Source organism: Salminus brasiliensis, chromosome 8, assembly GCF_030463535.1.
Source record: "Salminus brasiliensis chromosome 8, fSalBra1.hap2, whole genome shotgun sequence".
NCBI lineage: Eukaryota > Metazoa > Chordata > Actinopteri > Characiformes > Bryconidae > Salminus > Salminus brasiliensis.
In genome coordinates, this window is record NC_132885.1 from 23,454,733 (window position 1) to 24,013,007 (window position 558,275).

At 39.7% G+C, this 558,275-nt stretch overlaps 7 protein-coding genes across 11 annotated transcripts; 2 read left to right on the forward strand and 5 right to left on the reverse strand.

The window, feature by feature from the left end:
* Window positions 1-874: 874 nt before the first annotated feature.
* mab21l3 (mab-21-like 3) lies at window positions 875-7,219 on the reverse strand. The gene is made up of 7 exons (XM_072686455.1): window positions 7,172-7,219; window positions 5,739-5,879; window positions 5,589-5,660; window positions 5,127-5,418; window positions 2,945-3,126; window positions 1,838-2,032; window positions 875-1,108 (listed from the first exon to the last, which is right to left on the reverse strand). Exons 1-7 carry the CDS (start codon window positions 7,217-7,219, stop codon window positions 875-877), a joined length of 1,164 nt encoding a protein of 387 aa, XP_072542556.1.
* A 2,332-nt stretch (window positions 7,220-9,551) lies between these two features.
* Window positions 9,552-12,562, forward strand: dnajc28 (DnaJ (Hsp40) homolog, subfamily C, member 28). The gene is made up of 2 exons (XM_072685188.1): window positions 9,552-9,635; window positions 10,998-12,562. Exon 2 carries the CDS (start codon window positions 11,021-11,023, stop codon window positions 12,149-12,151), a length of 1,131 nt encoding a protein of 376 aa, XP_072541289.1. The 5' UTR covers window positions 9,552-9,635; window positions 10,998-11,020; the 3' UTR covers window positions 12,152-12,562.
* Window positions 12,563-13,358: 796 nt separating this feature from the next.
* LOC140560679 (potassium voltage-gated channel subfamily E member 1-like) lies at window positions 13,359-14,397 on the reverse strand. Its single transcript, XM_072685190.1, has one exon. It carries the CDS (start codon window positions 14,395-14,397, stop codon window positions 13,999-14,001), a length of 399 nt encoding a protein of 132 aa, XP_072541291.1. The 3' UTR covers window positions 13,359-13,998.
* Window positions 14,398-16,215: 1,818 nt separating this feature from the next.
* Window positions 16,216-29,551, reverse strand: rcan1a (regulator of calcineurin 1a). Of its 2 annotated transcripts, none has more exons than XM_072686152.1 (4): window positions 29,157-29,551; window positions 19,333-19,506; window positions 19,043-19,202; window positions 16,216-17,540 (listed from the first exon to the last, which is right to left on the reverse strand). In XM_072686152.1, the coding sequence occupies exons 1-4, from the start codon at window positions 29,274-29,276 to the stop codon at window positions 17,365-17,367; spliced, it is 630 nt and encodes a 209-aa protein (XP_072542253.1). In that variant the 5' UTR covers window positions 29,277-29,551; the 3' UTR covers window positions 16,216-17,364. The 2 variants fall into 2 exon arrangements, with proteins under 2 accessions (XP_072542253.1, XP_072542254.1); XM_072686153.1 differs by lacking the exon at window positions 29,157-29,551 and adding an exon at window positions 21,425-21,966.
* Window positions 29,552-32,603: 3,052 nt separating this feature from the next.
* Window positions 32,604-41,235, reverse strand: sona (SON DNA and RNA binding protein a). Its single transcript, XM_072686154.1, has 8 exons — window positions 41,098-41,235; window positions 38,617-38,736; window positions 37,708-37,900; window positions 37,542-37,621; window positions 34,848-37,412; window positions 34,298-34,734; window positions 33,463-33,546; window positions 32,604-32,959 (listed from the first exon to the last, which is right to left on the reverse strand). The coding sequence occupies exons 2-8, from the start codon at window positions 38,642-38,644 to the stop codon at window positions 32,957-32,959; spliced, it is 3,390 nt and encodes a 1,129-aa protein (XP_072542255.1). The 5' UTR covers window positions 38,645-38,736; window positions 41,098-41,235; the 3' UTR covers window positions 32,604-32,956.
* Window positions 41,236-224,737: 183,502 nt separating this feature from the next.
* On the forward strand, window positions 224,738-474,051 carry ncam2 (neural cell adhesion molecule 2). 4 transcript variants are annotated; one of them, XM_072686155.1, is made up of 17 exons: window positions 224,739-225,253; window positions 389,595-389,669; window positions 399,664-399,870; window positions 405,706-405,849; window positions 406,803-406,937; window positions 415,789-415,906; window positions 419,435-419,595; window positions 423,185-423,330; window positions 429,988-430,138; window positions 432,813-433,000; window positions 433,185-433,281; window positions 438,611-438,784; window positions 440,209-440,328; window positions 441,527-441,648; window positions 450,158-450,332; window positions 466,029-466,236; window positions 470,438-474,051. In XM_072686155.1, the coding sequence occupies exons 1-17, from the start codon at window positions 225,202-225,204 to the stop codon at window positions 470,550-470,552; spliced, it is 2,388 nt and encodes a 795-aa protein (XP_072542256.1). In that variant the 5' UTR covers window positions 224,739-225,201; the 3' UTR covers window positions 470,553-474,051. The 4 variants fall into 4 exon arrangements, with proteins under 4 accessions (XP_072542258.1, XP_072542256.1, XP_072542257.1 ...); XM_072686156.1 differs by having other exon boundaries at window positions 466,032-466,236; XM_072686157.1 differs by lacking the exons at window positions 466,029-466,236; window positions 470,438-474,051 and adding an exon at window positions 454,396-455,127 and having other exon boundaries at window positions 224,738-225,253.
* Window positions 474,052-547,559: 73,508 nt separating this feature from the next.
* Window positions 547,560-552,898, reverse strand: LOC140560680 (uncharacterized). Its single transcript, XM_072685191.1, has 6 exons — window positions 552,769-552,898; window positions 551,692-551,732; window positions 550,290-550,619; window positions 549,882-549,908; window positions 549,174-549,301; window positions 547,560-548,532 (listed from the first exon to the last, which is right to left on the reverse strand). Exons 1-6 carry the CDS (start codon window positions 552,780-552,782, stop codon window positions 548,476-548,478), a joined length of 597 nt encoding a protein of 198 aa, XP_072541292.1. The 5' UTR covers window positions 552,783-552,898; the 3' UTR covers window positions 547,560-548,475.
* Window positions 552,899-558,275: the final 5,377 nt, after the last annotated feature.

Consider the following 558,275-nt stretch of genomic DNA (forward strand, 5'->3'; position numbering starts at 1 on the left):
CCCAGAGAGTGCAATGCTCACAATCAAACACATGATCTCCCGAAGACAAGGCCAGCACTTAGGCCATTGTGCCACAACAGATCGGTAGCACAGAATAGAAAATCCCAAAGAAAAAAAAAGAGCTCTGTTAGGTAGGTCAGTTCCATCTGACTGTTAAAGTAAGAATGACAACAACAAAACATACAGTCTCAAAATATGATTTGCTATTTAGGATCACTCTGATGATTTTTTGACATCAAGCGTTTCCTCTTTGCATACCGTCCATGAAAATCATCCATGATCTCTTTCTGATGGTAGGCGCTGTAGTTTGACTTCAGCTGTGGCAAGAGCTTCTTTACTTATTTTGTGGTCTGCTGTGGTCTGCTGTTGAACCGAATTTGCTAGGACAGCCTGACCTGACCTGGCCATGTTGGAAGTTGTTGCACAAATGATTTAGCAGACAGTGGAACAGCTGATTTGCCAGACAGTGGAACGCTGAAAGCCTCAGAGAGCCCTTTGGATCTCAGCATGGTAATAACAGGTTCCTCCAAAATCCTCTCTAATGATGTTTTAGTCATTTGCAGCTGATGTGGAGCCCCTGATTTTAATCTTAGGCATTTGAAGTAGTAATAAATGTGAGGGTGTCCTAACTTTTTCCCCACAGGAAAAGTTTATTTTTATGAATAACATTTTACAAATGTTTTTAAAGGCATTTCTTTAGTTGTATTGGAGTAGTTCTTTTACCTCCATCTTCAAATATTGAAGATCAAACGTCCATAAGTTTAAATATATTAAAAAGACAATGGTTCTAATGGTTCTAATCAACTTTTGCACACGACTGTATATTATCTCTCTTATTCAAATATAACGTTTTATTAAGTGTAATAATAAGCTCCTAAGGAATATAGGTGTGTGGGTGTTCCAGGAAGTCTGAGATCTTCTTGGCCATGTCGTCTAGCTCGTTAGTGTTGGTGTACTTCAGCAGGTTGTAAGCACGAACAAAGTAGTGCCTGAGGTAGCGCTGGGAAACACACTTATGCAGCTTCTGCACCAGACGCAGTACACACTCTCTCAGGTTGTGCCAGTCCCTGGAGCTGGGGTACTTCTCACACGTCCAGAACAGCAGCATCTAAAGCAGAGCCAGAAAAAAGACACAACCGGAGCAGTTGAATTTCCCTGGTATTTTTCCACCAAAACAGTATGCAGTGTACAGGTGTATATATACTGGAATATACTGGTGATATAAGGAAGGCTGATACACTACATGTCCAAATGTTTGTGGACACCCCTTCTAATGAATGCATTCAGCTACTTTAAGTTGCACCCATTGCTGACACAGTTGTGCAAATGCACACACACACACACACTGCTTGTACTGTCTAGTTCCTGTAGAGAAATGATGCTGACAGAATAGGATTCTCTGGAAAAACATGAATCTATTGGCACCATGTCTAATGCCAGGCATGGGCTAGAGGGGTATAAAGCCCACCAACATTGAGCAGTGGAGCAGTGGATCTGTGTTCTTTGGAATGATAGGGGTGCACCATCCAATACTTTTGGGATGAGTTGGGAAAGATATGGTGGTGGGGGGTGGTGATCTTCCATATACTGACCTCACTAATGCTCCCGTCTGATTTAACTGTTGCGGCTACATAAAAGCAGCCAATGCTCCATTTTCAAATCTGTATTTAAATAAAATGATCAGCATCCTAGAATCAGCATCGGCCAAAACAAAGTATTAATTATGCAGAAATTCTATTTTGGTGCTTCCCTACTGATTACGCTCTAGTACAGTTCAGCACTGCCACACAATTGTAAGGCACACCACACAGAGAGATGAGGCAGATGTGCCTGATACCTGTAAATGGTGGGCGGTGATGACAGGTTTGCTCCCTGGACACCATACATCCTCCTTCAGTTGACGGACCACCTTGTAACACTTCTTACGACAGCCGCCGTCCTCATCCATACTTCCCAGCAGCACCTGCTCTGCCCGTGAAAATGACAGCAGCCAGTGGTAACTGGACGTAGCCATGAGATTAAAACCAAAGGACTGTTAAAAACAAGGAAACAATGTGTTTAAGAGACATTCTCCTTCATTATTATACATTTCTTTTAAGCTTCCTAGTTTATTTCAGTTGTATTCAGGGAAAATGAACACTATTCTTCCTCCACCTTCCTGAGCTTAAAATGCCCTGCCCATGCCTTTGCCTAACGTTCTGTAAACACTAACCAGGCATAAAACACATTTGCACAATGGAAACATACTATTTATTTGATTTGTTTACAGGGAATAATAATAATAATAAAGTCCTAAAAAAAGTCCAGTAAAAAAGTTTGTGGACACACATAAGCCAAACGTAATGGATGAGCTTTTGGACCAACCATCTTTTGGGCAAAATGTTTGGAACCCCATCACCGCTGAGCTGCAATCACACTCACAGTTTCTGCAGGCACTGCACTCTCTAGTTTATTGAAAAAAAAGTCCTATTTGATATTGGGTACTAAGTCCATGACCCCATTCCTATGGTATTTGCCCATTTGATTTGAATGGAGGCCTATGTCTTTAAGCCTTGATCCAAGATATTTAAGCCTTGATACGAGTGCCATGTTGTAAAAAGCAAATAAACTGAATTAATTATTCAAAATAGACTAAATCACTGGTTGGCATTTTTTTTGGTGTCATCCAATGGTTGCTTTCCCTCTCTCTCGCCACTGAATGAGGAACAGCAAGCAAAAAATCTCATTTAATTGCATAATTCATCCATTCAAGTTTTAGGTACAGCGTGACATCACCTAGGAGGACACCATTACTGACTGTCCTAACAGTCATGCTTAACAGTGTGTGCTCTGGAGGGACCATGGGAACTTTAAAACTAGGACTGTGAACCACTGACCTAAGGCAAGGTAAGCAGAGGCTGATTTGTCTCTGGACTGGTAGCAGACCTCCACCTTACTTCCTAACCTTAACGCAGCGGGTGCGCTCAGCAGAAGGCCATCTCTGCAGCAGGTGTGGCCAACGGGCTTTTTTTGGCCAGCAGTTCATCAGCTCTACTGTGGGCACCAGCTCCACCTCAATCTGCACGTCCGACGTTTCCACAGCAACGCGTACCACCGAGCCCACCGACTCCAGAATGCTCACTTTTTCTATCACAGAGAGAGGACACAAACAACAGAGAGCCAGAGGCGCTGAGCTTGCCCCAGTAATGATCACTAGGGTTTAGTGTAATGTTATTGCATTGAATAAAAAGGTCATGGAGTATTTCAATGTATTGATGCTACATTTGTGTGACATACAAGTGAGCTTGAGTGTTTGCATGCATGTTTACCACCCCCTCCTACCCCCAACATACACACACACACACACACACACACACACACACACACACATATACATATATACTGTGCCTGGGGCTAGGATAGACAGATAGGCTAGTTCTGAAAGCACAGGCCTCAATGACCCACACTCTATAGGACTGTTGTGTTGTTCTGGATTTTCTGCCTGACTATTGGCACAAAGCCAAGCTGAACACTGTAATGTGAACTCCCTTGTCTTTGTAATTCAGTTATTTATATCATCCGAAGACACGTTGTCTCTTTTACCTGGGTGGCTGCACATTACTTATCCATGCTACAACAATATAGCTACTAGTGATGTATTTACTGTTACAGATGGATAACAGTTTGTCCTACGTTTGTCCAATAAAGCAATCAGAATTTTTTCTACTGGCTATAGTTTTTTTGATCTGGTTGTAATGGATTCTGTTGTAGTTAAACAGTAGTTAAACACCCAACTGCAGCAGAAAGGTAAGTCACTGTTGAAATTAGAGGACAGATTATTTTCTTCTGATGATGCTGTGAATCTGCAATCATTTAAAGGAGCAATATGTAGAATTTTTACTTTAAAATAACATCAAAATCATTGTGATGCTCCACTGATGTGTATTAATACAGTCTCCACTATTCTGGGCTCGGCATGCTGCTAACTGTACTGTGTAACTGTGCTAAAACGTTTGCGATAACTGTGTGACGCTGCAAAATCTGAGCCATATTCATCCAAATCCAGTGACATTACTCTACTGCATCAGTCAACATGTTCATTTCATTTTTAGTGAAGGTTCTGTATCTCTTAGCTAGTCCAGAAATGCATGTGAGCATGTCCTTCTTGATGGGTGGCTCAAAAAGTGAATTATACTTCCCAAATATAGTGGGAGCCCAGGAGCAAGAAATGGCAATTCTTAGATAATGCTGCTTTAAAATCAGTAGACAGCAAGTTATTGTAATTTTAGCATTTAAGTATTAAGTATTATTACTGAGTACATAAGTACAAAACCCTTAGTTTTTTCGAGCCTTGCTTTGACCACTGTAATTTACTCAGCAGACAAGTCACCAGGGGTGCTCAAAAGCTGGGGTGTCTGGGGGACCAAAGTGCTATATCTGTTAATACCAATACCAATTAACATAAAATAATTAATAATAATTTAAATATAAAAGGAATTCAATAAGTTATATAAAGTATAAGAACATATTAATTGGTTCTATTATTAGGTAAAAGAGTGATCTTAATAATTTCCCCAATTTCATCATTATTAATCTCACCTGTAAGACGGACACGCCCATAACACAATGTCATCATCACTGGGAGGATGAGGGCTAGCTATCACATGCCTCATTTGAGATATTTAAAGAGCCAGCATGCATTTTCAAACTGCTTAATACACTTGAAGAACAATGCTAATAGTAAATTAGGCTATAATGCATGTTATATATGGTTAACACTGTGCTGAGTGACAGAGGGCCTGCAGTGACTGAGGACTGAGGTGAAAGAGGGCCAACCTAAACACCTAGAGAGAGAAAAGTCACTTGTCACTTGAAATCCTGGCCTCATGTGCCTGTAGGTTAAGTTAAGCCAATTCATCTCTGGTCTACAGTCCATATTTTGGGCAGCCCTGGTCTGAACCATGCACTGCTAACTGACTGTCAGCTTTTCTTCATTCACTTTTTTGTAAAAACAAGTTCTTGTAAGTAACTCTTGTTTACCACATGTGTGTAGCCTTACACAAATTCCACAATATGAAAAATATTGAGCTTTTTGTGGCATGAATAAAACATTTTAATACAGAAGTAAAGAAAAGAAAGCATCTTACCTGCTAGTCTACAGGTCTTTATAGCGGCCTCTACCTGCTCCTTAAAGACACTGACCACTTTTGCGGGAACAATATCACCCTCCATGATCACACGGGAATCATGCCACTCCTGAGAGGGGTTGGCAAAGCTCTCCAGCTCCAGCCACTGGTGCAGCTTCTCTGGCTCTCGCACTGGGGAGAGAAGGCGTGACCCGCTCAGCGTGTAGTACCTCCACTGCCGTGCTTGCCTTTCTTTATAGCCCATCAGGCCACGCACAGGCACAGAAATCAGGAACAGGGTGGGACTCAACACCTGTGGGTACAGAAGAGCTGAGCTTGCCAGTAAATTAACTGCTGCAATCTTAAATCTGTAGTATTCATAATGAGTGATAGATATGTAGGTAGGCTGACAGTGTGGTAGACAGACAGATAGATAGACAGATAGATAGATAGATAGATAGATAGTCTTACATGATGTCTCACCTGAATAGCAGGATTTAACGTACACCTTCCCCGAAGCAAGGCAGCCCATTTTGATGCTAAAGCAGGCTGATCCTAGAGAGAGCAAAAAACAAGCTATAGTGTGTATATATATTAGAATTATTGAATGCATATACATGATTGATACGTTACCTTAAAACAGTCATTGTGGACTCCAGAGTTGGAAATGGACTGGAAGCGAGCATCCTTTAAGCTGACCTCAGCAGTCAAGTCTTTTATTATTTTCTGCACATCTTCTACTGATTTAGAGACCTGCCGGTGCCTGAGGTCCACCTGAGAGGAAAATGCATATATATAAAAATGAGCATAACCATGACATGTTTCATACATAGCTTTCTTGTTTTTATTTCACCTTAATACACTCGATACACAAATGACATCAGATATGATAAGACATGATCAAAATACTTCAAATCAGTGCACAGTCGTATACTGAGGCCTACAAACCCCTCTTCAAAATGAAGAGTTCATAAGGGAAAATAAGTTTCTCAATCCTGGACAGAAAATAAACTTAAATAGGGCTTTTCTCTGCACATTTCAGATCAAGATGAACTCATAAAGAGGGCCGGCTCTGTCCTGGGATGCTTCTTAGACCCAGTGCAGCGCGAGTGGGAGTTCTCCATGCTGGAGAATAGCTCCCACCTCATGCATGAGACTCTCGCAGCACTGGGCAGCTCCTTTAGCAACAGGCTGTTTCACCTCAAGTGTGTGAAAATAATACCCCCCCCCCCCCCCCCATGTGCAATTAAGGGTCAATTTGCAATTATCTGTAAATAATCTGTTAATAATATTGTTATTGCTTTTTTTTTTATTTCTATTATTTATATAGTGTATATATTGGTAATTTATCTACATTTTTGCATCTGAGTGTCTTGCTATCCCTAGCTGCTGTGACACTGAGAATTTCCCCACAGTGGCACAAATAAAGGATTATCTTATCTTATCTTATTTTATCTTATAATTTCTATGTATTTGCTGAAATTAACATATTGGCGGGAAAAAAAAAATTAATAAAAAAAATAATTTTGCCATTGTTTACATGCCACATGTGCAGAAGTACAGATAGTGTTCTCTATAAAATATTTGAAATTATTTTCATTATTAATTTGGATGCCCAAACTTTTGCATACAACTGTATTTGCCACAGTGAGACATAAAAGCAGAGTATCACATTACTTGAATTATAGGTGCCTCCTAGATGCTCATCTGACATTCAACTACCATTCAACTGAATGTTTATTAAATACAACCAAACTCCAACATGCATGGATATAAATGACTATCTATTGAATGACCCTGCATCTCACCCTTATCCTGGCCTTAACCTTTCCCTTGAATCAACCCTAAATCCTAACCTTAACCCTAACTTTAGGGTTAGAAGTAGGGTTACATTCAATTGAGAGTCATTTAAATTCAGCATGCATTTAAAAGACATTTGGATGTCTGGCAGCTACAAGGCATCTACACTGGACCATCCAAGTCAAGTGATACCAAAAGTAGAAATACAGGCCTGGTACATTGCTCAGTTCTATATATATATCGCCTAATGCAGAACCTCGGCATACCTGATTTTGTAAGTAATGGTCCAGGTCTTCCTCCGTGAAGCTGGTCATTTCACAGCCTTGTTATTTCCTGCCTTCTTCTCGGATGAGCCCTGTGTGTGAATCTGTGTGTTTGTGTCCTGATCCATGTAACATAGATGGAACTGGCGGAAAAGCACTTCAACAGATTGATCTCACTAGATTGATTTTTTTAGATGGTAAAATGCTCGCATGGTCCTCTGGGCAACCAGCTTCATCACTAGTTCCCTCACACATCCTGCATTGCCCTGGTCAGGACATCAAACACAGGCTTTCAAACACGTCTATTAGCACATAATTGGGATTTTAGGACAACATTTAGCTCACCATTTGTTGTTGAGGGTGAATACATGAAGTAGTTCAATTTTGCATCTGTTTTTTGAGGGAAATATCAGTAACAGATATTACTAGCCTATTCCTAAATATAGTGGAAGAGTGGAAGAGTTAGTAAGCTACATAATCTCTTTAGGACCCAGGGGAGCACAGATGTGGACGTGACCTGAATATGGCCAGACCTCTGACTGTACGGGACAGACCCTACTCCAGTTTTCTACTCACAAATGTTGTGTTGACATCAATCCAAGAGAAATTCCCCATTAACACACATTAGCCCTCCGCAGCTGGTAAGCTGGCTAATTGATGTCTGAAGTAACTTCAGAGAGCCTGTAATTAAACCATCTGGATGGCTATCATTACAGCCAAATGCCACTAAATTATAATGAATATCAGAATTCTGCTACTAAATATGAGTTCATTGCTGTATTATAACTCAGCTGTACAATCTGCAAATCTGCTCTGCCACCTCATGTTAGATGAACAGGCTAACGTTATAGCAGATACAAGCTTTGTGGCGTTTTTTTTTTTTTTTTTTAATGAGGCCCTGTCAGTAACGCACAATCTGCAGTTATTGTGTTGTTTATTGCACATTAGCCTCCACATTATACACAATAGACACTTTAACGATGCTTAGCACAGTTTAAGACCTATGTGTCAATGCTGGGGGGCTTTATACCCCTCTAGTCCACGCTAGGTGTCAATGGGTTCATGTTTTTCTGCTCCATAGAATCCTATTTTATTGGCAGTACTTGTCTACAGCGACTACACAAGCTGTGTGTGTGTGTGTGTGTGCATTTGCACATCTGTGTCAGTGGTAGGTGTAACTTGCATTCATTAGAAGTAGCTGAATGCATTCATTAGAAAGAGTGTCCACAAACATCATATAGACATATAGTGCAGTTTAACAGTTAGTTTCTGGGTGTTTGAGTGTATTGGAATTCAAGTTATTAAAAAGTCAAATAGTTAAATAAATAAAATGAAGGCATGTGAACTAATGTGTGTCTGGAGTTATTATGCTGTTTATTGCACATTAGCCTCCACATTATACACAGCAGACACTTTAACTGAAGTCAGAATGATTAGCACAGTTTAAGGCCTATATGTCAAACACAAGGCCCGAGGGCCACATCAGGCCCGTGGCACCATCCAACCCGACCTGTGAAATTATTTTGATATTGAATTAGTATTAATCCGTTTCACAATCCACTGCACAGCAATTCCTATTATGCACTGCAAAGTAATGACCCCCCTTCCTCCAACAACACAGCAAAGCGATGTAAGCATGGTACAGCAATGCAGGCTTAAATCACTGCCAGTTCAGTCATTTATTGATGAGGATGGAGCAGCTCAGTTTTGTGGGAGCATTTGTTTTCTGTGATGGAGATGAACACATCTTCTCACGGGACTCAGGTCTCACTGACAGATAACTTAATTCCATTCTGAGTGCCTCAGCATCTTAGAAGTTTATTTTTATTAGATGAAATAAATTTTATTAATAGAATTAATGAAAGAAGATGTCCAGTTCAAGCAAGTTGGTACATGGTCATTGTGGTTCTGTGTTAAATACATTTAAAAGACCTACCCCCTGAAAACTTTAAGTAGGTTTAACAGTTATCTGTGGCTAATGTAGCCTATTGATAAAAATACATATTTAATAATATAATACAATATAATAAAAATGTATCATTCATATTTTATTACAAAATAAAATATCCATGTAAATAGTTATACATTATATTTGAATTGTATTTAAAGTATTACAGTATTTTTTTAAGGTCTACTTTAAGTGCCTTAACGTTTTTTTGGTGGGTTTTTTTTTGTACTATGGCCCCCGGTTTTGTTGAGACTTTTTAATTTGGCCCTTTAAGTGGTTTAAGATTATCCTCTAAGAGTTATAAAACCCCTGGTTTGAGGGAACAACTGTATTCTGTATGATGTTTGGCGCCCTCTGGCGTTTAGGTAAGAGATTACAGTCTAAAAACTCAAAAACTACAAATCCCAGCATGCGTTTCACAACAACCCGCTCCAACAACAACAAACCGCAGTGTTTCCAGCTGAGGACGTTTAGATAAGCGCTGCTTTGCAAATGGATGCACTTTTAGTATGAGTGGAGGTATGTGGCCTACTCTTGTCCTTGTGTTTTAAAGCTCAGTATAGTGTTCAGGACTAACTGCACGCTCCTCGTGTTGTCTAAACAGGCAGTGTCAGCTAGATCACTAACACAGCTAGCGCTCTGTACTAGTTTGCTAACGTTACACCAGACTGACTCGTAAAAAGCTGCAGATCTCCCTGGACTGGTTGTTGCACTGGTAGCAATCAATGTAGCTATAGTCCAGCTACAGTAAGGGCAGCCAGATCTGGTAGCTAGTTCACTCCAGAATTAGGCCAGTGTTAGTGGAATCTGGGTCAGACAGAGCCAGTCCTGATAGGAGAGTGACAAGTTTGACTGTGTCTGATAATACAGCTACTGTCTGCCTGGCTGTGTTCACAACTCTGCTGTGCTGTAAATAAGCGCCCCTTTCTACATACTAATATATGCAAATGACCTCCTACTATTGCTACAATTCAGTGCCATTATATTTTCCAGGATTTAAGTCCTATGAGTTTATGTTTTAGTTAGAATTCATCCAATCAACTATCAAGCATCAATAAAGTCAATAAAACCACACTGGTGTTTAACTTAGTTTAACATACTCTGTGCTCAAACGTATTGGGACACCTGCCCATTCACTGTTTCTTCCTAAATCATGTGTATTAAACAAGAGTTTATCCTGCTGTGAGAGTTTGATTGCATTCAGCTTTAACAAGAGCATTAGTAAGGTCAGCATGTTGGATGACCCCCACCGCACCTTATCCCAAAAGTACTGGATGGAGCACCAGCCATCATTCCAGAGAACACAGCTCAATGCCTAGTCCACGCTAGGTGTTAGGCATGGTGCCAGTAGGTTCATGTTAATCTGCTCCATAGAGTCCTATTCTATTGGCAGTACATCTTAACAGCGACTAGACAAGCTGTGTGTGTATGTGTGTGTGTTTGAACATCTGTGTCAGCACACTTAAAGTAGCTGAATGCATTTGCTAGAAGGGGTGTCCACAAACATTTGGACATATAGTAGTAGTTTAACTGTTAGTATCTAGTTTATTGGACTTACATACTGCTATTTTATTATTAGCAAGTCTATTAAATAAAACAAATGAAGGCCTCCAAACTAACTAACTGGGCTGCTTGGATCCAATGGGAATCTCACCCACCTTATTATTAGCATATTTAATTTCCTTTAAATATTTAGAATGTGCTTTTAAAGAACCCCATAAATGTCATAGTGCAGGTAACAGTACGGTTGTGTATGCTGTTAAAAATAAATAATAGCTGATCTGGAACAGGGCCACTACTGGTTTTGTGAGTGCATGTTTATGTAGCTTACATTTTGCTAAAATGGTTAAATCTGTGTCCTGTTATTTCCTCTTTTTGAAGCATCTCTTTTGGAGTGAAGCACAATGAGCTGCTCTGTGTTGCTCCGACTGCACCCTGGGGACCTCCATAGAGTCCTGCTGCCTGGCTACAATGCTGCGACGCTACGCCTGCTCTGCTCTGCCTCCCGCCTCAGCCGCAGCCTGAGAGAGAGCTACCGCCTGCTGCAGTTGCCTGAGGAAGGAGACAGCAGCCCTGCCGAAGTTAGGGAGGCCTACATGCGCATGGCCAAGCTCTATCATCCAGACTCTGGAGCCCCAACAGCAGATGCTGCTTTGTTCTGCCACATAGAGGAAGCTTACCGGGCTGTGGTGACCCACCTGGCCCGGCGGCGGCCTACGTCACCATACGCTCAGACAGAAGAGGACGAAGAAGACAAGACTAAAGGTCAGGCTCCTCAGCACAGGCAGTACCTCAGCTTTGAAGGCGTGGGCTCTGGGACGCCCAGCCAGCGCGAGCGACAGTATCGGCAGTTCAGGATGGACAGAGCCACGGACCAGGTCTTGGAATATCGACGCAAACGCATGGAGCAAGCTGCAGCAGAAGAGGGCGCCATGGTGGTTAGGGACGCACGGATGCGCAGCAAGCAGATCAAGATCACGCAGGCTGTGGAGCGCCTGGTGGAGGACCTCATCCAGGAGTCTATGGCCCGTGGCGACTTCCGGAACCTGAGCGGTGCTGGAAAGCCACTCAGCAAGTTTGACCACAACCCCTACACTGACCCCATGACGCACAACCTTAACAGGATCCTCATTGACAACGGTTACCAGCCTGAATGGATAGTGGTCCAGAAGGAGATCAGGGAGAGCATTAAGAAGATGCGGGAGAGGCTGCAGGAGGCCCGGTCCAGACTTGGCAGCCCCATGAGGCACTCGGAACAGCTCCGGTGGAAGGAGCAGTGCGCTGATTTTGCAGACGACCTGAAGAAGCTCAATAAAAAAGTGGACACGTTCAACTTGATCGTGCCTCTAATGAGCTTGCAGATGGTTCACTTCAGCATGAGCAGGGAGGTGGACAAGGTGCTGAAAGCTGACCAGGAGTACAGAAAGGAGAAGGAGAAAGAGAGGAAGCGCGAGGAGGAGAGCGAGGAAGCAGATGCCTCCAGGCAGAACTCTAGGCAAGGACTCATCATGTGGATGCAGAGTCTACTCAAATGAAATTCTCTGGGTTTTATTACTGTAGTACAAAGTACTGTCTTGAACTATTGTCAAAAAAAGCACACAACTCACCTTTGATCATCCTTTGTCATTTATTATTAGCATTAATATGGTATACAGAGAATCAGGAAAGGTGGTAACATGAATATCAGCTCATAAATGTCACTGTTATGTAACACTACCATGTAAATAAAAGGGATGCTTATATATAATCAGTACAGAGACGAAAGAGCTCAGCCTGTTTGTCCCCATCTATAAGCAAAGACTAAAAGTATTAAAAATTTGTGTCAATCACAGCAATAATCTGTGATGATTAAAATTAATCACAAGTTAGAATGCTAGCTAGCATGCCCTTGAATTTTTGGGTGGGAAAACAAATGTGTGGTATGCCTAATAAACTGGCTACAGGTATCCGGCTTTTTATTTTCTAAAAATATGTCAGTGTATGTATGTTTTGAGAACTTAAACCTCGAACACGATAAGGCTCGGACACAGAAGCTTTAATAGAGAAAATGCTTCAACAACTTTTTACAAGATAAATGGCTGATCAGTCATTGGGCTGAATTAAGCTAAGAGCTAAGAGAGGAGCAGCTGTGTGTGCGTTTGTGTGAGAGGGAGAGATGAGGGAGGGGTAAGAGAATGAGAGCTATTAGTTATGAGATTTTATCCATATTTCATCATGCATAATGAGCTTAACAACTTGTTAAGATGATTAATTTGCATTAAAAAAGGTCAATGTATTAAAGTTTGCAGACTGACATGTTAACGCTGAAAGCGCTACTAGAAATACATTACTTTCAAATTCTAGAATGAAATACACTCAGTTTGGCTGAAAAACACTACAATGCAGTGTTCATAAACTGCATGTCGGCATGGTCATACAAAAACCTAGTCTCCAAAACTTTACAGGAGATGGGAAGCCTTAAGTTTCAATAAGATAAGATTTTTTATATTTTATTCTACATAATTTTAGAGCATTTCTGTTGGTCAATTCATCATGGAATCTGGACACAACATAAAAAACACAAATGGCAGCTTACTAAGGAGCCAAAATCTGCAAAAAATTTAGACCTTCAAAAGTATTTGGACATTTGTGCTATAGTTAAATATGTATTGTGTTCATAGGGTTGTGAAACAAATGGCCCAACCAAATTGCAATTTGGTTGCATTTTTTATTTATTACGATTTTTACGATTGTACCAATTGACCCACCCATTTGTAGCTCTCCCTAGCACTAGGAATGCTTCCAACATTAGAAAGGTAAGGACTTAATTTATGTCTCCTTCAATACATGCGAAATCAGCCATCGTCTCTTTCCAATTGTGCTCTCTCTGACTCCGGCCACTGATGGCAAAGCGGCATAGCTTGGGATTCAAACTCATGACCCCTAGGCCATAGTGATAGCACATTAGACCACTGAGCCTCTCGAAGACTAGATCATTATCGTTTAATAAAAATGTCTTTGCACACTTCATGGTCACACATCTATTAAGACACCATTGTAAGAAGAACAGCCCCGGATTACGACGTTACCACCTCTGTGCTTTATAGCATCCTTTGTAGCAAAACACAGTTTTTTTTAAAGTACTCTAAAAACTTTTCCAAATAAATGTTTCCCATTGGTATAAAGTGTCCATATATAGATACTTTTTGAGGCCACTGTATAACACTGTATATACTGTATACATAATTGTATATACTTTTTTTTTTCTTCTTTAGCATCTAAAACACCAACATATGCTATAATCTTGTTTATTTTGCTCTTGGCATCACCCTGAAAGCAAGTGTACCTAAGATTAGTAGTAAATGTGTGTGCACACAGTAATCATCGTCGGTTTTCTGGCCCCTCACCCGGGTAGGTGCTCCAATGCGGCTGGGTTTCCGATAACCACAGGTTCCTTCTTGGCATTTAGAGCCTGCCTTATGGCTGCAGAGGGAGGCGACAGCACACTGGCCCAGTCTCGGGCTATGTACTGGTGGTAAGGATCCTGTGAGTTCTCCAGCTTTTTAGAGCGAATGTAGCTGAACATGATGCCGAAGGTGAAGAAACTGAAGAACCCCACTATCAGAAGAATGTAGATCATTCCTTGGCTTTGGCCTTTGAGGTGCACTGCACTGAAGGGCGCAGGGGGCTGGTGGGCAGTAGTAAGGAGAGGATCTGGTGGTAAGCTCCAGGTTTGATTGAGGTAGTTCTGGAACCAGGAAAGCAGGTAGGACTGGACTTCTGTACTGTTCCGCACTAGCATAGTAGCCTGTGATAAAAAAATCAATATGGAAATGGTCAGTTTGTCCACATTGTCCACACAAACACATCGCTAGGCTTTGTATAATTACTTTTGTTCCCCTCTGGCATCAATGGCTCGTGGGGCACCACTGTTATGCTGTTGTCAGGCATTCAGTGTCCTAAGGTGCCTCTGAAACATCTTACAAAGTTAGCGGTTCCTGGGATGCTATCATTCTTCACCAGGTACCCTATTGGTATTCATGTTTGGGCATCAGTCAAATCAGGTCTTGAGGATCATTTGGGCACTCTGCTACAACTGACTGGTGTGCTCGCTTATTTATACATGCAGCAAAATCTGTCATGTGGCATTTGTGACGTCCCAGGCCAAGTTCGCTCCAAACCAGGGATGGTCCTAATATTCTGATATATTCTGACTGTGGCATCTAAGAAACTGCTAACTTTGTGGTTTATTCCAGATCTGCTGTAGTGAAGATGGACCAAGAATAGACTTCTCACACACTGAGTGCCTCCCAACAGCATACAAGTGAGGCCCCACAGGCCATCAATTCCAGAGGGGAATGACGACTGGTACAGAGCAATCAAGGCAAGGTAGGTGGTCATAATGTTGTGATATGACTCTAATATTAAAATAAAAACAAATCCAAACAGATCCAAGGGGATCCAAGAATTGTCCTTCAAAAGTCTTCTTGATTTTACTGTATTTGTGTTTACTGCTCCTGTTCTACTGTGATCTGAGGTTTTTACAAGCAAATTTTTATTGCTGAAATCAATGGTTTTAAATAACGCTTAAGTGCCTCTTACAGAAAACGCAAATGCAATGCAAAGGCAAATGTCCAATTTACTGCTGTACCTGTGCAGGTTAACAGTTAACACTCACAAATTTAAACAATACAAAAGAGAATATCTATTGGAAAGATGTGACTTACCTTGCGTTCCTCAGAGGGAAACTGAGTTTGTAGGAGATCTAGAGAGCAGATGTATGCCTCTTGTGGCTTATCTCAAAAAATGATAGAAACGGGGATGGTCTTCAAGATTATGGTTCCACCCATCCAGACTCTTTGACCCATGTATGTAAGTGATACACACACACACACACACACACACACACACACACACACACAGGGCATCAACACATTTAATGAGCCCTGAAAGAGTCAAGGTCATCTGTGTCCTTAGGGGACGAAACTGATCGGATCACTTCATAGCCTCCACATGACTGCATGAATGGTCAGACAGAGAGTCATAGCCCCCCCCCGCCAACTTCCGTGTCACAAAAGTCAAAGATGACTTTGTTGTGAGTTGTGGCCACACTGGAGCACTAGGAAAAGTCTTGTAAAGCTTCGTAACCTGCATGAGTCAGAACATGGCTCAAAACTTCTTAGATTCATGACACCAATTCTATAAACAAGTGTCCCAAAGATGTAAACATGACATCCAATCTTTAGAAATTCGTACAGGTGACTGAGGAGGATCAGACAGAGGAATGACTGTAGACACATCCCTCCCACCCCCTTTCTCCATGACCTTGCTGATGAATAGCTCAGCAGCAGACAGGGAACAATAGCAAGCATTGACAAAGGAATTGGTGCCGGCATGCAACGGCTTTTGAGGCTCACGGATTCTATTTCAAGCTTCACGCTTCACCTTGAAATGTCCTCCACATGCGTCATTACGGCCCAGCACAGAGCGCTGACTCATGCTTTGAAAACGCCGGAATCTATAGAAACTCTTCAACAGTATGTGAGCTCTGAATCACGATTCCCGCTATTTTGACAGCGTGTATCAAAAGGACAGAAGTAACTGAACAAGCGTCATCAGCTGTGTAAGTTCCTGTTTTATTATTTTGGTTGTGGCTGTTCATGTACAGGTTTTAATACATACATCCAAGCCATTAGCAAGTCAACAACATTGCTGAAACCAAGCAGGTTTTTTGTTTTTTGTACAAATTTGAGAGTGATCAGACAATTAAGACATTACAATGAGGTAACCGTACATGTACAAACGAACAACATGAAAAAAGGCATTGGACAGATACCACCGCGCTCACTTTTACCATGTAACAAATGTAACTTGTGCAAATCCTGGTAAAGAGCATAACAGTCCTCCCTCGTCGCCAAAGCCGATTACTTTACAGTGTTATGGTCCTGAATTAAATGAATGTAAATCGCTGAATACATTTTCAGACATGAGAAAGTCTGTACAAAATTACAATCAGGAGAACATTGGGCTGAGACGTCCAATAAAGGTTTTCTTTTTTTTTTTTTAACTGACTGACCAAAAATCCTTCCATAAGTAAACTAGATTTAACAAGGCATGGCGAACAATTAGTTTATTCCACAAACAGCATCATTTTTGAGAAGGTAAGATTACTAAAAGGGATCCGTCTATTCGGATCCTCAGTCACTTACTCAGATTAATAGTTTAGAAATGGAGCAATCTTTACAAACCAACATAAGAAAAACGTATTGCCCATAACCGCGACCTTTTCAAGCCCAAGATTAATGGATATTCCTACAAAGGCATAGGAATAATATTGCCTTCTACAATCAGCAGATGGAAACATTAAAAAGAACAACCATGTGTAAAAGAGAGCCTGCTGATCAAAGAAAAACGAGAAGAGAACATCATACAAATACGTCACGCCTTCTCACAGGGATACAGCATGCTTCCCCAGAAAAAGGAAATAAATAAACTCACAACTGGAGACTTTTGTACTCTGTAGCCATAGACACCAATGGAATTTGCATTCCTGAAAATCCCTTGACTTTTAAGTGTGGAGAAAAACGAATGCATGCAACGAACCCCCCACCCTTCCCCTGCAAGACAGTGGACATGTACAGTATTTCTTTCTCCACAGGACTGGGCTCGGACTCAAGGCCTCCTCTAAAGGGGCATGCCATGGCTGGCCGCCTATCGGCCCCTGAGATGGTAAAGCGAAGACAACGGCACAAGGAGGCGCTCCTCGGGCTCACTGTGTGATGGCCGGGATGTAATCGGGGCGCCGGGTCTGGACGATTTTGGGCCGGGGGCGTTTAAAGGCGTCCATGTCATCCTCGCCACCAGAGCTGTCCTGGTCGCTCTCGCACACGTGCACTACCACACTGGGAGTAGTGGGAGTTCCAGAGTGGAGCTCATACTTCTCACCTACAAGAGATTGAAATGGAAAAAAGAGAAATTCAGTCAAATATTAATATGATAATTCTATAAAAGGGGCCAAACTCCACCCTTATTTCTATTTCTTCAAATTAAACAGAGTTTGTTACTGTGCCTTTAGGACTGATTTACAAATAAGCTCTGTTTGGATGTAATGTACGTCACTCAAAAGGCAGACATGCCTTATAAGGTCAAACTGCGTGGGAGCTAAAGGTGTGAATCTTAAAAGGTGTGAGCTGAAGGGATGCATTTTTTTTTATTTTTTTAGCATTTTTAGAAAATGTCGATTTGATCATTGAAAAAAAAAGATTAAATTCAGCAGGTAAAGGATAAGTGACTGAGCTTTCCTTGATGGACAGATGCGGCTCATTTAGGGGGGAAAAAAACTTTTAAAAGGAGGCTCTCAAGAGAGGCTTTGGAGGCCAATTCCTTATTATGTTATAATGCAGTCATATTTCAGTTGATTTCTTTTAATTGTGGTTTCTGGTGTAAACATAAATGTCACCTTGCAAACCATTCCTGAGTTCATATTTGGCTTTCCAGCTCCATTAAACAAGACTTACAGAGCAATCTGAACTTTCTCAGGAAATGTAATATTGTCAATCTGGGGATTTTGAGACAATTTAGAAAGCAATAAAAGTCGATGAGAAGAATGGCCCCAGTTTTGCATTACAGTTGGAGAATTATAAAACTATTTCCATCTTCTTAGAATAATGATTTTATGGTATCACCTTCTTTGCTGCTCTGTGTCGAGGGGGAGGTTGAGGGAGTTGTTTGACTGGGGCGCTGTAGCAAGTTGAAGTTCAGTACACACAGTACGCTTTCCCCCTGAATAAAGAGCTACGTTTGGGTTCAGCACAGTGTCGTTTTCTGCGTTCTTCACAGTCATCTCTACAATGTCATGCTGTCAGAGCATGACATGACAGGCAGTAGAATGAAGCACTGTATTGCTATTGGATATTTTTGTAGCAAAAAAAAAAAAAAAAAAAGCTAACCTAACAACTTGACTACCAGCATTATATAATTACTATTAGCCAACTACTCTACAGAACATCCACATATGGTTTAAGTCCACTGGTTTATTATGTAAATTTAGGCTAAAGTAGATGTAGAGTAGTGTTTATGTTTGGCTGTGCCCTGGGCTCGCAAATCTCGGACTCTGTGCGTGCGCTTCATTCACACCCATGATTAGCTTGTGCACTCAGTTTCAGTATTACTATTTAAAACAAAGAAAATTAACTCCACTAATGTGCAAATATTATTCTCAACACACTACAACAACTTAAATCCTATCATCATAAAGACTGGTGATTAAGTGAAGCTTGTTTACACAGTGTTACCATATTACATACACATTATTATAAAAATATGGGCCAATACTTCACTGTAGCAAACTGATCTGCCCATGTTACTTTATGTGAAGTGCTTTGAGACGTAGCATCAAACTAAAGCATTTGATTTACAGCACAGGCTTTCGTGTATAAATCTGGCACCTGGACCAAGTCTTGCGATGGCACACAGGAGATCATAATTGATGACCGGTGTGGCATCCTGAGCCTGTTCCCAGCCGACAGGAGGGGAAGGCGGTGGAGAGAGGAGGAACTGCTTATCCGGTTTAGGAGGCTCCAGGCGTGGACTTCCTATGTGTACAGACTAAAGAAGAAGAAGAATGGAAAAATGAAGGAGGAGTGATTAAAGGAACTGGAAGATTTATTATTTCAGAAAGCCTCATCAGTTAATGAAATAATGAGCAGGAAAAACCCCCCAAAAAACAGCAACTTACCTGTGCAAAATAAAGACGCACTTCTCTGCCGTTGAAGTCACTCTTGTGGAGTTTTGCTCTTGCCTCTGCAGCAGCGAGAGCATTGCTGAAGTTGATTCGGACCCGCCTGAAGCTCTTGAAAAACTGGAAGGTAGCCTCAGGGTCAAAGGCACGAAACAGCTCCTCAAAACGAGCCTGAGGTGGAGAGGAAAAAAAAAACATGAATTCGTACAGCTGGTACAAAATATTGTTCTTGCTTTCAGCGGCTATGACAGATTGACATTGTATGAGTGTTTCTATATTAATCCCTAGTGACGCACAAAATGCTAATGCAATACAAGGCCTACAAATTACTGTGTCTAGGAGCGCTCCACAAGATATTGGTTGCCATGGTAACGAGAGAGAATCATTGCAGGGTGTGGGAACGCAGAAGGACGAGAGCAAGAGAGACACAACATGTCCTACTAGAAAACTGGATCAGGCTCCACAGGGGGAAAAAAACTGAACATTGGATGGATAGGAGCCCCCGTCCATTCACTGCTGAGTGTCTGTGTTCTAGCACTGTGTGTATGCAGTCATTTCATCAGAAAACTGCCTCTCCACATAAAGCAGATCTTTGACCCGATTCAATTTGTCATCATCTTTCTATCTCTCTGCATTGTATATACCCCCCCCCCCCCACTCATTTGCCCTTTATATTGTCAATATTTCAATAAACTATTTTTAGATTAACTTGCATTACAAATTTGGATTGTTGCCTTCATTTTTGCCTTCTCCTGAAAACCTGCTATTTTGGAGATATCCTCCCACAACCCCCAGCCTCCTTTTCCCCCTCAAAACATCTTCAGTTCTGTGTGGCATGGATTCCACGAGATGTTGGAAATATTCTTTCGTTGATGTTAATTGCAAAACTGTGATCATGATTGGTAAACTGTGATGGGGTTCATGAAGGGATGAACATGGTCAGGAACAACATAAAAATAGCCTGTGTATAGTCTTGGTATTAACATCCCAAAGTGTGCCAGGAAAACATTCCTCATACCATTACACCACCTCCACCAGCCGGGTGGAATGGAGCTGGGCCACATGAAGAAGGGACGAAGAGGACTGAGGGAGTGAGAGAGCTGGGCAACACTTACATTTACGGCATTTTATCCAGCATACGGCATCTTATCCAGTGCGACTTACGACATTATTTGTATTACAGAGATGGGACAACGTTGTGTTGAGTCTTGCCCAAGGACTCCTATTGGTGTAGAGCAGCAGTCCCACATGGCATTGGAGCCCATTGGAGAATTGGAGAATCTGTTGCACCACACCAACCACATCTGCATGAGTACGCACTGCACTGCTGCCACATGATTGGCTGATTAGATAACTGCATGAATGAGTAGGTGTACAGGCGTTCCTAATAAAGTGCTTGGTCAGTGTTGAGCCAAAATACAGCCAACAAGCTGGATCAATGGCTATGCCCTAAAGATTTTCCACAACTGGGGAGCTACGTTCTTGTTTAGTGTGGCCTACACTGTGGTTTCCTAAGGAATCATGTAATGACTGATAGAAAAAAGAGCTCAAATCAAATAAATCAATAAATAAATATATGACATTTATACACAAGCCCAGCAGATCAGGCCAGACATTCGGTAATATAATGGATGTCAAGGTATTGTGTGACAGTCTATCATTATCTTTAAGCTACATTAGCCCTGAAGCTCCAGTGCAGAACTGACGGATCAGTGACCACCTTGGACACTAAACGGGTCTTGGTTGGTAGACTATATTAATATTATTGATATTAAGAGGTTATACGATATATAACATTTGCTGTATATAAAGCTCCACATTCAGATTCTTTTAACTGAACTCGGACACTTTGGATCCACGTACTGTGCTCCCCACAACCCCATCATGAATAATTATAGGAATTAATGCACATCATGCGGTCCTAATGTCCTAATGTCAACCATCTGCCAATGCACGCCGTTCTGCAGCTGTCCTGAAACCGCAGCTCCACAGTCCTGCTCCACCGCCACCCTGTACCTGTACCTGCACACCTCCCCACACCTAAACCCTGCCGTCACATCCTCACATCCAAACAGAAACACCACCCTACCCTGGCCTCGGGTCTGTTGAACATATCCTGGTCCTCCAGCGAGGCGACGAGGCAAAAGCGGTTGCACTTCATGGTTTTCAAATGCATGCCGGATGCTCGCTGGATCCTCCGGAGGACCTGAGGCGTGAGTGACCGAAGAGGGCAGGAGGGGTGGAGGAGCGGGGTCCGTTTAGCCTTCCCCAGCGTGAGGCCACTAAAAATGGAGCGTGTGTCAGAAAAACTTCCCCTGTTGGGCACCTCCTGCTCTGTTTTTTTTTTTTTCCTCCTCTCTTCACGGCGCCTCTGTCAAAGTCAAGGCTGTGGTCGAGCAACGTTCAAGATACCGGAAACAGGTCACAGCCAAAACGACGAATGCGTCAAAAACAGCACGCGCCAAAAGTGCTAGTAGACACTTAATTATTATAGATAATAATTAAAATAATAGCAGTAATTAAAAAAAAAAAAACTCTGAATTATTTAAGCTTTGTGTGAAGGCTAATATCTGTGGAGAACCTTCTGGAAGGCGCTGCGCTGCTGCACCACAAGCCTGTCAGTGCAGACGAGCCTGCCCTCTGCGTTTTATACGTATGAGAGCCCTCCCCACCTCAGGCCCCGCCCACCCAGGAAGAAACTCAGGCTCCAAGCCCCGCCTTCCTCCACCGCTCTGCACCCAGTCTGCACCCTGTCTGTGCTGACTAATCTGTAATCAGCCCGAGAGCATGAGGCCTGGCTATGGAAAATATGTGCCATGGCCTTCCACAGAACTTTAAACCCAATTCTCCCAATCTCGGTGAAGGTCTCACACATTCCTACTGGACGTGCAAGGCTGGAAAACCATGATCTATCACACATGAAACTCTGCTCCTCTCGGTCCCACCCCAATGCTCCCAATGCTCCCCTCCCCTCTCCTCTGCCCTGCCACCCTTCATGTGGAGCTGGATGGAAAATCTAAATCAGCTGAGCTGTGCAAAGAGGCAGCTGTGTTATCAAGAGCTCCCTGCAGCATACTTTCCATGGGTGTTAATTCCCTTCATGTCTGTCCCTGTCTCTCTCTCTTACTCTCTTTTGCTCTATTCGCCAGCTACCCCCCCCTCTCTCCCTCAGACTGCAGAGCCGACGGATTCGTCCCTTTATTGCGGCGCAGCCATTCCATCATTTTAAGTGGCGTTCAGCTCAAAGACGTCAGACTTATTTTTACACTGCATGACGTCTTTCTCTCCGTGTCTGGCAGGTCCAAAAACACAACACAACTTTTCTTCTGTGCCCTGCTCCTCTCTCTCTCGTCGGTGATCCTTTACTATCAGGTTAACTGCCCGAAGCATTAGGTCATTCCCACTGAGATGACAGGCATTTCTAAATGCTCATTAGCCCATGATTCAGAGTAGAGATCATCTGCTGTGTGTGAGTGTGTGTGTGTGTTTGCTGAAGATAATCATTGTTCCAGCAAAGCCAGGCCACTCATGAGGCAGTGGAAAAGCAGAAAGGTGAAACCAAAATAAAACAAAAGGAAAGAATGCAGAACGGAAAATGCAGAGCTGAACCTCGTTGGGCGAAGCTGCAATAGTGCGGTGCAGGGTTGAGAAGCTTCTCGGACAGGTGCTGTTTTACATAAAACCACAGGCTCCCTGTTCGGCTCTGTTCATTGCTTTGCAGCAGATAATGGCACACTTCAACACACCACACCGACCAAAGTTGGTTCTGCATGCCACCAATACACTTATTCAGATAAACTACAGCACTCAGAGAGAGCAGAGGCTTATGACCTATAATCTGTAGTATGATTGATGATGGAAGATGGTAGAGGATAACTTTAAAAAAGAAATATTGTTGCCGTCTCAAAAAATCTGTCTCCTCCAGACACATCCAGACAGTGAAGTATCATAGCATCATTAAGCAGCAGAACTTCTCTCTGTAGCAAACAGTTCTCCTGAAATTGTATGGTAATGTAATGGTATTAATGTATTTTTCTTGTAATGTATGTATTTTTCTTAGGATAATTGAACGAGAGTTCAGTACATTGACAAACTCTGAAAATCAAACAGTGTTGTCTCTTCATTGAAAAAGAAAATCCTCCAATGGACTGCCACAGATGCTGCCACTATAATCCGAGGATGCCATCAGCAGCCGGAGTCAGAGACAGCACAGCTGGCCTTGCTCTCTCAGGGGTGGGCGGGCAAACAAACAAATGGGACTACTTTGAACAATTGACTACCATCCTGGAACAAGTACATCAGACAGGAAAGAACTGTTTGTTCAACTTAAAATCCTTAAAATACTTAATAGATGCTTTAATATATCTATAACAGCATCTATACATAGCTTGTCTAGCCCCTCTGGAGAAATACTGCCAATAGCATAGGACCCTCTAGAGCAGATAAACATGAACCTATTGGCACCATGCCTAATGCCAGGCATGGACAACAAGGGGTATAAAGCCCCCCAGCACTGAACTATGGAGCAATATAACAGTTCTCTGGTGATCATCCAAGAGTCTGACCTCACTATAGCTCATGCTGCAGAATGCAATCATATCCTCACAGCAATGCTACAAAACCTAGTTAAAAACCTTCCTTAGACAGCAGAGACAGTTACTTCAACAAAAACCCTTGATTTTGTGAGAAAGAAGGAATCTGGTAAGAGTCAGGAGTCCCAATACTTTTGTTCATATAGTGTGTATCAGTCTACCACGTTTTTTTTTTTTAATATCAAATAATTCTGAGGATACTTTTAAAAGTATTCTGCAGCCCAGGGCAGTACAAGTACAGGCATTAAAAGTATTTAAAAGCCTTTGCAGTAAAAACTGTTAATAAAACAAACAGGTCACATAAACTGAACTGAATATTTAGCTCAACTCCAAACTATGTGCCACTACAGGCAGCAATTATACATGCTGCAATCTTTAGTAGCAGTCTGCCCACCCTTATAAAGCAACCAGCGAGCACTAGCATAATTTAGTAAAAATGTTGTAATGGTCCCAAAACAGCATTCTGTGCTAAAATAGCATTATAACCTCTACAAATATGTTATATCTGTTGATATCTGTTGAAATAAACATTCACCAGTGGACAATAGTAACAATCCTACTTTAACCAAACAGCAGTTCGCCAATTTCCACACAGGTCTGTAATTTATCTACCTCTAGTTTCTGTTCCATTCTACAATTTACCAACATGTTTAAGAATCACGGAGAAATACGGCTGTTGATGAGCTCTACGGAAAAACACGACGCACGCCAGTTACAATAATTATAGTGCATGTTTGTGCAGAACGACGGGTTTAGGCATGACTTGCTCATTGTGTAAGTAGGCCAGCCCACATTAAGACCACCAGTCAGCAACTAAACCACAGATGGTGGCTTACAATAGGTCACTGCAGAACTGCTCAGCTCATACAGGAAAGTTGGCTCCATCACACTAAAATCAAGTTCCTCTATGAGTCATCGTCTTTAGTTTAAATGGCTCTCTCCGATCACATTCTCGCTGTCCCTGAATCATAAAATAGGTGACATTGTGCTTTCCATTTGTATATTCCAGACTTTCCATGAATGACAAGTGGAATCTTCCATCACAAGACTAGCAGCTGACCAAGTCCAGCAACAATATGGGGTGTTACACATTTCAAATATGAAAGTGGATCATGACGAATAGACTAATATTTAATATTTATTGCATTTATTCCATTAACCATGACATTTTACAATTACAGTCACTGTAAAAAACCCTTAATGTCTGATTAGGTGACCATTTGACGTGGTATAATCCAGGGTTTCTCAACCTTGGTCCGCATTTCAGTGCTTTTCCTGCTTTAACAACAACACTTTAACACAATAATCTGTTGTTAATCAGCTGATTAGTTGGATTAGGGTGTGTTGGGAGCCAAGAAAACACAATGTTTTCATAGATTTTAATTAATTTAATTAACATTAACAGTTTTAATTTTAATGCAATTTTAATTTAAATTTAGTAAGAGATCTCATAATCACATAAAACCGTATACTAAACTGTACTGGGCTTAATGCTGGGCAATATTATGATTTTATTTGATCATATTGTGATAAATGTTATTGTGATGACAAAGTTGTATATCGAGGATACTGTTAGTGCTTAATATACACTGATCAGCTGCCGGTTTCATTACAAACAGTGTAATTAGACTGGTTTGATTAGATGAAGAGCAGCAGATGTTAAATAAAAATCTCTGTATTCAGTACAGGAGAGTATCCGAACAGTAGTTTTTAAGGATCTGTCGCTACTGATGTTTTCAGTCTGTTATTACATGTATCCTCATAAATACATAAATATAGTGCGATATAGTATTTTTACCATATTGTCCATCCCTAACTTGCATAATTATGCTTATACTTTTCTGAGCATTTTTAAGGCTCGATCCAATAATTTCCATGTCAAGGAAGCTAAAAAGTGAAAAGGGAAAATGCATACACCTTCACAGTTCACAGAGCACAGTCCTTCTCTATTTTCACAGTAGAAAACACAATGGAAAACATTTGCCTGTTCCTCCATTCAGATGTAAATATCTCACTTTGTCAGTAGATGATTTTCCTGTTCCTCATAAACACAGTTTCCACCCAGCTAGACTTTCTGTCCCATTTGGAAAATGTACACACGACTGCTCCACCCGAATGTACCAGAGAAGGCTTGGTTATATTCAGGAGTGAGCTACATTCACCTTGTATTTGACTATTTCACAGGGCAAACATTCACCAATTGTTTTGTCATTCGGCTGCCTAAGTTCAACCATTACACAAAGGATTCGGTGAGCAAAACAATGACAGAAACTCTGCTGTCTGTGCGAGAACTGGGAAACCTCACAAAACAATACTTACTGACTGCAGTAATCTACACGCCCTTGTGCATAAAACTCTGTGGCAAGCCGTCTTTCTTGGCAGGTCAAAGAGAAAATTCCACCAGCGATACAAACTGTAACTCTGACTATTATAAATTACAAAGCCATTCTGTGGCTAGTCATACAGCCAGGACAACAGATCCTCAATGTCATTTTGACCGGTCATACAGAATGTTACCACTGATTTACCTGAAATCATACTCTCACCTATACATCCTTACTAGTAAAAACTCTACAATTATTAATACAATTAATAATCTACAATTATAAGTAGAAATTGTAATGGCAGATATCTACACAGACATTCGTAAAACATCCAAGTCCACAAAAATGAAAACTACCAAGACATCTCTACTAGTCGTAACCTGCATTACATGTGTAATTTCAGATTTCTAAAACAGCTTTAAATATCTAAATGACTATTAATAATAGTCTCATTCAAATGTTTAGTAGTCAGATTTATAGTGTAAATCCCACATTTCAATTTTTACTTTTAATACATATCTATAGATATCTTTAGTTGAATTATATATATATATATATATATATATATATATATATATATATATATATATATACATATATATATATAATTTCACTAAATGTAATTTAGTAAACAGAGAACTGCATGTAAATCAATAATCACATACGACTAGACAAAATTACATTAAGAAGGTCATCCTGACAAGACGACTAGGCAGATGGCCTTCATAGATCTGATATAATTACTAGTAGACATTTATTGTTGACATCTGAAACTAGAATTTCTACTAGGAATAACTGCAGTACAGATCCTGAATGCGTCTGAAAGATAAATTTGAGTTATGATTTAATATACATAAACATTTATTATTAAATGTACAAACTGGGAATGATATCACCTGGATTAGAAGAGAAATAGAACATTTATTTGTAGTTTGAGGTTAAAAGTGCAGTGTTGCCCAAAAGATTTAGCTCTTTTTAGGTACAACGAATGTCATGAATTATTGGTCTGAATTAAATCTTTTTGATTTGATTGTTTTGATTTTAGCTAATGATTATTTTTAGATTGCCAATATCTGTCAGTACCAATGAGCTCACCAACAATGTGCATCTTTAGTAAATTCGTACTCATAAGTAATCCATAAGAAAAGCCATATGGCTGTAATAAGCAGACATTAAGACACTTCGCAGCATTATGCAAGAATTGGTATTTCGGCTCCTGGGCTCCCTGTATAGTTGGGGTGTGTAATTCACTTTTACACCACTGCCATAAATACATATCGCGATATGAGCACCCCCTTGTGGACAGCTATAAATGTGCATTTATTGACAAATTCAGATATACAGAACCAACATCTGAGGTTTAGCATACCATGTGGACGGGTAACATCACAACATTTTACACAAAGGTGACTCAGGTTATACAGCGGTATACAGTTCTTGTGAGAGGTCTCGTGGAGCTCCACCAAAGTTATATTCCTGAGTGGCAGTGACAAAGACACTGTTCTCCCTCATACAAGTCAGTGCACCATCATGATTGTTGAGGTGTTATTTCAAGGTAAAAATTCTACACCATGTTTACATAAGTCATATTCCCTACAGTTTTTTGTATCTTGTATTTTATAATTGTGTGGGTTGTGTGTTCCACCCTCTCTTTATCCATTAAGAATTAATTATTGTGCTCTAATGCTCTGCCTGGTTTACACCAAACCGCTCTTACTGTGTCCAAATAACCTTGGATGCATTTGTCCAGAGCACATTACCTCAGACATCCAGGTCTTGGTCTAAGTGTTTTCTGGAAAAGTTAGTCTTGCTTTTGCTCAGTTTTTGACAGCAGGTTTCCTCCTCTTCTCCCGTTAAGAAAATACAATAAAACATGTGTGATCTCTTTCTGGTGGTAGATGCTGTACTTTGACTTCAGTTGTGACAGGAGCTACCAGTAGATCCTGTGATGACATTTTAGGATTGTCTTCTATACTCATTTTGCGGCCTGATGTTGGACTGAACTTCTTGGGCGGTCTGACCTGGCCATGCTGGCAGTGGTTGCACTTGTGAATTATTCTGCTGAGTGCTTTGAGATCTTTTTAAACCCCTTTCCAGACTCATCTGCAGCTACAAGCTTCCTTCCGAAGGCCTCAGAAAGCTCTTTGGATCTCAGCATGGTAATAACACTCACTTTACCAATCAAGATCAAACCAAACCAAATGGCTGAGGTTTAACTCAGACACGCTCCTCCAAAATCCCCTCTAATGATGTTCTGATCATAAGCAGCTGATGTCCTGCACCTGATTCGTATCTTAAGGCATTTGAAGTAGTAATAAATGTGGGGGTGTCCTACAATTTTCCTCACAGGAAAATACATTTTAAAAGATATTAGATTAGTTTTATTGGTTTAGTTTTAATACATCTATCTCCCAAAACTGAATAAAGATCAAATGTCCATGCGTTCAAATATTTAAAAAGGACTTTTATTTATTTTATTAATATTTAAAAAGGTTTCATGGGGTGCCAACTTTTTCACATGACTGTAGTTTCCAAATATGGGCAAAAACTAAAACAATGTGCAGGTATATTTCATTATTATTTTTAATTTTTATTTAATTTTTATTTTATTTTAGTATTATTATTATTTTTTTTTTGCTAAAATAAAATTTTATTTAATAGTACAAGGTCATATAAGGATCAGTATTTCCACACTGTGGGGTCGTTTGTTTATTAATTTTTATGAATATGACTACAGGTTAATAAAATGAGGGCAAACACAAGTAGCTAGTTTTCCTTCTCAATATGACTTGGGAAAAAATATAGGTGTATTTTAAACCATGTCGTGAGCTATTATTTTTTTTGTCTCAGTAAAGTTTAAACTTTCACTATGAAGTGTGCCAGGGTGCAGGACTGAGTTACTCACTCTCAGCAGCTCGTCTCTGAACACGTCCTCAGCTACTTTACACACGACCAAGGAGTCCGGCCGGTCAGTGAACTGAACTCCCACAGTGTCGCCTTCCTCGACAGCCTCTCCCCGCTGCATGGTGGAGATGTTGTAAGGGAATACTGCAAACCACGACGTGAAACTTAATGGTGGTGTGTGATCTAGCTGGACCCCAGCTGAATCCAGCCCAGCTCAGTCAGTGGGTAGCTAAGTTTCACCTCACATTTGTGGACACGCGGAAAACCAGCTACCGCCGCTCATAATAATCCAGCTGGATCTCTTTAATTAAAGACAGCTAGTTTCCAGATTATCCAAAAGCTGGAAAAGGTAGCTTCCCATAAAATAGCAGATCATAAATAACAGCTAATGTTAGCTGGATGTGTAAAAACAGCGACCCAGTGGAGGGCTCCAGTGTTACAGGAAGCAGCTTTTCAAAATTAAAGTCTCACAGGCGCGGCGTGGACGGAGGCGCAGCCTGCAGGCCTCGACACGAACACCTCAACAGAAGGTCTGCTGGATTCCCCTGATATGGTTGGAAAATATAGTGTTTAGTCTTTAAGAAACACAATTAATAATTTAGGCATTTTACCTGTTTTACCCTGGTAGAAAATGTGTTTAAATGTCATTTTAATTTCCACACCACATTAATTATATTAAAAAGATTTTTATTAGTACCAGTGTTTCATCCTGAATTGAATCCTTGATATATATATTTATTTTATTTTTATTTTTTATTACATTTTGACTTTTTCCATAAGTATATAGTGATAAAATCTATGCTTTGAAAAAACTATTTGCCTTAAAATTTTCTTCCCAGAAGCACAACTGCTCTACTGCAAGTCTGCTCCCTTCTACTATTCTTCTATCATAATATTGCTATTATTTCATTTTATGCAAATATTAACACAACAGAGCAGTTAAGAGTTAAGAGTACTATATTATAATCACTACTCTTACTATTAATAAAGCCCAAGTGTATTTCTGATACTGCATCATAAAGCATAAGTATGACTTCTGATCCCCAGTATTTTTACCATGACAGCCTCTGAAGTAAAGCATCCAGTGAGCGACAGGTCTTCAGACAAAAAAGCCCTGTTAATAACCAAAGCCAACAGAGAAAGGCCTGACTGGTTGGCGCTGACAGAAAAGCATCTTAGAACGTACATGCTGAACCTTGAGGCGGATTGGGCCACAGCAGCAGAAGACCACTTTGGTTTCTGCTTCTTCTGTCAGCCAAGAACAGAAAGCTGAGGCTACAGTGGGCACAGGCCTAGCCAAATCTGGAGAAACATAGCCTCAACTGATGAATCTCTTTTTTTGGACCAACAGCTTGAATCCATGGACCCACTCTGCCTTGTCTCAACAGTTCATTCAGGTGGTGGTAATAGTTGTAATAGTGTGGGGAAGGGTTTCTGGGCACAATTAGGGCCTGTTATTACTGGTCATTAATTGCTTGAATGTCACAGCCTACTGAAGTATTGCTGCTGTCCATGTCCATAATTTACACATATTCGAATGGCTACTTCCATCTGGTACAATGTCAATAAGCAAGTCGTCTTAAACTGGTTTCACGAACAGGACAAGCAATTCAGTGATCCAACAGGAGATCTTTGGGATGTGGTAGAACGGGAGATTCGCAGCATGAATGTGCTCCTGAAAAATGTGCAGGACGTATGTGATGTAGTCACATAGCCATAGTAAATATGCGGTTTTAAGTAAAACACTTAGAACTGTAGTCTTAATTTTAAGGGGGAAAAAAAACAAGCAAAAAAAAACAAAAAAAAACAAGACATGTGAAAGTGACAGTCGTTTATTTTTTATAATCAAGGTTGCATTATGTACAAAGCAAGCAACATTATCTTATGGTGGTGGAAAAATTGCAATGTTTAATCAAAATTGTGGATACTACACTTGGTTAGGAACATGGTACTTTGGGCCTATACAAAGGATACAAAAAGTACACTGCCTTGCATGTTTTCAATAGCACTCATTTAGACCAGTGTTCTAAATAACCACACACTTTTCACAGTTAAAGTGATGGATTTCCCATATTCCTATAGTAGTAAAGCCTAACAATGGAAATCAATTCAAAAATTAAAACATTTTTGGTCACAACTTTGGGTAGTCGGTGAATGACTTGTAGATAATTTCTCTTTTACTCGCTTTCTCAACCTTTGCATCCACATTTCCCTAACCAAAACCTTAAACCTCAGGTTTAAACGTCCTCTACAAATGCTGGCTCAAATCATACAGTGGTATTTATCACATATGATTTACTCAGTGTTTTTAATTAACAGACTTTTCATCCGCAGACCATCCAGAGAGTCTAGAGAAGTATAGCTTTAAACCAGTGAGGGGAGGGGGGAGTGCCGAAAGTGGCGAAGAGCACATTTTACCCAGTGTTTAAGGGCAATTACACTTTCATTGGCAGTGCTCATCTAGGGTTGACCGACAAGTGAAAAATAACACGTGAATGTGTGCATTAGTTCTGGGTGCATAACATCGGTCTACAAGACTGCAGTTTACTATGATAAATCTGAAGCTTGAGGAGACAGCATGTGCAATTTAAATGAACAGTTAAAAGTTTGCCTGAGGCCAATCTAAAAATGAAAATGCCTTACTTGTAGTGATCAGCCTTAAACCGACTGGACACAAGCATCTCTACACTCTAAACTATTGAAGCAGTACCAAAACAAAAAGAAGATAAACACGAAATGAGGAGAATTATCAAACAGTAAAGAAAATGGACACCTACGCTACACGTTGAACAGTATAGCGGAAAAGTACACGTGTCTCAACAAGAAACAGCTTTAGTTCTCAATACATATTATGCATTCTTATCTTTTAATCACCCTTCGCCTAGAATTCGATGTAAAATTCCACAGCTATTATAAACAAAGCACCCCAACACGAGCCTCTACTGGGCAAAAAGCAAATACAATTCTCAATCAAGTCAAATGACAGGATAAAACAGTACTGTACACCTCCTAAGCTGCTAAAACCAACAGTGTGTGCCCCTTTTGAATCCTCCGAGAGATCCATCAAATCAACACACGAAACAAGGAGTCCTCAATAGGTCTGACAAATGTAGGTCCACTCAAACTGATGGGTTTCTAACCAGGCTAATATACCTGTTAACCTCCAGCAGACATTAGCCAAAAAAAGCCATGTTTACAAGCCAGCTGTAGGTCAGATCACAAAACTGCACACTAAGGAAAATACTGTTCATTAAAATGTATAGCAGTCACATTTTCCTCAAATTTTAAATTCCTTAAAAAGGAAAAAGAAACCACACAAAAACATTAACAAAAAAAACTGTAATTGATCAATGAAATTTACATTTGAATGAGATGAGGTGTGTTGTTAACCAAGGGGTCCAATAGAACAGCTGGGGGGGAGAAAAAAAAAAAAAAAAAAAAAAAAAAAAAAAAAAAAAAAAAAAAAGCTGCTGCCTTCGTTAAATTTTTCAGGAGACACCACACTGAAAGTAAAGGAATACTTCACTTTGAATCTGACCAAGCAGTGTTTTTGCTTTACTGTATGAAGTAGGCCTCTTGATCCACCAAGTGATCCGGTCTAGTAGATCTATCCTGAGAGAACAAATCTTCTGCCTGCAGTGGTGTCATCAGCTGAGGAAAAAACATCAATATTGTAGAAATATCCACTGGAACCAGTCTAGCCTCTGGAAATTACTGACCATTATATGATCCAGTGGGGTCAACTTCTCATTCAATTGTTAACTGTGGACAGGAGTACAGTTAACGAAGCAGCATAGTTGGTTACTAAAAGAGAGAAAGAGAGGTTGTTTTAAAATGAAGTCACACATTTAAGACAAATTTTTTACACATTTTCCTTAAACTGTTTTAAGGAAAATGTGTAATGACCACCATGACCTCTCTGATCACTACAGTGATTTATCTAAAATATATTACAGTTGCTTTACAGTTAGCATACAAGTTAATAACATTTTTGCGAGTGCGGACCGCGCTAGCTGAGGCAAGAAGAGAGAACTCGAGAAATTTGGGCTGGAGTTCTGGGGGGGGCTTCAAGCGGATGGAATTCGAAGCCAGACCCCCCTTGCCAGGTAGAGGTTGAGTAAAATTGGATCAGGAGGAGCAAGGGTGGTGGTGGGATGCAAGTTTTCATCACAAGAAGGGAGAGGAGCAGTTTTATAGCACGTAGTAATAGAGGGGAGGAGTTTGGGCGTGGTCCTTCTCCCAAACCTTCAGTTATTACATAACTCCATTTTATGCTTTTGTTGTCATTACCAAGTAAGACTTCTTACCCGTTTTTCATCGTCTTCATCATCGGAAATGTGCGGCCTCGCAATGCTCATCTCCTCCTTACTTTCAGCAATCTGTTTACATTTCTAAAAACAAATGCACAACAGGAGTTGTGTTAATGCCCGATCTTGAACCACACAAATTCACCAAGATGTTCTGAGACACGATCGTTCATATCAACATCTTATGAACAAAACGTATCAGGACACTTTTATCGTTTGTTCCGAAAACAAGGGGATTCATATATTTATAAAATAAAAATAAACAAACAAATAAATAAAACAAAAACCTGCTTTGGTTGGAGTAACTGTTTCTACTGCCCAGGCAGTAGGCTTCCCCAACTTATCCCAAAAGTACTGGATGGAGCACCATCAATCATTCCAAAAAACACAGTTCCATTGCTCTACAGCTCAATGCTGGAATTAGGCATAGTGTTAGCAGGTTTATGTTTTTCTGCTTCAGAGCAAACTTTTTTAAAAAGCTTATTAGAAAAAAAGTGTGTCAAAGATTGACACTGTCAATTATTTGAAAATAAATAAATAAATAAATAAATAAATTGTAAGATTCACAACCTTGCCCCACGCCCCTTCATCGAGCAGCTATATGCTTAGCTTGGGCTGAGCTTAGCTGTTGCATTTTGTGCCACCAAGCTTTTACCCTTTCGAACCAGTAAAACCCAGTGTATTGAACGGAGTACACAAAAAGATACAGATAGCCAATCAGAACACTGACAAAATCTTAATTATTAATGCAGCCTTCAACTACAACAAATCGGACGTTCTCTACATCCTCTGCAACATCTGCAAAGGCCCAGTACAGCAGGTGAATTCTTCTTACCTCTGTTAACTCTTTGATACTGATGCTGTTAGCCTGCTGCGCCACTTTTCTCTTCACTTCTTCGATGTTGGCCAGATTAGGTGTGGGTGCCGGAGGTGGTTTGTTGGTAATTGTGGGCAGCGGAGGCATAGGGGGCATAGCTGCCAAGGCTCCCATATTAGACAGGGCTGCAGTCATAGTTGCTGCGGTCATGCTAGCCATAGCAGCATTCATAGGCATGTTTGGCATTGCAGGCATACCAGGTATGCCCATTGGCAGGTTAATGGGCAGATTGGGAACTGGCAGGGGCAGAGGCAAAGACAAAGGAGCTGGAGTAGGAGTTGGCAAAGGCAACTGGAGGATAGCTTTAGGCCTAAGGCTCTCTGGGATGGGCATCCCTGCTTTAGCGCACATTGCTGCAGCATTAGCCTTGGCAATCTCCAACAGTTGATCTTTGTCTGTGAAGAAGAAAGGTGAAAATATGCATGAAAATCAAGCTCTTATTGTTTCAGATTATAAGTGTATACACTTCCCCCTCATGAAAAAAAAGAAAGAAAAAAGGTTTCCTTACCTAGCTCAGTAAGGCGTGGTGGTGTCTTGCTGGAGCTGCGACGAGTTCTAGAAGTGGACCTTCTTTTACGGAGAATGAGAATGGGAGAATGGCTTGGCTCACGTTTCCAGCGATCTCGTCTGTCGAAAGAGCGGCCGCGAAACACAGGCCTTCTTCGCCGAGAGGCAGATCGAGATCTTCTGGATCGTGAATGACGGGCCCGTGACTTTGACCGAGATCGTGACCGTCTCTTTCTGGCGGGAGAACGGGATTTTGATCTCTTGCTTTTTTCAGGACTCTTGGATCTTTTTCTTCGAGCAGGAGAGCGCGATTTAGACCGCCTCTTTCGCACTGGGGATCTAGACTTAGATCGCTTCCTTTTGGGAGATTTAGACTTTGAGCGCTTGGTCTTTGTGCGAGATTTAGACCTTGATTTTCCCCTACGAGCGACCGATCTTGAGCGTGACCTCCTCCTTCGGACAGGTGATCTAGATTTTGATCTCTTTCTTTGGCTGTGTGAGGGAGATCTAGACTTTCGCTTCTTCACAGGAGATTTGGACCTTTCCCTACCACTAACAGATTTTGATTTGGACCGTGCCTTGTGGGTGGACGAAACAGACCTGGAACGCTTCCTACGGACAGGTGACTTGGACTTTCTGGTGGGTTTTGACCCTGATTCTTTTTTGGCTGGACTTGGTGATGGAGATCTAGAATTGTCAGACTGCTCATTATCATCCGAGACAGAACTTTCACGCTGAGGTATCGGTTCTGATGAAGAGGACCTTGATCTAGACTTATTTTGCCTCTCCATGCATTCCAAGGTGGTCTTGGACTCCTTCTTGGCGGTTTTATTCTGTTCTGATTGAGCAGAATCTTCGCTTGGTATTTTATGTGGAGATGTGCGTTCAGGAGACAGTGGCTTCCACCCTTTTGTGGTTGTTGTCTGGACGTCTCCAGAAACAGCTTTTTGTATTTTGGACTCTGATATTCCTTTATTATTATTACTACCATCAGAATCTTTATGGTGCTCCACTGAAGATTCTCTCTCTTCAGCAGGAGATTTAGACCTACTCTTAGCTGGGGACTGACTTCTATCTGAGGACAGTCTCTCTCTTGAATTGGATCGAGATCTAGAGGTGTCCCTCTGTGAAACTGATCTTGATCTTTTATTTTTAGTCTTCTTTGCTCCTTTTCTAAATCTAGGTGAGCTCGTCTTTGAATGACGGGAGACAGAACGGGATTTTGAGCGCTTACTGCGCTTAGGAGACCTTGACTCCGACTTTGTTCTACGTGGAGATTTTGACCTCCCCCGCCGAACAGCAGGGGACCTTGATTTAGAGAGCCTTGAGCGCAGCGGAGATGGAGATCTACTTCGCCGCCTTGGGGTTCTGGACCTTGATCTGTTTTTACGGATGGACCTTGAGCTAGACCGCTTATTTCTCCTTAAGCGAGATCTTGATCTCCTGAGAATCACAATGGACCTTGAACGGGTTCGCCTCGCTTTCCTGACTGACCTGGACCGAGATCTTCTTGTACGGGATACTGGTGTTCTTTTTCGAGAGCGTGACCGTGAGCGCCTGCCTCTCCGAACAGATCTGGAGCGTGATTTGGAGACACGGTTCTTTCGACGAGAAACTGATCTTTTTGACCTTGACCTCGACCGACGTGCCCTTACAACTGATCTAGACCTACTTCGCCGGGTGCGTCGACCTGCGGGGGACCTGGTCCTGGATCTTCTAGGTCTTGTACGGGATCTTGAGTCAGAGCGATGCTTTCTCTTTACAGAGTTGGACCTTGACTTGCGTCTTGCTCCCCTGACTGATCTTGATCGAGACCTTTTTGGTGATGGAGACCTTGAGCGTCTTTTCTGCATTCCACGCTTTTTTCTTGGGATAGAAACAGACCTCTCTCTGGACAGCGATTGTTCTTTTCGACGTGCTGATAAACCAGATGTTCGCTTTGGAGTTCTGGACCGACTGTGGCTCGATTTAGTCCCTTTATTCCGGGAAAGTGACCGAGACCTTGACCTGGAAAGTGACTTGTCTGCATCTCTCTTCCCTCTCTGATTGCCATTAGGTTCCTTCTGGCCTACTTGCTCCTTGTGCACATTCTCTTGTTTTGGAATTATATCGGGGAGTTCATGAGCTTTGCTAAAACTTCCATTTTTCTCAGCTTTTGTGTCCTTTTCACTGTATTTTTCTCTATTCGTAGCTTGAGCATGTGCATCCTCCAGAGACTCATCTTTTCTCCATGCAGGTTGCGCATGTTTCTCTTCACAATATTCAGCTTTGCTAGTCACGTCTCCCTTCATCTCATCTGGCTGCGATATTTTATCTTTATACCTGTCATTTGGGAGCTTCGCTGCACTCACAGGAGACTTTCTGCCCAAGCTAGGAGAGTCCGTTTGCAATGCTTGCGTCAGTTTTGATTCAGATTCTGACTCTGACCCTGACTCCGATGTACTGGCGGATTGCGAACGAGAAGGAGAGTTTTTCTCTTGCTTTTCTTCTTTTCGTTTCTTTTTCTTCTTCTTCTTCCCTGAATGGCGCTTCGTTTTCTTTACTTTGGCATCATCATCACCATGTTCTGTAAAAAAAAAAAGGAAAAAAAAAAAAAAAAAAAAAAAAAAAAAAAGAGAGCACCAAAATTAAAATTCTCAGGGATGTTTGATACTGATGTCCTAAACAAGACATAATGTACGTACAAACTCCATACCTGCAACAGAATTTCTCATGGACTCTTTATCCTCGTCATGGCCTCGACCTTCAATATTGGATGGGACTTCTTTTTTCACACTTAAACATAAAGACAAAACCTACTTTTAGAGCTTTTTCCCCCTACTGAAGGGTTAATTTGATATGCTTTCAGTTCAAATTCATACCTCAGTTTACTCTGAGAATCCCCATCTGACTCTGCTCCAGACTCAGAGCTGCTTTCCTTTTCACCCTTTCTCTTCTTGCGCTTCTTCTTACTTTTGTGTTTTTTGTGCTTCTTCGTTTTCTTTCGTGGTGTCTCACTACCATCCCTGATAGTAATTTCTTCACACAAAGCGGTTTCAGATGGATCGCTCCCTTCTGTGAAGGAAAACATTACAGTCCTTTGTAAAACTCACATTCATGACACAATCACTTTTTCCCCCCATTACAAGAAGACAACAGTTGTCTAGTCTAGTCACTGCAATTCAGCATAAATAATACATTTAAATAAATAACCCTTCTTAGACCAAACAGTGCTTTGTCTTGTCACTTAAGCCTGTCCTTCTCAAAGCAGGGTCCCTGACATCCCCCAACATAATGTTCATTATGAACCAGCTAAAATCAATTCTGCCTGCAATGCATTTTCAGATTAGCTGTGACTGAGGCTGTACTTGCCATAGATGAACTCTGTTCATATGTAGCCACTTGTTGCCCTATAGTTTCATTATTAATAATTTGGCAGGATACCGTTACTTCTAGGGTTTGAAATGCTACAAACATTTCCCCAATTTTCTATTTAATTTTCAAGTCCCTTTAAATTTCAACTATGCCATTAGTAGCTCAGATGAGCTACATATCACAGAAAAGCTTGTGCTCCCATCAAATAAACCCAGGAATATCTCAGTGTCTAATATTTGAACATTTCTTTTTGTAAAGAGGGAGAAATCTCTGATGATAAAGTTTGAGAACCTCTGCGATACTGTATAACACTCTCTGGTCTTGGGTTCTTGTAATCTAGACTACAGGCAAAATAATGATATTTTCCAGTTACAGCAGGTTTAGACATTTTTATATCTTTATACAATTGCACATACCAACATTGGTGTTTGTGGCACATTCCATATTTGTAGCTCCGCCTTCTTGACCCTGGAGGAAAGCAGGACCTTTTTTCAGTCTATGTGAAATGGGAGATGATGTGATCCTCACTGTTCACTCTGTATAGGGGGGAAGAGATATACAGTCATGACCATGAATAATAAAAACAAAACCAAACCGTTTCCAAATACATTTAAGTAATAACATCACCTATACCGTCTGATACACGCCTCTTGTAATGTTTTTCAAACTGCTGTCTGTAATTCTAGGCACTCCCCATCATCCGACAGAATGACTAACTAAAATTATTAGGGATGCACTGATTCAACTTATATAGTACCGATACTGAGTACAGATACCGACACAAACTCTGACTTCAATACTCGATAGATGGCTCTAAATCCTGATATTTATAGTGTTCCATTTTTTATAATTTGTGGGGGTTTTTTTTGTATCTGATCTCAAATAATATAATAAATTTGAAATAACAGCACTTCCTGGACATTTGAAAAGTTTCAGCGCTATGATAAAATGACAACTTTTAAACTCAACCTTTGGTTTCAGAACCAAAAAAAAAAAAAACATCACATGGAAACAAGAAGTGCTGTTACTGTAAAATTCTCGTTAAATGTCTGTTTAATAATAAATATTTATGACTAGCTTTTACTGATGGTTTGACGTTTGGTTTCATAAAGTACGCAAACAAAAAGGTCTTATGTAAAAATAATAAAATGTAGGGTATCAGTAAGCTTCATGGTATCGGTGCTCTCTGTATCGGTGCGAGTGCCAGAATTGCCGGCGATACCAATACTGTGCCAGTATCGGCGCAGATACCGATACGTAAAAAAATATGTATTTTTATTTTTACTGTTTTAAAAATAAACGTGTTCATAAGACTCAGTCATATGGTAAATTACTGTTTCCACCACATTTAACTTGCAACACCACACCAACACTGTTAGACTAAACTAATGTGAATTCTGTGTTTTCACCTAGGTAAACTTTGTCTACAGTAGTCAAGACATCACTTATTTTAAAAGTTATGATGTTATGATACAATTTAATGGTGTTTACACTATTTTCACTGTCCTGCAGCAGCTCCAACAGCACTACTCCTGCTCTGTAGTAATGAAACATGCAACGCTAGCTAGCATTAGGTAGCTATCTCAGTACTGGCGATACCTAGGAGCACCTTATAGGTGACATATGGTTCAATTTATCACGGCAACGAAACAAATGTCATATTTCCAGACCAACTTCGAGCAGAAAAACAATGAAATGGGGGCAGTAAACACTGCGGCCTCTCACAGATTGAGACTGCTGGGGATTCCGGAGACCAGACACAGCTAAAACAACTCCCGCCAAGACTCCGCGCACCTCACTGGGCGACACACTCTTGGTAAGAGAGATCGCTGGCTACTATTTTGGTTTTAGGTCCAAACACGAATGCGATCAACTACTACAACATCAACAAAAAAAAAAAGCCCAGAACCCGAACCCATGTCTCCAGCTGTAACACAGCTCGCTAACGCCGCTGGGGCTGGAGGGGGCTCTGCTCCACTGTGGACCCCCGGACGCTTCTAGAAGTAACGTGAACGCAGCTTAGCTTAGCTTAGCGAGCTACCGTCGAGCTAAGCTGCAGCCAGCGAGATTTCAACTGCCATAATAAAATCACAACAACTACAGCACTCACAGGCTTTAGCTAACTACCTCCTAACAAACACCACTGTGTACTTGACAAAGGACCCGCAGGGCCATGCTTTCACTGCAGGGCGCACAGTCGGTTAGCTAGCTAGCGCTAGCCTGGCTGCTCCACATTTAGCTATCTAGCTATTAGCCCTCAGCGAACTGAACAAGCGTGTGTGTGTAGAGGGAGAGAGAGAGAGAGAGAGAGAGAGAGAGAGAGAGAGAGAGAGAGAGAGAGGGAGGGAGGGGGGATAATGTAGCGAGCGAGCTAGCACTACCTGTTCATACGCCCAATAATTAACGTTACGTTGATCTATTTGGTGGTAATACTTTAGCTAGCTAGCTATAATATTCCGATGTCGACGACTAGCTACGTGACTCGAGTTAGCCAGTGTTTAACCAACACGACACGCATCGGCTTGGTAACCACCGTTAAACATAAACAGCAGGCCAGGCCCGCGACCACGTCCAGCTTAGGCTAGCTAATCAGAGCCCAACAAACGTGGGGGAGCCAACATCGCTTACACCGATTCTAGCTTTAACGCTACGTGCAATGATCGAAGCGTGTTTCCTGCAACGTGGACGCCATTAAACTGCAGATACATCCATACGGAACACGAACACACCACAGCTGATTTCTTTAGGACTAACAAAGGCGCCACCGGCCGCCCCGCTAACCGTGCAAGCTAGCTAGCTAGCGCCTTTAAGCCACTACCGTCGCGGAGTGTGTCTGTAACGAAGCCGTGAATATTACCGATGCCTCGGGGCTGCTGGAGTCCGTCGAGTGTACTGACCTCTATATCTGATGCCCGGAATGATCAGCTGTTATGAAACCGCGAAAAACTTGCTCGGTGATGGTCGCCATGACATTGTAGACCGAGCAAATCCTCCAGTATCCCAGAAGCACGAGGAGAGTCCGCAGTGCCAGAGCTGGACCCCCGCACTGATTCAAAGACCCGCACTGCCCCCTGCTGTAGCGCAGCGTACACTGACCCAGATCCTCAACGGCCCGAGCAGATCAGACCAGGGACTGCCCCTAAAACATCAAGCCAGAAAAGCAATATTTAGAGACATGATCCTTCCTTCGGTTTAATGGATCATTTTCTCAGTTCAATTTAATAAATAGTTCCCTCTATTTAATGTATCATTCCTTTAAATTCAATAAACAATTCCCCCAGTTTTCATGAATTTCATGAATCATTCCTTCAGGTTAATAAATCATTTCCTGAGTTTGATAATTTGTTACCTCAATTTAATAAATCGTTCCCTCATTTACTGTTACCTCAGTTTAATATATCATCATCATTTTAATACATCAATATCAAATTCAATAAACCATCTCCTCAATTTAATAAATTGTTTTCATCCATTTTATAATTCGTTCTTTCAGGTTCATAAATCATTCCTTGGGTTTAAGAATTTGTTACCTCAGTTTAATAAATAGTCTCCTCCACTTTATAAATCGTTCCCCTTTAATTTAATAAACTGTTCAACTGTTCTGAATAATATGTTTATATTATAATTAATATACATGTAATGCAATATGTAAAACCAGTGTGATGGCAGCTAGATGTACAACATTATTAAAATATATTAGTTTTGGGCACCTTAATAAGTATATGTAATTCAGTTTTACTAAAAATGATCTGTTTTATTTCTATTTCACGTTTATTGTAAACTTAATTGTGATAAAGTGGCAATCACATCTTTAAGCAGAAAACTCCTAAAAGTAGATAATTACATTATTTGATGTATATGTTGTTTAAAATGTGTAAAATACTGAAAACAACATCTATCTTTTACTGTAAAAATAAGAAAATAATGAACAGCATTAATATAAAATATTTTGAAGGAATGTTTGAATGGTGCTGTTTGGCATAATAAACGCCCCCAAACCTGCTGAGAATACTCTAAAATATAAAATATTTTAATAATAATGTGTCCAAACCTCTAACGGAGAGTGAATGAAGCGGGTAATATGTAAGCACTTTCACTGATGAGCAACAAAGCATTTTTGCTTACCAAAACAAAATCCTGAAGATCAGATGTTCTTTCCTTAACAACCAAATTACAACTGCTTAATGAATATGGCAGAGCTGGATATGAATAAGATATGGATTCTTAATGATGTGCTAAAAACACAAAACAGCACCCTAGACAATACATAACATGGTGAATGCAACCAAAAGGTAAAATAACAGCACAAAACTGCATAAACAAAGGGGTGTGTTAAATGCTATTGTGAGAAAAAGAATTTGACCAGTCAACTGACCGACGCTCTAATTCTCTATTATTTTTTAAGACCTTTAATTAATGTATTGCCATAATGTTATCAGTCATAACATTAAAACCACCCGCCTAATAGCCTAATATTGTAGGACATTTTGCTAGGCACTGGCCACTGCATCCCGGAAACACCCCAGAAGACATCCCGTTTTGGAGAGACTTTGACCCAGTCATTTAGTAGCACAGGTACTTGTGTACTGCCTTCAAAATATATAAATCAGTTATTCACTTCTTGTCACTGGTTGTAATGTTATGGCTGGTGTACACACACACACACACACACACATACACACACACATTCATTATCAAAGGGAATATATGCAGCTGAAACAGGTAGCCTAGTACATCCCAAGAATTTAATATAACATTATCGTCATTATGGCTTTTAAAAAAAAAAAAATTTGGGGAAGTAGGGTAGTGCACTATGGTGCAGCCTAAGCTTTTGGCATTTATTTTCCTAACATTACTTTTACTTTTATACTTGAAGTAGTTTTGAAACCAGTACTTTTACACTTTTACTTAAGTAAAAAGCTTAAGTTGAGACTTCAACTTCTATATGAGTCTTTTTTAAACCCTACTATCTACACTCCTACCTGTCTAATGAATGTGAGTACTTTTGACATCTTTGTCTGAGGGTATACGCTGCAATGTATATGGCAAAGGTTAAATCCAGCAGAGGGCAGTCTAAGATCAATGATGTGTGAGAAATCCAGAATTAGCAATGCTCCATTTACAGCAGCCATACGTCAGTCACAGGTCCAGAGAGGAAAAGAGAAGGATCTAAGCCTAAAAAAGCAGTAGAATAATGTTAATAAAAGCCTTCATCAGAAGAGTTTAATGAAGAGTTTATTAAACTGTGTTGTTTGACAGGCCGACATTTGGTAAGCTCTGTCTGTGTGAACACATGAACACTGTACAGCAACAGCAAGACACTGAAGATGAACAGTATATTACAGTTTTGAGTGAATATGCTTTTGTGTTAAATGACCACCATCAGAGCCAATTTTTTCTATAAGTGGTATAGGGAGACACTTAGGGGCCTTGAACCACTAGGGGGCTCCAAAAGTAGGCCAATATTAGATGGGACATTCTGCTAACTGGCACTAGAGAAAAGGTCCATCCACAGAATCAGTATATTATTAATTTGTATCGTTTTCCATAACGTTATATATTTATATACAATTTCTATAGTTATGTCTTTAATATATAATATTTAGATGTTTAAGCATCCATTTCCTCCTAAAAAGAACATCTCTTTTAACACCACAGCATCACTGCTGGACTGAGAACAGTCCACCAACCAGAAATATCCAGCCAACAGCTTCATGTGGGCAGTGCCTGTGACCACTGATGAAGAACAAGAGGACAACTAACACAACCTGTGCAGCAACAGATAAGCCTCTGTCTCTGACTTTACATCTACAAGGGGAACCAAATAGGTAGGAGTGTCTAATAGAGTGAACAGTGAATGGTCAGAGTGTTTAAAAACTCCAGCAGCACTGCTGTGTCTGATTCACTCATACCAGCACAACACACACTAACACACCATTACCACCTCAGTGTCACTGCAGCGCTCTCTGGCGGTCCTGTGGGGTCCTTACTATTGAAGAACAGGGTTAAAGGAGGATAACACAGTATGCAGAGAAACAGATGGACTACAGTCTGTAATTATAGAACTACAGAGTGCTCCTATACGGTAATGTTGGGCCCTTGAGTAAGGCCCTTTACCTTCTCTGCTCCCCGGGCGCTGGAGTTGGCTGCCCACCGCTCTGGGTGTGTGTGTACTCACTGCCCCTAGTTCACTAGTGTGTGTGTTTACTACCACAGACGGGTTAAATGTGGAGGACACATTTCGCTGTACAGTGTACACTGTACAGTGACAAATACGTGCACCAAAAAAAAAGGTAAGTGGTACACTGAGTGTAGAAATGAGGTGGTGGTGTTAATGAAGTGACTGGCCGAAGTATTGCTTGCTAAGTAATACTTCGTTTTCAGTATTGAATATTATATCATAGTACGGGTTACCCAGATAAATCACTCAGCTCATTTCTGGGCCAGGAGCTCTACTGCCCTGGAGAGTTCAGATCCAAAACAACAGGCTCTAATGTTCCAAGCTCTTAAAGGTCTTCACCACCTGGATCACATGTGCTAGATTAGATTTAGAGCTAAATTCTGCATGGTGGTAGGTCAGTGGGACCAGAACTGGAGACTCTTGACTTAGGGCATTAAAATATATTTAAAACCAGTTCTGACAGCCATTCTTAATAATCAATATATAAACAATATATCCACTGTTTTTTTTAATACAAAATCCACTACTTTTAAGCCTGCATGTCACAAAATCAGTTTTTCATTCAGGAGAAATCCTGCCCTCCTTTCACCATTTTAAGATAAGATAATCCTTTATTAGTCCCACAGTGGGGAAATTCTCAGGCATTGAGTGGTCCAAGTAACATAAATAAAGTCTCCATAGGGATCACAGTAGCCAGTTTTGTAGGAGTTGTCCCAAATAAAAGATGTTTCACATAGCTCTTCTAAATGGACATCAGAAAAAGACCAATCAAGATTCCCTAGATTCGGTAACACTTTATTTGTAGTGGTCTTTATTTGTAGTGGTCCTTTGTAGATTAATATACTCTTAACAGAGGATACGTAACAGCATATTAGTGAAGGAGCAGCAGTGAAGCACCTGAATACAGTAAGATAAATGTCTGAAGATGATCTACTGATACTGAACTGACATTAAATCAATGTACTGTTTATATGTTACATGAAGTAGACTTAATATATTACTCCCATTAAGCAAAACCTAACCCAGCCTTACCCTAATCCTAACCTTAACCTCAACCCAATACCAAATCCTGATCATCATCCTGGCCCTAATCCTAACCTTGACCTCAACCCAAGCCCAATCCTAACCCTTACACTGGCCCCTTAATCCCAGCCTAATCCAGTTACGATTCAGTTCCAGGCTGGGGTCAGCAGCAGATCTATGACAGCTGGTTGAGAATGTTGAGAAGGTCTGTATTAGACCTATTATATGATCAGTGAGTTCTCAGGTGAACATCTACACATCTGAACTTGCCAAATAAAGTGAAGAACAGTATTGAGTAGAGGTCTTCAGTAAAAGTCTCTACACTGAATAAAAAAATATGTAGGCAACCAGTAATATGAGTTCAGCCAGGCTGTTGTTACTTATTTAATATATTATTATGTGCAAGTATGAAACATAATGATGTTGCAGGGAAAACACAGTAAACTGTGCATAAGGACCTAATTAACTCATTAAAGTATTACATTTCCAATGGCTTCATCAATGCTGTTTGAACTACACACTGTGTCATTTCTTTTAGTAAGCTGTAAATCATGTTAGATAACATTGTATTTGGTACTGGCAGACTTTGAATAGACAGTGAGGAATCTCCCACTCTGAAGAGTTGAGATCCAACACACCTGGCTCTAATATTCAGATACCCATGAAAGTATTTATTGCCTGGACCAGGAGAGTCAGAATAGGATTAGAGCTGAACACTGCAGTGTGGCAGATCTCTAGGACCACTGTTGGGCTTTTGACAAGCACTGGCATAACCAACCATGTTTATCACTCGTTTTTAATGATCAAGAAGATAAGTACCATTTAGGAGCCTTTCTCAATGAATGAATTCGACCTAGTCACTTGTATCATTACAGCAGGGAATCTAAATTATTCATCAACCTCAAGATTCCTTCCAAATAAGGTTAGTCCTTGAAGGACTGAGACTGAACAACAGAACATCAGCTCTAAAAAATATTCAACCCTAAAACATGCAAGCCAAAGAGTTTTTTACTGTGGGGGGCATAAATAGCCATGATCCTTTCTCAATATAAAACATGCACTAATCACTAGATGCTCACATCAGTTAAAGCAAGGATATACAGTCAGGTCCATAAGTATTGGGACAGTGCCACAATGTTTGCCTCTGTACACCACCACAGTGCATTTCAAATGAAGCAGTGAAGTGATTTTATGCTTTAATCGTAAGAGGTTTACCACATTTACGAATTACAGACATTTTTACACATTCTCTTTATTTTCACTGGCTCAAAAGTAACTGGACAGTTGATTGGCAGTTTCAAGAGCAGGTATGTCCTGTTCCCTCATTATTTCATGACAAGGAAAAAACAGGTCTAAGGTTGACTAAATTTGCATTTGGTGGTCATTCATGGGAACTCTCTCTATACAGAACAAAGCGGTGTTGGTGGAAGTGAAGGAGGCCATCATTAGGCTGAAGAACAATTGTTGTGCTGCAAACAAACACTTTTTGTAGTTGTTAATTACTGTCTCTCAACGCTGTGGAGGAATTTTGCCCCACGCCTCCTTGCAGAACCGCTTCAGTTTAGTGACATTTGCAGGCCTTTGAGCATGAACTGCTGTGAACTATGAATTCTGCACTGGATCAGAGAATGTCAGGTCATCTGTCTGTGAGCTGAGGCCGTTCTGCAAGGGGGAGTGAGCCACAGTTCGTCCACAGCGCTGCGAGACAGTAATTAACAACTACAGAACGTGTTTGCTTGTTATTGTCGCTAAGAGGGTGTAACCAGCTATTGAAAGGAAGTGGGTAATTGTCTTTTTTTTATGCACAAGTAGGACAGGATCGTTTCTTTATAAATACATAAAATGGCGATTGCAACGAAGCTTTTTCTGTTCCCTCTTGGTCTCTTTTACACATGATTAGGTTTTGGTTTCAGATGTGATGTCACTTATAGGCTACATTCATACATTGCAGGTAAAACACAGACATGGTAACTGTTTAGCAGTATAAACGACAAAAATGACATTGTATCTGACATTGTCATTTCAGATTTGAGCCAATTTCATATGCGGTATTGAAATCCAATACATATCCGATACGGCAGTGCTACTCAGTCTGAACAGCCAGATCGGAATGCATACAAATTTTTCAGCATTTCAACTCAACATGCACTGAGGAGAAGGAGACATGTGTGACAGCAGTGACAGAGGTTTTCAGTGAAGGGATAGTGAGGTACCAGACCTCATAAATATTTGGGATAACGTATCTGTTCAAACTAAATTAGATGGTACACATATCACAAACCGGCCTGTGTTTGACGCCATTTCTAAATACTGAAGTTTAAAGAAACCAAAGACATGGCCGTGGCTGAACAATGCACTCATTTTACAAAGACCATTTTTCAGCCACTGGAACTGCTTGATAGTTTTTGTAATACTGGCAAACATGAACATGAAAGCATTGCAGTTTTTGCACATGCGTCCAGACGAATATCTGACATAGGTCACGTTAAAAAGATTGGACTTGGTGAGAAAATCAGATTCGGGCAACTGTGAATGTAGCCTTAGTGTTTGAAATGTGCACATATTTAGGAATTCAGTTGAGGCAAACATTCCTCCATGGCACTGTAGGAACACTCATTAGGTGACTCAGTGGTTTCCTCAAAGGTCTGCATAACAGAACTGATCTTGTTGAAGCGGATGCACAGAAGACACAGAAGTATACTGCTGAAAGTTTAAGGAGAGGGAAAAAGGGGATTGTATAACTTTTTTAATATTAGTCAAGCCTTTAAGGTTCATCAGAGGATATCATGCCCCGAGAAGAGCAAAAGTGACTGCAACTTCTGAACAAACTTAAATGGAAAGTAATTATGAACGGTCTAACAGAAACAATAGAGGAGTTTCTACAGGCTTGAGGAACATACTGGTACAATTAAGAGTGTGAAAAAAAGTGATTAAGAAGAGAAAAAAAGCTTATAGATAAAACAAATCTCCAAAGCATGCAAAGAGTATGTAAGAAAAAAAGCAAAAAGAGAAGAACAAATGTATGATTAGGAGCAAGAAACAGGAGTTTGAAGCAAAATAGAGTAGGTTGAGAAGTGACAGGTCCTGAAAAACCCCAGTAGAATCGTACTGCACCACAGGGTAGTTCAAGATAGCCTATGAATGTTGTAATATATGGAAATGCAGTAATAGATGAAGGGCTTTTGAAGTGTGGAAGATGTATTGAAGTAAGAACAGCTGAATAGTGACAAGATCCCCAACAACAGGAAAAAAAGAGACTCGCAGGCGTTAGGATGTACAAGCTGTAGCAGAACATTCAAATTTCGAAGAGTTCATTTAAGTGAGCAAAACAGATGAAGAAAGGGCAGACCTCTGGAATGGATTGAAGTCACACGCTACCAAGAAGACCTGTAAAATACTTAAAGGAAGACATACATTTTCAACAAGGATGTTTGAGGTAGCGTAGCTGCATATTCTACAACAGCGAGTACCAAAGTGCTGGACGTTAAACAGGAACACACTGTTTACTGCGGATTTCAGTGAAGCTTGCAATTGAGAACTCAGGAATCCCAGAGACTGGCCATACTTACAGAGACTTCAGTATGCAGTAAAAGAGAGAATGTGTGCCCAACATAAGAGGTACAGACTAGTCATAAACAAGCCTAATAAACATGTTTATACATGATATCTGATGTAACATACGTCATTCTACCAGCAAATTAACAAGCTTAGATTTGTCCAGGAAATCCTAGCCTACATTAATGCTAGCTTGAAGGAAATTGAGCATGCAAAGAGTCAAGGAAATCACTTCAGCAGGATCCATTATTGCGCTTGCTCAAGGGAAATTGCTCTTCTATTGAAAAATCTGATCCATGCTACCCTCTTCCCTTGTTCTGAAAGTGACCACTTATGTGCCGTAAGCCATGCAGGCTTCCAAGTCATGAAGGGAACTCGACCATGGCATGCTAAATTCTGTAATGCAACAGCACCTGCATTTTTCCAGTGCCTTTGGCTCCAAAAGAGTTGAAAGGCCGTGGCATAGCTTGATGGAGAGTGACTAGAATCTTCCTTTTGTCTTTCTAAACCAAATATAGTAATATCTGTAATATCTGTTTCAAATTCCACAAAAGCAATGACACAAAAAAAGCTAACCTTTAGTTTATTTACCCAAAAACTACAAAACTAACCTTTACTTCAGTTTGCCTTCCATTTCAAACACAAGTTTACATTTTAACCAGATTTCAATGGGGAATGACCATACCACATGGCTCCATGGCTGATTTACTCATTTTCACTTTAGTTGCCATATCTAATGAGAAACACATACATAGGCGGGCCAAAGAATAACCCCACCAGTTTGTACAGAAGTCCCTGTAGTTACTGAATAATACACCTTAGTCTGTAATAAGCCTTTTTTGTCAATTTGAGTTCACTTTTTTGTAAATTCTCAGTCAAGGTTTTATGAGGGAAACCCATAAAATCTCAAGGAAAGGCACCTTACCACTGATTAGACATTCCAGCACCAATGATGACAAAATCAAACCTTTCATTATTGTTTCCTGTATCTACTCCCCTTGAACAAAATGTATTTGGAACAAAACAAGCTTGAAGTTTTATAGATTTTTAAAATATTTATAAAGAAACCCATTGGGAACACAGTTAAATCTAAAGTGGAGCATTTAAAGTGACATTAGCCTCTAACAGTGCTATTCAAAGTAAGACTCAAACCAGCTGTGACGCATGGTGGTGGTAGTGTGATGGTTTGGGGATGCTGTGCTGCATTTGAACCTGGATACTATGCTACGATTAAAGGAACTATGGATTTTGCTCTGTATGAAAGAATTCTTCAGGGGAATTTCAGGTCATCTGTTTTGGGGACTTTCTGAGATATCTATGAATAAATCCATTGGGAACAGCCAGAGCAATATCTCAAGGCTGGACTAATTCATATGGCTTCAGACTAGGAGGTTCAACCTAATCCCTATTCTTTTTTCCAATATAACAAAATAGCTTTCTATATTATACTGATGTAAACATGTATAGACCTGTTACCAGTTTTGAAATTAACACATTTTTAAATGGCTTTTCTTTTTAAAAGGTCATTCTTTTAGGGAAAAATTAATAGAGATGGTAGAAAATACTCTTTTATGTATATATACTCTCAATTTCCAAGAAAGACAGAAGCTTATACTAAGGTTTAATTCTCTAACTCAAAACACACAATAAGATTCAATAAGACCACACTGAAAGAGGCCTACGTCCTTTCATGATTAGCCTGAATGATGATGGTGAAGGAATTCCGTCTTTGTTCTGGGAAGTTTTCTTATAATCAGCAGGACTATTTTTGTATTGGATAGGGAAATTGAGCAGGAAATGGATTGTATTGATATGCTGCACTCTGCTGTTCCACTTCATATGCTACTTTCAAATGGGTGATTTCAAAGTCTCCGCAAGATAGCAAGATGTTTGAGCAACCACCTTGAGTCATGCCCAGCTAAATGTGTGGTGAGATGGTATTCACAGAATATGGATCCTTATATTTAACAATTTTGTAGGTTTCACATACAGATTGTTTAACCATCCAACAGTCTAGGAAAGTGTTTGGTGGACATAAAAACAAGCCCACCTTTCTGCAAGCGTTTTGTTTTTGCATAGAAGTTCAAACCTCGCTATTTGTCATCTCCCACATTTAAAACAACTCTCTATTCATCATAGGTTCCACATTATCAGATAAGAGACACATAAATGTTTATGAAGAGTGGCAATGTGACAATGTGTTGACTTTTATGTGTGCCTCTTTGCTCTTGATTAGTCCCAATGGGAAAGCCATACCGTCTTGCAGAGAGGTGCGCATTTGCATTTCTTAGACTTCCCAGTACCCGAATGATGACAAATGATGATGACATACTTTTAATTACACTGACAACTGATTTAAGGTGCCATTTCCTATGAATTTTCTCTTTGAATAATGATTAAACAGCTTCTGTTGTCGCTTGCTTGATCAAATATTGAGCGTGGAGCAGCGCTACGGCAAGGCTGGGAGTGCATTTTATTTAAATGTATGAGAGATGCGGTTCTGTACTGTTTACCCCTGTGTTATTTTGTAATTTACTGCATCCGGAGTGTCCTGTATATTCCCCACAGGCTGCTCATGTCAGCTTGAAAATTGCTTTAGCTTCAGACGATCCACGTCCTTAGTGTAACACTAGCGCATCTTTGGGTACAAAACATGGATTGTGATTAACTGCAGCAGTTTGATGGACATTTAATCCAGACGGGTTCAGAGAGGGAGAGCTCCGCTTTATATTGAGTTACCCGCGTCCTCGGTGAGGAAGCTGCAATTAGGCTATGTAAAAAGAGAGAGGCAGTGTGGTCTTTGGCGGAAGGTCGAGGGGTTAACGGTGTATTATTACTAATCACTGCAATGGTGAGACCACTTCAGACAATCACAGCTGCAATTAAAAGTGACATCTCGGCTATTATATCATATTAAACGCCATTAGTCCCCGTCCTCATTTTAATGTGGTAGAGTTAATGTTACATATAGATTGACAGAGGTGTTGCGTTGCATCATTAACAGAAATAACCATGCCTTGGCCATGCTTGGCTTTCAGCTTGTTTTGCCATCCGCCTGGTCACTAGGGGAACAAGCTCTGATTGCCCTTCATCACACGATCACGCATTAATCACACGCTGGCCTCACTTCAGAGAAAAGAAAATGTTACAGTTTGACTCTCACTTTCACACAGTAAGCTCAATTTCACTCCACATCAGAATGCTTTTGAGTAGATTATGAATTTCATATTAAAAGATAACACAGGCAGCAGTGAGTGTCTCTGTACTCAAGGTTAATTTGCTCTGTATTGCCAAACTTCACTCGCCTCCAACATTTATCAAATGGAAGATTCAATGAAAAGGTCTCAAAGGCAAGCAACAAAACAAGGCTCAGCTCTGGCAAAAATGGCATAAAATGTGCACAGTAATCAGGAAATAGAGAAACACACTGAAATCACTCTCAAAATATGATTATATCACCCAGTGAATAAATAAGGAGTCTAATTCCATATGGAATACTTATTCAATACAGAAACTAAACTGCAGATAGTTTTAAATACATTCAAACTTTATACATTCATCATATGAGTCTGATTTTCTGGATGCTATTTGTGGTTCAGTAGATTTCAGAACAGGGAAAAGTTATAGTGTTATGTCAGTTGGGAAATGACTCACAGAGGAAAGTGAATATTGGTAAAGTGGGTCAAACAGAACAGTAAAATGGGACACTTAAGCTTGATCTTCCAGATTTTCATGCACATCTATGTTAATGATCACAAATCATTACTGGCTCCCTCCTTTAGTAGAAAAGCTTTAAACTGGTGGGGTTCTATCTTATGTGCCTTGTTATTTCAGTGAAATTTAATAACACTTATTTTGTTGTTTTCATGATTTATAACGTTAATTATGATCACACATCAATAGTAACTGATTTATTCCATGAAATAACTCATTTTTCCAACCTCCCAACATGTTTACACTATTAATGCAAAGAAAATTATATTTCTAATTGATTGTCTGGAATTGTCTGCTAGGTTAGGAACTTGACCACATGAAGAACAGAGGGCATTTTAGGGTGAAATTTACCACCCTGTCACATACCATCCTGTCTTTTTTGATTTTGAATATGGCTCCCATGTCTAAACAAAAGGATAATATTAACAAAGATTTTTATGTCTGAGGTGAGAAAATATGTTTTTTGGAAGGTGAACATATTACTCATTTTTTTTAAATTTTTTTTATAATGTGTTAAATTGAGAGTGAGCATATGCTTTTGCAGAGCCAGTCATCAAATCTTTTTGAACGACTGCTAATCCTGCATTACTGGACCGCTCAACATGCTCGGATAGAGTGAAGGCCATGTGAGGAAATACCAGCCACAGATGTCTGTGGCATCACTGCTGATCACACTTGCAATCTCCTGATGAAATGACCAATGCTTAGACAGTTGGAAGGTGTGCCACTTTAAATATCAGGCTAGTTATTTAAGCATTCTGTGACAGAGGTTTTTAGAAAAGTCATTTTTGCCTGTGTTTTGTGTATGTTGATTGACCTACAAACAGTGTCAAGGAGATTTTAGGCTTTTAAAAATGTATCTTTTTACATTACGTAAGATAGGGATCATAGTGACATGTAATCTTTCTGACAGTGTCCCACTTTAGCACCATACACCCTATGCTAACATGTATAAAGTAATCTGATAGCCGCCGACAGTTTGCTGTAATTCACCCAACACTTTTACATGCGCCTATGTAATCTGATAATGAGAGAAACCTCAGGCTTGCATCAGTCGATACTGTAAATAATCAGATTTCTTCCTAAATACATGGCATATGCACCTCTACACTGTCAAAGATCACAGGGAAGTGTTGTTACAGACATGTGTCAAATCTAATATAAACATATTGGACATATCCGACTTGAAACTTTTTGATTCTGATTAAACTGTGAACCACATCAGATATCATGTTATCCTACATACATGACCACTTGGATTCTCTGGTAACTGCTCGACTCAGATAATGATGTATTATTAGAGTACATGCACTCAATGGCTGTCCAGCGGTCACCTTACCAGATCTTGCAGAGATACCTCAGGCATTCTAACGAGATATTGATATATTCTGGACATCCAACTATGGTGTTCACTCATCAGCTGCATTGTGTGTCTCAGCCAGGCTCTTACTTTTCCATTTTGTTGTGGGGGTACACACTGTAATAAACATGTGCCCTTCACCGTTGCTGACATCATCCCCAGTGGCGAATGGGCCCCTGTTTATGACCTGTGTATAAAATGTCTCCATCCAGCCACCTCCATCCTGCTGCTATCGTGCAGGTCTACTCCATGTCCCCAGGTGACACTACAATTGTGTTACGGGTAAAGAGTGAGAGAGAGAGAAAGATGAGGGGTGTGTGTGTGGGGGGGGAGTGTTTCAGCCAGATGTTCTTTATATGGCCTGTAAAAAGGAATAACCTTTGAGTCACAGCACAGAGAGATGTGGGCATTGTTCAGATAATCATGGTGGACAGCCCATTGATGTGGATACTCATGTTCATTTGCTTCAAAGCTTGGAGGACACAGTGCAGGGTAACTCAACCTTCACTCCATCTCCAAGAAAAGGAATCAAGAACCCTTAATATAGTCCACCTGAAATGAATCATTATTCACAGCAATTCTTTTTTTGCTTGTGTGTTTTCCAGTTTAGTAGTTTGACATTTCTGGTGCAGCTAAATGTAATGTAAATGGGTCAATTATTTATTCATGAGGAGAAAATAGCAATGCTCTCACCTCTGACCCGTTGGGATTTGTGGAACATGAGGATCTGTTCTGGGCCCATGCAAGAGAGAATAATGAGCACTGATAACTAACTACACAACATGAGAAAATACTGTGGTCCAGTGTGAGAGCCTGCAGGCAAATTACATCAGCAACATAAAGGGCAATTCATTTTGCTTATCAGAGCAACTAAACATCAGCAGGGAATGTAAAGCAGAGATGTTCACAAGTCATAAAACACACGTCCAAGTCAAGTCTTGAGTCTTCACGCTAGAGTCCAAGTCAAGTCTCAGGCCAATATAACAGACACATATACAAGTGTATATGGTAATCGTAAATAGACAAAAGTACTGGAATGCAAAGAGTCTATCCTGCTTTTGTTGGAGTAACTATCTCTACTGTCCAGGCAAGGCTTTTTACTACATCCTTTTTACTACACTGCATCATCATTCCAGTGCAATGGGTTCAGCTTACAGTAACTGACTGCATCCATTAGAAGAAATGTCCACAAACATTTGGGCATAAAGTGTATTTTGAGCCAGGGTAAGCTTAGGGTAACGATCTGGAAAAGAATTGTATCATATATAGCTGGAGGGACGGCAAAGAGGCTAGCGGCTTAACTCACACCCATCCGAGTATGTTTTCAGAACCTTATAAAGCTTGATGTGGTCGATTCATTGTGTTCAGTCTTTCATTTGTTTCTCACACTCTTTGCACATTGCCACTCTTCTGTTATACCCACAATTTTAAACTCCCTGTAGCCAAAGGCTACTATATATGCTGCTCCAGCCAAAGCCATGCAACCCTGCTTTGCTTACACTTGACGCCGCTCATCGATATCCCACTCACACAAGGAGTGGAAAGGCGTGGAAAGGCGCTTATTGTTCACATTTTTTTTTTGATGAGTCCGAGTTGAGTAAAGAGTGCTTAGAGACGAGTTGCAAGTCAAGTCTTGAGCAACTTAAGTGCGAGTCTGACTCGAGATACTCACTCGAGTATCAGATGAGGATAATCTGTCTTACTGTTTTAGAGATGAGTATAAACATATACTCTGAAGATCCAAAACATTATGATCACTCAAAGATGAAGAGATTCTCATAGTCAATACGTTGGATTATGGAGAAACTGGCAGGCGTACAGATCTGAGTGACTTTGACAAGACCCGAAGATTGACAAGCCATGAAACGGCAACAGCATGTTTGCCCGTCCAGGCTCATCAATGCACAAGGGTAACGACGCCTATCCTGTGCGGTCCAAAATGACAGACACACACAGACACACACAGGTTTGTTGGAGGAATGTGAGCACAACACACAGTGCAACTCTACAGGCAGAGTGGTTTTATTAGGGGCAATCCAATACCCATAATCCAAACAACAGGCAGGGGTCAGAACACAGGCAGGCAACAACAACGCAGGCAAGAAATCCATTATCAAAAGTAAAAAGATGAACAAAGCTCAGCAACACAGAATCCAAATAAACAAAACATGGCTCAGAATTCAGTAGAACAACACAGAGACCTCACAAAGAGGACACAGAAACATAGGGGTATAGAGGACTATGCTAATGCGTCCTTGATAGGCTCCAGGTGTGTGTGAGTGGTGTTATTCAGATGAGCCTGGCATAAGAAGCATGGCAGCAAAATAGAAGCACATGGCCTAAGCTTGTGTGATATCATGCAGGTCCAGGAGGAGAGACTGTTTCAGCATCACACCCTGCTTCAGACTGGTCAGAGTGCCCATGCTAACCCCTGTCCACTGTTGGAAGCACCACTGGCCTATTTGGCTCATCTGTGTCTTTTTATGATTTGATTTCTTTTCTACTTTTTTCAAGTGACACTACATGCACTGCAGATCTATCCATATATTTCTGATGATGTTTAGGTTGGGTGGTTGTGAGGGCCATTGCAAAACCGTTAGCTTGCGCCTCTTGCTGTTCTCTTTTTATCTTCAGCTTTTAGACACTAAGGGGTGTTTGCTTTAGAAGTTCATTAGCATTTCATTAAATTATTCCCTCTAACAGTGAAATCTTCCCTCTGCCACTGGCTGCAACACAAGCCCAAAGCTTGATAGATCCACCCTGTGCCTAACAGTTGGGAGGTGTTCTTTTCTTGATATTCTGCATCCTTTTTTCTCCACATCTAGATTTGCTCACTGTGGCCAAACAGTTTTTTCCCAAAGTCCATCAGGCTTGATTCAATATTTATTTTCTTCCTGATGCGTTGTGTGGTGTGATGAGGACCTAGGGAAGGTTTTCTTCTGATGCTCTTCAATGAAGGTCATAATTGTGCAGGTGTTGCTACACTGTAGAACAATGCACCACAATCACTTCAGAGTCCAGGTTAATTCTCCCTGAAGGCTTTTTGCATTCAAACAGAGGTTTTGATAAGCTTGTCTTGCAATGCTATGAGCAGTTCTCTTGGAATGTATCCTTGACCTTAACCTCCACCATTCTCGTTTACTCTCATTTGTTAATTACATGAACTGAGGAAACCGCTACCTGATACCTGTTTGTTCTCTTGTATATAATATAGAGTATTTAAAAAGCTTTGAAATTGCATCACCTGGCCTTTCCTAACAATGACTTTGAACAAACCATGGCCAAGCAAATTAAGGCCTCAGACCTTTGTAAAAGCTATCTGAGAGCTCAAATGTCTTGGAGTGCCCACACTTTTCCATGGTGCTCCTTTTCACTCCTAAGTTGTACAAAAACCAAGATAATACACTAATTTTGCATCTTCTTTATCTTCTTTTAAAGCATCTTTAACTGGATGCCTTTTAAAGATCAGTTCATTGTTTGTTTAATTAACTCTTCACATTACCAGAACTGTTAACCAGGCGTGCCCAAATGTTAGCATGCCACTGTAAGAATAATTATTCTATCAAAAAAGAAATAACTTTCAATACTATTTATACAATGAAGAAAAAAACTTAAAATGTAACAACTTAAATTATTAAATTAGAAACTTACGTGTAGTAATTGAGTTAATTTAAGAACCAAAATTCTACTGTTTTCAAAATCAAATCAAATTAATGTATATTTAATAGTATACTATTAAACTAAAGGTACTAATAGTATAGTACTTTTTACAACTGTTGTTGTCACAAAGCAGCTTTATGCAATCAGTAATTAGTAAAAAAGACAGTAATTAGATAAATGCTTTGTGATTGGGTGGCCTTCTCTTTGTTCTAGTGTCAGTATTCGTTGATATTGCATGGCTTGATTTAGTGCATCTATGTGAGTGGCTAAGTAACTAGAAAATGATAGACAGAAATAATTAACCAACTAAGTAGAAGTAGTCCAAATACATTAGTCACTATTAAACACTACATCAACTTGAGCTTTGACTCTAACTGTGCAATCTGTGATATTTCTGTGAATGATATGCAGGATATTATATCAGTAGAAACATCAGCAGTGTAACTTTTCTTTTATGAAACTTTGTTGACGTTTGTTTAAGGCTTTGATGTGAGATTAAATCCGATTGAGTTTCTTTCATAAACGTGTTCTCAGCAATGTATCTGCAACGCCTCATACTTTTGATTTGATTTCCACCATTTCCAGCATTTTTTCCTTGGTGCTGTGCCTGGGGATGGCGGGTTCGTCCATCATGCTGTGAGCCACGGCAATAACCTGAACCACATCTGCTCTCAGCCACTGACCACCTGTCAATCAACCTGAAGCCTGAGGGATAGAAATTATCAAGAGCTGAATTGATCTTTGTCAGATCCTGATCAGGCTGTATTGATCTCTTTCAAGGGAGACAAAAGCAGAAGGAGGAATCAAGCAGTTTAAGAACCGGCGTGCCTTATACACCTCATTCCTTCAATCTGTCTCTTTCTTTCTTTTCCTCTGAGGGCTAAACAAAAGCTTTTTGCCGGTAAGTGAATTTATGAATGGAAATAACATACAGACCTGTTGTGTATCTTGTATTAAGATATGAACTTTAGTTGTTAATAAAGTCTAATCAAGCTCAAGAAAACAGCTATTGCTCCTTTTGCTCCTGTCCCTCATTTTATCCCCAACCTCCCTTCCTTTCTTCCTTCTCACTCTTTCTCTGATATGATTTTAATCCCCCACTGATTCTATCAGGCAGAATCAACTCATTTTATAAGAGCTTGATCCTCTCTGAACTCTATAAGAGCCCCACTGAGTCTGAGAGACTGGTGAAGCTTCAAACTCCATTAGATTATAGCAAAGCTGAAGGCTGCATTTATGGGATGCATCACATGTATTGTATCTATTTCTTGAAGCAAAATCAATACAGTAAATCTATTGCTTCACAACTCAGAGCTCTAGATATTCACCTTAGGTATATTCATCTCTCTGCAGATGAGTGACTAATACCTTGGGTCTGGCTTTTTGCTTTCAAATCTTCATTCTTAAGAGAAAAGGTTGTATTCATACCATAATTAAGAATCCTCAATCAGTCTTGACTTGGGTGTATTCTTGGAAAAACCTTTAATTGGTATAGAACATTTATATTATAGGAGGCTACACAAAAAGCTTTTTCACTTACATTTTTTTTTTCATTTACAAAAATGCCACTTCAAAGAAAGCTACATTGGACGATGCTTTTTGAGACCAAAGGTAGCTCTTTTAAGTATCACACCAAATAACCTTTTACAGCTTTTATATGTGTACCTTGAATGTTCTTGTATATCCTTTCAAATAGAGAGTAGTAGGCCTATAGTTTGAGATGTGATAGGACCTTTAATTGATGTTCATTTGACTTGTAAATAGTAGAAACGTTTTTGGTGCTATACAGAGTTGTCGTTATTTCACATAGAATAACATCCTTTACTAAAAACAGTTAAAGAACCCTATTTTTAAGTGGATGTATATAAACCCAATACAAACATGTAGTGAGACACTGATACAGCAAGTAATATACGTTTGCAGCTACTGATCATTCGTCATAATTAACATATTTAGTTGAAAATGATGTTTTAGGAGATGGAAGACAAATTTAGCCCCCATTAGCTAATGAGAGACTTTCAGTCTAATCGAATAAAGATTTAATGTAATAGATGGAGTGAGTCCCAGTCAGAAAAAAAAAAGACTAAAGAAGCCTCTAATAATAAATAATTAGCTTAACTTACAGTACAAAAGTGGCATGTTTGGCATACCACAGATAGCAAGCACAATGAGCTAATAACTCACTGTCATGCAAAGATGCAATATAAAGACTGTAGGGAATGAAAAGAAATGATCTCCTGTATGCATGAATCTCTGGTGTTTTGGAAAAGTTCAATAACATGGCAGATTAATTCATTTCCCCACATTGATTGGGTGTTATTCTGACGACACTTCCTTCTTCTCAGCCACGGCAGCTTATGTGATGTATTAGTAAAGCCAGTCATACAGTCAGTACTGTGCAAAGTCTTCATTCATCTCAGCATTGAGGGTGTTTTTACTTTGAAAAGCAGTGCATAACTTTACAATGAATAAAAATAAATCTAAAGACAGTAAAACTGATTTGTTCAGTTCACCTCATTTACTTTAATGAAGGATTGCCTAGACATTAAATAGTAGCTGTAAATACTCGCCTTCCTTGAGATAACACAGTGACACATATACAGTCAGGTCTATAAGTATTTGGACAGTGACACAGTTATTATAACATCTGATTCTGTAGACCACTTTCATGGATTTGAAATAATCAAGATGTGATTGAAATTAAGCTTCAGTGAATTTAAAAAAATACTGCATTAAATGTTACAGACATTTTTACATAGGCCCTTCAGTTTCACAGGTTCAAAAGTAATTGGACAATAGACTGATGTGATTTGTCTTGGTACAATGGATAACACCACAGACTGCCACTGAGCTAGTCTGGGAGACTGTGATTCAGTTCCTGGTCTAGGTGACTATGTTGCACTACACCAAAAAGAGTCATTGGGCAAGACTCCTAAAAATGAGCCCATCCTCTAAGTCACTAAATGCTGTAAATGTAGACTGAACAGTGTGGACTGTTTCGTGGCCAGTTCTCTCATTTCTTAATGACAAATCAAGGAGACAAAAGGCCTGGAGTTGATTCCAAGTATTGAATTTGCATTTGGTGGCTGTTCATGGAAACTCCTAATAAGCAGCCCAAAGAGGGGATGATGCAAGTGAAGGAGATCATCATTAGGCTCCAGATAGATTGCAAACAATCTAGTAACACTCAAGAACACAAAGGCCAGATTAGATTGCCTGAAACCATCTATGAAGTCTGCCCAGTTCTGCAACAAGATTCTTCGGACAGATAAGACCAAGATTAACTTGAGTATGAAGAAGGGTTTATGATCCGAAGCAATGTCACACCATCTGTCAAACATGGCAGAAGCACTGTTATGACATGGGTATGGGTCACTGGTGTTTATTGAGGATGTGACTGCTGATAAAAGTAGCAAAATGAATCCTGAAGTATATAGATCTACACTTTCTGCTACATTTAGTCGAATGCTTCGTAGCACATTTGGCTAATAGCCCAAAACATACTGCGCAAAGCAAAACGGAATGGATTATTTCTGAAATGGCAATGGAACAGTTACTTTTTTGTAGGTGTAGTAAGTATATAGTAAATATCATAGCATCTTCAACTTACTGCATTATATTTGCTGCGATGGCCACTATAGACTTATGTGACCTCCGTAGTGACTTTGCCCAAGGACATTTGTATTTCACTGGTTCCATCACCTGTCTCTCGCCTGGCTATGTCTTGCTCTCTGATCATCAGTCCCTGCAGCACAAGTCTGCTTCAAGTGACATCTCCTAACCAGGGGGCTGCCCCATCACATCATGCTCCAGCTCCCCATTACTGCTACACTGCCACACATCTTTTCCAATGTCAGCCCCCCGCCAGCCCCCAACCCCTCCACATACTGTCATATAAGAAAGCAAAAAATAACGCTTCCCGTAAAACTCATTGAATCGTCGAGGGTAACAATGGAAAAGGATGTTTTTTTGGCATCCCTTGTCCGAATAATGGAACTGCATCCATTAGACGACCCCCGTAGAGCTTCTACATGGTGCTCGGAAAGCTCGTGACCGGTCTTTTCCCCCCTCTCTCTCTCTGTCCATTGATCTCTCTCCACACTGGTCCCATGGGCAGCTTCGGCAACCTCTCAGATGTGGAGCGCTTGTTTCAGGGGTACACCGTGCACCTTGCTATGAGGCTTCTCAGTATACATCATTGGTCTGCTGGAAATCACACCATGGCTGAGAGCTGTGGGGAAAGCTAATGTGATCTGCCGGAGCTCTCCTTCTCTGTTCCCCGAACATATCTGTCCTTTTCCCTCTCGACCTCATTCCTCCTTGTCCTTTCTCTTTTTTGCCTTCAGCGCTCATGATCGCACAGGCTGCCTGCGAGAATTCTAACGATTTTGGTAATTTCGACAGCCCAGACGTCTGAAAGCCTTATTCAAACAGCACGGTGGAACATGCTCCCACAATTATAGTAAATACGCTGCTGGGACTCAGGACATGTTCCTAATGTCTCCTCATCCTTTTAAGCTACGTCTAGAGAGTGCCGTCTGCTTTTAGTATTCGCGAAGTATAAAATAAGCATGGTAATTAGTCAAAATAATGAGAGCAGACTCATCTTGACAAGCGTATGAATTATGCATCCCCTGGTTTGAGGAGCCTGGTGCCATGTATTTTAGCATTCAGGGATGGAGGGCTAAACAAACAAAAAGTCTTCGTAAATAATGAATAGTTTATGAGATCACCAGGAGGAACTGGTAAGCCAAGTGTTAGCCATCTATCCACGGCTTTAAGGCTCTTGCGCTGTTAAGTTGAGGTGTGTTAGGGGGTGACTGAACATCAGGCTGCAATCAATAGGCTTTCACTGTGATCCGCCAATAGACCACGTTCTCACAGTCGATCAGGGTGTGTTTCGCAGTGGTGTCAGGCGCTGCAGACCGAAGGGAACACATGCAACTAAAAATCAGGGAAACAATAGCTTCTGTTGGACTGTTTTTCCATCCGTTACCAAGTGATAGACCCTAATGGAGCGCTCATTGATACTACATCTTCATTTTATACTCTAAATATTTGATCCTCATTTTGCCTGAAATGCTAAACCAGATACAAATGTATTTCCTGGCTTTTACTCTTAAGCCTAAATGGATCTAAAACTGAAGGCCTAATTTGCAATATTTCTCATTGATTTCACATTGCACCAGCAGGATATTCTCTTTCTCTTGGAAGCCCTGCCCATGATATATCTAGAATAATGTAACCCACCTTCCCTGTTCTCCTTTCTTTATTCTTTTTTTTTTTTGCCCTTGTTCCCTTCATCTCCTCTGTCCCTTGTGCGATCATTGATATTCGGAGAAAAAGCCCCTTGAGAGAAGTATAAAATGTATTTTCTGTAATGCAATCTGGAATTATGGGGATACCATTTTCAATCTTATTTGTGCACAAACTAATAACATTGGCTCTAGCTGGAAACCAATCTCTTGCTTGCAAAGTGGAAAATACTGCCTTTGAGAGAATCCATCAGTGTGTACAAGTGATTGCATGTGTGTGTGAGTGTGTGAATGTGTGTGTGTGTGTAACATGCCGGTCCGTGTTGTGATAGAGCGGGGAGTATGGTAAATCCACTCTTTCTTCAGCCACAGCTCAGCGTTTCGGACTCGAGTAGCTCAGCTGCCTTCTCGGCATGGGGGATCATGGTGTGTATTTACGTGTGTAATGCTGTACAGCACAGTGTTGAGCTGTGGTAACCCATGCGGTGCTGTGAAACAATCTGCGGTGTTGCCCATCACAGGGCTGTTCAGTGTCTCTGATTTTGATTAATGATGACTAGCAGAGGTTAGAAAAGTGATTATACACCAGCTGCCGCTGTTTTTTCTGCTCTTCTCCAGCACTGCTCCTCAATGATCTGCCAAAACTATACTAAAACTTCAGCTCAGAGAGAGAGAGAGAGAGACACAGAGAGAGAGAGAGAGAGAGAGAGAGAGACAGTTTTTAGCTAAACTTCAAGATTAATCATCCTTTATACAAGCAGCCTACACACCTCTGCCACAAATGTAAGTGTAAAATTGAGTTTAGACCAAGTACCATTTGTTAACTTAGCTATTGGTGCACCGTAAACATATTCATAGCTTCATGGAAAATAATAATATTTTTTTGTAATTTTCTTAATTTTATTGTATACACAACCTTGTAAAATCATAGAAATTCTAAATTAATAATACCAACTGTATTTTGCCAATAATTTAATTATTAATTAATTTATTTATTTTAAATATTTTAATTTTAAAATACTATATTTTTGTGGAGTATAATTTTTTTAAATCAATGAATTGTAATTAAGCAAATAAATAAATAAAATGTATCTGTAATTAAACATGCAGATAATAAAAAAGGTTTACTTTCCATTTTCATTTTTTTCTTTCTGTAATTTTAGGGTACATTTTATTGTTTGTATATTAATGTGTACACTGTCAAATATCATAATTTTAATTCAAATGAAAATACAAAAATAAAGGGCAATGTTTATATGTGTGTTTATTATGAATTCTCAATTAATGTACGAATGTCTGTACATCACATCGTTTGGTGTTGTGAGATTTGAAATGAATCTTGAAACATTGAAACATTGGATATACACGTACTTAACGTAACTACGTGACAAAATATCTAAATGTGTGTAGAGTTATTTGTGGAGGGCTGGGCGGAGGGGCTAGTTGTTTATTTATATTTGCAGCAGATGGCAGGATATGAGCTGTGGGGGCATTATTTAATTTATTTAACCATTATGTTCAAGGGCTGTTTGTACAGATTCATCATTTGCATTTGAAGTGAATTGTCCCTGGTTAGACTGTGTCAGGCCTTGTGGTCTAAGCCCTTCTGCAAAGCCTCTGTTAGCCAGGCATTTAGCAGAAGCTCTTATCCAGAACGGCTTACAAAAGTGCTTCAAAATACCCTTAGCTAGTTTGTATCGGCTAGGATCCTAAAGATACCTCTAAGCTTAGATATGTACTAAATACGAAAGTCCATATGGAGACCACAATACTCGACATACTCTACACTTTGCCTAAATATTCTTGGAAGAGAAGGACTGCGCTTGAAGACAGCGAGCGACTCTGCTGTTTGGGCACCGAGGGGAAGTTTGTTCCACCACTTCAGAGCCAGGACAGAGGAAAGTCTGGATGCTTGTCTTCTGTAGATCTTAAAGGTTGGCGGGTCAGGCTGAACCGTACTTGTAGCTGGAATGGCTTTTGACCTTTGCCGTCAAGTAAGAAGAGGCTGGTCCATTCTTGGCTTTGTAGGCCAGCATCAGGGTTTAGAATCTGATGCTGGCAGCAACTACAGGAAGCCAGTGAAGAGAACAGAGCAGAGGAGTTACATGGTTGAACTTGGTTGCAGGGGCCTAATAGTGCGCAAAGGATGACCAGATATAAGGCAGTTGCAGTAATCAAGTCTTGAAATGGCTAGAGACCGAGCGAGCACCTGGGTGGCCTCTTTAGAAAGGAAAGGTCAAATTCTCTGAAATCTTCTGGATGAAGAGTTCTTGTCTGTCACTATCTGTCAGATAGTGGTCAAAATGATAACAAAAAGGAAAAGGATAGTGGATCACATTGCTATGGGAATTTAATAAGGTGATCAGTAGCACATTGTACTTAAAGCTATATAAAAAGAAAATCAGTGTTAGAATTTACCCAGCATTAGACTGTTCCCCCTCATAGCTCTCCCCCTAATGTTTTTCCGCTGAGTGACACTTCTGTATAATCAGAAGCACTACTTTGTAAAGCAGCCCAACGCGCAGCTACCTTGCCATTCACTTTGAACGTCTCTGAGGCTCAGATCCTCTGAAAAGGTATGAAGATAAAGAGAGAAGTGAAGTATTTGATTAAACAAGCGCAGTTGTTAATAAACTCATCAGCAGTGCTGCTTTTAGTGCAGCAGCATGACTAATGAACATCTCCATCAGTCTCTGTGCTCTCCCAAAAGTCCCTGTCAGCAGCAGCCTGGGCTTTAATGGGGTTTAATGGAGCTTTTCCATCCTCTGATGCTGTGGTCATTCTGTAGTGACAGGAAAGAGTGGTCAATTATGTTAGCACGTCTGGAAGCATCTTTCATGCTCCGACATGCTTTGGGTTCTTCGGTAAACTTTCCCCTCTAAGACGACGAGTTGGTTTATAAGATATTACCAGCCGCTCTGACAAAACATCAGTCGCATGCATCATTTCTTCTCTAATACCCGGTCAGGTGCCCTCTTGCCTTGTTACCAGTGAAAGTTCCATCAGGTAACAGTTACACCAGTCTCCTGAGATTAATTTTAGACCACGCTTTCACCAGCCAGGTGCTTCGTGTCCAAGCCGAACACAACACGGACACTCCCACATATCAGGAGGAGACGCGTAGGGTGCATAAGTCCAAATCTGTGAGTGACTGACCAGCAAAATAACCCACCTCCATCATACTTCTCAGTGGGGAACAGCAGGAGAAATGCTGAAATGTGAATGATTGGGCTAAAATGTACAGGATCTCAAGAGACCGGTGTAATCCATTCCTGATTGAACTGATGCTGTGAATAAAATGAGGTGGCCATAACCAAGTATTAATCCAAGGAGACTATTAAAAGAAAAGGTCCTAAAGTAATTCTGCAGCTTTTCAAAAGTCCACTTTTAGTTTGTATTCTGTGGTATTGATTTTAACGTCTGCGATTTCTCTGCAGGTTCTGGACATGATTCATTATCTTTCACTGTGCTGCTCTGAGGTAAATGTGTTTTGCTGTTGTCTAAAGCCTGACAGGTAATGCATTATTGTTAGGCCATTAAAACTGTACAGATTCAATTTCTCATCATACTTAATAGCAGCAACTCCCATCGTTGTTTTTCTCTGCACATCCACCTCTGGCCATTACTCCTCAAATCTACTACACATTGTATCAGAGAGAAAAAAAAATCAGTGAGTACAAGCATTAGCCCATGTTTATTCTGGTGAAAGGTAGTTAAACTGCTGCCACTCAGCCCTGACGAGCCTGATACCGCCTGATTTTGGCTGCCGCAGGCTGATGATGGAGGCGGTAGGGACTTTGCATCGAGAGGTGTTTGTGTATCAATACTGCTGACAAACCTCATTCTCATGCTAATGCACTGATCCATTTGGGCTCTTTAAAAGCACTTTGGATCACTCGCTGGATGAATGCATCCTGCACGTAAGTGAATGAGAAAATAAATAGCGAGAGTGCCACTTTTCCTATAGCTGTCATTCTGACCAAAAATAGAAAAGTAGTTGGGCTGCTTTCTCTACAGAAGCATTCATCCTCTGAAAAGAGTCGCTGGGAACTAGATCTAGTCGGGTGTGTTTTTTTGTCACTGGTTTACTCTGACAGCTGAAAAAACAGCGGATGCTTGCTACGACTTATCCTGTGATAGGGGCTTTGAAGTATTTTAAGAGGGTAGGCATTTCCAGGGCACGAAATGGGCTTCGAGACATGGGTGATGTCCAAAATGACGCCTTATTCACCATACAGGGTGCTATTTGGGAGCCAGCCATTCTTAAAGTGATTTGTAGTGGAGAGCATCCAATGAACTCTTATAATCCCACAGCGTAGACTTTACTCTTAGCATAGCATGTTCTATAGTAGAAAAGGTTTTATATATATTTATAGCAAAGATCAGTTTTTCATGTCCAGTCTTGGCGATCCCACTGCCCTCCATACACTCTTATAAATGCCTTTTAGAGCATTGAAGAACCCCCTTTATTCCCTTTAGGTTCTATAAAATAAGACATAAAGGGTCTTTAACAATAGAAAGGTTTTTCACACTCACTTATCTCTATTACAAACATGATTCTTTATGGAATTAAAGAGGCTCTTCTGTGGCATCATTCATTGAACCAGTTGAAGCACCTTTATTTTAAGAGTGTAGTTTTAACTATTCTCTGATCAATATCACCAGCTAATTACCAAGCTCTTGATTAAATGAGTTAGAAGTGTTGAGGGCACAGGAAATCTGAAACTGTGCAGGGCAGTGCGTCTCCATGATTGAGCCACTAGTATAGACAGTAGTGGAACTGTATTTTGAACATTTTTGTCAAAGGATTGTTTTATCATTTCTTTGGCTCTTGTCAAGGTTCCATGTTATACATTGGTCCGCAAAAACTTTCTATTACCCATCTATTACCACTGATATCTCATTTGATAAAAAAACATGTTTTTACAACGTTGTATACTATAAGCAGTTTCTGCATCAATATTTGTTAAAAGCTTGATTTGAATGTTTATTTTTTATTGAATTTTTTAAGACATAGGCAAGGCAAAAGCCTTGTTAGCAGCTTGCATTCTCCTACCCTGTTATTTCACAAGAAAAACAGAAAAGACCATCACATAGAAATTCAATCAAATAAGCTTCCAGACAAAAAATGTATTACCTTGTGTGTTTAAGGTGGTAGTACCTATAGGCTCCTGCAGATGGCGCAGCCCAAGGATGATCAGTCTATAAATACCCCTCTGGGCGAGATTCATAGATTGAAAAGAAGTGGCACAGTGCAGTGAATGTGTTGTTGAATGTGTGGAAAATGGGTCATAAAGCAGATGTTAATGATTGGCAATAAGAAGTGATTGCATTTGGGCGTGCCAAAGGCCATAGTGTGAAGGAAGTAGCTGAATTTGGTGGTTTATTGAAAGGGTATGGTCATACAGGTCTACACAGATTTGTGGCAAAAAGACAAAACTGATGGACAGATGGACAATGCTGGTGTGTAAATGAAAATCTTTACTTCTAGACAAGAATTGCTTCTAGAAGTCAAGCAGGTACTTCACCAACAATTTCTGAAAGGACACTCCACAGGGTACCGCATACCATGAACATATGGAGTAGAGTGAGAGCAGAGCATGGCAGAACCTTGCAGAATTGAATGTTCTTCATAAAACGTTTTCTTGAAGGTTCCTCAAAGCACCTTCAAAGGTGCAAACCTCAAAGGTTCCTCCGTGGTTTCAAATTGAAGACACTCTCACACCCTCCAAAAGTTCTTCAAGGATCTTATGCTTTTAATAGTGTAGCCTGCTGGTATGACCGTGCACTTAAATACAACTGCAAATCTCTGCTGTCCAATGAAAAACATGTATCTCCAGTTTTGTCAGGTTTACATTTTTTTCAACAGTTTGGATCCTGTAGATGCTCTGTACACTTTGTATTAATTCTGGATGAATAGACTTATAGAAATGCTCTGAATTACTTAGAAAAGTAATTATTTTATATTAACTTCCATTCAGAGTTAAGAAAATGTTTTTCTTAGGACAGTACCAAAATTCATCTACTTCCTTCACGCTATGGCCTTTGGTACGCCCAAATGCAATCGTTCTTTTTTTGCCAATCCTTAACATCTGCTTTGCTAAATCTATGTAAAGAAGAGGAAGCATGTGTGTGGGGATGTGTGTATGTATAGTCCCCCATCATCAGCTGAAATGCTTCACAGTGTTACTTTCAGATATTTAAACAGCATGTTCATATTAACATAAACAAACTGTGTGAAAAGTGTGAAAAATAAAAGTGAGGGTGATAGAGCTGTGAAAAAAGCTCCAAGGCAAAATGTCATTGGTATTAAGACATTTAAAATGTCATAAATTGGTCTCAACTTTAGATTTCCAAATAAGTAATGTTTGCAAGAATTGTGAGAGCTTTCTGCCTGTTACCATTCATATTACATCTGCCTTTACTAAAGACCTTCAAGGAGCCAAAGAAGGCGTTTGTTCAGTACTTTAACAAACATTGTTTCTTTGATGTATAAATAGTACATATGTGACTTGGGGTTGGGGTGAAAAATGTCCAGATACAGTTTTACAACCCTGTTATTTTGCCTTAGAATTGAAACACAATGTTTTTCCTTTTATGGTGGGCTTTTGGGAAAAAATAAGCAAGTTTATTGGCTAGTTATGCTACCACAACTCACTACATAGCATAGCCTAGCACTGTAACAAGATTTTTTAATTGGTAATTATTTCAGAGTTTTATTGGATAATGTTGCTGTCCTCTTGATGTCCTGCTCTTCTTCTTGCAGTGGAGCTCCCTCCGATCACCTCTTCCCTCTTCTCCGGTTTGATGTGGTGATTTTCTTTATAATGAATAGACAACAGTGCTCCAGGTTCAACATATGTTCCATTGAACTCTCTGTCTTCAAATATGCCAGGGTATACCGAGGTAAAAGCGAACTATTGACCTAATAGATGTCATTTAATTTGGATATAAAATTTTGATTAAAGATTTTGGGCTATATTCATAAAAACATCATATTCATATGTCATGGCTGTTCTAAGAGTGCCATGTTGGTCTTATTAGTCCTTGGTCTGCTCTTGACTCTGCTGCTCACAGCCTAATCATTGATCACCTAGAAAACATTGTAGGATTTAGTGGGACATAACTGGTTAAAACTCGTATATCTGCCTAAGGACCTTCAGACTTAATGTGGGTCATGTGCTTTTCATAACTTTCAGCAATGGAGTTCCTCAAGGTTCAATATTAGAGCTGTTTTCCTTATGTATGCTTTCACCAGGCAAGATCATTAGGAAATCTAACATCTTATTCATTGCTATGGTGATGATACCCAGCTTTGTCTCCCACTGAGGCCTATGGATCTGTGTTCACTAAAGCGTTTCAATGAGTGTCTAGAAGAAATAAAGCTCTGAATGTCAAATAACTTTCTTTAATTATTACGAGGTAATTCTCTTTGGTCTTTACTGACAAAGCCAAACTGACTTTGTTACAAAGTGTTCAAAGAAGAGGGATCATATCACCCTTCACTGGCCCAGAATCCAGTTGAGAATGCACTTCTCATTTATGCTTTTAAGCATCTAAATGTATATACACCCATGTTGGGATGTCAAAATCGACAAAAACTCAACAATGGGCCGAAAGTGAGTAATTTTCTATGTCACTGTGTTAGAAATCCGGCGTACAGGAGGCAGATTCAGTCAGGAGTCAGGAGACTGGATCTTTAGTGTTGTAGTTTATCACGTGCAGACAGAAAATCATACACACATGGGCACAAGACAGTCTAGTCTAGTCAGACCATGTCTAGTCCATTTCAGGCCAGTCTGACCCAGTCCAACCCAGGCTAGTCTGATCCAATCCAGTCTAATTGAATCCAGCCTGATCCAATCCAGTCTAAACAAATTCAGTCTGGTTTGGGATATTTCGTGAGGACCTTATATATATTGGGAACTGTGGGAGGGGAAAGGATGATGAAGAATAGGAATTTAAGAGGGGTATGTGGGGGATGAAGGTGAGGGTGAAGAAGGGGAGTTTAAGGAGGAGTAGGAATGGGATGAAGGTGTGGGGGGTTGATAGTCATCACACAACAAAGGGAGAAGATGTCAACTGTCTGCAAAGGTGGGTGACTATCGGCACTTTCCAGAGGGTTAATTGTATTGCCATATAGTTGGCAGTTGACATTTGCTAAGTTAAAACCATGTGAAAGTAATGTTAGAAAGGGGCACATTTTCTCTCAGCTGGTATGCTAAAATGTTAATCTGCTACAGTAGTCATATACTGGCACATATACCACAGTGCATTGTGGAACTGTATGAGTAAGAGGATGTGTATTTACTGATGCACTGGGAGCTATTTTTGCATAGAAACAGATCCGCTGTGTCAATGTCTCTTCAACTACATTTTCAATGATGGCATTTTATCTCTGGGTCCAGTGCTTGCGAGCTCAGGACAGTGGTCATTAAAAGAGAACTGATAAACTAGAAGACGTCCCGCTGTGTGTGTTGACAGATGTGCAGGTCTCAGTGCAATCTCATGATTGATAGCTGAGCTGAATACCAGGTGCCAGTCAAATGGCCACCGAGGTGTATGAGCTGGAGCACAAACAAGCCTCCAAATGGGGACACAGATTGGAGTAGCAGTGCAGCTCCAGCTGTGAGGGATTGTTTTGGGGGGTTGTTTTCGAAGCTGAAGTCATTAGTTGTTGGAGAGAGTGTACACTTGACTCACTCAGACGTGCAGCATATATCTCTGGAGAGCTGGGACCAGGTGACTTTTGGAAGAGGTCACCTTCACAGAGCAGGTATTGATCTACCTGTGTCCCTGTTTGCAGTGCCAAGGTGAGTCTGGGCCAAGGTCATTTTCCACTGGGACACATACAGTATAGATCTGCTGTAGTTTAATTGTGACCTAAAGAGATACTTAGAAATGCTTTTATCTTCAATACGAAATGAAAGGTGCAGGGGCTAGTTAGAGGCATATGTTTCAGGGAACGGATGTGTGGAGGGGTTACATCACTGTAAATAAGTATAACTTAGCAGTACAATCCCTCCCGTAATTTATTCTGGAAATTATGTGTTAATTAAATATTACAAAATATTAGCTTTACTGAAAAAAGGAAGAGAATCTCAGTGTTCTTTGACTTTCACTTTCAAGTTCTTTGACAAACATTATATTCATCTAAAGATCTGTAATGGGTGTGCATGTGTCACACAGCTGCAGGGACCTGGGAGTGTGGGTTTACTCTTCGTTCTGGTCTCTGTCTGTGAGGAGTTTGATGTGTCCACCCTGTGTCCTTGTGGGTTTTCTCCGGATTCCTCCAGAAAAAAAAAAACCCACATGAATGCTACAATGTCCCTAGATGTGTTTAAGTGAATAGGTATGTGTGGCACCCTTTGATGGATTGTCGCCTTGTCCAGGGATTATACCTACCTTGTACCCAATGACTCTGGGTTGGCCCCCAAAACCACCACAGCTCTGACCAAAAATAAACGGATACTGCGGTGGGTGGATGGCTGGATTGATGGAGCTGCAATGACTAATGGTAAGCCTTATTATGAGTTTAATGCAGATAATGAGATTTTACTGTGTAAAATATAGTGTCTACAATGCAAAGTGATTGGTGTGCTGCAGCTTTCACTACAAGAGGAATTGGTTCTGCAGCAAAGAGTACTCAGAGACTTTTGACTATTAGTGCATACATAGACAGTATATATCACTGTGGGGCAGGGACTGACATTAGTCAATGTTACATTAGCATTATCTGAGATTGCAGTAGCTAAACAGATGCTGTGTTGTTTGCTGTTCTCAGTTGTAGCGAACCAATACTTCTGGTAAACCAATATGCAGAGATTTCTGCATAGAGTTCCTATATAATAAAATTGGCCATAAGCTTATGGCTGAACCTGCTTTTACCACACTTGTTTTACCTCAGACATTTCTGCATGTTGCTTTACTCTTTTTGATTTAATGGTTTGAAATGGTGCTTTAAATGGTAAGGAAGATGATAAGACTAATATTTGCATTAACATGATTGTGTTTATCTGATGCTTACAGGTTGTGATGGCATCCTTCTTGAACTATAACAATATAGCAGATGAAATGTTTATGATCTGTATAAAAAGCTGTAAGCTTTAATGTTAAACTAGTTGCATCTGTATCATATACTCATGCGCCTTATTTTCAGACCAAGAATCATATAGAGATCTTTATTTTTATTCTATTCAGCCAATAGTACAGCTTTCATTTCATTTTGTTGTCTCTTGATGACGCATTCCTTTAAAATCTAAAAATACACCAAACTGAAAGTCATTTATGCCCATGACTGTCCTTTTTTTATACATAGTCACAGGAGAATGAAAAATGGTGGAAGAGATCCAGGATGACATGGGATCAGCCAGTCAGTGAAGCAACGAGGCCATGATTCATGATTACATTTAGAAGAATAGTCTCCAGGGAACGCCACAGAGAAGACATCTTAATATTCATAATTCTGTTAGAACCACGCAGATTGAATTTTTGAGGGCTTGTAGACACTAAAATTCATAAAAGCGATCGACAGATGGCACTGAAATCAAGCTGCTGCAGATGAAAACATAGATTGAGAAAAGCACAGGGCAAAAACAGATACATTTCAAGTAGAAAAGAAAAGTAATAATTACAGAGCTGTTGCCTGTGGGCCAAATCATAGCACATTTGATGAAACAGGGCCATTCTTGCGTTGTGAAATGAAAAAGTACAGAACATAAAATGTTAAACGTAACGCAGAGATGACCATTTTTATGCAGTACAACACTTGTTTCTGCTATTTTTTGTTTTTGTGATTAGTGTTAGTACTCTATGATGGAAAACAATCAGTGCCTATTAATCAATATTCTAAAGCACAGAATTGTGCTGAAAAATACCTATTTAAGGTTCATTCTCTGTACATGGTCACACACCCTCATCCCTGTACAGCACTGGAAGGCAAAGGAAGGAAATCACTCTTTATTTACAGTAAAAACAATGATCTATTTTACATATGTTAAATTGCTGAATGATCAGGAAAGTAAGAACAAGGAAGTAAAAATATCAAAATATCCTAAACGATCTGTAGAAACTTTTTAAGCACAGTGTCACAAACTGCAAAAAGATCTTTAAAACTGACCAAAGCACAAGAATATGGGCAAAGTTGATCATGCATGAGACCAGGGTGTTGTCTTTGACCAAGCAAAAATGGTTTCCAAACAGTACTTGAAGCTTTTACCTTACACAGAGATGAGAAAATCAAACTCTCACTTCAGATCTAAAAAATCTGTCCATGTCCAATGGAGCTCTTATTTAGAGACAAAACACAAACAAAAAAACAGCTGGTGTTCTTAGAAGTATGAAATGACCACCCTCAACAAGAGTCCAGACCTCAACATCACCATACTTGGATGATGAGAAGTAGAACATACTCCATAAGTAGTAGAAAACTCCTTACTAGTAGTAGAAAATACTCTTGGAGGTGTGAAAAATTCTCCTGGCAGATTTCTGCAAAAAACTAAAAACTATTGTCCTGAAAATAATGGGAGCTGTAAAGAATGGACACCCTAAATACTGAAACAACTGATATTACATTTAGTACGTTTCTGGGTTTCTATTTCCCTGAGGCTAAAATATGAGTAAGTTGTACTAAATGGGCTTTTCGACTGAAAATGAAATACACCAAGTAGTCTCTGACTGTTGTGTCTGTTGCATAATACTTTACATTATACAATTTATTCCCTTTTTTGTCCAGTTCAGTCTGGATGGCATTGAGTTGGTGGGGTCCACAGTTATTCTTCTGATGCCTCTGTCTGGGAACCCTTTCAAAAAGGCTTTGTTGTCTCCATTTGCAGAGACAGGAGCTGACTTATGTGCCTCAGAAATTGCCCTGATGCACATCCTTCCAGAGAAAGTCAGCGCATGAAATAACATCTCACTCAGAGTTACAGACTCAGCACAACATAAACTGTTGTTGTCAGAGAGAACCTCACTCAGTCTTGCTCTTCTCAAACACACCAAGGCATTTTTCAGATGACACATATGCTGCCAATGGTGGCTGACATAGTCATTTGGCCTTGTGGTCCTCCCTTTTTTTATCTTGCTCTCCCTCTCTCTCACAGTGCCCTATGCGGTCAATCAGGACTTTGTGGAGATTTAGGAAAGCTCTTGTTCTGTTCCAAAGATATATACAGCTCTGCATTTCTAAGGGAAAGTGGGGCTGGCAAAGCCAGGAGATGTTTGAGCCCACGCTTTCCTGCAGAATACTCCAATCACAGATTGCTAATGATGCATTGTCATAACTGTGCATTTACATAATCTCCTTCAAGGTGCAGCTATCGCATAGAGTTACTAGTACAGTGTATAACATCAGCCATGAATTTGCTGGAACACATTTCAGTAATAGGATGTCTACCTTGGAGAATAATCAAGGTGAGGTGGTGTTAGGTCAGTGCTTCAATCTAATGTGTGGTAATAAGCATAATTTGAGTTAATGAGGCACCAAACTCAGAATGCCTTGCTTCTAGCAGGAGACGCACATAAACATGTATTCAAGTAATTATGAATCCGAGTTTTATAACCCCCAATTATCCCGCTGATAGTGATAACAGATGATGCCTTACCACAATATGGGCTTAACAGTGTAGTTATACTGTATATGCACACTAAAGCAATATAGCTGCATGTTTGCATAATACATTCTGATGACCAGGGGGGTGGAGCTGCTGCTGTTGCAGTACCCATAACTACTAATTTACTTTCATTTCTACTCCCCATCGGGTACGGCTGCTTATGGGAAATGAGAAGAAATATTCAGCCGCAAAAGGGAAGAAACTGGGCAGGAGGGGCTGAGATACTGAGTTTTTTAATGATAATTTAGGTTGTTTTTCTCGGAATATAAAACTCTGGCATCTTACCTGTGCTCAGTTTCAAAGTGGATGCTTTTGAACCCTTGCTTGCAACAACGGTCACTACTGCAATTTAATCATTCATTTGTTCGTCTTCTTATCCACTTGTCCTAGTCAGGGTTGTGGTAGGTCCATAGCCTACCTAGTAACACTGAGTGCAAGACCTGAATGCACCCTGGATAGGGAGCCAGTTCATAGCATAGGAACACACATACACAAACATTCAAGCATGTTAGGGGCAATTTTATGGAGCCCACCCACTCCATTAAGACCTTCAATACCTTACCGAGGAAAAGAGTACATGTAAATTGATCACATTTTTCCTACTGATTCTGATATCTGAACTAAATACTAATGCAAGCTGGGTTTCTGAAAAACATTCTAGCACAGATTTGACTCTTGGTTTATTATTCAGTTATTAATCCTAATGGAGATTGTGAATCATTTGGCAACTGTGGAAAATAATTTGTCCTGATGTTAATTGTGACTGTAATGTAGGTATGTGAGTGAAGAGATAGGATCAAAGGGTTTAAAACAACATGATGTTGCAATTGTACCTTGAAATAACATTTTCAAAAGCTAGTTGATGGAAGACTGACTTGTTATGGGGAAATTGGTGTCTCTGTCCTTGTCACTCTGGGCCTGGAAGCTGAGTAATATTTTTATGTAAAATCTTAAGTTTACTCTATCAGCTGACATGGCTTTTACTTCAAATGCTGGTTCTGTATCTCTTAGCTTGTCAACAAAGGCATGTGAACAGTTGTCCATGAGTGGGAGCTCATATTATGATTTGTATTTACAACAGTGATGTAAAACTAAATTACAGTTGGCTCCCCAACTGTAGGGTGAGCCCACAGACAAAAATACATCACTTATACACATCACTTATACAGGGTTATACAGCTCTAAAAATCTTGAAAAAAATGATAAAACTATGTGACATCGCAAGCTACTGCAGAATGCACTATTATGATTAAGAAACAATAGAACTTGGATCCTACCAATATCCAATTCAGCATAACAGACAGGTGCATAACTAAAAATAGAATATGTTTCTAATTAATTTTGTCTATTGTTATGTATTTATTTTATAGACATCTATAGAAGCAAGCATTTTAAAAAATAGTTTTCGAATTTTTTCGAATTTTTCCATTTTTCCAATTTGGTACTGCAAGTTAACCCCACCCGTTCATAGCTTCCCCTATCACTAGCAATGCTCCTTACACTAGGAGAGTAAAAACTTAACAATAATGTATCTCCTCTGATACATTCGAAGCCAGCCACCGCCTCTTTTCATACAGCCGCAGATGTGCTCATAGGAAAGTGCAGTGTCCCCAGCTCTACCACACCAGCTAAAAAAATGCCTGTGCTGGCCAACATCACTTAAGAGTGATGTGAGAAGAGAGCACGGCCAATTGTGCTCTCTCAGATTGTTGATGGCAAAATGACATGACTTGACCTTGTGACCCCAGGGTCATAGTGGTAGCACTTTAGACTGCTAAGCCACTCAGAGCCAAAAGCAGGCTTTTAAGTGAGTTCATTTTTGTTATTTTTGGTTCATTTTCCTACATTGTGAAAATCTTTTTGAAAAGACGTCCCTGGTTCAACCTTAAAACACTGGAAAACGTCTTACCTTCATGCAGACAAACAATACTGGAAGTCATATTTATGGCACAAATTTTCCAGCTTATGAAATTCATCATGCAAACCTTGCCGCATGACTCGGAAAATGAAATTTAAACAGTGTCCCTCTCATTTTCTCTCAGTGCCTCCGATGTGCCTGGCTGCTAATTCAATTAAAGTGTGTTTAAGGTGAACTTGAGCATCTGTCAGTCCCACTTTGCTTAGAGTGAAGTGAGTATGCAAGTGCAATCTCTCTCTCTTTCTTTCTCTCTGCTGCTGCAACCCAAGAGAGAGAGAGAGAAAGAGAGAGAGAAAGACAGAGAGAGAGAGAGAGAGAGAGAGAGAGAGAGAGAGAGAGAGAGAGAAAGAGAGAGAGAAAGACACAGAGAGAGTGAGTGAAAGAGAGAGAGACAGAGAGAGAGTGTGTGTGCAGGCAAGAACACACATTCTTTTTGACTGCCAGCAAATTTGACTACAGCTTTCATCCTCAAGAGGGTTTGGTAGGCTGTATGCTGTACCTAACCCAGTATGTTGCCTCACATGTAATGTCTCTCCTGCTGTCATCTTCCTGCTGCACCGGCCTGTTCTCTGTCAGAAGCTGTTGAGACATTGTGATAATGTTGTAAGGTTACTGAAGTTAGACATGACATACGAGACAGCTGGACTGCACTTGTCCTTGTATATATATATATATATATATATATATATATATATATATATATATATATACCTATATAACCTATTCTCATTTCAGTCCATACTGGACATCCAGTTACTGGTAGTTATCATATGCTGTGTAATAAAAAATCAATATGGTTATTTATGGACACATACACAACAAATGTTGAATGATTTGTGCTTATTAATCAATAAAGTTAATACTGACATTTCATGATGGATCATTTTTACCTTTGGAGGACCTGGAATAACAAGTGTTTTGGGTGTTATAGAGTTAACCCCATAAATGGCTAATGGCCTGCCAGTGGGCCAAAAGTGTTATTGCATACTTCTTTTACCAAATAACAGGTCCACCAGATTCTACAGAAATCCCTTTTGGTATTAAATAATACACCTTAGAGCATAATATTCCTGACAGCTGATTAGCAGTTCTTGATAGTGTTGATGTGTCTTAACTAAGATTAGTCAGTCTGATCGCACAATAAAAAATGTCCACATAGGTTGTTTATTATCTTTTTTTGTAAAACATATCATTCATATGTTTAGACGAAATGTGAAAAATAAGATACAAAAAAAGAAAATTAAATGTAATTTGATTACCGTAATCTTCACACAAACCTAATCTTAACCTACAACTAAACCTAATCTTAACCTAACATTAAGATGCTCCTTCATTTACACCTTAACCCTACCCTAATATCCTTCAAGTGTGCATGTTTGGGAGAATTTAGCTCAATAGCGCTACCAGTGGACGGGTAACAATGTGACCAAGTAGGTCGTATTTTTGGGCTGGAATCATCAAACTATATGTGTGCTGAGCTGAGATCATTCATCATCAAAACGAAAATAGAGTATGAGAATATGGTAGTATGGTGATATGGTAATATGAATGAGAATTATCAGACTTATCAGTTCTTAATTTGAGTAGTTTAAATCTTTCAGCTGAGGATCTTGATGATTTTGCAATTATGGAAGATATAACACTTATACGAGAAAGAGTGAGCTTGTTATGTAATTTCAGGGACAAGTGGGCATCTGCTTGTTTCCACACAACAGAAGCTGATTCATCAACTCTGCTCAAATTTGTACCCATGTTCTTTGTAATTTCACGAAGATATGGGGTAGTTTGTACATTTTGGGCACTTAAATCTGCTCTAATCTCTATTCATCTTTGATAATGGCCAATATAATGGGTGATTATCCCCAGAGGTGGCAACTAATTAAATAGTTTGTTACTGTACTTAAGTATCCATACTTTACTTGATTATTGATATTGCTAACAACTGTTTGCAATCTGTACATTTTCAAAACAGGTTCATTCATTTAACTGTTTATAGAATCATGCAGTTTCTAATCATGCAATTGCGAGTATTGCTGTTAGTAAATCTGAATCTGTGAATCTGTGAGAGCTTGAGTTCATGTGAAACATAAACAGAGCTGACTCTTAGCTCTTAACTGATACAAAAAGTACTAAGGACTTACCATGCAAAGTATCCAAACTTTTCCTTTACTCCTTTTCCTTTTTGTTGTTATTCTGAAACTGTAACTTCATGCTTTTCAGAAATCCATTCACCTTTTACTTGCTTTCTTGTACCACATGTCTGTGTGGCTGACTCCAGCTTACACACCCCTCATCAGACGCTCCAGACCAGTTCAGAAGCAGGTGAAAACCTGGCCGGCAGGAGCCATCTCTGCCCTTCAGAACTGTTTTGAGTGCACTGCATGGGACATGTTCAGGGAGGCTGCAACTGAAGGCGACTCTGTTAACTTGGAGGAGTACACAGCATCAGTCACTGGCTACATCAGCAAGTGTATTGATGATGTCACTGTCTCCAAGACCATCACCACACGCCCAAACCAGAAGCCGTGGATGACTCCTGAGGTGCGTGCGCTACTGAGGACCCGCGACTCGGCCTTCAGAGTGGGTGACAAGGCGGCCCTAAGGAAAGCAAGAGCCAAATTGTCACGAGCCAGCCGAGGGGCAAAGCGCACACACGCCCAGAGAATCCACAGCCACTTCAAAGACACGGGTGACACGCGGCGCATGTGGCAGGGCATACAGGAAATCACAAACTATAGGACAATGCCACCGTCCTGTGACAGTGATGCCTTCCTCCCCGATGCCCTGAACGACTTTTATGCACGGTTTGAGGCACAGAACAACACGTTGGTGAGTAAGATCACACCCAAGCCAGACGAGCAGGTGTTGTGCCTGACTGCAGTGGATGTGAGGAAAACTCTGCGCAGAGTCAACCCACGGAAAGCTGCAGGTCCAGACAACATCCCTGGCAGAGTGCTCAGAGAGTGTGCAGACCAGTTGACAGATGTTCTCACGGACATCTTCAACGTCTCCCTGCGCAGCTCCACTGTCCCAACGTGCCTCAAGACCACCACCATCGTCCCCGCGCCGAAGAAGTCCACGGTGTCCTGCCTCAATGACTACCGTCCCGTAGCTCTCACGCCCATCATCATGAAGTGCTTCGAGAGGCTAGTCATGAGGAACATCAAGACCCAACTGCCCTCTTCATTGGACCTGCAATTTACATATCGTCCCAACCGCTCCACGGACGATGCCATCACCACCACCCTTCATCTCTCCCTTACCCACCTGGAGAAGAAGGACACCTACGTCAGAATGCTGTTCATAGACTTCAGTTCTGCATTCAACACCATCATCCCACAGAATCTCACCAGGAAGTTAAGCCTGCTGGGCCTCAACACCACCCTCTGCAACTGGATCCTGGACTTCCTGACAGGGAGGCCCCAGTTAGTCCGGTTCGGGGACAGCAGCTCCAGCACCATCACAATGAACACTGGGGCACCTCAGGGCAGTGTACTGAGTCCTCTGCTGTTCACCCTGCTGACTCATGACTGTGTTGCGAAACACAGTTCTAACAGCATCATAAAGTTCGCCGATGATACAACTGTGCTGGGTCTCATCAGCAAAGGCGACGAGTCAGCATACAGAGAGGAGGTGCAGCAGCTGACAGACTGGTGTACAGTCAACAACCTTCACTGGAATGTAGAGAAGACCAAGGAAATGGTTGTTGACTTCAGGAAAACAAGACAAGACCACTCTTCGCTCAACATCAACGGCTCCTCTGTGGAGATTGTTACGAGCACCAAGTTCCTTGGTGTCCACTTAGCGGAGAGCCTCACCTGGTCCCTGAACACCAGCTCTACAGCCAAGAAAGCCCAGCAGCGTCTCTACTTCCTGAGAAAGGCCCGTCTCCCTCCACCCATCCTCACCCTCTTCTATAGACGGACCATAGAGAGCATCCTAAGCAGCTGCATCACTGCCTGGTTTGGGACCTGCACAGCCTCTGACCGCAAGACCCTCCAACACATTGTGAGGACAGCTGAGAGGATCATCGGAGTCTCTCTCCCCTCCGTCATGGACATTTACACTGCCCGCTGCATCCGCAAGGCAACCAGCATTGTGGATGACTCCACCCACCCTTCACACAGACTGTTCTCCCTCCTGCCATCAGGAAGAAAGTACCGCAGCATCCGGTCCAACACGACCAGACTCTGCAATAGCTTCTTCCCCCAAGCCATCAGACTTCTCAACTCAACTCAACTTCTGAACTGATGTCTTTTCTGTTACATGCACTCTCTCTCTCTCTCTCTCTCTCTCTCTCTCTCCAACCATTTACCCCAGATAAAATGGGAAGCATTTTTTTGCACAAAGCATTTGCACTAATAACTTTACTACCTCACTGGACTCAATATTTATTATACACTGCATAATTTGCACACTACCGCCAATTATTTATTATTCTCTGTCTGTACTGTGTTGTGTTGTCTGTCCGCACTTGTTTGTGTTGCACTTGTGTTTTGTATGCACTGTCTGTGTTGCACCATGGTCCTGGAGGAACGTTGTATCGTTTCACTGTTTACTCTGTATGTAGTTGAAATGACAATAAAACCCACTTGACTTGACTTAGCAATTCACAGTAACAGAGGTTTAAAGCGGGGGGGGGGGAGTGGTGGTGAAGGGGTGCAGTTGAATTGCATTGTCAGAGATGTATGTATGAGTTTTCTCTGTTATATAATGGGCTGACAATGAGCTGATCCTAGATTAATAAGAGTTTCTAGTGGGGGGTTATCATTGACACCTTAATTTAGTCCAAGACTAGGCTAAATCCAATGTTCAGGAAACTGGCTATATTATTTTTTTTAAACTGCACTTCAACTTATTATCTGTTAATCACTGTCTTCCAAGAGGTGCTTTATAAACCGCCACCCGAAAAAAAAAATCTCCTGTTTTTCTTACTGCTATTGAGCTTTATAGTAGGCTAAACTCAAATGTCATTATAACATTCTTTTCATGTACTCCCAAGACAAGAACTTTGGAAGCCCACGCTATCGTTTGCCCAAAATGGCTAAATTGTCTTTGTAATGGTTCAGGAGGACCATTTTTAGATTCTTCTTAAACTCTCCCACTTACCATGCCAATCAAATGACTAGGGAAGCAAGGACCACAGCTGTAAACCTTAAATAACCAGCTTACATCATTTCCATTCACAGCTTCAATAGCTGCTGCCCATGCTCCCCTCAGTCATTCAGTTCCTAACTCATTCAGCATATCCTCAAATGATTTGGTGTCTCATTGTACATCTTAATGGGCTACCATTTCAGAGCACTCAGCAAATGTGCCAATCAACTGGCGGTTTCTTTCTTCCCCTCTAACAGCTCTTTCTCTCAACCACATCCAGCGCTGAGTGTGGAGGTGAGGAGATACACACCATTGTACAGGAGCACAATAACATATTATAACAAAATATATTTATATCTATATATCTGTGAATGCCTGAGATATCTGTTAGAGAAAACAGATTCTAATGTCTAAACTGTCCAAAAATAATGGGGTCTTTTTGGGGTGATGCTGAAAGGTCAGACCACACCGACCAAACATTCTGAGACAAACCGCAGCATTCTAACGTTGGCAGTTGTACTGAAAAATAACTGTCCATGGCACAGCAGTCAAACACCACCAAACAAAACAGCAGATATTCGTTATTAGATAAATGGAATGGGTGAAGATTTGTATGTTTTAAGCCCTATTCAGATGAGAATAATTTTACATGGGGTCCTGTGATAATTCTCTATTTCACAGGGGCTTCTCTGTGATTTTATTCCCATCCAGATTGACCATGTCTATGTTTTTCTTCGCTGTCCTCTGAGAAAATTACAAACTAAATTACCCATGGTTTTTCACTGAACTCAGCTATCGTCTGATAAGAATAGACCCGTCCGGATTCATATCTCTGTAATTTTCCATGCAGTCACCTCATTTTTGATCGCTGCTGCATGCTGCATATAGCTCCTTTAATGGATATTAAAACTTTCTGAACTGCTAAAGAAAAAACTGGAAAATGCAGACAAACTAGAGCAGCACCAACAGCTTTTTAAAAGGTTAGCCACACCTTATATAAGACGGCAAAAACACCAATAATAGGACTGCATCTCCCCAAGGGAGCATTTGTAGTAAGGTCTTTGGCAATGAGTAAGTTCTCTCCGTCCAAACGGATGCCATTATTAATGTCTTAGCATAACAACAACAACAAAAAAGCTAAACAGCGGAATTAGTGAGCTGTTCGCTGTGGTAGTGAGCTGTTCGCAGTGTGAGCTGAGTGGGTGTGCAGCTGTTTTAGAAAAGTCTGTTAGAAGTCATAGGCCAGAGCACACTGACCAGTCAAACGTGAACTAACCCAAACAGCTGTTGCACACCAGCCCAACATTTGTGTTTGTTCGTGTCCGTCTGGTCAGTGTGCTCTGGCCTATAGAGGAACCTTCTATTTTTTTGTAAATGAACCCTTCATCCATCCATCATTTTAACTGCTTCTTCCTGTTCAGAGTCGTGGTGGGTTCAGAGCCTATCCAGAATGATTGGATGCACAGCAGGAATACCCCCTGGACAGGGTTCGATTTCTCCTGTTCTACCATAGGATTTTTTATAGAACTTTTTTTTGGTAAATGAGATCTGTGGGAGTGAAGTTCTTTAAAGTGTAAAGAATTAGGGATCCTAATTGTTGTTCTTGGCTTACATTTATGGTTCTAAGGAAAAAACAGCTTTCATAATTAAAAATCAAACTATTTACATTCCCTAGAACACTAGTTCTTCTGTTCACCATCCTTCAGAGAGGCTAGTTTTTGAGCCCCTTTATCAATTCCATACCTTCCAAGTAGTTATGAACTCTTTCATAGGAAATACTGAATACTAAGAATTACAATAAATAATAAAAGTAAAAAAAACATGAGCATACAACTTAAACATACAATGATCTGATTTGCTATATTAGAGTGGCACTTTTACACAAAAGCATTTTAGGTATAATACCTTAAGCTGTTTCACAATATTTTCAAGAAGGAAATATTGTTGCTGCATAAGCTTTCTCTTCTTGGTAATCTTCACTAGAACACCTGGTGGGGGACTGGGTGGGGGTGGCGGTGGTGGTGGTGGTGGGGGCCAGGTACATTGCAAATGTTTGCCATTACAAAATGCCCCACTATATTTGCCCATGTTTTTTTCTGATGGCAACAATTGACAAGTCCACACCATTCTTCATCACAATGGTTGCAGATTTTGCTCCTTTTTTCCACGGGCGAACCGCCACGGGTCACTGAGGCTTAGTCTGGGCAAGAGAGAGATTCCTATTATCTGGTCGGCAGAGAGCACATCAACTCTAGAAAATCTGAATAGGCTCATCCAGACCTGCAATTCTGCCACTACAATAGAACACTCTTCCATTTTATTTTTGCTCATTCGAATCATTCAAACATGTTGGGAAAATGACAACGGTAGAAGACAGTCGGAGGCCAGGCTGCTGAAAATGGAACCATGCAAGAGTGGGGTGAAGAGGAAGTGAGGGGTAGGCTGGAAAAGAAGGGGTAAAGTAAGATAGAGAGAAAGAAAGAGCTAGGGAGGAAAGAGGTGAAAAAAAAGGGCGAGATTAGATATGCTGTTTAACTGCGCAGGAAAAGCTGTGCTCAGGCTTCATTATGCCATGAGCTGTAAATCCATTGAGGGAGTTAATTCAGTCTGAAGCACTGTATAAAAGCGTCGTTTACAACACGCGCTAACATCAGCTGCCATGGGCTGATGTAGCCCACGTGGTTTAGGCACTACATGTAGTGCTGCAGAAGAGTCGCTGACTGCCTGGCAAACACAGAGGACACAGAGGACGGGCCACATCTGGCAGTCACTGCTTTCAGTCTTCTTCAGGACAAAGGCAAAGTTACTTAAAAATGACATCTAAGATGTCGTCCGCGTGTTTATTTGTCCCGCTAAATGAAGTAGATGAGATTTTATTAGAATATTTCATACCTCACTGACTAGATGTTATTACCTGATTTCGGCTCAATATTGCCAAGTTTTGGGACAATGCTTTTATTGAAAGGAAAACAGCTGCACAGTAATAAATTACAATGGCTGGGTGGTTCTTGTCTACGATCAGGTAACACTTCGGTTCTCCCGCTTTTTTATGTTTACCTGTTCTGTGCTCAGGAAAATAGGTCAAAGACTTGTTGTTGGAAAATGTTCAAACTGTGCACACAACTCTGTTAGCATATCATAAACAACATACAGTGTTTATGTGCAATGTTGACACTTTCACTGCTTTTCATTATTTTCCTATCTGAAAACAGATAAACATTGGATCATTAATTGCATTCGTCACACAAAATGCATTGCTAATGTTTAACGAAAGGCGGGGTCAGCTTTAAATGGATCCAGGAACTCTGATGGGTAGTGGGTCAAAATTTTTCAGTCATTTTTCAGTGTTCTAGCGAGTACTACTCATTGATATGTGGTTGCTAATTAGCAGTTTTTATTTTTTATGTGTTTTCCATGATAATTCTGTCATCCTTTACTGTAAAAACAAAATTTTAACAAAAAAATATCTAAATTCTAATTCAGTGGAAAAACAATACATTTACAGATATTACCATCAAAGTTTCTGCAGAGAAACTTACTGATATTTCCTAAATTATTATAATTAAACAACACTAATGACAACACTAAAAGCTCTGCAGCGAACCACCATTATTTATTTTTTTACAATTAAGCACCTCCAGTAAAGTGATAGCTAATCAGTCAAACACTGACAGAGAGGCACACTCAGCAATACAGGCAACTTGCTCTTACAGCCTACAACACTGAGACCAGGCAGTCAATTATTACATTAAATATACAAGGACACCTAAGAGAATGTAGCCCCGGGGAAACGACAACACCGACAGTGAGTGGAAGACTTTGCTTTGTATGCAAATAGATGGTGTCGGATATGTTTGCTACAGAACTGTTAGTGATGTCACTTTTTTGAAGATGTTCAATTGGGAAAATCAGTAAAATCAAATTTTCGCTGCAAAAAATAAAATCTTTCCGCTGAATTCTGCCTTTAATTTTACGTTTTTTTCTTTAGCAGCCATTTGTTTTTTGTTTTACAGTGCACATAAATATAAAACTAATGAAATGTACCCTAAAATTACAAAAAATAAAGAAATAAATTTGTTAGTATGGACAATAAACATTTACATTATTATTATTATTATCTAATTTTACCTAAGTTTAAAAATTTGTTCTTATCACTTCTAATATCTTATCTATTATCTATGATACAGTGATTTAGGCTATCCAAATATCCAGCCTGTAGTACTGGAAGCATTTTCTCACATGCTTTTAGACTATTCAAATACTCTATGTCAAAAAGGGAGTTTGCCTTTTGCTTTGTCATGTTTAGTGTGGCATTCCAAGTAGATCAAACCAACATGATTTCATAAAAATCCTTTCATATAAGACAAAGTGTACCCCAAGGATTTTGCACATATTTTACGACTCACATTACAGCTCCCATCCACTGGTGGCGCTGTTTTGCTCAGTACACACAACCCATCTGCCATGTACTCAAACAGTGTCACTACAGCTTCATTCATGCTGCTTTGCTCAGTCATGGAGCTTCTAAAAAATAAGGATTAATGAACTGAAACAATCCACTACGGTTAAGCTAGGGGTTAGGTTAAGTTTTGAGGTAGGTTCAGTATAGGTCCAGGTGATAAAATTACAAGGGCTAGGGGAAGGGTTGGGTTAAGTTTAGGTTAGATTTAGGTAGGTTAATTTTAGGTTTAGGTTAGGTTTAGGTTTAGGTTAGGTGAAGGTGGATTTAGGCATAGGTTAAGTTAAGGTTTAGATAATAAAACTGGTCACTGGTTGCTTTGTAACATTTGTAGTTTGAATCTTTTGATTTCTGTGTGTCTAGGTTGTGTTGGTACTTCATGCATATGCACAAGGGACAATCTATATTAGTACAAATTGTACGAATTCTGAAATGGTCTTTTAATCGCATAGGTACAAATTCCTATTGAGACTAGGCTGCTCAAACTGGGCTACAGAGATCTGAGCTGTGTGCCGAAAAACAAAGTTTCAGCTCCTTATCAAGGGGGTAAAACTCTTCATGCGGCTTTTACATTTCCAAAGTGCCTTCACTTAGACTAGTAGTCATAATCTATGACTCCAAGGATATCTTCAGCACTTGAAGACATTTTGCCAATTGTTCGCATTTCTCAGTGCAAACAACAATGGCAATGATATGTAACCTATACTACTGTATATGATAATGCTGTATAAAACTGTGCAGATTTCTGGTTTGTCTTCTTAAAATATGGCTTATTGAAATGTTACTTATTTATTTGTATTTTAAAAGAAAAACAAGAGTATCCAAGAGTAATTAAAAGTAATCAGATTTGGTTGCTTATAAAATATTAATCTTTCAGATTACATTTTCATAAGGTAAGCAGTAATCTGCATCAGAACAGATTCTAAAACTAACTGCTCCTCAGGACACTAACAAGGATTAGCAAACACTAACATTTTAAGGTAAGCTCGTACATGCTCTAAAATCTGCCTGGTTTCTCCGCCACATAAGACACCATACAAATTTAACAGCCTCACAGCTCTCTCAATTATGTAGCAATTATGGTGATCAATTATTCAAATGCTTCAAGTTCAAGTGCTCATACTGAATGTGTTCACATTCATGATATTTTCAGCTTGTGGTATAACCCCGAAGCCTGAGAACTGTGCAGGGACAATGTGGAGACAACTCCAGAGAGACAGTCGAGTACAGGGTCACCTTGGCCGAGTTAACTTTTGAAACTTAGCTCAGCAATCGGTGCCCAGCATGATTATAACTGCACTGATAAGCTACTGAAGTTAGAAAGCCTTTCTCTGCTTTCAGATGTCGGGATGGAGCTCTTTTCCCTCTATAGCCAGCCCCTGCCTATTGTCCAGCCATTCCATTGCAGGAAATGAAACTAGAGAACCTTAAAAAGTCCATCAAATTCACTGCCTCAGTGGTTCAATCATAACATGTCCCTCACACTGTGCTTTCATCCCTCTCTTTTCAATGCTGAGTCAGTAGCAGGGGAAAATTGGATAAATCCATAATCGTCTTTGTGAGTTAGGAGCTTCTTCTCTTTAGCTGACTCGGAGCATGATCCGTTGCTTGGACAAGGGCAGAGAGCAGGATTATCAGGAGACTTTCATGCGGAGTGTGGTGGTCATCAGTGCAAGAGGTCAGGCCTGGGCGTGTCACAGGCTGCAACCATCGGCCTTATAATTTTTCAGTCGGGGTTGACTTACATCCTGTACTCAGACACATCCTAAAAAAAGCTCACCAACATTACCAGAGCTACACTACATCAAAAAACTAAATGACCCTCAATGAACTAAATGACTAAATTACTTTCTTAAAAAAAATTGGCAGAGCAGTAGAGATATAATAGTGCCAAAAGGTGACCCAAATAGTTCTTTGTGAGCTGCCATGGAAGAACCTCTTGTAAAAAGAGGCGGGCGAGGCACGTCTACTCATTTGGTTAGACATGCCTCCTTCTTGCAGACCGTGGCTCTGAGATTGCCAGTGAACTAATAATGCAGCCTAAATGCTTCAGTATTTAGCCCCTAAGCTGTAACAGTTTAGGTTTAACATAGAACTTCTACAATATATAAAGTTCTTTAATAGTTTAAGATGTTTGCCTAGTTCCAGAGATGCTTTTCTGCCATTATTTGAGTTCCTGTAGCCCTTCTGTCAGCTTGTACCAATCATTTTTGCAAACTGACTCTCGTTAGAATTGTTTTTTTCAAGTAAACTCTAGAGACCAGGTAATCAACAGTTATTGAAATACTCAAACCAGCCTGTCTGGAGCCAGCAGTCATGCCACAGTCAAAATCACTAATCACATTTCTTCTCCATTCCGATGGTTGATATGAACATTACCTGAAGCTACAGGACCATATATTCATGATTTTACGCACTGCACTGCTTCCACACAATTGGCTGATTAGATAATTGCATGAAAAGGTAGGTGTACAGGTGCTCCGAGAGTTTATAGGCATTTGAGAGAGGACTGCACAAAAGCTGGTGGGTCTCCCAGCAAGCAATCTTGCACTGGCCCCATAGGGATCCACTTAGGATCAACTCAGCCCTAACTAAGTGAGGTTTTGTGTGGAATTGGCCATGTCTACAGCTCAGTGGGCCACATTCCAGAATGCTGGTGTGGGCCCGACATGAGCTAGCCCACGCAGGGCCAGTGAGGATTTTGTGTGGGTTTGTCCAAGCCCACAATGCCTGCAGTCAGCCCACAGTGGGCCAGTGTGGGCATGTTTGCTGGGAGACTTGAAATGTGAAGAAATTGGGAAAGTTTAGGCAACTAGGAGGAGAAAGTTTAATGTGAAACTGTGTCAGACTCTTAAAACCCGCACATAAATTCAAAGCAGTATTTCAAAGACAAGGCGTCTGGTGAAAGAAACAAAATTTGTGGGCGACTTCGCTGTGGCAAAGTTCACCCCAGAGTTGGGGACTCGAGTCAGCAACTTGGACTTGTGTTGCGCTGGAGTGACATGTTGATTAACCCGTGACTTCAGAATTTCTTTATGAATATTGTGATTTTACGGTTTAATTGTCATAGCAAGCATAGTTTCTACAGATACAGCAAATACTATTTTTTGTTTCCTTTTTTTGTCGGCTCAGTCATCTTCTTCTGTGGTTGAATTATTTGCAATAAATACCAAGTACTTCACTGACATTCTGGCCCAACTCCATAATGTCAACATTACTGCAGAGTCACAGCAGCAATCTATATATAAACATGAATAATTATTGTAATGCTATTTGCACCATATTTCATAGAGTTCCAAATAATAGGCTTTTCATTACAGAAATACTTTCACTTTGAAGGACACAACAAAGCGCTACATGACTGAAGGCAAGACAACTTGAAATAGTTGGCTATCATGTGTTTTGGTTTGAAAGTATGTAGCTAGTTTTAGTTAGCTATCTAAGTAACTGATCACATTCAATACAAACTTACTAAATGCCTGCAGGTCAGGATGAAAGCAAATTCTCAAACTAATCTAAACTCTCATTCTAGAAACTTGATCCTCAATTCAAATTTGCTTCCCAAAAGCTTGACCTGCACTGACACCCAAAGACTCAGAATCACATTCCTTCATACCCAATTTAGACTCGCAGCACAAAGACTCAAGATCTCATCTCATGACCTCATCTCACACCCAGTGACTCCAGCCTTAGACTCGCATGCTAAGAAACTTGACACCCGATTCAGACTTGCTGCCCAAAGATTTAAGATTTGATTTGGACAAATATCCAGATACGTCATATATGATTTGATATGATGACCTGTACTTTCACTCAGAACTCGACTGGGACTCTAGAAACTTTCCTGATTCAGTTCCTGATTCAGAATCACAACTTGACTCAGACTTGCATCCCACAGACCTGATACCTGATTCAGACTTGCAGCCCAAAGACTCAAGACTTAACCTGGACTCTCAATTAGAGGCTCGACTTTGGCTTTTTTCTGGACCTAGGTCAACTTGCTCTGCGAGTTTGGTACAATTAGTCAGTCTGAAAGCTGTTTTCAAGTCCGGGAGTAGTCCAGAGCATCAATCTCTGGTCCTCCTGAAATTAGTGGTCTAGGGTCTGCTTCTAGTGAACTTTGCTGCAGTCTGGAAGCTATCTGCTCCCTGCAGCATGCATGGGATTGCATGATTGGGTCATTCTTTCATATGACAGCTTTGACTTATTGTCTACATGGCTAAAACCTTATTCTATGAGAACGGCTACTTGTTTGCGGGTATTCCTGCATGGTGGAATGCCATGACTCCAGAAAGCACTGTTCTTAACTGCAAAAATGTGCCCAGAAAAGTGACTTTCCAAATTGCGCAGAAGATCCGCAGTTCATATGGAATTTCTCATTGTGAAAGGAAACCAGTGATCATGAGTCACACCGCCAAGCAAATCCAGAATCGGTTCTGGGTGTAGACTTGTGTATTCGGGCCAAGTGTAAAAACGCCTTCAGACTCAATTCCAGAGACTCATTACCGTTTTCTCACAGCATGGGGAATTTAAAGTGGCAGTTTGTACAGCTACATTTCCCTGCAGTTTGAACATAGCCTTTAACAGTGCCTTTAAACCCAGCACTTTATGTATAGAGCAGTGTGTTGGCAGCCTGTTACACAGTTGAACGTTAGTAAAAATAAAATATGCATCGAGTGCATGTTGCAGCAACAATAAGGGACGTTTTATCCTGTCTTTTCATGGATGTTCATCTCGCCTTCTGTCTCGACACACACGTTAGTAGTATGGGACCCAGCAGTGCTGCTGGCCATATTCATAATATTGCCCTGCCTCTGAATTGCACAATATTACAATGCAAATATCCAGATCACATTAGCAGTCATGTGAAACACCATTTCCTACATGAATCCTCATTGTCTCATTTACATTTAAATGGTCCATATTACCCATTCTACCCCTTTTAATTCCACTCTCGGCGTCCGTTTCTTTCACTGTGTTCTTTAAAAGCTTTTTACATGACTATCTGACTTTCATGATAAGGTAATAATCCATGTCAGAAACAACATAGTCAATTTTCAGTGTAAATAACTAAGAGCTCATTAGAAATAAACTGATTACATGGTTTTATTAATGGCCTCTATGCTAATAAATTGAAATGCTGGGTTAGTGACTGTTGCACCAGAAATATAATGAAAATAATGAAAACCTAGAAACACTTTCGACTCTCAAGACTGTTCTAGTAAACAGAGACTGTTTTTTTTTGTGATTGCCACAGTTGTTTTAGACAGGCTAACACAGCTCACACAAACTTTTCCTTCTTTTAAAGTGATCTCTGGCCTCTCATCTTTCCCAGCATTTCAGTAAACATACAGTCATTTTGACTGATACTGAGGACATCTTAAGTGCACTCTGAGGAGTTCTTTATGTGAGCAGAAGCACACAGAGTGCTCTCATCGCAGTGATGGCTGCACTTCTGTCTCTCAGACAGGTAGAGGAAGCTGGAAGCTCAATTAAATCCTGCTCCACGGCTTTCAGCGCTCTAACTTTGCAGGAGTGTATCTGTGAACTGATGCAGTGGCGCCAAGGCTTCAACTCCCCAATTAATTACGGGATTTTCATGTAAAATGTGAAACGTGTTGGCTGATTCCATTAGTGTTTTCAGTCCTAGCCTATGAGTGTCAGCTCTCTGAATTATTCACGTGGCTTTGGCTATCTAGCGAGCTGCTTCTCAGCTCTTTTAAATCCACGGTGTCAGCTGGTATCCCTTGAGAGGAGAGTGAGTGGAGGATGCCTGCAGCCTGAAAGCGCTCCACCTGCAAAGGTTTGTCATAATATGCCGCAGCCGTTTGCATAGAAAGAGGCTTGGTTGAGCTTCTGATTGTACGCTGGGTCTACAATGCATGACCAATTAGCAAACACAATCCTGGGAGTTTTACAAACTTGTTTCCTCCGGATACAAAGTTTTAGGTACTCTCTTTCCACCTTTGCTTTCTCAATGTACCCAATATTCAGAGAGCAAAGATTTCAAAATCTTGGTGTCAAGAAGGGCTCCTTGGAGCAGTGTCACAGGTCAGTGGTTCTCAGTCCTGGTTGTAGAGTACCACTGCCCTGGATAGCTAGGTATTCTGTTCAAACATACTCAGTTCATACCTCAGAAATGCTAATTAACATTAGCTTAGTAGTAGTATTAGGTAATTAGTGAGGGTATGAAAGTGGTTCTCCAGTATAGTGTTACTCTAGGACCAGAATTAAAAAGAACCTTTGGTTCCCTTTGATTAAAAAAATGTAGTTAAAGAGATTTGTATATCACTTGGAGTGGTCCTTATTAATAAACTCCTAGCAGAGTATCAGTAACACATCAACAGCATATCAGGGCAGTAGCAGCAGTGACATATCTGAATACACTGAGGTAAATATCTGAAGATGATCTGTTGATGCTGCACTGACATTAAATAGATTTACTGTTGATATGTTACATGACTTAATCTGTTACTTTCTCTAACCCTAACCCAAAAACTAACCCTAAACCTGGCCCTAATTCTAACGCCAACCTAAAATCTAATCATAACCCTCATCTTAGCCTTAAATGTAACCCTACACTTAACCCAAAACCTAATCCCAACCCTTTATCCCGGCCCTAACCCAACCCTTAACCTCAACCCAAAATCTAATCCTAACCCTTACCCTGCCCCCTTAATTTCAAACTAATCCAGTTCATTCAGTTCAGTTAAATTTTATGTATATAACTTGTATTTACAACAAATTTTGTCACAAAGCAGCTTTACAGAGATTCGGGTCCGAGCAAACTAGTGGCAGCAGTGACAAGGAAAAACTTCCTCGGGTTAAGAGGAAAAAAACCTTGAGAGGAACCAAGACTCAAAAGGGGAACCCATCCTCCTCAGGTCGACGCTGGATAATAATAAAAATCAAAACAGGAATAAAGACAACAATAAAACAAAACAGAATTTAGAAAAAATGGTAAATGTGGCGTCGAGCCATACAAGATGACAAGATGAAAACATGAGTGAGATGATACCAGTGCATGCAAATAAAGTTAGGCTCCAGTTCCTGACTGGTGTCGGCAGCAGGTTTATAACAGCTGGTTGAGGATGTTGAGATGGTCTGTATTAGACCCATTAGATGATCAGTGATTTTTCAGATGAACATCTGCACATCTGAACTTGGACTCTCCAGATAAAGTAAATAACATCTGAATTCAGCAGATGTCTACTGAATGTTCAGATGTTCTGTGTCTATTTCATTTAAAGGATCACTCCAAATAATACAAAGTAAATAGGTTTGTCCTAGAACTGACGAGAACTATTCCAGGAACTCTCTTTTTTAAGGTTTAGACTCAAAACAATGAAACCTCATCTGATCACATCCATGTTTTTTAAGAAACACAACTGGGTCTGAGCAGCAGAAGCCGCAGTTTGAAGTCAGCAAACAGAATAAAGTGAAAGTTTGCAATTCTCATGATGGCCAGGCTATTACATAAGCACATGACAGGATGAGTGAGTCACCGTGGATATCGGTCTGGTTTTCAATACTGTTGTCTTCTAAAACTAAACAATTCCACTGAATCATCTTCCTGATTTGTTTATTTTAAAACCTGTATAACAAAGTAGAAGTTTTTGCATTGCATACCTCTATAGTTTATACTTACTCCAAGAGAGATTTGCAGTTCTCTCCTTTAGTTGAGATGAACAGAGGTGACCCCCCCCCCTCCTTTTTTTTAACCAAAGCTACTGTTAAAAAAGGTTTTTGACCTTTACAAATGTCAGTGCTACATGTAGTGCAATGGCCTGGGTGGAAGGCAAAGGGAAATAAGTACATGCTGGTATTGAATTGCCTGTGTGCTCCATTGAATTTACAACAGATTCAACCTCTTTAGGGGAACAAAAGCACATACTTGTACAAAAGGCGTCCCTGGCTCTCGAACACTATCTTTTAGCACCCATCACTCATTATCAGCTACTGCACCTGTGAAGATGACTAAAGCACCAATAAATAGAACAAAAGCAAACACTCATGTCCACCCATGCAAGCTAAACAAATACCTGGGACTTTCAGGCATGTTTGGTCTACTGGTCATTACAATAGCAAGCATCTTTCTGATGTGTTAGTTAGGCAATGGGCACATATTGTTGCTGTCATAGAAAAACCTTGTCTCTCCTTTTGTGTCGTTTTTGTTGTTCTTTACACTGTTTCAAAGTTTTATGATGAATAGCGCAATAGAAATGCTCTGATTTTTTACATTAACTTCCATTAAGAGCAGGGTTTTTCTTTGTCCTGTAAAGTTGCCTTTTTGCAGAAACAAGGTTGTTGCATGACAAAGTTGATATGTCAAAGTTTGATATGAACTTTTAGGAAACGTTCACAGTATCCATCAACTGTAACATTAAGACAACTGAAACAAACAAAGGCAGTGTAATACCAGAATTGGCAAAAGGAGATGTCTCTGTGAAATATAGAAAGATGGAACAGACGGAAATATAAAATAATACCTTGAGGGTAGATGGGAATGAACTGAAGGCAACATCTAACTTTGCAGCACAATAACAAATAACACCAAACTCCATGAGTGAAAAACACTAACACAATCTCTGGAAATAAAACCAATCTTTCATTTGAACAGGCATCATTACATGGGTGTATACTTGCAAGTGGAGATTTTACAACCCAAATCATATACAAGGGGTTGGAATAGCAGGCTCTTAAATCTGGATTATTTTGATATGAATTGCTTTAAAAACATTAAAGCAGTCTGACAGCAGATGATGCGGTGCCCTTTTCCACATTTCTAATTCATTATTTACCATAATTTTAACCATCGAGTCAGTTTTTGTGTAAGTTCTAGCTCTCTTCACCAGATTCTCCTAATGATACACTGAGTTGTGACCACTCTGTTAATCTTCCCAGGATTAATTAGCTTTGTGTGGCCTTTGCATTGCCAATAAACCACTGCTGTGGCACTTTTACATCTTAATGAGCTCCAAGAGCAGGAAGAGGCAGAGCGGCCGGACGTCTCCATATACCTTTTAGGGGATCTGGGAGGGAAAAGCGCATTAATGTTTCATAGTAGGAGCGCTTAACCTTACATTCATGCGGCCTCATCAAATAAGCGAGGACGGATTATCAGTGTTGTGTGAATAAATATAAAGAAGCAGAGAAGAAGGGCCTAAATTTAAAAATCAATGCTCTCGGGCTGGAATCCAAAATCGGTCTCCACCCTCTGCGCCAAACCGCACCACACTGAGATTATACCCCAGAGATGAGCAATAACACTCCATATGTGCTTTATAGAATTAGTCTCAAGGTCTGGCACATAGCATCAATGATGTATGAGGAGCTGGCATCCAGGGAGGTTTATTCTGTGGCTATGAAAGATTCATAAATGCCAAGAAATACACAATATGGACAGCAGCGAAAATCCACAAGCTATTTCAGGACAGCTTGAAAAATATGACAGGAGACAGACAAGAAGAAATGCTGTGTCAGTCAGTGAGAGAATGGCCATTTGAGCTGTCATCTAAGGAGCTAAAGAGCAGATCTTTGAGGGACCTTGGATCTCTGAAATCAGTGAAAGCAAAGGTAAGTATAATGAACAGTCTATAAAACACTATTCAGGACATTCCTTTGTAACTATTCTGCTAATCAAGCTTGTGAGCTTAGTTACATACCCCATAGTCACTTAGTCAAGCATGGTTATTTAATCAAACATCAGTTGCAATACCAAGTGGACATAACACCTATGGTAAGTGACAGAATTTGCTGAGATGATGCTTTATCATGATATTTTCTGGGACGTGACATAACACATTATGACATCTAACTTTGTAGTTGTGTGTGTGTGTTTGTGTGTTTTATTTATATCAGAGCGACAAATTGATGATGTAATTTGCCAGGTGAGGCTTCTTACAAAACAGAAACAAAGATGTGACCTTCTGAAGGATTCCTTTGGGATTTTGTGGTGATATCAAAATGAAAATCTACTCCATAGCTGTTCTCTAAAATGAGGCAGGTGTCTCCGTACAATTCCTTATGCCAATACTATGACACTGTAACAGAGATATGGAGTTATTTTTATTTGCTTTAGACTTTAAGATGCTTAATAACTCATGTACTCATAGTTTCAGAACATGAAATGATATGACGCTGTAATGCAAACAGTGTGCATATTTTGTATATATCTTTGGCCCTGAAATGAAGTCAGTTTTACTTTTCTGTTTATATGATTGTTATAAAAACGCCTATGACGATACTTTGTATATTCTTGGGGTGGCCAGGATATGGCAACCCTGGCGAGTGATGCTACTACCACCATTGAAATTGAGAGAATGCTACAAGATCTACTAAAACATCAGCTGTCAGCATGTAATTTCACCCCTAATGACACAAGCCAATGTTAACAGAAATCTGTATCACCTGACATGTTATGTCAACTCCACATTTATCCAAGTTGTAATAAAGGCTGCATCTGATGTTGTTTAGTTGTATAAATGGTGCCTTTACACGATTTGCTTCTGTAAGTGATGTTGTGGAAAAAAACACTTTTTGGTTCCATAAAGAACCATGTTTGTAAAAGAAATGAAAGCTCTAGTGAAAGTTCTACCAGGAGACTCTAATGCAGCGTCACCTTTCTTCAGCCAATCACCAACCTTCACCTATGTTAAAAGACCACTAATTATATGCTTTTTGCTGCTTTTAGAAGTGACATCACGTCTCTCCTGCCTTCCTCTCCCGATGTAGCAAGGCCTGGGCTGATATCGGGGCCAACGCCAAGACAGTCATCAGTTTTAGTTTGCTACCATTGCTCCCATCCCATTATTTGTCAAAATTTAATTTACAATTTACAGCTTCATGTCTCCTGAGTCTTCTGGTGGAAATCGTGAGTTTGAATTGTGAACTTTTTAAAGGTTTAAAGAGACTTCCCTTGATGTTTTACTGTTTTACAAACATGGTTCTTTATAGACCCAAAAATGGTTCATATAGGGCATCACTCAAAGAATCACTTGTAGCACCTTCATTTTTAATGGTGTAAATCACATGGTTTCAAGTGATTTAAAAAAGAAAATGTTCTTTCAGTAATCAAGAGATGTTCTTCAGCATTGCTCCAAATAACATTTTCAGCACCTTGATTTTTGAGAGTTAAATGGGTGCACAAACTCACTAGCTCTCGTTGGAAAACACAGTGACACACAGACAGCAAAGCTCCACAAACCTGTCAGCAGAAGCCCTCCTAACAGATACAAATATTCTCTAAAGGGACAACTTAAATGGAGCTCAATTTGCCAGGATCTTAGTGTGTGGGGCACAAACCTTAAAAGGAACTACAATAAAAAGCAAACATTTTAGATTCCCAAAGGCTACTCCAAATTGAAAGTGGTCCTTGTGGTGGCAAAATCTCTTAGAAAAAAGGTTTTGGTTCTAAGTGATAGGACAGATAATAATGTCAGAAGCTCTTCAATGCGTGGTAACATGCTGGAGCACAGTCACAAGTAAAGAAAAACCCATGGGAATAGTTTTACAAAAGCTAAAAAAAAAGCTTTTGGGTTTCATGTGAAGAGAATGATTTGCAAAGCAAGTTCTCTGCTTGGTCTGAGGGGATAGACCAAGCCTAAAGGTTTGACCGAACATTTCACTTCTCAAATTTAAATGGATGTTTTGTTTTTTTTCACAAGACTGACACAAACCTATATTTATCTGAGGAATATCTACTAGAAGAATATCAAGGCTTATCTACTCAGGTTTCACTTGCTCAATGGGTTAGAGCTCAGCAAAGGGGTTCACCGCCTCAGCACTTAGGACAAATAACCTTTCCAAGGGTTACAGCTGTCCTGATTGATTCCTTTTTATGTAGAGGGCTGGATGGGTTAGAGTGGGTCGACCTTTACGAGGGAACAGGGAGAGGACACAGCGAGACAGCTGTGCGCTGTTATCCCATCAGTATACACAGTGCAACCCTGTGCTGCTCCAGTACTTTTACAAATACATCAGCTGTTGTAATGACTAATTATGAGCTTCATTAATGAAATGCTGCATGCGTGAACATGTTTGCCTGATTGTGATCTTAACGACAGGCGGTGTCACTCAGATTAATGAGGTTGCCATATTTGCATATCACTACTCTGGTCTTGCTGGTGAGATCATGCAGATGTCATAATTGGGATGTTTCACATGCAGTAATGGGAACACTTAGAGGATCGGTGGGACAAGAGAGCCTGGAAAGAAGACCGGATAGAGACAGAGGGGGTAACACTTAGAATCTAAATACATTCAAGTAAAGATCAGTCTACACACAGATCCCAGCTCTTTCTCATTAAAATACAGTACTGGGGCTGCCACTTACAACTATTATCCTATCGATTAATCTAGTGATTATTTTGTTGATCAAACAGTTAATCTAAATTAACAATTTTACTCCCAAAAAAATAAATAGGAGCATTTAACTCAAACATGAACTTTAGCATAATAGTCAGCAGTGCAGTGGGGTATTTATTCCCTCTTCAAAGTGCATGTGACTCTATAGTTTTTATGCCATTCCCTTCACAAAATAATGGCCAAATAGAGTCGTTAGATATGGTTTATATCCCCCCACAAATGCACACACTGGCAACACCAGCCAGCCCTATGTATTTGACTGTGTAGGATCAATGGGCTCTGTATTTTCAATGATATGAAGAAAATAAAGTTTTGGGTGTCATCAAAAAATTTGGACTCACATAATTCTATGCTAATACCAAATGTGATCTCTGGAGAAAAGGGGATAATAAAGCCATTATCCAAAACAAAAGCAGGAAATAACCAAAGCAAACACTGGCACCAATGGAGAAAGCATGCAGACTAAACTAAACCAAAACAAGCAAGAGATACTATGGTATATACAAATGAGGAACACCTGAGAAGAGTTAAGAAAAGGGCAGGGCTACAATTGAGAACACCTGGGAGACAAATAACAAGGCAGGACAAAGACGGAGACTAGGGAGGAGGCAAGACACAGAGACATGTACAAATGTGCACCTGGCAGGGCAGAATGAAGACAGAGACCAGAAAGGTACACAAGGGTAAGATGAAGACACCTGTTATAGGGATCTCCTTGTAACTTCACCTTCACTCAGTTATCTATGCAATCCTAAAATTCCTTAACACTGGTTTGTTTCCTTTGTTCCTCATATGTACTGTGTGGGAAAGAAAATATTTCAGCTTTGTGTTTGAGTAACTGAAAAGAAACCTAACCTTATGCATTTGGGGTGTTTGTTGCCATTTTTTCCTCATTGTACTGTACTGTGTGGTCCAAAGTCTGGCATGAACCACACTAGTCATGACAGTAACAGTGAGTACATCTACAGCACCTGTTCAGTTGCTGATATGCAACAAATGCAGCCCATGCAGAGTCCATGTTCTATTACCAGCCATATAGCAGACTATTTATACTCCTAAACCATTTCTTCATTTCTCTTTATTTTTCTCTCCACCATATGCTGAGCTGCTGCTTGCTGTCTGCTCGCTGCTGATACAAGTCCATTCATGGTTGGGTGCTGATGCCTGTCTAGCTTCTGGATCAGCCTTGTCCCACTTGTCCCACATTTTGCTGCATTTCTCCTGTACATTTCCTTCCTTCCTTTTTGTTCTCTTTCCATCTCTTTCCTATGTATTGAGATGCTCTGTTCTGACTGTTCTGTCCCAGTACTGCCAGACCTGCCTCTCCACTACTCTGCTGTCCGCTGCAATGCTGTCCTGCTCTGGATCCTCACTGCATAGTTGTTCATATGACTGTATCTGCATGGACTTTCACATTTCACTGGAACTGGAAGTTAGCCAACTTGCCATTGAACTACCTTTAAATAACTAAAGTGTTGATGACAGGGCTGCCAACTCTTACTCATTAGCTGTGAGACTCACTCAGATAGGTCTAAGCACATGCTCTCACGTCACACTTGCCATTTCTTACGCATTTTAACCTCTATTCACTCTCCTCTAAATGACCTCCTGTTGATACTGAATACTGATGAAGTTCCCCACTATAGCTGCAATGGACTGAAGGAGAGCACTCCAACTAGCTTGTCAGTCAATGTCCCTCCATGTGTGAATTAGTACCCATAGGACTGATGCTGGTGCCCATACGAACAGTGAAGCAAAAAGGGACGTCTGTAAAGTGACAGATGATCGCCACACTGCATGAAGTGCATGTAATGCACACATCTGTGGTGTGTGTCAAAGTAGAGAAAACCGCTACACACAAGGTAGACGTTAATGACATAACAACACTGCACTGTACACCTGGATATGTTCACCTAACTTAATTTATTTAAGGAAATAATATTTTGTTAAGTTAAGCTTTGTTGAACAAATGAAAAAGTATAAGGTGAATGTTCCTAGGACACGAAACACTGCACCTTTAAACAACTCATATACAACATATAAAATAATAAAATAACTCAAAATAACTCAGTCTTAATACTATGAATCTCAATATTTTAATCATATGAATCTTTTGAATTAACTGGACCCAAAAATGCATAATCTTGTATTTTTTAAACATTTAAGTCATTCCTTTTATTCCTTAATTGACTATTATCAACCTGCCAAAAGACTCAGTTACTGGATGCACAATGGCCAACAAATAAACTTGATTATTAAGATCTGGAAAATGATCACAAACATAACTCTAAATAGTTTAGTTATAAATGATATATATTCATTTTATGCTAAAAACTTTTAATTACAGTGTATGTTTAAAGTGCTAAAGTAGCACGTATCTGTTTGACTATCTTTCTATTAGATGTTCCTTATCAAGTTTATAGTCTGTATTCTCTGTAACTGAACTAAAGTTTACTTATTAGAGTAAACTGACCGGGTCATCAGAGATAACAACAGATGATCAGTGATGAGGGCAGCCCCTCTTTGAAGGCCTAAATGATGTTATATTAAGTTTATATGTATGATATTTAATTATTTTTTAAAAATGATATAAGAAATAATAGTAATGTACTATATTTGCTTATTTATTTATAAGATAAAAATTCAGTGTCTATCTATACAGACGTGTATATCTGTATTCTTTAAACAGGTTTGTGTGTTGGCCTACAATGGACTGGTGCCCTTTCGATGGTGTATTCTTGCCTTTCGTCCAGTGGTTCTGGGTATGGTCCAGTACAACCCTGACCAACACAAGTGGATTAGATGACATGAATGAATGAAAAATTACAGGCATAAAGAAAAAATGTAAATTTTAAGTTGACTTTAAATGTAAAATTATGGAATGTTTATATATGACTGTATACATTATCTGTATTACTACATATTCTCCCCCTATCCCATGCAATGCTCCCAACACTGGGAGGGTGAAGACCGACACACACCTCCTTCAACACATGTGCAGTCAGACACTGCCTTTTTTTTTTAACTGCCCCAAATGCCACGTCACCAGGTGATCAACGTGCTTGGAGGAAAGCATCAGCCAGCAGACACTAGTGCTGGCCTGCACTGCCCTGGAGTGATGTTGGGAGAAAGTGGCATCTACCCACCCCGGGGAAAGCAAGGCCAATTGTGCTCTCTCCGGGCCCTGGCTACATATGGCTAGCAGACAGGATTTTGACAGTGCCTATTCCGCGTAACCACTCTTGACCACCTCTTTCTTGTGTGTTTTACCATTGACATGAAACACTTTAGCTATCATGGCTTTGTAGTAACTCTGCAGACACCCTACACATTTAAACTGCTATATAGAGGCTTTAGCTTCCCAGTGTTGTTTTCCGCCACATGTCAAGCTCCCATTCTGCTGTATTACTGTGGAACATAAAGTGAATGCTTCATCGACTACTGAGGCAATTTCCATGGTTAAGCCTATGGCAGTCATGTGTTAGGTCATGTATCCCTGAAAAAAAACATAGCAGTGAACACAGTGCCTTAGGCTACCCTTATGCAGCACAGTGCTTAGATCAGAGATGTGCATCTTCCATACCTGATCAGATTCTTCAGTTTAGACTGCTGTGTAGCCCAAATCATAAAGATTTGATCAGAGATGATTGATTGCTGTCTGGAAAGAAAAGAGTCTGGGCTTGTGAAACCTGTCTGGTGGAGTTTTTCCTCTGCCTTGTGTGTGACTCTGAGCTTTGAGACTGTCTGCTGCCCCCTCTCTCCTTGCTTCCTTACTCAGGGCATCTCTATAATTTATACACGAAGAGTCGGCCAGCGGACTCCGCTGCACTGGAATCACAGCATGCGTTAGTGCTAGCTAACAGGTGAATGAGAGCAACAAATAACAAACAGCCACAAATACCACCCTGCGGAGGGACAGAGACACAGAGAGACACTGAGAGCGAGAGAAAGAGATCCATTTAAGTCTACATCTGCTCACATATTAATAAGAGAAGAGCAGTATTAATAAATTATAAACACTTCGGCCCTGTAACAGGCGAGCTGACTTGTGTTCCCGCAGGTTACAGTTTATGTTTTAATATTGAATAAATGTCTGTATCAATATTGGATATGATATTCATCTATGCACCGCCTTACATGCTGAGTTAAGCGAATGGACGGCTCTTTCAACGGCCTAATGGGAATTTCCATCATCCATCCTGACTCTAACTTTTCCTCCTGCAGCTCTCAATGACCTTCACAACAGTCGCACAGTCATTAAGCAGAAATTAACAGCAGTGATTAACCTTTCGCAGTCTTTGAACACAGATGGAGTCTGTAGGGTATGTGTGCACGTTGCCTTCGTAAGGGCGTGTGTGTCTGCTTGTATGTGTGTTGAAGTGGTAGGAGTGAGGGTAAGGCACAAGTGATCCTAAAAAACTTATTCATACAACGGCCTGTGACAAATTTTGTAAAGAGGAGAAGGAGGGGTGCAGATCTGGGGCTTCTTTCTGCAGGCCTCAGAGTGGTCATACTGGTGTAGAAATGAAAATGGAAAATGATTTTTTTTAAAGAAAGAAAGTAAAAAAAAAAAAATAAAAAAAATATATATATATATATATATATATATATATATATATATTAAATACAAAAGTATATTTTAAAAAGCTCTGCTATCAGATGGAGAAAGATACTGCTGGCTCCCTGTGTGTGAAATGTTGTGACTGTATTGAGCTGCTAGTGAGCAATGAAAGCAATGAAAGCAGCTCTGCACGAAAACAGCTGTGCTAAGATAAAACTAACAGCACAACTGCAGCTTTCTTTCAACCCTTTTGAACACATTTAATCAAGCAAAGTTTACAAACATTTAGCGGTTTGAAATAAACCAATCAAACAAGGCCAATTTAAATAGACACACAACTAATAGAACAAGTACTTTCTCCACATTCAACACAAAATGCCACTTTTAGTGACTACTGCAGTTTCAGAAGTATTCAACCCCCTTATGACTAGTTTCCTTTATTACCTGCTGCAAACATGATGCACAGCAAGACACCAGCTTCTGGCAGAGTTCCTGAGGAATCCTAGCCAATTCTTTATGAGCAGTGGCCTTTAGTTCACTTATATTCTTGCGTTTGCGTGCTGCAACCACCTTATTCAATTCCCAATAAAGATTTTCTATGGGGTTCAAGTCAAATGACTGTGACGGTCACTCCAGAATCTTCTAGGATTTCTTTTGAAAACAAGCCTTAGTAGACTTTTAGATTTGCTTTGGATAAGTGTCCTATTGGAAGCTCCAATGATGTCCAAACTTTAGCTTCTTCACAGAGGGCTTGATGATTTCCTGATGCTTGATTGAATCCAATGAATGCTCATGACAAGTGGGTTAAGATTCCCCAGGAATACCACTGGCAGCTGGCAGCTTTCTGGCTATGTGTCATGGTTGCAGAAGGTCATAACAGTAAAAGGTTGCAGAAATGAGTACTAAAGATGCTTGTCATGAAGGGGATGAATAATTCTGAGACTACAGTCATCATTAAAAAAATGAGAGAAAACACTCTGTTAGTTGTTTTGAGCTATTGATTGTGTTGATTGGTTTGTGAAAGTTTGTACATTTTGCTAATGAACCAAATTTGCAATGAAGGGTAAATCATGTTGCGTGGGAGTGTAGTTGTTTATTGTTGACTTGCTGGCTTACCTACAAAGATAAAAATCTTCAAAATATATTTCATCAACTTTACACAAAGGTCAAAAATGTGTTGATCAACTGAACGACCTCAAAAAAGTGTGCCTACTGTGAAGGAGGTTAAGATCAGTGTCATGGCATGCATGTTTGACATCACATCACACTTCAAACCAAATAGCACTTTTTTGGTGAAAGATACTGATATCAGTGATAGCAGTGTAGAGAATGGTATGCATGTGAGTGTTGTAATATTTATGATCTACGTGGAATAGTTTTTTTTTTTTTTTTTTTTGGGGGGGGGGGACCTATTCAAACAAATCAAATAGCCAAGGGAGTTCAAGGGCACAATACCAGGAAGGCAGTGTGTTTTGTATATTTTGCACTTTACACTCAACAATAGTTATGTTGTTAATGCTGTATAGATTTATATATATATATATATATATATATATATATATATATATATATATATATTTTACTTCATATGACATATTTGCTTCTCTGTATATTTTATATATTCTATATTAATATCTTAATGTTTCATGTAAGAGGTTATTTCACTGGTAGTTGCACCATGTATGACCGTGTAAATATGTCTGTATGTGATAAAGGATCTTAGACCTTTTACCCACCCCCTTTTTAACTGTTTTTGGTGAAATGTAGCCCATTAGAAGTAAAATCTACCCACTTTAAACATGAATGGAAAAAATGCAAACTACAGAACAACTGGGGCTTGTAGAATGTCCTAGCATATTTGTCAAGTTTAATAAATATAGTGCTTTTTTACACTGAAAGTTGCTTTACAAAGCATCACTAAAAAGCATAAAAAGAGGACAAACAATATAAACTGAACTTAGGTTGAGGGGAGATAGATTTTAGCAATTGCCTACAGCAATAGGATGATGAAAGTATTGGCAATAGAGCTATATTTTAAGATCCCTTTTGAAGCAAGTATCAGTGAATGGCAGAAATGAAGAGATTGTGGTAATGTCTTCCATAGTTTTGTTCAATAGTTTGTGCTCAATCTTTGATCTTTGAGCTCTTGAATACAGGACAGTGGGGCAGGAAGTGGCAGGGTAGTGGTAGCTTTGGACAGTGAGGCAGTGTCATGGTTACCTGTGTCAAATGCAGCACTTGAGAGAGTATACTAAGGCCCCAAGAATCAGTAGAGAGGAGGAGATTATTGAGAACACATAGCTGTCTCAGTGCTGTGCATGGTACAGGAGCCAGACAGGAGAGGTCACATAAGGGTTGTGAGTAGTTAAGAAAGACTGCAATTGTGAGACAACAACATTATAAATAACCTGGCTAGGAATAAGATATTAGAGATGACTGATTTCAGGGATAGGTGCTAGAAGATTTTTTTTGGAATGGAAATTATGGCTGATGTTTTGAGAAACGTGAGAACAGATCCTGAAGCAAAGGACGCATTAGTGACAGATAAGGAACAGAGAGCTAAGGAACACTTCTTGAGAAGATGAGCGGGGGCAGGATCAAGCTGGAGGGTGGAGGAACTGGATTTAGCTAATACCTCAGAGATGAGAGAAAGTTCAGGAGGAAGGAAAACAGAAAACGATTCAACTACTAAATAAAGAGAGGTGTTCCTATGATCAGTTGGGTAGGCATAGGGGAAATGTTGCTATATTTTACTTAAAGAAATCTAAGAAAAAAAACGCACAGATGGAAGGGGCAGTAGAGAGGGGTTGAAGAAGTTTGTTGACGGCAGAGAAATGTATTTTGGGCTTATGTCCAGCACCATTACCATGATGGTGGCACCATTAGGGGTGCTCTATAACTAAGCATGTGATGTGAGTATAATACAGGTCCCAATGTCGACCGTTGTACTTTGTACATACAAACCGGATTCCAAAAAAAGTTGGGACACTAAACAAATTGTGAATAAAAACTGAATGCAATGATGTGGAGATGGCAAATGTAAATATTTTATTCGTAATAGAACATAGATGACAGATCAAAAGTTTAATCTGAGTAAATGTAACATTTTAAAGGAGAAATATGTTAATTCAAAATTTCATGGCGTCAACAAATCCCAAAAAAGTTGGGACAAGTAGCAATAAGTGGCTGGAAAAAGGAAATTGAGCATATAACGAACAGCTGGAAGACCAATTAACACTAATTAGGTCAATTGACAATATGATTGGGTATAAAAAGAGCTTCTCAGAGTGTCAGTGTCTCTCTGAAGCCAAGATGGTAAGAGGATCACCAATTCCACCATTGTTGTGCAGAAAGATAGTGCAGCAATACCAGAATGTTGTTACCCAGCGTAAAATAGCAAAGACTTTTAAGTTATCATCATCAACCGTGCATAACATCATCAAAAGATTCAGAGAATCTGGAACAATCGCTGTGCGTAAGGGTCAAGGCCGTAAAACTCTACTGGATGCTCGTGATCTCCGGGCTCTTAAACGTCACTGCACCTCAAACAGGAATGCCACTGTCAAGGAAATAACAGAATGGGCTCAGGAATACTTCCAGAAATCATTGTCAGTGAACACAATCCACTGTGCCATCCGCCGTTGCCAGCTGAAACTCTACAGTTATTCACAATTTGTTTAGTGTCCCAACTTTTTTGGAATCCGGTTTGTATGTTAAATAATTATATTTCTTATTTTTATATTATGCACTTTTCTTGAACTTTATTTAATGTTGGCCAAATATTGAATGACATGTATCTGAACATGCAGTATGAAACTAAACAAATCAGGAGCAATTTTTGAGAATTTATTTCCCCAGAGTAAAAACAATGTAGAGACTGGTGTGAATGCCAGAGTCAAATACCACAGCATTGCTAAACATAAATAAGTGTTGGTTTGAAATAACAAAAAATATGTTAAAAAAAATGAAATACTATATGAAACCTTGGCACAAAATCACACTTAGGTTGGCATGTGGCAAGTCATAGAAAAACATGCTTATTTTCCATTAACAAAAATGAATTCTTTCATACTATAAATATAAAAATACTAAAAATCTAAAGAAATATTGCAAATAGGCTAACACAAATAACACAGCATAGAAATGCATTTGTCACATTAAAGCACATGTTGCATTAGCCTTTAGTGACTCCTTCCATCTGGCTATGTATGGCAGAATGTAAACGATGAATGAATCAATGTTCAGTGTTCTACACCGTTCTACACTTAATTGCCCAGTGGTTTATCATTTGTATTAATGCCATTTTTGAGATGCAATGGCTAATACTTTCAATCATGTTACAGAGGTAGGCAAACGTGGCATTAAGAGCCTTGCACAAGATCTCTTACTGACATAATACACTGTTCATGGCTGACAGGGGAACTGAACTTCAGTGTGTAGTGTAGAAAACGATACATGAATTATTGAAGTATGCCATATTTAACAATACAGTACATTTCATGTCCCAGTCTGAAAACACTGCTTGAACAAAGTGGATCTTCTGGGCGGGAAATTGATTTGTCAAGAACTTCAAAGGGCAAAATATTTTATTTGTTACACAAACAATAATAAGCTGCTCCCCAATGTCTATTATTATGTCTATTAGCTTAGTACATCGAACTATTAAGATTAATCACAAGTCTAAAACATAGAAACAAACCCGTATGTGTGTGTGTGTTTGGTGTAGACATTATCCGGCTTCACAGTGACGTGTCAGCAGAAGGTTTATGGGGAAGTGGCAGCTCCTTGCTAAAGATACAGATTTAGCTTCCACTGTCATGGGGATCAGGCATTTGCTGAACTCTTTGTTTTCAGTGCACCCTGCCTGTCATCCAGCGGAACCCTTTCTGCTGCAGCTCACCTTCCTGCCTCCAGCCCCTTATCCACACCTAGGAGTGGGAGATTCAGGCCAATCTGGAGGCTTGAGCCTCACGCTGCCTTTGAAGTCAGCTGCAGCTGCAGAACTGGCTGGAGATCAGCTTATTTTGGGGAGAAAAAGATGCCTTTGAAAAAATCCACATGGAGAGCATGGCTCTCATTGACTCCAGCTTGCTGGTCCGAATCAAAATGGGAGTAGAGAAAATGGGCTGAGATGGAAGCATGAAAAGCGAGACTTTAATAATGTAGCTGCTTTAAATATAGATGTCATCAATTTATATTCAAGGGCAGTGGACCCTTTGGGAAGCTGGTGGAGTCTCGAGAGATCAAGCTACTGTAAGTGCAAGATGGGACAGGGCAGCGAGGTCACACTTAACACTTTAGACAGGAGCAGTGCGCCTCTTTTACCCTCTCAACATGGGTAGTTGTACACTGACATATTGAGAATGCTTGCTGCTTCCTGTAAAAGATAACAAGATATAAGAAGGATTTGTTTTTAGAAATTCACTCTTTAACTCTCTCATACTGGTAAAAACATAAAAACTGGACAACAATATTTTAATGTGTTTGTTCACTCGAGTCTAGCGGCATTTTCGCAAGTTAGCAAATTTGACGGCAGCTTCAAAGCCTGTAGAAGCTGGAAACGGTGAAAAAAACATTCATTCATTCACTCATTTTCTTTTTTGTTATCAAAAACAGAAGAAGGATTTTTTTGAGATCCATAAACTTACCAACATACCAAGATTATTTTCAAATTTTTTTACACAGGCTTCTTTCCATCATCTGAACAAACCGCATTCTGTGCTGACCGTAATTGTGCAATTTAATGCACCGCCAATGTTTCTTTTCATGTGCAGAATTCACAACAGTCTTCTTGGCTGCTTACAAGAGATAGAGAGAGATAGAGAGTGGGACAGAGAGAGAGAATGACAGAAAAATAGAGTGTGTTTACAGAAATTAATTACTGTTTACTGTTGTATCTTCTCATATCAATTTACAGTGATTTAATATATCATACACATAAAACAATATAATAAAACATTAATTGTCTTGTTATGACTGGTTAGGAAGATCAAGAACTGACTGCTCCTCTGAGGATCTGTAAATGAAGCTAATTGATGGCTACAAAGCAAGTGAAAGCTATAAAAAGATACCAGAGTGGTTCCAGCTGGCAATTTCCACCGTCTGAAATGTCACAAAGAAATTGCAGTTAAAGAACTGTTGAAGTCAAGGTAAGGAGTTAGAACTGCTCATATGCTGTCCAGAAAGGCAAAGCAAACCCTCCAAATTGAAACTGGAAAAATTGCTAGCAAAAAAAGGCCTAGCCAACCTTTAAGCATGGGAGTGGATCTATTATGCATTTGAGGTTGTGTGGCAGCCAGTGGCACAGAAATGGATTTTATTAAATAACAGCACAAATTTGACACAGTCAGTCAAGAAACTGAAGCTGAAAATGTCTGGACACATTTTCAAACATACTTCAAAATCCACCCTGAAGTACTTTTTAAAACACAAGCAGAAGCTTCTGGAGTGGTCCTCATAGCCCCCTGAACATCACTAAAACATGCTGTGAAAGATGGGTGGAAGAATGGGTAAAACATCCTAGAACAAGAATAGTAAGACTCCTTTTTGGCTAATTAAAATGTTTGATAGCTATTTGCCAAATGGGGTGTTACCAGTTAGTAGTGGGTCTACAGTTTTGCCAGTGTCGGAATTAAACATTTTTTTTTTCAAGTTTATCAAGTGTAAAGTAATTCTGTGTTAACACTAGCAGACAAATATGTAATAGTGTGCTGCACATGCTGTTTATTTCTTTATCTTACTCAAATATACATAAAATAATCCATAAAATGAAATAACTATGCGTCTCTAATGCTACAGTGATATTCTCTGTGAAACTATACTGAAATATCTCTTAGTATTTAACTGTCTAAAGTATTGCTCCTCATTACTGTATTTGTGTTAGTAAGTAAAACTTGGATACATTGGTAGGTCATGAATATATATTGTTGCTGTCCAATGAAAAACATGTATCTCCAAAATGGTAACTTCACAGAAGAAGACAAGACATGTTCTTAACTTTGAATGGAAGTCAATGTAAAATAAGAGTTCATTCCAAGTAATTCAGAGCATTCCTATGAGCCTATTCATCCAGAATTATTTACACAGTGTACAGAGCATCTACAGGATTCAAACCATAGAGAAAACTAAAAACAGAAAAAAACTGGAGAAATCTTTTTTTTATTAGACATCAGAGATAATTGAGTACATAAGCATATTTTACATTTAAAAGATGTTAAACAAAAGTTCCTTCCAGGTATGCCAATCTAATCAGGTATTAAATGACAAGAAAAGCACATTCATCATTTCACTCGGAGTGGTGGGCAAAGAGGGTTAAGGGCCCCACAGTGGCAGCTTGCCAACCCTGTCATCAATAGCCAGGTGCTCTAACCGCCCAAAGATGGTGGCTCAAAACCTATTATTATTCCTGTTATATAGAGGCCCTTTTGATACGAATGCATACTTCTAAGCTGTATTCATTCTAGACTGTGGTTTCTGATGTGACAGGAACAAAACAAGGTGTCTTCACTAATTTTATTGGAGAGCTCACCTTGGAGATGCTGATGTCTTTGGCCTTAGCACATAAGCACGAGAACAAGAAAATAGAGATTAAATGGAAAGTTTACTGAACTCTTTTACCCTCATTTTCTTTTAAATGTATCAGGTACCAAAACGTAAAGTTTTATTTTGCTGGCCCTTACAAAGGGCAGTGAACTCCAACTAAAAGCAAACCACCCACGTTCAGATAAAACACAGAGGCAGTTTAATATTAAATGCTCTCAGGTCACTCTGTAATGCTGAGGTCTACTAGCATGAGTCACAAGGGTATAATTAGCTTACGTTCGGTGTTGCATGAAAAGATGAACCCCCATGCAAAAGACTATTACAGTTTTTTTATGACTTTCAAAGGCATTATGGATAATGTGATTTTATTTCCATGGTCTATTTGTGGAAGAAAATGAAAGATCTATTTCTGTAGCTAATTAAGCCTCTAGATGAGAGAGCCATTTTCAGCACAGTGATGTCGTATGAAGAGGAACATGAGACTTGAGTGTTTACAGAGCAAACAGTTACACCACAGATTATTTTAGGTCATGTTGTTCAAATCCGCTCAGCTTAAATTTACAAGTATCGTTCCTGTCACATCAGAAACCACAATCTAGGATGAATACAGCTTAAAGGGTATGCCGTCTTAGCTAAAGGGGCTTTATACAGCACAGGTTTACAAAGGAAAAAACATCCTTCACAGAGAACTTCACAGATGTGTCCATTACAGTACACTTCTGTATATTTCAATGCACAGTTAATGTTTGCAGAAGGTTTCAAGCTTTTGCATACAACAGTGAGTACTGTTGTAGTAGTAGTACAGGAGTAGTACGCAGGTATGGATACCTGGACCACTGCTGACTTTGATAAGAGCTTTAGTAAGTCATGCAGGGCATCAACACTTGTGATCCAGAACTTTAGGTGGGCCAGGTGCCCAGGTTGACTTCTTCTCCCCCCGAAACACAAAAGGGAGGGGAGCATTGTCCATTTGCAACACCTCTGCAATCCCAGCGTCAAGCATGAGAAAAGCCATAACTGAGAAACTGCCAAACAGTGTCAAGACAGTAATGAAACTGCGCTGCAGTGTCTTCATCATGCACTCCTTCACTCACTGTATTCACCATTTTTTTTAATACAATCAGCAATGAGGCCTGTGCAAACATTAGGCCATTTTGCAAAGTCAGTCTTTGGTAACACCCCTTTGGCAGAAATCATAGCTTGCAAACCCTTTTTGTCATTCTTGTAGTTGGATTTTTTTACTCATTTTTCTTTGCAGAAGTGATCTACTTCTCAGATATTCTGAGGCTTGTTTAGAATCTGTCCACAAATGTTCTATGATTTTAAGGCCATTTTGAAGGTTTCAGTTTGTATCTTTAGGAAGTCCATGGTGGATTTTGAGGCGTCATTGTCACGTTGTAGAAGCCATCCTCTTTACATGTCCAACCATTTAACAGAAAGTTTGACATTTGATGAAAAACCATGCAGATGAAAAAGCCATCAAATGTCACTGCAGCAATTCTATATGTGGCACATGCAAATTTATTAACATAGTCACTACAATTACAGGCCTGAAAGGATCAGTGATCCCCTATTATTACTCACTGATTAGTGCATTTTTTTGTCTCAAGAGATGCAACAATAGTAATCAACAGTACACCAGAAAAACTCATTTTCAGTGGCAAGGCACGACAGTTGCAATGGATGCAGAATTAGTGACATTAGTGTTCGGGTGCTTTGCTCTGACAATGCCGTTTGTTTGTTAAGCAGAGACCTGTGCTACCTTGAGCATTGCATACAGCTCCAATATGTTGTGCAGTCAAACTTAATTTTTTGGACCATTTAAACACTGTCTATATAAACATTGTGAGGTGGATGTTTTTTAAACCTTTCACTAATCTATGGCTACTGCATGCTGATGATGTTGCACTGCTTCTAAAGCAGCTGTAAGAAAAGTGGCAATGTGTGCCCAGCCTCATGGTGAGCAAAGTGAAAAACCCATCATCTGAAAGAACCCTTAGCATTGCCGGTTGTTGCTATGGCAGCAATGAAGTTAAGGAAGCATACAAGCTAAGCTACACCCATGGTACTTTAGAACCCCTTGGAAGTTTTGACATCCTTGAAATCTACTACAATTTTTAATATCTACTATTTTGCATATAAACTGGCTTTACTTCAGAAGCTACAACTTCAAAAGCTCTTTTTTCTTAGCTAATGGACGTCGATACAACATGTGAGAAACCATTTAAGCATTGAAGCTGTTCTTTATGTTGCTATGGGTTGCTGTGGTATGTAAACCACTGTAGATTCTGTGGAATAAATCCATTCCTACGTTCTGCTGTTCTAAAGTAATGCAGGGCTCCCTCTAATGCACCGACATGCTGTTCAGTTTTACTGACAGATAGATTAGTCATTAAAATAGTGACACTTCAGCAAAGATGTTGTGATGCTTGATGACAGGTTGTATGATTTCGCCAAGTTTATAAAGATCTCACGAATGCAAGAAAAATGATCTGGGACTTTCTGCTTTTAAATGGAGATGCAAAGTGCTTTTATCGCTTCTGCTCGGTGCTGATGATTAGGGCTTTATCTAGGGGACAGCAAATGGCCTCCACTTATAGAGCAACAAAGATGACAGAAGCGATGCTTTTAACAAGACCAGCATGATGAATCAAGAAAGTGATTCATGGTCAGGATCATCGCCCTAAAATCTCATATTCAAGTTTGGCCTTAATGAGAGTGGAGTAAATGTACCGTTTTATTTCAGAAACCAGGCTGATTGCATTTGCATAAAAGGGTTTGTATTCGCAGTAATGCTGAGGTGGCTGGATATATTCATGAAAGGCCCAGATCAACGCACCATCAATGCATATGGACCGCAAGCGCCATTAATTTCTATTGTATAGCCGACTGTCATAAAGCATCAAAGCTTTGATGGAGTGTTTAAATGAAAAAGCCCTTCAAGTTGCTCACATTGCTTTCTGTGTAGAGGTTTCTAAATCCCTGTTCACACATGCACTTTTACACAGAAATTAGTGTCACGGGGTGTAAGTCCAGTGAAAACCGATGCTAAAATTGAGCCACACAAGGCCTAATACAGTTTCCACAAAATTACCTGGAGGGTTAACGTGTAAACAGGTGCCAGCACATAACCAGAAAAAACAATAATGTCAAACCTTGTGCCAATAATTAATATCAAATAGTGCACTTTATTTATGTGTTCTAATCACTGTAATCCATGACATACAATAGAGTACAATAACTTACTTATAGTCTATAAAATCACTAAATTAAATAAAAATTAATTAACCACATACATGCACACTCATAATAAGAAAAATGATAACATGGGAAAAATAAAAAGACTTCACACTGTATTACTGTAGTAGACGTTTTTTGCCAATGGGAATTTACCAGTTTAAACTTTGGTTTCCAACCAAAATAATATGAAGACCCTCAGTTAGTAAAAAAATATAATAATAATAATAATAATAATAATAATAATAATATCTTTGGATATCTAGATGCGTAAATGGTTCTTTGCCTGGTTAAAAGGTTATTTGCATTGCTGGAAAACCAATGGTGACAATTCAGCTTTATATTATTGTCTAATTTTATATTTGTATCTAAGCGTAAAGCTGGAGCAGGTGATTTATTCTAGAAATATTTATTTAAATAATAAGAATCTCAATCAATCAATCAATCAGATGCTTATGCATATTGTTATCCTGTTATCTGTGGAGGCCACATGATTGAAAAAACCCCAAGCAATACATGTATTTTTACTAAATGAAATGGTGAGAATAAAAAACTCCATTGAAAACCTACCAGACCACTTTTTAGAATTACTGTATGAATGCACCAGCACACTGACACCATTTATTAGATTAATTTCTTTCCTCTTTATCACTGCTTTTAATTTAAAATAATTTAAAATAAAACTTTTAAAATCTTAAGGCCTGCCACTTTAAGAAGGAAAGAAAGAATAGACAGAAGTAGAAAAGGCTTCAAACAGAGAGAGCTTGGATAACCGAGGTAAAACCGAGGATGCGGTTGTTCTGTTGGGCAGGTAATTATGTGGTTTGTTTTGTGTTTGGGAGAATTTGTTATTTTAGCTTTAACTTCCTATGTAGCTACATTATGTATTAGTCTTGTGCACATTCTGGTGAAGCTGTAGCTGACATAGATGTGCAAATGAGAAGTACTGCCAATAGAACAAACATCAACATGTTAGCACCATGCCTAATGCCAGGCATGAGCTAGAGGGGTACAAAGCCTCCCAATTGTTGAGCTGGGGAGCAGTGGAACTGTGTTCTGTGCTCAATTCACTACCTCTAGGATGAGTTAGGGAGTCTGGGATGAGGTAAGGAGTCTGGGATGAGTTAGGGAGTCTGGGATGAGTTAGGGCGGGGCCCACCAAACATTCAGACCTCACTAATTCTCGTGTTAGCTTAATGCAATCAAATCTTCGTGGCAATGCTCTAAGATCTAGCAGAAAGCCTTTCCTGGACAGTAGAAACAGCTGCTTGAACACGAGCAGTGGGATGTCTGAATGAGCAGTGTTCCCAATACTTTTGTCCATATAGGTTATGTTTATTGTGTATGTAACCGGTGTGTATATTTGTTTTGACGTTGTGTCGATGAATGCTTTTTATCTTAGGTTGCTCTGTATGAGCTTTGAATGTGACATTTAACAAATGGGGTGCTGAAGCTAGCTATCGCATTTGTGTTTCTTTGAAGTTATGAGAGATTTTTCAACTTTTACATATGCGTGGATCACAAGATCACAAGCCTCTTCTACTTTGAGCAACTCTATCCAACTAGCTTACAATTAGTGAATTCTACAAATCTCCTTACTACAGCTCAATAAAACGAGTGAAACGAGTGCTAGTGAAATGGACCACCTCTGTGCGCTTTTGTTTTTATGAAAATATCATGGTGGCATATTTTGTTCTTGAATGCAATAAGAGGCAAATATCAATGCGCTGGAAGTTATTCATTTTGTTAACAGATCCATTCCACCACACAGGTACATAACAAGGTCTTCTGCAATATGGAAGGACTCTGTAAGGGGAGCACTGAAAATGTCAGTCACATCAGTGTCTTTGAGTCAGAAAGCATTACCCAACAAGCCGTACATATTGTGCCATGCTTTTCTTTTTATGAATGCAAGAAACCACCCATATAGTTGCTTTTTCTGTGGATATTCATCAGTGATGTGGAGCCGTTAATGCACACCCACCCAGCCCTTATGACTCATGAGAGCTCTCTGTCAAAAATGGAGATGGCATTGTGAAGAGCGATAGACGGCGCATTTGCCAAGTGCACCATTACAGAAATGTTTCAGCCCATAAACAAAATGGCATAACGAGCAGCTTTGGGTCCTAAACAACAGCATTAAAGGGGAGTTATGGCACTCACTTGCATTTAAAGGTGCCACTTTAAACTCAGAGCCCATAACTCTGGCCCTGCCAGCAGAGACTGTGACTTTCAGCAACTCCTGTCACCCTGAGCCCAGACACGTGACTTCACCATTTGAGCGGCTTCGTGATTTATTAGGGCATGTGACTGTGGTAACGCAGTCATTGAGCCATTTCACAATTGGAGTCTTTACTGACATTGGCAATGTCAACAGCCTAGATGAATTATTCAGTCAGAATTAATCAAACTCTGCTAATGGCTCCAACGTTTGGATGTCTCCAGAGTGGAGAAGCATTTGAGCAAATTGGTAAAGTTTAAGAATCATAGCAGTTGCTGTATGAGTTTCTCTTAGCATGCATACAAATGTACTCAGAAATGACATTATTAAGAAAGTAAAGTTCTGTCTTATCTGCCTACATAACAGTCAGTTAAAAGGCTCTCCTGCTATTTATAAAACAACAAATGTTCAATACGTATGTAGCTTCAGTGACCAACAGCTGTGTGACTATTAATTACCAGCAGCTATCCTTCAGCTGGAGTGCATCAGTGCAGCATTACAGTATACGTGTTAAAGTGCATGTGATGGCTTTCAGACAGAATCAGATGCCAAATGGGGAATCAATAGTAGTGTTCTCAATTACAGGAATACTGAGAGCCCCGCCCAGGGCACAAATGAGTTATTTAGCTCTTATATACAAGTCTGGGACGTAGAGGGGGGATGGGAGGGGGGTCATACTTACAGTATTTCAAAAACAGTGTCTTCTTTGAAGATGCACGACATGGCTCTAGGTCAGCCCTTCTCCGATCAACGTAGCATTAGCTTTTATATAACCCCTTCTAATAAATGCATTCAACTACTGTAAGTTGCACTTATTGCTGACACAAAAGTGCAAATGCACACACACATTTGTCACATTTGGCTTGTCTAGTCCCTGTAGAGAAGTACTGTCAAGTACTGGAGCAGATCTACTTAAATTTATTGGCACCATGTCTAATGACAGACGTGGCATAAAGGGGTAAAAAACCTCCCAGCAGTTTAACTGTGTTCTCTGGAATGAAAGTTGGTGCTCCATCCAATATTTTTGGGATGAGTTGGGGAGTTGGTGATCATCCAATATCCTGACCTCTTCTAACGCTCTTGTCGCAGAATGCAAATGAAATCAAGGTTATTATAAGGCATTATGCCTTCAGTTCTGCTTGTAAAGCCCAAACAGATAGGGGAACATGCTTGGATGTATTTCTTTTTAGAATAAGATCATGATTTTGGGAAATGGTACCATGAATTGCATGGTTTGTTAATCAGTGTATTTGTTTTTTTTCATAAAATTAAGTAATACACTGTAAATCAGGAAATGAAACAAAAAAGAGTCGTTATTTGTTTAACAATAAAATCCCCCCCCCCCAAAAAAAAACAACTAATCCCGGTTTGTGTTTTGTGCTTTCGATTTTATGCTCCAATCAAAAATAGGAAATAAAAAAAAACAACAAACAGGGGCCAAACTTGATTTTGATTTTGTGACCCGGAAGTTACTGACTGACGCTATGCTCTTGCTCTCAGGATAAAGATAAACATGTATTATTACAGTGTTTTAAAAACAATATACACTTTGGAACTTGACTTCCATGTCTGGTACTACCACTAAGGGCAACTCACAAATGGGATTCTCATCAATATTTGACATTCTGTTGTTTTTACATCTTTTTAAAAGAAATAATAAACCTGTAAATAAAATATCTTCGCTTTCTCTGAACAAGAACTGGGTTATGAAATAATAGTGTGTTCACATTGGCAGTTTTTGCAAGGTTATTTTGACACCTGCTGATGTTATATTCCCTCATTCATCTCGGGGGTGTAAAACTTGATAAGTGACATGTTGTTATTATACAGACGTTAGAGTGGGTGTTGTCTTTATAGACATTATTCCTAAATACATTATAGCTTCTAAAGTGGTGATTTTGCAGAGGGAGTAGAATTTTAACAACTATATTTTTCACACTTGCTAAAATTATATAAAATAATGTAATATAATATATAAAATACAAATGAAAAAAGGGGTGAAAGCCTGATGTACATCAAATTAATTTTTATACAGAGATTAGAGTGGATTCTAGGGGTTGTCAGGAGTAGATTAGATGGTGGTATTGTGGTAACTACACATTTAGAGCTCATTAAACTAATAGTTAAGTGCGTACTAACATACTAGTTTGTAATCAAGCAATAACATGTCCGTCATCCACTAATTACTCTTCACTATAATGAACTGCAATCTTCACATAAGTATAAAAAAATAAGAACCGTTGTACTAACCACAAGTAATTATTAACTGTGCAGGGATATAATTTAAGAAGTCTGATTTCAAATTACTCATCACTAAGGAAAAGTAGTATACTGACTGGAATGATGGGATTAGGCCTAAGGAGTATTGTAGAAAACACACACTACATGTAACTATAACTAATACTATTTACATATACAGTGCCCTCCATAATGTTTGGGACAAATACATTTGTCCTTGATATGCCACTCCCTATGAAATTTTAACAAACAAATAAAGTTAAATATGATTAAAGTACACATTCCAGACTTTGACATAGCAATGTTAGGCACAATTGATTAGTTACTTATTAAACTTATGTTAAGATTGCAGTTGATTATATGAAGGAGTCCTTTTTTTATGCACTCAGTAGCTTACAAACTACACACTTAACTATTAGTTAAAGGGGATCTAAATGTGTAGTTACTACAATAACTGAAGACTGGTTACTTCTTATTTACACCTGAATCAACATAGAAGGTTATTATAGTGAGGAGTAATTCATTAAAATCTATGATGGTAACATTTCATTACTTACTGCTTAGTTGAGAAGCACAACTTGTAACATGTTACAGATTAAACAACACTTACAGTAAATGCACGAATTGGCATGGCATGGCTGATTATTTTTTACTTGCTATGTCTTCAGTTTGTTAAGCGAATTACACCTACGTTTAAAATCAGGTACTTTTTTGTTTCTCTTCTCAATCTCATATGTGAAATCAGAAATCGGATAACAGGTGGTTTCTCAGAAACTCGCATAAATCCATTTCCTGTTTTTTTTTTACTTCTGAAACACAAATGAAATTAGCACAACATACACTGACCTTGCTTCTGTCCTGTACTAAGTCCTAATTGAAGATATTATAGTTGTCATTTCAGAGTTGAGCCCCCAGTTGAGCTGACTAATTTAAACTGGAAACACTAGGTCATGTAGCAACTCTGAGGAAAGTGTGTGACAATTTCTCATTATGTTGAATAGCAATTTACAAGCACTCTGTAAAGCCTGTCAAACCTGCACCTCAAAAAATGCTCCAAGGTCATCTGAGCAGAATAAACAAAAATATCAAAATCACAGAAGGAGGAAACCAAGGGCTCACACACCCCCTAATAAAGCTCCTTCAGTAATCCAGCTACTGCTTCTTACAGGATGAATGTATTAGCAGACTGTCAGTGTTTCATGTGAACCCTATGATCTTCCAGTCTTCTTTATTTACCTTGCTTTCATTTTCCTGTCAAATATTCTGACAGTTAAAAAGATGAAAACATTTTCAGACACACACACCGACACACCAACACACGCTTCATATTGAAATTGCAATCTATTCTATTAAGATGTCTGACAGTTCTTTTAGTATTTCAGTTGTGGCAAAGGCAATATTACTCCTGAAAAGGTTTTCTAACCACCTCTGTCAACCACTCCATGAAGTGCCATTTTGTTGTGTGAAATGTCAAAATCAACCATTCATTATGTGTCACTGGCATGGACGTTACTCATTTATTTATTTATTTGGAGCTGTGCATTCATTGTGAATTCATTCCACCACCTGAGATGTGAAATATGGTATCTGTTGTATGTGGCCCAGAGTGTGAGTGTGGACACACACTGAATTTTGAACTGTTTAACCCACTTTTTCCCCCATCACAAAATTTTACTGTGGTATTACTATCGGTATATTACCTTTATGTGACGTTTGTACAATCTCATCCTCATACAAGCAAAACTATCAAATACAAGTTCCCTAGGTGCTAAACTAAGGAAACACTGTGCAATTTTAAAATCAATAAATATTAACCGTCTGTCTGACAACTACTGCAAAAGTGAAACTGCTGTGAATCAGGAGAGAGAAGCTAGTTCGTATTAGCTCAGTTAACAATCTGCTCGCCAAAGAACAAACTCAAGTCCGGCTGACAGAAACTTAAAAACCCCTTATAAACATTTAGGCAATAATCACTGTGATCAATGATGACTGAGTGACTGGTGTTGAAAGAACAGAATGCTGAATTGAAACTTTTTTCTCCTGTGGTTTTGGATCTGTAGCTTAGCTAGCTTGACTACAGCTGCACTGAATATCAGGCATCCCAGGGCAGCTGCTGTAGACTAACTGCTTAGCTACCGACACAAGTGTTGACGACAAAAACTCGTGTCTGAGAGAGTGGAGTTGAGCGACTGCTGTTGGGAATAACAGAAAGGCAAAACGAGACCGATTCTGCCATTTATGGACTCGTAGACGGTTTGCTAGGCTAGATAAGTTAGCTAGCAGGCCAAACACCCCAGCAACAGGTCAAATGACATGTTTAGAGGATAAAGCATCATGCCTGAGTGTGTAAAGCAGAGTAAATGGCCTTATGGGTGTTTTTTACTGTTCTTAGGCATGTTTAGTAGACAGGTTCATCCAGGTTTGCTTGCTCTCCCTATTAATCAAACTCAACATGTCGCTAAAGTCTCAGTTACGCAGGGAGTTTTCAGAGCTAACCTTACCAAATGGTGAGTTCCTACTGTGGCTCTCATAAATGCACATGGCGGAATGAGCTAATGTAGTCGTGTACTTCATAGACACAGAACAGAAATCTGACACATCAGACATGTTGTAATTTTGGAGCGCCAGCCTTGTTTTGAGAGACCGTGATTATTACAGGTATACCGCTCAAGCCTACTGTTATTATATTATAAAGCTTTATAAAGCCCCCCACTCTTTTGTGTCTGTATCTCTCACACACATATGCACACTTGGAATGAACAAGATCACAGAGAGTGGGAGGCATAATAGCCCATCATCTTGGTCCACTTCATCAGGGTGCAATTGGGTTCCTTACATGGAAATCACAGCTTTCAATGTCAGCACGGGGTGAAACATTTTGACATCTTTAGTGCAAATGGCAGCCTGTCACTCAGCCGAGTCCTACTCTGGGGTTTCCTGCACTTTTTGCTGTTGAGTGAAATCCTTGTAGATGTTAGATGGGCCTTTCACTTGGGCCCAATAAATTTGTACATGCTTCTAACCACATAAAACACTGCAATCATGCACTAGAAGTAAATTACAGTGTCCACTATAAATGACAAGTAGTTTGATGGAGGTTTGGTGGTGAGGAGTTCATATCAAACCAATACTAAATAAAAGGAACCCCAAAATAATACAAATGAACAAAAAACCAACACAACATACCCAAGCATTTAGAGCCAAAAAATCCATTAACCAGTTAATAATGACATTTATATTACTAGCAAATTTTCCATCTGTGTCCTGCATGTTTTGATCATTTCCCATCACAGCAGGCCCCCAAGTACTCAAAGCAGTTTCTACAATGCGGTTTGGCAACCTGCAGAGAGCAGAAGAGCCAGGCAGAGTTGTGAACTGCACAGTGTTACCACATAAAATGATTGTTTACTCACTAATTACAACAGAACAGGCAAGGAGATTTTTGTCCTCCCAAATATGAAGTGTAATATTATAAACATACTAAGCAGATCATACACAGTCAGAAAGGCCTCCAGTTTGATCCGCATACACTCAAAAAAATAAACGTTCCTAAATAAATACTACAGACAGATAATAAGGAAGGATTCCATCACAACCTTCTTGTCACCCCAAGTTTCCTATAAGCAGTCTCTCTGTATAAAAACAATCTTCTGCCTGAATTCTTCAAGGTTAGAAATGATATCCTTCTGAAGAAAGCAGCTATTGAATCTCTAGCTCTGAATGGTTATGGTGAATACCCCCCAGTGCCTTTATTCTGCCTTGCAGAACAGCCGACAACAGTTTGGATGTGCACAGTTAAAGTTGCTATTGTGTATATGTGTGTGAATGTGGAAGTGTGTGGGAGTGTGTCGTATGATGCTGAATGTGCTTGTGTGGGTTAAGGTAAGACTAATGGTGTTTTCACATATAGTTCAGTTGAAATGAACTGAACTCAGTTCTGTTCAAGTCAACCTGAATAGGAAGCAGCTGCACCCCCCTGTGCTGTTTGTGTTCACAATGTAAGTGAACCCTAAAGTGCACTGGGTTCTCTTTTAGGTCCTCTTCAGCACTGATGAGATCTCAGACTACTTTCTGTTCACAACAAAACTCTTCTTGAACTTACCCACCTGGGTAACACTGAATTTTGGCTAGTTGATGAACTTGAGCAAAAGAGACCATGAGCCAACAGCCTGGGATCATTTGAAATGCTGAAATGGTCCAAGTGTGAAAACAAACACCCTGAGAGTATGCTGTATAAAGCTGAAGGTGTGGCCGAGGTTACTGTTACTGTGAAAAGCTTAGCTAGTAAAAGATGACCTGATTTCCCAGACAAAATGACTACTTTATTTTTTTTAAACATGATTACTTATTTATTTCCATTGTTTACAGTTTCAAAATAACAACAAACAATTAAACCCCCCAAAGCAAAAGTTTGGGCACTCTGCATGGTGTGAGAATTTGATGAAAACACACTAAATCCATTCTTCCCTGGTGAAATGTGCCCCAAATCCTACCAGTGAAATGTGCCCCAAGCTCAAAGCATGATTGAATCACCCATGAGCTTGACAGTTGTTTTTTTCATGAAATTCTGCACCCTTTTATCTCCAGTTCTTTGCTCATTGCTTTGCTCATGCATTGCATTTAATTTAATTTAACTTCACCAGTCCTCAGGCCCTTTTTCATTATGCATCAGGCCTGTTTATATGAGCCTTTGAAAACTGAAGTTGCTGAAGTTTTTAGTAAGGATAAAGGAAAGTTTTTTTTTTTGATGACTCTTCCTGAATGAAGGTCATATTTGTGCAGGTGTTGCTGTACAGTAGAACAGTGCACCACCACTGACAACTTCTGTAAATTGTTCCTGAAGTTCTTTCGTAGTAAAACAAGAGTCTGGATTTGCTTTTCTAGCAATCCTGCAAGCGATTCCCTCAGAAAGTTTTATTGGCCTTTCAGACCTCAACTTGATTTCCAGATCAGTATTATTCATTCTTGTTAGGGATCAGTTTACCTTCAACTCACCTAACTATTCACAGTGACAGAAAGGTTGATCAGGGATGCAGAAACTTTGCATGCTACTAATTATTCTAATGGCTTAATTTTATGGATAGAGTAGTAGTAGTAGTAGTAGTAGTAGTAGTAGTACACTGAAGACATACATGTCAATTGGTTGTACTTAGAAGATATGCAGCGCAACTATTACTAAAAGAAAAAGGCAAAGAAAAATAATCAAAGAAATTAACAATTAAAAAGTAAAACATAGTAAATAAAATCATTCTTGCAATTAGGAGTGCAGTATTGGAAGGGGTGTAAGGGGAGAGTAAGAATGATTCCAAAGCCTTCAATATTAAACTATTCAATATTCAATTTTGAACTTTTTTGAAGAGTATTTTATTTAAAATATTAAAACATTTTCTTTTATTTTTCTTGTTTGGTTGTTTTTGGCAAAAAGTAACAAACATTTGGAGCCTCTGCATTGTCTGATTTGCCTCCCTTTATTGTGAAATGGTTCAGTCCGCCCTCAAAGTAAGTGCAAACTGTAATTGCGAGCAGTCCACTGTGACATCATGTTGCATTTAAAAGAAAAACCTGGTTACCAAAAAAAGAAAGAGAGACAAAGAAAACAATGTCAGTGTCTTCCCCCAATTTTTCAGAAAGAAAGGTGAATTGAGTCTGTACTTGGTGGGCATCAACCTGATAGCTTAGTCCTTAGTGAAACAAGCAGACATTAAAATCTTTACAGCAAATTTAGTGCTTTACATTTCACTCCTCTCATTTTGACTCTGTAAGCCTACATTTAATCAATGTAGGCAAAGGTTTTAGCGGCTGTTCATACTAAATTAGTTGTCTCTGCCTCTGCGTTGTGCCAGGAAGCAACTTGAGGCTCAGCAGGACCATCCCCATATCGCAGCCCTACTCCCAACTGAAGAAGGAGGTGAGCAGTACTGTGTTAAATGACTCAGTTCAGGAGCTCAGTGGGAATTTCTTTTTTAATTATTATTATTAAAATCATTCCAATTAAACACTTCGCACTTTTCTTACAGAGGGTCTAGCATTAAACATTGAATTTCACAGCATACACATTACATTAAATGTTTAGCACTGACATGGCCTGGGGTGATGGGATCCAGTGTAATATAATATCATGGGGCTCAAAATCCGTGGCAGCACCCCTGCTTGCAATGGAGGGGCCCCATGTCCTCCGCCATCCAAAAGCACCAACTTTATGCAACCCTCGCTGCAGTAAGTATAAAGTGTAAAGTAATCCAGCCTTAATGCTGGGCTTCCTGCATGACTTTGTACCTTTGATTCTCTGTCTGTGTTAACCTTATTTTGTTCTTGCAGTAGATGAACAGAAAGGAAAAGAGCCAGTTTGGAATGTGCTTCAGCCAGTTAGTTTTTAGTTTTATTTGACAGTTATTTTATCCTTTATTTATCCTGAAAAAGTAAATCACCAATCAGCCATAACCTTAAATGCACCTGCCTAATATTGGGTAGGCCCCCTTCTTACCACCCAAAAAACTCTAACCCATCAAGATATGGACTCTGTAAGACCTCTAAAGGTGTCCTGTGGTATCTGGCTGATGTAAGCAGATCTACAGTGGATATATAAGAAGTCTACACACCTCTGTTAAAATTCCAGCTGGGTTTTTGTCATGTAAAAAAAAAATCAGACCAAGATGAATCATTTCAGATTTATTCCCACCTTCAATGTTACCCGTAATCTGTGCAATTCCTTTGAAAAACAAACAAGGAAAAATAACTAAGGAATTAACATAATGTGGTTGCATAAATATACACCCTTAAACTAATATTTTGTGGAAGTACCCTTTGTCTTTATGACCGCATTCAGTCTTTTGGGGTAGAATAATCTGCAAAAGCGCTCCAAATCTGTCGGATTGTGAGGGCATTTCCTGTGTACAGCCCTCTTCAGGTCTACCCACAGGTTTTCAATGGGGTTCAGGTCTGTTTTTTTAGCAGAGGCCTGAAGGTTTTGTGCCAAAATTGTAAAACTGGTATTTGGAACAGTTCTTAATTCCCTCCACCTTAACTGAAGCCCATGTTCCAGCAGCAGAAAACCTGCCCCAAAGCATAATGCAGCCTCCACCATGCTTCACTGAGGTATAGTGTATAGTGTATAGTACAGTATAGTGGGTTTTTTTGGTGATGTTCAGTGTTAGCTTTGTGCCAAACATACCTTTGGGAATTATGGCCAATGCGTTCAACCTTGGACTCATTAGACCACGGCATATTTTCCTGCATACTTTTGGCAGACTTGATGTAGGTTTTGGAAAAACATAGCCAGGCTTGGATGTTTTTCTTTGTTAGACCCTACCCCACAGCCCAGACATTTGAAGAATACAGGAGATTGTTGTCACATGCACTACACAACCAGTACTTGCCAGAAATTCCTGCAGCTGTCACTGCAGGCGTCTTGGCAACTTCCTGGATCAATTTTCTTCTTGTCTTTTCATCAGTTTTTGAGGGATGTCCAGTACTTGGTAATGTCACTGTTGTGTTGTCCTTCTCCTGACTGATACCTTTCAACAATCAGATCCCTTTGATGAGTCCCTTTGATGCTCTTTGCGGACCATGGCTTTTGCTGTAAAATGCAAATCCGAAATTCCTGCTATAACAGCTGAACTTTATATGGGTGTAATGTGAATCACTTTAAATAATGGCAGCAGTGTACTGATTACTATTCAACATGAGTTCAGATGTGACTGGCTAATTCTGAACACAACCACATCCCCAATTATAATTTAACACTTATGCTACCATATCATATTAGTTTTGTTATTTTTATTTTTCCCCCTAAAAGATTGCAGTTTGTTTTTAATGGAATTATACAGATTATGGGTCACACTGAAGGTGGAAATAAATCTGCAATCTTTAATTGACAAAAACCTGGCATTTTAACAGGTTATCTACTGTAGTAAGTCATGTAAGTTGCGAGGTGGGGCCTTAATGGATTGTATTAGTGAACCTTTGTCAAAGTCTCTCAAATAGTTATACTTGTCCATTTTTCCTGCTTCCAACGCATCAACTTCTAGAACCGACTGTTCACCTACAGCCTAATGCAAAAATCCTGCCTGTTGACAGATGCCATTGTAACAATACAATCAATGTTATTTACTTCATTTGTTAGTGTTTTTAATTTTATGGCTGGCTGATGTATGTAAATGGAGTATTTGTCCACAGAATCATCAGAAAGTATTCTATTTGTCTGAGCTTGAATTCAAGAAAATAACATTTTGTGAATGCATCTGTGATAAGAGCGGGTCTGAATAGGTGGTATTGTTAACATGTTTTTGGACCAAAATGGGTTCGAAAGTACTTCTATACCAGCAGATTCTGAATGTCACAAACTTCTGCTTCTGCATTTCTGGCCATGAGAAAGCAAACTTGCGTCCAACCAAAATGGTAATATGCAGGCGTTAGGCCATTATTTTACCCTTGAGCCAGCAGGACAATAGAGCCTTGAATGTGCTGATGTGGGTAAAGCTAGTTATCCAACTACATTTGGGGGCATTATTAACAATTATTAGCTGTTTAAAACATTAAACAATGTTTAAAATCTATAAAAAATGTGGCTTAGTCCCAACACCACCTAGCTGCCATACTGTCCAAACTAGTGTGTCAAAAGGTTTTGGTTCCTACACTCCAATAGCCTTTTATTATCTCATTATCATCTCTTTACCATCTCAGTTTCCCCCCCTGTACCTTTTCTTTAAGCAAACAGCTCCTTTATTGAAAATGAGATTCTGTGAGCCGAGTATTTGTAACAAAAGCCAAGCGCCTGTTTAATAATGTAGGTGGTGACCTGTGTGTTATTGGAAACACAATGATTGGATATTACATCTAGTGGAGGAAATGTCAGGATGTGAGTTTTCTCTGCGAGGTGTATGACCCCGGTTATTAGCAAAGGCTGCACTGAATGGCACAAATGTCACTGGCTGGGAAGCGGGAGTTCAGGGACGTGCAGGAGAGGGAGTAAAGAGGAGGGACGAAGGTGGTGCTGACAGGAACAGATGCATCAAATCTCACCTGCGGTAATGAGAGGTCATCGATGAGTAGCAGGGAGACGAAGCCATTGCGCATTGACTTTTTCCCAGTTGACCTCCAGAACAGACGTGAACGGCCTTGCTTATGTGCTGCTCTATTGTTTAGAGTCTTAATAAATGTAGTAAATGCTAAAGTACTGTACAGTGCTTTGGTTCCATAAATAACCTTTGAATCGGCAAGTAACCTTTACATCAAGAGAAGGTTCTTTAAGCATTTAAAAGATTCTTTACACAAACATACACACATCTCTATTACAAACTTATTCACTACTGTCTTCCTATGGATTTTCTTACATTTTGTGTTTTGTACTGCACATAGTTCTTTATAGACTCAAATGTGGTTCCTCTATGGCCACCCTCAAAGGACCTTTATTTATAGGAGTGCATGTGGATTAATGTGGACTAATGAACAGTTTCACTGTGATCTGTATAAGACACACTGCTGTGGAATTGCAGATCTATGGTCCTAATTAAAAAGTTATTTCATGCTAAATAATAATCACTTAATTCCCCAGATCATGATTTCACAGTGGACATGTATTACAAGATCAATCAATATTTCCATAATCCATTTAGATCAGTGATATTGCATATAATGACTGCAGACTGTCCATTTCTTTTGTTTTATTCAGCTGAAAGATCCTAGAATATAAAAAATTGACTATTTTTTGGAATGTGTGGTGCGACCTAAAGAACATCATGTCAAATACATCAATATTGTGCTGAAGATGTTGCTTTGACCTATGCGGGGTTGAACATGTTACTTTTTGTCATAATTCATAGGCTTGGAGTCAAGCTTTAGTCAGGGGTTTGGAAACAATTCAGGTTGTGTGTTGTGTGTAGACTTCTCTTGCGTGGGCGTCACATGCAGGGCACAGTGAGTGCGAAGGTGATTGGAATTCAGCAGTGTGCGCTTTCACACAGCTGAAAAAGTTCAAGCACGTCTTAGGATGTAACCATTTTCCTTTGTAAGCCTAGGACTTTCAGCTGGGTCATGGTTTTCTAATGAGCAGGTCAAGCCTTTGAGCAAAGCTATCCAAGCTTGACCAGGGCACAGCACTTCTTTGACATCGCTTCATGCCCAGCTGTAGAGGTTTACTGGCGAAACGTTTGGTGGTTCCAAAATAATCACAATAAGACTTTTGTCTAGATATCTGAGTGAGGTGAAGGTCTCATAATGGAATCAATTAGGTGTATTTAGAGTACATGAGGAGGATCTACAGAATAAATATAATGTTGAAGCTTTGAGAAGGTGGTCACACTTGAGTATGTTTCCTTAGTGATCTTTACAATGTCTCTTGCTCAGTCATCCTGGAGGATCATAACAAGCTTCCATTAGATCCAGTACCTGACCTCTGTGGTTAAGGACATCAGCTTGACCACTTTGTTCAGTAAATAATGCACTATGATTATTTGCACAGCTGTACAGCTGTTAATTTTCTGTAAATGTTTATATCATTATATCTATACATAATAGTTTGTATATAGATGTCTAATCAGGCTAAATATGGATATGCAGTATTCATACCTGTACAAGTACAATGTACAGATTCTGATTACAGATTTTTTCTTATTACTTTTATTACTAATACTTTTTAACATATTATTCTTTGCTCTTTATTGTTTAGTGTATTTTTCTCTCTTAGTGTAATACTTGTTATCAGTTTGTTTGTTTGTTTGTTACATGTCAAACTTGTCAAAAGTCATTATAAAACCAGGGCACAAAAAGAAAGGGCATGAAAGAAAGACAGAAGCTTTAAGAAGTTCTCTGAAATACAACAAACAAGAGAATACACTTAAATACACAAGAGGTACTTAACCAGAACCCAAAAGAGAACCACCATTACAATGCAATATTCAAAGAACAGGGCTCCACAAAGAAAACATAACAGAACCAGCTCTCACAAGCAGTGATGCAGCAAGTCTAAAAGTAAACATTAAGCACATGGCCAGGGGCCCTGTGCAGTAACTGATGGGGCCTGGAGAGGAGCCATTGGCACAACTCTGAACTTTAATGTAATCAACTTTACCGTGTCAGTTTCTTGATATGAATTCCTGTGGTGGAAATGAAATAGTTACATTTAATCTACTTTCTATCCTGTGACAGTACTTATAAAAAGTATATAGTTATGGTACTTTTATTTGCATAATTTTTGATCAAGTGTTTAAATTCACTACTATAATTAACAAAAAAGATTTCGTTTCTTCGCGGAAACCCAGGCAAAGCAACACAGCACCCAACTCCAAAACCACTAGCAGCAGTTTTTGTGAGCATCTGTTTTGGTGTTAAATTGAGGAAAATGTCACAGGCCATGTCACAACAAGTCTCAGAGTGCTTTCACATGTACCTTGTTTGGTGCGGACCCATCAATCTTTTTCTTTAGTTGGGAGACAGGTGAGAGCACTCAACCAGTGGTCCACCCAAAATCACAGGTCTTGATCTACTTGAGAGTTTGAGCAGAAAATCACCAAACTGTACTAAACATACTGACACACCGCCACTATGTCAGTGTCACTGCAGTGACCACCCAAAAAATAGCTGCTCTGTGGTCCTGTTGGGTCCTGACCATTGAAGAACAGGGAAAGGAGGCTAAGCCTTTCAGGACCAGGACATACAAAACAGGACATACAAAAATGTAATTTTTGTATTTTTCTAACAAACAAATTCTGTACTCTGTCATCTTTATATTGATAATATACACTGACCAGCCACTTCATTAAAACCACCTCTTTGTTTCTATATTCATTGTCCATGACATCAGCTCCACATGCCATATAGAAGCACTCTGTATTCCACCTTTCACCCTGTCCTTCAATGGTCAGAACCCCACAGGACCACCACAGAGCAGGTCTTATTTGGGTGGTGGGTCATTCTCAACACTGCAGTGACACCCACCCAAGTAATAGCTGTTCTGTGGTGGTCAGTCCTGTGGGGTCCTGACCATTGAAGAACAGGGTGAAAGAAGGCTAAGAAAGCATGCAGAGAAACGGGTGGACTACAGCCTGTAATTCTAGAACTCCTACAGTGTCAGTGGAGCTGACATACAAGGAGGTGGTTTTGAAGAAGTGACCTGTCTGTGTATGCCTCAAATTGAGATTATGAACCATTTATGTAGGGCACAATGGCCCTCAGTAAGCTATGCACAGAAGAACATAAGAATTTGGAACTGCATAATTCTCAAATTTCTTCTTCAAATCACAGTTTTAAAGTAACCACTGCCCAAACTTACTGGGTCAGTAGGTGAATGCAATTTAAATGTAAATTAGAGCTGTATGATCTGGGTAGATATGGCTGTTTGTTTTTCCCTTGTAATTTTCACACATCTGGAAGTTCTACTAAAGCAGACTTGCACTGTTTACGTGTAAAAAGTTGAAAAAAAGTTTTTTGATGAAATCCTCTCTACAAATGGCGATACTGCATGTGAAGTCTGAACAAGCCGTGATGAGGCTCATCACATTAAATAGCTTTGTTAACAGTAAGGATTTGTACCTGTCATGATCATCACTGGAAACAGAAGGCAGAATAGGCACCGGTCCAGAATAACCAAACCCTCTTTGAAAAGCACTAATGAATAATGCTAGATGCAACCGCATTACATAAATGCCAATCTCAAGCCATCATGCTAATTTATGGAAATGACTCACTTGATACCATCACTTAATGTGGGCTACCATAACCTTTAACCTCGTGCCTTTAAAGCATTCTGAGTGTCATTAAAACGCAATTACATTTTACAGCTCACATTCTTCTGAATGTTATTACAGAAATAAGCCAATGAATTATGATTCTGGGCGAGGCCATTTAAATCTTAGTCAGGAAGAAAAAAAATCGTTTACATGAGAATGAGAGTGAAGTTCACACTTTTGCGCAGTGGTATAATCCGTTCACCACTTATTATTAGGAAAAAAAATCATCTCAGAGAAAAAAAAGGCTTTTTAGCTGCAACAGGCTTTGTATAGGGGCCACAACCATTCAGTGAGGACAAAGGGGATGCATCTACCTACTCCCATCTACCAATCAGTACAAGGATGCACATCAACTTTCTTGCAATTCACTTCATGCACCCAAAGCACAGCAAAGTTGGGAAGCCATGGCTTAGCATTATCTTTAAATAAGGGTAAAGAGTTGTGTGGCTTTCCACTGCTGGAGACAGCTAGAGGAAGAGCGTAATGAGTGATGCAACATTTTCTCTATATCTGCTAGACAGGTATACTCAAAGACTCAGTCCAACCATGATGTTAATAGCTACGTGTGTCGGCTTACATTAGCTATCTAATTTACTGTGTTGACAAACTTGTGTCATTACAGTGTCATCATTTAGAACTCAATTAAGGCCTTTTAGTTAGTAGGTAGTTAACGTGCTTAATGTGTTTGGGGATTTTAACTAATGCTCCCTAAATCTGATGACCCCACCTTTAGAGTGTCTAAAACTAAATTGAAGACCTGGAGACCTGCCAATAAACAACAGAAGTAGAAAAATGCAGAACACTAATCAGTGCGATTTAAACTGAAGAAGATTTGTGACATTGACCACACTATGTTGCTGAATGCAATTCAGTCCTCACAGCAATGCTCCAAAAAAGCCTATCCTGGACAGTTACTCCAACAAAAGCAGGATAATTTTTTTTTGAATAGCATTGATTGTAATGAGCAGAATGAATACTTTTGTCCAAATAATGTAGTTCTAATATTTTTAAGGAAAATACTTTGGTCATCAGCTTCACTTTGCACTTTGTGGGATGCATGGGATTTCTATATATTTACATATTGTTTGTCCTCTATATACCCCTGGTATATGTAGTTTTGAAAAGAAGTTGTTAATTGTAACAATAGAGGAACCCTTTTAGGTTCTTCATAAAATTATTTTGAAAAGTGATGTATAGAATCATCTACAAAAGAAAATGTCATTTAAACATCATTAGATTATTATTATTTAAACATCATTAGATTAGTATACATTATATTAAAATGTATTTAATAGAAATGCAATTTTCTTTACCAGTCAAGAGCAAACTATACTAAATGTCTGAGGTTAAAATAAGAAATTACTCTAGTCATCTTAAGCTAATGTGCGGCACCTGATTCTAACCTTAGGCATTTGAAGTAGTAATTAATGTCTCCTAATATTGTTTGTACTAACATTAAGTGATGAAGGGTCACTATGCCAACATGTATCTCTGCCCTACCATCTTTGTCACTGCACTTACATCTAGGGTTACAGCGGTATATCGCTTTTAGGTATACTATTGTTATCATACCATATACATTCACATTGCATTGTGAGACAATAGTGTCCATCAAAACCATGCGTAAAATTGGCCAGTTGTTGAGTATATTAAATTTTGACACTTTGGTCTATACTGCATGTGGCTACTCAGTAATATTTCTAATTAGCATTCTGTTTGGATACACCCCAAATAACATAACTGCAATACATGTTAAAATGAAAACATTTAAACTCAACTCAAATAATTCTGCTGATATTAAAAACTTTAATTTAAATTCCTAATGAATCATTTTCACCAGCTGTTTCATACTTTTAAACCCAGCTCTACACAAAACACTTGAAGAGTCTATCATTTTCATGGACAAACATCCGACAATTAAATGTCTCAAAAATGGTACACTTGAGAACAACTCAACTGGGCCAAACTGGACCGGATTCAAAAATCACACCAATGAAAATAGACGTGCCTCATCCAGTTGATGTTTTTCAGCCAGGGTTCTGATAATGAGAAAACACACTTGTGCAATGGCGAAGAGTGAACATTTCACACAAAGAAAAAACACAAAGATGAGGGGGAAAAAACACAGGATAATGTGTGAAGTACTTTAGTTGAGTATTTCACACATAATTTAAACTCACCATGCGAGGGCTAGCTTGGCTCACTGGATAAAAGAAGATGAGATTATGAGCTTTGGAAATCAAACGCCTACAAGCAAACCCAGGCTGTGAACAGATGCTAACAATAAGAGGCCATAATCAATCACGCTCCTTCTAGCCTTACTTTTCCATAGCGGAGTGCCGTTCCCCTGGGAGCCCTCCTTAAGACAGGCACAGGCCGTGCAGAGATGCCCTTGCTTCAGCATTGAGAGGGGACTATACTTCTGTCATACACATGACATATGTCTAAAAGTTTGCAGACACTCCTTCTAGATAGTGAATTCAACTACTGTAAGGTGCATCCACTGCTGGCATAGGTATTCAGTTGCATACGCACCGCTTGTATAATCTCCACAGGAGTTAGTGCCAATTGAAATGGGCACTCTGAAGCAGCTGCATGCGTATTTATATTGGCAACCTATGGCAAGGTTCATCTTCTCCTCATGATCCAACCATGTTTTGAAAATATAGATAATTTGAAGCGGTTTGTTCTTTGCTAATGATATGTCCTCAGCAGACTTGCTAGTTCCAGTTTTATTAGTTTTAAATTTGTCCATTGAGCAACAATGATGTGGACCAAGATACATTCAAGATACACTTGAGTTACAATTGGGTTACACTTACTTACATTATGTCATCGAAAAAAGGGAAAATACATACAGTAATGACAGAACTGCAATGTTCTGCAAGACCCAAAAAGTAAAGAAATTAGCATACTTCACTTAAACACCTAAAAAACACCTAAAAAGGTTTACTGTGTGAGGTGAAATGTGTGAGTGTGGTACAACAGCACAACTCTAGATGTTAATGCAGGATAAGAACATCCACAGCAGAAACTGCAGTACAGTAAGTAAACTTAACTGCTAAGACCACTGTTAAGCCACAGTTGCACTGGCTTTTTACATTTTGCGGGACTGGAAATCAGTGGTTTAAACAGTCCTCCATTTTGGATTAACAATTTCATAAGCCAGCTAATGTGCCATTAAAACTACTAAACACCCCAGAAAAAAAGATAATTAGCATCTAATCCCACCTCCCATCTGACTGTGTACAATGGCACCTCTCGCTTGTGTTGTATTTTCTAATCTGTAGGAAAATAACATAAAATCTATCAGCGCTTCCTCCATGTTGGCTCAGACAGAGGAGAGCCTGTTGTGGCGAATCTCATATAAAATACATAGGATTAAGAACATTAAAATAGCATGTTGTTACCTGCATTTCTGCTCTGTTTTAGATTACAAAATACTATAAATGCTGTTGGCTGAGAGGTTGAGCTGCTTTTTCCCTTAAGCTGAAAGGCTAATGCTACTTTTCACTTCAGGGCTGCTACACAATATTTTAGGTGGGGCTTTGGAAGATCCTTTTCACCAAATATGTTTAATAATTTTCACATGGATGGATGTTTATCAAAAGGTTGTAGTTGCTTCATGTATGATGAGCTGCCACAAGTCAACTGTGGCTGCTTATGACTACGTTGCTTCTGTGCTGAGAAATTTCTACATTTACATGACGTAACCGACCATACATAAATCTCATTTTATCTTTTTCAATAGTAGGTAAATCGTTTGGATAGACACACAGAGTAGAATTAACCCTCTAACCTGTACACTGTATTTATTGCAGATTTGTGCCATGCAAAAGAACAAGGAAACTTTCATTTATAGGCTAATAATGGCTACTTTTCTTTTTCCAATTAACAGATTCATTGAAATTATAATAGACCAACTACTCAATTACAGAACTGCCTGTTCCCTCTCACCTTCTGGAGAGTGGCTTTTACCTTCCCATACTAAGGCTGTCATTATTCTGCTGTCCTGTGGATGGCGGCAGAGTCTCCTTTGATTGCTTATGTTGGAAATGATTTCATAGGCAGGATCTCCGAGGCGATTCAAAGACCACCTCTAAATCTTGAAACAACCCAAACAAAAAATTAGTGAAAGAAGGTAGAGGAGAGGAGGATTTATTTTAGAGTGTTTTAAATCGCCAGGCCTCACATAGCCTTATTGCAACAGTGCACTCACTCATTTCCACAGCCTGGGCTTTGGGTATTGGTTTTGCTGGCAGGTAACACTGTAGTAGGCACGAAAAAGCAGCTGGAGACAGACTTACGCTGTGGAATTGGGCTTCTGACCCTCTTTGATCTTCTCACTGCAATCTCTGAAGCGATGTTTACCTGCTGGTGTTAGGTCCCTATACGAGCTCCTTTAATTTGAAATGCTGAAGCAAACAGCATAAATTGAGTATGACCAGCGGTTATACATGCATAAATAATTAGGAATGCACGATATGGGAAACAGGAATGGGAAAATGGGGAAATGGATTTATCGTTGGTAATGATGTACACAGGAATTATGAATGATCTTTACAATCTATCATTTAACATAATATTTTTTTTAGCTTGCACATACAGGTGTAGTCAGTAAGGCTTTGCATTTTCATTGCTTTAAACAAATATATAGTTTAGACCAATGCTCCACATTACAGATAATTGCTGTAGAAAAATTAATCAGTAATTAATCATTAACCCATTTTATGCTCACTGAGGATTATATTATAAAAATATTTTTTTTGAGTTATTGCTGAGGTATCAGGTATCAGCCACAATGAGGTGGCTCCATGCTGAAAACTCGAGAAACTCCATACTGGCAGATTCCACAGAAATAATGCATTAGGTATTCTGCATGCAATTGCATAACTTTTTACAATGAGTACATCAATAAATGTGCATTAAGCTTTTAATAAACATGTGACATGTCTATTCTATGTAACCTTTTTCTTGTAACACATGATCTGCTAATTGAATACAATGCATACTCAGTTAAAGTTGCAAACATATTAACTGCCAATGTCTTTAATGGCCTTTATTTAAACAATATACTAAACATTGCAGCATAAATAATGGCTACTTTTATCATGATTACCATTTTAAATATGAACCTCCACCCCGTCAGCGTTATTACCTGTCCATTGGCGTAGACGATGATGTATAGCAGAGCCAATAAACCTCCCTTTAATTGGATCTATTTTTATTTATATGTAAATATATTCTTGCATTGCTGATTTTATCAACCTGTGCCTGGAAATAAACACACATAATAGAGTTTGTGTCTTACATCTGCAGGGAAATATTCGCGGCAGAGCCGATGATATAATTACGGCAGGAAGACTTCAACCTGAATAATAACTTTATCTCTGGCAGCAAAATGAGACCTTAATGGATTTCCCCCCCCATGAACTGGGCTAAATTAAAATGATTATGTAAATAAAATACGAATCCAGGGCAGATGAACTTTTAAGGTTTCATTAAGCTGTGAAAAATTGAAGCTTTCCATTTTGAATGTCTCCGTGCATGCAGCAGGGTGAATGACAGGCAGAAGCAGCAGCAGCAGTCAGTTCAGCACAGCACACACTCACGTCATCACCATGAGTTCTCACTGGCTGGTTCAGTGCTGATTTGCAGTCTCTTGGTTCAGGGTTCAAACACACAGATTCCACCACTTAACTGCTAAGGGCCCCGAAGGAAGCCATGCCAATTCAGACTGTGTGCGTTACATTGATTAATGCTAAGTAATGAGCCTAATGGGTTGTATCTCAAATGAGGACAACGTCAGTCTATGTATTCATGCAGCGAGTTCCTGAATCTTGAGTTGCTGAGTGAACACTCAAAGCTGTTAAGAGGCATGTTGCTGAAGTACTGCAGATATTCCCAGTCCCCATTCTCTCTGCATAATCTGCTAGCAGACCAAAAACCTTCTTTTATGTCATCCAGATGTCTGCAAGCACTCAATAGCACACATTGCTAGAACATGAAGCTGCAGAGCATTAAACCATTATATCTTTTCAATGTTTTTAACAGTCTCTACTCTTTTGGACTAGACGTTTAAACATTGCCATGTTGATCTGTTGTTGGGTTAAGGTTGCTTGATGGATTGCAGAATTGTTGTTCAGATCATTAAGAACACCAACATTATCCTGCTTTTGTTGGAGTAACTGTCTCTACTGTCCAGGCAGGGCTTCCTACTAGATTTTGAAGTGCCAAGGGCATTAGTGAGGTTGGGATGTTGGATGGTCACCACCCCACCTTATCCCCAACTCCCCAACTCATCCCAGAAGTATTGGATGGAGCACCATCAATCCAGAGAACACACAGCTCCACAGCTCAATGCTGGAGGCATTATACCCATGGCATTAGGCATGGTGCCTATAGGTTCATGAGTGTCTGCTTCAGAGAGTCCTATTCTATTGGCAATGCTTCTTTGCAGGGACTCGTCAAGCTGCATTCGCACATCTGTGTCAGCAATGGATGCAACTTAAAGTAGCAGAATGCATTCATTATAAGGGGTGTCCACAAACATTTGGAAATACAGCGTATGTTTAAAAAGTATAGACACCTGCTCATGTAACCTTTTCTCTGATAAGTTTACCCTCCCCCCACACTTTACTAGAGGAACAGTGTCTACTCTTTCAAAAAGACTGAAAACTAGATGCTCAAAAATTGCCATGTTGATTTTATTGCATTCAGCCACAGGAGCATTAAGGTCAGGTACTGATATTGGATGATTAGGTCTGGATCACAGATGCCACTCTAATTCAGCCCAAAGGTATTGGCTGGAGCTCAATCACTTTAGAGAACACCACTCTACCGCTCCACAGCATGCGCTGGAGGGCTTTATACCCCTCTAGCCAATGCTTGATATTTTACCTTAGGCTGCTCCAGAGCATCCCATTAGAGATTTTCTGTGTGTTTCCAATAAGTTCACCTTAACACTAAAAAGGCTGAGATTCTTTCACTACTGCAATAGTTTTGGCAGTCATTAAATGTTTGAATGTTTGGAACTTGCATGCTAGTTTATTGAATTACACCAAAAAAATAAACGTATAAGACATTTCTTATTTCTTATTTCATATGTCTTATGTCTAAATGTCATGGCACAGCCTGCGTCATCTTAAGTTCCTTTGCACCAATTTTATTTTCCGCTTTTGATCACAATGCTGTTCAATCCTTTTTGATTTAATTCAGCTTATTCTGCTTATGTTGTTTACTCTGATGAAGCTGTAAATCTGAACCCCTTGATCAGTTTTTACAGTTTTCCCACCAGAAACAGCTAAAGGTAACAACAGATAGGCTGGAATAGTTGGAAAAAGATCCGTATTTACTGTAAATGGTCAAGATGACCGCTGTGGTCTTTCAAGAAAGAAATACTTAGAACCTTTTTTCTGCTTTTAACTACTGATCTTGTATCAACGGTAGGGTAAAAAATGCACTAATGTACAGAGACATCTGGGTTTTTTGTAAAAACTATTACTGAACTACCTCAAAAAAGCATGTTTGTTCTAGTGCTAAAGTAGCAGAGTTCCCTAATTAGAAAGGGTATTTGAAAAAATACCTTTGGCATTTGTCATATTGTCATATTGATCTTCTATTGCTGAAGACTTTCGCCTGGTTTCTTAGGAGCAAAGGTAAATCGCTATCAGTGCTTCAGTGCCTTACTATTCACTGCGAGAACCAGAAAAGCAGTGTATGAATGTCTAAATGCTAAATGAGGGGTTATGTAGGAAAGACATCAGGTTCAGACTATATTTTCTCTATGTAACATACAGTATGATGTCAACATATACTTAACTAATGCATTTTCAGTTCTGCCTTTGTGTGTATTACTTTTGCCAAAAACAAAAAAAGAAAGGATAGATCAAAGATGCACTGCCATGGCAAGATGGTCAATTGTCAAATCAAGATAAATACAGTCTTGTCTGAAAAATATTCTGTGAAAAAGCATATGCCTGTTGTTCTGTATCTAGTTCAGTCTGGTGCAGTTTTCACTGCTCAATACATATATGTATGTCTAGGTGTCTTTGGACACTTGCATCTTGAACTGGCTGTAGAAAGTGTAAAAACTGGCTTTTTATAGATGTCTTCTACTTAATAGACTCTGCTACCACTACATGGATCTTTGATTGATAAAGACTACAGGGACAAGGAGAAGTACACTACTGACCACTGAGGGATAATTCTAGTTTAGGCCTGATGTTCAGAAAATCAGAAATTCACTAGACGGCTGTCAGGTTAACCTTTTAAAAGAGAGGAATATTCCTTCTGAGGCGGCGAAGTTCAAAGTTATGCCCTCTCATTGCATTATGTTTTCTTTTAATAATTAATTTGCTTATCATGTCCTTTATCAAACCTCATTGAGATCAATGCAAAAGAGTTCAGAGTTACAGTAGTTTATCAACCTAACTGCAAACAGCTTAAGAAAAGGTTAAGAAAAAGTTCTACCTGTTCTAGAACAGTGTTGGCACAAAAAGTAAGTCAAAGAAAGTCAAGCTGAGCTTGCAGCTGGCCCAATTGCCAATAATCAATTGACTACACATTAGTTAAGTTTCCACTGGCTTATTGTGAAATTGACATTTTTAGTTTTAGTTTGACATTTCCATCATTAAGTTTTCTGTGTGGCAAGTTCTGCACCACTGGCTCCCTTGACGTCCCCAAAATCTCCTGATCAGGACATTCTGCTCGTTTTACTTTATTTTCTTTCCATCAGAGCAGTTCAGCGACAGATCACGTCTCTCTGAGCTGCTTGAGAACTTTCTATTTAGAGCAGCTGCAGCCTTTTCTAGATGTTTCTCGTTCTGAAAGAGCTGGCAAGTGGAAGCCTTTATACCCAGCCTGGTCTCAAGAGGAGTTTGTAGATGTGTGACTAAAAGACCATTTCAGGATTCGTACGACGTGTACTAAATATAGTTAGACCGTCGTTCATATGTGCAAATTACTGACACAACCCAGACACCAAACGGTTTGAAGAGAGAATGTTACTATTGATGGCAACCTCGAAACCCTACTCGAAACCCTGAAACTAAATCAGCTCATTTTAAAATGCGACGTTTCAACACATTGCTTTGAAATCTGTATCTAAATAAAAGACACGTGGGTGTTTCTGAAAAGGGTTTCATTAAGTCATATTGTTTCTAAACATTTTGAGCAATTTCCCGCGTTTTTTGAAGAGCTTTACGAAGTCCAAGCTGCTGACTTCATTATGTTTGTTGCATCTAAATGAGAAAATATCTTATCTCTGAACCCAAAGCTGTGATTATTTTATGACATAACAACATTGACACACCATCACAAGCTTGTAATGCAAATGGGTGTAACTAACTATTAGAATAATTTACACAATTTTATATTATTGGCATATCATTCTATGATCATTCTGTGATCATTTGAGGTGTTTAATTTAATGAAAGCTCATTTATTTGAGTTGTTTTTAAGACGAAAGTTGTTGTTTCGACCACTTGTTTACCACCAGATGTCACTGTGGTGAGATGATTCGAAAGTGTCACAATCACAAATTTCAAAGACTTAAATTTCTCAAAAGCCACACTTATGCCATTGCTAAAAGACTTTTGAGAGAGCAAATGAAACAAATGAAAACAAATGATAAATGATAAGGTTTATGGTAATTGTATTACATGAACCTACACCTCAACCTAAACCTAAACATAGCCTACTAACTTATACCTACATCTGCTACATCTAAACCTAACTGCAATCTTAACCCAACTTAACCTCACCCAACCGTACATACACTTACATTTACAACTACATTTAATGAAACCTTTCCTGTAACCCTAAACATATTTCAGAATTTCATAATGTGAAATTCTTACCCTTTCTGCTGTGTAATGTAAAAATGTAAAAATATGTTTGTGCAAATATGACAAATTTCTTGAAGTGCATTTTAGTGGTATTTGTACAAATGATATGAGATCTTACTAAACTAAAGAGAGCATGTTTGTTGTAAACACATTCTGTGAATGAAAACATACATCATATGTCTGATTGTTGGTGGACACCCCCTCTAATAAATGAAATCAGCTACTTTAAGTTGCACCCATTGCTGACACAGATGTGCAAAGCTTGTATTGCCATCTAGTATCTAATCTAGTATTTCCAATGGAAGAAGACTCTCTTGAGCAGATGAACATGAATCTATTGGCCATTCCTAATGCGGGGTGTGGACGAGAAGGGTATAAAGCGCCCAGCACTGAGCTATGGAGCAGTGGAGCTGTGTTCTCTGGAATGATGGTGCTCCATTCAATACTTTTGTAATGAGTTATGGTGAGGTGGGGTGGTAATCATCCAACACTTTTGTCACTGAATGCAATCATATTCTCACTATAATGCTCACTAAAATCTAGTAGAAAGCCTTCCCCTAGACAGTTACTCTAACAAAAGCAGGAGACCCCTCATTTTGTAGGAAACAGTAAATGAGCAGGTGTCCCAATACATTTATCCATATAAGATTTCACAGCTAGGCCTGAGTCCTTCAAACCAAACATATTCAGCCATGAGTAGCCCTGTGGCCAGAACCTGACTGCTGATGATGTACTAGGGGATGGTGTAACACAAATGAGCCATCATCTTCATTAAGTTAATGTCAACAAGGTGGACCAACAAAAGACAGGTACATGGACGCAACATGTAGACAGCGTTTGAGCCACTTGATACAACACAACACCCATTAACATTGGCATAACCATATAGCATGGTATCTGATCATTGACAGATGAGGCAAAGCAAGTTGACTAGAAAATTATGCTGAGAAAGGCATGGACTACTATATCTGTAATTGCAGAAATACAAAAATAGTGTTATCTTATATATATTTTTAAATTATAAAATAAATGGATAAATTTTAATTCATTTATCTACATTTATTGCATTGGGGGTTTTGAGACCCCAAAAATGAGGAAGTAAAGTCAGTCTCAATGTAACATAAGGTATAACATAAACATTCATTTTCAAATTCCCACTAGACAGCAGTCTGTCCCAGTAGACAACTTAAATGGCGTAAAATGGTCAGACTGCACAGGGAGATATGACGGAGCCAAACAGAACCCAATCATGCTTATTCATAAAGCCAGTCTGTTTGCAAACTGCAGGCAAAAAGATATGACAGGCAGTAGATCTGAGTGCCAGCAGCATTTGCAGAATGATAATTTTGGCCTATTTGTAATGAGCCTCTCATTCTTTTGTTTGGTGACATTTGGCGATCGCTGAAAATCATTACATTGATCTATGCTCACATGTTTGTTCTATTAAATTCGCCTGCCGTTTTGTTTCGTCTCGCCCTTGTAGCCTCCTGTAGGGGGTGGCTGCATTCTATGTGTGACACAGCAATTATTCTGTCTGAACTTTCCCTCCATCCCAGGTTTGCTGCTGATGTGAAATGCCAGCCTGTGTTGTGACTGTCACAGTGTTTCCTCCTCCTTTATCGACCACAATGGCAGAGAAAAGCGCCGGTGGAGATAAAGGGGAATATCACAAAGGAATATCACTTCGCTGGGAGGAAAAATAAACTATGAAAATTTAAATGGATCCTTATAGGTTCCACACACCCAAGTTCTTTCCTAGGTTATTTTAATTGGCACCATACCAGATTGTACCTAAATTACATAAAACAGAGGCTGACGTGTGATAGAATCCCCTGTATTTACCATCTTACTCTCACCTAATTAATTATACATTATATATTGCAGCACTGGTACACATTTGTACATCAGTTCTACGAAGCTCCCAATGCATCAGATCTTTACATAGAAGTAGAATCTGGAACCGTTGTCTTATTTCAGCTGTAAGTGCAGGTTTGTGGTATAAAAATAATCTTGAACAAATAATTACTCATAACTTATTTACAATAAGGTGCTCTTCAAGACACTATGTGATTCATTCGAGCTCAGTATGTCCTCTATAGTCAGAATATGTGTTTATCCCTATGCTAGGATTATTCATTTTTGATGATGAGATCATGGGAATCTAGTGAATTATTTCTCTTTCTCAGGGTTAGCTGAGAACATCTCCAAAGGATTTTAAAAGTAATTGGAACATCAGTGGGCGTTTGTTGGTGTTATTTTGGCCAATCGGCTTGGGTTTCTTGATACCTTACCCCTACGTCCTTGACATCCTCATTAGCGCAATGTTTCTTTGTCTTCCACTCTCCCACTCTTTTCTCTGGGCTTGTGTTTGCTCTCCCCTATACTTTATCCCTCTCATGTGTCTTTCTGCCAATCTTCTCCACCATCTTCTTTCCTTTTCCATTCCCATTGTTATGCTTTCTGCCACTTTTGTAATGTTTACAGTCTCAGAATGTGTAATTGGAGGACTTGGCTCTGATTGTGGTTTAAACAAGATTAGCTTAGAAGGAGTTCCACAGAGGAAAGCCTAATTGTAGATTCTTGTGTACTTAAGAATCTCTTGTCTTGGTGTCCACAACATTTTCAGATAAAATGTAATGTATGCATGGGGAGATATGTCATATTAGGCCAGTATTTACACTAAAAGCTTACAATTTAAAACCTATTCTGCGACAGACAAGACAGAAAAGCAGAATAACTGATGTTGAGTTTCAAATGGCCTCTTAGATTTCCTGCTGCTCAGAGGCTTGTTGGTGGAATGGAGAATGGGATGGGCGCTGCTAGATGAGTACTTGAGGCTCACAGGCTATTACTGCCTGATACATTCCCTGTTTCCATCAGTGTCTGTTTTGGAGGGGGAGGAAAATATGGCAGATTTTCAGAAACCATTTTGCACCACCTCAATTAGACTTCAATTTTAAGAATTAGGGAACTGAGCTGGCTGTGACCATTAGCGACACAGTTGGCTGGCTTGCTGTTTTGATGGGATTGTTTGTTCCCTAAAAAAATTAAAAGTGAACTTGCAGTATGATCTCATTTTATCCCTCAATGGGGATAGTGCCACGTAAGCTGTAAATAATGTGTCATTGCAAAACATTGCTCACGTTCAGCACAGCAGAAAAAGCTCCTAGGAAATGCTTTGCCAGTTTTCGCTCTCATCTAAAGTAGGCATTGATAGAAAGAGGGAATGAGCTAGGGAAGTGATGCCCAAAGCATTTGTCTTGCAGAAGAGTTGAGGAGACAGTAGCCCATCCTGTTTTCCTCCACGAAGAACCCTTCGAGCGGTGAGAAATCAAAGAGGCCCTTTTAAATAGTTGTGTCAAAGCCATTACAAGGAGAGCATTTAATGGAGATGGTGGCTGGGCGGGTGAACAGAGGGATCCGAAGGCCTTTTCTGCTTTATTACTAAGACGTGTCACAGCAACTGCAGGAGCAGCAGCCTGATTCTATCAAAGACACACACACACACACACACACACACATATATTAGACAAGACAAAGGAATATAAAAATATGTATATTACCCTGTGTGAAAAGGAAGTATACTTAAAAGCACAAAATATATGAATTCAAAATATATAATTAATGAAAATACACTTACATACTGAAGCACATTGAACCTTATCTTTTTTTTTTTTTTGAAAGCAGTAAGATTCCTGAGTAAAAAGGAGACTAAATATTGTGATAAATTGTGTCAAGGTGCTGGTGCAACCATCCCTGCAATGTCTTATACATTTGTTCTAAATACAGAATGGTCTGATAGGTTTCTGTAGCAGTAGTTATGGCAATGTCACATATCTTTACATACTTACATCACATGCAAAGCCTCTGAAAAAGGATCAGGCACCATTGCTATTTACCCGAGCAACCCTAGCGCTTAGCGCTGCTAATTCTGATACAAACAGAATGGCTACTGCAAGAACTACTGCAAACATGGAGATATCAGAACAGCAAATTCAGTCTTCATCTGCTCATTCACCCACTGTCAAAACAAAGAAAATTAGAACTGAAGAAAGCTGACAAACCAAAAGAGAGGGCGACAGAGTGCTTGGATAAACACTGGAGCCGAGAGCTCCGTGACCTGAAAGGGTTCAAAATTAATGCTGAGTTGGCCTTCCCTTGCTGAACAGGACAGATATTTTGTGCTTTTATAACTAGCTCCTATAAGGCAGCAAGGCTATCATTGTTTGTGTCTATCTGTGTTACAGTGTAATGCAGTACAGTTGCATAACCTGTATAGCAACTTAGTCGGTTAGCCGGTTATCTTTTAGCTTCTATTGTCTGAGAAAACATAGCTAGTCACTATAATCAGAAAATTTCATTTTCTAAACACAACCTATATGGACACAGGCTAACCAGCTGTACTCTTATAATCAATGTTTTATCTGTTATTTATATATTGCTACACCTCAAAGAAAGCATTTAGACTTTAGAGTTTCCCCATTTTTAGTTTTCTACATTACAGTATTTCATCATAAATGAATAAAACGATATACTCAAAAACCCAGAATACAGTTTAACAGGCAATTAACTTACATTAACCTGCACTAGAGGTTAAAAAGTTAAAAACGCATTTACATTCAACTAAAAAGCCACAATAGAATATATTTATTTATTTATATATATATATATATATATATATATATATATATATATATATTGTCATGGCATGCTAGGTCAGACACAGAGGGACGAACACTCGCAGAGATGGAGTCAAAACAAGCTGTTTACTAACAAGAACCAAGGATACAAAAAAGGGCAAAATGAGGCAAATGATGCAGCAACTATGGGGTACAAACATAAACACAACCCAAACGTGACAAACAAGAGGGCGAAACTAAACGAACCTGGGACTGGGAGCTGAGCTGGCGCGTGCGGCTAGCGCTGGGGGAAAACCAAAAGACCTGCTCCTAAATGAGGACACCGAGCAGAAGCTGGCCTCAACACACCTCTAATAGTACTGGCAACCTCTCATGCGACCTCAAGGTTCCAAACGATACAATTCTCAACGTCGAACCATGGGATTAAGGCTCCTTGAGTACCCCCAGTCCCAGGTGAAGCACATGAACTTAACAATGAACGATTACAACAGAACCAAAACACTTGTGAACGTGAATGAACATGAACCAACTCAACTGAACTGAACACACACATAGACACGAACATGGCGTAACTAAGGCGGAAGTCCTTGTTTGGGCCTGTGGGCATGACAACACCTGATATATATATATATATATATATATATATATATATATATATATATATATATATATAATATTATATTATATTATATATATATAATATATATATTATTATATATATAATATTATTAATTGGTTTAAGACTTTTCCTAAAATAACATCTTGGGGGTTACACAATAATGCATGGTAATTATAAGGATCACTTGAACACATTAGGAAATCTAATGAAAGCCTAAAACAAAGCTGCAAAAGCATGGAAGAAATGTAGCATATTGTGTTGTGCTGAAGCTAAAGCAAACATAGATCTTTTAGGGGAGTTCATGGGCATTCATCCCACTTTCAGTGAGCCTCCATCACATCCATTGCCTGCTTCTTTTCTCTTCTCACCCCATGGTTGCAAATGAGTTTGGGGAGACGTACCATTACCGGAGTGTGGAGACCATTTGATGGAGCACATAAATGCATCAAGGCACAAACACACAAACTGTTGGGCCATTAGTTGCCCAGAGGGAGGTCTCTTCCCACCAGCTCGTATCCATCACCGAGAAACAGTGTCCACTGCTGCATCATGCCTGCCTATGCTGCATGTGGGGAGGAAAATGCTACTCCCTTTCCATTACTGCAGCTCATCACGTCAGCCCTAACCATTACAAGGTATGTGTGTGTGTGCATGTTTGTGTGTGTATACGAGGGTATACCATTATTGAAGTGAGGATTCCACTGAACAGCTGCTTAAAGCTTTAGCATGTAGATGTCAGAGGTGACTCTGACTGTCCACTGGGGAGGAAAAACTTTTAAACTTTACTAGTGCTTGGCATCCTGGTTCTGCATATTGGATGAACTAGAGGAACTAAGGTTGATTTTTGCATCATGTTTGAAGCTGAACGTTCTACACCCAACAGTCCAATTCCACCAGTGGGACCGTACCAACCAGGGCCCAGCCAAGGCAAATCCCACTGTAAAGATGTTAAATTAAGACAAAAACTGTCCATAATGTTGCTTTAACAGACAGCTACTCTAGATGCCCACAGACATTCTCAAAAACCCAGACAATGGGAGTAACGAAATCTATGTGAGAAAGTTACCCTTTTCCGTGTATAATCTTATGCATGAGTGTCTAGCGGCGTACACTCAAACACGTGCACTGTCTTCAGATTTGTTTGGGAGATTTATTGGCTGAGAGCTCCCTGGGTCTTTATGCAGGCCCTCTCTGCAGGCTCCCTCTCCTCACTCATTTGTAGGGACCAGCAGACCTCAGTGGCTCATGTTTAAACATGGCCGCTACAGCGCTATCTAAACAAGCCCTTCAGGCTCGGGCCTGATAAGCCCTCGATAGGGCTCGCCTCTGCTTTTAAACAAAACCAGACAAATGCGCTGGGAAAGGTATCGCCTTGTGTTTACAATGTCTTTAGCCACTTCAGACTTTTGTACACAATATCTTTAGGGAGACCAGCGATTAGAGGAACAGCAGAGGTGCTGCTGGGTTATGGATGTGGGGTTTGTGTTTGTGTGTTTGTGTGTGTGTTGTTCCCCCAGATCCTGCCCTTCCTTCCATGTCAGTAATAGGGCTACCAGTTATAGCCTGGTGTCAGCATGAATGCTGCATCACCAATTTACCGGGTTTTCAGGGAGTTGTGAGGAAGAGTTGGCGAAGACAGACTAAAACTGCACACTGCTCTGGAAAGTTGCACACTGCCCTCACAAACAACTGACAGGTTCAACTTATCAGCCTTCATTTCACCCAGCTGAATTTACTCCTTTCCCGTTGCCATTCACAAGGCTCAATTCTGCCAACCTCATCAGTCCACGATGGGCCGAAATACTTTCAAATTAGTAAGGAAAGTCTAGGTGGTGCATTTCAAAGTTCAATCCATTTCCATTTAGATGAACGGCTGCGTGCGCACTTTGAGCAAATGTGACATTTTAGTTAGGTTAACATATTGTGTATGTTTTCAAAGTCATCATCTGTGAAATTACAAAACCCACACCGGCACAGAGAAAAGAAAGGAGTATATGTAGAAGGTCAATAATGTCGTTACTAAACAAGTAAATTACAGAGCAGCCTTCTGCAACCAGTGCACATCCGCCGTTCGCCCGACAGACAGTTGTAATTGTTGAGATGTTCCAATTTCGAATATGGCCGAGGCAGCTATGCCCTTCACAAAACTTTCTGCAGTGGGTTTTTATTTTCTGTAGACCCTCCCTGTCTAGCAAAATAAAAGCCAATGAGTCTCAGCACACAAAAGAGAAAGGACGAGAGTGCGTGTGCGAGAGAGAGCGAGAGAGAGAGAGCGAGAGAGAGAGAGAGAGGGACTCATTCTTTATGCTACACTGCACACTCCTCTTGTAATGGATGGTCCCTCCAAGCATGAATCTCTCTTATCATTAACTCTCATCACTTTCCCTCTCCTTACACAATACCAGTCACCTCTTTCTCTCCCTCTCTCTCTTTCTCTCTCTCCCTCTTTCTCAGTGCTTTAACACACTTGTGTCTGTCTCTCGGTCTCTCGATTATCTCTCATTTTCGGACTCGAACCCCCCATCCCCCTCTGGTGTTACACCTGCTGTGCAGCAGAGTGGAATGTCCTCCTAGACATGTTCGCTCTCTCGAGCCTTGCTCATTCAATAAAGCTATCTAAAGCTATCTAATATCTATCGTAATGATCTATAAATAAATGAAAAAAAAGTTACTCTATGCGTTGTCTTTACAGCATTGGTTCTTTATCAGTAAAAAAGTCCAAATTGTTCTAAAACAGTGGATTTTACAGTATTACAGTTTATTTTAAAGGCACCTCAGACTCATGAGGTTGTAAGCACAGAGCACTGAAAATTATATTATCTTGCACAAGAGAAAAAGAGGTCCAGCCTTACAGTGCTCCACTGCTTCCCTTATAGTACAGTTGTTGTAGCCCTGCATTTGTGCAACAGAAGGACATCTCGTCTCGATTTCAATTGAAGGAATCTCTCAAGCACTTTACACAACAGATATGATCACAAAGCAACATCGGACAATTTCAGAGCCATAATAAAGAAGCAAAAGTCAACAGTAAGAATTTACTGATAGATAGATATGAACATAATACATTTTAGGTCCCCGTTTTTGTGGTAACAGTATTTCAGCAAAATAAACTTTCCCAGACCCTGATCCCATTGTCCTGCGAGGTTTAATCTGACAATGGAGAAAGAGTCCTGCAGTGTAAAGCACAGAGACTGTTCAATCAACAGACATACCCAGCGATGCTGCAGGGACACACAAAATATGTGCAGACTTAAAAAGAGAAATCACAATTTCATAAATAAAAAAACTATTTTCCTTTTCTGTTTTTGAAATGAAAATTCCACAGGACCTTCAGAACATCCTTTGACATGTCATATGTTGTTTGTGTTTTGATTTGATATTGTATGAATGTGTCCTTTCCCCGGAGTTTCTATGAAATATTTTGCATATTTTGATCTTAAATTAAAGCCCCTGTCTACTGGTTTTAAATATTTAAGATATGCCACAAACTAAGCATTTAGCAATGATATATTCAATGTATATTTATATATCAATGCTGTTCAAGTGAAATGATCTAAATTGGAGAGTTGCAGCCCACTCAGCACTGTAAGGGCATGTCAGATCCCAGAATGATTAGCAGTGGCTGCTTTTTGCATGTTTTAATAAAGTAGGAACTTTATGACTCCAATCATGTATTCACTGGATCTGACTGATATAAATTGTTTTAAAATATAACTAATAAGACAAAACATCATCAAATACTAATAACTAATTCCTATATATGTTATATATATATATATATATATATATATATATATATATATATATATATATATATATATATATATATATACATATACATTTCCTTTATATGTTCCTTTTCTTTTTCTTTTCTTTCTCACCCTCACCCAGATCATGTATACTTGTCATGTGTAATGTTTTTTACTCTGCAAAACAAAAATTGCCTTGCACTTATCTAGTAGCATTAGGCTAATATCCACCTTAAAAAGCACTTCAGTTACATTCTGCTTCCTATACATTCTGACCATTTGAGCTAGGATGGACATTTCCTGTAAGAAGCTGGAGAATAACTCCAGCCTCATTGGTGTAGCAGTGTATGTGAATACATATGGATAGCAGATCATTTCCACACTGTTTTAGCAAATAATGAGGGCAAGACATTACAGAGTTTAAGCGAGCACAGGGAGCTTAAACGAGCAAGCGTGTGGTCGGCATGAGGGCTGATTAACCCTGGTGTTGTTGTGTTTAGTTACACACTGTGTGCTGAGGGAAAAAGGATAGATAAACTAGTGGACTTAAAGCTGCTAAATTACAATTGAAGCTTAGCAAAGAGGTATATTGAGGTAGGTGCACCATTTTGCTAAAAACATTTGATTCTCTGGCCCAACTGATGTCAGATAGGCCAAATTTAGTTCTGCCCATCTTAAATATAACAGAAGACAACTAAAAAAGTCTCTCCATAGTCAAGAAACAGAATTATTGTTTGTCTTTCAGTTCATAGTAAGTTCACCACAGAAATGAGCATAAAATGAGTAGACAGGGGCTTTAAATATACAATCATGTTAAAATCTTGGAACGTTAGGATCGTTTTCAGAGTAATACGATTTGTGTCCAGCTAATACTAGACAAACCCTATGGCAGGGGTGAGCTTGGAATGCCACGCCAAATAACTTCCCTCAGTAAAGAGGACCAATAATCATTGAGAATCAGGTGTGACAGTGAGTTGGACAGTCCCAATGTCCAGTCCCTATAAATCACATGACCTGCGGATTTCTCTTACAGTTGCAGAACAAGGTCCTTCTGCTGTCATCACTTTGGAGTAGAGTCTCTGGACTCCAACTCTTCTGCTGATCTCAATTTGACTGAACCTCAGACAGAACCTCTTCTTAGCAAAAGACAGGGCAATGCATGCAGTCTTTTTCAGGGTAAACTTCCCTGGTCTCTAGTGCAACTGCTGGAGTGGCTACCTAGAAAATTACTAAACAATATAATATATATAACATACATTATAACATGCATTATAACATGTCTGTCATTTAAAACCATTTAAACAAATTTTTAAGTATGTTATGTTAGTTTAGACAAGAGAGCCAGAAGACATCATATCTATGACAGTGATATCAAGGTCACTAAAAACCTGTCTAATCACAGGACAAGGGCAGGATGACACTCCATATAACCATAGCTCTCTATGTCTCTGAATCCCCAGATCAACTTTATCTGAAGAGAAAAGCTACTAACCAAAGGTCTGTCTTGGGCTTTGTAGGAAAATGTTTTGCTCCTTTCATTTTTTAATTCATAACAGAGCTCCCTCAGACACTATGGAGCAAGACCATTAAGAGGTTTATAGGTCAGTAGTAGCCTCATACATCAGAATTCTTTCGTTTTTTAATGCGCCTAAGAACCACCTTCTTTTCGACAGTAAGAGGCCATTTGACTAACTTGAAAAAACACTGATTACAGGCCTCTGGATGCAAGTCTGCTCTAAGGTTCATGTTACAGTGTCCAGTGCCGGCAGATTTGCACTATTGGTGACTAGAATTTAGCTGGAAAAAAAAATTTGTTCCCTGTGTAAATGACAAAATAGCTGCAAGCATGCTTTGATGAAAATACACACCAGTGTAGATAGCCAATCAGCATCTGAAACTGAAAAAACCCTAATAGTAGTGGCCAGCTTCATGGATTTCTGTTTTTGTATGGGTAGAGTGCCTGAGGCTGAAAGTAGGTCAGTACATTTCAATCAATAGCCGTTTCCAAACATTCCAAACATTTCCCAACAGTGCAATTATGAAATTTCAGCAGAAAAAATGCTAAATAAGTTGTGTTTCCATCCACTACTGTGATGCAGAGAACCTTCGGATGATGGAGACTACTGTGATAAGGAGCAACGTTGAAACTGCAAAAATGAGGTTGAACTCAGCCTTTGCTTTTTTGCAGAATCATCTTTACAGCCATTTGCAATCTTTTCATGGCTGTTGTTTGCTGTTCAGAATGAGCCAGGCAGGATGAGCAGTGGCCCACCTAATGAGGACTGAAATCTCCCTGCCACACCGACGACGTCCACCATATATCTGGGAGTGTAAATGGACCAGACGATTTTGGGAGAGCTTTGGATCCGGCATTTCAGAAAGTCGAAAGCAACCTTTGAAAAATCTTTTTAAACCTGTCATTTACATGTGTTTCACTTACCTGCATGAAAAGCCAGGTGTAAACACCCCCATTGTGATTTGATTACGCTCAGATCACTCAATGTGGTCAAAGACATTTAATACAAACGTTTTAACACATTTAATAAAATATAAATGCAATAAGTGTCCTGTGATCAGATTCCAGAAGGCAAACGGTAATATGTCTGTGGAAAAAGGAACGATTACTGTGGATGTTGGCTTCTTTCTCCTTGTCTCACTCTCTTGCTGTGTGTGTGTGTGTGTGTGTGTTTGTGTGTGTACGTGTGTACAGGCATATGCTCGCAGCATTACAGAGTTTGTACCCTTGGACTTTAAATAGTATTTTGCATTTTCTAATAGAGCCGTTACGGGAATGTGAGAACCATCTGCTGTTCCAGTGCGTTGTAGAACCCCCACTGTTACTCTAACCTGTTTACAGTAAAACAGGAAGTAAAACAGAAATGGTGTACGTGGTGCACTATGTGTAGGCCCTATGTGTTATGATTGGACCATCTGTAGGGCCGGCCATTTTTCTGATCATTGGCCACCTGTGTGAGAATCATGTGATTTAGGACTTGATATGTCATCATTTATTCCAAAAACATTTAGCCCAAACTCTCTTTTACCTTGTTGGTTTTAGCAATACTCCTTGTTCTAGCTAATAATGCTTTCTTTTTTATGATATTTGATATTTTGTTTGTTGGGTAGTTTTTTTTGTTGAACATTTTCCACATTCTCAGCAACTAAACTAACAGACAATATATTGTTAAAAAAATAGGGCTACTGTAGTCAAACTTCCTGAATCTAGAATAGAGACTCTTAAAAATTAAATTAATACTGTAATGTTAACTGGAGCTTACTTTTAAGATTTAGGGATTGACTAATTTCAACAACTAATGTCATTTAAAGAGTGCTTTTCTTAGCATGGCAATATTTCTTGGAATATTCTAGTGATGTTTTGGGTACCACATATAAACAGAGCATCTGATATTGATTGTGCATTACTGTTGCACAATACTATTGGAATTATAGGAATTTGGCCAGTTCACATTTATCGATCTCTATTGAAATCACATTGGGCCCAATAAATAACAATGTGGTATCTAATTTAAGTAGGAGGTAGAGTACAGTGCAGCATAGCACAATTTCTGACAGTCCTCAATCTCTTCAGAAGGTACACGAGTGAATTTTATTCCCCTTAACAAAGCTCTCCAGAGCAATTTCCAGTGACAACATTTAGAATATCAGCATGATATTTACTCATATCACTGTGGCATTAGTAAAACTACCAGCAGCAAAATGTCTCCAAGCTAAATCCTTATTCATTTCAAACATCTTCCACTTTGTTAATGCTGAGTTTCGTAGCCTAAGTTCACTGTGGAAGGTGCACACACTGTACCAAACTGTCCCCTAAACACACAAAAAAGAGCATAGCCATTTCTTCAGTAGGTGCCTGTGTGCTTTAAAGAATTCTTAAAATATTTAACATTTAGATATTGGCTCTGCTCTGAATCGACCAATCCATTTTTTATTTCGTTTCTGAACCTTGGAGATAACTTACCAAGGCTTTGAGACAATGAAAAAGGAACCACACAGATAACCCACTTTTAGAGTAGTCGTACTCTTCTGTGGTAAAGTCCGGGACTTATAAGGACCAAACAAACAAATAAAAAACAAAACTGTTAAACTCCAGATCATTTTGACAACAATTTTGACATACTTTCGGAATGAATATAAATGGTGCATGTATAAAAAATCGGAATGCTATAAATTCAGGAAGCAACCTAGATACACAGTCATGAGTAATGCTGCCTTCATAATCAACTTGGAAATGGGAAGTTTCTGACTTCAAAGTGGGACAAACCCACTTGAACGCCCCTTCAATTTGCAATTCCCACTCTGAAAGTCAGTTTCTCAATAGCTCTATCTGAGTTATAGCAACTATTTGAGTTGCAATTGTGTGACATTACTTCAGCATGGCAGCACCCATAGAGCAGGTAATAGCTTTTTTCAAGCTATTTGAGCAGACTTTAGAATTTCTATTTGTATATTATTAAAAGTTATTCTTTGTAGGATTTTTCATGAAAATGCATGCTGTCGAGCCATGTTTAGTGCTGTTAACAGTGAGATATCTTAGTTTACCCTTTTTTAAATCAATAAGGCACTAACCAAAGAACTTTTACATTCACACAACACCAAAACAAGCTTTAGCTTAATGCTATTATCCATTTGACTTCAGAAAGGAAGAGAATAAAAATAAGGGCAGCCTAGCCTTTAAAATGGCTCCCGTAGTATGTTTGTAGCATTGTGATCGTGGAACGGCTTTTGTTGAAGTTGTAATGTTTTGTGTCTGCTTGAGAAATGCATTTATTAAGGCACAGGAAGCAGTGTTCCAAATGTTTCACACGTCTGGACTCAAACAACCAGTTTCTTAGGCTTTAAGACTTCAGCATTGTAATGTTGATGGCTCTGAGAAAGTGCCATGGTGGTGTGGAGTCCTTGGTATAAATGAAACTTACTATAAACTGCTGTTTTTATGGACAACAGTGCTACTCTGGAAAGGCAGGTGAGTATTTGATGGGGCTTGTTTACCTTGATTGTCAGATGCTGTAGATGCTGCAATGGCAAGAAACTTCTTGCCTATTGCTGTTTCCTGGGGACTGTGCAGTGTACAGGAGAAGGACAGTTTATGATACCGCTGGCAAAAGATGTAACTCCACCCAGGCTGAGCTTTGATTCCATCAACCTTCTTGGAAAGAGTAATGCAATCTGTAGTTCAGTAATGGTCTCGAAGCATAGGTAAATACATACGCTATATGGACAAAAGTACTGGGACACTTGCTTATTTATTGTTTATCCTGCTTTTCATGGACTAACTGTCTCTACTGTCCAGGGAAGGCTTTCTTTCTGATTTTGAAGCACTGCTGTGAAGATTTAAATGCATTCAGTGAGAAGAGTGTTACTGAGGTCAGGATGTTGGATGATCACCACTCTGGTACCTCTAGATGGATGCGTAACCAAGCTGGGCAATCTCTGCTACTAATGTCATACATTGTGGACTACTCCTGAACATCATTTTCTCCTCAGATGTCCATATGAGGATGATACTTACCTCATCACCTAAGTTCCTGCAACTTTATCATCATTTATAGTTTCCAACTCATAGTTTAGATGTTCACCTTTGTGGATCATGCCTTAAGAACTCCTTTGAAGCCACTGTATCTATATTACTGCCAAGCATACATGAAATGGATGATTCAAATGTGCTCTAGGCTACATTTAAAAGCTTAAACCCTTTACACAGCAAGGCTCATTAAACACTAAGGTGTGTTTTTCAGTAACTACAGGGACTTCTGTACAAACTGGTGGGGCAATTCTTCGGTAATAGAAGTTTGTAATAACACTTTTGGCCCACCTGCGGGCCCTAGGCTGTTTAAGTATGTATTCCATCAGAGATGGGCTCTTGTATCTAAACCTGCAACAAGATAGTGGTCATCTCAAAATAATTTTACTGGCGACCTTTATGAAAACCAACTACCTCCATCTCCAAGAGCAAGGGATTTTTGCTCCACCAAGTTTCTCAAGAAAGGTTCACTGTTTCCAGTAGAGAAGCTGTACCTTGCCCTGAACCCTTCCATGAACAGCCTTTTATAAAAGGTTCTGTCAACTGGAAAATAAGGCTCAATGATGGCTCTTTTGAAAGTGTTTGAGTGCGCAGAATTTACTCTCTTTATACTGTCTCTTACAAGGTATTAGATTATTCTGACAGACCCAAGGTTTTTCAGTTACGTAAAAGGCTTGATCTACCAGGACGTTTGCTGCAGCTAAGTCCAAGTTGTTATACACTGCAGAATATTCAAAGTCAGTGTTAGAATCTCCACCTCATTCAATTATTCACCATGTCTGTGCTTCACTAAATGAGTCCCTCTTAACTCGGCCCTCAAAAAGAGGCCTGATTACACAGCGGTGGTTCTATAAATGTAGGCTTTTTATTGTCTGAGTTGCAGTATGATGGGCATAAATTACAAAGGAATGATGGGCCGAAAAAAACAACAAAAGAATTGATTTTAAAATGTTCTAGATAAAATGCTTCACAATTTTTAATATAGGAAGTGTGTGTGTGTGGGGGGGGGGGGGGGGGGGGGTAACAAATGTTAAGGACAGGTGTTCGCCTTAATCTGACTTCAACTAAATCTGTCAATGAACTGATGAATAGAATCAGGTATTTTAGAGCAGGGAAATCTCCAAACGGTGCTGGCTCAGGCTGCCCAGAACCAGAACTGATGACACTGTACTTTATGAAAACTCTGCATGTAATTTTGCTCCTTATTACCTGACATCCCAAGAATTGACAATTCCACGTACATCATGCCAGTGTTTAATCAACCAGTAAGAGACAGTGCTCAGAAGCAGTCTCAAATACAGTTTGCCAGAGAATTGTTCTGATGACATGTTAAAATGTTCCAGACAATGGCACAGGCAAAACCAATGAATGAATATTGGTTTGTGTTGCAACTGCCTTTCCAATATTTAGGTGAGTTTGGTGGTAATATGAATTTTCAAAGTGTTTTGATGACTAAAAATAAAAAAACAGCATATAAAATATGGGCTACTGGGTTAAGTATATGTTGTTTTTCACATTACAGATGTCTGTAACAAAATGTAAATTTTTCAGATTTTTGAAAACACTATATATATATATATATATATATATATATATATATATATATATATATATATATATATTTTTTTTTTTTTTTTTTTTTTTTTTTTCAACTTAGCCCTGTCACACACAACCACATCATCATCATGCCAGATAGCACTGAAAAGCCATCCTATATGTCTATGTCTACTGTACTAATGACAACATTACCACATGTAGTGCATGTTTATTGAGATCTCACTGGGTAATTCAGCTTTATTCTTCACCTAACATTTTTAGCACACCTGTATTCATTAAAATTAGGAGTTGTCCCCCTAAACCCTATTATGAAGGATGTTGCTGGATTTTCTTCTATAAAGCTATTCTTCTATTAGGATTTTTTAACAAAAAAGCAATTAATGCCAAATGATGCACACATTTGTCCTTCCATAGCCCCAGTGTTCTTCTTAGAATGCAGTTTGGGATCTGATTGTGTATCTTGACAATGTTGGTAGCCATGTGATGACAGTATGACAGGCCTCAAAATGGATTTTCCAGCTATACCCCCTACCTATTCATGACCGCCCATCCAGGCAAAGGATGATGGCAAGGAGGTCAGAGAATCGACCTTGTGTTAAACAGCCCAATGTGATTAACAGTAGACTGAGCAGGCACACCACATTCTTGTCAAAAACAGCCTGCAGTCCACTGACTGTCAGCCCAAAAACAAAGCCTTCTGCCATGTTTGGACGGCTGTGTGGTAAAATGTAAGTGTGTAAATAAGTCATAAATAAGTCTAACTAAAGCTGTTTTTTTTAAACGTATGTAGGGATTTGTATGGCATTAGTCATAGTACTCTTTTTTCCATAAGACATAATACATTACTCTAAAGTCCTAAAGTCACTAATAGCCTCACCATACCCATGTTAACCACTGCAGCTAACAGTAGCTTAATTACTGCAGCCTTGCTGCTTTAGGTAGCAAAAGTTTATGCTGAGTTTTCTTCCCCCAGTTTTCCCTTTCTTTCCACAGGTGCTGTCTGCCATGTTGTTTATTCACAAGCACCCTGTCAGTCACATGCCATGCATGGATCCCTTGTCTTTTCCTGACCATGACAAGCTGTATAGTGGAAGTAACACTATACAAACCCACAATTCAAATGCAGAGAAGAGAGTATAGAAATCCTGTGCATTCTGCCTATCATCTATTTCACATATACTTCTCACTCCATTCTGGGATTTTGCTCAATAAGGGTTACTGCAGAATTTTTACATAATTGAAACCATAACTAAATATCTTTTTGCTTATCATATCTCATATGGAGCTGCATTTTTTAAATTAATGTAATGATTAATTAATGCTCATTTTAAAATATATTTTTCATGTCAGCAGGTCCAAAGACAGGAAGTAAGTAATCTTTATTTGTTGGAAAGTCTTGGCCATACAAGAATGATATGTCATGAGCATAGTGGAACTTAATGCTGAGCATGGGTTTCTGAAATGTACAGATTGCTATTAGTTATATTGTCATACAGTTTTACATTCTATGTATTAGATTTAATATTTTGTACTTATTCCTTACTTAAGTGAAAGTATAGGCATTGTGTCAAAATCCGAATGAATTAAAAGTGGAAGTAAGCTTGATAAATGTACTTGAGTAAAAGTAAAAAGCACCAAGTGCAGTCAAAAAATATATAAAGGTAAGAAAAAAATCAATGTTTTAAATGATCCATTTTAATAAAGATATCTTTAATGGTAAGGTGTCAGTACTGGTCCTTGCATAAAGATGAATTAGCACAGTTGTTGGCACATTACCTCGACTGACTGGCACAAGAGAGAGACAATGGTTCAAGTTCCTCAGTGTCCACATCACTAATAAACTCTGATAGTTCTTCCACACCAACATCCACACACCTCTGGAGAAGCTCAAGAAGTTTGGGTTGGCCCCAAACATCCTCAACAACTTCTAGTTAAGCACAATAGAGAGCGCTCTGACTGACTGCATTACCATCTGGTACAGCTGCAGTTCCCCCAGTGACTGTAGGGCTCTCCAGAGGGTTGTGAGAACACCAGAGCTTATCACAGGCAACAGACTCTTGGACTTGCAGGACATCTACAAGTCATGATGCCTGAAGAAGGCTCATAAAATCACAGCAGACTGCACATAGTTTTTGAAACCGCCATCTGGTAGCTGACGATGGAGCATCCACTCAAGGACAAGAAGGCTGCAGATGAGTTTTTGTCTGCAGGCACTGAAAATTACTTAATTCCTTTACCGTCACTATGACATTTTACTGTTACATCTATGTAGACAGCCTTGTGTCCAGTTGTACAGCTGTTGACGCCATTTTTCTACCTGCACCACGTAACATGATGCACATTGAAGCCTATAAAAATATTGAAATCCATAAAGTATAAATACTTTTTTAAAGTTTGGCCTCCATTGCTGCAGCCTGGAATCTTTTGAGAAGGCTTTATACTAGATGTTGGAGATTTGCTGTAAGGATTTGATTCTGTTCAGCCACAGGAGCTGGAGTGAGGTAAGGTATTGATGTTAGATTCTGGATCACAAACATCACTCCAACACATCTCAAATGTATTGAATGGAGCTCCATCACTCCAAAGAATGCAGCTCCACTGCTCCACACTCCAACACTGGGTGGCTTTACACCTGTCTAGCTAATGTTTGGCATTATTCATGGTGACCGCAGGCTCAGGTGTGGCTGCTCCAGTGTGTCTGATTTTATTGGCAATGCTTTCCTGTGGAGAATATATTTATTAAAAAACCCATGTGTGTTCCTGGAGTGTGAGCTACTGGTAACAACCTAATTTGCAATGGTCCTTTTTAGAAGAAATAAACACTCAGACTGTCAGTAAAACATCAACTATATATTAATGATGTAGCAGGATCTGGACATTTGGTAGATTATCGAGAGATTTAAAGACCTCTACTGAGTCAGCTGTTTTTCACTTTATCCAGAGAGTCCAAGTTCAGATCTGTAGATGTTCACCTGAGATATCATTGATCATCTAACATGTCTAATACAGACCAGCTCAACATCCTAAACAAGCTGTTACAGACCTACTGAATCTTAACTGGATTAGGTTGAGATTAAGGGGCTAAGGTGAGGGTTTGGTTTTGGGTTGAGGTTAAGGTTAAGGTTACAGTTAGGGCTAGGATGATGGTTAGGATTAGGTTTTAAAATGAGGTTAAGGTTAGGATTAGAACCAGGGTTATGGTTAGATTTTGGGTCTGGCTAGGTTAGGTAACATATCAACATTAAATCCATTTAATATAATGTAAAGTAATATATAAACAGAACATCAAGATATTTATCTTAGTGCAGTCAGATGCTTAACTGCTGCTACTACACTGTTGCTGTTTTACCAATACTCTGTTAAGAGTTTTTTAATCATCTGCAAATGACCACCCCAAATAAAGTGTTAGAGAACTACTGAAGGGATTTACTGTCTGAGTGAGAAGAACATTTTAAAAGCACATAATGTAACAGTTCTCTATTGATTCAGGGGTTCTTCATAAACTTTATAAACTCTATGGCGTTGCTCTAAAGAACCCTTTTTGGCAGCTTTTAGAGTAAAAGCTGTGTGTATACAATTGAACACCTCTGTCGGCAATGGGTGCATCTTAAGTAGATGAATTCACTAAGTAAAAATGGGGTACGGTTCCTTTAGTATATAAAGTTGTATAGGCCACAGCTAATCTAATTAGTGAATTCTGCTTGTATGTGTATATCTTGGACATTTTACGCACATGATAAATTGAAGTTAGTGCAGTTAGTGTTCTTCAAAACAATTAATTTTACAGCCATTTAGAAAAAGATCTGCTACTGACACCAGTCTGCACACAGGAGCTTAAGCTTCATTCACTAACAAAGCCTTCGCAAATGAACTATGAACAACATTTTGAGCCTCTGTACCGTTTGTGAGCAAAACAATGGTCTGTTGCCATTATTGTGATTGAAACCAAAGCATGGTTGGTTCCTCCACTTCTTCCAAAGGCTGAGGAGAGTCAACCTGCCAACAACAGCTCCTCTGCATCTTTTACAGGTCCCCTGTGGAGAGCATCCTGACTAGCTGCATCACGGCCTGGTATGGCAGCACCACTGCTGCTGAACACAAGGCCCTGCAGAAAGTGGTAAAAGCTGCCCTCCCACCCACACAAGACCTCCACAATAAGAGATGTCAGAGGAAAGCTTTCAACATCTCCTCTGACCCCACTCATCCAGTCACTTCCTGTTTCAACCCCTGCCATCCGGAAAGAGGTACAGGAACATTAGAGCCAGAACCACCAGATTCAGGAACAGTGATTTTTTTTTACCTGCATGCTGTTAAACTGGTCTCACCAGCAACATCAACCACAACCTGGACACATACATATACAGACTGCTGCTGATCACTCTGATCCTTCCTGTTCACTTATCAATTTCACACTGAGCTCTCCACCAGCTCAGGGACTGTATGTACTGTATGTATGCACTGGAACTCCCTCTACAGTACTTCTCTACTGGAACAACAAGCTGCTATACTCATTACTGCATGACTGCACCTTGCTTGCATAAGTGATGCTGTTTACAACACCAGACGTTGTCTACCTCAGCATACACACCTGAACTTACTGTATGCTTCCATTTACACGCACAGCACCCAATTGTAATCGCTGGAGCATCTATTTATTTCCTTTTACTTATTAATAACTTAGTTTGCACACTAATCACCCGGCCATAATATGCACATTTATGTTTAGGCACCCTGTGTCATGTTTTGTCTGTTGTCCTTGCATTATTCTCCCACATTCTGACTTAGTACTGCACTGGAGATTTGGCATAACAGGGTTTTGCAACCACTCAGCTATCAGTTATCAGACATATGTATCATCCCCACACCCATATTTATTTCAAGATGGTAGCAGTATGTGTTTCAAAGTGCATGCATGTGCATGTGTGTAAGTGTGCTCATGTAAGTATGACACAGAGCAGTGGTACTGCAAGCCTTTGAACTGATATAGTGTCATTACCCCTGCTGTGTTTGGAAACCCCGGTCTAAAAATGTTCGAATATTCCCTCATTACCTCTTTCATTTGCATTTTTATGGATCGTTATATAGATTTATACATCAAAGTTCACGTAGTTCCCCTTCCCTCGCAATTACACATCTGCTCAGAGATGTAAATTTGAAGTTCAATCACAGGCGTGCCCAGAAAGCTCAGGTATTAGGAACTTTTAATGGCATGCCTAATTGTGTTATTAGTCATACCATTGGCCATTCACAGCATCAGCACACAAGCTCACACTTCCCGTTCACGTCCTTTCTATTTCAGTCAGAACAATAACGCGGTGTCGAAAATGGAACCAATAAAAAAGATTAGCTGGCGTGCCAGTGTTAATTATGTGTCTCCTAATTCTGTGATGAGCTGGCACAGAAACGCTGTATGCTGAGGAAATTACTTGCAATTGCAGGCAATTGGGAAGATCATTTCAAACAGCGTTAGAAAACATGTTGTGTCTTTCACCAAGAATTGTCTCAAAATATGCGTGTCTTTTCTCTTTCCTCACCTGCTGAGTTTACCTGCATCTGTTCTTCGTATCAGCCGCGTCATGAGCCAAGACCAAAGACCAAAGTCTGGGAGCTCAGCTACAGAACAAGCATAAAATAAGAATCATCAGAGAGGTTACGCTTATTACGTTACAGCAGTAAGATGTGTGCTTGGAGTTCATACCGGATCACACTTCCCAGGAATCTGTCAATGCAAATACAGGATTGTAAAAAAAAAGCTCCCTTTTAGGTGCTTCATTTTTCCCTGAATGTATTTATGGTACATGTAAACAAAAACAAAAAACAGCAAGGACTCTTTAAAGGAGACACTGCTAGATCAATATATCATTGGTTCAAAGTAACTCCACTTCTGTTGCTTCGAAGAAATCATTTGCATCTCATAAGAACGTATTGTTTGTGAATGCTTTTCCTCCTCCTGTGGTTTTGCTCCAACAGTGACAATAAACAAGTTGACTGAAGATATGGCAAAAACAGTGTGTTTTCCGAGATGTGTTGGAGTTCCCAATCATTTTGAACATGCTTCAGTGAGCGCACATGCCTTAAAAACTGTGTTGTAAATGTGTATGTCTATGTTGGTACATATAAGAGACATTACAGCCATCAAAGTACGCATCCAAAAGTTACTTTATTGAATTGAACAATAGTACATGTAACAAAGCAATGCACTCTTAGCAAAGACTTCTAACAATAGTGGGAAGCTGGCTTTGAAATACAGCTCTAGAAGTATTGAACTGGTTTTCAGAGTCGCCATTGTTTTATATAGAACAATTGCTTTTAGTATAGAAACTCTGAGGAAACATTTTTCTTATTCTCTTTACTTGCATATCTTATATTAGAATCTTCATGGATTCATGAGTCTGGAGATACATTCCCTGAAACAGTCAATCAAGTGGATATCCATTGTTTTCTGCATTTAAGACCAACCTAACAATTTCTCTCATTTCATGCCCAAGCGAAATTCACTTATGCCGTCCCTGGCAGTAAAAGATCATTCATATAACATTTTCAATCAGCCAGTTTGTCTTTTAAAATCAAGTAAGTCTTATTGATTCTGTTAAGGTCAATAAATAAATGCATACAAAAAAACTCATGCTTTTGTCCTGTTGGTGCCCTTCTGCTCTGTTCTGTCAGTTTGTCTCTTCTGCCAGTTTGTTTTGGTTTTCCCTCTTGGTTTTCTCTTTGGCACATGGCTTGTCATGCCTTGCCCTTGAAGCGGAATTTCTCAGATGAGGGGGAGACCTGAGCATGTTGCCCTTGCCGACTTCTATGGCTTAGTGTAGGGGAGGACTCCCATACTTGCTGCATGTACCCGACGGGCATGCCCATAGTGAAGGGAGCCCGATGAATGGCACATATTGCCCAAGGGTTACTCGCTCTGTCTATTTTTTAAGGGTCTGGTCTTCTGTCAAGGTTGTGCAAAGAAGAGGCTGCACGTGCTTTATTTAAACAAAAAAATGGAAACTAGAAAAATAGGAATAATAAACACGAGCAGGAGACCGAACAAAGATATAAACACAAAGCTGGACCTCAACAGAAACAAATGGGAAACAGGAAAGGCACAAGACCAGACAGTAACACTGAAACAAAAGTACTATATATACACAGAGACCACAAGGTACTCCTGGGCAAGATAACGAGAGGGCAGGGCTACAAAGGAGGCACAGGTGGGAGCATTAATGAGAAGGCAGGGCTGGGGCAGAGACAAACAAAACAACACAAACAAAGCCATGTGCTAGAGCATATGGGGAAAAGCAAAGCAAACTAAGACAAGGGCAACTAAGCATATTGGAGAGTATCAGGCACTTGGTATTTAGTGTGTCTCGTTAACGTCTAGGTGCCACATGATACAGGACATCTTGTGGAGTGAATGCCTCGAATAATAATATATCTATTCTGTGGGCACAAGGCAGACCTACTCAATATTAGGCAGGTGCTGCTAATGTTATGACTGTATGCATATATATATATATATATATATATATATATATATATATATAACAGTGTTTATCCTTTTTGGATTTCAGTCATGTCTTTGCAGTCATGTGATCTGTTCAAACAAAATGTATTGTATTTAAATATGCTTTCTAATCTCTTGAAGGGATTAGCTTCTGTCAGTTTGCTGGTGCTGTGAATCCCACTGATATAATCAGCTGGAGTTTAATGAGTGGTCAAAGCTCTGTGTTAAAGTCTGCAAATTCACTAAATAAGTTGCTTTAAATTTACAAAAAAAGTACTGATATCAATCCCTTGGCACGTCTAATTAGGACTTTGTTTGCTTGTGTTTTACTCCGATAAGACTACCGGGTTATTTCTTAGAACTTGTTGATAAAGTTTTGCTTTGCAAAAATATCACATGTAGCCAGATGTTGTCAGCCTGCAGATCTGAGGGCTGGCATCTGTCATTTTCAATAGAGACAGATTTTTCCAACACATGGCCATCTGTGCAGTCAGAATGTTTGATGCAGTGTATCATGAAGAGTAGGAGAACTTACTCCAACCTCCGCAATACCACATCTATTATTTAACAAAGAAATTTCCCTTTTGCTTTTCAGCCCAGCAGCCGTTTGTACTGTGGAGAAGAGTTTAGTCAGAGAAGTCTGATAAATGCACCTGATGACACTCATGATCATGACCTGTTCTCAGATCAGTGAATTTCACTTTGGAGTCCTAGAGACATTCCCATCTCTCTTATACCCTTTTGCCCAAGACGCTGCCATGTCTTTTACACAGATAAATAAAAATACCAGTTTATTTCCTCCAGGAGTTCACTAGGTCTCAGACTGTCTGGAAGGCATGAACCACCACGGCTTGGAGCTAACAAAGGAGAAAGAAAAGATGACCTATCCATCAGTCTTCTCTGTGCTTCTCCAACTTCATCTTACTTTCTCTTACAAACATTATTTTCCCTATGTGCCAAAGGTTTCTTCACATTCCTCTACTCTTGTTTGCCCTTTACTCTTGATCTCAGGGTCTGTCTCTCACTCAGCACAGCAGCTCATTCGTCTTTCCATTAATAATATATTATTTATCAGTATAGCACTATCTATGCTGTTTTGTGTCTTCCCTGGCCTGGAAATGTACACACCTTTACTACTATTTCATGTCTTATATGAGTATGAGTCCATATACCCTTTAACACATGCATCATCATTGCTATTATTATTATTATACACACACACACACACACACACAAACACACACACAAACAGCTTGTCTAGTCCCAGTACAATAGGACTAGGTGCAGGTAAACATTAACCTATTGGCACCATATCTAATGCTAGGCGTGGGCTAGAGGGTATAAAGCCCCCCAGCATTGAGCTGTGGAGCCCTCTGCAATGATGGTCCTAGATCCAATCCTTTTGTGATGAGTTGGGAGTTAGGGATGAAGTGAGGTGGTGATTCTCCAATATCATAACTGCACTAACACTCTCGTTGCTAAATGCCATCAAATGCTGGACAGTAGCAACAGTTACTCCAGCAAAAGCCTTTTTGGAAGAAAGTTTTGGAAGAAACAACGAACAAGCAGCTGTTCTAATACTTTTGTCCATATCTGTCCATTGATGAAGTGAGAAGGGGTTAAGTAAACCAAGCAAACTCCCACAAGTCCTGCTGCAATACCTTGGAGAGCTCATGTGTGAACAGAGTGGGACCTTTTTATAATGATTTAGTTTAACAGCCAAATACCACAAAGGTGTGTTCTGATAGGATTCTAGCTAAAGCTAAAATCTACCCTGCTTGTAAGAGTGACCTCTTTTATGCAAAGTACAATACAGCTGAGATTTAGGTTTTCAGAGAGAAAACATTACAACATTGCATTTTGTACATGGTTCAGAAATGAAGGAACTTTTGGCCAATCATGCTGAATGTCACGTCCTGTTTACCCCTTTTATGGCAAGTATGAATGCGAGTATCTCTATAAAATACAGTTTAAAAGGCTGAATGTGAGAATGACACAAAGCCTGAACAGTAGGCTTTGTTTACCAATATCTATTTAAGAATCTTCTTCTTGAGAAAAGTTCTTACAAAAAACGATGTCAGATGCACTGTGTGTGTTTGTTCACTGCTCTGCTCTTATAACAATGGATCCCATTGTCCTCATAAATTAAATGAATCCTAACTAAGAAAAAAATACTGCATGTCAGAATCTGTGGGTTTTAAGACAAACTATCTTGCCAGCAAAAGTGACCTGGAAATGTCCTGGCTTTCAAGTGTGAAATGGCCAATGGCACACATGTGGGTGTGTTGTTTATACGCCTACTAAAGCTATCCTTTACCTTCAATTGAGAAAAAACTAAGACTAAAGAAATGTCATATGCTTGACATACAAACTTTACTATGCTTTCACAGTTCATCCAATTTTCAGGTCATTTAAAGTTTAATTGACTAAATCTGTTTCTATAACCTGATGACTGACTCATGGTAGGAGAAATATTTTTAAGCAGAACCTTAAAACTCATGCCATGGTTTCCTGAGTCAGCCTCCACCTCCATTTATGTCTTACATCTTGGTGTGTCTCAAAGTCAGGCCAAGGTAGAAGATTGACCATTCTAGCACTGGTATACTAAGACTTCTCTTCAGTGCTCAGTTACGCAGATTTGACAAAGCTGCAGTAGACTGTACCAACACGTCACATTTTATTTCCATGAGGAATAGAACACTTTTTAATCATACATTCAAAAAGTCAGTACAATTTACATTTGGTAACATTCCACCCACTCAGCTGTTTTCTGCTAGTTTCCAAATGGTTTTGTGCTGCATGTCAAGAAATATGAGTGATTAAAGGATACACCACTTGAGTTCTTTGGATTCTCAGGAATGAAGAGTTCTGCCGTGTGTGTTCAGCTGATGATGAGGGTTGCCATAGATGGATCCAAATAGTAAATTAGCTTTTGAATGGTCAGAAAACATCGTTCAGTCTGTCAGCCTATCAGGCGCCCCCCAGGAACATCTTTTTGCAGTAAATGTAGCTTCAAACTTTAGGCTACAGAACTGAACTTGACAGAGCTAAGGAAATATAGCAGGGCTTGTTAAGTAATGATGCTGGGTTAAGGGAAAATAAGAACAGGTTTAAGATTGGTTGGTCAATAAATGAGCGTGTTTATGGGTATGGGTTCAACCAACACTAATGATAAATGGACTGACCTTTAATGGAATTTATTTTTGCGCAGTAATGTCTGTAACTACTTAGTAATTGACAGCTCCTCTCTTGATAAAGGACTCAAAAAAGGGCACTATGGACATTAAGGGTAAAAGGGCAGGTGCTGGATCTCTCACAGCCGCCCACCTGCACGATAAATGCTGCCTACCGTCTCTGCATTCTCAGTTTTTAGTCACTGCTCTTGTCTTGTCTCCTAGTTAGTTTCACCTCTGCCTGTCCCTGTTGTGCTGTGCCTTCCACCTAATCCTGTCTTCCCAATTAGTGCCACCACCTGTGTCTAGTCTGTGTGTATACTGGATGTAGCTTTTGCGTTTAATTGTCTCTTTATCAGGAACCTGTCTCACGAAAAGGTTTCTGAGCAGGTTTTAGCCTCACAAGCATTAAGAAAGGCAAGTACAGTTAACTTGTTTATGATAGCCGTTAATGCGGTTCTCCTCGGGTGAAGATACTGAGAGAAAACGATGTAAATGATGAACAATCATGTGAAACATGGAGAGGAGTCAACTGGACTGCTATGTAACATTATATGGAACTATGTATGGATATAAAGCAGGACTGGCTTTAGTCCTGGCAGACACTGCAGACATGAATTTCACACTGTCAGGGTGTTCTTTAAGGCAGAAAGGTGGATACCTCACTTCTGTCTGCACCTCAGTGGGAAGGTTTGCCCTGATCGCTCCAAGAGTTGTTTACGATCCGTAATACCGAACGTAACTTTCCCTGGAGCAGGGTAGGCATGCAGTCTAAGTTACAGTGGTGATATTTCAGTAAAAAAAAAACAAAAAAAAAAAACATTATGAAACAAAATCGGGGTTACAGAGTTAAAATCTGGTTTTATATGACAGCCCTTTAGTGTGTAAGTGTGTATTACACATTCTATTTCCCATGATGATTATTATAGTATTATAATTGTGTTTAGTTAGTTCTTACCTTATACACACCTGTCCAAGAAACACTAATGCGGTTGTTGCTTTGCTTTATACATTTATTAGAGGTGTACAGATACACTTTTTTGTACTGAACAGTCATGGTACAGATGTCATGGTGCGGTGAAGGCAATATTTGTGGAGCCAAATTTCATGAGTGCAAATGAAACCCTTAAGCTGTAAGTTATTAGCAAGTAATGTTTGGATTTGCCTGGTATTGTGGGAATTGTAGTGGATTTATGGGTATCACTATGGTAACTATAGTCTTGTTGTCTTTCCAACATCCCTCTGCCACATCCTTTCTCCCTCTCCCTCTGGCTTCAATGGAAAAAAAAAAAAATTCTATATAGAACTATATTCTATGTTAAGTGACAAAAAATTTCTTTCACAGACTTTCTGGCCTTATTTTAAACCATGAAATCATGGTGGTTGTTGACAGATGTGTATAAGGTATGTGTATAGGCTATGTGTACAGAAACACATCCAACATGTTAATGCTTACATTTAAACACCTTCAATCTCTACAGACTGTACCAACTACCTCAGGGGTCTATACCATAGACGGAGTGAGGGTTGCATATGGGGCTCAAGCCTCAGATGTTTCTCAGAAACCCTGTCCTGTCATGAAAGTTATATGGATAAAGTCCTTTTCTTCAACAAAAAGAGCCAATCAGCTTGCTGGTTGCGCTGCGAGCGAAGTGGAGATCTGCGCAAGTGCAGTAGCCAGAACACAATGAAAAATCATGATTTTTGTGCATTATTGAACCAAATGCTGCAAACCTTTCCATAAGGTTTTTGTCAGATTTTTTCAGTAATGTAGAAAAATGTTTTGGAACATGGGCTTTTGTGTATCATTAAATCTGTCACATGTCCTATTGACATGTAAAAGTTCATGTTTGGTTGGACTGGTTCTATCCGGATTAGGGCTGTGGGGTAGTCAAGCTGGTGATGCACAGCATGGTTAAACGGGGAATAGAGTAGAAGAGACTCAGTCATGGAGTTCACTTTTTAATGTTGAATATGCCACCATCTGGCTACTCTGCAGCTGCATGCTAGACAGACCCATGAACACTGCTGCTGTTGCTGCTGCTGCTGCACTCTCTCTCTCTCACTCATTTACTCACCCACTCACTCCGCCTTCGCTCTGTGTCATGCCAGTATGTAACACACAGCAGTTTTAACCAAACATTTACAGAATATTTTTCTCACAAGAACTATTCATTGTTGCTTCTAAAGATATATTCCATTGTTTTAATTTCCTGGGTTTGTCTGTTTGTTTCAAATGTTAGTTGTATTTTCATATATATATATATATATATATATATATATATATATATATATATATATATATATATATATATATATATATATACATATATATATATATATATATATATCCCACATACTCCTTAAAAACGTTCTTCAAGTGTTCTTTAGGAAAAACAATGACATATTACATATTAATAATAAGCTGCATAATAAGCTGCACTGCAGAAGAGATTTAGCTCTTATAAAACAAATATGGAGGTACTGTTTGAATGTTTGGCAAATAAGGCAAATATTTTCCATCATATTTGCTTCATAGGAGCACAGGCTCTTCTCCAGGGCGGCTTTTAGCTTTTAACAATTTTGCTGAGCTATACTGAACAGTGTAGGCTCACCAGAAGATTGAACCCATGCTTGCATAAATAATTTTGTTTTTCTGCTGCACTCAGGGAGCTTTGTAAGCACATTCATGGCCCTGTTTGCTAGAACTTTGAGAAAGATTACATTTTGGTCTACTGTTCACAATAAAAAGATAAAATGTGATGTATTTGTCACTCGACATGCACTCGACATTTAGTTGACTGCAGAGTTTACAGAGTAATTCACATAGTAATATTGTGGCATATTTCATATCGTGTTTATTTTGGCTCATGTATGCATTTGGCTATGTAGCATTTTTTAAAGCAATGTTTTATAGCACTTTTTCACACTTCACACTTCTGCTCACCTGCCATCATCATACATGTGAGAGATTAACCCATATCATCTGAGAATTGTCAGCCTTGTGAAAACCCTCAGTTTCTCAGTTTCTACAATTTCCCTGACATTTTATTTGTTATTTAATACAAAGAGTTCTCCGCCTTGGTCCTGGAGTATCTGATACAAAAAAATGGATAAAAAATGATATTGTACTTTCACAATATATAGTGCAGAATGATATCCCATCTCCGGTTGCCTGGTAACAGCTTACTGATGCTGCGTTGTGAGAGGTAGCCCTCTGATGTTGTTACAGTAGGGACTTGAGGAAGTTCAGACATAGATTGAGACTCTGGGGAGACTGGGTGTAAGAAACTGACATAGAGTGGGAGATGCAGTGCCTGATCGCTGTTAAGACACAAGCAGAGACAGAATTAGTTTCTGAATTTTGTAGTGGCTGGTGCAACTGGGCTTATCCAGAACAGCTGGTGCTACTTAAGCTATGGTGATGATGAATGTGTAAAATTAAGCACTGCACTTTTGTGTATTGTGGCCTGATGTGTTAGTGGAAGCATAAAAGAAGCAATGTGCAGTCTGTGACTATGGGATATCATTCTGTTTGACATGTTATTCATGTTTTCAACACAGTGGATTTGAAATTATTTCTGTAAGGTTAACCTGCCGAGTACCAGCTTTAATTCAAGAGCATGTGCAGCAATACAATAACATCCCTTTAAATATGTGTGCATATAGCTGTATACAGTTTCCCTATCCACTTACAGTTGGCATTGGAAGTTTACATAGACTCATCATGAACATGAATGTCATGGCAATATTGAGATTTAAAGATTTCCTTGAAGTGAAACTGATGCCCAAATTATATTAGGTGTGTGTGTGTTTGGGGGGTGTGCTAAAGTGAACACAACAATATACGTACATTCACCTTAATTGAGTGGTGCTAAAAGTCCCAAAATGTCTTGCCATTGCCCTTATAACTTCCTGTAAGTGGTCATGATTATAGCTGAAAGCTTCTCTGTGCGCACATTGCCAGCACTCATTGGATTAACCAACACACAGTACACTGGGAAGTCCAAGAGTACAGCTCTGAGTCAGATGATCGTAGATTTACACATAGCCACTTAGCCACGTAGGTCTGTGCCCAGGACCTAAACTCTCTCCTTCAGCTGAAATAAAAGTGGTTTGGATGGTCAGGAAAAACCCAAGAACCGCCAAGGCAGAGGCCTGCCATGAACTGGAACCAGCAGTAATACTAGCGCCACCGTCAACAGTCTAGTGAGTTTTACATCACCAAGGACTGATAGACTGATAGACAAAGATTGAGTTGTTTGGCCGCATTGACCAGAGATGTGTTTGAAGGAGTAAAACTAATGCATTGACACTGTTCCAAGGACACTGTACCAACTGTTAAGCTTGGTTGTGGTAGACGTGTATGAAGTTAGATGAAGGGATGGGCATAGTCCTCAACAGTATGCAAAGTGTCTGTGGGTGGCATTCAAGAGGTGATTGACTGGTATTAACAGCCAAGAAAACATTCCCCACACCACCGCCACCAGCCTGGACTGTTAACACAAGGAAGATTGGGTCCATGGATTTGTTCTGATGGATTGTACCCTTTGTGTGTTTCAGTAAAGATGGCTTTAGCAGACCATTATATATATATATATATATATATATATATATATATATATATATATATATATATATATATATATATATATATATATATACATGTTTACATATTCTGGTGGGAAATAAGTAATTGGGCCAAAGAATCTTAAATAATCTTAAAAAATAACCAAGTACACTTTTGTTTTTCTGTAAGTTTTACAGAAATCCAGATCAAGCCAAGAGCAACAATGGCATATATAATCTGTCCTTTGTTTCTGTACATTACTAGTAACATCTAATAGTACATTAAAGCTGCATTTCTTTTTCTTATTAATTTACTACATGATTGTTTTTGACCTGATATTTTGGCCAGTGCATGTGGATAATCAGTTTTTCAGTCCCGTCACAGCCTGATGGATCTTTGGCTGGTCCACAAACTAAGACACAGTAGCAACCCCTTATGAAAATGTCACATCTAGAGCCAACTTTAGACTTTTTGTTGGCTCTCTTGGTGTAATGATGCAACTATGCAGAGCTGGCCAAGAAGGCTGTCAACTGTCAATATTTTTCATCATTTATGGAACACAGGGAGCTCAACAAACATAGATTCTGCACCACAACCTCAAACCCCAATCCAGTTTGTAAAAAGTATACCTTTACTTATGGACTGTACCCTACACCTCCATTACTCAGTGGTGAGATTTAAGTTGAGCGATGGTCAGTACAGAGCCTAATCCCACTCCTTCAGTGGGATTCATAAAGTGTATTATGAAATGCTTTTAGAGGTCTCGAGATAGCACCTAAATGGAAGACTGCACGCTTCAGATTCGGATCATTCTTTCTGCAGACACATTTTGTGTGACAGCACTGGTATTCCACGGCTCTTGAGCTTTTCAACTTGAAAATCTACAAATTGATTGTAATGTGCAGAGAGGGACCTTAAGGCTGCAAGCCTTTCAGCACTAATGCAGTTACATAGTCATTGCCTACATGAATGTTTTAGGCCTAATTATTTAGGTACAACAACTTTACATTTGCTGTGCTACTTATGAGTGCCTATAAGTACCTAGTTTCATGAGTTACTGTACCAACCAGTTTACTAAAACGTCATCAAATTTCTAAGCAAATTGCAATACTATTCAGAGTTAAGTACAATAGAATTTAGGGTAATAATATCACTCTCCCAATCACATACTGGGGTTTGATTCTCTTGCCATGCTACATTAATAAGTCCTTGGGTAATAAGCAAAAAAGGAGTTAGTAGCTAGACCATAACTGGATAAAATAGTAGATTTCTTAGAGGGTATGCTTGTGACTCACTGACCCACTGAGTGACGTGACTCACTGAATGGCAAAGAGTGGCTTAGCGTTCAGTGGGGATGCCACTAACACAAAAATGGGAAAGAGCCATTGTGTGATTGACTGTACAAACAGATTCTGCCAGAATTCTGAGCTATCCTTTTACAGGCTGCCGATAGCTCAAGAAAAGAGAAATGAATTGCTGCAATTCTGAAATCCAGGCACCTAAAAGTGTGGGAGCTCACTGGTTAGGTAAAGTAATGCACTGAAAACAGGAGGGGAAAAAACAAGTCCACTGTAGTTACGAATTTAGTGACATGCTATGTTTGATTAAAAGAGAAAACAAGTGAGCCACATGAACCAGTGTGTATTAAATGAGCCTGAAAACAGTAAAAAAAAAAAAAAAAAACTTTTAAGACAATTGGCTCAACTCTGTGCTCTCAGATATTAAGCTTCATCCGGTGTGATTTGAGCCTCAGTTAACTAAACGTCTCTGGCCACACATCAGTGTCAATTGACCATTGGTTCTTTGGTAATTTGGTTGGATCGAGTCCAACTGCCTTTATCTTCATTCCCGGTTTGGCCGTTTCTCCTAATAATCACAGCCAAGCCGACAAATGTTTTGCCACTCACTCTGACTTAAGGGGACATGTTCCAGCGGGAAAGTGATGTCAATGCATACCCTCTATACTCCACCCCTCATGCACCTTATGGTGTCAAAGCTGGTAGAAGTGTCATGACCTGATAATACTCATGATTAAAAGTCCATGTAAAAATGCCCCACCTCAGACAATATTTTAAAAAGTATAAAACATACTTCACAAAGAGAGCTTTCCTTCACATACACACATTTTGAGTGTGTGTAGCAGGGTCTTTACACAAGGTTCTGAAAAAATAAAAATAAAAAGGATGAAGGCCTTCAGAAAAGTAGTTTACACAGTCACATATTTCATTCACTGCCATGAAGTTTTGATTTACCCTTCAATTTCACCTTGGCATTGTAAGGTGTTGAATGGTGAAAGAATATTTACAGTCAGTTCATTTTCAGCAAATCTTTTACTAAGACATTTCAAAACAGTGAGATAGAACAAACAGATTCCTACTTTAAATAGTATTTATATTAAATATTACACCTAGTAAGGAGACCATAGGTTTTCTAATGCTACAACAGAGAAGGTTCATTTGAATGGTCAGCAGTTCCCAACACTAGGTGCGAAGGTATGTGTTTAGAATTTAGATTCAGGCTGATCTCCTGGTGAAAATGGCCACTTTGGTAGTATCCTACACCTAATCTACACCTAAACCTAGCCTTAACTTTCCCCTTAATTTACACATAAAACTAACCTTAATTTACACCTTAATTTACATCTAAACCTACCCTTAACTTCCACCTTAATTTACATCTAAAACTAATATTATTTTACACCTTAATCTACACCTAAAACTTTATTTAATTTAAACCTTAATCTACACCTAAACCTAACCTTAACCGACACCTTAATCTACACCTAAAACTAACCTTAACCTTCACCTTAATCTACACCTAAACCTAACCTTAACCTTCACCTTAATTTACACCTGAAACTAACCTTAATTTAAACCTTAATCTACACCTAAAACTAACCTTAACCTTCACCTTAATCTACACCTAAACCTAACCTTAACCTTCATCTTATTTTACACCTAAACCTAACCTTAATTTAAACCTTAATCTACACCTAAACCTAACCTTAACCTTCATCTTATTTTACACCTAAACCTAACCTTAATTTAAACCTTAATCTACACCTAAAAGTAACCTTAATTAACACCTTAATTTACACCTAAAACTAACCTTAACCTTCACCTTAATCTACACCTAAACCTAACCTTAACCTTCACCTTAATTTACACCTAAACCTTACCTTAACCTTCACCTTATTCTACACCTAAACCTAACCTTAATTTAAACCTTAATCTACACCTAAACCTAATCTTAACTTCCACCTTAATTTACATCTAAAACTAGTATTATTTTACACCTTAATCTACACCTAAAACTTTATTTAATTTACACCTTAATTTACACCTAAACCTAACCTTAACTTTCACCTTAATTTACACCTAACCTTAATTTAAACCTTAATCTACACCTAAACCTAACCTTAACCTACACCTTAATCTACACCTAAACCTAACCTTAACCTTCACCTTAATCTACACCTAAATCTAATCTTAACTTCCACCTTAATTTACACCTGAAACTAACCTTAATTTAAACCTTAATTTACACCTAAAACTAACCTTAATTTAAACCACAATCTACACCTTACATTTACCTTAATTTACGCCTTAATCTACACCTAAACCTACCCTTATCCTACACCTAAACGTAACCTTAATTTACTCCTTAATTTACACCTAAACCTACCCTTATTCTACACCTAAGCTTAACCTTAATTTACACCTTAATTTACACCTAAACCTAAGTTTTGTTATTATTTATTATTATGATAGCTAGTATGATATATAATCATTTTAAAAGTATAATGCATAGAAATAAAACTGAAGAAATATCTCAATCAGTTGCATTGTAGTCATTAACATTTACAATTTTGTTTTTAAGCCTCAGAAATATAACATTAAATAACAGCATATATTTTTCCCTATTTCTAAAATCCTAATTTTGAGAAGCATTTTCTCAAGCAATTCATAAAAACGTTTTTGCTGTGTTTTGGATTTCAGGCCGTGCGTATTCAGTCATGCTGCTCAACTAAATAAAATGAGTGCTAAAATAGATGGGAAATTTTCTCTTCAGTAAGAAAACAGAAGAACTGTGCAATGAGGTTGAGCATTATGTCGACCCCCTAACCAACAACAGTCCATGCTGGAATATTGTTGTAAATACGTGGTAGATCATGAACTTATTTGTAACTTCTCAGCTATACCGTGACTCGCTAAAAGAGATCTAATCCCAGTGAGAACTTCTTGCTGTCAGGCCTTCAGAAGTGTGTGCTCCTCACACTCTCCTGTAGTGTCCACCATCCCACTGGAGTCTCTGTCACAGTTATTAGCACTTAGGAGCTCATGGGAGCCTGGATCAGAGAGAGAAGCTGTGATGATTCCTCTGTGCCTCAGGCACCACACATCCTATTCCACTTGAGTTTAGACGTAGTATAGATTGAGTCATGGAGATCAAGGAGATCAGTCATTGTCTCATTAAAACCACACCTCCAAAAAGTTTTGATGAAAAACTCAGACAGAATTGAACCTATGAACCTATGACACACTGTAGTAGAGGCTTTCAGCCTGCATTGTTATGTTTTTTTTTTTCAATTTACCAAAATATGGGGCATGAATTATTTCATTCCTCTCTCAACAAAACTAAAGCTCCACAGCTTTCACGTTAGAAATCGTGTGGTGCGTGTGGTGAGCCAAAATGTTTCCCAATGATTCCCGAAGAGACCTGATGAAGATTCACGATGGACCTGATGGTGTGAAACCTCTTAAGGTACTCTGAGGATCCTTTAAGGAACTTTTTTCTTTAAGGTTCCTCAAAGCACTCTCAGTGGTTCATTCACAGTTTCAAATTGAAGAACCTTAAAGTGTCATTTTACAGTTGATGCAACACATACCCTCATCATAAGGGGCAAGCGATTTCTGTTTGTCCCAGAAAACAAACTACATGTCTTTACTGTCTGTGTATCACAAAAATAAATGTTACGTAGACAACATTTATTTGTAACATGTAAACAGCTTATTGTTAAGAATAATTTGTGGCACCCATTCGTACTCCTCCCATACATGTGAAGCCACTGTCTCTTTTCAATCTGCCGCTGATGTAACATCACCATGCTGTTGACTCACTTGAGAGAAAGCACCCATTTCCCAGCTGTACCACACAGCTGTGCTACATGATATGTATTATAGATGTATTATTGTATTGCATTTTGTACTGTCTCAAAATAGAAAGCACTAGAGACCACGTGTGTAAGAAATTGACTCTAAGCTTATTTTCATGCTTGATGCACGCATAACCGGTGTGGTGCCAGATGACGCACATGTCCAGTGTGAAAGGCTACATTGACAAATATAGAAACATATTGCAGCACAGCAAGTGGTGCATTTACCCTGGCTAGAAATGGGCTTAAGACACTGAGTAACATCTGCAGTGAATTATAAAAGTAATGTGAGTAAATAGTGACTAAATGGATGGCCAACTCCAGTGCCCGGGGAGCAGAGAGGGTCAAGGGCCTTGCTCAAGGGCCCAACAGTGGCAGCTTGCCGAGGCCGGGCATCGAACCCACAACCGTGTAAACAGCCCTCAGCTCTAACCGATGAGCCACCACTGGCTTAAAGAACCTTTACATCAAGAGAAAGTTTGTTGGGTCTTTTATAGATTCTTCACACTCATACATTCTGTGAAACAGTTCTTTATGGAACCAATAATGATTCTTTTATGGCTTCACTTAAAGAATTATTATTTTTTTACCTTTATTTTTAAGAGGGTGAGAAAGAATAAGTAAAACTCTGAGTATCAACCAAGCAAAGTCATTTGTGTAGTGTAATCAGTTATTAGTCCTTACTGATATTGAATATCCTTACTGATAATGACACTGGTTAAATATACTTTGTGTTGTATTGCATGTCGCTGCTGTCCAATTAAAGCATGCATCTACATTTTTGTCCATTTTCTCAATGGTTCGAACCCTGTAGCTGCTCTGTTCACTTTGTAAAGATAAATGGACCAATAGAAATGCTATTTCTATTTCTATTTTTAATGCAATTTTACACTGACATGTTTTCCATTAGACAGTGACGATATACAGATTCCAAGATTCGAGCAATGCGCACAGCAAAGACCTACATTACCACTGCTAGCTTTCCTGCACTCCATGTTTATTTGCCTATCATATAAATTTATTTGTGAAGCATATTATCTATTGTGACAGTACTTACTTGCAAGTGCACAACACCTAGTGGTGTGTATTGGTTTTATCTTAACATTTCCTATTTTTAAGCACTCTCCTTTAACCGTGATGTGTATTTCTGCTGAGATAAAAAATGAGGAAAAAAAGTAGGGTGTTTTATTTCAAGGGAGAACTAAACAGCTTATGAACAAAACCATACCTTTGAAGTTATGAAGGTATCATGGCTTGACGTGATGAACTCTTTATTGTTTCCTCCTTTGTCTTCAGGGTAGAACTTTGATCAAAAGGCTTTTCTTCTGACAAACATCACACTTTGTTTTCGTCTCTAAACTGCATCAGGAAATTGGACTTTTTTTTTCTCCGGCAGCACCCAAGGAGAATTATACTTACTGTAGAAGTCCGTTACCCTTTAAGGCAGGCTCTCTGTGTGTGTGAACATTTGTGTGGCTGTGTCTGTTTAAATCACAGTCATTTTGCTCAAGTTTCCTCCTACTGTTATCTATTTGGGTAGAAATGCAGATATTTAAGGGTGCCAAAAATACATTTGTTAAGTATTATTAGTTGTTTTTGATATATAGTAAGTATGTATACTTTTGACGAATAGTATGTATTTGACTTTGGATGGGGTGGAAAAATGCTCAGATGTTGTTAAACATGTTTATTTACAACCCTGTTATTTTGCTTTAGAATGAAACAAGCTGATGTTCCTTTTATGGAGGGGTGGTGGAATAATATAAATATAAGCTATGCTTTTATTGGCTGGTTTACGGCACCTAAACGACTCACAGTAGCTCCATAGCATTGCATATTTGTAATTGTCAGCTTGTTATCTTGGAACTGGCCAACCACACTTTTAATTTATATATTTTTCCTGCATTATTACAATCAAACACCTTCATTAAAGTGGCAACACTAAATTTTCTACAGTGAAATGTTGTTATTTTACATTTTTCTATATTTTACAAGTTTTTCCTGAATTATTACAATGAATCACCTTCGAATAAAGTGATGGTGCTAAAAGTTCCACAACATAATTAACTAAATTTGTCACATACTGACAGCATAATTCTAGCAAACAGCCACCATAGAGTCACACTTAGCAACATGGAAAATGGTTACTTGCTCTTATAGCCTACAACATTAGGACCCAGCAGTCAACCATTACAGAAAGCCCACCTAGGAGAAGGTAACCCTGGGCAACGACAACACACAGACAATGAGTGTCAGTGACTGCCCTGTGATGAACCATGTATGCAAATAGATGCCAGGAGCCAATAGGCTAAATAAAATTATTCAAAGAGTCTGACTCAGCTACATGAAGCTTGTTCAGAAATGATTAAATCCAACATCAGTGCAGTTTCTCTTTTTGAGTAAAACTCACACCTTTCCCATTGTCTCCTGGCACCAACTACTTGTATATTGGGCATGTCCTCCCCCATTGTCCCACCCATTGTTAGTGTGTGTGTGGTTGTTCCCCCAGGGTACATTGAAGGTGTTTGATAGGTGTAATAACCTGTAAAATAATATTTCTCTGTGGAAAATGTAATGTAAATGTATGTAGTACTGTTTTTTCCTATTAAATTTGAATTAGAATATTTGACAGAAAAATCTGTTTTTTGTTTGGTAGCTATTGCTGCCAGTCATTTGACCATTTTTACAATATACATAAATATAAAATTAATGACATTTACTGTAATATTGCAATATGAAGTGTGAGTATAGACATACACCTTTATATTATTATCTGCATGTTTAAATACAGATGATTGTTGTAAGTTTATATAGATTTTAAATATTAGGGTATATCATAAAATATTATAATATAAAAAATAAGAAACAAATGCAAAATACTTAAAATACCAGTTGGATTTGTGTATAGATAATGCATTAATTACATTTTTATTTTGGGGATGTAAGTTTAATGAGTCATGTTTTGTGGTTTTGCCCCTAATTGCAGTTTTACATGGACTTTTAAATGAGAACAGCAGTGTTTGAGGTTTACTGTATGTCACTTTCATGTATCATATTCTTACTATTCAACAATGCCAAGGGAAATACAGTTTTTCATTCTAAGGCACCTTCAACTAATTGTATTTTAACAAAACTATGGTGTATGGCATTATTTATTTATTTTATTATATATTTTATTTATTTCTTTCATTTCTAATTTATTTAAAAGCTGTATGACCAAAAAGATACAGCACTTTACTAAATAGTCAAACACCTGACTGTTTGATTTCTTTTCACCAATCTCTATTTAGACCTCTGAAGAATCACAATTTGATATGTTAGGAATCAAATCAGGGCGGGTGTGGTATATCAGTAATGCAGAAAAAAGCCCTACACATACTCTCTTCATTAAGCTCATTCTGAAGCTCTTCCTCTCTCTCAATCCACTGCCTTCCTCAATGCCTCTAACTCAGTAATTAATAGAGATGTAGATGGGTACTTAAGGGAGATATTAACATGCATAATGCATTTGCATAAAGGAGACTGGAGTCCATATTTCATCTCTTTTATTACAGCGTTTCATAAAGTAGCAGTTAAAGATACATTAACCTTCCAGTTCACGCCCCACTCCACTGTGGCACTCAAAGCTCTCAAATTACCCTGACATCCAGGAATTGTGACGCTAACCTTTACTCTGTATATTTTGCTGGGCACTGAAAATAAGTGGTAATAAGAAATAAATAGACTAAGCCTTGTTTCCTTAAAATGTCAGAGTGATAGTGTTCTCTAAGAGCAGGAGTGTCCCCAGAACCAGACAGCTCAAAGTGCTCTCAGTGACCTTAGTGACTCATTAAGAGGGTCTCCATTATGGAACACTGAATGTCATTCTTTTATATATGAATATAAAACAATACAAACATATTTACAGATCATCCATTTACACTGAGGTTATAACACGTGTTTACGGCCAAACTGCATCTTGAATGAGGCACAGTGTCGGGGAACCAAGGTCATTTACATAGCCTATATCTATAATAAAGAAACAAATGGCCTGTTTGTTAAATTGTGAAAGACTGGATAATTTGCCTCATTTAAATGAATTATGGGACTGGTTTTGATTTATAAACCCACAGATAAGTGGGAAAGGAAATTATGTGGTCTGATGCTGGATATGATCTTTGTAAAGCTTTAGATCAGGTTAAACACACGTCAGACATAGACAAGTCTTATATTGCCCTGGTGATGCTGTCCACCTGGACATAAAGACATCATTAGTTGTTCATAACATTGTGTCAAAACATCATGATGTCTAAACCAATAGAAATGCTCCAAAATAGCTTGGAATAAAATCTTTTTATATTTTTTCCGTTAAAATCTAAGAATTTTGTTTTTCCTTCTCCATTTTATAACATTGTTTTAACACTTGCAGAATACTGTTTGTACTGCAAAAGTATGGGTGGTTTGGAGCTGTGAATGAAGGTATATATATATATATATATATATATATATATATATATATATATATAATGTTTTATGAAGCTGTAGTGATGTACAGAAAGCTGATTGATATGAAAAGAAAAAACTATAGATAGCATAGCTCATGGCTTAAGAGAAAACCCAAGGGCAGATACAGAACTTTACATGAAACTTCACTCTGCCAGTGAAAAGCCTTTGAGTCCGCTTCTGAATATGGCAGCTCATCAGGATCTTTCAATACATGGAACAATAACAGAGAAGATCTGATGTGAGGTCAAGATGAGTCTAACATGTGCGAGAAGCTGAAAGCCAACCATCATCTCAAGTGGATGGCAAAAAAAAACAAAACTAAGGTTCTGAGATGTTTTATTCTGGATGATAAGTTTCTCCTTGCTCGCATGTGAGTCATGGTGCACCTCAATCCTCAAGCGCAGTGTTATACAGTACTCGCATTAATCTGGGAGGCAGACCTTGCCTCCATACTTTGCATCGAGACCTCTGAGAGGCTGACCCCTCCGTGTCCTCCGCCTGTGTGTTAGATATGATTAAACTGTCATCTTAGTGCGAGGTTTAGCAGAGCATGACAATGTTGGCTTGACAGGAACAGTGGCTCCGGACATGAAGCTGCGGTACAGCGTGTCAGAGAAGGGCGCAGCCATCCAGCCTGTCCTTTCCCTCACCCCACCATAATGCAGCAGCGCACAGGCATATGCTCCCCATTAAAATCCACTTTGTTACAATTTAAAAATGGAAAGCTTTTCTCTCAGCCGTGGCTAACTTTGGACTCTAAGCAGCCCTTCCTCCCATAGTACAGAGAAAGTGAAACGCAAAGTTGTAAAGTGTCCCTCAGTCTACCCTGTAGGCCTGGTTAGTGCTTGTGTGCTCAAAATGTCAGTGATTTAAGAATCTATCCCTCTAAAATAAGCAGACAGGACTCTGTATCCCTAAGAATCATTGCTGTTATATCTATTGTGACTTTATAGGAGAACGAAACAACTATCTTAACTCTGATGCACAATAATGTTTCGATTTATTTTGAGCCATTTCTATTGGTCCATTCCTCATGAAATGTTCAGACAATATAAAAGACAGCTGGTGTTTTCAAATGGTGTAAAAACAAATACATAACGTTGGAGTTACAAGGGTTTTGAGATGGTGTTATAAAGTTTATTAAGTTCTGCTTTCCTCTTTTAAATTTACCCAGGAGACAACCCTATATAATATGATATTTCTACCAGCTTGGCAGCAGGGCAGCACTCTGTTCAGAGTAAGGCACTACTTTGAAAAGGTGTTGGCTGAATATTGAATAAAGCACCTTGAATGTATGCAGTGAATAGATCAGATTCAGAATCTGGTACTTGGTATTGGGTGTTGGCTAAGTGGTTAGAGCGCTTGGTTATTGATCACTGGGCTGTGGGTTTAAACCTCCAGTGCATTACACTGCCACTGCTGGGCTCTTAATCCTCTCTGCTGCAGGGATGCTGTAGCATGGCTGACCCTTACGTCACATTTCTTTACATGCTTACGTCACATGCACAGCCTCTGAAAGAGGATCTGGCACAGTTTGCTGGTTACCTGAGCAACCATGGCTACTGCGAACATGGAGATATCTGCTTATGCATGCCTTGTCAAACCAAAGAAAAAATAAACACTGGCTTGACTTTGGAAAGGTCAACTTATGAATAGCAACTTAGCCGGTTAGCTTGCTAATGTTGTTATTTGCCTCTGTTGTTTGAAAAAACAGAGCTAGTCAATATTCTCCAAAAAGAGAATATTGTCGGTTTATAAACACAACTAATACAACCACCTAAATGAATACCTGAGTGGGCACTTTATATAGCTACTGGACTCACGCTAACCAGCTGTACTCTTATAGCTAGTGTTTTATCTGTTCTCTCTGTTTCTCTCTATCGCTGCACCTCAAAGAAAGCCTTCAGACTCCATTCCCTCCATTATTAGGTTTCTACGTTTGTTCAGAATTGCTCTCTACCTTGTGACAGTATTTCATCATAAATAAAGAAAACAATATACTCTAACCCCTAGAATACAGTTTCTTTAAGTGGTATTAATGAACATTCAAGTCAAAGATTTGATATATATTTGATGTATAGATATTTACAGAGCTAGCATTCCTAATCTTTTCTGGGATAGTATTCTACAATTTAGGGGTGATGTGAAAAAATTATCTGCCACCGGGCTGAGCTGCCACTGACCCTCGGGATTAACAGTAAACCTACCTCTGTTGAACAATGCTGCTTTAGGAGATCAGCAAGATAGTGGGGCTGCACCATTTAATGCTTTATAAGTCATTAGTAGACCCTTCATTAGTAGAACCAGTCAGTGCAAGACTTGACAAGCAGCCAGTGTAAACTGTATAGGATTAGGTTCATATAAGACAAACCAGCCAACAATCCATTATAATAATCTAGTCTAGGGGTTATAAAAGCACAAACTAGTGTCTCAGCATTACAAAGGAGCATCATATGCCTTATTTGGAGTATCTTTTTAAAGTACAAATATGCTGATTGGGAGACGTTGATGTTTGTGTGAATTAAATGCTAATCATGCATCAAGTGTTACTCTGAGATACTTATCATTTTTGGTTTCACTGAAACATTTAAAAAATGTTTCACAAAACATTTAAACAACATGTTTAACAAAAGTACAACTGTTTAATCAGAGTTTAAAACAAGGCAATTCATTAAATTAAGCCAAACATTAGCTTTTATTTAATATGTTTGAGTTGTAGAATTCAGGTTAACAAAAATCTAAATCTGTGTATTGTTGGCATAGAAGTGATAACCAGCATTTACGAATTAAACACCTCAGGGGATGTACATATAGTAAGAACAGCAGGGGGCCTAAAACAGAACCTTGAGGAACATCATAATGCACTCTATTAGGCTCTGAGAGACCTCTGTTCACACTACCAAACCCATACCTGTCTGTCAGATTTAAACCAAGCTAGACCTGGCCAGCAATAAATCATTAACCACTTTAGTTAGTGCTGATTCTGTACAGTTCTGTTTCCTGAACCCTTACTAGAAGACATCATGTTTATTATTGCTACCTCAAACAGAGCAGAGCTGCTGGGCATAAAGTTTGTGTTTGACAGGGCGATTATTGGTAATACTGTATTAAAACAGTCGCTACAGGGATTTTTTGAAGCTTTTAAAGCTTTTAAGCTTTTCCAGTTGCCAGTAGTAGATCTGAATACAGTTTTGATGGACCAGGTCAAGTACTCAGGTCACTTGATTGAATGAAAACATCAGAGCGTATATCTTTCAGTGACAGATCAGATGTTTTTAAAACATTTTTTTATTTTTTTATTTTGTTGAATACCCTCTGACTGAACAGTCAGACACAGTGTAGCACTGTGAGCCTGCTGCTCTATTTGAATTCTAATGCCTTTTATTATCGGACTAGAAAAGTCTGCAAACTATCCAAAAAGTGTGTTATTGTTAAGTGTCTGAATAATTATTTAAGAGATTATGTAAAAGCTGTGTGTAAGTCTGAAAAAAGCTTTTTCTAAATACAGGGTACTAAATGCAAATAATTAATGTCTGTATTCTTTATACTTGAATTCAGAATACATCCCATCCCTGACTATTTTCTGAAATAGAATGTTATCATGGAACTGTCATATTTATCAGTACTGCCAAAACCAAACATTCTTTTGTGACACCAATACAGTACACCAGTATAGATGATATATCCCCACTAGTTTGTAAAAAACAACAACAGCAACAAAAAACAACAACACACAACCATGCTTTGCACTGTACCTATATTAACTCCTTCCTGCCCAGGGAAGATGGATAGTATTTATGGCCTATGGTAAATTAGGCTTTATTAAAAGCTGACAGATGAATTGGAAGGTAAGCAATCTAACTGGCATCTCCCACCACCCCTCTTTTCTCCCTTCTCCGTGTTGTTGACTTTCAGCCTTATCACTCTACCATGCTGCTCTGGTGTTGTGGAGAGGTCTGGACATAAAAGTTTGATTTATTTCTGTAATATCCCCCAGGTCAGAGCAACCTTAGCAAGGTCAGCCCATATAAACTCAGCCTGCTAGGCCTTTTCATACAGTCTTAGCCACAAAGGGGGCAGAAGCCCGACTTTAAAATATATTCACCTCCTCTCTCACTCACACACACCTCAGAGAAAGTGATTCACATTCAAGTCAACATCTCCCTTGTCTGAACTTTGTGTCTAGAGTGTATAGTTGTGTAAGACTTCCACCTGTGGTGTTTCAGGAAAAAAAGAGGGACTGGGGTGGGGCCACATGTGAATAATAAGGGTACCTAACTGAATAATGCAAAGAGATAAGTGGTTCCATCAAGTAAGAAATGCAAACACTATGATAATGATTAATACTTAAATGCTAACAAACAGTATATGGACAAAAATATTGAGACGCCTCCTCATTCTTTCTTTTCACTATTGGGCCCTTGAGCAAGGCCCTTTACCCTCTCTGCTCCCCGGGCACTGGAGTTGGCTGCCCACCGCTCAGGGTGTGTGTGTGTACTCACTGCCCCTAGCACATGTGTGTGCGTGAGTGTGTGTTCACTACCAGATGGGTTAAATGCGGAGGACACATTTCGCTGTACAGTGTACACTGTACGGTGACAAATACGTGCACCCTTTCACCCCTTTTTCACCCTTTCTTCAAAATAAAGCATATTAGAGTTCCTCCTCCTTTTTGTTGGGACAACTGTCTTTCTACTAGATTGTGAGGATGTTTTTGTAGTCAGTGGCAAAAATGTTAGTGAGTAGTTAATGGAGCCCCATTATTCCAGAGAACACAGTTCCATTGCATCCCACCCCGAATGAAGAGCTTTATACCCCTCTTGCCCACACCTGGCAATAGGCATCGTGCCAATAGGTTCATGTTCCTCTGCTCCAGACAGCCCTATTCTCTTGGTAGTACTTCTCTACAGGGAATAGACAAGCTGTATGTGTATGTGCATTTGCTAACCTGTGTCAGCAATAGGTGCAATGTAAAGTAGCTGAATGCTTCCATTGAAAAAGGTGTCCACAAACATTTCTCTTGTCTAGCATCATATCATGAATGTTTACTTAAAGGAGCATTATGTAAGAATTGATATTTTTTGCTTCTGGGATCCCCCTACAGTCATCAAATCATGCAATAAACTCCCGCTGAACAACAGGCTTTACCCTTGCATTTCTAGATGAGCTGAGCCAGCAGAACTGTAGAGTAATATTACAGGATTTTATACAAAAATTACTCGGGTTATGCAGTGTAACAAAAAGATGCTGTGATATCAATTAAATGCTGTGATATCAACAAAAATGGTGATATCACAGCATTTAAAACTATTCTGCTCTACAGTGTTTTCTTGAGGGTGAGCCAATGTCACTAGAAGAGATTTAAACACTTCAAAAACAGTTTGGGTCAGACTACTATGAAAATTTGCTCCTTCTTTTCTAATTAGAAGGAGATTAAGACAGACATGCTTGCTAAATTAAGATTTTTAAGTTAAGCACTGGACACTCGAAGTTTTAAACTTTAACTAATTGATCAGGCCTCAAACTGTTAAACATTGTTAGATAAATTATAAAAGACCAATAGAGACAGTTGATTTGTTTCAATTTGTTAAATTGTTTCAATTGATTTGTTTCAATTGTTTCAACTTACAGACATCTAACCCCTGAATCTAGCCTGACCTGAGTAGTAGTCTTGACAAAATAAGGGACAGCCTGGTTACAGCTCGGGGACAGCTGTACCAGAGACATCATTGTCGTCAACAATCCAACTGGTCTGCTTCACTGTATCTTGCTGACAATTGGTAATCATATTAGATGAGAACTAGGTCACATTTGATTTTAAGGTATGTTTCTACCTTAAGTGCTAAGAGTTTAATAAAATAGTGATTAAGTGGATACTTAATCTGACCTAGCAGATTAGCTAGTGTTCTTGCATAGGTAGCCAAATATAATTAAAAAAATAATAAAACAATGAAAAGAGACATACTGAAGCTTATTGTTCCTTTTTTCTATGGGGAAAAAATAACAGTGTTTCCAATATATTTGTTGTTGCTTGAGTCATTTTCTTAACAATACCTTTACTTTCAAGTGAATTATCGTCACAGTGGTATTTTTAGTATTTTATCCCTGAACTTTTCTAGAACTACTCATTCTGGGGGTGTAACCAAGGGTTCTTTTACCTTTACTCATTAAATTCCATCAGGGTGACAGATGCAATTTTGTCTAAAACAAAACCAGCTAAAAATCATCTTATACAGTGTACACTTATGTGTCACAAGTTCAGGCCAGCTGAATGTTTTAGCAGAGATAGGTCACTCCCCTCTTTTTCATTGTGTGGCCCTGGCAGAAACAGAGAGATGAAATTGTAGAGATGAGATAAATCGCTACCTTTCTGCTTCTTGGCAGGTGGTCCTCTCTAAAATGTATATAATTAGAGTGCATAGAACAAACAGCTATTATTTAGTTGTCAGAGCATCATTCCCAGTAGTGTGTAAAAGGGAGTGAGAGAGAGAGAGAGAGCATAAGAGCAAGTACTTTAAAGCTTTTTTTCAGAGCTGAGCTTTAGATTAATGCTTTATTATTAACTCTTTCCAAATACACACAAGCCATGCAACAGCATAAGTCAAGTCAAGGCATGTGTTGTTGTCGTCATTTTGTCATTTTAGCCAAGTATTGGGTGAAGAAAGAACTGGAAAGACAGAGAAGACATATGGGTAGTCCTTAACAGCAATGACTGTTGTAGACATCTTGTTCAATCAGATTAGATTTTAATATTAGTCTAGCAGCTGTTACACACTGTGTGTACTGAGTGACAATATGCAGAAAGTGTCTTCTGCATATGAAGGGCCACTCTTCATTTTGTAGTTTCCAAACCAGTCAGTAAGCACAGGTGATTCTTCGGGAGATATTTCGAAGAGTTTTAGGTAAAAAAAAAAATCATTTATAATCAGAAAATGAGTCTACGAACAACCTTGGACTGGTAGACCTGGTAGATCAACAAAACTGTCCTGATTAGATAATTTAAAGCTCTGGGGAACCTAAATTCTTTCTACAGTAGCTAAGCATTCTCTTGAGGGCAAGCAATGCAATACCAATGTAGTCCCACAAATAAATATTAATAATAACTAATTATTTTTGAAAACACAGGTTATTTTCTCCATCTCCATGGATGATCTAGGGTTCAGAAACCAATGACTAGGGTAGGGGAGAAGATGCTGGTGTCAGCTTTGTATATGCTCATCACAAAAAAAAAAAAAGAAAAAAAAAAAAGGAGGCCAAATATATATGTTTTTAAGTATTTGAACCAAGCGTTTTTTTTTTTTATAAATATCTGTGTGGATATGTGTGGAGGGGTGTGTAGTGAGTTAACTAGCGAGCTAAAAACAACCCGGCCAACAAAACTAAAGGCTAGCTGGCTAGGTAATTTGTCTCTTCTGCTGTATATTTGCTTATCCATTCATGTGTCTGTTTGTTCCTCAATTCAGCCAGGCCAGCATTTCATATTTGTATCCCTTGAATGCACATGCAGCAGCAAAAGGATTCTTAAAGATTTTTAAAGATGCTGTTACATGAAAGCTGGAGAATGCTTTTAGCCAGTGGTGGACACAGGAGGATCTACACCTGCACCACCTGTATTTGTAGAAGAACTATTTCTCCCTGCTTTGCTCACACTGTTGTGTTTATTTTTTCTGTATGTGAAGGCTATAAGTGTTGACAGATTGACAGAGGGCTGTCAATCAGGCAAGCTCCTTAGCGTATTAGGACCATGCCTAGACAGTTTTTCAAGCATTTCAGGCAGTGTTCTTTTCTATTATCCAAACTTTGATAAATGTTTAATATGGATGTCTGGTGGATATTCCAGTATGGCTGCCAAAAGGTTCATCACTATCAATAATTTGTTTGTAGTGGATTCAGATCAAACATTACATACATTTTCCTACCAGCTGAAATACTTGTTTTCATATGTTCAATCCTTTTTAAATGTTGTATTCATCAGCTCTATAGATATGTTCAGATGGTCTCTCACATTGTTAAAAATGCAAGGTCCTTGAAAAAGGTTTTTTGAAGAAAAGGTTCCTTTTTTTCACCTTAAAAGGTTTCTCTACAGTTTCAAACGGAAGAACCCGTAAACGTTCCTCAAGGAACTTTCAACAGTGTAGTTTCAGTCACGGACTGGTTTACTGGTGCTTCTGAAGGTTTGAGAATCTGAGCATCTTAGCAAATTTGTTTTAGATCTATAGTATGTAAACTAATTCCCATGTTATTTATAATAATTATAATAATATCATAATAATTCACATTCAGTCTATCATATGCCTTCATATGCCCTCTGTTAATCCTGCTGAATGCTGTTTGTGTGAGATATAGAGCCCATTCTGCAATCCAGTGTTTGCTTCCGCTGTGTGTTTCCTGTTCAGTGACTCTGTTTGCTAAAGGGGACTATTCCCCCAGGCACCATCACCAGTAAACACATATACATAAATGGAGGAACGATAATAACTAACCAAGCTTTACAATCCTATTACCCAGTCTTTGATTATTTGTCCGAATAATCACAAATTGGCAACCCTCAGGGAGAAATTAAAAAGTTCACAAGCACTTAAGCACTCTGAAAATGATGTTCCCAAGCAGGCACGTGTTTCCAAAGAAAATGCTCAATCTTGTTGTTAAATTAAGTCAGATCTTGTGTTCTTATACTGTAGAGTAGTGCAATGAATGACAATTGCTGGCTTAAGTGGCTGTACGCAGCAATTGGCTGTAACTGATGATAAGTCTGAAAGAATCACACGTGATTATCATGCTAGAAAAATGTATTTTTGTCACAATTACAACTATTCACACATGCTTAAATGGTGGATTGTCTGAATATAAAGGTTAGTCACACATTTGATGATTGTGATGCGTGAATGCATAACTGCTCCTAATGTTGTTTATTTAGTATTATTATTTATTTATTTTTTAAACAGCCTCACATGGATGTTTTCAGTCTCCATCTAATTTCAGCAAAAATATGAAGGCTGAATCACTAATGCCCAGAATTCTGCTCTGAACATGCTTTTAATTCCCTGTTTAAATTCACTGAGTGCTTCTACTAAAAAGATCACAAGGATAGTAAAGCTAATGAGAAATTATCTACATTACAGACAGTGACTGAATTTTAATATTCTTTGATTTTTTTATTCATGATATCATCTGTTATTTTATCATGGTCACTTTATACTAAATGGCATGGGCCACATTCATAAAACGCAATGGGTAACCAGGGAGCTTCATGCTTCAATGCTATGTAATGGTTATTACCCTGCCACTCTCTCTGTACTGCTGTACTATTTTTACACACCTTCCTGGTAAAAGCCATTCAAAATCAAATTGTTAATGAGCTGATTCATAATAATGTTTAAGAGTGCCAGAATGGCTACAAATGATTTAAGAGATATTGTAAATATGGTTCTACATAGAACTTAAATAACCATTTGACTGGTTAAATGGTTAAACATTTCAGTGGTGAAAGAGTTCTTGTCTATGATGAAAACCCCTTTAAAGAACCGTTTTAATAGAAAAACATTTGAAAAAGGTTCTCAATAGCAACAAAAGAGTTTCACTAAAGAACCTTTTTATAGTGTTAAATAGAACCATATTTGCTTAGAGTTTACTTCAAGTAACTATATCAGTCGTAACAAGAGTTTCTATACACAGGCCAGGTAAGAAGGACAAATAGAAAAAGAAAAAAGGATCCAGGTTTCAAAGTACTTGCACTGGACAAACATTAGAGCGACACTTCAAACATAGAAATGGGTCATCCATCTAAACCAGCAATTTGCAGCTAGCGGCATGTAGAGACAGACCTTTGTAACAGGAGTGTTTGGATTTCTCATTGCCACTCATTCATGTTGCTTGATGTTCGTTCTTGTCCACAGGCTGCTTAACGATGGCCCACACTTGCCAATAACTTTTTAACAGCTTCCAGGTTATTGCTAGGTTATAGGAGAGTAAGTCAGACTTATATTTACAGAGATGTGTTTGGAAAGCTGTTATCTTAACATATTGTCAGTCATAGAATGCATTTCAGCCAATGACAACTGTGGTGTAATAGAATATTTACCAGCAGACTAGCTTGGTGTTATTTTGTGTAGGTCAGTGTCTTATGAATAGCTAATGGTGCATGTGAATAAGGGGAAGCTGCATTAGTACCACACATCATGCAAACTGTAAAATATGCCTGTAATCCACCTTTATGAAGCATAAAGCATGTCACCTGAACACTACTTCCTGTTTACAGCATGTTAAATCTGTTGGTGTGTTTAATGAATTAGCACATGTGTCTTTAAAAATGCATGTTGGTGATCATGGTTGTATGAGCCTGAGTGAAATGGTGTTATATGGTAGGAGATATATCTATCCATGCATGCTCAATCTCCTGTTAGTTATTGTATATCATAGCATGAAAGACTTCTGCAACACAAACTGCAGCATGTGGCATTATTTTATAATCCTAAATCAAAGAACAGGTGGAGAGCGGCTCGCTGAGGCAAAAGATATGTCATTCATTTTTAAACTGCTGGGAGTCTTATTGCTTAAATATGATGGGGAGTCAAAGGTTGTGTTGAAGGACTACAAAAAAAAACATTTTCCTGATAAGTAACAAAATGCTGTTATTTAAGAATGATGAACCTTAATGTTACTTCTATCGATTGCGTTTATCTGTCTAACTAGCAGCTTTGTTGTTATCACTCCCTTTAGCTGAAATAAACCAGTCATTAAATATGATTTTTTTTATTTAGAAAAGCAGAATTATGATTTAGAAGGACGGGTGAAGCTGGATTGTGAATAAATCTGTTTCTATGTATCAGCTTAGTCAGATATAAGAAATCTATGCAGTATAAAGTATTCCATAGCACATTGTGCATTTACTACAAACTCTATAGAAAAGTCTATAGCGAGAACCTGAGGTAAAACATGTGAATGAGATGCTGAGATGAATCAGTATACCAGTGCATGAAAAAGCAATCTTTCTGAGTAGCTTCTCATTCACTCTGCTATAAGTGAGGCTCAAAACTGTCCCTCTTTGATATCAGCGTGAGCTCAGATGCATCTAATTCTATGAGAGAACATCTCAGTATATTAAGTCCTTTACTCACCAGGGTTATGTATTCATGTGATTTATTTGGATGTCAGTACATTCATTTGAACATGTGTATAACTCATGAGCAGAGAAAATTACAAATGAATTCTATTACAGATCACTGATTATTTGTTCAAAAATGTAACTAACATAATACAAATTATTATTATATTAAAGTAATGTAATCTGATTACTTTCAGTTACTTTTGGACTATGTCTCTTGTTAAAGCCACATATTGAAACAAAAACTTTACATATATATATATGTATATATATATATATATATATATATATATATATATATATATATATATATATTTATTTATTTATTATGTTCTCAAGAAACAAATTCCCTGCCTGCTAAAGTACATACACTATCACAGTTGGAGAAACACCTTATATCCGAAATGGAAAAATTATACACACACACACACTTTACTTTTTACCTTCAAATATTTGTAAAATGTATCTGTAATCTCATACTTACTTTTTCAGTGCAAATGTAATGGATTACAGTTGCTGTTGTTGTTGGGCAAAAGTGTGATATCATTTTCCAGACAACTAAATTCACTCCACCAATCACTGTTGCCTCAAACATTTAGCTGCGTTCAGTCCACAGTCCACATCTCTAAGCAGTACCCTTATTCTATACACACTGATGAAGGGAACTGAAGTTGATGAAATTCCATCATACACTGATGGGGACTGGCCCCAGAAAGGTTTTAATCTGGACTGCCAGATTAATTTAGAATCCATGTTCCCAACACTTTTTGTTTAAATTCAGGCTGGTTATTTAAAACCATCTCCCTGACTGGCACAGATACTGACCTTTAGGCACCAGCAGAATATCCATTTCAGCTGGGGGTGGGTAAAAACACTGTCAAACCCAGTGGCCATGTGGGTCCTTCCCAAAACCAGTGAAATTAGCAGAGTTTAGGTTCAGAGAGATTGAGAGAAGAGAAATAGGGTAATTTTTCAGTCAGTTATCTAGTTATCCACTCACAGCTGAAATGGATATATGAATGGAGAAGGAGTAAAACAGCCAGAAGAAATGAAAGGGGAATCTGAACATGGAGAAGGATTGGGGCTTTCACAAAGATTCAGACTTGGTATGACTTTTTTGGTTTGCTAGCTTTCAGTCAAATTTGGCTTTTGGCTCCAATGACTGGCAAGCAAAGTGGCTGAACTGTGCCCCAATACAACTAATAATCTAAAATGCCTCTGATTTTGCCTGATGTGTAGCTCACAGCCTCTACAAATACTGGCATGGCTGACTAGCATGTGGGTTCACATCACAGTCAGAATCAGATTTCCTTTTTTTTGCCAAGTATGCTACACATACAAGAAATTTGTCTTGTCCATAGATGAGAAAGGGGTGAGAGGGGTCAGATATAATTCCGCCAGTGCTCTTCATGACCCTGCTATTGTAAATGTCCTGAAGCATTGGCAGAGTACACCTGATAATCTTCTCTGCTGTTCTAATTATACATTTTAGTTTGGCTCATTATTGGGAGGTGGATGAACCAAACCAGATGGTTAAATTGGACGAAGTGAAAATGGACATGATAAAACACGGTAATGATAGACTTGATGGACACTGCTACCAGCAAGAAGAAAGAAGTGCATTCATTTACCTATTCTCCCTCCTTTACCTTCTTTTAAAGTGAAAGAGACCTACTTCTTTCTCATCATAGTTTTCCTAATTTGTCAGGAGGGAGATAGTCTGCCTATGTATTCATTATTCACTGTGCAAACAGTACTGAGAAATTCACAAAAAGCATGTTGCATCTGATGTGCATTCAGTGTGTTGGGTGTTTTGATATTTTGTGTTTTTTATTCCTATCACATTTGATGTGTTATGACCTTAAGGGTACCCCTAGAATGGAAAACTGCGTTTACCTTGGTGTAGTCAAATAAGGAGAGTTTGGTAAATGAAAGTGACGTACTGTGAACCTCAACCCCCCTGCATACTAGCAAAATCCTTTTGACAACCCAAACTGCAACACTGTAAGACACAATGGCCACCGGTGTTTTTGAAACCTGATATCTATATGACCTAGATACTTTTTTGAGGCATCCATGCACATCAATGTCTTTGTGATCATGGCTTTTCATGTGCCATTGTCTGCAGAAGGGTAGCTCAAAATCAGGAAGAGAGGAAGCTAAAGCCAGGGAAGCAAGCGAGTATCTGTACTAGGCTAAATCCCTTGCCGACTGTCTTCTCACCAATGTCCATTCTCTCAAAAATAGACTGAAATTCCTCAGACCTTAGCTAACCAAACTAGGACAAAAGCTAACGCAGCTGACACCCTACTGTCTATTCAGGTAGCTAACCACACACCACCCTGCTGCACCACAACATTATCTGGTAGGATTCAGGAATAATTACAAAGAAGAATTTATGTTTTTGTTAGTGGCCATCATAAAAGAAAAAAAAACAGTATGTTTCATTCTAAAGCACAATTACAGGATAGGCATCAGTCAAAGCCACATACTTACTATTTATACAACAAAGAACAACTAACAAATTACAACACTGAATAAATGCATTCTAAAGCAGCTTTAATGGAGTTGTAGCATTTTGAGATTCTGTCTAGCTGGGTCTTCAAGCATCAAATCTGATTTCACATATTTACAACTGCAGGTTCACATTAAATTGGTTTTTGTTTTTGTTTTTTTCCCACACAACATACAAAAGTGCTTTGCTGCTCAAGCTTCCAAATACAAAAGTCAGTATGGATACCTACATATAAAACATGCATAATACTGAACAGCTACATAACCACACCAAAGCATGAGTGCCATTACAAGTCTTTATTAAAGATTTCTGCTGAAGTTCTCTTGAAAGAAATGGATATTCAGTCTGTGTTTAAAGACTACAAGCAACTCAGCAGTTCGGACACCCAGGAGAAGTTCAGTCCACCATCTCTGTGCCAAGACAGAGAAAAATCCAGATGCCTGTCTTCTAAGCATCTTGAGGGATGGTGGGTCAAGCTAAGCCATACTCAAAGCGGTCCTGGTATGGATTAGGTTTAGACCATTGCCATCTGGTACGGACGGATGGTCTATTATTGGCTTTGAAGGCCAGCTTCAGAGTTTCGAATCAGATGCAGGCAGCTACAGGAAGCTGGTGAAGAGAATGCCGCAGGAGGCGTTACATGGCTGAATTTGAGGAAGGTTGAAAACCTGGATCAGCTGCAAGGGCCCGATGGTACGCATTGGAGGACCAGCCAGGATGATATCAAGTCGAGTCTTGAAATCACGAGGGACTGAATAAGCATCTGGGTGGCCTCTCGAGGGTTGATTTTTTGGATGAACTTTAGAAATCTTTATAAAAAGCTACTTTTGTGCGATACCTTTTTTTCAGCTAGTGGTCTACATATTGCTGTACAGTTTCCAGATTTAGCTGTCTAAAGAAACCTGACATTCTTGTTTCAATATTCATCCAACATCCAGAGACAGCACCTTTTCCTACACTTGGAACAAAGAGAATAAGAGAAAATGACTTTGCTTTGGGTCTTAATTTGTTTTTCTTAATTGGCTTTTCATCTCTTCCCTTTCTTTTTCTCTCTCTTACTCTCGGTCTCTCCTTCCCTCTAAATCCCCTATCCTAGTGTTAATGAGTTAGATGCGTGACAGTTAGACAGTGATGCAGTATGGGTCTGGGGGGTGCTCAGCATTTGGAGCAATACAATGGAAGTGTGCTGTTAGCATCATTAGCGTTGTTTCAGACATGGCGAGAGCTGCATGCTAAGAGAGAGAAGTGTCTCCAGTGCATACTTGGCCACAGTTGAAAGCGATGATCGATCATTTTGAGCATTCACTGCCTGCTGACACGAAGCATCTCCTCTGCCAGTCAATAAAGAACCCGGTGCATAAAGATGCTGTATGTGTAATCTCTAATAAGGTAAAGCCAGGCTAATTATGTATACTTAATTCAATGTACATATGATCCAGTGTAAAGCTTGCAATTCTGACTGGTAGGAGAGGAAATGTACACAAGAACACCATCCTCACTTCCACTCTCTCTCTCTCTCTCACACACACACACACACAGCTGTCTCCATTAAAAATCTATAACAACTTGGTGAAACTGGAGGTCATAATGGATCCAATTATCACATCTACTGAGGCGTTTTTCTTAGTGGGCCTAAACCAGCATTCTTTTTCCCCCCCTTAGACGCGTCCAAAAATGGATTCAAATATGAGCCATCCAGACTTAATATTCCACTCCATACTAATTCATCGTCCCTGTGTGAGTGTGCTCAGAAGTCACATACTTTCCAATTTGTGAGCCACTCTGAGCACAGCTACGAACAGATTATTTGCTTTTCCTTTCCATCAGCTTGAACACTTCTGGGTGATAAGTATGCTTGAGCTGAAACGTTATTAGGAGAGAGGTAAGATATTGAGAAGTACCATTATCATGATGTTCGATTCTAAAACGAGAGCATAATTGGAGGAACTTTATCAGTGTCCAGAAAACCTCCCGGGTCTGTTTTTAGTGATGAAGAGAGGTGATTACAAAATGTGGGAGGCCAGGGGGAGTTGAAAGCAGATAAGTATTAAGGATTTCATGTCTTCTGTTTCATTCTTTAGTGTGGCTATAAAATATACAGCTGTGTTTAGTCTGTGATAGCATCTGAATGTGCAAATTTAGACCCACAACATATACACTATATGCCCGAATGTTTGTGGACACCCCTTCTAATGTATGTATTCAGCCACTTTAAGTCGCACCCACTGCTGACACGGATGTGCAAATGCAGGCACACAGCTTGTCTAGTCCCTGTAGAGAAGTATCGCCAACAGAATAGGACCCTCTGAACAGACACCATGCTGAATGTCTGAATTGGGCTAGAGGGGTTTCAAAGCCCCCAGAATTGAACTCTGAAGCAGTGGAACTGTGATCTCTAGAATTATGGTGCCTTATGCAACTGTGGGATGAGTTGGAGAGTTGCGGATGAAGTAGGGTAGTGATCATCCAACATCCCAATCTTACTAATGCACCTTCCCTAAATGCAGTAAATGCAATAATATCCTTACAGTAATTTTCCAGATGAAGTAGAAAGCCTTCAATGGACAGTAGAGACAGTTTTTCCAACAAAATCAGGATAAACTCTTTTTTAATACCCTTGATTTTTGGAAAAAACAATGAACAAGCAGATATCCCAAAACCTTGGTCCTTATAGTGTGACAAAGGATGTACCAGGGTTTTTCATTGTTGGTTCCATTTTTTCCATTTTTTATTGGAAATTTATTCCAAAAACAAAAGTAAGGCTCATCTTTCTACTGACTATATAGACATTTACAGGGACTCTAATTATTTGCTACTATTATTGTTATTTCCACATTAACCATATAACCATTATTAATTCCATTATCATTACCATTCTCTATTTTGACTATATTACTTCTACTATAACATTATGAAGAGGATGGGTCTCCCCTTGTAAGTTTTGGTTCCTCCCAAGATTTCTTCTTCCAGCTCGAAGAGAGCTTTTCATTGCCACTGCCGCCTTTGGCTTGCTAACCATTTTGTTTTGTTTGTTCATGTTTTATCATTTGTTGATCTTTTGTCTTATTACTAGATTTCTTTAAAGCTGCTTTGTGAAAACGGCAGTTGTAAAAAGAGCTATACAATTTAAGTTTGCTTTTTTATTCATCCATCTTCTTATTCATGTCTTCCTGGTAAGGGTCTCTGAGCCCAGGTTAAATCACATTTACATCCAGTGTGAAATGTAGTTTTGGGAGGTGAAAGGAAACTGGTGGAAAACCCACATAGACAGGGGAAGGAAACACCAAACTCCTCACCACAGAGTGCTGCCCTAATCAGAAATCATTTACAAAATACACAGGTTAAAAGTGAGTTTTTGTTTTAGCTGTTTACATTAATAAATATTCAACCTGTTCCAATTTCTCTCCTTCTAATTGCCTCTCTCTTTTCTAAACTGCAACACATAGCCCTGCCAGCTCTAGTAGCTCTAATAGAGCTTTTCTGCAGTAATATTTTTGATGGATGTGGAGACCTGGAATAATCAGGGAAGTCAGATGATAACTTATGGTTGACTGATGTTTTTTGTTCTTACATTTTTCCTCCCACATAAGTAAATGAATTTTGACCCTGGAGCCGCAGTGAATCGTCCATGTTCCAGAAAAAGATGTTCACCAAGCACACTTTGTTAAGTTGTGACCGTGAAGAATGCATTATTGATCTCAACCTCCACCTCACTTCCTCAATATGCACTTTGCCTTAAAGAAGAGTTTCTTCTTTCTGGACATAAATCACAAAGGACACTGCTACTGAGTCACATGTTGCTGCATACAAACTACTTTGAGAAAGCAGTAGACTTTATCAGCATGTATATATGTCATTAATTAAAAATAGGGCCTGGCATATCCTTCATGTTGGTGACTGTTATTTCAGATATTGACAACAGCGTGAAAGGTCAACAAATTTGTATCCAAAAATGGAGAAAGAGAACCAGTGGAAAAAATGGTTTCAGAACCATTGACCTGAAATGTGCATGGGATGTTCAGCATTTTCAGAACATTTTCAATTAGAAGAACCTTCATGTTCCAGAACATTCATGTTAGAAGCATGTTTCTCAGAACATTACCTTAACTACTGCAATAGTCATTTGCAAAGACTATTTAATGTATATTTGGAGAATTTGATAAGGTCCTCCAAAATCTCAGTTCCACCTCATTCCAACAGTGTAGTCCTCTAGAAGGCATGTCTTCTAGAAGTTATGCTTGAAAGTTCACAATTTTTCATTTTTGAGTGTCATTGTTCTCAGAGCCTTTTCTTAAATCAGGGAAATGTTCCCTCTTAATGGACATTTACTGTAATCTAATTTGCATTAACAGTTTTAAGAAACGGTTCAATCAGACATGCTAACTTACTAACAACTATCAATAAGCATTACTCAAATAGCATCATTCTAAATAACTAGCTTTCATTTATTGTTATCAAAAATGATTATGCATGGTTATGGTGGCCATGTTCAGGTTTCCAAAAAAGAGAACAGTGGGGACACACTGCATGTATGAGGGTAGAAAGGAGTGTTACTGAACACTGAATCATTTGTTCATTTATCAAAACTAATGAAAAGCCCCAATAGCCTATATTACTTCAGCATCTTCTTTCATTTTAACTTGAGTGACTCAAGTAAAATAATAAAAAAGCAAATGTTTTACTTTTACCATCTTTTAAAATAGTCTGCTTTAAGAAACCTAAAGTGGCTTCAAAGAACCATTTTGGGACCTTTAGCTTGAGTGTCTATGATAAAAGAAAGACAAGCAATATTGCAATCACTGATAAAAGGTTATATCCTCATCACAGAGCAAAGTCGTCTAGGTTTTCTCTTATACTGTAGCCACATTTCGCCTTTGGTGGGGAACCTCAAACGCTAACTGCTGGGAGTGGGTTTTGCTGGGTCTGATTGGGAAGTTTTCCATCAGACTGAACACAAGCCAAACCTGCCCAGTCTGGGATTGGACTGTCTGTGTGGAAGGATTACGGGTCATGGATTGGGCTCGGACCCTCATCTTGGGGATAGTTTCATCCCATGCTGAGGCAGGAAGACTGTGTGGAGGATTGGAACAGTAATGATTGTCCACTATCAGCATTTTCTGCCCTCTGTGACCAATGTATGGCATCAATAAAAACACCTTATTTCCAGTATGTCAAAACACCAGAGCATGTTGCAAAGAGATTGATGACAGATGTCAGGAATCAGCATCTGGAAATGTACGAGCTTGATTCCATTGGGAATACACCGCAGCTTACACATGCGTCGACACTTTCCCCATCCTCGCATGTGCACAGGCTGGCACAAATACATTGCGTGGGATTCTCTGAAACGATGCATCTGTTCCTTAACGTCAATTCTTAGACAGAGGGTTTTCGTCAGAGTTTGCATTAATTGAATTCTGCTCTTCTTGGCAGCCTCTCCAGCTATTCTTTCGTGGACATTGAAAGAAGGCTAAGTGGCTTCTACATCTATCTCTGTTCTTCTTTCATGACTAGTACAATGGATGTCTATGTGCGTTCGGTCCAAGTGGCTGTCACAGAATGAGAATTAATGTTGGAGGGATGGCAGAGAATTCTCCATGTGTTTCCATTATCTATTACTCTACCAATCCCCCACCCCACCCTCACACCCCCACGTGCACTCACTCTCTCCCTGACTGTCTTTTTATTTGCGATTTGACAGACTGCTCTGAATGGCAGGATGTGGAAGAAACAAACGCTATCGGCCTGTATGCAGGGAATAAGATAAGCACTGTGTGTGAATACAGCAGAGTGGATAAAAGGTCATTCTTACTAGAGCTTCGAGACAGAATCCTCAGAGACGAAGGTCAGCCAAATTGAAGGTCTGATTCTTTTCTCTTTAATTCTCTGGATTCAATCTGGCTCTGTGCTTTTATCAATATGGAGCATCTCCTTGGTGTCAAATTCAAAAGAGCTAAAATAAAGCCATTGAACGAAGGTGCTTGACACCGAAGGCCTTCTATATGAGGATCATGGGAAGCACAGTATATCCGCAAGCTTTTTAATATTTATGTTTTGGAAATTTGCCTTTCACATCTCATTCTCGCAGCCACCCCACCACACATGCTTTGCTCATATTTAGCTGCTTTCCCATCTAACAATGTCTTCTCATTCATCAGCATGCTCTCTTCTATTCTTCTCGTTGCATCACTCCTCTCTTCTAGTCCTTCTCCTCTGCCTTCAACCTCCTGTCCTCACGCCCCCCCCTACCCCCTCCATTCCACCATTCCTCTGTCCGCTCCCCCTTGGGCTATCTGTCTTTTTCACTCTTTAGCTCATGATCCTGCAGAAGAGGCAGCCATCAATCAGGGCTGAGCAGGGCCTCATCATCTCACAGCATCATGGGTAATAAACAATTAATTGTGAGCCGTGAAGATGTGAGGCTCCAGGGGCACAGCAGAACTGCCTGCTCTCTTGCATTCCTACGGTGGACCGCTTGGCCTTTTCTCCAGTGCTGCAGTCTGGCTATAACCCAGCCAGTCTCAGCCTCAATCTTTACAACCACTTTGCTTCTCTGGTGTCAACAAGATTTGACAAATTTGAGAATGTAGGCAACTTTATGCATTTATTCACGTGAAAAAAATACTATTTATTTAATTTTCTTTACTGTTTTTCCTGATTTGTTGCATTATTTTTCCACAATTAAAGTATAGCAATGGAACTTTAAATATAGTGGGGAGATTGGGGAAAGATGAGCCATTTTTCACCATTTTCATTATTTTTGTGAGGTAATTTTTCCCAAAACTGCTGATGCCAGTTAATACCCTAATAAAATCTCCTTGGCAATCACAAGCGTCTTTTAAGATTAAATAGTCAAGTAGATGTCTAGGCTGACAAGAATTCTCCCTTTTCTGTCCTTTGGCACAGCTTACCCCAGGTGAAGAGTATGTTGAGCCAATTCTGTTAAAATGAGCTATCAAATAGTTTCCAATAAAATAAGTGCAACTTAGTTTCATTCCTTAAACAGTCAGTTTAATTAAATATATTATACAGTATATTAAGTGGTCTTTTAAGGTGCTGTCACTATGATCAGAGGATTGCTGATTGCTTTGAATCCCGGTCATGCTGCTAGCTATCGGCAGCCAAGGCCTTGGGTGTGTGCTAGTCCGCCCTCACTGGTGTCAGGAGCAATTTGTCCAAGGGGGGGTGGATGGGGGAGATTACATGCAGGTTGGGTAATTGGCAATCCAAATAGGGGAGAAATTGGATGAAAATTGGATGATTTAAAAAATATATATATATTTTAAATATTATCAAGTCAGGACTAGGCCTAGCTATACAACACAAACAGTGGTATCAAATATGCGCTTAATGAAAGCACTGACCCATCACAAAATATTACATAAGGTTTCAATAAAATAGCAGTTTTTAGTGAGAGATCACTTAAAAGTTAATCCAAAATAAAACTGATAACTTTCTAACTTTCTAGTTAAGCATTGAATAAGATTCAAACTATTTCACGTTTGCTTCTTTTATGTGATTTGTTTCCTTTTTCTCCCATTTTGGTAGTTCCAATTAATCCACCTGTTTGTATCCTTCTCTTTATAGCACTAGCAATGCTTCTGACACTAAAAAGGTAAGGGCTTATCACATCTCTGATACATCTAAAGCCAGCCACCAAAACTGCCGCAACACATCATTTCCAGGCAGCCAACACTCTCAGAGAAAAGTGTCGGGGCCACAGCTCTGCTGCACCAGCTAACAGATGCCTGTGCCAGCCAACGTTGCTTAAGAGTGATGAGGGGAGAGAGTGCCATCTACCCACCCAAAGAGAGCATGGCTAATCATGCTCAGACTTCAGGCCATTGTGGCAGCGCTCAAGAAGAGCCCTTGAAATAGAGTTTTGACAAAAGTTATCGATCAAAGAACTTTTATAGGTAACAATGTGGCAGAAACTTCAAAACCAACTGTGGTTGCTTAAAAATGTGACCCCCATTATTTAAATGTGAAGTCAGTGTGTGACAAACAAGCTACATCTAGGGCTAACAAGGGGGCGTGGCTACAGAAGAGGCACAGGTGGGAACACTGACAAACAGGCGGTGCTAGGAATGACAAACAAACAGAGCCATCAGCTAGAAAGCTCAATAATCCTCATATCCACCATAGCTGTATTATACATATGACAGTTGAAAAACTCAGCATGTTGATGATATATGCATATGCCACGCTTGTGTATGGTTTGCTGAGGTTCATGGAGTTGCTCCTCTTACTAACTGGTTCGTCTTACACTACAGAAATACTACAGTAATCAGTTTAACCTAAAGAAACGACATGAAGTAAATGCGTTTAACGGACCACTGTTTCAAAGGTGTCGAATAAAACAGTGGCTTCAGTATAGTTAATTTGCCTTTTACCACATTAAGTAATTTTATGTAAGTTTATGTAGTAATTTACCATTGTGTAGTCAATTGTGTATACCGATTAAAGACCTTTACTGTCTTTACTGCACTGTAAGGAAGAATGTTTTTAACAAGCTACTTGCTACAACTAATTTCATTCACCTCCAGTAAGTAAAATATTAGTTTAGATAAACAAAAACAATATTTTATATCAATTAAAAATCAGTTTAAATCAACTTCAGTCCTGTTCTACCTTTTATAGAGTGTGTTTTCAAGATGAAATTCTTTTGTTTAAGACCAATTTATGAACAATCTAGCGCTTAGCATAAATGAATCACAATCCGTCTCTTTTCATCAGGCTTATCAGATTGGTGGTTATCACATTCATGTATTTTCACTGAAGATTAGGATCTTTGTTTAGAATTAGATGACATTTCTTTTACCGAGGTCCTGCTTAACATCACAGTGTGTCTGCTTTCTGGTTAAATCATTCAATTGCTTAAAATCAACAATTTCTTATTAAATTCCTTAAACATAGAAAACTGAAAACTGTTGGTAGCACAACATGTTAATATAAGATGTACAAAGGGCTTTTTTTTTGATGAACTCAAATTATTATTTTACACACACGTTGGTCTGGAGTGAGTTGAGCAAGCTTCCACTGTTCCACTGCTCAGTAAAACATGACTGTTTGATTGCACTGAAAGCTCCCTTATCTAGACACCCTTCTAAACAAAGTCTGTTTATGCAGAGGTTTGGTATCTCGTATTTTTACAGCTTTACACAGATATCTAATGGGCAGGCTGTTGCTTTTTTTCTCTGTGTGTGTGTGTGTGGGTTCAAAAACTCTAAACTCCACCAAACTTATTGCAGAGCAGACATACCCTACATTATTCCTACCTTTATTTGAACATGAGCGTTCTTACCAATGTTAATGTTCAACATTTATGTGGATTAATGTATCAAAAACAGTCCTAATTCTGTATTAGACTGGTTTATGTAAATGATCTTTGTTCGGATTGGCTGTCCTGTATTGTTTTTCATGTGTAATAGGAACTGGGTGGACACAAAATTTACCACCCAGTTACTGTTTCTTTGCTTAATTTAACAACTATCTTCTCCACTTTCACCTGGTCAGAGTCGCAATGTGTTGCAGAAATACCCGGACTCATTGGGCACAGGATAGGAAAACTCTCGGTGCAGGGTGTCGGCCTATCACAGGAAACCACACATCCACAGGCAATTTAGCACCATGTTTTTTTTTGGGACAAAACTGGAGTAGCCGGAGAAAACCTGAGTGGACACGGGGAGACCACATGAAATTTATCACAGAGGGTTGAATCCACAAACCCTGGAGCTGTGCAGCACTCATACCACCTGCTGTGTTACTGTGCCACCTCTGAATATTTGGGGACACCCATTCTAATAAATGCATGCTGACAAAGATGAACCAGCAAATGTGCGCATACACACACAGCTTGTCCAGTTCCTGTGGAGAAATACTGCCAAAAGAATATGACTATTTAGAGCAGATTAACATGAATCTACTGGCACCATGTCTAATGCCAAACATGTGCTAGAGAGGAATAAAGCCCCCCAACTTTGAGCTATGGAGCAGGGAAGCTGTGTTCTCTGGAATGTTTATTATTATTATTATTATTATTATTATTATTATTATTGTTGTTGTTGTTGTTGTTGTTCTCAATATATTAAATATCTTCAATAACTAGAAACATTTTAAACTTTGGAGTGTATATAGATTTGCATATGATACATATATACATTTAAAATATGTATAGTAGAATATGCAAAGATCAATAACGTCCGCATATTATATCATATGATACCATGATTTAGACATTTAAAAGTAGCTTTAGGACTCTGGCCATCTCCTTGAATCAGTTCTAAATGAGTCTGTCCAAGGATCCAAAGAAGACTGACCAAGGGTCAGTTATCAAACTAAAGTTGTCCCTGGATCTTGTATAACTGGCATTCACAGCATGTGAAACACTTAGAGCTCTTCTGCTTGGCCTCTCTCTCTGTAGGACTTATGTCTGAGCTTCCATTTGGACACTGTGTTAATTGCTGAGGTTATAATGCTATGACCCCATGCTGGGCCCCTTTGGGACCTTCGGCCTTTCACACTGTCTGAGAATGGCATTGAGAGATGTGTTCGGGCAAAAATTAAGAGCATTAGCAGCAGTGGACCAGGCTAGGCTGTGACCTCCCAATACAGAAACACAGAGGGAGACATTTTTAGCCTCATCACTCCATGCAGAGGAATTAGCCCATGCCTCTGGAAGCATCTCACTGACAACTCTAATTTAGCAAATCCGCCTTAAGTACATTAAAGCCATGTACTAAAGAAGGCAACATCTGCTCCAGTGTTAATTGCACATCAGGGGGATCAAACGTTGTGATGGCTGATGGACAATGAAGTTGAGAAGGACAGGTTCATGCTGTCTAAGAATTTCAGGCAAGTGCTAGAAAGCAACTAAAATAGCCATATAACTGTAGCGGAGGGAGAACTACAGTTTCAATGAGAACTATTAGCAGGGATAAGTCCAATTACGGACTATACTGACTTAATGTCAATTTCAAAAGCATAATATCATCATAAGACCTTCTTATGGCCTAATTAACTCAGATACATATCAAATAGTGACATTGTCTCCTCAAGTATAAACAGATACGCTAATTAAGTGTAGATGCTTCATCTACAGAAACAAGAACCTTGGTGTGGTTACAGATGACCAGTGATCTTTAATGCATCATGTTGCTAACCTGACTAGGTCGTTCAGATTTCCACTCTTCAACATTCAGAGAATTTGGCCATTTCTCTCTGGGAAGGCCACCCAGGTGCTTGTTCAGTCTCTTGTCGTCTCAAGACTCACTCCTGGCTGGTCTTCCTATGCATGCCATTAGGCTTCTGCAACTGATCCAGTATGCGGCAGGTTTAGACTTGTCTTCAACCTTCCAAAGTTCTGTACAAAGAGCCCTTTGAGTTTCAAGTATGGCCCAGCTTGACCCATCATCTCTAAGGATGCATGAAAGACAAGCATCCAGACTTCTCTCCATCTTGCACCAATATGGTGGAACGAACTCTTTCTGAGTGTCCAAAGAGCAGAATTACTTATTGTCCTTCAAAGGTCAGCTGAAGACCTGAGAGCAGGTTCTATATTCAGGTTCCAGGAATTGTGATTTGATTGTAAATGGTTGTGTTAGGGTTGTTTTGTGGCTCATTTCTATCAGTGTCAGTGTCATCATCCTGGGTCTGTTGACACTAGCTTTGGATATATTGTGAGTGTAATGATAAGGCACCTTTGTAAGTTGCTCTGCATAAGATGGTCTGATAAATGCCATAAATGTAAATATTTGGAAATGAAAAAATCATGTTATACAAGTACAAGTACACATTAAATAAAGAGATAAGGCCTCATGTTGCCACGTGCTGCAAAACAAGGTCAACAAAAAAAAAAAACAACACTTTCTCAGCGTCCTACCAGAGCACTCAGGAATCATAGCGTCCATATTCAGTCAGGCTGAATAGATACACATCTCTGGTTTCTTCCTAAAATAGCTCAAACATGTGAGATACACCTGTCCATGAGTCATCATGTGAGCTGACTTTTTTCTCCATTTGATTTTTTTCTCAATGCCATTTGAAAAATAACATACAGGAGCATGCAAAAGTTTGGGCACCTCTGGACAATCTTTCTTTTACCTTTAGCTTAAGAAATTAGCTTAATAATAATAAGTTAATAATAAAGCATTTATTTAACATTTTAAACAAGATTACTTTTTATTTCTATTTTTTGACAGATCAAAATAATAGAAGGTTTGGATACCCTGCATGGCCGGTCCATAGCAATACCCCCTTTGGCATGTTTTAAAGCTTGTTGATACTTTATGTAGCAGATAAGAGTCTTTTAGTTGTTGTTTTTTGGGGGATTTTCACTCATTCGTCTTTGCGAAAAGATTCTCTTTGTTGGGCCGTCTTGCATGCATTGCTTATTTTAGGTTTATCCACAGATATTTAATGATATTTAGCTAACCTAGACATAATTGTAAATCTGTGGATAAACCTAAAATAGGTGCTTGCACCTCTTGAGATAGTCCACTGTGTATTTCTGAGGTGTATTAATGTATATTAATTATGGAATTATTAGTTACTAGTAATATTATTGGGTAAGCAGAGAGGTACAGCTGTGCCCCTCTTAATTCTGTGGACATGAGTGCAACAAGACTCATGTAGACTGTGTAGAATGCATCTGTGTAGAAGCCATCCTCTTTTCATCTTCAGCTGTTCTACTGATGGTGTGATGCTTGTTTTTAGAATTAGCTGATATTTGATTGAATCAATTCTTCCTTACCCCAGTGAAATGTTCCCTGTGCTACTGGCTGCAGCACAAGTCCAAAACTTTAAAGATCCACCCCTGTGCTTAATTTTGGTGAATTGTTTCTGCACCCTATTCTGCACCCTTTAATTTCATCAGTCCAATGGACTTGTTTCCAAAATGCATCAAGCCTGATTATATTTTCCTTTAAAAAGGAGTTTTGTGGTGAGGTCGCAGGAAAGGTTTTCTTTCAAATTAGTGAAACCAAAAAGTTATGCGTTGTTCAGTGTGGTGTTGAATGTCATATTTTTCTGACACTGAATGATGGTTATTTAGATAGATGGTCTGAAATGGAATCTCTCAACAGGACTTCTACAAAACTAGCATCAATATTCCACCTAATATATTCTGTAATACAGTAAAATAATGAGTCACTTTAAATGGCTCTCCTGTCAGAGCCAACATCAGTGTGTTTTGTAGTCAGGAAAAGTCCTGCTTCAGCAAATCTAACCCACACAGCAGAGAAAAATACCAAACAATTATAAATGGTTCATTGATTTGGCAGTGGGTCCAGATGGACCTCAATCTCTACTCTTATCCATTTGGTTGAAAATTGTTGGTCACTCATCCATCTCAGTTTAAAATGAGCTTCAGAAAGAGCACAATATCTCTTATCATGCTGTCTTCAATGGCTCAGTGAATGTTTTTAACCACAATTTAAAAGGACTGCAGTTGCTTATCTGGCTGCATCAGATGCTGTTAGCCAGTGCCTGTGGTTTCTTTTTTTGTAAATGTCATTCTGCAGCTCAACATGAGCAACATCAAAACAAAGAGCAGCTTTTGCATCCCTGACTTCAAAAACATGAAAAAGAGTTGGCCTTCAGAAGAGTCCAAAATCAACCTTTGGGAAAATACAACCTTGTACGGGTTGAAATAAACATTAAACAGCATCAAATCTCTTTTTAGACAGACATATATGCTATCATTCTAAGGTAAACTGAGGGAATATTTAAATTGCCTAATCATACTAATGTTCGGGGATTGTGTGGAATACCGAAATTCAGTTTTCTAGATGTAGATTAGACATAAACTGCAAATATATACATTAAATAAACACCTACTCATTCATTGTTTCTTTGGAAATCAAGAGTATTAAAAATATTTTTTTCAATAATTTTCAATTATTTCAATTATTTATTTTTGAAGAAACAATGAATGAGCAGGTGTCCCAATACTTTTGTCTATTTAGTGTAAGTGATCCAAAACACAAATCATTGTCTTTTTCAACCATTATATAGCTTCATCTGCTTTATTTGTGGAGTTCTTGCATAAAACACTATCCTTGTTCAAGTGTTTGAATCAATCTTTGTAAGGTTTTACCCTTGGGTTCTTTCTTGCCCCTTTCAGGATTACCTATTGTTCTCTTGGGGTGAAATTAACAGGATACCCACTCCTAGGGAGAGTTGCAACTGTCATGAGTTCTGTCTATTTGAAGACAATATGTATAACTGTGAAATGCTATACACCAAGGTCTTTAGCAATGGTTTTGTAGCATTTTCCAGCTTCATGCATCTTGAATCCTCTCAAGGTTTCATCCTCTTGCTCTGAGGGAATTTTTTTCTTGCCACTGTTGCCTTTGGCTTGCTCAGAAGAGGCTCAGACCCAGATCTCTGTAAAGCTGCTTTGTGACAACACTCATCATGAAAAGAGTTATACAAATGCATTTGAATCAAACGCTGTTTGCATCAAGGCTTGGTTCGCACTAACCGATTGTCCTTGAGAGAAAAAGATTTGTCAGTTATCAGAGTTTGTGTGCCTTTATTTTATAGGTATATTTTATATTTTATACACACATTTTAAAGTACACTTTAAATCTAATCTCCGTAACTAAAACACCTGGTACCAATTGTTTGCTGTAGGAGAAGCCATTAACACAGAAGTTCTCTTACTTTTTCTAGCCTGCACTGAGAAAGTTTACTCTGTTGTCTGTCTATAATTATAAATGATCAGACAACATTTTATTAGGAATCCATGCAGATGTCCAGGTAATTCCAATGAGTTCACTTACTTTTTCCTTTTTCCTTATTTTAAATTAGTCTTAACCCCTTAAAAAGCCTATGGCCCACCGTCTGGCCAAAAGCATTATTACAAAATAGTATTACCAAAGAATAGGACAGGAACAGACTGCATCAAACAGTGAGGGCAGCTGAGAGAATCATTGTGCTTTTCTGCCCTCCATTTAGGACTTGTACTGCTTAGGAACCAGAAAATGGGCAGAGAAAATCATTATGGACTCCTCACACCCTAGTCACAACCTCTTCCAGCTGCTCCCATCTGGCAGACGCTACAGAACTATGTCCACTAAGACTGTCAGAAACAAGAACAGTTTTTACCCTCAGGCCATCACCTTCATCAACAGCTGATCACCATCATCAGCTATAGGCCCTAGATATTATTGATAAACTATTATCACTCCTATTCTACAATTACTGCATTACTGCACCATTATTCATGTCACATGTGTACACTGCTGTAGTTACACAATATTTAATCTGCATATTGTTGCATACTGCTATTCTGTGAATAACACTGCAGCACACTGTATAGAAATGTCCTTCTATAGTCTGTGTATTGTGTGCATACTAATGTTCTCTGTATATTGGGCATTGCATGTAAATTATATGTAGATTAGCTGTTAATTTATTATTATTGTTAATACTAGAGAGACACTAACAGCCAGAAACAAATTCCCTGTGTGTGTGAACATACTTGGCCAATAAATCTGATTCTGACTTCTGACTGATTCTGAATAGCCCATTTGGTACAGAAATCACTGCAGATACTGAATAGTACACCTTCGTGTGAAATAGTGTTAAGGGGTTAAACAATATCCATTTTGCTTGTGAAATATCTCCAAAAAAGAGCTGCTGAAAGACAGGCATGATGAGGCCCCATATTTAAAATGTTCTAGCGACGGATATTGCACACAAGAAGAGAGACTGATGAAAAAATTACCATCTATTGGTGTTATTCTGTGGCTGAAAGGTACAGGCAAGAGCATGATAATTAAAGGTAATGTGGGAAATGTCATTGTAATTGGTCTGTAAGAGTGCCAACACCTTCCTTTTTATTTGCTCATCACAGTTAATTGACTGCAATTATACTCAGCTAAATCAAACTTTTTAATGACATTTTTAAACCAGGAAAATCATACTTTCAACAATGTCAGAAAGGAACCCATAAATTAAAAGCTTCTCTGTGCCTTCATGTATGTGTGTGTGTGGTGTACGTGTGTGTGACATGTATGTGTTGAGATTATATGTAGGTCCCCATAGAGAGGCTCTGAAAATACATTAATTGAATTACATAAAATGTTGTTGACCTTTTTAATTTAGGCTATTGCTTTAGGACAGAGGTTTCCATACTCAACATTGGTGGTAGGCTCAGGATCAACAGTTCTGTCTTTGTTATTGGACAATGGGGTGGGACTAGGGTATCCCTGCTTCACACTGAAAATATGAATAAAAATACATACATAAGTAAGAAGTTTCACTTGGAGCTGTGAGAAACTTTCCTGAAATAGGGTGCAAATGTGTTTTTCTCCCACACCTCTGTCAGGAGGATGGTTCAAAAAGCAGAGCTTCCTCCATTGATCATGGTTGAACAATTGCAATTGAAGCTGGTTGCATCCTGGGCCAGGTCTCCAAAGATTCCAACTCTATGCCAACAAGCTATTTAGTGAGAAGAAGGCCTCTGTGGTTATGAAATCACAAATATATGTGTCTGGACTTTACTAAACATCTATGGGCTTTTGACTGGAACTGGGGTTCATGGTCAGATGATGATTTCTTCACGAAAGAGAGGTCAGAAAAATATCTACCCCCCCAGTGTGAAGTATGGTGGTGGACCTGCAATATTCTGGGCTGTTTTAAATCCAAAAGCCCTGGGAATTCTCGGTGTAGCATCATGTACTCTATCAAAGTCAGGCTACCTCTGCATGACTTACCTTGCATTTACACTGCCATCCGATAGCGTAACAGGCAACCAGTCATTTTCTATGGGATAATGTGACACACTCCTGCACTATATTGATAAGCAACAAATCAAATTGAGATGTTCTTAAATTTATGCAACACAAATTATGATGTGAGAAAGCAACCATCCAGATGTTTAGGTCCAACAAATTCCTTGGGCCAGTGTTTCTCAACCCTGATCTCGGAGGCACCGTGCCCTGCACATTTTAGTGCTTTCCATGCTCCCAAGTTCACCTACAAGTGTCTCTCTGGCCACAGCTTTGACAATGACTTACAATGCAAATGATTATGCAAGTTGTATTACCTTTATCCTTTCAACATCACACTTAGTGCATGTAGCTTATTATTTCTGTCTATTAGACTAAATAGCTTTCTCTACTGGCTCCTTATTTCAAGTCAGGTTGAATCTAACTGTTTTTATAGGGTTTTACTTTTGTAACAGTGCAATGGTTACAGCTAATAACTAGCAAAATAGCTAATACTGTAATTCTTAACTATACTGTACTAAGGACTAGTGACCAGCACTTGTATCCAGAAACTTAACTCAGGCTTGTATCTCAGTGACAAGAATCAACTCGAACCACAGAGACTCTAAAATCAACTCAATCTTGCACCCTAGAAACTCGAGAATCAACTCAGACTTTCACCCCAGACATTGAAGACTCAACTCAGGCTTGTACCTCAAAGACTTGAGACTACTTGGATTTGCACACTCAGGACTCACCACCCCAGACACTTGAGGTTTAACTCTAACTTGCTCAAGAATGACCTTAGACACAGAGTCTCAAGAACTCAAAAGACCTATAACTCAAACTCGAACTCCAGACACTCGAGAGTCAACTCGACCTCACACCCCAATAGACTTGAAAGTCAACTCGAACTTACACACCAGAGATTCAAAAATCAACTCAAACTCACACACCAGAGATTCAAGAATCAACTCAAACTGACACACCAGAGACTCAAGAATCAACTCAAACTCACACACCAGAGCGTCAAGAATCAACTCAAACTCACACACCAGAGACTCAAGAATCAACTCAAACTCACACACCAGAGCGTCGAGAATCAACTCAAACTCACACACCACAGACTCAAGAATCACCTCAAACTCACACACCAGAGCATCGAGAATCAACTCAAACTCACACACCAGAGACTCAAGAATCAACTCAAACTCACACACCAGAGACTCACACACCAGAGACTCGAGAATCAACTCAAACTCACACACCAGAGACTCAAGAATCAACTCAAACTCACACACCAGAGACTCAAGAATCAACTCAAACCCACACACCAGAGACTCGAGAATCAACTCAAACTCACACACCAGAGACTCAAGAATCAACTCAAACTCACACGCCAGAGACTCAAGAATCAACTCAAACTCACACACCAGAGACTCAAGAATCAACTCAAACTCACACACCAGAGCGTCGAGAATCAACTCAAACTCACACACCAGAGACTCAAGAATCAACTCAAACTCACACACCAGAGCGTCGAGAATCAACTCAAACTTACACACCAGAGACTCAAGAATCAACTCAAACTTACACACCAGAGACTCAAGAATCAACTCAAACCCACACACCAGAGACTCAAGAATCAACTCAAACTCACACACCAGAGCGTCAAGAATCAACTCAAACTTACACACCAGAGACTCAAGAATCAACTCAAACTTTCACACCAGAGACTCAAGAATCAACTCAAACCCACACACCAGAGACTCAAGAATCAACTCAAACCCACACACCAGAGACTCAAGAATCAACTCAAACCCACACACCAGAGACTCAAGAATCAACTCAAACTCACACACCAGAGCGTCGAGAATCAACTCAAACCCACACACAAGAGACTCAAGAATCAACTCAAACTCACACACCAGAGCGTCGAGAATCAACTCAAACTCACACACCAGAGACTCAAGAATCAACTCAAACTCACACACCAGAGCGTCGAGAATCAACTCAAACTCACACACCAGAGACTCGAGAATCAACTCAAACCCACACACCAGAGACTCAAGAATCAACTCAAACTCACACACCAGAGACTCCAGAAACAACTCAAACTCACACACCAGAGACTCAAGAATCAACTCAAACTTACACACCAGAGACTCAAGAATCAACTCAAACACACACCAGAGACTCAAGATTCAACTGAAACTCACACACCAGAGACTCAAGAATCAACTCAAACTCACACACCAGAGACTCAAGAATCAACTCAAACCCACACACCAGAGACTCAAGAATCAACTCAAACTCACACACCAGAGACTCAAGAATCAACTCAAACCCACACACCAGAGACTCAAGAATCAACTCAAACTCACACACCAGAGACTCAAGAGTCAACTCAAACCCACACACCAGAGACTCAAGAATCAACTCAAACTCACACACCAGAGCGTCGAGAATCAACTCAAACTCACACACCAGAGACTCAAGAATCAACTCAAACTCACACACCAGAGCGTCGAGAATCAACTCAAACTTACACACTAGAGACTCAAGAATCAACTCAAACCCACACACCAGAGACTCAAGAATCAACTCAAACTCACACACCAGAGACTCAAGAATCAACTCAAACTCACACACCAGAGACTCAAGAATCAACTCAAACTTACACACCAGAGACTCCAGAATCAACTCAAGCTCACACACCAGAGACTCAAGATTCAACTGAAACTCACACACCAGAGACTCAAGAATCAACTCATAAATACTCATAACTTAACTTGAGCTCGTACCCTAGAGACTTAAGAACGGACTCGGATTGAGATGAAGCCTCTAAAGGATCCTTAGAGATTTTGATTAGGGGAACAGTGATTCACTAATACTTTGTCCTTCCTTATTCTTTAACATCAGAAAATGACATGGTATTAAAAAAGAAAAAAAGGGAAGGGTACAGATACATTTTGGCCCACATCTTTACAATGTATGCTCTCATTCTGAAGAGTACTGTATACAGTATATGTTGGAATCAAAGTGTCTAGGTCATACTTTGCAGGGGCATGTGATACACAGATCACATGAGATCTTATTTGAGTGTGGTGTTTATTTTGTACCCTTAGAGCACAGACTCAGTCAGTGTGTGATTAGTGTGACTCAAAGCTTTCAGTTCTCTGTCTCCACTTTTCCGTATTTCCAAACACACAAAGAGCATTAGCTCATGACCATAAGAACGTTCCACACAATGTGCTCCAGTTCACTGTGAGCTCAGCCCCTCTCTGCTGGTGTCATTGATGAGGTGGCCATGTCTCTGCAATGGTTAGCAAATGCTAGGAGCAGTGAATAGGCAATGACTGAGGCTGTAGGAAGGGGGCGTTCAGGAACCCAGTCAGGGGCCGCTAATGGCTTATTGACGAATGTGTCTCCCCTTCAGTTTCAGCTCTCTGGCTCTGTTTGAGTGAGTCGAGCTCTGTAGGACATGAGGCGTACAGAGAGGCTGACGGCTGATGAATGCTTTTAGCGTCTGAATGAAGTGCGGGACCAAGAGGAGATGGGAATAAGGAGAGCTAGTTAAGTAAATACCTCACAGCGTCTACGGTTCAGGTTCGTACAGAGAGTGGAGAACAGATTCATAGATATGAAGTTACTATTCAGCCATAACATTAACACCACCTCCTTGTTTCTACACTCACTGTCTATTTTATCAGCTCCACTTACCATATAGGAGCACTCTGTGGTTCTATAATTACAGTCAGAGGTCTTATTTGGGTGGTTGGTCATTCTCAGCACTGCAGTGGCACTGACGTGGTAATGGTGTGTTAGTGTGTGTTGTGCTGGTATGAGTGGATCAGACACAGCAGTGCTGCTGGAGTTTCTAAACTCTGTGTCCACTTACTGTCCACTCTATTAGACACTCCTACTTAGCTGGTTTCCCTTGTAGATGTAAAGTCAGAGACAAAAGCTCATCTGTTGCAGCACAGTTTGTGTTAGTCGTCCTCTAGTCCCTCATCAGTGGTCACAGGCACTGCCCACATGAAGCTGTTGGCTGGATATTTCTGGTTGGTGGACTGCTCTCGGTCTAGCAGTGATGCTGAGGTTTTTATACCAGCGGAGCACAGGCCAGCAGAAAACACTTTACTAACACACCACCATGTCAGTGTCACTGCGGTCCTGAGAATGACACATCATCCAAATAATGGGGAGCTGTGGGGAGCTGATACAATCGACATACGATTGTAGAAACAAGGAGGTGGTATTAATGTTATGACTGATCAGTGTATATTGTTATGTTATGTTATGAGTTATTTTGGAGCAAACATCTGAACCATCTTGGGTTCCCTGAGGGTCACCATTCTATTCTATTCTATGCACTGAGTGGCTCCAATAAAAGACATTTATGTGGTACTAGGCTGAACATTAGCCACAATAGTGAAGTTCTTTAGGTCACGCTGATGTCTTTGTGGAATCCTTAGCCAATGAGAAACCTTAAATAGCATTCCAATCACAGAGCCATAGCTTCATTCTGCTCTCTAAAACATTGTTCCTAAATAATGCATAACAAGATAAGATTTTTAATGATGGAAATAATTTATAATACCTCACCCAAGCTTTCTTGCTTTTGAAGTTTCATTTCCTTCAAAACAGACAGAACATTTATAGGCCGGCTTTAAAAGAAATTAGATCTTCAATCAATGTTTTGGACTTTGTTCCACCTTCTGTTTTTTAGGTCTTGTCTGGCCTGGCGTTCAGGTAGGTATGATGGCCTGCAATCAGGTTTCATGGTCCTCTAGGTACCTTTGTGTATGTGGTCCAGCAGAAGCTGTGAGACTGGATGTGAAATGAAAGAAGCTTTAATCACCACCCCTCTCTCCCTCTCGCAGAGTCATTAATCTAACATCCACTTCTATGCATGTGTAAGTCTCGCCTTTAAAGCCTCTTTTTATGTGACTTGTATGCTGAGCACTTGTCTGTGACCAACTATTCATCACTCTTCTAATCATTAACGATGCTATCTGGAGACTTACAAAGTATTGTGAGTGTCAGGGGTACAGGGGCTTGAAATCCAGGCTTTTTATTGGGTGGGTCTTTGGTATTGTGTTTTTTAGAGAATTTCACCTTCATGAGACTGTTCTTTCAGAGATGTTATACTATCTATATCACACATCCATGTACATAGTGGAATGTCTCTGAAGATAACCCCTGTGAGGATGCAGACCAGAGAGAAAATCTTGGGATTGGTATGTCTTGATGCATGAAGGTGCAATTTGGAAAATCTCTCCTTTTCAGTGTTTGTCAAACCTGTGATAAGCCAATAGGGATAAAATTGTTGCCTAAAGCTGTAATCCAAAATGCATTCAAGCAAACATTACAGGCATTCTTCTATCACTTTTTAGATAATAACTTATCATGGTAGAGCGTGAAACTACATATTAAAAGCATTCCTATGAATCCATTTCATGTGAATCAACATATTTTATAGATCTCAGACCTTCAGGTACCCACTATGCTTTCCACAACTATATGACAAGGCCCCATTGTTCTGGTTCTTTTCTCCTTGCTGTTAAGGATTTTTGTTTTCTGACATCCAGGGTGACATGCCCTTTGATAAACAAACAGCGCAAAGCTCCTGGTAAACCCAAAGTCAATAAAACAGGACCACACCTATGTCTTGGCCAAATAAATACTAAGCCTCCAGTCACAGCTCTCTTCCTCTCACTAGGGAGGAATTGTAGAGATAAACAAGTTCGGTGAGGGCACATGGGGCAGAGAGGTGGGTGTGAAAAGGTTTCTCTATGGCCGTTCACACCAATCTGTTGGCATCTTTTCTATTGCGTGCGTAAGTTGCTGCGTAAAGTGGAAAATGTTGAGGTTTATAAGACAAAAGGTTGAATGTAAGTATGGAAGCATGGAAGAATCTATTTACAACCATATAGTTTAGGTAAGCATTTACAGCATTTAGCTTCTATTTATGGTGGAAGCCTTGGCCTAAAGGTTAGAGCAGCAGGCTTGAGAACAGAAGGTTACTGGTTCAATTCCCAGGGCAAGACATCTTACCCTTAATTGCTCCCTGGGTGCTGACGTGGCTGCCCACTGCTTTGGGTGTTTGTTCTTACTGTCACTAATGTGAGTGCATTAATGTGTTTTCTGCCACAGATGGGTTAAATGTAGTGATTGAATTCAACTGAATTGCTGTGGTTAGGTCTGCCTAATCTTAATTATGCTATAAGCAGGCCCTTACAAAGATACATGAAAAAATCTATTGAATGAGACCCTGTAATATTGGTCTGAACAGCAGTTCGATACTAGAAATTGCTTGGAATGCAATAGAGCATTTGCTTTGTGTTATACACTAGTAACAAGTAAAAAGTACTGCAACGTTTTGCAATGTATTTCTACACAAAAACATATGGATATAACATGAGGAGAAAGGCCGCAAGTGGGAGTTCAGAAATACAGGATCATAGAACCATTAACAGCCAACAGGACCAGACAAAGCAAATGCAGGTACTAAACAGATAAACTGAGAAGAGTAGGGTTGGGCAGGGTTGTAAAGATGTCACACAGGTGGAAACACTTAAGAGTGGGTGGAGCTAAGGCAGAGACGAACACCAAAACATAAACACAGCACCATGTGCTAGAGTGCACATGACAAATGTAAAACAAACAGAGGAATACAGAAAACGGCAGATCAGAGAGCCTAGACTTTACAATGGGTCTACATATAAAACCAAGAATTGTGACTGATGTCTTTTTTGGCTTTGATACCAGTCCAGTATTAAATTTAAATTAAACATATCAGCTCAATGCTTTTAGAGTGAAATGCTTGTCCTCTTGGGCCACCCCTGTTGCCTGGGACCCTGAAGGCTTTTTCATTTCTTTTTTTTCCAATTATAGGTGGCCGTGGCTATAAGGATTTGTTTTCTTGTACACACGAATGCATGCACACACTCTTCTGTGCAGCATTGTTCAATCATTTTGATGGGAAACAAAGTCTCCGAAACAGACAGACTCGCAGACGACAGGCAGAAATCTAGCTTGTGAGACTTCACTTCAACTTTATTTAAAGAATTAATTGTACAGTATGTACAATTACTGTTTACATTATTGTGACAACGTAAAAACCTTCACTTTTTGACTTGATGAATTTGGCAGCTGTCCTTTATATTGTTTCAACATTTCATGTTGAATAAACCAATAGAAAATGCTCCAAAAAGACATTTAAATAAATGTTAAGGTTGTTATCTTTTCCTGTAAAGTTGCGATATTGGGGATACAAGGTTTTTGTGTGACAGTGATGCTTTCATCTCTTTTAGTTAACCCCTTTACATATTAGCGTATTACTCAGTAACTACAGTACAGGGAAAACTGGTAAGGCTATTCTTTGGTAATTAAACTTGGGTTATGGGGTTATATAGGGCCTGATGTTAGGCTATAGGCTTTTTAAGGAGTTAACTCTAGAAACCTAGAGTCCTGTTTCAAGTGCAACTAAATGCAAGTTTTCATTCCAGTATTTTGCTGTACTGCAGCTTGTCATATTTCACCAGGCTATATTTTGGAATTAGCCTCCTTCTCTTGCCAACATGTGCTGCTTCAAAATGCTACTCATACTGCTTTTCTCCAATTGCTTCCACTTACTTTCCTCAAATGCTATAAACCTTTTGACATGACTCCTTAATTGCCTCTCTCCATTGTCAAAAACTCTTGTTGGATCTCAGAACCCAAGCAATGATCCCCCTCTTTCCCCCCAACTTTTTAGGGCAGAGGTTCATGAGTGCACTTAGAGTTAATAGCTCTGCTAGAGGGGGTCTTTGGGGAGGGTTAAATTACAGCCCCATACTGAATGCTCACAACCCTTTGCCCTGAGAAATTGAAGTTAAACAACTTAATGGGCAAAGGAAATGGCTCGATGACCAAAAGCTTTTTTAAAAAATGATTCTAATCACAGAGCTCCTGCTGCGTGAAATCTGAGACTATCCAAGAATGGTCCAGAAAGTGGTTACACCTCATTCCCTCACCATACACTTGCATACATCCATAAGTATGAGGCGCCCACTGCTTTATGCTTTATAAACAGTTTACTTGTGCCGTGCCATGTACCTGCATAAATGCGCACAGCGAGTTTGAGCATGGTCCCTCTGCATTAAGTTATATCACAAGTAATTTACTTGACGCGTGCCACATACACACTTAAGCATTTAGCCAAGGGGGTGGTTTAAAGTACCAACTGAACATGTGCTGACATACAGCATGTCGACATTTCATGTTGTGGTTCTTATGTCCTGGCTTTCATTTATTTGACTGAATGAAATTGTGCTGCATAATCAAATTAAGCTCATGCAGAGATGTGTGTATGGGTTGTATGCAAAGGGTAAAGCACGGCTGCTCAAATATACACATTTAGTAGACTTTTGAAGTGGAAAGAAGAGAGCTAACTCTGCAGCAAACCTTTTTTATAAATGGCCTTTTTTGGCATGTGCAGAAAGTTTGGACTATGTCAAAATCTAGTAAACACATGCTTTTAAGTAAATGTCGGGCAGTAAGTTTCTCCAAGGTGAAACTCATTCACCCGGCGTTGCGTTAATGGGGTTAGTGTGAGAAAAAAACATGTAGGCTGTCGAGCTTTTGGATGTATATTTTTATATATATTTATTTCTTATGCAAAATGTGCATTTATAGGAGATGTGTATCATTATAATTAATTTAAAAATTGTACATAATTAATTAATAATTTGGCCGATGATTAACTATTTGGCCATGTTGGATATAGCGTTTACAACTTCCAACTCGGCCAGTTTGTTTTGCATTAGAAATGTCTGACTTTAGCATCCGAGGGTCTTCATGTGGTGTTACCTGGTAGAAAACCTTTATCTCCGATAATATAGAGACCACATTAATCTAGCATTACTTGACTTAGTAGGATTGATTAGGCAGATCAAGAGTATTCTAGAGAGTAATGAGCTATCGGACTCTTCTAATCTTGTGCTAACACTCAACAACCATGGGTTCAAGTCAAAAGAAGCAAACCTAACCTGTGATCTCAGCCTAACAAAAGTCTCCTGACACTCAAAATCTATGGATGGATTGCATGCAAGATTGTCACAGAATATCGCAAAGGTTTTCTGTAATAAGCACTAAAAATCTTAAAACAACATTAAACTGCCTTGTACTAGCTAATTACTTGACCCATGCCATGTGCTTATGTGCCTGTATAAAAGCCCACTGTCTTATGATCACCATTGCTATCGACAGTTTACTTGTGCTATGCCACGTACTTGCATTCCTGCATATGTATGAGCAGCCTTTTTAAGGAGACCACTGCTGTTTGCTTCGACCTCGACACATACTTAAATATTTGCATAAGAATGAGTATGAGCCCACTGTCTGATCTCTTGCTCAAGCAGGCTCTGACTGTCATGCCAGATATGAGTTTGATCAGAGCTTACATTGGATTATATATGTGATTAGAGTTTGAGTCAAGGTTCTCTTCATTTTTCCTCTCTTTTTCAGACAGAAATGAATTTGAAATATCACTTCTAAGCAAATTGTTGATGATTCTAAACTCATCATTGATTCGCTCCACAGTTACAGCTCTAAATATTCTCTGTTAAAGTTGCACCAACCATTTACAGTGTGGACTCACCAATTTCACTCTGGAGAAGCACTGAACTACATGAATGTGAAGCACTCAACCCCAAAACACTGTGCCAACTGTTAAGCATGGTGGTGGTTGCATTATGCTCTGGAGCATGATTCTTTTGCCTCTAGTGGAGCTGGTACATTTCACAAAGTGGGTGGAATAATGAAAAAGGATTGTATAGCCTCAAGCCATCAGCTAGAAGGTTGAAACATTGACCCAGTTACACCATGCGTCCTGAGTATCAGGATTATATCTGGATAAAGACAAGCCACAGCCAGGATGCTTTTAAACCAGATACAAATCATGTATCGTGTGGTCGGAGACACATTTGAACCGTATGTTATAGCAGTGTAAACGCATCCGTCTCTCCAAGACACATTCGACAACCATTAACTCCGCCCTGTACAACCAAAACACCAGTAATAATTGCGGCACAACATGCAAATTTGAATATTCCATCCCAGAGTAACCAGGGATGCGTTTGACTACCACGTTTAAATGCATGTGGCTAAAATCTTATCAGGATACAATCCAGATACTAGTCACACAAGGTGTCCAGGTGTCTACACAATTAGATGTTCCAACAAGACAAAGGGCCTCATTCACTAATTCAACCCCTTAGAGTGGAAAGGCTAATTACACACTAAGGTGTATTACTCAGTAACTACAGGGGCTTCTGTACCAACTGGTTGGGCAGTGGTGGCTCAGCGGTTAGAGCGCCGGGATATCGATAACAGGGTTGTGGGTTCGATTCCCGGGCTCGGCAAGCTGCCACTGTTGGGCCCTTGAGCAAGGCCCTTTACCCTCTCTGCTCCCCGGGCGCTGGAGTTGGCTGCCCACCGCTCTGGGTGTGTGTGTGTACTCACTGCACCTAACACGTGTGTGTGTGTGAGTGTGTATTCACTACCAGATGGGTTAAATGCGGAGGACACATTTCGCTGTACAGTCCACACTGTACAGTGACGAATACGTGCACCTTTATCCTTTTTATCCTTTATCCTTTATTCTTTGGTTATAGACATTTGTAATAACACTTTAGGGTTAAAAAAAATTCAGCAATTTTTATGACAATTCTGACACTGACCAATGTTTTCCTATTTAGGTTTTATTCAGTTTAGGGAGAATAATGGGATCCATCATTATAAGAGCAGACAATTCTGACAATTCTGTGGTTTCAAACACATCACGAATCGGACCTAGTCTTTTTTTTTTAGGACTTTTCTCAAGAACACATTTAGGAAAACTTCTAAGAATACATTGGTGAATGAGGCATTGACCCCAAACACACATCAAAGGTATTTGTGGAATAGATAAAAGCCGGCTAATTAAGCTTCTGGAACTGCTTGCCCAAAGTTCTGACCTCAACCTTTTCGAAAAAGATGTGGACTGTGCTTAAAGGTTGGGTCTGTGCCAGGAAGCCAAAAAGGTTCTGCAAACTTTTCCAAATCTGCCAAGAAAGGTGATCAAATATCCAGACAGTATTTAGTCAGAAGGTTGTTGGTGGCTACCAAACGTTTCTGGTCAACTTGTTAAGGGACATTTAACCAAATATTAGGTGTTAGGTGCTATATGTCTATATTGACCCTGTATGCAGGGGCGCTGGCAGGGATTTTATGTCCAATGAAAAGATATTAATTCCAGTATTTTCCGTGCCCCTGTCCTCAGTCACAGGCCCTTAGAATCATCCTAAATACCCACCCCCCATATGGTGTCCCTGCCTGTAGGTATTATTTTGGTCATGTTGATTTTAGAACCACCACCCCACTGAATTAATGTTTTTTTCTCCAATGAAAGATGGATGTTGTCACTCTTCCTTCCCCAGATCCTTTAGCCGTAGATGTAAACTTCTGTAAACTGCTGTAAACACTGTGTTACTTCAATCATATAGCGATATTGCGTTTTGCCCAGCTCTAAGCTCTAACCACACTGCCTTGCAGCCCTGCAGCTCTGCCTCAGTCCTCTCTCCACTGAGTCGGTGCAGTTCACTCCCTCTGCCTGCACTTTCAGTACACGACCGCTCGCGCGTTTTAGCGACTCGGCCATGTGAACGCGTGCTGCACTGAGGCTCTGAGGCGTTTCTGCACTGTGTGGCGTTGAGTCTTTGGCTCTCTGAGCACCGCGCTCCTCTACAGCCCCGCCGAGACGGACAGGGCGCGAGCGCGAGAGCGAGCGCGTGCGTGCGCGTCAGCAGCGGCCGCGCGCCCAGAGAGAGAGTGAGACTCAGAGCACCGGGGAGGGGGGAGAGGAGGAAGAAGGAGAAGAAGGAGAAGAAGGAGAACAAGAGGAAGAACAAGAAAAAGCACAGGAAGAAGAAGGAGAAGGAGAAGTAGAACGAGGAGAAGGGTGGACAGGGACAAGAAAAGGAGGAGGAAGAAGAAGAAGAAGGAGAAGAAGAAGAAGAGTGCTGCGTTTCTTTCCCAAGCACTGCGCATTCGGCTCTCTCCAGCACGCGGGCGGAGACCAGGACCAAGATGATCGGGGGGCTCGTGTGCGTCCTCGGCTTGCTCATCAGCGGCAGTGAAGGTAACGGAGGGATGGGGACAGAGTGCGTGTGAGCGCGCTACACGGGGCTGGCGGTGTGTGAACCGAGGAGCTCTGGAAGGAGAGAGAGAGAGAGAGTGTGTGTGTGCGCGCGCGTGTGTGTGTGTGCGTGTGTCCGGTGTTTTGTAGGTTGGGCACGTCTCGGTTGGGAGAAAGCGCTTTCTTTGGGTTCTTTTGGGGGTCCAGCTACGGTTTGGAGCGCAAAGGCTGGTGGTCTGCTCTTGGCTCGCGGGCACGGATGCGAGCTTGAGCTGCAAAAGTGTTGCAGAGGGTGGACTGCAGTTCAGGCACTCACTCACTCACTCTCTCACACACACACACACACATACACACACTTTGACCATGTCTGTAGGTGTGGAATGAAGGACGTCTAAGAGGTTCTGCCACAGAGCGAGAAACTGCCCGCTGAACTCGTGCGTTACAGTCTGTACCGGACACTGAAGTGCTGTTGACACCCTGGTTGTACACGCTGGTCATTACCGGTGATACACTCCACTAAGCCACTGCTCATCCAGTCATCCGAGCGCAGGGATGAAACTTGCTGTGCTCTGGCTGGGAGCTGCTGAACGTGATCGTGGTGGTGGTGGTGGTGGTCCTCGCTGCTCGGGGGACCAGCTGCTTCTTCAGCCAGAACGGCAGGTGGAGGTAGAGCGCTGTCTACTGACCCGCACGCGGACACGGAGGCGCGTTACAGGCACAGTTTGGAGAAGGAAAAAGCGAGAGCTGGACGGACTACTAAACACTCGAGTGGACGCACACACACACACACACACACACACACACACACCTTCCTCCATCACAGCACGGAGATCTGACTCCATCTAGTCCTGTAACAGACCCATATTAGGGGGCTGTGGACAGCTGCTGCAGGCTAATGATGAAGGACAGGTCAGAGATGCAGAGTGACCACACTGGGTGTGAGGATGTGTACGTGTGTACATTACTGGGTGTTTAGAGCTCTATGTTGGGCTCCATCGCTTTGTTTGTGTTAATACCCGAGTGGCAGGACAGCTATGGGGTGACCCCCCCCCCCCCACACACACACACACACACACACATACTCTCTCTCTCTCACTCTCTCTCTCTCTCTCTCTCTCTGTTACAGTAATTGGTTACTTGTTGCGTTTAAATCAACACTGGAGACTGTGTGCTTTCTCTTTTGCTCATTCTCTCTCTCTCTCTCTCTCTCTCTCTCTCTCTCTCTTTCTGTCTCTGTGAATGTCGCTCTTTCTCTTATCCTCCTCTCTGTATATCTCTGTGTTTCTGTCTTTTCTCTCTGTCTGTATCACTCCAATCTTTCTTTCTGTCTGTATGTCTATCACATCAGCTTCTCTCTCTCCCTCTTCCTCTCCCTCCTCCATCTTTTTTCTGTCCCGGTCTCTCTCTCTCTCTCTCTCTCTCTCTCTCTCTCTCTCTCTCTCTCTCATTGTCTCTCTCTTTCTCTCTCATGCCATTTTCCTGTCTCTCTTCATGTTTTTCTTTTTCTTTCTCTCTGTCTGTCGCTCTCATTTCTCTTTCTCTCTGTCTCTCTTTGTCATCCTGTTTGTCTCTCTCTCTTTCTTTCTCTCTCTTGCCATTTCTGTCTCTCTACCATTTTTATCTCTCTATACCTTTTCTCTCTCTGTCTCTCATTTCTTTCTGTCACTCTCTTCTTGTCATCCTGTCTCTCTCCCATTTCTCCCTCTGTCTGTCTCTTTGTATCCCTGTTTCTCTCTCACACACACTCTGTCTCTCACTCTCTCTCTCTCTCTCTCTCTCTCTCTCTCTCTCTCTCTCTCTGTTTCTCTCTCTCATGCTTTTTCTGTCTCTCTGCTTTTAACGTTTACTCTCTCTCACTCTGTCTCTCACTGTCTCTCTGTTTCTCTCTCTCTCTCTCTGTTTCTCTCTCATGCTTTTTCTGTCTCTCTGCTTTTAACTTTTACTCTCTCTCTCACTCTGTCTCTCACTGTCTCTCTGTTTCTCTGTTTCTCTCTCTCTCTCTCTTTCTCTCTCTCTCTCTCTCTCTCTCTCTCTCTCTCTCTCTCTCTCTCTCGACTTTTGTGTTGGTCACTCTCCTGCTTCAATGTTGACCAGTTGCCAGTTGGACTCTCCAATACTGTGGATTTCAGTGTTAATTCACCACTTGTTCTCTCTCTCTCTCTCTCTCTCTCTCTCTCTCTCTCTGTGTGTGTGTGTGTGTGTGTGTGGTGGTCTCAGTGTGGTAATAATGCAGTTCATGAACAAGATCAACATCTGTCTCTGTGTCGGTGAGCTCAGATCAGCGCTATTGGAATCCTGGCTGCTTTAAGAGAAACATTCCAGTCGGAGTGTTTGGCTCTCAGGTCGTTGCTAATGTATGTTGGCTGGGAGCTGTGTGTGTTTAGTTTTACTGAGGCTCACTGTGATGAATTATGCACTGTGCCATTCTCAGTGGAGCTGGTCCTTCGAGGTGTTAAGTGCCATAATGAAGGGAATCCTCTGAATCTCATTCTCAAATGTCAGCAGCAGGAGCCGTAATAGATTCATGCCCAGAAGCACTGTTCTAGTGTGTGTGTGCGCTTGTGGTGTGTGTGTGTGTGTGTGTGTGTCACTTGACGAGAGTGAGAGAGAATATGTTACCATCCTCTGTGGAGCTGTCCTTGGTGCCAAATGGGTGTATTAAAAGTGCGTGTTTGGGGAGGGTGTATGTGTGGCTGTGTGTGTGTGGAGAGGACTCGACATTGAGTCCCCAAACACACACTTATATGATCACTTAACTGAACCTGCGGTGCACTCGGCTTAATAATTGTGTCTCTGCACTGTCCCTGTGGCCACTGCTCTTAAAGAGGTCTACAAGTATCATTGCCAAAGCTTCAGTGAAAGTGGGTGTAAGTGAAAGGTGCATGGGGTTGGAGCCTATATGTTAAAAATGTCACCAACAAGTCATAAGCCATGGCCATGCTGTCACTGCAATAACAGACTACGCCAATAAATGAGTTGCATAATGTACTGACTGTCCCTGAATCACTGGAGCAGTTAAACTGCTAAACACATGCATTCTAATTTGTCCTGGTTGGAGGGCATTGTTTTTAATCAAAGCTTGTCGTGTGACTTACATTTTAGCACCAATGATCCCAACTGGCTAATTGTCTCAGTTGTTCAGCAGGCTGCATTTATTTTGGTAACACACTGCATGACGTCTCGCTCCATGCGGTGCTGTGCCGACTGATCTCGTGAATATTTAATATCACACCCACAACACTTGCAAAATCAAAAAGTTGTTTAATAAGGGTGCAGAAAATTACTGTCGCACCCATACTTTTAACACTCGTTCATGATCTGTTTCAGATGAAGGGAATGATGACTGAATAATTCAAACCCATGTTGTTATCAGTTTAAAAGGCTTTTAGTAGATACATTAATTAAAGCATGGGAAAATACTTCAGATTCACAGGTTAAAGTGCTTACCTCATGTTCATCTGCTAGTAAGACAAGTTCACTTAATGTAAAATTCAAATTGCTTAAAAAAAATCAGTTAAGCAAACAAGAAGCAAGAATAATCTACTTAAGGTACTAATCACTGTATGCAAAATACATGAGGTTGGCATAAATCTCTTAATTAATTGGAAGGCAACAGACTGAACTTAATTTAAGCTGATTCAATTCTTCTTCAAAACCATCAAAAATATATACAAAATATCAAACTCAAAATCATCGAGTAATGTGTGGGATATATCTAGTTTAAGCTACTACAGACCTCATTTATGAGGGTTAAAAAAATGGGAAATGGGATTTCAATGTAGCAGGGTTGGGAAATTGCAACATAAGCATCTGCACTCAGTATATAGGATACAGTTACAATACTTACAGTACAATACAGTACTCACAGTACAGTAATGTGTGATTGATGCGAAACAGTGGAAGCTATTCGAAAACTAATAGCACTCCCTTCTGGAGAACTGTCAGCCTGCCAAATATGAGTGAGTAAGTAAGTAAGTGAGTGAGTTTGCTACAAGCCAGGTTGAGGTGCTCTGTATCTAAAAATGTAAAAGGCAGTGGGAAAGCAGTGGACTAAAGTGTTTTTTTTAATGTAAGGGGTTAAATAATAAGTGGATATTTGATGAAATCTTATTGAAGAAAACTCCCAACCAGTATCAGAGAGGACTACACTACCACAAACCAGTACCTCATAAAACTAGAAACAGTGACGGCAGGCAGAAAGAGTAGTCACCATACATTTTTTATTTAGTGTTCATGTATCCGATAGTATTCGGCCTCTCCTTCTAAATAGTAAATCCAGCTACTTTGCACTCTTAAAAATGAAGGTGTTTCAAAGGGTTCTTTGAGTGATACCATAGAAGAACCACATTTGATTCCATTAGGATTACATGTTTGTAAAAGAAATCTTAAAGAGAAACCTTAAATGTGGTAAAGAACCTTTTCAGTGAAAAATAGCCTTTCATTTTATTTTATAAAATAAAATTCAAACTTTGTAAACGAAACATGAAGAGGGTCTTGTATGGCATGGCTCAAACCACACTCATTTAATATCATAAAATATACTCATTGCTGAAACAGTTCAATAGTATTTATATGCAAAAGGTTCCAAATATATTAGATTTATATTATATTTATTATTTATATCCAAGTTTCACTTTTTACATGGTGCTATGTGTCAGATTATTGCAGGTTCATGATATACAATGTTCCATTAGCATCTACACTGAGCTCAGCAAGCATTTTTATTTATTTATTTTTTATGTAGTATATGATAGCAACGTCTCTATTACTGGGCAATCATAAATGTGAGACTGTTGTGCACGTCCTCCACAGCAGTAGTTGGTTAGCTTTTGAGGCTTTTGAGGTTGAAGAGGAAAGATAAGTAGTTGCTGTTGCGGTGTTATCATTTGGACCATAGTATGAATTTCATTCTCCTTAGCTGGCAGATGAACGGGCTGCCATTGCTCGGACAGCTGTGCCTTCAGCACCTGTGAGACACTGCTGTGCCAACAGCCACAGCAGCTTCATGGTAGAACAGGTTGACATATGGAGTGAGCTAAAAATATTGCTTAGCCAGACATTTGTTTATGCAAGCACTTAGCAATGGCCGAATGCACCTAGAACATAGAGGCTTATAAGCATCCACAGTGAGATACGTTATGTTCCATCAATGATGCGTGGGGTGATAACTGCTTAAAGGAAAATATCAGCATCGGACAGGTGTTTACAATAGGAATGGATTTGTAAGGTTTTGTATGAAAAGTATTTGAATAATAGCGCCTACTTCCACCCCCCAAAAGAAACCCACCAGATTACTAATATGTACTACACAGTCATATCAGAATATTAGGACCATCCATGGTTTGGAATGAACCTGGACCGAGACATCACAGATGCCACATGACAGGGTTTGCCGCACGTATAAATAAGCGAGCACACCAGTCAGTTGTATCAGAGTGCAAAATGATCACCATGGGCAAAGGACACAATTTGACTGACGTCCAAAAGGTCATGATAATAGTGTACCATGGGGAGGGTGGTAGCATTTCGGAAACCACTAACTTCATGGGATGTTCTAGAGCCGTCATAGTTAAGGTGTACCAAGAATAGAATTCCCACACATTAAGGGCCAGAGGGGAATGACGACTCCGGAGAGTGGTACAGAACAATCGATACACCTCAATGGACCAGGTAACCTCTATAATGAACACCCTCCACCACCTAATACAGTCCGTGTCATGACATCTCGCTAGTGTCCTCCAAGCCAGAGGTGGTGTTTCCCACTATTAGGTAGGTGGTCATAATATTCTGATATGGCTGTTTATTAAAGGAATAGTTCGACAAAATATTAAATGAACATTATTTATCACTTTCACCCAACATTCAGTTGGTAAGCCAAGATTTATTTGATATCTGATGTGAGCTTCTGTAGTTTACAATTGGAACTGCTAGGCTAACATTGCTAACAATCACTGGACATAAAGTGTCACCAATCTCATCTCTGTAAATACATGACCAGACCTCAAGGTACATCCAGGTCTTCATTAGCTTACAAATAAATGTGCTTTAGAATACAGTATGAATGGGACACTATGTAGGTTTAGCTATAATGTTTAAATAAAGTCTATCTAAAATAAATGTCATCTATAAAATGTCTTGAAAACAGTTTGGCTAATGTCAAATGCTAGATTTACTAAATGATGTTGATGTTTTTATTCCATGCAATCTACACAAGGAGAGTGTTAAAACAGCTTGAACTTCTTGCTTGTCTTGTTTGCTGTTTCACAAATCAAACCTTTATACATTTATGCATCGGCATCAGCAGATATGTCTAAAATATCGGATTCCATATTGTTGCATCCCAAGTTTTAATCAAACTATAGATGTTTTTCACCAGCCCTTCAGCTCTTTCCTCCCCTCTCCCTATTACAGTCAGTCCTAGCAAGAAGAAAAGACAACATTCTGAAAACATGCCTGATGTTAAAACCAATTTCAGCTTTTTTTCTCTCTGTTCTCTGGAAAAAAACACAATAACACAGCGTCTTCGAGTATCGAGAGCTCCAGGCAGAACTATACAGTTCTTTTCCCTCCTGTGGTTATAAATATGAGATATTGAAAACCCTTCTTCTTCTTAACATATTCTTCTCCATATTTGAGCTTTTTTATATAAAACATCATGTAATATATCTTAGGCCTGCCTATTAAAGACATGCTAACTCGTTCACATGGGAAATCGCTGGTGTATGACTTCTTTCTGGGCAGAAATTGATCGTATTATGTGATTAATTGAGTGAACGGAGTGCCACACAAGCTCATATGGAAATGGAATTACCCCCTGCAGGAGTCCCATATGAAAATCAATTTAAAGAGTCAGCATGCCCCTGCATTGTGCAGCGTGTAATTTCAGTGGTATAGAAGTGATGTTAATTTCAATGGGACCTCTTTCTATTGAAGCCTACTAGCACTCCAATCCATAGATGTTCTACCAAACAAAAGCTATCCCTGCTTTATATAACTTAACCTTACAGAAAATGTGCTTATAGCACACCTATAGTATGTGTACTCGATAAGGCCTTGTAAATGAACTGACTCATGCTCATTCATTGTTTCTTCCAAAATCAAGGGTGTTAAAAGGATGTTAGAGTAACTGTCTCTATTGTCCAGGAAAGACTTTTTACTAGAGTTTGGAGGATTGCTGTGAGGATTTGATTGCATTCAGTGACAAGAGTATTAGTGAGGTCAGTATGTTGGATCCCCAATTCCCTAACTCATCCCAGAAGTATTGGATGGAGCACCACAGAGAACACAGTTTTACTGCTCCACAGCTCAGTCTTATACTCCTCTAGCCCACTTCTGGCATTAGGCATGTAGGTTCCCGTCCTTTTCTATTCTTCTCTCCAGAAATCACATATAAAGTAGCTTAATGCATTCATTGGAAGTGAGTGTCCACAAACATTTGGACATATAGTGTATCTAGTGTAGCTCACCTGATTTACCATCATTAAGCACTGCTTTTACCAAATCAGGTGTTGGATGATCACTATGTATAATACTAGACTTCCATGGGAAGCCATTTGGAGATGATTTAATGGACCCAGTGATGTAAAACCACTACATTATTTTATGCTATTTGCATTTATTCTAATATTAGGGTTTTTTGTGTTTTTATTTATATTATTAATTAACCCACTTGTTTGTACCCCCCTCAGCACTAGCAATGCTGCCGACACTCAGATGGTAAGGATAAGGGCAGAGATAGCACATACAGCTGTGCTCTCTCAGACTCCGGTTGCTGATTTCAAAGCGACATGGGTTGGGATACGAACCTGCAACCCCTGGCCACAGTGTAATATTAGTGTTAGAGCAAATAAACACTTACTTCCCAGATAATTCGCATTTTCACATGTTCAATCGGCTGCTTGGTGGACTGTGCAAAATACCATTTTGTATATATTTATTACATAGAGAGCTCAGTTTTTAGTTTTTGAAGGCAAAGGGGGTTAAACGAAAGAGGTACTTCGAAAATAACATCTTTTACTTAGATACCATCTGTTAAAATGACTTAAATGCACGTCCTATGGCCAACTTTCCTGACTGTATTTCAGGAAGGTTGAAGCTGATAGCGAAAAGCACAGAAAATGAGAGAAAAGTGAAGCACTTTGTGATAGTGTGTGAGAAGAAAAAATAAAGAATGGGCTAAAATGCTGTATGCCTACGTGAGCTTCTATACATCTGGATGCAACATGTTCATAGTCTTTTCCATCACATTGAGAATTCAAGGGCACAGCTGTGATTTAAATGTGATTTAACTTGCATCCTATTTGCATCCCAATTCATTGCTTAGCTAGACATTATTTTATGGATGAATTGGTTCATTATGGATGGACCAGTGATCTACAAGAAGTGTCTGTTCAGTTGCACAAAGTATCAGGTATCAGCAACAAAGTAGAAGTAGCTAAATAAAGACCATGAAATGGCTTAGATGTGCTTTAGTGGAAGTTTGGCCAAACTCTAAAGGAGCTGAAGCTTGCCGTATCTAAACGTATGAGCTGTGTCCATGACTTCATGGACAGCAGTAAGCAAGAACTATTCATTACTGGTGGCCAGGTTTTCTCCAAGGCATCATGCCAGCAGAAACATAGTCTGTCTTTTCATCAGTACTGCCAGTCATACAGATGCTGAGATGTTGGAGAAAAGAGTCCAAAGAAAAACAATGAAAGAGGAGACTGAGAAACTTTTATAGTGGACAAATGGGCAGTGGAGAGAGATATGGCTGAAGAGAGAATGTGCTGAGGCAGACACTGTAGGATTTGGGAGACTTCTGGATTTAGCTCTAGAGGACCTAATGTCCTTGCGTATTCGAGCTTTAAAAGGACACAGCAAGGACCTTCCGCACTGAAAAGCTCCAATGGAGGATGTGCTCCATGGAATGTTTTATGCTAGTTTTTCAAAGCCTAAAAGAGAGGCTGTATGATCTGACGTCTTTTTTTAAACCTAGAACGTTTGGCGAAGATAAAATCACAAGGCTAGTATTTTACCTTTCCAGTCTAAGCTATTATGAAACATACTTGAACACAAACCCCACTCTTGATGTAGCACCACTGTTAAGAGAGAGCACACTGTCTACTTGCCCCTGTGATTTTCCTGCCATGTGTTGTCAGAACGATAGAGAACAGTGCATGTACTTTGCACACCCCCTTGATTTCTTGTCTATAAAATAAAACCCTGCAATTTCGCGTACAGTCTGTAGTGTCCTCCAAAAAGTTAGCGCAAGCCAATTTCCTGATAAAAAAAGAATGTGGAAAAAAAGTTAATTAAAAAAAAATTTAATCTTGCTGACGCATGCTTAAATGTAATCATGTTAGTTAAGTTAATAACAGTGGCCTGGCAAGGCTGTACGTGTTGATGGATATGACATAGTAATAATATGCAGTTAAATTCAACCAGCCGGTTAAGTGAACTGATGTATGGAGTGAGGAATAGTATTCATGTGTTGAGTAGCCCTATATTGGAACTGAATGGATTGGTTCTGGGCTCCATATTTGTGCAAGATATGCCTGTAGGCTTGTGGGGACTCTTTTGGCTGCAGACAATTTTAATTAACCTTTTTCCGCAGGACCCTGAGTGGCTGGCATTTCTGCTGTTTAATCTGCGTTTCTCAATTAATAATGTGATGCCTCACTGATGCTGTTGTGTGTACTTGACATGCAATGAAAATGATCTAACAAAGCTGAAAATGAGATTGTTATTGTGGGAAATAGATTTTTATTTTGTTCATGTTAGTGTTAAAACTGTCATTTTGAATAGGGAGACACATGAATGAGAATATAGGTCACATATTGCTGCCATTTTATTGTTTCTCTGACTGAAAAAGATAGTAATAAGTGCTTACTGATCCAAAGTGCACTCAGAATGAGTTTGCCCACTCACTCATGTATAAAAAATGCAGTGTAAAAAACACAGTATTCACAGTTTATATGCCTTGTGCATCTTTTATACAGCAATATTTAAACAAAACAGCACTCAGAAATGTAGTTGTACATGATGGTCTACTGTACTACATGCAGTGTGAACAGCCACGCCCAGTGACTCCTCTAGCAGCCCATTTAAACCAGTTAAAAAGAAATTAGGCCTATTTAACCAGTCAATTTCCATTCTACCAACGGAATGACCCCCAGAAGGCCTGTGTAAAGAGGCTACATCAACTTTAAAGGAAATCTGCAAGCAGAGAACAATGATATACTTACAATTAACAATTGTACAGATACAATTAAGTATCTGAATACATTCAGTAGATTATTAAGAGATGTTCACCTGAGAAATCTATGATCATCTAACAGGTCTAATACAACCCATTTCAACATCCTCAACCAGCTGTTCTAACATCTGCTACTGACACCGGTCTGGAACTGGAGCCTAACTGGATTCGTTTGAGATAATGGGGGCAGGGTGAGAGTTAGGATTAGGTTTTGGGTTGAGGTCAGGATTAATGCCAGGGTTAGAGTTAGGTTTTGGGTAAGGCTGGGTTGAATTTTGCTTTTCATTTTATGTAACATATCACCAGAAACTTTACTTAATGTCAGTAATGCACCAACAATACACATATTCAAGACCTCAATGTATTTAAATACTTACAAAGTTCTGAAATAAAGATGCTAAAGACCTACCCTTGACAAAACCACACCATTTGCCAGAATTTGTACCCTGAATGGTGTATGTGTATGTTTTCCCAATAGTGAGTGTTTACAATTGTTTAGCCTATTAAATACTAATAGTGTGAAACCATGGTGCCCTTATTGTGCCTTGCCTTCAATTAAAACAAGATCATTATGCAAACTAGCACGTGATGGGCGATGGACAGTGATCTCAAAATCAAATTGTTATTGTAAACTATTTCTCTGAAACAACTAGTCAGAGCATTTTATTGATGTTGGGCAGTGGTGCTAAAAATATCTAATTCAGTTTACTATGTCTGTAATCCTATTTGCAATACTACCAATGCTAATTCAGGTTTATTTATTCCTCATTTCGACATTTTATATCAGCACTGACAGATCTGTACATGAAAATCTGGTTTGAGTGTAAGTCCAGAGTTCCTATATTGGTGCACTCCAAACAATGATAGAGATACAAAGGTCCACTTATTTGCCATGACTGAGGTGTTAAATTGTGTTTTTCCACTGTAGACTAGTTTGCGCTGTATGAGTATGCATATCAGTGGAAATCATTTATGAATGATATTTTGTATTTTAACCATGACTTCATTCATTAATATGGGCAAAGAGATTGATTGTTGTCTTTGTTTGTGCAGCTGCACTGAAAGAAAAGTATTATATTTTCATGATTCAGATGTGTGCATCATATCTGCATTTTTTTTTTACAAAGTTTATTTCTTTGGTGGTACTTGCTAGGGTTCTTAACCCCTTCAACTTTTTATACCCTGTATGTAGGCCCACATTACTTTATTACTATTACAATTGACACCCTTTAAGCCCTAAAAATGAATCCTGTGGCACTCCCCAAAATCTGATGAACTCAATGGTTACAGTATAATTAATAACTGAATTATTAATTTAGGTTTTAAATATTAAACATTTGAAGGGTTAAAGTGTATTACCTCACACCTGCACTGCTGCACTGCACCACAATCAGAATATTACCAATCCACTATGGTGTTAGGTTGCTAATTCCGAATCCCACAACATATTTACAAAAGTAAAGGGGCGTAACAATGTGGGCTGTGGTGATACAGTATACACGGCTTTGTTCAATACTTCGAGCGCTCTTTAGAGTAAGTGAAAGTGAGTTTGACCCTTCTGTGCTCCCAGTAGTCTCTGTGTAATTATAGCCCGAATCAGATCTGTCTGCTGCATCCACGGTAATACTGTTTGTCATTGGGAAGTGACCCCTAAACTTATATCTAGCCTCACAGCAGGGAGCCACAGCAATGACATTTGAGACAAACATCAATCCTGCTTTAATGCAGTAAATATGATATGTATCAGCAGAAAGCAGTAAATGAATGATAAAAGGCCAAGTTGGGCCCTGCTGGCATGGTAAATTTGAGAGCATTTCATCACAACGATGAAAGCTTTAATGTCGCCATTCTTTCGCTCTGTAGTGGAATCCGGGCTGCGTTGTGCATGGAAAATCATTATTTAAAGCACAGATAAGTCATATCATGGGACAGTTGGTGGTTTCGTGATTAATGCTGCAGTGAATTACCATGTGTATGTGGGTGTGGGGCGCTTGTCTTTCTGTTGGATGTGGCCTGGGCTTTATTTTTATTTTTTTGCACCTGTGAGTATATGTGTGTGCTGCTGCTTGCAATCTGCTCTTCTCCTGGTCTCTTTAGCTGGCTTTGGTTCTCCAGAGTGTTGACACAAGCTGCTGCTGTATAATCCCAATGTAAGCAGTGTAGCTAGTGGTGCAGATGATAGCTTCTGCCCTGAAGCTTCAGTACTCTCACCACTTCCATCTTGCTTCTAGCACTATTCCAACTCCACACATCCCTTTCTCTCTGCTCCACTCTACTGGGTGATTTATTACATTTATAGAAAATAAAATAAGTGAGATACAATGTTTTCACTATATATATAAATAATAATATTGCAAATTAAACAAATACGTAAATGTGTATTTCTGGAAATGTGCTAATGCTTATAACACAAGATTCCTTATTTAACCCCTTACAAAGCTAATGGCTGGCTATTACCAAAAAGTAGCCCCACCAGTTTCTACAGACGTCCCTGTAGTTACTGAGTAATACACCTTAGTGAGTAATAAGCATTAAGGGGTAATAAGGGGTTAAGATCCATTATTGCTGGGCAATAATATTGGTGCTATGTGGATCTGGGACAGCTCTATGCAACTGTACTGTAAAATCAATAATATGCAGGACATTGGAATCACAACATATTTACAAGTGATAGCCTGACAGATGTAGCATAGCAATGACTGCTGAACCAACTGTGCAGAAGTAACCAAGTGACACACTGCAGTGTAGGCATTAAAAACAGTGCAAATTGAAAGAACCAATGGCAAGCAGCATTTAGTGGCATGCAGTCAAATTCTCTGATGCCACCATGGAAGAAACTGTTTCTGAAGAGATGTGTTTTGGCTGTTAAGAGTCTAAGGCTGTGTTTATACTTGTAGTTTGGTTCCCTTGGACCGGACCAAGCAAGCAAATAAAACATTGTTAGATTTTAATCCTGGTTTGCTTTGAGTTCATAAAGGGAAAAAGGTGACGTATAATGCACGTATGATTACACAGAAAGGTAATTGATTAAAATCTAACTGCTGGATTCTTAAACCTGGCTTATTATATTATGCCATTATTATATTAGAATTAAACCAAGACTTTGAAAATGTACATCTTCAATTTGGTCACAAAACAAGCTGTAAAAATGAATGATACTGTGGCTGCATCCCAACTTTCACACATCTGTACTAAGGCAAGTACAGTGATGAATGCAATGCAATGCTAGTTTTAAAACACAAGCACAGTACTGTATCTTCCACCTTGAAGTGGATGGGGTACCACAACAGAAGACTACATGAGGTTCCACATAGTGTTCTTAATTACGTGATTACTAAGTATATATAATGATTGAATTTGATCTATACTGCTCGGCACTAACATAGTCCAATATTAAATTTATGTATTAATAAATTCTGTACAGTATGGACCTACTACTTATAAACATCCTCATTGAACAGATTGTGGGAGATGTGTGGGATGTCTCCTCTGGTTCATCAGTGTAAGGGTATAATGATGTTGATTTTGTTCTAATAGGCATGAAGGTCCCTTGGCCTGTTTTGTTTGTGTGTGCGGTCCTTTTCTCAAATGGGCTGAGTGGTAGGGACTGGAAAGTAGGCTTCTCCTCATTAACTCTGGACCCAAGGTAAAACACCACAAGAGCAACCTGATGGCCACTTTCTCATTCTTTCTTTCTTTTTTTTGTTGCTCTCCCGATGCCCCTTAATGGGCCTGTCAACTCAGTTGCAGTTTAAACTGTAGCTCAATGTTAAAGGTATGTGGCTTGATGATTTCTAACAAAGGATTCTTCAGGTAAAAGCTAGGAAACTAGAAACACTCAACACCTCAACCTGATCAGGACTGCATACGTGTCTCAGGCCACACAATGGTGTAGTCATGGCAATGTAAACAACCCCGTAACAGCAAACAAACAACATTTTGTTTGTTTGTGTGTTTTTTGTTTGTTTGTTTGGAGCTTACAAATTTGTGAGATTTGTGAGATTAGATCATGAATGTAATGATACACAGGGTGACTAGAGTAGAGGCAGTGCCAGTAGCTAACACTTAATGCAAACACAATTAGCATTTTCTAAACTACAGTATTGTGGCCAGTTGGCCATCACAGGCATTACTCATATTACTCCAGTGTTAACATCTGTGCACTCCACAACAAAAGGCATGATGATGTGAATTTTAAAGAGATGGGTAACAAAGCAAAGTTCACTTAGAAATAATGTAGCTATAAATGCCCAAAATGCCAGAAAGTTAGCTCATTCACTTGTGGCCATTCGAGTTGAAATACAGTAGCTGTATGATCTAATCTGTTGTAATTCTGACTGGTGAAAAGAAACTGTGTGTCGGCCATTGTATGGATTTGTATGGATTTTACCAGCAGCTCACATAATTTCATTTAATGAAGGATTGTCTGGAACAAGGTGCTGGATAGTAACTGTAAATACTGGCCAATCTCCAGGAGATAATATTTTAATTATATATTAATATTCATTCAGATCTCAATTGTGCTACCACACATAAACATCTTTACACAGCATATTTAGATGCCTAACCCGTACAGATTTAAGACAGGGCACAAGCTAATTTGAAACATTTTTGATATTTAAATAGATGTGAAATAGTGCTTTTGTTAATCAATAATACAACTAATACTAAATTTTCTGTGCATTATTTTATTAAGTATTTATTTGAGTGAAATAAAACTGGTTAAATATGTTGTTACTACAATACTGTAAATATTGGGCACACTTCATTTATTACATTCCCTCACTTATGGAGTGTTTTTTGGTATTCTACATGGTATTCACTTACAAAAGTTGGTTTTTACAGGTTTACAGGTAGATCATCACACATAGGTGGAGCAGCACAGCTAGCAAGTATTATATAACATTAGCTATGCTAATGAAAGAATGACAGTTGTTAATTCACCTCTGCTCAGTCTTTAACATCTTTTAACCCTCACTGGCAGTAGAAAGTCACTGTTGTAATCAGAGCAGCAACACTGTCATTATTTTGACCCAATATGCAGAAGTATTGCCTTATTCTCTGTTTTAACACTCTGCCAAGGAGCTGCAGGACACTAAACTGAACTGATGCCCAATGAATGAGAGCGGTCAACTGGTAACCCCCCCACAGAGAACTACTGAGCAAAAAGAGAGACCAATCTGGATGTTTTTTGTGTCGCTCTTTCTTGCTATGTCTGTCACTCACTTGCTCTGTCTGTCTCGCTTCCAAAAAGTGAGTGAGTGAGCCCGATGTACAGAATTCAGATTTCCAGGATATTGTATAAAATGCAGGCGTCAGGGAGCCGCTATCAATATGCGTAAATTTTATGGGAGGTGGGATTGCCTGTATTTATAGATGTTCAAATGGTTACCAATAGTATTGGGGTTTATACTAGCCTCTGTTTAAACCTAAACCCCAGAAAAGGACCCTTTAAAGCACCTTTGATTTTGGGATTGTAGATTTAATATGATCAATAATATTCAACTTAAATGTTATATAAAGGTCCTTGGCACGTTAATGTTATTTTGTTGAAGTTAAAGACAAGACGAGTAACCACAAAACATCTGCAATGGACAATCAAAATGGTCAAAAGGTCATCAAAAAGGGTTAATAGTAATTTTATACAGACCCATACAGCTAATAGAGGAAATTAATTGGGGAAATAAATTGACAGTGCTTTTAAAATAATTGTCTCTAAAGCTTTTGAGCTGGGAGACCATAGAGAAGTAGCAGCTGGGCTACGTTAGTCCTTTGACGCACATACCAGTGCACCACTGTGCGATAGTGTAGCGTGGAAACGGTCGTATAGTTCTAAAAAGAAGGCACCGCACATCCTTGTCCTTAAAGCTTAGACTCTGCTGAATTATCTTCATGTGGCGCATGGGCTCGAGTGTGCAGCCCTGACAGACGCCATGCTGGGTGGAAGTCTAGTGTTGCCGTCACATGGCCGAGCCTGATGGCTCAATTCAAAGTCAGCAGCGGCGAGTGATTTATGGCTTGGCTTTAATCAGCCTGCTGAAAATGCAATTAGACAGGGCTCCTGCAGTGTGCAAATGAGCCGTCCCAAAGCCACTTGGGGATGCACACTGTTAATTAGCCGGGTAGGGCACCTGTTAGCAAGCTGCGCCGGCTAGTGCAGCGTGAGAGAAAGAGGTCACGCAGCCATGGGGAGTGTAGAAGGAGTAAGAATGAGCAGTGAGGGTAGTGATGTTGTCAGCTTGCAGGGTACATGTTATTGCCAGAGTTTATAAAAAATATTTGTCTGACTCCAGTGGGACTTTAATTTTCCAATTAGCTTCATCGTTTTAGTTGAACCCCAAAATTGCTGCTTAATGTTGAAGCCATTTGATTCATTCAGGTGCCTGAAAACGGAAAACTGTATTTTCCATGGCATCAGTGAGTGCCAATGAAATCTTGACATTTCATGAATCTCAAATACTTTCGTATCTTCATTGAAAAGAAAATTATTTATGACCTAAACATGCCAGTTCCAAAACCTGGTAAATTTTATTTAGGCTCTAAAAATTGACGTACACCCAGCCCACCAGCAAAAGGGACAAGAAAAGCTGACACAGAAACTGCTCTACTTTGAAAGACTCACTTTCCCCAGGATGCACAACACTGCCAAACTCTGCCAGTAATCACAAAACAGGTTCCTGCATGGAAAGCATCCCTCAGGGAAAGTGCAGCTCAGGGAATGCTCAGTTTAGGGAAGTGCTGCTCGGGGAAGTGTCACATGGGGAAGCCCAGCCACGGAAAGTGCACTCTGTGAAGCGCTGCTTGGGGAAGCACAGCCAACAGCTGGGAAAAGCACCCCTTGAGGAAACGGCACAGGTATAGGCTAAAAGCTAACCCTAGCTTACTGGGCCCTCTGTATGTCTCCCACCCATTCGAGAAGACAACACTATCTAGTAAGACTCTGGAATAGTTACAAAAAAATTAAAAATCTTGTTAGAGTGCTAAGAACAAAGCTATGCTAAACAGCTCCTGTGAGACGCTGCAGTGCTATAAACCAGCCAATAAAAGTTTTTTTTTTTTTATTGGGCATCTAAAACAGCAATTAAAACCCCACCAAAGTTGCAAACTTACTATTCATACACCAACAGATAACTTAAAATACTCAATAAATAAAATCTTTGACATGTTTAAGATGTTTTCACTTGCCAAGACATCATTTCACATTTATAGCTTTTGGCTGATGCTCTTAACCAGAGCATGTCATACTGGTGGGTGGTAAATGTAGAGTCTTGCCCAAGCAAGTAGCAAGGATTCTTAATGGTTGGAGAACCACATCCTGGCCTGCAACAGGAAGGGCCATGTTGTTACCCACTATGCTACAGCATGCTCTGAGTGTTCCTTGAGAACATTATATCAGGCTACATGTGGCTTTAGCAGGCAATTTGAGGCCCCATTTAAACCTCTACCTAATGGTTGATGCCACGGTGAAGGAAGCGGTCACTATGGTGATATCAGCACAGGGGTTTGATGATGGAATCGCAGCTGGTAAATGAATGTTTAAAAGGTTCGTTTGATATGGCTTCATGGGTTAACAAGTGTAGTTTTGCAGCATATGGCACTTCAGTTACACGAGAAAACGAGAGGTATGGGACGGACGAATAATCGCTGGAGGAGGACTGGGTGAGAAGGGCACTTGTTAGTGAACCAGGCGAAGTGGTGCAGGGAGATGGGAGAGGTGATAGAGGCACCTGGGGTGGAGGGTGTGAAAAGAGGTGAAAGGAGGTTAGGTAGCTGGCTTGGCATGAAATGAGGTTAGCAGGTCTGGACTGTGTGAGAGGACCAGCGGAAATTGAGGGGTTGTCATGGCGAGGAGGAGAGAGATAAAAAGGCAAGTGTGGGATAAGAATTGGGGCTGGACAGTGGTGGGGAACATGCAGGATGATTGAGCATGGATTGAGGCAAGAAGATTAGGACAGAAAGCCTTGGAGAGACTGTTAATGGACATGTGTGTGTGTGTGTGTATATATATATATATATATGTATATATATATATATATATACGTTCATACGTAAAGGGCTCCTTATCCATTTCTAGCAGAGACATTTAGCCAGGCAGACAATGTATTGACATAAAGACCCTTAAACTAAAGTGACATACTGTACATTTCTTTTATTTATAATAACACAATGTATCAGCTTCAGTATCCTCTAAATGGATTACTTAAATATGTTTCCATAATAATATCTTTTCCAGAATCCCAGTGGTAAGAAATGTGAGCCAATAACAGAAGATTTCAATTTCAAATCCCACGTCTCACTGGGTATTTATGGTTATGCCTTGGGCAAGCCACTTAACCCCCCACTGCCCTAGAGGCACTGTTCTGCTGGTGCTGTTGTGCTGCTGTGCTGCTTTCAGACTGGGCATAATTTGGCAACAAATTGACAAATGTCCCTTGCACATGGGTATAACAAGCATACATTCCCTGTCTCAGTTTGTGGACATTTTTTTGACCATCATAACTAGGCCTTGCTCTGGAAGATCTTCATAACAGTTACTTTAGTTTAAAGCCTGTTCTCAGTGTAAATAGTACATCAGGTATGTCATAAAACATCTAATATCATATTGCAATTACTGACCTGTCTGACAAGCTGTATATAGTCTTAACATTCTATGTACTCTCCTTGTCCTAAGGGTCACAAATTACTCCAAGACAATCTATGTACCCTGGTGGTGTACAGCATCCATGGAAGTATGAACAAAGTCCATGCAAATTTAAAGAAAATGTAGGGGGTTTACGCTGCTGTTAAACATGAAGGCGGGTCATTTTTGACTCTTATGGCAATACAATGGACGCATTAAAATAGGTATTACCTGAGCATGTCTTTAACTTTCCTTCACAGAATAAAAATGAATGACTTTGTTTTCAATCTTGCTCACAAAATAAAATGATGGGCGTCGGTGGTGGGCCTCTGAGTAGGATGTGGCCTAGGGCATTCAAATGTTCCAGTATCTTAAACAGATACGGTCTTTCCCACTCTCTCTGAGCTAATGATCAGCTCTGAGATACAGCAGTGAAGAATAATGCGCAGACACTGTGATAATGAACAGGCTACACAATGCATCTCCAAATGCCCTCATCGTTTTTATTTTTCAGTGGCATTAATTATATTACGCCTCTACCATAAACATATTTCCCTTTCCAATAAAACAGCAAGAATTCACAAAGAGGGGAGGGGGGGGGGTGAGGGAGTAGCGCAGGTGGTCACGCTTGTTTTGAGTGATCTAGCCTGGGAACTCTACTCATTTACAACAATGTTTGTGCGAGTAAGGAAAGGTGTGTGCTTGTGTGTATGTTTGGGGGTTTGGGGGGCTGGCGGAGTTGGGGTTGAATTGTCTTCGTTAGCTGGTGATTTGGTTTGCTCCTGCTTGCCTCTTGTTAAAATGGGCCTGGTATTAATCATGCAGCAGAGATTAATGAGAGCGCTCTAATGAGCTGGCGCCCACACTGAGAGAGACCACTGCCACTGCCATCTCAATGCGCTGTGGAAATGTCATGGCTGCTCTTGTACAAATGACTTGTCCTAAAATATGCAAAATATGTATGGATCTAGGGAGCTAGTCCTGTTGTAGGTGGTGACTGAAGAAGATGCTTGGTGGGATAGTGTTTACCCACCTAGTTCCTCTTTTATTGATGCCGATAATGATTAAAATTATTTGAAATTATAGATGGATGGGACATGATGACAGGTGTAAAAATCAGGACACCAACAATAAGATAATAACAATTACACACTCTTTCTACAGTATGCCATCACTCTCTACGTTCCAGGTAATTTGATTTTCTATTATTCTGGGCTTTGTGCCTGGGCTCTTGGACAGCTCCATTTTGCACACCTTCAGCACTGACAGTTCAAGGGAAACAGTATTAAATATTAAGAGCTTTGCCTGAGAGCTGGCTGTCTGCGTTACTTATATAACCTAATTGAGAAGGAGCTTATGGATATGAGCGTACTTTCCCCCAATATGTCCATGGCTCTGTTTTAACTCGAGGCATGTTGCGCAGCCCCATCTTGCTGACTCCAACGTAGCGTCTCCATGCGGTCTCCAAGTTTTGACAGACTGAACAACGGAATGCCATCAAATCTGCAGCTGCTCAGCATCATTGTGTGCCTCTTCCCATATGCTATCTCCTAATGTATGTATGTTTGTGTGTGTGTGTGTGTGTGTGTGTGTGTGTGTGAAATGTACTGTGCGGTCTCCTGTTTATGCATCCTCTCTATACTAAATGAGGTTTTACAAGTTCAGTTAGTTTTTAGTTGTGTGGGCATTCGTTTAGTGGGCCACTGTTCAGTTGTCTGGGTTGCATTTATATACATGCTGTTCAAAAATCTTAATGATATGCAAATCTGTTCATCATAAGTGTGTTTCCAAAGCTCCTTTTAAGAAAGCCCCAGTCCCAAAAATCCCAAAAATCCCAATACCCAACGCTTTCTTTATCTAATCAATCCTTCGTTAAAGACTAAAATTTGACCTTGTTAGCTTGTTAGTTCATGCCGTTGATCATATTAAGCACACTCCATAGGTTCCATGGCATTTAAAATACACAGGACAATGGTACCTTAGTGGTTATAGCACTGGGTATTTGATGACATGGTTGTGGATTCAATGCTTGGGTTTGCTAACCTGACACTGTTGAGCCCCTGAGCAAAGCCCCGAACCTTCTCTGCTCCCCAGGTGCTGCAGCGGAGACTACCCACTTGTGTTGAAGTCATTTGTTGAAGTACAGTGACTTTTAGCTAAGATAAATGTGTACAAGGCCAGGAAATTGTACTTACCAGTCAATTCAAAGCATGTTTACCCTCCCCGTCTCATCATGGAGCAAAAACAACAGTTATTATCTCTGTTTGCAGCTTCACACAGACTTAAATAAAAACAGTCAAACTCCTGGAGTGAAAGCTTTCTTCTCCACCTCTTCCACCTCCTCCTCCTCCCCATCCATCAGTATTTGCACCCCCCTCACCCAGTGTGGCGAGTACTCTGCCGTGGTTGACTGCATATGTGCATTTTTACAGCAGACCTACAGAACAAGTGGCTACAGAAGAAAAATGCATTCTGACATCTGATTCACATAAACTAGAATCAGTCAGGTGAGCTTCTGGTGGAATTAACCAAATCCATAGAGTGGCTGTACCAGTGTTTCTCCAACCAACATGTGGCACTTACACACACAAATAACCCAGCCAACGTGCTCACACAGGTCAAGCGTGGGTTCTGATTGGGTTTGTCCATATATATATAAATAGAACCCACGCTATATATATTACTGGGACCTAGTAGTGCTTAGTGCAGTGGGTCCCATCTACACCCCATTTGCAGTATACAGCCCAGATGGGGCCCATGTTGAACCCTCTAGAGTCTAAGAGCATCTTCTTAATTTTTGGATATCTTCTTAAATTCACCTTTTCACAGGAATTTGCATTTGAGATCATGCCCTCGTGTTTTACAATGTTTAAAATGTTCAGAGCAGTGTCAGCTCTCTCCATATTGAGACCCCATGTGTTCTATCAGGCAAGTGAAAGGGTGGGATCTACAGATTCAGGAAAAGTTTGAACCATATTTCTGTTCTGTATCAGCGCAATTTGACCCGCTGACACATTCCCAGACTCCAGAGGGTTATCCCCTTCTGGTCCCATCTCTGACCCTGGTGTGCGTTCATATGTAGGGCCAACCTGCTTCCCTGGTGGGCTTCCCATACAGGCCCAACATAGACATATTAGCTGGGAAAGAGAACCACTATAAAGAATGTATTAGTGCCTGATGTTTTAAACAATCCTGTAAAGAACCTTTTTTAAAGTTAAACAATCTCCACATCCGCAAGTTTTTTTTTAAAGTGTTCTTCCAAGCCAAGAGCCATTTAGGGATCTTCAGTTTTTACGAGTGTACAGTAGTATCGGCTCTACTCTTTGACTTCTCATTATTTCTTGGTGGCTAAGAGTAGAGAATGAGTTCAGTACAACTGTGTGTGCTGTGATTAGTCTTGGCAGAAGAGCTGAATTTGACGTAGGGGAGTTCTGATTGCAGCCCATCTTGCTATTACAATCCAGAGTAGCATAAATGAATTTGAACTTGGAGCACATTTTCATCTAGTTCAGCACAGACCCTTATTAGAACTGCAGAGAATGTAATGACGTCTGCCCCCTTCACTTCACTGGCTTTTCAAATGTGAGAGCGAGCATGATTTTGTACTCATTTATGTTCTTTAACATTGTCTTGGCCTGCTGTTAGTAAAGAGAAAGTATGTTGTGGACCTATGCATCAACTGTCTGTGTGTTCACCCAAGCATTAGCCATTTTGTGTTTCTGTCTTTTTCCTTTCAAATGTATGTAAAGTTGGAAAAAGGAAAAAGATCAAGTCTTAAAAATTGAGTTATGTATTATATGCAAGAATATACAAAATATACCTGCTTCCTTTTACTTATTAGGATTACTTGATGGGTCCAAGCCCAGATAACATGTCCATGTTGTGCCTGTATGGGTAGCCCAAATGGGAACCAGAGTTTTTTCCACAGGTTTCATGTTGGTCCTACATATGGATGCCCATTAGGGTCAGTGAAGGGTCCAAGAGAGGTTAAACATGGGCTCCAGCTGGGTTGTATAATGCACATGGGCCTAGATGTGAAATTATGGTGGGCTGTAATGATGGGGGCTATTTTGAAGCCCAACTAAGTCCCAGTAACAACACATGTAAAATCCAACTCATAGCCCATGCCTACCTGTAACCCACATACCCCACGTTCCATCCATGTGAGCATGTTGGGAGAGAGCATACCCCTTTTAAATCTAGCACATTTACTAAAAGGCTATGGTCTGAAAGGCAAGGTCATTTTCCCCAGTATCTATTGGCAAATGTCATGATATTTATTTATTTGCGTGTGTGTTGTTTTAGAGTGGTCACTGGCAGCTCAGTAGATGAGGCAGCGAGGAAGGAGTTCTTCAGCTGATGTGGAACAGCAATTCTCTTTTCACCATTAGTAAACATTGCTCTCTCTCTCTCTCACTCTCACTCTACCCTCTTTCTCTCCCTCTCCCCATGATCCACTTTGCCTCTGATTAAAGCATTCATTCAAATCTCAGGGCTGTGCCCTCCAACTGAGATTTCTGTTCATTAATTAAAGCTTTAATGCAATTAATTATCACCTAAATGAGAATTTAGAGCTTGTTTGTTAAAACTGAAATGCTGAAAGATTTTGTGCTAGTTGAATGGTGCTTCCATGGATACCACTGAGCTCTACAGAGTGAAGGACTGAGTCAAACGACACAGTTGTTGGTTCGTTTTTGATTTTTTTGAGTGCATGTGTGCAAGTCCTGCTTATGTTATATGGGTCTAAACAATCCGGAAGGATCTGCATTCTCCGGTTTGGACAGCATCCTCTTTTTCTTGAACATGGCCACATCAGATTGTGAAAGCAATGCTAGACTGCTAATCTGCTAATACATTGCCTTAGTGTTAACCAGCGCCTTTTCGTTTTCAGGTCTCAGATCTTACTCTCACACCAAACCCTTTGATCACCTGTACAGTCTTTGCTGTATGTGTGTAATTTGTAAAACATCAGCTCAAAACGAGGTTAGCGAGAACTGAAAATCGAATGCTGAACCTAAATGCCAGAGATGGAGCCTCGCAGCTCACAGTTGTGCTTAGCAATCATGCTTTGCTGTTTTTAGGTATCCCTGGGAATGCTGACTCTTTAGCTTTGTCAAAACTTTTAATAGGGGGTTCGAAACAGGATGCTGTTTTATCCAAAGGGAGAACTTGACGTTTTACTGAAGCTGTTCAGAACGTAAGATAAAGCAGCATAATAGACTGGCGTCTTGGCCATGCCTCAGTGTACACCACTGCTCAAGAAAACCTCATTCCTTTGATGCTTCCTAAAAGACGGCATGCAGATTTCAGAGCCAGTTCTCTTCTGTTCCGTCCAGCAACATCCATAAGTCTGGCCAGACGCAGCAGAAACTAACCCAGATAGGTAAAATCTGAAAAAGCAAGCCAAACACTCTACTAATAAGTCCACACTGCCTCATTATTTGCCTGGTGTGGACCGAGCAGGGAGGTGACTGTGAGGGAGGGGAGTTAAGTTTTTTCTTTTGTCATTGCCAGCAGGGAAACAAATCTGGTGCCAATGCGACCTCATTAAAGTACCTCCATTCGGGCTCTGCTGGTCCTGCGTTCTGCACTGCATCTGGGCTGCCGTGGAGCGTGAAGCGGTAGAGGCATGTGGGATTGCATCCTAACATCAAAGATTACACCCATCAATAAGCAGCTCATCGAAAGACAGACGTCCATGTTTGCTCTCTGTGACATTTTCAGGCAGCGCAATAGCAGGGGTTTAGTAGAGCGCATACTAGAATAAAAACATGCGCTGCTGGCATATTGAATGAGTCACTTGCATCAACTGTCATTTGACCTATGACTAAACCCTGACCAAAAAGTCTGTAAGTCTGGATTCTTTGTTTTCCGAGTACCAATGCTGGGCAATTAGACTCAAAGGCTCTATAAGATCCTTTGTAGCTTTTGAATATCTGCGTTCTGTGCAGAATGATTCAGCTGAGATGAACCCCCCCCCTGCTCCATTTACAACCCGCTGCTAGCCTCTCTATATATGCACTTAACATTTTTAACTGACTGCATCAATGCTTGCATCAAAGGCTCATCCACCGCCATAAAACTTTATGCCATGCAGATCAGTGCCGTCAGCTAAATGCACACCAGAGGCAGCAACAATGTCGAACAGCATGTGGCAAACGTCCCGCGATCATGGCGCTCTTCTGAGGAAGTGTGTGTTTGTGTTGCGTACAGCCACCGTGATTTGTGGTTAAGTTAGCCTGTCAAAGATAAATTATAGTTATTGCTATTCAGCTTAGCAATGCTCTGTATGTTCACCCTCATTTGCATTTGAAGCTGTAACTTCCATACTCATTGTAAAGTCCTGCGAGTGGTTTCCACGCTACTGGTTTCTGCCGACTAGAACAGATCTGTTGACTTTAATGACGGGCTATTGAAGGCTCGTACTTTCTAAATTAGAATGATCACAGTGCAGCCAGCAAAAAAAAAAAAGAGATTGCTTAATGGAAACCCATTAAAGCTATTAACTGACCAACTTAGAGGCCTAACTCTCCTAGCATTTATTCATTAACGTTTAGCCAATTACTGCTAATCAGGACCTTCTTGGAAATGTAACAGTAAATAAGTAAATAAGCCATGTCCAAAAGTATCCAGACAATGCTTCTAGTTATCAAATTCAACTACTTTAAGGTACTGTACATCCATTGCTAATACAGGCAATGGCATTTTATTGTATCCATAGAAAAGCACTGGATATAAAATGGAAGGCGCTGGAGCAGCCTCATCTGAGTCTAAGGGAAAGAAAGACCCTCCAGCATTGGCCTAAGTTCTTTGGAGAGATGTAGCTCCATCAAACGCCTTGAGATGAGTTGGAAATGGTCTTAGTGAACCAGAACTAATCAGTACATGATCACGCAGCAATGGTCCAACAGCTAGTGTAGAGTAAAGTGCACAAGTAGAGGCTGTTACTGCAGCAAACTCTCTATTAACACCCTTGATTTCAGAAGAAATGTTGAAAGAGCAAGGGTCTACAAAGTTCTGGGCATATAAGCCAGGTTTCCCAGACAACCATTAAGCCAAGTACTGGGCTATATTTTCTAGAGAAATCTAGACTCTTAATCCCTCTCCAGAATGTGTGTATTGATCAGTTTAAAACTGGAATTGACAATCAATATACTGTATTTATGCTCTTCACCTTTATTACAAGCCAAATGTATGGACGCACAAACAAAAAGGAGCTGAAGTCCATTTGCCAGCAGTTAACACAAAGTATTCCATGTCTTACAGTGATGTACTCTTCCTCCAGCATGTTGTATGGAAAAGCCTTCACAGTCTTTGTTGATAACTTTCCCTTACATTAATCAGTTTTCAATTATTTACACTCTTCTAATGAAGCACAGCTGATTCAATTAAATGAGTGTTTGTGAGCATCTGAATCTTGGAATCAGGTGGATATAATCAGAGTTGAGATAAAACTCTGCAGGAGAGTCACCAGCAGCAAAACAAATCAAATTAAGAATCAATTAGTTGTACCCTATTGCTGCAGACAATTAGCCAAGCCCTTTTGTTTTATGTAAACATACTGCTGTCATTTCCTCTCAGGAAACCCCCATGCATTTTTATAAAAGCTGTACTGCTTTCCAACTTTATGTATCTAGTGTTTTAAGTATGAGAGCAGCTATAGGTCTATAAGAAAACCACTACATAAAAATGGCTTTTCAGGTTTTAAACTTTTTTGGAAGCAGCATAGGGCAATTTTTCATTCTGATCAGACACTTTTTTCTATCTTTTTCAAATCTCTCTGTATTCCCATAGAAAGCCACTGATTTTGCTGCTGCTTCAGGGAGTTGGAACGTTTTTCAACTCATTCCAACTTCATCCGCATTAAAGCTACTAAGACCATGCAGCTTTAGACTGTTGCTCTAGTGTATGGGCTGCTGGTTTGCATACTGATAGTGGTCTCTTTTTGCAGAAACCCATGTCCCCCTGAAACAACACCCTTCTGTGCCTATACTTTGTATGTATGTGTGTATTTAAAAGAATTTTATGATAAATAGCCCAACAAGACTGTTCCAAAATTGCTTGCAGTATATTCTTGGTTTGTTATTTGTGCATTATAAAATGTAAGTATATTTTTGCATCCAGTAAATATGACTGTGTTTCGGTTCATGATGCATCATGGTGATTCATTTTGCTGTTACTAGTGAAAGAAAAATGTTTTTTATTACATTTCATGTTTAATAATAACCTTTAGCTGAAAATAAATCTCTTTAAATAACTACTTCTTTTTGAAAATAGGCATTGTAGATACTCGCTAGGCAGTTTATTGAGCTATATTAATACTGGATAGGGCCTCCCTTTGCTCTCATAAAACCTTAAGGCGTTGAGATTCTGGTCCATCTGGACATGATCATATCACGCAATTCCTTGCAATTTCACAGGAGCATTTTCATGCTGCAAATCTCCCGTTCTACCACATACTAAAGGTGTTCTGCTGGTTTCAGACCTGATTACTGGAAAAGCTTCTTAAGAACACTGAACTCACTGCATGGACATATTTCATATTTCACTCACATTTTCATCATGGATGGCTTTTTGTCACATTTGCTACTGCTCTTATTTTTTTTTAATCAATTTTTTACTCTTGCTGTTCTGTTATTTGTTGTGCTAGCCGGCGTCGACAAGAGGTGGATGGGTTTCCCTTTTGAGTCTTGGCTGCTCTCAAGGTTTTTCTCTTTAATCTGAAGTTTTTCCTTGCCATTGTTGCCCTTGGCTTGCTTTAAAGGCTCAGGCCTAGATGTTGTAAAGCTGCTTTGTGACAACATCCGTTGTAACAACATCCGTGTGTATAACAACATCCGCTGTTATACATCCGCTGTATGGAACCAGTGTGAGGAAACTTATGCTTTGTGACATTAAAACATTATCATGCTGGAAGTAGTCATAAGAAGATGAGTAAATTGTGGCTATAAATACATTAACATGGTCAGAAACAGTCCTAAAATAGCAATTTAATTTATTGATTGATATTAAGGAGCCCAGAATGTGCCAAGAAAACATTCTCCAGAAAGTTACACCACTTCCACCAGACTGGACTGTCGATGCAAGGTGGATTCATGCTGTTGTTGCCTCATGCTGTGCCTCAGCAGAGATCAAGATTAACCAGACCAGGCTACCAGTCCTCAGCTGTCCAGTTGCGGTGAACCTGTGCCCACTGCAGCCTCAGCTTTCGGTTCTTGGCTAAAAAAGAAGTAAACCCTCACATGGTCTTCTGCTGTTGTTGCCCATCCACCTTAAAGTTCAGTGTTTTGAATGGTTAACAGGTCTATAATGGCACCAACAAACCATGCCATGCTTGAAGTCACCGAGATCACATTTTCCCACATTCTGATGGTTGATTTGAACATGAGCTAAAACTCCTTTCTATACTCCCGCATTTGAATGATTTTAGGCACTGAACTGCTTCTACATGATTGGCTGATTAGGTAATTGTGTGAATGAGTAGGTGTACAGGTCTTCCTAATAAAGTGCTCGGTGGGTGGATTTCATCAGTGTTGCAGAAAATTGATCTCTCCAGTGTGCTGATTAAAGATTAGACACATCATAACTAGTGGCAGTAGTTGTACTTTAGGTTTGATCTCCTCTGAATATTAATCCTGAATAAAGTGCAAAAAACCCCAAAGCTATGTCAATTCCCACCCTAGCTAGTGTAACTCCTGCTGTGCTAGCTGTAGTGTAATTTACTTTTCCTGTCATTCTCTCTGCTTGCTTTGCCTGAAGTCCTTGGCCTGCAGAATGACCACAGGAGATTGAGATAAGAGCCGGTCTGTCTACGTGAGCTGGTGCTAGCACAGGGAGACGGTGAAAATAAAAGGCTTATTATGGATTTTTCTGGTTCTGTGTGGTTCTCATCCTTCCTGATCACCCAGGCTCTGCTCCCGGGTGACGGCATTAATGTTAAAGGCTTACAAATGAGCCTGCTTGCCCGTACACCACTTTGCTCTTCTGAATTCCTCCACTGAGTATAGTTCACTGCAGGGGGCTCTGTTGTAAACGGGACTTTTTCATTTTCGGTCTTTCTCTCCCTCTCTTTCAGATATAGACTCTCTCCATTCGATGGAAATTTCTTAGAGCATGTCGTATAGAAGGAATTCTTTGACAACATGAAAGTCAAAGACCCTGGTTTCTCTGAAAGCACACTACACATGGCGCCAGTAAAAGCCATACCAGTCTCAACCTCGAACGTTAATTTTCTCTCACTGACGCTCTCAGTGGCAGCATGCTGGTGCTATTTAATGATGTCTGCTTTCGTAGCGCTATCCCTAACATCCTCTTCATCGTCTGGAGATGAAAGCTTCTTCAGCCTCTTGTTGCTGCTGCAGTACTCCACCACTGAGACGAACAGGTCTTTGGCTCCTGCTAGCTCCTCAACTTTATAATTATATTCCAATTAGGAGGTCGAAAGAGGTTACCCATTTCTGCTGGCTATGGAGCTGTGATCAATATCAAAGAGGTTAGGTGCACCCAGAGACTAGCTATGCATTTATGCAGCCCTCACTCTAGGGCAAGCACTGCTTCCTCTATGCAGCTGTTTTCTTCCCGTGCCATGTGGGTTTGAATTGTATGTCAGTATAAGGGGATGTAGTATTTCAGATGGTGGCGTTTGGCGCATACATGACAAGCTCTTAGCTTCGCGTCTTCTGGCTGGGATTTAATTTAGCTTTGTGTCAGCATGCACAAAACCCCCATACACTGATTCCTGTCGTTTGCTGAAACAAACAATACAACACACCTTATGTAACAAGTCTCATCTATGTTGGGATATGACATGAAAGTCAGGATACAGACTTTGTCCATTTGAAACAGTATGAAATTCATTTCTTCTTCCGCCAATTCACATGGTGCACACGTGTCAGATTGATTATCATCAACATGCAACCTTAGCATGTTACCATTATAATCGCATCAGATTTAATCAGATTCAAAGCCTTTTTATTTAGATCTAGGCCGAGCTGTGGGTGACAGTAGAGCTGCAGTAAATGAGTAAAATGAAACGCTTCAAACATCCTCTTACCAATGTTTACATGATATCTAGCCAAGCGGTATTCTGTTTCAACCTTAATGCAAATCCCATTGCTGAGATGTCCACTCTGTCCCCTTTTCCTCAATGGTTATAGGCTTGGCTGTATGGAAAGAAAGACTGTATGTAATGTATAGCATCTTTAGATGATGTAGAAGCTAGCAAAAGCAGTTCTTCTATAGAACCATTTCAAAGAATCCTTCGTCTTTAACCTTCTGGAGTCTAAAGGCCTTTGGCTTGATTTTTCTTAAATACGCCTTTAAAGGCACTAGCGTATAAGATAATACCCACATGTTTTATATCAAAATGTTCAGAACAGTCCCTGCTCTCTCTATAATCCAGAGCACTGAGTGAAAAAAAGATAATTTGACCCTAAACCTTTGAAGAAAATAAATCTGATTTTTGAAATTCTTAATATTTCCTGTGGAAACATGTGGATGAATTGTTTTGGTGATTGAAAGCCTTAGCTTCATAAACGTAGCGGAATGTATGAATCAAAAAATATATAAATGGCAAGAGGCAGGAGATGAGTTTCTAAGTGTCCATCCACATACAAATCCACCAATTACAGATGAGAGGCAGATGCCAGACAGACAAAACACCAGTTAGACATGGCAAGAGGCAGAGATGAGTCTCTCAACCCGTCTTCACATCCTCATTACTCTGGATGTAGGTCACATAGATACGTCACATTGTCACGTAAGTCTGTGCTGTATTATCGTTAACATGTTATTGGAAACATCAAGAAACATTGATTCGCTGGTGCATTCGTACACTCCAAAGGTGTTAAAGCCCCATGGAACCTAATAAATGTTTCTAATTAGATTGCTCTTGCTGTTGTGAGCAGCAGTATACAGTACATCGCAACATATAGTCCTTAAAAGAAGATCCATAAACTAAAATATAGCTGTTGCATTTGGCCATATTTCTACACTTTTTGGTGTAAACTAGCATTACTTAAGACAGCTTTGGTTTGTTCGGCTCGTGCAGCTTTAACAAAACTACACAATCCTCCCATTTCTCTCTATTCAGTCTAAGTTAAAGCAAAACCAAAGCTAACCCTAAACTAACACAATTAACATAACCCAAAGCTATTAAGCTAGCTAATATGTCTTTTTCTGTCATCCATCCATGTGTTTTTTTTGTTTGTTGTTTTTTTTCATATTATATATACATCTGTATTGGTCTGGTTAATTCTTTTTCCCAATTTTATTCTCATTTGTAGTCATTTCCAATTCCCAGCACTAACTATGACTGTCCTAGTCACACCATGGTGCCAGCACTGAGAGGGTGAAGGCTGGGTGAAGAGGGTGTCCGAGACACATGAAGCCAGCCAACCATATCTTTGTGAACTGCCACTAATCTGGACAGCCGAAATTACTTGAAGGAGAAAAATAACTGCCAGTTCTGTTACATTAGCTAATCGATGCCTGCACTGGCCGAGCATCACACTGAATGATGGAGGGAAAGGGAGAATTGCTACCCACCTAGAGAGAGCGAGGCCAATTATAGTATCTGGGTTTCCCCCCAATGGCTGGGGCATCTTGGCATCATTGCAATGATGACATGAGCAACAGAAGTAACAGATCTTTGTGACCTTACAACAAAGACCGGAGGTAGACATACATTGTAAACTGCCATATAAAGAGCAGTGATGTGCATGGCTATTAACAGCATTTACTGCAGTGCAAATCAGCTGTTGTAATGCAATTAGCTTAAAAACTGGAGAGGGGGTGTTGGCAGACTGCTGAACGGCTGCTGGCAGTTAAAGGGTTATAATTCAAGCGAGGTTTGATCTGACCATCACATTAACGCTGTAGTGTAATTGATTAAAGTGGTCAGCTCCTATGTGACTGTAATCAATGGTTGATTTTACACCTTACCGCCACTGCAAATGATACTGTTAAAGTCAGCTACTTTAAACAGTTTAGGGCATATATAAAGTGTATATACTTGAGGAGCAAGGAAGGAAACTTAATAACTTAATAATAGTCCTATTAAATTATTAATATATCATTCCTATTATGTGTGTGACAATTGGATTTTGCATGTCACTTAAACAGGATGCTTAAAGAAATACCAATGGTGTGTAACGGTGAGGCAACCTGGTAAACCTCGCTATGTACCCCCCGGCTGCAAAGGCATCTTGGAAAACTGTAGACTTTTTGGGAAACGTACTTCAAGTAGCTTCAGTTACTGAAGTTAATGTTAGCGTATTGTATCAGCAACAAATTGGTCCTTTTGCATCGCTGTTCATTTGATGAGGGGTACCACTTGTCTAAACACACATTCACATTACTGGCGGCACTGAGCGGCAAGATGCTAGCTAACATTAGCTAGATGTCCAACAAATCGAAGGACAGGTGACTATTAGCTAGTATAAGGAAGGGTGTCATTCACTTTTCCCATCGATTTAAGAAAGTCGCTGTAGCAGGTACAGTTTTTTAGTAGCATGAGTACATTTTAGGTGTGATATCAGGTAGCTACAAAGACAGCATTCAGCTTGTGTCTTCCAAAATCAAGCCTATGGTAATGCTGATTGAAAAAAACAAAAACACTACGTTTCTATAGTGTGTAAACTCATGTCTGTTGGTAACTTTTTACCCTCACACTCTCTACACTCTACACTTTGACTGAATTGTTCCACAAGCTCATCATAAAAGGAAGGTCCTTCTCATTCTGACACAAAATAACAGGGTTGTTAAACCTCATCTGGGGCTTTTTTGCCCCATATTTCTGCTACTGTGTCTGGTTTAGTAATTTATTACAAAGCTTAATTCATGGTGACATCATCAGTGAGCCAAATTTACAAAGGCACAACTGATATAACGATGTCCCACGTCACCTAGCCTCATGACTACCGATGTTCCCTACTTTGAAGCTGTCTATAATTGATTTATCAGTTATTGTGCATACCCTCATTTTTTGAACACGCATCCTCCCATACACAAAAGCACATGCACACACACACATCCCGATCCTGGCTGCACAGATGTTCTGTCCGTGTTCACCTCATTTTCTCTCTCTCCATATGTCCATTAGCTTCACTCATAAGCCTGTACTCTCATCTGGTCACCCTGCTCTGGCACACAGGTGCTGTCTGCTGGCCTCCCTGCCGCAGTCTAATTGGAGCCTGAGATAGAAGGATGGAGATGGATAGAGAGAGACAGAAGGAGAGTGAGATGCAGAGGGAGGGTGGGAGTGAGGGAGAGAAAAACACACACATAGGGCTTGAGGGTTCCTGCTCTCATTTCAGCCTGGCGGTTTAATGAGAGGAAAAGGGACACAAACAAACAGGATTAATAATGTAAGATGGTGGTGATGCCGTCTCTCTTCCTCTCTTTCTCTCTCTCTCTTTCTCCTTCTCCTCCATCTCTCTCTTTTTTGTGTCCGTCACAGCAGGCCTTCTCGCACCCTTTACAAACCTAATTTGGAGCACAATACCAGGGAGGAAAGAGAAAGAGAGAGGGAGGAGGGAAAAACTCGTGCTGGATAAGAGAGAGAAGGAAATCAAAGGGAGGCAGAGGGATTACGGGGTGGGAGGGTGACTAAGAGACTATGGAGAGGTGAGAAAAGAAAGACGGAAGATCAGGTAGTTCAAGATAAATGGGAAATTTGTGGCAAGAAAGAGCAGAGAGGTAAGACGAATCTATGAGGACTGTGAAAAGTGTTCGTTATTATGTTTCCCAGCTTACTGTCAGCTTCTAGCTACTTTCGGTCTTATAGATATAAAATGAAAATACACACTTCATCAGACTGTGCAGAGGAATTCGATTCTGATCGATTTTAGCTTTATTTTTTGCGTCTGATGAACACATTCATATGAATATGAGGGAATTTAGTCCTGCATTACATTCCTAATAATGCCAGATTCGTTTCTTGGAGCGACTGGAACAATGGATGGTATAAAGAACTACTTTCAACCTCCAGTATTTTTCAGTAATATATGGTCACTTAGCACAGACAGTAGTATCTTTCTCTTAGTAAAAGAACAGGAAACCCATTGGCCTGCCCACTCTCTTCTATTGGAAGTGTGTTGTGGGTCATCTGGTGCTTCTGCTTTTTTGCTAGGTACACAGAAAAAGATCTAAATTATTGTCTGTAATAAGGAAAAGATGTGATAGAAATAACAGAGTATATCCTCTGAAAGCAGGTGCTTTTTTGTTCTGAGAAGTGGTGAGGTAAGGGGTTAACATCAGGACCAATATAAATGACATGTATATCTATTCATTCGTATGAAGAGTAGTGCAGTCCTTAAAAACATTAGCCACAAAAATATTGTGTGGCTTGTCTCGACCAAAACAGCTCTGACTAGTCGAGGCATGGACTCTACAAGAGCTCTGAAGATGTCCCGTGGTATCTTGTACCAAGATGTCAGCAGCAGATCCTTTAAGTTTAAACTGTAAGTTAAGAGGGGAGGCCTCCAGTCTTGAGATTCCATAACCCTTTGGTTCACAAGTTGCCCTTCCCTGGAGCACTTTTAGTAGGCACTAACCACTGCATACCAGGAACACCCCACAAGATCTGCCGTTTTGAACATGCACTGACCCAGCTGTCAAAGTTGCTTGGATTCTTACATTTTTCTATTTTTCTGCTTCCAACTCATCAACTTCAAGAACTGACTGCTCACTTGCAGCCTAACATGTAGACATGCACTTTACAATCCAATAACTACAGAACATCAGATTTTGTCAGCAATTTGTCATTGCGTTTACATGCACTTGAGTAATCAGATAATTCCAACCTCCGGGTCTACATGATACAGGCAGGGTTTCTGCTTTGCAACCAGCCAATAACCTCACAGAATAAGATGTGATGTATACGTCATGTACAATCCATACTTCATGCCGTGGCTGTGGTTTTTACACATCAAGCCACAATTAGAACATAAATCACCTAGAATATGACTGAAATTCTTTATTTTCAGAGTTGCTCCAAATGCTGTTTGCTCGTTTCCGCTACCACGGCCTGTTTTCACTCATGCACAGACCAAGAAATCCGAGAATTAAAGAGCATACATGCACTGAGAAATATGATTACTGAGCTAAAACCCAGCACGTTTGATCAGATTTCCTAATTGGATTTCTAGACCTTGCTCTGGTCTAAGGAATTGGAATATGCTGTTTACATGGCCACTTGAAGTGTGTATACTTTTTGAGCATTCATAATGCTCCTCTTCGTTTCACCTATGGCTGATCGGTATCTATTTTAGGCAACACTTGCTAAAGGGCGATATTCATAAGGCAACATAAACACAACACCTGCATGAACCTTTCATGACAACTGACATAAACCTACATATAGATTTGGGTGATATAACGAGTTCATTAAAACAGAGAAGTTTCATCATAAAAATAATCAGCAAAACATCAAAAAGATTAAAATGCAAAAAGGGAAAATTGACAGTGTAGCAAAACAAGTGTCAGAAACTCTGAGAACACTGAGAATAAAGCTCAGAACTGCCCCTGGGGGACAACAGCAATATCTCACAAAAATGAGAGCGAAACTGGGAGAATATTGTTACGCCCTGTGTTGTTGTTTTTTTTGTCTCTTGCTCTCACTCGTTCTCTCTCATTCTCTCCCTCTCTCTCTCTTGTGTACGTATTTTATTTGCAGGTGGTTTCTGCTGGGTGATAGGTTGAGTTGCCCTCTCTGCTGATTGTCTCCTTCTGATGGCCCTGCCTTTAAAAGTCCATTCTACCTGTCTTCAACGAGCTGCTCTTTTTTGTCTTAGTTTGTTCAGCCTGTGGCACAGCTCCATTTGGCCACCCACCAGTAGGCAGACCAAACCTGTTGCATATATATATGTATGTATATATAAGGATGTCTGCTGAATAGTTTCTTCTATTTTGGGGGAGATAAATAAAAATACTAGAATTATGTTGCATTATGTTGCAATTTTATTTATTCTATATGGTCTGGTGGCTGAGCAGGTTGCCTTGTCTCTTTCCTTTCTTGCGTCACAGTCCTAAAAGACATAATAGGACATGTTGTCCAATTAATGTTTTAACACAGCAGGGGTGTAAGAAAGGGTGGGTGGGTAGAAGGCTGGGGAAGCGGAACGCTGATAGGTGTTGCCAATGGGAGTTGTGACAAGTTTGTCATAATTGTTGCTGAAATCTGCATAAATGTTTATGAATGCTGCCGTGCATTAACCCCTTAGCGAAGAAAGGCTTTTTACACACTAAAGCATATTATTATTGTTATTATTATAAGAACTACAGAAGCTTCTGTACAAACTGGTGGGGCTGTTCTCTGGTAATAGAAGTTTTTTGGCCCGCCAATGATCTGTAGGCTGTTTAAGTGTAACATTTTATTTTATTGCCAATTTTGTAAATACTGATACACTAGATAATAAATAGGGAGAATAAAGACTATAATTAACTGTGCATAAATCATTCATTTGTAATAATCAGGCAGGGCAGGTCACCACAGTCCTTTTTGTCATCACTGACTTCATTGAGTTTTACAATGACAATACAGCTAATATTTTATATATCTGGCAGCTGTTAGGTCACTGCTTCCCACCCCTGTTTCTGCACACCCTGCAACCCTGACCTGCATGTTTGTTTTTTTCCTCCTCCAACACTCCTAATCCAGCTAACTCATAAGCTGTTGAGTGTGAGTGTGTGAGTAGTAAAACAATAAAATGGTAAAAAGTGTAGAACAAATGGTTCTCCAGGACTGGGGTTGGGAATCTGTATGTTCCTTTTAGCACTACTGCTGAAACTCACGGAGTTCATGTGTAAAAACCATCTCATGACTGCCTAAAATTGTGCATTGTGTATGACCTGAGGAATACTGGTTCGAATGTCAGTCATGCTGCCTTCCATCAGCAACTAGAATTAGAGAGAGCACAATTGGAGCATCAGAGCTGCATCAGAGCTGAGTACCAAATGCTTTCCTCTGAGCCCGGTGGCATTGCAATGGAGGCAGTTTCAAGACTTTTTAGGAAACCAATAGAGTCTCTTCTATGGCATCAATCCATATAACCATATTAGCCTATTTATTTTGGACACCCTTGATCATCATAGGCCTTTTTTCCGTCATCCAATCATACAGTTCATTTATGTGGAGAATAACATATGTTTCACGCAATTAAATTCACAATTAGGACATATTTAACTCCAGCTATTTAGCTTGCCAACGATCTATTGACTACAGGTGATTTAAAACAATTGAAATTCAATACCAGATCTAACACCTGTCAGCGGACGCATCACTAGTGCAGCATTTATAGGTATGGCAGCACGCTGGAAAGTGATTTTAGATGCGGAGTTTCTCAAAGCCTCTCAAATAAGGCATTTCTCATTAGAAGTGAACGAAGCAGTGGACTGTTTAATTATTGGGCTCAGTGATTCTAAGAGCCAGACTGTGCCTGTTAATTTAAGTCCCTTCTCCACGAAAGCACTCGGCACCAGGCAAGCCGATGAGTTTTACTGCCATCGGAGAATTATACAGATGTAGGCTAATAAACGCCAGCCAGGACTGCAATTCATATTTTACAACAGACCCTCCTCTTATTTTTCATCTTGGAGGTTTGTGTGTTGTAAAGAACCTAATGCTCCTTGAGCTCAGTTAATGTGAGCCAAGCTCCTATTTCACTGCATAGAAATTAAATGCCGGCCTGTTTTCTGTGACTGGTAAAAATGAGGGATGAAAGGATATGATAATAATTCTTGGCATAAAACAATGCGAGTGTGACTGTTGTCGTGGAGCATATGCATCCCTGTCGCTCCGGAGCACACTGCAGTTTAACTGGTTAATGCTGCAATAATCAGGCAATAAGGGCAGATCAAAGTTTTGTATTGAACTGAGCAAGAGAAAAAAGCTTGACAGGACTTTTATGTCTGTTGCTTGGTTGCCATGATTTACTTCACATCTATTTTTTTTAGTTCCATGAAGCTATTTGTCTGGGCTGTAGGCATGTTTTTGTTTTAAAAAAAAAAGCAAGGGGGAAATACCAGCTAATATGGCATAGGAGGTTCTGACTGATCAGTAGGAACTGCTATTTGTTTTGCCCATATATATTGTTTAAGAAAATCTAATTATGATATGTCCATATATCTTAATAAAGAACAATATATTTAATGATATTCTGATGTTTTCACATTATTACATTATTCAAGTCAACTTACATATTTTGTTGATCTTTAAAGTCGAAAAATGACAATGTCTGCAGCACAATAACTTAAAGATAACAATTTTCTGAAATGTTAATGCACAATTTTTTCATATTTGATGAACTTATATATGCTTAACAAATAGCAGTTCCAATACTAATGGCATGTGAAAAGGTTTCGATACTTTGCTAAGTCCGTACTTAGTAACACCTCTTTTGGCAGATATCACAGCTCTCATGCAAAAGCTCATCAAATGCTGCTCCTTTTTCCAAACAAACATTTTTCACTTAATGTCTCTACAGCACTGGTGTTCAAAACTATCTTCTGCTTAACTACATGATGTTTTGCCTATTGTGATGAGGCCACAGGTCGTTCTGATTACTCTGATTACTCCATGCAGATCATGTTGAGCAATGCTCCCTTATTTTTAGAAGTGTAGGTAAAGGAGTGTTGTGTGATGTAATGCACAGTAGAAGGGAAACTCTTGTGTTGGCTAAACCTCCCTGCAGGTCCTTTGTTTTCAGATTGGGGCACCTGCATTTGAGCAGGTCTAGCTGAGAGTTGATGTCCACAATATACATATAAATATATATACATACTGTACATATGAAGGGTTTCATTCCATTGTAAAATATACATTAGTAAGAGCAGGCTTTACATACAGAAGAAATAACAGTGCTACATTATGAGTAATAAACCTTATTTTGAAACAACCTCCTCATATTGCTGCTGTCCAATGAAAAACATGTATCTCCATCATTGTCCGTTTTCTGTTTTCACCATCGATTGAACCCTGTTGCTGCTTAGTACACTGTGTAAACAATACTAGACGAATAGACCAATATAAATGCTCTAAATTACTTGAAATTGCTTGGACACCCTTATATTAAATTTCCTTCCATTCAAAGTTCAAAGATTTCTGCCTTTTCTTGTAAAGTCCCAATTTTAGATATACAGTTTTTTCACTGAACAGCGACCTTTATTTTTAGAAGTGTAGGTGAGGGGACGTTGTGTTACGTTATGCACACTGGGTTGGTATTATGAATGTCGCACAGCCCTCCCCACTTATCCCCCCTTTTTTCTACCGTGATTCAGCTTTGTGTTTACCTACTGTTCGAAGAGTTAATTGTTTCCTGCCCTCTACTTGTTTGTCCGTTTAGAGCATGATTATACGCCACGATGAAACAGCAATCGACGGCATCCAATTAAGTGCTTGACAGACAAAAACACCATGTCTGGTGAGCCGGCAAACAATCAAAAACACACATTTCCATACCTAAATAATCTAGGCAGGGCTTATTGGATTTTGCATGTGTATGTTATCATGAGGGAGGTCAAGCTGCGTGTCAAAGACAGGAAGAGATATAGAAGACAAATGGTCATGTCAAGGCTGCCATGAGGCGATGAGAAGCACATTGATGCAAGAGGAAGATAATCAGAGTTCCTCTCCGCATGAATTTGACCCCTCCTGCTCTCCGGCTTGAATCTCTTTCACTTAGTGTTTCATCACAGTATCTGTGGTTTGATGTCTCACTCAGAGTTAGCTGGGAATGCAATCTGAATGAAGGACGCGATTACCATATTTTGTGTTTAATTATGTAACTTTTGAATTACTAATGAACAGCAGCTACTGTATACATAATTAAGTTGTTTTTAAGAGGTCTTAATGTTTCATGTTTAGCCCCATGTCAGTAGGCAGCTAAGGTTTCATTTGATTCCGACTCTGAAAGGTCAGCTTGTGTGGAGGCGTGGGAATTGTTTAGGCTTTAACTTTCCTTTAGTAAGAATACAGCTGAATGTATGTGTAGGTGTACTGGTTTATGTAAATTTTTAGGACAGGACAAGGGGGGGAAATTACTTTGTGGGAAAACCACAGAAAAACTAATAAAATACTTATAAAACAGCTCAGACTTTTTTTAAAGTGTTTCATTAAACAAAAAAGTTTAAAGTTTGGAGTTACACATTACATGTAAGCACAAACAGTATATACTCTTACTGAGCAATGTATAAGGAAAACCTGCACACCTACTCTTTCATGCAATCATCTAATCAGCCAATTGTGTGGCAGAAATGCAGTGCATACAATCACACAGATACAGGCCTCAGAATGTTTACATCAACCATCAGAATGTGAAAAATTAGAAAACCCATTCTGTACAACCGTGGTTCATCCCTTCATGACAACAATTTACCTCTTCTAACAGCTACTTCCTGCATGCTAATGCACCATGTCACACAACAAAAGTCTCTCAAACTGGTTTCTGGTTTCATGCCTTCCCACTCTGAATCTGAATCTGAAACCTTTGTGGCAGAGCTGGAGATTCAGAGCTTTAAAAGTTCACATGAAAAACAATCTGAAGAAATTATTCGGCTCATTGTTTATATATATATATATATATAAATGGGGAGAGGGAGAGAGATATGGTTGTCAGATGTCAGTCATGGAAAAAATAGAGGGGCATGAGTGAGTGGGAGGTGGTGGGAGTTCAGTCTATCCAGTTCATCCATCACATAAGTAGGCAGACATGTTCTGTCTGTTGTGTTTTTTAAAACAGTATGGTAATTGCCTAATTTAGTTTTTATGTATTCTTCATATTTTTCATAAAAATTGTCAGAAGTCAAACACTTTTTAAAGACATGCTGTATAAAAACTTTCTCATCTACAATAGTTATTGCACAGTTGGTGGTATACCACTTTGACGGGCTAATTAGTATGCTATATGTGGTTTAAGCTGCAACCACAGAGTGCAGCCACCCCTGTTTTAACATCCAGTCAACAGTACTAACCAGACAACGGAGCTCAAAACTGGACGGGCTGCCTGGTTTGTAAACTGAACACCTGGCAACCCTAGACCCCGTGTCCTGACAATGTAGGTGTATGTATGTGTATGTGTGTCACTCTCGGGTTGGTGTAATAATAATTCATAGCTCAGTAGTCAAGGCGACCCGCAAATGCTAGGTCAGGTGCTTTGGACAATGCTAACAATACAATGATAGTCTGTGTGTATTAATGATCCCAAAACATACACTGTGACCGTCCTGTCCTCAGTTCGTAATGACGAATGAAGACTAAGCTCCTCCAGTCATGTTTTTTTGTGAGCAGCTTCTGCTTCCTCAACCCACGCTGAACACTGAGTGTGGCTCTGCAGTAGCGGGCCAGAGCAGTACAGTGGCCTGTTGAAGGGCCATCTCTCCGCTGGTAATAGCCATGAATGGCACTCATTGTTTTTGAACTCCTGCTGTCATTTGTCTGCCGGCTGACAGCCTTTGCTATGGAAGGCCCGACCTGCCAGCCATAATTATCCCCAATCAGAGGCAGAGTGATGAGGAATGTCAGCCGTGACTCCTTTTCTCCCTCTGCTTTGTCCTGATAACTTCCCCCTTGGCATTTAAAGTGTCTGCTGGCTTTTGTTCACTGCCCTGACTCTATATTCATCTGTCTGTGGCTCCTTATTTCTCGTTTTCTTCTTCTTTTTGTGTTTTCTGTTTTTTCAGACTCGCATTGTCCTGCTCATAAGTACCTTCAGAATCAGAATTCAAAACTCGGATCTGATAGTTTGTAGCTCCACAGAAAATAACTGCTGTAATTGTGTGGCCCATTCTTTTAAAAATTTGAGATGATGCCATTTACCTGCCCTTATAGCATCTCCAGGCAGATGCCAGTTGACTTGTTCAAGCTCCACCCAGCTTGTGACTTTGCCATCGTTCTGCCCTTGAGGTATTACCCTTCCACTAATGGCCACTTCCTAAATGAACCTCATGGATGGCTGGACTCCATTCAAAGGGAACCGATGTGCATTTGACATTGATGCAGATGCTGTTGACATTGATTTATCGATTTCATGAAGGACAAAAGTACAGTTGTGGCATTTTAGGTCACAGGGAAAACTGGATAAAAGGGAATTTAGAGAAAAAGTGGTGATTTGGAGATATGACATCATAGCAATAGCAGGGTAAAGGAGCTCCTGTTCATGTGAAATGCTTGCAATTTATAGACTTCACTACTGAACTTAAGTAGTTTAAGCAAGAACTGATTCTACTCTTTACTACTTTACAAAGTGGGAGGAAAATTGACAATTCAAGGACCAAGCGTGGACCACCCAAAATCCTAATAAATACCTTATTAACTAAGAGAAAATAAAGTAATCAAAGACATTTTTACTTAAAAAGTATTTTTACACAGAAAAGGAAAAGGAAAATGAAGCTAAAATAGAATATTGTGTATTATGTACATTACCTGCAATAGACTTGCCTTGTGTCCAGTGATCCCAGGTAGGCACTTGACCCCCTCATGACCCTGACCAGGAAGAAGCGAATAAGAAACTGAATGAATTAATGAACAAATGAATTAATTAAGGGTTATGTAAATATGTGAAGGTGTCTGAGGAAACCTAAAACCTAAAAACTATTTACAGCATGTCTAGTTGCAGTAGCTTTAATAGTCCTGAGTCTTCTACTAGTTGATTGAAAGAGGGACTGTCCAAAATGCGAGTGGTCAACTATGATCTTGCGAGCGTGCTTAACAACCCTGCTGTTATATAAGTCTTGAAGCGTTGGCAGATGATCCTCTCTGCAGTCCTGATTATGTGCTGGAGTTTGGCACGTTCTTGTGAGATGGATGATCCAAACCAGATGGTTATAGATGATGTGAGGAAACACTCAGTGATTTCTGTGTTGAACTGGATCGATTGCATTTCTTCAGCTGCCTCAGGAAGAACATTCTTTGCTGGGCTTTCTTGGCTATGGAGAACATGTTCTCCGCCCACTCCAGTACTGAAGGTCTGGTGTCTAACATGTTTCCCTAGCTGCACCTGCTGTCTCCTGTTGGACAGAAAATCCCTGATCCACCTGCAGATGGGATCTGGCACTGACGGCTCGAGCAGTTTGACCTGCAGGAGCTCTGGCACAGTGGTGTTAAAAGCTTAGCTGAAGTCCACAAGCGGAACTCTCGCACAGGTCCCTGGACTGCCGATATCCTGTAGCATTAAGTGTAAGACCAAATTTACAATTGACTTGTTAGCTCTGCATGCGAACTGCAGGGGGTCTAGTAGAGGGTCTGTAATAGCGTGCCGGCGGGCTAGGACAAGGCATTCAAAGCCTTAATGACAACGAGGTGAGAGCAACTAGCTGTTATGGTAGAATACTGTGGTGAAAATATCTTTGCAAAATTGATGATCATTTACCGTTTTAAATAATGCGGTTTCCAGTATTCAGAGAATCTATTATGGAGTCTAAATAATATGTTAATAACTATACTGAATATCTATATCATTGATATACATTTAACTCATACTTTTAAGAGTACTTTCTCACAGAAGTGTAATAATACAATATCTACTTTTGTCCTAGTAATATTTTACCATAGTGTATCTCTGCTTTCAGAATTTGTGAACTTAAGTCCACCCCTGATCATTAGTCAGAGATTGATTGGTTTGAAAGTCAGTTTTTGCTTCATGAAAAGAAACACAGCCTCTGAAACTGGATGTAAATAACAAGTTCGTAGACTTGTGATTACACCACACATCACACTAGACAAATAAAAAAGGAAACGTCTAAGTCTTTTCATTTTCCTGATCTTTGTACGTTTCTCTTGTCCACAGTATAGAGAATTGTATGTGCACTCTGGGGGTTAGCAGACACCTCGGTGCTGTGTGTTGTGTCGCCCTCTGAAGTGATGTGCCTCTGTTCTTCTGTTTTGGTCTGTTTTGTCTCTCCATCTCGCTTTTTTTCTCTCTTTCTCTGACATTTGTATCTGTGGCCTCTCTCTTAAGCCTCTTTTTATATGAATTTCTTTGACGCCATTGGTTGTCTGTCACAGGAATCTCTGATGCAAGGATTTATGACGCAAGGGGTGTGATGCAAGTGACTGTGACACAAGAAATAGCAGACCTATATAATATAATATAATATAAGACCTATTGATGAGCTTGTGGGTTTAGCTATTTAGAAGTAGCCACCATCCAACCATTTAAGAGGAATCACATCTTTTCTGGACACTGGACACTCTACCAGTTCCTACCTTCATCACATGCATAGTATCATAGACATTCTGACCTTCTTATCAGTGCCAGTTCTATAATGGGAGTTGTCACTGGTGGCAAAAGCAATTTTAGGGGGTCTGTAAATCCAAAACAAGATAAAGAATTCACTCCTTTTAAATTGATAATGTGACAGATGCCTATTTACACACATTCTGTCTCTATACAGGGCATCACTTTAAAGGAAAATTCTGAACTTGGCTTCATATTTGAATTCTGTGATCCACCTTAAATTGTGCAGTGGTTATATTCTGGTAGTTGTACACTAATAATACATTTAAGGTGGAACAGAAACTTAACATAAGTTAGTTTGACCAAATGTCAGTGAAGTCAAAAGTGACTATGGCACTTCTATCCTTTTTTCTTTGTTAATGAACTTCTGATATAATTATTATAATGTTTTATTAACACAGCATACTTTTTTAATATGTCGTGAACCTGTTCAGATGCAACAAACCATTCAATTCATAGGATGCTTAAGGAATTCTAGCAAGTAGCTCAAAAATGTGCTCCCAAACGTGTGCAGATGATGCAATTGCTTCGGAATCAGTTTTTTCATCATAGCATGGTTTTGGGGTAAGGCATCAGTCAAGAAACATCATAACAGGCATGCCAAAATGATTGCTGCATGGAGTGTGTTAACATACATATGCCATGCTATGTTAAGTCTTTTGTTGCTGTTTGAAAGCTCCTGCTGTAGCAAACCCAACGTGACAATTGCAATGTTTTCTGGCTGAGGCTTTTTAAATAGCCACTGCTTCAAATTGGCGTGTCATTGTAATCAGAATGCAGTTAGTAAGTGCAATGAGGTTTTCATTAGCATTGTTAACTGTTCAAAACCACTCTGCTTACCATGTAATTAGCTCAGCTAAAGTGGCCTACTTTAAAACAGGACAAGTGCTGAAAAAAATTTACCACTATCATGAGGGGATATACTCAGTATAGGCTTCTTATGATGCTATACATGTTAACAGTTGAAGGGAGCTGTCCACTTGGTAAGTGTTACACCTATCAGCCAGAACAACCAAGTATAAGTCACTGAATAAGTCAATAACGTTAATTATCTGCTTACAGTGGATACATATTAGTGAACAGTCATTTCTTGAGGTTTATGTGCAGGAAAAATGAATAACCTGGTGGCCAGTATCTACCAAAAGTGGTCCAAGGAAGGACAACCAAGAACCTGCGGTCGTGTCTGATGCGTATGGGGAGTGAAAGCTAAAGTGAAAGTGGGTCCAATCCCACAAAACAGCTACTATATAGCACAAATTGTGAAAACCTGAATGCTGGCATAGTCTTTTGGAGATGGTTTAGAGATGTTTGGTAGCATGAGGGGTCCTATGTATTATTAGAAAGGTTTTAATGTTATGGCTGGTTGGCAGACAGGCTTGTAAATAAATGAGCCTGCAGTATACTTGTTAAGATAACTGAATGGTTCTCGACATCTAAGAAGAACATACATTTTCCATTAACAACAGTGGTTCTTTCTCAGAGGTACCCACTGAAAGGTTCTAAAATAGGCTTCTCTCTGACTTTGCTTTTTCATAAGAGCGCATGTAGACTCATTTGCTTTGGTCGTTGCACTCTGTGATTTGTTTATGTTGATGCACTACATCATGCTCTCAGTTGTTTTAGTGTTGTGTCTGATCTCTGAGACGATAAACTCATTTATCAGGCTGATTTTAATCTGCATCAAGATCCAGGGGATTTTTTTCCTGAGGCCATTTGTAAAAACTAGAACTCTGAGCTGGCCCCTTTATTTACAGCGCTAGCCATGGAGCATGCGGCTCAAGAGACGCGGCTGAAATTTACAGTGGCAGGGCAAGCGGCTCATGTGAATCGCACAAGCCCACACATCTCCGTCCTGATGGATTAACCAAGGCCCTGAGCACAAGGAGGCTGCTGAGAGGGAGGGTTGCCGGGGTTTTATTGAAAGGGGCTAGAAGAAGCGGTCATCAGTCATGCACCTGTCTGTGCCAGCTCTAGCCCACAGGGACATCGCAAAACGCTGGCTTTCCTGCCCCGGCCACTGCAGACCCTGTGTCCGTTGTGCTGCAGATTTACAGCACCTCTGCTTTCGGCCCTCTCGACATGGGCGCGTTCGCCTGCCACTGAGCATTCACTTTCCTCTGTGGCCAGAGAATGGAGGGAGTGACAGATGGATGACCTGACCGTGAGGAAGGAGGAGGGTGACATTTCCCAGCAAAGCCCTTCATCATAATTGCCACAGCAAGAGGATAAAGGCAAAGAGGAGTTAGAGTTGAAAAGAATAGGGTGTGAATCACAGCCCCTCTGGAGACAGCGTCAGCAGACCCTGGCAGCCGCGTGAAATGTCCCTGCGTGACCGGACACTGCAGGGTCAAGGGCTTGATTGGGTTGGAGGTACAATAGAAGCAGCGCAATGCTTTTAAATGGGCCTCAATCACCTCCTTCACTGCAGCATTCGCTGGTAAGGCACCGTTTACACGCCATTTTTAATAGAAAGAAACGCATGGATACACGTTGCTGGGTTGTTGTGGGTGGAGATCGATGTGAGGGGGAAACTCACTCAAACATGAAAGCTCATAAGTAATAACTGCAAGCAGCTGCTGATCTTTTCATCAAAGGCAACTAAAAACGTCAGTTTATTTAAACCAGTCACTGTCTTGCGTTTAGAGGTGAATTGTGCCGTTCTGAATGTGAGCTGAAAGCAAAGATTAGTTTCGTTATGATTAACTATGATTAAGCTATGTCAAAAACTAATTTGTCTTAATTATATATATATATATATATATATATAGATTTTGGAGCACCATCATTCCAGAGAGCACAGTTCCACTGCTCCACAGCCTAATGCTAGGGGGCTTTAAACCTCTCTAGCTCACGCCTGGTGTCAATAGGTTCATGTTTATTTCTCCTACTATTCGAATTGAATTGCTACTACTATTGGCAGTAGTTCTCTGCTGCTCTGCTCTTTCAACACACACACACACACACACATACATATATATATATATATATATATATATATATATATATATATATATATATATATATATATATACACATATCCATGGTGGTTGACAGACAATATATTTATGCATATATATATTTATGCACAAAGTATGTAATATGAGAGGAATTTTGTTTTCAATGTGTGCTTCACCCACAACCAACAAAGCTAATCACAGTGGAAAACAGTAATATGAGGGCAGAGTGGAACAGTTGGACTAAGAAGATTAGAATGTTTCTTAATTTAATTTCACAGAAATGCCGCCAATGTTCAGGATTAGCATGAAGAATTATGACTATAGAGAATTAATTAGGAATATAATCTTATAAAATCTGTAACACTGGCCAACAGTAATCCATTCTCTTATATTCAGCCCATTTTAGGCATCACTGATATCAGTAAATTATAGAAAAGTTTGAAAGTCTGAAAATTTTGATACATTTAAATTTACTGAACAATGTTCAGTTATGTTCAGAAAACATCATTACACAAAGCATTTTTATCATTGGAAGTGGAACTGTAAAATTGAGCTGCCGACAGCTAAATTAGCGGTTACTGTAGGGCATCTTTCATAAGGCTATAGACCTACATATTTATAAGGGCTGACTCAAACTAGCATCAGATGTATTAATACTTTTTAGAGTTTAATTACACCAACATTGCCAAAAACAGGTTTCATAATAATAGACACTTGTTGGAAAAACCTTTTATGTGGGTTTATGTCAGATTTCATGAAGAACTTGAAGGCATCTTCTATTTTCTGCTGTAAGCAGTAAAGTGTTAGCAAATCTGCAAATGTTTCGTTTTAACATTCATTTTTCTACATACAAACGGTAAACAGGTTGATTGGGGAGAGGAGGCAGGACGCAAGCAGTAGTTCACTTTATTAGTTCTTTTAAAAGAGTCTGGACTAAGAAGTCAGGACTGAGTCAGGACTAAGAAGAGTAGTTATATCCTTAACCAAGAAAAACTAAAGAAACAAACCCCAAAAACAACAGTTACTAACAACATACTGAACTAAACAGAGGATCCCAGAATATCATTGAACACAGTGTATGTACAACACTGCAAGACTAAAAACACAGCAACACAGTGGTAAAGAGGGTATGCACGTGGCATCACTGGTGACTGGATTGACTACAGCCATGCCCACTGGGTGGCAAAAAGCGTTCAGTGAGAAAGCTATCAGTTTATTAGTTTTCCCTAAGATCTGTTTTGCCACTCAGTCCAGCTAAGGGGGCATGTCCCAGCTGGAAAGTGAGAGAAGGCAGGGGAGAATAATGAGAAGGCAGGGCCACAACAGAGGCACAGGTGTGAACACTAATGACTGGGTGAGGCTAGAGTGGAGACAAGGACAACACACAAACAGAGCCATGTACTACGCTATGCACATAGCAGAGCAAAGCAAAAACACAGAGACAGAGACCAGGAAGGGCAGACACAGGGGCAAGATGGAGCCACACGTTACAATAAGAACAAAGAAGTAGGATTTCATCAATGTCAGATTTTGACAGTATGATAACCGTCTCAGATAATCTAAAAAACATGTTTTTACAGTATTATAGTACATAGACTTGACTTGAGTATTTCACAATTCTTCCTCTTGTTGTTGTTGGTGTTCTTGCTTTTCTTCTTCTTATCATTATTATTATTATTATTATTATTATTATTATTATTATTATTATTATTATTTTATTATTATTATAGATTGATCCTTAAAGGAATACATAAAAATAAAATAATAAGAATGCTGCATGTGGGGTGGAGCTCTTTTGAACCATTTTGTTTTCAGCTAATGATTATTTTCATTATGGATTAAGCTGATGATTATTTTTGTTAATTGATTGATTGCTATGTTTTCTAAACACAACCATTTTTGTCATTTTGGTGTGATAATTGTCAATTCTCATACCATGGTCTACCTAAAACCGGTATACTGCCATATATACAGTACATATAACAAAGCATGCATCCTTGTTTGATTAAAACAAGCTGATTTATGATAATCAGTTATTTTCTCATTTTATTGGACGTTTACTTGCAAAAACTCAAGGGCTACATAGTAATGTAAATACATGACCGATAGGAGTGTATAATTTAAAATATAATAATTAATAATTTAATAATAGAATTTAAAAAATAATAATGTAATAATTGTAATTTAAGACTAAAACCAATAAGTTTTGAGGTGCCAAGCAGAGTCTTGCTTTGCTAACAATATGTCTGAATTAATATGTAAGTGCATCTCAGTGCTAAACCAAATTTCTCCATGGCCGAAGTGTGACCGCTTGTCCTTTCCGTGGGACTTGGCGGGATGTTGTAAACTGCCTTGCTGATGCTACATGACAGGTGTGAGGGTTCAGGGGCTGCTGTCACTGAATGAGATCTGTCCTATTAGTGCCTGTAACCTCACACTCTCCAGGTTACTCTGTCAAAGACAGACGAAGGGGAGGAGACGATAGACAGGGATCAAACAGTGCGAAGACTAAGTGCCTCGCCAACCTGTGCTGAACTCCCGCTGAACCGTGCAACTGATCCTTCTCTGTCTTTACATAAACAAAACCAAGTGTTACCAGCAGCTCACGTCTGATCTTGATCACAAAGAACTGTGTCCAGCCCGCTGGCAGCTTCTGTAGACTTTTAAGGGAATGCAGTTAGGTGTAGTTAGGGCTCTCGCTAAGCTTGTCGGGGCTCTTAGCGGTCTGCCTTTAATCCTCGGCACACGGGACTGCATCAGAGCAGCATGAGGCCTAATGAAGATTAATCATCCAATAAAATCGATCAATGATGCAGTCCAGGTACAAAGTAGGGTGGAGAGAGTGGAATAGAAGAGACGGACGAACAGCGTAATGTGTATGTGTGTGTGAGTGAGGCTATGCTTGGGTGTTTTTGCACATTTTAGAGACAAAATATAGGAAGAGAAAAACACATACACTATATGTCCAAATGTTTGTGGACACCCCTTCAAATGAATGCATGCAGCTTTTTTTAGGCAGCACCCATTGCTGACACACAGCTTGTCTAGTCCTTGTATAGAATAATTGCCAGTAATATAGGACTCTCTGGAACAGACAACCATGACCATACTGGCACTATTTCTAATGCCAGCCATGGGCTAGATGGACATAAAGCCCCTGGCATTGAGCTATAGAGCAGTGGAACTGTGTTGTGGAATGATGGGGCTCTGAATCTAAATCTAACAGAACACCCTGAACTTTTCGGCATGTTCCTCAAACCATTTATGAATAATGTGTTCATGAAGGAAAACCATTGTACCATTGTACTATTGTCGGTCAAACTGACATTCAGATGAATGCCTGGACCAAGGGATTCAAGCAGAACATTGGGCAAAGCATCACATCTTTCTCCAGACTTGCCCTCTTTCCACGGTGGCCTGGTTTCATTACTTTTACAGGTAAACTGTACACATGTAGCTGGTCTTCGTGATGTAAAAAAAAAAAAAGAAATCAGGACTCAACGGAGCCGGTGGGCTTCCTCCTTTTCTTAAAGGTTCTGTCCCGGTGCTCATGTATCCCACTATAGCGACTTTGCAATTGAGGACAATAGTTAGCAGTCCCAAACACTACAGGGTGACCAGCAGGTTCCTGTAACTGTCACGGAAAAGTTTGGCGATTTGCCAAAGTAGTCATTCTGTTGGTTTGGCCTGGATGGGATGGCCTCCATTGCCCACATTGATGGACCTGGGTGTCCAACACCCTGTCTCCAGTTCTTGTTTGTCCCTTCTCGGACCACGGCCATTAGGTTCTCAACTGTCAAAGTGCCTGCCCAGTTCTCCCATGTCAACAGTGAGAACCAAGGTTTCGCTTACTGTGTAACATATATCTTAGACCTTGCCATGCCCTGCCTTTACAGGAAAATTAGCGGGATTTGCTTTGTTTGTGAGTGGTCGATATGCCTCAGTCCATGTCTTGTGCCTCACTTGCAGCTCTGTCAACACAGAGTATATAACTTTAAAGATTGTTGCACCCAATAAATATTGGCAAATCTTAGACATCTGTTGAACATGATGCACTCTCCTTTTGAATTATCCATATGCAGCTGAAGGGGCTCATTCAAGGTCGCTGGAGAGCAAAGTGAATCTGTATTGCTGCTAATTAGTGACGCGCCTGAGTTTAAACAGTAGCTGCGTTCAGGTGCTGAAGAGAAAAGAGCTCATTACTGTAATTAGCCAGTTCACCAGCGTGACTCCACACACTGATAGCTGAGTGAACTCTGACTCCTCAGCTGTGTGTGCATGTGTGTATGAGGGGGAAGAGGTTACACCTTTGTTTGAGATCCCATATTTAACATATTTGACATCCTTGGCACTGAAGAGTTACTGGTGGTTAATATTTTAAAAGTGCACTTGATTACTGTGGAGCAGATGGCATTTAGTGTCCAAAAGAAAATGTTCTGAACCTGTAATTACTTTGTTTATCTCGTCTGTGTAAACAAACAAAAAAGCCAAAACCTCACATAGTGGCTTAGGATGGAGTTGCTCTGGGTGACTGACTGCAACAGTAACAAGTCTAGCATGAAAGATAACAGCAGAGTAAGGCTCCTGAGAGAATTAGGCCTTAAAAGATAGGGGTCACTCTCTGTCTGTTTTGCAGCATGCCGGACTGATTCGCTCTGGCAACCACGTAGGCCTTAGAGGGATTAGTGTTGTGATTAGCATTGAGGTGCCGGGCATAGCTGTGTGACTTGTAGTTCAAGATGATGCTTCCATGCACTTCAGGGACGGCATAAGAAGCTTTTGCCCAGATTGACTGTGCAGTCCTGTGATAAGAGAAGATTGACAGATGACTAGATTAGGTAGAAACAAATAAAAATGCCAAAGTTTCCTGCCTGAAAATATCAGGCAACCCAATAGTCAGGGTTTATATCGTCGTGGCCACGGTAGAGCTGAGAAAACATGATTAAAAAGTTATAGGTTCAGCTCTCAGGATTTTGGGGTATCATTAAAAATTCATGTGTTTCTCAGAATATCAGCAGGTAAATAAAGTGCATTGAGGAAAGTGTTATTTTGGAGTTCACATCCTCAAGAGTCATATTGTAAAGACTTTAGGGATTGAATGGTTTTGGCTTGTGCTGCTTGTGTATACTGCAAATATAGCCTTATACTTTCGTTCTCCCAAACACAACCAACACAAAATAAAGAAACAATAATGATAATAAAAAAAACAGCTAATGCAGATTTCACCTGGTAACTCTAATTAAGTAATTGAACGACTGATTCAACCAAATGAGTGCATTTAAAAGGCTCCCACTCAGGTGAAACATTGCTAATGGCTCCTAAAGTGCCTGCTGGATAGAGGCCCAAGAGAATAAAGAAAACTCTTTCCCCCATTTTCATTTAAGAGCTTAAATATTAGCCCAGCGATTCAGTCTAAAAGTGCACAGCTAATCAGCCGCGCAACCTCATGTGGCTAATTTATGACCAAAGGCACAATGCGGGACCTTTGGCCAAGGTAGTTAAAATGAGTGATTATGAAGAAAAGTTGAGGAGCAATAGATGAGAAAATGTCATCATCAAAGTCACTGGAGGAAGAAGAATGAGTGGTATCAGAGCTCAGATAACAGTTGTCCTTCTATATTCAGTGTCGTTTTTATTTTTGGCCTCATTCTCTTTGTACAATGCCTTTAGTGATTGCTTTGTCTTGCACCTTAATAGCAAAGCATATAAAAAAATAGCTTTAGAATATTTCGGGAAATTTTAAAGAGCTATCTGACTTTCTGAAGATGTAGTGTCAAGGGTGTGACACATGACATGCATAAAAGCAAAACTTCACTATTTGTATTTTGTGTGGAGCATGAGCTTTAAAAGGTGCTGAATTTAACCGTGCAAATTTTAAGCCATAGTCTATTTACTTTCAATTCTGGGGGGCTCTTGTATTTAATAGAATGGTGTAATTGTGAGATGATGAGGCAGTTAGGACTTGAATATATACAAAGCCTGCCACCGCATCTTTTGGATTCACAGCCCATGCAGTATTGCTAAGCAATATCGCTTAAGAATGATAAGGGGAAGGCCAGTTGTGCTCTCTTGGAGTCTGGCTGCTGAAGGCAAGGCAGCATGGCTTGGGATTTGTGCTCGCAACTCCCAGGCCACAATGGTTTGTAACTACATTTAGGAGTTTGAACTTGAACTCTCGTTCTGTAAATGTGTGGTGCATGTTTGATGTGCCTTTAGACATCATTTCAGCATTTTAGCTCATTTAGGTCAGTTTTAGGTAAGTTACAGAGAATCCTGCATAAGCTCTACATGAGTCTTTTCCGTTGAATCAGTTCATCAATACTGATTGAGTTGAGGCATTGCACTGCACATCTACTTCTACTTCATCCTAGAGTAGAAAATGAACACCTATCCATCCATGCTGGAGATTTTGCACTAGAGGTCATGTGTTCAGTGGTTTAACTGTGATGGTTTTTATGTCCTATAGTTGAGTTTTTTACCACTGTAGAGCTCATGTGTAGAATTTTAATGTGTGGTTGCATTATGTCACCTACAAGCTACAGTGTACTGGCCTGCAAGCTGCAGTGTTGCATAATCAGACCACGACATGACCCTTAGCGTCTTTCCAGCTAAGGGTCTGTACGCAGAAAGCTTTCCCTGTTTAAGCCCTACTGTAAGCCCTTAACATTCATCAGCATGTAAAATACTATAACTACTACTCACCATTCTTAATGTGTCAGGTTTTAATAGAAAGTCCTACTTAGTATCCCCTTAATTGAGCTTAGTGCTGAGATGTGTGCAAGCTTGCTACATCACACATGGAGAGTTAACTAGTGATGTGGAAACGGTCAGCTGTAGCAGTCTGCTGTGATGAACTACTTTAATAATGCCAGCACCAGAATGAGAGTCTTCCTGCAGCACTGCTCTAATTATTCCTTTCAGTTTCTCTTGTGTCTGTTTGTTCTCATTTACTGAGATACGCTCGGATGGACCACAAGCTGTTCCCAGCCCCCCAAGAGGTGCTAGCCCGAGTGGCTGAAACTGATATGGTGCACTTTTCTCTCTCTGAGCCTCCAGGGGGAGCTGTGATAAGCACATTAGGTAGTTAATGGTGTCATTTTGGTTTAGTGGGCAAAGGATAACCCTGTTTTGTTCCCTGTGATTTCAGCTGGCAAAATTACACTTATTGCGTATATTAAAGCGCGCTCCCTGACACAGAGCTAAGCAGTGTTCCAGACTCCTCTAGCCGAGAACGATAATGCTCCTAATTTTGGGTAGTTGTATAAGCTAGATGTGCATCGAGATCACCTGCGGAGATTCTTACTGTTTTAATGGTTCGCCAGATGGATAAAGAGCATATCGTTGTCAGTTCTGGGCCCAAACTTTCAATTTCCAACTCCGTCAAAGTCTCTCGTGCACATTAAGAGTGATGGGCACCCAGCTTAGCAATGTTAGCATGTGCCAACATCGATTAGCAGGACACAGGGACACCCTGAGGACGCAAAGGACGGCAACTAATCACTACATAAACCAAAATGACCCCATTCTGCCTGACACTTTAATACGATGTTTGAACGGCCGCCGCCCATAATGGAATTGGCTCCAGTGTGTTGGTGGGGCAGGATTTACTGTGTCCGTGTGCGATTCTGCACAGAGGGAGTGAGAGAGGTTACCTTTTAGTCCCAAAGATTGCCCATTACAGAGGCTAAGTGGCTTTTTTATGGCCTGCTCATCGTTGTTGCCCAGGTCTAAACTGGCTGGAGGAGTGAAAGGCCTTTCCCGGCACTAGGAGGGGGATTGTTTGGCGCTGCTCCGTGTCAGCAGTTACAGCCACCCCCCACCCCCCTCCCCCATATCTGATGAGTTATCTCATCTTGTAGCGTCTTTTTTATCGTGGCTTTGTGAGGAGATAAAACAGCACAGCCATCACGAGATATCTGATTGGATCTGTGATGTCAACATAAGGTAAAGAAAGAAAGGAATAAAAGTCTTCCTGGTGAAGCTCCTGCACTCGGCGGATGGGCTTTTCTTTTGGGTTTTTCACAGGGCTTTGAGCTGGCCATAGCTTTGTGCACACTGATGTGAAGGTTACTGGGATTTAACAGAAACTGTAAGAGTGAATATCTTTGCACATACCCCTGCATATCAACCTCATTTTATCATTTTCTTGATAAGAAAAACACAAAAATAAGGGCTTACTGATTCAAACTGCTCTGAAAAAGCTTGCGCATACATCCTACAAAGGCAGACTAAAGCTTTGTACATCTTTAAGAACGCAATAAACACATACTAGCACACAGAAAGTGCAAATTCTACATGCTGATGTCTTTTACTATGTACAGTCTAAACATGCAAGTGTCATACCCCCTTTGGCGGCCAGTTTAAACCAGTATAAAATGATATTGAACCAGTCATTTTCATTCCATGCCAGTGAAATGGCCAGTAGAGGTCAAAGTATACTCTGACCCTTTGCTGCAAAGTCAGCTAAACACAACTAGGGTAGTGTTCATGTATGGTCTGTCAAGGGTGGTCTTCCTAACAAGCACTTTAGAACTCTACTACCAGACCTCGCTTTTGGCAGGGTTGCAGGGTTGCTTTTTATGCAAATAGCTCTATATTGTGCTCCCCAAAAGTAGTCTTCTGCTTACAGGGACTGGGTGAACCGAAGGGTCAGATATAAAGCATTGCTAGGCAACCACAAAGGCCAAGTCCATTTTTTTTGCCTCTTTCTTTTTGCCAAGCACTCCAGTGACTGTTTCTGGAGCACCAATGCCAGAGTCCTATTATGCCAGCATGAGCTAGGCAAAGCACTGTGCTACTTATCCTAGTTGAGCATTGTAGCAATGCCAGCCACTGCAGGGATCAGAAGAGCCACTGTAGCCATTCTCAGCCATCCAGCGAGTTACAGTAAAAAATGCCACAGTTGGCAGGCAGTTAAGCCAAGCACTCGGGGTGGATTTCACAGGAAAGCCATGCCAGTCACTAGAGTGATTCTTATGTTGCCAAAACAAATCTTTAGCCAGCCGCCATTTCCTCTCTGCCTCTCTGAATTCCAATTCCTGCAGGGTGAATTGCTCATTAAGATGTGCCCTTTGTGCTGAGGGACTCCACACACACACACACACACACACACACATATGCGCACATTTATGCATATATGCATGCTCCTGCTTGCCATTTTGGAGGCTGAAAGGAATTCCTCCGTGGTGACCTGGTGTCACAGTTTATAACTACAGCATGTTCTGTAATGTGTCAGATTATGTGAGGGCCCGTGGGCTTTTATTCTCAGGAGCCAGTAAACCATACTGTGATTCTTCGAGTGTTGACAAGGGCTTGCAGGCCAGCAGGGGACAGGGTTTGTACATACCTGTGCAGTTCTTCAACGTAACAAAGAGCTTCTGTAGCCATTTCACCTCATTTCCTAGCTTTATTCATTGAAGCCAACGTGTGTCTGTCTCTTTACTGTTCTTTACTTTAGAAGTTGAGTTACTGTTTATACTGTTGCCAGGGGGGCATGAAATGACAATACACCCTTAGTTTGGAGCCTTGTGTCCCCCAGGCTTTGCTAGTCCAACAACAAGTGGCAAAACACTCCCATTATAGTCAGTGAAGCTGTCCAAACCAGCCCTGAGCGACAGAGCGCTATGCAGCACAGGCCCTTGTTTCTGTTTTTGACATTTCATAGATCCTCTCTGACGTCCCACCAGAACAAAGATTTGCTAGCTTAACCAGCTACACTATATGGACAAAAGTATTGGAATACACCTCATAATCATAAAATTCAGGTGTTATATTCAGTCCTATTGCCACAGGTGTATAAAAAAATCAAGCACCAGGCCATTCAGTTTTACACACATCAATGAAAACATTGGCCATTCTAAAGAGCGCACTGAATTCCAGCGTGCTACTGTAATAGGATGCCACTGTTGCTGTCAGTTGGTGAAATGCCTTCACTCCTAGATACTCCACCATCAACTGTGAGTGGTTTTATTGAAAACTGAAAGCGTTTAGGAACTACAGCAACTACAGAGCGGTTTTGCTGAGTGCTGAGGTGCATAGTGCATAAAAGTCCAACACTCTGCTAACTCAATTACGTATGCACCGATCTGAAGATGATATGTGTGGATTTTAGCTGTTTTTCAAGCTGGATTACTCGCTGACAGTTGATGACAGGCATAAGTATGTGATGTCTTGCCGTTTCCTACAATTTGTGTATTATGGAACTGAGTTTAGTTAATGGAAAACCCGGTGCCCGATCCAGCTAATTTTGTTAATATCGGGACCGATAGCTTAGTATTGGATCAGTGTAACCCTATCAATAACGGCTGGAACTGGAACTGGAGTCCAAACCTGCTGTTAGAGCTGCAAAGGAGATGCAACTTTGTATTAATGCCAATGGATTTAGTTTGAGAGGTCATAAAAGCTCTTGTAGGTGTAACATGTAGGTGTCCCAAAACTTTTCCATATATTGTACCTTTCATCTAAACATGGTTAAATAAGCCATGAGGAAACCATAAGTTAAACATTCAAGAGAGTTGTATAACACTTTTATAACTCTATTTTTTTAAAAGGATTTTATCAGGAACACAGGGAAATCGGCTGGAGTATTGGAAAGTTAGCAGTGACACAAATGCTTTGTCGTTATCTGCTGTGTGACTAACATCACCCACGATTTACAGCAGTGGAAGAAACTGTGGAAGTAAAGTAGAACTATTTAACCTTACACACCACACAAATCAACCACTTCCATGGTGATGCACTATTTTTACATACTGTTGAGTGTGGTAGTGTGCAGCGTGGGATAAAATATACCTTGGAAAAATGTGAGATGAGAGATGAGAGAGCTTTAGAAACCTTAACTTCTGCAACTCAACTTCTGCAAAGTCACAGCATGTACATTGTCTGATCTGATGGTGGAAAAAAGTTGACTATCACACATTAGTCACCAGAAATCATTGATTATGTTGCCTAATTATTGTTTACAGTTCAGCTTGACTCTGTTTGAGGCAACTGTAGTGGCCAGTTCACACTAATGGTAAGCAGGTTAGCCTGTTTACCTGATATCAGTATATCTCCAGGTGTTCATTGGGTGAAGAAGTAATGTAGTTTACCCTCTTATCTAATTGATCCTGCCTGTGGACCTGGTTAGGAATGCAGTTGATACACATTGTCCATTAGTGTCCATTAGCAGGTGACTAAATGTCTTTTAGATGGATTGTCTTCTGCTTATGGATAAAGGTTTGTTATCAAGTTGAAAGTTTTACATTCTGCACATTTGATAAACGGTTACTTGTTTCGTTGAACTATGGTTGAGAATTGATTAATATCAAATTAAAACATGCTTTTGCTCTCCAGTAAAGCCAAAGTCTAAGCATTTATTTGCCATTCATAGTCCAGTTTGCATTCATATTCTCATAGTCTGACATAGCTACAATGTGAAGTGCTTCCTCCTTGATGCATATGTGGTGTTTATCCTTCTCTGATTACAGCAGGGTGTCTTGATAAATGGTGAATGCATTTTGGTTTACAAAAAAGGACATGTGGTAACACACAGGCTTCTGCTGTGGTTAGAATGTTGTAGCAAAGTTTGCCTATGCTGTAGGCTCCTTAAATTTTAAGTCACATGTCTTAATAGTGAAAAGAATAAAGAAAAAAAGAATGCTACTTTAACTAACTTTTAAATAATGTTTTTTAGGCCCAAAATGGAAATGCATAGATATTTATTTTTCACAAGTTGACCAGTGGTTGCAGGTACTGGTAGATGCAGGTGCATGTAGTCCAGCTGGGTGCAGTGTGAAGGCAGGACTTAACAGAAATAGACAGGTTTAAAGCTGTAAAAATCCAGACTCAGAATGTCTGGTGACTTTAGAAGCAAATGCTGCTGGTGACAAATTGATACAAATGCCTGGCTATTTTGCGCAATTTAGAAATTCCAACTGGAAGCATTTTTTTCAGCCCAAAAAGAGGACACGTCTAGGTAAAAAAGGAAATATGGTCAGCCTTGGTAACAAATGCATGTTCAATTACAAATTAAGCATCTTAAATCCGGACCAGGTTAACATGCATTACACTGTTGTATTTTATTGTATTGTATAAGATCCTTGAGAAATGTTTGGAGGTTTATCAGTTTGGAAACCTTGGAGGAACTTTTAAGTAAAGGTTTTTAGAAGAAAAGGTTCCTCGAAGGTTCCTCAAAAGCACTTAAGACGTTCTTACACAGTTTCAAACAGAAGAACCTCCAAAAGTGTAATGTTTAGGTCATTATAATTTGGGAGGCGTTTCTCCATTAGTGGATAATAGCTCTCACTGTGTTTCACTGGAGTTCCTGAACTTTAGTCTGGTAGATTTCTGAGGCTTTTTGAGATCTTCTACCTTGCTTCACATTGCCAGGCAGGTTCTATTTGGAACCAGATGTTTTGATTTCACAGGTATGGCAGTAACCATGCCTGGGTGTGGCTAGTGAAATCGAACCAAATTGTCAATTGGTTATCTAGTTAATTTAGTAGCTGTGGGGGCAATTATTTTTCATATGGGTAATATAGGTTTTGAATTAATCTTTATCTGCAATAAATAGACTACAATAGATTATTTAAAAGCATTGTGTGTTTACTTCGGTTGTCCTTATCTTATAGTACAATTAGCCAGATGCTCTGAAGCATTTAAATGTGACAAATATGCAAAATTAGAAAAAAGATGGAAAGGGGGCAAATCCTTTTTGACAGCACTGCACATTCTGCATTATTTGCTTTGTGTACAGACAAATCTGTTGTGATCTGATCTTTTGTATTTGAACTGATGCTGACATGACTGTTTCTTAAGCAAGCTGAAATTTGGTTAAGAATTAATAGGCAATGTGGTAGCATCTGCTGTAACTGTGCTAATGCTTTAGAAGAATGCACAGTCACACTTCACACTTCACTGCTACCTGCGAGCGTGGGAGTAACGTCTCTCCTCTGATTAACTGTGGGTTCGAGCTGTTTTTTTTAGTAGACACAGGCACGCTCTGAACAACATTCCATCTGTTTTAGATAACTTCCAATTGATGTCTGATCACTAGTGTTCTCTCATAGATGAACAGGTACGTGAGCAAGTCAGATTTGCCTGCATATTTGATGCTCGGTGTGTGTTTTAGTGTGTGAATACGAGTGTGGGTGTAAGCTCACCTCCAGTGCAGTGATCTGTATTACAGACACAAGGTTGAGAACTGAAGGGTGCAAAGTTTGCCTTGAGCGTAGCCTTTGATTTCGCCACTGGGCTTTCAGAATGAGAGAAATGCTATCATTTATTCTCAGATTGAACACTCTCAGGAACCAATTTGCTTGATTAGTAACCCACGGAATGGTAGTGATAGGAATAGAAGATAGGAATGCACATATCCTACTTTTTTCGATGTGTGAACTTAGGCTGAATTTAGTGCAAATCTGGTAGCAGTGGTCATTTTTTACAGTCTGTATATTATTTCTGTTATGCAAAAACAAATCTTGAATGTCCATTTTGTCACTTTTTCACTTTTGGACCTAATTTGAATCTGGCAGTTGTTCTTTACATTGTGTCAATCGTGATGAATGGACCTAAGAGAAATGCTTCAAAATGACTCAATCAAATCTTTTTACATTGACTTCCACTGAAAAGGCTTTTTCCTTCTACTGTAAAGTTGCCGTTTGAAGATATATGTTTGCATGACAGCATTGATATCTTATTGTGTGGATCATTCATTCATATGTAAAATAATATGAATGATTTTTCTGTAGATTTTTAGATCCAGCCTCTGCCTGTTTTGGAACTGCTGCCGATGCAATATCAATGGGCCACCAACGCGCTTGGATAAAAACGCCAGGTACCTAGCTCAGGTGCATTGTCTAGCGGGCACCCGTGCCGGTCAGCATTGCACTTAAGTGATGTGGAGTGAGCGAGCCATCTACCCACCTGGAGAGAGCAAGTCTAATTGTGTTCTCTCAGGCTCCAGCTGCTGATGGCAGGGAGCATGTCCCGGGATTTGGGTCACCTTACTCCGCTGGACCACTCTGAGCACCTAAATTCATTCCTTTTAAACTTGTTTTGAACGTGTTTGGGATTCATCTCTGACCACATCCATATGTGATTAGAGAGAACCGATCCCAATGCATTTACACCTGCTTTTTAGGTATAAATAGCTTTTAGTAATACACTTCTGAATGTGCCTCTCTCACATTTGACCTGTAGCTGACCCTATTGCATCAGTAATGGTGTCAACAATCATTCAGCTATTCTCAGAGGAGAAAGAGATGGTTGTGCCTAATGTTGATCAGTTTGTCTGATATTGAGTCCATTTATAGTGCTGTTTACATTAACGCCATCATATTCTGACCACCACAACCTGAAACACTCTCTTCATGATGCATATTTGGTCACATGCTTCCCCACCATTGGAAAATATTGCCATTCCATGTTTCTGTCCATTAATCTAAATTGCCTCTCTTGGGTTTCATTTGCTGTCATATAGTCCTCCACCCACCCATCCATGCATCCATTGTGGGTCTGGAGCCTACCTAGAATCATACCACCTGGACAGGGCACCAGTCTGTTGCAGGCTACAACTCTTCACTCACACCATAGGGTAATATAGCATATTCAGTCCGCCTGTGTTTTTTGGAGTTTGAAGGTAACCCAAGCGAACACGAAAATGCAGCAAATTCCTCACAGAGACCAGAGCATGGATCAAGCCCACAGCCCCAGGCCTACCTGCGGTGCCACAGTGCCATCCATCATTCAAGTCTTTTTATGTCCAAAGTTATCTTTAAAAGTCTGACATATATCGTTCCAGACCGCAGACCTTAGTCAGACCATGACATTTAGAGATGGCATATTGATATTGATGGGAATCAGTGTCAGGGTCGATATCTGCGGAAAATGCTGGATCGGATATCGGAGGGGGAAGAAATGAACTGATCTGAACCTGTAACAGGCAGCATGGTGGCACAGCGGGCAGTGTGTGTGTCGAACAGCTTCTGGGCTTGTGGGTTCGATCCTTGCACTGGTCACTGCCTGTGAGAAGCACCCACACCCCCCACCCCCCCACCGGGTTCTCTTTCTTCCTCCCAAAAACAGGTTAATTGACTATGCTTAATTGTAGAAGAGAAATGTGCATGAATAAATAGTGCATGAATGCCCTAATTATTCACACTCACCTATTTACATCTAAACCCCCCGACGTTTACCCACACTTGGTTGGTTTCGACGGTTTACAGGACAGACACACACAAAGTTCAGAGACTGTAAACAGCCATTAACTGCTGGGAATTAGTTACCAGGTATTCATAGGGCCTAAAAATTCAGTTTTGTCATGCAATGCACAACCCTACAATCAATAACCCACTGATCTAACCATAAAGCCTCAACTGCCCCATACACTCTTAAAAATAAAGATGCAAACATGGTTCTTAATAGAACCAAATATGATTTGTCTATAGCATCACTCAAGGAACCATTTGTAGCATCTTTACTTTTAAAATGTTGGTGTGATGGCCCTGTCCAAGGGGTATTCCTGCCTTGCACCTAATGGGGCTTAATTACTAATGATTCTGAGGAAGACGATTCTAACATTCATCAATGATTTCTTATTTGGGATTTGTTTAGGTTTTACAAGAACAATGGGATCCATCATTCTTAGCCTTTTGGTAGGCCTTTCCTCAATAACAAATATAAGAAAACAAGCAGATGCATGAATACAAACCTGCAATAAATCAAGCCTGAAATACAGTAGTATTATAGCACTTGTTTCGTCCTGTGGAGTAGCAGAGCATTTGCACATGATAGCATGACAGCATGACTGCCACTTTTGGTAGTGTGTATGTGTTAATTAGCTTAGTAGCTTAATTTCTTTTACAGAAAAAAAAATCAGATTGGTATTGGTTGATACTCAATATTTTAATATCATTATCATAACAGACAAATTGGTGGCATCATGCCATTTCTAGCAAAAATTGAACCATGCTGTTTTACACAATTATGTCTTAGTTAGACTAGCAGTATAATTTAGACTAATATCAAACTATTGGTGTGCTTGCAAACGCAGTCGGGGATTCATTGTTTTCTGTGAAACAGAAAATAATACGATGCAAAGAGAAGCACTTTAGGCTGCTGGATGCTAATCGTGTCTCTGTGTGAGTAATAATAGCCATTTCCAGCCATTATCGCTCAAAAGCAGGAAGTGCAGATCGTCATTTCTTATCTCTATGTTGGGATGTGTGTTTCAGATGCAGCACACGACCCCTCCTACCACCACCCTGCGCTCCTGTCTTTCATTTCTAGTAAAGCTATTGTATCATACTGTATCCTTGTTTCTCTGCCTCGTCATCCTCTACGCTAATGGCCTTCTACAGCCTCCTGAGAGTGCATTTCTCACACTGTAGCCAGCCACTACTCCGCCATGACTCAGGGTCAGTATTAATAAAGAGACCTACTCTGGGAATAGAGCAACACGAGTATGTATGTGTGTGTGTGTGTGTGTGTATGTACAGTTTTGTAGCTTGAGCAGAGACTCTGTGTTGCAGCCAAGAGCACAGATGGGTTCCAATTAAGCTGCAGCACTAAACTGTAACCTTCAGACTTGAAAACACACATAGCATCGCTGCCCGCCTTGACATGCCTGCGCGGTTGCATGGTACAGTCAGTGAATACGGGGGTCAGGCACAGACAGCGATCTTTCACTTCGTCTGCTTGTGTCAGCTCTTTGCAGTGGACACACTATGTCCACTGCAGCTTACCTGCTGAGACATGCTCTGTGGAAGGAGCGGGATGGAAAGTCTGTGTGTGTGTGTGTGTGTGTGTGTGTGTGTGTGTGTTTTGTGTTTGTTTGTGTGCGAAACGTTCTCTGACTCTCCAGTGAAATAGAGTGTGGGAGCGTGTTGACATCCATCCTCATCTGGGGCGACCTCCTACCTGCCTCCCTCCACCCCCCAGCACGCCGGGGCCTTGTTGACATTTTCATCTGTGTCGTCTGTAATTTATAGAAGGTTAGTCTTGTGCCTGTGCACACTCCAGAACCGTGTAAACGCAAGCAGGGAGAAAAAGAACAAATTGCTTTTTTAAATTGCCCAGACAAGTATGCTGCTCTTACTCAATAAAGACAAAGCGCACAGTTCTGCCTGGAGTGGGTGGCTGAATGAGGCCTGTGTTTTCACAGCACCTAAGCAAAGCATGTGCGTTTGTGTGTGTGGATGGGAGTGTGCAGATGCTGCACTCTGTACGTGAGTGCGGTGACAGATTCTTATTCTGCACCAGACAAATATGGTAATGATATGAGGAGCTTTAAATGTTCCTCATATTTCATCATATGGACGTCGGAGTGCGAGTCGCAGGAGCATAAATCAAACCTTGGATTTTGTTTGTCAGGCACGGCGGAAAGCATTCGGGCGGCGTTTCTCAATGACTGTGTTTCCTAGTCCGAAACACAGGCTCTTGAAATAGAAAGAAAGAAAGTCCTTCTAATTAAAGGGAACAGATTTTGAACGAAGTCGCAGTGAAACGTCCAAGACCATATGTTACGTTCATGATGGTTCATTATTTTTGTCTTTCCCCACCTATTATGCAAACCAGAGATTCAAGAGCACGCTGCTGAATTTTAGCGCGTAGAGTCTCCCACAAATCCACAATTAAGTCATGATTTAAATTCATTATTGTGGTCCTTAACGCAGACAAACGGCGCTGGATGTGACCTCTGAGCTCTGTTCATCACTGTCTCTCTCTCCGGATGCTTGTAAACAAATCATAATCCGTTTATCAATGAATCATCCCGTCTAATCATTTATATCCCTCGTGCAATCAGGGAGGCCTTCGCTTCACTCCGTAGCCTTCCAGCCTGAGGAGAGAAAATGCTTCAAATGGATGTTTTTTTTTTTGTTTTTTTTTTGTAACGCATCTCAGAGTATTAGCGCTACTCAGGCGTGGCCACGAGTGTGACAGCTGGACATTGGCTAGTGCCACTGTCACTCTTGAGCTTTCCATCGCTGTGTTTTCTGCCAAAGCTTGAAAGCCAGTCATATTTCGCCTTCCGCTCGATTTCATGGCCAGGCCGCGTCAGGTCCAGGCATCACTGCAGCATTCATGACAGCTAGAATTGAGATCGTAGAGAGCTTGTCGAATCCAGTGGCTTAGCTAGCTGTAGCTCAACACTCAGCGTGAGAATAGTGAGGAGGATGATGTGCTGAGCGTGTGTGTGTGGGTTTACTATTCTCCATTGGAGGCTGTCTGGAGAGAGTGTCTGCAGTAATTAGGTTTGATTTAGAACACAGTCAGAGAGACTCTTTCTCTCTTTCGATCGACCACAGAATCACATCACTCCGCTCTTCATATTCTTTTTGATGAAAGACAGCATCTGTCCACCTACTGTTTTTCCTTGATGCATTCTTAAAAAAAATGTAAAAAAGAGAGAGAGAAGAGAGGGTTCTTTTGGAGCACATAGATAGATGGAACAATGAGATGAAAATGAGATGTGGGAGTATGAAGAGCCTGAAGATGGGTGTAAGCTGAAAGTGATGTGGATGACAGTGTAAGGCCTTCATTTAGTGAAATTAACCAAAACACAAGATATGTCAGAGCAGAAGAAAAAAATCATAGAACTAAACAGATACTAAACAAACTAACGAAGGCATGAGGACTAGGCTGGGGACTAATAAAGGAATATGAAGCAAAAAGCAGATGAAAACAATGTATCATAAACACATCAACATGAAAACAAGACTAGACAAGAAGCCACGAAAACACAAGGGCTACTTATATTAGTCTGGTCTCAAGAGGAATTTTTATAAATGTGACTAAAAGACCATTTCTGGAGCCGTACACTAGGTACTAGATATAGTTTGACCTTGTACATATGCATGAAATACTGACATAACCTGGATACACCGAAAATCTATTTGAACAGAGAATGGTACAAATTAACCAGTGTCATTTTATTACCTGAACCTACACCTCAACCTCAACCCAGACATAACCTACTATACCTAAACCTAGTTCTAACCTAAACCTAATCACGTTCTAACCTTAATCCAATTTTAAGAAGCTCCAGTAACAAAGAAAAGCAGAGCCAAGTGGCACCACTGTTTTCTCAGTATTTTTTTGAATACATGACTGACTAGATCGTGTGTATTTGGCAAAACAGCGCCACCAGTGAACGGGAGTGCCTTGTGATTTGTAAAATATGTACAGGAGCTCCTTGTGAAAATGGTTTGGAATACACTTTAGTTGTATATGTATGAATTTTATGAGAACCTGTTGACTTACACCTAGAAAGATTAACAAGAAAGAGGTGGACACAGTAACTAGGAAGGTAAGACGTGGGCAGAGACAAGATGGGGCCAGGGAAAATGAGAGATATTATGTGAATGTGAGATAAAGTTTTATATATCATAATATTTTCTACCCTCTGCTGCATAGTGCAAAACAGCAGTACATGTTTGAAAGGCAGCAAAAGTTATTACTTTTTTAATTAAATATGCCCCGAAAACAAGAAATGTATCTTTTTAATTTTAAGATTTGGTGAATAATGTTAAATATAACCAAGCTCATTTTGATTGACTTTAGGAATGGGTGAAGCCTCTCCTCTGGCATCACTGCCCACATAGAGTGAAGGGAATGCTTCTAGTGCCGTGATTCATACTACTCCGTACTCACATGTAACACTACCACAACAGCACTCAACCCATATTGGAAAGTCCAGACCTCAAACCATCACTCATAAAAAACTCCCATTAGTTTTGGAATAATTCATAGCACTTATAGTAATGATGTGTGGAGAGACTATAGTATGGTCAGGGAATAATTACAAAATATATATTTCTGTTACATTACTGAAAAATACACTCAGAGGTTAAGAGGTTAACTTGAGTTTCCACTGTTGTTTTGCTATATTGTTTAAAATGTAGTTACCAATTAAACAATTTATCACATAGTTCTCTAAGAAATTACATATATATTTAAATTATATTCGTTATCAACCAGCCGTTTGGTTAGACTAAAAAATTTGATTGTGAAAATGACTTAAAATGAGCTAAATTAATGTAAAACGTCAGGGCAACACCCCACAGCAGCCTAGCCTAGTCTTTAACACTGTTACAAGAACCTTTGTTCATTTCTGAGCTGTTAGAGTGCTAAGCTAGGCTAGGCTAGGCTAGGCTAGGCTAGGCCAGTGATGCATCTCTGTGACAAAAACACATTAAAAGTTTTAGCATTTTTTTCTAGTAAGTCCTACTTATAAAATAACAGTGTGTTTTTAATTCTAAAGCAACATAACAGAATTGTAAATAGCATTTATTACCTCGAACAAAGTCACATTCTTACTATTGATAAGTCAAGGAACACCTTAATACTCAGCAAATGCTTTCTATATCACTTTAAAAATCACATTTAAGCATAGTTTGGGTGTTGCTGATGATAATGGGTTAATGGCCGCTAGTCTTGGTTCGTCTTGGTTAGTCTTGGTATTTATAAGGCATGAACAATATCTCCACCCCAGCTTAGTGAATTTTTTGCAACTGTTCTAACAGTGCACTAAGGGCCTGTCATCCCGATGAATTGTTCTCAGTCGATTTGTCCGGCCAGCTCATTCTCAGCACCATCATTCCTCCATTAATGTTCTGGATGCTTTGTGGCCAGTCACAGGTGGCCAGTGTGTGTTCTAAGTGGCGGTTAGCATCAGAGTCACTTGCCTGCATCTGTGATTTTTACTGTTATGTCATGCTTGGCATGGAGACGAAAGCCACCACGGCCGCGCTCCGTCATCTGCGCTAAACGACTTATACAGCATGACAGTGTTATGTGCATGTGTGTGTATGTGTGTGTGTGTGTGTGTGTGTGTGTGTGTGTGTTTGTGTGTGCTTGGTTCAGGGAGGGTTCAGTATGCAGGGCTAGATGCTATTAGACTGGAACAAGAGGTTATTGTCTGAGCGGCTGCGGCCGACTGCTGCACAAAGCTGTCAGACACATTCACTGTCAAAGTGTGTGTTGTAGAAAAATGGTGGATTTCTAAATGTGCTGGTTTCTTATTATTATAAAGGTGATCATTATTATTATTATTATTATGATTACTATTATTTTCTTCTGCTGCACCCCTACTGTCTCTCTCCCCATCCATCCATCCCTCTGTAGATTGGGCTCTGCTTTTCTTGTCTTCTCTTATTTTACCTCTCTAATTTAATCTCTTTGTGATTCTCCTCTTATTGTATTTTGTCTTTGTCCTCCATTTCTTGCTGCATATTTCCTCTTCTGAGTCATTCTTACCTCATGCCCTTTCTCTTTCTCACTCTTATTTTGGTGTGAGAATGTGTGTGCGTATGTATGTGTGTGTGTAATGTGGCGATACTATGTGTGGTTATCTCAGCTTCATTTCAGGTACAGTGTATAGGCCTCTCAATTGCAGACTGTGTAACTGCATATGTGGGCGTGTGTATATGTGTGTGTGTGTATGTGTGTGTGTGTGTCCTTCACCAGTCTCAGTGGAAATATGACAGCTGCAGTCGGGCTGACAGCTCTTCCAAATCATGCACGCTGCCTCTGACAGCCCCAATCTCCTCTTTCTCTCTCCGCTCGCTCCCTGTTTTTCTCTCTTACGTGCTTTCCTTCTCCCCTTCTCTTGCTCTGCTCCGTCCATATAACACACACACACATACACACACACACCAAATCATCCAGCCCTCTGTTTCTCATTTAGATGAAAATGTTTTCATCATGCCATGTTTCATTTATCCAGAGATAGAGATGCACAAAATCCTCTTTTCTCCCTCTCTTTCTCTCGGTCTATTTCCTCTTACTCTTTCTGTGTCTCTCTCTCTGTATCTCTCCCATTCCCTTTTTTTTTTTTGTTCTCCTTACCTTTCTGCATCTCCACTCTCTCAACTCTTCCTCTGTCTTTCTTTGCCCCCTCCCCCCCTCTCTCTCCCCCCTCTCTCTCTCTCTCTCTCTCTCTCTCTCTCTTCCTCTCTCTCTCTCTCTCTCTCTCTCTGTCTCTCTTAACTTTTCTTGTAAATTGAATTTTTACATTTAAAGATTTACCAGACAGAACAGTTTATCAGAAGCTTTGTAATGTTTGAAATGCTTTGTTAACTGCTTCTTAAAATGTATGGTAATGACAAGTGTTTTGCAAAACCCTCTTTAAGTTAAATACGTTGTGAACTCACTCACATATGAGCAACTAACCCGACTTGTTCAATTATCTTAAAGTGGAAGTTGTTTTGTGTGTTGTTCCTGCAGTTCAGCAAGTAAAATCCAGGTGCTGCTAATTCTGGGGGGAAGGCATTTGCTTGTTCTATTGGCATGAAGTGGAGGAATAGTAATCATAAATAGGAATCAAATTATCAAACAAATAACATTACAACTACTACTACACATACTACTACAACTACTACTGCTACCACTTACTACTACCACTACCACTACTACTATTACTTACTACTACTACTAATACTACTAATACTACTTCTGACAACTGCTACTACTGCTACTACTACTACTATTGCTACCACTTACTACTACCACTACCACTACTACTATTACTGACTACTACTACTAATACTACTAATACTACTAATACTACTTCTGACTACTGCTACTACTGCTACCACTTACTACAACTACTACTACTACCACTACTACAACTACTACAACTACTACTACTACTGCTACCACTTACTACTACTACTACTACTACTACCACTACTACAACTACTACTACAACTACTACTACTGCTACCACTTACTACTACTACTACTGCTACCACTTACTACAACTACTACTACAACTACTACTACTACCACTACTACAACTACTACTACTACTGCTACCACTTACTACTACTACTACTACTACTACTTCTGACTACTACTACTACTACGTACTACTTCTTCTGACTACTACTACTACTACTACTACTACTACCACTTACTACTACTACTACTACAACTACTACTACCACTACTACTACTTACTACTACAGCTACTTGGTACTACTGCTATCACTTACTACTACTACTACTTATGACTACAACTACTACTACTTACTACTACTATTTACTACTACTACTGACTACTACTACTACTACTTACTACTACAACTACTTAGTACTACTGCTATCACTTACTACTACTACTGACGACTACAACTACTACTACTTACTATTACTATTTACTACTACTACTGAATGCTACTACTACAACTAACTGCTACTACTGCTACCACTTACTACTACTACAACTACTACTACTTACTACTACTACTGACTACTGCTACAACTACTACTACTTACTACTAATAATACGACTACTACCAACAATAATAATAGTGTATTTTTCTTAAACATTATGTTTGTAGTGGAATTTCATGTTTGACTTTATATTAGTTCTATTTTTTGTTACCTACCACTGTCCAACAATGCTACATCAGCGGCAGTTCAAAAAGAGGCAGTGGCTAGAGTCACATGTTTTGGAGGAAGTCCTTACCTCCGTAGGGTTGTGAGCATTGCTAGTGCTCGGAGGAGCTACAAATGGGTTAGTTACCAGTCCCAAATTGGGAAACCTTTTTGTTATTTGTGGCATTACAATAAATTGTAGTTGCTTTCTGCAGCCATATGTGTGTATTAGAGTATTGTACATTTGAGTATTGAACAGCTGATAACATCCTTTAGGATAACATCCATCAGCCAATCAGATTTCAGTACTGGTGTAAAAAGATTAAGTTTTAATACTTTTAAATGTTTTCTGATTGTACTAAAGAGATACTGCATGTTTTACTGAGTTGAATGGATGTTCGAGGTTCGACTGGTCGTGTTGCTTCAGGGTCGGGAAAAATTTGAAGAACTGATTTGTTCTTTCCTCACGTCCTTCGTTAATTTGTTCGTTATTCACCAAGATTGATTGTTTTTGGGAGACTCAGCCCTGTTTAATTTAACTGCATAAATCAAGGAGAAATATGCATAGTCTTCTATCGGATGTCCAATCAAATATAGAATTGGAAAGCGTACTTATAAGTATTCTTCAGGAGAATTCACATTATTTCGCTTCTTGAGCAAAGATCTGGATGTTTTTCATGACCCAGGTCTTTTGACTTTATCACACATCCACAGAGTGAGCAGGAGGGAGGCAGGGAGGGAATGGGTGGGGGGGGGGGAGTCTACTGTAATTACAAAAACACCCATTAGAGTTTTTAATTAGCTTTCTGATTTAAACTTGGGAATGATTTCTATTTTATGCTCTCCTCAATCACAAGCTCTTAAACTAATGAGCTCTTCCTTGGTTTATTTCATTCCAATTAATGCCTTTGTAATTGTGCACATTTAATGAGGATTCGGAGCAAAGAACTAAATGTATGCACTTACAGAATGAGGACACACACACACACACACACACAAGCACACATACACACAGTTTAACATTAATCAAATTTCTGAAAAGCTAAAACGGCTCAAACAAATGGCCCTGGCCCTGCAGATGGGCCGCTCTGCAGATCCAACACAAACACTAAAATTAAGAACATTTACAGTCAGGTCCATAACTATTCGGATGGTGAAGCCTCTGTACACTACCTCAGTGGATTTGAAAGCAAGCAAAGTTTTAGCCTCAATTCAAGGAGTTTAACTGTTCAGGAAATACAAACAATTGTTGCAGTCCCTCCATTTTCAGAGGCTTAAAAGTAATTAGACAGTTCACTGGTAAACAGTTCCAGATGTGGCCTGTTTCCTCATTATTTCGTGACATATGAAGGATATAAAAGGTCTGGAGTTGATTCCAAGTGTTGAATTTGCATTTGGTGGCTGTACATTGGAACTCTCTGCATGCAATCCAAGTTAAGGAGCCCATCATTAAGCAGAAAAACAACAACAAAAAAATAAAATACTGCCAAAGAGATTCCATTCCTGATCTGAAAAAAAAACTGAAACAATATTCATTGACCATATAAAACCACGACTGACTAAAATATGAAGTAAGAAAGGAAGGATTAATGATTCAAAGCAGTATCACACCATCTGTCAAACATGGTGGAAGCACTATTATTGCATGGGCATGTATGGCTGCCAGTGGAACTGGGTTTGTGGTGATATACTATGACTGCTGATATGGCATAGAAGCATGAATTCAGAAGCAACTCAAGAGCTTCTTAAGGCAAATAAATAAAGTGTTCTTACATAGCCGAGTCGGCCACCTAACCTCGACCCAATTGAGCAGCTTTTCACTTACTAAAGTCAAAGCAGTAAAGGCGTGTCAAAGTGTCTCTAAGGAAGGTCTCTTGGGGATGTCCATGGGTTCCTGACTTCAGATGGGGTGGGGATGGGGGAGTTTTGCAGTGATTTTAGCCTGTCCAAATGTGCCCTATCAGTCATTTTTACAAATATTTTTACTGCGCCCTCCTGTGACAGTATAGATTCCGACACCTTTTACCTTCTGTAAAATTAGCCATTAAAATAACCTCAGGTTATATTACTCCTGTGTGAGTTGTCATATGGGCCAACTTCCAAGTATGGAGGCGCTCGGGAGGCATTTCGTTTCATTGGGCATGGCATGGATATCTCGGGGTGATCAAGTCTATGGCAAACCTCAGTTAAATCCAGAGGATGAGCCAAATAACTCCACAGAGGCATGACACATCTGTCTGCTTTAGACAAGTAATTTAGGCAAGTAGGCCTATATGCGTTATAAACATGTAGCTGCTAATTTCCAAACTAAAAATGTATTATTGTTATAAGTTAGAACCCTTTTTCAGAGGTGACAGTAGTGTGGAAATCAAGTAGCCACTCCCATCTCAGTCATTTATGCTGAGATTTCTTATCTTGTGCGAATCGGTCACATTTTCTGTAGTAAAATACATTACTCCACCTTCACATTTTACACTAACCCTTTCCAAATAGGGCTATTGACTGCAGGAGTATTAAAAAAATACTCCTAACATGTATAATCATGTTGATTTGTCTAATTACTTTTTACAAAACCAGTGAAAATGGATAGACTGTGTACAAATTGGTTGCGTTTCTTCAACAGTTGAGGCAGTATTTTTTTTAATTCAAGGCACCCCTTGAATTCAAGCTGAAAGACCACACTTCATATTTTCATATCATATCGTGACTGCTTCATTTCAAATCCACTGTCTAAATACCTTTGGAGCTGTATGTGCGCAGCTGTATTGTCCTTCCAGCATCACACCCGTTCTCCTAGCACCTATGAGGAGTGTGTGAACACATGGTGAATGTGTGGTGAGAGTGTGATGGTGAGCAGCAGAGCAGAAGCGTCGCGGGTCAGAGGAGTGTCAGCCTGTTCAGCACTCCAGACGTCACTGCTGAGACTCTGACAGGACATGCTGTTAGCAACACCGTCTGCAGCCTCTATCAAACCTGCTGCACAGCTCACCCTGCAAACAAACAAGAAAGGAATCCAGTGCTCAAAACCAACTGGACCTTAGCTCAACTGAGAAAAAACAAGCATTACTTAACTGAGATGGCTTGTTGGCGCTATAAATAAATAAAATATAAGCATATAACACCCATGTTAACTACTGAGATCTCATCTGCCACTTTGTGTTGACGTTAAAAAAAAGAACACCACTAAAACACTGTACTGCACAGTACAACAGTGGACAGTTGACATGTAGAGTGAAAGAGTCTTGCTAATACTGAAGGTTATGCATGTGTATAGCATACAAATCGTAACAAAATAAAAAAAAATAAAAAGGGAATCTGAAGCCTTTCCACCATGCACAGCTCAAACCTCCAAATGTTCACATGCCAAATGTCACCTGTTTTATCATGGCAGTATCCGTATCTGTCCACATGACCACCAATAAGAGTCCTTAGGCAAGACACCTAATGCGTGACCTAGAACTGTCTGACTCAACAACACAGTTTGACCTTACTCTCAGCACTATTCAGCTACTGATATGTGTGGAAGACTTAAAGAAGAACTATGCTAGAATTGGTATTTCTTGCTCCTGGGCTCCCCAACAGGAAGTGGGATTCACACTTTTAGCCACCACTAAAAGAAAAGCTTTACACATGCATTTCTGGACAAGCAGAGAGATAAAGAATCTTCTTCTGAAGTTAAAGAAGCATGTGGACTGAGGCGGCAGAGTAATTTTACAAGATATTACACAAATATGACTTGGGTTATAAAGTGTTACATAGTCTTATGCCGCTCAACCAATGATACAAAGTTCAGGAACTTGAATGCTGAACCTGAAGTAGCACTAATAAAGATGCTATATTCCCTGTTATAGTCAGTAGAGCAATTAGGTAAAGGTAAAAAAGGTAAAAATGCTACATATTGTTGCTTTAACATCGTCAGAAACAGAAGCTTTCAAAAGAAGGATAAGCCTTTCTAAAAGACTCTGAGCACCCACACATCATATTTGGTTGGTCTTCAACTCTGTATGGCCTAGATGTGGCAGCCTGGTCTGTACAGTACTGTATCTTGTAACTGCAAGTCTGATAGTATTGTAAATAATCTGATTCAGCACATGTCATCTGAGCTCAGCCATGGCAGTTATTGAAAACAAATAATAAAACATACATAAGCAAATCATTTTAATAAAAGGTCGAGAGTAGTGAATGTGTACATTTATAGGTCTATGGGTCTTTGGTCATTTTTCTCAGCTCTGGAGGCATTTCCAGTTTATGCTGTTCATAGTGATGTTTATTGCTATAGCTCTACAAATCCAGCTACATCACACTCCTGATATTTCCTGATATATGCAACAGTCTCCAGTTTCCTCATCACTGCCCCCTCTTTTCAGATCCATTCTGATGAAAGTCTCAAGACATTTCAAAAGGTGTTTCAGAAGTTGCACTAAAGTGGGCTAACTCTATGTCAACACTCACGTTTTGAATGCTGTGGGGGGGGTCTCTAAAGCTAAATCCGTTCTCTGATTGGATCTGCTGGACTGAGTGTTGTATCGTCTAATTGGATACCAAGCAATAATAACACAAAATAAACAATAATGCAATAAATGGTCACTGAACATCAACCTGCCACATGGGAAGTTCAGATATATCTTGGTATTTCAGAGGAAAAAGAACCAGACTGCATATGGCACATTGTTGGAAAGCTTTTCAGTGGAATCTCAGGCACTGAAATGTTCTTTAGAGATACAAAATGTTTCTTCCCTGTCAGGGTCATATATTCTCACCCTGGAGGATCCATGTCCAGAGCAGATGGGTGATGCTCCTGCCCCAGGGCCTATGATTCAACTCTCCAGTTAATTACCAGGTTTTGAAGGTGTGTTAGAGGTAAATCACAAAACTGCACTGAACATCAGTCCTCCAGGGCCAGAATTGATGACCACTGTTCTATGTCATCGCTGCAAAGATTTGATACCTTTATTGTTAGTGCAGTGTAAGTGTGCAGATCGCTCAAGGAAGGAAAAACAGAGAGTACAGAATGGCAGCCAGCTTGGGAAGAAAATCAACACATAATGATAAAGTTCTCAATCTAGCCCCTTCTCTGTGGTCTACACAGACGTCTTCTTCATACTGGGTGAATATAATTATGGAAACATCTTCAATTTGCAATTTGCAGCACAACCAAATGAGCTACGAATGCACTGCTGTCATGATTTGATGCAATTGGAAGCAACAGGCAAAGGGGTATATGAACACAAAGGGGCTTGATATAAATAGTTCTAAAGGAACAAAGAGACAAATCAAACATGATCCTTGTCTTGATAAATTTGGCAAGAGAACCTTTTTTGCAAAAGCTTTTTAATAGGAAAGATTGGTAATGAAAGAGGAGTTGTGTGGAACCCCCCCCCAACCGTCCTTCTTGCAATGATCGAGTGTTACAGACTGAATTGCATCACACTTCTCCTCTGGCTAGTGTCGATCCTGGAGCTATTGGCGTATAGTCCTCTCATTTCTCTCAGGTTCGTCTGTCTGAGTAAACAAACAGACGGACGGGAGGGCAGCTGCTGTCCAGAGGCGAAAGAGGGGGAAATAATTAGCGCTTCCTCCACATTCCGGTTTTCTCTTAATAGTTTCACCCCATGTCAGAAAATAATTGCCGCAGTCACTTTTGTGGTGTTAATTTTGTGTCCTGTGCTACAGGCTACATATTAATATGTGGCTCACAGCATCCGATTAGCAGCTCTGCATTACAGAGCCAAAACCGAATTTTCCGGACTATTTTCAAACTTTTTATGGAAACCAGTCTGGAACATCACCTTTTAAATGGACATCCGAACAAGCAGTGTGCCCATATTAGGAACTCTGAGTATAAGCTGGGTTTCTCTATGAAAGAAATGAATGTTTTTTTTTTTTTAGAAAGCACTGGTATTGTTCCCCGTAGTAGACAGAACTGTTCCACACCAATGTGTTGTGCCATACATGCAACCTAAGCAAATAGTGTTTTATATAGCACTGAAAAGGCTGCCTTGACCTCTATATAGAACCATCCGCAAAAGGTTTTCCAACCTATACAAAGGCTATCCAAATGGTTCTTTGTCATGGTTCTATATAAAAGCCCCTATTTGAAGGCCTCTTTTGTAAGAAGGTATCTATCTTTTTTTTGAATGTCAGTGGTTCCCTTGAATTACGAGGTCAACAAGTCGTTGCATAATAATACTAGACTTACTTTCACTGAGCGTAATTTCAGTAAACAGGAGTGGTAGCTTCCTTCAGCATGGACATAGACAGAGCGCAATGGTGATGCAAGGGGATGCCATGCCCCTGTCAAAACACTATGATAAAAAAAAACATCTTCCTTGTAATGCCCCCCCCCCCCCCCCCCCCCCCATTTCCACTCCATTGGTTTAATGTGATTTCAATTACAATGTCTGTTATTGATATATCCATTCCATTATGGCACATGTTACAATCAGGACAAAGTGCAAACACAGACAGGAAAGTCTTGTTATTTGTTATGGTGGTGTTAAGTGCTTGTGTAGGTTCATAGTTTTTCTATAAAGGAAAACTGGGCTAGTTTGAAAATGTTTCAGCTTCTGGTGGGAAGCCCTTAAGCCAAATTTTGGAGTTGAGAATTCTTGCTGGACCTGGCAACCCTGTGCAAACCACAAATCCAGCAAAATCTGTGGCCTGGTAAAAGCCAAAGGGTATAATAAACAGAAAGCTTCTTCATGTGATTCCATAGAGGAACCACTTATGTGTCCATTAAGAGCCATGTGTGAAGAGCCTATACACTGGTAACCTTTACATCAATTGAAGGATATTGAGAGGTTTATCACACCGTTATGGCATTAAAAGTGGTTCCTCTATGGCACTGCACCCTTTGCAGCACTGCTATTTTTAAGAATATGCAAATGAAATATTTTGATACATACAGCAAACACACATACTTTATCAGACCACAGGGGAATAAAAGAAAATACGCCGGAATGCACAATATAACATAAAGGCTCCCTTTAAGCAGCATCACAGCATTGCATCAGGGTTAGAGTGAACACCTGACGGGCAAACAGATGGACAGACAGACAGGCAGGCAGCAAGAGCCTAGTGAGCTGGATGCAGAGCTGGGTGTGCTGGTACCTGCCATGCTCCCTTCACTGTGCGCTCTAATGGGAATACACTGAGACAGGCGAGACAGGAGGGCACAGATGGATTTGCCTGAATGACAGTTGTGCAGACTTAAAGAATGTTCCACATAGAAAGGAGGAGGAATGTGGGGGGTGCAAGGCAGGGGGGGAAACGGGAGCCGTTACACAAACAGAAGTTTTCAAAGAACCTTGGGCAACTTATGCAGAATTCTGTTTTTTATTTGTTGTGGAGTTGTGGAGAACACAAAGTATTTGTATGCTGAGTTCAAAGCAGTGGTGGTTTAAAGACCTTGGACAACACCAAAAATGCTACTGTCTGTCTAACTTCTAGAAAAGTTTGGAGAGACAAAACCTAGAAAAAACAGGAGACAGTTCAGGACCTTGGAGAGCAACCCTTTTTCCATGTAGCTTGGAAAACATTGACATTGCAGGGCTGTAATCTCTTTAACCCTTAGATGCTGTAGTAGAATTATGACCAATTGTACCAGCCCATGCCAGGCATCTGATGTGTTACCAAACATATTTGACAAAAATACACAGAAACACAGAAGAAGTCCTGGCAGTATCATAGCTCAAGGATATTTTAGACTGGGCCTTGGGTGGTCTAGCGGACTAAGGTGCTGTTACTGTGATCAGAGGATCGCTGGTCTGATCCTGATCACGCTGCAAGCCATTGACAGCGAGGGCCTCGAGAGAGCACAATTGCCCTTGCTCTCTACAGGGTGGGTAGATGGTGCTCTCCCCCCACATCATGTATATGGCGCTTTCCTCCAGGCACGTTGGTTGCCTCGTAAAGTTGCATCAGCAGCAGTTCAAAAAAGAGAAATAAATTTATATAAAAAAGAATATTCTATACTAGCCTATTTACACTCGGGATACGATCTCCGCAAAGCATGGGAGTAACTTTGCTAAATACTGTACATGTGCATAATGCATATTTAATATTTTCCTTTATTACAGCGTCCAACCATTTTTAACAAGAAATCTGCAGGGAGATTTAGCTACTCATCCAAAGTCCAGAAAGTTCAAGTTGGAGCATTTTGTGCTTCTCAGCTTTCAAATAATTGCAAGCACAGTTAGTGACTTTGAGGTCTGGACTCTAGGGTCCCCCATCTCAAATATGAACTTAAAGTTGACTTTTGTTGGCCTACCAAGTCTTACATGATTGTGAGTTTGATCGCAGAACTACTCCAAAACTATTTTCATAACTTATTTTTCCCTTCCTTTCCAGACTGATGAGAGTGCAATTTCTTGCGTAACTACCTAATTAAGTAGGTAATTATGTAATTACAAGTAAACAGCATTGCAAAACGACAATAATAACTCAGGGTTACATGACTATAACACAAACATGAACAGAAGAGCCTCTCTGTATCCTTACAGTGTAGCTGTACTTTTGTCCTACTCTTTTGATAATTAGGTGATCTGCAACTATTACAAGCTGTTGTGCTGTATTATGTGCCAAGCAGAGCAAATGCCAGTGGCATGCAGCGTAATTGGTCTGCATATGTGCGTTTTTAAAGAATGACCGTCATTGACACAGACCCTTCTGCACCTCAAAGTCCGCTTAAAACACAGCATGCCTTCTGCTGTTTTGCAGCCTTGTTGTCAGCGAGGAAAATGACTTTATTGTGCTTTTGGTGTTCGAAGACCTCCAACTGAAGCCAATTCACTGCTTTCTTTGCTAAAACAACAGATGGCCTGCCCATCACAGGAGCTTCCAAGCATTTTCCAGTAGGCATTCTATTGACACTTAATACCATTTCATAGCTTTTTTGTCCTTGTGATATGTCACACACTTTTACATGAGATGGAGAGGGTCCATATGTTGTGTGTACTTATGTCTTGTTGTTGCGAAACTTCCAGCAATTAATTTGCTAAGATTATGTTGGGTTTTTTTTAGAAGCCGTAAACATATGGGCATTTACTGTAATTAATACTGTTCAGCATATAAATTGCTAAGTAAATCTAAAGTATTTGATGTTGTCAAAGCAATAAGCATGTTTTTTGACATGTTGTGTACACATATTTACTGAGCATACTACTATTAATACAGGTGAGAAAATGGTGCTTTGGACCATTGTCATTAAAGATGGCATTAAACCATCTCTCAGTGGTTTAAAGAACCATTTTTGTAAATGAGATTATGAAGATCTTTTATTAAGGCTCAAAAAACCTCGAACCACGTTATGTTAAGAGTCTTTAGCAACTGAAGATTTTACAGGTTCTAGGGTGTTCTAAGGGTTAACCTTTTAGCATCTGTTGCCTCTGCAGCACCCTATTGACCATGCCACTGTTTTTTTACTGGTTTAAATCTGCTGCCACATGTGTGACGGCGTGAGCAAGATATCGATAGCAAAAGTCAAACAAATCAGTGTGGTAAATCCCAGCTTTCTGTGTACTGCCTAGTAATATTTGTGCAAGCAATACTGCACAGTGAAACAGTGCACCACCCTTCTGATTCAGCTAAAGTTTCATACAGTTTCTTGACCTGTCATATCAGGGTTTGAATTGGTGTGTCTTACCAGCAAACAAGCAGTTCTCTTTAACAGATTTCAGATCTCATCTTGTCCTCCACAGTTTTCTTCTTCTGAACTACCATTTCTTAACAATCCACACTGTTGAAACCACAAGTTGATGGCTTGAATGCTTGGCTACCTTTTTATAGCTCCCACTGCCTTGTGGGCAATGCTTACTATTGTTTTCAAATCTCAGAGGAGCCCGATCTGTGTCTGATGAGATAGTATAAGGTTTGAAGAGTCAGAGACTGTATAAAAACCTGGACATTAGATTCAGCTGATAACTCGTAACATGCCTATAGGACTGGAAATGTTTTATGCCTACATGTGGGCCAGTACAAATATTTTTAGAGTTAAAGAACCTCCACATCATTTTCAATTCCACAAAGATTCCAAACCAACTGTAGTTCTGTACATTCAGGCCAAAAGCTATTTAATAACCCTTATTTTTAAGAGTCTAGTCCACTGTAAGGCCACATTGCAACCTTGCGGTAGTTGTATTTCACTATTACCATGTCACAGTTATGCACTGTCCCTTGTTGCCTGTGATAAGAACCTAGGCACAACCAACATGATTGGCTACTCCAACCTTTCTCCATCTGTCCTGTCTATAAAATTAATCACCCAGAAGAATCCAGATCTGCTCATAGTTTAACGCTTAGAAGTCACAGTTCGCAAGAGCAATAATAAAAGAATATTATGGATTGATATTAATTGCTACTTACTCTTTGAAACAATTGGATGAAATCTGTGTAAAAAGTTCTAGATATGAAATCGATACAACATTTGTGTCTGGATGCAGAAGTGGAGGAAATAAATTAGTATTTAATGATTCTTGCTTTGCAGCAGGAGTACATTCTTGGCATTTTTGTGTTTGTCATTTGTTGATATTGATAAAAGCTTAAAATGTCAGAAATGTGCACCAAAACCTGACAATACACACAGTAATTTCAATGCAAAAGTATGTTACAATGAAACAATGTAATTAATCACGTAATTGTGTTGCAATAACTGCAGTGTAACTGTAACAGTTAGAAACCTTAGCATTGCGGACTCTTGTCCCGTTCTACAGAGACAAGACCTCTGTTACCTGTACAGCAGAAGGCTTCAATGAATTTGTTAGTGTTAAACATTATCAAACGTTTCAAAGGGCAAATGTACAGTATATAATCTGGTACTGTACAGGTTCCTTCAAGCATGTTATTGAATTCTGTAGCACCCGCACGACTGTGTAAAGACAGGCCTGCTATTACAACACTGTCACGTCGTATTTACGCTGGTATCAGTAGAGGAACAAGAGCGCTGGAATAAGCAGTGTCATCCGAAAAAATCGAATCTCTTATGGGTGTAATGTGCTGGTCAGACCGACTTTGAAGCCCCGTTTACTGCCTTGGCTTGCCATAATGAGCCGTGGGAGAGGGATACCGAGCTCCATCTCGGGGAGCCTAATTAAACCAGACTTTTATTTTAGCCTGTCATTTGATCTGATCCAATTAATGGTGTGCTCATCGTGGGCTATATCAGCAGCACCTGTGCACACTCATTCTACTCTTCATTAAAAAGCCGTCACGGCAGCTCGCGCAGCTCTGACGGAGCCGGCAAATGGACCTCATATAGAGCGCTGCTTATCGATAGATCCGGGAATGTACCTGCAGGACTCAGGCACTTTATTATTACTCCCTGTATGGACTAAAGTGCCTTAGGTTGATGAGTCTTCTCTCTACAGCTATGCTACACTCTACTCTACACTCTTTTTACCGTAGGCCCAAATAAAGTAATTTTTGTATTTTGCAATATGTGCATTAATGGAGCGAGTGAATTGATATTAAGTATTGCTAGCTTGGAATTTCAACTGGTCATTTGAATTAAATGACTTTGAGTTTTGAAAGTGAGTTAAAAGCCAAAAGCTTCCGATATCCTTGATGTTTACGTAGTACAGCTACCAACACCAGCGTCATTTTCTTAGATACATCTACCACATAGTTGCACTTTGTAGGTTTGCGGTAATTAACTGTAGGCCATTATTTATCAGCACAATGATGCTGAGTATGACATTAAAATCCACATTTTTGTAATTAAGTATGTTCCTTGTCTTTTAAATTGCAAATATCTGTAAGATATTTGATATTTTAATAAATTAACATTTTTATTTACTACCAATACAACAAGATACAAAGATCCATCAACAGGTTTAAATTACACTTGAAAAGGTGCCTTGATTGGTTGTACAGACTGCCAGGCTTCCTAAACAGTCTTACAAGAACAATCAAAAACAGTGAGTAATACCACTATGTACAGTGAGATATATAAATATCTTGGCAGCCATCATTTTAAGAATGATTTAACAAGCTAATAAAACAAAAAAAAACCCTGAATGTTCTTGACCAACCAATAGAAAGCCAGGTGCTGGGTGAGGGGACATGATTAGAGTAAAAGTGGGTGTGATTATGTAATACTTGCTGTTTAATTATAAAACCCAGAAAGAGAATTCAGAATACTGGGCGTTTGGGCCGATTAGATTATAAAAACATGATGTTCACATCAAATTTGTCAGTTATGAATCAAGCCTGTTAGGGTTACATTTGTAATACTCACAGTGTTAATTTGACTCTATCTATGTTGATATAACATTGGCAAATCAGCTGTGCACATTTATATTTCAGATGTATTCATCATTTACAAATAGAAAGCATCAGCATTGACTGTGGTAAAATGTTGAGTAATGTGGTTGGGCAAGACCACAGCATGCATGCAGGACAGCAAGACATAAACCCATTGAGTTAAAGCCACAGGACTCTTAGCGGTTAGTGGCGACTGTGTGGGTAACGATTGTAAGGTTCAGGATCTAGTTCCGCAGTGGAGGGAGGGGGGTGGGCAGAGATTGCGAGTGGAAACGGTCAATGCTATCAGCGCTGTATTTCCCCAAAGACGGTGAGTCAACTGTGAATGGATGTTCGAGAATAGTCTCTGCGTGATGAGGAGCCAGGTCAGTCTATAGATAAGGCCTTTGGCAGGAGTGGACTCTAATGACAACTGGCCGCCTTTTGATTATTTCTTTGGGAATAATGTAATCACGTAAAATGGTTGTGCCTGATATAATAGAGGCAATCACCTCTGGGCAAAGCTAGTGCCCTAATCAAATATTACTGCACTGATATTGCTATTAATCTAATAAAGGTCAGCGCTATAGAAAGCATCACACTGCAGTGGATTTCAATGTCTGGACTCTTTTATATACTGTATCTTCCCTCCTGCCTTTCGGATAAACATCGCTGATATGAAAAGCCCAGGAATCAGTCATATGCTGGTAATAAAAATGTATCCCATCCTGTGGTGCCGGCCTGAAATTGACTGACAGAGTGAAAATGACATGCACGGTCATTTCCCACAAGGCAAAATCATTCGGAAATTTCTCTTTCACTGACAGAGCAGCTTCCTGACATTTCTTTTCTCCAAATAAATCAATGTTGGCATTTTCCACATGCTTCCTGACCACCAGGGTTCAGCCTGGGAGGCCTTTGAGTGAGGAAAAAGATTTCTTTTTTTCCCATATTTATTCCTTCAGTCTACACTGAAACATTATCCATTGACTCACATTGGCTTTTGGTAGTGGAGTTAAGCCTCCCCAGTGAGGAGAGCCTGTACTGTATGAGTTTTATTTATTTATTTAGTTATTTATTTATCTGTCTATTTTTCCTTTATGAAGTGCCTTTTGAACAGGGTGTACCAATTAATTTCTCACGAGACCTGACGCATGCGTCCACAGGTCGCACTGAATAAGGTGGGGTATGACGAATCAAATTACAGAGGGAAATAATGAGGAGAGAAAGAGAGATGAAGAACGCTGTGCCACAGGTGGGGATGGAGGGGAGATGAAAGAAAACTGGCTGGTGTGTGGTAGAGAGTGATGAATCATTTGAAGCTGTGCTCTCCTGAGGATCATCAGTGCTGTTTCAGTGTGTTGTGAACAGCTTCCTTGTCTCCCCCCCATCATATTTTTAGATATAGCCTAGTTACATTACAGTATATAATTCAAGACCCGCTATCTTCTCATAGCTGTGTAATAGCAAGTGTCAATAATCTGAAAAGACACAATCCTTACAATGGCTGAAGCGACATGGAGTGTGGGGAAACCCGGCAGTGTTCCAGTACTTTAATATGTTGAGCTGCTAGAGCTGTAGTATTACAGGCTGGTCTTGGTCTTGGACACCACAAATGAATGGGCTTGTCTTTGTCTCAATGTTAGTTTGACTCTATTCTGAGCCCTATTTCAAGCTTGAGGCAAGGAGGACCCAGAAATTAGCTTGAGGCTAGACTACTTATTTTCTTAGCATTTGTGTCCTAATGTCAGAGGTTCAGGTTAAGGATAAGGTGAATTATTTATTATTAAAATATCCTAACAGGTGCAGTGAACATAAAATTAACTACACACACTCACACTTTTGGTCCCGTGTTCAGGCCTCGGTTTTGATTTGACCTCAGTTTTGCTCTAACTGCCTAAATGCATCATCTTAGCTCATTTTTAATTGTAAAAAATATATCAGTGAGTGTGACGAATGGAAGTGTACATTGGCTTTAGTGAGTCAGCTGACTGATAATTTTTACCGTCATCATGAATGTGCTTGTATGCCATTCTAACAGAAAACCTTCCCCTAAAGAGGCAGGACCAGTGCCTGGTCCTCTATATACACTCCATCCTCCATGGCCATTGTATGTCTCATGAATGGATTATTCAGTCATCCATTCCGGCACCTGCTTGCAGCTGCCACACAGCGTTCAGTCCCATGTGTATTCCTGCCCGGTGTACACCTGATCTGTTATGCCGTCCGTATAAACTAAACTCGATTACTAATGAATCGTTAATAAAAACCCAGTTTTACTTGCTTAATTCAGTTCTGTATGATATAACACAAATTTCCATATATTGGACATTCAGACAGAGTGGCCATTGTAGAATACAATGCTGGATGATATAATTTTTATACAGGCATTGATTTTCCATTTTAGCGATATTGATAGAGACATCTGTGATCCGGAACGAATCATTCTGACCTTACTAATGCTGTTACTGCAGCAAAGTAGAGACAAACTCTATATTAACGCCCTTACTTTCCAAAGGAACGTTGACATTGTCTTAGATGAATCTTGGGCAAATGTATGTAATTAACAATAAAAATGTTATTTGTTTTACACTTTTATTATATCATTAATGATCCAGAAGAAATAGATCAGTTGAAAGACCCAGGCAAGAATTTTTACTGCTAGTCCATGAAATAGTTTTTGCATTCACTCCTTTCTCTCTCTCTTGTTCTTGCTCTGTTTCTCTTCACCAGTTGTTGAGTTGATGATCTGTTGGAGGCAAGCAGATGCTCCCTTCCCAAGTAGCCATCTCTTTTCTCTTCCCTTCAGGCTGCTGAAATAGGAAACGTGGCCTCTTGGAGTGCTTATGAGGAGTTTTTGGAGAACAATGCGGTCATTACTGTCCCTGCTTATGCCTTTCTCCTTCAGTAAGCAGGGTTCCGGCTGTAGGACAGCGCACATATCAGCAGGCCACCACTTCCCGTAAGAAGTGCAGCCTTGAAATTGACAGCAGCTGAGCAGAGGATACTGGCATATGGGTAAAAAGCACACAATGCAGCCGCTCGGGTAAAATGTTCTTGGAGCTGCATTAGAGGAGGCCAAGCACCTGGCAAATAAATAGGACATTTTTGAGTGTGTTGTTTTGGGCTACGCTTCGAGCACCATTGTTTTGGCGATGAGGCATGTTTGTTGAAGTGCCTGTTCACTTTAACTCGTGGAGGAAGCGGGCTCGGAATGAAAGAACCCGGGCACCAAGTTCTGTTGGAAGCTGTTTATTGTAGTCAGATTGCCTGGGCTTTGTTCACCTTGGATACCACGTTTGTCGGAATGCTATTGGCTGAGGAGTGTGTCCTACTTACTGTGCATTGTTGTTTGTGCATGCATGGAATGCCTCCTGCTGAAAGTGCATCCAGAATATGGCATTTTATCCCATCATCTCCCACTTTATGGTCAAATCAAACATGTCACCCGCCTGGCAACGAGGAGGCGCAGTCAGCCAGATGGTAAATCAGTGAATTGAAATTCCATTAGACTGCGATTCTCTTTCCATTTGAAGCTTGCTGGCGGATGTCTTTTTTTCGCCAGCTCATGCACACAGAGCGACATCTCTTTCAGGAGAAACAACACTCCCTATATTCTCCCTGTTTTAATGACATTGCTTTCTGTTTCAAAAGTGAAAAGCTACTAGATGTCTTCTGCACTGAGTCAGAAGGACAGGGCTTGCTCCTGTCTGGAACCTTCAGACCTGTTCTGCTGGTGCAAGAATGTACAGTAGCACCAAACTGATGATGCCTGCATTAATAAGCAGAACATATTTAATGAACAGAATCATAATTAAGGCAATTAGCTGACGTTAAGTTCATGAAATCAAAGGTCAGCCATTTGTTGGTTTAGAGTAAATTGTGCATGTATGTTTTAATTGCATATTAATAACATTTAAGTCAATGGAATTAAGGCTTTAAAGGGAGGCTTGATTGGACAACTGCATTTACCTTGGCGTAGAGATTGGTACATGAAAATCCTGTTTTCTCTTAATTATCCAGAAACCCTGTTGCCTCTTCATTAGGAAGAAAGTCCAGCATTAATGAAACCGAGCTGTAAAACGGGCCAAATCCAAATGTTCAAAACTATGACATAACAGTCTTCACTGTTTTTTTAACGCCATCTTGACGTACATAAACGTAAAAGTCTTTCCACAGCTGAGGCTTCAGTGCAGTAAAACACAATGGTCACAGCGAGGAAAATATGGTGTTTTTGTGAGACAATCTTTGCCACACTTGTGCATTAGTGACACTGGAAAGCATGTAAATCACCAGCAAACTCTAGATACTGGAAATTGGTTGGTATGGGAACCAGGCTTTGTCCGCAGATGGGGAAAAGCTCAAAAGCGTTGAGAAAGCCTGGGGAAGTGAGCGAAAAGCCAGATCAAAAAGAAAGTGAAAGCCAGAGAAGTGAGCCGGTATCTGGGCTAGGCTAAAAGCTAATCCTTGGCTTTACCATTTTTTTGCCTGCTAAATGCACATCATGCTGACAGGATAACAGGTATGATATGCTATGCTATTTTATGCTATGTTGCTTCTGCGTGAGCCGCTGTGGTCCTGTAAACCAGCCAATCAGAGCAGAGCTTATTGATTTATTCAACATATATCATTCAGAGACCAAAATGTTGGTTTCTAGAGAGATGTGTAAAACCACATGGTCAAAATGGACATACACACAGCTAATAAGAGCGCTACATGACCACTGATATCAAAGAGCTCCTAAGAATAGGCTCCTGGGTGTCTGCCTCTTACCCTTTTCTTTATAGATGTTGGTATCATTCAGCTTATGTATGTTTTAGGAAATATTGCTGCGGCTTCAGATCTGTAGACTTTCAGCTTTTTAGCTTTCTGTCAATGCTGCCTATAGCCTGGTTACAGCCCTCAATTCCACCGAGGCTTTCGCTAGTTTTTCTTCATTGTCTTTGTAAAAGTGAGCGAGCGGTTCATGGTAAATTAATGAAGACATTAGAGGAGGAGGAAAAAAAGCTTACTTAAGTATTCATTTGGGCTTGATTTGATTGTTCTCTAATTTCACAGAGACAGAGGAAGGATACTCCTACAAGACGAGAGAATTTGATTTCCTGCGATAAAATGGCAGTTAAAGTGATTAAAATGGTATTACAGTCACCAGAGGGAAAATCTGCACTGCTGAGTCACTTGGGCGAGTGATGCAAAGATCCGTTTCTGTTAAGGATCCGCTGGTGCGTTTTGTGATGTTAAGCTCTCTGTGTAAGGCCTGCCTGAATGCGGATTTCAGCCAGTTGGAAAACTGGAATGCATGAGGGGCTATTCAAATTGACTGCACTTTTTTACTGTATGGGTAATTGAATTTTTGCCCAGGGTTAAGTGCAAATAAAAAAAAAAGGAATGAAAATACAAGCCATTATAACTGGCTTTTGGCCTCTGAACTGTATATTTTTTTCAGTTATTCGCTTCCTCTAATCGCGGTTGAAACAGTACCTTCCAGGCAGACATCATAATTCCAGCTGCTTGGGTCAATATTGAAGCCGGGGCCCTTGTGCCTGTAATGATGCTGCTGCGCATGGAGGCTGTGTCTAATGGTCTGGGCTGTGGAGCGGATCAGCCGAGTGGGATCAGTAATTGTATGCTGGTGCTGTGGACTTGGCTTCAGGAAAACTGGCAGATGCGCCTGTGCTTGATAGCAGGCGCTCGGTTCTGAGCTGTATCAGTGGGGACTCTGGAGCAGTGAAACAATATTAGCCAGATTACTGCGCTTCTATCAGTGTCATTCTCTCCCCTCAGCTCATAAAGAGCTAAATGGATTAGACTGGGCTTTAGGAGCGACGTGTTTAGCTCAGTGGCTTCTTCATCCTCTCCTCTGGCCTCTTCCACTCTAGGACTCCTAGCCTGCGCCACTCTTTGCTCATCGAAAACTTTGCTTCTTCGTCGCACCTTTCACCTTGCTGTAATTGCCCTGTGGGAGATTGAATTTGATCGTAGTGAGGAGGCGGGGCAGGGGAAGAGAGCTCATGCTGAGTGAAGGTGCGTGGCAGAGAAAGGCAGTCAGAAGATTCTGACCTGGCTCAGGGTCACTGCATAGGTCTTCAGCAGACTTGTCCCTGTTCCGCTCCTGCTCTGCCAGGTTCAGTGCGGTGGTGAGAGGGGTACAATCGAGGTCAGCGTGGAGGTGTGAAAGGGCTGCTTCCTTCAGGGCAATGCTCATGTTGTTGACTGGGCTCAGGTGGAGGTGTCCTGCTCCTCCCGGCCTTAGAGTGGGCAGGTGGACTAGTTGACCTTTCCATTCTCCGAACACAAATGCGTTTTTCCAAGGCAACTGTGGTGAGGTTGAACAAGCGTTACTGTATAACGACATTAATCCTTGTGACACCAGTAGAGTCTTAATGCAACTCCAAAACCGGAAAGTTTGCAACTGCTATTAATTACATTATATTTATTTTGCATGCATGTTATTGTCCAACACAGTTGGGTGATTTCCCTGCCCAAACACAAACACTAAACCAGACTGTATAAAAGGATTAGTTGAATCATGCCCTGAAGGTCCAGATTTTTGCTCTAGCCCTAGAGTTGGGGAAATCTGGGGGTTCCTGAGAACTTTTCAATGCTTTTACATGGAAAGCAGCTATCACTTGAAAATAATAAGGAACTCTAAGGGTTGCCAGGAAAGGATTAAGCGTAGTCCTTGACTACACCACATTCTGAAAGGAGTCTCTCATGAAGACACAATGTAGTCCACAACTAGCCTTAAGCCCTGACTGTGAAAAACAACCTAGCGTTTACAAAAACAAAACGTATGCACTGCATTTTCTCATTACCCATTAACTCAAAAGGCGAGTGAAGCATGATAGTTCAGTTTAAGGACATCTTGGGAGTAAGAGTGATTCCACACACTTTAGCTTGCTCAAGTACAATTAGTTTAGTCACACGAGAGGTCCTGCAGTTTTGGAGGTGGACGAGTTGCTGTAAAGGGCTTCAGTCTAGCTAATAGCTGCACTTTTAGCTCCTCAAGCCGCTTGGAGTCCTGGCCTAAAGCTTGGCCTTCGCTGTGGGTGGAAGCTATTATGAACGGCCATAATGATCCAGGAGAGCGTTTGGTTGCTTCGGCACCCTCACAGTGGATCAGCAGAGTCAACGCAGAGAGGAGAGAGGAGTTTGGAAGGTCCTGACCTGCTTTCAGCCAGGTCCAGTATAAACACTCCGGTGTCACTGGAATGGAAGAGTTTTGGTACAGAAAGAGTCAGCGCGCAAAGTGCTGGATGCTGTTTAAGTGCAGTAGTGGCAGCGGTGGTCTGCCAGTGGGAGGCTGTGAGAGACGCCCAGCTTTTGACCCTCTCTCAGGCAGAGGTGCCCTGAAGCGTGGGTAGCCCTGATGGAGGTCCGCATGCGTGTGGGTGGTGTGGAGGGCTGCCATTGCCAGGTTTGCAATGCCAAAGGGGAATACCCAGTGGGAGGGAGAAAGAAGGAATAAGGGAGAAAAAGAAAAGGAAGAGTAAACAAAGAGTGCTCTTCATGCAGTAGCTCTGCAGTTGGCCCACTAGGCCCTGACCCTTGCCCCCATCCCTGTATCTTTATTAGCCTGTTTTCACAACCTATGGCACTCGTTCAGTTCATTCTCATTATTCTTTAGCAAGCAAGCCCTAACTATTCTCAACTTCTGCATTTTCTCTAACTAAAAACCATTTACTGCCCTGTTTACATTAATGCCAAGCAGAGCTCACTCCTTTGTTCCCCACAAGCCTTCTGTAAAAACTCCTCAAGTCCAGGTCCACCAACTCTTAGCCTTAACTTAACCCACATCAGCATGTTAAACATCATATGACACCCTGCATGCTTTACCCACACCAATACGTTCACCATCACCAGCTCTTCAAGCATCAGATTAACCCACACTTGCACTTTCGTCAACACTAACTTGTCACGCTTTTTCCTTCACTTGACTTACATCAGCACATCCAACATCGTAAGAAGTTCAGCTTCAGCCTAAAAGCCAAACTAATCAGCATGTTTATTGTCATCCAATACACTTCCAACCTTTCAACTTAACCCATACCAGCACGTTCAGTGACCAGCCTCAACTTGAGCTACCTGAATTTTCTGTCGTGTGAAAAGTCATGTGGTGTGAAAAGATGGAAAATATCCAGAAAGTAAAAATGCCCAAGAATTTAGTTTCAACTGCCTAGTCAGCTCTGCTGCAGCTTAGCAAAGCTGCCTAGACAGTTGGAACAAAATCGTGGGGTGGATTTCTGCTTTCTGAACCTAAATTTTTAGTTGTGTGAAAAGTCATATTGATCCAGAAAGTAAAAATCTGTCCCAGAAGCTTAGCAGAGCTGCCCAGGTAGTTGGAACAAAATCCTCAGGTATTTTTTTACTTTCTGGACCTGAGTTTTCTGTATATAATTATTGATACAGTGATAATATTCCTTAATTCAAATGTAGATCAAAATTATCAAGAGAAGATAACATTATGAACTTAGTATGGAAAACCGAACTGAATTGTGAGCTGAGTACATCATCCTGTCCCTCATTATGACTCGATATTGTCTCTCTTCTGCATGTGACTCTGTATTATTGAAGATTGAACGCACATCATTTTTGCTCAGCTGTAATGTGTCACTTCCCCGAAGTCACTACATCAAGGTCATGTTTTCTGGAACAGTGGTCCGTGTGATAACTCTGTAGGAGTGCTTGACAGGTTGGTGTGTGTGAGTGCGTATGTGGCGGGATGTTACAAGTCCCAGTTTTTTTTATGAGCAGATGGGAAATAATGAAACACATACATGCAAACACATACACACACAGTCATTCATCTATCACACTCCATACATCTAATTCTTTCTGCTCGGATGGTGTTAAGGCCCTAAAGCTTGAGATGGAAATGAGATGTGAATGACACTCTCGCTCAGCGAGAAACCATTGAGAAAGAAAATCGACTGGTACCACATTCTTAATATACTGCACACATACACATGCTGAGAAACCATGTATTTCCTCCTGTGCAGGAATCATCTTTGACTTTCATCACAATGTCAAAGCATTTGTGTGGCTTAGAGACTGTAGCGGTGGAGACTGAGAGGCAGTTGATGTGTTCTATGCCCTCTGATTTGATATGATTGGCAGATACTGAAGTGTTTTGTCTCTACGGTGCGTGTAGATGCGTATGTTTGTATTTGTGTGTGCTAGTTATATTTTTAAAGACTAAAAATGCTCTGACTCTGTAAGAACAAGTGAAAAACAGAGCTGACCGACTGTGTGTGTGTGTGTGTATATATATATATATATATATATATATATATATATATATATATATAGAGAGAGAGAGAGAGATAGATAGATAGATAGATAGATAGATCAATATATAGATATAGATAAATCTGAGTAGAGTAGAGTAGTGTTCAAGCCAGGCCAGGTCAAAACTATAGAAAACTGCAATACATACAACCCTGAAAAAGGGAGATGTCAAAACAAGTGAGGGTTAAAACCATGAATAAGTGAAAAATTGGCAACCAGAGCAAAAGGGGAAAACCAAAAGACAAAAGAAAAGAAGGACAAAAAAGGGCCAAAGACTAAATCAGGAACTAATGCTCAGTATGCAGTGACAAGTCAAAGGCTGTGGGTAACCGAGAGCCAGGAAAGATACAGTTCAGTTGGGTCCCCGACCAGAAAGTCACCTAGAAAGTAAGCAGCATTTCTAGACTGTATATAAAGAGTCCTTCTCTTTGGAACAGCCTTCTATGAAATCCACATAATGCTGGGTGGCCCACACCTGGTATTAGGCATAGTGCCAAAAGGTACATATTTATATTGTCCTATTCTATTGGAAATTGCTCTCTACAGCTCTCTCCCAGCACATTACTGACTGTGGGGATGTACAGTATTTCAGTAGCAGTTCCCGTTTTTACTCTTTTGAATTTCAAATTTGATCGAAATGTATTTTATTCTGAATTTAACCCTTTATTTAAGTGACCCTTAGGATTACTCAATTCCATCTTTTCATGACGAACAGATTAAAAATCGCTCATGCCCTAAATCAATTTGTAAGCGCTCGACTGAAACAGCCCTCGCTGTTTCAACTGAGAACTTCTTTAACTGGCAAATGTTCCAGACAACACACTCCTAAAGTACTAGTTTTGTTTTGGAGTATTTCCGTGTTTAATACACTGTTATCGTTTGTTGTCAGTCAAAAGATCTTGTCATTTCACACGTTCCGCTCTCAGTGGTCCTGCTGTCATTTGTCCGTCCGTTATATGCTGTGTGTGTGTATGTGAGTGTGTATGTAATCTCTGCAGGGTTCTGTGGTTCCCAGAGTGATAAATGAGAGTGGTAAATGGATCTTCTTTCTTGTCCTTGTCACCACATCCATCTCTCTCTCTTATCCTAGCAACTCCAGCCCAGCAAAGGCACACGCTCCTAACACCATTTCTTTTTGGTTTTTGGGGTTAAGATTAGGTTAAGAATCGGTTTAGGAAACCTGTTATTACATATGGGTAGACATTCAATATCGCTGTTGGAAAAAAAAAACTAAAACAATAACCTTTTCAGGAGAAAGAAAATTTGTCTTAACTTGCCATATAGTTAAATAAAACATATGTTAATCCATTCATCATAATAGATATTTGTGCTTTCACACAAAAACCTTGTATCTCCCTTTTTGCCGTTTCTCACTTTTTGACATTATTTAAATGTGCCAGTTGTTCTTTACATTGAGTCAAAATGTCATGATGAATGAGCCAATAGAAATGCTCCAAGAGTACTTCATATTAAATGATTGTTTATTCCTGCCACTTCCAAAACCAGCCAGTGATCTATCCATCTAAGCTCAGCTTCTTACAATCACTGTAAATTAAATCCTGCCCGCTAGTTATTGTGTGGATCATGCAAAACCCTTTGCAGACGCCTACTTCTTTCATTCATGCATCATACGTCACCTTTTTTTCTTCAAATATGTCAGTATGAACGCAAAGCAAATCAAAACTAATATCAAACAAGGGGCCATTTTCTTGCTTGGTGTGGACCAAGAGAACCAAACTACAAATATAAACACAGCCTTCGAATACTGGCACCTCAAATGAACTGGCTACTTGAGAACTCATCACATGCTCATCCCTAATTAAAGTGAGCTTTATTTCTTTTATATTTAATCCTCTGCTCTACTTTATCTAAGTCTTTAGCAATGTTTTGATCATCAGCATTGCTTTGAGAATGACCCCATGAGCTGGGATCTGGCTCATGAAGCAACTTTGAAAATCAACACTGCATAAACTGCGACTTCATGAATAGCTATGAAAGCTATATTAAAGCTCATGGGCCAACTACAATGTTAACGCTAAAGTATGCTGCCATTCTGACATTCTACTGGTTGCTACAATATCATGGAATATCAGGGAAGTGGTTTTGTTGGCTGTAATATTGATTGAATGGGCTCTGTTCAGCCTTTTGCGGGTGTTGTGCAGATATGGGAATAAAACAGTGTAGGTCATGTTGAGTTATGTTATTGCCATTGTGACCTTTGTGACATTGCCTTCACTTTTGCTTAGGTTCAGTGTGGTGTAATGTAGTTCTTTTAGGGCACATTGAGACCACAGTTGAAACAAATCTGTAACCCTCTCTATTCGTTTCTCTATTCCTCTAATAAGCTGATCAAATGAAAGACTTGCTAGAAAGATAGCCCTTGTAAGGTTCACTGAATCACATAAAGCAAAGTAATGTGTAGAAGATGAATGTGGAGGTCATCTTCAACTTGCCAACAGAATGTAATTGGTTGTAAAGACCAAGTTAAGGCAAAGGGAATACGTTTCCCCATGCCGTCGGGAGTAGGGGACACAGATATCTAAAGTGAAACCAAATTAGACATTTGGGTTAATAATCTCTCTGTCTTAATTTTTTCTGTCTTTTTACAGATAGCACCTGCTGCCAGGTTTAAACACAGACCAATCTAATTTTGTGATGTGTTGACAGTTCAGGACCCATGCTGAACTTCTATGAAAATGTTGAAAACCAAGTAGTAGCAACCAAGTAGCATGTAGAATTCATCCACCCTAAATTTGCCAAAAGCATTTTAAGGCATTTTCAGAGGTTCTGAACTCTTGAAGGCATCTTGAAGGTATATTCTTTAAAAAAAAAAAGAAAATTTCTGTCCTGGATTGTTTAATTACTGGTAGATATATAACTCTCATTGTCCAACAAACAGACTTTGTTATTGATATTGGCTAGTGGCTGGAATAGTGGTTAATAATTGCATTACCAGTAAATACCAGTCATTATAACATCAAACAGTTTTGTGAATTAGATAGACAAGTGTAAAGCCAACAAATTCTAAAATCCAAAGCCAAGAACCCTTTAGGAACCTTTAGGAACCATTTTTTGAAGTTATGGTGGGGGTACCGCTGTAGTTTGCATTGTCCTGCTTTGTTCCACATAATAAGGCAATTGCTGAATTGGTGGTTATTTTTACTATTAAAACACCTGGCATTGATGCTTTAGAACTCTCACCAAGTTTGATAACCACTGTGCGAGGATATTTCTGATGTCCTGATGATGTCTTCTCTTATAGTGTTTAGGAGGTCCTTGAGTTTTGAAAGTGTGAAGATTAATGAGTTTTGACAAGGATTTAAAGGTGGACTTCAGACCATAAATCTGCCTCATCTGAAGCTTCCTCGTCCTCTTTTCAGGGTCAGATACTTTATGCTGGGAAGTGTTGTGTGTTTATGTGTATGTGTGTGTGTGAAGGTGGAAAAGATAACCTTTAGGAGAGGCATGGTAACTTCGCAAACCAAGGTCTTTCCATTGATTGTATTTCCAGGCTGTCTGTCTGGAATTCAAAACTGAAAATATAATCGATATGTTGGGTTCTATCACTAGGACCTAAGTTTGAATCCCAGCAATCACACTGTCTTCCGTGTCTGAAAATCCATAAGTTCCATAAGAGTCCTCAGTTGTATTAGTGGGGGGAGTAGTATACGCTAAAAAAGATGTCTGAAATTATTTCAACATACTTCAGTTTTCTATACACTCAACAGATTTCGGATTTCAGAAATCTTTTAAACTTCTATTTAAAGTGGAATTTACTACTCAAAGTCAAGATAGCCTCACCAACCCAGGTTTTCCCAGAGTTCAAAATCCAAGATGGCTGCACCATACATTAGCAGTAATAAAAGCAGCAATGGTTTTATACCATTTATTTGAACTTCTGTCTATTTGTGATATTTGGAAGTGCAAAAAACATACAAAATAATGTGTTGCTATCGCTAACAATGCTAACCTGGGACAATGCTAACAGTGCTAACCTGGGATATACAAAGTGGGAAATACTGGTAAGGATTGTTGAACCAGTTGTGGTAAACTGTTTTTGGAAATAGAAATAGAAAATAGTGTACAATTACCGTAATGTTTAGCTGCAACTCATTCCCAACTCCGACATCCGACTTCCTTGGTAAATGGAACAGATCACTGTTGTACTTTATTTAGGATCATCTTTCGTATCTACATCAAATGCAAAGAAGCAGTAAGACTCTCCTTCAAAAGCACAGCAAAGCTACAATACTGCCTAAGCAGCAGCTCAAAGAGATGTGCTGATTAGAAAAAGAACGCCCTCATCTTCCCACATTCGCATCTGTTGTACTATAGAGAGGATTCAGACAGAAGGTAGAAACTGGCAACAGCCAATACTGAGGAGAAAAACTGGTGAACGTGTTGAAAAAAAGCAAAAAAAGAAAGCTAGAACTAAACAGAGAAAGAACAAAGAACATTCCAGTGTCCTCAAGGATCAAGTATGGCTTTTAAAGTAGAAAAGAAGCCAAGGATTTAATCGATAATACCGCAAGCTTAAGAAAGTAATATTTTCATACAGCAACTGTGAATCTACAGTATGTGCTGCTGTGGTAGCTTTAGTGTGCATTTTAAATAGCCTTTGAGATATGCTCTGGAAAGTTTTAGCAAACGCCAGCAGCTGTGCTCACCTTCATGCTTTTCAAGTGCTTTCTGGAATGTTCTTTAAACATTAATAGGGTCACACGTCAGACCTCCCTCTCCTCCCCTCCATCTTTGAATGTGTTTGGATTTGCCTCCATCCTTAATCCTTAAACAGGATTACAAGTTTTAGTCTTCTTTTTCTTCTGCTCCATTTCTCACGCCCCCAAAACACTTGCTGGTTTAGGAAGCCAGTGGTGGGATTATCATAATATTAGAGAGGTTCGACACCACTCATGATATATGTCCTCATTACCATGGTGTGGAGGAATCTAACAAGATTTTGGGATTCTAGGTATTTCACTGGTACACTCCCTAAAACATAACATGGTAAAAATGTTTGGTTTTCTAGAGAGCTTTTCAATGGATGGTTCTTTAAAGAACTAACAGGCCCTATAACTAATATCTGCTTGAAAGTTCTTCATGAAATTGATGAAAACATTTCTTCTGATTTTTATATGCAAGCCGAACCATTCAGAACTCATGGAAATGTTGCAATTCCAACCTGAGCAACACTGTGCTCTGTTTTATAGTCAGGGCTGTATGTTTCGGCCAGTGTTTCCCTGAAATGCGGTGACCAGAGGCCTGTATGGAGCTTAGAAAATTCTTTCCTCTATCTCTCTCGCCTGTCACACCAGGGTCTGAGTTTGACTGGCACTTTGAAACATTAACAGTGAGATGCAATTCAGAAGGGACTATTGGCCTGGGGTCTGCCCAGGACTGAAGGATTGAGGAACCATTACCAGAGCTTTAATTACTACACACACCCACACATACACACACACACACACACACATCCACACAGCGCCATCCTTCTCTGTATTCTCCTACTTTCTCCCTTCAGTCTGTGCAAAACCCCCTTGACTCTCATACGGTACACATCCAAAAGGCTGCGTAGGCAGAAAAAGATTAATTTCTTCTTGCGAGCACTCTGAGCACTCTCTCCGGCTGGAGAAGAATACTGCTTTCCCCACCTGTTCCCCTGCCATAAACCTGTTTCCTCAACCTGCCATTGTCCCCTCAGCTACAGGCTGCACGTTTGCCACCTGCTGGCCCTCCCTGTGGACACCCCCATTGTTTATCTTTGTAGGACACGGTTCTAAAGTGGCCAGCAACAGACTGATTTGTGCACTCGGATAGGTCTTTCAAACAGACAAACATGTCCGTGATACACTCCTCCTTCCTGTATCACTCTAGGTACTTTTCACCTCATCTCCTTCATCGCACTCAAAAGGGTTCACTTTTAGTCACCATTGTTCTCCAGTCCAACTGATGACGGCCATTATTTTTTCACTTTGCCCATTTCATCTTCTTCTCATTTTGTCCACTGTTCACATCACTTCTCTGTCAGGCAGAAAGAGAAGGGGGAGAAGGTTGGATGCAATGCTTGATCACCAATAGTGACGTGCTCTATCTCCGACTGAATGGAAGGAGCCGATCTGAGAAGCCACTACAGGCGACAGTATTGATCCGTTTGGCTTGAGCACTTGTAAGGCATTTACAGCCCTCCAAAGACACAAACCCCTCTACAGATCCTATCAATATCCCAGACCCGACCGAGCAAGCATGCTGCCCACTGCATGTGTTTGCCTCAGTAAACATACACAAGTCCAGCCTCTTTCCTGTCTGCTCAGCGGGTCTCGGAGATGACCTCCCCAGAGATAGGCTATAATGGGGCTGTGGATTTTGTATGAGATGTTATCAGAGGCTGTGTGAAGAGATCTGTCAGGGCCTGATGCATGGTGTAGGGCACTGTTTTCTCAACTCTACAGCCAGGCAATAAATGTTTACAATGAATTAGTGTGGTTTGCTAATTCTCAAGGAGAATGCTCTTTGAATGATTAATGGAAAATTCCTTCATTCTAATCCCCATCTGCTTCATCTAAATGTTATATAATTATTTACCACAAACAATCATCTTTATATATTTCCTTGTGTAAAAACTTGTTCAAGTTAGTAGGTTGTCTATTCTTTTCTATACTATTAAAAAGGTGCTAAAGGGTTATTTTTGAGCACTGCCATAAAGAGCCATTTATGTAAATGAGATAAACACTGATTAGCCATGACAAGAGGTGTCTAGACAACTGAGACAGAGCATCTCCAAAACATCATGTAGGTCTTGTGCATTTATTCTGTTATGCAGTGGTCAGCACCTACCAAAAGTGGTCCAAAAAAAGAACAACCAGAGAAAAGGTGACAGGGTCATGGTCACCTGAGGCTCAGTAATGCAATCCGTGGAGACCCCACCTCACAACATACAGGACTTAATGGATCTGCTGCTCACCCCTTGGTGCCAGATAGCACAGGACACCTTCAAAAGTCTTGTGGAGTCCATGCCTCGAATGGTCAGATATGTTGTGGTGGCACAAGGGGTACCTACTTAATATTAGGCAGGTAGTAATAATGTTATGGCTGATCAGAGTATGTTTAGCCAGTTGGTAGAGGTTCTTTTTAATTTAAAGTGTCTTCATACTCACAGCTTCCTTACAAATATGGTTCTTTATGGAACCAAAAGTGTTTTTTTCTATTTCACTCCTCAAATAATTCTTTGGGCCCAACGTTTTTATAGTGTTTGTGTCACAAACAGCAGCTGTGGAAAATTTGCAACATTTTACAAGGATTCAATTGAAAGTTAAAAGTGCTTATTTTATGGTATTTATACTATATGTCTTTACTATGCACCAATAATTATTTTCATTACTGTTTTTAGCTGAATTTTGCAACCTTTCAGCAGCCCCCCCCTCCTTACATTCATGTCCCACTGAGAACCCAAAATCATAGAGCATTTCATTCTAACAATGTAACCTAATTAGGACCTTTGTGTTTTCAAAAAACATATATGTCCCCAGCTCTTCCCCTAACTACTTTTTACAACTTTCTGCCAGTTTGTTATTCTGAAATTTTACTTTTCTCCCAGTTCTCCTTACATTTTAAACCTCAACCATTTGTATGTCAGGATGAAGCCAGCATGTGAGCAACAGAACTGACAGAAAACAACGTCCCGCGATCACCAAATTGTATTACAGCAGAAAGTGTGAGTAATGAAGTGAACCATATAGCCGAGAACATCGTAAGCATTGGCCTTCAGTTCACGAGCAGCGATAGTGAAGTAGCATTAACATATTCATGCCAATATGAATATAACAGCTATTTAATGAGGCACAAATCAAACAAGCCACCATGATTAAGTCATTCAACTGCAAAATGTAAGAATGTGCAAGCAGCAGCCTATTGAAGGTAGGCTCTTCTGCTTAGCCATTGTACAGTGCAGTGCGTAATTGTCTGTGGGCGTGAGTGAGGACCTGCACATCAGCTCTCTACAGAGAAACCTATGCTTCCCTGAGGTGCTGTAAGAATGAAATGTCAGAGAGGTGGAGGCCACATCATGGACATTTTCTCTTTTACAACCAGAGCATACATTCAGCAAGAGAGAAAGGCGAGGCCGTGTGTAAAACGAGCGAATAATCAACAGTATAGAATGGCAAAATCGAAGTTGTGGGCCTGTTATTAATGAGATGAGTGGGTTATCTCCCACAACATAAACAGACACCTTCTTGCACACTGTACAAATATGGGGTGGAAGTGTTTGCACAATCCTCCATGTCATATTGATTGTTTTTCTGATGCCATTCACCAACAGATAAAATGCATCAAATCTTGCTTAATAAAGTATGAATGGCCTGATGAAGAAAAGTAATACCCCTTTACACCATAACCTTCCTTTAATGCATTTGAAAAAGTGTTGTAACGTGGCTGTCATATTGGTATAGCAGGCAGTGCATTGTACTGAATGGAGAATGAGATTGAAGACTGGAGTTTTACTCTGTTAGCGGTGGTGCGTGAGGGTGAATGGAGACGCGAATCCATGACTGATGGAGAAAATCAGAGTAGGCAGTGTACAACGAAAGCGCTCATGAGAAAAAAAGGGGGGTTGTCACGGAGGGCATACCTTTCATTGGAGAGCAGCGGGAGTTCCAAAGCTGAGAAAAGGTGTGTATGCAAGCAGACATGTTGCTGGCGCAAATCTGCTGCTGCTTTACATTCACTGTGTTTTGTTGTTTTTCGTACTGATATGTATTATTTGCATGTTCATTCTGATTTTATGCCATAGGCTGAAAGTGATTTCTATTTAACATATTAAATATGTTTTAATATATTTAAGCATTTGAACATTTGATCTTTATTTGAACAATACCGAATAATGGAGGTAAATGACTAAACACAAACTGAAGGAATGTCTTGTAAAATGTAATTAACAGAAATGTAGTCTTTTGTGTGGGAAAAGTTAGGGAACCCCCACATTTATTATTCCTTAAAATGCTTAAAAGTAGTATCAGGTGCAGGATGATGACTAAGCCATCATTAGAGGGGATTTTGGGGGAGCCTGTCTTATTTCACCCTCAGACATTTGGTTTGGTTTGCTCTTGATTGGTGAACTGAGTGTTATTACCATGGTGAGATCCAAAGAGGCCTCTTAGAAAGAAGGTTGTAGATGCAGATGAGTCTGAAAAGGGGGTTAAAAGGATCTCAGAACACTTAAAAAATCACTGAGTTTCACTGTCCAATAAATAATTTAGAAGTGTACAACTATAACAACTGCCAACATGTTGAGAACAGGCTGACCTTGCAGGTTCAGCCCAAAAGCAGACCTCCAGATGAGAAAGGGAGTCCAAAGGTAGTTTCTGTCACAGTTGATATCAAAATGTGTGCATCTACCATGAAAATGAAACCAAACAAGTTAGATTTTCATTGGAGGTGTGCAGGGAGAAACCCTTTTCTGTCAAAAAAAAATTAAGTTTTGGTATTGGTGAAACCTGTAGTGATATCACTCACTTCACTAATCAAGAGCAAACTAAACACAATGTCTGAGGTTTTAAAAAAAAGATCAAGGTCTATATGGAGTGTCCCATGTGTTATAATCAACACAGGGCCTCTATCTGGACCAGCTTTATTCCTTGGTCTGGATAGTTTTCCCTTTAGTTTTCTAAATGTTATGTATGTGTATAAATGTTGCGGTTGTGGTTGTTTTTGTTGATTATTTCTGTGTGTTGCTGATATGGTATGTGCTTAGATTTGAGAAAGGCTCTATATAAATTGAAATTAGCATTACTATTATTAATTGTAACTGCTGAGGCTGCTGTGACTGGGGGAAACAGCAGGTGAAACAAGACCCCAGCTTTTATGTTGTAACATCAGTTCAGCAATTTGGAGTAACATGCTTTGCTCAAGGGCACTACAGCAGCAGGCAAGGGGAAAGTAAAGACCCTGGCTGCTGCAGCCCTGAGACACTGAATCGAAAAACACACTGTGGTACACACTGGCTTAGAACTACAGTATTAAAAATTAAGGCTTCTCAGTGGTTCATGGCTGGGGTGTGTGTTCAACTAGTACCAAACCTTCATATTGTGTGGAGGTTCACTGTAAAGAACTGCTTTTAAATTTAGAGCTAAAACAGGCCAGACATCATGTCAAAGAAGATAATAGATTTTACAACAATTAACTGTTAATTGGAAAATATGGGGACGTGACTGATAGTTTGTACAGTCTTGAGCAGCCTGGCTTTGTTATTTTGGCTTTGTTTTTTCAGTTCATCCCATGAGTGTAAAGAATCTATAAATTGGTGAAGAAAGATTACATGTTACAGTAAACTGTATAGTAACTTCTCTACTAAAGCTGAAGTTACTGCCAAAGCATGAGTGGACTGAACTAAACAGTTCAGGTCAGTTTTTTTCAGTAGTGGACATACGCTGAAAAACCCATAGCTGCTCTCATTAAAGCAGCTATATAGATAATTGATTTCTTGCTCCTGGGCTCCCCCTAAAGTCAGGAGGAGCAATTTGCCCTTTGAGTCACCTCTAAAAGACACATTTCTGAGCCAGCTGAGAGAGACAGAAGGCACTATTCTCCCTATTACAGTGGATCATCACAATTATTTTTGAAGCTGTTGTTTTAAGGTACAAATGCAACATAATACTGATGTAAAGCCCACTGTTTATTGAAAATACTATGGTGTATGGTGAACTTAGCAAATATATATTTGACTATGCATATTTATTGTTCAAATAGTTTAATTAAATTATTTGACACAGTAGTTTTTAAGTACAGTCTTACTTTTTGCTAAATGTACTAGCTAAAGTGGAACACAGTTGTAACTATTTACTAATCTTTAAGTTTTAAAGCACACATGAAGGCTCAATCAAGCATTCAAGCACCGAAGGCTAGCTAGATCTGTTGACTTTGCCTATATCCTAACATGTTGTGCTACATAATGTAGAAGAACTGAGGGTCTTAAGATAGCTTTAGGTGCAACTAACTAAAAAATACAGGGGTGTAGGAAACCGTACAACTGCAATCAACTGTCATTGACTGTATTTAGAAATGCAGTAAAGTAGAGATTTTATAGATTATCTTCTTTACATAAGTAGTAAAATACTAGAGAAATCGCTGTAATTGTACAGTGCTGTTAAATTGCAAAAGGTTCTTTACTTAGAAATATGGTTCTTAAAATCAGCATGATGTGAGTATTGGTGTTTTTTGCTACTAGGCAACCGCCTACAGCTTTGAAGTGTAATTCATTTTTTGACCTTTGCCAAAAATACAAATTGAGTCCCTCCACATAGACACATGCATTTGTTGACAAACTGAGAGAAATAGAACTGGCATCAGCTGTGAATGAACCTGTGAAATATCAGTTGAAGCAGGCTGCATGTGCGAGGGAATTTATTAGGGCTACAGCAAAACTCATTGTCAGGACAAGCAGAGATCAGGAAACAGGCAGGCAGGCATAACTCAGGCCAATCCATAATCTAAGTAATAGAACTATGCTGAGGGTCAAAACCAGAATACACAACAAAGTACAACAAGCACATCAAGGATTGGTAGCGTCCCAGTGACTTCACCAAGAATGCTCCAAACAGAGTTGCTTGAGAAGTCCTAATCAGTCTAGTCATGAACAGCACCTGTGTGCTGGAGATGAGCCTCAGGTGAGGGGCGGAGCTTAGCCCCATGTTCATTAGATCACATGTCTTGTGCATGAGCTCCCCACTGAGACCAGCAGAGGGAGACATTACAGAACCATGTCGGCTGTCGCGGTACATTAATTTTACAGGGTTTAACGTTACGTAGTTCTCATGGGAGGCCTCTTGCAGCCCCACCAAAGTTACATAGTGCAGGAGCCAGAGTGGCCATTCTCCCTGCTACAGTTAGTGGATCAAAATGATTCTGAAGCTGCTATTTTAAGGTAAAAGTGCTACATAATGTTGTTTTAAAGAGCTCTTCACCAAAAGCTTCTGTGGCAATGCTCCAAAGAAGCCTTTCTGGCACCTTTCTTTTTAAAAGGGTGACCAACGGTTTATAATGCAGAACCCTTACCTACGGGGCTTTGGCGAACCTGAATTATAGTACAGTGGTTAAGCAGCAGGTTAATAAAACCGATAGCCTAGTAATGCGTGATGGAGTGGCAGCAAAAGCTTGCTGTTGGTTAACAAGAGGATTTAGCTGGTCACTTGGATGGCATGGTGCCACTGCTGCGTATCTGCCTCTATCTCTGCCAAGTTGAGATGTATTTCCATGCAGCACAGCCAATCTCGTTTAGCGTTTAGTAAAATTAGTCCAAGTGATGCAGATTAAATGCCTGTTCCTATGCAAATGAGTGATTAAACATGGTGCTCTGCTAGAGCTCCACTTAAAGGACAAACAAGCTCGTTTGATTAAACCTCATTAGTTACCTTTCAGGATAAGAGCAAAATTTACTGCTCTGTGCAGCTCCTGGAGGGAGGAGTGTAAATAATGTAAGAAGATGGTGAGTGTGTGTGTGTGTGTGTGTTTCTCAAAATTCGTTTATCAGATAGAACCCGCGAGGTGTGCCACTCTTTGACCTTCCCAGTCAAAAACTGCCTGATGACTGACTGCCCTTCTGTATTATTTACCACTAAATGACTGCCCTGCCACCTGGGCAGGAAGGCAATTAAAACACAGAGTAACACACACACACACACACAAACACATGCATTGTCACCCTGAATGACCCAGTCATTTAAGCGCAGGTCCATAATCACTCTCATTTTCTGCTCTCACAGGAACACAATTACAACCCCCCCCTTGGCAAACGCTCCCCATATGCATCATACCACCTAAATTAATCCCATTTATCTCATGTGCCTCAAAGACAATGGGATTACACAGTGACAAACTGATTGTGAATCATTTAACATGTCTTATGAGGCTCAAGTGTTTATTCACTAACTATAATGGGATTATTGCTTTGTCCAGTTATATTGGTACTGCTGCGTCATTTGCAGGCTATGTCCCCTCGGCCATTTCCCCTCTACTCATTCCCCAGACACTATGTATATGTACTCGTTTCCTCAGTAATCTGATTACCTGAACAATGTCGGTGTTACACTGCAAATATCTCAGCCACATTCTCATAAGAATGCATCATGCAGTGTTTAGTCCTACGACAATGAAAGAGAGGCTCTATGTATCCCTCATAAATTAACCCTTCACCCGTTAGAACCTGTATGTAAGCCCACACTTCAGTTCTTCACTGTTATAACAGCATTACTGTCATAATAAACATCATTGTCTTAGGCCCGAAAATAGAGCCCTGTGGGATTCCATGTGATATGCTGAACCAAATAATTTACAGTAGTTTCTGCATTAGGATTACATCAGATTCTGAACCCATTTTCTTCACTGATTCCATGACTTCGGTTTTGGTCTCATTGTAGAGTTTAGACATCTGTGTGACAGTAAAATATCTTCAAGATGGGGTGCTGCTCTGCTCTGTATCTCTGCTCCAAGGTGTGCAGCATAGCACAAAAGCCCTAGTTCTCGACGACTGGCTACAGACGCAAATCCAGTAGAAGTAACAGAGTTTGTCATTTGCTTTCCTTCTGAGTTGGGTGGACGCTTTGACATTGCTTGCTCGATGGTGCCTTGGTTGGATGCAGAATGATGCCAGATTCTTGCTCAGACACAGTCCAGCACGGTCACAGTGAGTGTTCTAACCTGTGGCACCCAAATAGAAGCCAGACAGCTAACTAAATGCATACAGCTGCGACTTTAGGCAGGTCTCAGATGGGTCTGAAACAGTTCTATGTAAATCAAATATAAATAGACTTCATTATTTAGCAAACTAACTAATTATACAATTCATTGGTTCCTAATGCTGATCCTGCGGTACCACTGTCCTGCATATTTATAGTTTCCCCTGCTCCCAACACACCTGATGAACTCATGAGCTAATTAACAAGCCCTTCCTGAGATGTTCTATTACAGCATGCAGGGCAGGGGCACTACATGACCACAGCTGATAACTCCTGATGTGATTAGTTGTGTAGCATAAATACATATTAAAAGTATGTCAAAGCAACAGCAGTGGCTAGACTAAATGGGTTAATGCACAGCACTGACTGTTAACTCAATTAATGTTGAACTCTAATGGTCACACTGTAGGTGCGACTATATCACTCCTTTGTAGATAGGTAGGATCAGGCAGACAAGACAGGCCTGGAAAAAGAAATGAGCATTCAGAGGAGAGAAACCATGCTTGTGAGAGAGAGTGAGTGTGGTAGGGACGTCAGAAGGCTGATGGGCTATAACTCTGGATGGAGGGTATAAAGTGTCCAGCAGGCAGGGCCGCTCTGAGCCTGAGGGACGATGGCAGAGCCTCTGTTCTGATAGAATGTGATAACCACCGTATATCAGCCACTGCAGGATCAATACCACAACACTACCACACATACAAACACACGCCACCCAGCCTGTCCACTCGGCACTCACACACCAGGCCTAAACACACAACCACACACACACACATTCATACACACACCCATAAAACACAGCACACACCAACTTAACATTAGTCTTCTGCTCATGAAGTTAGTGATCAATATCACCAGGTTCACTCAGAGCTCTACATTTGCACAACATTTCAACTTGATACATCACCAGGAGAGGATGTGAGGCTGACTCACGGAAGTACCACTTAGTACAGTGGTTGTGCATGTTTTGCTGTTTTCCTTCAAAATCCACGGAGGACAAGCAGCCAGGCTTTTTTCTGTCCTGGCACCGAAGTGGTGGCATGAGGTTCCCTTGGGTGTCCGAACAGAAGAGTCGCTCACTGTCTTCAAACGCTGACTAAAGACCTCTTCCAAGAATACTGGAAAGTGTAGTGTGTAGAGTATTGTGGTATCCATATTGACTTTTGTATTTAGTAGATATCTAAACGTAAAAGTAGCTTTTGGATCCTAACCAATACAAACTAGCTAAGGGTATTTTCTGAGTAAAAGTGAAGCACTTTTGTAAGGTGCTCTTGAGAAAAGTGTCTGCTAAATGCCTAAATGTAAATGTAATATAAATGAAAGACACACAATCTAACCAAGCTGTTAATTAATGCTTTTACAATGCAAAACATTTGATGTTCTTGCCTTTCACTCTTCTCTTTTAATGTGGTGCATCTGTGCTGGTGCTAGGCCTAGACTATATCTTTCTTTCAGAATCATCAGAATCAGAAATACTATTGATCCCAGGAGGGAAATTGTGGTTGTTACAGTGTCAACCGTTCTTGTAAAAATAAACACTCTATAAAATACATTTAAAAACAAAGATAAAGAATATGTCCATGTATTTAAATTATATGAATATAGTAAAGTGACATAGTGCTAATACCTTTGAGAATAAACATGGGATATTATTGCCCCAGAGTTATTGCACAGTACAGAATTACAGTACTATTATTATTAGTTAAAAATGACCTCCTGTGGCACTCTGTGGTGCATTTCAGTGGAATGAGTCTTGCGTTGAATTGATCTCCATCTCCATTCATAATACTGTGTTGTCCAGGACTAGGCTTGATCCCTGTCCCTTAAACCAAACCTAAGAGTTCAGAAGTTCAGCCCCTAAAATGATCAGTTTATTCAGGATTTAACTGAATTATAGACATAATAAATGCTGTTTGGCATTGTTTATGATAAGCTGTGAAAGTGTAGCATAAAATGCTATGCTACAGATGTCCTAAAAAAGAAAACAAGTGTCCTAAAAAATCTTAAGAAAACAATTAAGCCTTTCTTAAAGAAATATTTAAGAGCTTTTTTGACAGTTTTAGGAGTTTTGTCTTGGGAAAGCTTTTGTTTTGTTTTTTTACATGGCGTCCAAATTCAACGATGAATAGACCAATAGAAACGCTCCAAAATGACTTCCATTAACAAGGTTTTTGCCTTCTATCGTAAATTTGAAATTTTGGAGATACAAGGTTCTTGTGTGACAGCAACAATATAGTGGTAGAAAACACAGTAGCAGTACCTGCTGATCTATTTTACCCTGCCTGACATCAACACACACACCTCGGCTACTCTTAGGGCAGATTCTAACGAGTTAAAGGTGTTAAAGCCAAAGTCTTTTAATGTGTCACTGATGAGACGTTATACAGGATATACAGTTCACAACTATAAGATGAGGTGGGTGTGTTAGAGCAGAGCTTTTTCAGGGCCAGATAGGAAATCACTGGTTTGGGAGGTAAGTGGACAGTTTGATTGTAAAATCAAACAAACACCAGGGTTAAAGCTCTGGTTTACTAGATATCAGTGGCATAAGTGCTAAGGGGGCGATGACGGCAATCACACTGGGCCCCAAGGCACATAAAACCTTTATTGGGTCTCTCACATTCATGCTAACACAATTGTACACCCATGATTCACAAAAAGATCCAATTTCTTAACAGCATAGTTCGCCAGTTATGTAAGCTATATATGCGTTTATTGAGGATTGATAAATAGTAAGTATCTGACCTTGGCTGACAAAACAAAAAAAAATCAGACATGATGTTACAAGCCTATTTACAACCCTGTTATTTTGCCTTTTAAAAAGGACTTGTGGAAAAAAAAACAATGTTAGTAAACTGAAGCAATTATAGCCGGTTAGCTTTTAGCCTTGCACCCACTTGCTTCCCCAGATTTGGATTTCTACTCTTACTGGTAAAAAAAAAAAAGCCTGACCTTTTGTTTTTAATGTGTGTTTAGCTCCAGTTAAGCTCAGCAGTGGTAGTCCAGTCTTTTTTCCAAGGAGTGAATGGAGGAGTACTGGTAAAAGACTGGTGTTAGCTTTTAGCCTAGATCGGATTCTGGTTGCTCCCCTTCTGTGGGCACTGGCACAGGAAATGCTGCAGAGTCTAGTGGTGATGTTCTGTTATCCAGTATTACAACAACACCATATTCTCTTGACGCATGGCCTTCATATTTTACCATTTCACTAGCTTTGACTGGGGCTTTTACTTGTGGGCTGTTTTTTTCAAATATAAAGTCAAGTCAAGAGTGTTATGTAACAGTTTGGTGGGGATGAGGGAGGAGATGTTGTAATTGCCCAGTTTTACAGTTCTGTTTTGGATATGCCAGATTTTCTTTTGAAGGAAGATTACAGTAGTATTGGAGGTTCACGGTATGTCAGTTCCATATTTAATAAAATTTGACATTCTAGTGCCCCTTTTACACCACACACACACAGTCCTAATGCCTTCTTCTTATTCATAATGAATCGCATCCATGGTAACTATTTTACACAGATCCTTCAAAGCATGCAAAGTTTATTCATTTGTTTAGCACTTATTATCGTTTCTTTGATATGATAACTCTAACCTCTTAAACTCCACAGAACCACCAGTGGGTCCTGGCTTTTTCCTCTATTGTTATAACTTAGGAACAACTCAGACAGTTTGCATTGCTTTGCATGTATTTACTGATTACTAATCCTTAGGGTTTAAAAAACAATCAAGTTCAAATAAGATCAAGTGCTACAAAAAAATGTTCAAAAAAGCATTTAGTAAATTTGATATCTTCATAATCCTCAAAATTTCGCAAGACTTTGTTTTGAAGCATCATTTTGACAATCGCCTGTCTCAGCAAAACATGGCTCTGTAGTTTCTGTAGTTTACGTGTCAGTCAGTGACCCTGTCTTGTCAAAGTGTGCTATTATAGGCCACTACGAGCGAATGACGGGCAGAAGGCAGAGAAGTCTGTCTTGCGAGACCAGCCAGAGAGTAAAGGGTGTGGGAGCGGAGTGCTGAACGAGGGTCAGGTGTATGTTGAGCGCTCACTGGTTAATTGCCTGGAGGAAATGGGAGTGCAGTTGGAAATTACAGTGTTCCTTATCACGGTGCATACAGAGCAAGCGTGTAGCTGTCAGAAAGCAGTGAGGTGTGTGTGACACTCTGCTGACGGGCGCCTTCACTGACGGCCTAATCTCCATCAACTGCCCGTCTGCCATCAGCTTGCTCTCGCGCTCTCTGTGTGTCTGTCTCTCGTTTTCGTTCACATTCTCTCAGTCAGTGGTAGAATATATCTCTGTCTTCAACCTGTAGAACCTATTTTATCTGGCAAGCTTGTTTGTTGAGTCATTCTACCCTTTACTCTCTTTCTCTTTCTGCTCTTCTCTTCTCTTTTTTTTTTTAAATTTAATAGTTCTGCTTAAACAGTCATAAGAAAGTAGCGAAAGGTTTAGACCTAATTCTATGGATTTTTCAGACTTAGAATTAGGTTTAGACAGTGAAAGTGAAGTATAGGTGCATAATTTTACACAATGGCAAGCTTTTCTCTTTTAGATTGAAGTATACATGTTTAAGTATTTCTCTCTCTAACCAGGTTTCCATCCGGCTGTTAAATCCAATTACGTTCAAGCGAATAAATGAAATGTCAAAAATGTTGTTAAGTGAATAAGGCTTTCGTCAGCTCGGTACAAGTGAATAGAAACTCTATACATTATTTATTAAAAAAAAGGTCTATATGTATTTGCCATCAGGGTCGGCTCTAGATTATATGAAGCTTTGGACAAGATTAGAAAGTAAAACGCTTTACAGCCGTTCAACAGCAGTACAATGGAATTCAGCCTCTGCATTCAACCTATCCATACCAGTGAACACCCACTTACTCACACACTAGTACATAGAGGAAGTGAGAACACCCAGAGCCACCTTAGCACCCAGCGAGCAATTGGGAGTTCAGTGACTTTCTCAAGGGCGCCTGAGCTGCGAATGTTGAGAGTCCAGGGAATCAAACCAGTGACAGTGGTACATTTAGACCATGGCTATTCCAATGATGCATTGGAGGCTGTACAGTTATTGTACAGTGTACAGTGTTGGTTGGCCTCTATATAATTATAGAAAAATAATTTGTAGTAATTTGTAGGAATAAAAATAATCTTGTGTACATGTATCGTGTACTGTATTTTGTTATTGTATGATTTCAGTATTCAGTACATGTGCAGCATACATGCAACACATACAGCTCTATATACAGCGCAATAACATCTGCATTCAATTGTAGGATTGTGTCTTCAAGTCATGTTGGACTCATGAGTGTCTTTGGTATTGTTGGATGGTGTAACGTAGTGGGTAACAACACTGCCTTCCCCGAAGACTAGGGTGCAATTTCCAAGGCCAGTCAAGCCCACCACACTACATCCATAAGAGTCCTTGGGCAATACTTCTAGCACTACATTTGTCTACCTGTGTAACACGATTCAGAGTCGCTCTAGGTAAGAACATCAGCCAAATACTGTACATGTAAATGTTGTTGTTTTTTTCTCTGTGGGCCTATATATCTATTCATACAGTAAAGAATACAGTCAATAAGAGTGAAAAAACACGTTAAAAATGAGAGTGCCAACAGCTCTTACACTGCCTCTTACGTAAATTGTTCTGTAGACTTTCTACAGCACAGTAGACTTCTCACCTGAGACTGCTTGCAGCTGGCCTTACTGAATATCACTTGTAGTTTCAGAAACTACATTTCAGTACATTACAGTTTGCTACAATTTTCTGTGTGCCTTTGTTTTGATGTGGCGGCAAAAACGGCATAGGCATGACCATATCTCCAGCATATCAATTAATTAATTTAATTTGCAAAAAAGCAAAGAATATAATGTGGCGGCCCTAGTCATCTGCTTACTCTGTCCTGATCTGTCCTGACCTGGTCTAAATATACCTAGAAATACTCAGTAGGCTCAGAGTGGATCAACAGTCTAATGCACTTCCACTATGGCCTGGGGGTCACCAGTTTAAATCCTTAAACAATGCCATTTGGTCATATTCTCCCTGGGTGGGTAGATGGCACTCTCTGCCCTCATCGCTCTTAAAGAAATGTTAGCTGACACTGGCGTGTTAGCTGGTGAGGTGGAGATGGGGAAATGTATGCATTGGTAGTGCTAGGTTAATTGACAGTACCAAATTGGGACAAACAAATGATTAAATACTTGGATAAACGCCTTCTTACTCTCTTATTCACTCCCATTCCCTCACTTATTAATTTGATCTGCTTCTTTACCTGTATTCTGTCTCTCTCTCACTTACTTGCTCTTGCCCTGCTCTTCTCTTATTTTTCTATTATGTCTATAAAGGCAAACACGCATACTTTTCCCTTTTTTGCTGAATTGCTCAAATGAATTCAGTGAAACAGTAAGAAAGAAGATTTTATGAAGTCATAAATGGTTACTTCTGTGTAGATACATCTTTCTCGAACCCTAAATGATGACAGCATACTTTTACACTGCAGACAGGCAAGCTTTTGCATTTTGCAATTAAGGATGGCATGTTTAAGCTTCTCTCTCTTTCTATACTTCCTTCTCTCTCTGTCTTTCTCTCTCTCTCACGTACACCCAGCTTATTAAGGTTATGTTTGCACTGACTCACACCCCTCCAAATACCCAAGATGAAGTGTTCTGTCTACCCCTGAACTTCACTGAAATTACATATTGATTTGTAGTGCACAAATCAGAGCTGGTATTCTTTCAGTATATACAAAGTCCTGTAGACTACACTGTAATAAACCCTGAGAAGCTGATGAACACAGGGGCTTTTAAATGTGAGATGCTCAAAGAAATTGATTTAAGAGACCTAAGAGATTGATTGTCGCTTCTCCATGAAGCTGTAGACAGTTCTATACATGCAGAATGGAATTTGTAAACGTGGCTGCTGCACTATATGCAGTGTGTTACTGATGCTGCCTTAACCCCTTTAAGCAGCCTGTGGACCGCCGGCATGCGCTGTTACTAACTTCTATTACCAAAGAACCCCCCCCCCCCGGGTTTGTACAGAAGTCCCTGTAGTTACTAAGTTCTACACCTTAGCGTGTAATAAGTAACAAGTTGTACAAAAGCTGCCTGCCTTCAGCAGCCGGAACCCAAGAGAGCACAATTGGCCCTGTTTTCTCCAGGTGGGTAGATGGTTGTCTCTCTCTTCCCACATCACTTAAGTGTGATGCTAGATAATGCATCAGAGCTGGGTACCCAGGGTAGGGGCTATGGCTGATTGCGCATGTGTCAGAGGAGGCATGTGTCAGTCCTCCCACTTCCGGTGTTGGGAGCATTACATGTAAAGGGCGAGATTGTAACAAGTGGGTTGGTTCATTGGGTAAGTTAAGAAAAAAACAAACAAACAAAAAAAAAACTAAAATCATGGTTTGGAAAATATATGTTGACTGAATGTCTGAATACTGATTTCAGTTTTTGATCATCCCTTATTATATTTTGCCGAAACTGCTCAAACACTGCTACAGAAAGAAATACACAGCCAACAGCATCATAAACCACAGTGTGCTTGTGTGCTGGTTCAGGCTGAATTTGTTATAGGATTGGATCATGTTCATTCTTTTTTCAATCTATCTGTTCCAGGATTTTCTGCTAATATTAGCCTGGCACCAATACCCATCAACACTAATATACCATATCTTACTGAAACTAACAGAAATATATATATATATATATACAATTTTAATGCTCTGTTGGTAAAGACAAGTTGCTTAAAGCAGAGATTAGCGTTCTCATCAATGCTAAACACTGAAGTGTGTGAACTGCATTGCTGTAAAGGGCTTTTTTTCTTCATCTTTTGTCACATTTGCCCCTTAGGCTGTAGATTATGTGATCATTCTGTGTATTAATATGTTTTGGAAAGTACATTTACCAGCTTTTTCTTGATTTTAACGGGGACGTGTGCGAAAAGCGCTGAGTTTTCCAAAACATAACATTTGTCCCCTGGCTGTGAAACACTACTTCAGTGCAAAATCGCTGATGCTTTATGGTTCAAATAAACTCTTTGAAGTTGGACAAAGGCTTTTTATCAGCATAACCACCTGCGAAATTACAGACAAATTTCCATTTTACTGTTGTATTTAGCCATGCATTAGCGTGGGTGGTTCTCCTGCCTTCTGCATGAGCACGCAAATAAACTCCAAACCGCTGTGGGACAGAAATGACAGCCAACATGTTCCATGCCTTCTCATTTACACTGATTTCTTCATTTCAAGCCTCTCCTCCAGCATTCAGAGCTTGAATCACAAATCGTCCTCTCAAATATCCCCTTCATTTGACAAGTGCTGCCGGTTTAAGGCAGCCATGTATGCTTTATGCCTTTAAACGTTCCACCACATTATAGATAAAAATGTCTACAGCTGCCACGGGAAACATATTAGTGGTGTATAATTGATTCCTGGTTAATTGCCTCTTTCGTCCTGCAAACTTTCCGGTTGTAAGGGGACGGAGGTAGATAGTTCTCTCTTGCCTCCTAATACGAGTCAGTGCTCATATTTAAATGAACATCACTACAACGGACTAATTGAATAAGTTCCAACCATAACCAATCACTTGTTTAATGACCCATTGCAGTCCAAGCCAAATGCTACACAGACACGCTGCTTGGTAAGATATGTTTAACGTCCAATGTGTTGCCAGCTGGCCGCCCTCCACTCGCCATAGAGGCTATGCAACCGGGGTCTGTCTTACAATAACTTATGTTTCACAATGAGCGCAATATTTACAGCGGAAACTGGCAGCGGGGAGGCCGTTCAAATCCGAGCTGAAGAATTTCCTCCGGTTTATGAAAAAAAATCAGTTGAAAGCAGTCGACCGAACGGAAACAATCTGACCCTTATGCATGTTTGATAGCAAACCATGGACCCTTATATTTGCCAGGAAATTTAGCCTCCGCTGTAGACACCAGATGCCTAGCGTTCTTTAACGCGGCATCATGTCTGCAGCTCTCCTCTACACGCTTTACGCTCCCAAGTCCAAGACCTGGATTCATGCACACGTTCTGTTTATGGGTATATTCAATCTGTGCCACTCTAGTGAGCTGGAGTTGCTGGATCTTAATAAGTTTAGACTTGTTTGCCAACATTTGCTATTCTGAAATGACCTGAGGAGCTGGAAGAGTGGAATCAGTGGAAATTTGTTCAAATGTGCACATCAGACAGGAGCGATCAAAGTGTAGTTCTCGGTGTCTGTGATTTTATGGTGCATGCTGAGAGAAAGGATGTGTGGTGCACTCACTCCAGGGGACATTCCAAAGTTAAGGAAAAGTGTTACTTTGAGTGTCTGACTCAGTACGCATGGGCCTTTCAAATCAAAACTGACATCTTGCTGTTGATAAAATACTGCTGTTTTAAAGGCTATGCCCCTCTAGCTCTTTAGTTTTTGTATGAAAATGCATATTCAAATATGAGCAGAACGTCACATTTTACAGATCTGTTAAAACATAAAATCTGGGGATCACTGACTCGAATCCCAGGTCATGCTGTCTGCCATCAGCAGCCAGAGCCTAGAAGAGCACAATTGGCCTTGCTCTCCTGGTGGGGGGGGGGTCCCACATGCTGGGCGGCAGTTAGAAAAGAGGCGGTGGCTCATTGCAGAGGTGTCAAAGGAGGCATTTGTCAGTCCTCTTGCTCCCAGTGTCATATAATAAAATAATAATAAATTACATCTAAATGTGTACAGTGTATACTGTAAATGTAAATGTATGGCAATATGGAAATAATTATCCGTAAAAAACTTTAAATTTGGTGTATTTGTTGTGCATCTGTTGTATTCTGTGATCAGTTTGTTTCATTCATGCTTGCAAATAGGCCTGCCAGTGTGACACTGCCAGTGGCACTGAGAAGCGTTTAGAAGACGAGAGTGAGAGAGATGCTTGTTGGCTGTTTATTCTCAGGCCGTTGCAGTTGGCTGCCCTGCTTACTACTTCAGCAGTTTCATCCAAATGGCAGCATGGCGTCCAACACGGCTCTGGCAGAATCCACAGCATGCCTCAGTCCTCTGCACCACAGTCACTGTACAGACTCCTCACAGGACTGCACCACCACAAAGGACATGATTCTTATCAAGGTCATGTGAGACTGTGCCGGAGATCATAGAGAGGTTATAAAGCAGGAATAGAGCGTACTAATAAGCGCAGGTTTGGGATCAGAGGAAGCGGCATGGTCGCTGAGCTGACCTCTAATTAGAATGAAGATGTAGTCAAAGAGGGTGAACAAGGCCTCCAGCAAGTTCAAAGCACTGACTGCTGTGAAGACCCAATGTTTTTTTTAATTGATTCAAATGATTAAAAAGTGGCATGTGGTCGCACACGCATAAAATGTGTTACATGAACACAAAATAATACATAGGCCTATTGTATACGCCAGGGGTGGGAAACAGGGGCCAGAGTTCAGCACATTTTGCTAATCTTCCTGCTCTAACAGACCTGCTAAACCTGACAATTGACGGGCAAGTTGAATCAGGTGTGCATGAGCAGGAAAAGCACAAAACTGTGCAGAAATCTGTTCCCTCAGGACTGGAAATGAACTGCCCACCCAAGGTATATGCTTTTTATAGAGCTGTATACTGTTCAAATGTTCAGAATGTGCTTTTAAATGATATTTCATAATATATAACCTATTTTGTTGCAGATAAATTGCAGTTTTAACCTTTAAACAATACAGTACATATGTGTACTCCAATAAGCTGTTTTAACTGTATCCCTATACTGATGATATAGAGATTACACTCTATTATAGAACCCTATTAACAATATTTAATTTTTTTTCTTAAACAACCTGCACAGAATATTATGACCACCTACCTAATAGTGGTAATAACCACCCTTGATAGAGATTAACATGTGGACAAGTTAATCGAGTCGTCGTTCCCCTCTGGCATCAGTGGAAAGCCATGTGGCAGGGCTTTCTACACAAATAAATAAGCGAGCACACCAGTAAGTTGTAGTAAAAGTGCAAAACAGGCATCTTGGGCTATGTGGGATTTACTCAAGCCACGACAGTGAAGGTGTGTTGAGAATGAATGCACATTGAGCACCTTCCAAAGGGATAACACCAACTATTAATGACAGTGGGGGCCGATGACTCCAGCAAGTGGTACAAAGCAATCGACACAGGACCAGTTAACACCATCTGTCACCTTATACAGTCCATGTCATGACATCTCGCTAGGGTCAACCTAGCTAACGGTGATTATTCCCACTAATAGGTCGGCGATCGTAACAGTCTGTCATAATATTCTGACAACTGTACAAAGTAACACTGACTACCTGAATTTTCAATTGAAACGTGAATTGTATAGAAAAGTATGGTTGTATAACAAATGCATAATTACGTAGCACATGCAGGTGCAGCGTCATGGGGGTGCTGTGGGAAGTGTTGCAGTTAAACACAGACCAGTTTCACGTTCCTTCTGCAACCAAAAAAAATCGTCTGTGAAAAAAAATAAAAGGGATGCCAAAAGTGCTGGTTCAGTGTAGTGCAGTGTTTATACATGGCATGGATTCAAATTTATGGCTGTGAGGATCACAACAGCGCCATCAGGGTAACCCACTGACTATTGGGCAGGTCACCTCAACCACACTCTTTGGAACAAGCAAAGCAGGCTACGTAATGATACATTATTATTATGTGAAGCTAATTCCAATCTGTCAGAGTCAAATGAATGGTGCCTGAGAACACCTAGAGAGCACAGTAGTGTAATGTGTGAACTCTTCACTTTATTTTATTATTTCTTTGTTGTATAAAAGTTTGGTTTGTGCTCACAAACCACCTCAGGAGTAAAAGTGCTGGTCTAGAATATTTGTTTTTCTGTCACTATCATGTATACAGATGAATCAGCTTTGAGATCAGTGCTCTGACTAACCTGAAATACTGATTATGAGTAACAGAGTAAATGTATATGCAGAGATAAAGGCTAGTCCTAAGTCCTGATTTGTAAATGATTGTCAAATGATATCAGCACAAGGGCTCACAAAGGCTTTACTGTGGCCCAGGGGGAGTGAGTTGGAATCCCAAGCCATGCCGATCAGAAAAATATTGTGCAGAACTTCATCCTCCACTATGTAAAGCATCCTGCATGCTGTGGCTATCCATTTAGCAATAGCTAGCATTAATTTGCAGAAGGTTGACATGTCTGTTAAGTGTGGTCTGTCCCATATAACAAAGGGCTAACACTGTAGGTGTTAGCTTTGTTTGCTTGGCTTGCATGTGATTTTGTGGGCTGGATGCTCTCCAGAACTTCTCATTCCCCATTATCCACTCATGCAAATAGTATAAAGCAACTTATGATCCAGTCTGATTCACTTAAAGGCTTGAACTACAGGTGATTTACAGGGTGAAAAAGAACCCAAACTGGTTTAAAGTGAGATTAACACCTCTGAAGCATATACTGTGGTACATGGGCAGTTTAGGAATTATCATGCTCTTCTTGTGCAAATTCAATTACAAATAATCTGTCGGATGAAATTATGATTTCTTTAGATGAACAGGACTGTTCAAACAGTAGTTATAAAAGATATACACTCACCGTGCAAATTATACGAAACACCATAGTAATACTGAGTAGGGCCTTCTTTTGCTCTCCAGCCTCAGTTCTTTGTGGCATTCATTCCACACAAAGCTAGAAAGATTCATTTGAGGTTCTGGTCCATGTTGGCATGATTTCATCATGCAATTTCTGCAGGTTTCTCAGGTACACCTTCATTCTCTGAAGCTTCCATTCAACCACATCTTGAATATGTTCCACTGGATTCCGATCCTGTGACTGTGGAGGCCACTCAAAAAGACTCATTGTCAAGTTTGTAAAACAGTTTGAGGTGACTTTTGCTTTGTGACAGATGTTTATGTGGTCATAAAGAGATGAACTTTTAAGCTTGATACTTGATTGGTGTTAAGAGGCCCAAAGTGTGCCAAGAGAACAGTTTCCACAACATTACAACCCCTCCACCTGTCTGAGCAGTTGTTGATGCCAAATTCTGACCCTACCACCTGTTAGCCTCAGTAGAAATCGAGATTCATCAGATTAGGCTGCATTTTTCTGTTCTGAAACTGTCCAGATTTGCTGAGCCTGTACCCACTGCAGCCTCACCTTTCTGTTCTTGGCTGACAGAAGTGAAACCCGAAGTGGCCTTCTGTAGTTGTAGCTTATCCACCTCAAGGTTTGATATGTATATGTGTACATACTGACATGATTTTCTGCTCACCACAACTGTACAGAGTGATTATCCATACAACTATTGTAGCTGCTGTACTGTAACTGTACAGTAACTCCCTCATCAACAAGACATTTCCATCTGCAGAACCGCCGCTTGTTGGAGTTTTTTTCTTATTACACCATTCTGAATAAGCTCTAGAGACTACTGTAGAGACAGTTGAAATTCCCAAGAGATGAGCAGTTCCAAAAACTTTTTTGACATTTTTCCCCATTCTGATGGTGAATGTGAGTGTTGCACCACTGCAATATGATTCTCTAATAGGTGCATGGGTCTTCCTAAATAACCTGTTCTATGATTGTATGTAGTTCTATAATATTTACATGGTTTATGTTCAGAATGCCTCCTGTTTTTTGTATGTCTTCAGGTGGATAAGTTAACCCCTTAAACAGCCTAGGCCGAAAGCGTTATTACAAACTTCTATTACCAGAGAACAGACACTTTGTACAGAAGTCCCTGTAGTTACGAAATACTACACCTTAGTGTGTAATAGGCCTTCCTGTATTAGGGGTTAAATAAAAAAAACATAATAAAAAGATAATTACAGTATAGAATATCATTGCTTTGTTCATAAAATACCTACAAATCAGAAATCTATTAGTTAATAAGGGATTCCAACAGGTGGTTCCAAACCATGAAACAGAACATCTGACATCAGAGCATCTCATGCATACCTATTGTGGTGCATGTCAAGTATGCAGCGTATATGTACAAATCCGGGTCTCTAGATGTGCGCTAGGTTGGTCTGAGTGGAGGACAGATCGAGGCGGAACTGCTCACATATACTGTATGCTCTGCTGCTGATGTGGAGGTTAACAGTATGAGTAAAACCACACGGGTTTGTCCTCTCATTAAAGTTACATGCAGGGAAGAGTGTTGCGGCTTTACACTTGAGAGGCCATTAGCAGGCTGAAGAGAGGAACAGGCTGTGGATATTAGTAGGAAGGCCTCCCTTCTCTCTTTCTCTCTCTCTCTCTCTCTCTCTCTCTCTCTCTCTCTCTCTCTCTCTGTCTCTCTTCTTCTTCTTCTCTCTCTCTCTCTCTCTCTCTCTCTTTCTCGCTCTGAGTGGCTGGCTGCACAGTAAGAGCAGGTCAAGCAGACTCTGCCAGTGTCAAATGCTCAGTTAAAAATAAAGGCTCCCCTATGGGCTCGGCTCACAGGCAACAAAAACAATGGCCCCATTAGAGAGCCCATTGCAGCACTGGAGAATGCTGACAAGCACACTTATTCCCCCCTGATATACTGCCTCAAATTATATCTAATAAATCAAGCGTGTTTGTTCTAGGAACAGCCCGTGATTTGCGTACAAACAACAGGAACACCTCTGTGTGCGTCGGCAGTCTGTGGAAAGGGGAGAATATCTGTGGGGGATTTCTACAGAAATTGTTGTTTAGCAAGACAGCAGAACAGCTGTAAAGTGCAAATCTCTGTATATTCACTCTGATTCATCAGATGAATAGGTTTGCCGCTCAAAGAAAAAGTGTTCCAGCGAGACAAAAGCAATGAGGCCACTGTCAGAAGGATAAATGAGAGCCTTTCTTGGGCATGATTAATCTTTATACATGCTCACCCGTTGCCATCAGATGGGAAATAGGCCAGGTGTAAAGAGTAATGCTTACTACACCGAGCTGAGCAGTATGGTGTAATATTGGAGACTTTTGGTGGGAGTGTTGCACTCAGATATTGTGTTAACAAAGGATTATTGGATGTATCTTTCCCTCTCTCTTTTCCTCTCTCTTTCTTTCTCTCTGACTCTCTGTCAGTGACTCTCTCTTGCTTTCTTGTATTCTCTCTCTCTTTCTCTCTTTTTCTGTTGCTCTTTTTGTCCCAGTTTGTCTTTTTTCCCTCTATTTCTTTCTTTCTCCTCTACCTCCATCTCTCTTTCCTTCTCCCACCCTCTCTTTTTCCCCTCACATTCTTTATGTCTTTCTCTCTGTCTCTCTCTCTCTCTCTCTCTCTCTCTCTCTCTCTCTCCCTCAGTCTTCATGTCTTTCCCTTTGCTATGTCTCACTAAGCCCTTTCTGTGTCTCACCTTTCACATTGTCTCTCACACTCCCTCTTTTTCCTTTTACTCTCTCTCCCTCAAACATTGGTCTTCTCTTTGCTTTCTCTCCCTCTCCTTTCTTTCACAAATGTTGGGCTTCTCTTTCCACTCTCTCTCTCTTTCTATGTCTCCCTCACATTCTTCAAGTCTTTCCTTTTGCTATGTCTCTCTAACCTCTCTCTGTCTCTTTCCTTTCACATTGTCTCTTACTCCACCTCTCTTTTTTATTTTCTTTTTTATTTATTTACTTTCACAAACACTGGTCTTCTCATCTTTCTCTCTCTCTCTCTCTCTCTCTCTCTCTCTCTCTCTCTCTCTCTCCCCCTCTCTCTCTCTCTCTCCTTTCACAAACGTTGGTCTTCTCTTTGCTCTCTCTCCTTCTTTCTTCTTTCCTGTTCGTTCTCTTTCTCTTCTATAATCTCTTTTTCACCCCCTTTTTTCACTTTTTCTCTTTCTCTTTCTCTCTTTTTTCTTTTACTCACTCTCACACTTCTTTCACAAATGTTGGTCTTCTCTTTGCTCTCTCTCCCTCTTTCCTCTTTCACATTCTTTCTCTTTTGCTTTTTTTGTATTCTCTCTCTTTCATATTTGGCACCATGGACCCAACCCGCCTCATGTTAATCATTCAGGCTGATGGAGGTGGTGTAACGATGTGGGCACCATTAACACAAATCCATCACTGTTTGAATGCCACAGCCTGTTTGAGTATTGTCGCTCATCATGTGTATCCCTTCAAGGCCTTAACTTACCCTCTCTCTTCTTACGGCTACTTCCAGCATGATAATGCACCATCTCACAAAGCTACAGTTGCATTCTCTCCCTCTCTACTTTCAGATGCTCTCTCTCTCTCTCTCTCTCTCTCTCTCTCTCTCTCTCTCTCTCTCTCTCTCTCTTTCTCTCTCTATCTCTGATTGGTATAATCTCAGCTGCTATTTGTGAAGTCATCAGAGAGAGATGGACAATTATATGTGGACTCGAGGAGAAAGATGCCTGAGACAGAAAGAGAGAGAGAGATAGAAGGCATGCATATATGGAGCAGAATAGAGAACAAGGAATGCAGCCTGATTGGGTATTCCACTCAGGCTGTTGCTTAGCGAGACCAGTAACTGGGCCTTCTGATTGGTGATCAGGGACGTGCCAGGGTCCATCATCGGAATAAGCTAACCTGAAATGTGGAGTCAAAATGTGCATGCACACGTGGGCACTCACAGGCACACACAGTCCACCATCTCTACAGTACTACAGTAAGTGCTGTAATGTGGAGCCACACCGCCCTCATCTCATTTGTCCAAAAGCACAGGGGTCTATGTCACACTCTGGCTGCAGCAACATGTATTAAGAGGCATGGAGTACAGCAAGTCCTCTCGGCATTGTTTGTGTTTAGGGGCCTGGTCTGATGTGTAAGAGGTGTGAAATGAGGAGAGAGAGTCGTCGCCGTCTCTCCACCCCCCCATCCCCCACCACACACACACACACACACACACACCCCACCACCACCCCACCCTTTCCGTCGTGACCTGCTCTGATGTGGCGATGGCGGCAGCGAATGGATTTGGAGGCACTAAGCCTGTGTTGGGGAAATGGGATTTTATGCAAATGCGACGTAACACAAGCGTGGGGCAGCACAATCGGCCATGTAAACTTGGCGCCGGCTCACCCGGGCTTATTTCACACTGAGAGGAGCCAGATTAGCCTCATATTAATAATCCACCTTTTTGGAGGGAAGTGAATGCGAAGAGGGATAATGGAGCCGAGGCAGAGGCGAGAACGCTCCACATTGATATTTGCAGTGGAAATCTGCTGTTGACGCTGAGTCTTTCGCATTCTAATACGAGCGTCTTATTAACCCGATCCAGTGTGCGAGAAACAATTGACACCACCTAATGGACTAACAGCAGCCCCTGGACCCAGCATGAAGCCTTTTCAAAGCAAGGAAGCATTAGCATGCTAGCTGGTAGCTAGCTTGTTTTTATTTCCGCAGTGTTGTTAAACTGGTGAATGGATGCTTTATGACGTATTGGCGTCCTGCCTTGATCTATGGACATGAATTAGAGCATCTGCGTGTGTGAGAAATGCTACAAACAGCCACCATCGCAGCTTCAAAAAAATCGTGCTTTTTTTTTTGTCGAGTTTGGGTTTAGAAGAAGATATACAGCTGTGTATGAGCTCCATTTTCCAGAGTACCACCCTGTTACTCCTTGTGTGTATGTGTGTGAGCAAAGCTGAACGATGGCCTGGGGTAGACTGTGTGCATAATGAAATTGCTTTTGATAGGAGGAGAAGCTAATGCATGCCCCTGCTTATTGTTCTATTACTGCAGCAGCTGTCTGAATGACTAATGCGTGTAGTTAAGCCCAGTAGGTCTGTACACACATAATACTGACTTATAACACATTCAGAAGCACTGGCACATGTATGTCAGCGGCGCCTATTGTCTTCAGCAGATTTCTCCGCTACTGTCTTTTGTGATTCACCCTCAATTTACAGACAAAGTGCCTTATTTATAGACACGAACGTTTTTAAAGACTTACACTGATGTCTTTTTTTCTCTTTTTCATTCTCCCGCTCAACCCTGTATAATATGTTCAACATAATATATATATATATATATATATATATATATATATATATATATATATATATATATATATATGCATGTTATCACCAATATGCAGTTGTACTGCCCTTTCTTTATTAAATACATGTGAGCATATTATAGGGTATTTTTTTGAGGTAACTCACTGACTTTAGTTAAACCCTTTTCTAACTCAGTTTGGTAAATAATACATTTTAAGGCAAGCTTCACCCCCAATTTGGAGCTCCCAATATCACCTGACTTTTCTCAGTCTCCTGACCATGGGAAGGCTGTGGTGTTTGAACTCCAGACTCTTAGGCAGTTAGACTGTTGGGCCACTCTAGAGCTGTAAAGCTGTGTGCATATTCGTGTCCAAGTAATAATAATTGCACACTTTTAGAGTGGCACAGTGGTTCAACTACCTGCTCAATAAGTGTGAAGTTCCAAACGCAGCAGAGCTCCATTATTAAAAGCCTCCCATCCGAGGACTCAAAATGTGAGGTGGAGAAATCTTTGACTAAATATCAGTTTAGCATTTTAGGTTGCCTTTAAATGTGTTACAGTTCATATGTGTAACTAGACACTAACAGTAAGTATCTATACATACTAGTCATATGTCTCATATATAGTACACAGGGCAGCCATGACATTTACACCATCTTCCTGATATTAAGTAGGTCCCCCTTGTGCCACCACAACAGATCTGAACATTCGAGGCATGGACTTAACAAGACTGCTAAAGACGCCCTGTGGAATCTGGCTCCAAGACGTTAGCAGTAGATCCTTTAAGTCTTGTAAGTTGTGAGTTGGCGCCTCCATAGATCAAATCAATGAGCCGTAGGTGCTCATGACTCTGCCATGGCTCAGATCCTTATGCTTGCCCATTTTCCCTACTTCCACTAATTCACCTTAAAGAAGTGACTGTTCACTTGCTGCCTAATATATCCCATCCCAAGACAGATGCCACTGTAGAAGAAGATAATGAATGTTTTTTTACCTCACCAGTGATGTTAATGTTATGGCTGATCGGGGTATACTTATGTCAATAATACATTCAAGATAATATATTATTAACAGCACTAATTCTTTTAATGCATTTTGCTAGTTTGACTATTTAAACCATCCATAGCTTCACATTGAAACCACCGCTCACATACTGTCAGTTTCTATGACACAATAAGTGAGTCATTCTGATTAAGAGGTCTACATTTCACTGTCCCCCCCTCGCCTCATACTGCGAGTGACCACCAATAACGTGGGTGTGATGTGCCAAACATGCTGAGGGTGCATTAAAAACAGTAGTGAAACAGAACGCGAGACGGATTGTGAGATCGAATGGCAGAAAACAATAAACATGATTGAGACTCTGTGGTTTGATAAAGTTTCATTTTAAATGTTTATAAATTGCCAAGGCTTAGTCTATATGCTGCTGTTACTGTAGCCTATTGGCATTATGCCTAATTCCAGGCGTGTGTTCCCTTTAATGATAGTGATCCATCTAATACTTTTGGGATGAGTTGGGAAGTTGGCGATGAGGTTGGGTGGTGATCATCCAATGTTCTGACCCCACTAATGCTCTTGTCCCTGAGTGCAATCAAATCCTTACAGCAATGATCCAAAATATAGGAAGTCTAATACCCTTGATTTTGGAAGAAACAATAAATGAGCAGGTGTCCCAGTACTTTTTTCCTTATATATGCGTATATCTGTCCAACATTTAAATGTTGACATATTGTAAAGAACAACTTCCCAATTTAAATAATGACAAAAAAATTGCAAAGCTGGAGATACAAGGTTTTAGATTGAATTATTAGTAATGTGTATAACACATACATTCTTATTATTCAAATGTTTATAAATTTATATGCATGACAATGTAATATATATATATATATATATATATATATATATATATATATATATATATATATATATATAATATTAGTAATATACTGTATCTCATATAGTCTACACTTAACCGCTGGTTGAACAACAGGTTTTGTCCTTTTTGTTTCAAAATTAAAATATTACTTTCATAAAAAGGCCTTTTGTCAGTCCTGACATTATTTGTTAGCCGAGTTTTGCCTGTATTATTCTTTTTTTCAACAAAGTCGTCCTGAAAAAACATTTTCATCCTAAAAAAATGTATGAAAAACAAACACTCACAAAAGCAAACACACCTGGCTGCGAGTGCATTATCTCCAGGCCAGCCTGGCCTGATGAGTGTGTATGCAGATAGCCCATCTGTTGCCTGGCCCTGTTCTCTCTCTGTCTCCGATAAGTAGAACACACGGGAGGTCTCATCTGCCCACCACAGCCATCAGCCACATACAGGAAGCTACATAACACATGAGCTGCTTCACGCGTGGCTTGTTTCACATGCTCCTTCTTTAGCATGTATCTTTTCTATACCTTTGTGATGATGAGCATAAGTTGAAAGTCCATTTCAGTCCTGTTTTACCTTTGCATAACCATCCATACATTCTGATGCTTCCTTTATTGTTGGCTGCACCCAACAGCAGCACTAAAATCACATTATCAAAGGTAACCGTAACCCTAATCGTCCATAATCGCCCACACTTAATCTCCTCACTATTAAAACTACATGACTCACATACAGTATGAGTAACCAAACAGGATTAACCAAGAGACCAGTGACAGCCCCATTGTATTTGTACTTCTGCTTCACCCTCTGTATTTACATATCCTGCCCAGTCTTCCAAGAGAGCTTGTGTAACTCACACATTGTCTTACATCCACCACCCACCCACTGTCACACTGTTGGACAGGTAGCAAGCTGACACTGTCACAAACACAAGCCCACAGAGAGTCCAGTCAGGCAAGACGACCTGCATTCAGACAGCTAAAGCCTCTAAGCACACTCTCAGCCAGTCAAGGCCAGAACAGTGGCCACTCATGCAGTCAAGCATGCTGCTGGACAGCCCCTATCAGGGACGGTTTCGGATAGATAGGCAAGTGTTCAGAAATATGGAGTCCAGCAGGTTCACCTGAGGGAGACTGAGAGAAGCTCTGATGTTTGCGACTTGGCACAGGCTCTGTTGGACGGTAATTATTTGAGACACTGACTTTCCACAAAGTTTTGCCCAGGAACTTTCTCTGCAAATGTCACCACTGTTTAATCAGCAGTAATGATGAAGCGTTTTATAATTATTAGCTCAGTATAGGTGGCGTTCTCGATTATGGAAATAATCGCCCAAGGGAATGGGAATATTTTGAGCAGCTTTATTAAACTGCTTTGTTTTTGTTACATTTTTGTTTGGGGGGGGGGGGTGCTAATCAGTTTATTCAGTAGCTGTTTGTGTATTCAGTGTCTTAGCATTCAAAGTGTATGCGAGGTATAAAGCAGTCTGTCCTGGATTTTAATTAGAATTGTAAATGTCCGTTGCCAGGCCACTGAGAGTTCATTGCATCAATGCCAGGAAACTCCACTGCAATCGTCTCTGTAATGTCCGAGTTCCAAAGAACTGTCACAGTGAAGACACACAGTCTCCTTCACCACAGGGTCAAAGCCTTCAATTACTACCCTGTAATGGGGCAAATAAGACCTGAGCTCTGTGTGTGTGTGTGTTTCCGTGGGCAGACCAGTCTTGATTAGATTATAAGAGTGCAACAGGCCCTATTAAGATCAAGCTCGATCGGTTCAGGGATTGGGTTTGTGTCTTTAACCTTTTGCTTCCTGAAAGGCTGCAGTGATTAGGCATTATTCAGTTGGCAGACCACAACAGTCCAGTGAAAGGTTAAAGAGTGAACGCATGGTCAGAATAAAGGGTTAGAAGCCATACAGGGTCATAATGAATGAATAATGAATGTCTTAGTAGTTGCTACTATACCCTTCCAAATTCACTCTTTATTTTTTATAGGATATAGTTGTATGTATTTTCTCAATGAATGAGAACGTTCATGTTGGTATTTTAGGTATTTTGTATAAACTATTCCTTCTCATATTTCAGTGTACAGTAATCAAAACCCTTTATACGTGTCTGATCTCAGCTAAGCACAGTGAATATTAAGTGTTTTTGAGGTCTGAAGTATTGTTTTTGTTTATCTAATAATTATTTTGCTTTGCATTGGTTTATTTAAAGTATTAATTTGAACTTAACTGGTTTAAATTGAACTGGCAGAAAAAAATTGAGCTTATTTGGGCTTATTATATTAACTGTGATATGGGTATCAGTGCGATTTAAAATTTTGATTAATAGTGCTGTGTCTTGTATTGTACACAAATTGAGGAACTTCCAAAAGTTTATCATGGATCTCATACTTTTTACAATATACATTATTTCTTGTTTACATTCCACACTGTAAAATGCTTCATCTTTTTAACGTAATACAAAAAATTGGCAACAAACAATCTGAATCTGATTTTATTTTAATAATTAAACCAGCATTACAGTATTTATCTAAATACAACAGATAAAGATAGATAGATAGATAAATTGCTTGTTACCATATGCAGTATTATTGTTTCTTAAGGTTTTCTCATTTTACAGTACAGTTTCTAGACTTGTTACTAGTCACCCAGACTAGTAAATGTAAACATCATAATGGTTCAAATAAAAATCTGTAAAATGCAGAACAGAACATGTTCTGGCTTATAAAACATGTATATGTTTTTTTTCATATTGAAGAGAAATATAACAAATTACAGAAAGCATGTTTGGGAAGCTCCCTTGGACGATTTCTACAAAGCAATGTCAGTTAAGTACATAATGTAAAATAAGTGGTTATCATAAATATTATCAATCAATTGTAGTATAAAGACACCTGTCTGGAAAGTACAGTCACTGATTTATTATTATTTCTGGCTACAAATACATCCATAAAGACAAAAGAACATGAGTTGTCAGTGGATGAAAAAAAAAATCCAAATCTCTGAACATCTGAACTTTGAAGTTCAGTGAAATTGATCATGAAGATACGGGGAGTTGGGAACACGTGTAAATCTGCCTAAAGCAGGCCGTCCTCACAAACTGAGTGACAGAGCAATAAGGAGACTAGTGAGGGAGGCCACCTATGACTACTAGGTGGGTGAATACTTTTTATAGGCACTGTAAGACCTGCCGTTGTGTAAGATTTCCGTTGTTATTTCATATATTAAAAATGTGACCATTATGAACTGATAGTCATATTTGACAATTTGCAAAATCTGTAAATATTTCCTTTCATTAAAATGATTGTAGTATAAAACTAAAGGCTAAAACATAGCATGTCAGATTTATCTGACAGCTTTTCACAAATAAAAGCAAAATAACCCCAAAATGAAATGTTGACACACGATTTGTAGTGTATTTGTAGGGAAACGTTAACTTACTCAGTGCTTTGTAGATTAGCCTCTCTCTCTTTCTTTGTAATGTCAGTCAGGCAGAAGAAACTGTAAAGCTCCTCTAGCTTTAAATCAAAAACCAACACCCAGGGTTGCCCCCTGAAAACTTCCTAGGGCCTAGATTGCCAGCACTAGTTCTTTAGTCTCAGTTTGTTAACCTTACTGCTGGCTTATCAATAACAAGTTGGCCGCAGTTCCCTCGCAACAACAGTGGTAAGCTGGCCTGCTGAGAAGAAGGCTATGTGAGAGAAAGGCTCATTCTGTAGTCCTTCATGAAGCCATGGTTGAACAAACACTGTTGGAGCTTCTAAAGTGTGCAAACGCTGCAGCACAACAAGAACACAGTAATAGCTTGAGATAAGTTGAGATTTTTGAATTCCTAAGCTACTACTGTCATGCCTTTCAGTCAGCTACAGTTAATTAAAGGAATTTATTTATGTGAGGTGCTGTTGTGCATTTTGTTTTTGCTCTAAATCCAACAGAAACCCTTTTATTGATTTTAGGTAGTGAAAGCAATGTACCTTAAACAAAAGGCATATGTGACTGTTTGGCTTGGGCTAATGCGTAACGGCTGGTGTAGTAACGGCACTGCCTTCCCCATGGCAGGGATGCTACACCAATAAGGTGAACTGTACTATTGCGTTGTGTGTTGTGCGAGTTGTCTGTATTCTAAAGCAGCTAACGTTAACCTTATATCTATGTGTTGTTTTGGATTAATCACACTAGAAAACAAACACCCACACAGGGCAGCAGAAACAGGCTAATCAGTCTGTTAAGACTGTAAAATGTCATACAGTCGTCAGCTTTTCTTTAGGACAATAATATTACAATAATGACATGCTCTCGATTGCTTATTTATATGAGTTGAACAGGGTTTCTGGTTTTCTTTAGGATTGTACTTTAGGGCAGTGGTGGCTCAGTGGTTAGAGCTCCGGGCTATTGATGACAGGGTTGTGAGTTTGATACCCGGGCTCGGCAAGCTGCCACTGTTGGGCCCTTGAGTAATGCCCTTCACTCTCTCTGCTCCCTGGGTACTGGAGTTGGCTGCCCACCACTCTGGGTGTGTGTGTGTGTGTGTGTGTGTGTGTGTGTGTGCGCTCACTAGTGTTTGTGTGTTCACTACCACAGATGGGTAAAATGCAGAGGATAGTACAGTGACAGATCTTTGAACCTTTTAGAATCATTACAGTTAAAATTTTTTATATCTTGCTTTAATAGGAGGGAAATTGAATGCAAGTGAAGGCTGCTAAGTTAAGCACAGGTTTTCTTATTACAGCTTGCTTACCTTTATTGGTAGCACTGTATTGTTGCAGTCCTTCAGTCCAAATGCAAACAAATCCTGCATCCATGAAATGTCTGTGGGCATCAGAGCATTACTAGTTCCTGAACTGTTTATAGTCCAACCACAGCCGGTAATATCCAGGTACGAGGATGGAGGCAGCAGTGACAGCCTTACCACTTGTTGTGGTCAGATCCTTTGGATCTACCTTGTCAATAAAAGCCAATTCACCTGAGAAACAGTCCCTGGCATCCTTTCACTTTCCTTCTGTTCCTTCAGTTTTACTGCTTTCAGTGCTACCAATGGTTGCAAATGTATGTAAGTTCATTGTTGTTACTTTCACTGCACCGCTTATTATAGTCAGTCCCACCAAAGGGATTGAAACATAGGCTTGAAACATGACACAACAATCAGCTTTAGCTCCACTAGTTCATTAGGTGATTCAGCTTTCCCCAGCACACAATGTGTCTCTACATAGCAACACCTGTGTTAAGCAGTGCAAAACAGCCAGTCATACCGGCCACACACTAGCTGATTTATATATTTTTAGAGATATAACCCATGCAAAATATTTGCTGTGCACTTATCTCACAGCATTTAATCTATATTCCACCTTAAAATAACTCCACACTTGCATGCAGAAGCTAGTAACAGTTCTGAACAATTTAGGGTGGAACGGAATATTCTGGTAAAAAGCTGAAGAATAACTCCAGCATTCATGTGAATGCAGCTCGTCACATTTCAAACATCACATTTATCGATTTATGCCTCTGTAAATAAACACGGCTGCACTAAGAAGGCTGAGGTTCATGCTGGAATTCCACCGTTCCACCTTAAATGGTGCAGAAGATACAGCTTGCTTTAGGTGAAATACAGATTTAATGCTGCAAGATAAGCACACAGCAAATGTTTCATGTTCTTTATATCTTTACACTTTTATTCTAAAGCATTTTATATCAGTCAGATTAGGTGAATAAAGGATTCAAAGTCATGAGGCCTCACCTCTTTATTAAAACTGGCAAAATAACTGCTACGTTAATATAGTACACAATACCACTGAGTAACAGTCAAATTCTAAAACTCACTCTGTGCGGATCATCACAGACAGACAGATTTAAGATGCTTCCAGATCAGTTAAAATATTGTCCAAGAACTCTGCATCTAAGCCAAGACCTGTTGAGATATGGTATATTGTGAGAGGCTGTATCTGTAATTGTGGAAAGGAAACAGCCAGAAAGTCCCAGAGATTTCCATCTCTGTTCCCCTGTAGATTTACCATTCTGGAGAGTTCACATGCAGCTCACTTGACTCGACTGTTCAGATGCATCTTCATTACCTGGATCAGGTGTGTTACATTAATGCTGGAACTAAGCTCTGCAGAGTAGTACATTAGCTGGACCAGGAGTCAGCTCCCCTTTACTAGAGTGTGTGCTGAGGCTGATTATGGCTGTTTCTACTCTGTGTTTTCTCACACTGGCCTCTCAGTGTCCAGCAGGAGCAGCTGTTGAGCTACACTGAGCTTCAGAGCCAGTGTGTGTACTCTGCCGCACTGCTAGCATGACTCATAGTGGATATCATACTGGGCTGCTTAGCATGGAAACATCATAAATCATCTGCAAGCAGGCCTGCTGGCCTGGTGCTCACTCACTGCAGCGACACATCAGGTCACCCACACTGCTCAGGGGTTAAAAGGCCAACGCAAGTGGTTTGACCAAGTGTTTGCTCAGGAAAGAGCTGATTCCCATCTAAGATGAAGAACGATCCTGTGTGTTGAAGTACTGTTTATTACTTTTATGCCTCAGTGCAACACACTGAGTCAGCACTTTGTGATAGCTAACCCGACTGCGGCTATACGTTAGCATATTACACATTACAGCCACAAGAAGTCTGGAGCTCTTCTACAGCCCGGCCCTGGCGTGGGACTGACAATAAGGAACATTTTCATTAAAGCAGCAATCGATTAAGTTATGAATAAAGGTTCTCTCCATTTATTCCATCCAGTTCTATGGTAATGGTGGGCCAGCAGATGCCATCCTCACAGAGATCAATGCGTTTTGGGCATGGAGTTTAGGCACGACGGGAACCACTAAGGTTAACAACTTGCATATAAAATGCAATAAATGCTGACATTTAAATAGGTTCCACTCTTAGTTTGGCCCTCTTCATTTTAAAGGTCTGGGTGGTAAGAAGGCAGTTATGGTTTATTATGCATCATAAAAAGTTTTTTCCCATTCATTTCAGCTTTCTGAACACTGCTTTTATTTTCAGATATTTGCTGTTTGGATGCTGTGATCGTATTGATATCATATGGTATTATTGGAGGAAAATTTTGTAACTGTTTGTAACACTAGGGTGGTAAAATCCAGTGATGGCTCCCACTTCACAGACTCTTAATCACATAAGTTACGGTTATAGTCATATTATTTCTCTAGAAGTCTCATCAGGGTCAAGCAAGTAAAACTGCAGGTGCGGAAAGATTCAGATGAGTTCAGATGTCTAAAATAATTATACCTCGTTTTTTATTATTCAGATTTTTATAGGTGTCCTAGAATGTCAAACTGTATATACTTTGTTGTTGTTGGATAATTAGAGTTCCGTATAGGGAACTGACGAACCGTGAACCTCAGACACTGTATAACCAAAACAGGGTGTAAAACAGACCAGTTCCAAAACCTCAAAGGTGTTACATAACAGTCTTGACTCATTATATTTAGGCCCCAAACATGTACCTAAACCCAGCCCACTAGCACATGCCTTTCAAATAAAAACATAGCAGCTAGTTTGTGAGAACATGAAAGTAAGGCTAAAAGGATAAAAGCTAACACTAGCTGACCAGGTGAAACAATGCAGCTGGGAGAGCAAGCAGCCACGATGGCCATGATGCCTAGGAGAGAGCCGGGGAAGCAAACAAGTGCTTGCTGGGTGCTTTCTTAAAAGCTAACCCTACAAGACCCTTCTACAATCTCTTCAGCTGGCTTACCACAAACCTTGCCGACTGGATACTGTGGGAATGTAGAGAGAATAGCAACACTATCTGGATGGACTAGGGAATAATTACTATAATTACAAAGCTAGGCTATGCTAGGCTAGGTTAGGCTATGTTATGTGAATGTGAGCTGTCATGGTGATTTAAACCAACCAATAAAAGCCCATCTTTTTCACGAGCTCACCACAAAAGGCAAAATAAGGCAAAATAACAGGGCTGTAAATAGACATGTTAAATCACATATAAGCAATATGAACAAGAACAAAGTCCCATACTTACATATTATACATTAAAAAGCAACTTAAAATATTCAATAAATATATTATTTGGTGCATCTCATCATATAGGCAGCAGAGAAATTATAGAGAGTCGAATACAAAAAACTGAAACATGCTAATATGCCATTTTAACACTTTTGTTGTCAAACAGCTATATGGGTCAGCCGTGAGCTTGTGGGACATTGAAAAAACTTGTGGAAGTGGAAACGGATGTTCAATTCTGAAGGATTGGAGATGATGTCAGAGCAAGTCTTACAGACAGTGATGGAGCAGTAGGGTGTGATGAATAGCAATTTCGATCCTAACAGCAAAATGGAGGGTACGCATGAATAATTGATTCCAGAGCTACTAATATCCCTAGGAAGAAGTGTTAAATTAAATATGATGTGTTGTGGGCCAGCAGAAGACGCCTTTATTTGGGCTGTATTAAAAATGCATGCGCTTCATGCCAAGTGGGTGCACTTCTATCACGGAAAAGAAAATTCTGCTGCAAATCCTGTGTCTGAAACTTCATCTATAATTGAGTACATTTTGAGCGTTCTAAAGGACTTCTGGAAAACCACAGTACGCCTGTCACAGATCCGGATTTTCCTCACCTGTATTCTTCCTTCTTTTCTTTCCTTTTCTTTTTTGGTTGCAAAAATAAGGCAGTTTTAGGTTCTGCTACTTTCTCTCTTGGTTTGTTCTCACAGTTGTCCCACTCTTTGTCTTTGTGTATTCCCATCGCTCCGATGGTTGATTCTTGTGTATTTTCGTGTCTGTGTACTCATAAGCTACCTCCTGCAACACATGGCAAATAATTCAGTGCACTGAGGAAGGACGCGAGGTGTCAGTGGGAATGTGCCTGTTGTCGTTATTAATTACATATTGGTAAGAATGGTTGGTTTCACTGCTCATAATTATTAGCCTGGGACTGTGGCATGTAATTATGTCATAAACATGGGGTCGTATCAACATTAGAGTCTCATGGTGCTCTATGCTCCCCTGACTGTCCCTCTATTTAATGTTCTGTCACAGCTGGCTTGTTCGCGAGCCTTGCCTAAATATTTGTACTACGCCTTGGGAATGTTGTGGCAAACCTAGGCGGATTTGTGTGCCTACTGCCGGCACCTTTCTAGCAAAGACAATTATGAATTTGGTTTGCGGTCGTTTCATGCAGAAACAGGGCTGTGCCGAGCGTCAGATTTGCCTAGAGAAAACTCCAGCTCCATCCGGATTCACGGCAGGCCTCCGTTCGCCCTCCCTTTCTTTAACAAACCACACTCGCACACCTGTTCTGGAGCAGACACAAAGACGCTGGGATTTCCTGAGGGGGAGATGTATAAATAGCTTTTCTCCCAGCAAGCAGTAGGTTACCTGATGGTGAGATGAGCCGAAGAAGCCCTTCATGGCTCGCGCCTTCTTCCCCGCTCACGGTGCACTCCTGCGCAGAGCAGGGACCCATACAGTGCTTATGTCAGATTGATATGTTGCAGATGGCAGCTTAACAAGTGCAAATGCATTGAGTTCAGGCAATAAATCTATTTGGTAACGCCTTACTTCTCCAACCTATCCTAACACCCACAGAGGTGCTGGAATTTGTAAACCCTGTAGAATGTTCTATATTTCTGCATACATTGGAGCTAAAACTTCATCAGATCTTTTTTGCATTTGGACAGATATGCACCCCTTTATGTGTGAAAAAAACAAACACTGTAATTAAGTAAGAACTTTATACCAGCTATGAAGCTTAGTGGTGGTAGTGTGATGGAATGAGGATGATTTGCAGCATCAGGACCTTGCTACTGTTGAGGAAACTAGGAATGTTTGGCTGAAGTGCAGTTGGGTCATTTAACATGACAATGACCCAAAGCATATAACTAAGTCTGATAAAAAAGGTGAAATTTAAATATAGTCAAACCTAGTCCTAGTCAAATTCCTGGCCTAAACCATGTTGCAGGCCCTGAAATGTGCAGTTCAGGCTTGAACGCATACAATTGTCACTCAGTTGAAGCATTTCTATAAGGAGAGTTGGGCCAAAATTACAGGCGGTGTACTATTAACAATTCCAGACAACTCAAGTGTTTGGTTGCAGTTGTTGCTGACACGTGGAATGTAACCAGCTATTGAAAAGTAGTGGGCAATCACTTCTGAACATATGGAAATTGGGGGTTGTATATCGTTCCTTAATAAATACATTAAAAGTCAAATTATTGGGTATTTTGTTCCCTCATGGTCCCTTTAATGCATTATTAGGTGACTGCTTGAGATGTAATGCCAGTGTTTGAAATGTACACAAATTCAGGAGTTCTGACAGGGTGCAAACACTTTGAAGATCTGCTCTAGTGTATGAAACCTATAACCTGTTTTTTTAAGCTACCAGTAATGCAGCATTGCTGAGCATCTTGAGGTGCAGAAAAGAATGCTAAGCACTCAGTCATCGCAGCGAGAATGCACTCGAGTGTGTCCCCACATGCACTTGACCGTAGGCAAATTGCACAGCTGGGACTTGAACCTGAATGCCGATTATGGGGTGCTCCTCTGCACTGGTAAACCATGTTCTTACTAGTGGTGCTGTTAGGCACAGTATTTATACAGTTGTTTTAGATTGTTTTTCCCAACCAAGGTTCACCTTTAATATTTGTGTGATTTTTTTGGAACTAAAATCATCAATTTTTCCACAACCCATATGTTCAACTCTGTTAATTCATGTGAGTCAGTGCAGCTTGGTTTGCAGTGGCGCATTTGCTTATACTATCAGGATTTCAAAGATTTGATAAAATCTAGTCTTATCTGAACTGTTAGCTTGGGTAGGATGTTCCCAGGGATTTGACGACGAAGTGGGACAACTTCTGCCCTTTGGTCTCATATCCTGTATGTATACTATTATTTTTTATTAATATTTAGAATTACCAGCAGATTGATATAGCACAGCATCATTTTGCACATATTTGCACATACATATTTCTACATTTTCTTTTTATATCATATCGTCATCTCCTACATTCTGCACCCTAAACTGCCACTCTTGTATCTACCTTCTTTATTTATATTTGTTTTTTTTTTTTATCTGATTTTGACCCATTTTCTCCATAATTTGGACTGTCAATTAGTAACCAACCCGTACATTACCCCTCCCCTGTAAAATGAAGCATGGGCAAAATGGGCAGACATGAACACCCCCCTTATATGTGGTGAAAAAACCCTGCATTTTAAATTAAGAACCTTACATTAGCTGTGAAGCATAGTGTTGGTAATGTGACGATTTGGAGAAGATGCTTTGCTGTATCAAAACCTTGCTATTGAGCGTACTATGAATTCTGCTCTGTCTCAGAGAATTCTTCAACAGAAAGTCAGGTTGAAGGGTACTGTAGTTGCATCAAAGCACACAAGCAAGTCTACTTCACAGTAGTTAAAAAAACAGAAATTTTAACTTTTAGAATGGCCTTGTCATATGGTGTTTCAGGACCATGATGACTCAAAAGCATGTCACATCCTCAGGAAATGTGTATATCTGTAGTTGACAAACACTGATAAATGAATGAATTTCTTTTTTGTGACTTTTTAGAAATGATTGAAACTTTGCAAAATGTTAGAATGAAAGCCTGTTTCCACCTGTTTGATCAAGTTACTCAGTTACATCATGCTTGTGGTCGTTGTCAGTGGTCTTGTCTCTTTCATTCTTCACCGCAAAGCAAAGCTATTTTATTTATGAGATCACTGTATCATGGTAGGTTTGCTGATGTGCAGACAACATGACTGCTTCAAACAGCACCATTACAAACACTGACAGCTTTCCGTCTGCCATCTGCTAGCTTGCAAGCTAAAGCTAACATGTTTTTTTGGTAGCACTTTACTTGGATTGTCCATTGTAGATGCCTCATAAATACTCATCTGACATTTAACTAACATTCAACAGTGATAGTCAGTTAAATATAAATGCCTGTCTATTGAGTTTAACCCAACTCCTAACCCTAACTTTAACGTTAACCTTACACTTTCAGAGTTAGGTCTAAGGTTAGATTTAAGGTTTAGGTTTAGGTTAAGGTTATCGTTAAAGCTAGGTGCAAAGTTCTATTCAGTAGACAGTCATTTACATTAAACTTAGAGTTCAGATGCATTTAATATATATTCAGTTGAATGGTAGTTAAAAGTCAGGTGAGCATGTATGAGGCATCTATAATGGACCATCCAAGTAAAGTGATACCGGTTTATTATCTATTACCAAATGTTAATTTAGATTTGACCTAATAAACAAGTTTTTCCAATGACACACAAGATCACAAGGCAAGGAGTCTGTTGGGAGTGTTAAAAGCAGGGCGGAGCATAGGGGATACGCCACATTTGATGAATAGTGCAGGGAGACAGAGGAAAGGAGGAGGTAAGGACAGACCAGGTTCAGCTCTTTAACCCCGTTAAGTCAAATGAGATACAACATCCCAATAACTGATTAAGTAAACACTAAAAATAAGTATGTAAACATCAGAAAAGTTGAGGAAATGCCATTAAATGTGTTTACCACTTTATTCATGCTACCAACCACTGTTTATTGGTTGTTTTTGTTTACTGTGACTTTAAGACTGATGTGTGTCTTCAAGACCTCTGTTCTGATTTGCTGCTATGTATTGTGCCTCATTCAAAAAGCAGTTCATGCTGAATTACACTTGCTGGAACACACTGTTGAGTTCCCTCTAAAATCCTCAGAAACCTCAGGGGAAAAAAGCCTGCTTTCGAGTATCTAGATCTTTTGAAAGGCAGAAATGATCCATTTGGTTGCTGACAAGCATAAACAGTGCAGCAATTCCTCACCAACATTTACGTCCATAACACTACTACATTACAGTCTGTCAACAGTAACAACACCCCTTAAGTCAGTGTAAATGGACAGGCTGAATTGCTGAACGTGTGATCAGACTGTATGTAAATGCATTCCTGGATTTCCTGAATTTGTTCCCTTGCCACCCTTATTTTTGGAATTTACACAAATTCAGGAATTCATTCAGCCAATCAGTGACATCACAACCATGATGGATTTCAAACAGGCTGAGTTTGTATGGGCTTATAGAAGCGTTAAAATGGAAATCTTCAATTTTTCAATAATGAGAGCTCAGAAGTGATATACTGAGTCCTTCTTCTAAACGAAAACCCAGCATAACCAAAAAAGGGATGGAAAACTGACCAATTCCAAAACCCCAAAACTTTACATACACGCAGCCCACTAATCAAAGACCTAGACAAAGCCACAGGAGGATATGGTGTTGTTGATCATAGAGAGCAGCACATCCCCACCAGCCTTTTCTAGTAATGAAAATACAGGTTACCACACAAACCAGTCCTTGTGAAAACGTCTTTTCCTGTGTAGTAGGGGAGCTCAAACTCGGCACTCAACGAAGTGAAAGCTAGAAGGAAGAGGAAAAGAGGCATCTGTTGCTCAATAAACAAACTGGACTACTTCGGCTGACTACCAACAAGGAAAAGTACCAGCTCATTGTTTTACCAGTAGAACTCAAGAAAGTTGAACCCAGTGAAGTAAGTGGAGGCAAAGCTAAATCCTAAGCCGACTCCAGTCTCCCCAGCTTGCTAACAGTACATGGCACTGAGAGGACATAACATAGGTCAGCAGCAATAACTGACTCTAGGAATATCACAGTGTTTTGTCACAGTGTTAAAACCATATGCGTGTTCTGTGAGCCAGTGCTGGTGCCATAAACCAGCCAATTCTTTCCCACAAATCTACCATAAAAGTAGTGTTTTATTCTGAGGTAAAATAACAGAGTTGTATACAGACTTGTTCAAATAACATCTGAGCATTTTTCACTCCAACCAGCGTCCTGTAGTTACTGCTTCTACCTAAACAACAACTGACTACTCAATAAATGCACCGTGTAGCAATGATTTGCTAACAGATTGTAAGACAGAGGCTTGTTCTGTTAGCTTGCTATTTAATGTTCAAATTATTTTGAGTCGACCAAAACAACTCTCTGCCTCTCTCCTTTGTTTTTTTAAGCAATGAACAGCGTTTGGTTCAAACATTCCCCTGTTTCAGAACAAATCGGTCAAAACCTGACTTTGACATCAAATAAACATCAGTGTTAAACAACAGAACACCAGTGTGCCTGTCTGCCTCCTGTCTTCTTGTAGGTCCTCCTCGCATGCCTGTCTCCTGAGCTGCTGTAGACTGATGAATGGTAAATAAAAGAGGAGGTGTCGTAAGGGAGATAACGCATGGTTTTACTGCTAATATCCGTCTAAGGGAAGGAGGCAGGGACACTTAATAAAACAGAGAAATGAAACTGTCACAGCATCTCACCAGGGCTCGGTGTCTGATGCTGTCTCCCTCTCTGCAAGTTTTAATACTCGTTCTCCAGTCTTCTGCTGCTCAGAAGCCCCAAGTGGACTTCTGGAGTTGGGAGTGTCATTTGCGTACAGGAAAAAAGCAATAACTGAATTATTAACTTCACAATCTAGTTGCCATGATGCTTTTCTTAGTCCCCGTCCTTATTTACATACACACAAGCACAAGAGTGAGATGTGTCTATTGGATTTCTATATTCAGTGAAGAAGCACATAGAATTTCAATAGGCAGTTTTTACTTTTTGACATAATGTGAATCTGGCAGTTGCTTTTTACATTGAACCCCAGTTTCATGATGACCAATAGAAATACCTGTGAATGCCTTGGAATAAAATCTTTTTACATTGGCTTCCATTGAAAGAATGTTTGTTTCCTTCTCCTGTAAAAAAAAAAAAACTGTTTTAGAGACACAAGGGTTTTACATGAAACTAATGATATGCAAATTGAATGTAGTGTGCTGTGAGCATGATGCAATGTGCAGTCGATGTGCAGTAGAGCAGTATGTGTGACTGAGAAGATTTTGACATTCTCCTCCCAACACATGAACTGGGCCTGCTTAGCATTTATATACAAGCAAGAGAGAATAGCAGACTGAACTGTAGCATACAGTACACCAGTCCGTCTGGACACATTTCCATTCGTTGTGTTTCTGTACTCAATGTATTGAGGTATTTCCTTTGATTTGTCTGAAGCTAGGCAGGTGGATCTCAAAGCTGCAACCGATGCCTCCTCATTTCTTCTGTTCTTTGTCCTGCAGCCTGTGACCCAGAAAATGGATCAAGGTCCACTATCTTTAAGGACATATAAATTCTGTGAGTAAGGATTCTAGAGGAAAGGAGACAGGAGGCCTAGAGAGCAGAAAAACCCCACAAATACATCCTCAATAACACTAAAGGCCTTTTTATTGTAGGTGCAGGTCTGTGCTGCAGTTTCTTCACCTCCAACCTGTGTTTGTATTAGATAATTACAGTTAATGGGAGGGTGCTGTGAATTGCATTTGAATGAGGCATGCTCATGTGAAAAGTCACTTGGGAACAGGATATAACACAGGAGACATATTAGCTAAACTCTTATTTTAAAAAGGGTCCTTCGGGAGTTCTTTAGTAAAGTCAAAGGCTCTATATAGAACCTAGACAACTAAAAGAACCCTGGTTAAAATAGCCTTTTTTCCAGTACTCTGAAACAACCATTTTCAGGACTATATAGACAAGGTGTGAGAATCTCTAGACACCTTGATTATTCAGAGGGCTGCAATGCGATGATGAAACTCATCAGTTATCAGTGCATCTTGGTGCTTCTTTTTTCTCACTGTTTGAATCTACTTGGTACTTTTAAAGCAACGTATTTGTACTCATCCATAATACATTTACTTCTAATATATTTTATTAATAAAACAAATGGAAGCCATGTGGCCAAAGGTTTTGTAGTTGGGCTGCAATGGACAAACATAGTAATTTGCCTTACCTTACCTAGTGGGCTTAGCATTTCTCATGTAGGATTTCTCATGTAGGACGCATTTAAGTGGGCTCTTAGGTCTGTTCATTCAGGTTCACATAGACTCTTGTGGCTGTGCATGAACCTATGGGCATCACCATTTACTTTAACAAACTCCATTTACTATATTGTCCTTGCTCACTCCATGCATCACTTTTAGCAGCACAAACTTTCATTTGAAATTTCTATGACACAAAATTACTTTAAAAGCTTTTTTTTTCTTGGCATGGGAGGAAATAGATGAACTTGCCCTTGTGCATCCCACTCCATTGTGCGTCAGTGTTACAAAGATGCATTTGCACCCCACTACCTCTCTTTCCTACAAGACTTTCTCTCTATTAACCTGACAAATTGATCATTTGTCCTGAATGCTTGCCCAATAGCAGACACCCTTTTCAAGCCAAGCGTCTGTTCACACACCATCAAAGCCCATTTGTGGAGATGGTTTGAAGAGGCTCGTTCATTACAGCTCCTTGATAGATACTGTACAGTTCCGCTTTCTACTGTAGCAGCGTGAGTTGTCCGTCATGGAGACGATGTGTAGAAGCCATAAGCTAAATAGCTCTAGTTCATCAGAAGCATAATGAGTGACACTAATGTAGCTGTGTCAGTGAGTGAGGTTGGGGTGTTTGTGAAAGGGCTCTGTTTGAGAGTATTCCAGTGAAGTGATAGTAATGGTTGTATTTGCTCCGTTGCATGGAAACAATTTGTCTTCTTTATAGGCCTATTTGGTGCTCCATTAGGCTAGAGTTGACCTCTGTGTATCGTGGTCTTGCTGGAAAAGATATGAACCACTTGGTAACGACAGACCATTTGGTGGTATGTTTTACAGTACAATGGGAATATTTCACAGAGCTCTTCTTGTTTACAAGTAAATCCCTCATGTTAAGACATGTTAATTGCTTGAGTGTCTGATGTAGAGTTGTAAAAATAAAGGTGCTACAATGGGTGCAACAAACGATGCACACAGAAGAACCACTTTTGTTTCTGTAAAAACATTTGCAGTAAAGATGAGTGAATTGTGAAGAACCTTTACATCAAGTGATGATTCGTTAGACCTTTTAAAGGTTCTTCACAAGTGGCTCCTCTATGGCATCGCTCAAAGAACCATTTGTAGCACCTTTGGTTTTACAAGTGTATCACTCTACTAGCTCATCATGTCATTGGCTTTGTCCGGGCACATGCAGTTTGCAGTATAGAAAACACGGTTTGTCAGATTAAAAATAACGGCACATGTTCTTTTCACATTTGTTGAGTCAGTAACTTTCAGAGGTTCAGAACGCTTTAACTACAGGTCCTCATAATGGCACAATTATTTTAAAAAAGCAATTAATGTGGATTCCCCCAAGAAAGGACTTTATAATGACAGTTCTGGAACTCATTAAAAAGATTACTCACATGCTTTTCATTTTCAGGCTCATTGTCTGCTGCAGGAAAATCTGAGCTGGATCAAATTATGGTGTAAATAATTCTAATAATGTCTGTAAGAGCTGCTCTTCTGTTTAACCCATAACTGAATGGGCGTTTTGTCAGCTGTAAACCTGGAATCATTCGTGACCCAGCTTTTATTTCTAACAAATTTCAGATTAATCTAATTGATTCTAACATTTAAAAAAAGTTTTTTGTGAAGGTGACCTTTTTTGTGCAGTGTGCACAAATCGGTCATGTCTGTGATAAAATTACATTACTTCACATAACTTTTGGCCACTCATTAAAAAAGTTCTCAAAACAAATTCAAAAAGTCTGCTACAAGAAACACTGTATCATTACAAACTTTGGTCAGAAATAAGGGGCTTCTGTAATACATGTTGTCAAATCTGTGGGTGTGACTGTAGTAAAAGGACAATTGTCCTAGCAAGAATAAACAAGAATAAACAAATTTGCTGTAAACAGCAATGAAATCAACTGAAAGCCTGCAGTTTAGCTATTTCTTCGCCTTTTAGCAGTAAGAAAAACAGCACAAAGTTATAATTACACTATATATAGAAAGAAGCCTCTTCCTCTAGTCTGATTTAGGTAATTTAAGTGTACCTTTTGGTTTACACTAGTCCAAGGTCATCAATGTGTGTGGTGCTCCCTCACTTACGTTTCATGAGATATGTACTACCGGATGGCCGTCTAACATGTCAGCTGAATTTTAGGCCACTATGGAGTTCATCTCCAATTTGGTTTACCCCTTGGTTTACACTAGTTCAATTTGGTTTACCCCTTGGTTTGCACTAGTCCAAAGTCATCAGTGCATGTGATACTTCCTCACTTACTTCTCATTGGCTGTGTTGGATTGCTGTCTAACACGCCCTATTCCCATGCTTTGAACGAAATGAATCCCTATTTGCATTTTAGGCCACCATTGAGTACATCTCCAATATTTCCTTTAGCGTCCAAATCATGAAGTGAAATTCCAGAGGGATTTTGAGGATACCGCTATTCACTTATGAATCAGCTGAATGTGGACCAAAGCACATTGCAAGTGTCTTGTTACTACGCAACGGGCATTATGTTAATGGCGACTGCTGAGACACTATAAAAAACTCTCACTGCTCTGGATGACGCTCTGGATGAACTGCAGCAGCAGCTCTGTACAGTTAAAAACCAAGACCCTTCTTTCAGCAGAAACACTAACTGCAGGTTAATGCAGTCATGGCTGAAGAATTAAATAGTGAGTTTTTCACTTTTTTCCCCATTGCCTGCACTTTTTAAAACTTTATGTTGTGTCTAATAATAGAAAACTTCTGTCTCAAACACAAACGCTGGCTTGTTTATGCTGCTGATGAAAGCTGATGCTGGTGTCCAAATTCATTTAATAGAATGTTACTACTGTTTAGTAAACGAAATAGTTCTCCCCCATATGGTGCAAAACTGTTTAGGGAGTAGAGACTCATTTCGGTTAGAGCCCTGTGTTTTTAATGGCTGCCTTTGGATGTTCTGTCCATTGTTTGTGAATAATGGTCAGTAGTTACTCACAAAGCTGTCCCTCATTAAGAGTTTTCCTTGAGTGTCTTGCTTTTTTTGGCTACAAAAAAAAACACATAATACGCTTTTGTCAGCCATTCATGTGCAATTTAAAAAGTTGGGCATTTTCCAGTTTTACCTTAGATGCAGCACAACTAACCAGACTATTTAAAACATATACCAATGTCTTCCTATGCAGTGGCTTCTGTTCAGTGAGGTTCATAGGCACCTTAAACTCACTGATGCAATCCACAGAGGTCCGACATTTGTCTTGGTGACAGATACCACAGGACGCCTTCAGAGGTCTTGTGGACTCCATGCCTCGAATGCTCAGGTCTGTGGTGGCGGCACAAGGGGATATACTTAATATTAGGCAGGTGGAACTACTGTTATGGCTGATTGATGTAGGTGACTGTTAACTAGACACAGAACCTAAACCTTTTTTCTCACATTTGAAAAGGTCACAGAAACGTAAATGGGCTGCTCTGCTATTGGCTACCAGGAGTCGTAATAAATCTATTCAGGTGAATTTGATCAGCTTAGTTCATCAATCGTCAGTCATATAAATTAGATGACAGTAAAGTGGATCAGCTCATTAGCTTAGTTGCTCTTCCTCCACATAGTCGTAAAGACCCTCCTGGGTAGTAAAGGTAGGGCTGGAAGGGATGTGTAGGACAGGAGCAGTAGCTAACATTTCTGGGCAAAGCTTTTGCTTATTTCTGCACTTCACTAATAAAACCTGGCAAGTTCCCTTCATAAAACTGGCCAATCGTTTTATTGACTTTAGTGACTTTAGTGACTCAGTGTGTGCATTTAAGGTCTAAAGGTATCCAAGTTTGTCCACAGGGAGCCCCAGATGGTTCACATTTCTCCTAGAACCCAAGTAGTAACACTTAGAGACACAGTGAGCAAAAGTTAGGTAGTTAGTCTGACTATTGGACTTAGTCTTCTTCTCTGTAAGATTCCAGACTGCACTTCACACTGGTTCAAGTTTCATTGTTTGTCATATATTTTAGGCAGCTCAGGGTGTAAACCCAATTTGAGAAGAAGCAAGCTGCCTTCCATGTTATATATATTTTTAATTGAGTGTTCATTAAACTTCGTCACTTTGCAGGATCTTTACAAAGGAAGCAGCTGTTGTCACTGGTCCCTGGGTACCCACAAATCTTCTTCATTCCTCACTCAGATTTTCTGGGCCATCCGAAATCCCAGCAGCTCTCCCTGAAACACTTTCATTCAGGTCTCCTTTTTTTCAGACAGGACTGTGCAGTGTGATTGGTGGCACATTTCTCTTTGTTTGTTTGTTCCTTCCTATTTTCTGCCTAGTTAACTCTCGACTCTGTAGCCAGTGCTCACTGTAAAGCTTTTGATGGAGCCTGTAAAAGCACAATGAGAGCACAGACATATTTTCCACAGGCAGGCACTCATGCCGTCGGTAGCGATGAGGGGAGGATCCCATTACATCTGCGGGATTATGAGAAGAGATGGAGTGTAGCACCTGCTCAAGCAGGCTCACTGTTAGCTCCAATAAAAAAAAAAGAAAACTGAGACAAAGCACCTTCAACTTTACACCACAGTGTTTCTCCATCCACGGAACCAATCATTTTTAATACAATAAGAGGAGGACGAGGCACAGCCCGCAGAGTTGTGTCTCGGCGGTCTCTCGCACCGTCGCTCTTTGCCCCGGACTTTAATGGGCTTTTTCATAGTGTGTATTTTCAGTGCAGATATTGAGATCAAAGCCTAGGCTCCCTGCTTGGAGAGGGGCCGAGGCCCTGCCGCTCAGAGTCAATAAACCATCGATGATGAGTTTGTGTTTTTCATTTGGCGGAGGTCGCTCCCAAAGCACGGCAAACGTAGAGGGTAATTATGCCCCAAAGATAGCATATTGTGTTCTTTTTTTAATATCACTCAGTCTCATGTTGATATACTGTACCTCTCCATAGGAGAGTGTCCTATAAAAAATATAATAAAGGTATAAGTCTTGTTCAAAAGAGATGCAGACTAATATTGTTTTTTTTACGCTTTTAGAAGGCTCTAGGCTTGTCTATATTTATTGATGAGCAGACAGACGAGGTTATATTGCACCAAAGTCAGATAAACACTCAAGATCTTGGGTTACCTTGGTGATAGGATAAAAGAATCTTTGGTTGGAAATGGTTAACTGCTTGCAGGTCATTCATTCAGTCAGTCATGCAGTGACTGAGAGTCAAGGTGAATCATGTTCTCTGCTTAGAACATAAGAGCATGCTCAACTGTCTTATGTTTCACCTCTTATCTCTTTGGCTAGACGGCTTTCCAGTAAGTACATCCTGACGGAACGCCAGGGAGAAATCAGATCCGTACGCCCCCAGATTCAGGCTGTTTTATTGTAATGAAGGATAGAGTGTGAGTAGCTTTTTGGACACTGTGTGGTCGGAGTAAGAACAAAGTGAACTACAGCTTGGCTTGACCCATAGATTAGTACAGGTGTGTAGTTACAGAAAGCTTTAGTTTATAATTTTGGTTTGTTAACATTAGTAGATTTTCTTTTGTTCTAGACAGTATATAAAATTCCATACAACCTTTATTAATGCAATGCTATTTATGCTAGTGTTTATGAAGGTAATGAGTGTTAATGCTTATTTTTTTGCTACCCTAATATTAACCCCTTAAAACACATGTGTTTTTACAAACTTCTGTTACCAAAGAATAGCCCCACCAGTTACAAGCTCCTCTAGAGGGGGTTTTTTAAATATTCTTCACACTCACTCACTCAATCTCTGTGACAAACATGGTACTTCATGGAAGGAGAAGTGGTTCTTCTATGACATTATTTAAAGAACCATTTGTAGCACCTTTTTAAGAGTATACAGGTAATACAGGTAAAAAGTATTTGTTTACTGGTTTAAATTATTGGTTACTGGTCTAAATGATACTGGTTTAAATGATTGATACTGGTTTAAATGATTGGTTTACTGGTTAGAATCTACTGCTAGAGGTGTTCAGTGAATGCCTGCCCAAGGGGCACATATTAAAATGGGTCTGTGTTTTGGGTCAGAGCAGTTTGGATTGCTTATTAGCTAATGCTTAATACTAAAGCTTTCTTATATGTAAATGAACAGAACAATGATCTGTGTGTCACATAACATTCTGTTTTCCAAGTATAAGTTTAAATAGTAATTTCAGTTTTGAGGCAGCCGAATTGTCTTCACATTTAAGAAATTAAGGAGTAGATGTAGTTTGCAATTCTTTTTTTTTTTTTTTACTATTGTAAGGGACAATGCACCAATGCAAGTTTTTTACTCACCTTTACACCTGTGTAATTTGATGTGACAATAAAAGTGATTTGATTTGATTTTATTGCCCAGTCCATGCATTGTGACAACAGCTCCAGTTGTGTGACCAACTGGCCACTAAGAACAAGTTTTCATAGGACAGTCCTACCGAGGACCGCCCTACTTTGGCTGCAGCCTAGGCTTTGGAATCCTGCTGGTTTTGCACTTTTTGTAACCTATAAAAAGAAATTATTGGACAGACATCAATGGTGAAATGGTAAGGATTCCTCATTTCATGGTTAAGTTGAGGTGTAGAAAAAGGGTTAATGTTAGGTTAGCTATAGATTTTGGTTTAGGTTGGGTTAAGATGAGGTTTAGGTGTAGGTTAAGGTGTGGCACAGTACTTTACGGGTATATTTTTGTAGGGTTTTTTTGGGTTACAGTAACTTTGGGTTTGGTGAGTCGTGTGTTGCGAGTTGATTCTAAGTCCACTTTGCCACTAGAGGTTGCACTCCCTCGTAGCTGCACTCCTTTGTAGTAACAAGTGTGGATGTTTTATATAAAAACTATATATATTATCCCATACACCCACTGCATAAGTTCAAAAACAGTGAGGTGGTTAGGCCCCCTTCTGGTTTTCTCTATTTGTGTATCTTCCCCAGCACTACATGTTAGCCCTGTTAATTTTCTCCAAATTTTGTGTTTATTGCTGTGACCGATTCAGAAATGAAGCACAATAGCACTACCAAATAGGGCACAGTCCAGTTTTCTAAGAAGCTGTGGGTGCTGATGGTAATGCTGATTACCTAACTAACTGATTGACTGTAGTAACCTGTTTTCCACTGATTGACCTCCTGCAAGGGCTAACACCAGACTAGAGCAATCAGCACAGGAACAAACAAACATTGTAACGTGCACCTGAGTTTTACACTGCAGGCTCTGCCAATGCTCCAATCCAATCAGTTTCTAGGATGATTGGCATTGCGCTTGTTCCCAGTGAGGGACCCTCCATCTCCCATGAGTCCACGCTCCATAAATCACACCGTGTCAGCATGGGATCCGGCAACTTTGTCATAAATCAGAGAGCAAAAGAGGACACGTTCAATCAGCATCATTATCCTTCGCTCCTTTTGGAGGAGGGCAGCTATTTTGAATGCACTGATTATGCCAGCGCGGTGACAGGGGACCTCCCATGGCTGATGGAGTGCCTCATTAATATTTAGTGACAGTGTCACGGCGCGAGGCCCAGAGGAGTGTGTGTGTGTGACACGGTGCCGGGTCTGCGGGGAGTGCCAAACATGCCGACACTCTTTTGCACCCTCCCTTTCAGATGTTGTACAAACCATTCAATTACTGTTACACAATGACACAAACCCATTCATTTATTATTTAGCCAGGTTGTTAATTGCCAGGGATTTTTTGGCTGGTTTTCCAGACAGCCCCAACTGAGGAATGGAAAGAACAAATTCAGGGCCCAGTGTGAGTGGGAGAATAAGAGAGTTGAGGTATTGACAGGTTTTCAGTACAGAGGATGGACTGAAATGAAAGACTGTCTGAGGAACACCGTAGGGAAGGATGAACGTGAGAGTCGAGATGGATGTACTTGTGTGTGTCATTGAGACAGGAATGGGTGAGCCTGAAAGAATTTCTCACCATTGAATTTTTGGATGTAAGAGATTGACAAATAGTTCGGTGGGTGTGATGCCAGCTGATTGACACTATCGGCCTCAGTGTGAGACATCGACTGTATTTGCTGGTGTACAAGTCTCCAGAGCTGACAGCTTAAGCCACTCTATCCCTGCAATGTTTGGGGAAGCATCTTCCAGTAAAGAGATACTTTGCCAGCATACTGATCAAAAGAGGAGAGTGGAGGAGGGTTAAGCCTCCACTACCTTTACATAAACATCACTAAACTGGCGCTCAGTGGCACTGTGTGCCAGCCAGCCAACCTTGAGAGTGCACTCAGCCTCAGATGCTCTGCCTACAGAAGTAGACGAAGCATTTGATACAGAGCAGCCCAACCCTGCTTCTGGAGATCTATCATTCTACAAAGTACTATCAACCCTATCGAAACACCCTTTAATGTGCCTTTGTTTCTGACCTTTGTTTATTTGATTTGGTGGATCAGGTTTGTTGAAATCACCAGTGAAAAGACTTCCATTTAACATTCCTTTCTAACTTAGTTTTTCATAGTTTTAGGTCATACATTTTATCATCACTATTATAGTTTGAGTAAAAAGTGCAAATTTTAATTTGAACAATAATTTCAATATTTGACCCCATTTTGCTTTAATGACAGCATGTGCTCAAGCTGCATAGACTCCACAAGTTTCTTAATAGGCCTCTATTCGGAGTTATCTGAATACAAGCTTTAGCGGAAGAGCTAGGATTATTTTAAAAATAGAATGATACTTGCTTTGTCAAATATTGGGAATTTGCATTAATTTACAAAATGAAAGCAAATTCCAAATATTTGACAAAAAAGATTTTGCTAAATGACAGCTTGACAAATGAATATTTGACACAATCAAGTAACATTTTTTATATAATCCTTGCTTTTCCACTAAAGCTTGTATTCAGATAACTCTGAATGCATTTGGTTTACCGAATAGAGGCCTATTCACAAACATAATTTAAAATTTCAAAAATAATTTAGAATCTATAATCATTCTTTTTTATTTCAGTTATAATTTCTTTCTTGGTTTCATTCTTTTATTTTTTATTATATTATTATTATATTGTTTTTTATTTATTATATTTGCTTATTTCTAGCTTTAAATAACATAATATTCCAGATATACAATTAGTTCTCAAACTTTGGACTATACGCAGTCCTATAAGATACCTCGCAGTTGCCTGTACATTGTGACAACAAATCTTTTTAGGTATACAGTAGTTATACAGTAGTTTTCAGTTTTCAAGGGTTTTCTTTATTCAGTATTTAGTAGGTATGTTTGTATGTTTGCCATTGCATACAATGTTAGATTTAGCCACTCTCTGGCAATATGCAGAGGAATATATTGCAGGCCGTAGAGAATTCTCAGTTTGAAGTACATGACAATGCTACAATGCTATATATATATATATATATATATATATATATATATATATATATGTTATAACTAATTTCTGGTCCCTGTTTTTTTATCATTTGTCACGTGAATGTAACTATGCTGACTGCTGTTACAGTGGAGTTTTATGGCTGAAGTGTAGTTATGTAATTATGTAATTACAGTCAGAATAATGGAGTCTGGTGTAATTATACATGTCTAATTGGGTGAGGTTAATTATATTTATATGAATTGTCGCTTCAACCGGTTACAACTATTTACATACACTTAATGACAGGATTGAAAAACAGAAGTTGATACACATAAGCTACTATAATTAGTCAGTCACTGCACCACCAGAGTATGGCATTATTATTACATGGATTGTTATTGTGTAACTACATGGTTATTAGACACACTCAAAATAAAGTGGGACAATTTCCTATTAAAAAGAAAAAAAAAGATATCATGTCAAGAAATAAGCAAAATTACTTGCCAATAATTATTCAATAAGACATTTTCAAATTATCATAAGTAAATAAAGTAAACAAAAGTCTATATTTAAGCTAAATAAAAAGTTAAAAAATAATAACAATACAACCTGTTAAACTAGATTTCATTGTCAGCAGTTCAGAAGTAGTAGAATTTAGCGTTAGGCGTCTTGCCCATGGATTCTTATTGGTATGGTGTGGGGTGCTTGCCCAGGTGGAGAGCAGTAGTGTCACTCACCACACCATTTCCGATTATAGTAGTCCTAAAGAACAAAGTAGAAGAGCTTGGACAGGTATTTGTACTTCCACTGATCATGTCTTTAAACAACATGGAACAACAGATAAAATAAGCCAATTAAGAAACTAAGAAGATTCTTTGTGTCTTATTTGTCTCTTCTCCTTGGCCCAGGGACACCTGTGAGAACAAGACAACGAGACAGCTACAGAAATGGATTTTTTATTTACTTGTTTTCCTTTATTTGATCCGTCAGTTAAAGGCTGTTTTCAGCTCATGGAATAGCTTGTGACGTCTTCACAATTAATTAAAACAGCAGGACTCTGACAGCAGGAACCGAAAACAATTACCATTTCCAGCGTGGCCCACATTTCACGTGTAATCTCATTTGAATCGGAATCTAATGCAAGTAAGAAGATAAACATATTATAGGGTTTTCTATGGAAATCTGCTTACAACATATGTGGTACAGTTTGTGAGCATTTTATAATAATGATGCGTTTTCTGTACTGTCAATACATCTTGTGAATAAAATGGAACAAAAACTGGATCTCACAGCAACACACACAAAAAAAAACCACAGTCTTCTAACTTGGTCTGAATAAGCATTTGCACTCAGTTAACTGTCTTTCTCAGTGGCCCTGGTGGTCAGTTCCCTCATTTTTGCGCCGTGCTCGGAGTGAGGCATTCTCTGCTGCATTCAGAGCTGCTCTCGCTGTAGGATGAGGTGGCCAGATGCTTTCAGCCTGCCGTCCGCTGAATTGGAGCAGATAAGAACTGTTCCCTGGCCCCATCTTCAGCCTGCTGCATGCAGCATGCAGGCCTGTCTTTGTCTGCCAGGAGAGCAGGATTCAGCTCATTCATATCTGCTTTATTCAGGCAGGTCAGCTTGTGTCAAGTCAATTCCGCCATGATAATAAATTCTCATAGACCCAACAGAGGGGCCGATTCAATTTCAGCATAATGAAATCTTAACCCCCAGCCCCACAGCCAGTTCCTCTAGGAGAGGAACTTTGTGGTCAATTCTCCCGCCTCTATTCATGACTGTGTCTCAAGAATAGACTCAGGACAGAGACTTTCCAATGCCACGCTCCATTGTCTAGGGTAATGACTTTAAAAACACACTCTAGATAACGTCCGAAAGTAGTTCGACACTTTGTCCTTTCATTTGTAATGTCTGTTCTGAGTTATGACTTTTAAAGTAGTCCTACAGTTTACACATGATTGGATTGTTTTTCTGAGGTCATTCACATTTCTCTACACATTACTAATATTTGTATGAATATTACTAACAATAATAAGTAACAATAAGTAAATAAATGTCATCAATCAGTAATAAGCAACACAATGTCATCATACCTTCACTCTTAGTCAAAAGGGGTCTATATAGTACTATATACTATATAGTATTGACTTTTGGTCCTACATAGAATGACTGTTCTGTAAAGAAGTGGTTCCTTAACTTGACTTAACCTCGACCAGAATTAGCTCAGTCCAATTTGCAGTGCGTAGGGAAAAGCAAAAAAAATGGACCTGAAGATGAGAACCACTACCTTCAAGAACTACACCCATCAGGTTTTCCATGAGGCCATGAAAATGTTTCCACATTTAAATGTGTACTTTAGGTGTTCAAGAGTTTCTAAATAGAACCATTGAATGAACTAAACAACCCTAGAATACACATTTTAGGGGTAGGTGATAATCAATAATCACAGTAGTTTGTATTTGTTTACACATTGGCCACTCTATTTGAAAACAGGTTCTTTAAGAGTTCTTTAATAAAGGCAATTCTAAGATACAGAACCACAACAAATAACTAGTTGTTCTACATAGCATGAAAAATGGTTCCACTATTGCCATGAGTCAGAAAATCCACTATTGCCATGAGTCACTGACCTTTGATCAGTGTTCAGTTTCTGACCTTAGAGCCACTCTTTGCTGGGTATTTTTGTGTGACATACAACTCCTAACCTAGCAGTGACATTGATGTGGCTAAAGTAGAATGAGTATAAAGTAGGAAAGCAAATATCAGCACAACAAAATCTAAAATAAAATATGTTCATCTCAACAAAGCTTTAAAAAATACTTTTGATTTATATGGAGGGCTATGGACGCTATGGACATTGTTTACTTTGGGAAATTTAGATGTAACACTGCATTTCACTGAACTCAGGGCTTGGCAGAGCACATTGTACAAATGAAGAAGGCTGGAAGTTAAATATTTAAAAGATATTAAAAGAAAATAAAAATGGAATAACTTATAAGTATTTATTATATTATATATATTGGTCAACAGCTTCAACTAATCCCTCTATGTCAAGGCTGGTCTTTAGCCTGGCTAGCACTCTCTGCAGTTTGGTAACATTCTTCAAAACTATGTTGCAGTGAATGAGTAGGTGTCTCAGTACTTTTGTCCATTCAGTGCTATTTATATTTATGTTATTATCTATGTTGTTGAAGTAACTGTCTTTACTGTCCTGGGAAGGGTTTCTAATACATTTTGAAGAATTACTGTGAGGATATGATTGCATTCAGCCATAAAAGTGTTAATGAGATCACAATGCTGGATGATCACCGCCCCAGCTTATCCCCACCTCATCCCAAAAGTATTGGATAGGATACCATCTTTTCACAGCTTTCCCCCTTGGGCTTTATAACCATTTAGCCCAAGCCTGGATTTTACACATGGTGCCAATAGGTTCATGTTCATCTGGAGGAGAGTCCTATTCTATTGGCAATACTTCTTTACAAGCACTGTTTTTTTTTTCTATCTGCACTGTAAATATATGAATGTGAAAATATGTGTAAGTGTCCAGTGAGTGTACTTTAGTGGGCAGGGCTGGACAGCTCTGTTAAGAATAGTCACAGAAAGAGATCTCTCAGTAGCACCTGGCCCTGACTGACGTTTTAGGTGAAAGTAATGTATGGACATCGAGAAAAGTGGAAGGGGGAGTGGGGATAGGAGTGAGAGACAGGGCTTGGAGATGCTGTCGGTAGCACTTAATTTAGCGGTGTGGTAGAATGCAGCCCTATCTCTGGGGAGTGGGAGCTCTGAGTGAGAAGCCTGGCTCCATCCACTAACACAGCCAGCTGGGCCTCCAACTGAGCCAGGAAAGAGATTTACTCACTTACAGGTGTGTGGCCTCTGGCCCCAGGAAATCCCTATATACCAAATGCTCCCTCTATGTGTGTGTGTGTGTGTGTGTGTGTGTGTGCATGCATCTATGTGTATATGAAGGTGTTTGTGTAGGCATGCGTATAGTGTATATAGTATGAGCTTGTATTTGCCCAGGAAAAACATGCACTTTCAGTTTACATGATTAGAATGTGTCAGTCGGATGCTCATGAATAAAATGTGTTACATCAGTACAGTGTTCGCCAGAAGACGTAAATTGAAAGACAGTAAGTGTGTTGGTGTAACATACTTTATTTATGTGCAAAACCAATTGGCACTTGTAAATTCAATGCACCATGCAGGGGAGTGCGGGGGCCAACTTCATATTTTTTTTTTACAGTTGAGCATGATTTATTAGATTTGTACCATAATAAGCAATTTACACATCTCTGCTGCAAATGAAAACAGAAGTGTTGTTTCAGGCACTTACTGTTTTTGAACAAATCAGCTTCAGGAAATTGTACTCCATAAGCAGGCCCAGTTATAACAGATAGGGGGGCTTTGTTGGGCTAGGTTGTGCTATTGTAACTCATTCTTTGAATCAAAAGAACAGAAAGGTTGGTTTGCACAGGTGTCAATGGGGGATTTTTTGGGGGATTTTCTGGAGTCAGAATGATATACAGACCACTTAATATCTTCCTGACGCTTTTGGCAGCCACCAACAAGCAAGATGTGCATTTTGGGTCATTGTCCTGTTGCAACACCCAATTGTGTCCAAGATAGTCTAGCTCATGGTTCGAGATTATGCTGGAGAAATTCCTTATTCTTAATTATTCAATCATGATGCTACCACTACCAGGCTTAACAGTTGATACAGTGTTCTTGGGGTTGAAAGCCTCACCCATACTTCTCTAAGCATACACTTTAGGGACGAAAATACTGAGCCACCTGTTTGTTCATTGTTTCTTCTGAAATCAAGGGCATTAAAGAGTTTCTGCCTGCTTTTGCCCAGGAAAGGCTTTTTGCTAGATTTGAATCATTGCTTTGAGGATTTGATTGCATTTGGTGACAAAAGCATTAGTGAGGTCAGGGTGTTGGATGATCACCACCCTACTTCATCCTCTCCAGCTTATCCGAAAAGTATTAGATGGAGCTTTGGATACAGATGGAATTTGCCTTCCAGGGTTAACCCGTCTATGCAGTGAACACACACATACACACTAGTAAGCAAAGACACACAGTGATGTAGTGAGCATATGTGCCATCGCTGCAGTGCCCAGGGAGCAGAGAGGTTTAGGACCCAACAGTGGCAGCTTGCTGAACATAGGTATCAAACCCACAACCCTGTCATCAATAGCCTGCTGCTCTAACCGCTGGACCCCCACTGCTCACTATCATACTGTATTATTTAATATGTGATATCCATTGAAGATTTTCATTAAATCATTAACTGCTAAAACATAGATGAGCTAAAGATAATATTTACGATTTTTGAACGATTTTTACCCATTTCCCCAAATTGCCCAACCCATACATATTCTCCCCCTATCACATGCAGTGCTTCCAGCATTGGGAGAATAAAGACCGACGCATGCCTCCTTTGACAGGTGTACAGCCACTCATCGCCTCTTTTTCTAATCTGCCATGGATGCCACGTCACCGGGCAACCAAAGTGCTCTGCACCCAGTTGTGAGGCATGGGCCAGCTGACATCAGTGCCGACAGCACTGCACTGGAGTGATGTGGGGAGAAAGTGCCATCTACCCACCCTGGAGAGAGCAAGGCCAACTGTGCTCTATCAGGGCCCCGACTGCTGATGACTAGCAGCTTGACCAGGATTTGAACACATCCGAATTTAAATATTGTACTAATTATTTTTAGACATCACCCAGTCTTATCTCTTATTGTTTACTGTGGAAGTCTTAGTTACACTAGTCAAAGACATCTTCCAAGAGGGTTATTAAAATATTTGGTGAATTCTGTGACTCACATATGACATATGATACTTTTGATGAAAATACTTATCATGGAAGAATCGTCATTGATAATACAGGAGGGGGTCTTTAAAGGACAGTCTTTATAATGAATCTCAAGAAATGTATATTAGATAACTATAAAACTTGCAGATTACGTTGCTTGACTGACCAAAATATTTGACTGACCAAAAGCAAGTTCTACTTGGACATATATCTATGTGACATTTTACCCCGTGTTAGGTTGTGTCACTGACTCCTCTGTGTAGATGGAAACAGACTGAAGTCTTTCTAACTCTGTTTTTTTTATAACAGCAAAGATTAGCACTGAATGGCAGCTTCTACCTGTAATGTATACTGTAAAAAAATATGTGTGTTTCTGTTAGGTTTGTGGCTTTAGGGAAAGCTGAAGTCCCTCAGTGCTCTGTGAGATGATTAGACTGGAGCGGCTCAGCCTAAGGGCATTGCACTGCTGCCTGCTTAATTACTGCTTACAGACACTTTCCAGCCAGCATGCTTTGATACCAGAATACCAAACGCACCACAGGATTACTGTAAACCCAATAGTCAAGCCTGTGGTCCCTGGATTCCATTGATTTCATGTGGAGGGTGTTTTTGTTGTTGTTGCTCTGTGTTTTGGACTGAAGCATCACTCACGTTTCAGTGAGTATAAACTTGTAGTTAGTTTTTTTTTTAGATTGTGTGATATTATTCACAAGCATATGAAAATACTGGCTGATAAAAAGCTGTTTTTACAAAATCATAGGTAAATAAACTCAATCTGACGATTAATGATTTGTCTCCTCAACATTAAAATATGCAGTTATTAAATCTAGAGCAAATGTCAATAATATGCGTATTAACTGAACAAAGCTAAATCTACTGCAGACCACTCCAGGACTCCCTTTTAATATCTGAGCTCTGGCTTCTGAGAAAATGCCACCAGCTTCTGAGAAAATTAATTAAAAAACAGAATAAAACCTATGCAGCAGTATTGGCTGGGTCGAATGCTTCTGACAATTCTTTTAAATAAATGAATAGTGCAGCACAATGCAGGTTTTCAAAGGAGCAAACCAGACTGTTTATTATAAATGATGTCAACATTATAAAGCTGGCTTCTGGTGCTTTTGGTGTTGTATATGTAAAACAGCAATATAATGTTGCTAACTAAGAAGGTTTTAAGATTTGGTCATATTTGGACAGGTAGTTTATTTAGTTGCTGGCAGAACAAAAACCTTTCCAAGCCAAAAACATCTCAAAAAAGAAACTTTCAATTAATATGATAAACTAGAATTTGAAGATATGTATTCTTGGTCTGTTTGACATCAATTTTGATATAATGTAAAAGGCACCTTTAAATTACTTAAATTGAAATGACAAAATGATTTTTTTTTTACTTATACTAGTGGGATTTTGCTATGATATTTATACAATGAAGAAAAATAGTAGAAATGTAATGTATATAATGTAATGTATTGTAGATGTCATGTATAATGTATATAGTAGAATGTAATTCAATAATCACAGTTATATAAGCAAATACATAGTTATATAATCAACTAATTACAATTATAAACAATTACAAATCGTCATGTAATTACAATTATACTGGTAATGACAGTTCCACTATTATTGACTTTCTACACTTCAGTTTTCATTTTGTTTTAAAATCAATAAATGACAAAAAAAAAAACAATCAGATTCAAAGTAGAATAAAATCTTTTCTACTTGCAAAAACAAATGTGGTATTAGTATTTAACAATTAGTATTTAACAAATACATTAAAATAAATGCTTTCATATCATTATTTTGCTATTTCCTGTATGCGACTTCTGAAGGAACTCTTGGAGCCAAGCCAAATGGAAAAAGACGTTTTCATATCAGTTCCAAATAATAAATCTGGATTCTCTGGAACTAACAAAGAGGACACAGAACCCAGCATTCATTACTTACAAACTAAGCTTAGATGCAAAAATATGTTTTCCTCACAAGGCGACTTGCTGAGAAGAAAAGGATTATTCAGCGTATGGCATGTTGCCCTCATGTCACCAAATTAGGCAGCATGCTTAGAGTGTGTATCTGTTCTCTACAATTTTCTGTAAGATTGCTTACATCAGTTTGTAATGGTGTTTATAAAAACAATTGGCATGAATTGGGCATAACATCCTTATTAGTAGTGTCCTTTTTATTCAGACATGGAAGCTATATTCACAATAAAATGTGACTGTGTGGTAATATATGTAGCAGGTGGTACAACTTTATCTTAAAATATCTGCAGTTCTTTATATGTTCCTGATGTATATGTTCCTGACATAAGTTACTGATGTAGCACACGTAACAATCATTTTCTTTTCACAGCTAAATGTATTTAAATAAAAAATATTATTATTTTATTAAATAAAAATATATACAATTTATTTTATAAAAAAAATAAACAACAAATAAAATATGATTTATATGATGTTAATCTTAATGTTTTGATTCATGGCTGCTCCAAAGTCATTTCCTCTTTTGTGATGTCATTTAAAGCAACAGTCAATTATTTCTATACAAAAACGAGTTAGTGTGACGAGGTGATTAGTCAAACAGAAAGACATGTATAAGTCATGTAATAATGTTAAAAATGTTATTAAATAACAAATAAATAATGATAAAATGGTTAAATAATTACATTTATTTTTAAAGAAAACTAATTATATATAATATATATATATATATATATATATATATATATATATATATATATATATATATATATATATGTATATATGATGTGACATATTTCTAATATAGATATTTTTAGATGTAAAAGTCACATTGGTCCATACAGACATTTTCTCATACATATATATATATATATATATATATATATAAAACGCAAGGCTTTTCGTGTTATATCAGTGCGGTGGTCAGTCCGGGCACCAATGGATGGAAAATTAATGAGACAGAATTATCAAGATGGATACACATTCAGAGACTTATTAAGATGTTAATATTTATGCTATCATTGGTGCTCTTTCTTAGCTGATGAGGTTTGACACTACCCCGTCCCTGCACGACTTGCTTGCTATTTATATCGGTGTGTGCTCCTGCTGAATTGTGTGACATTCTCCCATCATTCTTTCTGAAACTGATCTGTGTAAGAGTAGAAGCATCTGATAGTCCCTGTTATCTGATACAGGGCATGTTTAAAAAAAAAAAAAAAACATTTAGACTTCAGAGTGGTAAAACCTCATTTTGGCTGCAGTGACTGGTGATCCCTATCTGTTTAATTAGATTATTTGGCTGACAGACAGGCAGGCTTTATCAGAAAGTCCGGGTCCCGTGTGAATGCAGAATAATTAATTGGTTTAATTATATTTAGTTCCACTCCTGATTCACAGGGAAGTTGTCAAAGATAACCCATAACCCAAAATCACAGCTCAGACCAGGAGATTTAGGAGAGATAGGCTGATCCTGGGCCTGTGTGTGTGAGAGAAAGAGATGGTGACCAAATGCATAGCTGTCCGATTTTAGAAACACAGTTAAAAAATATGTGTGAAAAAAAAAAAAACATTTATGAACACTACAAAGTCAAGCGTCCTTCATGCCTTCCGTTGAAACCTTGAAGACAAATGTGTTTTGTTGTCTTGGTAACAGTGGTACTAAAACGAAAATCACAAGCCTCATGTGGTTTAAATGTGGGTCGCTTGTGGGTTGTGTTTTTAGAAGCTTTTGGATTACAAACATTTATTCAGGCATAAAAAGCAATAAATTACAAAGCTCAAAGCTTCGGAGTTCAACTCAATTCCAATTTAGTTCACGTCCAAAACCCCAAGAGATCACAAGGTTGTTTTTACTGGTAATGTTTGGGTTTTGTGTCATTCACAGACAGATTGCCTATTGGCACCATGACTAATGCCAGGTGTGTGTGGGCTAGAGGGTATAAAGCCCCTAGCCTTAAGCTCAGGAGCAGTGGAGCTGTGTTCTCTGGAATGATGGTGGTGATACTTTTATTGCATGGAGGGATAAGGTGGGGTGGAGATCATCCAATATCCTGACCACACTAACTATTAGATCAACACGTCTAATAGCATCATTAGTATTAATAGTTCACTTCAAGGCCAGATAGAGTTCAAAGTTGATCTCAACTGCATAAAATCCAGAGTCATGGCATGCCCTGGTTCAATATCTGGGTCAACTAAGACCTCTCTGCTCCAGAGGTGCTGTAGCATGGCTAACCCTGTACTCTGACCCCAGCTTTCTAACCTGGGATATGCAAAGAGAAGAGTGTCATAGTACTGAATAAGTGTAATGACACAAAGCCACATTATTATTACAAATGACCTAGCACCACCCTTGGTCTTCTGTTTATACAGTATATTGAACCTCCTGATAATTTCTGGAATATTGCAGTAGGTCTCCCAGTAGGTAACTTGCTGGGTCAACTTCACCAGGATTTTGATTCTAGCTTGAGGTCAAACTTCACCCTGTTTTGTTTAATTACATGTAATGACATGTAAAACTGGCTTATAGACCTTTTAAAACAAGCACAGTAAGGAATAAGAATAAAGATGTGGCAAATATCATAGCAGTGAATAGTGAATAAGTAATAAAGACAAAAAACTGCCCCAGCCAATTATTAGATGCAAGTATTTCAATTAAACCAATTAAATCAACGATGAATGTTGGAAGCCCATCAGAGTAAGAATGAGAATCAAATACAACTAAAATACAACTAAATATGTAAAAGGAAGTGAACAGTCTGAATAGTGTTTCCAGCAATATACCGTTTACCTATTTTCTCAGTGGTATTTCAACCACTTATCATCTACGCTTTGCATATTCTTCAGAAATGTCTACATGTTTCTTGTCTCATTTACTTTTCTAAGTAGTTAAGCAGTCTGCCTTAAACAAGCGGTTTGCACGTTATTTTAGAGGCTAAAAATGATCATTTGTCCAATGTTACCTTTCACTCCTTGCCCTAGATTTCTTTTGAACTGCAACAGAGTTGGTTTTATTGGCTTTCAAGGGCCATCCACAAATCATGTCATGACTAAGGGCATGTACACATCACCCACAAGCCACAGCACAACTGTACAAAACTGTATGAAAGTCTCCATGCTAACAACATAACATCCTTTAATAATACATGCTCTTAAGGTTGGGGGCAGCCGTGGCCTAAAGGTTAGAGAAGTGGACTTGGGACCAGAAGGTTTCTGACTCCATTTCCAGCACTGGCATTCGTAATAGCTGAGGTCCCTTGAGCAAGGCACCCAACCCCCAAAATGAAAGCTCCAGGTGTGTGTTCTTATGGTAACCTGTGCTTATTAATATTAATGTCTGTCTACAGTTATGGGTATTTGTAGTGTTTAACAGTTAAAAGATGTTTTGCATACATATTTAATATAATATATATTTAACATATATTTTTATGTATACATTTATTATGATCTTTCACTAAAAGTTTTGGTGGTTGAGGCGAGCAAAAGCCAGCTTTTCTAAAAGTAGCCTAAGGGTTCAGAATGGTAGGAGATTTGCTAGAGAAAGTATGTTCTTGATGTTAATGTCAAATGGTGTGCAGCTTGCTTAAGATGGTGTTTTAATCTTTTCTCTGTGGGCCTGTAATTAGATTCCATTCATGAGGCTGAAGGTATTCTACACTGACATTTGTAACAAGATAATAACAAAACTGTGCTGCAAATACTGTGTTTAATTAATCTGCATAATTAAATAAGCCCCACACTCTTCTGGAGATGAATAGTCCGGATCGGGTCACACTTCTATTGAACATAATTTGCTGATATTATATTGTATACATATTACATGGCTTGTGTTTTGTGTCTCAAAGTTGGTCTTTTCATTTACACACAGTTCAGAAAGTTTGTTGACACAGGCTGTGAATACAGAATTTGTCAGTAAGATTTTAATTAATGTTGGCAGAACATTTTTACATATATTAAATTACACATTTTGTGCAGGAAATTACATCTTTACATGATTTTTAAGTTTGATTGGAGACTTACTTAACTGGGCAGCCAAAATCACAACATTATTTTTTATTTTCAGTTGAATTTATTTGTTGTATTTATTGCAAAAAGCTGACCTGCAGCCCATCTTTTTGGTTGTTGTTTCTGCTGTGGCCTTTTCATAATCTAACACCTGTATACAAAACAAACTCACCACAGCTATTAAGAATAATTAGCACATTTTAGAGCCATGTCACACAGAAATCCTGTATTTCCTAAACAGCAACTTTACAGGATGAGGAAAAAACCTGCTGAACTTTTAGTGGAAGTCAACGTTAGTCATTTCTATTGGTCAATTCATCATGAAATTCTGATGCATTGCTAACAACAACTGTCAGATTTACATTTTGGCAAAAAGTGGAAAATTGGAAAAATGGAGATATCAATGGAAGACTGACCATCGGGCTCTCCTGCCACCCACATCAGACCGGCTACCCTCCCTCCAGTTATTGCTGTCTGCCCTAGTTGCCCTCCCTCCATTACTGAGAACATTAAGGTGCTCCAATTATTAATATAATAATTATTATTATCATTATTACCACCATTAATTATCATAATTTCTTTCATTATTCTTACCATCACTACTATAATTATGTTACTTATATTACATTATGTCCATATCAGTACACCTGAGCAGAACTACAGTCTTATGTGTTGGCACGGTGGTTGTTCTGACCATAGGAGGATGGGTCCCACTTAAAAGTCTTGGTTCCTCACAAGGGTTCTTCCTCTAGCTTTATGAAAGTTTTTCCATGCCACTTTTCCATGCCACTGCCACATGCTCATAAAGCATTTTATGTTTTTATGTTTTTGTTGATCTTCATCTAAACAAGATTTATAAAGCTATAAAGCTGTATTGTGACAACGTCAGTTGTAAGATGTACAAATACATTACAAATACAAATACAGCTAAATTTGATTTGATTAAGGTTATGTTTAGAGAGTGATGACATGTTGTCATCTATACGGTCATCCTAGCTGTATGTGCAATCTACTGTTGCTCAAGCAAATTAGCACTTCATTTGAGACCTTAGTAAATCATCACCTGAGTGCATAATGAAAGAGTAATATGTTAATGGGTATATTTTGACCGTTCTCTAAGAGTAATTATAGAATGGTTGCTATGGGCAGAAGCTCACAGACTTGTTGCCATCCAGATGACTGGCTATTGCTTGACTGTACTGTAATTAATCATTTTGCCAAATGCCAGTGATTTCCTCGCTGCACACTGTGTGAGCAGAACGTGTGTTTGTCCGGCTAGGCCTTTGCTCTTGCATGCCGGGGCACGTAAATCGTAAAAGAGCATTAGTAAGTCATTTTCTGATGGATAGAGAGATTTGACCTCGATCTGCAGGAGTTTTCTCTCTATTTCAGCTCCCTGAGCTCACAGCCCTGACTTTCCATCACACGGCAACTCACGCATTCACGACTCTAACTCATGCATACATTACATAGCTCTTTCAAATGCGGACTGCGGCGCTCCCCTGCACGCCAATGAACCTAAGCAGCCCCACTCGCACAAGCTTTAATGAAGACCACTGGACCCCCACCGCTCTATTTTTACACCACGCTCCGATAAGGAACATGGTAATATCAAGCAGTGCAGAGTTCTGAACAGTGCTTTAAATCCACAGGACAAAGAAGTGCATAGACGAGGGGTAGACCCAGTCGGAGTAATGATAATGCAAGGAAAGCCAGGGAACAGAAAAAGAAAAAGAAAAAGAAAAAAAACAGAGAGATCAAAGCTTCATCTCTTCATCTCTTTCTTTTTCTTCTGCGTCTTTCTGTTTTTTTCATCAGGTTCTGCATCTTCTGCGCAGGCTGGTCTGATTAAAGTGATGGAGAGGGGGGCTTACTGTACTTACCGCTTCCCTCTCATCCTTCCAGCTCCAAATGACATTTTTTACATGCGGCCCGTGGATTGGTGTGATTTTCTAGTGGGATCGCATGAATCTCCTTTGTCTGTGCTTTGTGTGTGATGAATTTCTCATGACCTCCTCTCTTATCTTTCTCTCTTGCTCTTCCTGGCAGGTGTCCTCCAGGTGTCCATCTCATTGAAGAAGGTAGAACTGAGCGTGGGAGAGTCCAAGTTCTTCACATGCACAGGTCAGCCCCCCGCTGTACAGCTATCTTATAACCTTGACTGAAGGAACTGTAGAGGACGAATCAAAAGTTTGGACCCACTTACGCAATTGGTCAAAAGTTTCAGAACACCCCTAAATTTGTAATCACTTCAAGTGCAGTCCAGTGAATAACTTGAAATGGTATGAAGGTAAGCAGTAAACTACCAGGGCTTTTGAATGAGAATGAATTAAAAACTGAAAAATTGTGTAAATTGAAAAAAAATAAAAATAAAAGGGGCCTTTTTAGGGAGCAAGTCACTGGCGAACAGCGTACAGCTGGTCTGTAGCAATGGAAGTAAATTAAACTTTGAAAATCGCTGTTTTATAATACTGTACAACATACTAAAATACAACCGTTTATAATATTTAATCCCTTTGTTTAACAGCAGTGTTGGAACAGTCTGTTGTTTCTGCAATCTCTACCTCAGTATTTACACAACACTGAACATCTGGATTGCTATCATAATGTCTAGAAAATGACACCTTACAAAGGAAGGCAGTAATTCATTATAGCTCTTAAAAATGTAGCTCTTTACATTAGAGAAATTACAAATAAAGTAGTGAGTACATGCTGATGAAAAGCATGAAAAGCCAGGTACTCTTGGCCAAGAACTCTTGCACATTTAACACCAGTGTAAATGCAATGCATTTTCTGTAATCGGATTCAAATAAAGGAGGAATTAAAATGTGATTATGAAAATGCGAGAACCATCTACTGTTCCACTGCGTTGTAGAACCCTGTTGTTTACAGAAAGTAAAATGGAAAAGATGTACGGGTTGATGTGGTGTAAACAGAATTAGGTCAGAGTATAATCCAGATACTAACTGGCTACAAAAAGCGCATGTTAATGCCAGATGTAAACAGGCCATAAGAGTCAACACATTGTGCTGTGCGGGTCGACCTAAGAAAGATGGGTTCCTCAAACTCAGTCTTGGTTCCTCCAAAAGTTTCTTTCTCTTAGTAAGACAGAGTTTTTCCCCGCCACTGTCGCTACCACCATTGTGGTGCTTACTCATATGAGGAGTGGACCTGGATCTCTGTAAAGCGCTTTGTGACAACATTTGTTGCGAAAGGCTCTATATAAATACATTTTGAATTGAATTGTGTGGCTCACATGACAATACCTTGTAGCACAGCTTCACACTGGACCCAGTCTCAGTTTCAGCTGTGAAGAGAAGACTTGGAACTATAGGTTTGACAGGTGGAGTGGCAGTAAGAAAGTCATTGCTAAGATAGCAAAGTAAGAAAAGCAGGCTCACCAGGGCCATGCATCACTGCCAGAGGGCTGCTGAAAAAATTGGGGGTGTTCTAATACTTTTGACCGGTAGTGTAATCATAAAAGAGAGTTCACGTTTTATTTCAGTATTTATCATGGAATAAACATAATTATTTTATTTTATTTAATTATTATTTTGTGTTTTTGATTCTTCACACCACCCACTCCTGTGCCTTGATGCACCTTTGAACATTTCTGTCAGGCAAAATGTTTTTCAATCAGTGTGGAAGATGTTCACATACAGGTTAAGCACTTTTTGGAAGCTAAAATCTGCTTACTGTGCAGGAGTCATTAAAATATATTTGTTCATTTTGGATTCATGCATATGAATGAGCTTCACTCTTTGCACACTATATGATCAAAGGTTTGTAAACATTCCTTCTGAAATTAAGGGGCTAAATAGGAAATTTGCCCACGCTTTGCTGTTGTAACAGCTTCCACTCTTCTGAAAAAGTTGCTGTAAGGGTTTGATTGCCCTTAGGCATAAGAGCATTAGTGAGGTTCAGGTACTGATAACTGTTGGTTTATCAGTTCTGAATTAGAAATGCCACTCAAACCCATACCATTGGAGCTCCATTACTCCAGAGATCTGTTCCACTTCTCTAGAGCCCAATGGTAGGCTGTTGGCTTTTGTCACTGTGACTTTAGAGCAGTCGGTCTGTTAGGATGTCACCCAGAATGTTAAACTAACCCCAACTGTTTACCCACCATTTTTGACAGATGATTTGCTTTGGATCATGAACCTTTACTTTCCTTTTTCATACACAAGAAAACCTTGCTTTCATCTGTCCAAAGAACTGGGCAGGCTTTTTTAGTTTTCTGTCAGTCGAATCTCACCTTTGTGTTCTTGAGCAGTGTGGTTTCAAGAAAAATGTGTACATTTTTTGTCCCGTGTAGCACTACATATGCATGAAGTACTGATACAACCCAGACACATAGAAATCAAACTAATTGAACAGAGAATGTCACAAATTTTGTGCAATTTTATTACCTGAACCCACAGCTCAACCTAAACTTAACCTACTACACCTAAACCAAATTCTAACCTTAACCTAACCAATGTAATTTTATTAACTGAACCTAATTCTAACCTTTACTTAACCTAAATGTAATCTAACCCTGATACTAACCCATGTCATTTTTATTACCTGAATTTACACCTCACCTTAACCTAAACCTCAGCATAACTCTAAACCTACACACCAAATCCGCCAGTGTTAAAACAATTTAAATATTTTGAAATCTTCTTCATAGCAGGACATGGAATTAATCCGGTCTCTGCAGGAGTTTCTGACCCTTAATTCTTTTTTAGAAGCGCCATATTGAAGTAAAGCAGTCAGAAAACACATTCCATATATCTTGGGGTATACATTTAGTGGTATATGTACAAAGTGTATGAGATCATGTTCATCAGTTTTAGGTTTGCATCCTAAAGTAAACCCTCTGTATTTAAATTCAGAAAAAAATCAGATTCTTGATTGAAGACTTTGACAATGATGCTTTAAAAATGTACCAAATTGTTCATTTGACCACTCCAAAAAGATCTGTTCTGTCTCTAAAAGATTTAGAGATTTTGGGGGTTTTTTTACCCTAATGACAGCCTCCTTCATTTGCATCATCACCTCTTTGGACCACATATTCAGAGTTCTAATGATCAGCTACCAAATGCAAAGTCAATACTTAGAATCAACTATAGACCTTTTATGCCCTTAATTTGTCATGAATCAACGAGGGAACAGCCCACATCTGCACAACTGCTTATCAGTAAATTATCCAATTACTTTTAAATCTGTGAACAAAATGGTTGTAATTCATAAAGTTTTTTTTTTATTATTATTAAACCCCTTGAATTACATCTGACAATCTACACTTCAATCACATATTGATTGCCTCCTTTCAAATTCACTGAGGTGATGTAGAGGGAGATCTTGATCACACAAAAAACATTATTGAAATAGCTGCGTTCTGTACTTATGATTACTATTACTTCATGAGCTGCTTCATTGGATTGCAACTGATTACTTGCAGTGAGTTGATTATTGATGGTGTTAAAAACAGACAGGATTTGGAACATGACTTTGTGTGCTTGTGTGTATCTTACACGTGGTTAAGCTGCTGTAAGTGCTGGACACAGTGAGCCCCAGGCTCTACCCAGCAGGCTGCCTTTAACTGGGCGAGGCATCCTGACCCCTGCTGGATGCCCTCCAGGTGATTACTTATTAGTTCACCTGGCTGGACACTTATGAAGCTGCAGCTGCAGCTGCCCACATGCCCTTCAAGCATGCATGCCAACCTTCAGAAGCAGAATTAAGCTAAACAGGCAGCTCTGTTTCCAGAAAGGCTTGAGCAAAAGCAATAAAGTATAGTAGGAAGTAAGAACCTTCCAGGCTACACGTGTTGTACTGACGACCAGTTGCGCACATACAAGCTTAAGTTCCCCATACTCAGTGCTAAGGGTCATCTAGAAGGTTATGAAGCCCTCCAGCAATGGACTCTGAAACAATAGAACTGCCCTCTTTAGAGTGATGGTGCACCACTGAACATAACAATAATCATCCTAAAAATTATACAATTTGGAATGATCTGGAGATGTTCGAGAACCAATCATCCACCTTTAGTACCTGACCTCACTAATGCTCTTGTGGCCGCAATCCTTACCGCAATGTCTCTACATGTAGCATAAAGCCTTCTCAGAAAGGTAGAGGCTGATACTGCAGCAACTGCATGTTAATATGTTGGAAGCGTCGCATGAAGTCAGGGAATTAGTGTCCCGCTTGCTCCATTAATAGCCTCTACTGGGCTGGGATAGCCTCAACTGGGTCCTGGACTTCCTGACCAACAGGCCGCAGTCTGTGAGGATCCACAACCTCTCCTCCTCCACCACAATCCTCAGCACTGGCTCCCCTCAGGGCTGTGTGTTGAGCCCCCTCTTGTTCACGCTGCTCACATATGACTGCTCACCCATCCACCCAGGCTGTCATATTGTGAAGTTTGCAGATGACACGGCAGTGGTCGGATGCATCACAAACAGTGATGAGTCTGGCTACAGGCAGGAGGTAGAACACCTGGAGGGTTGGTGCAGAAAGAACAACCTCTGCATCAACATAAAGAAGACGAAGGAGATGATTGTGGACTTCAGAAGGGGCAGACATGCCCACCTCCCCCTGCATGTCGGAGGGTCTGCGGTGGAAGTGGTCTCCAGCTACAGGTACTTGGGTGTTCACCTGAGCAACAACCTCACCTGGAGCAACAACACTTCCAGCCTGGTCAGGAAGGCACATCAGCGGCTCTACTTCCTCAGGCGGTTGAGGCGAGCTGGGCTCGGGAGCTCGGTCCTCACCTCCTTCTACAGATGTGTGGTGGAGAGCGTCCTATGCTCCAGCATCAACGTGTGGCACGGAAGCTGCTCTGCTGCAGACAGGAAAGCTCTGCAGAGGGTGGTGAAGGCTGCACAGAGGTCTGTCGGAGTCAGCCTCCCCACCACCACGGACATATACACCTCCAGATGCAGGAAGAGGGCTACCTGCATCATGAAGGACCCCACTCACCCAGTACACTCACTGTTTGTCCCGCTCCCCTCAGGCAGGAGGCTGCGGAGCATTAAGTGTAGAACGAACAGACTGAGGAACAGCTTCATTCCGGAAGCTGTAAGACTTTTAAACGCCACTTAGTGGAACCACTGCAACGACACTTTGACGACACTAGTCACTTTAAATACACTCTGCTGCTACCTTCTCCATTTACTGATGCTCTTCTCTCTGTATTTTATTTTCATTTTTACATATATTTTTATATATTTATGTATATTTTATTTATTTAAGTACTGCTGTCTGGGTAAAACTGGGTCCTTGGGTACCACAATTTCGTTCCACCCCATGTACCACATGTGATGCGAATGACAATAAAGTCTCCTTGAATCCTTGAATCCTTGAATCCTTGAGAATGCTTTCCACTAGATGTTGAAACATTACTGCAGGGATCTGATTCTGTTCAGCCAACAGAGCATTACTGAGGTCAGGTACGGATGTTGGATGTTCAGCTCTGGATCACAAACACAATTCCAGCTCATCCCAAAGGTACTCAATGGTACTCCATCACTCCAATGAATGTGATTCCACTACTCCAACAGCTCTCTAGCTGATTCCTAGCACTGGACATGGTGGCCTTAGATTAATGTGTAGCTGCTCCAGAGTGTCGAGCAGTGCACCTTAAAGAAGCTAAAGAGAGTCATTTGAAGGGTGGTCTAGATATTTTGCCGCCATAAAAGCCACATAAAATGCTACATTTTATGAAGAATGAACCAATGTAACTAGTTACACTGTTAAATAGGTGAAAGTGTGCTACAAAGGGTTCTTTGAGTGATATCATAAAATAACCATTTCTGGTTCCATAAAGAACCATTTTTGTAAAAGAGTATGTGAAGAACCTGGTCAGAGAAAAAGCTGTTTTTTCCCACATGGTTTTGGATCTATAGCTAAGCTAGCCTGTTGCTTAGCTAGCTTGGATACAGATACACTGAGTATCAGGCAGCCCAGAGCAGCTGCTATGCTGATTAACTGCTGAGCTACCGACTCAGGTGTGGGTGATAAAAGCTTGTGTCTAGGAGAGCGAAGTCGTAGCCATCTATCTAGGCCTTGAAAAGCTAGCCAGCAAGCTCAACACCACAGCACAGACTATTCCAGCTCACTCAGGCTCAAATCACACACGTTTAATTCAATGGTCTTAACGATATAATGAATGGTCTTAGGAGTGTTTTTGCCTGTTTAAGGCACATTTAGTAGACTGGTTCATCCAGATTTGCATTTCTCTCCCCTCCAGTTGAACCAAGTGAGTCGCTAAACTTGCAAGTATGGTAGCCTTTTTCCCACCTCTTTTCAGAGCGTGATATCACCAATTGGGGATCTCCCACAGCGCCCCCACATTGTGGTTCTCTTAAATGCACATGAGGGAAATAGCCTATTTGGCCATGTACTGGACAGCCATTGTAATTTGGAAGTGCTGTCCTTATTTTGAGATGCTGTCAACATTTTCAAATACTGTGGTGGACAACCCTAGAGTTATATCGCTTAACCCTGGTGGATGTTAAAGTTTTTAAACATTAAAACATTTCTTTGAACTCACATCTCCATCAAAAATGGTCCTTTATAGAACCAAAAATGGTCCTTATATGGCATTACTCAAAGAACCCTTTTAAGCACCTTTTTGTTTATTTTTAACAGTGTAAATCCTTAAATCTAACAGTATCTTATCATTTAATTTGTATTTTAAAAATATGAGTTTCATTATTAAAGCAACCGCATAGGTTATCTAGTTCTATGAATATGAATAGAAGGCTTAGGGCTTCAGTGTAACAGACAGCAAAAAGCTAGTTAACATCCATGGCCTAAAATATACAGGTTATCCTTCATGCGCAGGTTAGCGGGGATAAGTGTCCAGAGAAGTGTAATTGGTTAATCATTCCTTATTAAAGCCTGCTGAGAGGTCTCACAATGGTCAATTGATTTCTCACTGTTTTGGTACAGGCGCAGCTAAATGCATTAATTAAGAGTGACTGAGCAGCCAGTGGAGCTGCATCTCTTGACACTAACCCCCACAGAGCCCACACATACAGACACACACACACACATACCCATGCATGCACACTGCATGTGCTATAAAACCACTAGCTTCCCGCTGGCACTTTCAGTGTCCCAGCCACTCTGTGCTCTCTTTCACTGCTAACTGTCACTCTCATAAATCTCCAGTGTCCATGCAGGACTTAACAAATCATCACATCTATATATTACAGATACAGATACACACAGCTGCACAGTCTTGCCCATATGTTAATATATGCCTTTCTATAACTCCCGAAGACACAGATGCTAAAACATGCACAGAAAATGGCTATCATGAGACAAAAGAAGTCCAGTGCACCCCAAGCTTTCTGTATTAAGCCAGTATTTCAATGTTCCTTGACATGAATGCTGTTTGATCTGCTACTTGAGTTAAAACTCAAGCAGCAAATCAAGTGAGGGTGATGTTTGTGTGTGGCATCATGAGGAACATTAAAATGCAAATAGTATGACCTACTAGAAATAATAAAGCACATTTATTAGATATTAAAATATACTGAATTTAATAAATGAAAAATATTGCCCTTTTATAAAGTTGATTGCTCTAATAAACTGAAAATTGAAACATTAACACATCAGCTATTACATTAGTACTACCAGCCTAATATTGAGTAGGTCCCCCATGTGCCACAACAACAGATCCAACCAGTCGAGGCATGGACTCCACAAACCTCTGAAGGTGTCCTGTGGTATCTGACACCTAGATGTTACCAGCAGATCCTTTGAGTTCTGTAAGTTGGAAGTTGGGACCTCCATGTATTGCATCAATGAACCTTAGATGCCCATGACCCTGCCACCAGTTCACTAGTGGTCCGTCCGTGAAGCACATTTGGTTGGTACTGAATGTGCTTCAAATGTGTTTGTGGTTGGCACAAGACCTGCCTGATGTTTTGGAGATGTTCTGACCCAGTCATCCCGCCGTGTTAGTTTGGCTCTTATCAAAGTGGCTCAGATCCTTCTGGTGGTCCATATTTCTCGCTTTTAACACATCGCATTCAAACACTGCCTGTTCACTTACTGCCTAATATATCCCACCCTGTGGCCCCGATGCCACTGTAGATCATGTAGATAATCAATGTTTTTCACTTCACATCCAGCATCCTGACCTCACTAATGCTCTGACCCAGGACTGAAAATTGAAACATTACCACATCAGCCATTACATTAGTACTGTAGATCATGTGGTCCTTGAGTAGGTCCCTCATGTGCCACAACAACAGATCTAACTAGTCAAGGCATGGACTCCACAAACCTCTGAAGGTGTCCTGTGGTATCTGACACCTAGACGTTACCAGCAGAGCCTTTGAATTCTGTAAATTGTGAGGTGGGACCTCCATGTATTGCATCAGTGAGCCTTAGATGCCCATGACCCTGCCACCAGTTAACTAGTGGTCTGTCAATCTAATCCTCACAGCAATGCTCAAAATGGGTAAAAAAAACACATAACTAACATCAATAACTAACACATAGAAAGTTAGTTATTGAATGTGATGTGTTAAAAGCAGAAAAATGGGATGGCAAGGGCCAACAAGGGCCAAATTGTGATGGTTGGACGTGTGGGTCAGAACACCTCCAAAATATCAGGGCAGGTCTTGTGGGCTCATTGATGCAGTCCATGGAGGCCCCATCTCACAGCTTACAGGGCTTACAGGATCTGCTTCAACCGTCTTGGTGCCAGATACCACAGGACACCTTCAGAGGTCTTGTGGAGTCCATTGGCTGGAGAACTGATGCTCTTGTGGAGCATCTTGTCTGAATACAATTAAATTCTCACACACAGTGTTTTAACATCAAGTGTTAATTCTTCTCAGAGTGTAAAAACCACTCTATTAATACCCTCAGAAGATTGATGAACGGGTGTCTACAAGTGTGTAGAGTAAGTGTCCACTCCTAGGGGTGGATCTTACATCTTTAAATACTGCCTGGTCTTATTGTGTTTATCATTAGTAGACCTTTAAACAGGTGACAAAAGTGACGACTGAATGAAGGACATCTCATTTATGTAAACACATTTGACGTCGATTCCTCTGTCCTTGCATCTTCTTCTCGCATCTCATCCTCTCATCCTCAGAGGGAGGAGCTGAGACACAAGGAAAAGTAGCGAGGAAGGAAAACAAGGACATGCAATTAAAGATATGTGATTTACCCTAGGTCTTCGTGAATCACGGCCACTGGCTTAAGGGTGTCTCACACCTCAAATTGGGCACAAACATCCTTTTCCATGTCTGTGTAATTGTCTTTTTGATAAAGCCCAAAACTCCCTGCTGGTCCATCCTCTCTCTAGCCTCCCCGCCTGTATTTGACCCATGGCTGACCGTTGACTGGCCACCACGTCCAGCATGGGCTGGGTTTGAGTTGCCATGTCCTCTTCCTGCCCCTCTCTATGAGGCCTCTTCTGGGGCTGCTGTGGACCACCTGCTGTGGACCAGCTCTCTGCTTCTGCACTGATAACCCCTTGCTTGGTGCCACTGCAGGGTCCCTTGGCAGAGCTGCATGTCAGGGCCCTGCTGTGTCACCAGTTCTGACCAGCAGAGCAGAGCTCCAGCCACGGGCTCCCCTGCAGTGCAGAGAGCTGAACCACACCGGCTGATTGATGCCCCAGGCTGGGAAGTGTGCTGCACCACACTGATTCTTTTTATGACCTTCCAGCAGGGCAGGATTTATAGCGCACAGCACCTCTGTGCCATGAGTGGCACTCTCTCGGCAGGACACTGCGCACGGGACGCTCCTGTTTATCACTTTATGTGCGCCTGGGATGCTGACAGAGTTTCCAGTGACCTGGCTTATTTGCAAAGAAGGCTTCTCCCCTGTGTTCTCTTGTCCTTTTGAGCTGAAAAGAAACAAAGTAGAGGTCTGTGTATGGTTTCCAGTGCACTGTTCTCTGTGTGTGAGTCAGCCAAGTGATCTTAGGGTGTTCATGTCTTAATCTGTCGTGCATAGTCTGGCCAATGTTATCCTGGACTGTCTGTTTCAATGGGGATAGCACGAAACTAAAGAAGCAAGCATGCTTTTGTCTGATTGACTATGTTTGTTGTAGCAGAAAAATATTACTCATATTTAATTTCCTGTGTGTGTTTGTGTGCAGCGATTGGAGAGCCAGTGAGTCTGGACTGGTATAACCCTCAGGGGGAGCGCATGGTGCCATCTCCGCGTGTTGCTCTACACAATGAAGGCGTACGCTCCAGACTCACCCTCTACAATGCCAACGTAGAGGACGCTGGCATCTACCGCTGCCAGGCCACCGATGCGCAGGGACAGACACAGGAGGCCACCGTGGTGCTGGAGATTTACCGTGAGTACACACAAACAGACAACTTCACTTAACTATGAAGTGTAGAAGTGTTGCATCTACTATTTACACACACATACACATTAAGTAGTTAATGATCCAGCAGTTACAGTGTATTTAACAGAAATTGATCCAGACACTGCACTAATGATACTGCTAGGGCTCCTGAGTGGTGCAACTCTCCAAGTGTGGGCACGGTTATTAGAAATCACTAATGATTAGATTCACCTGGTGAAGTCTAAGTCTAAGACAGTAGAACTGGCCTCACTCTCTCTGTGTGGACAGGATGGGTTTCCCTCTTCACCCATCACTCTGTTTGAGGCTAGCCAACACAGGCACCTGTCATCAGATATAATCGCCTTGACACATCTGCAGCTGACCACAGCAGAGTCGAACCCTAGACCATAGATTTCAGGAGGAGCAGAGATTGTTGCTCTGGACTGCTCCCAGACTCGACCGTCTCTGGACTGCTCCTTCACACATGACCAAACATACAGTACTCAGACCTGGGTCCAGAAAATAGCTCTAGTGTGAAAACACCCCCATTGCAAGTTGCACCCATTGCTGACACAAATGTGCAAATACACACCACACAGCTTGTCTACTCTCTGTAGAGAAGCACTACCAACAGAATAGGATTGTCTGGAGCAGGTAAACATGAACCTATTGGCCAGGTGTGGGCTAGAGGGGTATAAAGCCTGCCAGCATTGAGCTGTGGAGCAGTGGAACTGTGTTTGCCGGAATGATGGTGCTCCTCCAATAAATTTTGGATGAGTTGGATGAGAGTGAGGTGGGGTGGTGATTATTCAGCATACTGACCTCACTAATGCTCCAAAATGTAACAGAAAGACTCTTTAATCCCAAAAAAGTTACTCCAAGTCGCTTCAACAAAAGCTGGGCAAGGGTTTTTTAAATACCCTTGATTTTAGAAGAAACAATGAATGGTAATGTGTCCCAATACTTTTGTCCATATAGTGTATTTACTGAACTCAAAAATGTCAGCTCCCCTTAATAGTTGTTTAAACAGCTCATGGAAAATGAACCAATAGAAATAGTGCACAATTATGTCAAATAATATGTCAAAGCATTAAAGAATAATATCTTACAATAACTTTGCAAACTGTAAGGGCCTGTATGTGTTCCCACAATTCCTTATTCTTATAATTACATAACTAAGCACATTTGTAAACATATTGTTTCATTGTGAACTCATAATTCTGTAGATAAAAGGTTTTGTTCAGATGATGTTATAATGCGATAGACTATCTGCCTCTGCACCTCATCGCTGCCTACTCTAATATTCATTGGATCATTCCCACCACTGGATACCCTGTTGCTAATGTGACTAGCCCATGTCATGTTTCCATTCCACACATACATTTTTCATTTGGTTTAAACTCTTGGCTTCCAGTGCATGGTGAGCATTGTCACTGCTGCTGGGTTGTCATGGAGCTGGAGCTTCCATGCTGCTTCCACGATGGCCTGTGTTGTCTTTGCCTAGGGAGCTTGATAAGAAGCCTGGTTAAATTCTGTGGGTAGCCCATCAGCACGCTACGCTGTGCAGGCAGTCAGCAGCAGTGCTGTTATAGGCCTGGTGCCAAAAAGAGTGTCTTTCTCATCTCGCCTCACGCTGCACTCTGCATGCAGAGTGTGCTCCCGGGGTACAAGGCTTCCTGGAGAGCCCGGTTCTTCAGAGCAGCAGAGGCACTGTCAGAACCGATACGTTGACATCTGCACTGCGAGATCTATCAGCTCCTGCAGCTTTTCAACCAGGGAGCCATGCTTGTCAATCAAGGTGCTGCTGATACTGTGTACCTAGTGGATTGCTTGCCATTTGACGAGGAAAGTTCACAAAGTCTGTGTGTTTAATTTTTGGCGGCACAATCAAATAGTCATATTGTAAAGAAATGGGACACCCTTTGAATACCTTTGTCTTTTTTTAACATATTTAAGCATATGGACATTTGATCCCCATTTGAACACTACTGAGAGATGGAGGTAGTATAAGGAAGTTATTGCGTATTCCATCTGGTTTTATCTCAGCAGCGTCAAATGATGTCGCTCAATATTCTCGTAATCTGCTAATGTAGCCTGCCTGGAACCAAGATAACTGCCCATATAAAAGTAATAACGGCAGAAAAGCTACAGACGCGACAGCAGCGCTAAAAAAGAAACATAACCCGCTTCCTCAAACAGATAAATAGCCAGGCTTTACATGTTGTCCAACTAGTGCAATTTCTGCCTTCTAGCCACGGAAAATCCGTTTGAACCGCACAACAGAGAAAACTTTGATCTGAAATTATTATAATTTTCTCCAATTTATTCTGAATGTCTTATAGCGAGGCATCGGCTCGTACATGGCCGAGCTATAAAGCAATTCAGAACCTATATTGATGCAAATTGCATTCTGGCACAGGGATGCTACTGGCACTGCTCCCACAGAAGGACATTATGCATGTTATGTACACTCGAAAAGCGCCACTTCTCCACTGTATGGTACCTTTGAGAAGCATGCCATCAAATGAGTGTTAAGCGCGCCATCGAAACAGGAAGGCTTGGCGAAACAGAGCATTGCAACCTTGCGAAAAAGGGTGTGTTCCATTCCGAGGATGTTTGACAAATCTGTTGATGTAAACCCAAATGTAACTCCTCTGCCAATGAGGCAGCTGAGGCACATGACAGGGGGAGAGAGAGCGAGAAAGCCAGAGGGTGTAAGTGGCAAGACAGAGAGAGAGAAAGAGACAAAGAAGAAGAGAAAAAGGACATGCAGGGAAGAGACAAAGAAAAAGAGAAAAAAGGAGCAATTTAGTTGGAGACTATGGATGAATGACATTTTCTGTATGGCTGTGGAATGCATTAAACAGGATGACTGTTATCTAAGCCTGATTCGCTCGTACAATCCTGTGAAATGAATGGAAGGAAGGCAGAGGCCGATAAACAGGAATAAAAAAGGAAGATCATGCCAGAGATCTTGTAAGCAAATTTCAATTTCAGGATATTCAGAAAAGGATTGGAAACCAAAGGCAGTGAAAGACTTTGAGATCTTAACGGATCAGATCCCAATGAAGGAATCTCTATCACGATAAAGACTTTCATTTGAGACATTATGGTGATATATTATTCCCCATTAAACATAATTAATAGCTTGCCATGAAAGTCCCAGAGATATTGCATAACACCCCCGCAACCCCCCCCCCCCCCACACCCCTCCGCAACCCCCTGCATTTTCGGGTCTTCTAACTTTGTAGCAGGCTTTGCATTTTCTGACACTCCTCCTGTATTTTAAGCAGAGGAAGTGTGTAAACAGACGTAACTCACAGATCAATACTCAGAGCTGATGTGCTGACGAGGGACTGATGAAGTTTTTCGTCCTCTTAAGGCATTTCTCCTTTTGATGAAGAGAGGCTGCTGTTTACCACAGCCTCCCACGCAAACAGCCTGTGCCGTTTCTTGGGGTGGCAGAATCTGATTTATTGGAATATTTCAATTAATTCTCAGCTGTGTAACTGTGAATAATCATAGACAAAGTGCTAACAAGAATGAATCATCTTCACTGGAACCACGCTGGCTCGTGTTCACTGGCTGGAGTGTGGATGGAGATGTAGAAATCTCTGCTGCTTTGATTTCCACAAGTTTACTTATTATTCTGGATCAAAGTCAGGACTGCTTCGGTTATGGAGGAGCAGGCGCGGCGAACATGACGAAACGTTGAATCAAAGTTTGGAAACTTTGCTCAGGTCATTAGTAACATTTCTCTCGTCGATCTCATCTTTTCAGACAAAGCTCACTAATGAAACTTCTCATACAATTGCAAAGCATTGCACAGAGTTGCACAGAAGAAGTACTTGTGATGTTCTGTGGGTATTTTGAACCTTAATGAACATGGAACACATGAGCACAGGTTAAGGTGTAGAGGTAAAAAAGGTAAAGAGGTGAAGCTGGTGGTAAAAGAGTCCATTAATAATCTTGGGTCTTTAAGTATTATCTAAATCCATGGCCAAACTCTATGTAAAGTAACACGGTTACATCCTCATGTAACCGTGGCTATGTTGGCTATAAGATCACAGTTAGAAGAATTAATGTTTGGTTACTGACCTCTCTGCGAACTCCAGACACTGTATGGATTTGTTCAGTTGGACCAGAGGCTCAGTAAATCAGTACTTTCATAAAGAACATACTGCACAGTAACTGTAAATACTGTCTTCTTTGAGGAGAGCTTTGAAAATAGCTAAGCTAACACATTCTGGCATACAAGTAATGTATTATTTATTTGTATTATTTGAATGTTGCTGTTTCTTTCATTAAATCAATGTTTTAATCCAGATAGACAGATTGACATATTCCTTTTTTTCAGATATGCTTACCATTCTCTGCACTACTTAGGTGTAGAAGCCAAAATCATAATTTCATAATATTTAGGGAGTAAACGGACATTTGAGATTGAGTGTGGGTTCAATACTAACTTCGAGGCAGATCTAACCAAACTACAGACATTTGCAACTGAAGCATCATTTTTTCTCGTTTTTGCATTCATATTTCATATTGCAGTTCTACAGTGAATCACTGAGGAAACATTGAAATTCAGAGTCAAACACTGAATATTAATGGAGAGGCTTAGTCTGTTGCCGTTTAGTCTATTTTCCACCCAGTTGATCATCCTGGCTCTATTTTGTTTAAGGAAATACAACATCTTCAAATGTGGCATAGTTAATTACACATTAGAAACTGAACTCATATAATAATTATAAGAGTATAAGAATTTTGAGCCATGAGAAATTCATATTGAAGGTCCTTATAGGCTAAAATTGCCTAAACACAATAGTTTAAAAGACATCCATCTTGTTTTTTTTTATACAATTGTTAATAATTTTGATGATCATATGATGATATTTATTTATTTGTCATAATAGAAATTAATGTAATGCTCCTCACACTTGGAGGGTAAGGACTGGCACATGCGTAATCAGGCACCACCTCTTTTCAATGGGCAACCAACATGCTTGGATAAAAGTGTATCGAAAGGTATCCAGCTCTGATGAATTCAGCTTGTAGACGCCTGTGCTGACCAGCATCACACTGAAATGATATGGAGAGAGAGTCATCTAGCATCTAGCTATCTAGAAAAAAATTGTGCCCTCTTAGACTCCAGCTGCTGATGGCAAAGCAGCATGACCCAGGATTCAAACCAGCGATTATTCTGTCATAGTGGCAGCGCCACGGCCTGATGTTATTAGCCTAAACACGAGGAACAATTTACACAGACCAACATGACCATGGGTGAAGTAGGGAGTTTGATATTGGGAAAGAAATGAACCATAACTGAGAACAGAGATGTAATAAAAGGAGGGGGCAAGAGTTCACTGGTTGACACATGAATGAGAATGTTTGACATAGCAGTTGAATTATGGAAAGTCTTGTCCTTCAACTCAGGGTCAGTAAATCTCTGAAGAGAGGACAATGATAATAAAAAAGTCTAGTGATTAACTAGCCCCTTTTTTCTATATTATCTTATCCAAAACATGACTATAGGTAAGCTGTGCTACCAAAATAAATAAATGCCCTCACAAATTGGCCATCACTTTTATAAAATGAACTGCCACAGCATACTACATTTACAGCATTCCTCAAGCATGGAACGCAACAAATATATTTTACATTATATATTTTACAGACCTAAAATGTCTCCCAATTGACCCAAGTGACCGCTTGCTATATGAAGGATCATTTAACTCAATCCTGACAACCATCAAACGTTCACACTATTTGCTGTGTTCTGTAATACTCTAGGCAAATAATAATAATATTATTTGCCTGTTCTCTCATCTCTCTCACTCCCAGAGAAGCTAACCTTCAGGGAGGTGCCATCACCGCAGGAGTTTCGTCAGGGCGATGTGGCCGAAGTTGTGTGTGATGTCACCAGCTCACCTGTGCCGGTGGTTGCGTGGTACTACAACAACATGGAGATCACTGAGGACACTGACAGTGAGTAGCTTCTCAACTATCTAACCATGGGCATCTTTTCTACATCATCAGTTGTTGCAGGGATTGCTCATGTGTAACTATACAGTAATTAGGGACATTTCATACAAAGTTGGACCATTATTTTATAACAAATAGTAAGTAAGGAGCCATTTGATATTTAGTTTGGGTTTGGGTTTAACATCTCTTGGCACAGGTCTAAACAAAACCACAGATATTTGAAAGGTAATTATGCTGTCAGGTTTTCACAGTTGACTTGGTCAGTGCCACCAGGTTCAGTGCTTGTGCTAAAATGGCTAGAAAGACTTTTCCTGGCAAGATTCATCCTTCATGTAATGCAACTCAGGGTGACTCTATATTGAAGACATTAACTCATCGAGACTCTTTATGTATGCCCACTATACCAAATAATTCACAATAGTTTCTGTATTAGGATTAATAGCTGAATAATTTATCTAGGATTCAAGGGGTTAAAGTAGAAGATATAGACACAATGTCTGAGTGAAGTTTTCTTTCCTTTTTAAAAACTGTTTACCATCTTTTTAAATGTTATCCCACTTTTTAAACAATTTTCTTTTTTTCTATTCGTTTATTTTAGGACTTATAGTTCCGATCACATGTCTGTTGTGGCACTCAAGTGGTCATGAAGCTTGGCTCATTATTATATAATATCTTATCAGCATGTTCATTTTCAATTTATACCATGTTGGCTTTTACCTGTATAAAAATACCACAGCGGTAAGGTGATCTTAAAAAATAATTAAATTTATTTATTCACTTACCACGGACTTAATTACCACAATGCCTGTTTTGTGTAGAGTTTTATGAATCTGTCCTATTGCATATCAGAAAAGTAGCTCTACAAGGTCTAATAAAATGGTCGGTGAACGTTATGTTGGTATTTTAATTTGCATTTCAAGTATTTGGCCATTTATGAACCTTGTGCTCTATTTCAGAGTTCCAGCTCCTACCCAATAACAACCTGCAGGTCCAGAGAGTGACTAAAACAGATGAAGGTGTGTACCGCTGTGAGGCCAGAGTGGAGGCCAGAGGTGAGATCGACTTCAGGGACATCATCCTGGTAGTCAATGGTGAGTTCTTTCATAGATAAAGTGCTGTAGATCTTTCCATTGATAAGGGACAATCAGCACTAGCTTTTATCTACAATTCTGCCTCCTTTAACCACAAACACTGTCAGTGGGCATATTTTCACTTCTAAAGAGGATACAGTACATTTAGGTACCTACCAAGTCTCAAACAAGGATTTCCCATAATTTGCTGTAAAAATGTGTTTATACTTACACATAATTCCTAATGTATCCAGTGATACAAACAGTACACTCTGTAGTACTGACCTGGAATCAATACCGTGACCAAGATTGTACTGTTTCTATTCAAATTAGCCTACCATATAATGCACACTATGGCCTCAAAGCTGTCTTTATGACTTATGCTTGCTTTTTATGAAGATGAGAACAGATGAGCAGAGATGATATGGAGAGATTAGCCCTCCGGCTTCTTCATGTCTCATGTGATGAGTGAAAACGTGGGCCAGGGAGTCTCCTTAGTTCACTGCTGAAGCCTCTTGGGCTGATCTAATAATGCTGCTCAATGAGGCGTGGCTGATAATCCAGTGGACATGACAACACAAATCAGAGGCTGACATAAAATAAACGCCCTTCCACAATCATGCCCACTAGCCCCCAGCGCTGCCAGGCTTAGCATATTAGTACGCCTGTTTTTCAAATTGCAGTGTTCCTCAGTTTGAGACGTACTACTGAAACTACTGAAGCCTAAATACATGCTTTTAATGAGTCTAAAATGAACCTGCACTATGCTAAGGCCTTTATGTCAGACTGGGTGTAGGACTGCCTACTAATTGAACACAGTTTGAAAGTGAAGACCACACAGTTGATTGACAGTATCTACAGTATGTGAGAAATCTGATTGTGTGTTAGATAGGTGATTGCTGTGGGGAGTGTTGGTGACTAATGCAATAGGAATTGGGTCAGTTTAACAGACAGCATTAGCATTTCATGAAGTATGATACTGTCACTGTATTGTCACAACAAATCAAGCACCGTTCAAGCAACTTTACAATTGTGTTGGTTAAGTTAGACTACTCAACAAACTATGTCAGACTTGTAAACAAACTATGCAGAAAGAACATTTATATGACTGCTGCCATTGTTGTCATTGTTAAAATGCTTTTGCAACATGCATTCACACCTGGTTTTAAGAAGAAAAATTCCAGACAAACTACATTCCTGCAAATACATAAAGCACATAAGACTCCCACAAATACATAAAGCACATAAACAGAGCATTAACGATAAGTGTCCACTGTACGCAAATTAGTCATCCAAAATGTTTTAGTATGTCAATAGGATAGTGGAATAGCAGGGTGGCACAAACAAGACTCACAGCACAGCGCAAAAAGGTTGAGCTGGCTTCAACTTTATGCAAATTATACGCAACAGCCACGTCATGCTGACCAATTAATTCTGTTGTCTGTGCACAACCAGTATGTGCCTACACAGTTTCGTCTGAACAACATGAACATAAACCCAAAAATCTGGTGCATCGTGTAGCTAATTTAGTGTGTTTAATCTCCATATATATAGCTGAGTACAGCAATAACAGCTGAGCTGAGTACAGCAATAACAGCACATTTGAGTGGCAATGCGTGTCATTGGATGTCATTGTAAAATAGACAAATAAGAAATATTCCAACTACTGTCTTATTTCTAAATCTTCTTTTTAAGTCTTACTTCTAATTAAGTCTTTTTAATACCAGGTTTTACGAGAGTAGTCTACTACAGTGTATTTGATTGACACATTCTTTCATGTCTTGCATTGTAGGCATACACCCCTGTGCAGTGGACAAGTATTGTTAGGCTGGTTCACCAGTTTCATACATAGCCCTAGGGTTGAGATGAAATGAAATATGCATAATACGGAAAATAAAGAACAGTCCAAGGAGCATTCTGAAAAGTCTGTATTCTAAATAAAAGGGCCTTTTAATTTTTTTTGGAAAATACTTTATATTATTATTTAAATAAAAATTATATATATATATATATATATATATATATATATATATATATATATATATATGTATATATATATATATAAATCACAAGAACTGTTAACTACATGATAACTACCTAGTTATAAAGTCATAAGTCACATCGCTTACTTTATATTGATGGTCCCCCATTTCAGATTGTGAACAAATTGTGAAATATTCTATTTAACGAATAAATCTCCTGTAACATGCTACATACATTGAGTTTTGTGAAAATGGTACAGGTAAGCTTTCCTTCTTATGACACAAAGTGGAGTGGTGCACCTCCCTCTTGACTCAGCATAACCCTCCTGCAGGTTCTTGGCAGTCATATAGGGGTTTGGATTAGCCATAAAAGCAGTTCTCGCAGAGAGTTTTCTTGCTCTTTCAGATCTCAAATTGACATCAAGAGTTCCCCATAACTGCCATTTCCTAATAACATACCGCACCATAAAAACGAAAGCTGAAAACGCTTCTTCTATCTTCTTATACCCTTCCCAGAGGGCTAAAAGTTTAAACATTCTAAGATTTTTTTTTTAAATGATTAGGCTGACAGCTTGATTAGCTAAAGAGTCTGTGTTTGCTACATCTCAGTTAAAACAAATCAACAGCAACAGAATTTGGACAATGTGTACTAAATAGAGCTCAACCCTAGTGCATATGCAGAAGTTACTGGCACAACCCTGACCTCAGTTTGAACAGAATGTTACAAAGCAACCAGTGAAATTTGATTACCTGAACCTAAACCCAAACTAACCTATTACCTAATGTACAAACCTTAACCTAATGAAATCATGATGTAAACATAACCTAAACTTAACCAAAACCTTTACTCTAACCCTAAACATAACCATAGTCAAATGTTCAGTGGATGGGAGCTCCTTGTAAATCATTAAATATGTAAAAATATGTTCATGCCAATGGACAAATTTCTGGCCGTGCAGTTTTGTGGTATATGTACAAATTCTAGAAGATCTTGTTGGTCATTTGGCAAAGGGTGCCTTAAAAAAGACAAAACATCTACAGGGGACAATCATAAGAAAGGGTCACCTACATGTGTTGATTTATTGTCATTTTCTAGTTTATTGTGTTTGGATAGTATTGTGATATTATAGGATTTATAGAGTTTAGAATTTTCAAATAATTTCTGTACAGTTTTGGCACATTTTCATTTAAAAAGACTTTGTCAATTTGCAAAAAACAAACACAAGTACATGGTTTTATGAGGTTCCCTTGAAACAGTTTCCAAAAAGTGTTTAACTTTAGGTCAATTGATGAGACAGACAGCAGCCCTGCTTGGGGAATGTGGCAGCAATAGTGGGCTGAAGGAAGCAATGAGAGCAAAGAAAAAAATGTTGATAATTTGAGAAGCCCATTCAAATTATTAATTAAACATAATAACACATGCAAGAATTACCGCCATTCAGCAAGGGACCATGTAAATTTAATAAAAATGACAACAGCAGAATTTTCCGCATGTGCCTTATTAAATGTATTCTGAATATGTTATTTTCAGTATTATAGAAAATATGTTAGTCACTACTTTCTCAAAGTATTCTGTCCAACTTGTATGTGTTTTTGTCTGCCAGAATGTGTCCTGCCTGCACCTAAAATAAAAGGCTTGGTACATCTGGCCTTGAGACTGTTCCAGACCTTGGCATTGTTGTAAAATTCTCATTCTTCAAAAAATAGTAACTTGTTTTTTTATTTCTACATACATCCCTTTTTACCTCATAAACTTGTCTCTAAAAAAAACTTCACAACTACAGTCCCTCGTTTTTGCACCAAACTGATTTAGTCTGATCGAACAGCTGGGCTTGGGGAGAGCTGGTTTAGGCCTGTGTCAGATGCTTCACTGAACTGGTTTGATGTCTTTATGCCCAATTGTGCCTCATATTAGCAGAGCCGTTCCATTTGGGCCCCCTCATCTGGGAATAAGCTCAATTAGATTATAGCCTTTGGAAAATGGCTATCGATTGGCAAGCAAGTCAATGATAATCTTGTTGGAGTTGTTTCAGTGCATGACTACCAAGCCCCATGCAGAGTGTGTTTTATTCATGTGTCTCATCACATTTCCTGTGTGTGTGTGTGTGTTATGGTAAATGCAGAAAGACTGTTAATTAAAGGAATCATTTTTAGTGCAAGCTAATAATCTGAGTGCCACTCATTTTAACACCTTTCAAGCACATTGATTCTTAGTCTCTGGAAAAAGCCAAGGTTATAGCATGGACATTCATGAATTGTCATTCTGAACAGCCTAAATCAGTGCACCTTATGATGTTTTTTTTTTTTTTTTTTTTTTTTTACATAAGGCATAACCTCAACGTCGTCCTTGCCTGGTGGAGAGATGACTTTTATCATTATTTGATTGAAACGGTCCTTAGCAGTCTCCACTGTTCGCAAAAGGCTATTCATTTTATATAGTAGCAAAAAGGATACTTTGCTTAAAAATAGTGGGAGCCTTTTCATCATAGAAAAGAACTGGAGTTGGAATGGTTTAATGCTTAACCATTGTTTTTACTAAAGAATTAAAAAACCCTTCTGTTTGTAACTAGCAATGCGCCTGACACTAGGACAATAAGGACTTAACACACGTCTCCTCCGATACATGCAAAGCCAGCCACCACCTTCCCACCTCTTTGTTGTCCCACCTCGCTTGTGCCGAGCAACATTGCTTTAAGAGTGGTGAGGGAAGAGAGCCCTATCTACCCACCCAGAGAGTGCACAGCCAATTGTGCTCTCTCTGACTCTGGCTGCTGATGGCAAAGCAGCATGGCTCAGCATTCAACCTCGCAAACTGGAACCACTTCTTGTAAGGATGTGGAATCTATTTTTTTGTTTTACAAACATTGTATTTTGAACAGAAAATGATGTTTTTATGAGCCAGAACTGAGTTGCAGATTTTGTTAATGGGGTAACTGTATATAGAAGTAGCAGGATGGATTTTTGAGTTATTAGAGCTATATGTTCTGCTCAGATTCAGTCAAGTACTGCAAAACTAGAAGGATTGTGCTTCACTGAATGACCCAAAATATTATGAAAGAAACCGAAGAGCTAATTGAGGCAAAGAATGCTTAATTTCAAATGAGTGATTTTGAATATTCTGCCAGAATTTAGATATGCAGCGCAGGAACAAGGGTGGGAATACAGTATTAATTATTGCAGTTGTTACTTGATTAACCCTAAAAACCCTTGGAACCACCCACGGTTCCTGTTTTTTCCCCCACTGTTCTAACTTAAAAAACACTTTGATTAGTAATCCTTGTTGTGTAATAAAATATATGGAGCATAAGGGGTTAACTAATATTAGTCATGCTTTATTGACAGTGTACCTTACTTAAGTTGAGTTTTGCATGACATGGCACCATAATGCCCATGTACACGTACTTGGTGACCACTGCCCTACATGATGTGAAGCACTGTAGGAAAAACAGCATTGATAACACTGCTCGTAGCACTTCTCATATCTGTATGTGATACATCCCCTGAGGTCCACTGTGCTTTGAAAAATGCAATATGCAGTGTTTGCTCTCCTCTCTGGTGACAGTAGACAGAGTTGATTATGAGAGGAGTGATTGAACTTGGGCTGTAATGATGATGACCCCCATCACAGCCTTCACTGCCGTCAGCCAATCTGCAAAACACTCACTCCGGTTTCAAAGAGCCCGTGCCATGCTAATGCTTTTTATCGTCCTATAGCCTACCTGCCACAATTTCCTTCTAATTCTCTCACTCAGAATCATGCATTAAGAACTGATTGCATTCCCCATCACACAATAACTGCCAGAGGATTGCCGAATTAATTCGGACTGGCCTGTCAGCAATTTGGACTGTCCTAATGAATGACCCATTATGTGCGTTCTGTTAAACAAATAGTGTGTGCATTCATGGCGTCTAATAGAGGGCGAGAAAGATGCTTTCGTTGATCTAATATACTGCCAAGTCAGGCTGAAAGTGACCATGAATAAAACATCCCCTTAATTTAATCTTTTTACCCTAGTTCACACTCCATTAAATTGTGTTATGCCTTTAAAGAAGCATAATTCAAAATGACGCCTGTTTCAGATAGCAGCGCCCAATCCATTCTCCAACCCCAAACAGCTGGAATAAGGGGGAATAAAGGAGAGGAGCTTGTGTTGTAAAGATAAAATGCCAGAGAACGCTGATGAAGAAGCCTGGCCATGAAAACATTCATGCTGCAGTTAAAGCCAAATTGAAGCCACTTTACCATTCTGTACCGTCCATTGTTATGAATTTCTCTTTCATAAATACCCTCCTCCCCTCAACCAGCATTATTGTATTCCCAATATTTATTACATAAACAGACTTTTAAAATATCACATTATGTGCATGGATGCATGCTTAAGCCTAGCATCCTTTTAAGACTTGTTTCTTGTGGATGTTTTTGTCTTACATTAATGCAGAAGGATCACTGTGAATAAGTGAACAGGCAGTTGATTTATTAGAGTGTCAGTATAGGTCCTATCGGGTCGTCTGCCATGACCCACCAGTTGACCTCTTACTCTCCACATTAACCTTTCACAGTATAATAAACTGTGCCGGACAGGAAGTATTGATTTAGAACTGGAGAGCACCTTATGTATTTATTCACTGTCTCACTGTGACTTAAGTGCAACCACATAGAGGGTGATCTGTATGCACACAATATGACTGGTGAGTAAGCAGTTATGGTGTATGTGGATGTAGATTTTAAACTCAGCACAAGAAGCTTTTCAGATTTAGAATTTTTGGATTCTGTAAAGACAACATAGCCAAGCAACCGTTCATTTTTGGTGCACCGCTTATTGAGCATGGTCTCGACATCGTTACAGCAATACATTCAACACAGTGCTACCCCCCAATACAGACTACTTCCCTAACATTGTGAATGACCTTGCCAAAGACACAAAAGGATAAATAAAAAAGAAAGACATGGGACAACATGGAGCTGTAGGTCAAAGTATAATTAGATATTATAATTTAGTATTTGTATCATGGTTGGATTGGAGCTGTTTTAGAGTTTTAGAGTTGTTCTGGTGGTGTAATTATATCTTATCACTATGTCCTCCTGTTTATTTCTTCACATATTTTGCCCAAACTGCCAAACCTTTTTTTTATTCCCACCTGAATCTTCCAGTAATCCTAAACTTTTTTTTTACATATTTCTGTCTTTTCCTTTGAACACAAACTGTCTAGCATCTGTTTCAAGTCTCCTTCAAATGCTCCTCTGTCAGCATATTCCAAAGCATACAACTGTCTGCAGATGCTGAATCTGACCTTAGGTCCTTGGTACGGCTACGTCAAAACTTCCGCATCAAGCCTAGCACTTGGATAGATCAGAAATGATTAACAATACTTCCTGCGTCCTTGAGCAGTGTGGACCGATTTGTCTACATCTACCTTTCTTCCTTTTCATAAGGAGGATAAATGATTACTGATTCAGAATTGGCTTAGAACGAACTTCACCTACTATTACGGTTAGAGATAAAGTGCATTCGGGTCACGGCACCAATATAAAGTCTTCGAACCACTTCCAGAACCAGACTGCTCTATTTGTGCCATTTTTTTTTCTGGGGGGGTGGAGGGTTGGGATAAATTGACAAATGTCTGTACTGTGTGCATAAATAAAAATATTCTGCAGAAATCGAGTGCTTCCCTGGTTCTGAAACGGGTTTGAAGATTCTACAGTAGGCAGAGATCTATGGAGCCTCCCAGAAGGCAACAACTGAATAAAAATGTGCTGCATGTAGGGAGTCAAAGATGATTTTTTTTCCTGTCTGTTTGTAGAGGATTGATTCAGCTGAAGGGAAGGGGGCACTTGGTCTTTGGATGATTTGTTGACAAGGAGTTTATGTCTCAAGGGGATAACCATATTACTGTACCAGAATGATATGGAGACTTTCTATCTCTGAAAAAGACATTTCCTCAGAATCAGGCCATTTTCTTTATCTAACTTGGTTTGTCCAGTTTTATCTTTTTTAGATTTAGTCCAATGTAATTGATCAAAGTCTACTCTTGACAATGTTGACATATTTGTAGTGTGAAATTGGTCACTGTAGTCCCCAGTCAGTATATAACCACACAGAAACATGGTAATGCAAACCTACTCTTACAGCCATGAACCACAAGCCTAGTTAATTAATTATAGAAGATAATCACAGAACTATACAAATATATAAGATTACTTCATCTAAGAGAAGCTAGCCTATAGGGAAAGGCAGTGATGGTAATGGTAAGTAAAATAAGGCTGAAAGACAGTACCAAAATTACAACATGCATATAGATGGAGCCAGGAACCAGTGGGGAAAGATGTGTTGTATTGGTCAATCAAACATTTGATCAATTAGACCTGACATATCGCTGAATATTCTGTTCTGCACAGGCAGATGAATTTGCTGCATATCATCAAAAAAAAGAAATTATTAAAAGCAGCACTATTGCAGTATTGCATGCTATTTGTTTAATACAATATTGTCCTCTGGGCCAATCTCTTCAGTTCCCAATGACAACAGACTCAATTAGTTTAATAAATTTGATAAATAATCCAAAACATTCCCTCAAAATAGGGGAATAAAAACCCAAACAATTCTCATAATCAACTTAATTTATTTTTCTACAAGAGCCAATTCTATGCTTTTTATTTAGTTGAAACAGTTTCCCGACTGTTGGAGTCGTCAGAGGAGGTACAATCTTTGCTAAACTTTATTGGCTATGTGCTGTGGTTATTACATATATTACATGGAAAAATATGAATCAGTGATGTCAGTGATGTAAATAGGCCCCCTATGGGAGTTTTGGGTCATGTCATGTCATGTGTTTTTATCAGTATTAACAGAGCTTAGAGTTTTCATTGAATGTGTTTCCTTCTTTGACAGTTCCACCAGTGTTGTCCGTACCCCAGCAGTCCTTCAATGCAACAGCCGACTACGGCGAATCTGTGACATTCACATGCAGGGCATATGGCTCTCCTGAACCGGATGTTACCTGGCACAGGTATAACTCACTGCATGACACACTTAGTTACTTCATTCTACACTCTATAGTAGGTAGAGGTCAAAACCAAGGACTGTTTACTGTGCATATATTTGCTGCAACTTTATTTGGAACAAACTGTGGCAATGCAAAAAAATCCCATATTTGGCTGAGTTTGCATATTATGGGTTTATGAACTGTAAAACAAAGAGGACGAAATTCACCAAGGAAATCATCAACAAAATGAGCTCACTTACCTCAGCCATTTTCTCCTGCAGTGCTGTGAGAATACGAATGGCCTGTATTGGCCTCATTGTTTACCTGCAGTTACTGTATTGTTTTTCTACCACAACCAGAAATAAAGCATGTGAAATTGTGCTGAAATATTACGCACATGGGGGAGCAAAAAGAAAACTCTCCGAAAGTTTTGCAAAATGAAATCTCTGTTGGAAAAGTAAGGGGAAAGGATTGCAGAGTCGCAGTGCGATGGCCTTAATGACACATTTTGAGTGGACACATTTATTTCACCTCTAATGTGTGGGCTTTGAGTGACAGGCGGCCCAACGTGTTGATTACAGCCCCTCAATCACTGTAATTACCTCTGCTGAGATGGGAGCGAGCGAGATGAATCCGATCTGTGCCGAGCACTTGCACACGCTGACCTTTAATGAATGAGCCTAACCAACGCGCTAACTGAACGCTGAGGCATGACAACAGCACCACCAATTACAGTATGCCTGTTGGAACCTGCCCTTTAATTTTATTTTCAATTCTTATTTGTATTTATTTATTTATTTAAATATGCCACTGTATGCGTATTATATTGGGAATCTGAAGTGTGAATTATTTGTGAACTATTTTGTAATGCTGTTTGAGCTACTTGTTCCTTTTTTGTTTCTGGTCTAATTCTGCATTATTACAGGGACTGCACTATGTGGGCATCGCACTTGCTGGAGTGTCCAATTTAAGATTGTTAACTTTATCATACCTAAGTGTGGTTAGCAGTACAGGGTGTGTAGGGGTGTAACACAGTGCCACCATCTTTCTATATCTGCTTAGTGCTCCACATTTCTGTATTAAGATTTGTACTGGAATGGATGTGAAAGGGTTTAGCATGTAATTGAAAGCAGCACTATGTAGCACTTGTACCTTAAAATGACAGCTGCAAAATCATTGTGATACTCCACTGACCTGTAATAAAGAGAATAGCACCTCTGTTGTGGCTACTGTAGACGCACCGAGCTGCCCACTGCACTATGTAACTTTGGTGAAGCTCAGGAGAACTATGCAATGCTGAGTCATATCTGTGTAAAATCATTTATTCATTCTGACTGTAGGGGCAGTCCAGGGTCAAGAATTGCCAATTCACTGTAATGCTGCTTTAAGTGGCATTTCATTATTCCTGTATGATTAAAGTACATTTAGGTTAATATGTATGTATGTATGTATGTATGTATGTATGGGAAGTCATGGAGGGATGCTTTTAAAAGTAAATGTTAAACTTTTATTTTGTCAGTACAAAATCTCAGTGGGACTTCCTAGTACCATAATATTAGGTAATAATAAAATCAAGGCATGTTTAAAGAATTTAGAAATTCGTAGAGGAATTTAGGAGTTTAAAAGAAAATGTGTTTTTAGTGACCAGTAAAGCATTGTTTAGGTCAGACTATACCACTAAATAAAGAATAAACCTCTGATGCATGGCCACCTCTACATAGTTTTCTGAATCATCTTTTCCAGGAATGTAGCCATGAGGATCCATGTGCTAGTCAGCTCTGCTCCCTAGAGTAATTGTCCTCTGTAAATGCCTCCATAGACATATAAAAAATGGAATGGGGAATTGGATCATTCTGTTTGTTGTTATGTGTTTTATCACTAAACAAAAGAAACACAGTGACAAAGACAAAAGTCTTTATTGTTGGATTCCCTGAGATCAACTGTGTTTCTAAATGTAAGCACATGCATGAATTCAAACAGAATTCAGGTTGCTAGGTTGATTGGTAAATTATACATAGCAGTAAAAGTCTATTGGTTCCTACTGGAGGTGTACTGGAGTGAAATGGTTACAGCAATGTTGCCTGGTGCTTAAGATGAGAATTTTGGGAAGTGTTTCAGAGGTTTTTGAACTGTGAGGGATGCAAACAGGGCGTACATAACATGTACATTATGTACAAAGGTTATGTGTAAATACAATGACTACATTTGCATTGTAGACATCATGACCCCTGGAACCAATCACTACCATGTAACCAAGAAACCTGAGTTTATATACAAAGCACTGTCAAGTTATTTTTCATTCATCACTTTCTGTTTACATGCTACATTGTTATAAATAAAGGTGCTTCTGATGGTTCTTTGGGTGATACCATAGAATAGAAGTCTTCAAATCTGGACCTTGAATCCTGTTTCCAGTCCTGGACTTGGTAATCCTTGGTAGGTGTGACACTATGTGCCCAAAACTTCCAGCAAGGACTGGACTGGAAACTGGATTCAGGGTCCAGCTTTAAAGAGAGCTGGTCCATAGAAGATCCAGTCTTGGTTTACACTCACATTTCTCTTACAAACATGGTCCTGTATGAAACCAAAGTGGTTCTTCTTTGGCACTGGTCAAAAAACATTTGAAGCACCTTTTTTAAAGAGTGAAATTGAAATTCATGTATTTCCATGCATTTTTCATAACAAATGTCACAAAGAAGCTGTACAGAGATTTGGGTTTGAGCCTCATGTGAGTAAGCTAATAGCAACAGTGGCAAGGAAACATTCCCTTATAGCCACAGGAAGAAGCCATGAAAGGAACCAAGACTTAAAAGGAGAACCCATCATCCTCTGCTCGACACCCGATAGCACAACAAGAATAAGGCTTTGAATCATGCCTTAGAAATCCTACAGGAAGTATAAGACATTGAATAAGAGACTGGATCATGCAGAAAATTTTGAAAGTCAATTAAAGGAACGTTTCCCTTTAATTTTCCCTTTAATTTGTCTTGATTGGTTCATATTATAATCCTTCTTCATTAACCAGGTTTATGGCAGAGCCACTGTGGCAACTATGGGAAACGGAACCACCACTATCATTTAGGATCTCACTCTTTCTCTCTAATGGTCTCTCTCGTTCTCTCGCTTTCTCTCTGGCCTCTCCATTTCCTGTTGGCCCACTCCTTTAAACGGATTTCATTTCCGCTCCGTCCGTGCCCAGCATTATGACAGTGTAAAGCTCCTGCTGTAATCTCCTGCAAAACATTCAATTACCCCAGCGCTGAATCTCCCCTGCACACCTTTGCCTATACAGCTCTGGTTATAGGTGCATTTTCTCTGCCAGTACAAAGGAACACGTGACAAAAACAAAACAAGGAATGTGATGTTTTGCTACATAAGTCATGTTTTATGTGTTTTTGCAGTGTCTGTTAGTTAGCCGTTGAGCTTTGTGCTCCTTTATGTCTTTGTTCTTTTGCAGATTGATCCCTGAGAACTACAGTTCAGTTTGTTTTTTGTTTTTTTGTATGAGCCTGTGGCGGGCTGACGTGTGAATGTGTGTGTTTGTGCTGTTAGGAAGGGAGTGGAGCTGCAGGAGTCGGAGCAGTACGTAATGAGGGCACGAGGTACCACTCTCACCATCCGGAACATTAAACAAGATGATGGCGGCTCCTACACCTGCAAAGCCTCTAACAAGGCAGGCGAAGTGCAGCAGGAGATCTTTCTGAAAGTATTTGGTGAGGGATCTCACTTTATGCTGCATGTAGATGTTAATGGAGATGTAGGTTACTTTCCAGAATGGTTCAGTTTTGATGTGTTAAATGTCAGAAGTATTCAGGAAATTTCAGATATGTAGAAAAGAGCAAGTGTTTCTGTTAAAGCTGCTTCAGCAGAGATGCAAATGTTTGATGAATAACAGTCTTGTAGGAAGGCTCATGCTACATGGTTTAAATAGTCCAATAATGAATGAAACAGGACTGGGAAACATTGATCATCAAAATAAGAATCAGCAGTTACAGTGAGCTGAGACATGTTAGGGGGAGGTTTTCAGAGCATTACAACCTGTAATACTATCACGGAGACAAAATATGTTCTAAGTCACATAGAAATGATCCCCTTAGACCCTGTATTTAAGCCCACACAAGCCCTCATCACTCCCATAACTGCATTATTGCCATAATTAACATCAGTTTTATTGGACCCAAAATAGAACCATGTGGGACTCCAGAAGATGTGTTAATCCTAACAGCTACCAAATAATTCACATTAGTTTATGCATTAGGATTGATAGCTGAATACTTGACCTAGGATTCAGGGGGTTAAACTAAAGAACAAAACATACACTCTTACAAACAAAGGTGCTTCAAATGGTTCATTGAGTGATGCCATAGAAGAACCAGTTTTTGGTCCCATAAAGAACTATGTTTGTGTAAGAGATGCTTGAGTAAGAAAATCTTAGTAGTAAAGTATCTTAACATCAAGTGATGATTCTTTCACACATCTCAGTTACACACATGGTTCTTCATGAAATCAAACCACTCCAAAGAACCATTTGAAGAACCTTCATTTTTAAGAGTGTAGTGATATTAAGCAAAGGATGTCTGGGCCTCAGGAGACAAAAAGGTAGGTTTGCACTGAAGAAACTTGAGATCATGATGTGACTGATGGAAATACACACTTCTTCTCCATCCTCCTTCACCCACCGGCTTCTCACCTCCAGCCCTCCAGTGTGAACTGTTTCCCTTCCATAAACAGGCTCCTAAATTATTTAACAGAAAACGGGTGACACTTTCTTTATGGCCAAGAATTTCAATTTAGATTTTCCTGAAGCTGCCAGCATTTCCACAGATTATTCAGATAGCACCTTGTCTGCTCATGTAAATGTATGGAGATTTATTCTGTAGTCATCAGAATCCTTTCAATGTGCAAGCAAAGGGTATTTTTCAAAGAGCTCATTTAAATGAAACCTAGTTATTGGATGGGAGTTTTGTTTTGCAAAGGGTGATGGGAAACGTAGTTGTAACTTTCCTTTTTTTACGACCCCTGACAGCCAGCTGGAGAGTTGCGGGGCTCTTTCCACTTGGCTGGGTATCTATCTCATGCATTTCTCCACACTCATAAAACTTGTTTCTCATTGTAATAAACTATGTGCCAAAGCCTGCGGTTTGAGCTCTGTGGACGCGCTCTGTCTTATTAGCCGCTCACAGCCCCCCTCCTCTGAAATGCATAGGCTTCAAATGAGCTCATAAGTTTCACGATGCTTGTATGGGTCTGTTCCCTTAAAGCTCTGGTCCATTGCCTCCTGAAATAGTTATTTTTTATGTTATATTTTTCTTGTCATTTATAGTACTACTAAAAAGAGTTTTAAAAATGTGACTCTAGTCATTTATTTCCATTCATGCGTCATAATCTGTGTTGCACACTAATGAACTGTGCTCAAAATGAAAGCTTAGACCTTCAGATTTACACGGTTTAAGATTTATCTTCAGCAGTAGGAATAATTCCATGTCAACATGTCAAGAGACTGCTTTGGTTTGTAATAGGAGGTGTATTCATACACATATTTTCAGGCTCAATATGATTTTCAATAAAATCAGCCTTAAAAATTACAGGCCATAATAGGCCAAGCCAAGTTATCTGAGCATCGAATGCTTGCAGAGTGTAACTCCTTCCCTGTTCCTCTGCTAGGATGTTTCTAGATGCTTAGTCTTTTTGACAGCAGAGACTGAGGAGTGCGTGGATGATACAGTTTCACGTTGCTCACTTGTTAGTTACACCCTTAGTTCCAACTTAAAACTGAAGCCCTCTCTGGGACTATTTATGCCTCTTTGCTTTCCCAGTCGACACAGATATGGAACTGCTTTAAGTTGTTTTGAATCTGCCTCTTTTATGCAATACTAAAGGCCCTGTGGGAGTGCACTTCTAATGTATATTTATTGAGTTAAGTGCAGCGATGCAGCTCCTCTTCTACACTGTTTCACCTGGAGGAGGTAGCTGTTTCACATCAATTACCGTACTAATCAGCACCGCCATCCAAAAGATGAATTATTATGAATTTATTATTAAGCATAAGCATTTGTATACCATGCTTTCTATGTGGGGAACCAGGACTATTAGAACTTGGGATTCAGTTCAGGCCACAAATGTCTAAACACCTTAAAACAAATTAGGAAGAAAATAAACTACACATACAATAATATTAATTTCTGCTAGTGGTGTGTTTGCAGTTTCTTGTGCTGGTTTAGATTAAGCACAAATATTTAAAGCTTGTAAAAGACTTTCCATTTTTGATGTTTTCCACACGTAGTTCATCTTAAATGAGTCCATGAGTGGCTATCTAGGGTTACAGCTGCCTGAACTGATAAAAAATGACAGAATCCTGGTTTGGATGTGCTCATATTCACAGACAGTGGTTGATGAAGGACAGCCAGAAGGCCTTGAGTGACATTTGATTCCGGCAAATTGGCCCCACCTATCGTATTGTGATTTGTTAATTATGGTAAATCTGATGTGTTGTAGCTTTAATTTTACCAATTGGAAAAAAATATTTTTTCTAGTTAGTATTTCACAACCCTTTTTCTCTGAAGGCCTAGAGTATTGAGGATCACTGGTGTGCTCCCTTCAGATAAACTATGTGGACAAAAGCATTAAATTCCTAATAATTGAATTCAGGTGTTTCCTATTATTATTCCTGTTTATATTCAGGTTAGTCCTATTATTACAAGTGTATAAAATTAGGCACCTAGCTATGCTGTCTGCCTTTACACATATTAGTAAAAGAATGGGTGGTTCTAAAGGCTCACTGAATTCCAGCATGAAAATTGAAGAAGTGAAATATCTTCCTCCATAGATATTCCACAATCAGCTGTGAGTGGTATCATTGAAAAGTGGAAGCGTTTAGGAAGCACAGGAACTCGTAAAGTTACAGAGCGGGGTCGCTGAGTTCTGAGGTGCATAATGCACAAAAGTAGCCAGTGCTGTGCCTTCTCAATAGTAGAGTTCTGTAGAGGCCAAACCAGCTGTTAGAGCTGAAAAGGAGGGATCAACTCCATATTAATGCCTATGGATTTAGATGGGGATGTCATTAAAGCTTCCGTAGGTGTCCCACTATTTTGTCCATATAGTGTATGTGTGTATGTACAGTATGTGAATGATTCTCAGGATCAGTGCCAGTGCTTGTAGTATATGAGAGTAAATCTGAATCTTTAACACATATATTGCACAAAATATTTGTTGCAAAGTTTCTTACAAAACCTCTCTCTCCCTCTCTTTCCCTGAAAAGTATGTATTCTCTGTATGACATGTTCTTTTTTTCTCAACGTGTAGTCCAACCCCACATCACCAAGCTGAGGAACGTGACGGCGGTGGAGGGCAGTGCTGCTATGATCTCCTGTAAGGCTGAGGGCGAACCACTGCCTGAGATTTCCTGGAGGAGAGCCAGTGATGGACACAGCTTTTCAGATGGAGACAAGGTACTACACACACTGTGGTGTAAAACCAGAAGTTTAGGTTGTTTTTGTGTTACTGAGCTGATATATAACTTTACTTTATAGCTCTGTTACAGTAAATACAGTATTAGTATTTAATATGCAGAATTGTAAAGCTATATCTGGCTCATACTTTGTATAATGCATATCAATGTATATCAATGTACTTGTGTGAAAAGTTACTAGATGATATTACTGCAGAGATAATAGTTCCTGTATTCTTGCAAAGTGGAGTGCCAGAAGCTGGGTATCATACATCATACTGTGTGTGTGTGTGTGTGTGTGTGTGTGTGAAATTGAATGCCTTTTCAATTACTATATACACTGACAAAGCAGATTAATAGGAATACTAATACTGGGTCAGGCCTACTTTTCCTCTCAAAACAGCTTCAATTCTTTGTGCCATGGATTCCACAAGATGTTGAAAACATTTATTTTTTTGAGATTCTGGTCCATGTTGACATGATCGCTTCACTCAGTTCCTGCATATTTTTCAGGAGCACTTTCATGCTGAGAATCTCCCATTCTACCACATCCCAAAGGTGCACTACTGGATTTGGATTCAGGGCCTGGAAAAATCACAGTAGAACATAGTCATGTTCATGAAACCAGTTTGAGATTGCTTTTATTTTGGGACATGTTACATTGTCATCCTTAAATAGCCATTAGACAAGGAGTATAATGTGGACATGAGAAGGGTCAGTATGGTCAGCAATAACACTCAAAAGTGCCAAGAAAACAATACCCACACCACCACCACCTCCACCAGCCTGGACTGTTGACACAACGCAGGTTGTGTTTATGGATTCAAGCGGTTGATGCCAAAGTCTGACCCTACCATCTGTGTGCCTCAGAAATCGAGATTCTTCAGAACAGGCTGTGTTTTCCCAGTTTTAGGTTTGGTGATCCTGTGCCCACTGCTGCCTTAGCTTTCTGTTCTTGGCTCACAGAAGTGGAACCCAGTGTGGTTTTCTGCTGTTGTAGAAAATTAAAATCAAGGTTTAACAAGATGTGCATTCTGAGATGCTTTTCTGCTCTCCACACTTATACAAAGTGATTATCAGCCTTTCTGTCATCTCCATTCTCTTTTGACCGTCTGCGGAACTGCCACTCACTGGATGTTTTTTCTTTATTCCACCACTTTGAATGAACTCCAGAGACCAATGTGCTAAAAATCCAATGAGATCAGCAGTTCTAGAAATACTTGTCGGGCATGAACAATCACAGCACACTAGAAAAATGTAAGATCATGTTTACCTATTTCTGCATTATTTTGTAAAATGGACAATTGGTTGATTAGAAAATAAGTATATGGTGTACAGTGTACAGTGAGTGTATTAACTTAGCAAGTACTATCACACAGTACAAGTACTAGGCATTATACTGTAAAATAATAGTGCTATAAGAATTTATTTGCCTTAAACTGCTTGCTACCGTTGACATTTTCAGTTAAATGACAAAATACAGTGCATATTACTACCTGTACCAACCGTTGGATGAACAGTGTAATTCCTGTACTAATCTGACACAGTGGGCCAGTGTGAAATGTATCTGGGTTCCATAGGAACACCTACAAAAATATAATGCAGGCTCTCCTGATGCTAGTGGGCAAAAGACAAGCGCGAGTAATCGTGTTATAGTCATTGCATCAGAATATGTTTGCTGTGTGCCCACACAGTGCCACATATTTGGCTTCATTGTATTGCAAATCCTGTTCCTTTCCAGCTGTTAAAAAAAGCATGACATTTGATTGATGCACGCACAGTTTACTGCGTGAGCTGCGGTCTCTGGAAATATACCAATCACGGTCACGGCTGTTGGAGCTCATTGCAGTCTCCAATGAAGTCCCGTGGTGTGTTCATGGTCTGTGCTGTTAGGAGTTTCTGCGAGATAACGTTCCACAGGCCAGCGCTGTGCCTGTGCTGAATTAGAATGGACCCTGCACAATGGTTAATGCAATGGGGACAGCCAGTCCAGGAACATGACAAGAGGAAGAACTGTCAAAGATCATTACAATGGCATGAATTCCACAGTTGTTAGATGGCCACAATGGAGGCAAATGAAGTTCCCTTTCAGGGGATCAGCCTATAGAGACCTCACTGGGGGCATGTCCTCCCAGTTGCTGTTAATCTAGCAGCGACTGCTCGGAAAGCGATTAGGATTTGCCTGACTGGAACGCTAAGGAAGGCTCATGCAGAGAGGTGTGGGAGGGGAGAGGCACTCCCAATCACTCAGTATGGGCAGAGCACAGTGTGATGTAAAATACAGGAATACACCATTCATATGGGAGTAGGATCTGAGGTTTAGAAAGCTCTGAATATCACTCTTGCTATTGTAGCTGATCAGGAATCTGCTTCCCTCTGGTCACATTCACATTGTGAGCCTCATTGCTCATTACGTTCAGTTTTTCTGACTTGATCAATCAATGAACAACAAATGATCAATCTTGCGTGACTTTCTACTCTGTAGTGCACTCTGTGAGCCATGCAACTATGATTTCTACTGTATGTCCAAGTTGTCCACAGTGGGGTCCAAATCTGACATCATTAGCAAGATTGATTCTATTGTTTGTTTCTTCACAATTTAACAAAAAGTTCTTCATTCCAAACTACAGACGTATACAAAGTTCTGGTGAAGTATATGTTGATTTTCTGAGTGAATCTAAGGAATTCAATTCAGGCTGCCAACACATACGAGCTGTGATGCAGAGCAGCCCCAACAGCGGGTCACAAAAACTTCCAGGCTGAGGTGAATAGTAAGGCAGGTGGCTTAGGGAGCCATAGCTATAATGCAGAAACACTCAGGTGGGATATTTCAAAGCCATGTCCAACTGACTTTTGACCAATGGGGAAATGGGAAAAATTATGGCACATTTAATAAGTTACAGTTAATTTCATTTTTATCCAGTGTTTTAATAAATAAATAAATGTGAAAAAATGGGTGTTCTAAAATGTTGGACAAATTTAAGTTTGCTTCTAGTGGAAGTTTGTGCAAGAAGCCTTTGATGGGTAGATCAAACTCACCTCAAACTCATCAGAGAGTTATGTGAATATGTGTGGAAGAGATAAGACTACAAAAACGATAAGCTGACCTTTTACATAAATTAGTCATTTTTCATTTAATGTTATTTATTTAATTAAACCTATTTAATTAATCTGCTTCCATTTGAATAGCAACTATGAAATAAAGCAGAATCTTCACTATGTCTTTCCTCATTTTCAGATGTGTATATTTATTTTATTTTGTTTTTATTAACAAACTTGATGTTTTTTATTTATAGTTTTTTTGTATTTATTTTATAACTATTATTATATAATTATATAATTATAATAATGATAATAATAATAGCACAAAACATGTTTTCTATGTGGTCACAGACCTTTGGACTCTATGTCCAGTGGAGAGCTCTGCACATGGACTGAATCCCAAATGTCTCTTTTTTAGATAGTACTAGTTGGGTGCAAAAGCTTCTCTTTTCATGATTTATGTAGCGTACTACATAAAGAACAGTGAGCCCTTTGAGATTCTGCCACTTAAGTGGCAGCAAAAGCCGTCATCGTAAAGATAATGTGCTCTGAAGAGCTCTCAGCTGGTCATTATCAGAGCAAGACGAAGGCTAAAAAATGTCAGATGTATTGCTTTTTGCTGCTATTACTGGCACTAACTTAAAGTTAGACTCTGCTGCCACATTAACAGTGAATCATGTAGTATGAACAGTAGAAAAAAAACATGACTTCCGATCATTAAGGTCACATGACCATGAATCAGATATGAGATCTGTTTGAGGACCATGTCTAAACACGGGAATGTGAATTTATTACTTCAGCCCAGTAATATGAACATAGGATCTGTACAGCCTCCAGTTTTTTAATGCCTGAAAAAAGTTAAAGTTTTTGACCATCAACAATCTTCAAAACAAGGACATGCAGTGTTATTAATGCAAAGCACTGAAAGCTATATTAGTACTACTAGAGCCCTCCATGTGGACAGTTGTGCTAAATGCGAGTGGTGGAGCACAGACTGTCAGACAGATAGACTAGTCAGATCCATGAAGTACTGCACATCTTAAAAGGGTTCTCTAAAGCAATTCCATAGATCAGTAGTCACCAACCCCTTTGCTTGGTGACCTTCCTGAGATTTCACCTCCTACCCAAATCTAGCACATTCTGTTCAGCTAATCAGGGACTTCTAAAGGCAATAATTAGATGTATCAAGTGGAGACAATCTGGGTTGGAGCCAAAGTCTGCAGGAAGGTAAATCTCCAGCAGTATTGTACAGAGGTGGCCACTCCCATAGGCAGCTTAATACGAGGTGAAATGACTGTTTTTAGGGACATAAATACAGTTAGATAGACGTGTAGTCATTAAGGCAAGCACAATATATGGCTATTAAACACTTGGACACTGATGCGGTACTGTAACTGATAAAGATACAAATTGACTCGTAGAGGAAGCAGCTGGAATCACTTTTGCTTACTTCTGAACATTTTCATTCTTTGGTGGGAGGAATAAGAAACAGCAACATGCGGTCTGGAATAAATAGAACTCTGAGTGAACCGTCGGTTCTTGTTGTGAGTGTGTTGGATCTAGGAGAAATGAATGAGCATAAATCTTTACGCTGAATGACTTTGACAGGGGTCGGAGTCAGAGCATCTCTGAAACTGTATGGGTTGCAGGGTGTTCGCAATCAGAAGTCATGAGTACCTACCAAAAGTAGTGAGAGGAGAGACAAACCACAAACCAGTGTCATGGTGTTAGATACCCAAGGTTCATCAAGTGGTGCAATATCAGACAGTAACATTGTCCAGTTTTCTTTTTCATAACTGGTACACTGTTCACGTGGGATAGATGATACCAGGTTGCACTACAGGAAGAAGACAAGCTAATGGAGAAACTGCTCTGGGCAATGCTCTTCTTAAAATCCCTGGGTCCGGCAATTCATGTGGACACCAATTTTACATGTGCTACCTTCCTAAACATTGTTGAGTACCAAGTACATCCCCTTTAGTAGATGGCAGTGGTATTCTCCAATGGCAGTGGCCTCTTTAGCAGGATGATGCTGGATTCTGCCACCTCCTGTACTCATTGTTCAGGAATGGTTTGTGCAACATTAAAAAGAGTTCAAGGTATTGCCCTGACCTCCAAATTCCTTGGATCTCAATTCGATCAAGTGAGATATGTGAGATGTGCAGGAACTGTGGCATGTCCACTCCACAGCAGCTCCAACTCACAACCTTGTTGTTAACCCCTTTAGAGTATGTTGGCCGATCAAGGTTTTTTAATCGTCCATGCAAACATATAAAAAGGTCTGCAACTGAATGTGGCCATACAACAACATCTTTTTCTGAAAGGACCAGTATGGTTGCAAGTTATCCTTCAAGCAAAGCAGAATCGCACCTCATCAGTTGTTCAAAGACTGAGACCAACTGAACAAACAAGTGGAATCAGATGTTCTCTGTCTGGTTTAAAATTAAAACCTGCAGCCCAACCAGCCTTTAATGGGCATGATTGCCATAGAAGAACTGCTTTTGGATCCCTGAAGAACCTTTCAATCATATCTTCAAGCCAAGAATCATTTAGGAACCTTCATTTTAAAGAGTGAAGGAGTGCCTTGACAGCTCAATATTGTGGTATTTTATCTCCCCTTCATTTTGAAGCCTCCTTCTCCCTCCTGCCGTGTCATTATTAATCAAGCAAATTGCTGTTTTCCAAGAGATGCTCATGACTTCTGAACGGGGCTCAAATGCAACTGCAATGTGGCTGCTTTCGTGTGTTCAGACAGCATCTCCCTGAAGCAGTATATCTATGGGAGCTGTAGTCCATATATCATTCACAGGCTGAGCAGGAAATGACTGAGATTAATGGCTGTGTGTGGGAAAAAGTGCGAGTGACAGAAGGAAGACAGCCTTCATAACTGTCACTGTGACTAACCTCCATTAACTCACTCTCACTAATCAAATATGACACAACATACCCTGCTACTTATTATATCATACGCACCTCAGAGGGTGGTGATTCTTAATGCGGGTTTAATTCCACTGAATGAAAGGCTAGGCTCTGTTAGCGCGTTAAACTATAGAGCGTTTGTGGATTTGTCTGCCTCGAAAAAAATATATGTTGAGAGTGCTTTATGTCCCACCAGGACAGCTACTCTTTAGAACCATGTCATCTCATGTATAGATTTTGCAGTCTTCCGAGAATTAGGTTTGAAATTTTATAGTTCAAATGTTTGAGACGTGTAAACATTTAGAAGAGCTTTGGGACAGCATAGATATTTAATCCAGTGGGAGATTGCATTGGATTATGCCATGCTATCACACCGCTAATATGGCTATACAGTTTCAATTTTATAGTCATTAGTGTCAGCAGCGTGTGTTTTTTTTTGTTTCGTTGGGTGTTTTTTTGGGGGGGATAATCCTCAGCTGGAATTTCAGTCATGAGTGTGAAATGTTGAGCATTTTTCTGCATTTGTCTCTTTGAAGTTCAAGAGTCTGCGTTTAAGGATGCTTACCGTCAGCTTTTGGCTAAATTTCACTGCTCTGCATAAGGGTAATAAGAACTAATAAAGCGCTCAGCGCCTTCTGTGATATTGCGTACCATTCGGGGTTCAAACAGCACTGTGTATGTGTGCCTGTCTTTTCAGAGCCCAGACGGGCGTGTGGAGGTGCGTGGGCGTCGTGGTGAGTCCATGCTGACCATTGTGGGCGTGGGGCTGTCTGATTGGGGCCGTTTTGACTGCGAAGCTCTCAGCAGGATTGGAGGACATCAGAAGAGCATGTTCCTGGATATTGAGTGTGAGTGTATATTATTACTCATAGAAACCTCCCACACAAGCACACACACACATACACTCTGATATTGTATCTCTTATAACCACATCAGCAGAAGAGGAGAAACTGGGAAATATTTCAGGCCTTCTCCCAGATTTGATTACTGTCAAAAGTAGAATACATTGTTTTTAGCAGGTCTAGAATCCATGGCGAGTCTGGGGTTTATGAGTATTTGTTGGTGTGTCAAATGTAGACTTAAAGGGCTCATATCATGGAAATCTAAACATCCCTCACTTTTTTTAATAAAAAAGAGCTTGATGTAGTATGTAAATATTGTTAAAGTTTCATACCTTTTACTCCACAGTCCACGTGGCTCATATTTGAAAGCCTATTTTGAATTCATTGTTCTTCTACTGTCATGAAAAACAATGCATTTACATATATTTACTTATTCAGTCTGCTGAGGTTTAGCCGTTCAAGTTGAGGTTATAAGGAAGGTTTTGGCTTTGTCTTTGTGAGTGGGGCACCAAACAGCTGAAGCTAATCAAAACAGGCTGTTTACATACAGTAGGGTAAATTAGCCTAATGTAGGACATTTGTTTCCATTTCAGACTTCTGGAAAGTTTTGCAATATACAAAAGCAAATACATCCAAATTAAATCTGCATAAAGTACCACTCTGAAATCCATAAGACATGCCCTAATTAAACCAAGATAGATATCCCAGATATCCCACTCATAAAATAAATGGTAGTCATATTAGTACTCGTAGTGCCAAGTTTCAGTCTCAAGTCTCAGATATTCATTATTTTTATCAAGACTAAATCTTCTATGCCATTTTCAGTAATTACAATTTAATATTGTTGTTGTTTTTACAGAATCCAAGATCATAGCTGTGGATGTTACAGTGTATTAGTTATAGGTTTGATATATTTTATTGTTGCTGTCATGCAAAATCTTTCGCTTTTTGACGTAATTTGAGTCAGATAGTTGTCTTTTTTCACAAAGTTAAAAATTCACAAAGAATATATCTTCTTTAAAGTTGCAGTTTTGGAGATAAAAGACTTTTTGTCCTTCATTTTTGTCAGTTTTTTTATTTCCTCTATCATTTAAACCCTCTAGCTGCTCTGTATACTGTGTAGATAAATTCTGGATAAATTGGACCAATAGAAATGCTCTAAATGACTTGGAATAAACTCTGATATTACATTCACTTCCATTCGAAGTTAAGAATAGTTGGTGTAAAGTCACCATTTAGGAGATACAGTTTTTTTTCACTGGACAGTGATGATATATGATCAGATCTGTCCTGCAGAGAGAGCAGAATTAATTGCACAGCAAAACATTCAAGAACCTGCTGTGAATTACAAAGTTAAAATGTTACACATTGGGCAAATCACACTGTGCCACTTTTCAAAACATGTTTCCTAAAGTGAGCCAATAAAACATTTGATTGAACACCACAAATATGAAGTATATTTAGACCATTTTTGGGTGGTTTTCTCATGGGGTGCTTCTTGTTTGAAGATTGCACCACAGAAGTCATATGATAATGACATGCCATCACAGCTGGTGCTAACCCATAGTTTTATTGACTTCCATTCATTTGAGAAAGACCTACATAAAATAGAGGGTAGGTTTCACACATTAGGGCAAGTCACCCTATCAGTCTTAAAGAGGCAATAACAAAACCCATCAGTTCGATTTTAAGGGATAAAGCAAGGTTGGAAAATGCTAATGTTAAAAAATGACTCTTTATTAACGTAAACATAAAGATCATAATTTCATTATTAGCATTACAAATGTTGAACCTCTTCCATTAACAGCCAACATCTATAAATAACAGTCTCACCGAGCGAAAATATAAATCCTGTTGAACAGCTACGGGAAGTGTGTGTGAGCTTGTACTGTGAAGAACACAGACTGTCTCCATATTCCATCACCTCCTATCTGCACCATGAAGGGGTAGTAGATTAGCCATTCAGTAAAGGGGGTGGGGGAGCAGCAGGGGTTTTAATAAAGGTATCCCAATGGAGCACAGTGCAGTGAACAATCCAGCGGTGGCGCTAATGATCTCATCCATTCAGTCCCCCTGCCTATAGTGATATGACACACGGGACATCAATCTCTTTAATGAAAATGTGTAAGAGTGTGTGTCTGTGTGTGTGTATGTGCATGCCTATCAAATAGATAAGACACATAAAGATGTAGTGAAAGACAAAAGACCCTGGGGAAGATGACAGATATAGATTGTGGAGGTTGTTTTGGTAAATTGCAGTCAAACTGCAAGGGGTTTGATTGGGAGCCTGTATATACTTGCAAACACATTCCTAGATTTCAGTTGGAATGTGTGTGTATGCAGGCGCACTCCCATCTGTGATAGTGACAGCCCTATTCTGTCCTCTGTCATTCTACTAATACTAGTGAGCAATTAGCCATATATACAGTGAATATTAATATCTTATTAATGTATTAATAAAAATGTCTATAGTTTTAAAACAAACAATGAAAATCAAGTAAATTTTAAAATCTAGGTGGCTACAACTTTGTTACCCTCTCTTACCATCTCTAAGCTCTAGTCTGGGGTTGCCTCAGTTTTGTCTGAGGTACTAATCAACTGATCAAAGGGCAAAGTAACTGGGTTGTTATGGAAAAAGCTTCAAATCAACAACAATGTGTCTTATTGGTCTCTTTAACAGATGCACCCAAGTTCCAGACCAATCACACCATATTTTTCTCATGGGAGGGGAACCCGGTCAACATCAGCTGCGATGTCATGTCCAACCCGCCAGCTACAATGCTATGGAGACGCGACAAGCTGACCATTCCCACAGAGGGCACGGCCAACATGCATGTGCACAACGCCCCCGGCAGGTCCCTGCTGGAGGTATGCTAGTCCCTGCACACACTGTACCAGTCAGCAGACATTTTTATATAACATACAGAAAAGAAGGGCAGTGTATGATTGTGGACAGAGTAAAATACAATTGAAAGTCTAGGCCTTGCATAGTTCTGTCTTCTGAGACATCTGGTTGAAACCTGCTCTTTTGACTCTGCTCTTGTCGCTTCAGGTCACTCCCATGTCAGACCGAGATTTTGGCCGGTACAACTGTACAGCCAGGAACAACATTGGCATGCGCTTCCAAGAGTTCATCTTGGCTCAGGCAGGTGAGTGCTCTGCTTTCCTCCACCAGCCACAGGGCCCTGATCACCAGCCTCTAGAGTGCCATTTAGTAGTCGATTCCCGACTGTGAGTATAATTAGCAGAGCTTTACAGCTCACATGGCATCAGTGTCATAATTCATGTTAAATTCGTAATGGGAAGAAAGTTCAACTTTAGATAATACAATTATGTGTAAACTTGCATATTATGTGTAAATAAGCATTTGCATATTATTTGCATGTAATATCTGTTCTTATGAACAGGTATTATAATGCATGACAACTTAAAAAGTATAAAGTCACACACATGTACTTTTTTGAAAGAGATGTTACCACTTAATTTTGTTACCAATAGCATTGTACAGAAGCAGTGGTGGCTCGGTGGTCAAAGCACCAGGTTACAGATGACAGGGTTGTAGGTTTGATACCCAGGTTTGCTTCTATTGGGCTCTTGAGCAAGGCCCTTAACCCTCCATGCTCCCTGGGTGCTGCAGCAATGGCTGACCAAAGCTCTGAGCAGATGTGTGCGTGTGTGTGTTTATTCACCTTATAAATGGGTTAAAGGTGGAGGCCAATTTCCATCTGTGTCTAACACAAACGGTGGAAGTGGGTGTCTTACGTAAAGACTAGTTGAGCTGAGACGAAGTCAGGATAATGACTCAGACACACTAAGATCAAGACTCATGTTTAGACATGTAGATGTTATCTGAGGTTGATGTACTGATTTTATGGCTTTTTCCAGGGAAAGCTTTCAGCATATCAGAACAGCAGTGTTTTCTTTGGTTATCTTTGTGTGCAACTTCTATCTCTGAACAAATCACAGTTAAGGGTTTCTGCTTTTGCATTTTGCACCAGTTACTCAAGTGAGTTAAGTGGCACAGAAGTCTGATTTAAAGGGCCTTAGTCATTAACACAGGAATGCATTGCACATCTCGTGTTTCTTCTGTTCTGAAATGTGCTTCATTTTACACAGCTGTGCTCTCATGGTAGAGCAAAAGCAAGAAGGGAAAAAATTCCTTGTCAGCTGGTCTCCAGTCCTTCCAACCTCGAGAACGAGATCAGACCAATGTCATTTATTCGTGATCTCAAAACAAAAAGATGAAATTAGGTCTTAAAACCATCCATACAATGTGCACACACTAGTGATTAAACAAACACACACTGTGAGCAGTGGGCAACCACTGCTGTAGCACCTGGGGAGCAGAGAGTGTGAAGGGCCTTGCTCAAGGGCCTTGCTCAAGGGCCCAACAGTGGCCACTTGCTGAGTCTGGGTATCGAACCCACAACCCTGTCATCAATAACCCAGTGCTCTATCCACTAGCTACGACCCCACTGAGCCACCACTGCCCCTAGTTAGCTCTACCCATAGCTACACCCAATGGGGAAGGGAGTTTATGCTCACTGATGTATTTTAGACAGAATATTACATTTTTAATATGACATATAATTCCAAATAGACACGTGTCCAGTCAGAGTTAGTGTTTACAATGTGAGAGAAACTAGCATCAGCTGTTTACTGTGCTCTCACAATAGTGAATTTCTGGTTTCCATACATAACAAGAACTTCTCATTAATCTTCTCATCTGGGCAAAAAGAAGCAGTAGCCTGCAGCACCTATTAGCCTGTAGCTAGCAAACCATAATGCATGTCCTGTCAATTCTAAAGGAACTTAAAGAGCAAGAAAACACTGATGTTTCTGGATGGACTACATTTACACAGTGAATCTAAAACAGAGGATACCTAAGGTGGTCATTTACTGGATTCATCATGGGTATGATGTCACAACCATGAACACAGTCACAAATTGCTGCCTGTATAGCCTACAGCAGCTTAGCCAACCCATTCATCTTGTCGTGGTGAGTGCTGTTAGTGCAGAGATGCTGCAGCAGACTTATTGCAGTTATTGTGTTTTTCATTGATTTAAAATGAAAGGCAAAAAACCAACTCCTTCTCAGCGTAGTGGATAAAACTAAGGTGTGAATTACAGAGGAGTTTTGGGAGAATCTAATCCCCCTCAATTGTTTGCATTCATTTGAGAAGTTCTGCTTCTCTAGCTTTCAGACTAAATGGCTCAGTTGAACAAAGGAAACTGAAGAAGCACCCGGAGAAGAACCTCTAAAACATTTATGAAACATTTAAAATGGTTAGATTGTGACTAGATGTTAAACTAGTAGCTTTTTGATGTGGTAAGGAGGGGTTTGAGCTAAGAGATTTGCCTCAGTATGGAACAGATACAGTATTGGAGTGGAAGATATGAGGAAAGTGTTTTAACGTTTATATATCATTGCACCATGACTGGACTGGATAAGTTTACCACAATACCAGTCACAGAAGTGAGCTCCAACTATGGCTGAGAATCCACTTGTATTTAAAAGAAGAAGGAAGTTTTAATTAATGCGTCCGTAGTCGGTAGCGCTAGCATGTTGACTCAACCTCAGTATGGGAACTGGCCTTGCCCAGCATGGCTACTATGGTGTAAGGGTGCTAGCCACTGGCCTCGCCCAACATTGCTACCCCGGTGTTGGCATCACTACACCAGTGTTAGCAACACTTTCACAGTGTTAACCTCACTACCGTGCTGGTCATCGGTCGTGCCCGGCATCGCTACTGTAATATTTGTATATCGCTATTGCAGCATTAACATCGCTACCACACCCGCTGCCTACCTTGCCCAGCATCTCTACTGCGATGTTAGTCACAAGCCATGTTAATGAGGTCCTGGGCCATTCACATCTAAAAACCAGTGAATATGTAGTCTACACCTTAAGGCTTGAGTTCTTGAGTCCATGCAGCCAATGACGGTCTGACAGAACTAGGCTTGCCTGTTTGTCTATTTGTTTACTTGTCTTACAGGTAGAGTAATATAAAGATTTTATCAAAAAATATATCACCTGTGTGAAAACGTAACTGTCCCCTAAACCTAATAACTGATTGTGCCACCCTTGGTAGTAACAACTTCGCTTTTCAAGCATGAACTGCCCATTTTGGGTCTTTCTACAGCATCTCAATAAGATTCAAGTCAGGACTTTGACTTGGCCACTCCAAAACTTTAACTAAGCCATTCAGATGTAGACTAGTTGGATGCTCTGACACATTTGTCACATAAATGTGACAAGTATTCAAAAATAGAAGGAATCAGCCAGTCCATTTTCACAGCACTGTATATGAGAAGAACCAAAATCCAAGTAGAATACAAAACAATGTAGAGTATTGACCCCAGTGGACTTATTATCTTGGACTTACGTATCTCAGTCATACATATATACTTTGCATACCCTCATACACAGTAAATAAGGCAGTGGAAACACCGGTACTGAGTGTATTTTCTCGGTTCTTCAGCCTCTGCCTGATAGCACACACCAGCAGACAGACCGAAGAGCCAGTACATTAACATTCCAGAATAGCACCTCCCAGTCCACTCCATCTGCCTCTCTCTCCCTCTCTCATACACACTCACTCTCTCTCTCTCATTCATTTTCTGTCTCTCTCTTTCTCTCTCTGTTTCCCTCTCTCTCTCTCTGTCTCTCTCCATCTCTGTCACTTCACACAAACACACACTCTGTTATTCTCTCTTGCTTTCACTAACACCCATTTAATTTCTTTCTCCTACCACTCTCTCACTTACGATCTCTTTCTTCATCAGTCGTTCATGTTGCCCCTTCCTCTCCTTCCTGGCCTCTCTCTCTGCCTGCCTCCCTCTCTTCCACTCATAGAGGTATGTGTTTGTTATTCAGCTCAGGACACCACTTCTTGCTCTGTTGGGGAAAATGAAGGGAGAGATCCTGAAGGAGATTGTGACTGGTAGACAGATACCTGAATGAAACCTCATCCTCAAACCACCTGAGTTTAGCACTGTTGCGACTGCTTTAATGGTATAGCACACTTAACAAGCTGTACAGTGAAGATCACAGTTTTTAAAAATGTGTTTTTCATTGATTTAAAATGAAAGGGCAAACAGAGTAACCAGTGTTCACTGCGGCAGATAAACAAAGGATGAATTACAGGGGAGTTTGGGGGAATCTGATCCCACTTAATTCACTGTTTTAAGAAGTTTTGAGAAGTTTTAAGAAGTTCGCCTTCCCTGATCACTGTTTTTACTGTTGTCCATCAGGCTTTCTCCCCAGGCTACCTAGTTGTATTCATAGCATCTGTGCTAGCAGATTAAACAGCCCAGTGACAATAAAGTAAACATTAGAAGCACATAGATGGGAATCTCTAAAACATTTATTAGTTCGGAGCTGACATGCATGTTTGAGAACAGACAAAGTTGGAATTGAGACCCATTTAAAAAATGGATTCTGGGAACCATGTTTATAGGAACTAAAATATTTTTTATGACTGAAAGTTGCTACTTCTTTTGAGCTAATGCTAAAGCTAACACTGAAACTGTTCAATGCAACTCAAGAGGGCATCTTTCAAGGAATTTTAGCAACCTTTTTTTGACCACAATGAGCAAACGTTTGTTTGGAGAAGTAGGGGTTTAGAATTTCATGAAAAGAACACCTCTCCAACTGTTAAGTGCGGGGGTTGATCGATCATGCTTTGAGCTTGTGTGGCAGCCAGCGGCACAGGGAACATTTTATTGGAAGAGGGAAGAATACATTCAATTAACCACCATCTGTAGGCAATCATCACACCATCTACAGATGAAAAGAGGATGGTTTCTACAGCGGGATAAAGATCCTAGACACACCTCAAAATCCACAACGGACAGCTGACGGGTTTGCTATGGCCCTCATAGACCCCTAAAGTCTATGCATTTACAAGCTGTGAAAGGGGGTGTTACGAAGTACTGACCATGCAAGTTGCCCAAACTTTTAATCCTTTTCTTTTTTCTGGAACTGCAAAATATCTAGCAAATGTTTGATCTTTAACTTTATAAATTAAAGGTGAAATCTGGAACTTTTTTGCACTCTCTTAGCTATTAAACAATAACAGCATGTATCAACAAAATGGTGAGTTTGGAGAAGGAAACAACAGCCTTAATTTTGAATGGAAGTTAAGTTAAAATAAGAGCTTATTCCAAGTAATTTAGAATGTTTCTATTGGTCCATTCATCCAAAACTATTCACACAGTAGTCAGAGCATCTACAAGGTTTAAACCATGGACAAAACTAAAAACGGACAGAAATGGAGAGACATGGTTTTCATTGGACAGCAGCGATGTATAGCATATATTCCAATGTCATGACATTGCATACAAAAACCTGTGTGTTTGCTTGTAAAAGATGAAGCCTTGAAGATTCTGTACAGTCCCTGATACACTTCAATACCCTTGACAGGACTAGCATTAATAAAGCGTGAAATTCAACCTTCTCGTTTGTGTCTGTTTCAGATGTTCCCTCAAACCCCTACTCTGTGCGCCTCAGCTCCGTAGCCCAGCGCACAGCAACAGTTACCTTCATGAAGCCAGACTCCCACGGTGGAGTTCCCATTGACCACTACCTGGTCAGATACAAAGACATCAGCGCACATGACTGGAGAGATGTGCAATCGCATGGAACACATAGTGAGTGCAGTGTCCACTGTTCATCTGATAGCTTTAGCACTGTGTAAAATGCATAAGATGTGCATAAGACATGTATATGTAGGCACAAGTTTGGACAAAAGGTAGGCATCTATAAGTGGGGCCAACGTGGAATCCAAGGACAAAACTTTTTGGTTACCAGTTGGAACAGGAACCATACAGGTCCATATAGACCAGTTAGCTGGAAAGTCACCGAATCCTCTACAGAATCATCATACTTCTGCATAGTATACACAGTACAATTTAACCTGTTACACCCTTAAACCCTTTACACTGCATTATAATCATAATTTACATCAGTTCAGTAGGCCCTAAAATAGAACCCTGTGGGACCCCACACGTAGGTTAAATGACTTGATCGTTTTCACTGTAGGATTAATAACTGCAAAGGTTACAGACCATTTAGACACTATGCTATATTTGAGTTTGCTTCCTGTAGGGGGACAAGGGTGTCCGGAAATGTGCGTACCATGTCATAGTATTTTTGTTGTGCTTGTAGACATACCAGTATTTTTTTTTCCTGGAAACTTTGCAGTTATAGAAGGGTAGAAACTCACAAACAAAGCCTGTTAGATTCTTCTTTATTTGCTGTCATATTTCAGGCTGTTTTATTGTGCTGGATGTGACGTTATGGCCGTCGTCCATTTAAGTGCAACACATCAGATTGTGCTGTCTGAAAGCCTTTTGGTTTAAGTGTTAATGAGTCTAGCAGAGCAAACTTTATAGAAGGAAATAAATCCAACCAAAACACATCTAAAATAAATAGTAATAAAAGAAAGTGAAGAAAGTAGACAGACACAGTAAAAAACACACCCAAACTACTTCTTCCAGGGATGTGGACAGTGTTGAAGTCTGTAAATAACCATTTGTACCTGACTCCTGCCAGCATGTCCACACACATAGACACACAGAAACACAAGCTCACACACCACAAAACACCTGTGGTAGTCTTGACCTTCTGCTGGTGTCTAGGTGTGGCTGTCTGTATGAACTGGAATATAGGAAGCCAACTCGGAGAGCCTTCCTCGCCGCTGTTGGAGATTACAACGTTTCAAGATCACAAATTGATTTTTCCTCCACAACACCCAGAAGGGTTTGCAGGAACTTAAAGGACAAATCGGACAGCCAGATAAGCAAGCTCGACTACTTGAAGGGCCCAGGGCTAATATCCATAATGCTGAAAAAAGCTGGGGCTGGAGGGCATGATTGGGGAAAGCAGTAATTGGAAACCTTGGTCATGATTGAAGAAAGCAGGAGGGACTTTGAAATAGGGACCTCCATCTATACTCATTTCATGTGTCTGTTGCACACATTCCCTTGCTCTCTCTTCTCTCAATCTCTTTCTCTCTCTCTCTCTCTCTCTCTCTCTCTCTCTCTCTCTCTCTCTCTCTTCTGTCCTATCCCAGCGGTAGTGCTGCTCACTAACCTTGAGCCCAACACTACTTACGAGGTACGAGTGGCAGCTGTGAATGGAAAAGGCCAAGGCGAGTTCAGTCGCACAGAGAGCTTCCAGACGCTGCCCATCCGTGAGTGTGTAACCTTCATTGGAACCCCCAGCTACCCAAAGTGCTCACATCCAACCGCCCCTTGTCATTTGATATGTCTGACTGGCTTATCAATAACTAAAACTGTATAACTATAACTTTTTATATAAACTCTAATGATGCACCGAAATAAATTAATAATCAAATGTTTATGTTTATTATTTATTGCATGTGTATTATTAAATAGTTTACTCTTAGTTAACCAAGGCTGATCTGATGCTTGGCTGTTTGAACAGTTCACATTAGGCTGTAAAGTCAGACATTTGTTATGAGACCAAATCATAAGCACACTCTTAAAAGCTATTTGGAGCAATTTGGACATTTTTAATGTAAATAATAAGTGAAGAGGGTGTAACAAACATTACAGTTTGGTGAACTCTAACTATTTTACATTAAAATAACTTAAACTTTTAAGCCAGTTTGCTTACTTTTAAAAGTAAAATAGCAAATGCTTTTTACAGTGTCCTGGTAGCATGCATCTAGATGCACCTTGTAAACAAGTGGCGCCTAGCCCTGGACCAGGAAAACATCCAGCCCTGAACATTTTAGTGGTTTTCTGCTCTAAATCACCACCTTCACACTCATGAAGCACTTCTTAATTAGCTGATTAGCTGGATCAGGTAAGTTTGGAGCAGGGCAAACACTAACACGTGCAGGGCAGGGGATTCTTCAGGACCAGGGTTAGGTACCAATGACGTAATCAATGCCTTTATCCACTCAAACGTGCCAGTGGCATCATGACATCATTAAATGCAAATGAGAAATCTTGATCTTCTGTGTTCATGTGGCATCAAAGAGTCTACTGGCTTGTACAGGTTTACCATGTATATTCAGTATGAAAAAAGTGCTTTCTATATTCTGAATTTTTTTAATAATGAGTTGAAGTGTCAACATATTTCAACTATTAGAATAAATAGAATATAGTACTTACTATAAACTATTAACTGCTCTAATATTTTACATTGGGACATTGTCTGGTGTAATATAAATATTAGATTTAAATATTAGGTTAAATTTGTGCATTGTTAAAAAGTAGACTTGTAAAGCATAACTTTTTAACTTTTTTGTGAAAGAAAAAAACCTGAATGAGACTTTTGCTTTTCAATCAATACCTGTGTGCATCTTTTATAGACTCAGTATTAAATGTATGGTGTTTTAAGAAATCTGGTGTGTTCCTCAGGAGAACCGAGTCCACCATCAGTGCAAGGCCAGAGAGGAGTGGGGAAGGCCTACAGACTTGGCCTTGTCAAACAGGACGACGGAGGAATGCCGATCCTGGAGTACATTGTTAAATACAAAACAGTGAGTTGTGAGTTTTATGTTGTGGCTGTCGAAATAAAATCTCATATCTTTATTTTTTGCATTTTTAATTTTTTCACACAATTTAAAAAACACCTGCTTTTTCATTATGTCAGAATTTCATGATAAATGGACCAACAGAAATAGTCTAAAATTACTTTTTGCATTGACTTTGGCTTTGACCATTAACCCTTTCTGAGTAACTCCTGGTAGTCTGTAACGGTCCACCCAGACTGAGGTCTAGAATGCGACCGTTATACAACATTGGATGTAGGTCCTCTGCAGAACGTTGTGGGGAATTTACAGGCTGCACATGCAGACAGTATTAGATCATGAATCCTGTGGAAACCTTTTATAAACCTTTTTTGCATGTTTTTCACATTGTATTCACTTAGACTGACTAATATAAAGTGTTTTAAACTAAACGATTTAAAAACGTAAATAGCAGGACAGTGTAACCGTGCACTAACCATGCAGCACCAAGTTCCACCTTAAAATGGTACAGCAGTTACATTCTGGCAGTTACGTTCTGCACCATTTAATATGGAACAGAAACTGCCAAGAAGACACTGGCGAATAAGAACAGCTTCGATCTGTTGGACGCAGCTGGGTTTGTTTATCATATCATAAATCCCTGCATTCAGTGGCAGAAATGTAACACTGATCATCCTTGCTTATTATTTATTGCTGCATGTAGTACATACAACAAGTGTTTTTAACCCAGGCCAGTAACGGTATACTCTAGGCAAGGAGCACCCCAAATATAAACAGAATTACTGGGGGTTACAAAGAGATCCCTTCTTTCAGCTTGGTGGAAGATTGAAGGTAATGAGAGTAAAAGACCTAGATGACTTTGCAGTCATTGGTCAGTCTCAGCTTCACCAAAGTTACTAAGTGCAGTAGTGGCATGCCAAGCCCGGAGTTGCAACAACAAAGGCACTATTCTCCCTATTACAAGTCAGTGGAACATTACAATGATTTTGAAGCTGCTATTTTAAGGTACAAATGCTAATGATGCTCTAACAAAGGAACAACATCATAGGAGTGTATTTTGAGCATGGTTCCTGACAACAGGGCAGCGACACGCTGCTAGTATGAGAGGCCAATGTACGTCGATTAACACAGATAGCATGTTTTGCCATGTTTTGGCAGCATGTTTTCAGGGATATGCTGAGGTATGTTGGGAGTATGTTGTGGAAAGGCTGATCAGCTAATGGATTTAATGAACATGTAGAATTAAAGATGATTGTTGCATCACATGAAAAGTCTGGTGAACATTCACCACCCATAGGTGGGACCATACTAACAAGAGACCATCTATGGCAGATCCCACCACTGGGACTGTACTTGGGTTGAAATATAAGGTTTCTTCCTTCTCCTGTAAAGTTACAGTTTTGGAGATGCACAAATGTGTTCCAACAGTGATGATAAACATCTCATTCATCTATCTATTCATACTTTCTTCATATTTCGTCATATTCATACTCTTTTGACAGGTCCCAAATAGCAGTTGAGATCTAGCCTGTGGTTAAAGCCTGGCAGCGTTTTCATAAGAGCAAACCTGCGTGTGAGTGGGTGCTCCTGCTGAGGATTAGAGTGGTTAAAGTGTGTGTACTGTGTGGCTGACTCAGAGCAAGCAGAGCTCTTCCTCCAGACACAGAGCTAAGAGCAGTAGGAGCTGTCAAAATAGTCTCTGTTTGTGCAGGTTCCAGCCTCTTGTATCCTCGCCGACGCAAATGAAGGCATGAACGCAGAAGGCCACTAATGCAGATAGGGGGGAATCGGCTTTTGCTGATTTGTTCTTTTTTTCAGTGTCAGGAGACAGGAGCGCTGTGTGTTTGGGCTTTGAAGTGTTGAGTGTGCAAGTGGTGTATGTACAGTTTATATGTGTGTGTGTGTGTGTGTGTGCGTCTGTGTGTGTGTGTGTGTGTGTGTAATATCATTGGTACAACTCTCTGTTGTTCTCCAATTAGTCTCCAAAAGGTGAGCACTTCCTCCAGTTGTTTAAGTGGTGTTGAAGTGGCTGTCAGTTTCGTTCATCTCCATATAACACCTCATCTGTCAGCACTTATTTATCTGATCTAGAACTGCCATGTGTGCCTACACAGCCAGTGCCAGCCACATCACTCTCCACAGCAACAGAGCATCTATCACAAGTGAGAATATGCAGATTTAATTGGGCTAATATGGAAATGTGAAAACTGTACATAGCTGTTAACGTTTGAGAGGAAGAATTGCAGAGTGTGTATAGTGTGTCTAAGTCTATAGTGAAGTGTATAGAGTCACATCAGCAGTTACAAACAAGGAGGTAGAATATTATGTAAACACAGGATCATGTATGGAATAGATACAGTACTAAGAAAACCCAGGCTTCCTTTTTTTCTTCACAGTGCCCCTTCAGCCCATAATTACCAGTTGTACCAGAAGACTAGAGAAATGAGGGCTGTGAATAGTACATTTTATCTTGACAATTAATGAGATGGAACAAGGTAGGACTGTTGATTGTCTTGGGCGTAGGCTCCGCTGTCAGCCCAGGTCTTGCACCATCAGGACTTTGAGGCAGGGGGCGGAGCCTACCCCGGGCATCTGTCGAGACCAAACTGATGGAGTTGGGGAGGAAGGAGGAAGACACGTGACATCACTTCTAAAAGCAGCAAAATGTGTGAAATTAGATGCCTTTCCATACAGGTGGTGGTTGGTGATTGGCTGAGTGTTGCTGCATCAGTGTTGCTGCATCCGAGTCTCTTGGTAAAACTTTTGCTTTTAGAGCTTTCATTACATAAATCTTTTTAGCTGTTTCTAATTAAGCATAAGCACAAGAATTGAGACAAGAATTTCTTCTCAAATTGAGAAGAAAAAAACACCTTTATAGGAGGAGAAGCACAAGATGACTCATTAGACCACATTTGTCTTCTCAGTGCTCTGATGTTTAAACTCTGTGGCCATCGCTCCAGGTTATATGCTTTCTTTGAAAGTGGTTTCCAAGTAAGGGTCCTCTTATTATTGGCTTTAAGAATTTAATAGGGTACAAATTAACTTTGAAGATTCTAACTGAATTTCCATTTGAACCTTATTAGCAGGGAGGCATTTTTTATTGTCGGCTTTTGCCTGACAACCGACTGTGAATTATAACCTCTGTTTCAGAGCTTTCCCCCTGCTGATCATCTAACATCCTTTACAGCTAATCATCTTACCAAGTTTGTCCCCACCTTCCTCCCATAGACCTCTCTCCTTACAGAGCATAGTGACGTCTTATCAGTTTTCTTTAGCGATGTGAACACAGCGTTGCTACTGTTGTGCTTAGAGGGTAGATCACACTTTATTTATGCTGAAATATGGATACATCGCATAACTAATAACTCTCATTCTCTTACCCCTCCCTCATCTCTCTCTCTCTCACACAAACACACACACACAGCTGTTCCTCTCTTAGCTCTTAGCTTAATCCAGCCCCTTAATCCAACCCATGACTGAAAAAGGTGTTGAAGCATTTTCTCTACTAAAGCTTCTGTGTCTGAGCTTCGTTTGTGGTCGAGGCTAAAGTTCTCAAAACTACACTGAGATATTACAAGTAATTAAAAAAATAAAAAGCCGGATTCCTCTAGCCAGTTTGTGGGTGGCATACCACACATTTATTTGCCCAAAAATGCAAGGACGTGCTAGCTAGCATTCTAACTTGTGACTTGTTAGTCATATTGTTGGGATTAATGCAATTCAATGTTTTAAAGTCAATGAAAAATATTTTATTACAAGTCATTTTGGAGCATTTCTATTGGTCCATTAATCCAAAAATATTTATACACTAAGCTCAACAGCAACAGGGTTTAAATGATGGGGGAGAGGCACATACTTTTGCTGATATTTTGTTGATGTACACATTTCAATCAGTTCAGTCAGAGTATGGAATATGTGCAATCTTTTTTTTGTTGCGGCTGTAAACCTGCCATTTCTTTGGGGATTAATAAAGTTTCTATCTATCTAGATATCTATCAGGAAGTTGGCGTGATATTTGAGTGTGGCTTGTTTACAGGATTTGGCATGACTGTGGAGAGTTGCTATACTGGCGTGTCTACAGATCATTCAACCCTAGAGGCCATCTCACTCTGTCCCTAGCTCACATCATTTCCCTCCTGCTGCTGCTGCTGCTAATTTACTTACACTGATCTCACACTCATCTCTCCTTCTCTTTCTCTCCCTCACTCTCTCTCTGTCTCCCTCTTTTTCGGTCTCTCTCTCTCTCTCTCTTCTCTCTCTCTCTGATGTCCCCGTGCATGTGGGGTAAGAACAGGGGAAATGGAGATGTCACACTCTGAAGAGACAGAGTGCCTGAGGCCTGTCAGGCGTGTGAAATGCATATTCAACCGTTTAGCTTTTAAAGAGGTCTGGCGGTTTGAAAATGTCAAAATATGAAAGAGGAAGAGTTTTCAGAAGTGGAGTGTGGGCTGGAGTTTAGTTTCAGTGCCTTTTGTGTGGGTTTAGTTGCAGTACAGCCAGTAAAACAGCATAAACATACCCTTGCACCCATACACACTGACACATAGGGACATAGACAGCACAGAGTGGCATGGAAAAGTTTGGGCATCCTGGTCAAAATGTCTTTAACTGCGAATAGATAAGTGACTAGGAGATGATTGTCCAAAAAGCATAACATGATGAAACATTCCCCTGTACAATTGTACAAAACATTTTATGTTGAGTGGTAAAAAGGGAAAGGAAATGACAATGTTTGGGCACCCCAAAAGATTTGGGTTCAGACATTAAATAGGTTGTCCAGGCTATGCACATTTTCCAAGCTTTAAAAATACTCAACCAAATAGTGGTTGTTGTGGCGCAATGAATAACATCACAACACCAATGACACATTGGTAGCTCACTGGCAGTTTTGTGGGAGTTGATTCCCGGTCTGGATGACCATGCTGTGCTACACCAATAAGAGTCCTTGACCAAGACACTACATTGGCCTGCCTCTGTAATACGAGTTACCTTATAAGTCACTCTGAATAAGAACGTCAGCAAAATGTCATACATTTTAATGTAAATGTACCCTTGATTCCTCAAACCTTGGCCCAATAAGCAGCAGCAATTGACTCCTCTAATCAGTGCCTAGTATTTTGACAATCATAAAGATTGATGCTCATAAAGCTTTAACTCCTTATTACACACTCTGGCATATTATTCAGTAACTGCAGGGACATCTGTACAAACTGTTTGGGCTATTCTCTGGTTATAGAGGTTTATAGCAACACCTTCAGGCTGTCGACAGGCTATAGACTTTTTAAGGGGTTAAGAATAGAATAGGGTTTTAGAATAGTGTCTTCAGCTAGATGTTTGTACTGTTGTACTTGTACTTGTTTGTACTGGTTGTAATGTAATTAAGACATGAGAGATAACAGTAACAGTGGAGATTACATCCAAAAAACATGCTGAGGGAACTGCTTATAGGATCACTAGAAAGGCAAATAAAAACCTTGTTTGACTGCAGAAGACCTTAAGGAAGATTTAGCAGACTCTGGAGTGGTGGTGTGCTGTTCTACTGTGCAGTAACACCTGCACAAATATGACTTTTATGGAAGGAACAACTGATGAAAACCTCTCTTGTGTCTTCACCAACAAGCAGCAATTCAGCATCAGATGTTTTTAAAGCCTGGTGCATTTTCTCTTCACACTGTTAAGAGTGGATGGATCAGTAATGGGTAACCCAATAATTTGGGTTTGTGTTGCAGCCAGTGGCACAAGTAACATTTCACTGAGCAAGGGAAAAATAAATTCACTTAAATACCAGCAAATCTTGGAAGCACACATCCCACCACCACCAAAAAAAGTTAAGGATGAGAACATCTTAAAATCCACAATGTACCCCAAGAGGTGCACGATGAAGGTTTTCCAATGGCTCTCACAGTCCCCTGATCTCAACATCATTGAAAATCTTTGGGCAGCATGGATAGCTCTCAACTGAGCAGTGCCTGTCAGACAGCTTTTGAATCTCTCAGAACTAAAAGTCTGTTGAAAAGGAGAATCGGTGAAAATCCCCCAAACAAGAACTGAAAGACGCTCAGCTGCTACAAAAGGTGTTTACAAGCTGTGAAACCTGCCAAAGAGGATGTTACTGGAAGTTCTGACCATGCACAGGTACCCTCAATTTTGCTTCCAGACATTCTTTTTTTTTGTTATTGTGAAACTGTGAAATATAGGAATAAAATACAAGTAATCTTGCTTCAAATATCTTACTTTATGCAATAATAACTTGGAATAACATGAAAACCTATTGGGAATCAGGTCATCTTATACTCACCTGCTATTCACAGTACTAGAATTGTTCATCAGCCCAAACTTTTGCATGCCACTCTATATGGATATACTGTATTTGTTTAGTTATTTGTTTATACACATTTCCCCTGGACATGCTAACAAAGCAAATGGAGAATGCATTGGAATACATCTGGTCTTTGTGAGTGTGTTGGGGGAAGTTTGTGGGTTACAAAGGAGATGAGTGGTTCTGAGTAAAGACAGAACAGATGGCTGCTGGAATCTGCTTCTTTCATCCGCTTTTTCATTATTCCTCTGTTTCTATGACAATCTTAAATGATTTATCTGAAACGATGAAATGTGGTAAAATACTTCTGTGCAAAAAAAGATGTTGATCTTCATGCCTGTAAACACACCATCTGCACCAAAACAATAGCTTGCACATTTGTTTGAAAATTGCACAGCAGAAAATGGAGTACTCGTCAAAAATTAAGGTAACAAGTTGAAAGGCTCTTTTTGCAGTGGTTTAGCTTGCGTTGATTTTTAAATTAAATTGTTCAAAGTCTGCTAATTTTGGAGAGCACTGGAGCTCTCCAAAAGAAGCAGACTTTAAACACTAGAGTTTTAGCTAATCATCTACACCTGTCTTCAAATGTGCTGGAATGGAAAGCCAATTTATTTGTTTTAGCTCTACATCAAAAACATTTAGGTTTGAGATCAAGAGGTAAATATGATACAATATATCAGAATTTCAGCTTTTGTTTGCTGATATTTTTGTCTAATTGTGTTAAACTTGAACATGGCAAGTGTTGTTGTCAAACCATCATATTTTTAGATGGGAAAAAGCATAGCAATAGATAGTCTTACAGTAAATTAAGGTCAATGAGTTATTGTCTTATTGCTAATGGTGGAGTGCCATTGGAAGAAATTCCCTGTAAAGATTTCTATAGACAGCTGAATTCATTCTTCTGCTACCAAAATGATTTAAATTATCAAAAACTAGATAGACAAACATGTTTTGGAACAGGCTTGAAAGGCCAAGCTGTGACACAACCTTCACCATGCTTGACTGATGAGCTTGTATGTTTGGGATCATGAGTTGATCCTTTCCATTGTTTGGTAGAAGACTGTTAGAGACTGCTGGGGATATCATTGACTGTTTCACAGGGTTTCACATCTTCCTCAGGGCTTCTTTAATCAACTTGTGTTGTTGTTTTTTTTGGCTGACCTGTTCAGTGTCTGGTTGATAGATCAATGGTTCCTTCTTAAGTTGCTGTGCAAGCAATACCCAATGCTTCAGAAAAGGGTCAGTTTTCGGTCTTTTCTCAGCTTCTAAATTACTTGCTTTTCTCCCATAGACAACTGATGTTGGTTTATCCTTTTTAACAACAAACTCAGTATTCAGACATGAAACCCAGGGCTCAAACCAAGAGTAGACATTCAGAGCTATTTATTGTTTAAATAATACATCTCAGCGGATACACCTGGGCAAGAAGAAACACTGGAGAAATGGGTGGATTTGAACAAAAGGTGTGTTTTAAACATTAACATGTAAATATATAGAAAAAACACTGCATACCATTTGAACTAGGATATCAGAATTTCTAAGTAGGTGGATTTCCATATTCGGAAAGTTGGGAAAGCCTCACCAACTACGAGTGCAAAATCCAAGATGGTTGTACCATACATCAACAGCGTTAAAAGCAGTTGTATTATCAGTAATTATCAGCAGTTGTTGTTATTACAGTTGATTATCTACAGTTGAGTATCGCTAACAATGTTAACCTGAGCCAATTCTAACAATGCTAACCTGAGACATAAAATGTGTATAGGACATATTTTGGTTAGATTCACCATAAAACACCAGTAAAGGATTGTCAGAACAGTTCAATCAACAGAATGTTTAACTGAAATGTGGTCAACTTAGGTGTGACGCCATTCCCAGCTCCGACATCCAACCTCCAATGTAACTGGAACGCAGCGTAAAAGCTGAAATTCTGATCCATCAACTTATATTCATCTTTTGTTCTCATCTATTTTGATTTGGGATAAACCCAAATATGTCAAGTATATAATTGGCCATGCTGTTCCAGTACTTTCCAAACCATTCCTATAAATTAAAACTTGATTTAATTCAACTTTAATATTATTGAGTATTGTTAGAAAATTTACTAGAATGTAATCATGAACTACTAGAAAAGATGTTAGTGTATTCACTAAGCTTGTGCATGTATGTGTGTGTGTGTGTGTGTGTATGTGTGTGTAGGATAAAGAGGAACAATGGATGACCAAGTTGGTTCCAGGTGTGAATGACTTTGTGCTGCTGCAGCCACTCCAATGGAACACGCAGTACGAAGTAGAGATCACCGCCCGCAACGTCAAAGGCCTGTCAGAGCCCACCTTCGTCAAATTCTCCATGCCACAGAAACCAGATATCACAGGTACGCGCACCTCCACAATACATAGCACCCAAAGAGTACACATACATAACACCCTCTATTCAATATGCCTGCACCTGAAAAACTCAAGGACAGTCACAAAGCACCCCCTCCCCACTCGCACTTGAGGTGGATACACACAAACAATGGATATAATATGGTATTCAAATGTACCGGCAACCAGCAAGCCGGTATTCTAATTGCTTGCAAGAATGCAATTCCGTGTAAATTCCACCCACCGTTAATTCGTGCTTATACTTAGCCAGACACGGTAGGCATCCACTTCATCACCCTCAAACATGCAGCCCACGAACACTTACTGCTACTCGATAATGACCCTTAAATGCTTTAAAAGTTTGAGTCATTTAATCTTAAGAGCTCATCCTTTGCAATCATAATGAAATCAGCAGCATGGCTCAGCCAATCAGATGCTCTGGATAACTAATAGCTGACTCTATCAGGCCCTGCTATTGGCCAGGTGTGAAACAGCCCTGTCTGGGTTCAGTCACAGAAAGTGGAATAGTATAGTTTTAATTAAAGTGGAAATAGCAGCAGTACTGGTATGGAGCTGCTCTACAGGCTAAGAGTTTGCTCCTCTCATTAAGACCAGTGGTGGGTAGTCGCATGCAACCCACTCTATTGCACTTACTTAAGAAACCTAGTGAATAAAATTCCTATTTCTAAAAGAGTCCTTTTAATACCCTGATCTGAGTACATTTGTAAGGAAAGAAGAGCTTATACGCTGTTGCATTCGTCTTCTGGTTACATTTTCAAATCATTTGAATTCTTTTGCAAGTTAGTTCTGTGGCTGGATTCACAAAAGTGCCCTTTAAACAGCCTAGGGCCCACTGGTGGGCCAAAAGTGTTATTACAAACTTCTATTACCAGAGAATTGCCCCACAGTTTGTACAGAAGTCCCTGTAGTTACTGAGTAATACACCTTAGTGTGTAATAAGCCTTAATGTGTTAAGGGGTTAGGAGAGAAATTCTTCTTAGATTTACTTTTTGTTAAACTTAATATTTAACATAAATATTCTTCAAGAATTCTTCAGAAATGTTAAAAATAATAATTCTATCTTTTTTTTACAGACTTTTTACTAAATAATTTAAATAACATAACATAAAAAGTTAAATTCAAATGAAAAATGCCTTAATGCTAAGCTGTGAAATGCAGTATAAAAGGCTATGTTACAATGGCCAAAGACAATAATATTTAAAATACATTCTTAAGAAAATATTATTCTATATATAGAATGTCTTAAGAGAATATTAAAAGATTATTACTTAAGTCTTTGTTTTTTTCAGGAAAGCTTTTGTGAATCTGACCTCTGATTAACTGCAACAATCTGCCCAGAGTGAGTTCTTTTGGGCTGCACTCTGCTGGAGCTCTGAATTGCATGGAAAGAAATGTTATATTGTATAATGTTATCAGTAGGCAGCCATAAGGCACAAAGTTTCTCCAGTGTTTTTTTTTTTTTGTAAGTAATGAGGAAAAGACATCGGAGTGTATTTTGAGCATGCTTTCTTAAAACACACCATGTTTAAACAGGCAGGGTTGGCAGTGTGTAGCCGGCATAAATGGCAAACCTATGTTGATATACATGGATTTTGGCAGTATGCTGTTTGCTGGGGAAGCAGATAGGTTAGATGAACTACTTGATCGTTCCAAGGCTGTTTGTTAAGTCATGTCCAAAGATGAATGTTCTTTTCTAATCAGAGACCAGCCATGGCAAATCCCACTGAAATGACAAATGTAGTTGCAAAAGGGTTAATTCTTTAAATTTCTACATCACTCTTCCAGAGATTCTTCATTTTTCATCCTGATTGGTGTCTTTTCTGTGAGTTAGTAATGCCCCACAGCTCTGTCCAGTCAAAATGAGATCACATTTTACATGACTTACATGAGGTGTGTCTACATTTTTTAATGTATATATATATATATATATAGTACCAGTCAAAAATGTGGACACACCTGGTTGAATGTATGCTGATCACATATATCACATAAATGTATGCTGATCACAGGCCAGGCTCACAGGCCAGAAGGGCAGCCCGAGCATCTTTATAACATGACTCAAAAAACACCATGTGCCAGGCACAGTGGCTCATTTTAAAAACATGGGGGGTGGGGTTCAGGTAGGCCTAAGTTGTAGCACCATGTTATGTTTGTGAGAGTGGAAATACTTCTCAAACCCTGCACCTACAGTATGTTAATGTGCAATAGTACATAAATCTTTACTCATTTAGCAAGACCAATAAATATCCTTAAAAGTGTAAATCATCTCCTTCCCGTCCAACTTGCCCCCCCCAGCCATGACATCCTATACATCCAACTACGATGGATACCTGTGTGTCCCTGAGTGTCTTTTTTTGTAACGTTTGGAGGTCTAGAATACTGAAAATCAGCTGTTACTTTATTTATAACAATATATTTCTGCTCTGACTCAATAAATGTCTTTTACATCAAGACACAAGGGTTGCTTGATGAATGCAGACAATATTTGTCTACATGAAAAAAAGATGTATGCGATTGATCAGAAAATTACACTGTGAGGTTGTTTGTTTCTGTCCTGTTGTTTATTTTATCTGTGTAAGGGCAGGGATAAATGAGCTCTTCTCCTGCTGGTGTTTGTATGGGTTTATTGGTAGATTATATTGTTTGTTATTGCTCTATGTTTTTGGTGAGTCATATTTTCATAATTAAGTTAGCTTTGAATTTCCATAGGACATTCTGCCCACACACACACATGCTCTGAAGGCTGCCTTTGTTACTTGAGCAGTCTTTTAATGACCATTTCTACTTCTACTTTAGCAATTAATATGTTTAAAAATAACAATACTTAAAATTGAGTATGAATTGAGGCTACTCTACCAACCCCTGATTAATACAGAACCACAGCATGTGCCATTTTTCAAATGCCGAGAGAACAAGAGAGGATTGGGAGTCTAATGGAGGTCAGATGACTGGTCGTCCTCTTACATTATACATGCAAGCTGTGGACAGCGACCCTAGTAGAAAAGGTGGCTAAGCAGCTGTTGGTCTCCAGCAAGTTGGGCCTTGTCTTTGTTCCCACCTCAAAATTATACCTAATTACATACACTTGATTCATCACAATCTTTCTTTTTATGATCAGGTTTCCATGGAAGAAATGCAAGTTGAGACAAAAGGGGAAAACAGCAGCCCTGACTGCTGTTGCTTGGCGACCCTAATGATAGGCATTTAGGATCATCGCTAAAAATGTGATGTTGTTTCACTCAAGCTAAAGTTGGCTCATAGGTCAGGAGGGCAGCCTGAGCATCTTAATAAAATGAGTCAGAAAACGCCACCTGCCAGGCACACTGGCTCATACTGAGAAGCCTACTAATCAGAAACAAGAAATTGTGGTACACACAGCTGAAAGTCAGTGTGTAAGTATATTTGTGTTTGTGTGTGTATGTGTGATTCCCATTGTTAATCGAGTATATTTTCTCCCACCTCCTCTCCTTTCCCTTTCCTTTCTCTCCCTCTACACCTCCATCCCTCCATCTCTGTCTCTGCGTGCTCTTATTTATAATTCTATTGTGCTTGTGTCTGCGCCGGTTCACTCTAAACAATCCTACTCTCCTATTCCCACCTAATGCATAATGGAACGCGTTCGGGGCCACATCACAAAAAAAACCCCAAAACAAAACCAAAAAAAAAACAACAAAAAACTCTGGGCTCTTTGTTTTGCAATGAACTGCCACTAAACCCTCTTTTCCTTGCTCTCATAAACTGCTTGTTTAAAATTAAATTAATAATAAAACCACTGATTCCCAATTTAAATTTAAATTGGATATCGGTTTTGTGTTGCCCACTATTATTACCATGTTTTCATTACTCACTGTGTCTAAAACCTTCTCATTTTTAACCATGCATCTCTTGTCTGACTTTAAATAATGTGTGTTTATGTGCCGTTATCATTCATGCATTCATTGCTTTCCATTCCTCCACTGGACACTGCTACAACCCCTTATCCTTGGGCCTGCATCTACTTCCTCCTCTTTCCCCCATTCTTCCCCACCCCTCCCCACCACTCCATTGCAGATCAGTGTTGTGAACCCCCTGCAAGTGGACATGGACATCCCCCCCTGCACCCCACCCAAGCAACGGCGTTCATCGGAGCCACACTGTCACTCGCCCTGCATTTGTATGTGTGTTGATGTCATTCCATCAGTCCACCTTACCTGGGCCCAAAGACTGAAACAGGGACTTTTTTACCTGCTCCCCATTCCCCCAGCAATGAGCTGTCCCCAGGGCCAGGGCTATGCCAGCTCATTGCACCCGTCAGTCTCCAGCAGATTTCCCCCTCCCGAGTCCCTGATGGCACTGACTGACCTGCACTGCCTCAGAGTCAATCACTATTCTTTTACTGTGAAACATGGTGCCATCTCCCACAACAGGACCCTTCTGTACATATACATGCTTTACTATGAAGGTGCCAAAAGAGTTTCTTTAGAACAGTGCCATAGAACAGTGTTCACTAACTGGGATTCTGGTTGTAAAGTCAGAAGGTATCCACCTAGAGATATCCACAGTCTGCCACACCTGCTCCAGATAATCAACTAGAAGTTCTTCATTTACGGGGTCAGAAGCACTGATCTTCAGCTCACATGTTTCAGACCGAAACAGAAAATGATGCATTGTCAAATTTTAGTTCTGGACATATTTGACATCAATACAAAAGATACAAACAACAGTCATATATACCTAAAAATATAAAATGCCATATACCTTTTCTATATACCATCATCCCATACAATTACATCCCTTATAACCATTTTTTGCCATTTTAAGACTGGCATATATATATATATATATATATATATATATATATATAGAAAATGTTATTCCAAGTCATTTTTGCATCATTTTTTTTGCAGAAATTTTATGAAATTAATAGAACATTAAATGAAGCGTGCTGGGCAGGGGTTCAGGCTGGTTTCAAGGTGGAGCTTAAAGCTGTGCCACATGGTTAAAGTAAGTGGCAGGGAAGAAGGGAGGAGACGTGAACATGGGTATGATGTCCAATATGAAGATTGGGGGAGTGGGAGTGAAGGGTTTATATATATATATTAATGATATTTAAATATTACATAATATGTTTATTTTAAAAAAGTCAATTAAATTAAATGACTCTAATAAATTAAATGGAGAATGGCACCACCGCCTAATCCTAATTTGTTTGCTAATTAGCTTAGCTAAAACTTGAAGCATTTAACCAGGCCTGGTGTTTTACACACTCAGCATTATGTCTAAAATGCATATCACTCATTTACCTACCCAGGCCTCAGTACTGCTTTGTGGAGTCTCCCTGGGTTCTGTGTTAGGGTCTATGAAGTTAAATATAATAGTACTGCAGTTATAAGGGTGAAGAACTCATGTGGGCCTATGTACAGATTTTAAGGAAATTCTTAAAAAAACAAAAGTGGTTCTTTCATGGCATTGCTCCAAAGAACCCATTTAGCACCTTTATCTTTTTAGAGTGTAGAAAAAGGTTTTCCACTGCACCAAACCTGCCCAAATTGTAACCGCTTTGTATGTAATTGCAGGATTACCTCTAGCCTCAGGCTACAAATGCAGTGTTAAATTTGTGATGAACTCTTGTGCTTATATGTGTCATAAACACACACACACACATAGCTAAAGAATTGAGGACACTGGCACTACCTGGCATCTCGCTTTTGCTGTTTGGGCACATCGGCTGTGTTTGTTTATTGTTTTCTTCATGACTGTGGAAAATGCCAGCAGTTGTATCGCTTGAGCGAGTGCATTTAATGATGCTGCAGATTCACGCACACACACACAGATACAACACAGCACTCATTAAACTGAGTCAAGTAGGATTTCAAGTACATCTGACTTTTGTGCACTGGTCTCATAAATCACACTGGGCCTTTTTTCTTTCTACCCTTAATAAGTTTTGCATTAGCTGGGGTCTTTCCCTTTTATAATATCAAAATGTAATGGTGTACAAATTGGTTTTCATTCTCTGTATAAAGCATTAGCTGGGGGACAGCCGGTGTTCAACGCTGATGAGAAACATGGAGAGAACTGGAATTAGTTGCTTTTTGAGGATAAGAACATTTGTCTGCATTTGACCTTAATCAAATGCATCTCTGAATAGAGCTTGTAATGGCACAAGAATAGGGAAATAAGCTAACAGCCATTTGTATGCATTACAATGACACTAACTGTGCATCTGTTTATCTGTTTATCTGTTCAAAGCAGTGGAAATGGACACAATTCATTTCATATGATTTAATATATGTTGTTTTTTAGGGTGATTTAGATAGCGAACTGCAGATTTCAACAACAATACAGTTTAACTGATCAGCATGATTAAAAAAATCATAAGGTCTTTAAAGTCAATACAAATCGAAACTTATTTATTGCTCAATAACAAAAAATGCAGTGAAATTCAGAATTTGCTTTTCCTAGAATGCGATACACAGGTCAGAAATGTGGGCTTTGTGTATGCATTAGTACATGCATTAGCACTGAATAATGTATTTCCAAAGCAATGCTTGAATATTTATGACCAGCATGTGCCAATAATCACAAGATGACATAACATGATAAAAATGCCATTGTATTGGCATGAAGGCTCTTAAACTCAAGTGACTGACGTGTTCCAGTTACAGCACTGTTATGACGCATCATTCCCAAACTAAAGTAATAATTTTCATGCATATTTCCCTGTATCCTATTTGTGTGAAAGCCAAAAAAATATGTTGTGTTTTTAACTAAACCTCGGCTAAGATGCTTTATAACAATGTATTTTGTACCACAATAGAGGATATGCACATGACGTCACAGGTGATGAGAGTCATTGCAGCCATGCCCACTGAGTGGCAAAAAGATTGACTGAGTGGTAGCATTAGTATTCATGCACTAAACACAATAACAGGAAAGAGCTGTTGTGCAATTGACTATACAAACATTCAGCAAGAATTCTGAGCTATCCTGGTGGGAGGAAAAATCAAGGCCACCGTATTTACATATTTAGCGACATGCTAAGTTCAATTAAAAGGGAAAGCAAGCAAATCTGGATGAAGTAGTCTACTAAGTGTGCCTCCAAGACCATTCACTTAACTTTGTGCTCTCAGATATAAAGCATTATCTTATAAACGGGTGTGATTTCAACCCCAGTTAGTTGGCCATTCATGACTACACATCACTGTCCATGGACCATTGGTTCTTTGGTAATTGGTTGGCTCACTGTTTAGTCCAACTGCTTTTAACTTGAGCAGATTATTATTTGCTTAATTTCTCATTTGGCTACTTTCCCTAATAAACTCAGCTATGTTGCAAAATGTTTTGCCAGCCAGTCCAATTAAAATTGGGCATGGAAATACCAGCCCACTTTACTTGCCAGTAACCAAGCAAAAGGATGTAAACCATCAAACAAGCCACCAGTAATAGCCAAATACAGCAAGCCACAGGTAACAGTCACAGGTAACAGCAACAAAGAAATGTGGTTAAATAACAATAATACACTCAAAGTCATGTTATACTGTGGGTGTTGACACAGGTGCGCTAATCTTTGGCAGACGATCATCTTGTGTGCATGAATCAATGTGTGTAGCTTTCGTATAACATAACAAATCTCCTAAAGCAAGGAAGGTTGCTAAAGATTGTAATTGTACAATATCTCTTAATACAGATCCATTTTTAAATCCAAATATTATTTACTTCCGCTACCTTCTAAAAATATTTAATGTTTTTTTTTTTGTCCAATCTTTTTTTCAATATTTGTGGCAACCCATTCTAATGAATGTGACACAGCTACTTTACGTTGCACCCATTGTTGACACATATGTGCGAATGCACACACACAGCTTGTCAAATCCCTGTAAAGATGTGTTGGCAATAGAACAAGATTAAACATGAACCTACTGGCACTAGCATTGAGAACTGTGTTCTCTGGCATGAGTTGAGTAGTTGTGGATAAGGTCCTAACTCTTTAGGAGAGATCCTAAACTCTTTTTAACAATAAACGAGCAGGTGTCCCAATAATTTTGTCCACAGAGTATAACTGTAATTTTACGCTATAGATCTTTTTAGGTAGCATCTCACCCTGTCAGAAAGTGACATTGCTTTGATTGTATTGTGGAAAAGCCTTCGATTGTGAATGAAACTTAACTCGCCACAAGAACAGAATGGCTCTTTGTTGACTGTTCCAACTGGAATTGATTCCGGCAAATGAAATGGGCCTGTTGTTTTATTGCTGCCCATTACAACTGATCACAATGCTCATAAATAAGCTTTTCTTTTTCAGGGAAAGACATAAACTAAATCACCCCAACCAGGCAGTGTGCAGCCATTCATCTTAAAGCTTGATGCAACCCAGTCATAAATCATTGAAGCATTTCAGTAATATGAAGAAATACATTGGGTTATATTGATAAAGAAGGGACTATGCAAAGATACTGGCCTTGAATAAGCACCATTTACAGGCATTTTCCCTTCAAACCACTTCAATATTTAATGAAAACACAAAAGCTGAAGGGGTCAGATAGGTTTGTTATCATTCTGGCAGAGACACAAGATCTGCTGGTTTTGTAGGGAATTAAAAACCCCATAAACACACTATTTTACATATTGAAAGGCCACATCTGACGTGATTAGACATTCTTATGCATAACTTTGCATCAATATCTAATACTTGAACAGCAAAAGAAAAATAGCAAGAACACAGCTTGGTTGGTGTTTGGAAAATTACAGCCTTTTCTACTTTAATGGTGTGTTTTATCATTTGGCTTTATATTTTTTCTCATGCTGCATTATGCTTCAAAGGAATGTGAGTAAGAGAGTAAGAGAATGTAGTAGAATCATTACATGACATTCTTGAGTAATTGAATAATACATAAAGAGTTGTGGCAGGTGTAGTCATCACCATTGCGATGAGTGTTCTCAAATGCTTTGGTACTGGAATTTCCATGGAAATCCCACTGTGCATTTCATCTGCCCTTAAGTTGAATGTCCACAATTCAAGGTATATTTTTGTCCCTTAAGGTGCAAACAGTATACGGTACCCTTAAAGATATATGGACTTCTATATGGACACTATATGGACAAATGTATTGCCACACCTGCTCATTCATTGTTTCTTCCGAAATGAAGGGTATTTAAAAAGAGCTTATCCTGTTTTTTGTTGGAGTAACTGTCTCTACTGTCCAGGGAAGACTTTCTTCTGGTGTTTGGAGTATTGTTATAAAGGTTTGATTGCATTCTGTGACAACAGCGTCCGTGAGGTCAGGATGTTGGATGATCACTACCCCACCCCACCTCATCCCCAGAAGCATTGGATAAAGCACCATCATTCCAGAGAACACAGTTCGACTGCTCCAGAGCTCAAGGCATGGAGCCAATAGGTTCATGTGTGTCTGCATTTGTACATCTGTACCTGCAATGGGTGCAACATAAAGTAACTAAATGTATTCATTAGAAGGAGTGTCCACAAACATTTGGAACATACAGTGTACAAAATCTTCATGACCCAGCTGTGTGCTAGTTGTTAAATTAAATGTAATGGCGAACATATTTCCTTAAAAGGCTCATAACTAAACTGTTTATTTAGAAGAATATAATATATTTTTAAAAAAAGGTCAAGCCAGGACTGCAAACTATGAGGTAGAATATGATTCAATTATTTGTACTAAATGAAGGTGTAGAAGATGTATCATTGATAGTCCCACCCCACTGACAGCATTTGCTCCCCAAAAAGTATAGTTTAGTATCTCGTTTTCTAAGACATTAATTATGCAAAGATTTTTGGCACACTCCTTCACTGGCTCCTAACTGTCTATCAGAAAAAGTTTCATGCAATGTTCTTTCACCATGAACTCCAGGTGGTGGGTTATTATCATGAACTGACCTCTGATTGGTGTGGCTTCACATGCACATTGTCAGTTCTGAGCCATCAGCCTTGCCCCTACGTAGAGCCATCTTGCAGGGAGATAATGGCCTTCTCGGTGACCATCGCTCTGTTAAACCGCTAACGACTGTAGGGTCACCTCTGCTTGGAGAGCATAACGTCTTAATGGGCGTCTGGGTCTTTAAAGCATCGTTATGGGGCCATGCCTCACTTGTGCCCTCAGTGTGGGCAGCGCTTGGGCAGCTGGGAGGGCAATTTGGTGAGGTCGGGACTGGTATTTATGTAATGACCAATGCTTTCAATTGCAGCCTGGCTCCAGTAAAACACCCTTCAGGGGTATATATATATATATATATATATATATATATATATATATATATATATATATATATATATATATATATAAAACCTCTTCTATGTTGATGTAAAACTTGCTGGAATGTACATATTAACACAGTGGCAGGCCTGTAATTTGGGTTTGGGTTCCAGACCACATGAACCAGTTTCCTCTCAGCTGAGGGTGAAATGATGATCTTAGAATCTGCAGTTGTTTAGAAATGGGTTCAGAAGACATTCCTGACATGTTCACATCTATGGTCATCCTTCTCAGATCTGCACTGAGTGCCTTGGAGTTTCCCGCTGTACTGTGTGTTGGTCAATCCAATAAGTGGTGTCAAAAAACAAATCCTTTTTATGTGGGCACAGAAGCTACCAGTTGTAGTCAATTATGATCACTAACAGGAAGTTCAGGAGGACTTAAATTTGGCAAATTTGGACTGTTTAACTCAGAATTAATAATCCAAGTGGGTGTATGCATAATTCTGGTTATTTATATGTAATCATGACCCTGTATCAATTTTTCAAAATACTTAAAACCCTTAATAATTTTTTATTAAAGATGTATATTATATACACATGTGGACAAAATTGTTGGTACCCCTCAGTTAATAAAAGAAAAACCCACAATGGTCACAGAAATAACTTGAATCTGACTAAAGTAATAATAAATAAAAATGCTATGAAAATTAAAAAGAAAAAGAAAGTCAGACATTGCTTTTCAACCATGCTTCAACAGAATTATTTTAAAAAATAAACTCATGAAACTGAACAAAAATGATGGTACCTTTAACTTTGTTGCACAACCTTTTGAGGCAATCACTGCAATCAAACGATTCCTGTAACTGTCAATGAGACTTCTGCACCTCTCAGCAGGTATTTTGGCCCACTCCTCATGAGCAAACTGCTCCAGTTTTCTCAGTTTTGAAGGGTGCCTTTTCCAGACGGCATGTTTCAGCTCCTTCCAAAGATGCTCAATAGGATTTAGGTCAGGGCTCATAGAAGCCACTTCAGAATAGTCCAATGTTTTCCTCTTAGCCATTCTTGGGTTTTTTTAGCTGTATTTGGGGTCATTATCCTGTTGCAAGACCCATGACCTGTGACTGAGACCAAGCTTTCAGACACTGAGCAGCACATTTCTCTCTAGAATCCCTTAATAGTCTCGAGATTTCATTGTTTCCTACACAGATTTAAGACACACTGTGCCAGATGCAGCAAAGCAGCCCAAGAACATAACAGAGCCTCCTCCATGTTTCACAGTAGGGACAGTGTTGGATGTCAGATTTTCATTTGTTCATTTTTTAAAGATTTTTTTATTATTATTACTATTATTACCATTTTATTATTATAATTACTTTTGTCAGATTCAAGGTATTTAACACTAGAAAAAGAACAGTTAAAAAAAACACTGAAAGTCCAATATTGACCATGCCATGAACAATGCCATGTTCATGAGTGAATTTAAGGCTGTATATCCAGCCTTAAGCAAAAATCTGGGCACATTGTGTTGTTGTTGTTGTTGTCAGAAGAACAAAAGGACAGATATTCATTAATCACACACCATTAGAAACATTAATAACTTGTTCTTTATGAATATTACTTTGTCATAAGAGTTTTTGGTTAATATCTCGCAATGAGATAAATGACTTGTTTTATGGTTCTCACAGTTTTATCCATTCCAGCAAAGCCCAGCAGATGGCTAGACTGTTCCTGATTCCAGCACATATTTTCTGAATCTTGTTTTGGAAAGATTTGTAGCATGTTTTAAGTTTATTGCTAAGTGTTGTTTCAGACGCTAATCTGTCTGTCGATTCATTATTTGTAGCTGCCAGAATCTCAAAAAGGAGCATAATGAGAATATCCTCATGCTTCGTCTGCTTTTCAGTCACGTGGCGGAAGGGTTCTTTATCTTAAAGTGTTTCCAAACTAGCAAACCTCCAAACTCTCTTTAAGCCCTACTTAGTCATGCATCAGTGTGACACAGTCATTAAGCCCCACACATGATTATAAGGCTCATTACCCTGTCAATCAGCAGCTGGGTACCCACCCACAGACCTCCCCTCAGCGTGTGGGTTCAGTCCAGACACGATCAATCGAGCCTGAATTATTGCTGCTCATTGCTGAGACTCAATCACCACTCAGACCTAATTAATTGAGTGCGTTGAACCCAGATGCGGACGAATCACGCCCATTTGTGGAACTTCAGGATAAGTAATATTAATGAGATGCTAAATTGAGCTTCTAATGACATTATAAATCAACAACAAATCAGTTTAAGGAACGAGGACCCATTCTTCAGACAGCGCCGAAGGAAAAAAGATGGTGAAAAACTGATGTGTTGCCCAATAAGTCACAGGCATGTGGTTACGTTCTCCATGCATCAGGAGTACCACCTAGACTGAGATCAATGTTTGTGAAGAGCATTAACTCCACACTATTGTGTAGTTTCAATTAAGTTGTACATTCTCAAAAAAAATTTAATTATTTGCATTATTCCTTACAGTATGTCAGGCACTATTCAATTCAGTTAACAAGCATCTACTTTAGATAAAGTTGGGTCTTTAAAGCATTATTACTGTTCATCATAACTGTTAAATTCAGAAAAAAATATATAACACCTTAAACATGCCATATGTTTTGTTGACTTATTTTAAACATATAATTTGAATAGGATGTCCAAATTTTTGCATATGACTACACATGGACAATCACTGGTTATTAATATGGCCGGATGTGAATGTTGGTATTGTTTGTGCAAATTATAAGCAAATTTGTAAAAATGTGTATTTAAATGCACAGGATTGATCAAAATGCAGTGATCATTTGTTAAAAGTGTATAAAAATTGACATGTTAATGCATTTTATTTACACATGCTCATTTCTTGTTTGGATGCCAAAATGACCTGAAAATCAGAGCTAAAATTTCTAATACAATAAGCAAAGCTTTGGTTAAATATTGCAGAATGTATTATTTTTTTATTTTACATTTAAAGTCATTGTATACAATATTTAAATTCAGTATTAATGTGCTCAGAAGTAAAGTTCGTTTTAAGGGCAGTGGTGACCCAAACAGATCAAAATTAAGCTTTGAAGTGTACCAATCGGCTGAGTGTATGTACGCACATCAGGACTTGCCTGTGTGATCAGAAACAACTATCACATCCAAGTCGGTTTGTCACTGGGTTAACCATTTACTATCAGGTTCCTCTATGTGCTTTTTTTGCATGATGGTGTGGTTTACAAATGTCTAACAGAAGTAAAAATACAAGAGATTATTCATTTTACAATTATTTACTGTTATTTATGGTTAATAGGGTACAGTAAGTTACTGTTAAAGTAATGCAATTAATAGCTAGTAATAATGTAGCATAACATAACAATTTTATACAATACCATATATTCAAATTAAATGCAATAGGTTCTCCAGTTAACCACACAAAGAACCATTTAAATAGTACTAAAATAGTTATTTGAGTTGGTTCTGTATATAAGGGTAAACCAAAGACCTAGGTCTTGGAAAAAACAAACAACTTAACTCTGCTTTTACCTTCCTTTTTCTTTTTTTCACCTGATTTTCCTGTGAATCACAAAGTGTTTATTTGTTTTATGGTCTCCACACTTCCTCTAGAGTGCCCAACCCCACTCACCTCGTTCTTCTCCTGATTCTCTGTCATTATGTCCAGATCAGACCACAAATGGATGGGATGCTAAGTTAATGGCAGCATAGCACTCAGCAGCCCTTATGATTGATGTGTTCAGGTCTGGGGAATGGCCTGAAATGTTATTTTTAAAAGAATTTTTCCACTTTGAATGGCTTTTCAGACAGCAGTTCATTCCCATGAGGCTCATACATACTGTCAGGCCTTTTACCTGTTACAGGGCTAGCTCAACTGCATGACCTTGAGAATGTACACGTATGGTCAGTTACAAGGTGACAGTACAAGACATTTAACCTTTTATCTCACGGAAGGATTAATAACAATTGTAATCTCAGTAAAGTGAGGCTGAATATTAATGCTGAAGATAAATCAGGCCCGCCTAGTGAGTCATTATGTAAACATGTACCTTCCGCTTTTGTAGAGCTGCATCGGTTTCTATACGACTATTCATCAACACTAAATATGCTCCAATGACATGGATGCACTGTTTACCTACTCACTGAAATGCTTTTCATGTTCTTCCTATTAATTAATTCAGATGAACCAGCAAGCGTAGGCCTTCGGCAATGACAGTCATTGATTTCATTCTTCTTCTCAGCGCCTCTAGCCCACCACCTCTATCTCCAAACACAGCTCGTGCTGAAAACTTTTTTTCTTCTTCATTATTAATGAGGTTGGCTGGCCTTGGGTTGTACTTTGTGTCTTGAATGGGAAGCTGCTGAGAAACTGCTTTCATTTTATGTTTAAGGTCAAAACATGTAACACATGGATTCTGAATGCTGGTAGTCAGTGTACAGGAGCTAGTTTATTATGCGCAATCCATACAAATTGAACTGTTCCTGTTATGGCAGTAATGCGTTCACAGAAAGTATGCTTAGGGGAGGTGCAGCACACTCCTTATCTGCTTTCTAGTGGATGTTCAGTGTTATAACTTGACTTCAGTTTTAAATTGTTTAAATAAGTGATTAGAAATGGCTAACAGGCAGCAAATTGGGGCTACCAGTTATTAAGGTTGTTAATTTGTTGCGGTAAATTTGTTTCAGTATTCTACTGAGTAAATGCAACAGTGGCTTATTTAGTGTTCTCATTATTCGAAAATGGCTAATATAGAAACAATAGGAGTAGCTAGAGGGAGCCGCACAGGGCCTTGGCCTTCCCACCTGGAAATTAAGCATAAAATGCAAGGTCGGCATGTGTAAAGATGCTGAGCTTTTTATCCTCTTGTCTTTTTCTACCTTTTACAAAAGAAAATAACATCACGAGTTTTGGAAGCACCATTTCTATGTAAAAAAAAGTACAGAAAGAATACATCAGCAGCCTGCTCCACTGTTTTTCCTTATGGTGCTTAGTAGATCTTAAATATATTCACCTTAAACGTTAGGACTCATTTAAGTAGCTACTCTAGGCTATGTACCTAACTAGCATCTTGTAGTAGATGAATGTGGTACAGAAAGCAAAGTTACTATGAAAAGAAAGACTGGGAAAACTTATGAGAACATCTCATCCTTCAGTCATTTATGCTAAGTCCTAAACAGCTACACTGTAAAAGGCATTTAGCCATTAGTCGATGCTGTAGACCACAGTTAATCAATAATGTGATAAGCTCAATATTCCAAAATGTATTTTATTAATTGATGCATCAACTACCATAAGATAATGGTAGTTGACACCTCACTACCCTCACCACTATGTCTCTGAGAGTGTTTTCTGGCTAATCCACCACTGGCTGTTTCTGGCTGTTTGTGCAATGTGGGCTGTAAATGTGTGTCTGTGTAGCTGATGGTGCTGTATGTCTCCTGCCTCAGCAGACTCCCTGTTCAGCGAGCTGGGTTTGGGGGCAGTGGTGGGCCTGGGCCTAGCTGGCCTGCTGCTGCTGTTGGTGCTTGTGGATGTCAGCTGCTTCTTCTTGCGCCAGTGTGGCCTGCTCATGTGCATCACCCGGAAGCTCTGCAGCAAGAAGACTGCCACCAGTGGCAAGAGCAAAGAGCTGGAGGAAGGAAAGGCTGCCTACCTGTGAGTGTCCCCAGGGGGTCGTGGGGGTGTGCATGACTGATCACGCTTACTTCTTTAGTTTTTTGCTTTTTTAGCCTCTGCTTACTCACCGACTTAAGCATTTTTCCCCCCATAGCTCTTTATACACTCTCAAAACCAGTGTGTTAATTACTTAACCACACATTTTAAATGTTAGCTATTTTAACACATGTTTGTGTCAGGTTTAAAAATGTGTACAGTGCCCACATCATACATATATAGCATTTTTACAAATATGTCTGCTAAGCCTTTTGCTCCTGTTCAGGTGTCAATGGGACAAAAATGCTGGGTTAAACTATTCAGCTATATTTAGCTATAAACATTCAGAAAATATCATTAGGTACACCCACTAGAATCCTCTACTGAGGCAGAAGAACGTGTATAGTATATTGCCGTTAAGCTAACAGCAATGCTCTGGAACATTTTTTCATTTACCTCTTTCATTTACAGCTTGTGAAAGATAGTGTATGTTTGTAAAGGACATCAGCATAAAGTTTACTTTGTATCTCACAGTTTAACAGTGTCCCTGTTTTCCAAAACTCCTGAATCCTGGTCAGGATACGCACATATTCACAGACAGTGATGTATGTAGGACTTCCAGAGGATTCCTGGAATTATATTTTTGGACAAAAAAGATCCTATCCATTGGAAATCTGAATGGGATTGGTTAATTCCTCACATACTCTGTCATGTTATGGGTTAATCGCTAGTCTTTGTGCCTTCAGTTTTACCAGTGTAGTCCAACCAAAACCTACTAATGAAATACATACTATAATATTTGCATAGTTTGATAACAAGCAAGATTATACTGAATAAAAAATCAACTAAGATTACAGACATGTAGTTTTTGTAATTCCCCCAAATTATTATGCCCTGGAGATATCAGAAATCTGTCTGACTACATATTTCACTCGATTTACTGGCATTTAAGCAACTCGTGGTGGCTTGTTTTGCATTTTGGTGGCTTGGATTTTCCTCCTCCTTTTAAAACCAGATGTAAATGTGATGTCGGTCTAACTGAAGTGTGGCTAAATGACTTTCTTTAACAAAGGCAGCAGACAGAGGCACAAACACATGCTGAAAGAATTTTACATATAATACAACATTTAATCTCTCTGCACCAGATGTACGCATGTGAGAAGATGCAGCACAAAATATATCAAGATGCAGCCGCAGTATGCACACACTGTCAGTGTTATTGTTTCCCAAAAGCTATTTAGTAGAAGTACACTCCTTTCCACTGTGAAAAAAATAAAGTCAGGCCAACTTAATGATTAAGTAAGTTTAACTCCATTTTAGTCAGAAGTTTTAGTTTGGTCAACAGTACATACTGAGTTGAGCAACTCAAAAACTTTAATAAATGAGCTTCAGCTAAAATAATTTGTAAATTCCTCCCCCTCTACAGTTTATTCACATCTGCAGATTAGGACTCCTGTATCACATGATGTCCCCAGTCTAGGAGGCTTTTCAGGTGCTGAGCCTTTGCTAGGATTTGAACTGATGATCTCCTTACTTGATGAGCAGGCAGTTAGATGGATGTGCCACTCTAGAGCTTTGAAATGACGTGCAGGGCTTTCTTGGTGCATATATGTAGATGACTTCACAGCTCTAGAGCAGTGCTGCTGTCTAACTGCCTGTTTGTTAAGAGACAGAATATAATGGTTTGAATTCCATCAACACTACATATCTCCATGGTCAGATGTGTGAGAACTGGAAGGCCTCCAGCCCTTGTGATGGGCAACACATTTACTAAAGCAGAACTTTCTTCTTCAGCAAATGGTTAATTTTGTTGCTTCTCAAGCTTGTTGGTGACTCCACTATTGCCGCCGATGCTACGTGCAGTTGGCATGATATGTGGCACCCTTGGTAAATAGAGCATTCATTTCTGATGCACTATAAGTCCTTACTGCGGTCGCATCAACAAATATTTGAGCTGTGCCTCTACTTACATATAGGCCTGTTATTAATAGTGTTATTAATGCATCGGTTTTGAGAGTGTGCAGTCAGTTTCCTTCTGCATTCTTTCTGTTGTTGGAAGCCCTTTTTCTTTCACAGGACTCAATACCTTCTCCATCATTCTCTCCCATTTACCGTACTTCATTCTCATTTTCATGCTCTGCTCCATTGTTTGGATAAGAAGTAAGTAATGCATTTCTTACATATGGCTCATACGGCTCACAGCAGTGTGTCACATAATAGCAGGGCCTGCTTTATCTTATCTGAGTCTCGCTTTATCCTGCAATACCGCCCAGGCTGTGTGTGTGTGTACAGGGAAGACCCACAGGGAGGTGGTCTCATGCTGTAGCGAGCCCATGACCTTTCTGGAGGTGCTTTATCTGACTTCTTCATGTCTAGTGCTGAAGAAGTGTCTGTTTTCCAGTCATGTAATATGCCTGTGCGATGTGTCCCCTGGCTGGGAGGAATCAAATCCTGTCACGTTTGCTTGGCTCTGAGTTCAGAGGGATTAGAGGGGAAGATTGCCTTCAGCTCCAATAACAAGCAGCATGGCTTTAAAAGACTCTTTTGATACTCTCTCGAGCAGGCCGCAGGACGGCCTCCATCAGATAGGCCTGCTTCTGCCTCCCCACTGTCCTAAAGCCTGGCTCCTAATAACCTTATTAGAGTGATGATGCTCCATGTGAACTGAGTTTGGCTTCCATTCTCATGGCATGCTGGGTGATGAAGAGTCAGATAGCAGGCAGGCGTGATAAAAACCACTCTGGCTCACACCATGTCCTCTGCAGGACCTTGAGGCCACAGACTCACTCAAAACACCTCTATACAACCTGCTCACAAATTGAGACACCACATGACATGAGGTCATCTATTCCAACTGCATTATGCAACGTCTGACCGATGCTACACATTGTTCAATAACTAGTTTGACTTTGACTAGTGACATTGTAGGAAGAGGAAATACAATTCTTAACTTTAGAATGCGTTAATAAAAACAAAGGTTTAAATCCAAGTCATTTTGGACCATTGCTATTGGTCCAATGCCAGCAAGCAAATATGTGGTCTTTTAACTGCATCAATGAAATACTGAAATCTTAAAGCCATTCTCAAAGTTTATTTATAATTATTGTAATGTAAGACATGGGAGTTTTTTCTTTTACATTTTGTACTTACCTGGGTTAGCTTTCTTGAGCCAGTTTGCTAGTCAGCTATGGCAGTCCAGTTTGTTTTGGAGTGAGCAGACATTGGAGGGAAGAAATGGTTAAAGGCTAGCATTAGTTTTTAGCCTAGAACGCATCCCTGTATGCTCCCCAAAGCTCTCGTTTCGTCACATGGCAAAATTTGTTCCATGCCTCTGTTTCGGTACAGGAAAAGCTGTGGTCATTGGTTCACATAGCAACCTGTAGTCCCATATCTGGAGGTAATGCTCTGCTCTCCAGTATCGGCAGCATCATATTGTCCCATTGCCGTTGCGTTTTACTGGTTTTAACTATGGATTTTGGTGGTGGGCCGGGCTTATGTAATCTCTGGGGGAGTGAATATAAAGTTATGCAACAATTTAGAGGTTTTGGTATTGGCCTGTTTTCCAGCCCTGTTTTGGTTATGCGGACTATTCTTTTCAAGTAGGACACAACAGTGGGTTTAGGGTTCACAGTATGTCCATTCCATGTACTGAACTGTCATTATAGAACTTACTTTAGTACATACTTTACTGTGTTTAGATTACACTGTTAAAAAAGTGCTAGCATTAATGCCTAGCTTCATTCCTTTGTGTTTTGTTCCCACTATACATCTTGTCTTTGTCAAATCACTAATCTACTCTTCTGGGTTGTGCCATTATAGACACTCCATGCTAAGCTTGGAGGACAATGTAAATTCAGTTGAATGATTATTAACTGCAGAATTGTCGTGTTGAATAATATTAACGTAATCCAAATTCAGTTGCGGAGTTCTCTCATGTGAGTGTTACAGAGCCTTCCCTGTTGCTTGCATCTTCCCTGATGGTAATAGTCCTATAATTACTAATTACAGAATGACAATGTTACAGTAGAGCTTATATTGTCAGGCTGAAAATGTATGCCATCATCTTTCCTAGTGATAAACAAAGATAATTAATAATTAGCTGATGATTTTCTATTTATGTAGCCTATAAATAAGTGCAGTCTACTGTACTGCCCACGTTTTGGAACTAACCTGTGTTTGTGGTGCTTTCGTCCACTCCCTGCAGGAAGCTGCCACTGAAGGAGGAGAACGGCAAAGAGTCCCTCAAACCGGACACGATCGAGATCAAAGTTCACGGTGACAACAGCCTACACACAACGCAGGAGGACAGCAAAGCGTAATGAAGGCACTGCCGCGCGCTAAAGAGAACATGCGCTGCGAGTTACCCCCGTCCAAAACCAAGCAAGCTAACGAGAATACAAACACAAACGCGGCCGATTCAGAAGTCCCTTGTTAGAGACCGATTGTCAGGGGTATGAGAAGGGAAACTGTGTACATATGGAGAAAAAAAAAGGAAAGGCCACACAGCGGTTGTTTTGTGATCTTTCGGAGGATGCCTCTCCATGGAAAGGCTCTCGTTTATCTGTGGTTGTTCTTTCTCTCTTTCTTTCTTCCTTCCTTCTTTTTTCAAGGCTTTGCTGTTGCTTTGTGTCCGATTCTCTGTTACTTGAAGCAGTTTCAGTCTGTGCCCTATGGTCCACTCTGTGTCTGTCTGTCTGACTCTCTCTCTCTCTCATTCTCCTTGTCTCGCTCTCTTTCTCTCTCTCGGGTGTCTCTCTCTACCACATGATCACTCAAACTCTCCAGAAAGCTTTCATACTCACACACACACACACACACTTACAAAGCCCTTTTTCACACACAACTCTCTGCTGTATATTCTTTGCGTAAGTCTTGGTTCACAAAGAGATGGAGTGCATCATGTCACGGTCTGACCTCTGTGTGGGCTCCCCATTACCCCCTCTCTCAATGTGTGTGTGTGTGTTGTGGTATTGGGTAACCGTAGTGTGTTTCTGTTCTTGCCTTTTTTCCCCCCACTGTGCAGCATCCACCTCTGACAGTGAAGTTTATTACACAGTGTCAGCAGTGAGATGAAGGGCTTTACCATCAGAGGGACACCACAATTGGCCCACTCAAGAATGTTCTCACAGCATGTCCTGGCTTTGTCCATACATACCGACACCCTTGCTCTCACTCTGAACTGAACACGGACTTCGTCTTTGTGAAAAAAGGAGCGAATCTGAAAACGGAACGGACGCAGACAGCAGCACACCCGGCCATTTGGATCCATGGTACAAACTAAAAGGAAATAATGTGTATCTGGATTGTTGAGGTAATGCTGAAAATAATCCCTTCTGTTATTGTTTACTGCCCTGATTTTGTGAACGTGTGCGTGCGTATGTGTGAATAAGTGCGTGGGCTCGGTACGGCCTGGGTACAGTATGTGCAAACACACATGTAAAATACAAAGATTGGACATAAGGTGAATTGTAAACACTGTATGGGTTAGAAAATAGATAGTAGTGAAAACACGAAGGTGACGAAACGTGATCTGCTAAGGCATATCAGTGTAAATATTCATATTTTTTGTCAGGGGAAGCTGGAGGGGGGGAGGGGGGCATCTCTCATGACTTTGGTTGTGTTTTGTGCAACACAGACTTTGAATCTTTGCAGATCTGCACACCATCTGCATTGCCTGAATGCAACCCCCTGTTAATATCGCCCATGGCTTGACTGTGATAGTTTGACAGCAATAGAGGCATTGTTTCCTATAGCCCCGGGCCCTGTTCTTCATCCCTGGCTATGCTAGTTAGCTGCATACCTTTCAAAGAAGCTTTACCTGACTCTGGCTCATAGCGCATAGCAAGGGTGGTCAAAAGGGTACCAATAAACATGCAAAAGTCCAAGGGTAAAGATGCATGCATCTTTAGAGAATGACTCCAGCATGAAGAACTGTACTCATCATATGGCGTTTGGAACGGGTCAGGACATTCAGAAATGACATAAAAGGGAAACATCAAACAGACTCTGCTACTTTTCACCAATGACCCAAAGAAACCAGGCTGCATTAAATCAGGACAAACACGACTGTCACCACACTGAATATCTCAAAAACCTAAGCTTAAGGTATTGCAAATAGCATTGGTTTTATAACATCTCTCAAAGGTTAAACATAATGGTATCACACAAGTACAATACTGTGCAAAAATCAAAGACCACACTTCATTTATTCCATTTCTAAGACAGCTATTAAGTACAAGTTATACATTTTCACAAGATATTTCTGAGGAGATTAGATCATGCACTTGGGTAAAATCAAAAGGAAAATGAATGGAAAAACATGAATTTCAAGAACTGATTAAAAGAAGCTGCGAAACTGATTAAAATCTTTGTGAAAGAGAAAAGGATCATACTCCTCTCTCAATTCAGACCTGAACAAATCCACAGACTCAACACTGTGGGTCTGAAAGGATGTGTAGATGATCAAGAGGCTCTTACTGAGAAAAGGAAACAGGTTTGCAAATCAAACAAAGACATAGCAAAATAATGGGCTGACCACCTCCAGACCTCAACATCATTGAATGTGTTAGAATGATTTAAATAGTGAGAAACAGAGAAAGCTGTATGTTATCATGACTGAAACGCAACCATGCTGCTAAAAGCTTTTACCTCCCAAAACTTAATCATTTGTATGTTTCTGTTGTGTGCCCCAGCCCCCCCCCCCCCCCCTGTGATATAACAAAAAAAAAAGCAGTAATGCAACAGAGTACTATGGCATCCATATCTCCGGATGGTGAGGTGGTCGGCATTGCCTGGATACTGACTGAAGAGTTTTTAGATTAATAATGTTTATTGTGCTGATGGTGGATTTCTTGAATCGATCAGTAAAGTGAGCTACAGTATGTGTTGTTTCGCATATCTTTCGGTCCATTAGATAGCTAACTTACTACTAATATGCTAGTTAGCATCTTGCCGCTCATACCGTAAGTAACTCGGATGTGTGTTCATCTAACTTCTTATTAAACTTGCAGGGATGCAAATGCACCGATTTGCTGTTTGACAACATGCTAACGTTAACTTCGGTAGTTGAACTTAGTTAGTGAACTACATTTCCCACAATGCTGCATCGCCAAACCCTTCGGCATGCAGTTTTCCAAGACGCCTTTGTAGCTGTGGGGGCAAGTTACGCAAGTTAAACGTAGTTAAGCATATGTTTCTTCCGGTGTGGTCTTTTTGTGGCATGGTTAAGTTTCAGGTGTGATACCAAGTTGGGAAAAAACTCAAAATTCAAAGACTGAACTTTGGAGGTGTCGAAAGGATTTAATTACTAAATACATTAAATACATAAACTGAAGTCTGTGTAATTCCTTTTCTGTTAAATTGATGTGTGTTCTGCTGATTTCCTAACTCAGTAAAATGAATAGCTTGTACTTTTAACTAGTAATGGCTATTTTGACTGGAAATGACAAAAGGGTGGTCTTTTGCACAAAACTGTACACCAGCTAAGCATGAGCTTACCAGCCACAATTCCAGATAGGAGTTCTTACATTTGGCCTACTCTCAATCAAAGGCTGTCACTTTGCTTTCACTTATGTGATTTCTTCAACGGCAACAGAGTGTTCAGAGTTACATGTGCAGTGCATTTTAAGTATTACAGACTTTTCACTGTCAACCCAGCAGGAGGTTTCTGGAATGTTGTCCATTTAATTTCAGCTTGTCTGCTACTCTGAGTGGGGGGGGGGGGGGGGGGATCCATAAAACCCCACTGTACTTGTGGAACTCTTGTAATCCAGTGTAATTTTCAGCTGTAAATAAAAGTGTCCTGATATATAAAAAAAACATCTGTGATTGCTGCCGTGTTATATAAGTCTTTTTTATGAGCTTAATCGGTTCTCCGCACAGCTGCTTTCTTCCACTGTGCTGGCTAAGTACACCTCCAAGGTTGAGTCTATAAACTCCAGGCATTTCATAGTCTCAGCCTGTGACTTTTACAGAGAAACTAGTCAGCTTATGTACATACGGATTAAGCATCTGTAGCTGAGGAACTGAGTTGGCTCAAAATGCCTGTTCTCTAATGATTATGCCCCCCGTCCCTTGTACATTATATGTCCAAATGTTTGTAGACACTGCTCCTAATTACTAAATTCAGGGTAGATTTTTCAACAGAATGTGCTCCTTTGGAACAGATGTTTTGGAACAGATGATGACCAAGTGTTTTTGGGATCCAGAACTAATCGTCCAACATCAGTACCTGTCCGCACTAATACTCTTGTTGCCCTTCTACCCTTACTTACTACTTAAAACTACAGTTTAGCAGATGTCTGCAAACAGTCGGACACACAGTGTATCCCTAGGGAACCTTTTTACTTAAGAAAGTCTGACTCACTTAGTAACTGAAATGCAGGTCATCTGCTCCACTATGGCTATTTCCTGTTTCAGTAAGTGAAATTCTCAAAACATTTTTATTTTTTTCTTGCTCTGACTCACTTGCCTCAGCTCTTAAAGAGACTATTAATTAGGTGATGTACCGAAAAAAAATTTAAACCATTTTTGTTCCCCATGGAAGCTTTTAGTTAAGTAGTTTGAGTTGCCTTTTTTTTCAAATAATTATGCTTTGAAAGGTTCTTTAGAAAACCAAAGTGCCTGTGCCATCATGTCAAAAACTCTTTTGAACCCTTTGAGCACCTTCATTCTTTATCACTGCCAAATTCCACCCACTTACTGCACTTTCAAGGAAATGGTAAATATAGAACCATGGCCATAAAGAACCACTGGGATTATTTGATTTGTTGGAACTTCTTTTTAGATGCTGTATAGAACCCTTTTTGCGTACAGTGTGGGACTCATTTTTAAAAATGCTACCAGTGCTGGGAAGATGAGGGGAAGCTAATGCTTCCTCCAAGGCTTGAATGAAGCAGCTGCATCTTTTAGAACTTCCCCTAACGCAACGTAATTGGAAAGCTAAGCAAGCTTGGAGGAGAACACTAGTTGCCAAAAGAAAGAGAGGTCCATCTACCCAAAGAAAGGAAAGCCACCTCTCTTTCACCACTTAGGAGCCCCTTATCTTTATTTTAGTAGTGTGCACAACCTGTAAAGAACAAATGTAAATGTAAAGTGGAGAACTGTAATGTAATCTAGTATATTTCTTAGGTACAGCAACTTTCTGTAAAAAAAAAAAAACATTGTACTGTACCTTTCAAATGCGTTTATTCTGCTGTTGTTAGTCCAACTAAAGATGCAGAATATTTGAATGCATTTTACACTGATATAAAATCAATTAGTTTCTAAAACAGACATTGGGTCGCCTATATTAACCTAGTATTAACAACCAGAAGTGCATTAAACTACAATAATGTGATGTTCAGATGATTGGCTGATTGATGATCAGTACTGTGCCGTTATAAAAATAGGGTCATTTTTCGCAATGCAAACCTACACATACTGGTTCAAGCACTTGCTACGGGAAACTAGCTGGGAAGTTGTGTTTACCTATATCTTTACATGTGTTATCACATAGTGCAGCAAATGTGAAAACCCTCACTTAACAGAGCCCCCCCTTCTGGAAGCACCATTGCATTTGTACTGGAATCATGCAGGGTACATCACAGCTCCAGAGAGGGGAGCTTCATCAGAGGAACAGGCATCAGAAGAGTCATTAGTCCTGTGGACTGGTGGGTAATGTGCCATGACTGAGGCTTGATGCAGTCCAGCCGCTCAGTGTCAGCACTGGGCTTTGTGCTCCTGCTATTCAGGCTTTGCTTTGTCAGGCTATTTCTTGTATTATTATTATGATGATGATTTCCAGTCATCTCTCTCACATCAGCGGTGCATGGATTCAGGGTGCATGCTCCTACTGTTGGTAATATGGATTTGATGGAGCTTGAATCCAACTCCAGTCCATCATTGCTTCTGCCGCAGCGTTTTGTAATGGAACTTCTGAAGGCAAACTTTTTGAGTGCTGGATCTGTAAAACGACTTCACGTATATTAGATTCCAACGCTCGGCTATCTATCAAATGGATTAGTCTAAGAACCTGTATTGCATCTCAGTTTTTAATGATTCTGAGAGAGAGTCTTGTGATTTGGATTTACACTGCTTCAGATACCATCTTCTCTGAACTGTGTGTGTGTGTGTGTGTGTGTGTGTGTGTGTGTGTGTGTGTGTGTGTGCGCGCATTTTTCAATCACTGATTCCCTTCACTGGGCAGTCTAGCGTGGGCTGATGTGGTGGAATGAGCTAAATATCATCAGTCTGTTACAGTACAGGACGCTGAAGTTGGAAACGTGTTTGCTGTTGTCCTAATTAAAGCAAGGCCTATTGTAATTAGCTGTTTAAGAACACTCACAGATACCTGATTACGGCTGCATTTATAATTAATTGTTTGTAGTCATTAAGGGAATGCAGATTGTGTAAACATTTAATTACTTTAATTTGCTGCTGTGTAGAGCCCAAGATGGTGATTAAAATGCCTTACTTTGAAACGGGAGCACAGCTTGGAGGAAAGGAGTAAAATGACAAAGTGGTAAACAACAACTGGTGCACGGAGGATTTCTCTCCGTTTCGCTCGGAGGGTGACGCAGCGCCAATTCACACCGTGAAATGAAACGAGTGTGACCGATTAAACATAGCTGAGGTGAGGATGCGCTTGGTGAGGGCTTATAGGCTGAAAGCGACCACTTTTCATTCCTGTTCATTCACACTTTCGTGTACTTACTGTCCTAGGTGAGTCAAGGTGTGCGGCAGGGCTGCCGTGACTAATATTAGAAGGCCACATTAACTCGAACCTGGCCAGACTCCTCCTGCCACCTCCAAGACTGTGCAGGGAGAGAGTAAATAGGGAAGTTGCTGGACTAATTAAATGCTCTGAAACAGCTGAAAGTTGGGATAATTAAGTAGCACAATGAAAGAGCAAAGCATTTGAAGTTATTTGCAATGTTCTTGGACGCCAGTGATAGACAAGAGGCAACGCCAGGAACTATGGGAAGAAGCTGTGAATGGAAGCTGGGTTTTTCTGCTTGACTGACAGGAGATCTAAGGGAGCGTCTATAAACGTTCCTCAATGACTCGGTTTAAGACTCCGTAATGCAGTACATAGAAAAATAAGTAAATACAGAATAATAAAAATAGCTTTTGTTTGGTCTCCGTCTTGTCTTTCACCAAAACTCGCAGCACACACACACACACACACACACACACACACACACACACACACACACATACATACATACATACACTGGCATAGAAGATTTTGACATTTTATGCCAGACTGAAAACTCCATGCTCAATGAACAAATCCCTCTTTAAGCCTGGAGGGTGAAGAAGCTCGGCTGTAATCTGCGCACTGCCAGAATCTTGCTGTGAAGTCAGCCACCATTCAGGGCCCTCCCACTCCTGATAATGGAGCGGCTCTCCGAGTGCTTTAAAAAGGACACACAAGTTCTTCAGAGGTTGGTGTTCGAGTGACGAGCAACCTTTCCCCGCTAAGTACCGACAAGCCCCGCTGCTACAATGCCTCTGCATTTACTTTATTTGCACACTCCAACACACCCTGCGAAAGCGAAGGAACACGTGCTGGCGTCTTGAGGCGTCCTCACAGACCTCGGCGAGCAAATCCTGCGGTAAGCCTGCTGGCAGGTGCTCCTCCTCTCTAATCTGCCCGCTCTCAGAATCTCCCATGATGCCATGGACTGTTTGGAGCACCTCCTCACCTGCGATAAGGCATGCCTGAGGGACAGACTCAGATAAATGCTTTATAATTAAAGAGATGGAGAGACGTGTCAGGGGCGCAGTGCAGCTAATGCCTCACAGGCTGCCAGAGCTACCAAACCACCAGGATGATTCTTTCTATACTTTCTTTCTCTTTCACTTTCTCTGTCTCTCTCTACCATGCGCTCTCTCTCGCTCTCGCTATGGCCATGGCCTAACTAAGCTGAGCTATCTGAAAAAAGGCAAGAGTTTAATCAGTGGAATGCCTGAGATAACCTTCCCATTGAGCGCTCATTCTGGTGCTTTATGCGATTTCATCAGCATTAACGATAAGGGTTAATGAAATGCTTTTCCATTTATTGGGGCCAAACATCTGATTCGGCACCAATGCACCATAATGGATCGCATGTTAGACGTTAGAGAGCGCATTAACTTATCTCTCCAGCCATAAAGCTGTTGGCACTGCATTTTCATCTGCATTTGGATCGTTGCACACCGTGTGCACAAAAGTTGATTGAAAATGACTAACACACACAGGCCCTAATGGAGCAGCCCCAGGGTGGGTTAAAACAATCAATTTCCTAAAGACTGCCAATTTACCTCCTAATCGTCCCTTTGGTTTCTCAGAGGAAGAGGGATCATTCGAATGCAGGAGGTTGCGTACTCATTGAATGTTGCGTTTGGCTGAGAAAACCTTGAAAATCTCATGAAAACCTTCATCAGATGGCTCATCCATGCCAAATACCCAAAGATTAAAGATTCGCTAAGCTGCCGAGTTGCTTATTTGAACGAGGAGTGCGGCGCTCAGGAGGAAGATCAGACCCAGATCTGCCCTTCAGCTCGTAATGCCTTTGCTGAGGAGCATAAAGACGTGGACTCTGACAGAGAAGGAGTGGGGCTGTGTATTTTGGGGATGAATATGAATAGAGTCCGTCAGCCATGCTTCGCTAATGAGAAAAGGGAGCAACCAGCGGACAGCCCTAATTAATTATGTGTTGACATTTATGGATAATAACCTTATGGTGGGTATCAGGTTTTATGAATATACATGGTTCATAATCAGAGAGCCATAAAATTACCAGATCATACATAGGGTTGCATATATGTATATATATATATATATATATATATATATATATATATATATATATATATATATATATATATATATATATATATAAATATATATATCAGTGCATATCTCTGTAGATTTACAGTTTAATCCCAAATCATCTGATATTCTAATTTAATAGAGTTGGGTAGTGCAACAGTGCATGCACTGTAATGAATTACCTCTTATTTGATTTATGTTAAACCACCACTGAGAAGAGGTATTGAGGCCAACACCTTCTGACACAAATTTGAGGTTGATTAATCATTATTTGATTATGAATGTGTTGTCATGGATTTTGAAAAATGCTCTCATAATCATGCATTAATTACATGCCAGACCTCTGTATTATCCGTACGTGCTTGCTCCTTAAATCCCGTATTTTGCCCTTGCCAAAACTCTGAACGACTGCCTCTATGGAACCTGTCCGTCACTCCAGTGACCTTACTGTAGAGTCGGTCCACTGCAGTCAGCCCACTGCAGTTGGCCCTTCCTCACCATTGGAGTGGGTGTGTTCCGCAACTGATGGATGCCTGCAGTTACCGCCAGCCATTGCGCTCAGGTTATTCGGAGGTCGTCCTCCTTCATGGGCGTCCCGGCGCACCGCTATCAGCAATACAACAGCTCATTAGCGGCTGCCTACTTTTTAATTAAGGATTCCACATATGTTAATTAGATCTGATTGCAACTACGTCGCTCAGCCGCACGCTAACTGATGTCGCTGGGAAATGAGTGGTAATGTAGGCTGTCTGGGACGATAGCACGGCGATTAAGGAACACATGTTGCCTCTTCCATGAGGCCAGATACAAGCCGTGCATATATGCCTGTGTAATTGCATTGACAATGGCTTCTAATGAGCTGTTTGATAGGCAATGAGGACAATAAGGTGCGGTACTCATAGGAGGTTAGTACTGAGTAGTACTATGTCTGATTGGCCTCTGATTACAATAGTACATACATTTCAGAATACATGCTGCAAAAAAAGGTGCTACAAGGGCTCTTTGAACAATGCCATTGAATTTAGGTTCCACAAAGATCCATTTTGGGGACCAAATTGTCAAAGTTTTAAAAAAGGAGATGTAATTTTCTTTACACTATTTTTTATTATTATTATTTCTTCATTTTTATGAGTCGCATGCCATAACTGCACTTCATATGCAGCGGTGAAGAAATCTGGCTCAAGCTTTACTGGTTGCCCGTATCAGTAGCTCCCTGTGCTCCCTGCTGTAACCTGGTGGCGAGGATTGTCTCTTGTGGTCCCGGTGCTTGGGGAGGCGGCTCTCCTGAGCTTGGTAATTGCTTGGCTGACTCTGTCATTTCCGCTTTCGGAGGGACGCAGTCGATAAATCAAATAAATGAGGCCTTTGCCAAGGTTAGATGTGTTCCACAGTGCAGAGTTCAGCCTTTTCTATTGTCTGCGATTTCTAACAAACACACCACCATTGATCTTCGCACAGCACATCAATAAATGTGGGGGAGTGAAGGAACAAGTTGTGCTCAATCTTTGCAGGCCACGCTAAGGGAAAAAAAAACCTTTGTTCTTTTACTGTATAGGGGGCTCCCTGTATGGTTTGGGAATACATTTGGAAAGTCGGAAACCCCTTGATCTAAGAGTACTATCTGAACAAAAATGCTCCACTGTGTATATTGGATGAGCTTCATCAAGCAATACCTATTAGCTGCTGCACATACTTGCTATTCACAGTCTTAATCAGCTGACTTCAGATTCTTAAAGGAATAGTTCACTGGTTTACATGTCCAAATCTATGTTCTCATGCTCAGGAGAACATTTCTGACTGAAATAGTGATTTTAATGCAACCTGTAGATGCAGAAATAGCCTTTCATGATGTAATTAGATTAGATTAGATTAGATTAGATTAGGTTCAACTTTATTGTCATTGAGAAAGAACAAGTACAAGCCAATGAAAAGCAGATAGCATCTAACCAGAAGTGCAAAGCAGCGATCATATAAAAAAAAGGGCAATTGATGTGCAAATTGAGCAGAATGAGGTAGATTGTAATAAGGTGCAGGTAATGGAACTAAATGAGATTCAGCTTCAAAATACAAGAGGCAGGGCAGTCTTCACTCGGGGCAGCTCATTCACATAATGATAACTTACACTCATGAAAATCTCTCAGAGAGCCTTACAGAACCCCCACAAACAAAACTGCAACTGAACTAGTTACGCTACCAAGGCCTACTGTTCCAGACCAGGATTCAACAGGACCATAAGCACTGGCCCTAGTGGCCTCCTATTGTCCAAGGCTTCAGGGAGGCTCAAAATCCAAATGCTAATTGCATCATTTAGTTGACTAAATAATGAAATAAGGATGCAGAACCTGGGCTCACAGGGTTTTGTTGGTGCCAGACAAAATTATTATCATACAGACCCAATATGGCATTCCATTTTAATGAAGATTAATCATATTTTTGAGACTAACAAATCCACAAAATTGACAACATAGATTTCCAAATAGCTGCACAAAGCAATACAGTTTATGGTGCTAAATGAACACAGTACTGTTTATGTACCTCTGCTTACAGCAGCCACCACGAACAGTAAGCCATCCTTAGCCATTATGTACCACTGTGTTGCTGTAAGCTTTGAAATCTGTCCTTATCAAGCACAGCCAAGTGAAGAGAGTGAGAGCACTGCTGGTTTGCTGTGAACAGAGCTGGTATCTTCATCTGCTCTGTATTCTAGATTGATCTGTATTCAAGTATTCAAGGATCTGTAACTGGACTGTATTCTACCCTGTTAGCTGGCCTGGTCAGCTGAATGACAGCAGAGCTTTCATTCTCAGCTCACTTACTCTTCAAGTCACTTAGTGTGACAGTATGTCATTTTCATGGATAACACAAGCTAAACACAAATGATATTTACACGTATTAAACTTACAATTAGCATGAGAGTGTTAAAATGATAAAAGACGTAGTGTCCATGCTGTAACAGATGGGCCGTTCTAGAACTGGGGGTACATTTTTCGTCTCCTAGATAAATCTTGAGCTATTAAAAAAAAAAAACAATCTTCATGAAATCAGTTTTGAATAATAATACTAATTACATTCATTTTTCAATATTATTGATGCTCAATGTACATTTTAGGCACAATTCACACTAAATATTAACTAAATGACTCCCACCCCACATTATTGTCTTTGCCTCCTAATTTGTACATTTAACATTTTATAGAATTTTACATAGGTCTATAATTAGGTTTAATTTTTTTGTGCTAACTCTGTTAATAGTTATGAAGTCATTAGAAAGACTATATGTTTTCTGTGTAATTTGTGATTTCAGTATTTAATATATATATAGCTTATTCCATCTGTTCCAGTGTTCTGGTTAACTCTAATACCTATACTTATAAAGCTGCATAAAATCAGTTTTAATTAAAAAAACGTGACCTGGGGCCCCACGCCGTTGCTGTCACTATGATTAGATCATGCCGATTATATCAAATATTCAGAAAATATTTATTAATTTGTTAACAAAAAAAGATGTGACCTGTTTGACCTGATGTCACTTCGTCTGGCAGGAAACGTGGAAGAAGGTGAGATATGTCAAACTTCTCTATTTATTTTATAAAATATATGAATTATATTTTATTTTATAAAATGTATAAAAGCTTGAGGATAATTAACAGTCTATAAATTATTTGTCAACATTGTTATTGTGACATTGAGGAAATCTCCCATCCAGTTTTTAATAAATTATAATGTGTTGAAAAACCATAAATTTCTGTTTTTAGACACACCATGTAGAATCAAGTTTGAGGTTAGCACATGGAGTTAAGGCACAAAATGGCAGAAAATGTCAACTCTGTTAATGGTTTAAATGGTTTAAACAGTTTAACAATAACAAAGTTGTTTTTGTTAAACAACTTTTAAGGTTTTATGTTTTTCAGCTCTATAGTATTGCTGGGGGTGGAATTTCAGTGCTCGTCTACACAGACATGTGAAAGTGCCTTTACTTCTAAAACCTGAACCTAACATTGTGGACTCACATTAATTGTTTCTCTGTTAACCCTTGCTATGGCACTCACAGCTATGCAATGGCATAGAACAAACAATGTGCATCACCTCAAGCATCCCCCCAATTGAAGGAGAGCAGAGGTGGGCTCTACATGCTGCAGTGATTTTACCTGAGCAAAATAGCACCTCATGGCAGCTTCCAGAACATACTTTATAGAAACTTCACATAAAATGCAAACAGTTAGCCAACTAAATTGCTCACCTCAGACTCTTCTTTCATGCAGTGGTTGAGATGCTGGTGGGTGGATCTTTCAGAATAGCAGAGTAGCAGTTTTTGATCCTGTAACATCAGTGGTCACCTGGTTAACTCTGCTTGCAGTTCATGTTCACAGTCCTACAGAGTAAAATACTGACTGTATACACATAATTATATCTCTCGTTTGGTGCATCAGCTGGTATGATATTTGAGATTAAATTAGCCTGCAGCCACATTCAGTGTGTAATTAAGGTCTAAAGGTTAATGCAGAAGGGCTTATTACAAACTAAGGTTTCTTACTTAGTAACTACAGGGACGTCTGTACAAACTGGTGGGGCTATTATTTGGTAATAGAAGTTTATAATAACATTTTTGCTTTTAAAGTGGTTAATGGTAAGCAACAGCTCTTATACGTACTGGCACAGCACAAACAGTTGGTGTTGTTTTTGTAAAAAGTCACAAATCAAAATAGGGTTAAACAGTGAAAATGTCATTTGCTCATCCTTATATGTAGAGTTCAATCAAGCCACAACATGAATCAATAAATAAAACATAAAACTGAAGAATAAAAGTCTGGGTACTTGTTTTGATATCTTGGTATATTATTTATAATTTGACTGCTGGAAAGGCAAAATGACAGTCAGACATCCTTGTACTCCATGACCTGTTTAGTTGTTTTTGAGGCATCATTAGGTAAGGCTTTCAGACGTACCATGGCCACTACAAAGTCTACAGCAGTGCACCTCTTACAGCCCTCTCTAAAATGACCTCTAATTAATGAATGCTTCTTTTATGGACTGTAGAAACAAATGGATTTACTGTTCAAAAGTGATTCTGGGCTAGGATGATCTGGCCTTACAAGCTGAAGAGGCTAAAAGGTTTTTTAAAGCTATGATTGCAATATAATGTTGCAACTATTATGTTGTTTGGAAAGTTCTGTGAGGAGCTTGGATGGGTACTGTAAACATGTGCACAGCCCCCTCTTAGTGGACTCTCATTTTACCCAGCAGGTGGGGGAAACAGAAAGGAAGGAAAAGAGAGAGAGAGAGAGAGAGAGAGAGAGAGAGAGAGAGAGAGAGAGAAAGAAGAGTGTTAGGAGGGCTATAGGGCTGGAGGAAAGCAGTTGTGAGTAAGAGGACCCCTGCGACTGCAGCGCAATAACAGTGATCATTTCTGACAGGATCATAAGTGGCCATGCACCTTTCATTTGTCTCTGGCCACCATGTCCTGCCTGGTCTCACTAAGAGGGACACACAAGTGTCAATATCAAAATACCAAACCCTTCCACCTTCACAAAATCTCAGTATGCATACAAAACACGGGTCTGGCTAAGAATCAGTTTTAGGGGGAGTGCATCACACCAATATCTTCAGTGCCTCAGGGTGTTTTCACACCTGAAGGTCCAGACCATGGTCTAAACCAAGGTTGTATGTTTTTGTTACACTGTAAACATTTGATCAGGTTAGTTTTGGTTTTCACAATTTAGTGATACTAAATTTTTAGCATACTAAAAAACTTGCATACTTTCTGTTGTCAGGTGCATTTCTCTTGACATTGACTTACAGTGATTGATTTGTAAAAGGGCATGCATCTGACATTGGCATGTTGTCCACAGGTGCATTTTGTTGTCATTAGGGCTGCACAATACTTCTTTCCAGCATCTCCATTGCAATGTGGGCACGCTCAATACTCACACTGCAGGATATGCAATGTCACATAAGGCAAGTTTACTGTTAAGTGCATTGTTAAGGTCATGATGCTAGATGATTGATCAAAATTCCTTAATGTGTTTAATATCGCAAAATAAATTACCAGAAATGCATTGCAATGTCATTTTTTTCCCAATATTGTTTAGTGGCCCTAGATTCCACTATACTGTTAATATTATGGCATTACTACAAGCTGCACCAATGTTAAGTGCAGTACTGGAGACTAGTTCAAATCTGTCAAATAAACATTATCGTGCAGCAGCTATATAGTCTTCCAACGAACACAATCGTCCCCAGGTGCTCCTGCAGCTCATTTATGTTTTTTATGGGGATTTTTTTTTACTATTATTTTTATATACAATATTCAGGCCAACGTTTTGTAATTGGTCCAAAAGTATGAACCATCCAAAAAAAGTTGTTTCACACTGTAAACATTGATCCCAACTGAGACCACCAATTTTGGTGAGACCAAATTTTGGACAGTGGTCTGAGGCACCTTTCACACCTGCTATATTGGTTCAGACCAAACTGAAACGCCTGCAGGTCCAAATCAAACAAGGTAGGTGTGAAATCACATTCTGGGGGTTTGAAACCCCTGTACCAGAGGTTCTTTGTCCTGTACGTTTTAGATTTTACAATTTAGATAATATTCTAAACAGTTTCTGCTCCAACATTTAGTGTCGCTCTCTTTAGATGGCAATTGGTTAGAATGACATAAGTCAGTACCAGCCCAGTAACAGTTTGGTCCTGTTTTCCATGTGTATTATACATTCCTCAATTCTCAATTTCTCATGTGTACAAAAAGACACTGTTGGTGTAGACAGGAAAGCAGGAAGGGAAAAAAGCTTGTTCAGACAAATGTGGATGCCTATGAACGGTGGACAGGAAGCCACAAGAAAGCACTGGCTGGAGCTGGAATCAATCCTCAACCCAGTGTGGAGGCCTGTAATCCAGAAATGCTTCTCCATCACACAGTGGTATCACTCTTTGCATCGCATGTGCATCTGACTGACATATCCACACATTCATATACACACACAAACAGACACACACACACACACACACACACACACACACACACGCCTACACTGAACCCCCCTGGGTATCCTAATTCTCAGCTCAACCATAGCATGAGTGAGGGTGGAATGGAGAAGGTGTATAATGAAACCGTAATCGTTGGTGTCTCTCTGGAGGAATGGAGGACAAAGTCCCTCAAGGCTGCGAATCTCAGGGAAGGATGGCATGTCTCACAAGCGATTAGAGCTGAGGCCACCTGCCAGTGAGGATTACGGCTCGCAGTGGAGCGGACTGCAGGTAGTGCTCACAGCAGCGCTCAACAGCATGAAATACCACCTCTCTCCCCAGCTCCACATCCAAAATACTGCTTCCCCAAGAACTTTCGAGCTTACTGAAAAGCCAGCATTCCTCAGAGACTCAACACTCTCTGCAAAACTCCTAAATGGCTCAAAGAAAATCTATGATTGTTAAAAAAAACAACCTTTTCCCATGACATAGAACCTTTTACAACTCCATCACACATTGATTATTCCAAGAAACATCCATTGAAAAGTTCTTTAGGGAGACAAAAGTGAATCCTCTATGACACTGCTCCACCTTTTTGGTTATCTTCATTTTTTAAAGGGATGATTTACTACTGTTCTGTTCTTTAAGACCTACAGTCTTACACTTTAGTTATGTAAAGGTTCTTTAGTAAAGGTAACAGCTAAACTGTCTATAGATCCATTGTCAACTCAAAGAACCATTTGAATGCCTAAATAGTTAAAGGTTTCTTAGGAGCCTAGTATTGCAGGACTTCCATTGGCCACATAGAATTGTCAATGGCATTTCAGCAATGGGAGTAACTAATGCTGCAGTAGTGATGCTGGACAAGGCCAGTAGTCTCCAGGGTTGCGATGTTACTGTTGCAGTAGCAATGCTGCATGAAGCAGTCCTTGCGCATGCGTTTCTCAACAGTCAGTCCTTCAGTCAGCCAGTCTCTCAACCAACTGGCAAGCGAAATTGCCAGTTTGGCAAAAATATCCCTCAAAAATGTTTATACAAGAATGGTTCAGATTGTCACAACATATAAAAAAATCCCTAAATCTATTCCCAGTGAGATTTTATTTTACCGTTTACCATTACGTACAGATTCAAAGAGTTCATTGTGGACTACTGAAAAACCTCTGTGTGGGTCTTTCATCAGCACCTTTCATTTGGTTAGGAAGGTGCAGAAACATCTTTGCTTCTTGAGGAGAAAGGACAATATATTTCCTCAGATCCTCGCAAACGTCTACCACTGCACCAACAAGAGCATCCTGACCAACTGTGTGACAGTGTGGTACAGCAGCTCCACTGCGGCTGCCGGGAAGCCCCTGCAAAAGGTGGTGCATAATACTCAGCGTATCATTGACCCACAGATGCCTGCCATCCAAGACTTTCTGTACAGGGACTATAACCTCCCACTATCCAGGGAGCTACAGGAGCATCTTTGCCAGAAACAGTTGGCTGAGGACCAGCTTCTTTCCATCAACCATCCCTCTGCTGAACTTTACTGAATAAATTGGATTTATTTATAGCCCTGGCATTCACTAATACACAACATACTGTACGCTGCATACTGAACACATTGTACATATTTATTCTGTATCATGTTTTTGATATCATTTTATCTATTTCTGTATTTTTTCTCAAAATCACTGGGATATCATAGCAGCCATCTAGTGCAAACAAGCTGAAATACCATTGCAACCACTGCACAGTTTTGTTTAGGGATTGCATTTTTCACAAGTAATGCTCAAACCTGGGCCTTTGGGAATATTCAAGCACATGGACTGTCAGCTATTTCAGGTTTAAAATAACACCTTCACCTACAACTTATTTCAGGATATTCCCATCATGAGGTAACAACTTTAATCACCTTAGTCTGAGAATCCGTCTGCCCTTTCAGAGTCTTCCTGGGTGCCTCACTGAATGAACACCTGGGGCTCCTGCCTGTTCATCAAAACCAGCAGAAAACATCTGCTCAGTGTTCACTGCAGTGGTACAGGCCTGTGAGAACCAACATCTCCATTATCCCTATTTTATTTTGGGCTTGGTGAGTGATTTGGTCCTGGCAGGGACTCCTCTCCGGCTGCCGTGGGCTGCGTGATGGAGGCTAGGTCAGGGATGGGGCGGTCGGACGTGACAGGCCCACCTGCTCCAGGCTGGGCTGGATGGACGGCACCAGCTGTTTCAGCATGTAGCAGGGCTGGGCAGTCACCCTGATGAAAACCCCCAGTACATCTCCAGCTGCTCCTGCTGACATCCTGCATCTCTACATACCTTACAAGAGCCAGGGAGACAGAAAGAGAGGGTCAAAGGCACAGTGCTTCAGTTCACTCTCCATGCCCTGACCTTGATCATTAAGTGTGTTATCAGTTATCTTCTACTAACCTGAGTTGATTTTCAAGGCGATGTTTGCACAATTACTGCATGCAATACTAGTTTATAGCTGTTGGCTTTTCAGCAAATGGTGATTTTTATTCTTTAAATGTTTGCCTTTATGGCCAAACTCATTTTCATTCTTCAGGGAAATGAAATCTGAACAATAACAAAAAAAATCATGTGTTTTCTTCCAGATCTTACAATTGGAAACAAGCTTTTGTCCAGGACTAATCAATACTAAGACATATTGCAGTAGTTGGTGAATTTAGCTTTAAGCCCAATCTTTAAAACAAACTCCATTCAAGTGCTAATTGTTAATAAAAGGTTTCAGCATAATTGATTTTTTTCCCTCTACTCTTTACCAATCTTCCATTTATACAGTCATAGCTTATTTCCCCACAGGCCAATTTCAGCAAATGTTTATGTGTGGAATGAAGGCGTAAATTGGCAGAACAGCAATGGTAATCTCAGTGGAAAAGACATTCACTCCATGCACACATTAACAGAGGTAAATTTGTATAATTCCCTTTTGAAAGGCCAGAAAAGGCACAGAAAGCTGACTAATAGAATACTTTTGTCTTCTTTTCAAAAGTTAAGCTCAAATGACTTTTTTTGCATAATGCTGGGAATCAAACACACAACACAAAGAAGGGTTCTTTGTTAGCAAGCCACACTCCCTGGAAAAGCTGAGAGTTCAGCGAGTGTTCAGGGGACACTGCCTTTTTTGTTTTTCAGCCTCACTGTAATGTGTAAGGCTTTTTGCCATTGCCAGAAAAGCACCCTGTGTGGCACAGACCTTTTCCAGAGCCAAAAGTGATTTGCTGAGAGGCTTCCGCAAGCCAGAGAAGAAGTAGCTTGTTTTAGATAATTATACTGTACAGCTTGCTAGAGCCACAACTGCTGGGGGTCTTTTTTAGCCCAGGGTCTTTTCTTTAAGGCTAAATCAACATTTTCAGGTGCATTTTGAACAAAACCAAGTAAGCACACTTTCTCTAAACAAGAAAAAATGTGCTTGAATGTGTGCGGATCGTCATCATCATCTTGATCCAAATGCTAGGGTTTATTTCCACCCTTACACATACACATTGCCAAGACCTACTTGAAACCCCCCAAATACAACATCCTAACTACAGTGAAAAGTGTTGCCCTCTCTTTAAAAGCAAAAATAAGGTCAACACTTTGGGGGGTGTAAGGGGCGAAATACCTCTGAAACCCTGCAACTACAGTATGTTAATGTACATTAATACATAAACATTTGATTTTATTGGCATGACCAAAAAATAGCCCTAATAGTCTATAAAGCCTATAATCTCCTTTCATACACCTTATGCCTACTTGAATCCCCCCCATGCAACACATTCCCAACTATGGTGTGTTTGTGTGTCTCCAGGAATATCACCCTAGCATTTGGATTAAATGGTTTTAAGATGATGATCAGCACACATTTTTTATTATTTTTTTAAATGTAGCATTTTCAATATATCATTTTAAATATAGCATTTTTTATATAGCAATTTTAAATGTTGCATTTTAAATATAGCATAGAAGTTACACCACACTCTTGCTAACCTCATTACCTGTCAGTAAAAAAGAGCTCCTGGTTTGCAATGCCTGTTAGCCTCGATATTCTAACTATGGTGTGTCTGTGTGTCCCCAGTTTCTTCTTTTATCAAAATAAAAATATGACACACCAGCATTTGGATCAAATGTTTTGAGATGATGAACAGCACACATTCAACCAATGTCTTGGCTGGTACTGCGCATTCGAGTGAAACACATCAGCTTAAAGTCATGTACATTTTTTTTTACTCCTCTGTTCAAATGGCAATTTTAATCTCATTAAAACAAGTGAAGAAATATTGCATTTTAAATATATGATTTGTAATGTAGCAGTTTAAATATTGCATTATAAATATTGCGTTTTAAGTAAAATACCTCAAATATAGTATATTTTTAACATCACATTATAGCAATTTTCAAATATAGCATTTCCCAGCTTGTTTTAGAGCACAATTTCTGTTTATTTACAGAATTTTGACACATTGGTAAAAAATTTAATAATCAACTGTCACAATGTCTCCCCCTGTTGGGGAGACTTGTTACTGATGCTCCGCCCATTACCTGATTCAGACCAGGAGGTACACCTGACTCTTGCTAACCTCATTAGCCCCTGGTTTGCAATGTTTGTTTGAAAAGTCTCTGTGCAGTTAACTTGAGTTCAGAGCCGTGGTCCTGATTTTATGGATATGTATATATTTAGTACACAGAGTAAGCGTTTCAGTAGAATGTTACTAACAGAGCAAAGCCCTTTATTGTAGAATAATTTCATTCTCTTTTTGATTTTAGGAACGGTAACTGTAACATTTCAGAAGCTTTTCATTTTGGGCTGGGCTGCAGATCTCTGAACAGTGTAGGCACACCTCTTCATTTAGCCTGATTTCATTCAATAATTCTTTTTAATACAAAAAGTAGCATTTTTAGGCAGAACATTTTTAGGCAGAACATTTTTAGCGAACACCTCTGACTCAGTGTTCTCCAAAAATTACAGGCTTCCAACCTAAATCTAACACCCTTCATTCAGCTAATTAAGGACTTGTGAAAGCAGTAATTAGATGGATCAGGGGTCGATTAGGCTGGAGCTAATAACTATAGGAGGGCAGACTCCCTAGAAGGATTCTCTGATGAATCTGATTATACTGTCCTTATGCATATACACTAAACATATGAATGATGTTAAACAATGTTAATCAAGCAAAAATATAAACATGTATTGAATGTTGCCCAAATTACTAATTAGTTCAACACTTCAGGCTAATCTGAAGAGAGAAAACATTTCTGTCAGAACTTTCAGTAAATAAGAAAATGATTGGCTATTGATTTGTGATTACTGGTCGCATTTTGTACTGTTTGTTTCCTGAGTGTAGAAACGTAACCTCTTAACGCAGAAAGGCTTATTACACGCTAAGCTGTATTATTCAGTCACTACAGAGAGTTCTGTACAAACTGGTGGGGCTTTTCTTTGGTAATAGAAGTTTGACACAACACTTTCATCCTGCAGGCGAGCCATAGGCTGTTTAAGGGGTTAAAGTGTTTTTATGATTATGCACTGAGCCATATATCACACTCAATCTCAGAGGCAATCATCTATTATTTGGTTCCATTTTTCCAAACTTTATTACTTTGACCCTTTTAGGGCTGGTCTGACTTTCAGGCCAGTCTCCGAAAGTGATTTGTTCTCTCATGGTAATAGCTGACACTGTCATGCACTTCTCCCAAATAAATGGGGGGTAAGAGTTTAAGGTAACGACTCTCTTGTGCAATAATGATGATTGATAGCATTGTGTTTGGTCATGAGATCTACCACTTAACTGTGACATTGAGGACATGAAAGTCTAATGCCACAACACTATATAAAAATGGATTTTATTTCATGCAGTAAATTTTTACTTTCACCTCAAAGTTTATGTGAAAGTTTTGGGCACTTAGTTTTAAACCCTTTTATGTTATGACGGAACAACCGATGTACATATGTATTCGCAAAGGAAGGGGCTGTTATTTCACTTTATGACATACATAGGAGTTAAAAGAACCAAGAGTTTCTCAAAAGTCTGGTAATTTTGGTCATTTATTTTTCACTCTTCTCGCATTCTGAAAGCTGAATAAAATATATGCTTAGAAGGTAAAAGGTGGTTTCAGTGGATGTCCCATGTTTTGTCAACATTCAGAAAATCAGGACAATGGGTCATGTTGAGTTGCCTGTCGATCAGTGAAGCTCACCTATAGCACATGGAGTGATAAGTACTGTATGTGTTGATGGGAAATATGGTTAGATGAAATTTATGGCAGAGAAAATAGCATAAAAATTGCCAATTGCAAAAATCAAAAAAGTATGGATAATAACTGTTCTGGTGCAAAAACAACAGTAAATTTTACACAATGTTCTCAATAGAAAATAACATATCTGGCAATGTCAAAAAGTACAATGTTAATTAAGTACGTACTACCTTGTTATGGCTGATATTATGAAGGAAGAGGGGTCCTGACACATTTATTGTAGCGCTGTGCATTTTTAAAAGGCAAATCATCCAATTCCCCTATTAATAGCAATGCCCCCAACACTAGAAGGGTGAAGACTAGCACAGGTCTCCTCCGACACATGTGAAGCCAGCCACTGCCACATTTTCAACCGACACTGATGCAGCAGGGGTGGGTAGCCAGCTTGCTCAGAGGAAAGCGTGACAGCTCTGATACAACAGCTAAAAGACACCTGTGCTGACCAACATCACACTAGAAGTGATGTGGGAAGGAATTGCCATCAACCCACACCTCAGAGAGCAAGGCCAATTGTACTTTCTTGGACTCTGACTGCTAATGGCAAGCAGCATGTCCAGGAATTCAGACCATATTCATTCTTCATCTTCAGACCAAAGTGGCAGCGTCTCAGTCCACTGGACCACTCTGCTATTTGGTTTGCCTTTCACTGCTCAACATCAGGGTTTTTTTGTTTGTTTGTTTTTTGTTTTTTTACAGAAATTCTAAAAAAAGTCATTTTCAGGGACACGAGACATCAGCTTTAAGCCATTTTTGACCTTACCAATGCCGTTGGAGTAGCTAATGCTTGCTAATTGATCTTAGCTGAGCAAGGTCTAGCTCAACTGTTGCTGATTCCCCTGTCAGCTCCATCAGTTGGGTAGAAGTTTCCATTTTATTGTGTTTTCTACTTTGTCAAAAGTGGAGCCTTGACAGCTTAAGTCACGTAAATGTCTGTAAACCTAAACAAGTCACTAAACATGACCCAGACTGTACTCAGAAGATGGATGCAACCTCTGACATGAAGTCCACACTTCTAAAGTGTCAATCCAGCTTTGAAACTGATCAGGTTTTGCTCTACTCACACAAACCTCTGAGCTTTTTATCCTGCAATCCACATTGTATGCCTTTCTAAAAGAATCTCACTTTGAACCCTTTGGAAAATGAGTTTTGCCAGAGGTCTCCTGCTCTAATGTCACATTTAAATTCACTTTGTTCTCGGTGGCAGACTGATGCGCCCGGTAAAGGACAGTCCTCTCTGATCTCCTTCCTCTGCTCCTTTAAGCCTAGAGCTCAGTTGCTCAGCCTGTACTGTCTCAAGTTGCCACAGTGACTGGGCTTGGAGATGAGATTTTGGTTTCCATGGTGACACCGCGTGAAGTTGACAGCTGGCTTAAGTGGGTTCATCCTTGAACATTAAAGACAGCAGAAGCTAAGATACTGCCTGTTGAGCCACAGTCATAAGTCAAAATTACCGAGCTCATAAAGCAGCATGATATGCCTGGCGCATTACGACTGATTGGTAAGTCTCCTAAATGATGTTTAAAGACGGCAGAGAAATCAAGAAAGAAAATCAAAGCAAGACATAGAGATTGACGAATGTTGATTCTGCTGTTTCAAACTGGCTGTGTTTCTCACACAGTACAGCAGAGTAAATAAATTAGGTCGGAAATCACAGTTCCATTATAAGGCCTGTCTAGTCAGTAAAACACAGATTTTATAAAGACTTGAAATTGCATCACAACTCCTCGCTTTAAAGACACTACTGTACTACTCCTTAAAACAAAAGCCTTTCTCCAATTGATTAAACATCCTATTAGCTGTAAATCACTGTATAATGTTAAGACTTGAAGTTTAATGCACCATAAAATACATTTATTGAGTAAAGTTGTTCTGTGATGTATTAATCGCAAGCATTACTTTGGGCATGGTGATAAATGCTCAGATGCATTTTTACAAGCAACCCTGTTATTCTACCATACAATGCAACATGCTGTTTTTCCTTTTATGTTTTTTACCTTTTGGTCTGGTTTACATCACTGTGATGGTCCACATAAGCTGCATAACCTAGCATAACCTAGCACTGCAACAAGAAGAAATAATGTTTTGTAATCATTTCCAAGTCTAACCGGATAGTGTTGCGATGTGTCCGCTCAACATGGTGTGCAGTTAGCTAGTTAGCTGAAGAGAGTAGCCAGTTGGATGTGTAAGCTTTTAGCCTAACGCCTTGTTTGCCCTTATAACTTCTTCAGTAGGCCTAGTGTTAGCTTTGGGCCTTTTAGACACTCCACAGGTTTCCATGTACCACGGCACAGTGTTCCGGCTTTCAGATGAACCTTTCCTTTCCCTTCTATCTTCTTCAAAGACCCTTTTTCCATCTCCAATCAGCCTAGCATCAGCTTTGAGCCCTCAGCTTTCACATGGAGATACAGCCACCTGGCTTCCCTGCACAAATACCCACAGCAGCGATGGCTCTGGTCAGGCATTATCTCTTCACCAGTCAGCCTAGTATTACAGTGTAGCCTTTTTAGCCTTACTTACATATTCCCCTGAAGTAACATGGCACGTAACTTCCATGATTTTACAAGGTAATTGTTTTATTCTAGGTAAAGGAAACAGACAGTTTAGATGGAGATTATTTAGATGCTATTTGCATCAAATGTGGGTCCAAGATTCATCTGTATTATCATTAACTCCCAGAACTTCACATAAACACACCCATAATACTTGGCTATGCCTCTCCTGACCTTCACAATATCACCAGCCCTGTCAGATAAATATTACATTAGTCTCTCGAGGTCCTGGCCATGTTAGCCCATGGTTCCAAAACATCATGTCCAAACAGAACACAACATTGACATTGACAGTTGAGTGTATAGGTCCAAATCTGTGACTCCGTTTACACCTGGTCATGTCATGTGACTAGTATCTGGATTGTATCCTGATAGGATTTTATGCATTTACACTTGGTGGTCAAATCTATGGTTAAATTCTGATCGTTGTGTGGGAAGGAATATGCAAATTCGCTTGTTAAGCGGGATTTATTACACACGAATTTCTGAAGTTGTACTGTGAGGGGTTTTGTTGTTGAATGTGTCTTGGAGAGATGGATGCATGTAACATATGTGCGATCTGATTTGTGTCAGGTTTAAATGCGTCTCAGATGCAGTCACACTTGTATTTGTATGTGGCTTGGCCTTATCCAGTTCTAATCCTAATACTCAATATGGATGAAGTGACCAGGTGTAAACAGGGTCTGTGTGTGTGTAGTGTGTTCATCAGACATGGGAAGTATACGGCTGTCCAGCAAACTCACCACACCTCAATCCCAATTTTTATTCTGGAACAGCAGCTGAAATGTGCACTAAATGGTCTGGTCATTTTGCTGAAAAAAGTGGCTCAGCATTTCATTTATAACATTGTTCAGTTTCATTTTTAAAAACACAATCTATTAATTCTGCAAGCCTAAGCAGCTTGAATCACATAAATGAATATTCACCAGTGGCTATGCCTGCTAAGCTTTAGTTATGCTAACTAAACACTTTTGTAAGGCAAAGGAGAAGAAATATTCCATTAAAAGAATTGTTCAGTGTGCCCTGAAGGTGTCATATAATGACATACAGTTGGTAACACTACACAGTCCCATAGGCTGATAGTGCTAAAAGGATAAAGATTAGAAATGGTGTATCCATGTCAATAAAATGGAAACAGCTTGCAAGATCTTAGCTACATCAGTTGTGCTTTGGATTGGTGACAAGTTTGACAGGTTATGTGGACCACAAACAATGTATAGGCTGACCTAATTACAAACCTGTTCCAGTTCCACTTCCTCCTTATGTGTCTTCTAAACAGGAAATTAGTAAAATTTCTTCAGATTCTTGGGATACTGGATACCTGCATGATTACAGTTTCTAAGCTACGACTGGGTAGTTGGTGTTTAACTGAATGCAAATTCATCTTTTTTTAAACAATTTGATACTATGCCTTAATGCTAGAACACTTCTACTATTTGCATAGACCCCCCCATAATTTTGTTGTTAAAGCTTTCCAAGTGTCTAATTATTATCCAGGTAGTCCAGAGCATTTGATCCAGATAGCATCTGCTAGAAAAATGGTCATGATAGTTGTCCAGCATCGCTACCACAATGCAACCATGACTCAGCCTTGCCTTTATTGTCAGATAAAAAGGAGCTGGTGATTTCTTCTGGTCCAAAGGTATTAGTCCCCCTGTCTGTGAAATGTGTGGTGTCTAAATACTGTCATTTGTTACAGCAGATCTTTCAGAACATCTCTGTGCACAGGAGGATTTTTTGCCATTATTTTTTGACTGCAACAAAACTATTCTAGTGAAGGCATCTGTCACCATCCATGTGGTTCTTTATAGAAGTTGTGGAAAAACTGTGTAAGAAATATGGTAGAACAAGATACACCTCAATGTTCTGCAAACAATCAAAGAACAGACAACTCTCTTTCGTGATCTCTTTCACTGGCATGAATAAATTGTTGCCCATTATGCATTCATCACTGTCCTTTACTCAAACTAAGCAAGTACACTCCTAATTGTACATAAATGAATGTGATTTAAAAAACTGTCTCTCTGAATGTGGGAGTGCATCACATTCAATTGTTTTGCTGAATTCAAAAGCGTCAGGCTGGTGAAACTAACACATGCTCTGAAATAAGATTGGCCAGCTCGAGTAATCAATGGCTATCTGCCATCGCGCCATGCCACACACTCAACAGTGATAAGTCAGGGCTAATCCATTGCCTAGCTGCTGCGTGCATTTAGCCTAAGACGTGCATCTGTTGCTCTGGCATCTTCGTGTGTGGCCTTGAGGTCCAGGCGGTGCTAAGAACCTTAATTCCGCTGGTTTGCAGAGACTGAAGTCTTCAGCCTCTCTGCCAAATGGATTTTCATTAAGCCCTCAGCTGAAGGCTGTGCCAGAACTTTGATAAAGGAAGCATTTCATCGGTTTGTTTCATTTTTTCCAAGGTATTTTTATTTATTTATTTATTTATTTATTTATTTATTTATTTATTTTCTTCTCTTTTTTTGGTCCACTTTTTTCTGCATGTTGATGTCAATTTTTCTTCTAAAATGAATTAACTTGCCTGTTATGGGCTTTGATGTTGTTGGGTGAACAGAACTCGAAGCAAAGAGGCAAAAAGCAATTCCACACACTGAGGCAGAAAGGCTCCTTTTCAACTTTGATCGTTACCAGCCAAGAATTTCCAATTTTCCACCAGTGCGCTGTTGTGGTGGCAAAGCAGGATATAAGATCACACTTGCTTTTTTTCTGTCTGGTCATTTACATCTCACATTACTGTGATGTGGTGTAAGAAGCTGTGTGATCCTATCTCATTCAGTCGGCTTTTAGATAGACACACAAACACACACACACACACATATATCTGAAGCTGCAACATCTAAGCGTGCTGTGTAGCGCAGCAATCAAGTCGAGACATTGCTATCTATCACAGATGCAAGAATCTATATTTCTCTTGTATTTCCCCTTCTTTTCAAACAGCATACAGAAATGAAGCCTCCAGTAGTACACAATATGTAAAGTAAATGGTTTCTTGGAACTACTTCAGTGGTTTGATATCAGCTCGGCCGTGTGTCACTTATCTGCGGAAGACAGTGGGTTTATTTTTCTTTGACATTGAGCTAAACTTTGTGTGAATCTATTCTGTAACCCTTCTTAATGGAAATACTGTGTAAATTGAGGCACAATAGGCGTGTGGAGATGACAGATGTCTGTAACTCTGACTGATCTTAAATCATCGCTCAGTAGGGTGCCCATTTTGGTTTTCAAAAAGAGGACAATGGGGACACGCAGGCATCCACAGGAGGCTTACAGAATAGGACCATGACAGGAAAAAATCCTTCTTTCGCCATTTTTCACTTTTTTAAATAATATTAAACTGGCATTTGGCATTGTCTAAACATTTCATGATGAATGGACCAATAGTAACGCTCCAAAATGACCTGGAATCAAATCGTTTAACATTGACTTCTATTGAAATTTAAGATGTTTTTTTTTCCTTCTCTTGTAAAGTTTTCGATAAGAGCTATGAGGTTTTTGTGCGACAGCAACAATATGCAACAGATGTCAAGGGATCTAGTGCAAACAGTCCAGGTGCAATACCATAAAAAAACACCAAAAAAGCAGTCAGCAAAACCAGAAAAGACCAGACAAGATAACAAGATAGAAACTAGAAAGCTACACTATCTTCAGGAAATTAGGGTGGGAGACTTCACAGGGAATGGAGAAGTCAGAGAGGGGTGTTTAAAGTCTTTCTTGATTACTCACAGACTTGCTGTACTCTGGTGTGAGCTGAGAGACCTGGCCAAGATCAGAACTCCTGCAAGTCAGATGCCGGGAGCACAGTCATGATGTAGCTATGATCATTATGTCGAGTCGAATGTCATTGGTTTGTTATTAATTAACTGTACACTATTTTTATTCATTACACACAATATATGCTAAAAAATAATATGTTTCATCATATATTTTGTAAAATATAACATTGAATAACATGTAGCATAATTTATTATTAATTTATATTATATTATAGTCAAACTAAGGCTGTGTAACTTTTGGAAGCAAATTTTGTTAATTTTGTGTCCTTTCTTCTCCAAGATTTTATGAGAAGTCCTCCTATAGTCCTCCTATAGTGTTGGAGGCATTGCTAGCAATAGGGGGAGTTCAAATTGTATAGAAAATGGGGTAAAATTCACCACATAAAATCAACAGAATATTATTGTTGGGAAACTAAGGACTTACTAAGTCATGGCCACGGCCCAATGATCTCATTCCCATGTAAGTCTAGGCTTTTTATTAATATATGCATTATTTGAGGTCATTCCTGTTTATCTGTTTATCGCTTTTTATAGTACTTTAACAGTTTTGGGAAGAGTGATAGAGCGAACAAACCTAGAACAAACCTAAACCTTTTCAACCAATCAGCTTGCATGGGCGTAACTAAACATTGTATAAATGTGAATAAAGAATTTACCTAGAAATACTTCAGAATCTTTATTTCGTTATATAAAATAAAATAAAATAACATGCCTGAAGCCCCACCATCTCCCAATCAACATTTGTTGCAACCCACCACCACCCCGTTGACCCCCTTTAACTCAGTCATATCTCTCCGTCCTAGAACTCTTATCAGAGTAAAGGGTCATTGCATGATCTGAACTCACAAAATGAAATAAATTCCAGATTTTCAGCCTAGTCTCTAACTTGTAGACCCTATAGTACTTTGGCCAGATTTCATTTGGTTTTCCCTGAAATACATGACCATGAGATCTGATTTTACTGTCCTGAATAAAAAGACACATCCACACATGCATTGCATTGTTTCTGCTGTACTTGAAGTAACCTACTGTAAACCTACTAGTTATTACTAGTCTATTAGAGTTATAGCATGCTTTTAAATATTGGATAAAACTCGCAAAAAACTCTTCTGCTTTAGCGGACAATTATCTTCTCACCTGTGAGGGTGATCCAATTTTAATATCAGCGCAATGCATCTTGGGTGTGTTTGCACCTGGCTTTTCACGTGAAATTGGAACGTGATTCAATCACTGGAAATGCATGATGACTCAAGGCAGTGGCCAAATTAGGATCTTAACTAGGGCCTCAGTGCCAAAAACAATAGGAATGAAAAATGTTATGATAATTCAAGGAAAAATGAAATGGCAATTGAATTTGCAAGTTTACTTGCTATTATGTCTCAAACAAGATAAAAAGCTTTACATATCATTTTCTCAGAAGCCTAGAGCATTTGCTCATTACTGTATATGTTACCATATTATTATTAACTTACAGTAAGAAGCTAGTCTAAACTTTTAACAGTACATGTGTGTAATGTGACAGCATGCCAGTCCCATAATCAGCCCAATAGCCCAATCAACTAAAACTTTACAGGGAATGCTGACGAAGAACCAGGTTTAGTTTTGTGAGGAACCACTGAGTGTGCCACGTAATGAGATCTCTGAGCTAGACAGGGTCTGAAAATTATCAGCAGAGATGATCTTAGTTGGTGGCAGATTACTTTGATGGAAGCAAATAGATGAAAAAATATCACATGGTCCTCTCCTGCCCACCCCCTTAGTAATTATGCCACTTATGCAGGCTGTAAATATCTGAAATAGCTGTAAATATTCTCTACGCTTGTTGTATGTAAGCTGAAACTGTGGGAGACTGAGTGTGAGTGGATGTATGTTCCAGTAGCAGTGGTTCTCAAAAAAAAAGCAGCATGTACAGTCAATGGGGATTTATATTCTGTAAAACTCAGGTGGCTAATTGACAGTGTATTCCCCAGAGGGATTCTTACCCCAGGTAGAGGGACAAATAGAGGCCTGTTTTGAAGGATTTTCTTTTATTTATGCTATAAAATAGAACTGGCAGCTATTCCTGGTTATTTCTTCTGTGTGCAGGTTTGTGCAGGATGATTAGCTTTATAGTAAATGGCCATTTTTCTTAAGTAAGGTATTTTCTCCCATTTCTCCTCACCATTCTCGGATGTGAGGGTGCATTGTAAAGCAGAGCTTAGTTAGTCCTGACTAATAAACATCAGTAATTGAGCTGCAGTAAAACACTGTGTAAGATGTTTGATCTATGTTCCTCTCCTTCAGATCTTATCACATTGATTAGACTGTTGGGTAACTCTACACTGAAAATCTGAAAAAGTATAAAAGGAACTTTTGGAAGTTCTTCCATTTGAAATTGTGGATGATATCCTTAAGGTGCTTTGAGAAACCATCAAGGAACGTTTATCTTTCCTATTCTTGAAGGTTCCTCAATGCCCCTTAAAAGAAACTTAACATGAAATTACAGTATATTTAGAGCTCTAGAGTCACACAACCATCTTACTGCCTGCTTGCCAGGAGACAGGAGATTATAAGTTCAAATCCCCTTAACATCACAGTCCCCCAGAATCTAAGAAAGACCTACTCCCATGTGATAGGTGAAGTTCCAACCTGCAGATGGAAATTAAGCAGTAAATAAATTGAGAGGGAGGGACAGAATCATATGTACTACTGTGAAGCTCAAGGTACAAATGTTAAAGCTCAACCTACAATGTGTTGTTGACCTAACTGAGATGCAGAACAAACTTAAACTTGGTGGAGAACTTGGTTTTATCTTTTTCTATTCAAATCATCTTCAGGAATTTCACAATAAAAGTAGCAGATTCAGCTCTGAACTTCCCAGAAGCACTGATGAAGCTTAAGTGATGTTCAAGTTCATTAAAGTCATAATTCTGAATGCAAAACCCGACTTCAGCTTGTTTTCCTCTTTGTTTGCAACACAGAGACCAAGGTTTACTTTTACATCAGCTCTCTAAGAATGAATAAAACAATCCATTCCTTTCGTTGAGATCAATTCTGATCTGAGACCTCTTCTGCACAGTCTGAGGCTGGCATAGACATGTAGTTGAAGTGTTCTCCATGCCACCCTGCCACTCCCGGTATCTCATGATGCATCACTCTAGTCATGGTACATAACCCCCTTTCTCATTGCTCTCTCCTTGGCACTGGTTCTTTTTTTCAACAAGGGCGTGTTTCTCATTCATCATACGCGCTGCATTTATCCAGTGGTACGGTAGGAGATGGATGAGACCACTTTACCTCTAGCAGTCCTCCGCCCAGTCCACAGCACACAGGATGAATGAATCCACTTTAACGGTTTAGCCCTATCCCAGCTGACAAGAGCAATACTTAAATCCTTCTACTCTTTTTTTTTTTTTTTTTTTTTGGGGGGGGGGGGGGTGGTCAATGATCTGGATCGTTGTTATCAGCTCACCGATGGGTATTGCTGATGAACACCCAGACATAGTGTATATATATTCAGCCCATCCAGACATGTCTAGTTCTGGTAGAGGTTAGAAACACAATAGAACACTTCACTGACCTCCAGCTTTGTGTATGGTAATGGAGTTAGTTGGGGGTGATGTTTTGTTACAGCTTTGTGGAAAGTGGATTGAAGCATCCACCTGAGAGACTCTCATTGCAGCTTATTATTTTAAATCTCCCCCCTCTCCTCTCTCGTGCCTGGCCTGCAACGGGAGCCCCAGTAGTTGATGTAGATAACGTATCACTCCCCATAGCCGGAGTAACTGTGGGGGGAGTGAATGTCACATTCAATCGGGCTTCTTCAGACTCACCAGTGCCGCTATTTACATGTGAAAGCTACTGAGGGAGATTGCTTGTTTACATGTAGGTGGGTCATGCTGAATTTATTCTGTTTCATGCTGAGGTAATGTCAACTACACTTTTAGGGCCTATGAACGCACCATTTCTGCCTGCTAAAATCAACGGGTAACAGACAGGCAAAGTGATCTTTTTGGAAAGAATCTTTACCTGCAAACAGTGAGTCACCCGATATTATCCTGCACCAGCAGTTATCTTTAAACATAAAATGTGAAGCGTTTGGAGAACATTGGAATAAGTGTGCTGTTCTGAGCTCCAAAGTGGCAGTTTGTAGAAAGCAGGTTGAGTGGAAAAGAAAACTGGTTGATAAAGCCAGGCTAATTTGGTGTTCAGGCTGGATGTGAAATGTTCATGCAGCTTCAGGAAGGTATAACATAGTATAAAATAGAACTGTCAGCTATTCTTATTTATTTTATCTGTGTGCAGATTGGTACAGGATGATTAGCTTTATAATAAATGGGCATTGTTCCCATCTGCAAGTCCCCCCATCTCATGACATCCTAAAATCTGTAAAAGTATAAAAAGAAGTTCTTCAGTTTGAAACTGTGCATGACCCTCTTCAGGTGCTTTAAAGAACCGCCAAGGAACCTTTTTCTTCTAAAACCCTGTAAACAAATGATGTAAACACTGATTTGGTGCTCAGGCTGGATGTAACTTACATGGTGAAATGTTCATGCAGCTTCAGGAAGGGTGCAAGTAAAGGGTGTAAGAAAATATCAATGTACTGAAGTATTTTATTAAAATGTATTTCTATAGAAATATCAGGACTAATAATATCACAATAAGACACTCAAAGTCAGGCTATACCATAGATATCGGCACAGGTTTGCTCACTTTAGAACATGACTTCTCATGATTTCTTTTTTATGATATTTCTATGTTGTGATTTATATATTTAAAAATACATAAAGCAACATTATGTATCAATTATTATCTTAAAATAACAGTACCATAAAGCCATGGTGAGTAATTTTTAAGCTCGACTGACTTTTAACGTGGAGAATGACGTCTCTGTTGTTGTTACTCCGGCACATAATATAGTGATTGCACTGTAACTAATGTAACTTTGGTGAAGCTACACCAGACCTTTCTCGAGGACTGCATAACGCTGCATAACCCAATCATATTTGTGTAAAATCCTGCAATGTTAATGATGAGAAGAAAGTAAATGTTTCTATTAATATCTTTAATAGAGAAACAACACCAAGAAAATGGCAGAAGTTTGCTTAAAAATGTGTTTATACAACTGCAAGAGGCGGGACCTTTTTCTGTGATGTCACCAGACAGCCTGGTTAGACTGTTTTATTTGTGTGACCAATAGGCTACTAAGAAAGAGTTTTCATTGGACAGTCCCGAGGACCTGCCCAACCTCGACTACAGCCAAGGATTTGGAACGCAGCTACTGCCAGATCATACGTGACCCATATACTTAGTTACATGGCTGTAAAGTTTTGTGTGAAACTGCCTAACGGACACTCAGAAACTCATCCTCTGTCTCTATTTTATTTACACATTCCATACTTCTGTGATGCTAAGACACTGGTAAACCCATTTCAAGCACCAAAACAATTTGTCCACATGAGTAATGGTATATATATAAAAAAAATGCTTTTAGAAACTCACATCTGCAAAGTGAGAGCTGAGATTATTCTGAACATTTTGATGTAAAACTTGTGGGTAATTTCTATATGCATTTCTATATGTATTTCTATATGTCTTTAAAGGGTACATTTAAGAAGATATGCAAAAATCAAGAAAATCCCTCAGACTCTAGAAGGTTCCATTTTTAATTTATGTTGAATTTTAATTGCTTTGTTGTTTACTATTTTTACAAGTTTTTTATATTTTTTGTTTACTTTTCAATATGTTAATTCACTGGTAAATCAAAATAGATAATAATTTATTTTATTTGTATATGTTTTATATGTAGTCTGATTATATTCAATAGAAATGTTGATGTTTCTTATCAGTTATTAAGCAACAATTTTTTTGCCATTATAAAGAACAGATGCTGGATGGAGATATTGCTGAAAGATTGAAGTGTGGACAGCAGAGTGACCTAGCAGGCCTGGCGGGGCAGGGGAGGACTGACAGAGATGGATGGAGAGCTTACTGTCCTCTCTCTGAGGGTCAGAGCAAAGCAGTAGGAACAATCCCATCAGCCCTTGCTACAGCAATCTCACTCTCAGAAAGAACTGGAATTGTTGAGGTTAAAGGCCACTCACACTGGCTTTCACCCACAAAACAGGCTCAAAAACCCTTCAGACACAAGAATGTCAAAGAACGTTATATTGGCTATATTGGCAGCAGAAGCTCACCATGATACAATTACTGAAAATATTAAATATCATGTCAGTGTTTAAGTGATGTAGTTTAACCAAATGTTCCTGCTTAAACGCTAGTTTTGACATACATGACTGTGGCAAGTCCATTTTGTCCATGAGAACATTAATCTGATACATTCGAATGTCCACAGATTTTAACTAGTAGAACATCAACAAGCTCACAGACACTTTATCCCTTTTATGTATTATGTATTTATGTTCACTCCTGTTTTTCCTCCTATCTGTTACCTTACACGTGTGTATTTTTATATTGGATGTGGAGGTCGTGCCTAATACACAGTTGAGGTTAGTCAGTAGATACTTTAAACAGCGACAGCGACGTATGCCTGAATTGTACTTGTGGCTCCCTGCTGCTTTTGCCATCAGCACAGAGTATGTTGTTGTTAGAGTTTGATGATTTCACTTATATGGCCAGCTTTTCAAGAACCTTGACCATCAAAGACCAGCTAAGACCATCTGAAACCAGCTACCAGTGAAAGCTGTTCTGTTGAATGTTTAGCAGTGAACACCGCTACTTCAATGAGTTTGAAAGTCACTGGTTAATTTACATTTTTTTTCATCTTTCAAAAACTGCCTTAAAAAGCTTGTGTGATCATGGCAACACATCAGGGGTCTCACATAGTTTGGTGCCGAATTCATTAAAGAGGCATAAAGAAGCACAAACAGGCCTAAATACAGCACAAAGTTAAAGCCCTTTTTCACTGTAACAAAGATTTTCTCACTCAGAAAGTCCCCATAACTTGATCACACAAAGTCAAAACCTGATTTGTACCAGGGGGAAAAAGCAGTCAGAATCAGGGTCTTTTTTTATGTTGATGTGGTGACACCATTTTCTCTGAATCACCCACTCTCTCCTGAACAAGCAGAGAAGAAATGTTTTCGTAGCTTTTTCCAAATGTGAGAGCAGGACGTTCTGTCACGGTGTAAAGAAAAAAAAGTCCCATTAGTTGGTAACAAATATACGCAAGATATTATGATGTCAAGGTTTTATGCTCATAAATCTTTACTCTGGAGATAGTTGTCAAAAACCTCAGTTTTCAGATGGCCTAAAACGCCATGTCCATGTGGATAGAAGGCCAAAAAAAGAGCACAGGCTATGTTCTTGAAAATGTCCAGATACATGTGGGCAGGGCCTTAGAGATGGTGCTTAGTGCTGTTCACCCACCTCTAGTCATTGTCGCATATAGGCCCTAGTGTTTGTACACAATAACTTTTAACAAGCTAATTCATAGCATTTTTAACAAAGAATATGAGTTTTGTTATATCTCTCCATGAAAACTAATCAAGTCCTAGTTTCAAAGGAAATCACACTACATCTGAAAACTCAATGTGGAGAATGCCCACTGATCAGCCATAACATTAAAACCACCTGCCTACTATTGTATAGGCCCTCCTCATGTCGCCAAAACAGCTCTGACTCAATGAACGGACTCCACAAGACCTTTGAAGGCAGTCGGTGGTATCCTTCACCAAGACGTTAGCAGCAGATCTTTTAAGATTTTTCAGGAAGTTGTGAGGTGGGGCACTGGTGCATCATTTCATATCTTTCTGAAATACCCGGCATACCAAAAATGACAAAGTGAAGAATGAGCCCTGTTACTAGTTCACTTGTTGTCCTGCCTAAGACCACTGTTGGTAGGTACTGACCATAGCATACCAGGGAAACCTCACAAGCCCTGCTTGATGTTTTGGAGATGGTCTGGCCCAGTCATCCAGCCATCACAATTTGGCCCTTGTTAAAGTGGCTCAGATCCTTATGCTTGTCCATTTGTCCTGCTTCCAACACATCACATTCACTTATTGATTAATATGTAGGTCTTATTCACTTCACCTCATGTTAATGTTATGGCTGATTGGTGCATCATTTCATGTAATTTTGAAACATCTGGCATACCAATAATCACATAGTGAATAATGTTGATTCTGCCATATCAATAGTAACAAAGCAGGGAACACAATTTTGTGGAATTCCAAAACATCTGGCTTGTCCATAATGACAAAGTGAAGAATGTTGAATTTTATGAAGTTCTGAAACATCTGGCATATTAATGATGACAAAACAGGGAACAATATTTTGTGGAATTCTAAAATGTTGACTCTGGCATATCAACAATGACTAAGCAGGGAATACAATTCTGTGGAATTACGAAACATTTTGCCTATCAATGACAAAATGGGGAACACCTGGCACATCTGGCATATTCATAATGATGAATGAGGTAAGAATGGTGAATTTGGTGGACATCTGGAGCATCTGAAATAGTAATAATGACAGTGTAAGCTGGAACTGTCCATATATAAGGACAGTATATGGAGAATATTCTCTTTACACTGCTGTCATATCGTCATGCCTGCTTGAGAACTCAAAGGGCACATGCACGGATATACTAAATGAACCAGGCACTGTTCCTAGGAGACGTGGTTTCTGCAGACAATGCATTTTTAATGCCAGAGATCAAGCAGTCAAAAGGCAAAACTCTCACTGTCCGCAATGTGGCATGATGTTTAGATAAAGCAAAAAAGCAAAATGAATGAAATAAAAGAAAAAGAAAACATAAACTCCAGGAAAACTGCCTACACAAACTATTAAAAGCAGGAATTTATTTCTTTAGCCCAGTGGTACAGTGGGGCTGAAGATATGAATGCTGATGTGCTGCAAACACTGACATTTAACTGTGCCTGTACCTGTCCTTTGCTACAGACTTGTGAGATAAATATGTCAATTATTCAGCAGCTCCTCAGCATCTTTACCCGAGTCAGTGTTGAACATTTCCCATCCATTAGTTCGTGTCTCCTCTGAGAAGATAAAGTACTTGTTGTTTGCACTGCTGCATCTTTTAAAAACACTTCACTTCAACAGCAAGTTGCGACACTCTTAAACATATAGGTGCTTTAAATGCTAAAAATGCTCCAAGCGATGCCATAGAAAAACCAGTTTGGGTCCATAACGAACCTTGCTAAGAGAGATTACTGTAAAGAACCATTACATACATCTGTTACATTAATTGATTGATCAATTGAATCTTCAAAAGGCTCTTTACACTCACACAGCTCTTTTACAAACATGGCTCTTTATGGAACCAAAAGTGGTTATTCTAAGAACCATTTAAAGCATCTTTATTTTTAAGACTGTAGATCTATGTATAACTGTTTTGCTTTTTTCCTGTTTGTATGCATTGATTACTTGGTTGGTTGGTTGACTGATCGATTGATTGGATTATTGCTGTAATACTTACTGTCATTTTTCTAGAGTTTCTGTTCATAATTTAATCATTATTTAAGGCACTGAAATGCAAGCTAATTTCACTATTGCATGCATTCAGTAAACCTTGTATTTAAAATATGTTTGTATTTAAAATATAATGTTTTGTACATGTGGAATTGAAGATTTTGAATTTTTAACACTAAAATTCTTTTAGTTCGAATTCATTTTCCCATAGACAAAAGACAACATATCCCAGGGCCAGACTAAAGGGGGAGCTCAGGTTTCAGCAGACAATAAACCTGTCCTTGTTTGGACAAGTGGAAGGTGAAAATATTGTGCTCTGGGCTGAGAATTCCCAGTAGCTGTCTTGCTGTCCCTGACTAATAGCAGCTAACTAGCTAGCTGAATACTGTCACTGTTAGCTATTTGTGTTTGAAAGATGTAAAATGTGTGTATGTGACTGTTTGTATGTCTTTTTCTGTGTTTCTTGTAAACTCTTAATAATAAAGGTGTTACAAAAGGTTCTCTAGTGACACCATAGAAGACCCACTGTTGGTTCAATAAGCAACCATGTTAATAGTATAATAATAATATTGGTACTATCACATTAATATTCTGTACAACTGAAAGCGTCAAGTATCAAATAGGCACAGATTTACTAAAGGCCTCTGTCTCAATTCAGTCACAATCCCTGTGGACTGTAGAGTTTTTGCAGCACATTCATGAGGAGTGAATGGCCACTGCTGGAGCACTGCAGACAGCATCCCTGTCCGCAGTGCAGAAAGAGATTCAGGGGCTGCCCGGTGATGAACAGCAACTCAGTGCTGGCAGAAGTGGTCCAGAAGGTGTCCTGGGAAAGCTGCAGTCCTGCAGTCAATGCTAAGAGGATGGCGTGTGACCTCTGCTCTTGATGCAGGCAGATTTCTGTCCCATTTGCTCTGTCCTTTGGTGTAAGGCTGGTGTCAAAGTGAACTGCACACTCTCAGGCCTGCACAAACCAAACACTGGCTGATTCAACACAGGAGGAGAATGACCCACAGAGCTGAACTTAAAATGGAAACTAAACCATTTGGGAACAAAGGCAGAGACTGTGTTAACACGCTGACAGGGCAGGTTGTGACTTTCATTAGAACAGGCTGGTATCTTGGTACAAACCAAAGAAATGTAATCAATATTCAATTCAATGCATAAATTAACTAAAAAATGACTAGTGACAAGAGACTGTGCCAATCTTCGAAACACAACAGCAATTACCAGCACCATGAAATACATTTCATTGATGTGTGTCTTTTACTTCTAGGGAATATTTTGGTGAACCTGTGAATAAAAATGTGTAAAAAAAATACCCCAAGAAATTGTTAGTGAGTTAAAACTGATCCCTCTGTGCCGCAACTGTAATTTAGCCTGGCTGGCTCTTGCTGTGAGGTGGTTATGTTTTTAAAGTGATGTTAAAGGCTCAGAGGGGGTAATTACAGTTTTTCTCAGTTGTTTAGATGCCCTTGCCTAAACTTTCACCTAATTCTTACAAGCGTGCCTCAGAACCCCACAGCATTAATGCAGCTGTGCACTGTACTATTTCAGTTATCTTTGCTTTCATGCAAAACGAACATGCCAAAATACTTCCTACAAAACTTTAATACAATTGTGACAGAGTGTGAAATTTCAGTCAATGGGCTATGGCCATTTTACACTCACATTCTCATAGTGATTCACTGCGTAAATCTTAGTGTACAAAATACTGCTTACAACAGCCAATGTGATTGGGATTCAGTCAGAGAGTGAATTATTGAGTTATTGAGCGAGTGTGTGAGTGAGAAGTCAGGTCCATGAAGTTAGGTGTTACATTTTAGTCCATTTTAGGTTTCGGTTGATGTAATTATAATATTTCACAATTGTGCAGCATCTAATTACAAACATATATGAATAAATAATGCAACTAATAAATGCTTCGTACAAAAGCTTTGTACAGTATTGTACACTATTGTAAAATGTTGTACAGTTATTTTACAGCTTTAACTGGATATGTTTCTACTGCAAAAAAAATCAGAACATAGATAATTTATAGAGAATCAAACACAATCAATGAATTATAATAGTGGCCTAGACGACGGCAGTCTATGGACCCCTATAGTACTTCCTCCAACACCAACCCGGTAATTCCATATGAAGACCTCATCTTAAAAAGATTTCTATACATTTGTAAACATTTTTGTAAAAGAATAAAACCTGCCATGTAAAGCAAACCACAAAAAAAAGGTTATTAATCATAATACAGCATTGATATTTCTTGTACTGGCAAAGCCCGCTCTTAGCAATGACTATCATGAAAAAAGAACATTTAAAAAAGTTTCACATCTTTTGAAATGAAATCCTTCATATATACTGTTAAAGCCGAACTAATCCAGAGTATCTCATTGTCTAATTATGCATAATGCGTTAAAACCTTACATTTACATGGAAATGTTGTAGAGCTTAAGTTATGTTGTAGAATTAGAAACCAAATCATTTTCCTGCTTGATTTTTTTTTTTGGAGAAACTGTATGACAGATGTTGACAGACGTGTTTACGGGATCTGATAAGATCTGTCATCAGCTTCCAGCATTTATAGCAAACCACAATTGCACTGTAGGTCATATAAAGTCTTAATTAATAACAAACATTTCTTTAAAGAACTGTTACAAAGAAGAATCATGACCTGCTGGAATACATAACTCTACAGCAAAGGAAGGTTGGGGTGGCGGAAGACCTGCCAGATGAACATGCACCTGGAGAAGTTAGAACTGTAACCAACCTATAACCATAAGTGAGGATGGATGGGAAATGTGTAACCTAAAGGGAGCAAAAACTGATGTAAAAAGGATATCTACAATATTTCATAAGTGGAATTTTGTATAAATATAAAGCATCTAAAATGTCACAAGTCCAATGGGTGTGTTTGGGATTTTCTTTGCAGGCTATCATGTACTTTTTTATTCGAGTGAACCTAGGCTGCTGTAGCATAAGACAAATTAGTCCTGTATTATATACACATGTTGACATGCTGAAATTTTACTTGCCCTGTCTGAAAAAGCACCTCAACATGTCATTTTGGCATTATTTCCTGATGTAATCGGCTGCAAACATGGCTTAAATATGGTTTACACAAAGAATTGTCTGCTTCGGCACAGGAGAAAGTTTTTTGTGTTTGCAGCTGCTGTGATTTCTTGTGTGGTCAAAAAAGGCACAGGATACAGCACCTTGTCCTACCTGTTTGGTATTCACAAAGCAGCTGTGTCCATATGTTTCCTGGAGGTGTGTCGAGCACTGAGGATACTCACTCACCAGCACATTAACCTGCCAAAGGGCAGTGGCTCTGAGAGATGGCGAACAGTTTTGAGGAATGGTGGGGGTTCCCACTCTGTAATACTGCAAGCTGTGGTTGATCATTCAAAACAGGACTGTAGAAAGGCTAATTTCAAAACCCTAAAACTGTCGTCACTCATTTTATGCCAAACTCAACGACAACTAGGAGAACATCCTATTACCGATACACTGAGGAGCAGCACATCAGCACCATTCTTTCTTTTATGCTGGTTAAGTGGGGAAACTGTGATGGCGACTTTTCCTGTGCCAGTGTCTCCAGAATGGGAGCTCAAACTTGGCATACAACTAAGTGAAAACCAGAAAAGTAAATTCATCCAAGCCAACACTAGCTCCATTTACCATCTCATCTCTCCAACATTCACTTTCTCGCAAATAAACTGGACTGCCTTAATTGATTACCAAACTGGAGGTAATCATCAGAAGAGAAAGCACCAGCTTATAGTGTTTTTTCTTTTTCTTTTTTTTACGGTAAGACTCAAGAAAGCCAAACCTAGGGTAACGAATAGGTGCTGCAATCTCTTCAGCCCAGTGGACACAACAAGAGGACAGTGACACTATCATTAATGAGTCCGCCATTAAAAGGAAAATCAGCACATTTCATTCTGAGAAAATAACAGGGTTGTAAAACCGTGTCTTTTCAACCAAAACAAAGTCATAGGTGTTAACGGCCTGCCTGATCTCCTATTTAAAAAATGTCCACGTTGGTGATTTGTTAGCACTGTGTAAAACAACAATGAGGAAACACAACCTCTAGCAGTGAAGAAAATGATACAGGCAGCTGCTGTCATAGTCGACTCACAAAGTTCTAACCGAACGTTACAGTAACCAAGGAAAAAATACAAAAATGTAAAATGTAACATTATTAATTAATTCTACACCTAAACCTAACTGTAGCGCTGATTCTACACCTAAACTTAACCATAGTGAAATAAGGGAATCCTTAGCGCTTCTCCATTGATGTCGGCCCGTCAATTCTTCTTTTTTTTAAGCTTCAAAAAGTGAAAAACCAGCAGGACATTATCCCTCAGTGTCATTGTTTTGGAGTTTTCTTCTAGTATATTGTGTTTTATATGTGTTGTGTTGTGTGTGTGTGTGTGAATTTGGCTCAACAGCACTACCAGTGGCTGGGTGGAAAATCGAGCAAATGCTATGTATTTTATATATTCACTCAGTTTCCCCCTTTTCACCAGTTTTGTCAATGCCATCTCATTCCCCTATTACCTTACATACTCACGCTGAGTGCTGCTAAGGGCTGTGGCATTACTGGGAATCAACTTCATGCCCCTCTGATGATTGAGCACTTAAACAGCTCTGCCACTCTGAGGCCATGGAACTACAGCAAAACCAGTGAAAGCAAACCACATTGTTTACTGACAACAACATAAGAATTGAATACATTTATTTCTGCATGGGTGACTGCCCTTTATCTAAGCACACATAATGCTCTCCCTCGCACTGTATTATAAATATTTAAATGTTCTAAGCCTTTAAAGATGCAAGTGTGCTCAGTTGATTGCTGTGAGCAAAGCCTAAACACAAACGAATGAATCCTTTGCGGAAGCTGTAAGATGGTGTGGTTTAGTGGCACTCCACTGAGAGAGATTTGGCTGGGTTTAACTTTTCACAAGTGATGTGACACCAGATCCCAAGGCAGCCCAAGTGTGAGTTGGCCCTGTGTGACTGAGTAAGAGGAAAAGTTTCCACAGTAATCCCAATGGATTTGAGCTGTGGTGCTCTATTTTTGCCAAGGAAGACTTGATTTTTGGTAGATATTTTGGGCAGGTGGGAGGAAACCTACACGGATATGAAGAAAACACATAAAACTCTTTACAGACAGTGACTAAGCCCCTGGAGCTGTGCAGCGCAATTGTAATGATGACATTCATGAGTGGTGCATGCTCTGAAACCTATTAGCAGATATGAGCTTGAGGAAAGCTATTATGCTAGTAAAACCACATGACAGAAACAAACCACCTATCGCATGAGAAGTTTAAATCATGTGTGCCTTTGGGTTGAACTTGGAATGTCAACATATGTCTTGTTGGAGAGAAGCCAGTGAAGAAAAAGGAAGATGAGATGAACCCTTTTAGATTTTGGTATTTGGTCAAATTTTTATTCAATCATGTCAAACCAGTGCAATACTCATACAATGATGCATAAAGGTTTGTAAACCTTCTAGAATTGTATATATTTCTGTATACATTTCATCTCAAACTTCATCAAGTATGTGAGGAGAACCAAATCAGACAAAAATATTAGACTTGGGCATTTGTTTATTGATGAAAATGATCCAATATTGCATATCTGTGGCAAAAGTATGTGAACTTTTAAGATTAGCAGATAATTTGAAGGTGAAATTAGAGTCAGGTATTTCCAATCAATGGGATGAAAATCAGGCATGAGCATGTGCCCTGTTTTATTTAAAGGGGATCTAGCAAAGTCCGATCTTCACAACACATTTTTGTAAAAGTGTATCATGACACGAACAAAGCAGATTTCTGAGGACCTTAGAAGAAGAGCTGTTGATGCTTATCAGACTGGAAAAGGTTACAGAACCATCTCTAAAGAGTTTGGACTCCACAAATCCACAGACAGACAGATTGTGTACGAATAGAGAAAATCCAAGAACATTATAACCCCTTCCCAGGAGTGCCCAACCTACAAGGATCATGCCAAGAGCGAGACATGTAGTAGTCTGCGAAAGTCACAAAGGAACCTAATGTAACTTTGGAGCAGCTGAATCCACCATCAGGAGAACACTCCACAACAGTGGTGTTCATGGCAGGGCTGCAAGCAGAAAGCAGCTACTCTCCAAAAAGAACATTGCTGCCCGTCTGCAGTTTGCTAAAGATCCCATGGGCAAGCCAGAAGGCTACTGTAATTATGTTTACAAGACACAAGATGCCAATATTCACCATTTGTGTTAGACACAGATGGAATTCAGCCTCCACCTTTAACCCGTTCGTTAAGAAAAACACACAGTGACAGTGAGCACAGAGTGCCTGGAGTGGGCAGCTGCAATTGCTGCCATGCCATTGCTGCAGTGCCAAGGGAGCAGAGAGGGTTAAGGGCCTTGCTCAAGGGTCCAGCAGTAACAGCTTGCCCAGTATGTGGCACTGGATGTAATACTGGATCATTTTCCTTAATAAATAAATGTCAATAAATACAAGGGGGTTCATCCTGCTTGCGCCCAATTTTCCCTGGTAGGCTTTGAACCCACCGCAACCTCGACCAAGAATAAGTATATACGAAGATAAAAGAATATTGGTACAACCTCCTAACCTTTACTTCACAGGTCCTTTTCCTCCATTTGGAAATATGTCAAATTACAGAAGAAACATTATGCTAATTTGCTGCCTTAGGAGTTGGAATGAAGCTTGGGAACTAATCATCCAACATCAGTAGATGATCTCAGTAATGCTCTTGTGGCAGAATGCTACCAAGACATCTCAGCAATGTTCCACATCCAATGTAAAGCCTTTCAAGAGGAGCAGAGACTATTATTGCAGCCTTCTTCTTCTGCAGACGATTGCCTTCAGAAGAAACGTTGGAGGGAGCATGTGTCTACAAAGGTCTGGTCATAATAGTTTGTTTTAGTCAGATTTACTAAATTATTAACGTGCACGTAGGCAGTGAAAATGCACTGATGGAGTTTGACATCAGGTTTGGTCGCTCTGTGCCTGTTTTTGATAGACAGCTCTTTGGTGAGAGGGCTGCAGCATCTGTGGGCCACAACAACACTAATGAGCGAGGAGAGCATCTGCATACCCGCACACAGAGAGCAGTAAAGCTGAGCTGTCCTCTCTACTTACTGTCAAGCCTCCACCTAAACCCTGCCCAATTCATCACCATTCACAGGCACGTAGGCCAGCGCATTCAGCCTTCCCTTCCCTTCACTCTTGACGGCGGTCTGATATGACGCTTGCATTCAGCTGAATAAGGAGTCCTCTACAGTTACAGAGCTACTCAGGAGGCCTACTTGGACATGCTACCTCTAAGTAACTGGATTATCAGCACTGGGTGACCCTGAAATAAAAAGAGTTAACACATCCCTTTCGCAAAGGCATCCCAGATCTATGTTTGACCGCAAAATGAAAGTGCACCAGAAGAGGGATTGAAATGGAATAGGGATCTAATTTCTATTGGATGTCTGCCCCATGACGGATAGTGTTGCCATGTGCCACATAGTGTTTCTTGAAACCGCCTTCCTGGTGCATCCCCTGAACACTGGTAATTACATACCCATCTGTCCTTCCACGCATCCACCATTCATCATCATCATCCGAACAATTCCATTAGCTCCCGATGCATTAAGAGCATGCCTGTGTAATTGGAGAGAGGGAGAAAGATGCGAGTACCCCAGCTCTCTAACAGTGTTTGACAAGGTTAATTCCTCAAACTTCCTTGTGTTTGTTGTGTTTGTTGCTGAAAGCTCAAAGCAGTCTAGGACATCTGGCTTACTGTGTATATATCTATAATACTCTGTATCTGGAAACAGAGGCGGTTATCTCCAGTCACTGCATATCAGTGGGTACTTGTTATTTCCTCTCCTTCTCCTCTCTGTGGCCTTAAAGTCCGGCAAATGCCTCCCACTGAACGAGGCTGAACTTTGAAGTTACAGTCACAAGAGCGATAATTGCTGTGCTCATTCGTCGACACCAGGGCAAGTGGCAGCACCAGCCCCAACCAATGTCAACAGCCATGAAACTAAAGGAGTTTCAAGTTCTGTAAGAGGATGTACAGTGATAAATTATGTTTTTGAATTTGGACCAAATGGTTGCACATGGTAAGGTAAAGGGACGTGTTGAACATCAAAATACGATCAATTTTGATCATATGCTACTAAACTTGATGGTTATACTAAATATAGATGCAATAAAAATGATTCAACCCATTGCAAATTTATATTAGCAAGGTTTGCTTGCAAAATATACAAACGTACAGCTGTTTGTCATCAACCCATCAAACAAGACTAATTTAAATAGCTCAACACAAATAATATAGCAAGAAATTTCTCCAAATTCAACCCAAAATATCACTTTTAATAACCACTTCAGTCTCAGAATTATTCAACCCCTCCACAACAAATATTTGTAGTACTTAGTAAAGCACTCTTTGCTGAGACCTGTTTCCTGCAATGTTCCTGATGGATTTTAGCCCATTCCTCTTAGTCAAAGCCCTCCGCATCGCTAAAATTCTTGGGTTTGTGAGCTGCATGTGCCTTCCTTAAATCCCATGGATTTTCTATGGGGTTCAAGTCAGGCGACTCCGGATGACCACTCTAGAGTATTCCAGGACTTCTTCTGAAACCAAGCCTTGGTGGACATTCTCGTAGGATTTCCTGATACAATGAAGCTGAGTCACCGCAATGCTTTATTGTTGGCAGGGTGTTCTTTTCAGCATCATTCTTACTGCCCCAAATATACTGCTGATCCAAACATACCCGATACGTTCCAATTTTGTTCCATTGCTCCACCGAACAGAATCCCAAAACTTCAGCGACTTATTTATATGGTTTTGAGTAGATTGAAGTTGGCTTTTCTTAGTCATATTAGTTTTAATTTAATTTAATTAACAATGGGGATTAAGTAACGTTGATGGTAACTGTATGGTGTTTCAATGGAAAAACAGAAATATATAAACACTACTCAAAAACAGCTAAATTCACTGATCAGAGACCTCATTGCGGCTCTAAAGAATTATCTTGTTTTTGAGTCAATTCTCAATGTAAAGGTGACATGTTATACACCTTTTCCCCCAAGTTAACATAGTTCCTTGGGGTCTTAATGAAATGGCTGTGACATGCTTTGTACAATACTTCCAGTGTGGGATCTGGTGTTCTGTGTTTTTCTTTGTTGTTCCCTTAACTGCTTAACTCAGTTGGTTACTAATACAGCTGCTTGCCCACAGTTGATTGTTCACTGCTTAATTCAGTTGGCTACAAACGCCTCTCAAATTTCATCTGAAAACTGCACAGAACTCTCATCCTGTAGTTGTCAATAAAGTCTCCAGGTTAAGAATGACAGAATATTTCCATGGAAAACATAACCTTATTAGACTTTGAGACAATTCTGAATTCTCTCCCACAGCATGTTGACGTTAGATTTCCTTCCGGAGAAGCAGGTGGCAGTATGTAGAACATTAATGTCAAAATCCAGATATGGCAAACATGAGCAATACTCTCCAATGCTAATGTAGCCTTTCATGTTGGCTTTGCACTTCACCACTATGGGTCTATTTTTGATGTGTGCCGCAGGTGCCAATCTAGTGGTTTCTAGGCAGAAACAACATTTAAAAACGCAGTATTTGCTGTATGATATATTCTTGCTAAATGTACAATCTAGAGCATTCAACATCTTATCATACAACTGAAAGTAATTATTTGTTTATATTCGGAAACAGGAAGCTATTTGTCACCTGATATTGTGTATTTTGTCAATGAATTGAGATCTATAGAAGTGAGGAAGCAGTTTTATTTGAATCATTTTTAGTAAATAAGATGTGCCTAGAATACATACCTGTATACATACCTAAACATTCCGCTGTGTTTTTTCCATCTCTGTGCCGCTTTATTTCTGGAATGCTACCTAACAAACCTGAGCTATCTTGACTGGAACATTGTCTGGTACATGTATGGCCATGTGTTCATGAGCATGTGTGGGTGCATTTGCAGTTAAACCGTACCCAACATTTAGCAGTGAGTCCATATACTTGATGGTGCTGCTTGAGCCGTGATTGGAGTGTGTGTAAAACTCTGTATAGGCCTGCGCTGTAAACAGCTTTCATGATCACAGCGCTTTTTTTTCTCCAGGCTTTACTGAAGAGACTAATCACAGGTTCCTGCCAGCGCAGCACGATCACTCGCTTTCATCCCACCTGCTGTGAGCTCACAGCTAAAGCAGCACCAGGATCCATTCCCTGTGCTCCGCGACTAGCTGTTGTTCTTTTTAACATCTTAAAGGTACAATGCACTTGCCCATGGCTGGTCACATGGCAACTCACATTTCCAGGTGACAGCATTAACAGCATTTGGAGAATGGAAAGATCTTGGCTTAGATGTACATTTTTAGGTGGTATAGAGCCGTTATTATTATTAGAACATTATGTGGACCGTTCTCATATCTCATTTACGTAGATGTTTCCCTCCATTGAAGTATTCTTTAGAGAACCACAAGGAAAACGATGATTTTCAAACTGTGCTGGTCAGTGGCCCATTAGGAATGGAGTTAAAAGTCTGTTCTGACCGTTTTTTAGCAATCATTGGTGATGCAAATGTCTTTATAAAATTACCTTTGAGAACAACTCAACTACATTAGGTTACAATGAGTCTTAATACATTAACTGAATCTTTTTAGTGAACTAAACTGAAAGTGAATAGTCATGAATTTTTAAATTGTTTAGTTCTTTTTTGTTTGTTTTAAACTGTCAAAAACAGTGATGGTCTGGTAATAATGCAAGCCTGCAACACCGAAGCAAGTCAGTCAACCATTACATAAAATATATCTGCATTAAAGGCACTGAAGGTTGAGGGGAACATCTACAATATAACATATAAGGTATCAGAAGCCAATGGAAAAGGTGCGAACTCAAATATTATACTCAATTATTATAAGTTGATTCCCCTCAAAGATCTGGAAAATGATCACAAATGTTCACTTAACTAACATTTGAACAATAGGTGGGATATATTCAGTTATGCACAACAGGCTTAATTTAAAATGTAATGTAAAAACAACTTGAGGTGTAATAGTCTAGTATTGATAAATGGGCAAATCAAAACATCTGACTGATTGTGCTGTGCAGCGATACCTGCACCAAATGACCTTCAAAGAAGAAACGTTTTAAAAATCAGGTTATCTTTTACTACCTCAGTGAGTACTGCAACTACTACTAATTCTAGACAAAAACCTTTTAGTCATTAAGCAAAGCAATGGGGATTCCCAAAGCAAAACTTTATTCCAACGTCTTTTTTACAAAGAGAGGAACACACTCCTGTATTAAATAATGTATTTTTTAAATATAAGCTGTTCAGTTTCTTCATGCAAGGCAACGTTGTGGAGCTGGATTTGTTGCTTTCCTCTATAGCGAACCAACAAACATTCTTTTGCCTTTCAGTGCTACAGATTTGACTTGTTAGCCTGAAATGCCACATACACTTACATCACCCTCTGACCCTTAGCAAGAATGCTTGAGACCGGCCATAAACACTATTCAACAGATCAGCCCAGAACTTTGGCTGGCTTCTTCAGTGCATGATAAATAAATAAAGACTTAATGACTCTCAAATAGACCCCGGTTTGAGTTCACTTAGATACCAGTTTTCAGCTACTCCTACACCCTAAAAATGCTGGGTTATTTTTTCTAGCCAGATGTTGGTTTGAGCCTATTAGGCCATTTTGTTGGGTTAGGGAGGAGGTCGGGGCAGACATAAATGCAAGTAAATTATTTAACATAAAATAAAACACAAAAAAGCAAAGCAAAGCAGAAACCATAGAAAGATAAAATGGACATTAAAACACATACATGGCCTAGAGCCACACAATAATCTGCCCTGAAACATGCATAAGAAAAGGAACATTGAAATAAAGGGACACCCAGACACTGACAAGAAACACCTGAGAAAGATAACGAGAGGGCAGGGCTACGAAAAAAGGCACAGGTGGGAGCACTATTGATAAGACAGGGCTGGGGCTTAGACAAGAACACACCCAAAACAGAGCCATGTGCTGAAGAGAACATGGGAAAAACCAAAACAAATGCACAAGGAAAAACAAGAGACAACTGAGCAGAAGGACACAAACAGTCTGGCAGTTATTTTCTCAGTGCTAAGTTTTTTTATGTTGTCCACCTGGTGGGTTAGAGTCTTAGTGATAATGCCCTGACCACTACGCAGATTAAACCATGCACACAGCCCCATTTACTACTGCCAGTTAATGGGTCACTAGGTACTAAGTACTGATCAATCTGCAGAAGAAAAAACATTTTTAGTAAGCTGGTGGCTCACTGAAGCCACACCGATTCGATGTGTTTTTAATTTGGTTTGAGAGAGAGTATTATTTGCACTCAGGAGGACATGGCCACATGATTATGAGAGCAGAGCAGAGCAGTGGAAAAGGAGCATGAAAGACAAAAAAAGAGAAAAAGCCAGGCTGAATTAAGTTGTACTCAATCAAATGGGCCATTAAATAGAATGAACACTGCTGAGGGAAATAGTGGATCTGGTGGAGAAAAAACATTCCCACAACACACACCAAGAACAATACCATTTCATAACAATTTAACCCACAAGCAAGCAAATTTCCTTACAGCACTTTGGCCTTCATTTTTACATTTACATTTAAGGCATTTAGCAGACACTCCCATCCAGATCGACTGGATGAGACTGGAAAGAAGAAACTTGAGCTAGTTTGAATAGACTAGTAATTCAAAGATACCTCTAAGATTAGACACTACTAAACACAAGTCAGTAAGGTGACCACTCTGCTATTCGCCAAAGTATTCTCAAAAGACGTGGGTCTTTAGTCTGTGTTTGAGGACAGTGAGCGACTCTGTCGTTTGGACACCCAGGGGAAGTTCATTCCACCACTTTGGTGCCAGGACAGAAAAAAGCCTGGACGCTTGTCTTCCGTAGATTTTAAGGAATGGTGGGTCAAACCGAGCCGTCAAGTACGGAGGGGCTGGTCAGATTCAGGTTTTGAATCTGATGTGGGCAGCTACATTTGATTAGTGCTTGAGACAAAACCAGCTCATTTTAAGTGTCATGTTTGCTTCTAAAGGTCTGTTTAACTACATTTAACTATTCATACTCTTTGATAAAATGTCAAACTATATACAATCAGTTCTGACCCCATTTCTAAAAGAAAAGGATGAAATACAAGCCATGAAATTGTTGTTGGGACATATATGTTACATCAGGATATTAATCATAAATTATTTACAGAAGAAATCACGTGACATCTTTATCACCATAAGAACAAACCTCTTAAAAGCTGCTCAATTAATTTAACTGACTCAATTATTTTGAATCAGTATTCAAAACTGAGTCTGGTCTCTTATGGGTTAAAGACCACAAAACAATAGAGGACAATTATGCATCTTAAAAATATAGAAACTACATTCAACAACTGGTCGACTTCTTCCTCGTCCGTTTCTCCACAAGAAAGCAGAGCTCAACATCCAGCAGCGACCTGAAACTACTTTTGTATTTACCTCGTATTTTCTGTAGAGCCAAAATATATATTGCTACCATAACCCACTACTACCATACTACCATAACCCATAACTAACATTTACACAGTGCCCTCCATAACGATTTGGATAAAGAGACATTTTCCTTGATATGTCCCTCTGCATCACAGTTTCAAATCAAATATCAAATCAAACCAATCAGACGTGATTAAAGTGCACATTCCAGACTTTAATGTAAGGATATTGGCATATATTTTGGTTTCACCATGCTAAAATTACAACACAAATGACCCCTTCCCCTCATTTCAGGGCACCAATGTTTGGGACATTTGGCTTCACAGGTGTTTATAATTACTTAGGTGTGTTCCATTGCTTTGTTAGTGCAGGCAGAAGAAACCCAGGGTGTGTATTTGTCAGAAGACTTCATGAACAGTAATACTACACTGCAAGATGCAAACCACTAAACCTTATGATCAGATTAATTTGCAAAAAAGTTCTTAAAAGAGCAGGGGAAAGGTTTTGTGGACAGATGAGACCATGATTAACCTGTGTCAGAGTGATGGCAAGAGCAAAGTGTGGAGACAAAAAAGAACTGCCCAAAATAACTGATCCAAAGCATACCATGGTGGAGGGGTGTCATGGCTTGGGCGCATATTGCTGCCACAGGTGCTGGCGCTCCTATCTTCATTGATTATCTATCTGCTGAAGGCAGTAGCACAAGGTATTTAAAGGGCTGTTGGAACATCTAATCAGCAGAAGTTCTCATAAATGCCTCCAAACTGGGCAGAACTTCATCCTACAGCAAGACTATAATCCCAAACATACTGAGGCGACACAGGTGTTTTTCAAAGTTGAAATATGCATGAGTGGCTTTGAATGATTTAAAATGTTAGCCTGTGGAGCAGAGGGGTATGTCAAGGAAACCTGGTGTGCACTTTCTCGCTAAAAGTTTACTTTTGACAGCAATAAAAGGTTGACAACAGTTTCAGTCTGCTGGGCTAACATCGCTCAAACACTAGCTTTCCCAGCTGTGTGGCTGACAACTACCCAAACTGGCTTGTTTTCATCCCAGTACTTTTTAGAGTACAGATAAAGTTGCAGGCTACAAATATGGCATGGCTTTGGTTTGTAGAGCTGCTACTCAACAGCTTGGGTCACAGAGATGCTCCAAATATCTGAGTGTTCATTTCAGTCAACAAACAAGGATGCTAGGGGCACTCTGAATGCTCAGTCTCTTCAATAATGTCTGGAGGGCTGGCCCTATGCCTTACTAATAAAGAATCAACTCAGGCTACATTATTGCAGGATCAGCATTACTTTTGATGATTTAGGACTGCAAATGGTTGTGAATTCCAAGATTTATTTATCAAATATCTTCACATATACATCTTGAAAATCTTGAATAACAACATCAATGTATCTTTCTCTCTCATCTCACTCCATCAGACTGACTTTCCTACACTTCTGAAAAATAAAGGTGCTACAAAGCCTTCTTTACTAGTATGGACCATGCCTGAGGAAGCTGGAACGGGGAGCTGCAGCTGAGGTAACCAGTGGATGGCAAGGGAGGCGATGTAGTAAAGGTGTGAGAGTGAGAGTGGCGGGTATACTGTATATAGGGGTGAGGAGGAGGAGGAGTTCGAGGGGGGTGGTCCTCGTCTCAAAATTCAGTTATGAACTGACTTCACTTCGAGCAATGCCATAGAAAAACACTTCACACTCAAGCTCCTTTTCAAAGAAAAACACTATGTAGCACCTTTCTTTATCAGAGTATAGCTAAACAGTGAAAAATGTGTGCAATCTGAGGCAGCTGGTTTTATGACTGCATGGTCTTAACATATCATGTAAAAAAAAAAAATGAATGGACGCTCATTTTAATCTTGGGCACTTTACATAAGAAATACAGAGAACCTTCTCTGGAGACTACCCAAACCTTAATATCGACTAGTTTTAGGTGTGTACCATGAACACACAGAGAAATTTCATCAGGGTGTAATATAAATCATAGGCCCATACATGTTATTTTTATTAGGCCTTTGTGTTCAAAAGGAAATGCTACATGTCAGGGACTGCTTAAGTTGTCACCCCCTCACTTTTGGAGTTGAGTTGAGCTCTCCGCTTACAATTGCGTAATCTAGATCAAACAGTCAATCTGCTCAAGCATCCGTGACAAGATAGAACCTGTGTGAAAAAAAGCAAAAGCGTCACAAAAAAGCACAAACAGTACAAATATTACTAAGAGGATGTTGCACAACAGTGTGCTGCCTGAGCAGATCATCACATCTGCCCAGTCACACTTAAAGAAATTCTAAGATATCACTTAAATGTCTAGCAATTTTTTTAAGTTGTGTAAATTACATTAACCCCTTAAACTCTGAAGTTCTGTCAGCAGGTCTACACTTCAATTCTTTGCTCTTGTAATTATTCCACTGTTATAACAAAATCTTGTTTCCTCCAAAATGTGGAAGTTTGTCTTAATCCATTTATCATGCAGTGTTCACACAAAGTAAATGTAGGTGGCGTTTTCTAATTGTGCATAATACAAAAATCATGAAAAAAGGATTGGAAGGCATCATTAACGGATATTACTCTCCAGTCAGCAGCAGTGTGGACGTTCTCAGAAGGTAAATAAAAGAGTTTAGGGTTTGCGGTGTGGAACTATTTTACACTGGACCATTGAAAACAGATCATAATATTTGAAACTTTATAAAAATATCACTGATGTGCTCTGTTTTTTTATTGGCGGGAGAACTTTTTTTAACCAGCACTGAAGAGTACATTCAGAACCAATTAACCTTAACGCTACTACACACATAGACTTGGAACAGATCGGGGACAAACCTGATCAGAACAATCCTAATGCATGTTAGGCAGTAAGTGAACAGTCAGTTATTGTTAAAAGCAGGACAAATAAGCAAGCATAAGAATCTGGGTCAGAACATCTTCAAAACTGCAGGTCTTGTGGGGTGTTTTTTTGGTTTGTAGTGGTCAGTACTTAACATAAATGCTCCACAGAAGGGCAACCAGTCAACCAGTGATGGGATCATGGGCACCCAAGGCGCACTGATGGGTGTTATCCTATAGAAGAGCTACTGTAGCACAAACCTGTGAAAAAGACTGACATGCTGACGTCTTGTGATGTCTTGTGGAGTCCATACCTCAACGGGTCAGAGCTGTTTTGACAGCTCAAGAGGGACCTACACAATAGTTATGGCTGATCCTACACAATAGTTATGGCTGGTTTGATACAATCATTTGCTAGCACAGAAATCCCAAAGATTGATTTACAGCTTAGAGGTTAACATTACTTTAAGGTAAGATTTTAGTCAGTTATGGCTGCTATTCAACAGGTGAAAGCACTAACTATATTGCTCTTCCTCACTTAGGGTGCTGGAAATGACTTGAGTACTATCTAAATGCTCTTCTAAGCTTCATCAACTCCTGGAGGTTTTAAACTTTTGCTATCACGAAATATCCTTAGGGTTGATTAACAGCTTAGAGGCTGCTCTTACTTTGAAGTGAAATTTTGTTAATTTATGGCTGTTATCCAGTGGGCAAAGGCAGCAACTGTTAGCGCTCTTCCTCACTTAGGGGTGGAAATGACTCAGTGAAATTGAAATTGAATTTCTTTTTGTGTTGTTGTTGTTAATTGAATCTTGTTTTGCAAAAGCCTTTCTTACGTCTTTTTGTTTTTCTGTGCTAATATAAAGTGAATGAAATGTGCCAAACAAATAATAAACATGACTTGTCTTGATAGTATTCCCCAAGGGTGGGTGTTAACATTTTGCTTTCATGAGGTTTGTAAAAAAAGCATTTAAATAAAGGCTTTAAACACCTAAACAGTGTGCAAAACTCAGAATACTAATTATACCCTGCTTGTTGTTTACCATCTTGATAAAACTGGTCTAATGGTCATAAATAGTTTTGATATACGTATACATTTGTGATCAAGCTCATGTGATGTAGATGTAATGATGGTACCCGCAACAGGACGAATCGCCATTACGAACTTCCTTCCAGGTAGATATCTAGATATTTAGTGGTGCCACACTGGTCCAACAGGCCTTTCTGAATTATTAAACCAACACCACAAGTTCTGTGATCTTATGTAGGCTACTAAAGCTGTTGTGGTCCAAGCTGGCCTTTAAAATAAGTTTGTAAAACAATTCTTTGCAAACCAGTTAAAACATTACGGTGGACCAGGACTGATTCTATGCGATTGTGAAAATTGGTGGAAGAATACAAGGAAGATGTGCTACTTAAACTATAGTAAACTGTAGTAACAAATAAATAAACTAACTGGGGGGAAGGTACAACAATGTTTAACTGTTTAAAGCATGGTGTATCACATATAATAACTGAATGGATGGACAGTATCAGAAATCAGCTGTGCCTAAATGTAAACCTCATTCACTGTGTCCTGAGCTATATTTGGCGCTTCAACCCAGAACAACATTTGGCCTATACACTATGAAGAGTGCATTAGTAACAATTTATCACAACAACAATATTAACTTATGACAACATATTGTCAAAGTACCCATCCTTAGTTACTGAGTAATTCACACTGCACACTGGATTAGTAGTATTATAAGCCTTAGTATGTGTACTAATATGTACTGTAGCAAATGGTAATATTCTCTTTATCTAGAGCCCCTGGCATCACATTGAGTGGATTAACACTGCTTCTGTGCTTCATTCAACTTTCTGTCATAGCCTCATGCATATTTTAATTAGTGGTCTTGATTTCTAGCATTGTGCCCAATATCCTCTCACATCCCTCTGCACTGCTGGATATGTATTGATTTTCAATATTGCTCCAGCGGTATTGCTTCATGCAAGTCCGCTGGGTTTCGACTCGGTGCAGCTTTATGCTCCCAGCCTCTTCACAGCACAAAGACTGTCCTGCTGGGCTCAGGCTTCTAATAAGAGCCTGCTTTTTTACCAGGATCCTGAAACTAATTAAACCGCCTCTGTGGATGGATTGCAGAAAGACAGAGGGACAGTTGCATATTCTCTTACTCCACCCAGTGGTTCATAAGGTCTGTTGCACTCTCTCTGTTCAGGCAGAAGGAGCACCTGTCCACCTCTGATCCCACTAGGCAATGGCTGCTAGTGCAGTTGCATCAAGCTCGAACATTTTGAATCATTAACAAAACAAATGGAAACTCTGATGCATGTTTGTGTCCTGTCCCTTATCAAGCTGTCTCATAAACAGTTGCTGCTTTATAAAAACAAATTCATTGGAGCGTGATGACATCATGAGCAATGCTGTAATCCAGAATCCAGTTCCACAGGTTTTCTACAACCCCTAGGGCTATTTAAGGCCTTATCTCCGCATGGAAACCACTGCAAAATGATAGCTTTTCTTGATTAAATTGCCTTAACGATGTAAAGGAGTCAGACAGTAATTATATTTCCTTTAGAGAGCAACCCTCTTAAATTCCCATCATTATTACATCCTGTGATTAATTATATCGTAACTGCCTAGAACACAATACAAGTTATAATACTGCTGCTGAGTTAACCACCTTACTTTTTTCAAAGGACTTCTCCTTATAGAACATTATGGTTGAAATATTTTCTTGAGAATGGATGTGCCATTGATGACTGGCTGTTTTTTAACAAACTCAAAAAGTTTGCTAATAAAGTTACCATGTTCCAGGACAACACTAGCAAGTTGCACCCAAAGCAGAATAAAGCTTAAATGTGTGGCAAGAACAAGAACGTCACGACCATAAACCCCTGAGGAAAGTGCAGTGTCGTAATCACTGCTTGGAAAAACTCCAGTTATTCCAGTTCACTGAAATCTACACCCATGAAATCCAAATTAATGACTGCAGTTGGCAGTTGACTGTGACTGCTGTTAACTGACGTTCATCAACTGGTTTACACATATTTGTGGGAACAGTGTATGTTTGAATTAAATAAACAATGAGTAATAAGAGAAGGCTGTACATAAATTAATATTGGAACATAAACATTTAAGCTTTGCACAATAAAGACTACTTATACCTATTTGTATTTACTCTCACATGTCAATCATTATCATTTAGCATACAATGTGATGAATTATTCAAACAAAATCCAATATGACAAATACCACCATACAGACACCAACACTATTGAAAGAAAAAAAATATCCATCACCAACTGACCCTGTGTGGAAAAAGTAATTGCCCCCTTAGTTAGTGAATCTGTCAATCAACCAAATTTACCTGACATGATAAATTAAACTAGACTCTCCTAGACTAGATTACTGCCAGCCCTGTTCAGTTTGCAAAAAAAAAGCAAAAATTCACATTCAGATTCACAATCGCCATGTTCAGTGGTGTCACGCCTACGTCTGTTTTGTCTCACTACATGATCACAAGTAGTGTGATGGTGTGGACATAACTGACAGAGCCAAGAATACTGCTCTCTCCACCAGAAAATTCTGCAGGAGAATGTCTGGCTATGAGTTCATGATCTGACGCTCAAGAGCAATTGGGTTATGCAGCAAGAAAATGATACAGGGCACAAAAGGAAGTTCATCTGCAAGTTTCTTAGCTCAAAGGAAACCTCCCATCCACTGGTGGTGCTATTTTGCGAACATACATTTACATTTTACATTTACATTTACATTTACAAACATACACACAACCCAATCAGCCTGAAGATTTGAGAAAACAGCGGCACCACTGCATTTCGCTTTTCTCTGTTATTGAGCTTATACTAAAGGTTTTAATGGATGGAGACTCTTGCACAAACGGTAAGAACGACATTTTACATTTAAGGCATTTTCTACCATAGTTACGTTAAAGGTTAGGTTACATTTAGGTTATGGTTGGGGTTATGTTTAGGTTAGAGGAAAGAAAAAAAAGGTTGTTCAGCTGGTTTAACATTTAACTTTAACATTTTCTATTAAACTGTTTAATTTCTGCAAGTCTGGGTAATCCGTGCCTATGAGTTGGACTATATTTAGTACATAGTGTATGACTTGAATGGTATTTTGGTCACAAACTCCTATTAAGATCAGACTGAGGGTGATTTTTTTAAATAAATGAAATAATTGTGTTACAGCTGTTTTTTGTGTCTTCTCGGGTTCTTCTTGTCCTTTATTAGATTTTGTATGCGTATATACAACCATTAAGCATGTCAAATGTGCTAGACCATATTTGGGTACACTCTGTGGACATACTGTCAATATTCAATGCAATGTATAATAAGTAATAGGAATAAGGGGCAACAGACATGATGAATGGAAGCCCAGGGACTAAAGCTAGACTAGTTGTGCCATTAATGCTGTCTGTAGGTGACTCTCTCAGGTAGGCATCACTGCTAACTCACAGACTCACTTGGGATGAAGTTTACTTGTCAAACATCTGTGAGCTAATATGAAAATTACACTAGGCTGTCCCGAGGCTTTTCAGGTGTGTTTGAGAAAGCCTATCATCTATCATACATGGTGGACTGACGCAGCACTGATGAGGTGTTGGGGGGGGGGGGGGGGGGGTGGAGGCTTCGCTTTGCAGAGGAAGATTGCACCTTAAGCTGCTGATCAAAGTAATTTTATGCCAAGCGTGTGTGCAAATGTAGAAACAGCCACAGGCAACAGAACACTTTTCCCCAGTTACTTTTTTTGAAGTCTTAACAGCAGTGCAGATGAAGCATGGGTCAATCAAAGTGCCAGTTGTTCTTAAAGTGTACTGTGCCGTCTTGCATGACCATGTGTTTAAGTTTGTTTTGGGGAGGCGAAGTACAGAACCTTGTTATATCCTTTATCAAGGAGCAAAACATGGGTGGGGACATTTTTCTGTTCTCTGGGTGGAAACATGGGTGGAATAAAAAATAAGCTGCTCTCCGGGATCTGGAAATAAAACCACATCCAGACCTACATCGTATTATGCATGAACATCAAGTTCTGGCATGATAAGATAAAATACTGGGAGAGGCACAGTATAGTGCCTTAAAGAGAGAGATCTAGGTGCCAAAAGGAAGTCCAGTGTTTGTAGAGCTGAACCAGCACTGACGTGGGGAAAGTCACCAGGAAGCAGTATAAGGGCTGCTTCACTGTGCATGCCTCCTTCCCTTCTGGTTAATGGCAGTCCATCCCCGACCCTCTAAAAGCCTGAGAATTTGCATAGAAATGACTTCTGGATCAGGAGATGGAGAAGTCTGCCTATAGCAGAGCCACCCTTTTGAGGCTCATCAATCAGACTAAATGAGCACAACACAAAACTCAGCAGTAAGACATTTCATTTGGAGACAGACTCATGTTTACCAATAAACAGCACCAGGGTGTTCATTGAAAAAGACATTAAGACGGCAACGGGGAATCTATTTGAAAAGGCTTCTTTTACTCTTAGCCCAGCTAAGTTCGACGTTCCTTTAATATCAGTATTCTTGGAGTTGTGTGACATAGTGCATACCATCATATTGAACTGAAGACCTAATGGAAGACATTTCACCCCTATTTTTGTAACATATTAAAAAAAAAAGACACGTGACAAAAGAAAGAAATGGGTGAAGGAACAAAGGATGAGCTCAGTTGAGGAATATCAATCAAAGAAAGGAAGAACTGTGCATGATATTGGCTACTGCATGTGTGTTTGAGGGTGTCCATCTCTTGCTGTGTCTAAATAAATAGGCTCCATGCAGACAAAAGCCTTAAAACAAACAAAGAGGGAGAGAAAATTGGATCTAGATGCAGCGACAGCTAGACTGCATACTAAGAAATACATGAAGATGGAAATCTAGCAACAACTGGCAAATGGGTAAAACCGTGCATTGCATCCAACAAAACAGGACATATAGTGAATTCATATTCATATAGTATTCAGACCCTTTTACTTGTTGCACATTGCTCTGTTGGGTTGAGAATCTGATATTGAATGGACGCAGTTGCTATTTTTATAAGTGAATCTACACTTTACCCCCTTCATTAAGTAAAAAAAAATGATTCACAAAAGTATCCAGGCCCTTTATTAAACACCCTGTAGAAGCCCCTTTGGCAGCTAATTACAGCTGTAATTATTTTAGGATACACCTGTACAGGTTCTGCACACCTGGATTTGGACAATTTATCTTCATGGCAGATTTCCACCAAAGTAGATATCAAGTACCTGTGACTTGCAATCTTCAGGTCTTTTCAAAGATCTTCAATATAATAGGGTCTAAGTCTAGGCAGTGACAAAGCCACTCAGATACATTCAGAGACTTGCCCTAAAGCCAACTCAGTGTTGTTTAGGTATGCGGTATGCCTTAGATTATTGCCATGTTGAAAGGTGAACAGTCACCCCCAGTCTGAGTTGGCATGTGCTCTGAAGGAGGTTTTCTTTAAGAATATTCCTGTATTTGGCTGCATTCATCCATCCCTCAATTGTTACTAGTCTCCCTGTCCCTGCTGCTGAGAAGGATCCCCACAGTATGATGCTGCGACCACCGTGTTTCACTGTAGGGATGGTATTAAACAGGTGATGTGCAGTGTCTGTTTTTTGGCAGACATAGTGCTTGCTGTTCTACCCAAAGAGTTCAATTTTCATCTCATCAGAGCAGAGAATCTTTTCCCGCATGTTGCCAGACTCCACGCAGGCTGTCATATGCCTTTTTCTTAACAGCGGCTTACATTGTGCCACTCCGCCATCACGGCCTGGTTAATGGAGTGCTGCAGAGATGGTTGTCCATCCAATAGGTTCTCTATCTATTCACAGGAGCTCTTTTAGTTGGACTGTTGGGTTTTTTTTTTACCCTCCCTGACCAATGCATTTCTTGTCTACATGCCAAATTTGACTGAATAACCAACTTTAGGAAGGTTCAAGGTTTTGCTAAGCTTCTATGCTTGACCAGATTTTGATCCTGGAGGTCCATAGACAGTTTCTAGGACTTTATGGCTTGGTTTTTACCCTGACAATGTCGTGTGCACCCTTATGGATCCAGGTGTGTATCTTTTCAAACTATGTCCAATCAGTTCTAACTAGAAGTCTAGAAGTTCTAGAAAATTTCTTGATTTGTTCATTTTCAAAACCCTCTAAACACAGATTTTCATTTTGTTATTATGGGTAGATAGAGCCAATATGTCCACTCAAATAAGTATCATAATAAAGTATAACTGCATAACTGTAGTAAGTAAATAACACATTTGGACATATTGGTTCATGCCAACAAAAAGTATGCCTGCATTCTCAACAAGTCCAATCTAGCTTGCAGCAGTGATCCTATGTGATTATATCTTCAAACAGGGACATTAGTAATGCAATATAGCATGCTGGCATAAGAAAGAGCTCCTATTTCTCAACCTTGAGTTGTATTTTCTTTCCAGTCCCACTGCTCTCAGCAAGGGTCATTGCAGTGTTGCACTCAGAGAGATAGGCCTCATGCCAGCACGCACCTAGCAAAAACTGAGCGTCATTCAGGCACTGCCACAGGACCGTCAGAAGCACAGTCCACCTGAGTCACACTCAACCGGGTCAAAGGCCCACCCCGTCCTGGCAGCGTCGCTATGAGCCCTTACCGCATTTCATTAAATGCTGACTGTAACTTCCGCTCCGTAGTCCTGCTGCAATCCCTCAGCAGTGTGGAGGAAGGCAGCCTACATTCTGCACCCCACGGTTTGCGATTTCACCCATCACTTCCCCTTCAAAGAGGTGCCAATCATGGGGCTGCATGGCAGCGTGCAGCTCCACAGCGCCAACAACCGTGAAATGTCAAATTTCCATTTAAAAAACTGGACTTGGAGAAGAGCCAAGAACCCAGGTTCAACTCTTGTACAACGTATCTTGTAGCTGTCTCACGCTCTACAGCAGTCTAACTCCGTAATACATTTAATAGAACACATGGAAGCTATGCAAAGGCAAAGGCTGTGGCAGTCACGCTTGGTGATCTCTTGTGCTCAAGACTGACTGCAAGTGCTTACAAAAGTGTATTGTCAACATAAGTAGGTGAAAGAGAGTGACTGTTTCTAAGAGAAACAGACAACATCTCAGTTCTCCACTGTGGAACAATTGTACTAGTATGTGCTAAAAAAGAACTTCGAGGGGTGTACAGCAGACCAGCAGGCATGACCTCAGAAGCTGGCAGTGTGTGCCACTCTCAGACACAATAATTTCCTTGTGTGCAGGGCATCTCCCAAGGTTAACCTGAACTTTTAGGCAAACATGTGATGAGGCGGCTGAAAAGCAGACTTTTCCGTGTGGACTTTACACTCTGGGCCCGTCATTTTAGGAGAAAATCATTAAACCTGAGAAGGTAAAAAGAGTTCATTTGCAAGCATGTCTCCTCTTACTGCTGCTGAATGCTTTCTGAATGTCAGAAATGTGGGTTTCTAGAATCAACCACAATGGAAAGAATCTCACTTCCTTTGTTTTAAAGGCTCCTGCGAATGTGAGGCAATCCGCAGTTTCATAAGGGCACAAATATGTTCACATGAAGCAAGTCAAGAGGATTACCAGATTCCCCTGAAGCAATGCAGTGGGCGTTCCACAAGTGCCGACAGTGCCCCTGTGCCTATCTCACCGAACAGTCAGAGTCCAGCTCATGAGTCATCTTATCTACAGCTCAGCGTACTGTAGTTTCGTCAAGCCAACTGTCAGGACACACAGGTTTTGCACACAGCAATAAGGAGCTCAGTTTTGCTCCATGATTAAACTAGATCAACTCCAAGTCAAGCCACCCCAGAGCTGGTCCAGATGGGATTGCAGATTCTGACAACAGAAAACAACATTATGATTGACAACAGGAAATGGATAATGATTTCCTATCCAGCTATGTATGCTTCCATCATGAATATTGCAAGAATTCAGAGATGTAGAGATAAAGGAATAGGGAAATATTCACATAAAAAATATGCTTTTCTGAGCATATTATACATATCCGATGTGAAGAACACTGCCCAACTGCAGATTTCATCACAAAGAGAACCCAGTTAGCACTGTGTAGCTTGACTATGTGCAGTGTAGTTTGTGAAACACTGAATAAAAATGCTAGTTTTCATAGTTTCTGAGTATTGTTAACACTACAGGTTTTATTTGTAGTCAGTTCCAATTGTCAGTATTCATATTGTGTATCCTGAAAATGTCTTAAAGCATTATGATTTCATGTTTCTGCCATAGATTGGTGCATATCATCCTTCTAATTACTTGTTTAAAACATTAACTAATTAATTAATTAATAAGTCGATTTTAAGTACATGCCTCGTTATAATTTTCCATGCTTATTTCCCTCAGTTACAATAACAGTTTCTTTTTCATGAACATCCTCTTCGTTTTGCACTTACTCCAGTAGTGGGTAGAGCTGAAAAATGTCCTTGACTCTTGAATTCGGTGATGTAAGGGTGACACTTAGAGGCAGACTGGTAGCAGTACAACTTTCCCATAAATTTGCTATATGTGAAATGTCAATAGGGCTCATCCAGTAGCAAAGCAGACACACACTCTTCTTAATGAGTGTCAGGTCATCTGTAAGACAAACCATAAACATATCCAACCACACCCAACTGTAGAAGCTCACAATTGAAAAGAAAGAAATGAAAAGAAAAAGAACGTGGCAGAGTACCAAAAGGGCCTGAAGGGTTGAATGAAGAACATCATCACTTTCCATTGTTGGCAAACAAACTAGCAACAAATTGCCAGACAATTAGTCCTGTGAAAAGTGACATCAAAAGAAATAGCGAAGCAGATTAAGCCTCATGATTAGATGGGACTGTCGAGTCTGGCTTAGGTTGATTTTGGTAGGCTTCACTTCTGTATCTGTCCAAACCACCACAAGTCATCTGACTGCAGTTTCTTAGCCAAATCACATTTCAGACACACAGGGCTTGGTAAAGGTCAGTGGTTACTTCTGTCTTCTGTTTTCATGGAAGTGAGCCAGAAAATTAGGTAATAGTAATAATTCAGAACTCAGTTTTAATATATTCACATGGCACACACCTCGTTTTGTCTTGGCCTAAAACAGAAATAACTGCATAGCTACTTTCATATTTAATTTGGGGTTTTTTATGTGTTTTTTGTTTTTTACAGTCCATCACAAGAACCATCATGTGACAAAAAAATGTTGGCCTGACAGGTATTCACCGAAGCAAAGAAGCATGTGTCCCAACAATTGTGGTTTAAACTCTCAAAGTCTTGGGTGTCTTGTTGACCTCAGGATCCTCAACTCCAACTGCATTTCTAAAGCAAATAGTAAAACCCAGTCTACTAGCTGTAAGTCAAGTTGTCTGAACATGTGGTCTAATCTCATCGGCTCAATGGAGAAGCTTCTTCAGTGTAAATGAGTCGTGTATCAGGCTTCAATCAGGAACGACAGATCCAACATGTTATCCACTTTCAGCCTTCTGTGCCCGGTGGTGTCAGTTTCTAACTGCCTACAGCTCCTGTATCAAGTATACATTTTTTTCACATTATTTTAGAATACTTCCAGTCTAAAACCCTGCCCGTACTTGTACAGAAAAATAGACATTGTTTTTTTAACATTGCAGTATTCATAACATAATCTGAAAGCCCACTCTGGCAGCACTTACTATTTGATTCCCTCCACCTTTCCAAAACAAGCTGAGTGATTAGAACCGAACTTACAATCAGCCCTGAGTCCAAAAAGTAGAGTGTATACAGAAGCTCTGAAAGCTTGTGGTTACTCAGACTAGTCCCTTGTCAAAAATGCAGTAGCAGCACCCTGACAGGTGTAAGGGGGAACAACGTTGTTATCCTCTATGTGGCTGGAGTGGTTTAGAAACCCAGGAGAATTTTCAATGAAGGCTGCAATGCAGTGTATATTTAAACCTAGCAATGCTATAAGGCAGGACCTTATACACTCACTTGTGCTCCTGGAGATCCATGTTAACCAAATTATATATCCAAACATGGTTAGAAACCCCTACTAAACAGAGAATTTGGTTACCTTAAGTACATTTTACAGTATACATACTGTACATTTAATCACAGTACCTATAAAAGGCTGTAATTTGCATTACTGTAATATCACAGGACTGTAATTGTACTTTTTTAGCACAGAAAATATCAGACTGCTGTAAAAGGCATTACTGCATTCATTTTAACACTGAAAGAAAAATAAGAATGGTTATATAATATAATATACAATTATATCAAATATGTTTAAATAAAGATTTAGTCATTTATTTATTTATTTAGTCATTTATTGTATCATTTTTAACACTTTAATAGATTTTTATGTACTAAATGAATGTTGTTAAAACTAACAAGAGAAAAAACAAGTGACATGCTTTACCAAATGGAGCTAGTAAGCACTACTTATCTTGTGCACCAACACCCGTAGCTATATATGCGGGCACACACACAAAGGTTTATCCAGTAATCCAGACTGGTGACATCATCAACTAAATGTTGCCTGATAACAAAATCTATCAAAATTTCATGTACAAATTGTTTATTTTGGTAATGCTATGCAGACATGTGTCTCTCTATAACGTTTCTCACACTCTCAGTGCAGAGTAGCTAGCGGTACGTATAGATGCAGTACCATAGAGCGGTGGCATGGAGAGTCAAGTTCAGGTTCTTGCTCTCTACTCATATAAACATGAAGAAGATAGAGCCTTCAACACCAATTTTCACACTTGGTATGAGTTTACTACATCTTCCTAGACTGACTGTTTACCAGCTGAAAGATATGTGCTGAAAAAGGGCTCGGCTAGTAACGTTAACAAGCTGGTAAGGTAAGGTAACAGACCACTAGCATATGTCTGTTTATCTAAACGACTGGGTGCCTGGGTGTACATTTCATCCAACTTTCGGTGTTTTTTTAACAGTCAGTGGTGGCTCAGTGATTAGAGCACTGGGCTAATGATCCGATACCTAGGCTCGGCAAGCTGCCACTCTTGGGCCTTTCACCCTCTCTGCTCCCAGGGCGCCACAGCAATGGCTGCCCACTGCTCCGGGCATGTGTGTTCACTGTCATTGTGTGTGTTTGTTCACTAGTGTGTATGGATTGGTTAAAGGCAGAGGCCAAATTCCATGTCCAAATGTCCAGATATGAATATAGTTGTCTTGTCTTGTCCATAAAGACATCCTTCTGTCTGTGTGACAATGAATACTAGTATCTGAGTTGCAAATAATAGAAAAGGTACTATTAGCAAGATGGATTATTGCTCACATGGCTGAAACTGCTCAGAATTAGCATATTGTGATTTACACAATAGAATATGTTTACAGTAGATTTCCCCCACCACTGAATTTTGACCATTATGCTTAACAGATCAACAGTAACATGCTGTATTCATTTACATTTACATTCAGGGCATTTAGCAGACGCTCTTATCCAGAGCGACTTACAAAAGTGCTTCGCTATTTACTCAAGAATAACCTTAGCTAGTTTGAATAGACTACAAATACAAAGATACCTCTAAGCTTAGACACTACTAAACACAAGTCAATATGTAGTAAAGTCTATTGTACTCTATAGTACTCTACTATTCATCCAGATTCCACAGTAAGAATTTGTTTAGTAAACAGTAATAATACAGTGAAAACTACAGACAGTTACAGTGGGACCTCAGTAATGCTATCATGGCTGAATGAAATTAGGTCCACCCCACAGTGTACATATTTTAGTGTAAAGTCTATTTAGAACACTAAAGGCTGTTACTGCGGCAAACTCTTATTTTGTAACTCTCTCCTTGACCGCTGAAGAATCGCTGCATAAGCAGGTGTCTACAAACCTTTGGACATATAGAGTACTTTCTGCAGACTTCACCTCCCTGTCTAGTCCCCTCCACCCGAACCTGGTTCATCTGATTAGCTCTATGATGTGTGTTTGAATTAGGTAGGAGTTGAAACCTGCAGGAAGTGTCTGTAATCCCTGCCCTACCCCTAACCAACACATAGAGCGGCATCATAAATTTCTGCCATTCTGTAAAAAACATTGTTCCTATGGTGGATTATGAATATTTATATTATTATAAATAAAGATAAATATATTCTTCATTTCACGTTAACTCCTTAAACAGTGTACGCAGGTCCACACATGGGTTCTTCACCCTTATAACTACTCTCAGAATGATCAGGTTCATTGACCCTATGATATTTATAATTACATAAGTAATTCATGGTAGTATCTGCTTTAGGATAAATAACATACTAATATGGGTATACATGGTATAATAAGTAATATTGGCTTCAAAAGGTAAATGTTTGTTTAATGTAAGAAGATTTTTGACTATTTTATTGATCATGACTAAAAAATGTGTTATGACTTTTAATATGATACCAGTGACATGCTGTATAGAGTGCACTGAGGAATGCAGAAACATGCAGACCTACTGTGAGTTCAGAATGCATTCAGGCCCCTATGTATTAGCCATTTTTACCCATCAATCTACACATAACCACCCATAATGATGAAGTGGAAACAAAGTTATTACTTAGAAATCAGAAACTTCACACCTCCAGGTTCCAAAAGTTGACTCATGCCTTAACGTGTTGCCACATGTATCATCATCAGATGTTCTTCATTGAAGCCAAAATGTTATACCCACTCACAGATGAAGCAAATTACATAAAAAATGAGTCTGGGATATATTCAGCAATATGTATAGCAAGCAGTTTTCATAGTTCCATAGGTATGAAGACCTGAGCAACTCTGACAAGGGCTGAATTCCTATGACCAGATAACTGAGTGAGAAAATCTCTGAAGCAGCAAAGTGTGTGAAGTACTCACTGAAAGCAGTGGTAAATAAATGACCTGAAAAGAGTTGAAGATGTTGTTATTGTCGGTACAATCCCCAGATCTCAATGTAATTGAGCGTTTGTGGGATGTGCTGGAACAACAAATCTGACCCACCCTAACTCCCAACATCGAGGATTTAAAGGATCTGTTGCTAACATTTTGGTGCCAAATCCCGCAGGGCACCATTAGGTTTTTATTGGAGTTTGGCAGCACATGAAGGACTATATTCAGAAACATGTACGCATTTCTAAACTCAGTGTCATAAGCAGCAGCAGTGTGTCGTACAGCAGGGGGATTGGAGGATGTTTGGGGCGTTATTCTGTAGCTTAATTGTATACTTTTAGTATAAACATCAGCCAGTAAACAAGGTAATGGCATTGTCATTGTTCATGTTTGTCATTTCTATATTTTTTATTACACTAAGGCCCATAAGACCTAAAAGGCTTCAAAGACAAAACACCAGTGACACAGTTCCATAAGTTCTATGGAACCCTGCCGTAACAGTGCCACCACCATGCTTGACAGATTATGTGGTATGTTTCAAATCTTGAGCCATTTCTCTCCTCTCCTTTGTTGTACTCAGGTTAATCTCAGATTCATCTGTCCAAACAGCCCTGTTACAGGACATGTTCCAAACAATGTTGATCCAGAACTTGTTCCGGACAGGTTAATTTTTGTGTGTTTCCTGACAGTCTAATCTGGTCTTTCTGCTATTGGTTTGCATCTCAGAGTAAAATCTCTGTATTTAAATTCATTAAGGCGTCTCTTGATTGTAGAATTTGACAATGATATACATACCTCCTAGATGTTGTAAAGGGGTTTTTCTTCACCAATGAAAATAATTCTGAAATCATCTTTCTTAGTTATCCTCTGTGCTCTTTTGGTGTTGCTGAGCTCCACAGTGCATTCCTTCTTTTTAACCCCTTAACACTGCAAGGCTTATTACACACTAAGGTATTACTCGGTAACTACAGGGACTTCTGTACAAACTGGTGGTAAAAAAAAACGTAGGTAAAAAAAAATGGTAGACTTTTGGAGACGTTTTATGGGGGGGGGGGAAATATTGATTTGGCTATTCCTAAAGTTTCTACTATCTATCTGCTATGTTTTTAGCCCAGTGATGGCATCCATATCCTCATCTCTGATCCTCTTGGGCCAAATGTTGAGACTTCCCATGAACAGCTACTAAATGCATAATCAGCATTTAGAATCAACTCCAGACTTTTTATGTCCTTTATTTGTCTTGAAATAACTGTAATTCCTAGCTGTTTAAAAAGGATAGTTTTGTCTTCTTCTTGAATTTAAGCTGAACATCTATACTTCACTTCAAGTCCTTTGTGGTGGTGTACAGAGGCAAAATAACAACAACAAAAAAAAGTTTTTTTTAATTGCCAGAATACGTTTGGACCTGACTGCATATCCGTTCCCCTGACAGGTGTTGTATGTAACTAGATAATGGTTTTCATTTCACTTTTAATGTTGTGACTGATCTGTGTATTTTCTCTTAGATTACTGGTCTCAGGCATACTGGTTTAAAATTTCCTTCTGGTCTCATTAAGTTGTTTATACAGTCAGGGTTATGTAAGCACTCTGAAATAGGGCCAATACACATCTTACACTTCAGGCAAGTTGCTTCCTGGAAATGTTTGGAGCTTGTATTCATGGCTGAAAACTGAGCTAGTATGAAAACGACATTCTTCAGTGAAACCTGACTAAAAGCTCTTTTGTTGCAACACTCTTGAGCATATCACATTGCAAGTTGCATAAACTTCAACATATAAATAAATAAAAACAGTTTCTGTCTATTGTGTACAGTTTTTTGTGTTTTGACAGAATTAGAATCTGGTGGTTGGTATATGAAATAAAATGTTTTTTTGTTGTTTTTTTTCATTGACCTCCTTTGAAAGAAGCTTTTATTTTGGCGTACCATTTAAGTGGACACTTGTCATGGTTAGGGCAATGGGCATTTTTAAATGCTGAACAAAAAAAGCAGTGCTATGAGGTTGGACTATGACACCAGTGATATGCCAGTAATACAGTGCAAATAGCAGACACATACAGTGGATTCAGAAAGTAAACAGAAATCTTTACTTGTTGCACTTTGCGTTATGGATTTGATTTTGATATGGATATATTTTTACCCATCAGTCTACACATAACCCCCATGATGACAAAGTGAAAACATGTTTTAGAGGGTTTCAGAAACCTCTATGAAACATCACACCTCCAGTTTCCAAAGGTTGACTCACAGCAACACATGTTCACAAATACAATGTTTCAAAATGTTGGACCAATAGAAATGATCCAATGGCATCTACTGAAAGTTAAGAAAGGTTCTTTCTTCTCCTGTAAAGTTGGCATCTTGGAATTACAAGGTATTTACGTGGCAGCAATGATATGCACATTCAGAACAAATGTCCAAATCAAACATAAGGGTAGATAAACAGCTCACAGTCTAGCAATAGCCTGGATAAAGACATTTCTGTACTATTAGACACACTTGATAGACTTCAGTATTCATTCAAACTTTTTAGGTTTCACCTGTGTGGACTATAAAGCTGCCTTGCAGGTGAGTGTGAATCATCAGGACAAACAATGTTACAAAGCCAGGCAGACAAGTGTGCACTTGCTTGAAATCAGATTTTTCATGATTATCTATATTTTAAATCACAGGGTGAGCTCAGGTAAAGTAGGACATCATTACATCATGTGCTCCATGGGAATTTATGAAATAATGACATTATTATTGCAAGTTTGACTGCTTTTAAAAAACAAATACAAGCACTGTGTCTCAGGGTCTCAGATGCACTACCACTATGGCCCGGGGATCGTGAGGTTAGATCCCGGGCCAAGCTGCATTGCCATCAGCGGTCAGAGTCCGAGAGAGCGCAATGGGCCTCATCACTCTTAAATATAATAATATAAATATAAAAACAAATATAATTTTATGAACCATTTTTTATCAGCTTTTGATAATCAGCTGTTGACAAAACATTTGTAATATTGAAGCAATGCTTTAGTTTAGCTTTACAACTGTACAACTCAAACTGCAAACCATCCCCATGGGACGAGTAGAATCAGATCCTCTTTCAACAGATGCAGTGAGATTCAGTGAGGGAGGAAATTTCAACATATGATAATCAGCTGTTGACAAAACATTTGTAATATTGAAGCAATGCTTTAGTTTAGCTTTACAACTGTACAACTCAAACTGCAAACCATCCCCATGGGATGAGTAGAATCAGATCCTCTTTCGACAGACGCAGTGAGATTCAGTGAGGGAGGAAATTTCAACATATGATCAGTGTCGGAAAACAAAAGCTCATATGGTCAAAATGGTAACTTTATCAGATATTTGAATGGAATTAATTTTGTGATGGCAAATTTTGTTCTGACTTTTAGCAAAGAAAAGCAGAATGAAAAGCATTTTTATTTGACCTCACTTTTAAATTAGAATTTTTGATCTATTTAACTATCTATTTGAACTATTTAGATTTATCAACTATTTTCATAAAATAAATTTTTTTAAGAGCTGCATTTGTTAAACCAACGGGTTTGACAGATATTCTCAATGTTATCTCATTAACCCATTAGCCCACACTCTTACTGTACAAAGTTTACAAATTCGGGTCAAAGTAGTTACTGAATAATAGGTCTCATGATTAACAGGCTTATCATTTAGTTCTTTGTCTAAGACTTATTATTTATTAACTTATATGAAATTTTTAGTTTGCAATATAAGGCCCACATACAGGCCTTAGGCAATAGTTGTCCAATCCTGGTCCTGGAGGTCTGTTACCCTTAAAGAGATTAGATCCAATTCATCTGATCAATATTTATTTGACTCGGCAGGGTCTAAGATCTTTTTCCATTGTCTTCCATTGAAATCTTTTATTTTAGCATACCATTTTACTGGACAGTTGTCAAGATTAGGCCAGTGCGCATTTTTAAATGCTGGACGAAAAAAGCAGTGCTATGAGGTTTTACAATGACAACAGTGATATGCTGAGTGGAGTACAGTTAGGAATATTAATTAGACACATACAGTGGACTCAAGCATTCACAAACAGCATGAATAGATATATTAGTCATTTTTACCGATCAGTCTTAGCATAACCCCCATAATGACAAAGAAAACATGTTTTAGATGGTTTCAGAAATCCCTTATAAATTAAAAACTTCACACCTCCCACTTCCAAAGGTTGACTCATGACTTAACATGTTCACAAATACAATGTTTAAAAATGTTAAGATAAATGGATCAATAGAAATGATTCAATGATGTCCCCTGAAAGTTACGAAAGTTGCTCCCTTCATCCTGAAGAGCTGACATTTTTGAGTTATGAGGTATTTGCGTGGCAGCAACAATACGCACATTCAGAACAAATGTCCAAATCAAAAAGAAGAGTAGATAAAGAGCTAACAGTCTAATAGTAGCCTGGAATAAGACATTTCTCTACTAGTAGACACACTACATAGATGCCAGTATTCATACTTAGATTCATAGGCCCTGCAGAGAGTGATGAAAACTGGCCAGTAGATCACTGCAGCTGCCCTCCCACCCTTACAGGACCTCTACAGCCATCAGCATCTCTTCTGACCCCACTCACCCTAGAGCCAGAACCACCAGATTCAAGAACAGTTTCTCACCAGCAACACCAATCTCAACCTGAATACACATACATACATCAGCAACACCAACCTCAACTTGACCGCCACCCCCCAACACACACACACACACATACAGCTCAGGGACTGTATGCACTTTGCACTTTGACTGATGAACTCCTCTCTGGACATAAGCTGTGTACTATTCTCTCTACCTGAACGCTAGCTGCTACTTATTCCTGCACTGGACACTCTGTTTATGCACAAGATGCTCTTCATACATTCCTGAACTCCCTGTTTTATTCCTAATTTACCCACACACACAGCACATCACTGCTCTACCTATTTATTAAATTTGTACTGTTAGTATAGTAACTTAGTTTAAATCTTAATCACCCAGCCTTCATGCACACATTTACACATGCACAGATTTGCATATGTTTGTATTCATTGAAGTTATTGTGTTAGTACTTATTGTCTGTGCATCCTGTCTCATGTTTTGTCTATTGTGCTTGCACTATGTTTTGCACTATTCTAAGTTAATTGAATTGAATACCTGTTATTCCACCTGTGTGCATTATAAAACAGCATACACATCTAAAGGTTGACTCTACAGGGTCTAAACTCTTGTTGACTTGACGTGTTCACACATACATTCTTTTAAACTTTCACGATGAATGAACCAACAGAAATGCTCCAAATACTTGGGGTAAAATCTTTTCACCTTGAGGTCCATTGAAAAAGATTCCTTCAACCTTTTTAGATTTCACCTGAATGGAATATAAAGCTGCCATGCAGGTGAGTGTGAATCATCTGCTAACACAATGTTGCAAAGCCAGGCAGGCAAGTGTACACTTGCTTGAAGTCAGAGACAATCATGTTTATCTATATTTTAAATAAATAAAGATCTGCTGTCCTCAAGAGTTCCAACACACCTGACTCCAATGTTTTTAAACCCCTGAGGGTCTTTGGAACTAGATCATGCATTACAGATACATGCAGGGTGGTAGATCAGCAGGGTCAGGATTGGACACACTTGGTTTAACAGATGAGGGTTCATGCTTACTAGAGGTAATTTAATATTTTGTATTTCAAATATAGGAAACCAAAGGATCCAAATATATGAAAGGAAGACAAAAAGACACTCTAATCATTTTAGGAAAAAAAGGTCACTCTAAAACTAGAAAAGAAAATAATCGAGAACATTCCAAGTGGTTGTGACTCCTCAATGAAAGGCATGTATAATAACTCAACAGTTTACACAGGCCAGTGTCAGACAAACAGGTGAGACGAGTGTACCGGACTCTGCCAAATGAAAGACCTTCGAAGTCACATGCAGAAAATTCCTGGTGAAACCTGTTCACCAAAAGTCTTACGTTTGTCAAAATGACTTTAAAGACCAAAGGTGGCTGTTGACTGAATTCAGGACCTAGAGACAGTTTTGCAGTTATGAATATAGCCTTTTTTTATTTAATTATTTCGTTTAGATATTGGGACGTGTTCCTTCTTTTTTTCAGTTTCATACTTTAAAAAAGTAGAATCAAGGTAGAACTTTGTCAGAACTAGGCCGAAACATTTGTAGGCAGATGACAACTGTATTTTGATGCCACTGTACAGGTTTTAAAAGACATGAAAAAAAAACAAGACTGTTGTGCTCAGTTGGATTCCTTAGACAATCATTAATAAAGTCTGACATGGTATTACAATGCTTATCCCCTGACGGGACTACAGTTGCAGAGTAGCGTACTTTCCCTGCTTGCCCAGTGAATAGAACAAAAAAATTAAGGTACTTTCCCCAAAGCCAAGGCTAAGTTTAGAAAGTTTACAGTTCAGTGTTGCAGTATGCTTTTCACACACACACATATACTCTCTCACACACACACACACACACACGCATGCCCAAAGGGATTTTTTCTTGGGTGAACAGAAAGTATGGTAGGGATCAGGGCATTTGTGTTCTTCTTTCTTTGTCAAGTGAGCTTTTCCTCAATGGCACAACCACTTCTGCTAATGTAGTTTAGTAGGGAAACCCTCTGAAAGTTCTGATGCCATTGTAAACCACAGATCACAGATCCTACTGACAATATGGAACATTTTGTCTGCTTAAGTGCTTTCGTGTTGCTTACAGGGCCACCCATAAGTCCAAACAGAAATGCTGAATCAGCTTAGGCATACGCACTGATCACTGGTCTGCCATAACATTTCAAAACCACTGACAGATGAAGTGAATAAGCCTGATTATTTTGTTACAGTTACTGTCAAGGTTTGGGATATATTAGGCAGCAAGTGAACAATCAGTCTTGAAGCTGATGTGTTAAAAGCAGGACAAATGGGCAAGCATAAGGATCTGAGCCACTTAGACAAGAGCCAATTTGTGATCAGAACATCTCTAACATAGCAGGTCTGGTGGTGTGTTACCGGTATGCAGTGATCAGTACCCAAGTCCAAGAAAGGACTACCAGTGAACCGATGGTAAGGTTACAGGTGCACCAAGGTTTACCTGAATGGCTGATAAAGTTAATGTTGGCTATGTATTGTGGAGTTTGTCCTCCAATGGGGCAGAGCTGTTTTGACATGCTTAAGCGATAAGGGCAGTTAGGAGCTGTTTATGGGCCAGTGGGTCTGTATTAGTCAGTAGTGCTGGTGGGGCAGTAAGGAGGTGTTTATATGTTAGTGGGTCTGTATTAGCCAGTAGTGCTGGTGGGGCAGGAAAGAGCTGTTTATATGTTAGTGTGTCTGTATTAGTCAGTAGTGCTGGTGGGGCAGTAAGGAGGTGTTTATATGTCAGTGGGTCTGTATTAGTCAGTAGTGCTGGTGTCAGTAGTGCTGGTGGGGCAGTAAGGAGGTGTTTATATGTTAATGGGTCTGTATTAGTCAGTAGTGTTGGTGGGGCAGTAAGGAGGTGTTTATATGTCAGTGGGTCTGTATTATTCAGTAGTGTTGGTGGGGCAGTAAGGAGCTGTTTATATGTTAGTGGGTCTGTATTATTCAGTAGTGTTGGTGGGGCAGTAAGGAGGTGTTTATGGGCCAGTGGGTCTGTATTAGTCAGTAGTGTTGGAGGGGCAGTAAGGAGGTGTTTATATGTCAGTGGGTCTGTATTATTCAGTAGTGCTGGTGGGGCAGTAAGGAGGTGTTTATATGTCAGTGGGTTTGAATTAGTCAGTAGTGTTGGTGGGGCAGTAAGGAGGTGTTTATATGTCAGTGGGTCTGTATTAGTCAGTAGTGTTGGTGGGGCAGTAAGGAGCTGTTTATATGTTAGTGGGTCTGTATTATTCAGTAGTGTTGGTGGGGCAGTAAGGAGGTGTTTATATGTCAGTGGGTCTGAATTAGTCAGTAGTGTTGGTGGGGCAGTAAGGAGGTGTTTATATGTCAGTGGGTCTGTATTATTCAGTAGTGTTGGTGGGGCAGTAAGGAGCTGTTTATATGTCAGTGGGTCTGTATTATTCAGTAGTGTTGGTGCGGCAGTAAGGAGGTGTTTATATGTCAGTGGGTCTGTATTATTCAGTATGCTGGTGAGACAGTAAAAAATAAAATGCTTCTTTGATCTTATGAAAAAACATTTGTTATGTAGTGAAAACAAAAGATAATACATGCAATTTAATGTATAATGCATAGAATAATATCTAATATCTAATATATATAGAATAAAATAAAATATGCAAATCCATAACGCCTTAAGGCTTCCGTACATACAGCCTGCATAAACAATGCTTGTTTTTTTAGGAATGCCTTCCTGCAGGTCAACCAAAAAGATTAATAAATTATTTGAAGGGCCTGTAACTGACATGGGCCCTAAAACAATTATTAATTGAGTATTTTGAGAATTTTGAGTTGTGGGGTCCAGTGTCATTTCTTTTCATGGGTCCCAGAATCCCTGGGGGCACCCCAGATTACAATCACTTCAATAAAGGCATGGTCTACACTCATAATGTAAAGTATCATCTCATAGCTGATTGCAGCACTTGTTTGACTGTATCTGTATTTAATTTATGTTCCTTTTAATGTGATCATAATTGCCTAAAAATGACATCATCAGAAGTGATTTGAACAAATTACTTGTATATTTCTGTTTTTTTCATCTCCAATTCCCACCCAGTAGCTAAGACCCATCACATAATGAAAGCTAGCATGCACTTCCTCTGAATTATACTGTCTGGGACACCCAGTCACAGATGACTAAGGTCCAGCACTCAGACTGCTGCACCACTCCAGAGCCCCCCAGCAAAGTCAAAAGTAACCTCTATAAGCTATTGTTTGAATGTTGCCTGAAGTAAATTGCCTGAAGCTTTTATTTGCATTTTGCTTTGCGTTTAGCTGAAAATTGGCAGCTGGCTAGTGTACGCAAAAGCTGAAAAGGAAGTTGTGCAATCATGTCATGCCAACTGACCATGTCTTTACTTTAATCAAAAACAAGTTTACTGGCCCACATTTAAGCCAGTTCACTTCAGCACTGTGAAAAATATAAGTCAGGTCAACCTAAAAATTAGGTAACTGCCTTCACAGCGTTTGAGGCAAATCAAGGCTGGGTGCAAGGTGTAACCTAATACTTCTCAATGAAGGTGGAATGTAGCACATGCAGGTGTAGAGTATAAAAAGGAAGACATTATCCAAGGGTTAGATGTGAGGTCTTACGATGGTTGCTACATAACTGGTTATGATCAGGAAATATTACTCAACTGAAGTATGAAGTAATTGTGAGATCTCAACAACAGATTTCGGGGGGGGGGGGGGGGGGGGTAAAAGCACACATATTTACAAAACAATTTATTGGTGGTGATTACATTCAGAAATCTGCTTTACAATAAATCCGTATTTGTATTAAATACAAGCAAGCAACTCTATCCCATAGGGAGTACACTACAAGAATGAAAACACACACCAACAGAAAACCATCTCACATGGAGGTTTAAGTATAAAAGTAACGCCAAAGCACACATCTGAAAAAAAGTCTACTCTCAATTATAGTAGAGTAGAGCATTACATTAACATTTGGGTGAGGGTGTCTGTCTGTTATTCAGGGAATGTCTCTTTGATTTATCGGCTGGATATAAATGTATAAAAAGAGCACCGCTGACCTTTGATTCTGAAATCAAGATATAAGCAGCATGATATAATAGGACAGAAAGTAATAAGGTCCAGGGAGATATTCATTCTCTGCGTTTTCCCCCCTTTTTCACACTTGTTTTTGTTCACGCCTTGATATCTCCGTACATTCAGTTACTCTGCACTGTTCTTCAGTGAAAAAAAAAAATAAAAAAAATAAATCAACCAGGTTTCAGGTGTCTACTCTGACTTGTTTTTCCTGTTCTGGTCCAGAGACAGCAATGCTTACTTTAATATGAAACACTGAGAGATTGTTATCATGGGAAATTTGACTATTTATGTATAACCACAAAAGTTGTCAAGCTGCATTTTCACAGTTTTCGCTCGCCCACTGCAGAAACGTCTGCCCTAGTTCACTCGATCACAGTAGAAGAGTAGCCTACCACAGTTCTGTAAAAAAAATTACATTTCTGTACAGCTGGAATATGTTATAGGTGATCAACACCACTAACATAATCCCTAATGCCCAAGATTAGTCCTGCTGCTGAGCACATACTGTCCAAGCTTTTCCGAGCCATAGTTAACGACTCATTCGAAATGATGTTGAACTTTGTAGTCTCCATCACACAGGGCTGTATTCTATTACTGGGAGCCCTGCCATTGGATCCAGAATTATCTCCTGTAACAGTACAGAGATTTGATTTAAAGCACTGAAAACATGTCAAGAAAACCAACAAGAGCTCAACATGTCAACAGACATTCAATAAGGTGAAATGGCTAATACAGACTAAAGCCATAACTTAGAAAAATAGTAGATTGGTTGATAAGTCAGAAAATCTCAAACCTGGGAATTCCACCTTTTTTGGCATCATTCATTTAGTGAGAAGTAAACAAATTTAGTGGTTTGGGTTTTTTTTGTATAAAAGCTTTGCTATTTTCTTTGGGTAAGAGGAACCAGGAGTTGCAATGTTTACACTGCAAATATGCCCATTGTACTTACTACCCCCATGTTTAGTAAATCACTGAAAACATTACGCTTTCCCTTTCAGCCATGAAAAGTATGTTACATTTTATGCAAAATCTTCCCGTGATGTTACTTCTAAATGCTTTTAAGCACTTTGGACAACTGGTTACTATCACTACTATCACTGTGAACATTTCTGGACTTGGAATTGTGCATTTCACATCAAACCTCTTTGAATGAATGTTTACATGTAAACTGTTTAATGATACAGTATTAGTATTCCTTCCTAAAAGAACTTAATGGTAGCTTAGAGTTTTTACACTAATATCTTTTAACATAATAATGTAATATTTTACCCTTCTTTGAATCCTTTGCCGACGTCTTCTCAGCAGGATCACACATATTATAATCGCCACTATTCCGAATCCTATCAGTGTTAAGGGAAATCCAACCTTGATGTTTCCATAGACCTCATCTGTCTCTGCTAAAACAGCAAAAACATCATTGTGAGTTTTTCACTGCATCATTTTGACCACAATATATGGACATATAATAACATATGAAAATAAAATATGGGAAAACACACACACACACACATGCCAGTGCACTGGAGAAATAAGCAAAACAACTCAAAAGGAATAAAAACAAAATACTATGGGCCAGATTCATAAAATGCTCAGCCAGACATAAAAAAATTGCTAAATACTAAATGAGGATTTTACTGTTTTTTACTGCTTTTCCTTGATTTGCATACTTCACATGTGATTCATAACTGAACTGTTGTGCAAATAAAAAATAAATAAAAAAAACAACCTCATTAAAACTGACAGTAAATGTCCTGGTAAGAAGCCAAAAGGGATTTAATGATTTCAGATATCTTACAGCAGATCAGATATGTTTGGTTACACGTACAAGTCTTGATCCATATCATGGCAAACAACTCAGCTGCAGCTCAGATGAACTACTGTTGTTTACTTGACCAAACAGTATTTCTTTTAGTAGAACCCATGGCTCTGCTTTTTAACCCCTTTCTGATACTCAAACAGCCCAAACATTGTACTCACGTGTGAATGAAGGAGTTTCTGTGAAATCTGCCGAGGAAATAAACAGTGGATGCATTAGAAAAGTATTTAGCGTTTCTCTGCAATAGTTAATTTAAGGAGTGTCCAGGCTTATATGCAGAAGGCCATTGTGGCTGCAAGTTTTCATTCCAACAGAACTGGAGGACACGCCGGCCCTGCAGTGAGAACTTGCAGTCCTATTGGCCCTTGCGAGATAAGACTACACATTCCTGAGAATGCAAAGTCAATAGTAATTCAGTGGTCCTTAAACCAGTCCTCTGGGAACCTAATATGGTCCAGTTTTTTGTTGTAACCCATAGAGCATGAATGAATCAATTTGTTTGAGAACCACTGGTTTAATAGACTTGTGCACTACTTTTACACTTACATTGAGATTTTTTAGCTGCTTACCTGTCATTTTTCTGCTGACTGTCAAACTAACAAGGTTTTCGTTCAGAGTTTCCTCATCAAATGTGTAACATGTAAAATTCCTTTGATCAGACTCAGAGACTTGGAGTAGAAGCAAGGAACATTTTCCTTTCTCTTTGGGCAGGTAGAGGACACTCCTGTCCTTGTATAAATCATGTGGTTTGTTGCTGTGGTTCTTTAAGGCATTATAATGGTTTACTACAACTTCACCAGTCTGCCATACAACTTCCTCAGTAGTACTGGAGCAGGGACATGGCAGAAGCACATTAGCTCCTTCAAAGGCAGTGATTTCTGAGGCTGCAGCAGTTCTACCTGCGAAAATGAGAATGGAAAAACAATTTAGGGAGGATAACAAGGGAAAACTCAGCTAGACAAAACCAAATCTTGGTCAAGTCAGCCACTAGGATTCGTCAGCTTTCCGCAGAAGCCACTTGATGTCAATGTGAGGCCTTCCCTGACATCTGTCTGACGTCAAATTGTGGGTAATAGTGCTGATTCCACAACTCCATTTCATTCAAGCCATTCAGGCATGACTCTGGTGGTTCTTTGTGAAACCGTGCTCTACATTAGCCAAAGCGTTGCATGTCATAGTAAATGCTACTACAGTAACACACATATGCAGGAACACACAGCATGTGTCACAATTTTAGCAACGAATACGTATGATTTAGATATGAATGTAAATAACATTTTGAATACAATGCTAATGTGACGAAAAAAGAAGAAATGAAAGCAGGGATTTGAAGGTCAGCTCATTAGTATTCCGACTGCTTTCAAGCTTCAGTTCCTCTTTCTAAAAGAGTAGTGCGCTCGTGTTTTTTCATCACAAGGACAACTTCCTTTATCACAAGAACTGGTTCATAGAATCTGTCTGCTGAGGACAAACACTCTCTCCCTCTCCTTTCCTCCCTCCCTCTCACTCTCTCACTCACTCACAAACATACACACTACAGAAAACTCACACAATGCCAGCTGGATGCCTATAACCCTAATCTTGGGCAAACACATTTTTACCTGGCTCTTGACACTACAGTCTTTACTAGGCCAGTAAAAAGATCAGAACTGGAAAGCCTGAGTCATTAGGGAGCGATCTGAAATTGCCAATCATAACTTTGGGAAAGGGAACACACCCAGTCAAACTGCTCCCTGTAAAAGAGCCACTTATTTACTAGAAAGCAGAGTGACATGTGTGCAATTCTTTTCAACATGTGCCATGAAAAAGGAAACACTTCTGTCAGTGGGTCAGGTCACTTATCTACCCTTTATAATCTCGCACAGACACACTGTTATTCAGACCAGACTTCCTGTGACGTCCTAAGAACAAATGTTGTTTGGAGCACACTGGTCAAAGTCTGGCACTACACACAGAGGCACACGGACTTACCAGTACTCCTCACTGCTAGGAGACACGCCATCAGAACAACCCTACCGAGAAAAGAGAACAGATGTAGAACATTTCACACTGCAAGTATGCACTGATGCAATCCTTCTCCCACAACTATGTTGATTGGCAATTCAGACCAAGAGTGGGAAACTGACCAAATGTTAAAAATCACAATGATTTAGGACATGTTTAGAGAGGGTGGTGATTCACTTATTGGAGCCAATGCAGTCCCAGTACAGTCATAAACTGGGAGGCCGATGATACATCAGCATACTGCACTGCACATTCAGTTTAACAGGTTTTCTTCACAGAATAACATAATATTAACCATCTACCCAGGAAAGCATATGATTTGAACCTCAGTTTGTTATTACAGTGCTAAACCACTGAAAGGATAAGCATTACCAGCGTAAAATAGCTTGAAATGGCAACCAGTACTTTAGGCAACAACAAAGAAACATGTTAAGTATGTATATCAACCAGTTTGCATGTTTACGACTCATTATTGATTTCTATGAATCAGCAGTAACTTGCCATTCTTGCCATTCTTTGAAAATACCTAAAATGCCAAGATCATGATGACAGATACGGGCTCAAGAGATCTGCTTTCAATATCCTTATGCAAACTTTCACCTTTTCTTCAGGCTGTGTAGGCCACAGTTAGAAGCCCAGAACAAGCATCTACAGCTTTCTCTCATACAGCTCAAAGACTGGTGTCCTCTACAGGAGAACAGTCCGATCTGTCGGAAAATACTCTACTAAAACTCTAATAAAACTTTTATTTTATCATCCTATTTGCTATTTCTTTGCACATCTGACTGCCACAGTTTGCATGAGCCATTTCAGATAAACCAGTACATCTGTGATTTACTGTGAGGCAATATTTGTCTATGTGATTGATCTGACATCCTCATGCCATAGTATGACTAATCCAACCTTCCTATGTTCAGACATGATAAACAGGGCACAGAGGAATCCCACCAACTGATCAAAATCACTTCAATAAAACATGCAACTGCAGTCGCTTGTCCCGCTGCTGTTATTCAGAGGAGACGTCTTGTCTTATATATGTCTTACCTTGTAAGAGCCATTTTCCATACGCTTCCAGGTATGTGGAGATGCTGCTGCTGTAAGACAGCCCGCGTCGCATGTGATCCCACACAACGAAACTTTCGCCTTTTTCCTCTCCCGCCCACGGGTTTCTCTCACGTTTCGCTTCACGACCGCTCTCTATCAGTGAGGAGTCGCTCGCCTGCGAGTCGACTCTTTCACTCGGCTCTTTTAGGTACACGCTGCGGGAGCCGATTCGCACCGAAGCTTGGTCGACAGAAGAACTGAGACGAGCTGATATTTGACTCTGGTGATTTTAAGAGCCACATTCTTAAAGTTTAGAGGTCCACTTTGTCCCTAAACCGGGCGAACAGATAGACAGACAAACTGCGGCAGAGCTAAACAAGTGAATTTCTACTCCCTCGTTAGTGTTGAGCTATATAGGGGTGAACTATTCAGTTTATTTGAGACATATGGCTGCGTCCCAACTACACACTGCATACTCATACTAAAAGGTAAATAATATACACAAATTACTCTCAATAAAAGGACGGCAAGTTCGGACTAGTGCACTTGGTAGTGCTGACTTGGCAAGGTAGCTAGACTCGCGAGTACAAACTTGAGAGGACGGGAGGACACTGTACGGTAACTATGCAATTGGAACAGCAGCGTGGGGCGTAATGCATTCTGGGATATCTGGAAGTGCCGAGTCCACACAAGTCGCGTCCTGATGCATCCTCGATAACACGGGCGGAACAAGAACACATCCGGGCATTCAGGCTGACTGTACTGTACTAGAGGTGAGCTTTTGAATGGAGCAGTCCTAGGGTGACTTGGGTGAAGTCCACAAGAATACAAGTACAGACGAGCACAGATTGAGACTAGGCCATGATGAGCGCCGTGTTTCTCAAAGGTGAGGCCGCCACAGGTCTAGCGCCTCTGCTGGCTGGTTGGAGTATGATGTGTCGCTCTGCCCATCCATCCCCATATGTTTCAAGGACAAAACAGCCCATTTTCCATCTAATTTTTCTCCTCTAAACTGTCTGTCCGTTTCCAGTGTCTCCAAATTCCAACAGGTTGTTTTACCTGTGCTAAAACTGCCACATTATTTTATACACTTAGGCTTGAAGGGATACATCAGCCTTAGCTGGAAGAGGCCTTCTTAGCAAGACCTGGTCCAGGTCTGTTTACATGGAGTGGCTCCGAGCTGTCAGGCAACTAGCTGGATATTCATACTGTTATTTTACCATTTTGTGTTGTGCTGTTGGTTGCATTAACATTCACTCTGTACTTTGCTTTTTAAAATTTTTATTTATAATTTTTTTTGTCTAATGTTAGCATAAAATATGCCAATGTGATCAAATTATTAGTTTTTGTTCATGTTAGTGCTGAAGTAGTATTTGTTCTCAGTCTCAGCCTGTGCTCTCACCAATTATTATTAATATTATTATTATTGTTGTTGTTGTTGTTATTATTATTATTATTATTATTATTGTCTGGACAGAGTCCCAACTGTTTAAATCATTATTTTTTCTTCTTTTAATCGTCACCAGAGCATGACGGCTCTCTCACAGCAGCTTGGGGGTTAAACTTGATTGTAGTAGGGTCAGGTTTTCTCAGCGTTAAACAGAACAAACAGAGCTGAGCTCCGATGCTGTAATACGGTGGAAATGTAAACCGCTTACATGTACTGCACTTTTACTGTTGAGACATTACACAAACTGTACACAAACCAGGGATCCAGGGGGGAAATCAGCTTTTTAGGCTGTGCTGCAAGCTCAATGAATGTGCTCTGAGACTGAGTAAGCGAGAATGAGTAAGCGAGTCTGACTCTGGTTGCAAAATTTGACAATTTTGGTTTCATTTCTATAGAATGGAAAGAAATAGAATCATGGCGTCCATGTTTACTACAGTCAGCGCTGAATACTTATATCTTAATGGTGTGGGGTTTGGCTGGTTAATGCACAAAATGAGAACATACTAACCCATTTTGTATTTACAGTAGCTCTTCACTTTTCGTTTCGCATTGCATTGTAGGATAATAGTGTCCATAGTAAGCACACTCAAAAACCGACCAGTTTAGGTATGCTTCGTGGATTTTTGAGTACTTAACTTTGACACTTTTTTTCTATAATATATACCACATACTTGAAAACTAGCTAATATTAACTAGCTAATATTAATTTAGTTTGTAACATGACGCATCCATATGAATCATTTAATGGATTCACACATTTTCAGGCTTGTCACCAACGTTGTAGTAGTTTAATTTTCAAAAAGAAATATCTGAATAAGAAATATCAATGTTTTTGTGTCAGTGCAACCACCTCTTACATGCAGGCCTGCGTTAGCACTGATGTTTATTTTTTCCTGTGATTTACAAGCCATTATGAAATCATTTGGTCACTATACCCTGCATGTGAAATTTAGCCAACATAAGATGTGTTTGGCCATTTTGACCACAGTATATTTTACACCATTTTGGAGGTGTGGCACCAACCCTGCTTATCCACACTTCATTCTGGTCACGTTCGCAGTGGGTCCAGAGTGCAGGGTGCTAGGCAAGAATACTTCCTGGGCAGGACGCCAGTCCTCCACAGGCCTCCGCACTCGCTCATTCACTCAAACCTAGCGAGCAGTTTAGCATGGTCAATTCGAGGTGTTTTGGGGGAGATAGGAGGAAATCCACACACCACACCCCTTACAGATGGAGACCAGAACGATGATCAGACCCACAACCGCAGGCCCCTTGAGCTGTGTAGCACACACGTGCACTACCTGTGGTGCTGAAAGAAAACATGACATGTTTAAATCAGGAGGTCCGGGTCCTGGCGGGCCCATGCTGCGTACACTAACAAGCACAGGAGGGGTTTGATCATTAGTCAATTAGATGAATCATTTTGCGAGATGAAACACAGAAATGCGCTTAGCATGGGGGTGGAAGAATTGGGATTGGGGTCCCCTGGGTTAGCACTATTACTATAATTTAGCTGGTAAAGTGTTAATCACATGCGATTAGCGTTGACCTGAGCGTGTACAGTGTGTTACCTAAAAACTGTTGTTAATTAGAAACCACCGTAGTTGAAGTTCATCACAGCTACTTTGGCTCATTTCAAAATAATGGCAGTGCTGCTAAAGGAGCAGTTTGGGGATCAGTAGAGTCGACTCCCCTCAGTGAACTGAACCAATCGATCTGACTCACTGAAAAGAGCCGGAATTCCCACCTCTGCTCAGGATCACACTAGTTGAGTACACGTGTCCAATAACCGGTTTATTACAGTTATGACTGTTCACATAGTCTGGCTTACTGACTGACTGCCATACATTTTACAACAGGCAGCTGCTGTTGTTTTTGTACACCTATTTATTACAGGCTGGGTTGAATAAACTGTCACTTTGTTATTTTCACCTTCATGAGGAAAAGTGTTTTCAGGAACAGTGTTACAAATCTCCCAATAGATGGCGATACTGTACAAATCTATTGTTTTTTTTTCCAGCCTTGTGTTTCTGTCATTTCCTGGTTCTGACTTCATCCTTGCAGGCAAACAACATCTAATAGATTTAGTTCTGTAACCCCAGGATTTCTAGGCCTCTCTGGTTCAAGTGTTATTTGAGACACTCTTGACATTACTGCAGGCCATTCAGTGATACTAGGGCACAGTCCAGTCCAGTATCCAATGAGCACTGCACTGTTAACAGTATTTAACGTACCTGTACCACCACTAATTATGAATGTCCGTCTTTGTGTCATCTTCAGGATTGCATATATTGCTTACAGCATATCCATATGACATCTTAATCATCTTGTAGTGTTATCATTGGTAATATCTCACAACACTGCAACCCAGGGATACCCTGTTTTCTGTTGTAGGTCTATGTACTATGTGCACAATATGACAATAAAGCCACATAGAGGTGACCTTGAAAGTGTCAGTAGGCACACAGATCTAAGAGAACTAGCTGCAGCCTAGAGAAGAGTCAGAACTGTTCACAGTAGTAGTGATAGTGAAGAACGTGATCAGACAAAGCATTTTCTTAATATTGACTCATTGACTGATCATCTTACTAATTAATACAGATTAGCTGTATAAGTTACAGTTTACACTTCATCAGTGTAACCCCAAAGAGGATGGGGTCCCCTTTTGGAACCTGGGTCTTCTCAAGGTTTCTTCCTGTGAGCGTAATTTGGGACTTTTTGCCACCGTCGCCTCTGGTGTGCTGAAAATGGGGCTAGGACACGGGACTTTTCTGCTATTTTTGCTGTGTCAATGTGACTGCTTGTTAGGCTGCTGCTCTTGTGCTTTTCCTGGAGCCAAGATGACTGGAGTGTGTTCCTGCTGAAGGTCGCTGCTAGGGTGATAATGAGACTGCTGTGAGTATCAGACGAGAACTGTGCTGAAGGATGTTCCTCGGACTATTTTGTCAATAGAATCAATACAGTCAAAACAATACGTTTAACAGACCAATCATAGGTATTTTATGATTTTACTGTTAGAAATAAGTAATTACACATATGATTTATTGGATGTACATGTAATTTGCAGTGAAGATTATATTTATTTTCCCTATTAAAGAGAATGTATGGAAAGAGAAGGGCCTGCTCCACTCCTGTTTAACTATCGAGATTATATTTGTTGTGAGATTAGTGCTCGTCTCTTCTCATACATTTGTTCTGTGTGTCTGTGATGATTCCTTTCGCCAAAGAAATCTGGTGGGGCACACACAACATTACTGCAGAAGCTTTCGTCTATCTGTGATCTCCTGCTACTTTCAGGAATGCACTCACTTAATAGATGCTTACAAACTTGTCTTTGCTTTTGTAACCTCAAGATCGGACCACACTACAGCACAATACAGTGCAGTGCTGACTGGATGTTACATAATTTAGCCACACATTTAGCCACTTAATGGCAAACCCACCGCTGACACAGGTATGCAGTTGTGCACGCAACTTGTAAAATCCCCATAGAAAAGCAGTGGCAATAGAACTGGACGCTTCGTGGAGCTCCATCCAGTACCTTTGGGATGAGTTGGAGCGGAGCTTGTGATCCAGAGCTAATTATCCAACATCAGTATGGGACATCACTAAAGCACCTGCTGCTGAGTGCAATCAGGTCCTCACAGCAATGCTCCAACAACTAGTTTGAAGTCATTCCAGAAGAGTAGAGGCTGAATGCAGTAACAGGGGCATTCATTACGTTTCCCACTGAGGCCCTCTTTTGTATTTCCACTGCTTTAGTATGTGCTTATTAATCAGTTAATTCGTAGCATCAGAAGGGAAAGCACTGTGCTGGGCAGTGGGCCACTGCTATAAAAGGTATCTGACTACACCTTAATATGTAATATTAATGCAGTGTCAGGGGGAAGTACAAGAGGTCCAAACAAGCTAGACAAGGAGGGTAAACAGAGACAAAGACAAACCACGAACAATTAAATTCTCTAAATATAAAGATATATTGAGCTTTAATACAGGAATATTCTTAAAAATATATATTAATAAATATAATATAATAAATATAAATAATATATTTTCA

Bases quoted from the DNA above. Each gene is read 5' to 3' on its own strand.
- ncam2 (XM_072686155.1), top strand. From the start codon at position 225,202: ATGATCGGGGGGCTCGTGTGCGTCCTCGGCTTGCTCATCAGCGGCAGT. The intron at 389,670-399,663 runs GTCAGCCCCCCG...GTTTGTGTGCAG, and splicing joins CAAGTTCTTCACATGCACAG to CGATTGGAGAGCCAGTGAGT. The intron at 441,649-450,157 runs GTGAGTTGTGAG...ATGTGTGTGTAG, and splicing joins ACATTGTTAAATACAAAACA to GATAAAGAGGAACAATGGAT.
- LOC140560680 (XM_072685191.1), bottom strand. The intron at 550,620-551,691 runs GTAAGTCCGTGT...TCATTTTCGCAG, and splicing joins CCTAGCAGTGAGGAGTACTG to GTAGAACTGCTGCAGCCTCA. The intron at 549,302-549,881 runs GTGAGTACAATG...TTGCTGTTTTAG, and splicing joins AGAAACTCCTTCATTCACAC to CAGAGACAGATGAGGTCTAT.
- sona (XM_072686154.1), bottom strand. From the start codon at position 38,644: ATGGAATGTGCCACAAACACCAATGTTG. The intron at 37,413-37,541 runs GTATGGAGTTTG...TTTTTTTTACAG, and splicing joins CATGAGAAATTCTGTTGCAG to AACATGGTGATGATGATGCC. The intron at 33,547-34,297 runs GTAAGAAGAATT...ATTTGTTTTTAG, and splicing joins GTATCAAAGAGTTAACAGAG to AAATGTAAACAGATTGCTGA.
- dnajc28 (XM_072685188.1), top strand. From the start codon at position 11,021: ATGAGCTGCTCTGTGTTGCTCCGACTGCACCCTGGGGACCTCCATAGA.
- rcan1a (XM_072686152.1), bottom strand. From the start codon at position 29,276: ATGCAGCGGGGAGAGGCTGTCGAGGAAGGCGACACTGTGGGAGTTCAG. The intron at 19,507-29,156 runs GTGAGTAACTCA...TCTCCACCTCAG, and splicing joins TCAGAGACGAGCTGCTGAGA to GCTCGTTTTGAGGAGCTGTT. The intron at 19,203-19,332 runs GTAAGTTGCTGT...CTTCTTCTTTAG, and splicing joins TGCGTCTTTATTTTGCACAG to TCTGTACACATAGGAAGTCC.
- LOC140560679 (XM_072685190.1), bottom strand. From the start codon at position 14,397: ATGCTAGTGCGGAACAGTACAGAAGTCCAGTCCTACCTGCTTTCCTGG.
- mab21l3 (XM_072686455.1), bottom strand. From the start codon at position 7,219: ATGACCAGCTTCACGGAGGAAGACCTGGACCATTACTTACAAAATCAG. The intron at 3,127-5,126 runs GTAAGATGCTTT...TCTCTGTGATAG, and splicing joins AAAGACCTGTAGACTAGCAG to AAAAAGTGAGCATTCTGGAG. The intron at 1,109-1,837 runs GTATCAGGCACA...GCTCTGCTTTAG, and splicing joins TCACCGCCCACCATTTACAG to ATGCTGCTGTTCTGGACGTG.